This window comes from Crinia signifera, chromosome 2 (assembly GCF_055691185.1).
Source record: "Crinia signifera chromosome 2, ASM5569118v1, whole genome shotgun sequence".
Lineage (NCBI taxonomy): Eukaryota > Metazoa > Chordata > Amphibia > Anura > Myobatrachidae > Crinia > Crinia signifera.
Window position 1 is genome coordinate 362,477,187 of NC_139218.1, and position 576,716 is coordinate 363,053,902.

Genomic DNA, 576,716 nt, shown 5'->3' on the forward strand with positions numbered 1-576,716 from the left:
ACTTGATCCAGGCCTCAATTCTCTAGAGGCCACAGGCAGCTCGGCGAGCGTGTCGAGTGCTCGGCGGGTCCCGGGGGTGAGTCGCGCCTGTGAGATGATCTCACACCCGCCCATTGAAGGTGAACTTCAACGGGCGTGCGGTCAGCCTTCTCCCAGCTCCGGCTGCATCGTCCTCGGCTTGCAGCGCACGGTTCCTCCTCTTCCACCACTGCCTGCCCGCCTCCTCTGCCTGTCTTCGTCCCCTCTGCCGCACGCTGCTCCTGAGGCCGGGGATGGTTGAGTTCCGTGGATGGGGGACGGAGCTCCACGTGCATGCGACCATCCCCGGCCTCTTCCGGAAGTGAATCCTGGGACCATATTCCTGGGTACGTCCTTGCATTTTCTGGTGTGAAAGGGGTATTATTTCAAATAGTCGGGACCTGCAGCGCTCTGAATATGGCCGGGTAGCCCCCCCCGCTCTTTGCCTGGCTGTCAATGACTATCACTTCTGCCCGGCAGCGGCTGTCCCACAGTTACTGCGAGCATGTATTCCCCCTTGGAAATGAGCATGTAATTGAACCCCTGGCAATGAGCATGTAGGTAAGCAGCACTTATGTAGTATAATTTTAAATAGGCATTATGGTGTTTGCATAATACATAATGGAAATTATGGTGTGTGGCTTAACATGTAATGGGCATTATGGTGTAAATTTTTCATGCGCGCCTTTTTATCCCTGTTTATGAAGCATGTTGTTAATTTTGACTCAATCCGTTTGGTATAGTGTGTATTTTGGCTCGATCCATGTGGCATATTGTGTAAGAAGCAAATACAGTATAAGTGGGTTAGGATTGTGTTGCATGATTTGTATAAGGGGTATATGGTGTGGTAAACTTAGGTGACCACATAAAAGGTGCTGAAATGTTGTCTACCAAGTTTTGGCTTTCAGTATTTTTTTTATGACTGGAGTGCCTCCTCACCCTGTAAGTATCTTAGGACCAGGGCCGGATTAACAATGGGTCAAATGGAGCTGTAGATCCAGGCCCACCACTGAAAATAGGCCCACAGAGTCCTGCTATGCAGTCAGTGTTGACAGTCTGCATTGGAGGCCCAGCCACGGGTCCCTTGGGACCCTGGCCGTGGGCCCGGAATCCGACCCTGGTGTGCGGAAGCTGTTACTTCTAGCAGGTGAAAAGGAGCAGCCGTCAGTAATAGGTATCTTCCTCTGCTTGTAAATTACAAGCATTTTCCTCCAGGTGCCAGTAGGGGGAGCTAAGAGAATAAGCTTCTCATTACTGTGCTGCTGTCTGTTTTTCCTGTGCCAGCTCCTCGGCTACTACAGGCAACGAGTGGGCTTTACTATGCTGGGTCCCTGTCTCAGAAGATGCTGAAAATGAAGTATAGCTGCCATAGTTAGGACAGGTGAGTCACTGTTGTATGGAGGAGGGTTACTGTGCAAGGCAAGCTGCCAGGGACTGTAATAACAGTGTGCTGATTTGGGGTGTATGCAGTTATACAGTGTATGCTTATTGCCTGATTGTATATAGTGATGCAATGTGATGTGTGAGTTTGCAGTGTGTGCAGAGAGTGAAATGTCAGTGATAGTGATGCAGTGCAGTGTGTGCTGGTAGCAGTGCAGTGTGTGCTGGTAGCGGTGCAGTGTGTTATGGTAGTGGTGCAGTGTGTTATGGTAGTGGTGCAGTGTGTGCTGGTAGCGGTGCAGTGTGTGCTGGTAGCGGTGCAGAGAGTGAAATGTCAGTGATAGTGATGCACTGCAGTGTGTGCTGGTAGCGGTGCAGTGTGTGCTGGTAGCGGTGCAATGTGTGATGGTAGCGGTGCAGTGTGTGATGGTAGCGGTGCAGTGTGTGATGGTAGCGGTGCAGTGTGTTATGGTAGCGGTGCAGTGTGTTATGGTAGCGGTGCAGTGTATTATGGTAGCGGTGTAGTGTGTTATGGTAGCGGTGCAGTGTGTTATGGTAGCGGTTGAGTGTGTGCTGGTAGTGGTGCAATATGTGCTGGTAGTGGTGCAGTGTGTGCTTGTAGTGATGCAGTGTGTGCTGATGTACTGTCATTGATAGTGATGGCAGTGTGGGTTGACAGTGTAATGTTGGTGACGGCTGTGTTTCAATGGTAATGTTCAAAGGATGTGAGGTGACATATACCTGCGTTGTATGGCAGACACAGACTTTCCTATTTACATCCATTCCACAGCGCAGTTAGAAAGCATCAAGCTGCAACATCACACTGCCTATGGCGGGAGCCCCTGCTAACCCGTAAGTGCACTCAGGGGATTGAGCGAACACGGACGCTCACCCCTGCCTCTGCTCCAGCTCCTCACCAGGACATCCTCCGGTATGCACTCCCAGGGACTGCACCGACACTCCTTAGCACCGGCTAGACTGCAGGGCTGTCAGCTCCTAACAACAGAGAGGGTAAGCACCCGGTAGGGGGACGCCACACTCCGGCTGTCATTCACAAACTAGTTTGATTTCACTTCATCCTATATCCCTACTGGAAATAGAACCATATTTTTGCTACAGACCCTGTTTCATTTATTATTGATTGGATTAGTACTCTGAACGTTAATTTCACAATATTCATAAAAAAACTGGCACCTTATGTTCTGCCCATTTAGTCTGCTGTGGTCACCTGAGGGGAACATAGGTCCCAGGTGGGGGGTCCTATGGTGTACTGGGTCCCTAAAAGATTACCCGATAAGAGTGGGGTGCCGGAAGAGAATAGGTGGTGAGCTCTGTCGTGCTGCTGACAGTTGGGATTCTGATGTCGGAGAAACGAATGTCGGAATCCCAACTGTCAGTAAGCTATACCATACCCTAAGAGTGATACTGCGAGGACTGACCTGTGGACTACAAATCCCAGGCACCACATTATTTTTTTTTTTTAACAATACATCTTTATGCACATATTTGTCTCACAGTACTGATTGACATGTAACCATCATCCTGTTATACAGATGGAGCCGCTCTCGTTTAGCGGGGGTCTGGCGGTCGGATCACCAGCCGCCGGAAGAGGATGCGCGCGCACAATATGCTTACGCCTCCCCTTCCAACTGAGCTCCCCGTCGCTGTCCACCGGCCCCACCGCCTCCCCGCACCCCCACTAACCCTGCCCGTCTTCCTGAAGTGGAAACGGGCAGGGTTCCCATACCCCGCCGCCTGAAAACTGGGAGGCGCATGCGTGTGAGATGCTTTCGCGTCCCAGTCAGATGGAGCGCCGCTCCGGCAGCGTTTGCCAGCAGGGACATTCTGGCGATCCCCGGCACTGGCTGAGAGGCGCTCCATCTGTACATCATTGTCTCATAATCTTTCTGATCACTTTGTATCCCTACACTTTGTAGTATCTAGCTGAGCGCTCAGTAAAACCCCCCAAATATACCACAATTCGAGTTTGGACCACTCATTACTGAGTAGCCCTGCAAATCATAGACCGATACCGATAAAGCACAGGCTCCGTCACATATATTCCGTATACCTGTGTTAGCAGAACGGCAGTCCTTGCTCTGGAGCAGCTGGAGTACAAGATAACCCACCTCTAATAGGGATACAATTCTAGTAATGGGGACACAAGCGCCTACCTAACAATCCCTTGTAGCTGCCTAAACCGTAACCCTCCCGCAGCCTGCCCCTAACCCTCCCTGCTAGTGCCTAACCATATTCTCCTTGTAAGTGTTTAAATCCCCCCCCCCCCCAACAGCCTAACCCTATGTCCCCCCACTAGTGTCTAAACCTAACCTCACTTTCCCCACTACCGCTCCCTGCATACTCCCCGATTGGGAAGTTGCCAGTCAGTATTCCGGCATCGGCATCCTAATCTCTTCAACGTTCCGGCTCCGGGACGCCAGCATCGCTATACTGAATGCTGACATCCTGTCTGGTGGGATGCTGACTGCATCCCTGGTATATAGTTACAAAGCATGTGTCACTGGTAGTTCTAAAGTAGACCAAAATTTCTGATTTTAAATCAGAAATGTTATTTACTGAAACAATAGAGGTACAATGCTTCATTAATATACAGCAATGTGTAATGGGATGGGGAATATGTACAATAATTGCAGCATTGTTATTGGTGACTGGTAGATCTGGTGATGTTAGCGCGGTGTCAGATGTACTGTAATAGCTGTTGGTAAGGTTTGGGGTTGTCTGTTAATAAGAGGTGGTGTGATGTCATATCACATTGCACATACATAGAGAAGCAGCAATGCACACAGCCACAACACCACCATCCTCCATTGCCTGAGGGATGCAGTTGTGGCCCCCATAGTTAGTCCCGTGGTGGGCATTGAACCAATGTCCTCGTTCTGTGATGCTAATCATTACACCATGTTTGTAAAAATAATGTATGGGGCATGAATCCGGAAAGAAATTATAATGCTAAGGATTGGATGAGGGAGCAGGGCCCCATCCCAGTATCTGGCCTAGGGCCCTAAATTCACCACAGCTGTCACCACCAACAGCAAAGCTTATGCCCTTTTCCCACTGCAGCTAAAAACCGGTAAATTGCCGATTTTCAGCGCAATTTACCGTTTTAAGGGGCAGATTTATTAAGCTTGGAGAAGAGATAAACTGGAGATAAAGCGGAGAAAAGGTAAAAGGAGATAAAGCACCAGCCAATCAGCTCCCAACTGTCTTTTTCAAACACAGCTGATTGGCTGGTGCTTTATCTCCTTTTACCTTTTCTCCGCTTTATCTCCAGTTTATCTCTTCTCCAAGCTTAATAAATCTGCCCCTAAGGCTGCAGTGGGAAAGTGCCAGAGATGAAATACCGTTTAAAGCTAAATGGTATTTCAACCCGTTTTTAAAGCAGAGTCCTACACGGCTAAATAACATTTAAGAGGCAGTGGGAATGCCTCTTAAACGTTATTTAGCCTCAAGGCAGTCCCAGTGCCTGATGAGACCTAGTAGTTCTCACTTTGTGCATGTGTAATGAGTGCACGTGCATAATAAAGTGCCGCTCATTACATATGCACATATGTAATGACCGGCTCTTTAGTATGCACGTGCACTCATTACCAGGGGTGGATTGGCCATTATAATTACCGGGAACTTTCCCGGGAGGCCGATGCTACTGAGGCCGAATTTAAAGTTGCAGGGGCAGCACTGAGCACATAGCAAAAAATATACAGCTGAGCGCTACAGGCAGGCCGCAGCTCACCTCAGGCTCAGCCGCTGAGCAGTAGGCGGCGTCACTAGTGGCAGGCTCAGCCCAGTGAAGTCCCCATGTGCCAGGCCTTACCTCCTCCTACTGTCACTGCTGGTGACTGCAGTGCAGTCAAAGATAGTGGCCCGGGCCCGCCTCCTCCCACCCGCTGTTCTCCGTCCTCTTTGAAAGCCTCTACTGCCTCTCTCCGAGCGGCGCTAGTGTCCACTTCCCCGCCTCCCTGAGGATCCTCATGCTGGCGCCGCCCATCACCATGTTGTCATCAAAAAAAAAAAAATATGAGTCCGTCCACTCCAGTCCCGGGTCCCCGATCAGCGGCAACGCAGCACACAGTGCCCTGCTACTGTATGCGGCGTTGCCTCCTCCCGCTGTTCTCCGGGACTCAGAGAACAGCGGGCGGGAGGAGGCGAGGCCGCATAAAGTAGCAGGGCACTGGGTGCGGCGTTGCTGCTGATCGGGGACCCGGGACTGGACGGACTCATATTTTTATTTTTTTGATGACAACATGGTGATGGGCGGCGCCAGCATGTATTTTATACATCAGGACAGGATGTATTTTATAACAAGTCATCCTGTGGTGGTATAATACAGTAACACACTGCTGGTACAGAGGACTCGAGGATGTGGGGCAGTGGACAGCTCAGCAGCAGCTCTGCTCAGATAGAGGACAAAGGGCGGGAGGAGGCGGGGCAGCTAGCTTCTCATCTCCTCATTGGAGTGGGGAGGTGACAGTCACCGTGACAGACAGTCACTATGCTCTGTCAGTGTGTCTATGTGAAATGTGTGTGTGGTGACGTCGACGTCACCGTGCATATTACTAGAAGCGCAACCTGTGCTGGGGCAGGGAGGGAGGAAGCTGCCAAACCTCATGACTGAGGTGCAGCAAAATAAACGTGCCCAGGCTCCACGGCTCCTCTGAATGCCGTAGGCGCCGATGCTGTGGTCACACACTCAGCCGCTGCCATTTGCCCATGCCATCTCCTGTCATTTCCAGCAGGAGCCGACCAGCTGTAGCAGACCCCCTCCTCTTTCTCTATTGCCAGAGCTCGATTGATTATACTGACTGCCCCGGCGCGAAAATCTAATTTAAAAATAGTCCCACAGCATCTGCGGCAGTACAGCTGTCCTGCTGTTGCCGCAGCTGTATCAGAGCAGATCAGCGGCTATTTCAAATGTCCCTCCGGCTCAGGATCCAATTGGAGCTTGTGCTCAGCAACCAATCAGGCAGTGGTGGCTCCTGATTGGCTGCTGGACTGTGTGCTCCAATTGGCTCGTGAGCCAACACAACATTTCAAATAGCCGCTGACCTGCTCTGATACAGCCAATGGGTTGCCCACCACTCTGCACAGCTATATGCCCATTACAGCGAGTGCACCACTCTGTTTAGCTGTAATGGGGACAGGAAGTGCACTGCTGAAAGGATGTAATCCCCCGTGGTAACCAGCATTTAACTCCCCCTGGTATCAAGCATGTATTCCCCATCCCCCATGGCAATGAGCATTTAACCCCCCTGGCAACGAGCATGTAATACACCGTAGCAACAAGCATTTAACTCCACCAAACATCAAGCATGTAATCTCCCGTGGCATCGAGCATTTAATCCCTCCTGGCAAAGAGCATTTACCTCCTGTATGTAGGTAAGCGGCACTTATGTGGCATAATTTGCAATATGTATTACGGTATGTGGTATAACGTGTAATGGGTGTTACACAATGTGTAATGGCATTACAGTGTGTGGTATAATGTGTAATGGGGGGGGGGGGTTAGGCACTGTACATTTTACATGGTTCACTGCAATGGAATGGTACTTAAATGGTATTTAAAACGGTAATCTGCTGCAGTGGGAATGCTAATACCGTTTTAAATACCATTTAAGATTACCAGTACTTTAAACTGGTCTGCAGTGGGAAAGCAGCATTACTCTTCTTCTGAACATCCAGAATAACACTGCATTGTCATTGCGTTGTCCTGACCTTATGCCATTAATGGCGCATCGATGCCCCCTCCCCCCGCCAACACTCAAACTACGATTGTGTCCTTCCTGGATCCTGGATGAGACCGCTCTTTGAGGTTTTGCACATGCACAGAAGTGTGAGAGTCATTGCGGATTGCGATTTTTTTGCACTTCTGCAGGGCTTATTGAATTAGCCCCATAGTGCAGATAAGTAGTGTGTAGTGATATAGTGCAGAGATGTAGTGTAGTGTGGAGTGATATAGTGCAGAGATGTAGTGTAGTGTAGTGTAGTGAGGAGATGTAATGCAGGGAGGTAGTGCGCCACCAAACCAACCGTCCCACACAGGGAGACTTCTCAGCGACGTTGGTCACACACCATGCAGTGGCACACAATAGGCCCTTTGTAAATTTCAGCTCCAGGCCTATGTGGACCCCTCCTGGTACGTCTACCCTGTTGCATACCTTTGTGTCATCTGCAAAAAGGCACATTTTACCCACCAATTAAAGATATTAAAAAGTACATATCCCTGGGATACTCCACTTGTAATATTTCCCTCCTTTGACTGTACTCCGTTTACTACAACTTTCTGTTTTCTGTCCTGTAACCACGCTCTTATCCATTCAACTATCTTATACCCCTTTTACACAAAAAATCCCGGATCCGACCCGGCATTTGGAAGAAGGATCCAAGCCGGGTCGGATCCAGGATTTACTCCATTTACACTGCGGTGCCCACCCGCAGTGTAGACGGAGGTGGAGCTTGGAGATGACATCATCTCCAAGCGCCGGGACCGCAGTGATCCACGCCGGATACACCGATCGCCGTGCTGGGGGCAGCCCAGCACCAAGGTAAGCTGCTGGGCTACCCCCAGCCCCCGTGCACCTCCCCAGCCACCGTCCGGGAGGTGAATGGATGCCGCACACAGGCATCCATTCACCTTCTTCGATGCCGCCGCTGCTGTCTGCAGAGTTAAGCAGACAGCAGCGCAGGCTGTGTCGTCCCCCCCCCCCCGTCCAACCTGTGGACGCTGCGGTCTGCAGGTTGGACGTCCCCCATTCATGTAAATGGGAGCCGGGTCATCCAACCCGGTGTACCCATTTACACCGCCCTCTGCCCAGGTCCTAGCCGTGTTCTACCCAGGTCAGGACCTGGCTAGAAGTCCCGTGTAAAGGGACATGGCGTGACAGAATTACACCACCTCTGACCCACCGAAGACCCGGAGTTTTGAGGCGGTGTAAAAGGGGTATTAGAATCCAATCCCAAGCTTTCAAGTTTATGTAACAGTCTGCGATGTGGGACAGTGTCAAAAGACTTACTAAAGTCTAGATAAGCTACATCCACAGCCCCACCTTGGTCTATTACTTTAGTTACCTAGTCAAAAAAGTAAATAAGATTTGTTTCCCCTAATAAACCCATGCTGTTTCGGATCCTGTAAATTTCTGGTTTTGAGATATTCTACAACTCTTTGTTTTAAAAGTGCTTCAATCAATTTTCCTACTACGGATGTAAGGCTCACTGGTCGATAGTTGCTTACCTCTTCCTTGCTTCCACTTTTGTGCAGTGGGACTACATTTGCTGTTTTCCAGTCCTCTGAGATTACTCCAGTAGCTAGTGACTGGTTGAATAATTCTGTTAACGGTTTTACCAGCTCCCCTTTAAGCTCTTTTAGTATCCTTGGATGCATCCCATCTGGCCCCATTGATTTATCTACTTTCAGTTTTGAGAGTTCTCCCTCAGTTTTCTGACTATACTTGCAACTTAACTGTGGCCCCTTCTCCTCTCTTTCAGCAGTGAATACTGAGCAGAAATAATTATTAATATGATCTGCCATTACATTGTCCCCCTCAAGAAAACTTCCACTCTCTGTCTTCAGTCTAATTATTACACTTTTTGTTTTTCTCCTCTCACTTATATACCTAAAAAAAGTTTTTCCCCCTTTACCCAGTGACTGGGCCATTTTCTCCTCAACCTGTGCTTTTGCACATCTGATTACCTTCTTAGCCTCCTTCTGTCTAACAAGATACACCACTTTGTCTTCATTATTCTGCGTCTGCTTAAATTTCTTAAAGGCCAACTTTTTTGCTTTCACAATACTTGCTACATCTTTCGCAAACCACAATGGCTTCCTTTTCCTTGTGGTTTTTTTGGCTGGTCCTTTACCTTTCTTTATCACCTTCCACTTTATCTCTTTTTAAGGCTTAATACATTTGGACAAGTGTCAGCCTTCTCATGGGTGGAGAGGGTGCCAGGCAACAGATCCGGCAACTGCTGTGGATTGTGTCTCCTGGTGCAGTCCTGCTCTTTTTAGGTGACCGCGGTGACCAGAAAAGAAGGGAAGGGCCGACACCACGGATGCAGCATAGTGACTTGCATAGCCCAGGGGATGGAGGTCGGGGGGTTAAGCCTTCCTTAACTGTGAGCAGGGTTTCAGCACATTTGAGATTTCTTTGTCTAACTGAGCGAAGACGGATATGCGTCCAGCACACTCAGTATGTATATTATTTGTAAGTAATGCTGCCCTGTTTTATGTTTCTCTGAATCACGGGGCCCAGGACGGGTGTACCCTTTGCACCCCCTGTCGCCGGGCCTGCACGTGTTGTTGCAGGTGGTTTGACAGAATGCGGTTACCAGTATACTGATGCCGGCATCCCGGCTGCCCTCACAACAGCGACACAGAAACTCTGAATATATCAGTATTCCAATGCTGGGAAACTGACAGCAGGAATCCCAACCGGTAAGTACAGAGGGCTAGCTAGCATGCGGCTGGGGAAAGGAGGTTTAGGCACTAGTGGGGGGACTGAGGAAAGGCTGCGGGGAGGGGAAGGTTACACATGACTGCAGCAAAATAGGTTCTGCATCATCTCAGGGCTATAGTTCTGTCCCATTTAGCCTTTACCCCTGATTGTACCCTGCTGTATGTGGGTGTGTGTAGCACTATGGCAGCTATCCTCTGAGTAGATAACCATACATAACCCAGTGAGGAGACAAAGGGGCCCATTTATCATTTCATATTTGTGTCTAATTCCCCACTATACCCGGCACTCCTCCTGCTGGACAACTGCTAGTGTAAAATGGCCCTGACAAAATGTCCACCCCCTTACAGCAGACCATTTTTGAGGATGCTAGAGTAGGCAGCCTCCTCTAGCATCCTTAAAAATGGTCTGCTGTAAGGGGGCAGCTATTTTTTATAGGGCATTTTTCATTAGCAGCAGCCTATCAGGAGGAGTGCCGGGACCTCAGACAAGCAGATCTGCAGGTCCCGGCCACAGACCCGGCGGCGGCAAGCGAAGGGATGTGAGGGTTGGGCGTCTTCACTTTACTGTTGGGGGCACTGATTAACTATTATGGCGGATATGGGGGCAAATATTTTGTAGTTACGCCACTGACTGTATGCGATCCTGGGCAGTATGAACCGACCCAGATCGTATTGTATATGCAGTCCTTAGTAAATGGGCCCCCAAGTGTTGAAGCATCAGTCACCTCTGGGGCTCAACGTAGCTGCACAGATCCTCATAGCCCACAGTACTGCACCAACCTACCATATTCTTTTATTACATATTACATTCCCAAAATCTATTTAACACATGAATATGGGTCCGACCAATACAGTAGTACAATGGGAACATTCAAAGTAGTAGGTGGGAAATAACACATCAGACACGGATTGACTTGTGTGACTTTTTATTGTTGAAATAACAGATACATTACTCCCCAGTGACCAAATTACTCCCCAGAAAGTGAAAGCAAAATGATGCTTCAAACTTGCTGGATATGGAGAGAGGGAGTTGTGAAGACAGAGATTGGGGGTAGGGGGATTACCCATCAACAGGACAGGCATTTTAGGGGTAGGGGGAATAGCCGTCAACAGGACTGGCTTTGGGGGAATAGCCGTCAACAGGACTGGCTTTGGGGGAATAGCCGTCAACAGGACTGGCTTTTAACTGCTGCATAAACTATAATGATTTAGTTTGATGCAAAATCAATAACAATTAAATATAAGTGACTCAATGAGTCCGAGGTCCATGTTTAACAATCGACCCTTGGCATGCCGTCCTCCTCCTGCCAGATGAGGCCAACAGAGATGCTGCTGTTATAGACGTCCTTCCTACAAAAACAGACTTTGATCAGTGACTGTTATTGTAAAGACCCAAACGTTTGCCATGTACAAGTCCTCTCATTATTCCCTGGCCTGCTGGTATGTAGCGTCTGCACCATGTTAGTTACTGACTACATTTATCTGTGTGATTCCTTTTTGGACCAATCACAGCGCTGATGCTGTGGGTGTGACATGACAAGGACAGCCCCATACAGAAAGCCCAGCGTACAGTGATGTGAGATTCCTCTAATGGGGCTACACACTGAGCGATCTTGGCCTTCTTATATTGTTACACTCGTTAGTATAATGATATATACGTGTATGTCATACAAGTAGAATAACAGCCCATCAGCGCTCTGTGTGATAGAACTTCTGTAGGGGCCCAACTGCAGGCAGATATGGAGATACCGTTTCTACATCATATCATGTTTGTAAGACAAGAGACCTGATATCTACCCCAGGGACCAGAGCAGGGAGGACGCACATATTGTGCCGGCAACCTACCTGGGGGAGGAGTCTCCGCTCGCAATAGAGCCGGTGCTGCTGGTATCAGACGGGCTTTCTGCCATGTCCCTCAGATCAGAGCAGTCAGCAGTTGACTCCAGAGATGATGTATCATCTGAAAATGAGAGACAGAATCAGAGTGGTTGCTATAGGCAACATCACCTCTTTTCATTGTAGTAAACGTACCCTGTACTTTCTATGTTTAATATATAATATTTTAATAGTTACCCCACTGGGCAAAGCTATGACTAAATCAATGACTAAAATTAGATGAAAATGTTCGTCAAGATCCACTGACTAAAACCTGACTAAAGAGTCAAAATTAAAAAATCTGACTAAAATGTGACCATTATTTTCGTCAAATTTTAGGAAAGTGACTAAGACTAAAACTACATTGAAAATCCCTGACAAAATTAACACTGCTGTAGATTTAAAGCAGTAAAAAGTATAAGGTGAAATCAGGCTGGTGAGATAACAAGCTCCTGTCCACTCACAGTACTCCCGGCCTATTACATATATACTAGTTACCAGCCTGTCACAGAGCTCCCAGCCTATTACATATATACTAGTCACCAGCCTGTTACAGAGCTCCCAGCTTATTACATACATACTAGTTACCTGCCTGTCACAGATCTCCCAGCTTATTACATATATACTAGTCACCAGCCTGTTACAGAGTTTCCAGCTTATTACATACATACTAGTTACCTGCCTGTCACAGAACTTCCAGCCTATTCCATATATACTAGTTACCTGCCTGTCAAAGAACTCCCAGCTTATTACATATATACTTGTCACCAGCCTGTCACAGAGCTCCCAGCTTATTACATACATACTAGTTACCTGCCTGTCACAGAACTCCCAGCTTATTACATATATACTAGTTACCTGCCTGTCACAGAGCTCCCAGCCTATTACATACATACTAGTTACCTGCCTGTCACAGAACTCCCAGCCAATTACATATATACTAGTTACCTGCCTGTCACAGAACTCCCAGCTTATTACATATATATTAGTTACCTGCCTGTCACAGAACTCCCAGCCTATTACATATATACTAGTTACCTGCCTGTCACAGAACTCCCAGCTTATTACATATATACTAGTTAACTGCCTGTCACAGAACTCCCAGCTTATTACATATATACTAGTTACCTGCCTGTCACAGAGCTCCCAGCCTATTACATATATACTAGTTACCTGCCTGTCACAGAACTCCCAGCCTATTACATATATACTAGTTACCTGCCTGTCACTGAACTCCCAGCCTATTACATATATACTAGTTACCTGCCTGTCACATAACTCCCAGCTTATTACATATATACTAGTTACCTGCCTGTCACAGAACTCCCAGCCTATTACATATATACTAGTTACCTGCCTGTCACAGAGCTCCCAGCCTATTACATATATACTAGTTACCTGCCTGTCACAGAACCCCCAGCTTATTACATATATACTAGTTACCTGCCTGTCACAGAGCTCCCAGCTTATTACATACATACTAGTTACCTGCCTGTCACAGAACTCCCAGCTTATTACATATATACTAGTTACCTGCCTGTCACAGAACTCCCAGCCTATTACATACATACTAGTTACCTGCCTGTCACAGAACTCCCAGCCTATTACATATATACTAGTTACCTGCCTGTCACAGAGCTCCCAGCTTATTGCATACATACTAGTTACCTGCCTGTCACAGAACTCCCAGCTTATTACATACATACTAGTTACCTGCTTGTCACAGAACTCCCAGCCTATTACATACATACTAGTTACCTGCCTGTCACAGAACTCACAGCCTATTACATATATACTAGTTATCTGCCTGTCACAGAGCTCCCAGCCTATTACATATATACTAGTTACCTGCCTGTCACAAAGCTCCCAGCCTATTACATATATACTAGTTACCTGCCTGTCACAGAACCCCCAGCTTATTACATATATACTAGTTACCTGCCTGTCACAGAGCTCCCAGCTTATTACATACATACTAGTTACCTGCCTGTCACAGAACTCCCAGCTTATTACATATATACTAGTTACCTGCCTGTCACAGAACTCCCAGCCTATTACATACATACTAGTTACCTGCCTGTCACAGAACTCCCAGCCTATTACATATATACTAGTTACCTGCCTGTCACAGAGCTCCCAGCTTATTGCATACATACTAGTTACCTGCTTGTCACAGAACTCCCAGCCTATTACATACATACTAGTTACCTGCCTGTCACAGAACTCACAGCCTATTACATATATACTAGTTACCTGCCTGTCACAGAACTCCCAGCTTATTACATACATACTAGTTACCTGCTTGTCACAGAACTCCCAGCCTATTACATACATACTAGTTACCTGCCTGTCACAGAACTCACAGCCTATTACATATATACTAGTTACCTGCCTGTCACAGAACTCCCAGCTTATTACATATATACTAGTTACCTGCCTGTCACAGAACTCCCAGCCTATTACATATATACTAGTTACCAGCCTGTCACAGAACTCCCAGCTTATTACATATATACTAGTTACCTGCCTGTCACAGAACTCCCAGCTTATTACATATATACTAGTTACCTGCCTGTCACAGAAATCCCAGCTTATTACATATATACTAGTTACCAGCCTGTCACAGAACTCCCAGCTTATTACATATATACTAGTTACCTGCCTGTCGCAGAACTCCCAGCTTATTACATATATACTAGTTACCTGCCTGTCACAGAAATCCCAGCTTATTACATATATACTAGTTACCAGCCTGTCACAGAACTCCCAGCCTATTACATATATACTAGTTAACCTACCTGTCACACTAACGGAACATAACAGTAATGTCAGCACCACCAGTGCATGTGCCCGAACAAAGTAACACTACAATTAGACTACTGATCAGAAACAAACAGCCCATACAAAACACATGGGGAGGCTTACATCCAGCCCGTACATAGCACCTGGGGAAGCTTACATCCAGCCCGTACATAACACCTGGGGAGGCTTACATCCAGCCCGTACATAACACCTGGGGAAGCTTACATCCAGCCCGTACATAGCACCTGGGGAAGCTTACATCCAGCCCGTACATAACACCTGGGAAAGCTTACATCCAGCCCGTACATAACACCTGGGGAAGCTTACATCCAGCCCGTACATAACACCTGGGGAAGCTTACATCCAGCCTGTACATAACACCTGGGGAAGCTTACATCCAGCCCGTACATAACACCTGGGAAAGCTTACATCCAGCCCGTACATAACACCTGGGGAAGCTTACATCCAGCCCGTACATAACACCTGGGGAAGCTTATATCCAGCCCGTACATAACACCTTGGGAAGCTTACATCCAGCCTGTACATAACACCTGGGGACGCTTACATCCAGCCCGTACATAACACCAGGGGGGAAGCTTACATCCAGCCCGTACATAACACCTGGGGAAGCTTACATCCAGCCTGTACATAACACCTGGGGACGCTTACATCCAGCCCGTACATAACACCAGGGGGGAAGCTTACATCCAGCCCGTACATAACACCTGGGGAAGCGTACATCCAGCCCGTATATAACACCTGGGGAAGCTTACATCCAGCCTGTACATAACACCTGGGGATGCTTACATCCAGCCCATACATAACACATGGGGAAGTTTACATACTACCCATACATAACACCTGGGGAAGCTTACATCCAGCCCGTACATAACACCTGGGGAAGTTTACATACTACCCATACATAACACCTGTGGAAGCTTACCTGCACCGAACAAGTAAAATGCTACTCTCTCTGAGATAATAGCATTCACAGCTGCTACCACTGCAGCATCTGGTGGTGGAGGTGATGCTGCCGTGAGGTGCCCTATGCTGGAGCTGCTGCTGGTTTCAGATTCACAGCTGCTGGTATCAGATTCACAGCTGTCACTGTCCGAAGAATCTGTATATATTGCTAGAAAGTGATAGACAGAATCAGATTGCTTGTTATGGGCAACATCCTGGGGAATCTCACATCCAGACCATACATAACACCTGGGGAAGCTTACATCCAGCCCGTACATAGCACCTGGGGAAGCTTACATCTAGCTCGTACATAACACCTGGGGAAGCTTACATCCAGCCCGTACATAACACATGGGGAAGCTTACATCCAGCCTGTATATAACACCTGAGGAAGCTTACATCCAGCCCCTACATAACACCTGGGGAAGCTTACATCCAGCCCGTACATAACACCTGGGGAAGCTTACATCCAGTCTGTATATAACACCTGGGGAGTCTTACATCCAGCCCGTACATAACACCTGGGGAAGCTTACATCCAGCCCGTACATAACACCTGGGGAAGCTTACATCCAGCCCGTACATAACACCTGGGAAAAGCTTACATCCAGCCCGTACATAACACCTGGGGAAGCTTACATCCAGTCCGTACATAACACCTGGGGAAGCTTACATCCAGCCTGTACATAACACCTGGGGAAGCTTACATCCAGCCCGTACATATAACCTGGGGAAGCTTACATCCAGCCCGTACATAACACCTGGGGACGCTTACATCCAGCCCGTACATATAACCCGGGGAACCTTACATCCAGCCTGTACATAACACCTGGGGAAGCTTATATCCAGCCCGTACATAACACCTGGGGAAGCTTACATCCAGCCCGTACATAACACCTGGGAAGCTTACATCCAGCCCGTACATAACACCTGGGGAAGCTTACATCCAGCCCGTACATAACACCTGGGGAAGCTTACATCCAGCCTGTACATAACACATGGGGAAGCTTACATCCAGCTCGTACATAACACCTGGGGAAGCTTACATCCAGCCCGTACATAACACATGAGGAAGCTTACATCCAGCCCCTACATAACACCTGGGGAAGCTTACATCCAGCCCGTACATAACACCTGGGGAAGCTTACATCCAGTCTGTATATAACACCTGGGGAGTCTTACATCCAGCCCGTACATAACACCTGGGGAAGCTTACATCCAGCCCGTACATAACACCTGGGGAAGCTTACATCCAGCCCGTACATAACACCTGGGGAAGCTTACATCCAGCCCGTACATAACACCTGGGGAAGCTTACATCCAGTCCGTACATAACACCTGGGGAAGCTTACATCCAGCCCGTACATAACACCTGGGGAAGCTTACATCCAGCCCGTACATAACACCTGGGGAAGCTTACATCCGGCCCGTACATAACACCTGGGGATGCTTACATCCGGCCCGTACATATAACCTGGGGAAGCTTACATCCGGCCCGTACATAACACCTGGGGATGCTTACATCCAGCCTGTACATAACACCTGGGGAAGCTTACATCCAGCCCGTACATAACACCTGGGGATGCTTACATCCAGCCTGTACATAACACCTGGGGAAGCTTACATCCAGCCCGTACATATAACCTGGGGAAGCTTACATCCAGCCCGTACATATAACCCGGGGAACCTTACATCCAGCCTGTACATAACACCTGGGGAAGCTTACATCCAGCCTGTACATAACACCTGGGAAGCTTACATCCAGCCCGTACATAACACCTGGGGAAGCTTACATCCAGCCCGTAGATAACACCCGGGGAATCTTACATCCGGATCGTACATAGCACCTGGGGAAGCTTACATCCAGCCCGTACATAAAACCTGGGGAAGCTTACATCCAGCCCGTACATAACACCTGGGGAAGCTTACATCCAGCCTGTACATAGCACCTGGGGAACCTTACATCCAGCCTGTACATAACACCTGGGAAGCTTACATCCAGCCCGTACATAACACCTGGGGACGCTTACATCCAGCCCGTACATAACACCCGGGGAAGCTTACATTCAGCCCGTACATAACACCTGGGGAAGCTTACCTCCAGCCCCTACATAACACCTGGGGAAGCTTACATCCAGCCCGTACATAACACATGGGGAAGCTTACATCCAGCCCCTACATAACACCTGGGGAAGCTTACCTCCAGCCCCTACATAACACCTGGGGAAGCTTACATCCAGCCCCTACATAACACCTGGGGAAGCTTACATCCAGCCCCTACATAACACCTGGGGAAGCTTACCTCCAGCCCCTACATAACACCTGGGGAAGCTTACATCCAGCCCGTACATAACACATGGGGAAGCTTACATCCAGCCCGTATATAACACCCGGGGAATCTTACATCCAGCCCGTACATAACACCTGGGGAAGCTTACATTCAGCCCGTACATAACACCTGGGGAAGCTTACATCCAGCCCATACATAACACTTGGGGAAGCCTACATCCAGCCCATACATAACACCTGGGGAAGCTTACATCCAGCCCGTACATAAAACCTGGGGAAGCTTACATCCAGCCCGTACATAAGCTTACCCTCACTGGGCAGGTAGATGTCCTCCTGCGCCAGAGGTGTCCCCAACTTCACAGTAATGGGCACGACCATGTCCTCCTGTGCCAGAGGTATGTCCACCACACGTAGAGGAGTGGTGCCGCTGGTGCCGCTGGTGTTGGGGGGCTTCTCAGCACTAATGGGCTGGACCATGATCCTCCTCACTTTGGCAGACTTGCCTGTCTATAAGGAGCAGAGGAGGAGACACCATGAGCTGTGACTACATAACTCTACATAACAGTGCAGTCACTTTTTACCATAGAAGCTCTAGCACAGATCAGTAGATTGAGTAGAAGCAGGAGTTCAGCACCGCGTACAGCGCCCAGTGGAATCAGCTGGAGCGTCACCATTGTGGCTTATAAGTTATTGTTATAACTATAACGTGAGCAGTTATAATAAGATTATAGCAATGTATAATGATGGAGATTAGATCCGCCCAGCTTTTTTTTAACTGTATTTTCACTAAATTTCATATAGTGTCACTAACATATAACCATTGTTAGTGTAACACTCACTGGAGAGTACAAAGTGACTACCAGGGGGTATGCACTATCGCACAAAAGGGGGGGGGGGGTACCCAGTAACTTTAAACCCCACCCCCAGTTTTCTTTTAAACATCTGCACTCGGACCGGCAAAGCCCCGCTCCTCACAGCATAATTTAATGAGTAGCGGGTCTATGGTGAGGGGAAGGGTATAATATGACATAATACAAAAGAATCACGTCAATTTTGCCCCACCCCTTCACACAGACCTGGGAATTGTGGCATTATGCTAGGAATGGGTGGAGCCTAACAATGCAAACTGTCTGGGTCTGACCTCATCCTCCCCTAAACTACAGTAACAGTGAGTGTGTTAGTGACATAATAAATATATATATATATATATATATATATATATATATATATATATATTGAAATAGGTGATTGAAATACTGCGCTTAGCTGTTAGTCCCTCTGGGTGCCAGTATGGAAAGTCCCTTGTATATATCACGGAGGGAAAGGGATACACCAAAGTCCAGATTCCTAAGGACCTGCAGCCTCTTCTCTCTCAGGAAACACAAAGCTCTGGAATCCACAGAGCAAAAGATATCTAGAAATGGGCAGAAAGAAGGCGCTTCATGGTGTAATATTTCAAAGTATGAGATTTATTAAAAATATATTCCCGGATGTAGGTAAGATTAGACTCGTACCACATATAAAAACACTGTGGACTGGGTACGAGTCTAATCTTACCTACATCCGGGAATATATTTTTAATAAATCTCATACTTTGAAATATTACACCATGAAGCGCCTTCTCTCTGCCCATTTCTAGATATATATATATATATATATATATATTGCCACCAATGGGGGGAGAATCAGATGTTTGTCTTCATCGATGGTGCAACATAACACGTGTCATGCCCTGTCCCTGGATTTGATTGGCCCACGAGCTAGTCTGTCTGGAGAACTTTAACTGGTGTCATCCTTACCGACTAGAGTGCCAGTTCGCAGCACCGAAACATCCACATATATATAATATTACATACCTTCCAACTTGACCTACTCCAAAATGGACAAAATGCTCTTTTCTAGTTTTCTTGGACTTCTCTCTTAATTAGGGATGACCATCGGTGTGGTTGCCATCGATGGCGATATTGCATGTAGTCATTGATGGTAGCCTTCCACAGTATGTAATTGTGGTTTCACCAACTGATGGTTATCCGTTTTATGTGACAGACTGGCTCATGGGCCAATCAGTTCCAGGGGCAGGGCATCACAGGTGTTATGTTTCACCATCGATGAAGGCAAACATCTGATTCTCCCCCATTGATGGCAAAAATGTATTATTCAACATCAGCCAGAAACCATCAATGACTATGAATTATCGATGGTTGTTGGCCATGCCTACTTATTTTAGGATTGCTATCACCTTTCTTAACAAGCAACTAGTTCAACACAGGTGACAGCGATTATAATATCAGAGGGAAGCGCAGGAGCAGAGCATTGTGTCCCTCCTGGAATGGGTCATGTTGGGAGAACCCCATCTTACATCCTGCGTTTCCCCTGGTATGAGGGTCACCAGCAGGGGTGCCAGATCATCCCTTTAATAAGCGCACATATGAATTACACAGGTCCCAGGGGTCAGAGTTCATACCAACTGTCATTACATCCAATGAGCAATCAATATATTTTTAACACAGGATTTGGGGCTAAACTTGACTACTCATCGGACATAATGACAGTTGGCATGAGCTCTGACACCTGGGACCTGTGTAATTAATATATGCTCTTATTAAAATGATGATCTGGCAACACTGGTCACCAAGTGGCATGCGCAGTTAGTGGCAGTTAGAGTCAGGCAGGTGGATGAGCAGGAGGCAGCTACTGGCAGGAGAAAGGCGCACACTGCAGGGAGCCAAAAAGGTGAGAGGGGGTCTCCTGGGGTCACCTATACAGTGCAAAGGAGAAGGTGCATACCCCTAATACTACATACAGGGAGCACCATCTACCCATGTACCCCTAATGCTTTATACAGGGAGCACCACCTACCCATGTACCCCTAATACTACATACAGGGAGCATCACCTACCTGTGTACCTCTAATGCTACATAACAATGAAGCAAATAGTGGCCACCGGTGTCAAAAACACTTGAATTCCCCCCATAGAGTTGAAGAGCAGCATTACCCTTTTTGTTACATGGATGTTCAATACATGAAAAAAAAAACACTTAAGTTAAAGTGGAAATGTGTGCACATTGAGAATAACAATAAAATATACCTATCCCCCCGTATTTAGGCTACAGAACTGGACAAATCACCACCATATCTGCCCAGAAACTCCCAATATCGGCTGAGCTCCCCCTATGGCGGCCTATGATAATTCTGTGTATGTACAAAGTACAATCCATAAATATAACAGCGCACTTACCTTCCTGCTGGGTGCAGGGATGCACAGTTTACTGCACATGCAGCCCATAATATCAGCTGTATTATATAGGTAACGGCCAAAAAATTAGAGTAGAGCTGAAGCACAAGAGAATAAACTCAGCTTCCTCTCCTGATGCCGGTAGAAAGTCTTCTGACACAGAGCATTTGTGATGTCATAATGATGTCATGGGACAAGATGGCCGCTATACAGTCAGTTAGTTAGTGTGTATTACTGTATATATCTCAGTGTCTTCTAACCATAACATAACACCGTCATCCATTTGCCTCTTTATACTAATAAAACATTGGGATATTTGTAGCAGTTTTACGATTGACAAAAGCAGCACAAAAAGAGGTACAATACATTTACTATGAGGGCGTAGACCCATGACTACCCCATGAGCCGTGAACCCGCCCCTATGAGCTGTGACCCCACCCCCTTTTTGTGCGCAAGTATATGCTGCTAAGGAAACAACAAACATTATTAGTTATACCATGGGGGCAATATTATTTAATTCCTATATTGGGGGAGGTAAAATAAATATATAATCAAAGATAGAACTACTTTTATTAGATTATTGGGACACTTTTTATTGATTACTAATGTGGGCAATCATTATTATGTTTCCAATATATAAATGATGGTCACATAATAAAATATTAATTGTTGCTCCCATCATAAAGACTTTTATTGCTACATTAGCAAAACTATAACATTGTCCCTTAATCATTATTTAATAAATAATATTATTCTCTTACTATAACTATACAACTGGGGGTAAGTTAAGTACATTTGTAATAAAGGTCCTGCCCTTAGTATCTATCATCGACAATTGCACAAGACCACTTCTTTAATAATGGGCAATGGGAGTAATTCTCAGCATACAGATGGGGCAGGCTACATCCTGGCTGGCGGATCGCCAGAACGTCCCCGCTGGCAATCCGCCAGCAGCCTCGCCATCCATCAGACTGAGACTCGCGTGCGTCTCACGCGCACGCGCGTCTCCGTCGGCGGGGCGACGGAAACCCTGTCCGTCTCCGCCTCAGGGAGAAGGACAGGGTTAGCGGGGGGGGGGGTGCGGGCAGGCGGGGACCCCGCGGGGAGCGGATGGAAGCGCAGTCGGAAGGGGACGCGCGCGCTTCTTGTGCGCCAATTTTTGGCCGATTCGATCTGCGATGCGATTTCGGCCGATTTTTTGCTGATTTTCGGCCATTTCATGCCGATTTGCATGCTATTCCATCCTTGCACACCCCCCAGGTACTATGCGATGGTATGCAATGCGATTTTTGGGAAAATGCCCCTGATTGTACAATTAAATATCGCATAGCATTGCATGCCAGCAAGTGGCATGTGATGCGATTCGCAATGTTAAATGCACCCCCATTGTCAACGACACCCCCACCATCAACACCAACCCGAAGCGTGGCGAGCGGCGGCGGTAAGCGTCCTCTGACCTTTTCATACCCCCACTATCCACGTCGGCATGGAGTTGATTATATATAGTGTGGCGAGCCACCGAGCCCGAAGCGCGGCGAGTAGACGCGGATCACTTTACATGTCTTCCGCGTCCCCTCGCCGCGCTTCGGGCTCGGTGGCTCGCTGGGCACGCCACACTATCTAAAATCAACTCCACGCCGACGTGGATAGTGGAGGTATGAAAAGGTTGGAGGATGCGTACCACCGCCGCTCGCCACCCTTTGGGTTGGCATTGATAGTGGGGGTGGCGTTGACAATGGGGGGGCATTTAACATTGTAAGCACCCATTAGGGTGCTTGTACATTTAAAAATCGAATCGCATCACATGCATCGCATGCCGCTATATTGCATGCAATGCTATGCACTACGATGGAAATGTGCAAGGTGTGCAATGATGGAACAGCATGCAAATCGGCCGGAAAAACGTGAAAAATCGCCCAAAAAACGTCCGCAAAATCGCATGCGATTTGCGGCCGATTTCGCGGGCGCCCTCATAATACACAAGTACCGAAAATCCTTATCTGTGTAACAAATGTTCTAAGCTCATGCAAGTTTCCACATAACTGATCTTTAAACCATTCTCTCCTTTTTGTTCTGTGAGGATGGATGGAATAATTATTTACCATGGTGCACTGCCCTCTTCAACATTTTTTTTTCCATGTCAACAAAATTAAAGAGTATAAAAAAGAAAAAGAAAAGAAAGTGATAGCAGGCAAAACAGGAGCGACTTTATCGCCATGGTAAGCGGAGTAAGTAAATTGCCCCCCCAAGTCCGGATCTCATTTCTGTAAAGAAAGATACAAATACAAAGTGGATAGTGTAAATATTGTGGCACGTTCTCTTTAAAACTCTTTGGGTGAAATTTAATAGGATGAGAAATTTTAGAAAGTGAGAGATTTGTTAAGAAATCTCCAGTTGTTTTAAAGCAGCAATCATTTACACTTCAAAATCACACTGGTTTTGCAGTGTAAATGATTGCCGCTTTAAAAAAAACTGGAGAATTCTTACCAAATCTCTCACTTTCTGAATCTCTCATCCTATTCAATTTACCCCCAAATAACCATATGTCACCAAAGGGTAAAACTAATAGAAATACATAGACCTGCTCAAATAGTATTTTCCCTTTGTAGCACTGGGAATCAGATGATTTCACGCAGGTTCAGAACAATAATGTTCTTTTTCCCTCCACAGGGAATCACATAAGACCATAAAACAGTGATAACGCAGAACCTTTGGTAAAACAAAAGGCTTTAATCAATATTGCACTTACAAATTTAAGACAATATAAAAGCATAACATAGGCCCTTATTCTGATTGATGCGGACTTTACCGCGTTCTTACGGATTGCGTCTTTACGGCGTCTGCGCATGCGTGGAGAACGCTACGCGCATGTGCCACGCCTTGACTCGGTACCAGTTCGGACAAAGCCCGTCCAAAACTGGCCACCGCAATCAGTCGGGAAATAGGGGCGTATTATGGGCGTCATGCGGAATGACACATGGGCGTAGTTTCAAAGTGGGCAAAACGGGGCGGAAACATGGGCGGACACGGGGGAGTACACTTATGTTGGGGGGCGTACATTCGGAAACCACTCCGAATGCACGCGAGCAAAAAGGGCTGAAATGTGCGGTGTCCACAAGTGTACTATTGCTTTGCGGACACCACTCGTTCATGCGGTAGGCGAACGTACGCCTAATGACTACAACCATTAACACCTGAACCCAATACAATCTACTCCTTTACTCATTACTCACTAATAGGACGCTTGTCAGTGCTTTAATTGAAACCATTGCTGCTTCAAGGAAACATTACTAGTCCCCCACATATGCTGTACTTCTCAGACACTTAAAAACTGCTAACAATTGACATGACAGAATATTAATACTATCAATACACATGTGTATTCGACATGTACTCATGAAACCACACATTTTGGGTAAAGTAAACACATTTATTTATATTCATGTCACAGTCAATGCCACTGTCATGCAATGACCATAAAATTAAACATCAAAACTATAAACAACATGCCAGGAATGCAGCAAAATAAATAATAATAAAACACAAATATAATAGCACACAGATGGACTCCAGCACCTCCTATGTGCCACTGCACATGTAGCCAGTGGGAAATGAGGAGGCTGCTGGCCCTTCTACAGCAGGGCAAGCTGCACCTGACCATTCTACAGCAGGGCACCCTACACCTGGCCCTTCTGCAGCAGGCCAACCTGCAGCTGGCTCATATGCACCATCAGCAGACTCATTTGGAACACAACCGGGGACTTCACCAGATAGTACCATGGCCATCACTTCAAGTACAGCTGACAGTAATGCCAGGCACAAGAGGGCAACAGGGGAACCACAAAGGACATATGAAGCAAGGGCTCATGTGGTTCCCCTCAGCACGTGATTGGACACAAGAAGCTGACACACACAGCACAATGGAAGATTTGGGAACACATAACGGTAGAGATTAATGCGGCCACAAGTTCATTTCCGACCACGTTTGGCCTTGGTAGGCTCCTTGGCCTGTGCAGCAGCTCTTCGGGGACGCCCAGATGCTGGGGCAGGTGGAGCAGATGATGTGGAGGGGTTGGCTGGTCTACCCCTCCTGCCAGCAGGGAGTGTTTCCGCTGGTAATGCACCAGAAACGGATGACATTAGGACCCTGTTGCTGGTAACCAGCTCCACCATAAGCTCATTATGGTGGAGGAGGAGATCATTTTGGCGGGTGGCTTGCTCGGCCAGCACCTGAGCACTTGCAGCCATGGCCTGATGTGACTCAGCCATGGCCTGCATGCTCCCAGCGATGGACTGCTGGGTGCTGACCAAGCTCGCCAGGATCTCCTCGGTCCTACGCATCCGTTCTGATGCCAAATCTCCCTGCTGGTTGATGTCCACAAGCACCTGGGCCAAGGCGGCCAAATCGGCTTGGCCCGATGCCTGCTGCTGCACAGGCCTACCTCTGGGGCCAGGTGGCACGGACTCCTCCGCCTCCTGAGCAGAGTCCTCACCAAGCGGTGGGGTGTCTGTGGGAAAAGATAAACACAATTAGGAGACATTCTACGATAATTACTTGCACAAGTTTATGGCATGACCAATATTTACCTTCCAGAAAAGACGCAAACACTTCAGCTGGGGCCTCGCTATCCATCGTGCTCACCCCCCTGATCTCCTCAACTGAGATACAGCTCTCCGCCATCTCCTCCAGGGGGGTGAGCTCTAGCCCTGATGGCATGGGGCCGGCCCCAGATGTCTGGCTGTGTTCCCACCGCTTGGTCATCTTCCTCTTCAGGTTGGTTTTGAAGTCCTGCCACCTGCAATGTAAGTTGACATATTAATACATGTCACTCCCAATGTTAGCTGTTGCAGCCATTGCTCTGTGCTACATATTACAACATGTGATTAATGTCCCATATATAATATTACATGCAACTATGATATCAACCGTTACAATACACATTCACAATCACCCTACTCTAACTCTCAACGAAATAACATGGCAATAATGTATGTGTATCGTAACAACCTCATGTGCCATTTGCAAAATGCATATAAGCATCAATTCAATCATTACTTGGCTATTACTGGCCACATGTATCACAAAACAACTTGCCTCTTCTTCACATGGTCCGTCTCACGAACTTGTGGCGCAACTGCATTAATCTCTGCCGTTATCTGTTCCCAAATCTTCCATCGGCGTGTGTGTGTCAGCTTCTCGGATGGACACTCTATCCAATCACGTGCTCGGGGAACCAGGATGGCCAGCTCCTGTGCTTCATATGCCTTGTTTTTTTTTGGTGGTTCGGCTGTTGCACTGGCTCGCCCCTTGCTACGTCCCTGGCCACGCCCCCTGGCACCAGTCGCTGCACTTGAAGTGCTGGCCATGCTACTACCTTGTGAAGTCCCCGGTTGTGTTCCAACCAATTCTGCTGATGGTGCATATGAGCCAGCTGCAGGTTGGCCTGCTGCAGAAGGGCCAGGTGTAGGTTGCCCTGCTGTAGAATGCTCAGGTGCAGCTTGCCCTGCTGTAGAAGGGCCAGCAGCCTCCTCATTACCCACTGGCCGCATGTGCAGTGGCACATAGGTGGTGCTGGAGTCCAGCTGGTCAAATAGTTGCTGCAGATCTGGGTCCACCTCTGGTTGTGATCCAGACATGTTAGCAACAACATTGTCACCTTCTAATACCCCTTTATATACTGTTTGTGTATCCTGTTTGGCGGACATCAGCGGCAGCTGCGTTCCGTGCGTGTGCGTACGTCGCTGTTTTTTCGCGCCGCATACGGTGGCTGAAATTCCATTGTGTAAAACCTGGCGAAAGTTCTACATGAATCACTGGTCACCAATGCTAACATTGCATAGAATCTTCTGATACACCTGTGACTATTGCACAATACACATGCTATTTTCTAGCATGACATGACATTTGATTCATGACTACTGTGGTATTGTGGCGTTTCATTGCAAGCTAAAAGCAGCCCAATCCCTTAGATAATCCAGGCCACAAATCATGCAATACTCATCTCTACTGTTATAGACCACACATGTGACAGCCCTATAAATAGTGAGTTTAGTTTTGGGGGAAGTTCAATATAGGTGCTAATTATTATACCTTGGACAAGGGATCTTATGTGTTTGTTATATCTTCATTATTGTAGTTGATACTATCCCTGATGACTGGTGAGTACATTGATTTATGCTATCATGTGTTGGGGATTATTTCCTGTGTTGATGTATGATTTGTTTGCATATATAGATATATATCTATATATGATGTTGGAATTTATTCACATGTTTCAACATTTCAAGGAGCATGCAGGCAGGCAGGCAGGCAGGCAGGCAGGGCTGGTGTATAATGCTGGTTTCAGGATACCTGCAAGTGTGTGTATGTGTCTTTTACACATAAATGTACGCATACACATAGATGCATAGAGTAATTAATGCTAACTACAGCTATGCGTTGCTAAGCTATAGCACGCGTTGCTTGGCGGAGCGCGGCCTTATTGGATTTGCTAAGGGCATACACACTGTGTTTTATATATATCAGATTTGTTCATTGCCATACATCAACACTACGGTTTTGAAGGCATGCGAATTTGTCACCATTTGTGTTGGCGCAGAGACGCTGTTAATGTAAAAATGAACAATAAAGTTATTATCACAAATAACTGTGATCAACCAATGCCACCACCTGATTGGTTGATAGATGCCATTGTCAACATGGCGGAGACACGAAGGGCAGAACCCTTCACGCATGAGGAGCTGCGAGTTCTTGTCTCCGTCATGGAGACAAGGCTGGGCCGTGCAGGGCCCTTTATAACAAACAGGCACAAGCGGAGGGCCTACGCTGCGGCAGGGCGCCGAATTTACGCCCGCACTCGGGTGCGTAGGTCTCTCGGGCAGCTGGAGAGGCGGTGGTCGGACCTCCGCAGGCGCCAGCCCCAGCTGCTCACACAACTAAGGGGCGAAATTGCTGAGTGTGAGTATTTTAGCTATGAAATTTCGCACTTACAACATAGCATATATAAGCAATAAAATGTGTCTCATGATAAGTGGGTGTCCATGGGTTTAAAAGTCCATAGACTGTTATGTGTGCTTCTTCCTGGTTAACATGCAGTCATGTGGCTTTTATATGTAATGGCATAGCATTGAGGATTCTGATGCATACAATGTGCCAGATCTAATATGTGTTACACATTGATAAATGCCTGGGTTGTAATGTGTGAACAAATTACTACCAATCACATACTAATTTAAATGTCACTATTTGGAATCCATTAACAGTAAGGAGCTACTTTCCTGCATCGTTTGCCATCATTATCACCCTTCCATGTATGTCTTGTTTTGGATTAATAAATGTGGCCCAATGAGCCAACATTGACCATGATGTTTTTTTCTACCACACAGCACGAGCCCGAGCCCGACAGGCCCGTCAAGAGGCGGAGGCAGGCCTGGCCCAGGACGAGGGCCAACACCCCGAGGAGGACGTGCCGGCAAGGGTGGAGGAGGAGGAAGTTGGCCAGGAGCAAATGGTGGAGGAGGAGGTGGAGGAGGAGGAGTTGCGTGAGGAGGTGGAAGAGGAGTTTGTGGCGGAGGAGGAGGTGTTGGTGGCGGAGGAGGAGGAGGAGGAGGAGGTGGTGGTGGTGGTGGAGGAGGAGGTGGAGGAGGAGTTGGAGGAGGAGGTGGAGGAGGAGTTGGAGGAGGAGGTGGAGGAGGAGTTGCAGGAGGAGGATGTTGTGCCCGAGGAGATGGCGGAGGAGGGGGCTGAGGAGGCCACAGTTGCCCCGGACACCTCCAATTCAGAGGGGGAGGAGGCGTGCCAGGCACCGGAGTCGGCGCAGATCGGTATGTTGACATAATGCATAATTCATGAAGTAGTTGTACTGGTATTTGTTTTTTAGCACTGTTGATTACAAATTTTGGGCCCATACTAATCATATAGACCCCAAAGTGGGTAGCTACAGATACAGGTACGGGTTAGATGGGGTGTCCAAGGCATCCCTTTCATCCAGGACACCTCTGAATTACACAGGTTTGTGGGATGGGTTGGAGGTCCATTTTGACTGCCACATAACCGTTGTAGTTAAACTGGATCCTGGAGTAAAGGGATGAGTGGATCATTTGTGGCTTAAATTCACCTGCTGCAAGCGTGGATTATGACCCATCAAATAGTGGAATCTATATTGTTGGTGAATGTTATTTATAAACTCTAGGATGTATGCTATAAATGGAGTATGGCCCGGCCTACCTTGGAATGGAGTCAGAAGTTGCCAGTGTCCCAGGAGCCTCCTCTACCTAAACACCCCCTGTACTTCAGTTTTTTTTTTGCCCGTCACAGAATTGTAGGTTGGTTTAGACAGAATTATGATTTTGAGGATGTGTACTGTGCATTCCTTACATTTGCATAACTCCCATGCCACGAACCATCACTGAACTTATAGACTGAGCAGATTGTGACAAGTTCTTATTGACGGAGCCCATGACCTGCTTGTCATTGGTTAGTCATGGGTGGGTTGTGACTGAGAAGAAACAATATGACTGTTATGTCTTCTGCAGAGTAAAGTGTATAGGCCAAAAAATACAGTATGTAGTAAATAACTTAGCATGTATGTATATATGTGTCATATCTATTTATCTATGTGTGTCTCTATCTCTCTACATCATGGGTCCTCAAAGTGCGGCCCTCCAGATGTTGTGAAACTACAAATCCCGCCATGCCTTGCCACAGTTTTAACACTTCCTTATAGCAAAACTGTGGCAAGGCATGCTGGGATTTGTAGTTTCCCAACATCTGGAGGGCCGCAGTTTGAGGACCCATGCTCTACATAGATATATATATATATATATATATATACACACATGTCACCTAGCATTTGTGCAATTTATGTCGCAGTATGTGAAATGTATGCAAGAATAACATGACTAATTGTTGCCCCTTTGACATGCCCACAGATGACACCACACCGGCAGATGAGGGTGTGCATGGGGCCCTCCGGCGACTTGAGCACCATCTGCGGCTGGCGCAAGCCGACCTGCAGGACCTGAAGGACCTGCTTCTTTAATTTTGATTTTTCTATTTTTTAAATTATGTTAATTGTGGCATTAATAAAATTGTTTATGCAAGTTCACAGTTGTTGGTTTTATTTGCACTTTAAATAGTATATGTGTAGATTGTTTATAATCTTTTACACAGGGTGTAATACAAAGCATTGCACTTACATTGCTGTAAGGGTTAATGTGTGCTATGCATGTGTTAGGCATGCTTGTAAGGATATATTGGAATCTAATTGATTCCAATTCCAAATAAGCAGTTTTTTATGAGGATAGGTAATTGAATAAGTGGGTCATGTGATGTCTTGCAGAAGATACTTCATAGTGGGTTGTTTGGCGTAAATCCTCCGCTTACGTGCGGTAGCACCGCTTGGCTCCCGTTCGGATGCGGTATTCCCGAGCATACTCTGTAATACTCTGTAATACCGTGCCGAATCGGAGTGTTTCTCCCGCACACGCATGATTTGTATGTCGTCCGTAAACACGCCCTGTTCTTAAAGAGTGAGTCCGTCCGAATGCGGAGGACACGTGGGCGTTTCTACGGACGATGGCCGCATGCGGCAAAACACCGTGGCGTGCGGACCGCTCCGTAAGAATGCGGGAATTTCCGCACAGATCAGAATAAAGGCCATAGTTTCCAGTGGCAAGCAGCTACCGCAATGGTGATTCTCGATCTCCCTGGGACTCTGCAGTGGGCCCGGTGGAGGAGGATGTCATTCCAATCAGTCCAAGCACAGATACGCCAAATCTCACATGCATAACGGAGAAGCTGAAGCAGAAGCAAGGAAGAGAGACCAGCATACACTGCTGCATCCCTTGGCTCCGATGCATCCCAAGCCCCATCAGCCCGCCCATCCTGTACACAGTAGCCAATAGCCGGCTCTGTGTACAGTCAATTGAATAAATGGGGGGATTTGTCATCTCTGCCATGGCCCCACCCGCGCTACGGCTGACTCGCCTCTAGTGCTCAGTCAGTGGGCAGCGGCAGACAGCAGCATGTCCAAGCGTCGAGCGGGTGCCGGCGCCCACACAGACTCTGCTGCTGCTTGCTCCCCCAAGCAGCTGCTAGGTCTGCCTTACATTAGTTATGCCACTGCGTTTCAAGCTCTATGAGATCTTCATCAGAAGTGTGAGCGCTTTATGGTTTTAAAGGAAAAGCACCAAAATATTGACACTATCCACTTTGTATTTGTAGGTTTCTTCTGTTGTGGAGACAATAACACCACTTGTGTGTATTAGCCTGGTAGCGCTATCTTCTATAATTCGTACTGTTTAGAAAGATGACCGCAGCGCCCCCAGTCAAGCTCCGAAAATGTTGAATGCGTCTGACTTGGCTAGATGTTTGACACAGGAACACAACACTTCCCGCGAGGCTAGGCCCACATTTTTGCCACTAAGGGTACATGCCCAATGCTCAAAGAGCTGCTGGCATGCCCCCTGTCCCTGTCTTCCAGTGCTAATCGAACAGCGAGTGAGAGAAGGGCGACATGGAAAAAGGTCTACGGTAGTTTTTCATGATTTTTTTTTAAAAGGGAGACTAAAATAGTGTGCAGAGCACTGCGAAGCACCGCTCCCGTAGCGTGCGCAGCGGTACCCTAATACGGTGTCCATGTCTACCTATGCCGACACAGACACCAAAAAACCCTAAAAAATCATGTTGACCTTTCCCCATGTCAACCTTTCCCATGTCAATCTTTTGCTTGTGTCAACCTATTGACTATGTCAATCTTTTCATGTGGTCTACCTATTGACTGTTGACCTTATGCTTGTTGACGTAATGATCCACACCCAAAATCAGGTCAGGTAGGAGGTATGTTGCCATCTTGCTCAATGGGTCCGTTACTTAATGGCCGGGAGGCTCCCAGAAATCGAGTCCGCCTCCTGACCCCCCGGGAAGGCTGGCAGTCCTCCCGGAATACCCCCCCTAGCCTCCCGCAATTCCCACTTGGCGGGGGTCCGTGGGGACCTGATGGTTCGAATAGCGTCATTGTGGCCCCACCACCGCTCTGCAATGCCTGAAATACCGGTATTGCAATGAGGGGGGCATGGTCACGATGATGAGTTCGCAATTGCCCCTAAATTCAGCACAGTGTTTCCGCCCCACCTCTGGCCACGCCCCTTCATGGCATGTCTGCCAGCTCTGCCCCCTCGGCTAGTTGGCTGCCCTCCCCCGGGCAGCTGAAAAATAGGCAACCCTGCAGTATCCACATGTTCAGCAGCAGACCCAGCCACGTAGATGAGATCCCTCATTCCGGAGTACTTCACCTGACATACAGTGGGGCAGATGTATTAAGCCTTAACAAGAGATACAGTAAATCCAAGTGTGATAAGGAGAGATAAACGTCCAGCCAATCACCTGCCAACTGCCATGTTACAGGCTGTGTTTGAAAAAAGTCAGTAAGGAGCTGATTGGCTGGACGTTTATCTCTCCTTATCACCCTTGTCTCACATTTATCTCTTGTTAAGGCTTAATACATCTGTCCCACTATGTGTTATTTACTGTAGACCTTTCCAATAGAAAATGACTTGTTTCTGCTGTGTAAGCTGTTTGCCCAAGGGTCCTTGGTGCGGCATCATCCTTAACTCTAAGCTGTACCCTGGGGTCAGCCACCTGGCTGTATGATCCACTCCGTCCTCAGGCTTCTGTTGGTTAATATCTCTGGCAATCAGATTTCCCTGCAGGTTCAATAATTACAGTGAAGGAGGCGCAGCTGGCACCACAGTGTACAGTTACAACAAGTAATGGAATGAATGGCACCAGGCCACCTAGTTTGGATGAAGCACCTATTACTGAGTTACTTTACATACAAATACCTATGTAGGCCTGAAGCTGATGTGTATGCTAATAATGCATTTGCTGCTTACTGCATTTTAAGCACTCTCCGTGTTGTGGCAGGAACAGTAACCAGTAGCGCACGCAGGGGGGGGGGGGTTCCGAGTACCCAGAAACCCCCCCAGGAATCTAAGGGCCATTTTCTGAAAGCTGAGGGTCCCCTCTTTCCAAGAGTACAAGAATTTTTAAAATCGGACCTTGGGAACCGGAGATATCTGACTTCAAAGCAGTGGTCCCCATCCAAGCCTGTTAATTGCTCTTCCCAGTCAGATATTTCAGGTTCTGTCTAACGTAGAGTTTTTCTGAGGATATATTCCAAAATCTGTGACTCTCCCCCTTTGAAGAACACTAGAAGCTTGTCTCTACTGTTCCCAGAACCAGAGATATCAGCCTTCCAGCAGCTGGTTACTGCTCCAGCACCACACACCTGGTATGTAGTTTTATATACTCGTTGGCAGATTGCTCTGCCTCCTGAAGTCTGATCCCCTAGTCCCCAATACCATTTGGTAGGTGGGATTCTCTAGTTTTTAATTCCATTAAAATCTAAGAAATCTATTTCCGGGAACTGGAGATATCTGCAGTCAAGCAAGCTGTCTTCCCACCAGAAAATTATGAATAATAAGCCCACTCCACTATACACCCCTCCTCTGCGTATTAAACATCCTCTACCACCCTGGAAGTTATGTATCAGGGCCCCTTCATTCAGCCCAATGCCCCCTTCTCCCACCTCATCTCCCACCATCTGTGCAGTAAAGGGGTAATTAGTGGAATTTACTGATCCAGGCCATACATGCTGAGCGGTTGATATAATACCCCCTACCACCCGTGAGACATCAAAACATATACTGGGTCACCTAAGTGTCCATCTCCATGCTTTGCTCCGCCCCTCTGGAAACCCCCTTCTGAAAATCCTGCGTTTGCCCCTGGTAACAGATGCTGCTCTCACAGGTTTTCCTAAACCACCTTGCTGCAATTTATTCAGGGATGTCAGAATCAGCATAAGGGACCTGACTGAGAGTTATCGGTGGTGTGCGATTATCGATTGACTGGGCATGTGTGTGGATCGTATTGCGCATGCTCGAGGCCAAATGGGACCAGACATAGGGGTCGATCCTATTAGGCCTGAAGGGTGGCAGGTGCCATTTAGGTGCCGTTTTCATGTGTTTATCAGTGATGTCCAAACTATGGCCCTCCAGCTGTTGTGAAACTACATGTCCCATCATGCCTTGCCAAAGTTTTCTATTAGGGAATGCTAAAACTATAGCAATGCATGCTGGGATTTGTAGTTTCACAACAGCTGGAGGGCCACAGTTTGGACATGCCTGGTTTAAATGCTGAAAACGCCATCCGAATTAAGCCGATCTTGCACCCTTCGCTGGGCCAAATTCGCTTAAAATTACTTGCACTCATATGGAGGTGTAAGCACTTTAAAGCAAATTTAGCCCGCCGTAAAGTGGGCCCAGTGACGTGATGATTCGCACTTGTGAGTCATCCGCCCGGAATAGGATCTTTCCCTTAGCATATGAATGATCGTCATTGCTATTTGACTGAGAAAATGGTGACACCCACTGGTGAAGAATTACATAGCATGAACAAACTTATAGTGTGTACACAAGGTACTTTTTGCCTTCCGATGTTGACGATATAGTCAACATCGGATCGGAATCGGATGCAGTTCGCAAGGGTTTTCACGTATCGCAAGGCAGAAAGTCTTGTCTGCCTTGACTATATAGTGCAGATCTATATAGTCAAGATTGTATGCAAATCGGATGTGCACATCTTTGCCCGAAAGCGCGCTTAAGCATATCGCCACTATCGATCGGACCCTTGGACGGAGGAACCTGGAGCCCCTTGAATGCTGGGAGCGGTGTTTTCTGTGCCAGTTTGTGTCCAGTACCCTTATTGAAGGACTTTTACGCTTTGAGAATTCATGTATCATGTGAGTTGTTTGAATAAATGTACATTTGCTTTTAATCAAACTTATTTGCCCTATATCCACTTCTATTGAGCCCTAGGATTAAAGGAGGAAGTTCCATTGACTGGCGGGAGGAATCCCTACTTTGATATGCGCAAATTTCTTTCAACTTTGTGAGCGGATCATTGAAATTATATAATTATCCATTTATGGCTACAATGTTGCACTACGGTATGTATTTTTTTCTTTGAGCTCTTTTAGAGGTATATATCAACCGAATCTAGAGACCAAAATATCTGAAAATTGATATTGTGTAAGTTTGTTCATGCTATGTAATTCTTCGCCAGTGGGTGTCACCATTTTCTCTGTTTCACATATGAAATCGAGCTTTTTTCGTGAAGGCTTCTTTGGTGTTACCCTGGGCTGAGTTATTGCAATAAGCGCTGATGGATCAGTATATTTCTACCTCTATTGCTATTTGACTGACAGGAAGCCGCCGTTTAGGTGTACAAATTGGACATTTTCTGGGAGTGTCCAAAAATGCAGATGTGCCCAGGTGTTTTCAGGGAGGGTCTGTGACATCAGCACCGGCCTTCATCGGGTGCCGGACGTGGTCGACAGTCGGGATCCCGACAGTCATTTACCCGACGTCGGGATGCCGACTGTCAAAACGCAGACAGCCGGGTGCCCAACGGCCACCCGCAATTTTTCCTCGTGGGGGTACACGACCCCCATAGAGGGAGAATAGAATAGGTGGCTCACATAGCGGGCCACCGTGCCCGCAAGGGGCTTTGTTGCGCTCACCATGCTGTCTGAGTCCGGCCAATTGGGATCCCGACTGTTGGAACCCTATACCACACCCCCTTCATCAGCCTGTCTCTGTCGCAGATGACCGATAGGGTCAGACTTACTGACGTTTGCACAGACTGATGTTTCCTGAATTGCATATAGTTTTGCAAATACAGGTTGAGTATCCCGTATCCAAAATGCTCGGGACCAGGAGAATTTTGGATAACGGATTATTCCGTATTTCGGAATATTTTAATATTTCAATGATGTATTTTGAAGTATCTTGCATTTATGCTTTATAAACACATAATATACACACAAATATATTTTATTACCACATAAAATACACAAAAACATATTTTAATTGTTCAAAAAACAAGGTTTCAAAACGTGAAACAAAATGTGTGTACTATCTCAGCACTGAATTTGAATGCCAAGCAATCATTGTCTTGCACATATATAGTGCCAGTTACATATCATGTCCCCAGTGATGCTGTTACATATGTCCCCAGTGAGTTTTTAGCAAAAAAAAAAAATTTTTTTCACTTTCTAGAATGTCCGTATTTCGGAATAATTCGGATAACGGATATTCGGATACGGGATACTCGACCTGTAGCGCCATTTTCGCAAATCATTCACAGATTTCCACAGGGTGGGTGTTTTTCTGTCTGGGCGGTGGCTATCTACTTGCAGTCGTCTGCAAATTTGCATATGAATGATAAGATCCGAATCAGACCCAAGGCAGTAATCGCTGTAAAAAACTAAGGGCCTAATTCAGTATGGATTGCTAATATGAGAAGTTGCAAGTAGAATGCCGTCTCCCAGACGTATCAAGCTTCAAATAGTGATAAACTGGAGATTGGTAAACAGCCAACCAATCAGCTCCTAACTGCCAGGCTGTGTTTGAAAAATGACAGGTACAGTAGGAGCTGATTGTTTATCACTCTCCACTTTATCTCTTTTTGAAGCTTGATACATCTGGCCCAGAAAGAGAAAAGGCCCAGTGCAAATTTGCAAATGGATCGTAGATCACTAGCCACTCGCAGATTCATGCAGAAATCCCGGAACATCGGAGAGTCTTTGCCATCTGTGCATATTTGAGTAGGCCTGAGGTTGCCATTAATCTGCGACTGAGATGCATTTTGCTACTCAAGGGTAAAGGTTTACTTTAATAAAGCTACCCTTGAGTAGCAAAACTCGTCACCCCTGCAACCATTGCACCAACTTTCACCTGGATATCCTTTTGAGTGTCTGAACCAATTCCATAATTGTTGCTACTGTATGTAGAGTACCGCTGATTTGCTCAGCTTCTGGATTCCCAGACAAGGTGTTTTCTACCACTTGCATCCAATATAATTACCCTTCCTCACTCCCACGTAGGGATGCCAATCCTGGGACATATTTTCAATCCCGGGATTCGGGATTAAAAAATGCTCAATCCCGGGATTGGCTTTCCTAATAAAAAATCGCCCTGGCCGCCCTGCATTTACTTACATTTTGCAGGTGCGCCGGCGGCCGGGTTGCTAGGTGGGAGCTGGGTTGCTAGGCGGGAGCCAGGTGGGCTGGCTAGGTGGGCGGCTTCATACTGCCGGATGCCTGGTGGGGGGGCGGGTAGTTCATACTGCGGAGTTGCTTGGTGGGTGGGTAGGTAGACTGGTGGCTTCATACTGCCGGGCGTGATCTCTGCCTGCGCAGCGTGACCTCTGATCTTGTCACGATGAGAGGTCAAGCTGCGCAGGGCTGCTCTGCCTGGTATGGGAGAAGCCGGGCAGCGTCTGAGCGTGTGCTCAGACGCTGCCCGGCATTAGACCGCGCATGCACAGTCTAATCCCGAAATCCCGGGATTGGAAACCCCCGCGTTTTGGGGGCCAAATCCCGGGATCCCGCCGAATCCGGGATTGGCCACCCTACTCCCACACATTGACAGTGAAGGGTGAGTGGGTCCCCTCGTCACTGACAGCGGAGAATCTCGCTGTCAGTGCTTGGAAAGTATCTTCCTCCTGATTGACTGTAGGCATCTCCATGGTAGGTCCTTGTAGTTCTACTGCAAAATGCAATGCTTTTTATTATAATTATTATTAGAATTTTACACTTATCAGCCCTGGGACAGGGGTCCCCCCTTTAATGGTGGGGTTCTAACTCCTCCACGGACCCCGTCCAGTCCTGACCAGCCAAGGTGATCATGGTACGGCCAGGGGATCTTGTATAAAAAGTGTCCCCTGGCTGTGGCATGCCATCACTGGCTGTTGGAGCCCGATGCTGGTTCCAAAATATGGGGGACCCCTAGTTATTTTGCCCCCCAAATTTTTAGAACCAGGACCCAGTCCAAGAAAATGGTGCTGGTTTCTCAAATACAGGGGACCCCTACACATTTTGTCTCCTGTATTTTTTAAACCAGGCTCGGTTAAATGAGCCCGGGGCTATTTAAGCTCAGGAGGGTAGACCCCACGCCGTTTTTATTTAAATTTTTTACTTTAACAAATTTTTTTGGACAGAACCATGGACTGATCTTGCTGATCTGTGCATGGTTTTATCACACTCGCCAGCCTGAAATAACGTTTACTAAAAATCTCACCCTATTACATTTGAGAGTTGTTAACTTTATAATGGAAATGTTACAAAAAACCAACGGTTCAAAAAGTGCAAATTTCGCAACAAAAAGTTTGATTTTTACTGCCATTCCTGTCCTTTTACATGTGCAATTTTTGGACAAAGTGTGAATTCATCTGTTTTTGACCAAAAATTTAACATTTCTAAAAAATCGCACCCTATTGCTTTTCACCCTCTGGCTGAGATTTAATAGGATGAGAGATTCAGAAAGTGAGAGATTTGGGAAGAAATCTCCAGATTTTTTAAAGCGGCAATCATTTACACTGCAAAATCAAACTGGTTTTGCAGTGTAAATGATTGCCGCTTTAAAAAAAAACTGGAGAGTTTTACTAATTAAAGGATGCATCTTGAAGTAGCTAAACCACAAATGTCTTAAGTGAATATAAAGGATAAAATTCTTCTGATGTTGCCCCTGTGTTGTTATAGAGTCTTAATAAAAAAAGAAAAAAAATAGTAATCCACGTGAGGCTTATTTCTGAGGGGTTATGCCACTTTATATCTGTAGCTTTAAATATGAAAGTGGATTTCACAACATAAGAAATGGTAGGTTTGAATGATACTGATTTTCATCTAAGATATGCATGTAGGATGTTTGATAAGTGCATCGTGACGAGTCTCGTCCTGCTTGGCCTCGGGTTGGCTTGAACTGCAGCGTTAGCTGAACGAATAAGCCTTACTCAGCTTTTCATTTACAAATCTGACGATTTCAAAATGACTCTCAAAATGTATATTATAAATATAAGTTGACCAATCAGAGCGTTGGTTCAGACAAAATATCTGTTGGATATTTAATCAAATTCTGACATGTTTAACATATATATTTTGGCATGAAACTATTCACTCAAGTATGTGTTACAGTTTTTCAAATACTGGTTCATGTGTAAAAAGCTGGATTTGAATTCAATTTCAAATAAGGATATTAATTCATCAGCCAATGAAAGTGCCCCTCCCCTGCTACATCAAAGTATTTCCCCCTTTTACCTACTTAAACTAATCTGCACTTGAATATATGAAGATGAGCTATCCATGATATAATGGAGAAACATTGTCGCCACTCCAAGCTGGAAGGTTGTGGTCTCTGTATTTTTAGACAGATGTATTAGGACGGGTGCAGTACAAAATGTTAAGGCTCCGAATGTAGACATTCAGTCAGTGTTGACACCACAATGTTGATGTGTTCTGCAGGTTGACACTCAGAATGAAGACATGGGGGGGAGGTCAAATATTGACATTCACAATGTCGACATTGCCTGTTGACGGACAGTATGTTGATCCTGCTGATGTCATTGGCCAGAGAATGGGCCAGATTCTCTAAACTTCAAAAGTGATAAAATGGAGAGTGATAAACAGCCAGCCAATCAGCTCCTGTCTGCCATGTCACAGGCTGTGTTTGAAAAATGTCAGACAGGAGCTAATTGGCTTTCTGTTTATCACTCTCCATTTTATCACTTTTGAAGTTTAGAGAATCTGGCCCATAGACTGAACTTAAACCTAACCAGTGGTGGCTGCAGCTCCCAACACACAGTGCAGGGGGCAGGGGTGAGGGATCAGTGGTGTGAGCTGCAGCCACCACTGATCCAAATCAAAGCCTAACAGGACCTACTGCCTAGTGGTGGCGGTGGGATGGGGGAGGGGCGGTGGGGTGGGGCAATGCTGGCAGTGTATCTGTGAACTGCAGCAGTGGCACTGTGTTACAGCGGGGAACCGGGACTCAATCCTTTTTTTAACTTGTTTGCATCGCGTCTAGTTCAAAATGCACAGTGCTTAAACCCATCGCATGCGTTTGGAAGTAGATGCGATGCAATCCAGTTCAAAATGCACTCAGTTATCGCTCCGTGTATGGGCACCATTAGTAGTGTTCCAGTGTGGAGATATCGGGGGTATTCAGACCTGATTGCACGGCTGTGAATTAGCACAGTGGACAGTAATCTATACACGGTTAGCAGTATGAATGCGCGGGGCCATGCTGCGATTAAATACTTCTACTTTTTCTATTCGCATGGGTGTTCCCATGAAAAAGCTGAGGGTTCCCATGGAAATCACCCAGTGACGTGAGCGCCGGGGCCGGGTAGCTGACATCACCGGATGATGGGCAGCTGACATTACCTCCGAGCAACCTTAGCTGTGCGTGTGCCTTCCACATCATTCGATGGTCGCGATTTGTCGGGGCGGGGTTTGGTGGACTCCCAGCCTTGCGAATCATCCAGAATAACCTCCAATCTCTTTTCTGCTTTTCATCCCAGGAAACCGCTATAGCGGCTGCCTCTGACCGTCAGATGTTTCCTGGAAGTGGCCTACAAGAAATACACGCACTGCCTGTGTCACTCTCTGACAGATTCGGGGCTATCACATTTCAGGAGCATCTCACATCCGTCCCAAGAGCTCTGAATTTGATATGGGGGAACTGTGAACAAATGCTGTCATTACGTCACCTAATTCTGATTTATATTTTCCACAACAGTGGTGAAAATATTAATTTGTTTGGTAGAATAAGCATTACAGAACAATGAAACCAAGTACTAGTACAGTAACGTATGGCATGTCATTTTTAGATTTATCCCGGAACACATTTTTGAAACATTAAATCACCAAGAATAAGATTAAGAAGTGTATCCCCCCCCCCTTACCCTAACAACACTATTATCTGATGAGAGAACTGTAGAATAGTTTTTAAAGAGCTGAAAAAACATGTCCATCACAATTGCATCCATGTGCACAGAAATACCTGCATATACAGTATTCACCAGTATGCACAGACGTACGCAGCACATTTTTATTAGGTGGTGCACTGTCAGAGGGGCGTGTCTGGTACCGCCTACTGGGCGTGTCTAGTACCATCTATTGCCACTCACTGCTATAGATGATACCAGCTCCATCCATAATTTGCACTGTTCCTTTACCTGGTGCAACGAGATCTTGACACAAGTACTAAATACAAGTACTAAATACAAGTACTGTGTTTAAGATTTTTATTTTTTGTAAATATTTTCTTTTTTAGAAATGAGTTTATTTTCTGAAATATTTATACACAATATAAGTGCGCAGTTACATTTGTGTCATTTGCATTTATTAGTACAGTATCCTGGAGGCAGACTGACCGGTGCTGTAATGTAGTGTGGCCGATGCTGTAATGTAGTGTGACACCGTTATCACTGTCCTGATCGTCCGTCAGTGTGAGTAATACTGCCACACAAAAGGTTATCCGCAGAGTGTTTTCTTTCTAATGTCTGACTCCATTTACTTTGTTTGAATAGCACTGACACTAACAGTATGGGTCAATCCATTGCTATTAGCCCCCCCCCCCCCTCTCACACTCCATAGATCCTTTCAATTTAATTGAAAATAGATCTTTAGTGAAACAAAACAAATGAAGGTTCAGAGTTTACATGAAAGCTACCATTCCTAGCCCAGCATCATCCTCAGTAACAATCTGTAGCTTCCAGTGCTGTGAATCAGCTATTACAAACATCATGGGGGGGGGGGGGGATTTACTCAGATCGAATGGGTACGACGTAAAAGACTGCTGGAAGGAGCGTGACTAGCAGTGGCGTAACTAGTGTAAGGCAGCCCCTGCTGCCGCTTGGGGGAGCAAGCGGAAGTGGGGTCAATGTGGGCGCCGGGTCCAGCCACCCGCCAGGTGCACTGACTATCTGACATGCTGCTGCAGTGCCGTCTGCCGCCACCCACGATTTGGCAGAGAGTCAGTCGCAGCGCAGGTGTGGCCATGACAGACCGTCACTGTAAAAATAAAAAATCCCTCACTTGCCTGTACACAGAACCAGCAGAGTGATGGGAACAGGCATACTGGGCCACGCCCACACCATTAAATAAATAAGAAAAAAAAGTGGTGCTGGAGACAGCTCCGGGCTTCAGCCCTGGCCGGCGGTGGCCTGGGGGGGACTCCTTTACTGGAGGACCAGTCACGGTTGTCATGCTTTGGCCATGAGAACGTGTGTAAAAAGTTTACCCCTACTGTGGCATGGCACCACTGGCTGTTGGAGCCTGGTTCCGAGAAACTCGGCAGCCAAATAGGAATGACAACGACATTGGAAAATACAAATTCTGAGATCTCAGCAGCTTAGTCAATTTGACAAATTCTCAGGCCGTATTTTTGGGCCGAATACGGCCAATCCCAGTCATATCCATTCATGCCACCAATCTGCTGTGATTGTCTTTCTTAGTAGATTTCACCCTTCGGACCAGATGGTGAATAATCACATATAAGCTTTAAAGATCTTTCATTTGACACACACAATTGCACACTAAGGGCCAGATGTATCAAGCTTCAAAAAGTGATAAAATGGAGAGTGATTAACAGCCAGCCAATCAGCTCCTATCTTTCATGTTACAGACTGCATTTGAAAAAGCTGATTGGCTGGTTGTTTATCACTCTCCACTAGGGATGCCAATCCCGGGGCATTTTTTCAATCCCGGGATTCGGGACTGAAAAATGCTCAATCCCAAGATTCCCGGGATTGGCTTTCCTAATAAAAAATCGCCCTGGCCGCTCCACATTTACTTACATTTTGCAGGTGCGGCCGACGGCCGCATTGCTGGGTGGGAGCCGGGTTGCCGGGTGGGCAGCTTCTTACTGTCGGGAGCCGTGTTGCTGGCTAGGTGGGTGGGCGGTCTGGCTAGGTGGGCGTGCTGGCTAGGTGCGCGGGCGGTTGGGAGGGTGGCTTTATACTGCCGGGAGCCTGGTAGGGGGGGTAGTTCATACTGCGGAGTTGCTTGGTGGGTGGGTAGGTGGATGGGCGGGCGGCTTCATACTGCCAGGCGTGATCTCTGCCTGCCTGTGCAGCGTGACCTCTGATCTTGTCACGTTGACAGGCCACACTGCGCAGTGCTGCTCAGTCTGGTATGGGAGAAGCCGGGCAGCGTCTGAGCGTGTGCTCAGACACTGCCCGGCATTAGACTGGCCACCCTACTCTCCACATCATCACTTTTTGAAGCTTGATACATCTGGCCCTTAGTGTGCAATTGTGTGTACCAAATGAAAGATCTTTAAAGCTTATCTGTGATTATTCACCATTGCACTGCCTTTCTCCAGGACACACCGCTGGAGCATGAGTAAGTGCAACTATATGTGGCACTAATGGTAGCTCAAGGCTCACTTTTTGTTTGAAGCCCATTAGTTGGCCTTGCGGCAAATTGAACTGGCACTCTGTGGAACCAATTCAGATCCATTCGTTATGGGCGAATTCATCCCTCTCCCCGATGTTCAGGGTTTGCACATACTCTGGTGGTGTTGAACAGTTCGCTAAGCTGCAGATCTGAATCAGGCCCTATGTGTCATCTGCACCTGGAGGTTTTCATCTGCACTGATTAGAGTATACCGAGCATCTCTTCTGTGGCTGGGCTGAATGATGAGCTACGATAATGTATACTGTATAATGTATATGTATCTGTGGCTGGGCTGAATGATGAGCTACGATAATGTATACTGTATAATGTATATGTATCTGTGGCTGGGCTGAATGATGAGCTGCGATAATGTATACTGTATCTGTATAATGTATATGTATCTGTATAATGTATATGTATCTGTGGCTGGGCTGAATGATGAGCTACGATAATGTATATGTATCTGTATAATGTATATGTATCTGTGGCTGGGCTGAATGATGAGCTGCGATAATGTATATGTATCTGTATAATGTATATGTATCTGTGGCTGGGCTGAATGATGAGCTATGATAATGTATATGTATCTGTATAATGTATACTGTATCTGTATAACGTATATGTATCTGTGGCTGGGCTGAATGATGAGCTAGGATAATGTATACTGTATCTGTATAATGTATATGTATCTGTGCTGGGCTGAATGATGTGCTATGATAATGTATACTGTATCTGTATAATGTATATGTATCTGTGGCTGGGCTGAATGATGAGCTACGATAATGTATACTGTACATCTGTATAATGTATATGTATCTGTGGCTGGGCTGAATGATGAGCTACGATAATGTATACTGTATCTGTATAATGTATATGTATCTGTGGCTGGGCTGAATGATGAGCTACGATAATGTATACTGTATCTGTATAATGTATATGTATCTGTGGCTGGGCTGAATGATGAGCTACGATAATGTATACTGTATCTGTATAATGTATACGTATCTGTGGCTGGGCTGAATGATGAGCTACGATAATTTATACTGTATCTGTATAATGTATATGTATCTGTGGCTGGGCTGAATGATGAGCTACGATAATGTATACTGTATCTGTATAATGTATATTTATCTGTGGCTGGGCTGAATGATGAGCTACGATAATGTATACTGTATCTCTATAATGTATATGTATCTGTGGCTGGGCCGAATGATGAGCTACGATAATGTATACTGTATCTGTATAATGTATATGTATCTGTGGCTGGGCTGAATGATGAGCTACAATAATGTATACTGTATCTGTATAATGTATATGCATCTGTGGCTGGGCGGAATGATGAGCTACAATAATGTATACTGTATCTGTATAATGTATATGTATCTGTGGCTGGGCTGAATGATGAGCTACGATAATGTATACTGTATCTGTATAATGTATATGTATCTGTGGCTGGGCTGAATGATGAGCTACGATAATGTATACTGTATCTGTGGCTGGGCTGAATGATGAGTGTATCTGAATAATGTATATGTATCTGTGGCTGGGCTGAATGATGAGCTACGATAATGTATACTGTATCTGTATAATGTATATGTATCTGTGGCTGGGTTGAATGATGAGCTACGATAATGTATACTGTATCTGTATAATGTATATGTATCTGTGGCTGGGCTGAATGATGAGCTAAAATAATGTATACTGTATCTGTATAATGTATATGTATCTGTGGCTGGGCTGAATGATAAGCTACAATAATGTATACTGTATCTGTATAATGTATATGTATCTGTGGCTGGGCTGAATGATGAGCTGCGATAATGTATACTGTATCTGTATAATGTATATGTATCTGTGGCTGGGCTGAATGATGAGCTACGATAATGTATACTGTATCTGTATATATATATATGTATCTGTGGCTGGGCTGAATGATGAGCTACGATAATGTATACTGTATCTGTATAATGTATATGTATATGTGTCTGGGCTGAATGATGTGCTATGATAATGTATACTGTATCTGTATAATGTATATGTATCTGTGGCTGGGCTGAATGATGAGCTAGGATAATGTATACTGTACATCTGTATAATGTATATGTATCTGTGGCTGGGCTGAATGATGAGCTACGATAATGTATACTGTATCTGTATAATGTATATGTATCTGTGGCTGGGCTGAATGATGAGCTACGATAATGTATACTGTATCTGTATAATGTATATGTATCTGTGGCTGGGCTGAATGATGAGCTACGATAATGTATACTGTATCTGTATAATGTATATGCATCTGTGGCTGGGCGGAATGATGAGCTACAATAATGTATACTGTATCTGTATAATGTATATGAATCTGTGGCTGGGCTGAATGATGAGCTACGATAATGTATACTGTATCTGTGTAATGTATCTGTGGCTGGGCTGAATGATGAGTGTATCTGAATAATGTATATGTATCTGTGGCTGGGCTGAATGATGAGCTACGATAATGTATACTGTATCTGTATAATGTATATGTATCTGTGGCTGGGTTGAATGATGAGCTACGATAATGTATACTGTATCTGTATAATGTATATGTATCTGTGGCTGGGCTGAATGATGAGCTAAAATAATGTATACTGTATCTGTATAATGTATATGTATCTGTGGCTGGGCTGAATGATGAGCTACGATAATGTATACTGTATCTGTATAATGTATATGTATCCGTGGCTGGGCTGAATGATGAGCTACGATAATGTATACTGTATCTGTATAACGTATATGTATCCGTGGCTGGGCTGAATGATGAGCTACAATAATGTATACTGTATCTGTATAATGTATATGTATCTGTGGCTGGGCTGAATGATGAGCTACGATAATGTATATGTATCTGTATAATGTATATGTATCTGTGGCTGAGCTGAATGATGAGCTACGATAATGTATACTGTATCTGTATAATGTATATGTATCCGTGGCTGGGCTGAATGATGAGCTACGATAATGTATACTGTATCTGTATAACGTATATGTATCTGTGGCTGGGCTGAATGATGAGCTACAATAATGTATACTGTATCTGTATAATGTATATGTATCTGTGGCTGGGCTGAATGATGAGCTACGATAATGTATATGTATCTGTATAATGTATATGTATCTGTGGCTGGGCTGAATGATGAGCTACGATAATGTATACTGTATCTGTATAATGTATATGTATCTGTGGCTGGGCTGAATGATGAGCTACGATAATGTATATGTATCTGTGGCTGGGCTGAATGATGAGCTACGATAATGTATACTGTATCTGTATAATGTATATGTATCCGTGGCTGGGCTGAATGATGAGCTACGATAATGTGTACTGTATCTGTATAACGTATATGTATCTGTGGCTGGGCTGAATGATGAGCTACAATAATGTATACTGTATCTGTATAATGTATATGTATCTGTGGCTGGGCTGAATGATGAGCTACGATAATGTATACTGTATCTGTATAATGTATATGTATCTGTGGCTGGGCTGAATGATGAGCTACGATAATGTATACTGTATCTGTATAATGTATATGTATCTGGGGCTGGGCTGAATTATGTGCTATGATAATGTATACTGTATCTGTATAATGTATATGTACCTGTGGCTGGGCTGAATGATGAGCTGCGATAATGTATATGTATCTGCATAATGTATATGTATCTGTGGCTGGGCTGAATGATGAGCTATGATAATGTATACTGTATCTGTATAATGTATATGTATCTGCGGCTGGGCTGAATGATGAGCTACTGTACAATAATGTATACTGTACATCTGTATAATGTATATATATATCTGTGGCTGGGCTGAATGATGAGCTACGATAATGTATACTGTATCTGTATAATATATATGTATCTGTGGCTGGACTGAATGATGAGCTGCGATAATGTATACTGTATCTGTATAATGTATATGTATCTGTGGCTGGGCTGAATGATGAGCTACGATAATGTATACTGTATCTGTATAACGTATATGTATCTGTGGCTGGGCTGAATGATGAGCTACAATAATGTATACTGTATCTGTATAATGTTTATGTATCTGTGGCTGGGCTGAATGATGAGCTACGATAATGTATATGTATCTGTATAATGTATATGTATCTGCGGCTGGGCTGAATGATGAGCTATGATAATGTATACTGTATCTGTATAATGTATATGTATCTGTGGCTGGGCTGAATTATTATTATTATTATTATTATTATAATTTTATTTATAAGGCGCCACAAGTGTTTCGCAGCGCCGTACAAAGGAACAATACAGGGAGACAAAACTTGGCATAACATTGAATAAATAACAAAAATACAGTACAAATAAAGAGCACCACAGTTCAATACACATTACAGCTTAAATGTAAGTAGTGAGGACTCAATCAACATACAACTAGAGGCTTGAGGCCAATGATGGAATGATGGAGAGGAGTATGCAGACGAAGATGGTCACTGAGTGTTGGAGTAAAGGAGAGCTGTGAGTGAAATGTGAAGAGAAGTGGGCTTTGACAACAGGAGGGAAGAGGGCCCTACTCGGAGGAGCTTACAATCTAGTAGGAATGATAGCTGAATGATGAGCTACGATAATGTATCTGTGGCTGGGCTGAATGATGAGCTACGATAATGTATACTGTATTTCTATAATGTATATGTATCTGTGCTGGGCTGAATGATGAGCTACGATAATGTATACTGTATCTGTATAATGTATATGTATCTGTGGCTGGGCTGAATGATGAGCTACGATAATGTATACTGTATCTGTATAATGTATATGTATCTGTGGCTGGGCTGAATGATGAGCTAAAATAATGTATACTGTATCTGTATAATGTATATGTATCTGTGGCTGGGCTGAATGATGAGCTACGATAATGTATACTGTATCTGTATAATGTATATGTATCTGTGGCTGGGCTGAATGATGAGCTAAAATAATGTATACTGTATCTGTATAATGTATATGTATCTGTGGTTGGGCTGAATGATGAGCTACGATAATGTATACTGTATCTGTATAATGTATATGTATCCGTGGCTGGGCTGAATGATGAGCTACGATAATGTATACTGTATCTGTATAACGTATATGTATCCGTGGCTGGGCTGAATGATGAGCTACGATAATGTATATGTATCTGTATAATGTATATGTATCTGTGGCTGGGCTGAATGATGAGCTACGATAATGTATATGTATCTGTATAATGTATATGTACCTGTGGCTGGGCTGAATGATGAGCTACAATAATGTTTACTGTATCTGTATAATGTATATGTACCTGTGGCTGGGCTGAATGATGAGCTGCGATAATGTATATGTATCTGTATAATGTATATGTATCTGTGGCTGGGCTGAATGATGAGCTATGATAATGTATACTGTATCTGTATAATGTATATGTATCTGCGGCTGGGCTGAATGATGAGCTACGATAATGTATACTGTATCTGTATAATGTATATGTATCTGCGGCTGGGCTGAATGATGAGCTACTGTACAATAATGTATACTGTACATCTGTATAATGTATATATATATATCTGTGGCTGGGCTGAATGATGAGCTACGATAATGTATACTGTATCTGTATAATATATATGTATCTGTGGCTGGGCTGAATGATGAGCTATGATAATGTATACTGTATCTGTATAATGTATATGTATCTGCGGCTGGGCTGAAGGATGAGCTACAATAATGTATACTGTATCTGTATAATGTATATGTATCTGTGGCTGGGCTGAATGATGAGCTACGATAATGTATACTGTATCTGTATAATGTATATGTTTCTGTGGCTGGGCTGAATGATGAGCTACGATAATGTATACTGTATCTGTATAATGTATATGTATCTGTGGCTGGGCTGAATGATGAGCTACGATAATGTATACTGTATCTGTATAATGTATATGTATCTGTATAATGTATATTTATATGTGGCTGGGCTGAAGGATGAGCTACAATAATGTATACTGTATCTGTATAATATATATGTATTTGTGGCTGGGCTGAATGATGAGCTACGATAATTTATACTGTATAATGTATATGTATCTGTGGCTGGGCTGAATGATGAGCTGCGATAATGTATACTGTATCTGTATAATGTATATGTATCTGTGGCTGGGCTGAATGATGAGCTGCGATAATGTATACTGTATCTGTATAATGTATATGTATCTGTGGCTGGGCTGAATGATGAGCTACGATAATGTATACTGTACATCTGTATAATGTATATGTATCTGTGGCTGGGCTGAATGATGAGCTGCGATAATGTATACTGTATCTGTATAATATATATGTATCTGTGGCTGGGCTGAATGATGAGCTGCGATAATGTATAATGTATATGTATCTGCGGCTGGGCTGAATGATGAGCTACGATAATGTATACTGTATCTGTATAATGTATATGTATCTGTGGCTGGGCTGAATGATGAGCTACGATAATGTATACTGTATCTGTATAATGTATCTGTGGCTGGGCTGAATGATGAGTGTATCTGAATAATGTATATGTATCTGTGGCTGGGCTGAATGATGAGCTACGATAATGTATACTGTATAATGTATATGTATCTGTGGCTGGGCTGAATGATGAGCTGCGATAATGTATACTGTATCTGTATAATGTATAAGTATCTGTGGCTGGGCTGAATGATGAGCTACGATAATGTATACTGTATCTGTATAATGTATATGTATCTGTGGCTGGGCTGAATGATGAGCTACGATAATATATACTGTATCTGTATAATGTATCTGTGGCTGGGCTGAATGATGAGTGTATCTGAATAATGTATATGTATCTGTGGCTGGGCTGAATGATGAGCTACGATAATGTATACTGTATCTGTATAATGTATATGTATCTGTGGCTGGGCTGAATGATGAGTGTATCTGAATAATGTATATGTATCTGTGGCTGGGCTGAATGATGAGTGTATCTGAATAATGTATATGTATCTGTGGCTGGGCTGAATGATGAGCTACGATAATGTATACTGTATCTGTATAATGTATATGTATCTGTGGCTGGGCTGAAAGATGAGCTACGATAATGTATACTGTATCTGTATAATGTATATGTATCTGTGGCTGGGCTGAATGATGAGCTACGATAATGTATACTGTATCTGTATAATGTATATGTATCTGTGCTGAATGATGAGTGTATCTGAATAATGTATATGTATCTGTGGCTGGGCTGAATGATGAGCTACGATAATGTATATGTATCTGTATAATGTATATGTATCTGTGGCTGGGCTGAATGATGAGTGTATCTGAATAATGTATATGTATCTGTGGCTGGGCTGAATGATGAGCTACGATTGTGTATACTGTATCTGTATAATGTATATGTATCCGTGGCTGGGCTGAATAATGAGCTATGATAATGTATACTGTATCTGTATAATGTATATGTATCTGTGGCTGGGCTGAATGATGTGCTATGATAATGTATACTGTATCTGTATAATGTATCTGTATCTGTGGCTGGACTGAATGATGAGCTACGATAATGTATACTGTATCTGTATAATGTATATGTATCTGTGGCTGGGCTGAATGATGAGCTACGATAATGTATACTGTATCTGTATAACGTATATGTATCTGTGGCTGGGCTGAATGATGAGCTACAATAATGTATACTGTATCTGTATAATGTATATGTATCTGTGGCTGGGCTGAATGATGAGCTACGATAATGTATATGTATCTGCGGCTGGGCTGAATGATGAGCTATGATAATGTATACTGTATCTGTATAATGTATATGTATCTGTGGCTGGGCTGAATTATTATTATTATTATTATAATTTTATTTATAAGGCGCCACAAGTGTTTCGCAGCGCCGTACAAAGGAACAATACAGGGAGACAAAACTTGGCATAACATTGAATAAATAACAAAAATACAGTACAAATAAAGAGCACCACAGTTCAATACACATTACAGCTTAAATGTAAGTAGTGAGGACTCAATCAACATACAACTAGAGGCTTGAGGCCAATGATGGAATGATGGAGAGGAGTATGCAGACGAAGATGGTCACTGAGTGTTGGAGTAAAGGAGAGCTGTGAGTGAAATGTGAAGAGAAGTGGGCTTTGACAACAGGAGGGAAGAGGGCCCTACTCGGAGGAGCTTACAATCTAGTAGGAATGATAGCTGAATGATGAGCTACGATAATGTATCTGTGGCTGGGCTGAATGATGAGCTACGATAATGTATACTGTATTTCTATAATGTATATGTATCTGTGCTGGGCTGAATGATGAGCTACGATAATGTATACTGTATCTGTATAATGTATATGTATCTGTGGCTGGGCTGAATGATGAGCTACGATAATGTATACTGTATCTGTATAATGTATATGTATCTGTGGCTGGGCTGAATGATGAGCACAATAAGAGAGAGGGCAAAGGTCAGTCGCACAAGGTAATGACGTAATCAGTGTGTTACCAATAGGACCCTCCTAGTAATAGGTATAATTCTGCAATTATTACATATAGATATTGAGGGTGTGCTACCTCAGGCATGGAATTTCACAGGAAAAAAGGAAAGGAAGAATGCCTTTTGTGGGTGCACCTAAGAATAATTGAACTCATAATACATGACTTTTAATAAATTCATATATAAAAAATATCTGCGAAATATAAAACCAGGACATACAACAATCACACAAAATAAAAAGGGGAGGATGTTCCCCTGACTCAGTGTGACCCCCTGATCACCACAACCCCAATGTATTTGTTGGTACTGTATGTAACAATAAAGGAGTGGGTATTCTCCTAGGATAGCGGTAATTTTTCAAGAATATCTGTCTCACTTATAGGGAGATAGTGAGTAAAATAGGGGTGAGGCACGCACTTATTGAGGACAATCCTGTAATAGTGCTGCCCTCAACCTAAGTATCCGCTAATGTTCACAGATGTTTATAGGGCTGGTGAACCCAATACTGAAGGTGTGCAAGCACGCACTAGCCTTTTTCACACAGGTAAGTAATAAAGGAGTGGGTATTCTCCTGCATGTGACGTATTAGCGATAAAGTCTGTAAACCAAGTACTATCTCATATAATTAGAAGGTGATGAGTGAGAGAGGGTGAGGCACGCACCTATTGAGGACAATCCTCTAATAGTGCTGCCCTCAGCCCAGGTAGCCGCTACCGCTCACAGACACTGTCGGCTGGTGAACCCAATTTGAGGTGTGCAGGCATGCACTTGCCTCGTTCACTGATGAGCTACGATAATGTATACTGTATCTGTATAATGTATATGTATCTGTGGCTGGGCTGAATGATGAGCTACGATAATGTATACTGTATCTGTATAATATATATGTATATGTGGCTGGGCTGAAGGATGAGCTACAATAATGTATACTGTATCTGTATAATGTATCTGTATCTGTGGCTGGGCTGAATGATGAGCTACGATAATATATACTGTATCTCTATAATGTATATGTATCTGTGACTGGGCTTAATGATGAAATACGATAATGTATACTGTATCTGTATAATGTATATCTATCTGTGGCTGGGCTGAATGATGAGCTACGATAATGTATATGTATCTGTATAATGTATATGTATCTGTCGCTGGGCTGAATGATGAGCTACGATAATGTATACTGTATCTGTATAATGTATATGTATCTGTATAACGTATATGTATCTGTGGCTGGGCTGAATGATGAGCTACGATTGTGTATACTGTATCTCTATAATGTATATGTATATGTGGCTGGGCTGAAGGATGAGCTACAATAATGTATATGTATCTGTATAATGTATATGTATCTGTATAACGTATATGTATCTGTGGCTGGGCTGAATGATGAGCTACGATAATGTATACTGTATCTGTATAATGTATATGTATCTGTATAACGTATATGTATCTGTGGCTGGGCTGAATGATGAGCTACGATTGTGTATACTGTATCTCTATAATGTATATGTATATGTGGCTGGGCTGAAGGATGAGCTACAATAATGTATATGTATCTGTATAATGTATATGTATCTGTATAACGTATATGTATCTGTGGCTGGGCTGAATGATGAGCTACGATTGTGTATACTGTATCTCTATAATGTATATGTATATGTGGCTGGGCTGAAGGATGAGCTACAATAATGTATATGTATCTGTATAATGTATATGTATCTGTATAATGTATATGTATCTGCGACTGGGCTGAATGATGAGCTACTGTACAATAATGTATACATACTGTACATCTGTATAAGTGATTATGTGCCGTACACCCATATGTATGAATGATGGCATTTGATCTATGCAGAGCAGTGTCGTTCAGTTCATGAGCTTAGTTAATGTTGGGCCTGAACTGTTCCCATAGGAATACATTACATGGAAAGAATCTGTAACCTTCAGATGAATGTGCACATATGAAGTCATGCAGGAGGCTGACCATAAAGCTTTGGGCTTCGTAACCTGGGTGGCTCTGATGGCAGAAACCTACAGGATCAGCCTGAGCCCATTCTCCTTACATTACCTGCACACAGTCTGCACATGGGTATGGATCATAGAATAGACAAGTCGACCGCTGAAGGTCAACATGCATGAAGGTCGATATGACTGAAGGTCGACATGGTCATTAGGTCGACACAAACATTATGTCGACATGGGGTAACACTACCATTTAAAGAACAAAATGATTTTCTTGAACTTGAGAAATCCTTATTACATAAAATAGATAAAAATACTAAAGAGTTAAGAGATAAAGAGATAAAAAAACAAAAAAATACAATAGAGACACCAAAAAAGAAGTAGAGGTTGTCAATATGGAAACTGTGGTTCCTACTGATTCCGTTCAGTCAACAGTATCCTTAAATCCACCTGTGTAGAGAAGGAACCAATCCAGATCAAATTACAATAAGAGACCCACCTATAACAACTCCCAAAATTAAAGGAAGAATCAACAGTATAATTATGTTCCCCGTAAAAATTGGGGTAACAGAAGGTTTCACCCCCATAATGGAGAGGACTTAAATCCTGATTATGTTCCACCTCAACAAAATAGATCAAAAGTGAGGTCTGCAGAACCGAACACCAATAATCAAAGGTACTACAATAGATTTACCCCATTAGTAGATCAGAATGTTGAAACCACTTCTATCCCTTTTTTAGAACAGGGACGGAGGAACAGGAGGATCAATTAACACCAACTAATTATAAAAAAACTAGGAAAGGTAAAAGAGCGGGTAAGATAAAGAAAAAAATCTTTAAAAAATCAAAGAAACGCTCTACCACTGAAAATTGTTCACCCATAGATAAAAATATGGAAACAAAAATCTTTAATCTAACTGATCGACCCCTCACCAATGAAGAAATTAGTGTATTACGTAATGGCCTTAAGTTTGCTCCCTCCTTTATACCCACGTCATTTGATCTGTACTTGGATGTACAAAAATATATAAGAAAGCTTGCAATCAAGCGGTTCTTCTCGCAAAAAGATGCGGAAGATGCTAATTCACCCAATTTGAATTCCGTATCGGTTACTCCATCAACTAAATTCAAGGCTCCCTCAACATTCTACCCCACTCACTGTAGGGGTGGTTTTGTGGATTGTTTCAACAAAATTGTATGTGAGGAGTTAGATAAGATTTTAAAAAACAAGAAAACAAATCCCAAAAAGAATGCCAAGTTGAATTTGTCAAAAAAGGAGTTTGAGGCTTTGAATGTACTGAAAAAGGATAATACTGTGATTGTGAAGCCTGCAGGCAAGGGGGGTGGGGTGGTCCTTATGAAGAAAGAACTATATTTGGCAGAAATCTCCAGACAGATTAATTCTGAAGATACCTATAAAACCCAGAATTAAGAAAGGTCTTCTGGAGCTCACCTCAAAAGCCTTGGAGGATAAAATCATCTCCAAAGGTGAATTTGATTTTCTAAATATAGCCGAACCCAGTATTCCATCCATATATGTGCTCCCCAAAATTCATAAGGACCCCCTCAACCCCCCAGGTCGCCCGATAATTTCGGGATGTAATAGTCTCACCAGCAATCTGTCGGCCTACGTAGATTCACATCTACAACCACTAGTGTTATCAACTAAGGCTTATACTAGAGATACTGGTGACATTTTGAAGAAACTATCCAATATAAAATGGACCAATAATCAGTGGTTATATACTGCAGACGTAAGCACTTTATATACAATCATAGATATAGAGAAAGGCTTAGAAGCCGTCACGTATTTTCTGAACCAAAGCTCTATGTCAGAATCTCTCAAAACCTTCTTGATAGCAAGTATCACATTCATCCTTACCAACAACTATTTTTTGCATAAAGGGTGGTTTTATTTGCAGTGCACTGGGACGGCTATGGACACCAGGTTTGCCCCCAGCTACGTTGACCTCTTTATGGCCCACTGGGAAGATCAAGTAGTGTGGCAGGGAGGCGTACTGGGGGTAGACCTGGTGACCTGGAGCCGTTTCATTGATGATATTTGCTTTATTTGGTCCGGTGATAAGGATTCTCTGGATAACTTTTGTTCTTCTCTAAACACAAATGATAAGAACATCAAATTGACTTTTAACTGTAGCCAAGAAGTGGTATCCTTTTTAGATTTAAACTTATACATTGAAAATGATGTCTTGAAAACTAAAACATTTAGAAAGGAGACCGACTCAAACAGTTTCATTTTTACTAATAGTCAACATCATAGAAACTGGTTAGATGCAATCCCTTTTGGACAGTTTATCCGCATTAAGCGGAACTGTACGGATAGTACTGTCTGTAGCCAACAATTGGAGGAAGTATCTAAAAGGTTAAGTGTTAAAGGCTACTCAAAAGGTCTGATTGATAATGCCAGAGAACGAATTGACTTAATTGAACGTCCAGTTTTACTGGAACCTAAACCCAAACCAGACCACACGAATGAAAGATTCAAATGGGCCTTCATGAGTAAATATAGCTCTATACATAAAGATGTGGAGAGAGTATTTAGGAATAACTGGCATCTGCTCCAGAATGATCCAATTCTAGGAGCACAATTGCCACCAAAACCTCAATTTATTTACAAGAAGGCTCCATCTTTAAACGATCACTTAGTCCATAGTTCAACGGACAGTGGCACACGTCAAACAATTAGAACAATTGGATTTCACCGCTGTGGCTCATGCCTCGCCTGTAGAACAGTGAAGTCCAAAGAAAGAAAGCTGGACCATTTTATGGTTACTGGTAGTGATTTTAAGATTAAACAATTTCTCACTTGTCACTCAAGAAATATAATCTATCTATTGGAATGTAGCTGTGGCCTATCCTATATAGGAAAAACCAGCAGACCCATGAAGACACGTATAGCAGAACACATCTACAATATACGTAAAAAGGTACAGACACATACAGTGTCTGAACATTTTCGTGTTGTGCATAATGCAAATGAGTGTCAGATTGTGAGCTTCTGTGCAATTGAAAAAATTCTGCCAAAGAGTCGCACTAATGATGAGGCCGGGAGACTCGCCCTGACAGAAATGCGGTGGATACACCGCCTGGGTACACTGGTCCCCAAAGGCCTTAACACAGAGTTTGAATTAAAACCTTTCTTGACTTGACAAGATATATCTTCTTGCTTTTTTGATTTTTTCACTATTCTACTTTTCCTTCTTTTATTATTGGTCTCTTTTATATGTCTATATGGTGTGGGGTCATACTGCCATATATTGATTTGATTTTGATAGTCATTTTGTCTTTTAGAATAAAGGAATTTGATGTACACAGCGTCCGATCTCCCTGTTATCCCCATAGCTACCATCCTGTCCGTGAAAGCGCTTCTAATCTGTGTGGCACGCAAGCGGCAACGCTATGGAACGCATCTCTACACTAATATGATGCGTATGACGACTTCCGGCAGCTGGAACGCAAGCGGCTACGTAGTTCCGGCGTATGGAACGCAACGCCGGTCTGAGGGACAAGGAGGCCGGGCACTGGACGCTGATTAGCGGCAACTGAATGTAATTTAGTTTGATTGCTAGGGGTATATATATGCCCATTATTGGACTCATTCCTTACGCTTCTGATGAAGGATATTATCCGAAAACGCTTTTAAGCGTATTACCATCCAGCTTGACGCTTTGGACCTGTTTGGACAGCTACAGATTGCCGAACCCTGTACTGAGCCCCCCTTGTTTCCGGGACAAGGGACCCAGACTGAAGGAGGACGCGATTACCATCTCATGTATGCTGTTTGCCTGGTTCATCCTGTTCATGCTTTTACAAAGGTCACTTTATTGTAAGTGCATTTTATAGATTAAAATTTGTTTTATTGCATTGACCTGCACTATGCTGCCTTTTATTCTGTCTCCCCTGTATGTGCAATAGGGGAGCAGTTGTCATAACCATTGGACCGTTTGGATTTTGGTCATCTATGTGATACCGGCTAAAGTTTCATTTGGTTTTGTATTATCTGCAGTGGCCTCAAACACCCTGCTATATAGTTAACACTGAGCGCTATTATTGCCTATCCACATCTTTTTGTTCTATCCTGTATCTTGAGTAGTCTCAGGTGTTTCTACTCTGTTGATTGGCTTATAGCTGCACTGTGTTTTAATTGCGCACCTATCTGGTTCATATCCTTTTTTCCTTGTATCGACATGGGGAGGTCGACAGTGATAAAAGATATGAGGTTTTTCATGTTTTTTTACCCGAATGTCGACATGGACACTGTAACGCAGCACCGTGTCCCCTCCTATGGCTCCTTGCACTGCCATGCTTTGTGCACACTATTCTATTCTCCCTACACATCCTAGTGGATGGCAGGGCATGAAATACCGCCTGTCGGCACATGTTGGTTCAAAAGTGAAAAACCCCATGTCGACCTTTTGACAGTAGTCGACCTAATGCTTGTTGACCTTCCCCTTGTCGACCTAATGACCGGCTTCACAACTTTCTTTTGCATACGGGAGATTGATATCAATGACTCAATTAAATTATTTCATTTAACTAAACCGGTAGTTGGCTACCGTTCATAGTTACCTCCCCTCCTGCATTCTGCAGGAGACCCCCTGAAATTGCTGCAATCTCCCTCTCTCCCTCATTAGTCTAGCAATCTCCCTCATGTCACCTAGCCCACATTACACTGTTACATTTTTAGGGAAAAAAGGAATGAGAGACAGATACATTTACATTGACTCATCAGCACCATTTCCCAGCACTTTACCAAGTATAATATCTCTTACTAACTTCTTTGGGGCTCATTTACATTTGGATATAAGTTATTTTATAAGATTCCTCTCAGATGTAGCAGTACACAGCCACGCTTCTAGGTGCAACATGCACAATCTTTTTCACAATCTACAGTACCAACTATAATCTCCCTGAAGTTAGTTTTCAAAAGTAGGCGAGTATTCTACAGTTCTTATAAGAAAACTTTGGGAAGTTTACTCATCGCTGTTGTGCACCTAACAAATTGTACATGTACATAACTCCCAACTTTTCTACCAATACCCAGTTTCCACAGGCCTAAAAATCTGTGTGTTTGCCGGGTCAGCCTGGGACTCGGGTCAGTGGATACAGCTACAATAAAAAATCCTCGTTCTAGTGACCTGGAGTTTTTTCCCAGGACATGAGCAGGGCTTTTAGTGGGTAAAACACTGGTGACGCAGTGCCAAATTGCTCTTATCCGGGTTTTTGAACATGTGTAAATACAAAAAACGCTGATTGGTCTATCCAGGGCGATGGTTGATGATATAATGAGCCAGAGGCCTTGTGGTGATGCGTGAAGTACATCTATATTAATATAATAAATTATAATGATAAAGTACACCTAAATTGTTTGACAATGTTAGTGGTGTGTTTCATATATCTTGGTTTTATTGGAATCAACAGTTTTATTGGAAAAAACAACAACATTTTTGCAAACAAAAAGTTGTTTTGTTTGCGTACATATCCGCTCGCAGTGTATTGAGGGGATTCAGGCGGTGGGAGAGGTGTGCGTTCGCCGAAACAGCGCTAAACTGCTCTCTACGCTGTGAATATAGGCAGCCTAGTGAGCTGGTCAGGCCCTCTGTGTCCTACCACAGGGAATGAGTGAGACACAGATCTGTCAGTGTAATCACCTCATAGTAATGGAATGCTTAATCAGAGGCATATGTCTATCCAGCTGCTTTTCCTTCTCAGATAAGGCATGAGTTGATATAGCAGGGCAAATTTGTTCTTAAAATGGTCAAAACCATGTGCACCGTCACTGCAGGTGGGGCTGATGTAACATGTGCAGAGAGAGTTAGATTTGGGTGGTGGGTGTACAAACGGAAATCTAAATTGCAGTGTAAAATAATGATGGCCATTGACCATCGATGATTCAAAATCATTGATGGTTTATGGCTGATGTAGAATAGTTTTGCCATCGATGGGGGAAAACCAGATGATTTCCCTCCATAGATGTCCTCCATAAACAAATAATTTGTTTCTATTTTTTCCCCAAGGGGCCAGGACAGGGAGCATAGCTCTGCCCCGACACCCGTGAAGCCCCAACCCCATGTTTTGATTGGCCTACAGGCCAATCAGTAAAAAAATAAAAATAAAGCAGGGCAGACACCGCATCATAGGGGAGGGGGAGGAGCCAGTGCTAGGGAATGATGCTGCCTCTTCTCTTTAGTGTGAACGGGACTCGGGTCTCTCAACCCAGGTTACCCGTTCACACTACCTAGCAATCCGGCTCCAACCTGGGAATAAATCTTCTTTTAACCCGCCAACAACCCAGGTTGGACCCATGTTATTCATGTGATGTGAAAGGGGGGATTAGGGGGAAGGAGATGTTGGGTAACCTTACAAGGCCGATAAATGGAACACAAGTTGGCTTATATTGTATAAAAATGGCAGCATTGCCTCATCTGCAGCACAGCTCTAAAGATGGAGAACTCCTAGCCACCGATGTACTGGAGGGAGCAGATAAACTACCTCCGGCTTGTCACAGAAATAGGCCAAGAAAAGGGAATCAGATAGACAAAACATTGGCTTATTGTGTATCTGACAGGGGGATAATCAGCTCCACTGGTTCCATGACATCATATCCTGATGGATAGTAGTGACTGTGAGTGATGCAGCCATGGACGTCCTGCTTTCAGGAACCACAATCACCAGATTCAGATCCTGGCAGTGGATTTTACACAAGACTCCTCCTATTTCCCCCACATCCGCTGCATGCAATGGTTTAGCGCCTGTGCCCTTTGCGTCCACTTCTGAATGAGCCCCATTCTTCCATAACGCCGTTACGTTATACAGGGGTTACTGGAAATACGTTTGCTGAGTAATATCTGATTGCCATAAGACGTTGGTGTAGAAAAGAGTCAGCTGGACAGAATCTGCTTCCATACAAGATGATACAGTATAGATTGTGTCTCCAGGCCAGACGCTTCAGTCATACAGCAGAAGAATCTCCCTGCAGCAATGCTCCGTACGTGGCAAGTCAGGAACATTGCGTGTGATACTGCATCCACTCTCATTCCCACACCTAGGCCCATCAGCTTTAAGTATTACAATACTGGATTCAGAGAACAGCAGCCTGGGAGGGGAATGACAGGCTGCAAGGTAGCAGGTAGGTATTGATTAGGGACACGGTCACTAAGTCCACCCTATTGAGGTCGACATGCATTCGGTCGACCACTGAAGGTCAACAACTGAAATTGGTCTACATGGCAAGGGTGGACATGGTTGGAAGTTCGACTCAAGCATTAGGACCTGACGACAGTCAAAAGGTCGACATTTTTCTAATTTTCTTTGATCCGACATGTGCCGACATGCGGTATTTCAATCCCTACCATCACGCAGCAAGGCATGCGAGGGGACGTGGTACACTTTGACAGTGTCCACATTCGGGACAGACAAGTAAAAAAATCATGTCGACCTTTTGACTGTCAACCTTGCCATTGGTGGGTGCGCCCGGGAAAACGCTGGGTGTCCCGTCCCCATGTGATTGCAGGCAGAGCAATGGCTTCCGACACAGGACATCAGCCGCCTGCACTGTTCTCGGACTCAGATGCAGCAGGACTAATTTATAATTGCGGACGGGATAAATCATTCGATGGTCGCGACCATCGAATGATTTCACCCCCCCCCCCGTACGCTCCCCTGTAAATGGATGTTTATGCTAAACATCTATTCGCAATGCAGCGAGAAATTCGCATGGCGGCAGCGGGGGGGGGGGGGGGCGGGCATTTGCTTGCCTGGTGGGTGGTGTGAAGCCCCCTACACATGGAGCAATTTTAGCCATTATCGCCAGGGATATGGTCGCTGAAGGACCATATCCCTGTGTGCACTGGGCGAGTGTTGCCGGGAGCGCGCTTACGTGACCAGCCCGGCTTTCCGCGATAGCTCGCGAAGCAGAGAATTGTTGCTTAGCAAGTGAACCAGAATCAGGCCCTAAGTTTGTATTTATGGTGTCACTGTCCAGTCTATATGCATTTTCTCCTAGGACTAAACGTATCCATACGAAACATGAATATTTTCACTCAAATGTACAATTCTTCTCTTGCTAGGAGTCCAGATGCAGAGCTGGAAGCCATGTGACAGCCGAACGCCATCACTCTGCTTCCTGGTCCAGGTCCCTGCTGTCACTGTGCATGCGCGGCTGTCAGCTGGCTCCATAGGCGCGCGCAGCACATTTTATTAGGGGGTGCACCGTCAAGGGTGTGTCTAGTACCACCTATTGGGCGTGTCTAACTCTGCCCATTGGGTGTGTCCAACACCGCCAATCACACATGTCTACCACATCTATTGGCACTCGCAACACCATAATCTCCTGCCTGTTTCAGTTTTAGTCTTGTAATAACTATGTATAACAGGACATGCAAATAATGTCAAAAACATATATGGATGACCATATTGTGGGCGTGCAGTGGGGTTTACCTGCATGCTAGGCAGCTATTATACGCTGCGTAGTGAACAGGTCTGAACCAGGCCCAGTGCCCACCGATGAACGCATCCCTAGTGGAGAGGCTTTGGGTTCCCCATCTGTGCTCTGTTATAGTACTGCGTAATCCCCTCCTTCTCCCCCCTCTGACATCACATGATACACTGAGGGCCGTCAACCTGTCTCAGCCTTATTTGGTGTTCCCCAGAGATGAGCTGAAAATTAGTGATTTGTAAGAGGATACTTAAGACAAATAGCTATCACATTCATGCTAAGATGTTCCTCTTTTGCTAAAGTATTTTAAAATAAATATAAACCATCAATTTCTCTAGAAGGTTTTTTAAGGGTTTCCTTTGTTTGTTTGTTGGTTTGTTTCACCGTTATTACATCTAATAGCCTAAATGGGTAATATTTGTAAATGATACACTTTGCTTATCCTGTTGTGTCTATTAGACCACTCGCTGTATGATTTGTGTGGCCCCTTAATAGGGTTAGTGAGTCATCCGATTTATTGCTATAGGAGATATACAGTACATCAGAGAGAGGGTGCTCATTGCAAAATGGATAGAAAACAAAAACAGTGTAATACATTAAAACCTACAGACATTTTTTTTTCCAAATAATACATTTAGGGCCTGGTTCAACATTGATAGGAGGGGCCCCTTTCCAATGGTGGGGTGTCTAGGCATGCCGCATGCGCATATTTGCACATGTGCAGACCCCAGGAGCGAACAATTTCAGCTACAGATGGGGCCACTCTCCCCCTTGCCGCCAGCTCGCCACATCGCTGGCAGGAGCTGGCGGATGGCAGGACAGGGATGCTCAAGCGGCTCGCGTGTTCCATTCTCGGCAATGGGACATGTGAGTGTGTGAGACACTCATGCGTCCCTGTCCCTCAGGACCGCGTACAGCGCGATGTGTGCCTCTCTGAGGAGAGTGTCCCCATCTGGAAATTCGCAGACGTGCGTCAGGTCTGAATAACCACCTTTGTGTGTACACACTGAGGGATTTCACAAACAATATAGTGAGGGGCCACATCCAGTAGTATTCAAGTGTAGCTTACCTCCTCTTTGAATTCCACCTAGGATTTGAACCCAATGCTTGTGGCATTGCAGTTGGACACACTATCTGTTGAGCTATCTGCCCTTACATAGATAGATAGCGAATACTTACTATTTGTAGCGTCACCTCAGTGCTGCTTCCTCCTCCGCCTGACATGCTGCCACTCCGCCCTTCCCCCCCGCCAGGACGCTGTGATTATTTATTTATTTATTTACAGTTTCTTATATAGCGCAGCAGATTCCGTTGCGCTTTACAATAGTAGACAGTGATAAGACAAACTGGGTAACAACAGACAGACTTGGAGATAGGAGGGCCCTGCTGCAAGCTTACAATCTCACCAACTATCGCAAATGCCGCTCCCGGGATGGACCTGTGTCCAATCTCGGGTATTACTTAGATGGGAGTTCTAGTGGAAATGGGATGTTGCTATGGGCAACAAATCAGAATCTACTTATTTAGCACCTTCTAGAAGATAATAGGTATAATCTGATTGGTTGCCGATAGCAACATCGCATCTTCAATACAACTCCCGTCTTAGTAAATAAACCCCTGTGGCTGAAGAGGCAAAGCTACAGTGTTCAGTATTAAATGATCAGGAAATGCAGGGGCTGAGGTAGTCAACCAAAGGCTGTGGGCTTGCAACCTTTAGTTGAACCAGGGACGTGCAGTCAGGGGAGGCAGGGGAGGCAGTGCCTCCCCTGTCATCAATGATTAATTAAATAATACAAAGAAAATACTTATGACACATATTATGTGTCATAAGTATATGCTTTATTTTATAATAATAATCACTTTTACCCCATTTATTTTTTTAGAATTGGTTATGGAGGCACCAAGAGCGGTGCCTCCGGGTGTCAATGTTAGAATTTCTGAAATAGGGGGTGGGTAGGGGGCGAGGCCAAGTAGCAGGCTGTGAATGCCCATTAGAAAAAGCAGCATAGGCGGCACTTATAGCGGTGCCTCAGTGACAGCCAGGGACGTGCTTTCTGCTTCTGGCTATATGAAAGCACGCCCCTGTCACTGAGGCAGATGTGATTGGGCACAGTGGCGCTGCCTAAGTGACAGGGGCGTGCTTTCATATATAGCCAGAAAGAGGAAGCACGTCCCTGAACCAAGTCACTAGAAGCTTATATACAGTATGTGTCGTAAGCCGGCCCCAGCCCCGGCGCTAATGAACAGACCAGCGGGGGAATGACTTGGTAAGGCTCCACAGCCAGCGAGACTGCACATACCCGGAAGTTGCTCCGGGCAGTGTCGAGCACCGTGGGGACATCAGCCGGCGGGTGTGCGGTGCACGCATACCCCGGCAGAAGTTTGAACACCGCCGAGGGATGGACGCTTCTAAGAAGCTTATATACAGTATGTGTTGTAAGCCGGCCCCAGCCCCGGCGCTAATGAACAGACCAGCGGAGGAATGACTTTGTAAGGCTCCACAGCCAGCGAGACTGCACATACCCGGAAGTTGCTCCGGGCAGTGTCGAGCACCGTGGGGACATCAGCCGGCGGGTGTGCGGTGCACGCATACCCCGGCAGAAGTTTGAACACCGCCGAGGGATGGACGCTTCTCCATGGGATCTGTCCGTAACAGCAGTGTGGTCTGTCGGCAGACCCGGCCTAAGGTAATGTAGGAACAGGTGCACTGCATGGGGGACATCCCTCCTGCCCTCCGCACCACCCTCCTGCACTGTGACTTATTCCTGCACTTCATCATTGATTTAATTGCTGCAGGAAACCCACCAACCACCTCCCCCCCCACACCCACAGTTTCCCCCTATCTATCCAGCCATCCCTGTCCCCTGCCTAGTGCCCTACTATCTATCCAGCCATCCCTGTCCCCTGCCTAGTGCCCTACTATCTAACCAGCCATCCCTGTCCCCAGCACAGTGTCCCCCTATCTAACCAGCCATCCCTGTCCCTAGCCTAGTGCCCCCCCCTATCTAACCAGCCATCCCTGTCCCCAGCACAGTGTCCCCCTATCTAACCAGCCATCCCTGTCCGAAGCACAGTGTCCCCCTATCTAACCATCCATCCCTGTCCCCAGCCTAGTGCCCCCTATCTAACCAGCCATCCCTGTCCCCAGCCTAGTGCCCTACTATCTAACCAGCCATCCCTGTCCCCAGCACAGTGTCCCCCTATCTAACCAGCCATCCCTGTCCCCAGCCTATTGCCCTACTATCTAACCAGCCATCCCTGTCCCCAGCACAGTGTCCCCTTATCTATCCAGCCATCCCTGTCCACAGCACAGTGCCCCCTATTTATTCAGCCATTCTTGTCCCTAGCCCAGTATCACCCTATCTAATCAGCCATCCCCTAGCCCAGTGCCCCCCAACCAGCCATCCCTGTCCCCAGCCCAGTGCCCCCATATCTAACCAGCCATACCCTATACCAGTGCCCCCCTATCTAACCAGTTATCCCTATCCCCAGCCCAGTGCCCCCATATCTAACCAGCCATCCCCTATATCAGTGCCCCCCTATCTAACCAGCCATCCCTGTCCCCAGCACAGTGTCCCCCTATCTATCCAGCCATCCCTGTCCCCAGCATAGTACCGCCCTATCTAATCAGCCATCCCCTAGCCCAGTGCCCCCTATCTAACCAGCCATCCCTGTCCCCAGCCCAGAGCCACCCATCTAAACATCCCTCACAAAAACATTAGCAGGGGTGGTAGAACAGTGGGCAGACCCTATGGTGGCTTGGTAGAGCCAGAACTGACAGGGTCTGCAGGGAGCGCTGGGTCCAGGTAGAAGCTGCTCTGCTGATCTCTGCAGCTAATGTAGGCGGCAGCTCTTGCACTTGCCTGTCAGCACAGAAGCATTGTGGACCCAGGGCTCCTCGCAGAGCTCGTCGGCACTGACACCACCAAGCTAGTGCCTCACCAACCACTAACCTCACCGCACGTCACTGAGTTGAACTTATTGTAGCCTATTACAGCCTCTTCTAGTTTCATCTGAAAAACTACTATGGAGCAACTCTTCACACAATGAACAAAGCAGCAACCAATCAGCTCTTAACTACCATGTTACGGGGCTGTGCCTGAAAAGGGGCTGATTGGTTGGCACTTTATCACTCTTCGAGGCATAGTACATAGACCCGGTAATTGCTCTGCAGGTAGCACAGGGCACACGTATGCTCTTCTCACCACCACCGATCGGACTGAATGGTGACAGCACTTATCCACTAAAATAATTCTGATTGGGTGCCGATGGTCGGGATCACGACAGTCAGTATACGACATCTAAAACTCGACTTTTCAACTGCCTGAGAGTTGGGATCCCGACCAACAGGGGCTGTTCCCTTGAAGGTGTCCACGACCCCTATAGAGGGAGAATACAACCTGTGGCAAGCGCAGCGAGACCACAAGGGGCTTTTCTATACTCTCTCTCGCCCCCTGTTGGAGTACTGGAAGCCGGGATACCACACCCTTCTCATTGCACTCCTCCCCTGATGCAGGTGCTTAAGAATCGCACAGCACAAGTCCTTTATATTGACCTTCATGACATTATATTGAAGACGACTAGTTTTCAAGCTTCTTCTTCTTCATGTTACAAAAAAGAGTTTATTTTATAATGTTTAGTTATTCAACACTTTTAAAGTAAGCTGAACTGCAGCTGGTAGTTCTCCATTTTCTATTAAGTATCTTTCTTTAGTCATTTATCATAAGGAGGAAGTTCTAAGATTTTCAAAATAATAGAGTTATGAAAAGCGGTACCCGGTACATGGACTCTCCCCCATTAGCGTAGGGTAGTACCCTGGCACCCGCCAATATCTACATTTTCGGCCACGTTGTGTCTCAGAACAGCCACACTAGGGGGAGGTGACTGGTGCATTTTGTGGTTCATGTTTTAAGCATTGAATTAAAAGCTAGAGTAGAGGGAACAAGAATGAGCAAAAATGGCCTAAAACGAACACAAACATAACTCGGTCACCAATGTAACCCCTAACCCAGTGGTTCCCAAACTGTGTGCCGTGGCACCGTGGTGCCTTGGGTGATTTGCAGGGGTACCCTGGTTTCGTGGTCCATGTAAAAATGATTTAATGTACCAATGTAATATGCAAAATGTGGACAAACAAAAGTGAATATTGTTCATTGCAACATAACTGGCACTGAGGATGAGATATAAACACAATTTACTTTTTTCTAATTTTATCAATGATAAACTTTTGCCCCTTGTTCTATAAATTGTCATCTTCTCATCTACTGCACTTACTGATCAGTGACAGACAGTCCCTGTCTTTACACATTTGTCCCTTAAGATGTATCTATTTCTTTTAACAACCAACTTTACCTTCTCCAATTCTATCAGCATCTGTTACATATAAGTTTACAAACAGCAAATGTGCCCCTGCCCTGCAAGCCCTACACCACATCAGACAGCCAACCGCACTGAAGCAACTGCGCATGCGCATGAACTGCTGCTCTCTTTCAGCTAAACATGCCCAGTGCCCTTAAACATGGCCGCCTCTATGTCCTTCGGTCACTCACTGCGCATGCTCAGTGCCCACACTTTCCCCGGGGCACAACTAACGGTATCAGTGAAGCAGCAGTGATGGGCTCTCTCTCGGGAAACTCCCCTCTAAATACTATTTAAAGACCGTTTTCCAGGGGAGCAGAAAGCAAAAGGCAGCCAGCATTGCCCAGGCAGGGCAGAAATGCCAGCTGTGACTTTAAGGGGGATGCATGGAGGGGGAGCTATAGCTGCTGCCACTGCATTGGACTTGTTTGGATACGTTCTTGGTGCAGCAGTAGCCTCGCAGCAGTGTGTGGGAATGCTGCTGACTGTACAGTAGAGCTGGGGAATACAGAACCCCTGGAGCAACCGGTCATTGTGCATTGCACCTGGGAAGCCACAGCAATGTCACCCTGCTGCCTGCAACGTGTGAGTATCCGGCTCCTTCCCCTTTCTATCTAAGCTTTGTTACATGTTACTTTGTAAATGATGGGGAAATCCGGGCACCATCGAAGTGCTGTCCATTGCCTGAGTTCTGACCTGGTCTGGGGCTACATGGCCCGTTACTGTCACTATAGACAGCGCAGGAGATCCGCAGTACAGCCCTGCCTCACTCCCCCTTACATCACTTCCCAATGCGGCAGCACAACTCGTGGCTGGCTCTGTACCATGCTCAGATGGGTGCTCTCAGCTCTGTCTAATTATTAGGCATCCCCATCCACAGCTTGGAAAGAGAGTATTAAGTAACTGACACTGATCATACAGCCAAAGGGTTTCCTTCTGGGGCTGTCATATGATTGCTGCTGTTGGGCAGCTGGGTAGCATTATGCATTCATATACATATTTATAATTAAGCAATGTGATAGAACTGTGTTCATCACACATGGTTCTGGTGTTGCACTTCTATTTATACAGTATGATCAGTGTGGGCGCTGCTGGCCTGTGTTATGTTAATGCTTATCATGCCATTGTTCTCGGGAGTGACTGATGTCTAATATTAGAATAAATGGGCAACTGTTTTGTTTCCAAGGGGGCAGATGGGTATGTGGCATGCTTTCCATATGTGTGTCTTCTATGGTGCCAATGCTGCTTCTGTCTGTGATTAGTCTAAGCTCTGGGTACTGTGTAGTGTACAGGAACAGACCATATGCTGGTGTTGGCTGAGTGTTGGCACTTACTGGTGCAGCTTCCTGTCATATTTAAATGAAATCACACTTTGTTTTAGTCATAACCATTGTGGTAACTACAGTACTGGGCAGTAGTTTGGATTTTATAAAATGATAATTGTCCTGTTGAGCTTTATCTGCAATATTCCTTTTATTATATTTGTTTGAGAACTTTTGAATAAATGTACGGCAGGATGAATGACATGTATGATATTTTGGGTGCCTTCTGGGTAATTGACTTAAGCATTGATTTGTGCAGTCCGCCGAGTCTGAAATCTATACACACTGTAACTTTCTGGCGTACATTAGATATTAGCTGTACTATCCCCCTTATTTAATGTACAGCTGGCACCTAGGTCTTCCTGGCTGGCATACAATTTTTTGGAGTAAACTGCTGCTGGCAATAAACTGGATTAAATATTTTATTTCTCAGCTCTATGATAAACCACACTACCTTAAAATAAACAGTCCATCAGTCCTCCCAGCCGCTGTGGCTTATAGGACGGATCCTGAGTGCAGTTGTATTGATTTCTGGTCTTTTATTGAGTCTTAACCCACACTGAGCTTTTAGGCATGGGGATATGAAAACCAAAATACACAATGCAACTATGACCCTGCAGCCACAGTTGAACTACAAGTCCCAGCCAGGTGAGTTGGGGCTTACTTGAGCGCAACAGGTTGCTATTCTTAGAGAGAGACACAAGTCGGAAAAGAGACACATCGATTGAGTTGGGCCCGCATGGATTTTAATTGTGTTTATCCAAAAAAACGGGATAAGAAAAACTACCAGCTAACTTATTTGCCTCACAGAAAAAAAACGTTCCTTCCTGAAACAACCTCCTCCCCCAAAAATGGCAATTGGATACATGTCCAAGATCAACCACTGCTGTAAAGTCCTCTGATAGTTATATGTGCTGATTTTATCTGTGTGTTACAATGGCGTACAATCCATTTTTATATTCTACTGGTGAACATTCTATCACATGCGAGTGGTAAGGAATTCTACCACTCACCCTTGCAATGAAGAACTAACATGGTTTTTAATGAATTGGACTTACAAAAATAAGTGAAACTGGATTGTCTTATTTTATTCCTTCTATAACCTGCAGTCATTTGTGATTCATATTTACAATCAGTCATCACATACAGTATGAGCAATAAGTCACAGGAATGTGTTACTCTCACTCTACGCTCATATTGCCTGCAGTACAATACCTTTGTGGTCATCCCACTTATCAGGGGCGAATTTAGGGGTCAGGCCACCCTAAGGCACATTATTATACATTATTGTATGCCGTCTGCCCCCCGAGAAACGGTCGACATGCATTAAGGCCGACAGGGTCATTAGGTCGACATGGGCTAGGTTGACAGTCAAAAGGTTGACATGGGGTTTTTCATATTTATTTTGAGCAGACATGTGCCGACAGGCGGTATTTCATGCCCTACCATCCACTAGGGCGTGGTGGGATAACAGAATAGTGTGCCGAGTGTAGCGAGGCACCGTGCCCGAAGCATAGGACAAAAAATGTCGACATTTGGGACAAAAAATGTGAAAAACCATATGTCGACCTAATGACCCTGTGGACCTAACCCATGTCAAGCTAGACTTATGTCGAACTTCCTGCATGTCGACCTAGACTCATGTTGACCTAAATGCATGTCGACCTAATGGTGTTGACCTAATGACTGCCGACCCCGACATGCTGGTGACCTATTGATCCACCCCCCCCCACACACACACACACAATCACCATCACTGTCATTGTTATTTTGGGGCCAGTCCAGATGACTCAAGATCACCAAAGCAGCCGCCACCGCCCCCCAGAAGCACCTCTCAGGCTACAATTTGCTGCCCATTGTCAAACTATCACAGTTGCAAAATAAAATATTGAGAAAATAAGTCGGTGACAGAAAATAACAATAAAATAAGAATCACCACAGACTCCATCCTCTGTGTTGCCAATTGCCAGCAAGTGTCACCCAGAGACTTGTGCATCACGTGCATAGTGCAAATTATACCCTGCCACCTACTGTATGTGTCATATATGGGCAAACATCAAATTAAAACCTGTTCACATCCATATTCCAGTCAGATCTTCATTTCCTTTGATGCCCGGTCAATTCATATGTTTAAAAAAATATTTACATTTCTTCTGTACTGATAAATGGCTACTATTGGTTATAATGGCCATGACATACAATTAAAGTTGTCTATAAGAGCCACGGATAATATTCATTAGAAGGAACATCTGAATTACATCTTTTTAGTGTAAAATATAAGCAATAGTACTGCAGATTTGACAGCCTTGTCTGTTTTAACTTCATGTTGGCTAATTTGATTAACTGTGGCAATGACCAATAAATGACCAGAATGAAAAAGCGTATCTATAGAAAAAATACTCGCTCCTCCGGGAAGTTGTATAATGATTTCCAATAATTGGTGTCTGTAGATTGTATTAGTATCCTCTCTGCGGGACATTAAACAGATGGGTCCTTCTATTAACTATCCTCCCCCTGTCATAAAAGATATTTAACACACCCATCTGCCCCGTAGAGATCTGTTACACCTGACAATTGATAACTAATATCTGATTGGTCCTCTTTATTTCTCTCCAAGGGGAGGGGGCATAGTTGCCTACCCTCCTGCATTCTGCAGGAGACTCCCTGAAATAGCAGAAATCTCCCTCTCTCCCTCATTAGTCTAGCAATCTCCCTTATGTCACCTAGCCCACATTACACTGTTACAGTTTTTTTGGGGAAAAGGAATGAGTGATAGATACATTTACATTGAATCATCAGCACCATTTCCCAGCACTTTACCAAGTATAGTAGCTCTTACTGACTGCTTTGGGGCTCATCTACATTTGGATATAAGTAATTTTAAAAGATTCCCCTCACATGTAGCAGTACACACCCACACTTCTAGGTGCCTCTTTTAAAATCTCTTTTGACACACTCTCCATATATGGAACTAGACACGCCCTTTGGGTGGAGCATGACACCCCCCCTCAGTGGGGTGCTGTGCAAAATTCTACTACCAACTACAATCTCCCTGAAACCCCTTTTCAAAAGTAGGCAAGTATGGGGGGGGGGGGGGGCATCTGTAATATGCTGCCCATGGCACTAAATAGCTCCTGTGCCACTTTAGATGTGAGCTATGCGGACACCCGGGGACATTTGAATCCCTGAACTCACTCAATGAGGATAGTTTGGGGACTGCAAGTTTCAACCATTCCGCTGATTCTCTGTGGGATTGAGGTCTGGCCTTTGAATAGACGATACAATTTTGCACATGGTACATGCCTACTGGATCTGTAGGGGTGTCATAGTCTCTATCATGTTTGGGTGACGCTACCATGCCTTCTCTATGTTGGGCTCTGATTGGTTTGATATATCTGCGCTTTTGTCTAGAATGTGACAAACCTCAAACTGCAGCGCATCCGCTAGGTAACCTGGAGTTTTGTGCCTTGCAAATATTAAGCCCTGGGACGTGGAATTCCCCTGGGATAGGACATTTTATGGGAGAGATCTTATAGTAGAGAATAATCTTAGGAGTCTATGTACTAATCCTTAGAGAGAGATAAAGTGACTAGACGTGGAATAGCAATTCACCCCTGCATCCACAATTGCATTTCCCCCAAAGTACCAGCAAATCGGTTCCTAGCTGCCATGTTACAGGCTGTGTTTGGCAACTGACAGGAGCTGATTGGTAAGTACTTTATCTCTCTTCCCTATATATCTCTGATGCTTAGTACAAAGAATCCTCTGTCACTAAAATACAATAAATTCAGTTGTTAACATCCAGGATTCTGCCAAGACCATTGTCCCCTCATTGGGTATTTCCAGACTGGACTACTGTATTCTCATCATGTGTGTAATCCCTGATAAATGCATCTCTCTGCTCCAATATAACCTCAATGCGGTAGCCAGGCTCATCTTCCTCACCAAAGGCACTACATCTCCCTTCACTGGCATGCCTTCCCTGTCACAATCCAATGCTCATGTACAAAGCTCTCACCCACTTCTATATTCCTGCCCGTCCTCTTCACTCTGTTAATGCATGCCACCTCTCCTGCCTACAGAATACTTCCTCCCACTCCTAACTCCAATACTTTTCACATGCAGCTTCCTTTCTCTGGAATTCTCTACCTCTCTCCCTCAGACTCTCCACCTCTACATAACTTCAAACGAGCTCTCAAGACCCACTTCTTCACCAAACCCAGCCAAATCTTACATTACCTCTCTGTTCCATGCATACTATCTACCTGTCTGTGTCACCCCTGTCTGTCTGCCCCTCCCCCTTAGAATGTAAGCTCTCACGAGCAGGGCCATCTTCTCTCATGTGCTATTCCTTCTCTTACTTAAATCAAATCCTACAGTTTTCTGTCACGCTGATACTTATTCCAGTGTCCTCTGCTCTGATGCAGATATATTGATGTACCCTGTACTTGCCCGTCTACTATAGAGCTATAAAGCTACATCTACAGATCGATTGTCAGATTGGGCTGGTTGGAACAAAACCCTGGTAATGGATGAGAGTAAATGACAGTTGACCATTTGCTTTGAAATGCTGGAAAACTGCCAAAATCTGTCACTCATCCATTACCAGGTTTTTGTTCCAACCAGCCCAATCTGACAATCGATCTGTAGATGTATGGCCACCTTAAGTCAATGTGTTGTGCTTATTAATTCATGTATTCTGTAATTGGGCGCTGCAGATCCCTTGTGGCGCCATATAAGTAAAGGATGATAATAATAACAACAACAACAACACACAGGTATTGTAAAAGGAAGATAATAGAATACAATAGGTGCTCACACAACGGTGACCACGAGCCTGAAACCAGAGATGATTTGTGTTAGCCATAGTAAGTCCATTTCAGTCGGCCACTGATTTCTATTGCATTATCTGAATAAGACATATTAGGATATTTTTTTATTTTGTTTCTAAAAGCAAGTGGCATCATTAGCAATAATGAATGTTTAGCAGTAATTAGTGGTGGCTGTGGTTTTGTGCCACGCTGCTTAGGTTTACTAGTGGGGCTGTCTTAGCACAGGAGAACATCACCGTGACCTTGGACTGGCCTAATAATATCTTACAGAAAGATGAGCTGATGGCGGTGATATATCATATGCAGCTTCGTCCATCTCTACTGTAAGAAAATGCTTTATAATGTGTAGTATCCAGAGCAAAGATATTTCCATCTGTTCCAAATATTGTATATCCCTCCTTGGTGAATTATACAGACATTCCGTACTTATTACTGCACAGCTCATGGCAGCTTAAGCCATAGTCTGCATGGATCCTTTACAGAGTAACCTGTTTTGCATTCATACAGAAGACCCATCCATTACAGGGTGCCGGACGGGATCCCGACAGTCATTTACCCGACATAAAACACTGACAGACAGTTGCCCGACGGACGGCCACCGGCTATTCTCCCTCGTGGGGGTCCACGACCCCCATAGAGGGAGAATAGAATAGCTGGTGAGCGTAGCGAGCCACCATGCCCGCATTGAGCCTGCAAGGGGCTTTGTTGCGCTTGCCACGCTGTCTGAGTCGGGCCAGTCGGGATCCCAACGTCGGGATAATGACTGTCGGAACCCTATACCACATCCCCTTTACATAGGTATTACTAATTACCAGCTTGTCACACAGTGGTGTCAAACTCATGTCCCTCCAGCTGTTGTGGAACTACATGTCCCAGCATGCCCTGACAAAGTTTTAGCAATCCTTTATATAAAATCTGTGGCAGGGCATGCTGGGATGTGTAGTTCCTCAACAGCTGCAGGGCCATGAGTTTTATTCCACTGCGGAGTCTAGCAAATCCTCTTAAGCTTTATTCGATAATATTATGCAAGTAGAAGGTGTCGCTTACCCTATAACTATAGCTAATCCTCAGTTACATTTGAAATGTCTTTTTTTAAGAAGGATTAAGGAAAATAAATTCTCCAGCATATTTAATAATGGAATCAATATTTTTTATTCAAAAAAAGTAATGGTTACTGATGGGAGACCCCTTGTCCCCTTGGCAAATAGGTACTATGTGCATGTGCATAGTGTCTATTCCCCAGAGACTGAGGGGTAGATGTATGAAGCAGTGATAAGGGAGGAGAAGTGATGCAGTGTCTGGTACTTTATCACCGGCCAATCAGCTCCTTATCATATCAGTCCTACTGTTCCACCATCAGGCGTAAGATGGCGGGGCTGGCGGACACATGACCAAACATTAATCTGCATAGTATGATCAGATTTCTACACCTAAAGGGCGCACAAGCAGATGAAAGCCAACTTCTGGAGGCGCACAATGATGATGTCATATCACGGATACAGGTTTGGGTCTGCTGCTTGTGGTGAAAGCCGGATCACAGCTGATCTTGAACATCTGTCCTGCCATTATAAAGGCAACGCACCAGCCCCAAACTGGTTTCCGGGACATGACGTTATCACCGTACACCTCATACACGATTTTGCTTTTGCTGACTAATAATCCTGGTATATCTTCTTCTCTCATTCCAGATGTGAGGTCACTGCAGTCCTGGTCCATATAGAGCAGCATTGACCATCGAGTAGAGGAATTTCTCTATATGAATTGGCTGCATTCACTGAAAGAGCAGAGAAACAAGCAACACCCAGAATAATATCCTGTACTGGAAGGAAAGGGTCCGAGTTGGGAGATGGAAATGTGAACTCTCAGAAGAGCTGGACGCTAGTTGTTTGAGCTTCTTTTATTTTAAGGACGTGTTATTGGGAGAGACAAACAAGCCCACACTATAATCACATGGATCCATAAGGTTGAGGAGCAGGCTAGTAATCTAAGACAATATGTATGCGGTTAGGTAGCACGCGATATCCGTCAGGTCAGGGCAGTGTTACACAGTGCAGAGAAACAAGTGGGATCGTGACAGACAGAACAAGTCCATGGATATAAAGTAAGTGTGTACTCTATATCTGTGTATGTGGCTGGGTGGGTCTGAATGCTTATTTTGTTCCAATTTTGCATCTTTTTATTCATCTGATTGAATTAACCTTATTTTATGGTTTTATTTTTTATTATTTGTCTTGGAAAGAATGATTACAGAATACTCAACTTATTTAATAATAAACATTGGATGGGGGGGGGGGTCAGATTTTATCCCCCTTTCAGATCGCACCTTAAACCCGGGTGTAGTGGGTAAGTTCCAGACGACCAATGGGAGGCAGAGGTATTGCACACAAGTAAGCTTTATTTCCAGCTGACAGCCATAGCCGCTGTAATCGCATCTTACAATGGTACCAGCAACAGTTCAAATCTAACAGTTCAGCTTAATTGAAGGCAGCGGTGCAAACAGGCGGAGTATTCACAGCAGTTGGGTATTCAGTCTGTGCCTTTATTTCCCAACAGGGGAAATATCATCACTCACCTATTCAATGCTGTTGTTAATGACCGCATTGAAGGCTGTCAGATCCGACATCAAGTCTGATCTGTTTTGTTGGAAACAGTCACAAATTGTCGAATTCATGACCGTTTCCGACAATCCGCAGCCATTTCCAACAATTTGCGGACTTTCCCACACTCGACAGTCGGTACATTGAATACTGACCGTCAATTTACTGTCGGATCAAACTAAAAATGTCCGACATTCCTACTGTCGGGACATTCCCGACTAAAGGAGCAGCCTATCCCACAGATTACCCACTACTAACTCATCTGGCCTGGTTTTTATATCTTAGCTCAGTGGTTCTCAACTTCGGTCCTCAAGGACCCCAACAGTGCATGTTTTCCAGGTCACCTGGCTGTTGAACAGGTGCACTCATTAGTCACTGACACATTTTAAAATGTGTGTGGAGACATGGAAAACGTGCACTGTTGGGGGTCCTTGAGGACTGAGGTTGAGAACCACTGTCTTAGCTGGTCCTAATTAAGGACAGGGCGTGGTTCCTCCTTTCTTCACCATGTTGGAGAGACCCACTCTGCCGCTCCGGGATGTTGCAGGGTTGAGGTGCGCGCATGCGCAGAAGAAAACTACCTAGAGCGATAGCTAGATAAAGTTTCTACTGCTCATGCGCGCACCTCCCGATGAGCGGCCTGCCCCGTTCCTCTGCGCATGCACGGCTAAGCGGTGGTGACAGAATGGTTTTATAGCCATCAATGGTTCCTGCCTTAAAAGCCATCAATGGCAACCATCGATGGGGGATGTGTCGATGGCCATCCCTAATATAAGCAAGCTTAAACCTGTGTATAATAGTTAATGATGCGTTGCTATTGCTGCTATACACATACACTGGGTGGATGACACTGTGATACTGATGAGACAGTAGCGAAAGGAAAATCACAGCTTACAAATAGATATTGTAATGGCAGTATATGCCCTTTAATCCCCAGCAGATTTTCAGCGTGAGATCTTTAAATGATGTTATTAAGGCCCTTATTCTGATCGGTGCGTATATATCCGCGTGCGTTCGGCCCGCCGATGTTTTGTGTCTGCGCATGTGCAGAGGCGTCTCTGCGCATGTGCGAGCGGGGCGTACGGCCAAATCCCGCATGATATGTGAACACTCCGAACAGGGGGTGGAGAGGGGCGTGAAGGGCTATTTGGGCTCATTACCATATGCATACGCCCCGCGTTTCATGGGCGTTCCCATGCAAACGCTGGGCGTACGTATGGTAATGTGGCCGTGACGCACGTGTAGGGGGCGGACATATGACATCGCCGGATGTCAGCTGCCCGCCCAGATCCCTGCTTTTTCACGGAAAAATGTCTGTGTGGTCTGAGGTTGCGGGTGCTGGTGGAGCACTCGGTCCTGCATTCGATGGTCTGCGACCATCGAATGATGGGGGAGGTTCCCTTAGATGGAGGAGGCGTATTCCGTGAAAAATACATGTGCGGTCCGTTCGGCCAGCTTCTTACCGCATACGGACGGAGTTGGCGATCCGTATGGAAGGCGGGGTTTCGCACGCACGGTCCTGGCCGCATAATCGGCTCTGGCCGCACAGATCAGAATAAGGGCCTAAATCTCTGTTGTCTTCTGCTTTTTAAATGTTGCACATTTCTGAAAAAGAAACCTTGCATATCCTCACCCCCACAGGCAGCCTGGTGTGTGCCCTTTTACTCTCCGTCACCCTGATGGAACAATACAAATAGGAAACAGCTTGAGTAGCATTTGTTGTAAGCATATGTTCCAATGAGCCCCAGGAGTAAGATGAGGTCATTGAGTTACATGTATATATATATTATTTACGATTCACATTTTTAGACCATTAGGAACAAATTATCAAATCCATGTTTGACTCCTCTTTTTTGTAATGTTATTTATTTCACTTATATGTCGGAAGGAAGTACTTGGACTGTTGCAAGAAATCACTTAAGCTCCACACAGGGCAAAAGACTGTAGCATAGCACTCCTCTCAATCCACTAGGACAGCTGTACAGTTCTTTGTGTCTGGGATAAAGCTGATTTGGGGGACCTCCTCAGAAGTGCCTATGCTTCTGAGGATGCTGGGTCAGGCAATCAAAGCCAAGAATGTGTATGCAGCAGCTGTGCGAAGATATGCAAATATTGTTGCTGTCTAAGTTTGTACTGAGGGGTAGATGTATGGAGAAGTGAGCCAGAGGAGAAGTGGCCCAACCAATCAGCTGTTCTGTATAATTTTAATTATGCAAATTATAGGAGTTACTTCCGCCCTGATTGGTTGCCATGGGCCACTTCTCCTCTGGCTCACTACTCCCTCACTACATCTACCCCACAGACACTCACTTGGGGCTTTGCTGCTCCCAGTAGCTGTGTACAAAGGTGCAGCATCGTCCTCTGCATCAGGATCAAAGTGTTTCACTGTCACAAATAACCCAACACTGTTTTCTCATTGGTGCCTCAGAAGCAGCCCAGAATGTCCCCATGCAGTGGCCATGGATGTTGTACTCCTAACAGTTTTTAGTATTTCACAACTGTAAAAGTGGGGCAGATGTATGAAGCCTTAACAAGAGATAAATGCAAGGGTGATAAAGAGAGATAAACGTCCAGCCAATCAGCTCCTTACTGACTTTTTTCAAACACAGCCTGTAACATGACAGTTAGCAGATGATTGGCTGGATTTTTATCTCTCTTTATCATCCTTGCATTTATCTCTTGTTAAGGCTTAATACGTCTGCCCCAGTGTTTGTACTGTGGATGCGCCACACAATCCCGCGCTGGCTGGCACACGCTCCTGTTTGTTTATAGAGCCTCATTTACACTGTGCTCTATCTGAAAATGACTTGTCTATTCTTATACTTAATATGACCTGAACCTAAATATAGAAGCTGAGTAACTGCAGCGTCAGATCCTCCTGAGCTTCTCCAGAGGTCTCTGCAATGTTAGACTCCAGCTCAGATGTATGTACATTATATTACACGTGTGCTCTATGCATTATATGAACATTCCCCTCTAGCAGCGGTTAACTTGTGTGAGAATGAAGACCAGATGCCAATATTAGATATTAATAGGAATGTGGTTATATCCAGACGATTACAGTGCAGTCATACGTACATCATGTGCCAGGTGAACTAAGCTTCAAAAGTGATAAAGTGGAGAGTGATAAACAACCAGCCAATCAGCTCCTACTTCTCATTTGTCAAACACAGTCTGTGAAATGGCAGGTAGGAACTGATTGGCTGGTTGTTTATCCCTCTCCATTTTATCATTTTGTGAAGCTTAGTGTATCTGGCCCAATGTGAGATGCTGCAGGGTGCACAATAAGGCCAGCTTACATTGGAATCATTCTGGTGGCCGTTTTACAATGTGAAGTGTGAGTGAGTCAGAGGGAGATGGATCATATCTCCCAAAGAGGACATGTGTCCAGAGCCCAGGGCAACCAATCTCATGCTGTCTGCAGTATAGTTTTATAGAATATACTGGATAGGGGCTGATGGGTTTCTATGTGAAACTCCCCCACTTGTTCTCTTTGGAAGGTTTGGTCTGTACCTTTAGCTTTTAACGTGCTGGAGGGGTGATGACTACACAGCAGTGGTGAGTCCACACCTTCACCTCAGGCCCCTTCCCAGTAACACCCCCTCCCCCACCCTTTAGTCAATATATGCCTCCTGCAGCATATTCTCCTATTTTATTGTGTGTGTGGGGGGAAGGAAGTCACGGAATCTGCCCCGCAATGTCCTCTTTAAACCCTGTAATTTAACAGATTTTGGGCCAGATGCACTAAGCTTCAAAAGTGATAAAATGGAGAGTGATAAACAACCAACCAATCAGCTCCTGTCTGACATTTTTCAAACACAGTCTGTGACATGGCAGGTAGAAGCTGATTGGCTGGCTGTTTATCGATCTCCATTTTATCACTTTTAAAACTTAGTGCATCTGGTCCAGGAGCTGATTGGCTGCTGCATTATAACCGGCCATGTTATCACTTCACCAAGCTTAATAAATCTGCCACGGAAATACTATTGCCGCATTTAGGCTGACAGTAGATGCAAGTCCCAGCATGCCTTGCCACAGTTTGGCATTTAGGGAATGCAAAAACTGTGGCAGTGCATGCTGGGATGTGTAGTCACAACAACTGTTGCCCATGCCTGCACTAGATGAACCTATACGCAATGGTGTAGTGGGTGCCTAACATACTGACTGTCTTGCTAGTGTGGCGCTAAGTTATGACATCACAGCCAAGTGACAACTAAGGGTGTAGCACCCTTGGGGCACTTAATACACACAGTACACACACACACACTCTGGTCCTAGTGATACAGTATTTCAGTTCTGGAATTCCTTTCCCACCTCCTGGAAGTGGTGTATCAATAGCCCCGCAGTGGTGGAGAGGTGCTGAGTAAGTGTGGGCGCTGGGGGTCTGCGGAGGCTATCACTGAACCGCTGCCGGGACCAGGGGCAGCCATTCTGTATGGGGTATTTTTCATTGGCAGCAGGAAGAGGGCAGGGACCGTAGATCTGCAGGTCCCAACCACAGATGCGGCGGCAGGTGGAGGGGCGAGACAGGGTTGGGAGGTCTTAGCTTTACTGGGGAGGAGGACGCTGCCTAAATATTCATGGGGGCAAATTTTGTAGTTATGCCACTGCCTCCTGGGCAGCAGATAGAGATCTTGCGGGGGTCATATATCCACTGTTCATTTGTGATTTAAACCATTTATCTAGCATGACTCAGCCACAACAGAACACATATATTTTCATTAATACAGACAGGAATTACATCCCCTCTTTGATGTCTGTGTTATGTAACGAGTGAGCTAATTTTGTCTGTTTAAAACCAATTACTCAATTATTTTTTTAATACATTATCCATTTTTTTCAATGCATAATCTTCTCTGATCCTTAATGAAAATAAGTAACATGATGAAAGGGAATGAGTATGAAAGCTGGTCTATTGTATTTATCATGGAACAAGTTCTGCCAGAAAAGATTTGGTGCGTAAAGATTACAGTCATTAATTTAAAAATGTAACGGGTTTAAGCACAAGGCCCTTCCATTAAGACCTCGTTCTTTTAAATCACAAACTGCTATGGTAAATTTTGGTTGGTTGGATTTCACTCCTCCAGTACACCCCAAGCCAATTACCTACTTCCGTTGATAATGTATTGCACAGGTTTGGTATTACTGTTTGTACAGATGTGTCCACATACTGTACATCTGTCCTCCATGCGATTCAAGTCACGTAATAAATAACACATGAGCTCTTATTTGCTTAGAGCTAATAGGACGCACAAGCAGCTTTTGCTGATTAAACTATGTGGCATTTCTATATTCAGTGTGTGTGATTGCTGCTATATCTGCATAAGAAATGGAATGGTACAGTGTTTTCCCTGGAAAATGGCGGTATGGCCAGATATTCTAGACTGGGCAGATACATGGTGACATAGAGGGTGTAGACGTTGAGCGTGGTACAGAGGGTTTTAGGATAAGAGTTATTTGGGTTTGTTGAAGAAGTGGGTCTTGGGAACCCTTTGGAAGCTTTGTAGAGGTTTAGTAGGGAGAGGGAGAGAATTCCAAAGGTAAGGAACAGCACAGGCAAAATCTTGTATGAATTTCATTAGACAGTTATAATATAGAGAAGAAAGATATGACTGCCTGCACTACTGCAATTAATTAAAATTATAAACTGTAGCCAGTAAATCTTCCCAGTCTATTTTATGAATTACCTCTTATTATTCTGTAAAATGAGCTTGGCATAGATGATTATTGTTGTAGTGTTGTCTGTGCTGATTACACCCTTCCTTATTATCTAGAACAGTGAAGTCCAGTGATAACAGAAGTTCCCTTTGCACCTATAGTAGTCTGGAACCTTTTTCCCTTTATTCTCTCTGACCTTGAGTTTGGACATGCATGGATTAAGGGGTATTTTCTAAGAGATCTCACTAGGGATGCGGTAACATCTGGGGCCCCACTTCACCGCACATCGCTGCGATAATTATTGCAAAAGACAGCTCTTGTGTTAAGAGCTGCCCTTTGCGATGAGTGCTGCGATGTGCAGCAGGTCCCAGCATTTCCCCTTCCCTCCCTTACCCGGCCAGCTAATGATCCTGCTGCTACTGCAGGCTCCGCCTCCTCCCTGCACCCGGAAGGGGATGTAGGGGCTAGTGAGTAGGTCACTGGTTCGGGCAGCATAGCACTGTGCTGTCTGGACAAAGGTAAGGGGGGGGTTGGCCCGGGGTCTGTGCAGGGTGGCGGGGGTCCATGTGGGGCGGCGGTGGGTTGAGTTAAGAACCTCAATAATGCCCCTACATTGCCCCAGCGATTAATATCCAGCACATTAGATAAATCTAGTTAATTGCCGGGGTCACCGGGGTCAGGGCCAGTGTCACCCCAGACAGATCACTCCGTTGCACATTGCTGTGCAGCGCTGTGTGTTGTGCGATCTGAACAATCTAGCATCGCTCAGATTGCTCATCACTACGCGTGTGTAGGCCCCATTACAGTACACTCTCTATGACCCTGCGTGTCTAAGCAAGCCCGGGGCTACTGTACATATTGAAGGGCGCTCCAACAGATAGGGAGGTGAGTTGTCTTTGTACTCTACCTTAAGCAGTGGATTTACTGTAATAGCATATCCTATATATACCTGGGGCAATGTGATGACGGCTGAATGTAACAGAATGTGAGTAATGTAGTTTTTGGTTAAAATTACTATTTGACAATAATCCCAGATACTATTAAACCATAGCCCCAGTTCACATGATCAAACATTATGTAGATGGGAAGCTTTCTCTGCTGCCTAGTAGGAGACCCAGTATGTGGTAATAGCTATAACTGTTCTAGACAGCAGGCTCTTGTACAGTTACAACAGAAGAAACCCCAGCATCGAGAGCCTAGCTGCCAAATAATTGTTGGACCAGAGAGAACACTCAGGGGGACAGTTATAGTGGGTACACACGGTGCGATTTTGCTTGCGATACGATCCCGTTTCGATTAGGTTCGAATCGGGATTAAATCGGATGGTACTCAAAATGCATTCGATTTGACTATGTAGTACAGATCTGTATATAGTCTTTTCTGTTCAAGTTACACTACACGGGATTGTGCATTGGGATCAAATCTGCATCGAATGTAGAAAAACCATTCGATGCCCATTCGATTTTATATTCGATCTTGCTTCTATAAGCAAAGTCGAATAGAAAAATAGTGCATATCTCACCGTGTGTACCCTCTATTGGCAAGGCTTTGCAACAGATAAACTGGAGGGAGATAAAGGGCCCGAATCAGGACCCCCCCTCCCCTGCTGCACAAATCCCTGTGCAGGGATGTGAACCGATGTACATGCGGTCGCACAGAGATTAAATCATTTGATATTTACTTACCATTGAATGATTTCTATGGTCCCCATACACTAGTCCAACTTGTCCTAAGGACAAGTTGGACCAGTTTGACCTTGAGAGCCCCCTGGCATCTCCCCCGCCCACTGACTGGCAAACAACGCTACAGGCTCCCAGCCACCGCTGCTCGCACCCGCCGAATAGACCCTGCAGACCAGACCCCACTGCTGCACATAGGTGTGTATTTATACTGGGGGCCAGTATTTTCCCTGCACAGAGACAAAATAACCCACACAAACCTAACTCTCTTTGCACATGTTACATCTGCCCCACCTGCAGTGCACATGGCTTTGTCAATTTGAGAAGGAATTTGCCTTTGCGAGTGAACAAGAATAAGGGCCACTGTGTGGTTTGAACTACATGAGGTTTGGACTACACTACAATAGGATGTAGTACAAAAACACCTGCATGCACATACTATTTTGCCTTGCGATATTGACTACGCGGGAGCACACAGCGCAAGGGAAAAGTGCGATTTGAACTAGATGCGTTTGAATCTAAAATGATCATATCACACGCTATAATCGCAGTGTGTGGGCACCATTAGTGTTTCGTTTGAAACCAGACTGTCCCTTTAGTAAAATGTTACAAAATATCAAAACCTAAACTCTGTATAACTTAGAGCACTGTAGGAAACAGTGTGGGGTGCATGTGGGTGTACTTTCTTGCTTTCTGGGTGTCGAGTCATTTTCTACTTTCAAAATAAATGTAGTTTTCCCATTGTAGCAAGCAGCACGGTACTGATGTCACTTGGCTGTGAGAGTCTGATGCTGAGGCGATTCTGCTACCCTGATATAAGCAAGACTCCCTCGAGGAGGCTGAGACTGAACAGAGCACTTCATAGATGAAGGAGAGTCTATATGCGAGCCAGCAGTGCGCCATCTGGCTCCCTGGGGTTTCACTTGTAGTAACTGACTCCTTCATGCACATACAGTGATGAATGTACAAACCCAGCACACACATGAGTCATGTGACCCACAGTGACTTCACCTACTATCTATTTCCACGTATAACCACAACACGCTGTGAGCGTAACGGTTTTACTGGGCACTGGAAAATGCCTTTATTCTCCCTTCTCTCTGCTGGCAGATTACCAGCCCTGTAGGGGGGAAATAATAACTGTACAATACAGACACATGGCCAGCAGTACATAACCTTAGACAGGGAAGTTGTCTACTAAGTTGTCCCATTACACAAACTCTCTCACCTTATAGCACTTCAGTAATCAGGGCCAGTTCTAGGGTGTTCGGCGCCCTCCTGCAAACTATAAATTTGCACCCTCCCAAATTTTACAAAGGGACAGCGCACACCGAAAGAAAGACATGTGGTCTCACAAGGAAGGGGCATGGCCACACAATAGTACTCCTATTCCAAATTACACCAGCCATTTGTGTCAGAAAGGGAATTGGTGACCACCCCACCACCACAGTTAAAGTAGGGAGAGTAGGAGCGTGACTTCATGGGGAAGGGGTCTGGGCATATAGAAGTACTAATAACATCGTAATGCCCGTAACACATTATACCACACACAGTAATGTCCATCATGTATTATGCCATTTTTACATGCAATAAATCGCATGCGTAAAATCCCCCGGGGAGCTGCAGCGGTGTCCAGGCAATGCGTTCCGGGCAGCGGCACACACAGTAATGCCCATCATGTATTATGGCACACATGTATTATGCCACACATCGCAGCCTTGTGAGTAAACCAGGATTATCTCCTTTATCTCAAGTATATCTCCATTGGGGTTCACTTTATTGAAAACCAAATGAGAGGTGGAGGTCCCAGCATCTGGGAAGCAGAGCAATGGCTATGGTAGTCCCAGACCACCAAGATTTAACCATATAGGCAACAGAGGGCAGGTGAAGGAGCCACTTTGGACATATGCAGGAACATTGGTGCCTAATGTGTGATCTGACCCTGCTTATAATGTATTGATTACTTTCTTCAGACTGTATTATAATGGAGAAGAGGAAGGATTTGAGATGGGTACAGTAAATTTTTGACTTTCGGTTCTAAAAATAGAATCTTACACAACAACGACAACAACAATCCAAATAAAATACCAGTGTAAGCAATTGTGGGTAGCTGGCAACACGAGAAGCTGTTGACCAGGCAATCATTCAACAATCTTCATCGCACCGTAAGATCGAAACTGAGCTACAAGCTACCGGAGACTGACACGGATGGGGTTGACTGTGTCCTAGCAACCACTGGCACAATTGTGAGCAATTACTAAGGCTGAATGCACCTGTGCATATGTGATAAGTTTTGGAGAATGATAAAGTGGAGAGAGATAAACTACAATAAACTCCTGTCACTTTTCAAACACACCCTGTAACATGGCAGTAAGGAGTTAAACGGACGATACTTTGTCACTCTCCAAGACTTAGTATATGTTTCACTCTATCTGAAATATCAGTGTAAATGGTTGGCGGAATCCCTAATAATAAGAGTTGTCCTGGGAACCACTGTAACTGCTAGAACACGGATATTCATAAAATACATGTGATAAAATACTTTTAGTAAATTGAGTAGAACATTGTAAATAATAAATATGAATGTAAAAAAATTATGTCACTCCTACATAAAGACATTAGTAATAGAGAGACGTATAAAGTAAACAATCAATAGATATACTGTAGGGGTTGGTTACTACATTAAAGAACATACAGTAAACATTACCATAGCCAACCTCCCTTATCGTACGCTGCTAGTAGGTAAAGCAGCATCTATTTATTAAAAGTGGAATTTAAATTACAAGAATTTATTGTAAATAAACCACACATTAAATAATAGTAAGTAGGGCTAGTAATGTAAAGAAACTTGATATATTGAAATCCTCATTAAGACCATCTGGAGCCATGCTATGTAATCTATACATCCACTTAAATTCCAACTGAAGCCAAGATTTATATCTCCATTAACGCTGCAGGTTTTATTGGCAAGCTTTGTACCCCTGATTGTGTGATTGTGCAGTGTGACAGGCAGAGGTGGTGGGAGGGGGGGGGGGGGGGGGTGCAGAGAGAGATGATGTGTATAAATTCATATCAGAACTGTAACAGAGTACTGATGCGATCAGTTAATCGCCGGGGTCAGGGCCAGTGTTCCTAGTGGAGAACATTAGCCCTGACAGTTTGCTCAGTGGCACATCGCAATGCAGCGCTGTGTGCTGAGCAATGCTGAGCGTTCTGAACGATCTAGAACTTGTCAACATGGATGTTGCATTCACATAAAAGACTCTTTCCATCAATATCCGAAAGCTTTCTGAGGAAGTGACAGACTTGCACAGTCACCCAGGTTTACCCTACCCCCGTATATATAGTGTTCCCTTCTTTTGCAGGGTGCCGCACCCTGGCCATTTTTAAAACCTCAAAATGCACCCTGTCCTTTTTGTGTGTGGTACTGTGTGCTATTACGCTGCCCTGAACCACGCTGATATGACGCTGAGAACTTTTGGTGTGTGCCATCATGTGTAATGGGTATTACAGTGTATGCCATCATGTGTAATGGGTATTACGGTGTGTGGTATAATGTGTAAGAGGCACTACATTGTGTGCCATAATGTGTAATTGTCATTACGACAGAATATGTAATGGACATAGCAGAGTATGACAATGTGTAATGGGCTTAATCCTAGTGCATTGTGACATTTTTTATATGTTTTTTTGTTTCTTATGCAAATTTCTAATAAAAAATGTGCCCTCCCGATTGAAAAAAGTGCCCTGCCCGGTGGTCAGCACCCTGCCCTAAAAAAAATCCTACAGTGAACACTAATATGTGAGTTTGCTGGGAAACCATGATCCACTTTACCACATTGGGCCTATGCCGGCTACCTGGTAATACCTTGCAGCATTACGGTATTGGAGATGTCCTAGTCCAGATAATACGCATTTTTGTACTTATCAAATTTCTTTATATATATATGTTCATTTGTACACGTGTAATTTTAATATGGAATTCCATGATTATATATTAAATTTGTTTACTTTAGAAGAAACTATTCCTACTGCATTTCATTTTTTTAGCTAGTTCACCAGCCAGCGCTGGTACTGTACACTCCTGTTTCTTTTTTATTCAATCCTCCTTGTCGCCAAGTAATAATAAATATACCCCATAGTGAGAAATTAGGTTCCCTCCGCAGACTGATTTCATTCTGTAAATATATACACAAGATAAAAAGACTTCCTATAAATACTTTGTATTTCCCTTCTATAGAAGCCTGGTGACAGCCGTTTAATAAACTACTAAATGAAATCATCTTCACTTATACAGAACAGTGAGCGTGGACTCTCACCGCACTTAGGATGTTCCTCGTGTGACCGGTGTTAGATGACACGTCTTATTGCGGATCTCAGACCAGTGACAGATGTCTCCGTGATCAGGAACTCTTCCATCTGTCATTTATGACACGACCCCTGGCCGTGCTTGTGCTGAAATGATAATGCCACATGTCTCTCCAATTATCAACTGGGAGCAGCTACAGTGGGGAACAGTTGATCTCTATGTAGCATACCTACCATAGGGTTATCATTACGTAGTGCAGGAGGAATAGCAGCATGTGCGCCTTCAGTTTACTTGTCGGACATGTTTTCCAGGATATTCGATAACCACAAAATGTGACGATATATAAAAGTTGTTTCATTTTGTGTTAATGTGACTAATTGACCTCTTGGCTTGTAATTAGGTAACGTCTGGCGTGTGAGATCCCATTATCCTAATGCCCGGTGCAGCCATTTGCAGAATTGCAGTCCTAGATACAGAGGCACACAGGGAATACAATACTTCAGTGCATCTTACTATCACTTCCGGATCTTCACCTTATTACATATCTTTATTTATTCACTGGTTTGTGGATCCTTTACGGCTAAAGTATATCCTAAGAGGAGAGGGAAATCTTCCCTTTGGCAGAGTTGGGCTCGCGGGAAGACTTGCGTTCCAATGTCTGAGAGGTGGCTATTCAGATGCACGGAGCGGGACAGTCTTATAGGCCTGTTATGGGAGTGTGGAGATACACTTATAGCTGCATTCCTTTGTAATACAGGTTTCTTTGTCTCGGCAGGTTGTCCAGGGTGACTGTCCTACATGACTATGTTGGCTGTAGGACATACGAAGTGGCCACCTCAGCTGTTATTGATGATATCAAGCAGCTGATATACAGAGACACAGATTTTCCGGTCTCAGAACAGCGGCTGCTGCTCTACGACAAAGAGGTGAGTGCTGAATGTGAGTCTGTAGTATTGATGAATTTATATGTCCGACAGTGTGTTAGGAAGTGGTCAGATGGTTATGAATAATCAGTTCTGTTCATTGGCCCTTATACTGGTTGACATGCAACGCTGCGAAATTTGCGGCTTTGCGTGTCATCTATCCGCTGCCTGCACGAACGCCCGCCCCCGCTGGCATGCAGAATATCCCAGCACACATGCGAATGGATGTTCTAAGACACATACCTCTGGTGGGAAGAGGGCGGCCAGCTGACTGCCCCCCCATGCACCCGCATCAGGGGCGCATTTACATGGGAACACCCAGTGTTTACGCTGGGCGTTCCCATGGGCGCAGCTCCTCGCCGCCGCTCGACACCCCGCGTCCGCACTTCCAGGTGCACGCGGGCCAGCGAATAAACAATTCGCTGCGCTCACTCGCACAAAGTGGCTGCACATGCGCATAAAACTTTATGCGCATGCGCAGTTGCTGACCATCGCTCCGCTGTGCGATAAGAATAACCCCCATTATATAGTATAGATGTGAGCCGCTGAGTGCAATAAGCAGTGACCAGGCAGGAAATAGAAATCATTTGAAATGCAGTCTCTACAAGCATTAGATGCCTGTCCCTAATGTGTTCCTGTGAGGCACCTGTCCTTGCTGTGATCCTGTTAGACCGTCTGTCCCTGCTGTATTTCTGTGAGATGCCAGCCTAGCCCTTCTGTAAACTTTTGAGGGACCTGTCCCTGCTGTGCCCCTCTAAAGTGCTTGTCCATGCTGTGCTCCAGTTGCCTGTCCCTGCTGTGCTCCTCTGAGACGCTTGTCCCTGCTGTGCTTCTCACATCTCTGGAAATCCAGAACAACAGGAAGTTGCCCTGCATAGCCAATCAGCATCAGCAGAGGCAACATGGGAAGGAGGGACATGTTCCTGCACCTTTCATACCACCCAGTAACCCTGGAAGGTCACTGGACCAACCCTGGTAGCTAGCAGGGTTGAAATCCCAGGGCATCAGGCCCTGGAACCTTTCACACCAGCACTAATCCAGGGTTGTTCCAGGGACCAACCTGGGAATTTTGGCTGGTGTGAAAGGGGTATGAGACGTTTGTCCATGCAGTGCTTCTCAGAGACGCCTGTCCCTGCTGTGTTCCTGTGAGGTGCCTGTCCCTGCTGTGTTCCTGTGAGGTGCCTGTCCCTGCTGTGTTCCTGTGAGGTGCCTGTCCCTGCTGTGTTTCTACACACCCATAAAACGCTGATTGTTCCCCTGCTGCCACACCCTTCCCACCCCTCCTGGAGTCAATGGCCGGGCGATCACACTCGCCGAAGCCGTTTGCTCCCGGAACTTGCACATATTCCACCATCCGTAAACCCCGAACATCGGGGAAGAATTTAGCCCTTAGCATATGTGCCTGAATTGGCCCCAAAGCTCCTACAGATTTGCAGTGTATAATTCAGTGCGGATAGCAAAAATACAGTTTTATGTCCATAGATGAATTGTACACAGCGGTAGATTCAAATCTATTTTTTATAACATACTGAGCATTTCTTAAATAATAGCTTCTAGCCGTTATTTATCTTTGATAACTGACTTATTTAACAGGTTTTAATTATTACTTAATACTCAGAGGGCAGTAAGAAGACATATATAGAAGATATTAATGCAGTGTAAATATAAATATAAATCCTGAAATATCAAGCTTCAGAAAGTGATACAATGGAGAGTGACAACCAACCAATCAGCTCCTACCTGTCATGTCACAGGCTGGGTTTGAAATATGACAGGTAGGAGCTGATTGGCTGGTTGCTTATCACTCTCCATTTTATCACTTTTTCAAACTTGATACATCTGGCCCTAAGGGTTTGAGAGCAAAATATAATAATGTGGTAACCTGTGGTTAAAACGTTCAGTTCACGACCTGTTTCATGTTTGGATGAAATGCTGATTTTGTCGATTTTAAAATCACAGTGAATTGCCATGTACAGTTAGAGATTACCCTGCAACGCTCCGTGCATTTCCTAACCCACTTCCTAGCAACACATTCTCCCCTGTGCCACATGGCTAATTCCCGAGGAGGCCAGCGAGTGGGAATATGACATTACACAAGTTGGCCAAATGCCACAACTTTGCTCAGTGTTAGCAGACATTCGCTGGCTCTCCTGTGATGTGTAACAGGTGTCCCCTGATCTAGAGGTCACGGAGAGGAGACGCGGAATTGGATCTCATAAGGACTCATTAGATAAGGCTGCCCGTGTTATTTACACTATAGCTGTGTTTTATCTCTGTATTCTACAATTAATGTGGAGAGATCCCCATCTAGCTTTTACATTTGACACCGCACAGTTGGGATAGTTGGGAGGTACATAATGCAAGAACTTAATAAATATGATTACTTCCAGCCAGTTACTTTAGAACCCACTAAACCACATAACTGAAGCTTTAATGTCTGTACCATGTGTTTGTGGTTACTGCATTCCATGCACCCCCTGTTACAGTAACACACCACCTCACTACACTACAGACAGTTGGAACTCATCCCACAACATTGGGATAGGGGTTGGATGGGATGTGGTACAGGGCAGAATTCAGAGACTGTATAAATCCACCAATCCACATACTGCATTTCTATATAGGCTGTGTAGCACCTGGTGGGCTTATATGTATACAGATGTATCACCCGTCATTTAGGCAGGGGCTGGCAAAACTTGGCGACGGAGCTCCCCCCGGGTCTCCGCCCCATTCCAAAGCTTCCCCCCACCTCCCCACACTCCCCCTAACAATGGGCGTCTTCTTGAAGCGGAGACGGGCAGGGTCCCGGCGCCCAGCCACTGAGAGACTGGTATACACGCGCGTCCAAGTTTAATGGAGTCCCTCTCTGCCGGCTCTTGCGAGTGGGGACGGTCTGCCGTAAGCCGGACAATAATAAGAGGGGCTCCATCTGTGTATAATAAAATTATAAAAGGGTTGGGTTTGTACATAGGATGTTTATTTTAAATAAATATATTGCTATATATTGGAGGCGGACATTCTCCCCCCCCCCCCCCCCCCCCCCCCCCCGAATATTTGTCAGTTTATGCTGGCATTAAACAAAAACTACTGGATGGATTTGGATCATGTTTTTCCACCATTGTGTTGCATATACCCCTTTAACAACAAAAATCCCGGATCCGACCCGGCATTTGGAACACGGATCCAAGCCAGGTCGGATCAGCAGCACCCTCTTCCCCCAAACCCAGGCTGCTTCCAGTGTCACTTACCAGGGCAAGAGCTAGACAGTAGTATGGCAGGCGGGAGCCGGGCGGTGGGAGCGGTGCGGCAGGCGGGCTGTGCAGCGTGACCTCAGACATCACATCATGCTGCACACTACTGCAGAGCCACATAGCCAATGTCAGAAGCAGCTGGACAAAAACATGCTGCAGGTGTGTCCAAACCGAAATCTAAATTGCAGTGTAAGAATAAAGCAGCCAATATTTACCCTACACAGAAACAAAATTGTGATGTCACTGACAGGGCGCCGGGGCGAGGAGGAGGATTGCTGCTGCTGCTGCTGCTAGTGGCTTCAGAAGGAGAAGTAGCTGCTGCTGGTCTCTCCCCTCACTCTCCGGGCTGCCACCCCCCTCCCCCGCTAAGAGCTGGCTGCAAACATTAACATCTAAACAAATAAATAATAAGTGTCCCCCTCATACCATGTCTCATGGGCTCATTGACACGTTTACCAGTTTCTATTGTTTTAGACAGTGGTTCACAATGTGTTCATGGTTTCCAGGTCACCTGTGGATTTTTAGTCAAATTTTGCTCTGTGTGCGATCTGATTGTGGTCCATCTTAAACACTGGTTCCCAAACTCGGTCCTCAAGGAACCCTAACAGGTAATCTGACAGGAGTACTGTGTAGCACTGAATTTATGGGTATAGATTGACCTTTGCGCTGGTCGTCGCTGGTGGAAAACACGGGAAAGTATGGATCACCTTTCCATACAAGGGTCAAATAGATAACAAAGAAAAAGTTTAAAGTTTACCAGTGTGTTCCTTTAGCGCTGACCGTATATTTCTTTATTTCTCATGTATTTTGCCCCCCCCCCCCCCCCAAAAGGAGAAAAAAATACAATAGTGCAATACAGTTTAAATTTGCATAATAAATCTTGATCATATATTTATGTATAGGAGACCCGTACCCTTTCGGTATGTGTCTACTTTGTTGTAGACAAATGGGCTCTTCAGGAAGCGGTAACGTCACCGTTTGGTCAATATTAATCCAATTCGTAATTTACCATATAAGAGAAAAAAACTGGATATGGTGCAATACAGTTTTTAATGGTAAAAGTGAACAAATATAAATATAAGGACAAATGACAAGGTGGACTCTCACCGGATAATGTGGTCTACAAAAAGAAATTTGCAGACACATACGCAGATGTTTAACAAGAGGTCCCAGGCGTCCCTGACAGCTCCTAGGTTCCTGTCCCACCAAGTCCTTGTCACCTCCAGCCGCCAACGCGTTTCGAAACAGGATGTTTTATTTTTCAAGTCCTGTGCACATGCCTTGAAAAAGAAACATCCTGTTTTGAAACGCGTTGGTGGCTGGAGGTGACAAGGACTTGGTGGGACTGGAGCCTAGGAGCTGTTGGATTGATATTGACCAAACAGTGACGTTACCGCTTCCTGAAGAGCTCATTTGTTTACAACAAATTAGACATACCGAAAGGGTACGGGACACCTATACTTAAATATATGATCAAGATTTATTATGCAAATTTAAACTGTATTGCACTTTTGTATTTTTTTCTCCTTTTTGGGGGGGGTAAAACACATGAGAAATAAAGAAATATACGGTCAGCGCTAAAGGAACACACTGGTAAACTTTTACTGTGTAGCACCAACTGTCACATTTTAAAAATTCACAGGTGACCTGGAAACCATGAACTGGTAAACGTGTCAATAAACCCATGAAACATGAGACATTTATATGTTTAGATGTTAATGTTTGCTCCATATACGATTACAGGAATGGGAGTCACTGTTGTGTTTTATTGGCAAAAGTCAATCAGTGAGTGCAATATTCTTCTGAGCTGTGGATAGTTTATCAGTGAGATCACCCGTGATGGTCAGTAATAGTTGTTGGTTTTCCTGGAACAGGACATGTATACAATCGCAACTCTGCATTTAAATCAGGATGGGTCAGTTTACAATCCATGGGGGATCTGTTTACTGCCAATAAAGCGGATTGATTATACTTTTGGAAAAAACACAGTCTACCACTAATGAACCATAGGTTTGCCCTGCACAAGGGCCCTGATTCTAATCCATTTGGCCCCCTGGGCATTTGCACGGGGGAACGATGGTTGTGCCCTGCGCATGTGTAGGGCTTCTGTGCGAGACCCCCGCGGATCTGCCCTGTCGGCGTGGTTCTTGCGCAACAACAACTGCTCGATAAGCTGAGCAGATCACAATGAGGGCCAATGCTAATTTCTACATATCCATCTTTTACATAGATAAATGTATCGTTATATCCCAAATACTCTTCTGGGATTATTACCAGCGATGATTTGTTTTTATTAACCATCATTTATATCATATCATACTTCATAGAGAACGTTTGGTCATTCACATCAGTCACTGCTCCAATGTAGTGTACAATCGGTATTCCCGATCACACAGACATGTGGAGAGCATACAGCTCCACAGAGATAGGGCCCTGTTTGGAATCAATCTCATGTTCTATTGGACGACAGTACTATCTGTCGTTTCACTGCATTGCTCTAAGTCTTGGTCTAATGCTGGGTACACACCAAAACGACGGATGATGCGATGACATATCTGATAATACACACTTACCAATAGTTGGCCCAAGGGGCCCAATTCAGACCCGCTCGCTGGGCTACGTGTGTTCGGAGCACAGCGAGCAGGTAAATGACGCCCTGTGCACGGCTGTGAATGCATTTGCAGCCACGAACCTCGGTGTTTGGGGGAATCCTTGCCGTTATTTGACAGCAAGAGTTCCCCCGGAACACTGAATACGGTGAGCGTCCATGCGGAGGTTAAACGCAAAGGGTCGCTTGTTTTTGGCGACCCCCGCCATTTAACCCCCTTGCCGGTCGCATTGAATACTGCCTATGTGTATGACATCCCCGGCCTCATTGCCTTGTGTAGCAGTTCTCCTTTCAGGGACTGTAGAAACAGGAGCTGAGAGGTCACACCTATGTGTATGACATCCCCGGCCTCATTGCCTTGTGTAGTAGGGCTCCTTTCAGGGACTGTAGGAACAGGAGCTGAGAGGTCACACCTATGTGTATGACTTTCCCGGCCTCATTGCCTTGTGTAGCAGTTCTCCTTTCAGGGACTGTAGAAACAGGAGCTGAGAGGTCACACCTATGTATATTACATCCCCGGCCTCATTGCCTTGTGTAGCAGTTCTCCTTTCAGGGACTGTAGAAACAGGAGCTGAGAGATCACACCTATGTGTATGACATCCCCGGCCTCATTGCCTTGTGTAGTAGGGCTCCTTTCAGGGACTGTAGGAACAGGAGCTGAGAGGTCACACCTATGTGTATGACATCCCCGGCCTCATTGCCTTGTGTAGCAGTGCTCCTTTCAGGGACTGTAGAAACAGGAGCTGAGAGATCACACCTATGTGTATGACATCCCCGGCCTCATTGCCTTGTGTAGCAGTGCTCCTTTCAGGGACTGTAGAAACAGGAGCTGAGAGGTCACACCTATGTATATTACATCCCCGGCCTCATTGCCTTGTGTAGCAGTTCTCCTTTCAGGGACTGTAGAAACAGGAGCTGAGAGGTCACACCTATGTGTATGACATCCCCGGCCTCATTGCCTTGTGTAGCAGTTCTCCTTTCAGGGACTGTAGAAACAGGAGCTGAGAGGTCACACCTATGTGTATGACATCCCCGGCCTCATTGCCTTGTGTAGCAGTTCTCCTTTCAGGGACTGTAGAAACAGGAGCTGAGAGGTCACACCTATGTGTATGACATCCCCAGCCTCATTGCCTTGTGTAGCAGTTCTCCTTTCAGGGACTGTAGAAACAGGAGCTGAGAGGTCACACCTATGTATATTACATCCCCGGCCTCATTGCCTTGTGTAGCAGTTCTCCTTTCAGGGACTGTAGAAACAGGAGCTGAGAGATCGCACCTATGTGTATGACATCCCCGGCCTCATTGCCTTGTGTAGCAGTGCTCCTTTCAGGGACTGTAGAAACAGGAGCTGAGAGGTCACACCTATGTGTATGACATCCCCGGCCTCATTGCCTTGTGTAGCAGTGCTCCTTTCAGGGACTGTAGAAACAGGAGCTGAGAGAGCGCACCTATGTGTATGACATCCCCGGCCTCATTGCCTTGTGTAGCAGTGCTCCTTTCAGGGACTGTAGAAACAGGAGCTGAGAGGTCACACCTATGTGTATGACATCCCCGGCCTCATTGCCTTGTGTAGCAGTGCTCCTTTCAGGGACTGTAGAAACAGGAGCTGAGAGGTCACACCTATGTATATTACATCCCCGGCCTCATTGCCTTGTGTAGCAGTTCTCCTTTCAGGGACTGTAGAAACAGGAGCTGAGAGATCACACCTATGTGTATGACATCCCCGGCCTCATTGCCTTGTGTAGCAGTGCTCCTTTCAGGGACTGTAGAAACAGGAGCTGAGAGACTACACCTATGTGTATGACTTCCCCGGCCTCATTGCCTTGTGTAGCAGTTCTCCTTTCAGGGACTGTAGAAACAGGAGCTGAGAGGTCACACCTATGTGTATGACATCCCCGGCCTCATTGCCTTGTGTAGCAGTTCTCCTTTCAGGGACTGTAGAAACAGGAGCTGAGAGGTCACACCTATGTGTATGACACCCCCACCTCATTGCCTTGTGTAGCAGTGCTCCTTTCAGGGACTGTAGAAACAGGAGCTGAGAGATCACACCTATGTGTATGACATCCCCGACCTCATTGCCTTGTGTAGCAGTTCTCCTTTCAGGGACTGTAGAAACAGGAGCTGAGAGGTCACACCTATGTGCATGACATCCCCGGCCTCATTGCCTTGTGTAGCAGTGCTCCTTTCAGGGACTGTAGAAACAGGAGCTGAGAGAGCGCACCTATGTGTATGACATCCCCGGCCTCATTGCCTTGTGTAGCAGTGCTCCTTTCAGGGACTGTAGAAACAGGAGCTGAGAGATCACACCTATGTGTATGACATCCCCGGCCTCATTGCCTTGTGTAGCAGTGCTCCTTTCAGGGACTGTAGAAACAGGAGCTGAGAGGTCACACCTATGTATATTACATCCCCGGCCTCATTGCCTTGTGTAGCAGTTCTCCTTTCAGGGACTGTAGAAACAGGAGCTGAGAGATCACACCTATGTGTATGACATCCCCGGCCTCATTGCCTTGTGTAGCAGTGCTCCTTTCAGGGACTGTAGAAACAGGAGCTGAGAGACTACACCTATGTGTATGACTTCCCCGGCCTCATTGCCTTGTGTAGCAGTTCTCCTTTCAGGGACTGTAGAAACAGGAGCTGAGAGGTCACACCTATGTGTATGACATCCCCGGCCTCATTGCCTTGTGTAGCAGTTCTCCTTTCAGGGACTGTAGAAACAGGAGCTGAGAGGTCGCACCTATGTGTATGACATCCCCGGCCTCATTGCCTTGTGTAGCAGTGCTCCTTTCAGGGACTGTAGAAACAGGAGCTGAGAGGTCACACCTATGTGTATGACATCCCCGGCCTCATTGCCTTGTGTAGCAGTCAGGGCCGTTTCTAGACAATGTAGCTCCCAGGGCGAAGAAAAAAAATGCGCCCCCTCCCCCCCAACCAAATACATTACATGTCATAGAAGAAATTGCGCGCGCCTCCGGCGCGCGCCGAAATAGGGGTGTGGCTTAATTTAAAAAGGGTGTGGCTTAATATAAAGGCGTGGTCTAGCAGGAAAACAATTACCTTACATCACACATTTGCATCCTGCATGACTAGACATTGGTTACCGCAGGAATTGTCATTGTCCTCCCGCACATAAGTTGGCGGGCTGAAGGCCACACAGTTACCTAGTATGCCTCACAGATCAAGGCCAAACAATGACAGGCTACTTAAATCATTATACACTATTTATCCGTGATGACAATTACACATTATGTCACGCACACCGTGATGACAATTACACATTATGTCGCACACACCGTGATGACAATTACACATTATGTCGCACACCGTGATGCCCATTAGACCCCACACCGTAATGGCTATTACAAATTATGCCACACGCGCCGCTAACGCACAACTGATGCCGTTTACTAATATGCCCCCACAGTGCCAGATATGCCCCCACAGCGCCACACATATATGCCCCCACAGTGACAACTATGCCCCCACAGTGCCACACATATGCCCTCAGTGCCAAATATGCCCCCACAGCGCCAAAAATATATGCCTCCACAGTGCCACACATATGCCCCCACAGTGCCAGATATGCCCCCACAGCGCCACATATGCCCCCACAGTGCCACATATGCCCCCACAGCGCCACATATGCCCCCACAGCGCCACATATGCCCCCACAGCGCCACATATGCCCCCACAGCGCCACATATGCCCCCACAGTGCCAGACATATGCCCCCACAGTGCCAGACATATGCCCCCACAGTGCCAAATATGCCCCCACAGTGCCATAGATATATGCCCCCACAGTGCCATAGATATATGCCCCCACAGTGCCATAGATATATGCCCCCACAGTGCCAAACTCACTGTGTCTGTGTCTCCCCCTGTGCCATCGCCTCTGCTGCTGCTGCTGCTTCCTTGGGGAGGGGAGCGGAGCGCATCGCGCTTCTTTCCTTCCCCTTCACTGTGTAGCGTCAGCGTGCGTGTACCTGTTCTGAGCTGTCGCCCATCAGCCATTCATACCCCGCGGGCTGGCTCCTTATTGGCTGCCAGCCCGCGAGCTCTGATAGGCTGACAGCCCAGTGACACGGTGAGCGAGGGGGAAGGAGAGACGCATGATGCGTTCCCCTCCCCTCCCTCTGCTTGTTGTCATTGTGTGTGGACGCCGGGGAGGAGGCTGCGGCGGCCGCGTCGTTGGGGGAACTTGCGGGGCGCCCCGGCTGTTAAACAGAGGCGGACAAGCCGTGCGGCGCCCCGGGCTGCTGCACGGCTTGTCCGTCTCTAGAAACGGCCCTGGTAGCAGTGCTCCTTTCAGGGACTGTAGAAACAGGAGCTGAGAGGTCACACCTATGTGTATGACATCCCCGGCCTCATTGCCTTGTGTAGCAGTGCTCCTTTCAGGGACTGTAGAAACAGGAGCTGAGAGGTCACACCTATGTGTATGACATCCCCGGCCTCATTGCCTTGTGTAGCAGTGCTCCTTTCAGGGACTGTAGAAACAGGAGCTGAGAGGTCACACCTATGTGTATGACATCCCCGGCCTCATTGCCTTGTGTAGCAGTGCTCCTTTCAGGGACTGTAGAAACAGGAGCTGAGAGGTCACACCTATGTGTATGACATCCCCGGCCTCATTGCCTTGTGTAGCAGTTCTCCTTTCAGGGACTGTAGAAACAGGAGCTGAGAGGTCACACCTATGTGTATGACATCCCCGGCCTCATTGCCTTGTGTAGCAGTGCTCCTTTCAGGGACTGTAGAAACAGGAACTGAGAGATCCCACCTATGTGTATGACATCCCCGGCCTCATTGCCTTGTGTAGCAGTGCTCCTTTCAGGGACTGTAGAAACAGGAGCTGAGAGGTCACACCTATGTGTATGACATCCCCGGCCTCATTGCCTTGTGTAGCAGTGCTCCTTTCAGGGACTGTAGAAACAGGAGCTGAGAGGTCACACCTATGTGTATGACATCCCCGGCCTCATTGCCTTGTGTAGCAGTGCTCCTTCCAGGGACTGTAGAAACAGGAGCTGAGAGGTCACACCTATGTGTATGACATCCCCGGCCTCATTGCCTTGTGTAGCAGTTCTCCTTTCAGGGACTGTAGAAACAGGAGCTGAGAGATCACACCTATGTGTATGACATCCACGGACTCATTGCCTTGTGTAGCAGTGCTCCTTTCAGGGACTGTAGAAACAGGAGCTGAGAGACTACACCTATGTGTATGACTTCCCCGGCCTCATTGCCTTGTGTAGCAGTGCTCCTTTCAGGGACTGTAGAAACAGGAACTGAGAGATCACACCTATGTGTATGACATCCCCGGCCTCATTGCCTTGTGTAGCAGTGCTCCTTTCAGGGACTGTAGAAACAGGAGCTGAGAGAGCGCACCTATGTGTATGACATCCCCGGCCTCATTGCCTTGTGTAGCAGTTCTCCTTTCAGGGACTGTAGAAACAGGAGCTGAGAGGTCACACCTATGTGTATGACATCCCCGGCCTCATTGCCTTGTGTAGCAGTTCTCCTTTCAGGGACTGTAGAAACAGGAGCTGAGAGGTCACACCTATGTATATTACATCTCCGGCCTCATTGCCTTGTGTAGCAGTGCTCCTTTCAGGGACTGTAGAAACAGGAGCTGAGGTCGCACCTATGTGTATGACATCCCCAGCCTCATTGCCTTGTGTAGCAGTTCTCCTTTCAGGGACTGTAGAAACAGGAGCTGAGAGGTCACACCTATGTGTATGACATCCCCGGGCTCATTGCCTTGTGTAGCAGTTCTCCTTTCAGGGACTGTAGAAACAGGAGCTGAGAGGTCGCACCTATGTGTATGACATCCCCGGCCTCATTGCCTTGTGTAGCAGTTCTCCTTTCAGGGACTGTAGAAACAGGAGCTGAGAGGTCGCACCTATGTGTATGACATCCCCGGCCTCATTGCCTTGTGTAGCAGTTCTCCTTTCAGGGACTGTAGAAACAGGAGCTGAGAGGTCACACCTATGTGTATGACATCCCCGGCCTCATTGCCTTGTGTAGTAGGGCTCTGCAAAGTGCAGCAGAAGGAGCGGCTTTGGGATCATGCCTGTGTGTATATCACATTCCCACTCACATAACTGTGTGTTCTGTGACTTCCTCTTTGGAAGTTTGCCCGTACCAGGTCTTCGGATGGGATACATACAGATGACAGGTGGTCAGGATGGTGGTCAGAATACTGACGCTATCATCCCAAATATGAAAAAAAAAGGTTGTACCCGTGGGTAAGATGTGGGTGTATAATAAATTATATTATATTGTATTATGTAAAATAAACATTCATTCTTTCAATAAAAATATTGATGCATATATTATAATGATAATAACATAAATAAATCAATTGATTCAAATAAAATCCATTGTGGAATCAGCTACTAAAGGACTAGGGAAAAAATAATGTATAGTTAGGTGCAGTCCCGCATGTTCCTATGATGCTCCCCTGATGGTTAATATTGATCGACAACTGATAGGTCCAAAGATTAAATAAACTGGGGGCGAAATGTAATAGGGTGCGATTTTTTAGACATGTGCGATTTTTGGTCAAAAACGGCCGAAATCGCACATTTTCCGAAAATCGCACATTTAATAGGTTGAAAATCGCGGTAAAAAAATCGCACTTTTTACCGCGAAATCGCACTTTTAGAAGTGCGATTTTTAGTCACATTTCAATTCGCATCCAGATGTTTTCCCATTATAAAGTATACAACTCGCAAATGTAATAGGGTGCGATTTTTGGTAAATGTTACCAAAAATCGCAAAAAAAATAGACCAGGTTCTGACAGGCGAATTTGACAGAACCATGCACAGATCATTGAGATCTGTGCATGGTTCTGTTAATAAAAATGTGTAAAAGTGTTTTTATCAAAAAAAAACGGCGTGGGGTCCCCCCTCCTAAGCATAACCAGCCCCGGGCTCATTGAGCCGGACCTGGTTCCAAAAATACGGGGGGCCAAAAAGCATAGGGGTCCCCCGTATTTCTGAAACCAGCCCCGGACTCTTGGACCGGTCCTGGTTCCAAAAATACGGGGGACAAAAAATCTGGGGGTCCCCCGTATTTTGAAACCAGCACCGGGCTCCAACAGCCCGCGGTGTCATGCCACAGCCGGGGGACACTTTTTATACAAGGTCCCCCGGCCAAAACATGAGCACCGTGGCTGGTCAGCCTTGGACGGGGTACCTGGAGGAGTGGGGACCCCCCCAATAAAGGGGTCCCCCCCCAGGCTTCACCCGTCCAGGGCTGAAGCCCGGGGCTGTCACCGGCGTCCGTGGCCAGTGGACGCCGGCCTGATAGGGTTAAATCCATCATACATATCATTACATTGCTTTTTACCGGCGAACTACAAGTGCCAGCAGACCTCCCCCGCATGCTGGGACTTGGAGAACCACAAGTCCCAGCATGCGGGGCATTAATGGGCCCGCTGGGACTTGTAGTCCACCTGTAAAAAGAATGTTTATAAAAAACACACACACAGAGAAGTAAAAGTTTATTACACACACACACCTCACTTTTACACCAGCGTTACTTACCATTCCTGGATCCAGCGCTGGTCTGGCTGCTTTACAGCCGGCTCCCCCCGAACTGACAGGCAGCGGGGAGAACCGGCTTTCTCCGTTGCTTCTAACAGCTTCTGTAGCGCTGTCCGAGTGCTACAGAGGCTGAGAGCGTGATTGGCTGAGCTACAGTATGCGTCTCCATGGAGACGCATAGCTCAGCCAATCAGGACTGAGCTATGCGTCTCCATTTATTTATTTTTTCCACAAAATCGCATTTATGAAAATGCGCACATTTTCATGACTGAAAATGCGCACATTTTCATGACAAAAAATCGCCCGAAATCGCGGCAAATCGCATTTTTTGCCGCTAATTCGCATCTCATTACATATGCGAATTCGCGGCAAAAAATGCGATTTTTAAAGGTGCGATTTGGTGCGATTTTTTTTTAGTCTAAAAATCGCACCCTATTACATTTCGCCCTGGGTGTCCATATACCTGACTGGGTTAAAGTGATGCCTGTGGTACCATTCCAGGTTCTGGAATTAGGCTCTCCCGAAGGATAAGGTCCCAAGATTGAGCAGGTGGGGGTATCCCAATGCAATTGTTCCAGATGGAGCTTGAAGGTTGAAATATGGGAGTTAGGGTGTGTCCTGACACGTTTCCTCATCTGCAGACAACTTTTTAAAAACTTTTTTGGAAAAAGTTCTCAGCAGACGACGAAATGCATCAGTAAACACTCTAAATTTTGGACTTTGGGACTAACCGTACATCACCCACATTTGACGAGCTCCCCCCCCCCTTCAATTTCATCCCCCATATTTCAACCCCCGAACATGCAGTACCAACCTAGAACAATCATCAACCCCCCTAGCACCCACTGAACCCCCTCCTAGAATCTGCAGTACCCTCCCTAGCATCCTCTGGAACACATCAAGCACTTTCAGTACCAACCAACTCAGCACATTCAGAGGTAGATGTATGGATCAGTGATAAGGGAGAAGAAGTGAGTCAAAGGAAGAGTGGCCCATGGCAACCAATCAGCTGCTCTGTATAATTTTATATTATGAAAATTATAGATGTTACTTCAGTGCTGATTGGTTGCCATGGGCCATTTCTCCTCTGGCTCAGTTCTTCTCCCTTATCACTGCTTCATACATCTAGCCCTCCGCACATTCAATACTCCCCCAGCACATTCAGTAATCCCCAGCACCCTCCCTCAAAACCTGCAATACACCCCTAGAACCTCCAGTAACCCCTCTAGCTTCTTCCGTACACCCCCTAGCATCAGCATTACCCCCACTGAACCTGCGGTACCCCCCCCCCCCCCCCCCCCCCTAGCACCTTCAATACTACTCCAGCATTTCCAGTACCATTCCCCCAGCATATTCAGTACTTCTTCCCTGGCACTGTCAGTGCTTTGCCCCCACCCCCAGGATGTGATTGGCCCACGGGCTAGTCAGTCAAATAAAAGGGACAGCCATTGATTGTTAAAACCATTGATGGTCATACACATCACATACTATGCTACAATTGATGGTCATTTGCATTATTATTTACATTGTTGATGGCCATCCCTGGGGTGCCTTTGTCGAGTATCACGCTCGGCCAATTCGTTGGCACTGAGAAGGGTGGGTAGGGGGCAGGCAGGGGTACATCCCATGGGAACACCAAGCATGGCCACAAAAACAGTGGGTGTGCCCAGAAAAATGCTGGTGCCCCCATGAGAACGCAGGCGTGTTGAAGCCTGCACGGGGCAGACGGCTGCTCGTCCGGTGGGTCATGTTTACACGTTCGCTAAGCAGTGAAAGAATGCTGCTTAGTGAGTGGGTTTGAATCAGGCTCCTAGTCTCCACCGAGGGACTCGATGCTTTGATATTCCTGCTTAAGTTCAGTGAGGAGGGATATTTCAGACAAGTACTATACATATATTCATTTTCTGTTGTACTATTGTATATTAACATGGTACTGCCACACTTGCTGGCTGCCTTAAGAGTTCAAGTTTATCTCCTACATAAACCTACTGTAAATGCATGTTTTCTATTTTCTATGGCCTCTAATACCAGGCAATAAACACAGCTATAAGCATGGCTCATGTAGATGCCACCTAGTGGCAGGCTGGTAAATTGCAATGTTTTGTTGCGGACACAAATTCTACAGCACCTTTAAAGCCAGTAGCTCGATTTGCTTTTTTTTATATATAAATAAACCGTTTTATGCAAAGATGTGTAATTGTATCATCAACCAGTCCCATCAAATAGCGGTTACAGCCAATTATTATTAATGCGCTATAATGGAATTACTTTTTTAATAAAATGAATAAAAACAGTTTTTTAAACAATATAGTTGTAATTGTAAAAATGTACTCTACAACGACATAGTATAAATGCCAAATGCTTTGTTAGTAAAGTGCTAAGCAAAGGTTATTGGGCATATTGAAGAGTAATTATCAGAGACATATATAGTCCTTGAATGCCATATAACAAAAGACAGGCTTTTGATGTTTGATGAAATTTGTTAGTAATTATTGCCAAGCTCAGTTCTTTAGTTAATAAAGCAATTTTGAGCAGAGAGGCTCAGTGTGTTAGCGCACGCAGCTGAAAGTTATTATTTACCACATCCTTGAGGCAGTATTTTTTTTTTTTTTTTTTGTCCGTAGGGTGAATTAATTTCCAAATAATGAACCAATTAATGGGGGATGAATATTTTTTTAAATTAATTTTATTAAAAAAGTAATTCCATTGTAGCACAATGTTTATTGTTCTTTCTGGTTTTCATTTGAATGTGGGTTGGTAGCCACATTTCCCTGCAGCTTTAAGAGGAATCAGCAAAATGATACGCACAGTGGGTTCTCTAGCGCACAGCCTTGTGTCTCTTTTTATTTATTATTACTGTTACTATTATTATTGTTGTTATTATTATTATTATTATTATTATTATAACAGTTTCTTATATAATACAGAAAATGCTGTAGTGCTTCACAATTGGAAATAGAGATAAAACAAAACTGAGTAATACCAGACATACATAGAGATAGGATGACAGGTCAGATGGCGGGTGTAGATAATGCAGCTCACCGGTTGCAGTGAGGGCGCCGGAGAGCTGCGTCATCTTCATCCGCTGCCTTTCCTGTTACCTGCACCCGCCGCCTGGACCGGCAACCTGGGTGAGTACCCCCACCTCTTTCACACCGGCCAGGACGACCCCGGGTTGAACTCTGGAACAACCCTGCTCCCTAGCAGGGTTGAAATCCTGGGAAATTTTCCCAGGATTTTCGCCCGGGAACCATACACACCAGAGCTAGTCGCGGGTTGTTCCTGGGCCCAACCCGGAAATTTAGGCTGGTGTGAAAGGGTATAAGAGATTACAAACACTACATCAGGCTAAATTAATTAAAACTACACACCTATATAAAGCTAAATAACATATGACCCCGAAATTCAGACTATCGATCCCCTGCACAGATGCTGTAAATAGCAATTGCATACAGAGGCATGCGTGCTACAAACTGTGTGCATTTTCAGGGCTGTTATGGGGTCTCCCCTGTACCAGCAAAGCCTGGCATTGTGCTACTGTATCATTTCTCCGAATATATAATGTAGGCTTGAAGATGGTGCCGCCAGCAGCAGGTATAGGGGCAAAATGCTGCATTTGGGGGGGGAGGGAGTATTTGTTACCACTCCTGTTTACGCATGATATGCCACCTTTCCTGACAAATGTAATTCATTTACTGATATTTTTTATTTAAAGCTATGTGACGGGACGAAGATTGCAGATGTGGCTTCTGGTAAAGCAAATATTTATTTAAATCTCCAATCAAAAGGACTGAAAGGAGGAGGTAATTTATTTCTATCTTCAATAACTGTTATTTATGTAGCACACCTATTGCTCAGCGCTGTACACAGAATATTTAGTCATTCAAAGTCCTCTACACTAAGGGCCTTATTCTAGTTCACTCTTTCTGACAAAATCCTTCCTAGATGGACAAAACCATGTGCACTGCAGGGGGGCAGATGTAACTTGTGCAGAGAGAATAGAATAAGGCCCTATGTCCCAATAGTAGAGCTCATTCGGCGTCAGTTGTCGTTTTGCAATCGCAAAACCATGTGCACTGCAGGTGGGGAAGATGTAACATGTGCAGAGAGAGTTAGATTTGGGTGAGTTATTTTGTTTCTGTGCAGGGTAAATACTGGATGTTTTATTTTTACACTGCAAACAGATCTCACTTTGAAGTAAAACCCCTCCCAAATCTAATTCTCTCTGCACATGTTACATCTGCCCCACATGCAGTGCACATGGTTTTGTCCATTTGAGAAGGAATTTGCCTTTGTGAGTGAACCAGAACATGGTTGTGAGGGGAAACGGTGGCGGGGGTGGCATGTATTTGGCGGGGGAGCATAGCGGCGTCACAAGGACACCGAGACAGTTAGAATCACCCCTATATGTAACAGAATAAGGGCCTGATGCTGATTTGCGATAAAGAGCAGGTTACCGAGCACTGATGCTCAGTAACTGCTGCCCCACTTGCTGCACTGCATGTGGGGCAGATGTAACGAGAGAATTAGTTGTGAGAAGGGCGTGTCAAGACTCAAATCTAAGGGCCTGATTCAGACGCGTTCACTAGGCTGAGTATACGCGCAGCCTAGAAAACAGGTAAGTGCCGCCCGGATCCCCTTGGTAGCATCCGAGGTGATGTGTACGCGATCACATCCCCCTCGCATGCGGCTGTCCGGGAGAGGGTTGCTACCCATCAAATGATTTCTGCAGACTTCAGTCTAAAGAGTTAGTCAACGCTTATGTGACACCAGCCGCCCGCCCCACGCAGGCATCGACACGTCTGCGTTTTATGCGTACACCCATAAAACGCTAGGCGTCCCCCTGCTGCCACCCCCGGCCCTCCCATTACTCGCCGAAGGTGTTTGCACACAGAGTTGCGCATGTAAAAATAAAGCTGTCCAGTATTTGTTGGCTACATGCAAAAGCAGCCAGTATTTACCAAGCGTGCAAAAGATGTATGTATTCTTTCCACTGGCAGTTCAGCATGGTTGTCCAGGTGCACAGTTACTTGCTCATGCTTACGTAGTGTACAAACGGTGCGTTTTACTTTCTATCTGATCCCAATCGAATCGGGATGAAATTGCACAGCACCGTGTACACTTTCGTCTTGCCTGCACAGTCTATTTTTCTGTTATACTTCGATGCCGCAGGGCTGCGCATCAGGAACGGAACAAAATGGAATGTATTCTATTTCGATTCTATTTTGCTTCTATAAGCAAAATCAGATAGGAAAATAGACTACACCGTACCATGCGTACGCCCTATTACTTTATTCCAATATTAAAACCAGGCCTTAAATGTATTCAAGCGACTTGAATTCAAAACACATCATCTATCTCTACACCTTATAACCATTTGCGTAACCTTCAAGGGTGCGGGGCGGGGCGGGGCAGCTGCTATGGATCCTGATCTGTCTGTAGGGCCCCTGCTCCCCCTGCACCCTGTCATGCTATGAGCTGTGCTCTTCCTCCTGCTGTTTCTGAAGTCGCACTAAGCCCTACCCCCAACCTGCGATGAGTAGACCAGCCACAGATGTTATCCTGAAGCCCCCGTTGCCAGAAGCTCCGCCCAAGAATTCTAAGTATCGCCCCCTTGGATCATCTCTGGCTGGATCATCATGATTCTCCATTTTGAGAGAGCTAAATGTGACACTACTCAATAGAAGTGTTCTGGAGCTGCTGTTATTGGCTGCTCTGCTCTACGCTCCACCGTGGAATCTACTCTGCTAGGCATAATGTGGAGCAAGTAGGCATTACTGTATGGGGCCTAGTTTGGCATATTGCGCATTACTGTGGGACGTAATGTGGTGCTGTGTGCATTACTGGGTGGGGCGTAATGTGATACAGTGGGGATTACTGTGTGAGGTGTAGTTCAGTGCAATGTGCATTATTATGCGGGATTTAGTTTGGCGCAATGGGCATTACTGTGCGAGGCTTAATGTTACACAGTGGGCAGTACTGTTTGGAGCGTATGGTGATGGAATGGGCATTACTGTGTGGGGCATAATGTGGAGCAGTGGGCATTACTGTGTGTGGTGTAATGTGGAGCAGTGAATTTTACTATGTGGTACATATATTTGTCTTGTGATTCCCTGAAAGAATAATGTATTTAATACATCAAAGTATGTGTTTCACGGCATTACAATTCTCTGAATGCCACTTTTATTCTGATTGCTATTTACACCACCATACTCTGTCAGGCTGTGCCCCTTCTATGCTGTTTTGACCATCACCCCTGTCACTCTCTCAGGTCGTGGGGGGCCCTTCAAAATCTTGCTATGGGGCCAAGATAGGTTTTGTTACCCCTCTACCTATAACCAGCTTGCATATGCCTACCTAGCGCCCAGACATTATCATCCTCTTTCTTTACCTATTGATAGGCAAATTTGGACAGACAACTCCACCTCTCGTTGACTTTCTCAAGGACATTTTAAGGAGATATCCAGAAGGAGGGCAAATCCTAAAGGTAAGGAAATTCCACGAGATTGTAAATACTGGCCCTGTGGTAAGGACAAATAATCGTTGACTGTTAGCGCATGCAACATCTCATGTCCACAGTTGTCTGAAGTAGAGATGTTCAAATAGAAAGTGGTTCTCAAACCATTTGTAAAGTTTTAAATAAAGTTTTGAATCTCACAATAGACTGTACTGTGGTGCGAGCCATAAAAATTCGTTTGCTCTTATCAGCACTGGCCTGTAGGCTGCCTTCTATAGTACAGGTCAAGTCTCCTAAATACTCATGACCAGGAGCACTTTGAATATGGGATTCTTTTTTATAATACTTGATAGCAGGAGTATGACAAGGTCCACGGGGTGAGGGTTGTGGTTTTGGGTCATCTGGTGGTGCTTGTGAGGGAAAGAGGTTTGTAGGGGTCTGCAGGGGTCTGGCAGGGGGAGTGGGTTCCGTTGTGGTTCCGCCAGGGTCCCGAGTGGTCTGTGTGGGGTATGGGCAGTTGTCCAGTACATTACATATTTTTCTAGTAATTTTGCTTATTGAAATGATACAATTTAGGAGCTGATCCAAAATGCTGAAGATGCTGGAGCAAGTGAAGTAAAGTTCCTCTACGATGAAACCCATCATGGCACGGAGTCTCTTTGGTCAAAGGATATGGCCCAATACCAAGGTGCACATACAGAACCATGTAACAGCTGATTGGTTAGACATCTGCCGGTTTTGAATTTATTTAAACCACCAGGAAATTCGCTCCATTCTTTTAGTGGAAACTGGTGCAGCCTTATGTAAACCCAAAGATAAATGTAAATATACAGTTAGGTCCATATATATTTGGACAATTTTCTCACCTTAGCTGTTTAACAAAACATATTTAAAATACAGTTATATAATGAATATGGTTTTAACGTGCAGGCTATCAGCTTTATTGGAGTATTCACATCCAACTTGGAGGAAGGGGTTAGGATTTACAGCTGTTTCATATGTACAGTAGCCCCCCTTTTTTTCCCCAAGGGACCAAAAGTAAACGTCAACGAAAGTAAGACTTACCATACTATCCCTTTAAACCGGGACAGTCATGAATTATACGGGTAATAAAATCCTGCAGATCACCTGGTCACAGAACCGGTGTAATTCAACAGTTTCCTGGTTTTCATTGATAGTAATAAAGCCTATGAAAACAAATACATGATTCCCATTTTCCCGGAAAATAATGTATTAGCGCCCTTATCAGGACTGTAATATGAGGGAAACTGGATTATTGTGGCCTTATATTATTGTCCTTCAACCGCAAAGCACTCAGTATTTTATACAGGGAATGGCCTCAGAATAGGTGTGGTATGGCGGTCCGACAATTGAGATCCCGGCGGTCAGTATCCCCACATCGAAATCCCACCTGCCAGTGCTCTGACAGGGAGGGCGAGCACAAAGAAGCTTCTTGTTGATTTACTGCGCTCACCAAAGGTTCCTTTTCTCCCTCTATGAGGGTTGTGGACCCCCACAAGGGAGAATAGCCCCTGTCAGTCAGGATCCCGACTGTCACTTATTTAAACCATTGGGATTCCGATGTCGTAGTACTGACCGTCGGAATCCAGACTGTCGGTAAAGTCATCCGGCACCCCCTCAGAATATCCTACAGCCATAATACAATACAAACTAACAACATTGCAGCCAGCATATACTATTGGGAATTCCCATGTAGTTACCACCGGTAATGTCCCCACCACTAATCCCGCCCCGATCCCTTCCTGACATGCTAGCAGTAATGCTGCACATGAGGTTGCAATACTGGGGCCCACATATCAGCATTGCCCATTATGGAATGTTAGCTGTCTTCTGGTAGCGCTCTGCATCCCCCCCTCCTTCCCCTCCCTACCGGTATTTTGGATCCAAAATTGTCACTACCAATGTATTTGTAAGTTTTTTAACTTTTTTTTATCTGTGCTTAAAAAAATTTATTTTCACAATCGATTGCCAAATTACATAAATCCGCCGTATAGTTACTGATCCGGTGCTCGCTGACTAGCCGTATTTGATGAACACACCGATTTCGTCTCTCATTGGCTTCAGACTCTCTTGTACAGATGGTTGCAATCTGTGGTATAGATTGTACAAATATACTGTAGGTATTAATCTGTTAACCGTATTTGTTTTATTGTTTGTCTTCTATGTTCATTTATTAGTACTTAAATCAATCATTTATTATCTGAGAAAATGCCTCTCTGCCTTCATCTAGGGCCTGCACTCTACGTATACAACAACGCAGTTTTCACTCCAGAAGACTGGAACGGAATTCAAGAAATTGCGAGAAGTAGGAAAAAAGATGACCCGCTAAAAGTAGGACGATTTGGAATAGGTTTTAACTCTGTATATCACATAACAGGTAAAGTGTTATTTCTTTAGCCTTTACTATGCTGGTACCAGGAGAATTATCATTTAAATTCAGTAGCTTACAAAAAAGATAATGCTTTACTATTCTCTGCAGATATGTTATTATTGCACATACAACAAATATGTAACTCTTCTTATATAGGGTAGATGTATAAAGCAGTGATAAGGAGAAGTGATAAAGTGCCTGGTACTTTATCACCGGCCAATCAGCTCCTAACTGTTCCTTTTTAAACCCAGCCTTTAACTTAACAGTCAGTAGCTGATTGGTCAGTGATAAAGTACCAGGAACTTTATCACTTCTCCTCCCTTATCACTGCTTCATACATCTACCCCATAGTGTTGAAAATAGTTATGTTGGGAGAAAATCCAAACAAGGGGGGCAGATCCATTTATTCTTTTTGTATGCAGGGTAAATACTGGCTGCGTTTGAATGTTGCCCACAGATGCTGGACCATACTTGACTATCTTTTTTTTTTTTTCTGGAAAAAACCCAGAGAGGAGATGCAGGTGGGCGGCAATGGGGACTGCCATGGCATAGTAGCATCTTGAAGCCCTTGAGAATATTGATGTGATTGGCTCAAATCTGCTCAAGGCCCAAGTGACACCTTTCCATAGAGGAGCATCCCTAGTACCACTCCCTCCTTGAGGACTTCGGGATTCCCTGCATTAATCTCCTCATTCTGCCCACTTCACTAGGAACTTTGAATCATACCTATTCCTTGAAATTAGATCACAATGATTATATAGCTGTCACGATCTCTATAAAGTTGTAATTATACAGTAATTTAGCATAATGATGGTATTTTCTTCTATTTTTCTTATACAGATGTTCCCAGTATTTTCAGTGGAGGCCAAATAGGGATTTTGGACCCACACCAGGTACTTTTTGGGCGCCACGAGTCAGGCCAGTGCTGGGACATAAAAGAGGACAGCAAAGAAATAAGCGAACTTGTGGACCAGTTTGCCCCGTTCATTAACATTTTTGGGAGCACAAAAGAAACCTTTGCTGAAGGTTATTTCCCTGGAACCTTCTTCAGATTCCCTCTTCGTGTCCAGCCATCCTTACTAAGCAATAATCTGTACACTAAGGAAAAGGTTCTAGAACTGTATGAATCCTTCCGAGCAGATGCGGACACGGTGCTTCTGTTTCTGAAGAACGTCCAGAAAGTGTCCCTACATGTTAGGGAGGTGGACGGGTCTGAAAGTCTAGTGTTTCGGGTTACCGCTAGTGAGAACAAGCTGCTAAAACATGACCGACCCAACTCAATCAAAATTCTGGAAAAGTCGATTGATGGCTACTGTAAAGGAGTTCCAAGCAATAGCGTAACATGCGTCACCTATCATGTAAATATTATTGTTGAGGATGAAAAAGTCAAGGAGACACAAACCTCCTCATGGCTGGTATGCAACAGTGTTGGGGGCAGGGGAATATGCAATGAATTAGACTGTCTTGCCGATGACCTCAAATTTGTTCCTACTATTGGAATTGCTATGCCTTTGTGGAACAGCGGAGATGAGAAGGGAGCCAAGTCAGAGTTTGTTGGTAGAGCCTTTTGCTTTCTTCCTTTACCGCCGGGGGATGAAAGCAAAACAGGTCTTCCAGTCCATGTCAGTGGGTTCTTTGGCTTAACTGACAACCGTAGAAGCATCAAGTGGAGAGAACTGGACCAGTGGCGAGATCCTGCCGCTCTTTGGAACGAACTTCTGGTCAAGAGTGTTGTTCCGAAAACATACACCACACTTATTCTGGAAGCTATCAGGAGAATGGGGACAGGAGAAAATCCAGATTTCCCTCTTTCCGCTGAGAGCATTTATAGTGTATGGCCAGAAATGGACAAAATAAAGACTCATTGGAAACCTATCCTAGATCCTCTGCTGAAGGAGCTGTTCCAGAACGCAGTGATCTACTCTGCCAAGAAATGCTGGTTAAAAGAATCAGATGTAAACTTCACAGAAATAGATGAAGATCAAGAGTATACAAAAACCATCCTCAACTACCTCCAGAACTCAGGGACTCAAATCGCCAAGGTACCGGCAAATGTTACTGCTGCATTCCAAATTCCGATAAATAGTTCAAAGCCGGTGAAGAAGGTTACCCCAAGCCTGGTCCGTCAGGTGTTAAGGAAATCTGCACACAGAGGACCAACTCATGAGAAGCTTCACATACTTGAGTTTGTACTCAGTGACAACAATTATAATGAACTTATTGGGCTTGAAGTGCTTCCTTTACAAAATGGGACTTTTATTCCTTTCTCATCATCTGTATCCGATAAGGATGTTGTTTACATAACCTCAAAGGAGTTCCCCAGGTAATCAAAAAAGCACATTAATGTACTATTAAAAGAGATATTGTGGGCTTTAAGTCTTGCGCAGGGCAAAAAGAGGAGAGAGCAGTGTCTGTATATAGACCACAAGGGATCAAATGTATTATCTTAAATAGATGGCACAGAGAATCAGCAGTAACTACACATGCAAACAAGCCTGTCAGATTAAATATAGATGCAGGAACACTAACGGATAGGTTCTGCATAGAAATAGACATAATCCAGGCTAGTTACTGGTAAATATTGTCAGATGCAATACTAAATAATACCCCTTTCACACCAGAAAATGCAGGGACCCACCCGGGAATACAGCCCAGGGATCATGCCGGGGTATTCCTGGGTTGGCCCCTTTCACACCAGAAAAGTCCCTACATTTTCTAGTGTGGGAAGGAGGTGGGCAGGACTCAGAGGCGGGCAGGAAGTTGGATGCGGGGGAGGCGGTGGACAATACTCACCCCAGGTTGGTGCAGATGACAGATCAGACGGCTGCAGTGTGGGCGCCAGAGAGCTGGGTCATCTTCATCCGCCGCATGTCCTGTCATCTGTGCCTGCCGCCTGTGTGGATCCCTGGCCTGACCGCCCGCACTGTGGACCGGAAACCTGGGTGAGTACCCAGGGTTGAACGCGGAAACAACCATGCTAGCTAGCAGGGTTGACATCCCGGCAAATTTTTCCCAACCCAGGCATTCAGGCTGGTGTGAAAGGCATATAAGTGATATCAGTACATGCATGCTAATTGATGAGATAATATCGAGTCATGAGAATGCCAAAGTAACCAAGCACCGCACGACTCAATATACATATGCTATTGAAGCAGGATTAACTGTGTACTAACAGATCTAACACTGTGACATTATCACATATTGTTAAAGCAATCTGGATAGTCTGGATATTCCCTGTATAATAATAAACTGACTATATCACATACTGGAATATACAATCTTTTGTAGTCAACATCTAAGTGCTCTAAAAAAAAAGTCCTAGTACAACAAGAACGAAGGATATATAATAGTAACTGCACTTATTATAAGGACATGGGATAACAATAATATAATTTGGCAGATACTGGATAATATATAAATACCAGCGTACGAATGGTACAAATTAAATAAGATAAATATGCAGAATAAGACCAACGAAATGAGAGCATTGGTCCCGATGCATTAATAGATTGCTCCTTGGGTCCTGTATACTACAAACACTAAAGTGGATTTTACTACTACTATATACAGGCCCCGTTTTTAATGGTGGGGGTCTGCACATGCGCGAATATACACATGTGCAAACCCCCGCTGCGAGCACCTTCAGCAAGTATCACACTCCCCGAGACTTTCCCACTGTGAGGGGAGGGAAAGGGGAAGGCAGCGGCGGTTCAGACTGACTTTTTTATCTGCAAACGGGGAAAACGGGCAAGCGTTAACCTGTACCCTAGGCTGCGAAAATATGCAGGCCCAAAATGCATTCATTTTATTTATATTATTTTGTATTTCCATTGTACAAATACAAATTTTGTAGCCTTTTATTGCGGATTCGGTATGAAATCCCAACAGTCAAAATCCCAACAAGGACAAAATCCCGATAATGTCAAAATCCCGACATTTAAAATCCCGACAAGGACAAAATCCCGACATTTAAAATCCCAACAAGGTCAAAATACCGACATATAGAATGTACAGGTGAAACAGTCAACATGACTTTCGGTCGACAGTTCGCGAGGTCGACATGTTTTTTTTTTCACTGTTTTTTTTACCCGAATGTCGACACACAGTCGACATGAACACAGTTGGAAGTGAACCGCAGCCCCTCGCATCGCTCGCTTCGATCGCAATGCTTCGGGCACAGTGACTCGCTGCGCTCGGCACACTATTTTATTCTCCCACCACGGCCTAGTGGATGGTAGGGCATGAAATACCGCCTGTCGGCACATGTCGGGTCAAAAAACAGTGAAAAAACCCATGTCGACCTCGCGACCTGTTGACCGAAAGTCATGTTGACTGTTTCACCTGTACATTCTATATGTCGGTATTTTGACCTTGTCGGGATTTTAAATGGCGGTATTTTGTCCTTGTCGGGATTTTAAATGGCGGGATTTTGTCCTTGTCAGTATTTTGACCCAGTTGGGATTTTCACCATCGGGATTTTGACTGCATCCCTTTTATTGCATCTAACACATATATTTTATGTACTTTCTTCCAGTTTATAAATTTGAGAGAAGGCTTTCAGTTGGATTCCTACTCCCCCCGCCATCACCGCTAAATAATGCTGATTCGTCTGAATTAATTGCGGAGCTTCATTTATCCCTGCTCAGTTATTAAAATGTTATTTGGTTGAACTATATAGAGAGATATATAAAACTGCATCCACTCAATTTTAAGTAATTGTATTAAAACAACATTCTTTTTTTAGGGAGCTGTTTCCTAGTCTAGAAGGAAGACTTCTTTCAGAAGATTTAAAGCCTGAAATTCTAACTGCCTTGAAGGAAGCTTCTACCAGTAGAGGTAATGGGCTAGGAATGCTATTGCTGCTGTATGTTCCTCTTGAAATATTAATGCAGTTGTAGAACAGTGGGACCAAATTTAAGGTCATTGCCAGGAAATATATGTAAATGTCACAGCCGCTGTCTTGTGGTCAGAGAAGCCAACCACCGGCTTCTCGAATCCTACATTTGCATATGAAGATGCAGCATCAGTTGCCCCATCAAAGCTCGGAGCAGTCTTATGGTTGCTCAGAAGTAAGACGAGTCTGGGCCAGTACCACGGTGTCTGAACACGGTCCCAACACATTTGTGTTTTTGTAACGACCACCTCTAACCTCCCACAAATGGTCACTGTTTGTCAATCACTCTGTGTCTTACTCCGCACTATGACTGTCATCACAAGACAATGGTGGCTCAGGCGCAGTAGAAACATCTCCAATGTGCAAATATTGGAGATTGTGTCAACCTCTCACCAGTCCCAATATCACAGAGCCCCCTTTGACAAATATTTTTATAATAGTGAATGACCTGTGTTCTATCCCAAACACTGACCATCGACAAACCTAGTCTTGGTCTTATTGAATTCTTAATATCAAACAAAACAAGGTAGTTGAAACCGTTTTTGTTTTTTTCCATTGATTTGTCCCAATAAAGATTTATCTGCTTGAAACGATTGGAGCAGAAATGTGGCCATAACTAAAGTTGTGTACGCACTAGTCGATATATCTGTCATTCGAGCAGATGGACAATATATCGCTAGCGGATTGGTGGACATCTGCAAGAGATATATCTAAAGGGCTGGTGGCACATTTAAATGCCCCCCGTCTGTAATGCGAGACTAACATGGAGCCACTGATACGGAAGTATACATGCTTACCTGGATCAGCAGTTTTGATGTGGTAGATGGTCCGCCGTCAAGTCGTTATGGTGTGTAGCCAGCCTTACTGTTGTTATTAAATAGTGTAATCACTCTAATATAATAATAATATGTAGAATTTGTAACAAAATAGTCTTAGAACACTTATCGAGTTGAAGCAAGAAGCAAAAAATCTGTATTAACATCTCAACTGTCCAGTTCTGATTCGCTGTGTCTTGCCTCCTGGCTGGCGCCACTGTGCACGGCTGGATCCCATAGTCTACTGCGAATTCTCACATTAGCGGTTTAAGTACACCCATTTACAATAACGTTGAACTTTCTTTACAACATTAAACTGCATTATGATGTGTGCAGAAATGTAAATCCAGAGTTATTAAATAATATATGCAAAAAAAAGTAAAAAAATGTAATTTTACCCATACGATTTTATTATTTCGTTAACAATATAATAATACATTGCATTGTAGCACAGCAGCTTCTGTGGGGATATACAGGTATAGTACAGTATGCTTGTGGAAGTGGTTTGCTGAGGAAGGACATTGCAGTGTTATTTTGCACCCAAATTTATTTTAATCTAACAGTAGTTTGAATTGTCTTTAAAGATTTACTGTATGTATGTGAAAATGATTCCGCTACTAACAATTTGAATGTATTTTACCTACAATATATAATACGTTCATTAAAATGACTCAGTCAAGATAAGAAACTATTAACTATGTTGGGAAAAATGTAATCTAAAAATTTTTTAGATATTTTTACTTTAATATGAGGCACTAAGCTCTAAACATGATGCTTTTAATTGAGGACTAAAAATTCTAATTGACAGAACCTTCTTACAATAATTAATTTGATTTAAATACATTTTTGGCCAATTCCCACAGAGTATTGTATAATTGTGAATTTCACTCAAATTTTTAAGATTCCTTTTTTTTATAAAAAATGTCACTATTGTAAATTTAACTCAGCATTTCCTTAGATAATAAATATATATATATATATATATATATATATATATATATAGTGTGGGGGATGAATAGCGTCGCTCCAAGGGTCTTTGTTGAAAGAATTTAATAGCAATAAACAAGTACGAAAAAACAATCACATTGCACTGTGATGGTCAACGTTTCAATGTCCTAACGACATTTTTGTCAAGACTAGGTGCAATGGAAAAAACATTAACAATGTGGCAAACAGGTAACTGCATTAAATTAGCTTACCTGCGCTGTGTCATCCGGCGGCCGAGTGCTCACCGCCCCTCCCCCAGCCGGGGGTACGTACAGTGTGCTAGCCGCAACTTCCGGCTCCCGTTATCAGGGAGACACTACAAGCCGCGGCTCCCGGCCGCCGAATGACAGCACCTGAAAATACAAAAAATGGATAACAATGTAAATAGTAAATATGCATAAACGAGCAGTGGAAAGGGGCACAATTACTGGCCACTATAATATGGTGTATACTGACACTGCAAAAAAAGGGGTTTTAACGTCAGACAACCCAGGTCGGGTAGACACTGAGAAGCGTGTCGACACTGCTGGACTATATATATATATATATATATACGAGTAAAGAGTTGGAGACACTCACCGGACTTGCTGAAGCAAAAGTTTTTTAATGGTACATACCACCTTTTAGATCAACATGTGCATAACAGTGGGTACAGGTCGACGTTTCGGTCCTGGCTGGACCTTTATCAAGACCTGGAGGAGGCAGAAAGGGGGTCTTGATAAAGGTCCAGCCAGGACCGAAACGTCGACCTGTACCCACTGTTATGCACATGTTGATCTAAAAGGTGGTATGTACCATTAAAAAACTTTTGCTTCAGCAAGTCCGGTGAGTGTCTCCAACTCTTTACTCGTATATATTTGGAAGTATCCAGGATTGGGACTTTCTGGCTTCAGGCACCCCGGCAGTTGGCTTGGAAATTGGGAGAGTGCTATCCTCTACGATATGGATATATATATATATATATATATATATATATACAGTATGTGCCCAATTTTTTAATCTTTACAAAACATCTTAACTCCAGAAGTGATATTTTGAAATATGAAACAATAACCTAAAATGCCGTTTTCAAGAGTTTTCCTATTATAAATTGTATTTATTTTTTTCCCTAAAGGAAATGGAAATAAATATATTTCTTTGGCATAATTGCCATTTCCCATTGTGTTGCCTCTCACTGCAGGCTGCAGTTTGAGTACACTATCTGCTAAAATCTTGAACTCACAATCAACACAAAGGGCGAGATTTAATGCCGCCCAAGTTCAGCGGCAGTTCAAGATGTCCACCGAACTCGGATGTTTTTTTAAAAGGGGAATTAACTTACAAGGCAAAACCATGCCTTGTAAGTTAATTCCCCTTTATAAAAACATCCGCGTTCGGTGGACATTTCGCACTGCTGCTGAAGTCGGGCGGCATTAAATCTTGCCCTAAATCTATCTTGTTCATTTTGTTAGAGCTGTAATACAGGCTAAAATAGTTTGCCTGAAATTGGCTGTTGAAATCTTAGAACCACACTTTTGCCTCCATTTCATAGATTAGCTGTGTATAACTGACCTTAGCAACATCTGTAACTGCGAAAATATACAGTGGTCCACATTGATTGTTTCCATGTATAAATATGTTGCTGAGTAGAGTCAGCAATTTACTGTTATCAGATGGCAGAAACAGTGTGTTTCTGAAATGTAGCAGTCTATTTCTGACAGAAAGTAGATAAATAACGTAGATAATAAATAGCATATTGATGTTAATTGAACGACATAATGTTCAGTTTAAGCCTACTAGTATATTTTTGAAGGAGGATTTGTGGGAGGAAACAGGTGCAAGCATGGGGAGAATATAATGTAAAAACCCCACACAGTGCCATGGTGGGAATCGAACCGATGACCTGCAGCTAGCTTTCCTTCCACTGTACTCTGCTGACAAATTATATAACTCATGGACATGCACACATCCTGCAAAAATTTAAATTGCAGCCATTCTATTACATTAAAGCTTTTTGAGGCATAGCAATATGTAACAGTAGGCTACAGTTCAGTGTCTTAAGACTTAGAAGACATGTATTTCTTAGGAACAAAATTAATCTAACTAATCTGTTATTTCAAAATCGTTTTATCAAATGAGAATACAGTTAGTACAAAATGCATGCATACTGTCTTTAAACTCTGTATTTTATGATGAGAATTACTTGGCATGGAGTTCTGTTTGCTTTCTGCATGCACTGCTCATATTTACGGGGATATTTACCAAAGCTTGGATAGTGATCAGGTGGAGAGTACCAACAAATCACAGACTAACTGATTTTTTCAAATACAGCCTGTAAAATGACAGTTAAAAGCTGATTGGTTGGTTCTTTATCTCTCTCCAAGCATTGCTAAATATCCTCCTTATTCATTTATCTTTACATGAGATGATTCGTCCTCACCAAGCTCTCCCCCTTCTCTAGTAGCTCGTATCAGTTACAACTTTGATCATCTCCCGTCTCAGCTGTCCATCCTTTCTCCTAGCTGGCACTCCTCTCACCTGCCCATTTCTCCTCCTAGCTGGCACTCCTCTCACCTGCCCATCTCTCCTCCTAGCTGGCACTCCTCTCACCTGCCCATCTCTCCTCCTAGCTGGCACACCTCTCACCTGCCCATCTCTCCTCCTAGCTCGCACTCCTCTCACCTGCCCATCCCTCCTCCTAGCTGGCGCTCCTCTCACCTTCCCATCCCTCCTCTTAGCTGGAACTCCTCTTGCCTGCCCATCCTTCCGCCTAGCTGGCACTCCTCTCACCTGCCCATCCCTCCTTCTAGCTGGCATTACTCTCACCTATCCATCATATCGCGCATGTGCAAACCCGAACATCGTGAATGAATTCGGACCCTAACGAACAGGTGTAAATCGGCCCCATAGTGCACTAGATACTTAAGATTAAGGATTTTTTTTTTTAGCAAAGGAATTGGAATAATGTAGATTTTTTGCGTACCTTTTACCCAACTTCTTCTTTCTTAAGGTTTACAGATAAGTTCACTGGCAGTGTAATAGGTACAGATGTAGCGCCTCTCAGCTAGCTCAGGGAATCGCCAGGTGGGCAGGATTAGTGCGGGGAGCGGCAGAGGGCATCGGCGGGCTCCATCAGAACGGGGCGTGCGAGCAGCAGCGATTGGCGATAGAATCGCCAGGAGCAGCTCAAATCTGTATTTAGGATTATACTCTTCTGACCACATTCCCAGCCTGGGTCACTGAATATTGGATAAAAGCTGTGTTATAGCGGCTTAATACCTGTTCACACTGCACGCTGGACCCAATATACTGCTGAAGCCAGCCTAGAGTAGTGCTAAAAAGTTTATGAATTCTGCACAAATGTCTACATAGTTCTTTTATTTAAACTCAGGGACAACTCATTGCCCTTTATTTTCTGCCAATGTTCACTCAGTGTAAGAATCTCACTGGATAAAGCAGGTTAAAAGCCCAATTCTGTGTTACTAAATTGTACTGGATGCAAACCAGCTATGATTACATTGACATTCTAGTGTCATTCCTGGTGAAGGTAAGGAATTCCAGCTGAAGATTTCCAGCTTTGTGTTCTCTCTGTGGATGTACAGTTATGTGTGGGCTGCAAGTTTTCCATGTATGTTGCAATTTAAAAATAGCAGAAGTATGTAATAAGGGGAGTGTATAGTTTAGTATATAACCCGTCAGTGAAAAACTTCAGTAACTTAGCAAGTAAAATTTTTAAAAAAAAAATACAAACAAGTAAGAGATGTTTAATACCTATTATGTTTTTTTTCTTTGACAGGAAGACCTTGCACCCAACTCCAGCTTTTGAATCCTGAACGTTTTATTCGTCTGACAAAAGAAATTATGAATAACAAATGGCCGACAAGGGATTTGGTGGTAAAATGGCTCCCAGGCAAAGACAAAAACCATCCTCCAATCTCCTGGATTAAAATGGTCTGGAAACTGTTATATATACATTTTTCTGAGGATTTGTCATGTCTGGATGACATGCCACTTATTCCTACAAAATTGCTGGATGATGAGGAAACTGCACTGGAACTCATTCGTTTGAGAACACCGTCACTTGTTGTATATGATGATGTGTCTAACATACAGCTACCGGAGCATTTACCTGAAATTATTAAAAATCTTGGTGGAATTGTCCTAAGGGAATTAGATCCTTCCATACAGCACCCTCTACTGAAAAAATATGTCTATCCGCCCACACCTAGTGCAATTCTACAAATAATGGACAGGATGTCTCTTCAAAAACTCTCCAGTCAGATTGCTTCATTGACTCCAGTTCACAAAGATGCATTGCGGAGGTTTCTTGCTAGCTTAACGGACATAAATGAAAAAGAAAAAAAAATCATACAAGAGTTAATGGTCTTTAAAAGAATAGAACATACTTCAGATGTAAAGAATTCTTTCGTTTTCTTAAGAGGCTGCAAGGTTCTTCACCACAATGCTAAGCTTCCTCCCAACACCCAACTTTCCTTCCCAATAATTGACAGCAGTGACGAAGAAACAATCCGATTGACCAAGATGCTAAAGGTAGAACAGTTAAAGAGCACAGACTGCCTTAAAATCATTTTGCAGGACATAGAAAAGGGGTTTTATTCAGCTGAAGAAAGAACCAGAATTATGCTTTGGATTCTTGAGAATTTGACTTTTTTAAAGAATGAAAATCATGCTGTAATCAGCTGGTTGTCAGGTCTTAAATTTATAAATATTTTCAAAGACAAGGTGGTTTCAGCAAATGAACTTTTTGATCCAGAGGTGCATGTCCTTCAAAGCCTTTTTTGTTCAGAAGAACAGTTGTACTTCCCACCTGCCGATTTTACTTCTTCGGATGTATTGCATTCTCTCCGACAGATAGGACTAAAAAATGACTCTCACATTTTAGAAAAAGACCTTGTGCAAATAGCCAAGAAAATTGAGGCTTTGCATAGCGGGTCAGGGAAAAACGAAAATATTGTTTTGAAAAAGTCGACCACTCTATTGACAATTTTGAAAAAAGATTACAAATTGATACAGTCACCTGAGGCAAGAGCCATATTAAAGAAAATCAGATGGATACCTGCTATCAAAGAACGACCACCGAATTATCCCAATTCCTTGGTTTGGTTCGGAGACCAATTCAAACTGTATTCTCCTAGAGAGATGTGCAACATATCTTTTGCTGTTTTGGTGGGTTCATCTGTTCCAATGGTGGAAAGCATGCATGACAACATTGAAAAAGTCCTTGGAATTTCAAAAGAGCCTAGCATTGAAGCAGTGTTGAAACATCTGAAGGTTGTTGTTGATTGGAATAATTTGAAAACAATAACTGATGAAGACTACTACCAGTTTCAGCACATTTTACTGGAAATCTATGGTTTTATGCAGGAATGCCTTGAAAAAAGTAAAGAACTGTATACAGCACTGTCTTTTCCATGGGTTTGGACAGGCAACACTTTTTGTTACCCAAAACAAGCCATAATAACATCAGTGCATAGCCTTGACCTTCAGCCTTTTTTACACAACATACCCAACACCATGGTGAAATTTCACAGGTTGTTCAAGTTTTGTGGCTCAATTGAACAGTTGACACCTGAACATATTTCTGAAGTTGTTCAGACAATATATGAGCGGAGCAAGCAACCCATGGGCAAAGAGGAAAATGACCAGAATACTAACATCATGCTGAATATTGTGAGGTGGATGTACAGTCATCAGATTGCAATGAGCCTTGATAAGCCTTTGCCGGTGCATTATAACAAAGACCCTTCTAAACTTGTAATGCGACCCATTCATGAATGCTGTTATTGTGACATCAAAGTGGATGACCTGAATGATCTTCTTGAAGATTCTGTGGAACCAATCATTTTGGTGCATGAAGACATACCAATGAAGACAGCAGAATGGCTAAATGTGCCATGTTTAAGTACACGGCTGATTAACCCAGAAAACATGGGGTTTGAACAGTCAGGACAGAGAGAACCTCTTACCGTGAGAATCAAAAACATTTTAGAAGAATACCCTTCTGTGTCAGATATCTTTAAAGAACTTCTTCAAAATGCTGATGATGCATCAGCCACTGAGTGCAATTTTATGATTGATATGAGAAGAAATATGGATATACGGGAAAACCTTCTAGATCCAGGAATGGTAACTTGCCATGGGCCTGCTTTGTGGTCTTACAACAACTCTGAGTTTACAGACAAAGATTTTTTGAACATAACTCGACTTGGAGAATCCTTGAAAAGGAGCGAGGTTGACAAAGTTGGAAAGTTTGGCCTTGGGTTCAACTCTGTATACCATGTCACAGACATTCCTGTTATAATGAGTAGAGAATTTATGATCATGTTTGACCCAAATATTAACCACATTAGCAAACACATCAGGGATAAATCTAACCCAGGCATTAAAATTAACTGGAGTAAACAACATAAAAGACTTCGTAAATTTCCCAATCAATTCAAGCCATTCTTGGGTGTTTTTAATTGTCACCTACCACTTGCTGTGGAGACTCCTTACAGCTACAAAGGTACACTTTTCAGACTGTCATTTAGGACCCAACAGGAAGCAAAAGTGAGTGAAATTAGCAGTGCCTGCTACAACACTGCTGATATTTACACACTTGTGGATGAATTCAGCTTGTGTGGCTACAGATTGATACTCTTCACCCAGAATGTCAACACAATGGTGTTGAAATACCTAAAGCCTGAAGAAACTGACCCAGTTTTAGCTCAAGATACAGTAACAATAAAAAAAACTGTTTGCTCATCAAAAGTTTTATCTCGCTCAACAAAACTACTGAAGGAAGCTGCCAAAGTAATGCACAATTGCAATACCACCAAAAAATTCCCAACTGAAATGCCAAAATCATTATGCATTTTACAGATTACCGTTCAAGAGTATCATCATGTCTTTAGACGAATAGTTGACCTTCATTCTCCATTATTCCGTGGTCCAGAAGATGAACCAGCTAACATATTAGAAATGACCAAATCTGGGCAGAACAAGAGAATGACAGAGGAACTACCCCAAAAAACTGTGGACTCATCTACCTGGTTCATTTGTTCCTGTATGGATATAGGTGAAGCATTAAAATTTGCATTGAGCGATAGTGGCAAGAGACTTGGACTTGTGCCCTGTGGAGGTGTGGCAGTGATGCTTTCTGAAAATCAAGATGGGAAATGGACAGTGAGACAGTTGTCCAGTAACATAGGAGAAGTTTTCTGCTACTTACCTCTTAGGATAAAAACTGGGCTACCATTGCACATAAATGGTTGCTTTGCCGTGACCTCAAACCGAAAAGAGATCTGGAAAACAGATACAAAGGGAAGATGGAATACAGTATTCATGAGACATGTCATTGTTCATTCTTATCTAGAGGCTCTTTGCATTCTAAGGGACATGTCTACCAGTGGAGAACTGCTCAACTACAACTACTATTCCGTATGGCCAGATCCTGATTATGTGCATGATGACTTTTCTATTATTTGCCAAGGACTATATGAAGACATTGCAAAAGGGAAAGGCAAGGAGCGCTTTAAAGTATTCTCAGATGGAACATCTTGGGTTTCTATGAAACATGTGAGATTCCTAGACGATTCGTTACTTAAGAGACCAGATATTGGACCTGCAGCTTTTCAAATTTTCTTAAAGTACTTAAAAAAGACTGGCTCCAAAAACCTCTGTGCGGTAGAACTGCCATCTTGGGTTAAAATGGGGTTTGAAGAAGCGGGATGCATGGATGTGCTGCTTGGGAATACATTTTCTGAACGGCAATTTTTTTCTGAAGTGTTTTTCCCTCACATTGAAGAAATCGAGCCCAAACTACGTGATCCATTGATGCTGTTTGTTTTAAATGAAAGAATACAGGCATTCAGTGAAATTCTACAAGTGACACCATGCATTCCATGTTCCAGTGAGGACCACCCATTGGTAGTACCTTCAAGACTGATCTATCCAGAAGGCAGAGTTGCAAAACTATATGATGACAATGATGGGAGATTCCCCTTTGGAACAAACCAGAACTACCTAAACCCAGTAGTGCTGGTAAAGCTAGTGCAACTTGGCATGGTGAAAGATGACATTTTATGGGAAGATTTAATTGAACGTATTGAGTCAATTTCACAGGTTAATAAGGGTGATCATGCTAGAGCCTGCTTGAGAAGCAATATTATTTTAAGTCTGATTGATGAAAAGCTTAAATTGAGAGACCCGAAAGCTAAGGAATTTGGTAAGCAGTGCCAAACCACTTCATTCCTGCCATTTTTGACCAAGCCAGCAGGATTCTCCTTATCCTGGAAAGGAAGTCAATTTAATACTGAAGAAATGCTTGCCGCCACTGAGCTGTATACTGCTGAGCACCAAGACATAGTTTGTCTTTTGAAACCAATTCTCAATGAAAACTCTCCTTCTTTCAAGGGTTGTGGGTCCATATCATTGGCGGTCAAGGAATACCTAGGTTTACTCAAAAAGCCAACACCGGAGTTAGTAATTGAACAGCTGAAGGAAGTTGCCAAATATCCAGATGGGAATACACTTTACCAGGAAAACATTACAAACGCTTGCTATAAATTTCTTAACGAAGCTGTATTGCTAAATGAAGCCACGAAGACCGTAGTTGTCACCGAATTAAAGTCTTTCCCTTTTATTTTTGTTGAGAGCATTTATGTAACTCCAGAAAAAGTTTCCTTTCAACTGAATTTTGAAGCTGGGCCGTACCTCTATCAGATGCCAAACAAGTACAAAAATAATTTCCGGGAACTGTTTGAAAGTGTTGGTGTGAAACAGACCTTCACGGTGGAAGATTTTGCATCAGTTCTTGAAATGGTCAAAAAAGCAAATATGAATAGGAAAATATCAGAGAATGATTTCCAACTTTGCAGGAGGATTGTAAGTGAAGGAATTTGGGGACTTATCCGCGAGAAAAGCCAAGAATTTTGTGAAACGAATTACGGTCAAATACTGCTTCCAGATGTCAACCTGAATCTACTGCCAGCTAAATCTTTATGTTACAATGACTGCCCATGGATTAAAGTTAAAGACACTGCTGTAAAATACTGCCACTCTGACATTCCACGAGAGGTAGCTGTAAAGCTTGGGTCAATACCAAAGAGACACAAAGCTCTAGAAAGGTATGCTTCCAATGTTTGCTTCACTGCACTTGGTACTGAATTTGGACAGAAAGAAAAACTCACTAGCAGAATCAAAAGCATCTTGAATGCTTATCCCTCAGAGAAAGAGATGCTGAAGGAGCTTCTGCAAAATGCAGATGATGCAAAAGCCACAGAAATATGTTTTGTGTTTGACCCTAGGCACCACGTATCGGACAGAATATTTGACGAGAAGTGGGCACCAATGCAAGGCCCTGCACTGTGTGTATTCAACAACCAGCCGTTTACAGATGATGATGTTAGAGGCATCCAGAACTTGGGAAGAGGAACAAAGGAAGGCAACCCCTGCAAAACTGGACAATATGGCATAGGTTTCAATTCTGTTTACCATATCACTGATTGTCCTTCATTCATCTCTTCTAATGACATTATTTGCATCTTCGATCCTCATGCAAAATATGCCCCAGGGGCAACATCAATAAGCCCTGGGCGCATGTTTCGAGATTTGGATGCGGACTTTAGAACACAATTTTCAGATGTGCTAAATCTATATTTAGGGGACCACTTCAACCTTTCAAAAGCTACAATGTTCCGATTTCCACTCCGGAATGCTGAAATGGCAAAAACCTCAGAAATCTCCCCAGTGCCCTGCTCTGATAGGATGGTTCAGAACCTTCTTGATAAGCTGCGTACAGATGGCGCTGAACTCCTCATGTTTTTGAATCACATGGAGAAAATTTCCATCTGTGAAATAGATAAGTCAAGTGGTGCACTAAAAGTGTTATATTCCGTGAGAGGGAAAATCACTGATGGTGATAGGCTAAAACGTAAGCAATTTCATTCATCTGTAATTGACAGCGTAAAAAGGAATAAGCAACTGAAAGATATTCCTGTGCAGCAAATTACTTACACTATGGATATTGAGGACACTGAAAACAACCTTACATCATGGTTGATTTGTAACCGTTCTGGGTTTTCCAATATGGACAGAGTGTTAAAAAGTGTGGTATCTGCTCACAAAAATAAAGACATCACCCTGTTTCCACGTGGAGGAGTAGCTACGTGTATAACGCACAATTACAAAAAACCATACAGGGCATTTTGCTTCCTGCCTCTTTCTCTCGAAACAGGACTTCCTTTTCATGTGAATGGACACTTTGCTTTGGATTCGGCAAGACGTAATTTGTGGAGGGATGATGACGGAGTTGGAGTAAGAAGTGACTGGAATAACAGCTTGATGACTGCCTTAGTGGCTCCAGCATATGTGGAGCTATTGGTGCAGCTTAAGAAGCGAAGCTTTCCTGGCACCGATCCTACAATATCCGTCCTACACAATACACCAATTCATACAGTCAAAGACATTTTAAAGAAGTTTTTGTTCTTTTTTCCCGTCAACAGACTTGATTTACAACCGGACTGGTATTGCCTTGTGAAAGCTGTTTATGCTTGTATCTATGCAGATTCTAAGCGTCTCTTGCCTGTAGTGCGAGCTCCAAATGTTGACAGCTCTGACTCTCAATCGGCTGTCATCATTACATGGGTAAACATGTCTGCAGTGAATTCTGGCAAGCCTTTCTTTGACAATTTACTACAAGATGAGTTGCATCACATGAAAACGATTGAATACAACATAACAACCCGAAAAACCGTAGCTGAAAATGTTTATAGGCTCAAACATCTTCTCTTAGAAGTTGGATTCAACTTGGTTTACTACTGCGAGGAAACTGCTAACTTGTACCATTGTCTGGTTGATGCCGGCATCCCAGTTACCTATGCAACTCCTTCCGATGTCCGCAACTTTCTGATGACCTTCTCATCTCCAGATACAAACTGCCACATTGGAAAGCTACCCTGTCGCCTTCAGCAGACTAACCTGAAATTATTTCACAGTTTAAAGCTTCTCGTGGATTATTGTTTAAAAGATGCTGAAGAAACAGACATTCAGATTGAGGGTCTACCACTTCTAATTACCCTTGACAATGTCTTGCAAATTTTTGATGCGAAGAACTCAAAATTCCTAACCAATTACCATGAATTAATCCCATCTCGGAAAGATCTGTTTATGAACACTCTGTATATGAGATACAGCCATATTTTGCTTACGAGCAAAGTAGCAAAAGTCTTTGACATTGACAGCTTTGCTGACTTGCTGTCATCCGTTCTTCCCAGAGAGTATAAAACGAAAGTCTTTGTCCCATGGAAAGATAACTTTGCAAGTGAATCTTGGCTGAAAAATGCATGGCATTTCATCAGCGAGTCAGTCAGCATTAAAGATGACCAATCGGATATGACCACAACATTTGATACAGTTATAGAAACATTAAAGGACTGGGCATTACTACCAGGAATAAAATTCACTGTGTCCCCTGGCCAGTTGATCATTCCAGATGGTGATGTTTTGTTGCCATTGAGCTTGATGCATATTGCAATCTTTCCAAATGCACAGAGCGACAAAGTATTTCATACATTGATGAAGACTGGCTGTATTCAACTGGCATTAAACAAGATCTGCTCAAAAGACAACATATTACTTCCGTTGTTGGCAGGACATACAGCAAATATAGATAATCCATTAAGCATTCTAAGAGCTATCCAACACATGATTCTGTCGTCAACATTCAGAACTGAAAAAATAGTAGAAGCTGACTTTGATGCACTTTTAATGTATTTTAACTGCAATTTAAATCACCTGGATTCAGAAGATGCCTTCAGCATTTTGAAGTCACTTCCATGTTACAAGTCTGTCAGTGACCGCTACATAACCCTTTCAAAGTATGGAACCTGTTATGTTCTTGCAAAGAGCATGCCAACAGCCGAGGTGGACAAATGGTCTCATTCATCATCATTTGCCTTTCTTGAAGAGAAAATTCACTTGAAAGAACTTTACAGTGCACTGGGATGCGTTCCAGTGGATGATTTAGAGATTTATGCAAAGCATCTCTTGCCGAAGTTTGAAAACCTCTCCTATAATGGTAAATTAGAGCACTTGATTTACATCAAAAATCGATTATGTAGCCTCGAAGAGTCTTCTCCAGTCAAGGACCAGCTTTATGCTAAATTGGCAGAGCTGGCATTCATTCATGATGCCAGCACCCGGCTCAAGCCTGCAAAGACTTTCTATGATCGGACTGTTAGAGTATTTGAAGTGATGCTCTCCGAAAAAATGTTCATACCATTAGATTTCTTTAAAAAACTGGAACAAATTACAAAGCCAAAGAACCAGTCTGCTTTCTTCCTTTCATGGATCAAATTTCTTCGCAACATTGGCCTAAAGTACATCATTTCTCAACAGCAGCTGTTGCAGTTTGCAAAAGAGATTAGCATGCGGGCCAATGCAGAAGGTTGGACAAAGGAAGTCTTGCAGAATACTGTTGATGTTATTCTTTTTCACGTCTTCCAAGAAAGAACAGATTTGCTGTCCGGAAACTTTTTGAAAGAATTGAGTTTGATTCCCTTTCTATGCCCTGAACGAGCACCTGCAGAGCTGGTACGCTTTCATCCACAATATCAAGAAGTAAATGGTACACTTCCTCTCATAAGGTTCAATGGAGCACAAGTCAATCCAAAGTTCAAGCAGACAGATGTTATGCAGCTACTATGGACATCTTGCCCCATTCTTCCTGAAAAAGCCACCCCATTAACGATCAAAGAACATGAAGGAAGTAGTCTTGGTCCACAAGAGCAGCTTGAACAAATTTTAACTTTGCTTAATGTCAATTTAGATCCATCTCTTGACAAGGTTATTAACAATTGCCGAAATATATGCAACATTACAACAGTAGATGATGAAATTGTAAAAACACGATCAAAGGTCCTACGCAGTATCTATGAATTCCTAAGCACTGAGAAAAAGGAGTTCAAATTCCAGCTGAGAGGAGTTGCTTTTGTAATGGTTGAAGATGGGTGGAAACTTCTAAAGCCGGAAGAGGTTGTAATCAGTCTGGAATCTGAATCCGATTTTAAACCTTACCTGTACAAACTTCCTCTAGAGTTAGGAACTTTCCATCAGCTGTTTAAGAATTTAGGAACAGAAGATGTTGTTTCCACAAAGCAGTATGTTGAAGTTCTTGGTCGCATTTTCAAGAGCTCTGAAGGAAAACAGCTAGATCCTAATGAAATGCGCACTGTAAAGAGAGTGGTTTCCGGTTTACTGAAAAACCTTCAAAATGATTCATCTAAAGTACGTAATGACTTTGAAAATATTCGAGACCTTGCACTTTATCTGCCAAGTCATGATGGAAGACTGGTCAAGTCTAGCATATTAGTGTTTGATGATGCACCCCATTATAAAAGTAGAATTCAGGGAAACATTGGGGTTCAAATGCTTGTTGATCTAAGCCAGTGCTACATGGGAAAGGATCATGGATTTCACACAAGAATTATTATGCTCCTTCCTCAAAAGTTAAGGCCACGACTTCTCAGCAGTATACTCGAAGAACAATTGGATGAAGAGACACCTAAATCCTGCCAGTTTGGTACCTTGTGTTCTTTGCAAGGTAGACTTCAGCTATTGCTGTCTTCCGATCAATTTATCACTGGGCTCATTAGGATTATGAAGCATGAAAATGACAATGCATTTCTGGCAAATGAGGAAAAGGCCATAAAGCTTTGTAAAGCATTACGAGAGGGCTTGAAGGTCTCCTGCTTTGAGAAGTTACAAACCACATTACGAGTCAAAGGATTTAATCCAATCCCACATAGCAAAAGTGAAACCCTTGCGTTTTTAAAGAGATATGGCCATGCTGTAATCTTACTTTACATACAACACTCTGACAGCAAAGACATCAATTTCTTGTTAGCCTTAGCAATGACCTTGAAATCTGCAACAGACAATCTGATTTCTGACACCTCATATTTGATTGCTATGTTAGGATGCAATGACATATATAGAATTAACGAGAAGCTCGATAGCCTAGGGGTTAAATATGACTCGTCAACTGAGCAATCAAAACTTGAACTTCCTATGGCTGGGACTCCAATTCCAGCAGAAATTCACTATACACTGCTCATGGATCCCACTAATGTCTTTTATCCAGGAGAATATGTTGGATATTTGGTGGATGCTGAAGGTGGAGATTCATTTGGCTCATACCATCCAACGTATACCTACGCAATTATCGTTCAAGAAGTAGACAAACATGATGACAACTCAGATTCCATGGGCAAGTTTTTCCAGATTGATATTGGATACAGTGAGTACAAGATTGTTAGTTCTCTTGATTTGTACAAGTTTTCTAGGCCAGAGGAGAGTGCTCAGAACAAGGATAGTGCTCCCACAACGCCATCAAGTCCAACAGAATTTCCACCTCCTGGCCCTAGGACTGCAAATTCTTTTCCCAATAAAGAAAGTAATAGGGCAAATTCTTCCAAACATCAGTCACCTAAAAAGATAAAGTTAACTTCTTTGCCCGAAATATTAAAAGAGGTTACTGCTGTAATGGACCAAGCCTGGAAACTTCCTGAATCAGAAAGAAAGAAGATAATTCGAAGGCTTTACCTAAAGTGGCATCCAGATAAAAATGCAGAAAACCTTGACATAGCAAATGAGGTTTTTAAACACTTGCAAAATGAAATAAACCGTCTTGAGAAGCAAGCCTTTGCCGACCAAAATGCTGAACGGACAGCAAGAAGGACCTTTACAACACAGTCAACTAGGTTTCAGTCAGACAAGTTCTCCTTTCAAAGGTTTTACTCTTCTTGGAATGAAGAAGCAACAAGCCACAAGTCCGAAAGACAACAATACAATGAAACATTTGCTTCCACCACCGGGTCTTACAATTCAAAACGGTTCTTCGTACCACCTACGTTTAAGTCAGTAGGTAACCCTGTTGAAGCCAGGAGGTGGCTTAGACAAGCGAGGGCTAATTTTTCAGCAGCAAGAAACGATCTGCACAAAAATGCAAATGAGTGGGTGTGTTTCAAATGCTATCTCTCAACCAAATTAGCGTTGATTGCAGCTGACTATGCCGTCAGAGGGAAGTCTGACAAAGACATAAAACCAACAGCACTTGCACAAAAAATTGAAGAATACGGCCAACAGCTAGAGGGTCTATCTAAAGACGTTCAGACTTTGGAGGCTTATGGTGTGGACAGCCTAAAAACTCGTTATCCCGATATGCTACCTTTTCCACAGATTCCAAATGACCGATTTACTTCCGATGTTGCCATGAGGGTAATGGAATGCACTGCTTGTATAATAATAAAACTTGAAACTTTTATACAAAATAAAATTATTTAAAGTTAAGATAAATATTCTTCTACAAACGCAAATATAGCAGATAGAATTGTAACGCTACATAGCACAGGAATTGCTGCACATAAGGGTACCACAGGAATGGAGCGCGCAGTGAAGTTCTCTTATGTGATCTGTGGGGAAATAAAGAAAAATGAGGATGACCACAAAGTATAACTTATTTAAAAACAAAACATTTGTTGCCATGCTCTTGTGCTTATTAAACTGTGATTATGTAATAGCATAAACTGCCTCTCTAGGCCTTAAATGTGTGCAATTTTAATTATTCTTTAACAATTTGAATATAAGAACTTTATTTATATAGATGTTCATTTGACTCCACAATGCTTCTGCGCCAGTTTGGTGCTTGCCTCGTTAGTCCTTCCACTGACGTAATCCCAGACTGCACAGGATTTGCTTTTAATGAGGCATCCTGAGATAACCAATTTATGTGGGTGGAAAATAAAGCAATGTATTTACAGCATAACAGATTAAAAAGTTTATCTATATTAGTTGTGTTGGCTAATAAAAAAATTGTCTTTAAAGTACATACAGGTCATACACAGGAGCCACGTGAGGCACACCACGGTCAGTCTGTAGTTCCTTCCACTACTTACAATATGGCAGATGCGTGTCTGCACTTGTTCGGTAATGAATGGCCACATAGCCAGACTGTGGTATCATAGAAACAGCAGTGGCCAGTGAAATAGCAAGCAACTAGCCCACTCACCAACCACCTGACTCAATCTCCATCATAACTATGCGAAGCACCAATTGTGACTTAGGGTATTGGTGGGGCCCCTCAAACAAAGTAGCCCACTGTGATTTCTCTGATATCACGGTGGTCCAATCTTACACACTGCACCCACTTGTGACAGCTCCCTAGCTGCCACACGATCAGCACACTAATCTCCTGAAATACTTTGTGCTGCTGTAAGAACCCCAATGACGTAATTGGCCATGTTTTTTTTTCTGTCCTAGCTTTCACCAACTTGTCCGTGTAAATATTGTTTTGATGAAAGATAACAAAAAGATACTTTAAAATGAAGACTTCTTAATCGGACACACCTTATATATTATACTGGAGAAGCTCTACAACTTGCATACTGTAAATCAGGCATAGCCAAACTGTGGCCCTCCAGCTGTTGTGAAACTACACATCCCAGCATGCTTTGCCATAGTTTTAGCATTCCCGTTTAGCAAACTGTTGCAAGGAATACTGGGACTTGTCGTTTCACAACAGCTGGAGGGCCATAGTTTGGACATGCCTGCTGTAAATACTTTTCAAATAGAATAAAAAAAAAAAAATAGGCAATTTGTTAGCAGGCTCATTATTTGCTCAATGCTAAACATGTATCTGAGCTTCGAGGTAAAATGTAATGCCAATAAAAAAAGGCAGCAAATATGTGCGTACAATTGATTGTCTATTACTGTGCAGAATATAACACAGCACTTGATGTAACCAAAGCTAAGCAGCATAGTAGACAATCCCTTCCTGCTTTACTACAGTACAAATCAGATTCCTATGGTAGCTGCTTTCCTCCGCAGCCTTTGTGCTTTCAGCCTAAGCCCTAAACATACTGCTGTAATCAGCTGGATCTGGTTTTCACATTACTGCAGCTGAACGTCTAATTCACTGCAACCTCACAGTGTATTATTGTCTATAACTGCCTCGCCTTTTTAACTGTCTTTGCATTTTGTACCGTACAAAGTTGATTTTCATTGCATCTTTTTAAATACATGTACTAAAAAAATAAAAAAAACGCCGAACATGTTAATAGTGATCTGAAATGTGCACTGAAATTAGCTTTGTTTTCTCGTCCGTTGTTAAACAGATGCAGGAGCCTTAATAATTGTTTAGTTTCCATTTTTTTATTTGGAACAAATGTATAAAGACTGTAGATTTGTTTTAAGTTATACTTGTGTCATTGTATTGGGTGTTGCCTCAAAAATGAATTCATTTTTTTTTTTTTTTTTTGTACAACCCTCAAAATGCTTTTGTTTCATCCACATTGGTCATTTGTAATAAAATTAAAAAATATCAAACCAGTTTGGCTGTGTGCTTATTTCTGTCTGTCTGTCTGTCTGTCTGTCTGTTGGTCTATCTATCTATCTATCTATCAATGTTTACAACAGTATGATTATAAAATAATTACTCAAACTGGGCAAAACCATGCTGCACTGCAGGTGGGATATAGGGATGCCAATCCCGGAGCAATTTTTCAATCCCGGGAATCGGGATTGAAAAATGCTTAATCCTGGGATTCCCAGAATCCAGGGATTGGCATCCCTAAAAGAAAACGGCCGCTTTCCCCCACATTTACTTACTTGGGGGAGCAGTATAGCCGGGCAGGCAGCATCAGAGTGGAGGGAGGCGGTGGGTGTGACGCCGAAGATGCTTGTGTGTGGCCGGTAGAGGTCGTATGGTGGAGGGTTCTGGTGGTGGAGACGCAGCGGTGCAGCCTGCGCAGCATGAATTGGTAATAGGTCATGCTGTGCAGGCCGCACTCCGGGTCGGGAACAGCCAGGCAGTGTCAGACGCTGCCAAGCTTTAGACTGCGCATGCGCAGTCTTTTCACTAAATCCCGGGATTTGGACACTCCAATCCCGGGATTGAAATCCAGGACATTCGATCCCAGGATTGGCCTCCTTAGTGGGGCTGATGTAACATGTGCAGAGAGATTTAGATTTGCATACCTGCTAACATGACCCTCTCCAGGAGAGACATGATTCTATATTCCTGGACTTTCCTCTTAGTTTATAATTGCCATTGCTGTGCTGAACCTATTTCAAAACAGGTGATAGCAATCATAAATTAAGAGGGAAGTCCAGGAATAGAGCATCGTGTTCCTCCTGGAGAGGGTCATGTTGGGAGGTATGGATTTTGGTGGGGTGTGTTGAAACTGAAATTAAATTGCAGTGTAAAAAAAACCAGGCAGTATTTACCCTGTGCAGAAATAAAAGAAGTCACCAACATCACATGGGCCCTACACACAGGGCGATTTCAGGGTATTTTCTAAGAGATCTGACTCGATCGCTTAGAAAACGCCCTGAAATTGCTCCATGTGTAGGGGCCATAGTGATGCGTGGCTCCGCCCATCAATTAATATCCTACAGTACATGCAGGATAAATCTAGTTAGATTGGCGTCAGGTCCAGTGTTCTCACTAGAGAACTCTGGCCCAGACAGATCGCTCAGTGCTGTGTGATCTTCATTGTTCAGATCATTCAGCAGTGTCGTCCTGTGTGTAGGCCCCATAACTCTCTCTGCACATGTTACATTTACCCCACCTGTAGTGCACATTGTTTGCCCATTTGAGAACAAATTTATCCTGTGAACAAATCTGAATTATGCCCCATATTTGCATATGTTTTAGTACAATAGAACAACTCTAAATATCTCCACATGGATAACCAAGGGTGCACAGTAAGAGGGTTTCCAGTGGACCTCCAATGTACTGTTGCGGAAATACAAAGGTACAGATGGATAGCCCAGTTCTTGCAGGGGCTGGCGAAAGTGTCTATTGGACATTTCCACTATTCTGCGCATGCTTGACTCCTTAAACTGTGGTCGCATTCTAGAAAATGTGACTGCAGTCTAAGTGGCGTCTGGACACGGTGCTACGGCATTAGGGGGGGACGATGTCCAGATAATGAAGGAGTTAGCAGACCATTTGTGATGTCACATGCAACCGCTGCAACTCAAAACAGGGCGGCCTAACACCTGCTTCCACATCTAGGCTGTTCAACAAAGCGTTCGCAACCAAACCTTTGCAATTGCATCATGGGGAGGGACTGCTGGACGGCCTTGCTTAGTTCTGGGCTTCACCCCTCCCTGCATGCAAGTGAAAACTGATACCAGTATTGAACTGGGGTATAACGCAGCAGCCAATAAGCTCTTAACTATCACGTTAAAGGCTGGGTTGCACATGAGCTCGGTCCCTCAGAGTTTGCTGCCTGTCCCTGGGGGCTACCACAGACTGCTTTTTAAGAGACTGCTCTGATTTATAAAGCAGTCTGTGGGGAACCCTAATCTGTGCGGGCCCAGGGATGACCGTCCCTATCAACCCATGGATAATCCGGCCCTGCTGTAGTGGTTGGAGCTGAATGCATGAAGGAGGAAGGAACTGCAGGCAGATGAGGAATGGTTTAGGAGATGAGACAGGCGGAAAGGGGCGTACGGTATGTCCATCCTGACTGCACATATTAACATTGCGGCTGCACTTTGACCCACAACATAGTACTTTGGTGCTTCTAAAATATTTGTGTGTGTTCTATGCCTCACCCTCTTAAATAAAGACATAAAGGAGACTAAAGGGCAGATATCTCAAAACTTTGAGTGAGATCAAGTGTAGAGGTTGACCATAGTCCTTTGGCTCCCAGACTGTGTGCCGTGGTACCCTGAGGTGCCTCAGGACACTCGCAAGGGTGCCTTGGATTGGTGTTCAAGGATCAATTCAAATGATTCATGGTCAATGTAATAGGCAAAACCAGTGCTTGTGGCGCCAATAACAAAATATGTGGATTAACAGAAGAAAATAATAAAACCTAATTATGACATATAAAAACTATTTAATTGACCTAATTACGTAGTTTTTATACATTTCTGAATAAGAAACCTTTGGCCTAGGGGCACCATAATTCAAAAACATAAAGAAACCACTTCTATAATCAACAATCCCCTATCATTCAACTAGTAAGCAGCTGATTGGTTGATATGGGAAACTTCTACACTTCTGTCTCCTAGGGTTGATACATTTCCCACTAAATTAGCAGTATTCACAGAACAGAGAAGTTGCAGGGATATCCCACAGATAGTAGTAATAAAGAGGTCCCTCATTGCTTATAAGTGCACAGTGCTTATACGTCTAACATAGAAGGTTATATTATGTTTAGAAAAAATAGATTAGGTAGAAGGGGAGGGGGTATGTTTATATGTTAAACCATCCTTAAAACCATACACAAGGGAAGACATATACAAGAGCACAATGGAGTCAGAACAATCGGTATGGGTAGAAATCACAGGTGTTATAAACCACCCAACATAAATATGGAGGCGGAAAATTCCTCTTGCTACAGGTGGGAAAAGCAGCACTTAGGGGACATTATTATTATTATGGGTGACTTTAACTACCCAGAAATTAATTGGAAGGATAGGTCAACTAGTACCGCTAAGGGAAATATTTTATTGGATGCCCTAAATGATCACTATTTGTATCAATTTATTGAAAGTCCAATCAGAAATAACAATGGGGCAGATGTATCGCGCTGCTATGATACTTCCTGCTTCGCCTCAATAGCGAGGCGAAGCAGGAAGGGACATCGACAAGATGTATTAACATCTTGTCTGCCGAAGCGGGGGAGCGTTAACTCCCCCCTCCGGCGATGTCCCTTTCTGGAGATAGCGCATCAGTTAATACTGATGCGCTATCTCCTGTCCCCCGGCCGGCCGCACTGGGCATGCGCGAGATCTCGCAAAAAACGCGAGATCTCCAGCGCAGCCCAAGCCAGACGCAGGGCTAGCGTTGTCCCCATAGTGGGGGATAGGACAACGCTAGCCCTGAGCTGGCGAAGCGGCCGGGGCGAATTAACGCCTTGAAGGCTGTTAATACATCGCCCTGGCCGTTAATCCCTGGGGGGGATTGCAGGGACAGCCCCGCCGAGCGTAACTCGGCGGGCTGTCACTAGCGCATGTTAGGTGCGCTAGTAATACATTAGCAAAATCGTAATCCCCCCCCAGTTAACCAGCGTGAAGTGCATTTTTGCACTTAACGCTGGTTAATACATCTGCCCCAATATCCTGGATCTCTTCATAAGCAACAATCGGGACATTCTTACGAACATAACCATAAGTTAGACATTGGGGAACAGTGATCACAATATACAGAGATAATGATATTGGAGAAACTAGATACAGAGATAATTATATTGGAGAAACTAGGTCCTTACATTTCAGAAAAGCAAACTTTTGGTAAGTTTGAGGAGTCCTTAAAGTATATAAACTGGAAGGAATTATTTGGATACTACTAAAAGGTGGCAAACTTAAAAAAAAAATACTGCTGGAGGGCATTGATAAATTTATTCCTAGGGTAAATAAAAGAACAAATGTCAAAAGGAAACCTATGTGGCTTAACAGCAAAGTCAAATTTGAAATAGCTAAAAAAAGGAGGATATTAAAAGCGTTTAAACAAGATGGGACACCCAAATCGTTTGCCGCATATAAAGAATGTAATAAGAATACAATCAAGATGGCTAAATTAGAGACTGAACGTAAAATAGCCGCAGATAGCAAATCTAATCCCAAAAAATTCTAGTTATATAAATGGGAAACGGTTAAGGAAGGAAGATATTGGTTCACTAAAAAATAAGCAGGGTAACCTGGTAATAGAAGGAAAAGATAAAGCAGAATTATTCAATGAATTTTTTGCTTCACTATTTACAAGGGAAGAATCGTCAGAGGATCTCCCTCATAATAAATGCTCAACTTGATTTCTCCAAAACTGTATGTTTGAGTGAGGAAATAGTCAAAAATAGATTACAGAACCTAAATAGTAACAAATCTCCTGGCCCAGACGAAATACCCTGTAGGATACTAAAAGAATTGAGTTCTGTCATAGCACTACCTATATCTGATATTCGAGGAATAAAACTTAGGAACAGTACCAAGGGACTGGCGCATAGCTAACGTGCCAATATGGAAGAAAAGTAACCAAATAATTATAGACCAGTCAGCCTTACATCCATTGTGGGGGAAATATTAGAAGGAATAATAAGAGATAGTATCCAAAATTTCTTAGAATAGGAGAAGGTGATAAGTAAGGCTCAGCATGGGTTCGTCAAATATAGATCATGTCAGACTAATTTAATTAGCTTCTATGAGGAAGTCAATAGGGGGCTAAGAAATCTGTTGATGTAATACTTCTTGATTTCGCTAAAGCTGTTTACATGGTGCCTCATAAAAGGTTATTAATAAAACTAGGTCATTTAGGGTTAGGAGATAACATTTGTAATTTGATTAAAAACTGGTTGCACAATCAGGGACAGAGGCCCTTATTCTGATCGGTGCGGCCAGAGCCGATTATGCGGCCAGGACCGTGCGTGGGAAACCCTGCCTTCCATACGGATCGCCAACTCCGTCCGTATGCGGTAAGAAGCTGGCCGAACGGACCGCACGTGTATTTTTCACGGAATACGCCTCCTCCATCTAAGGGAACCTCCCCCATCATTCGATGGTCGCAGACCATCGAATGCAGGACCGAGTGCTCCACCAGCACCCGCAACCTCAGACCACACGGACATTTTTCCGTGCAAAAGCAGGGATCTGGGCGGGCAGCTGACATCCGGCGATGTCATATGTCCGCCCCCTACACGTGCGTCACGGCCGCATTACCATACGTACGCCCAGCGTTTTCATGGGAACTCCCATGAAACGCGGGGCGTATGCATATGGTAATGAGCCCAAATAGCCCTTCACGCCCCTCTCCACCCCCTGTTCGGAGTGTTCACATATCATGCGGGATTTGGCCGTACGCCCCGCTCGCACATGCGCAGAGACGCCTCTGCACATGCGCAGACACAAAACATCGGCGGGGCGAACGCACGCGGATATTACCGCACCGATCAGAATAAGGGCCAGAGAGAGGTTGTAGATGGCATACATTCCTGCTGTGGTAAGGTCCAAAGTGGAGTCCCACAAGGTTCAATATTGGAACCCACCTTGTTTAATATATTCATTAACGATATAGGAAGTGACAGTGAATAAAATTGCAATATTTGTGGATGACACAAATTTGAGTAATGAAATTGACTCAGAAGAGGTGTGGATACACTACAAAGTGACTTAATTAACCTGGAAAGGTGGGCAGAAAGGTGGAAAATGCAGTTTAACATTGATAAATGTAAATCAATTCATTATGAGAACATTAATGAACAAGATTCTTATAAGCTAAATTGAGTTATAGGGAATTTTGCTGTAGAGAAGGATGTGGGGGTCATCATAGATGAAAACTTGGTAAATATTGCAGACTGATCAAGTGCAGCAGCAAAAGCAAACTGGCCACTGGCGTGCATTAATAGGGGAATGGATTCAAGGGATGCCAATGTGATAGTGCCTCTTTACAAGGCATTGGTGAGACCACACTTAGAATACTGTGTTCAGTTCTGGGCACCGCACCTTAAAAAGGACATACATGTAAATGAATTGTAATAGGTACAGAGAAGGGTGACTTAGCTAGAAAAAGGTCTCGGATTACTAGAATACAAAGATAGGATAACCAGCCTGAATATGTTTTCACTGGTGAAACGGAGGTTGAGAGGTGATATTATTAGTATGTTCAAATACAGGATTGGGAATCATATGGAACTGGGAGATGATTGGTCACGAACAGGCCTATATTTAGGACACGCGGGCATGTACTGAGGCTCGAGGATAAGAAATTTCGTACTGAATTAGGAAGAGGATTCTTCACCATTAGAACAGTAACATTCTGGAACTCATTGCCGGTGGGGGTGGTTACAGCAACTACTGTTAATGACTTTAAATCCAAACCGGATACATTTTTGGCCACTAAGAGACTCTTATAAATATGACTTACTGAAGTCAGTAGTTACAAGTCAAATAGGTTAAACTTGATGGACTAACATCTTTGTTCAACGTTAATTACTATGTTGCTATTGTATACAGACTATTTTATAAAGTAACTAATTGGCAAAATATATTCCTTTTGCATTCATCATTGCTATTCTAAGTGCTTGCCTGTATTATGAAAGTATAACACTAGGTGGCAGCATAATATTATATATCTGGGCATCTATAAAACTTTTAAGCGCTGCAAAGAAATAGTTTGAATCAATAGTTTTTATCAGTATACAGTATGTAGGACATATAAATCTATTAATAGGGTGTAAACAGACATTTCAGGGCATCGTAAGAAACTTTTGTGAATTCCAGTTTGTACTTGTGTATCAGCACACCATTACATTACATAGCAGTCCCTTCAAATATTTGACAGTCACCCCATATATTAATCAGCAGCCAATCCAAAGCCGTCACCGTATATATTAAGCAATAGCACCTTCAAAGTTATCTCCCCATATACTGCCTGTGCAAACTCGCCAGGCCATTCGTTGCGGGGAGGGAGGGCCGGGCGGAAACAGTGCTGGAGCAGGGTAATGCCCAACATTTTATGGGTGTCCCCAAAAAAATGCTGGCCGTTGCCCTGGGAGCGCAACCGGGCTGATGCCTGCCGGGGCGGGAGGCTGATGTCACATGACATCAGCACCCGCCCGTCTTCGGCAGACACAGACGGCAGGAGAATCATTCGATGTTTGGTGCCAAGGGGATTTGGAGGCTGGGGGGGGGGGGGGGGGGCATTCGGCGGGGCAGCGTTTCACTGCTTGGTAAGCAGCAAATTTCGCTGCTTACTGAGCTAACCAGAATCAGGCCCTATGTCACTTGCAATGTATTTGGCCATAGGCCAACATAGCACATAGGGCCTTATTCTTGTTCACTCTTTCTGACAAAATCTTTCTTAGATGGACAAAACCATGTGCGCTGCAGGGGGGCAGATGTAAAATGTGCAGATATATTAGATTTGGCTGAGTTATTTTGTTTCTGTGCAGGGTAAATACTGGCTGCTTTATTTTTCCACTGCAATATAGATCTCACTTTGAAGTAAAACCCCATCCAAATCTAATTCTCTCTGCACAAGTAACATCTACCCCACCTACAGTGCACATGGTTTTGACAATCTAAGAAGGAATTTGTCAGAAAGAGTGAACTAGAATAAGGCCCATAGTCGGAAACACAAGTGAAGACAGACAAGATTGTGGTTTACTTAGACATCATTAAGGCCTTCTATACAGTGCCTCATAAGAGGATGATCCGTAAATAGGGGAATTGGGTTTAGGAAATATATACCTCAGTGATGAACTGGCTGCGGAATAGGGAACAGAGTTGCGGTGAACGGTTCATTCTTAAATTGGGTTCCAGTATTATGTGGTGTTTTTGTGCTGGGACCAGTTCTCTTCAATATATTTATTAATGACTAGGTGATTCATCACGGCCTACGGGCACTCTTCATCCTCTCTTACAAGGCAAGGTGCAGTAGGCCGGAGATAATTATGTCCATTCGCCTCCTGCAGGGCAGCCATGGCGGACCGCTGGGGCTCAGTATGCAGCTCTCCACACCCACAGCTGCGCCCTCCTCCCTCAATCTCCGGCCATGAGAGTGACATTAAGCAGGAGCGCTAGGCAGCATCACCTCCCGCCGAGGCCGATGAGGGTGGCAGCAGTCCATCTGTAGCTAGCTGAAGGCGGCCCGGGAGCCCCCGCAGGAGCACATGGCGCTGCACATGACTGTGCTGGAGAAGCAGGAGCGCTACCTGCTGGAGCAGCAGCGCTTCCGCATTATCTGGGACGGCAAGTGACTGTACCGGGTGTGTAAGGGGAGCAGGGCTTGCACCCGGAGCTGTGGGAGCGAAGCGTGCACCATGTTGGCGACCACCTGCACACCTTCTCCCTCATTATCGATGGCATTAGCTGAGGGGCGGTGTGTGCATAATACTGGGAGGACTGTGGATGGAAGGGCTGGGCAAAACAGTGTATGCTGGACTTTGTTTGGGAGGGGGGCGGTGGTGTGTATAACGCTGGGAGGGGGCGAAGGGTGTAACTCCTCCCAGCGTTATACACACAGATGATTGACAGAGCTGGCTGCACTGTGTTGCGAGGGGGGCGTTGTGTGTATAACAATGGGCTGAGGGTGTAACTCCTCCCAGCGTTATACACACAGATGATTGACTGATCTGGCTAAATATATAGTAGATATAGAGGATGGCCTACTAAGTGAAGTGACCATTTTCGCTGATGTGCAGAGTAATCAAATCATGATGTCAGAGTGACTTAAACAAACTTAAGGATTTGACAGACATATGAAAAATGCTGTTTAATGTAGATAAGTGTAAGGTCATGCACCTCGGGGACAGTAATCAGCATGCAACTTATAAACTAAATATGGTAGAACTAGATGAATCACTAATGGAAAAGACCTAGGGTACAAATTGACAATAAACTTGGCTGTAGTGCTCAGTATTAAGGAGCAGCAGCCAAGGCAGATAATACTACTGTAGCTTGTATAAAAAGAGGGTACTCTTTACTTAGAAGGGCGCCCATCATGGCCATCTCGGGCATTGAATGCACTAAAAAATCGGGTGCGATGCGACCGACGAGATGCCCGAGATTTCCCATAGGGAACAATGTTAAATGTCTCAATTGACCCGATTTTCCTGTTCAATGCCTCAATTGACCCAATTTTTCCATAGGAAACAATGTTAAATGGGCCACAGAGGCCAAATAGGCACCCTGAAGTGAATAATGGCCACCCGAATTGTTAACGCCACCCCACGATCAACGTCAACCCGAAGCGTGGCGAGCGCAGCGAGCCCGCGAGGGGCGGCGGTACGCGTCCTACGACCTTTTCATACCTCCACTATCCACGTCGGCGTGGAGTTGAGAATAGAAAGTGTGGCGAGCGCAGCGAGCCACCGAGCCCGAAGCGTGGCGAGCGCTGCGAGCCCCGTGAGGGGACGCGGATACCTTCACAGGTATCCTCGTCCCCTCGCGGGCTTCACAGCTGTCCGCATACCCTCGCGGGGCTCGCTGCGCTCGCCACGCTTCGGGCTCGGTGGCTCGCTGCGCTCGCCACACTTTCTATTCTCAACTCCACGCCGACGTGGATAGAGGGGGTATGAAAAGGTCGTAGGACACGTACCGCCTCCCCTCGCGGGCTCGCTGCGCTCGCCACGCTTCGGGGTGACGTTGATCGTGGGGTGGCGTTAACAATTCGGGTGGCCATTTGGCCTCTGTGGCCCATTTAACATTGTTTCCTATGGAAAAATCGGGTCAATTGAGGCATTGAACGGGAAAATTGGGTCAATTGAGACATTTAACATTGTTCCCTATGGGAAATCGTGGGCATCTCGTCGGTCGCATCGCACCCGATTTTTTAGTGCATTCAATGCCCGAGATGCCCGAGATTTTTTACTAACGATGCCCACGATTAAAATCGTGGGCGCCGTTCTAAGTAAAGAGTACCAAAAAGAGGTACAGAGACAAGGGATGACACAGTAATAATACCATTATATAAAGCATTGCAGGATATTATTGAATTGGAAAAGGTACATAGAAGGTCAACTGAATTGATCAGGGGTCTAGAGTCCTTGAGCTACAAGGAAAGGTTAGCCAGGTTTGGTATGTTCACGCTGCTGAAAAGGCATGTAAGAGGGGCCATGATCAATATCTTCAAATATCTCAAGGGTCAGTATAGGGAACTGTAAGGAGCTCTGTTTGAGATTGGGAGTAAAGGAGAGGAAGATAATGTACGGTTGGGCAGTACGGATGGTGTAATGGTTAGCATTACTGCCTCAAAGCACTGAGGTCATGGGTTTGATTCCCGCCATAGGCAGTACGGATGGCGTAATGGTTAGCATTACTGCCTCACAGCACTGAGGTCATGGGTTCGATTCCCGCCATAGGCAGTACAGATGGTGTAATGGTTAGCATTACTGCCTCACAGCACTGAGGTCATGGGTTTGATCCCCACGGTGGCCCTAACTGTGCAGAGTTTGTATATTCTCCCTGTACTTGCGTGGGTTTACTCCGGTTTCCTCCCACAATCCAAAAATATACTGTTAGGTTAATTGGCTCCCAACAAAAATTAACCCTAGTATGTGTGTGCATGTACATGTGGTAGGGAATATAGATTTGGAGTCTCCACTGGGGCAGGGACCGAGGTGAGTGTTCAAATATTCTCTGTACAGCACTGTGGAATATGTATGCGTTATTTAAGAAACGGTTAATAAATAAATAATAAATACAGTCAGAGCATTTGCAGTTTGGAATTCTCTGCCAGAAGAAGTAGTGTTGGCAGGCACAATAAATACACTTAAGAGAGAGCTAGGCAAATTTTTAGTGGAGAAAAACCTACAGGGTCATGCCCCTCAGGGTTATGTACAGGGTTATGAACATTAAGGGGACCAGTAAGTGATACATTGGCCACTAAATAAGTGGTGGTCTAGCTTAAAATGACTTAATAAGGTCACGTATATTTAATACAGGTTGAACTCGATCGACAATGGTCTAAATAATGCAGAGCCGGCCTTAGGCATAGGCCAACTAGGCAATTGCCTAGGGCATTTGGAATGCCTAGGGGCATCAGCAGCTTCTGCTGATTAAAATGATATGCAGCATGCCTATTTTGTGTGTGTGAGTGAGGCTGTTAGCGGCTGTGCGAGTCCTGTCTGCGGGTGGGTGGGTTGTGCAATAGTGTTCGGCATATGTGTAAGGGGCATTATGTGTGTCATGTATAAATGCATTAATAATGTGTGACATGTGTAAGGGCATAATGTGTGTCATGTGTATAAGGGCATTAATAATGTGTGACATATGTGTAAGGGCCATTATTTGTGTCATTATGTGTATGAAGGGCATTAATAAAGGTTGGCATAATGTGTAAGGGGCATTATGGTTATAAGGACATTAATAATGTGTGTCATGTGTAAGGGGCATTACTGTGTGGTATTATCAGGGGTGCCTAGAGAATGGGGTAGGGGGTACAAATTACCCAGGCCAAAGTCTGATGAAAGGGCCCAGTGGGGGCCCCGGGCCCCGTCCCCTTAAGTGACAGCATCAGCTGCAGCTCTTCTCCTCTGCACAGCACACACTGCTTTGTGCTGGGTTGCAGTGTGGCCATGGAGGTGCTTAAAATACAATATTTTCTCAGGATTTTTTTCGAAGGGTATAATGTGAATAATATGAGGAGTAATGTACATGAGGTAAAGTGGTACTACTGTGTGATGTAACATGAATAAGGGACACCATCGCATGATATAATGTGAATAAAGTTGCACTACTGTAAGGCATAATTTGAATTGGGGGTACTATTGTGTGGCCATGCCCCTTCCCAGCAAGAACACACCCCTGTTTGGGCTCCGCACCAAATGGGTGCGCTGTTTCTATTTAAAATATTGCGGGTAGGAGCACCAAAATTATGACTGCAATGATGAGGGTTGATGGTGCTGGGAAAGGGGAGCAGGGTTAGAGACGGAACTAGTGGCGGTGCTAGGGGGCAACAGCCAAAATCTTGCCTAGGGCATAATTTAGGCTAGGGCCGGCTCTGAAATAATGCAACTATCACTGACATAATTCTGATGATGACATTTCAATATGAACCTGTCAAAATTTTAGCCATGTCGACTTTGTTGAATGTTGACAGATTGTATGACGACCGAATCTCCAAGTCGACATTCTGTCGCCATTACCCCATGACATTCTGTATTATGTCAACTTTTCATTCATTAGTCGCCCAATAAGAGTCTCTACGTAGCTTGTCCAGGTTTAAACAAGTGAATGATGCTTTAATATCAGTATAAGGGAACAGAAAATAATAAACAGCCTAGAACGCTTTAGGGCACCAACTTACCTCTTCATCACTCTCTGTCAATGGGCAGCCAGGGGGAGAGTTATCAAAGAGAGATAAAAGGGAGAGAGATATATCTCTCTCGCCAAGGCTTAATTTCGAAGTACCAACCTATCAGCTTCTGTCATTTTTAAAAACAAAGCCTGTAAAATAACAAAAGCTGATTGGTTGGTACTTTAGCTCTCTCCAAGCTTTAACAGGCATGGCCAACCTGTGGCTCTCCAGCTGTTGTGAAACTATATATCCCAGCATGCCTTGCCTCAGTTTTAGCATACCCTACTACCAGAACTGTGGCAAGGCATGCTGGGACTTGTAGTTTCACAAATAGCTTAGTTTTAAAAAAAATCAGGTAAATTTTTGTTCTATTAATTTTAAGAACTTACACCTTTAGGGGCTTATTCTGGTTCACTCAGAAAGGCACAATCACTCTCTAATGGACAACACCATGTGCACTGCAGGTGGGGCTGATGTAACCTGTGCAGAGAGAGTTAGATTTGGGTGCGGTTTGTACTTCAAACTAAATTGCAGTGTAAACATAAAGCAGCCACTATTTACCCTGCACAGAAAGAATAAAACACCCAAATCTCACTCTTTCTGCACATGTTACATCAGCCCCACCTACAGTGCACATGGTTTTGTCCATTAGACAGTGATTGTGCCTCTCCTACTGAACCAGAATAAACCCCTTAGTGTGGCACCTCTATACAGAAAACTTTAGCTCATCGTTCTGTGTTTAACCAAAGGGTACTTGTTTCCTAGCACGGCCACAAAGATCATGATCGTGGGCATCGTGAGGAAAAATCGGGGGCATCGCATGCACTAAAAAATCGGGTGCGATGGCCGCGACGCGATGCCCGCGATTTCCCCATAGGGAACAATGTTAAATGCCTCAATTTAGCCGCGATGCCCCCGATTTCCCATAGGAAACAATGTTAAATGGGTCAATTTACCCCCCAAAACACCCCTGAACAGTGAAATGTCCCCCCAAAAGTATTTGACGCCACCCCACGATCAACGCGAACCCGAAGCGTGGCGAGCGCAGCGAGCCCGCGAGGGGTGGCGGTACGCGTCCTCCGACCTTTTCATACCCCCACTATCCACATCGGCGTGGAGTTGAGAATAGAATAGTGTGGCGAGCGCAGCGAGCCACCGAGCCCGAAGCGTGGCGAGCGCACGCGGATACCTGTGAAGCCCGCGAAGGGAAGCGTTTACCTGTGAAGGTATCTGCGTCCCCTCGCGGGGCTCGCTGCGCTCGCCACGCTTCGGGCTCGGTGGCTCGCTCCGCTCGCCACACTATTCTATTCTCAACTCCACGCCGACGTGGATAGTGGGGGTATGAAAAGGTCGGAGGACGCGTACCGCCGCCGCTCGCCACGCTTCGGGTTTGCGTTGATCGTGGGGTGGCGTAAACTAATTTTGGGGGGACATTTCACTGTTCTTGGGTGTTTTGGGGGCTTTCTGGCCCATTTACCATTGTTCCCTATGATGATTTGGTGAAATTGAGGCATTTAACATTGTTTCCTATGGGAAATCGGGGGCATCGCGGGTACATTGAGCCATTTAACATTGTTTCCTATGGGGAAATCGGGGGCATCGCGTCTGCACCATTTAAGCCTTTTTTAGCCGCATACGACGCGACCGACCCGATTTTGACTGTTTTCAATGCATTTCAATGGGAAAATCGGGGGCATCGCGTCGGTCGCGTCGTATACCACTAAAAATGACACCCGATGCCCGCGATTGTGGCCGTGCTAGGAAACAAGTACCAACCAAAGTTAATCATGACCTACGTTTTCATGAACCCACAAAAAACTCTACTTATGTGACTTCTCTGTCACCCTTCCATTACAGAATACATAACCATAGTGACATAGAGAACTTGGGGCATAGGAAATTGGGTTTTGCCTTGTCACACAAGGCAAAACAATGAGTAGGTATCAATGTGCATTGTACCACGGTCACATCATAATTAACATATCTGAACCTTAGATTTCTTTACTGTTCAGAAAATGGGAGCAGTAAGAGCAAATGCAGTAATTGTGCAATTTTGTGTTGCCCTGATAATAACTTTACTGGCATTTAAAATTGTCGAACAATACTTTTACATTTACAATTTTAAGTTGTGGCAGCACTAATTGGCTATTAAAAATGAAGATGACTGCCTTAAAGGGGAAACTACTGTACCAGCACACTATTAAAGGGGCAACACTCAAATCATGCTTACAGTGTATGGGGGGGCATTCAATCCCTGCCGCTATTTGTGACAGGGCAAATCGTGACGGGCACAACAACTGCATTGCTTTCCCAACAGCATTGAAGAGGCAGATCAACAGAACGGGCCCAACTTTAAACACTGTTGGGCCCGTTTGGTCGATAACGGCCAAAAATTGTTGCGATCACGGTCGAATCTCGACAATCCATGGCCGTTTGCGTAGACACGCCCCATTTGCCTATCGGCAGACGGGACATTATACCCACATGACGATATGCGGTCGAGCAAAACGCAAACGGGCCAGGATCACAGCTGTCAGAACAGAACGATAGTCTTGACCCGGGATTAAATACCTTCAGTTGAACAAAGAGCTTTCTATCCTCCAATTTATGGTTTCTCCATACTTTTCTTTCTTGTTCTTTTCTTTTTTTACCAGCAGACATATAATTTACTTTATTTTATGGTCATTTTCCATAGCTTGAATTTGAAGTGTAATGTAAACATTAGACTGTATTATTTAGAGAACACATATACAACCTACAGAATATGGGGGGAGATAAATCAACCCTTCTATTGAAAGCAGAATGAGAAATGTCCCATTTCATCCAATCAGCTTATAGCTATCATTTTATAAGCACTTGATAAATAATAACTAGAAGCTTATTGGTTGCTGTAGACAGCTTCTCCAAATTACCTTTTGAGAAGGTTTAATAAATTTCTGCCCCATTCTCGGAGCCACTCTCCGCAAATATAGGTCAGTCAAGACTGACTTATATTTTCGAACAGTGGAAAAATCATTTGATGTTTGGCGACCATCTAAATATTTCGCCCCTGTGTGCAAAAATCCACTCGCAATGTGGCGGGGATGTTCAAGTTCCGGCAGGGAATTCACTCACCCGATTGGCTGCGTTAGAGGGTTTGCTATGCAGTGAATCTTTGCTGCTCAGTGAGCCATACTGAATGAGGCCCCTATTTCTGTATGTTTCGCCCGCTGGTCCTTTGCTAGACGGTAGACCAGATATTGGTGCACAGAAGTCTTCTACAATGTTTAAATGTAGGTCTCCTAATGGTTGGAGATGCTGGTTCCGCAAATATCGTGTTCACAACCTCTGTCTGCTGCAGCGAATAAAATAAACATTACAGGCACCTAGAAACACCATCATTAAACAAATTTGTATATATATAAATCAACATTACGGGCACATATAAAGTCAGAAAGTGGTGCATAAGGTTTAGCCATTCAAAGCAAATTGCAATAAATTGGATGTTGCTTCTCAATGTCAGCGCTGGATGAGTGCGTTAAACAGCTGATGGGAAAGGGAACAGGTGGCACCACGTTAAAATGTATTACAGTAATGTTTAAGTACCTAATTATCATATTCATATAACCGGAAATATTTTTTATGGGAAGAAATAATAATGGTGAAAAAAAAAAATGGAGAATGTTTCCTTAAAGACCACAAAGTATTAAGTGAGTTGCATTGTTCTTTCCAGAAGTCTCATACAGAATCCCAGCAGATAAAAGGACGTTCAAAGGTCAAACAAAGAGCTGACATGAGATTTAAAGTGGGTTAAGCCTCCCGAATTGCTGCTACTAAAATAACATTGACTGTGTAATATTCTTCTTAGTAATGTGCTATTATCTATGGGGAAAATTCAGAACACTGCGACATGGCGACTATTATCTTTATTAATATACAGGACGCACATAAAACTCAAGGACGATGTTTGGGAGGCTCTCCGTCCGGTTGATGTGCTTAGCATAGGAATACAGATGATTGTTATCTATAGAAAGATTTGTCGGTGATTTAAGGATAAAACCTTATAGTTTGCAGCTTTGCTGCTGGAAACTGGTAAAAACCTCTGGAATCAATAGGAACTCTCCACACATACAGAATACAACAAGCACAATGGAGGGAAATCTGGTTGTGGGGAGACTACAGCTGGTATTGCATTGTGCTGTGGGAAGCACTGTTGAGCGATGTGTCATGCCCACCAGGGGGTGGGTCTAGATCCACCTATGGGCATCTGTATTGCCACTCAGGGGTGTGTCCTACAGTGGGAGGGGGGAAATGAAAGTACTAAGTGCACCATGTTGCCAGAGGGAGTTTGTCTATGGGTGGCATGTGCAGGCCCAAATAATCAATAATTTATGTGATTATTGACACTGCATGATTAACTTAATGAAAATGAGTCCTCCAACAGAGTATTTTGAAAACGTCCACTGTTTGTGCACACAGGGGGTATTTCAAGCACCCCTCCTCACCTTCGAGTTACCAGCTGCCTTCACAACATTGTTCTACCCACTTGTCAAAGCCATCCTGAGTCTTCTGCAGCTGGGCCATGGAGATGCGCACCAGCTGGTCGTAGTTCCATGTGTGGGGTTACCAGCAGCCCGTCCTAGGCATCTACAGTATGCTTTAGTATGTACCTGACCAGTGAGGCTCAATAATCTACTCTCACTCACAAATATATCCCAGCCCTGCCCCAGCACCCTACATCTCACACACATTTACCCCATCCTACTCCTCCCCCTCGCACAAAAATATATCCCAGGCCCGCTCCAGAACCCTCCTTCTCACAGGCATATACCCTGTCCTACCCCTCCCTCTCACTCACAAATATATTTCAGCCCTGCTCCAGAACCCTCCTTCTCACACACACATATAGAACAGCCCTGCCCCAGCAGCACCCACCTTCTCACACGCATATACCCCATCCTACTCCTCCCCCTCACACAAATATACCCCAGCCCTGCCCCAGCAGCCTTCTTCTCACACATATACCCCAGCCTACTCCTCCCCATCACAGAAATATACCCCAGCACCGTCCTCCTCGCACGCATATAACCCATCCTACTCCTCCCCCTCACACACACACACATATATCCCAGGCCCGCTCCATTTCTGTAAAATGAAAGTATTTAAAATGGATCAAACTCATAACCATAACATTTCTAAATTCCGCCACTAAAACTCTCACAATGTGTTTAAGGGCATAAAGGAGTTTTTATTACATGGTGTCTTTTTCACTGTAAACTCTTATCAAAAATGAAGGTCAGCTTACGTGAATGATGAGAACTTAGGTGCACCACCACATCTTAACAAAAATTCCACCAATCCAAGTACTAAAAGATCATACATACAAAACATACAACCCAATATCACATACAATGATAACAGCAAACCAGGAGATGTGTAACTGCCGGACAGGTTGCATAGTATATTGCTGGCACCGATTCATTTTTAAATATTTGAAACAGGTCATTGAGATCAAATTAATCCAAAAAATTGTAGTAGAAGCTAAAATATACTTGAATTAGGAGAAATGGTTTTCAATCAATTAACAGTTCAGTGACGCGACAAAATACTCATTTTATTAGGTGGCTGCGCTCTACAGCCCTTAGTTCTCTGGTTTTTGCTGAGACCAACGGATGACGATTCATTTCCAAGTCAGATTTAACTTGTGCTTTTTTACAGTGGCTAAAAAAATATTGAAATATCCTTTTTTAAAAGTATATTTTGAAATACAAATAAGCCTCCCACACGAGTGTACTCTTTGTAACTAAATCCTTATAGAGTTTTTCAAACAAACAGCTGAAAGTCTCCGGGCTTTATAAAATGCGCGGCTGATATCCACTGGCTTAGAAAAGTCCTTCACTGGCAGTCACGGCTGTATTCCTGGCAGGTGGAGCCTGACCCAGCTACGGACAGATAGAGTTTCCCATCTGGACACACACAAATTTCGTACAGTTCCTGAGAGCTGCCACCCGACCCAGTCTTTGCTCCTTGAGGCAGTTTGGGCATAAATATTTTTTCGGCATCCAGCACCACCTGCATTATAGAAGAAAAGAAAGGGTATTAGGATATAAAACAACAACAACAACAACAACAAAAGATACAGCTCTATTGGTGTATGTGCATTAGATACAATTTTAAAAAAGTCTGTACAACACTAAACAGCTTGATCTAGAATAATATTAAAGATTTGGGGGGTATTGAATTAGGGATTCCAACTGTCGAAGCGTCCCAACAGTTGGAATCCCGGGCTGTTTTCGGTTGATCTGACAGTAACTCGACTGTTGAAATTCAATGTTCCGGCTGTTGAGTGTCTGATAGTCCACGGAGCGGCGAAAACAGATGCGGATTGTCGGAAAACGGCTGTGAATTCGACTTTTTTTTAAAGTCGGATCTGTTTTGTCAGAGACTGCCTTCAATGCTGCCGTAACGGCCGATTTGAATTAGGTGAGTGCCGACTTTTCCACCGGCAGAAATAGCGACAGAGATCGAACTCCCCGCGTAGTCAAAAAACAAAATGTAAAAATATTATTTATATTAAGAGTTGGAGGAAGACATGGTCGTGATTCGGGGCTGCATGAAGATCATGAGCAGAAGTGGTTTCTTGCGGATTCTGAAGTGTGAAGATATGCAAGGGGCAGTTTAATTATTCCCCTTGTGTACTGGCATGCAAAGGACTGAGCAAGCCCTACGACCCAAGCTTTTCTTATCTTCGCATTGCTCTGCAGCGCTGGTGAATCTCATCTCTCCACTATCGACTCCTCAAGCAGCCCCTGTCTGGTGCCTAGACTCCCAGGTACGGTATTACCACTATGGCTGCGGCACTGCAAACGAGACTGCACCTGCATTCCGATACACGCCCATGACACCACCATGACTTCTCTTATATTTGCAAAGAATTTATATCCTTCCATCCTGAACCGCCCATGGATCGCAGAAGCTGTCTCAAACTATAGCATAAGTATGGCACACTTTGGTTCACGCCGATGGCAGTAAGGGTTTACTAAACTGTTTGTGCATTCCTTGAAGCAAATAATTGCCGCTACTGCATCCGTCTCTGAATCAGGTTCATATACAGAGCAATAACCTTAATATAGACATTATCCATTATATAAGAAAATGTTGCTGTTTCTCCTGATTTGAGAAGATGTGCAGAGCCGGGGTGTTCCTTGCTGCAGGTGGGCAGGGTACATGTGGAAGAGTTGCACTATTTAAATTAAACCAAAAAGATGGAGATGGCACATTTAAGGGACGTTTGCAGTTTAGTGGGGACGATCTCATTTCCACTCCAATTCTTTCTCCTCCAGCAGCCTAACCCTAAATGTCGCCTTCCATAGCATAACCCTAACCCAAGCCACCTAACCCTAACTGTTCCATCCAACAGCTTAACCCTATATAATATTGGATTGCCATAAACTGCAATCTCTGTTCTCTGCCATAAATGAGAAAAGTTATCATTTTATTATTGCCTCCATCCCATAGATGAGAATATGGCAAACGTGGTGTGACCTGACGTGTAAGCGCATACAGTACATGTAATATACAATTATACCAAAAACATAGAAAGCTCACAAACCATTCCATCGCTGCTCTGTAATTTAATATCCCTCCGTGAAATAGCTTCAATCTCGCCAGTCTGCGCCTTTATGTAAACTCCTTTTGGTGCATCCATGGTCAAAGATCGTGTAGGTGACTCCAATCTGAAAAAAGTAATCGCACATAGCACATTAATACATATAGATGTACCCCTAGGCTGGAGAACCTATATACTGATACACTGGGACGAGAAGAGCCACTAGTTGCCCAGTTCCCAATTATCACATTTCTTAAATTCTAAAAGTGCCCACACAGTAGTAAGATTTGTGATCTTAAGATTTACCTTGAACTCCCCCCCACATTTTGACATTTATCTTAAGATTTCAGAAAAATTTCAGCTAATTTGGCCGGAAGTTTTATGGGCTGAGCTGAGCTGCCGGCGCATGCCACTGACATGTAGGTGTGCGTCGTCGTCGATCCCCCACACACAAGTTGCTCACCTCGTTGACTACACACCACCCCCCTGCCGCTGCTTTCCCGTTGATCGTCTGGAAGGCCGAACACCCAAACACTGAAACGCCCCAACATGCGCGAGCACCCCAATTCCTGAGCGCTCGAGCGTGGTCGAATATCCGGCACCTAAATTCTAGAGCACCCGAACAGCCAATTGCGCCTGAACAGCTGGGATTATGAACACGCCCAATCTTCCAAATACCCAAGAATTTGAACGCGCCCGAACGCAATCAAACACCCGAATAGCCAAGCACCCAAATTCGCCCAAACCCCTCCCGAGCATGCCTGAACTAACCTGAGCACGCGAACGTGGCTAAATGCATCTGAGCGCTGGAACTTCAAAATACCTGACTGCGCGAATGCACCCAAGCCCCCAAACTCTACTGGGCACACGAACGCACCCAAACACCCGAGTGAGCGAATGCACTGAACACCCGGATCCATTAATGCGCCCGAACTCACCAAAGCGCACCCAAACACCTGAGCGGGTGAACCCGCCAGAACACCCGAATCCCAACGTGCCTGAATGCACCTGAACACCCGAATCCCTGAGCGTCCAAACTCGCCGGAGAGTGCAAATAAACCCGAGCACCAATTCCAAAATATTTTTAGGATATACTGATTGAACACTGGCAAAAATATAGATCATTGATCCATATGTGAAATGATCATGCTCTCAGTAAAGGCAAAGTATAAACAAAAAGTGAAAATTGGGACAAAAGACAAAATGCTAAAAACTTAGAAATAGCAACACTAAAAAAGGGACAAAAAGAATAATCCCTGATAAGTGTCCCGTATTGGGGCTAATTGGACAGCTGCAGCAAATTAGGGCCTGATTCAGACCTGCTTTCTGGGCTGCAAGTGCTCGGAGCCCAGCGAACAGGTAAATGCCCCCCCGCACAAGTGAAATCCCGCCCATTTGCACAGCTGCGAATGCGTGCCCACCCCTGTTCGCAAGAGCCGAGTAAGTCTAGACTTACTCAGCACTGCGAAGGCTGTGGGGAGAAGAAGGCCGCTGATGACATCATCACCCCTCCCTCCCAACAGCCAGGAAATGCCTGCGTTTTCTGGGGCACTCCCAGAAAATGCTGGGTTACCGCCCCCAAATAAATGCAGGGTGTCAATCACCTTGCATGCAGACAGCGAAGGCTAGCCTTTACTTCTTCCGTTTTACGATTTAAAAAAAAATGATAGTTGGCAATGTTAGAGCATAAGGAAAACAATGTTGGCAATGGAAGGTTAAGGAAATGCCTAACATTGTTCTTATATAACATAACCTACAATAGAACAGAGAAGTCTGTCATCATTAGCATCTTAGCCTATGCATTCTCCTTCCTTTAAGGCTTCCAATGTTTTGAATCTTGAAGTTGGCCGTTCATGTATTTTTGTATATTTTGGCCTCAGCGTTTGAAATAAAGTTGCCGGACACGTGAGGTGATTTTGCGCTACTGACTGATAGCCTACTGGAAATGCAGGTGCATGTAATCTGAACATTTTATTACAAAGAATATTATTGACAGGGCTGCCAATAGGGGGGTTGCCTGGGGCTGTCCCAGCCTCTGGAAGGACCTGGGCAGCTCATTTTGCCCACCGCAACCCCCCAACTGTTGAGTGCACTGAATAAAGCAGGACCAGGAGCACAGGCTTATTCAACCCAGCAAGCCGGTGGCTAATTAAAATGCTACATCAGCTTTTGAGCCAATCAGAGCTCGTGTACTGGCAGCCAATCAGAGTGACTGCCGGTACGCGAGCTCTGATTGCCTCATTAGCCGATGCTGCATTTTAATTGGCCACCGGCATTCTGAGTTGAAGAAGCCTGCACTCTGGGAGCCGGGTTGCGGTAAGTCAAGTGAGGATGGGGGTGCCCAGGCCCCAGACTGGAAATAAGTCCTGGGCCCAAAAATTCCTGATGGCAGCCCTGATTATTGACATCCACAACGCAGACCTTAAGTAATGGATCTATGTATGACATAAAACAGTGCTACTGTATTCATGTAAGTTGTTTTTTTCAGCAGACAAAAAAAAAGCTTGCCATCAGTCTTGAAGAGGTAATAATTATAAGTGTTTTCTGACAAGATGCTGTTACTACTCCTCCAAGGTGGAAGATAATTGAATGTGACATGTTTTCTGTAAGTGGGTCTGTTGCCGCCCATTCCGTTAGCAAGCTCCAGAAATGAGACGTTTTACCTTACAAAACACAAAGATACTATTGGAGACATCCAGGCAATTGATTTATTCAGAGTTCTGTAACTTTCGGCGCAATAAAGCTTCTGCTCCAACACATTAGTCGGCACATAAAAGTGTCAAACATAATTGAGTAGCAACGTAAAAGCTATAAAATTAGCACAAAGAAATAAAAATAAGAAACTGTAATCAAGACCGAAATCTATAATAAATAACAATTTAAGCTACAGCTGCTGAATTGCACCTTACAAATGTTGGCAGGGATTCAGAGCAGACGGGTATGAAATAACAAAGCCCATTTATATGAGCGGCGATTAAAGGAATATAAATAACTATATAAATAACAGAAAAATAGCAAAAGGTAAAGCGATATGTATATATAATACTTTGTTTGACCGTTGATGTGGTGCTGTTCGAATTTATACATCCCGATATAGCAATGCAGGTACGCCATGAAAGGCCAAATAAATGTAAAAAAATTATAAAAAGTAAAAAAAGAACCAACTTACTCAATTAACTCCACCTCAACTATACATACTAAAGGGGTCATTCTGGTTAATTCACTCGGATGCGAATTCGCACCCTTGCGAATCAACCAAACCCCGCCTTGCGAATGGTTGGCTGCCGCAACTCATTCACAAGGGCGACTCGCTCGCAGGGGGCTGTGAATGGATGTTACACAGTAACATCTATTCGCAGGGCAGGGAGAACCTCCCACATTTTTCGATGGTTGACAACCATTTTCACAGTATTATTCTTTAAATCATTATGTGGGAAATTTACTAAAGGAAATTTGTAAAAAATAGGTGTATTTGTATTTAGAAATACACTTATTTTTGACATTTACTATAACGAAAATACGGCAATTTGTATTCGTATTGATAGCACATCAATACGAATACGAATTGCCGTATTTTCGGGGGGATAGTAAATGTAAGTAAATAAGTGTATTTCTAAATACAAATATACCTATTTTTTTACAAATTTCCTTTAGTAAATTTCCTCCTATATATCAGTATGACGGAGAGAGTGCAATGGAGAAAAGGGGGGTTGAGACCGCGCTCGCTAAAAACATGCAACAGGTGTAATATGTATTATGACATTTATTAGGAAAAATTCTTAAAATACTTTATAATAAAATGTATCAATTTAAAAAGTTGGGGGTACCACATGTAAACAGAAAGAGCAAGGATAATCACCCACAGTTCAGCCGTAAGTGTCCTGTGTCCGTTCCTATATTGCCTCCAGATAATCGTCCCGTATGGAATTGCCAGTTGTAAAGGCTTGTATTAGGAGAGATGTTGATCTCCAAACCAGGGAGCTCCTGATGTGGTGAGGTGCTCTACCTGGTGGGCTTGGAAGTGATGCCTCTTGGTTCCGGATTAAGGGGATGATTCTGGAGACTGGTCCGGTTTCAGGGTGATGAGAAGTGGGGCGGCTGTAAAAGTAAGGGTGTCCTTGCTCCCCTCCACCAACGCGTTTCGCTAAAAGCTTTTTCAAGGGTATGACGGAGAGAGTGGACTGCCTTTTTGTTAGCCTGCTTGCCTCAGTGGGTTTCTAGTGAGAGTAAATGCTCTGTGGTAAAGTTTATTGAATAATACTCAATATTACTCAATAACTTTTCCATTATCATTAGTTCAATCTTGTTCACCCTATTGATGTGAAATTAGTTTTTTATTTTATTTATTTTTCAATATTTTTTCATTCATTTGGATGGTGAATAAATTATTTTCCGTTCCTATGTAGACTAAGCTTAGTGAGGGTGCCTGAATTGTAGTTTATGATGAATTATTTGTACACAACTGTGTTTACGTTTTGTCAAATCTCCTTGTAATATTAAGCAACCGAATGACCCTAAAGATGGGTACACACAAGTATATATATCTGCAGATCAACTGATCTGAAGATATATCTACAGACATATCGGCAGCATGTTCTCCATACACACTGCCCGATCTGTTGGGACTGACATCACTAAGCTGGCAATCACCGGCGGCTCCCAGCATGGCTGTACGGGCAGTCGGCAAATCACTGTACACACAGCATGATACGCTGATATATCTTTAGATTATTATTGGCTGCGTTGCATAGAAAACGTGATATATCTGTGAATTATGCCATTCACATATATATCACTTGTACATACTGACCTATGGTTCAATCAATCAGCCAATAAATATGCCGTGATCTACAGGGGGCGGGGTTTGACCGTCCCACCGCGAGTGTAGGGGAGGGGGGCTGGCTAGGTGGCAGTCTGTCACCTCTGACCCGGTCTCCATGGGGGGGGGGGGGGGGCACCGCTAACCTGGCTCCACGGTGGGTGCAGTGGTCATGGTTCCATACAAAGTGCCGCCCTACAGTGGCCAGCGCCCTAGGCAAATGCCTAAACCTGCCTAGTGGTGGCGGCGGCCCTGCCCGCTGTTCACTTGCTGTGTGTGTTTGAGGCATGTGGGGGAGGACTTAAAAGCAAGTGGAAGAAAAACAGAGGAGGGAGAAATATGAGGGGCAGGAGCGATAGAGACTGAGGGTGATTGCGGGGGCAGACTGAGGGGTGGGAGAGAAAGAGATTGAGGAGGCAGGTGGGACAGAAAGGGGCAGGAGAGAGAGATTGACGGGGCAGGGGGAATTGAGAGGGGCAGACATAGGGGGAAAGGAGAAACAAAGGAGCAAAAGGAAAGAAAAAACACAGGCAATGCCGAGGGCAGCCTCTAGTTTAGTCCCTGCCCCAGTGGAGCTTACAATCTATAGTCCCTAATACTGTTCATGTGCTCGCAAACACATTCATTCTAGGGTTAATTTTGCTGAGAGCCATTTAACCTACCAGTATATTTTTGGATATTTTTGGATTGTTCGAGGAAACCGAAGAAGAGATGGGTTATAAGGGCATGTTTGAAAGCTACAGTAATTTAGTGGCTTCGTCCATATTGTACATCAGATGGAGGCACGGAGCTATCTGTCCACTTTTCCCTGCACTATGCAACATTAAGTAATTGTAATACAGTATATGTTGGCATGGTAAACTTGATTATGTTATTGCGATGTTGCTATCACTGCAATCTAGACATAGACTAAACACAGACAGATCTCTACAGAGATAACTGTCAATAGACAGAACACTCCAGTACCTCTATGGCTAAGACTTGACAGAGATTTATAAGCAGGAAGCTCCATGACCTCAGTTTTATAATGCAGCGACTCTTAAGATAATTAAAAAAAAAGTCGAAGGCCCTATTGAAAGTAATTGAATTTGTCAGAGGACAGATGTTGTCATTCTGCTTATCGTGTTTAAATAATGTTAATGATCCTTTTTAACCTTTCAGCTCATAAAGTATTGTCTGATAAACATAACAAGTCTACGATGAAAAAACATGGACAAGGCTTGGTGAATGATGATTTATGGTGAACACTGTCTCAAGTGGAAAAGTCCTGCACTAACCCACCTGCTCTTACTTGGCTGTGCTCTTCCCAAGCCGTACCCCACTGCCCATTCACAGTTGAAGCAGTTATTTTTTATCCTGCAAAATGGAGGCCTACAGTGGCGGCTCCTAAACTTTTTTATGGAGGAGGCTGCGCTTTCTACAGTCTGATGGCGGCTGCCCATACTGCAGTGTCTGCCAAATCTAATACACACGTTAAATGGATCTGGGAAGCACTGGAAGACTAGTGTATGCGCACAAGCATGTCTACTAGAGACTTCATTGGCTGCAGCCCCTTGAAGCCGGGTAGTGATGATGGAAAGGCAGAGGAGTGGCTTCCTCCTGGATGCACTCTCTATTTTAGTCTTGGCCAGACTGGCAGCCCCAGGGGTAGAAAGCTCGTCCTTCAGAGACTGACTGTCCTGTGTCTGATTAGCAGATACTGCCTCCTATGGGAATCCTCTCACTGCCAGAGAAGTCATTGCATGAACTCCAGGAGATTTTATATATATAGTGGAGTGCCAGTCACATTAATTGTGGGCCCAGGCTACCAATTTAGCCAGCCACCCTTAACAAATCCTTAGCTTGCCTGGTGAGACCTACGGTACCTGCAGCACTGGCCGCCCTTCTCTACCTCTATATTTCTTCAAGAGAAAAAGTGAACTTTGTTTATGACAAATTATACTTGATTGACTCCAGTCCTGGGCCCCCTTTCTGTCTGGGCCTAGAACAGGAGTCCCGGCAGTTCCCCCCAGATGGCAGTTCTGGCAATCGCATGCAATTTATCACATGCAACTCCCCGGGAGCTGCAAGCGGAGACGCCTGCGAGGGGACCAGGGGATGGCAGAGGGAGCAGGTAGGGCTGCGTATGGAACCAGGGTGCCGGGCAGGGGGTGCACTTTAAAAAAAGCCATACAAATGAATGGGCAGCCACTGATTGGCTGAGACGTCTCTCAGACAATCACTGAGAGAAGTCTCCACGCATCGGGTCAGACGAGATGTCTACTTGTGCTATTTCACGGCCCGATTCATCCGAATCAGATGAAATTGTGCCCAAATCACATAGTGTATGGGGGCTTAAGAGCTTCAATGTCATTGGATTTTGACATCATTTGCTTTACAACCAATCAAGTGCAAAAAAGACAGGGCTTGGCTAGGGGTCACGACTTTGTAGTAGAATAACTACTGCTCCAACCTAAAGATTTGTCATTCCTCCAAGAGTGGGGGTGAGATGTATCAAAGCCTAGAGGGAGATAAAGTGGAGTAACATAAGGGGGCTATGTACTAATGTTCCAGTTACCAAGGAGAAAAAGCAGCTCCTGCGTTGCCAGATATCTTTGTAAAGCAGGAGATGGCTATAGATTTCATTGAGAAATGATCAACACGCACAAGGTCAACATTCACAATAGGTTGACGTGACAATGGTAGACACATGAAAATGTCGACATGCGTTTTTCATGATTTTTTTGCAATTTTTTGTAAAACTTTTTTATGCTTTACCATCTACGTTGTCTCCGATCAGGAATGGTAATTTGTGCCGAGCGCAGTGGAAGGGGAGCAAGGCACCGGGCCATAGAACGATGCGCACTGCACTATTTGGGGGTCCACATGCTCAGGTGTCAACATTGACATCCAATAAAACAGGAAAAAATTCATATTGACTATTCTCACGTCGACATTTTGCTTGTCGACCTTGTGCATACTGACATTTTGGTGTTGATCTAATGGTCTATTTAAACACTGTAGACCATTTAAGCCGGGAACCCTTTTCTCTATCTTTCCTTATATCCCCTAAGTACTGTACATGGATCTCCACACACCAATCAGTCAGATCCTGACATGTTACAGGCTGTGTTTGAAAAATGACTGGAGCGGATTGGTTGTTCCTTTATCTCTCTCTACTTTCATTCTCTCCAAGCTTTGATAAATCTCCCCTGACTGTTAAGAAACTGAACCGGGTACTTGATACTTTTCTCAGCATTCGCCCCGTCTTCTAGTACAGTGGTTCTCAAACTCAGTCCTCAAGTACTCCCAACAGTGCACGTTTTCCAGGTCTCCACAGAATCACAAGTGACATAATTAGGTCCATCTGTGATCTTTTACAATGTGTCAGTGAATAATGAGTGCAGCTGTGCACCTGCCGGGTAACATGGAAAACGTGCACTGTTGGGGGTTCTTGAGGACCAAGGTTGAGAACCACTGCTCTAGCACACTAGGAGTAGATTTCTGTCTGTTATAGCAGGTTTTCCGTTAGTATCTCTCTGTCTTTTTTTCATATCTTTCTTAATTTTGAATTAAAAAAATCCCCGCAATATTCTAAGGGCCAATTGTTGATGTGCCTCTCCCTGATATTTGTGGTACACCACCATTAAAGAAGGACTAGAATTCTATTCCAATGATTCACATTGGTACATAACTGTACAGACATCCAGCCTCAAGTCTCCTGACAGGTTACTCATACATCGTGGGATGTAACCATCCCCTGTAACCCTCATATTGAGTTTATTCTTCCCTTCTTGAACATCCTGCCCACAGTCATTGCCTTCTTGATCACTGCCTAAAGCTGTGTACACACGGGCAAAAATCGCTAGCAATATGGTCGCTGAGCGACCATATTGCCAGCGATTGGAGTGTGCACCGGTGATAAATCGCTGGGTGCACGCTCCCGTTTTCAGCCCACTAATGGTCGCTGGTTGGAGGATCATGCTCCTCCAACCAGCGACTTCCCCTGCCTCTTCTCCTGGCAGTGTGTCATTTTCATCAGGGACCATCTCTGGTCGCAGATGAAAACGGAAAACACTGAGCAATAGGATTACTAGCAATATATTGCCAGCGATCATATTTCTCCATGTGTACGCAGCTTAAGAACATTAGTCTGTTTCACTCCTCAGATGAAGCATCCCAATCATTTGGAATAGATACTTTGTTCCCAGAGTGCTGCCACCTCCACTTGTGTTTAATTGTTTCACCCTATCATAGGCGAATCTAGAATTATGGTAATGGGTGGTCCCAGATCTAGACACAACAGCAGGGGGACCTTTGCACGGCATAGCCGCGTGGTAAAAAGGGGGCATGGCCTCATGGGAAGCAGGCGTGGCATCACAAAAAGGGGTGTGGTATTACACTTTAGACCATACACAGTAATGCCCATTACACATTGTAGCAAACTCCGTAATACCCATTACACATTAAGCCACACGCCGTAATGCCAATTACACATAAGGCCACACACCATAATGCCCATTACACATTGTGCCACACATCATGATGCCCATTACATACTATATAACAAACTGTAATGCCCATTACATATTTGCCACATAAGTGCTGCTTACCTACGTGCTCATTGCTAGAGGGTTCTTGCTTGATGGTACCATAGTACCGATTACATATGATGCCGCACACCATAGTACCCATTACACATGATGCCGCACACCATAGTACCCATTACACATGATGCCGCACACCATAGTACCCATTACACATGATGCCGCGCACCATAGTACCCATTACACATGATGCTGCACACATAATGTCCCTTACACATGATGCTGCACACATAATGCCCCTTACACATGATGCTGCACACCGTAATGCCCCTTACATATTAAGCCACACATTATGCGTAATGCCCCCACATACCGCCACTTGTAGCATCCCTTAAATAATGCCCCCAAAAGTGCCACTTACTGTAAATTTTTATATGAGCCTTCGCTGCTGCTGCAGGGAGAGATGGAGAGAGGTGCAGCTGCTTCTATGGGGAGAGGAGCAGAGCGCAGCGCAGAGCACGCTCCCACTCCCCTCCTGGTGTCCCCTCTAGCCGAGTGGACATTTGAAATATTGTGCGCGCTGTTGTTGTGCGTGACGTCGGGGGAGCACGCTGGGCGCTGGCACCACATGATTAAAGGGGGGGGGGGGGGGGCGGGCTGAAGTGAAAGCATGGAGAATAATTGGAGCAGAAGCTGCAGGGGTGACAGTCATTGACAGCTGGGCAGAGAGCAGGGGGCTGCCCGGCTGTATTCAGAGCACTGCAGGTCACGGCTGTTTGAAATAATACCCCTTTCACAACAGAAAATGCAGGGATTTACCCGGGAATATGGTCCCAGGATCATGCAGGGACATTCCCAGGCTGACCCCTTATACACCAGCCTAGTCCCTGCATTTTCTGGTGTGAGGGGGAGAGACAACCACTCCCCTCTCCATACCACCCCTTTAACCAACCAGCTTTATCTTCGGAACCAACTGACCCATTTACATGAGACCATTTACAAGAAGAACTTTTAAGTTGGCTTTGAATGATTTTGGTCCCGTGAAACTGGGCTGTTTGGTTCCAGAGAAATCTGCCCTCAAAGAACATAAACAGTCATGAAATTACATTTAAGAAAAAAAAAAAAAAAAATGGTTTACCCTCAATATCCCTGGAACCAATTAACCCATATGGATCCAGCCTGGTATCAGATTGAAGGCCCAGCGATTTGGGTTCGACTGAGATCAACCTCGAGCTTCAGTGATGCAGAAGGGGGAACTGGCAGCTGTTGAACTGGGTGGGGGTCGGAATTAGCGGGTCCCATGTTATCCTATAGGGAAAACGTTCCAGCTTTGCCTGGCAGTATCTCCAGTTCCCAGGGGGCTAGAGACAGTTCATTAGAAAGCCCCATCCCCAGCTACAAAATGGGCTAATGGGTGGTCCGGTGCACCCCCGGACCACCCCCTAGATTCGCCTATGCACCCTATCTGGGGGCCGGGACTTCCTCCTCTTTGGTGACAGCTGCTAGGCGTTGCACCTCGAAGCATTGTACAAAAAAAAACATATTTCTCCTCCAGGGAATCAGACCACACAATATCAGATGCGGGAGCTGGCAGGAGGCTACAGGAAAAGCCTTATAAGATCCTGCAAGTACACCCTCAAAAAGTGGCTTATAGCAACTGAGGATGGCGCAATTCAAAAGACCCCAAACTTTTTGTAGTTTGGCACACAGTTTAATACCACAATTCACAGCTTTTCTGGGAGTGGGCGGGGATAAAATTACGCAAATTGTGAGATCAGGCCCCGGCCCCCAAAAGTGCTGTTGATAGTCTCTTCTCTGGGCTTCTCCTAAAAGTAGGTAAGCCTGATTCACGGTATTTAATTTTTTTAAATTGATCCCGCCAAACGCCCCCACCCCCCCCCCCCCCACAAACCAGGGCTGGATTAACAATGGGCCTGATGGAGCTACAGCTCCAGGCCCACTCTCCAAATAGATGAGGACTAGGGCTTTTCAACGAGCCCAGCCACATGTCGCTAGCCCCCCGGGAAGCGGAGATACCACCGGGCAAAGCTGGAACGTTTTCCCTATAGGATAACATGGGACCTGCTAATTCTGACCCCCACCCAGTTCCGAACATTCAAAAACCATTTGAAATTTCTTCAATATGATACTGGTCTCATGTAAATGGGTCAGTTGGTTCAGAAGATATAGCCGATATAGCCGGTTAATGGGCTCTCCCCTTCACACCAGAAAATGCAGGGACTAGGCTGGTGTAAAAGGGGCCACCCTTAGAATGTACCTGCATGATCCTGGGACCATATTCCTGGGTAAGTCCCTGCATTTTCTGGTGTGAAAGGGGTATTATTTCAAATAGCAGCACCTGCAGTGCTCTGAATACAGCCGGGCAGCCTCCCGCTCTCTGCTTGGCTGTCAATGGCTGTCACTTCTGCCCGACGCCGGCTGTCCCCCAGTTACCGCGAGCATGTATTCCCTTTTGGCAATGAGCATGTAATCCCACATGGCAACAAGCAAATATATATATATATATATGTATATATATATATATATATATACTAGGTGATTCATCGCGCCCTACGGGCGCTCTTCACACCGTCGTAAGGGGCTGCGCCCCCTAATTTGTGAAAATTTGTATATGAGAAAGATGGTTAGAATTGTATGTAAGATGCCTGTATTGCAACTTGAGCTATAGATGAAATGTGTTAAATAGAGAGCATATGATGTGGAAGGGGGTGTGTATTGTTTTGTTTAATTAAAAAGCGGTTACAGAGTAAGATGTACATTGATAGTGTGGATGGTACAGTGACATTTGTGGGTGTGGGGGGCGGGCTGTGTGTGCATGTTGTTTAGGTGTGTGTGTGTGCAATAGTATAGTAGGGTGTTTTTGAGTCAGCGGCTCCCCACTGGCGGAGGTCACGACACAGGAAAACAGGAGGCTGGGTAGTGATAGGGGTGTGTGGGCATAAGGGGGACTAAAGAGGAGGGTGGGAGATACTGTGCAGCTTCTGCCAGTGGGTGAGGGTATAGCGTGGCAGTACAGGATGGTGGCCCTGAGTCAGTGTCTCCTCCTACTGGGTGGGAGTTCGGGTGCATGAGAGCAGGAGGCTGGGCTATGAGGCATGATAGGGGTATGTGGGCAACACACGTCAGCGACTCCCCAGTGGTGGAAGTTACGGTTCAGGAGATCAGGAAGCTGGGTAGTGATAGGGGTGTGTGAGTATACGGGGGACTAAAGAGGGGCTTAGGGGTGCCGTGAATTGCGGGAGGGGCGCGGGGGGTGCCGTGAATCAAGGGAGGGAGGGGGCGCAGGTGTCCGCGAATTCGCGGGAGAGGGCAGGGGTCCGCAAAGTGTGGGTGGGGGCGTGAATTGCGCGAGGGGGGGTTGAGAATTGCGGGAGGGGGGGTGCGCAGGGGTGACGTGAATCGTGGGAGGGGGTGTGAATCGCGGGAGGGGGGGTGCGCGGGGTTCCGTGAATTGCGGGGGGGGGGGCCACGGGGCGCGATGAATCACCTAGTTGGATATATATTCTTGTAGCAGGATGGTAGGATGTTGCTGTCATTCAGAATGCATTTACATAAACAGTAATAGTAGCAGTAAAAGATCTGACTTAAAACACCTACAGTAAAACAGAACAGGTGTTATATATTATACAAAGAATTGGTTGATGATGTCTAGGTTGACATGCACATAGTTGTCACTGGAAAAAAATTGCTACAAGAAAAAATCAAAACAGAAAGTTCAACACATGTAAATGTTGACATAAGTGTGCCACTTCATTGGTTTCCATGTCGACACATGAGAATGAATATGAAAACATTCAAAAAAAGAAAAATAAATCTTCAAAAACTCATGTCAACCTTTTTCATTGTCGACCATAGCCGTGCCAGTGTTTTGCATGTGCCATTTAATCCTGGGGTTGCGAATCGCAGGAGGGGGGGGGGGTGTGTCACGGGGTGGGGCCGCAAATCGCGGGAGGGGGGTCGCGGGGGGGTGCCGCGAATCGCCACAAGAAAAAATTGTCACACTTGACATAAGTGTGGCACTTCATTGGTGTCCATGTGTCCATGTCGACACATGAGAATGAATATGAAAACATTGAAAAAGTGAAAAATAAATCTTGTCAGCCTTTTTCATTGTCGACCATAGCCATGTCAGTGTTTTACATGTGACATTTAATCGTGGGGATGCCGTGAATGGGGGGGGGGGGGGGGGAGTGAGGGAGGTCACAGGTATGGGGCTCTCACCGGGTGTGTCTTGGGAATAGCTGTGTCTTTGCTGTGTAACATGGAGAGGCAGAGGGTGTTTGGCACTGTCTGTGGGCTCACTGGGCTGGTTCTCTGTCATGTGAGTCAGTCATGTGAGTCAGAGGCTCCACCCAGCGTTACAGCTTCAGACACACTTTGAGTGACAGATGTAGCCAAATATATAAGATATATATATATATATATAGATATTGTTGCCCATAATAGGCCCTTGATCATTTTCAGCTCCAGGCCCATTTAGACCTTAATCTGGCACTGCCGCACACACCTTGTGGCTTGTGTGTGGTTTCTTTATAGTGTGTTTCCTGTACGTTCTCTCTGCTCCATGTGGTGTATGGTCAGGCTCCCACTGTACATGCGTATTGCAGATGAGGCAGGCTTTACACAATTATTATATAGGTTAGTATCACTTGTATAGTATAGTACCTGAGTTGTTTAGAGGAATCAGCTCTGACTAGTGGGGTTTCAACTGAATGTTCAAATAAAGCACCTTCTGGTCCTGCAAAAAAAAACACATAATAATAGATTGTAATACATTGTTTATATCAAGGCATCTTTATGTACATATTACAGATGACAGGGCCACATCAGATCTGTATGGAGTTGCAATCCCAGGGCTGCTGAGCTGTCCATGGAGACTCATCTGGCTGTACTGCTAGCGCACCCACTGTGACGGTAGCCCAGTTCTGCACATAATATACATTGCAGTACCAGGCTCCTATCACTGAGATGGAGTCAGCATTTCTGTGACACATTTCGAAGGGTGACACCCTACTTACATCACTGGTTGATGCATTTGATTAGTCTATAGTCTATCCTTGTCAATTTCTGTCTCTTCCTAGTGATTGTTCTTGAAAATATATATAACTTTCTGATATTAGCACAATACATTTCCTTATTCTCAGATGGGGAATGATGCCCCGGCATCCCTGCAGTGCTGGGGCGGTCAGGGGTGTCCGTGCCGTAGGGGTACCTGCGGCGCCGTCATGTGTATAAAGCTGGCTGCGGCCGGCGGGGCCCCTGTAGTGAATAGCAAATAACTAGCGCTTCCCGCGCCGCCACGCGCATAGCGCTAGTTATTTGCTATTCACTACAGGGACCCCGCCAGCCGCAGCCAGCTTTATACACATGACAGCGCCGCAGGTACCCCTACGGCACGGACACCCCTGCACGCACCAGCACTCAGCAGGGACGCCGGGGCAGCAATTTTTTTACACAGTTCGCTGGGGGTGAGGGGCGAACTGCCGCCCTCCAGGTGCCGGCGCCCTAGGCAAATGCCTAGAGCTGCCTAGTGGTGGCGCCGGCCCTGGGCACGGTATACCTCTCTGCGGCCTGAGAAACACAAAAACACACACTCTACTGCATACAACAGCAACATTGCGCCAATCTCTGCCTCAGGCCCTTTGTAAGCAATAACGTACGGTCTTGGACTTTAGTACATAGAGGTCAAAAGAAATGTAGTTACAGGAGAAGAGAAGCTAATGAAGGCTATCCATCATATATTGTGCTTAGTATAAGGACGCTCACTAAGTTATATGGTGGCTGTAACGAAAATCAGTAAAACAGTTACATTCTGACTTTCAATCCAGTTTCAAGGCAGCAATATAACCGCAGCGTTATCGCATCCTACTCCCGAAAGCCCAGGCAATGAATTAAGTTCTTTAATTGGACCACAGGAGGTTTGACATTTCGGATGATTATTTAGCAATTAGTGTTTGAGCAATATATCTTGCTTTTCACTTCAGAAAAATATGCTAAAAGTGACAGCGTATATACGGGATTTAAACATTGGCATAGATTTTTTAAGATTTAAATATTCTAACCTAGGGCTGGCGAAATCACTCCTCGAGATCTACCGGCTCAGGATTTAGACTACCTAGCAGTGGTGGTTTTTACCCCCCCCCCCCCCCCCCCCACAGGTAAAATGGAAGTCCGACCTGCCAGTCACTCAAGCAGTCCCATTGGGAGGTGTTCCCTCCCTCTGGGGATGCCTCTCTGTGCGCAAAACTGGTTCTGCATGTACTGCATGCGCAGTACCGCGGACCATACTGCGCATGCACTGGACCCGGGAACCTGATTAAGCATCTGGGGGCTGCTGCAAAGGCAAAGGCAACCCATGGAGGCTTGGGCCAGCACATGCACAGTACGTATGATGTTACTGCAAATGCTTTGGGCCGTGCAGGGGACCGGTGGCCGAGACCGGAAGGTGTGGGGAGCGCGGCAGCGGAGAGGGGGCACGTATTGCAGTAGCCCCCGCCTCCAAAAGGGTAAGAGCTGCCACTGCTACCTAGGTTTTCCAGACCACAGGTGTTATGGGCCCCATACATCAGCAATCACAATTTATGGATTTCCAGATCCAGGGATTTTTTGGCCAGATAAATGGATTTTACAATCTATCTGACTTTGCCCCCACATTACAGATTTATTTCAGTGATCGGCAGATTTTTCCATCTAAAGATTGCATCTTCATATCTGGAAATTGCCCCAATCGATTGTCATTTCAGCTGTTCATAATGTAAATAGATGAAGAAGACGAATTGGGAATGCCCACACATATAAAAAAGATCTGCGGATAATACCAGATTATTAAGCATGTTTAAAAACCTGATTAAGCAATCGATTGGGGATTTTGATTGGGATTGCCAAAAGGGGGAGCCCACACATCTAAAATTAATTGTGGCAATCATCTCCATACCTGAAAATTGTCACAATTAATTGCTGATGTATGGGGCCCTTAAGTCATTACTAACTGTCATATGCTGCATTCATTCCTAACTGACACATTCTACAGATCCACAGGTGTTCTGGAAAACATGAACTGTTGTTAATTGTTGAGGACTGGTTTGGGCAGCACTGTTTGACATTTTTGTAAAACGTATATCATTAAAATCTTGAGCTGTAAAGGGTATATCATTAAAATATAGAGATGGGAGTACTTGTACGTCTTGGATCTGGTTTGTATTCCATAAGCATTAACAAAAAAGACAAGTATCACAAAACTGTACAGGAGGCAATTCAATTAAATGTGATAACTGCAATGGGCCATTCTGGAATAGGACTCGCAAAAAAAGAAACCACACCAGGCGGATAACTTCACCAACGTTTCGAGGCTGGTTGCCTCTTTATCAAGGTGCTCACAAAAACTTCAAAACCAAAGTTTTTGTGAGCACCTTGATAAAGAGGCAACCAGCCTTGAAACGTTGGTGAAGTTATCCGCCTGGTGTGGTTTCTTTTTTTGCGAGTGCCGCCGCAACCCCTCCCCGTGTATATTGCCAGCCCAGTGCTGACCTAGGACGGGCACCGCATCATTGCATTTCAACTGCATATTCTGCCAAGGAGCTTGGAGTGCCGCAAACCCCCCCTCGCAAAGCCATTCTGGAATAGGGCATTTTGGGCAGTAATATTGCTACTATTGCGCCCCCTAGAGATGCCCAAGAAATGTAACGATTTTGAGAGTACCATCATGGGTGAATATATACACAGTCAAACATCATGGTGATGTTTGGCAGCATTTTACTCTAAAATAAATCAACCCCATAATTCATTTAAAAAAAAAAAAAAAAACATTTTTTTATTCTTGAAATTTTCTGCATTTTGTATAATGTCTTTTGATTGTTAAAATGAAATATTCTGCATATATTAAAGTGAATTAATACTGTATATACTAAAGAAATGCATTTATAAACAAGCATGAGATGTATAATCCCTGCTGCTTTATATGTAACAATGGGGGAGATTTATCAAGGCTTGTAAAGAGAGATGCCAAGCACCTAACTGTCCATACACAGCATGTAACATGACAGGAACTGATCGGTGGGTATGTTCTCTCTCTCCACGCATTAATACATCTCCCGTAAAGAACGTAAAGAAATATTTCACCCGGCAAAACAAAAAACTTTCAATATATAATACACAAAATTGAATAATGGGAAAGAAAACTGTTTAGATCATATTTTCATATTTTGATATATCAAGGTCAATTTGTTACATTTAATATATTTCATATTAAGTGTATAATTTAATATTAAAAGTAAGGCTAAAAATGCTGGATTGTTTTATATTGACAGATAGGAGATAAATGATAGATAGATAGATAGATATGAATGTTGCATTAATTGCTTAAATGTCCCCCTATAAGCTTAATTACTAGGCTAGTAGCAAACTATGTAGAGCAAATATACAATTATTACGGCAATTTGCATCAAATCACATTTCTAGAGTAAATTTTCAAAATGAAAAATATTTACAGAATAATTATATTTTACTCTATATTTTACTCATCTGAACTGTGATCTGCAGAAAATCCAATTGACTTGGGATTTATGGACAGTTATTAAAAAAAATGAAAAAATACGTAGTCTAACCAATTTTATAGAACAGTAAAATAATTTATTCCCACCTCTAAGAGACCTTTGTTATTATGTATGTAGATAAGCAATCTGGATAAACACAAATATAATTTGTTTTGTAACACGACTCTACACAAGGAAGCATATGCCTCAATCTAAACTAAAGAAATCTCCGGTAATTAAATCACAATGTTATTAGAAACATTCTGCAATATCTTAATAAAAATTGGAATTTTTTTTTTTTTAATGAAAAAGAACATGAAAATGCATCACCTATTTTGGAAGCTGTCATCCACAACTCAAGATTGAACGGCATGGGAGCGAGGTGTACATTTGCTTTAAAAAAGCATTAAAACTTAAGGTCCCCATACACAGGTCTGACTTATCCGAGGGACAGGTAGGACCTGATTTCCCTTCAACTCCCTCGGCAGCTCCTCAGGAGGGTTGCATGCGATTTGGCACTTGCTGTGGGAGTTGCTGATGGAGAGGAGATTTGAAAACTGCCATTCAAAAGAATGGGGGCCGCTGATTGGCTGAGAGAGCTCTCAAAGCCAATCAGCCTCCCCCATTCTTTTGAATGGGATTTTTCAAATCTCCTGCCCACCCACCGTAGCGCCGTGTATTGGTGCGTTTAGGGTCCGTCCTATGGAATATACTCGCTTATTTGAGTGCAATTGCTCCAAGAAGTTCGACAGGATTAGGTTTGAGAAGTTCGACTGGAGATGGATATATATTTCTACAGGTAATTGCTGACATTGTTGCTGGTCTAGTTTTGGAGCAGAGATGGCTCATCCTCTGGATTTCAATGCATGGGTTGATGATGAGCTTTCATGCCTTGACCAAACTGTTATGTGCCCAATGAATGGTATGGGCTTCACACATTCCTTCACACTCTTGATCTTATCTTTCAGATTGGATTAGAAGTCTCTGATGTAAAAAATAAACCGTCACTCAATGATTAGTTTTCAGTGACAAGCCCTCAAATTAGACTTTCACAATGGAGTTGACCAGGTATGACCATCCAGGGAGGCATATCACTCCCCAGGCTTTTGCAGAAAATCTGGACATCTCTGCAATATCGGGTGTCTGTGAAGATCCCTGTTCCCAAGTTCCTAGTCTTTTACTGTACTAGGGATGTGATATATATCGCCCCTGTGTGTATAAAATCTCACAAACCACTCCATCAAGCTACCTGGTTAGACAACAGTGTTAATAAACTGAAGAAAACAGGACATAAAATGGAAAGATGTTGGAGGAAGGTTGACCTAGAAGAGAACCATATAAAACATATAAAGCATAATGAAGAAAAGCAATCCACAATATCCATTAATAAATCTGCGTTCCTGTCAAATGAGATCATACAGGCAAACAATGGGCCTCTCAGCTTCTCTATGTAGTGGAGAGATGCTTTGCAAACCAGCATGCCTGCAGTCAGATAAAACCATCTTCCAGGAATGATGCAATAAATTTTCAAACTTCTTTGCAGATAACGTATCCGCCATGGAGGCTGGAACCTCCACATTGCTATTAAAGCAGAGTCAAACTGACAAGCCTGCCAATGTAAGCCACTTGTCTTCATGGACCAACTTTGACACAATGGATGTAAAAGACAGTGCTAAAATTGCTCTAATGTTGGGTCCCACTATCTGTGATATGGATACCGAGCATCTAATAGGATGTATGGACATAATTAGCCCTGTATTTGCAAAAATAATTCAATGCTCTATGCAGATTGGAATTTTTCCTGAGCCACTAAAAAAGCAACATGTCTAAATGGCTCCCTTACTGAGCTTAATTAGTGACTTGTGATTCAGTTGGCTATGACTGAATCCCTGTGATATGTCAAAGTTATTCATGGATTTGTATCATCTCAACTAGACTACTGGAATGACCTCTACCTTGGTCTCCCAGCAAAACAATTGCAGCGCTTACAGCTGGTAAGAACTAAACCAGTGGTAGCCAACTACGGTCCTCGAGAGCTACCAACAGTTCACATTTTCCAGACAACCTAGCTGCTGCACAGGTGCACTCATTACTAGCTGAAACATTTTCAAAGATCCACAGGTGGAGCTAATTACTTTACTTGTGATTCTGTGAGAAGATCTGGAAAACATTAACTGTTGGTAGGTCTCGAGGACTGGAGTTGGCTACCCCAGAACTAAACACTGTTAACCAACCAAAAATTATCCAGCCACATAACTCCCACTCTCTACTTCCTCCACTGGCTGCCTGTTAGGTGGCAAATTGCTTTCAAGATTGGCTTAATAGCTTTAAAAAGCTCTACATGACTAGGGCCTAAGGTATCATGGGCTGCTACCGCAGCCACTGCTGTTATTCATGTTCTATGTACTCACTGGATCAGCACTCCAGGTTTTGGTTGATACACCTTGCCTGGTTTCCATGCATGCCTTTGTCTTGGGTGTGGCTTCTAAGCCACTTGGTATATAGATGTGCTCTAATAACTGAACCCGGTACTTGTGAGTTATCCGGGCTCCCGATTTTTTGATTGTATGCCTTAAGTTAAGGCATACAATCCGATGCGATGCGATACGATATCGCATCGCATCGCATCGCATCCGACCATCGGATGCGATGACCCGATTTTTCCATAGGAATCAATGTTAAAATGATTCCTATGGAAAAAGGGGTCCTTTTCATACCCCTACTATCCAAGTGGGCATGGAGTTGGATATAAACCTGTGGCGAGCGTAGCGAGCCACCGAGCCCGAAGCGTGGCGAGCGAAGCGAGCCCCGCGAGGGGACGGTATTCCGTGTCCCCTCGCGGGGCTCGCTACGCTCGCCACGCTTCGGGCTCGGTGGCTCGCTACGCTCGCCACAGGTTTATATCCAACTCCATGCCCACTTGGATAGTAGGGGTATGAAAAGGACCCCTTTTTCCCATTGAATTCCATGTTAAAATGGACTCAGTCCATTTTAACATTGATTCCTATGGAAAAATCGGGTCATCGCATCGCATCGCATCCGATGGTCGCATGCGATGCGATGTCCCGATCCGACCCGATTTTAAAATCGGACGCCCGGATAACTCACAAGTACCCTGAACCCTGCTGGTTATACTCCTGTGATACTCCTATTATATTCCTTGTTCCTGATGATTTCTATGTTCCCACCAGTGCCAGAATCCGCTCGCCGCCGGGCCTCACCGAGCCACACACGTCATACCCACCACCTGCTTCCGCACCACTGCCGCCTCCCTCCGAAACTCTTGGCTGCATACACTATATAGTGCAGAACCGCACTATATAGTCAAAGTTGTATGCAGATCGCATACATGCCGTGCGATGAGATCCCGATGCGATCTGATCGCGTTGGGATCGCATCACACAGTACTCACACCGTGTGTACACACCATAAGTCAGTGTGGAGCACAGGGGCAATTTTCTTTTAGGGATGCCAATCCCGGGATCCCAGGAAAAAATGCCCCAGGATTGGCATCCCTAGGTTGAGGTCTTCCATGAAGCTGCATATTTGGAGATTCTCGACTGAGCAGGAGATATGATCATGTTGCAAGTGATATGCCCACATCCCGCACTTGGTATAGCTATGCCCTCCTGTCGCTCCTGCAATTACATCTTTACTGCGGCATGTACCAGTGGTACAAAAAGAGGGGAGATTAACCAACCTTTACTAGGAACAGACCAGTACATTACTGTTTTTCTATTGGCAGGGTGGGTGTACCATCATCTGTTATTTGATACCAGGTGTTTTATTGTTTTTAAAAACACATGCTATTATATTTTCATTAAATATTGTAAAGTCCATCCAATTGTTACTTATTTTTAATTTAATTTAGGGTGGATTAAGTGTAGCGCTTGGCCCCTTCGGTGCTGGGTGCATATGTCACATCCTCGTCAAAGAACAGTGGATCTCGACACAACCAGTGTGTGCAAAATAGCACTATGAAACGTTTCATAGTGCTATTTTGCACACACTGGTTGTGTCGAGATCCACTGTTCTTTGAGAAGGATGTGACATATGCACCCAGCACCGAAGGGGCCAAGCGCTACACTTAATCCACCCTAAACTACGTACCCCCAATTGGACCAGTCAACCAATAAGTGAAGCAGCTAACCCCGACCACCGGGTACAGTGCGCAAGGACCCGAAAAAACCTAACGCATATTTTTAATTTAAGGTACTTCAAAAGTACCTAGCGCTGCTTCTCTCTTTGTTTTTTACATCGGCATGTACCAGTGGCAGGAGCGTGTGGCACCCATTCACCAGCTACCTCTCAACTCCTTCCTTCTGAGTGTCTGAAACCTCCTTTAATCCAATCTAAGCCGATGCCCTCATGTTCTGGTCACCAACATTAAGCTAAAGAGGGTTCTTGAAAGTTCCTTGTATTGCCCCTTGATATAGTTATACGTGTTAAGCATGTCAGCTCTTAAAGATCTTTTTTTTCCAAGCATAAACATTCCTAGTTTGGCTAATCTGTCTTCATAATACATGTTCTTTATCACTTTAATTAACTAAGTTGTACTTTGCTGAAACTTTTCCAATTCTACAATGTACAGTATTTTTGTATTGTGTGGCCCAGAAATGTACTCCAAATTCTAGATGAGGCCTAACTAGTGCCTTATATAGTGGCATAAATACAGTGCCATCCTTTGCTTCCATTTCTGGTAGACTGTGCGATCTCTTGATATTGATTCCTACTGGGGAGAAAACAAAGAAGTCCATCTTTATGTGCTACAGGATGCTGAGTGGGAGCATTAAAAGGTACCATTTTAAAAAAAGAGAATCAAACATTTAAAACAAAAAAATCAGAATTTTTTTTAAGGGTGAGGATCCATGAGAAAGTCATAACAAGAGCGAGAAGACTCATGAAGACAATCACCAATTTGGCCTTCTGCTTTCGGGAAAAACCCATCCGTATTTGTAGGTTGCTATTTATTTTCTTAAATCGCTTCAAAAATTCTTCAAAACTTCAGTTGAACTTTATCATTCTTGTAACGATTCGTCAACCCGCTTCGAGAAACAAAAAGTAGACGGCCTAAGCAGCAATCAATAACATATGTCACAATTAAATTATTCTCCCGATTCCTGATTTATCCTAAATGTTCTTGTACTTTTCTGAGTTCGATAAACATCGTTACAGATTAAGGCACAAAACCATGTATGACAAAGCCGCCTGGTTCTGCAATGGCCTATTCAGTAATAAATGGCCCCTACCTGCGCAATAAACATTTCCAAGAAACCATGAATTATACAAGTATTTACATCCATAAAAAGCAATGTGTATTTCACTTTATTCTTCCTTATTACAGGGCTGGATCTCAAGTAGTAATGGCAGGGGAATGAAATAGAATGGAATAAAAGCCCAAGTGCGGTTTTCTTTCTGGGTTAAAAGCAACCAGCAGCAACTGTGACACGCACAAAGATTTCAGCTAATGGCTCTGGCAAATAAATGGCGCTTACATAAAATGTGTATTTACCAGATTTCTCACACTGGTACTTTTTAATGCGTATATTGGGAATGCTGTACGGGTTTTTTTTTTTTTTTTACAAATGACTGTAAAATCTATAGAGAGCTGAATTATTTTCTACAGAACACTTTCCACACTCCATAACCCAATAGAAACTGTTTGCAGCAGAACTTCAATTACAAAGCATTGCAGAGAGAGGAAATGTATTTTCAAAGGTCTTGTAATCTCGTAGCCAATGACAGAGGCAGCTGCATATTTCTAAGGTGAACAATGGGCACATACAATGACTACCAAAGACGATTCTCTGGCAGTCCCTATAATAGGTGAAAATAACCCCTCCCTCATCTCTTTATTTCAAGTGCACTTACTGTAGTAAGACTTTATTTTTCTACAGTCACCGAAAAATAGCCTTCCTAGCTTTCAAATGGACGAGATATATTGTGTACATGTATTAAAGTATGCTGTACCCCCATAAATAAAGAACCCTTAGCAACAAAAATTGCAGCAATAATTAATTTTGTTCTGCTTGAATTTGTCCTTAGGACTAGACAGGGGATCTCATTATACCGGCGATTAGGAAGAAGTACAGTGATCATATCCGCCATCACTTTACTTCTATATACGGTCCAGCTGCAAAGCACTTTGAGATGTTCCACAGCCCACTGGAGAGGGATTTTAAGATCCCTCAGCAGTAGGGCAGCACCATAGCAGGCAATGAGCTAATGCCATTGGAATATAGCATTTGCCCACACTGGCAAGATCCACAAAGGTTTGCATTGCGGATCTTGTTAAAAACAGTCTCCATACCTTAGCGCAGCAATATCCAAACTGTGGCCCTCCAGCTGTTGAGAAACTACACATCCCAGCATGCCTTGCCATAGTTTTAGCATTTCCTAATAGCAAAACTGTGGCAAGGCATGATGGAACTTGTAGTTTCACAACAGCTGGAGGGCCATAGTTTGGACATGCCTGCCTTAGTGCATTTCATGATGGTGATATGCCAAAACTTAAATTAAAGTGGGAGTTGGACTTGGAGCCCCTTTCTCAGGCGGCATGGGATTCTGCCTTAAATTGCCCCTGTATATCTACAACCATGATTCTCTGCCAGCAGATTCTGCTTTTTTGTGCTACATCAAGTATATATTACCCTTGAGCAGCTGGTGAAAATCAGAGGCAGGATTGATGCTAGGTGTCCGAGGTGCATCTCATTGGGCGGCATGGTCTTGCACTTGTTATGAGCCTGTCCTGTTATTGTTTCGTTCTGGCAAGAGGTTACTAAGATAATGGTTTTAAATGGTATACCAGCAGATGTTTTTACACCATAGGTATGCATATTGGCTGCTTTTGAGGAAGATTCTTTGGATACATGCACACAACGTTATATTATAAATCTATGCATGTTGGCGAAAGCTTGGATGACCTCTGAGGGTCCTAAGGTTGCATGAAAAGTTCACATACAGTACATATCCCGCAAGGCAGAAGCAAAGTATTATAAAATCTGGGATAGATGGATAGAGTCTTCTTTTCCCAAACACCCAAGAGTCCCGAGCTAACGTAACACATGCTTTTCTAAGAAGAAGTGATTTATGTACTGCGCCACCTTGTCGCTTGGTGAGCTGGTTATGCCTCCTGGGATGTGGTAGTAGTCTACACTTCCGAAATAATTCTAACTTACTCTATACTATTCCTATTCTACCATAGGTAGAGCTTGTTCTGTTCGTATAATGCTGTATCTTTGGTAATAAATTGTATTTTTCAATTTTCATATAAGAAACACGAGACCAAATTTATATATGATTTTATAACATTGTCATTTTATGTCTTGTTTTTCTTTTCTTTCTGTTTTTGTACCTATAAAAAGGTTTCAATAAAAACGATTGAATTAAAAAAACAAAAACAGTCTCCATAGAAAACTATAGGGCTGGGCTGTTGTGGGAGCTGACAGACTTGGTGGTATATTTGAGGGATACTTAATTCTGCCTTAAAACTTATGTAGAATGCAGAAATAGCAGTTTACATATATTTTAAGGGCAGCAATGATTAACACATTTTTATGATCTGTTTGGTGCTTTTATACTTTGAGCCATTTTGAATTAATAGGGGTGTGTTTTACCCAATAGGCATTGGCATATTTAAAAGGAATGCGCATTTTGAGTTCTGTGCATACAGAGTAGAGCAATTGCTGGGACAATGACCACTGCACTATTTTTCCAGAGATCTGCGCATGCGTATCAGCTGTGATAATGAAGGAGAAGTGATAAAGCTGTAACTTAACAGTCAGGAGCTGATTCGCCTGTGATAAAGTACCAGGCACTTTATCACTTCTCCTCCATTATAACTGTTTTGTACTGTACATCTACCCCTCAATCACTAGTGCTCAGTAGGGATTACCATCATTGCCTTTGCCATCGATGGTTACCATCGATGGCAAAAGTGCAACTGTCCATCGATAGTGTATAACTATTCAATGGATTACCATCAATGTTTTTGTAAATTGATGGTCATCCATTTTCTGTGATTGAGTGGCCTGTGGGCCAATCAAAATGCGTGGGCAGAGCTTCGTGGGTGTCGGGGGCGGGGCTATGCTGTCCCGGCACTTTACGTGTCCCGACACTTTAGGGAAAAAGCAAAAAGGAAACTATTCATTTAAGCTTTACATCGATGGTGGGAAACCATCTGGTTCTCCCCCATCGATGGCAAAACTATTCAATATCGGTCATAAACCATTGATCATTTCTAATCATCGATGGTCGATGGCCATCCCTAGTGCTCAGACTCTACAGTGCTGCCGGCTAGAGAGGAGGGGATCCCGATGGTGGAGGCTGTAGACAGGCCTCCTCCTCTCTTAACACACTTCTGCAGTTGATACATACGCAGGGCCCAGGTACTGAGGCTGGGATTTTACAAATTTGAGAGGCATGGTCACATACACTAAAGCAATGTTAAAACACTATAGGGAACTTTTGCCCCACTCAGCAGCTGGGACTTGTTCCCCAAACGCAAAATTTTGTAGGAAAACAGATTACCCTAACCAGCTCTGCTGTCATACAATTGTATGGAATGTACAGCATATATAGTTTTATATCCGAATGCAATAAAAAAAAGAAATATAAATGTATGATAAAAGAGACGACTGCAGAGTGACTCAAAGTAAAAAAAAGAAAAACAAATATTAAAAAAGTACATAAAATAAGGTCATTTATGTCATGGCTTTTGCAGCACTAGCAGAAACATGTTTTATGTTCATTGAACAATCTTTGTTATTAGGGTACCTGTGACTCTCAGTTTGTCTGTTCCAACTAAAACCTCTTTTTCATCCACAGAAAACAGCATCTTTCCTTTCTCTGAGTTGATCTGGAATTGCTGACCGTGGGTTTCTATGATCTTAGGACCTGAAATGAAGAACACAATACAAAGTAAATTCAATCTACTGTATATTAAACATTACGGCTCAAATATTGATTCTCTTTTAGAATTAAATTCTGGTTTTTATATGGAGGAATAAAAGACTGTTGGGGGGAAAAGGTATGAGCCACAGTAACATCTCCTGCATGAAAGCGTGCGAGATATCTTTCAGTTACAACAAAAACAAATTTTACTTTAATCCTTGTAGTACGCTGTATAAATGTTTGTCATCTTTAAGACGGATTTGGTATGAAATCCCGACGGTTGAAATCCCGACAGGGTCGAAATCCTGAATGGGTCATAATACCGACAAGGACAAAATCCCGACAAGGACAAAATCCCGACATTTAAAATCCCGACAAGGTCAAAATCCCGACATTTAAAATCCCGACAGGGTCAAAATACCAACATATAGAATGTACAGGTGAAACAGTCAACAGGACTTTCCGTTGACATATTGCAAGGTCGACATGGGTTTTTCACTGTTTTTTTGACCCGAATGTCGACACAGTCGACATGGACACAGTTGGAAGTGAACCGCAGCCCCTCGCATAGCTCGCAATGCTTCGGGCACGGTGCCTCGCTGCGCTCGGCACACTATTTTATTCTCCCACGACGCCCTAGTGGATGGTAGGGCATGAAATACCACCTGTCGGCACCTGTCGGGTCACAAAACAGTGAAAAACCCATGTCGAGCTTGCGACCTGTCGACGGAAAGTCCTGTTGACTGTTTCACCTGCAGATTCTATATGTCGGTATTTTGACCCTGTCGGGATTTTAAATGTCGGGATTTTGTCCTTGTTGGGATTTTGTCCTTGTTGGTATTATGACCCATTCGGGATTTTGACCCTGTCGGGATTTTGACCGTCGGGATTTTGACTGCATCCCTTTAAGACATGTACAATTGAAACAAACATAACATGTAATAATTCTGTAAGAATTTAAGGGCTCATATAAATGGAGGTTTGCTAAAGAACGCATATGTACAGTATAGAACAAACCCTATACTTTGTTTTATACAAGAATATCCAAAAGACCACACAAGCAGCTGTACTCGTAGTGGCACATGGGTCAATTCCCAAGATTCCTTCAAACCAAGAAAATCTTTATTAGTGACTTGTATTACAAAATGCAGAGAGTGGGTCAGCAGTCATTTACCATATGTATACCTATATATTTACCCTACTTTAGTAATTTGACACCATAACCATCACCTCCTGAAACAGCAATCCTGTTAATCTGGGAAATACTGTTAAGGGGTATACACACGGAGCAATTTTTGCTAGTAAGTGATTTTTGACTAAGCGATTTAACTAGATGCAACAGCAATTTTGACTAAGTGATTTTGTCTATGGACGATTCTGACTAGACTAGAATTAACGTACTTGGTTGGTATTTAATTTCAGATGGCCTAGTGAATATCTCCCACAACAGTGAATACCAGTGATTTGACTGCACAGCCAGCAATCTAGTCAAAATATTCTTGCCTGGTAACTGTTTTTTACTAAATGATAGGGCGATTTGTCTAACCGTGACATCATGGAACCGATTTCAGGCAACTGTCAAGTTTGTCTGGGAGTATGTGGCCTCCAAAAGGCTTAGAAATAGACATAAGGACATGTCATGGATGGCCACTCAGGGGGGCTTGCCTCACCGGTCATTCATGCACTCCCGAAACTTGTGTAGGTATAGACATTGTCCCTGGTGCCTCGTTCACGAGGAAACATCTATGCACCTCTTCTGGGACTGCGCCTACACACAGTTGTTGTTGGATGCCCTAGAGCATGGGTCTTCAAACTGCGGCCCTCCAGATGTTGTGAAACTACAAATCCCAGCATGCCTTGCCACAGTTTTAACACTCCCTTATAGCAAAACTGTGGCAAGGCATGCTGGGATTTGTAGTTTCACAACATCTGGAGGGCCGCAGTTTGAAGACCCATGCCCTAGAGACTGTATTTAAAGACTCTGGGCCAGATGCACTAAGCTTCAAAAGTGATAAGGTGGAGAGTGATAAACAGCCATCCAATCAGCTCCCGACCCAGAAAGCCTGGCGCCTTAAAAACTGTGTTAAGGATGCTTTGTGGTTTGCCAGAAATCGTCTCATATTGCAGAGGGAGAGAATGTCCGTTCAGGACTGCCGCAGACTGGGTCACCGCCTGCTCAGAGACTATTCCATTCGGGATAGCCCTGAGGAAGAAGAGGACTAAACCCCTTTTATTCTGGTCCTCTCCCCTTCTTGGAACTGTTTTATAAGACTTTGACACTGTGGCCCCTCCCCCCTCACTTCACAATGTCTGTTGTTTTGTTGATGTCTTTCCATTTATGTCCCTCCCCTTATATGTGTCTGTCTGGTCAATAAAGCTTCGGGCTTGTGATTCCCCCTACCCCCCACACCCATAGTCTTGCATACTGTTGTGTAATGTTACTGTTAGAATGCATAGTGTATAGTATAGCCTATAGTGTGATTTTATGCTGTATGTTGTAATATATACTATACTGTGTGCTGTGCTGTGGCTGTGCTGTGACACAGTGTATATGTTTTGAATGTGATCGTCTGTTTTTTGCTATCTTTATGTACACTAAAGACTTGATTTTTCAATAAAAAAAGGGGGTAAGTAAAGCAAAGAAAAATGAGAGGTTAATCGCTGGCAGACATTGCGCACGTGCATTGTGGCCGATACAGTACATCGATATACAACCACTGTGCGCATTCACACAGCACCGATCATTGTAAAACTATAACTGAATTGCATCCAAACCAGAGCTTGCGATCATTTCCAGCGCGGTGTCTGACGCGCTTGTGCTCAGAGATTGCTGCAGCTGCTTTCTAGCAAATATTAAGTGATAGTGATAAAGAATGGGGGCGTGGCTTGAGTCTGCGGCATCCGGTGAAACCATGCCCCTTTGATATAGGCCACACCCCTTTTGGCATACATACAGGAGTGGCGGTGGGGATACCTGTGGTCAGAATACCAATGCTTGCATCCTGATGGAGGGACAGAACCCAACCTCCCCTTTAATGCCTAACCGTAAGCTTAAACCTTACCCCCCACCCAGCAGCCTAACCCTAAGCCCCCTTCTAAGTTTCTTCTGCTCTCCCCCAACCTTATTAATACCAGCTGTCCCTACAGATGTGTTCACATAAGCCTTTCCTAAAATCTAGCCTTATGGTTTGATTTGGCACACCATGAACTAGGCCATTGATGGTCTGTTGGAAAAGGGCGTTATTGTCAAGCTTGTTGGAGGAGCCATGATACACTAGGTGATTACCCAGAATGCCCTGATGTTCATATGCAAATTAGTTGACCCATAATGCACTCTGATTTTAAAGGATATCAGGTTTCATTGTTATTTTCCATAGTGCAATTAATAGAAACGGTGATCAGCATACAGTACTGTAAGTATTCTACAAGACCAGATATAATTAAGACCAAAAAACACACAAAGGATTACTCTCCATGACCCTAACAGCAATTGAAAACAAGGCCTTGAAAGCTGGCGCCATTGTTTTCCAATGGGTGTGCAAACACCCAGCAGGTAAGAGTCAAAAGACCGACTTTTCCCTGAATAAACAACAGTAAAAAATAGAACTATTTTCCAGAAGGGCTGGTGTAATGTACCGGATGCTTACTGCAGCACCCAGCAGCCGTTACATCTGGCACATGCCGCTTTTCCTCAGGGGCGTGTCACAGTTATAACTGCCATTGGCTGCTGCTGGAAGCATCTCATACTTTATACGCTTTTACAATCACTGTTTTCATCAATTCCTGAGAGCTGCTCCTTTACTTTACCCACGTACTGGGGAGGTGAGTGTGTTATTAAGGATTATTTTATGGACCCTGCACCATTGTTTAGTTACTATATTGGAGTGCCGCCTTGTCTGCAAATCCGATGTATATACAGTATATATACATATTTTACATATACACAAACGTGACTGAAATAACAGTATCACATATATAACAGTATGGCAAGTGGATTTACAGCTCCAGGCCCTCCATTTCTTATGGGCCCATATAATTTCAGGGGATTAAGGTATAGGGAACAGGCCAGTAAGCTGCCAACCAGCCTGCCCCCTGTCCTATGGACTGAAGCTGGTTGGTTGACCAGAGGTATACAGAAAACAATAGTGTGATCACCAATCCGTGCACACAGCAGCCTAATTAGCACTGAAAGAAGGTTTTCCTTCACCCACAAATATAGACAAAATACAACATTTAGTACATATCTTGCACAGGCGCTTGCAGTTCAAAACGTATTGCCTCCGTTCTCCTCCAAAGTTATATAGACAATCATATGGAGAAGGGAGAACAAATGTACATAGTGAAGTACCGTTTTAGTGTTTAAAAATACATTCTGACATAGAATCACAAATAAAGTGCATAGTAGAGATGATATAAATGTAACAATGGCGGAATTATCCCGAATGGTTGAACTCCTGATATTACCGGAGTGGATGGAACTGACTGAGCAGTTACCACATACATGTGTATTTGGTCCTGGGGCAAATGACACCAGCCATCTTCCGATACACTCAGGCAATATTCCATGTCCTAATTTCAGGGGTCCGCTTGTTTGAACTGTGTTATGAGACTTTGGGACCGTGGCCCCTTCCCCCTCACTTCACAATGTCTGATGTTTTGTTGATGTCTTTCTATTTATCGCCCTCCCGTTACATGTGTCTATCTGGTCAATAAAGCTTCGGGCTTGTGATCCCCCCCCCCCCCCCCCCCCCATCACCCCCCTCCACACTCATAGTCTTGTATACTGTTGTGTAATGTTACCGTTAGAATGCATTGTGCATAGTATGGTGTATACTATAGTGTGAGTTTATCTTGTACTGTATTTTATAATATGTACTATACTGTTTGCATGTGTACTGTGTTTTGGCTGCACTGCGACACAGTATATATGTTATAATTGTTATTGTCTTTTTTTTGCATTCTTTATGTACAATACAGACCTGCTTTCTCAATAAAAGGGGGGGGGGGTAAGTAAAGCAGTTTCGGTTAACCGGTGAGATAAGGGCATATGGCTGGTCAGATGGAATGTGGACCAAGTAGATAATATGAGTATTATGTGGGCATTTAAGGATAATGTGTGACTATTTTGGAGGCTGAAGAGAAATATATGTAATCTACCAGAATATAGTGGATTTCTGATACAGTGACCAAGCACATACCTCCTAACCGTCCTAAATTCGTTGCGGCAATCCTGGTTCTAGGTGCGGTTCCAACAGACATGTTGTTGTCCTGACTTCTGGGATTGTGGGGTATTATGTCCCACACATCGCTGCTCTTCACAGTCACTGCAATAGTGTTATAGTGTTCGTGACGGAGCCCCTGGGATGGAACAGCGCCTTACAGGCACTACACATGCCTGCACCATTTATAGTTTTGGAAGCTACAGTATGCAAACATAGACACTTCCCCTATAGACATGTAATAACAGAATAACACTGTCATTTATCATCCAGTGACAAAAGTGTTTTATTTTTTTATTTTTGGGGTGTCACTTTCTATGTTTCATCATAGTTGACTCCAGGTATTCCAAACGTATACCTTGTGGGCTCACTTTGCTCACCTTCGGGAAAGGTACCCCAGCACACTACAGCTGTGTTATTCAATGGTTAATATTCCAATTCGTAGCCCATGTTGATGGTAAATCAGGCAAAGTTGATAAATGTGCGAAACTCCTCCCCCAAAAGTGTAAACCATAGAGATGGGGCACATCTCAGCCAGCTCAGGGAATCGCCAGAGATAGTGGGGGCTGCGAGCGGTGACATAGAAACATAGAATTTGACGGCAGATAAGAACCATTTGGCCCATCTAGTCTGCCCCTTTTTTATCCTTCAGGTAATCTCAAACCTTTTTAATCCTTATTTCTTTGTAAGGATATTAATATGCCTATCCCAAGCATGTTTAAATTGTTCTACGGTCTTAGCCTCTACCACCTCTGATGGGAGGCTATTCCACTTATCCACTACCCTTTCTGTGAAGTAATTTTTTCTAACATTTCCCCTGAACCTCCCTCCCTCCAGTTTCAGTGCATGTCCTCGTGTTCTATTACTTCTTTTCCTTTGAAGAAAATTTCCCTCCTGTACTATGTTCAAACCTTCATATATTTGAATATTTCTATCATGTCCCCCCTTTCCCTTCTCTGCTCCAAACTATACATATTAAGATCTTTTAGTCTTTCCTGGTATGTTTTGTGATGTAGGCCATGAACCATCTTAGTTGCCCTTCTTTGTACAGTCTCTAATGTATTTATATCCTTCTAAAGATATGGCCTCCAGAACTGGACACAGTATTCCAGATGAGGCCATACCAATGACCTATACAGTGGAGCCGGCGGAGGGCTCAGATGGAAGCGGGCATTGTGCACGAGACGCTCGCGCATCCCCGTTCTGTCTGAGCCCTCGCTGCTCTGCGGCTTGCGGGGGCTGGTGGCGGCTGGCAAATGGCGATTTGATCATCAAGAGCATCCATCTGTATGTATCGTTCTTAAGCACCTTTTACCTATCAACCTAATGCAGGGGTAGCCAACTACAGTCATCGAGAGCTACCAACAGTTAACATTTTCCATGTCTCCTCACAGAATCAAAAGTGAAGTATATAGTTCCACATGTGGACCTTTTAAAATGTGTTAGTCAGTAATAAGTGCACCTGTGTACCTGTGAGGTGAGCTGGAAAACATGAACTGTTGGTAGCTCTCGTGGACTGGAGTTGACAACCCTTGACCTAACGCGTGTCAACCTACTGACAGTCTAGACACTGTGGGGTAAATTTACTAAGATGGGCGTTCTAGTGAAGATAGGATGTTGCCCATAGCAACCAATCAGATTCTAATTTTTATTTAGTTAGCACCTTCTAGAAGATAATAGATAGAATCTCATTGGTTGCAATGGGAAACATTCCATCTTCAATAGAACTCCCATCTTAAGGCCTAAACAGCAGGTTTGAGCGGCTTTCAGCTCAAAGCCGCCCAGTGTGTATGCCCCAGCGATGAGTGGTGAGCGCTGCTACGCGCTCCCGCAACATCGCCAGGAAAGCTGCTCATCTGCTGGTTATACCAGCTGATGAGCGGCTTTGAGGGAGGCTTTGCATAGTGCTGCGCTATGCAAAGCGTCCTCTCCCCGCCGTCAGCACCGGGCAGGTGGAAAGCCGCTCAGTGTGTATGCACTGAGCGGCTTTCCCCCCAGCGATGAATGCTATCATCTCTGTCCATACACGATGAGCATAGTCGCCCACTGTGTATGGACCTTTAGTAAATTTGCCCCTGCCTATATATACACATTGGAACCCATGAGAAGTGTATCATTCACAAAATGCATAATACTGTTGTCCCTGAAGAAACAGAATGATCTTTCTAATGCTTTGGAATAAAGGTTCTGCAACTTCCTATAATAAGACAGTGACATTATGATACAAGTTATCCGTGGGCCATTTGATTTATAACCAATTTTAAGCATTATGTTAAATGATTTATATCTTAGATTCCGGGCCCAATATTTATTGCTTCTGAGGCTGAGCTTATGCGATGAATGTTAATATTGATTCAGAATTATCTCAGGCCCTAATGTGATTGCTGTGTTAGTTTAAAAATACAATATACTTAAACATGTTAGGGAAAAGACACATAATTACCATATAGACTAGAGTATTTAATTATAAACATATGAAAAATAAATCAGTACCATTACGCAATGCCTCCTAACATCACATGAAGACCAAATCGCAGGGTGCAAAGATTCATCTAAAAATATACAGGGGCTGATGGATCTAGCCCCTGCAAGTTTTCCCTGATAAAATGAAATTTCTTATTGATGAATATTAGGACAATAAGAAACTAATTATCTGGGTATGTAATATTTTCCTGCAGGGACATGATTTCTGTCCAACTGGGCATCAGATCGTTTGTGTAGGAAATCTCTACTTCCCAGCAAAATGGACTTTGATGTCACTGCTGCTGCTTAAACGCATACTATTCAAAATAAATAGAGGATTGGGATTCCTGCAGGGCGAGCTGATGCTGCCTAACAACTGGGGTCTTCCGGACAGTTTCCCGACAGTCATTACCCCAAAGTCGGGATCCCGACAGTCAAAACCCCGACACTCGGGGCCCAGCCGGCCACCAGCTATTCTCCGTTGTGTGGGTCCACAACCCCCATAGAGGGAGAATAGAATAGGTCGCGAGCGTAGCGAGCCACCGTGCCCGCAGCGTGGTGAGCACAGCAAGCCCGCAAGGGGCTTTGTTGCGCTTTCCCCGCTGTCTGAGTCCGGCAAGTCGGTATCCCGACATCGGGCTAATGACTGTCGGGATCCCGACCAGTGGCGTAACTATAAATTTTGCTCCCCCTGCCAAAAAGTTTGTGGCGCAGCCCCCCCCTCCAGGCTCCTCTACAGCATGTTTCCCCAGCGTGTGACGTGATGACGTCACACGCATAACAGAGAAGCTAAAGCAGGATAGAGGAAGATAGACCAGCATACACTGCTGCTTCCCTTGGCTCCGATGCATCCCAGGCCGCCCTAGTATGCCCATCCGCCCACCCGTCCTGTACACAGTAGCCAATAGCCGGCTCTGTGTACAGTCAATTAAATCAGTGGGGGAATTTGACATATCTGCCATGGCCCCACCCGCGCTGTGGCTGACTCGCCTCTAGTGCTCAGTCAGTGGTGCTTGCTCCCCCAAGCGGCTGCTGGGGCTGCCTTACAGTAGTTACGCCACTGATCCCGACTGTCGGGACCATATACCACACTCCTTCTTGGGATCCCACCTGTAGTGTAAAAGAAGCATGTTCCATCTACTGTATGCAGGATGCCAGTGTATATACCAACAATGGCATAACTACTGCCAGGAGAGTGGCGCTGGTATTATGACATCAGCGAGACTGTCAGAATCCTGACTGCTGGTATCCAGAACGTATCTATGTGTGTGAGCGGTATCTCTCTTAGGGGAGAGGGGTGTATGTGTTTAGTTTTAGGCCCTAGGGGACACTTAGGTTTAGGCTGCAGGGGGCGGAGGTTAGGGTTAGGCTACCGGGAGAGAGGGATAGGCACTTGGAAGAGAGGTTAGGGTTGCAGGATGGGGTGGTGGTTAGGTTTATGCGGGGGGAGGGGGGGTGGCGGACGGACTACAGGGTGAGGCAATAGCATCAAGAGTTAGGGTTAGGCTGCCGGGGGGGGGGGGGGTGTTAAGGTTAGGCTGCAGGGAGGGAGGTTTAGGATTAGGAGGTAGCAGGGGGAGGTAAGTATACTTACCTGACCCTTATCAAGATTCTCTCCAACGGGATGCCGGCATTGGTTTTATGGCTGTCCGCATCCATACCATATATGTCCTGTATATACAGTATACAGTGAGCCCATAAGATTTACAAGGAGCCGCATTAGAACAAACTTTTAAGGGGTATATTTAAACAAAATTATTATTTATTATTATGTATCACCATGTATTTATGGCACATATATAATATTTAGCAATGTACAGAAAGTATTTATCAATTGACATCAGTTCCTTGCCCAGTGGCGCTTACAATGTTTGTTCCCTACCACATGTACACAGGGCCTGGTAAATGCCAAAATGGTCTGTTGGGCCAGTCCGGTCATGCAGGGCAAGGTGATCAGCGGAACCTTTCAGCTTGCTGTTAGCTCACCCAACTGCCCACCAGCAGTAGATATGCGAGGCCCCCCAGACTCATGGCATGCCCCCTCAGCCGTGGCCACACCCTAATTGCCACACACAAGGATGCACCAGGGCTTTATGGCCCCAGTCTATCCCTGCATGTACTGTATATACACACACTAGGGTTCATTTTTTGTAGGGACCTAATAACCCACCATTATAATTTTAGAGTGTAGGAGAAAACAAGAGCAACTAGAGGAAATTCTCACAAGCACAGGGAGACTATCTAAACTCAAAACAATTAGAACCATGGGGGGAATCGAACGCACAAACTCAAGTTGTGAGGCAGTACTGCTATCCACTTCACCATCCATGCTCCCAAAACAGAAGTTTTCTAAGGATTTTTTCAATGTATCCTCTTTACAGTACTGTATGTTTATTCAGACATGCACCAATTATGGGTAGCAAAATGCATACCTCCCAACAGTCCCGATTACCACGGGAATGTCCCGGTTTTCGGGGACATTCCCATGTCCCTCCCGTGGGCGGCAGTGTCCCGCGGCGGGGGGGGGGGGGGGGGGGGGATGTACAGCGTCTATTCCTGCAGCCAGGGGGCTGGGGGCATGGCTAGAGGCTCACAGAGCCTCTGGGTCATGCCCCTTAGCATCAAAATTGGGGCGTGGCCTCGAGCGGGAGATGTGAGTATAGGCCACACCCCCTTTCATTAGGCCACACCCCCAACATTTTTTCACCGCGCCAGAGGCGCACTTAACTGTGTCCCTCCTCCGTCTCACTTTAAAGTTGGGAGGTATGAAAATGTCTGAGCTGTATGTCAATGTGTGCAACAATGATTTATTTTACATTGGTCTGCTACTAACCTAAATTTATATACACTTCCATAGGCTGTGTATGGAGATGCCTATTCAGGAGTATATGTGAAGCAACCTGTCTATTTAAACAGCATTTACTTGTTGTCAACATTTACAGCAGAGATGTGCATACATGAGCGTGAAGGGGTGTACACATGGGCTGGAGGCTGGGCCACTCTGTGATTTTGCTTACTCAAAATTGCAATGAGTTTGAAGTCAGTGCAGTGACTAAAGCCGTACATAGGGGTGGGGGTGTGAACGTGAAGAGAGGAAAATAAATAAATAATAAAGAGGACCCCAGCCAGAAGGCCGGGGTGGGGGTGTGAAAAATTGTCCTAAACCAGTGGACATCCCCAGCAGCAGCTGCTTGTGCAGCCTAATAGACAATGCAGTCAAAATATTCTTGCCTGCAGTGTTTATTTCACTGGGATATAGTGATGCCGCAGGGCCGCACATTGCTATCGAAAGCTGTGTACACATGGGGCGATTCAGACAAATCTTCTAATCGATTTTGATGATGTAGTCCAAATCGCTTAGTAGAATCGCCCCATGTGTACACTGCCTTAAGCTGCCCATACACGTACCAATTACCCACTACTTTTTGTGCTAAAATAGCATCGTTGTGCATATGTTGTGCATGGGATGCGATGCTATTTTAGCACAAAAAGTATCGGGTAATTGGTACGTGTATGGGCAGCTTCAGACCTTTAATCACTTCAGCAACATTCACACAATAGATTCTGCATATGAAACAAACACTCACTCATCGCCATTTTTATTATAGAGCCGCTCATTCATTTGCAATCAAAAGCCTGTCACTATTCACACAGTAACATATAATAGCATATTACTACCAGTAATAAACTATAGAACTATTAATAATGATATCATAATAAATAACATTTTATGTAGCAATAAAAAGGTGAAACTATAGCTACCATAGACTATTTAACATGAACATTATTTCATTGTAACATGCCGTTAACATGTCACAGAATTACAGGACCATGTGATTTATGAATTAGAGTACAGTATTTATTAATTTATTATTTATTAATTTACTATTTATTTACTACCAGTTATTTATATAGCGCATACATATTCTGCAGCGCTTTACAGAGAATATTTGAACATTCACATCAGTCCCTGCCCCATTGGAGTTTACAATCTATATTCCCTACCACATGTACACGCACACACAGACATTCTAGGGTTAATTTTGTTAGGAGCCAATTAGCCTACCAGTATATTTTGGGACTGTGGGAGGAAACCAGAGTACCTGGAGGAAACCACGCAAGCATGGGGAGAATATACAAACTGCACAGTTAGAGCCATCAAACCCACAACACCGTCTGTGCTCTCGATGACAGTTACTCAGCTCGCCACGCTTCGGGCTCGGTGGCTCGCCACGCTATATAAAATCAACTCTATGTAAATGAACAGGACCATTTTAACATTGAATCCTATGGAAAATCGCGTCGATCGCATGCGATTTGGTCGCGATGCGCTTCGATGCGATTTTCCGACCCGATCTTAAAATTGGGAGACCAATTTTTACACAAATACAGAAATGTATATAGCATATGTTACTTTGACAGGGAACGAGGGCCCCTTTCAGCTGTGGGCCCCATAGGAGCTGCCAGTGGCGTAACTCCCGGAGGCAATGGAGACATTGGCCGCCGGGCGTTAGCCACTAGGGGGGGCACAGAGGAGCCGACACCAGGAGCCTATAGACTGACTTCTGCAGTGAGCGGTAACCACCCGCTGCTGCAGTTGTCAAAGCAGAGACGGAGCCAGCACAGCCCACAACTATTAGAAGTCAGGACAAGTATTCTCCAAAGTCCACTTACAAAGCTGAAGAAGCAGCAGCAGCCGGGTCACGGTGACACACTACACTGCAGGAGATGAAACTGAAAGTAAACTCGTACAGCTCCTAGCAGCCCTTGCTGCCAGAGGCTCAGTTTACTTTTAGATTCTGCAGCAGCCAGATCAGGAAGGAGCTGGAGCTGGTAATCTCAGCTCAGCCCTTTCCCCAGCCTCCCAAGAGTTTCATGAAACAGCCAGTAGCAGCCTCCAAAGAAGGAGTCCGAAAAGGGGGCGGGGCTAAACGGCAGGCCCTTCGGCAGCATGGTGAGTGTAACTGTATCTATGTATATATCTGTGTGTGTGTGTGTGTGTGTGTGTGTGTGTGTGTGTGTAACTATTATACTGTATAAATGTGTGCATGGGTGTGACTGTATAAGTATGCATACATGTGTTTGACTATGTATATATGTGAGTTAATGTATGCATAGGTGTATGTATGTATGTATGTATGTATGCATGCATGTGTCTGACTGTTATGCTATCCGTGGTGTCTGGAGGTCACATGTGCTGTCTGTAGGATCTGGGAGCCATCAATACTAACTGTAGTGTATGGGGGGGGGTAACCAATGCTATGCTATGTATGTGTAGTTGGGTGTGTGTGTGTGTGTGTGTGTGTGTGGGGATGGGCACTAAAATCTTTGTCGCCTCCGGGCGCCTGGTATGAACTTACGCCACTGGGAGCTGCACTCCCTGCACCTATGGTACTTAGGCTTGTGGGCAGAGCCACAGGTACTCAATCTCACGCCACACCATCACTTGGTTGCCCCCTGCAGGACTCTCCTGGAAGTGGGGATTTAAAAGTTGACAAGTACAGTATTCAATGTGTTGTTCTTACAAACATGCAGACATAACTCTTCCTGACTTTATATAATCCAGACATAAAGTGGAAACAATTATTGCAAATACATTCACAACTCACATTATTTACTGCATCTGTAAAAAATGAGTGTAATAAGGTGTTTGCTTCTTTAGCTATAATTCCTGGTGGTTTATTGGAAATACAATCTTCTTGTTAATAACGCATTCAACAGACAAGCACAAGAAACAATGGCAGCATTTGGTGAAGAACCAACCTCCCGATTGTTTGGAGCTGCTCTACTCACACGCCCCCAACTGCCACTTCACGCATTTGCACTTTACTTTGGGATCCAACCAGCCGCCTTCATGAGTGGACAGTGTTTTGTAACCCCAGTCTCACAGTGGACTCTTTTTCCTCATGTTCCATCAACAAGGGATGACACAGCTCTTATGCTATCCTATAAGGATATAAAGATCTCCCAGAGGAACCCACCAATGGACTGCATCGGTAACTATATCCATACCATCTAATACCTATTGGATTTGGGAATTGTACAATCCTTTGCCATATTGACTGGTCCTCCGCTTGTTACCATCTGGCGGCATAAATAGGAGCGGATCCCCCCCAAAATATCCACAATAAGGAGCCCTGTGAGCAGTGAGCATTTGTTCTTAATATTTTCATTTTTATATGAATTCATCATGTATGTGTACCAATACATGTTATTTTTATTTATAAAATCCTCATTGGTTTTAGCGCTACCTTTTCTCCTTCTCTGTTTTTTTGGGACCCACTCAGTCCCATTGGTAGCTGCCCTACAAAACACCCCTTGCCAGCGCCCATATAGCTACCCAGTAGCTCCAATCCCATATTGGTATGCCAACCTGGACAAATAATATTGACCTTTGAAAAAGCTGCAGCTTTAATGCAGCGAAACGCATCAGTTCTATCTACCCTCACCTACCTGTCTGTACAATACCACCATCCATTTACCCATTACCAGGCATGGGCATTACAACCTGTGGCTCTCCAGCTTTTGTGAAACTACAGGTCCCAACATGCCTTGTTACAGTTTTGTTATTAGGGAATGCTAGAACTGTGGCAATGCATGCTGGGAGGTGTAGTTTCACAACAGCCACAGGTTGCTTATGCCTGACCTAGACCAACCATCAGACACAGGGCCAATTATATAAAGCCTTAACAATTGATAAAGTGGAGGGTGATACAGATTGACCAGCCTAACTGAGCAAATTATTGAGTCTTGACCAAAGTATTGCAGAGGTTTTTATATACAGTACATAGAGGCTGCCATTTTACATCTCAGCAAATTGCACTTATGAAATATGTGGATAAGGTTTATTCAGCTCATATCTCATGAATTTTAACGTGTTTTTACTGATGGTTTTAAAAAAAATGTATTTCCATCCGTTGTCTATGTATTTTTGTACATGATATATTTTTATGACTATTTCAGTGGTTCCCAAACTGTGGCCCTTATTCAGATCTGATCTTAGTACAAACTTGTTTTCAAAAACCATGCTGCACTGCAGGTGCGGCAGATGTAACATGTATAGAGAGAGTTAGATTTGTGTGAGTTATTTTGTTTCTGTGCAGGGTAAAATACTGGCTGCATAATTTTTGCACTGCAATTTAGATTTCAGTTTCAACGCACCTTACCCAAATGTAACTCTCTCTGCACATGTTACATCTGCCCCACCTGCAGTGCACATGGTTTTGTCCATTTTGAGAACAAATTTGTACTGCGATCAGATCTGAATAAGGGCCTGTGTTCCGTGGCTCCCTGGGGTGCCTCGGGACACTTGCAGGGGTGCCTCGGGTTGGTTGTCCAGGACCAATTCAAATTATTTATGATCAATTATTTCTGGACAAAACCAGTGCTGGTGGCTGCCAATCATAAAATGTGTACAATCAGAACCAAATCCTGCCCTTTACCACATAACTGAACCCAAGAAGCACATATAAACACAATCTACTTCATTTGATATATATTTTTGGGACCTAGGGGTGCCCTGGAAAATTTCTGATACTCTAGGGTGCTATGATTAGAAAAAGATTGGGAACCCCTGGACTATTTGCATTAGTATTACTACAGTATTTACATTATGTGCTGTTTTATTTTGCATAGTGTTTATCTTGTAAGTGTTGCAGGCCATAGGGGTTATTCTGGTTCGCTTGCAAATGCAAATTCCATCTCAAATGGACAAAACCATGTGCACTGCAGGAGGGGGGGGGGGCAGATGTAACATGTGCAGAGAGAATTAGATCTGGGTGAGTTATTTTGTTTCTCTGCAGGGAAAATACTGACTGCTTTATTTTTACAATAAAGATCTCACTTTGATGTAAAATCCCACCCAAATCTAATTCTCTCTGCAAAGTTACATCTGCCCCACCTGCAGTGCACCTGGTTTTGTCAATTTGAGAAGGAATTTGTCTTTGTGAGTGAACCAGAATGAGGGCCATAGTCTCACCGAATTGTGAAAGGGGTTATTTCTCACTGCCGGAAACCAGACGTACAGTATCTATCTGTGTTGCTGTGATTAATTGGCCACTTTGCAGGTTTTATTACATTGATCTATGTGTTTTTAATACAGAAACCTTTCTTTGTGACAGGTTCTCTGATGTGATTGAAGGGCTGGCTAGCTCCCTGTTACACTGCCCCGTTATTGCTATTTGGTCCCACAGAGATGATGTCATGAGTGTAATTACATCATCATATGGGTCTGGATAATGGATGAGGTTTGATAGACCCACCTGCAAAGACAGATGGATTTGTACCTTCTTGCTAAGCACTTTACACGTATTGACCAAGCTCTGTTATGTTACGTCTATCTGTTTTTCCTAAATGTTTCCACTTTCTAATAATATCACTTACAGTTGACCGTAGAATATCCAGCAGGGATGAAATTTCATGAACCATCGTATTGCAAAGGTGGCATCCTAACACAGTAACACGCTTGAATGACCCATTTTATTATCACAAATGTTTGCATATAGAGAATGCATGAATAAGTGCTTGATTATATACACTTGTGGCAAAGGGAGTGAATGAAATACCTTTACATAGGCACACTGCACAGGGAGTACCTGGTGTGCACAGGCATACCTAATGTCCGTCACTCCCTGCACCAAGGGGTGCCGGACGGCTCCCCGACAGTCGGGATTCTGACAGTCATTACTCCGACGTCGGAATCCCGACTGCTCCCTCGTGGGGGTCCATGGCCCCCATAGAGGGAGAATAAAATAGGTGGCGAGCGCCATTCCCGCAGCGTGGCGAGCGCAGCAAACCCGCAAGGGGCTTCATTGCGCTCCCCCCGCTGTGCAGTCGGGATTCCGACGTCGGAGAAATGACTGTCGAAATCCTGACTGTCGATCATTTATAGTTATTGCCTTCTGCTAAAGCAGGGGTGGCGCCACTCCCTGCCTGCTGAGGAAAGCGGCTGCCATAGCATCCCTATTCCCCTGCCTCTGCACAGGACTGGCCGGGTTGCCCATTATTGAAAATACATGCAAATCAAATGCCAAATCTCCCCAGTCCAGCAGCTGGACAGACCAACTGCAGGGTAGCGCAGCACATAATATAGGTACAGTTCATCAGAGGAAGGGGAGGGGAGAGGGCTGTTATAGCTGCAAAAGAGGGACTAACTCCACATTAAAGTATATGTATTTGAATACAATGTAATTAAAGTACCTGTTGGTTTAATGGGCAAGCATTTACATTTTTGGGGGAAGTTTTTTGCAAATTTATTAAAAATAAAATAAAAAAGATACCCGGTTGAGAAAGCCGCCCAGTGTGCGATGAAACGCATTCCAAGAGACATCTGGACCACCTGCTCCTGCTACCCGCTCACTGCTGACTACAGAGCCGGAAGATTGACTCCACCAGCCGCAGATCTCCCCCCACCGCAGACGCTGTGGCAGAGCGTCGCGTGGGTGAAAGACATCAGGAGAAAAAGCCGCGGCGAGGAGACGGCATTTGCCGGGAGATACAGCCGGCTGCACACACCACTCGATTCTGAGTCAGCCGAGAGGTACGGAGCTAGCAGGCGCTGCAGCACAGATTTATCTGTGTATCAACCTGACCGTTGCCCACGCCAAGGAGCTGTAAGAATTGCCTCTGGCGACAGGACGGACACTGTTACGTACACCCCAGTAACAGAAGTCCTGTCTCCACTTTGTGACTATTGTATACCATCTTAAAGCAAGGCACCAATGCTGGAGTTGAATAAGTGTGCACACTAGCCCTTTTCACCCTTGTGAACCACTTTTGTCCTAAAAAGGAGAAAGGACATTATGTTCTAAGGATCATTGGACTGATATTAACTGTACCTTCACTCCCTTCCCATCCCAAAAGGGAAAGGCTCAATTCACCAGTGCTCACACCCAGTGGTCATTATCAGTTTCCTATTGACACTTTCGTTTTTAGAGTGATTATATATATATGTAATGTTGTGTCTATGTGTTTTTAATAAATTGTAATTCATTCTTGTCTTACCCAGCGCCCCACGTTATTTCTGTTTCTGCACAGGACTGGCCTGGTCGCCCATTATTGAAAATACATGCAAATCAAATGCCAAATCTCCCCAGTCCAGCAGCTGAACAGACCAACGGCAGGGTAGCACAGCACATAATATAGGTACGGTTCATCGGAGGAAGGGGAGGGGAGAGGGCTGTTATAGCGGCAAAAGAGGGACTAACTCCACATTAAAGTATATTTATTTGAATACAATGTAATTAAAGTACCTTTTGGTTTAATGGGCAAGCATTTACATTTTTGGGGGGAGTTTTTTGCAGATTTATTAAAAACTAGGTGATTCATCGCGCCCTACGGGCGCTCTTCACACCGTCGTAAGGGGCTGCGCCCCCTTAATTTGTGAACGTTTGTATATGAGAAATATGGTTAGAATTGTATGAAAGATGCCCTGTATTGCAACTTAGGTGTCCGCGAATCGCGGGAGGGGGGGTCGCGGGGGGTGCCGCGAATTGCAGGAGGGGGGGTCGCGGGGGGTGCCGCGAATTGCAGGAGGGGGGTTTGTGGGGGGGTGGATGCTGCGAATCGCGGGAGGGATTGCAGAGAATCGCGGGAGGGGGGTCGCGGGGTGGGTTGCCGCAAATCGCGGGAGGGGGGTTACGGGGGCGGGGGTTGCGGTGAATCATGGTAGGGGGGGTCGCGGGGGGTGTGCCGTGAATCACGGGAGGGGGGGTCACAGGGTGGGGTGTGTGTGCCGTGAATCGCGGGAGTGGGGGTTGCGGGGGGGTGGGGGGGGTGTGACGCGAATCGCCACAAGAAAAAATCAACACAGAAAGGTCAACACATGTAAATGTTGACATAAGTGTGGCACTTCATTGGTGTCCAACCTTTTTCATTGTCGACCATAGCCATGTCAGTGTTTTCCATGTGCAATTTAATTCTGGAGCTGCCGCGAATCACGGGGGGGGGTGCCGCGAATTGCGGGAGGGGGGGGTTCACAGGGGTTTCCGGTGGGGGGTTGCCGCGAATTGCGGGAGGTGGGGGGTCACGGGGGGTGCCGCGAATCACGGGAGGGGGGGTTGCGGGGGGGTGTGACGCGAATCGCCACAAGAAAAAATCAACACAGACAGGTCAACACATGTAAATGTTGACATAAGTGTGCCACTTCATTGGTGTCCATGTCGACACATGACAATGAATATGAAAAAATTAAAAAAATTAAAAATAAATCTTCAAAAACTCATGTCAACCTTTTTCATTGTCGACCATAGCCATGTCAGTGTTTTGCATGTGCCATTTAATCCTGGGGCTGCTGCGAATTGCGGGGGGGGGGGGTGCCACGAATCGCGGGAGGGGGGTCGCAGGGGGGGTGCCGCCAATCGTGCAAGGGGGGTCGCGGGGGGGTTCTTTTTGCCGCGAATCGCGGGAGGGAGGTCGCGGGGGGGGGGGGGTGTTTTTTCCGCGAATCGGGGGGGGGGGGGGGTCACGGGGGAGGGTTTGCCGCGATTCGCGGGAGGGGGGGGGGTCGCGGGGTGGTGGTTATGCCGCGAATTGTGGGAGGGGTTGTGGGGGGGTTCTTTTTGCAGCGAATCGCGGGAGGGGGGTCACGGGGGTGTTTTTGCTGCGAATCGCGGTAGGGGGGTCGCGGGGGAGCGGGTGTTTTTGCCGCGAATCGCGGGAGGGGGGGGGGGGCGCGCGGGGGGGGGAGGTTTTGCCGCAAATCGCGGGAGGGGGGCGCTCACCTGGTGGCTGTGGAGTAGCAGTGCTGGGCAACATGGGAAGGCAGTGGGTGTCTGGCACTGTCTGTGGGCTCACTGGGCTGGTTCTCTGTCACATACCTCCCAACATGACCCTCTCCAGGAGGAACACAATGCTCTGTTTCTAGACTTCCCCTTAATGTATGATTGCCATCACCTGTTTTTAAACAGGTTAATTTCTCAGAAAGGTGTTCAGCACAGATGAAGGCAATCACACATTAAGCGTTATAGACACAGACACCCACTTTGAGTGACAGATGTAGCCAAATATATAGGAGATAAAAAACTAAGAAATCCCATGGACATAATTACATGTACAGCCTTTGCCATGAAGATCAAAATTGAGCTCAGGTGCATCCTGTTTCCACTGATCATCCTTGAGATGTTCCTACAGCTTCATTGGAGTCCACCTATGGTTGATGGGACATGGTTTGGAAATTCACACCCCTGTCTGTATAAGGTCCCACACTTGTCAGTGCATGTCAGAGCTTAAACCAAGCATGAAGTCAAAGGAATGGTCTGCAGACCTCTGAGACACTATTGGCTACAGAAAAGATATCTGCTGCTTTGAAGGTCCCAATGAGCACAGTGGCCTCCATCATTCCTAAATGGAAGTTTGGAACCACCAGGAGTCTTCCTAGAGCTGGTTGGCTGTGTGATGGGGGTGAAGGGCTCTTGTCAGGTAGGTGACCAAGAACCCGATGGTCACTCTGTCAACCGTCCAGAAACACAACCATCTCTGTAGCAATTCACCAATCAGGCCTGTATGGTGGAGTTACCAGAAGAAAGCCACTCCTTAATAAAAAGCACATGGCAGCCTGACTGGAGTTTGCCAAAATGCACCCGAAGGACTCTCAGACCATGAGAAACAAAATTCTCTGTTCTGAGGAAGATTAAACTCTTTGGTGTGAATGCCAGGCACCATGTTTGGAGGAAACCAGGCACCGCTCATCACCAGCATCATGCTGTGGGAATGTTTTTCAGCAGCAGGAACTGGGAGACTGGTCAGGATAGAAGGAAAGATGAATGCAGCAATGTACAGAGATATCCTGAATGAAAACCTGCTCCAGAGTTCTCTTGTCTTCTCATGGTTCATCTTTCAGCAGGACAATGACCCTAAGCACACAGCCATGATATCAAAGGGGTGGCTTCAGGACAACCCTGTAAATGTCCTTGAGTGGCCCAGAGAGAGACAAGACTTGAATCTGATTGAACACCTCTGGAGACATCTGAAAATGGCTGTGCACCTATGCGTCCCATCCAACCTGATGGAGCTTGAGATAATGTAGGTGTGCGAAGCTTGTGGCATCATATTCAGAAAGATTTGAGGCTGTAATCTCTGCCAAAGGTATTGAGCAAAGGCTGTGAATACTTATGTACGTGTGACTTCTTCGAATTTTATTTTTAACTTTTTTCATGTTGTCATTATGGGGTATTGCATGTAGAATTTTTGGCTGTAACATAACAAAACATGTAAAAAGTGAAGCGCTGTGAATACTTTATGGATGTATGTCTTACTTGCCTACCCTCCCAGGTCCCGCAAATTGGGTCTTCCTCCCGGCCCCCCGGGAAGGTGGGCAAATCTCCCGCGTCACCGCCACAGCCCCTGCTCCCCCCTTCCCCAAAGTATAAAATCCCGAATTTTGCAAGTCCGCGGAGAGGGGACGAGGATAAAATGAAACGTCATTTTAGCCCCTCCCCCAATCCACAGACAAAGTATTGTGTCTGGCTGTCTTGGGGGCGGGGCTTAGTGATGTCAGCCATGCCCTGCCCCCATACACATAACCTCGTCCCGCCCCCCTTTCACTCCACTCCGGGCTTCTCCCGGAGAGGAGTTCTAAAAAGTAGGCAGAGATATATATATATATATATATATATATATATAGGTAATTGTGTACGGCCCGGCACTCCAACTTAATGATACAGCTACCTTGGTGCCCTCAGGATCAGAGATGTAGAGTAGTAAGGACAAACAGCGGCACTCACAGGATTTTCCAAAATATTTGTATTCAAACGTGACCAAAAAACCAACGTTTCGGGGACTAGCCCCTTTGTCAAGGTGTAGGTAGAACAAACGTGCAAACAATACAGACAAACTTATATAAGTGCATGGATGGGAACGGTAAGACCCATCCATGCACTTATATAAGTTTGTCTGTATTGTTTGCACGTTTGTTCTACCTACACCTTGACAAAGGGGCTAGTCCCCGAAACGTTGGTTTTTTGGTCACGTTTGAATACAAATATTTTGGAAAATCCTGTGAGTGCCGCTGTTTGTCCTTACTACTCTATATATATATATATATATATATATATATATATATATATATATATATATATATATATATATATATATATATAAACAAAAAGTCTGTGAATCAATTAGCGCTAAGTGGGTTACTTGCAAACACCAGTATAAAGTCCAGCAAGACAGCGCTTAGTAGGACACAGACACCAGAGTCCAAATTCGGGACTGCAGCTCCTTCCTAGTGAATCCCCGGACTCATGGGGAATAGAAGAGATCTGTTCAAAAAAGAATAGAGGAGGAGCGCTCCATAGTGTAAAACAGTACAATTTATTGAGCAAATATAGCAGGATACCGAGACATAAGATAGGACTCGTACCAAGAGTAAAACGGCAGTGGACTGGTTACCACGTGATATGTATCAAATAGCCTGGCAAACTCCTACCGCCGTCCGGGGCTCTGAGGTGGACACACGATCTCCCGCTGCAGACGCAGCGTGTCGGACCCACAAGCAGGAACAGACGCAGGAGGGAGCAGCACAGGTGAGCAGCGGCAGCACGTCACCAAGGCACGCCCTAACGCGTTTCGTCAGGAGACTTCGTCAGAGGGCGACCTCTGACGAAGTCTCCTGACGAAACGCGTTAGGGCGTGCCTTGGTGACGTGCTGCCGCTGCTCACCTGTGCTGCTCCCTCCTGCGTCTGTTCCTGCTTGTGGGTCCGACACGCTGCGTCTGCAGCGGGAGATCGTGTGTCCACCTCAGAGCCCCGGACGGCGGTAGGAGTTTGCCAGGCTATTTGATACATATCACGTGGTAACCAGTCCACTGCCGTTTTACTCTTGGTACGAGTCCTATCTTATGTCTCGGTATCCTGCTATATTTGCTCAATAAATTGTACTGTTTTACACTATGGAGCGCTCCTCCTCTATTCTTTTTTGAACATCTCCTATATATTTGGCTACATCTGTCACTCAAAGTGGGTGTCTGTGTCTATAACGCTTAATGTGTGATTGCCTTCATCTGTGCTGAACACCTTTCTGAGAAATTAACCTGTTTAAAACAGGTGATGGCAATCATACATTAAGGGGAAGTCTAGAAACAGAGCATTGTGTTCCTCCTGGAGAGGGTCATGTTGGGAGGTATGTGACAGAGAACCAGCCCAGTGAGCCCACAGACAGTGCCAGACACCCACTGCCTTCCCATGTTGCCCAGCACTGCTACTCCACAGCCACCAGGTGAGCGCCCCCCTCCCGCGATTTGCGGCAAAACCTCCCCCCCGCGTGCCCCCCCCTCCCGCGATTCGCGGCAAAAACACCCGCTCCCCCGCGACCCCCCCTACCGCGATTCGCAGCAAAAACACCCCCGTGACCCCCCCTCCCGCGATTCGCTGCAAAAAGAACCCCCCCACGACCCCTCCCACAATTCGCGGCATAACCACCACCCCGCGACCCCCCCCCCTCCCGCGAATCGCGGCAAACCCTCCCCCGTGACCCCCCCCCCCGATTCGCGGAAAAAACACCCCCCCCCGCGACCTCCCTCCCGCGATTCGCGGCAAAAAGAACCCCCCGCGACCCCCCCTTGCACGATTGGCGGCACCCCCCCTGCGACCCCCCTCCCGCGATTCGCGGCACCCCCCCCCCCCCCCGCAATTCGCAGCAGCCCCAGGATTAAATGGCACATGCAAAACACTGACATGGCTATGGTCGACAATGAAAAAGGTTGACATGAGTTTTTGAAGATTTATTTTTAATTTTTTTAATTTTTTCATATTCATTGTCATGTGTCGACATGGACACCAATGAAGTGGCACACTTATGTCAACATTTACATGTGTTGACCTTTCTGTGTTGATTTTTTCTTGTGGCGATTCGCGTCACACCCCCCCGCAACCCCCCCTCCCGCGATTCGCGGCACCCCCCGTGACCCCCCACCTCCCGCAATTCGCGGCAACCCCCCACCGGAACCCCTGTGAACCCCGCCCTCCCGCGATTCGCGGCACCCACCCCCGCGACCCCCCCTCCCGCAATTTGCGGCAGCTCCAGAATTAAATTGCACATGGAAAACACTGACATGGCTATGGTCGACAATGAAAAAGGTTGACATGAGTTTTTGAAGTTTTTTTGTCATCTCCTATATATTTGGCTACATCTGTCACTCAAAGTGGGTGTCTGTGTCTATAACGCTTAATGTGTGATTGCCTTCATCTGTGCTGAACACCTTTCTGAGAAATTAACCTGTTTAAAACAGGTGATGGCAATCATACATTAAGGGGAAGTCTAGAAACAGAGCATTGTGTTCCTCCTGGAGAGGGTCATGTTGGGAGGTATGTGACAGAGAACCAGCCCAGTGAGCCCACAGACAGTGCCAGACACCCACTGCCTTCCCATGTTGCCCAGCACTGCTACTCCACAGCCACCAGGTGAGCGCCCCCCTCCCGCGATTTGCGGCAAAACCTCCCCCCCCGCGCGCCCCCCCCTCCCGCGATTCGCGGCAAAAACACCCGCTCCCCCGCGACCCCCCCACCGCGATTCGCAGCAAAAACACCCCCGTGACCCCCCCTCCCGCGATTCGCTGCAAAAAGAACCCCCCCACGACCCCTCCCACAATTCGCGGCATAACCACCACCCCGCGACCCCCCCCTCCCGCGAATCGCGGCAAACCCTCCCCCGTGACCCCCCCCCGATTCGCGGAAAAAACACCCCCCCCGCGACCTCCCTCCCGCGATTCGCGGCAAAAAGAACCCCCCCGCGACCCCCCTTGCACGATTGGCGGCACCCCCCCTGTGACCCCCCTCCCGCGATTCGCGGCACCCCCCCCCCGCAATTCGCAGCAGCCCCAGGATTAAATGGCACATGCAAAACACTGACATGGCTATGGTCGACAATGAAAAAGGTTGACATGAGTTTTTGAAGATTTATTTTTAATTTTTTTAATTTTTTCATATTCATTGTCATGTGTCGACATGGACACCAATGAAGTGGCACACTTATGTCAACATTTACATGTGTTGACCTGTCTGTGTTGATTTTTTCTTGTGGCGATTCGCGTCACACCCCCCCGCAACCCCCCCTCCCGTGATTCGCGGCACCCCCCGTGACCCCCCACCTCCCGCAATTCGCGGCAACCCCCCACCGGAAACCCCTGTGAACCCCGCCCTCCCGCGATTCGCGGCACCCACCCCCGCGAACCCCCCTCCCGCAATTCGCGGCACCCCCCCCCGTGATTCGCGGCAGCTCCAGAATTAAATTGCACATGGAAAACACTGACATGGCTATGGTCGACAATGAAAAAGGTTGACATGAGTTTTTGAAGTTTTTTTGTCATTTTTTGAATATTTTCATATTCATTCTCATGTGTCGACATGGACACCAATGAAGTGCCACACTTATGTCAACATTTACATGTGTTGACCTTTCTGTGTTGATTTTTTTCTTGTGGCGATTCGCGTCACACCCCCCGCAACCCCCCCTCCGGCGATTCGCGGCACCCCCCCCCTCCCGCAATTCGCGGCAACCCCCCACTGGAACCCCCATGAACCCCGCTCTCCCGCGATTCGCGGCACCCACCCCCCGCAACACCCCCCCCTCCCGCAAATCGCGGCACCCCCCGCGATTCGCGGCAGCCCCAGGATTAAATGGCACATGCAAAACACTGGCACGGCTATGGTCGACAATGAAAAAGGTTGACATGAGTTTTTGAATTTTTTTTTTTCAATTTTTGAATGTTTTCATATTCATTCTCATGTGTCGACATGGACACCAATGAAGTGCCACACTTATGTCAACATTTACATGTGTTGACCTTTCTGTGTTGATTTTTTCTTGTGGCGATTCGCGTCACACCCCCCCCACCCCCCCGCAACCCCCACTCCCGCGATTCACGGCACACACACCCCACCCTGTGACCCCCCCTCCCGTGATTCACGGCACACCCCCCGCGACCCCCCCTACCATGATTCACCGCAACCCCCGCCCCCGTAACCCCCCTCCCGCGATTTGCGGCAACCCACCCCGCGACCCCCCTCCCGCGATTCTCTGCAATCCCTCCCGCGATTCGCAGCATCCACCCCCCCACAACCCCCCCTCCTGCAATTCGCGGCACCCCCCGCGACCCCCCCTCCTGCAATTCGCGGCACCCCCCGCGACCCCCCCTCCCGCGATTCGCGGACACCTAAGTTGCAATACAGGGCATCTTTCATACAATTCTAACCATATTTCTCATATACAAACGTTCACAAATTAAGGGGGCGCAGCCCCTTACGACGGTGTGAAGAGCGCCCGTAGGGCGCGATGAATCACCTAGTATATATATATATATATATATATATATATATACAGGTCGAGTATCCCGTATCCGAATATCCGTTATCCGAATTATTCCGAAATACGGACATTCCAGAAAGTGAAAAAAAAAATTTTTTTTGCTAAAAACTCACTGGGGACATATGTAACAGCATCACTGGGGACATGATATGTAACTGGCACTATATATGTGCAAGACAATGATTGCTTGGCATTCAAATTCAGTGCTGAGATAGTACACACATTTTGTTTCACGTTTTGAAACCTTGTTTTTTGAACAATTAAAATATGTTTGTGTGTATTTTATGTGGTAATAAAATATATTTGTGTGTATATTATGTGTTTATACAGCATAAATGCAAGATACTTCAAAATACATCATTGAAATATTAAAATATTCCGAAATACGGAATAATCCGTTATCCAAAATTCTCCTGGTCCCGAGCATTTTGGATACGGGATACTCAACCTGTATATATATATATATATATATATATATATATATATATATATATATATATATATATATATATATATATATATATATATATATATATATATATACATACACACACACACACACACGAACACACACGCACATAACTTGTCAATCCTGCAGCACATAATTATATCTTACGATATATTAACATTCTTTTACCTTTCACTAAATTATTCCTTCATAATCAAAGTTAATAAGTTTCTAGATAATTTTATAAACTTTGCAATGTAGCTTTTGTAATCAGCCATATATTAAATTGCCAATCCTAATGGACCGCTTCATATTAATTAAGAAAAAAACAGAAAAAAAACCCACAAAAGACTTTTGCAGACAAGAGATGTGAACGTAACAAACGTCGCTTCTCAGTAAGCCAGAATAAGACCGGGGCTATTTGGGAAGATGAATTCTAAACGACATTCATTTGGGATTCATAAAGGAACGAAACCTAATGAGATTATGATGGTCGTCATTAAGACAAGTTTGCAAACCTGGCTTTAGGGCGTTTCGTTAAGAAATACCCGCTGTACACGCTTCATTAATGCTACACAATCATTTCCCATAGAGCCTTAATGAACTAACGTGTACTTAAAAAAGGATATTTGGTTAAACTGGAGCTCTATGAAAATGCATATTATAACTTTTTCTCAGACATCACTATAGATAACAAGAGAGCGTTTTATAAAATGATCAACATTCTAAAGCTTGTTAAATAATACGGTGAGAATATCACAGTGTTCGGCATTTATATCCATTAATCCAACTGTCGCTGGGATGAGCAAGGCTACTGCCATCTCTGATTGGTCGCATTGGCTTACAACAGATTTGTGTTATTGACACCATGCTATTTGATATGCCCTAGTGTACATTTTTAATTGACTTCATTTGTAACTTTTCCAGATACTATATTATCTAATTATTTCATTAATGAAATATGATGGGAACACTGTGCCAAGCGGCCACAAGTGCTTGACACTGCTCCATCTGCTCCACGGTTACCTGAATGTAAAATCACCGTTACAATAGTCTCAAGTTCTGTACTGATGGTAATTTCAGTACATGGACTGGATGGGGCCAAATGATCTGTTATTTGTTTTACTTTCTCCATTAAAAGGACATGTGCAGATCTATATACTGGCTTTAAACAGTATACGGATCACAATTTCAGCAGCTGAACTGATGAACATTACCGGTGTCATTAACCATAGTGTTCATTCTAGCACCTGCCATCTTTGAAAACCCATGCAATTCCTCTTTCCTGCCTGGGGTGTTGCTGTCTGCTGCAGTGCTTCTAGCACAGTGTGGTCTGTATATCAGCACTGATATACAAACCAGACCTGTGCTAGAAACACCACAGCAGACAGTGACACCCCAGGCAAGGAAGAGGAACTGCATTCGTTTTCAAAGATGGTGGGTACTAGAATGAACACTAAACCATGCAAACTAATACCCCTTTTACACCAAAGCAATAACTCAAGCATTTCAGATAAGAGATACTCAATCTGTATTTATCTTTAAAAGTTTACACTTTCTATGCAAACATATACACTGACGGTGTACTGATTAGCATTACTGCCTCACAGCGCTGAGGTCATGGGTTCGATTCCCACCATTACCCTAACTGTGTGGAGTTTGTATATTCTCCATGTGCTTGGGTGGGGTTCCTCTGGGTACTCCGTTTTCCTCCCACAATCCAAAAATATACCGGTTGGCTAATTGGCAACCAACAAATTAACCCTAGAATGTCTGTGCATGTGTGTGTACATTTGGTAGGAAATATAGATTGTAAACTCCACTGCGGCAGGAATATTCTGTGTAAAGCGCTGCGGAATATGTGTGCGCTATATAAGAAACTGTTAATAAATAAAATAAATAAATAAACTATGCAGAATTTATGTATGGTATAAAGATATGGGTTACATGATATTCCGCAGGTAAAAAGTATTTTTTTTTTCTAATCTAAAATAAAATAATCCATACATTTTCTTGAAGTGCTATAAAAATGTACAGTGGTCCAAATACAAATGAATAGGAAAGAAAAACTTGGAGCTTTTTAATGACACGAACATTTTAATTTCACATCAGCACACAAATTCCCTTTGCTCTGACAGTGAATTATTGAGCCAACTGTCAAAAGGGGGAGAAGACGGAGGATTACTGTGATTAGGGTAATGACTGACTTACATAATTAATGACTTTAACCAAAGTTCTTTCCTGAAATAGATCAAACATAGTTTTGAAAAGAAGATACAGACGTAGGTTTACATGAAACCATCTGAAGACAGACTTCTTAAGGAACACACATTATGTGCTGTACTACAAGACCAAACGGGAAGCTTGGGTAATTACAGAAGATGTTCTTCCACACCTAGAGCCTGATTTATGTTATAGGCGGTTGTTCCATTCGTATTTTGAATTAAGTGCATCTTGTATTTGCATCCTCTTGTTCATTTGGCCAATCCATTGAGTGAGGGCGCGGAGATGAGCTCCTCGTAGAGGTGAATTTAATTTGGATTTACAGATGAGACACGGGGACCAATTCAGGATTGCCCGCTGTGATCCGAATTCGACCCCAGCCCGATGGGCATGTGCAAACCCTGACAGTGAACAGCTTTGGTGAGTTACACACTCGACGGGCTGTTCGCTGCTGGGAGGGCGGCCAGGGGATGGGGGGGGGCGACCAGGGGGAACACCCAACATTTTATGGGCATACAGATGAAAACGCTGGACATACACCTGGAAAAGCAGGCAGAGTGTTCCCTGCTTGGGGCGGCGGCTAAGGTCACATGACGTCAGCTCCCACCCCGTCTTCGGCGGATAGCACTGGTGATAAAAGGTCAGCTCAGACTGGGGGAGAGAAATTATTTGATGGTCGCCACAAGCGAGGGGATGTGTGCACGTACATCCCCTGGAATGGTATATAGCATCCATCATACTGTCCCAATAAACCTGCCATAGTGTGGGCACCCGGGATCTTACAAAACAATGCCTCAAGCTAAGCCTAGAATATCAGCACCTTATTCTGTGCACCTTGTGGGCAACAGATCCTTCCCTGCAGCTCTCAGCTTTTCTATACTACTAGTGCCGCGTTAAACCATAAGCAGTGGAATCTTGGGGCCCCCTTGCAAACTCTCCCCCAGTAGCGCACGCAGGGGGGGTTTCCGAGTACCCAGAACCCCCCCCCAGGAGTCTAAGGGCCATTGTCTGAAAGCTGAGGGTCCCCTCCTTCCAAGAGTATAAGAATTTTTAAAATCGGACCTTGGGAACCGGAGATATCTGACTTCAAAGCAGTGGTCCCCATCCAAGCCTGTTAATTGCTGTTCCCAGTCAGATATTTCAGGTTCTGTCTGACGTAGAGTTTTTCTGAGGATATATTCCAAAATCTGTGACTCTCCCCCTTTGAAGGACACTAGAAGCTTGTCTCTACTGTTCCCAGAACCAGAGATATCAGCCTTCAAGCAGCTGGTTACTGCTCCAGCTCCACACACCTGGTATGTAGTTTTATATACTCCTTGGCAGATTGCTCTGCCTCCTGAAGTCTGATCCCCTCGTCCCCAGTACCATTTGGTAGGTGGGATTCTCTAGTTTTTAATTCCATTAAAATCTAATAAATCTATTTCCGGGAACTGGAGATATCTGCAGTCACGCAAGCTGTCCTCCCACCAGAAAATTATGATTAATAAGCCCACTCCACTATACACCCCTCCTCTGCATATTAAACATCCCCTACCACCCTGGAAGTTATGTATCAGGGCCCCTTCATTCAGCCCAATGCCCCCTTCTCCCACCTCATCTCCAACCATCTGTGCAGTAAAGGGGTAATTAGTGGAAATTACTGATCCAGGCCCTACATGCTGAGAGGTTGATATAATACCCCCTACCACCCGCGGGACATCAAAACATATACTGGGTCACCTAAGTGTCCATCTCCGTACTTTGCTCCGCCCCTCTGGAAACCCCCTTCTGAAAATCCTGCGTTTGCCCCTGTCCCCTAATAAGTTTTTTCATTTTACCAACCAAAAATCTACAATCTGGAAACTGGAATATAAATGTGATGTCTATGGTTTAAGTACTTTAAGTTGTTAATGGGTATTATATTATATTAATACAGTACTCTCTCCTTACAGTCTTTAAAGAAAGGTTTTTGTTTCTTTGAGTCAATTCATTTTTTTCAATCTTTTGAAAAAATTTAAGAAAGCATAATAGGAATTTTTAAAGATCAAATCAATTTATTTTGATCTATTGTCGCAGGGCCCCTCAAAGGAGCTAATCTCATTGGCTGGTGCCTACAATGCCTATTTGGTAATCCGGTACCCATGGCCTGATTAAAGTTTCCAAGTTCCCTAGGCTAACACACCTGTAGTTCCCCTTGTAATGCTGCTAAACACACGTGTATGGGCGCTCACGGACTCGCCAGTCATACTGCCCATGTGCATGTAACAAAGGTTATACATCTGGCATGTAGGATCTAATGCTTGTGGCATGGGAAGGAGACTTTGGCTTCAAGCCGCCCAGCTGGCGCTGTAGAATAATGTATATAAAGTAATGGTTCCATCAGTAGTTACATTGGCACAGCTATCTGGCTTTACCCCCCACAGTACATCGGGATGGGTGATTGCTAACAAGCATTGAATAAATCAGGCCTTCTTTTTATTCCTCGGCTGTTACCTGGAAGGCGCCGTCCCCCTGCCCTGGCACCAGGGCCGGATTAACAATGGGCCTGATGGAGCTACAGCTCCAGGCCCACTCTCCAAATAGGCACCAGATTTTGTAGCCGAGGGCCAGGGCTTTCCAACGACCCTGGCCCCGCGTTGCTAGCCTCCCGGGAACCGGAGATACCACCAGGCAAAGCTGGAACATTTTCCCCATAGGATAACATGGGACCCGCTAATTCCAACCCCACCCGGTTCCAACGGCTGCCAGTTCCCCCTCCGGCATCACAGAAGCTTGAGGTTGATCTCAAATCGCTGGGCCTTCAATCTGATACCAGGCTGGTCCATATGGGTTCATTGGTTCTAGAGATATTGCGGGTAAACCAATTTTTTTTTTTTTCTGAAATGTAATTTCTTGGCTGTTCATGTTGTTTGAGGGCAGATTTCTCTGGAACCAAATGGCCCAGATTCACGGAAACAAAATCATTTGAAGCCCACATGAAAATGGGTCAGTTGGTTCCGAAGATATAGCTGGTTGTTTAAAGGGGAAGTTATCTCCCCCTCACACCAGAAAATGCAGGGACTAGTCTGGTATAAAAGGGGCCAGCCCGGGAATGTCCCTGCATGATCGTGGGACCATATTACAGGGTAAATCCCTGCATTTTATGGTGTGAAAAGGGTATTATTTCAAATAGCCGGGACCTGCAGTGCTCTGAATACAGCCGGGCAGCCCCCTGTTCTATGCCTGGCTGTCCTTTTTGCACGGCGGCGGCTGTCCCCCAGTTACCGCGAGCATGTATTCCCCTTTGGTAATGAGCATGTAATCCCACAGTGCAATGAGCATGTAGGTAAACAGCACTTATGTAGCATAATTTTTAGGTAGGCATTATGGTGTTTGGCACAGTACGTAATGGACATTATGGTGTGTGGCTTTAACATGTAATGGGCATTATGGTGTAAATTTTTAAAGCGCGCCTTCGCCGCGCAATGCCCCTGTTTGTGGGACATATTGTGCATTATTGCTCAATCTGTTTGGTATAGTGTTTATTTTGGGTCAATCATGTGGCAAAATGTGAATTTTGCCTTAATCTGTGTGACATAACGTGAATTTTGACTCAATCCATGTGCCATAGGGTGAATTTTGGCTCAGTCTGTGTGAATTTTGACTCAATCCATGTGGCATACTGTGTAAGAGGCAAGTAAAGTATAAAGGAGTTACTATTGTGTTGCATGATTTGTATAAGGGGTATATGGTGTGGTAAACTTAGGTGACCACATAAAAGGTGCTGAAATGTTGTCTACCAAGTTTCGGTTTTCAGTTTTTTTTTATGACTGGAGTGCCGCCTCACCCCGCAAGTATCTTAGGACATCGGCGTCCTGCGGGTGCACCTTTGGAGGGCACCCTGCAATATATCTCCCTGCATTTGTCCTATGCCAGCCCTTTGTCTTTTCCAGGCATATGTAATTAGTTGAAAGTATTTACACAAATAGAGATATACCCATGAGCAGACCGCCCAACCAGAACACTGGTCATGCCCCCATATTATTAGGTGCTGGCCGCAACCTTATCATTGTGCATAATAGGCCCTTGATAATTTTCAGCTCCAGGCCCATTTAGACCTTAATCTGGCTCTGCCTGGCACCCTAGGCTGCACCCTAATCAGCCTATTGGTTAAACATGCACTGCTGCTACTGATACTAATGGCCCCTCCTTTTTATGTCTCTCCCCCATATGCACAACCCATACTTCATTCATTCCTCATATTCGGCCAGTTGCTGCGTTATCTGTAGATATACAGTATTGTCACTATATAAAAACATACAGTATATAGATATTGGTTTGTGCCGCCCATAAGATACCATTAAACACTAAGGGCGGGATGTATTAAGCTGAAAATGCAGTAAAACCCCCGGTTTACCACATATTCCTATGTACTAAAACCCAGCCGCACGGATACCGCCGGTCAGGGTATCGCCACCTTTGGGTGGCAATACCCTATAGAAGCCCATGGGCTTCTTTTCGCCACCCGCCGCCTCCACCGCAACCCCGCCACCTAGCTGACCACCCTCTCCGCCTCCCTCCAGCTTACCTTCCTGAAAGGTCCTCCTGGACCCCGTAAGGTAAACCCCTCCTCCCCCTAGCAACGCAGCCGAACGTCCATCCGGCTGCAGGGGGGAGGAGGAGGCGACAGGGACAGCCACGCTAAGCTGTCCTGGCGTGAAGGGAGCAGTAAGCGGCCCCACACCTGGATGCCAGCCGCATACTGTATGTTAGTACATATGCGCTGGCACCGCGGCGGCCGGGCGGCGATGTATATTAATACATCCCGCCCTAATTGCTTTATAGAATATGCCAAAGCCATAGCCCCATCTCTCCCTTAATCTCCAAGCAGCTTACCGACTACTCAAGCCGATTTAACAAGTAGCTATTGCTGGTGAATTCCATTGTGGGTGACTTTCACAACAAATCCCAAAACCAAGCCCCTAAACTGATCACATTGCAGCAAACTGGTTTTCACAAATAAACCTCCCCAAAAACGAATATTCTAATCCCAATTGAGGAATACACATGTAACGGGATAATTCTACAAACATCAGATAATTAGAAAGCCATAAAATGAACAATGAATGAATTAAATCACAGCAATAAAAGACCTCATGAATTTAATATACCCTTTCCTGCATTACAGATAGGTATTACATTCCATAGATAAATCTACAGCACATACTGTAGCAATCAAACACCATTTACAGCTGAGATGACAAGGACAATGGCATAGAGGGGCAGATGTATGAAGCAGTGACAATGGAGGAGAAGTGAGTCAGAGGAGAAGTGGTCCATGGCAACCAATCAGCTGCTAATTTTATATTATGCAAATTATAGATGTTACTTCAGTGCTAATTGGTTGCAATGACCCATTTCTAATCCCTAATCAATGCTTCATATCTCTACCATGACTGAACTGAGCTGTATCCCTATAGATTTTATCAGCATACAAAACCCATTACAAACCAGCTAGGATGCTTGGTGCTTACTGCGGGATTTATTTACTAAAATGGGAGTTCTATTGAAGATGGGATGTTGCCCAGAGCAACCAATCAGAATATACTTATTTATTTAGCACCTTCTGGAATATAATAGAATATTATTAGTTGCCCATAGCAACATCCCACCTGATATAGAACTCCCATCTTAGTAAATAAACCACTGTGTGTAGTTTATGTTTCATGGTGTTACAGAAAGGTTTTTACATCATAGTTACCTCCCCTCCTGCATTCTGCAGGAGACTCCCTGAAATAGCAGCAATCTCCCTCTCTCCCTCATTAGTCTAGCAATCTCCCTCATGTCACCTAGCCCACATTATAGAAACATAGAAACATAGAATTTGACGGCAGATAAGAACCATTTGGCCCATCTAGTCTGCCCCTTTTTTACCCTTCAGGTAATCTCAACCCTTTTTATCCATATTTCTTTGTAAGGATATCAATATGCCTATCCCAAGCATGTTTAAATTGTTATACTGTCTTAGCCTCTACCACCTCTGATGGGAGGCTATTCCACTTATCCACTACCCTTTCTGTGAAGTAATTCTTTCTAACATTTCCCCTGAACCTACCTCCCTCCAGTTTCAGTGCATGTCCTCGTGTTTTATTACTTGTTTTCCTTTGAAGAAAATTTCCCACCTGTACTATGTTAAAACCCTTGATATATTTGAAGATTTCTATCATGTCCCCCCTTTCCCTTCTCTGCTCCAAACTATACATGTTAAGATATTTTAGTCTATCCAGGTAAGTTTTGTGATGTAGGCCATGAACCATTTTAGTTACCCTTCTTTGTACACTCTCCAATGTATTTATATCCTTCTGAAGATATGGTCTCCAGAACTGGACACAGTATTCCAGATGAGGTCGTACCAATGACCTATAAAGTGGCATTATTACGTCTTTTTTTCTGCTACTGATTCCTCTCCCTATGCAACCAAGCATCTGACTAGCCTTCCTCCTTGCCTCTCTGCCTTTAAGTCACTTGAAATAGTGACTCCTAGATCTCTTTCCTCCTCAGTAGTTTCCATTATAGTACCCTTGATACTATATTGAGCCTTTGGGTTTTTGAGTCCCAAGTGCATAATTTTGCATTCTTTAGCATTAAACTGTAGTTGCCATTCTCTTGACCAATTCTCAAGTTTACTTAGATCATCAGTCATTTGATTTACCCCTCCTGGTGTGTCTACTCTGTTGCATATCTTTGTATCATCTGCAAAAAGGCATACTTTCCCTTCAATACCATTTGCAATGTCACTAACAAAGATATTAAAGAGCACTGGTCCAAGTACAGATCCCTGGGGTACTCCACTGGTAACATGTCCCTCCATAGAATGCACTCCATTTACGACAACTGTCTGTTTCCTATCCTGCAACCAGGTTCTTATCCATTTAATTGTTTTATAATCCAATCCCACACTTTCAAGTTTATTTAGCAGCCTGCGATGTGGGACAGTGTCAAATGCCTTACTAAAGCCTAGATATGCCACATCTACTGCCCCCCCTTCATCTAGTATTTTGGTCACGGAGTCAAAAAAGTCAATGAGACTTGTTTGGCATGATCTCCCTGCAGTAAAACCATGCTGTTTTGGATCCTGTAAGTTGTTTAATTTAAGATATTCCACTATTCTTTCTTTTAATAGTGTTTCCATTATTTTCCCTACTACTGATGTAAGGCTCACTGGTCTGTAGTTACTTGCTTCTTCTTTGCTTCCGCTTTTGTGCAGTGGAACTACATTTGCTTTTCTCCAGTCCTCTGGAACTGCACCTGTATCTAGTGACTGGTTGAATAAATCTGTTAATGGCGCTACCAACACATCTTTTAGTTCTTTTAGTATCCTTGGATGCACTCCGTCTGGCCCCATTGATTTATCCACTTTCAGTCTTGAAAGTTCTGTTAGGACTTTCTCCCTAGTAAATGTACCTCCATCTACCTTATTTTTATGAATGTCCTTGCAACTTAACTGTGGTCCCTTCCCTTCTCCTTCTATAGTGAATACAGAGCAAAAGTAATTATTTAGATGATCTGCAATTGCCTTGTCTCCCTCCACCAAATTCTCAGTGTCTGTCCGCAGTCTTATTATTCCTCCATTTGATTTTCTCCTTTCACTTATATACTTAAAAAAAGTTTTGTTTCCTTTATCTACCGACTGAGCCATTTTCTCCTCAGCTTGTGCCTTGGCACGCCTGATCACTTTCTTAGCCTCTTTGCGTCTGGCAAGATACACTTCTTTGTCATTATTATTTTGAGTCTGCTTGTATGTCCTAAAGGCCATCTTTTTTGCTTTTACACTAGTTGATACCTCTTTAGTAAACCACACTGGCTTCCTTTTCCTGGTACTTTTCTTAACCCTTTTGATACAAAGGTCGTTTGCCTTTAGTATTGCACTTTTTAATTTTCTCCACCTCTCCTGCACTCCTTTCAAGTTCATCCAATCCGCTAATGAGTCGCTTAAACATCTCCCCATTTTTGCAAAGTCAGCCTTCCTAAAATCCAACACCTTAGTTTTTGTGTGACTGGAGTTGGACCCTGCCTTGATACTAAACCATACTGCTTGATGATCACTGGATCCCAGGTTCTCACCCACATATATGTCTGATATCCTGTCACCATTTGTGAGTATTAAATCTAATATTGAGTCTTTGCGAGTAGGCTCCCTCACCAATTGCTTGAGAGAGGCTCCCTGTAGGGAATTTAGAAATTTGCCACTTGTAGATGATCTTGCAAAAGACTCCTCCCAATTCACATCAGGTAGATTAAAGTTTCCCATGATTATGACTTCTCCCTTTAAAGCCATTTTAGTGACATCAAGCAATAGGCTCCTGTCCAAATCCTGCCCCTGGCCTGGTGGCCTATAGATGACCCCAGTACGAATAATGTCCTTCTCCCCCATTTCTATGGTCATCCAAAGGGCCTCAGTTTTTTCTTCAATGTTTTGTATTAAAGTAGCATTTATGTTTTTCATTTTCTTTGGAATGGGATGGGTCTGATACCTGTCTCTGAAATGATCCAGTATCCGGAGAGATTTCCACTCCAAACCCCGCTTCATGCTGTGTGTCCTTGAAGTAGTTTGTTTCTTTATTCCCAGTTTGTTTTATTTCAAAACTGTTTTTTACGTTTGACTTACATTACACTGTTACACCATAGTTACCTCCCCTCCTGCATTCTGCATTAGACTCCCTGACATAGCAGCAATCTCCCTCTCTCCCTCATTAGTCTAGCAATCTCCCTCATGTCACCTAGCCCACATTACACTGTTACATCATAGTTACCTCCCCTCCTGCATTCTGCAGGAGACTCCCTGAAATAGCAGCAATCTCCCTCTCTCCCTCATTAGTCTAGCAATCTCCCTCATGTCACCTAGCCCACATTACACTGTTACATTTTAGGAGAAAAAAGGAATAAGAGACAGATACATTTATGGGCCCCATACATCAGCAATCACAATTTATGGATTTTCAGATATTGGGATATTTTGGCCAGATAAATGGATTTTCAGATCTATCCGACTTTGCCCACACATTACAGATTTTTTCAGTGATCGGCAGATTTTTCCATCTAAAGATTGCATCTTCATATCTGGAAATTGCCCCAATCGATTGTCATTTCAGCTGTTCATAATGTAAATAGATGAAGAAAACGAATTGGGAATGCCCACACATCTAAAAAAGATCTGCAGATAATACCAGATTATTAAACATGTTTAAAAACCTGATTAAGCAATCGATTGGCGATTGTGATTGGGATTGCCAAAAGGGGGAGCCCACACATCTAAAATTAATTGTGGCAATCATCTCCATATCTGAAAATTGTCACAATTAATTGCTGATGTATGGGGCCCTTTACATTGAATCATCAGCACCATTTCCCAGCACTTTTTCTAAGTATAGTATCTCTTACTAACTGTTTTGGGGCTCATCTACATTTGGATATAAGAAATTTTAAAAGCTTCCTGGTGACATTTTCACAATCTCTCCATATATGGAACCACACACGGAGGAGCATAACACGCCCCCTCAATGAGGCACTTTGCAAAATTCTATTACAAATTATAATCTCCATGAAACTAGTCTTCAAAAGTAGGCAAGTATGGTTTACTTTTATTCCCATACTTGTAATAGAATCTATTTTGCATCCTTTGGTTGCACTTTGGCTAAGAAGCAAATATCTATCTGCTTACAGCCAGGGGCCCAATGTTAAATGGCCCACAGAGGCCAAATAGGCACTCTGAAGTGTGAAATGGCCCCCACAATTGTTAAAGCCACCCCACGATCAACGTCAACCCGAAGCGTGGCGAGCGCAGCGAGCCCGTGAGGGGCGGCGGTACGCGTCCTACGACCTTTTCATACACTATCCACGTCGGCGTGGAGTTGAGAATAGAAAGTGTAGCGAGCGCAGCGAGCCACCGAGCCCGAAGCGTGGCGAGCGCAGCGAGCCCTGCGAGGGGACGCGGACACCTTCACAGGTATACGCGTCCCCTCGCGGGCTTCACAGCTGTTCGCGTCCCCTCGCGGGGCTCGCTGCGCTCGCCACGCTTCGGACTCGGTGGCTCGCTGCGCTCGCCACACTTTCTATTCTCAACTCCACGCCAACGTGGATAGTGGGGGTATGAAAAGGTCGTAGGACGCGGACCGCCGCCCCTCGCGGCTCTCGCCACGCTTCGGGTTGACGTTGATCGTGGGGTGGCGTTAACAATTGGGGGGGCCATTTCATACTTCAGGGTGCCTATTTGGCCTCTGTGGGCCATTTAACATTGTTTCCTATGGAAAATCGGGTCAATTGGGACATTGAACAGGAAAATCGGGTCAATTGGGACATTTAACATTGTTCCCTATGGGAAATCGCGGTCATCGCGTCGGACGCATCGCATGCGATTTTTTGGTCGCATGCGATGCGACCGACGCGATTTTTTTTCCTAACGATGCTCACGATCAAAATCGTGGGCGCCCTTCTAGGTAAAGAGTACCCAAAAACCATCTAAATTCAGACAGATTTGACTAGATCCATTTAAGAGGGGTATTGAATGCAGCTGACGGTGAGCTATGACGGTGAGCAGTGCCAATAGCTCACGTCATTATTCAACTCACTCCCCTTCACTCGCCATTGCTACCTTGCTGGTTCCTTTCGGCGAGGTGGAAACAGCAAGTATGGCCATTAAAACGGCAGGGCTCACCACAAAATGCAGCAGAATCGCTGCATTTGCGGCAAACCTCGCCGTTTAAGGGGATCCTCAACGTTCTCTGACAGCAAGTATTCTGGTCAAGCATTGAATAATGTACCATGAGGATGGCTTTCCTTGCCGAAAATAAGCCAACGTCACCGTAGAAAACCCCTGCGCCGCGGCATTGAATACCACCCAAAAGCTGTGTACATACGGTGACATTTTGGCTAATATTTATTTCAGATTTTGAGTATGGCCAATTGTGACTATACCAGAACACAACACTGTACACAATATTGTCAAAATTGGCCTGCCTGCACAGTGTTTTTTCTTGCGAAGCCTGATCCCATGGGGGCGCACATCGCCACCCCAAGCTGTATACACACTGTCATTTGTGCTAACTGTTCTTCAGACTATATAGTCAAAATTGGAAGCTCGCATCACACCATGTGTATGGACCTTAACTGATGCAGGGTACACACCAGAACGACAAGGGCCCAATCCCATCAATCTAGATGCAATCCCGACCGTTTGGATGTAGATTATAGGTAGATTGGGCCCTTTTTTGCCTGTTCTGATCCGATCCCGATCCGATGCACGGGTCGGTCGTTATTCAGATCCTACCTGCAGCAGGTAGGATCTGAAAACGACCATACACCCGGGTGCGTGTCGAGATCGGATCGGAACCCGCTCACGGTGCACATCGTGAGCGGGTCGTGCGCTCCACGTGATTGTAAGCGGGTCGCCCTGGTGTGTACCGGTCATGAGAATAGTACAGTGATGCACAACTCTGCCCTGTGTGCAATAACTCCCCATTTGTGTCCTCGCACAGAGATTCAGCCTACAATCAGTTCCACGGGGTGCTTTTAAAAATGATGCCCCGGCCATTCAGGTTGAGCCGGAACGTTAGGGTGCATCCACATTTTCTAGTGATGGCTAACTGACTAGTTCTCACACCATTAAATAAACCAGTAATTCTATTTATATACAGTTTCATGAAAGTTTATTTGGTGCATTTTAAAAAGGTATACAGCCGTAAGTTCGACACATATTAGGTTGACATGCATTGGGTAGACCACTGAAGGTGGTTATGTCGACCTTTGAACTGTCAACCTAATGCTTGTGTCGACCATCCTACCCTATCGACTTTAGCCATGTCGACCAATTTCATGTGTCAACTTAAACCAGGTCGACCTTCAGTAGTCGAACCAATGACCCATTCCTTCATTAAAATACATTACTAGTGCCCTAAGTTTCAGAGGGAAACAGAGGCGTAGCTACCGTAAGGCAGCCACCGCGGTTGCTTGGGGGAGCAAGCGCCAGCGGGGCGTCCCCGGTGCCCGGGCACTCTGGTCAGACCCTGACCCCCCCTTACCCCTCCGCATGCCGCCGGCCCCGCATTCAGTCCGGAACCGCAGATAGCCTCCGGGCTCCGTCTCCTGCAGTAATGAAAAATGACACGACAAAATGGCTGCCCCCTAATAGCAGACAATTTTTAAGGATGCTAGAGGAGGCCGCCGCCTCCTCTAACATCCCTAAAAAAACTGTCTGCTGTACGGGGGCAGCCATTTTGTCGTGTCATTTTTCATTACTGCAGGAGATGGAGCCCGGAGGCTATCTGCGGTGCCGGACTGAATGCGGGGCCGGCGGCGGCGGCATGCGGAGGGGTAAGGTAATTTTTTGGCGGGGGGGCGCCACAATATTAGTTACGCCTCTGGAGGGAAATAATACCTAACTTTCTTGTGTACTCAGGTAAAATGCAAAAACCTAATTATTCATATTTCCTTAAGGATGAAAAAATTATTGAAGGCAAAAGACTGATCAACACTTGATGCCCAAAGCACACAGAGGCGAAAGTTAATTGCTTGGTGGAAATGTCAATTATAATTTAATGAATTTCACTATAAAATATGGTCTGCAATCAGGCATGTTCTATGGAACAGTGCGTGGGACTCAGAGGCATATTAAGTAAAGATACAATAATATACAGTACTATGGGAACTGTGGTAATCACCAGGGCTGAAGAAAGTGATGAAGTTACCAAAAAGCTGGGGCTGAGGTCTGCGGGTCTTGATTAAAGATCTCATTCTTGGAGATGTACAGAGTACACCTGAGGCCAAGCAGACAACGTAATTTACTGTAAATTAGTTACATGAATCAAAGTGCACTTCCCAAACATTTCCATAGACGTCACGTTGCTCAAACTGTATACACCAACCTCAGAATATTTCCCTATCAGGGACGTGCAGTCAGGGGAGGCAGGGGAGGCAGTGCTTCCCCTGTCAATTTGTTTTAAAATAATACAAAGAATATACCTATGACACATGTTCTGTGTCATAAGTATTTTCTTTATATTATTTTACTAGTTTGAATGATTTAACCTAGTTTGGGAGGCAACGATAAGCGTGCCTCCCAAACAGAACTGCAAGGGGACGAAGCGGGGGGCGGGGCTTGGGGCAGGGCTAAGCAGTGGTCTGAAAAATCCATTAAAAATAACACTAAAAGCGGCACTTCTAGAAGTGCCTAATTGACAGGGGCTGCTGTGATTGGACAGCAGATCCAGCTGCTGTCCAATCACAGCAGCCCCTGTCATGTAAACCGACAGTGCCGCGTTTGCTCCCTATGCTGTGACCTGTGCCACTGCCGGCTCCCGAGTCCCGGTTCCCTGCCTGTGTAGCTGCTGCTCCCCTATCCCCTGCCCCCTGCCCAGTGAGTATCATTTTTTTTCGGGGGGGGGGGGGGGTGTACAGCGGGCGGTACAGCGGGCGGGGACGGGTGCTGGCTGCTGCTGGGGGGGGGCAGCGGGTGTCGGCGGCAGCCAGGAGGGGGTTGGGGGGGGGTGTGGTGCGGTGGTGGCTGTGACAGTGCCTCTCCGTTCACAGCCACCACCGCACGTCACTGTTCCCTATGTATATATGTATATTGTACTGTACAACAGGGATACAATACAGTTATATTTACTGGCCTATTACAAGACTCTGAGACGGGAGATTGTGCAACTGTATGAGTGGTCCAAGCCGCCCGAGGGTGTCACAATGATCCAATCAGATCACTACTGCAATAGGCATGTAGTGGGTTAAACATCCCAGGCTGTGTGAACCTTGAGGAAGCATGTCATGTGACTTGGCATCCAATAAGGATGTAGGGGATGGCAAAGTTAGCTTTACTCTTTTCCCCAAGTTTCCTGCCCTCCCAGCCCTTTTCTCTTTGATGGTGGGTGGGTGTTTAATTGCGTTGGCTGTTTGCTGGGAAAGAATGGCAGGTTAATTGATTTAAGGTCTTCGTTAAATGATGATTCGGTGTATATAGTTGTTTTTCGGTGCGCTCGCCTTCGTTGACTGATCACTCGGTCAGGGACAGCGGCACCCCCCAGACCGGTGGGCAGTCAATGTAGAAGGCTGAGCAGATACAGCTTGTTGTTAGGGTATTTATTGATTACGTAGGTCAGTTGTGGGGTGGAGCTTAAATAATTAGCCGTTCTTTCTTGGCCACCATTAATTAATTAATTATCATTAAATTAATTTGTTTAAAAGTTTTTCAATAATAAATACAGCTAACACTTTCTGCCAAACCTAAGTCTCTGAGTCTTTATTTCAGGTTTAGCTAAGTAAGTTAAGGAAGTGGTAAACTACATATACAAGGTCACATATCAGTTGCTAGGATGTTTAAAAACTTGTTGCATAAGATAATTGGGTACTTATGTATTAGCACAGGGAGCCCATTACGTAGTTTGCTAGTGGTGTATTGAGAATACCAATACACCACTATGCTGGCTACGTAAAGTACGTAATTTAGGCAAATTACGTAATTTACGTAACTGGAGCTGTGCTAATAAATAAAGCTTTATATCCCCACTATCCACGTCCGGATACACGTCCCCTCGTGGGGCTCGCTGCGCTCGCCACGCTTCGGGCTCGGTGGCTCGCCACACTTTATAAAGTTAACTCCACACCCACGTGGACACTAGGGGTATGACATGGATAGTGGGGATATGATTGTGTTAGTGGGTGTTGTGTGTGTGTGTGTGTGTAGTGTGCATCAGGGGTGGATTGGTCTGCCGGGAAACCGGGTATTTTCCCGGTGGGCTGGCTAATTTTAGTTAGAATGCGGCCGCTCACCCTCGCTGATGGGCCGCGGGTTTGCACAACTCTATATACTAAATGTGTCACAGCCGGGACGGGACGCGCTGTGCTGCAGCTGAGAGCCGCCAGTGAGCCAATCACTGGAGTGGCCGCCGGCAGCCAATCACGAGTGTCATAGCTACCATGCCGAGCACAGGTTTCACTGAGGCACACTTCTCCGCCGCCCCCCCGCCATGCCGTGTAAGTACAGTCGGCTGCGAGTGCGAGAGAGGGGATGCGACAGGACTGGATGCGCCTGTAACAGCTGACAGCCGCTCTTAGCAGGAGAGATGAGCGGGCTGTCAGCGTGGCAGAGGACTGGATGTTGCTGGAAGAGCTGACTCAACTCAGAGCAGCGTGTCAGCTATTCCAGTGGCATCTCATCCCCCACAGCTCAGACAGCCCGCTCACCTACTCTGCTGAGCGGCATGTCAGCTTTTCTAGCCCCTGGACAACGAGCATGAATTGCCCCCTGGCCAGAGAGCATAGAATGGCCCCTGGACAACAAGCATGAATTGCCCCCCTGGGCAGAGAGCATAAAATGCCCCCTGGGCAGAGAGCATAAAATGCCCTCTGGGCAAAGAGCATAAAATGCCCCCTGGGCAGAGAGCATGAAATGCCCCCTGGGCAGGGCCGGTGCAAGCTGTCCAGGCACCCCAGGCAGAGCTGACCACCCTGCCCCCCTACCACTATGCAGCAATAGGTTAATGATATGGGGGAGGGGGGGGGGAGTCTGCAGCCACTACTCTGGTGCTGCACCACCACCAGAAAGTAACACTATCTTACCACTGCCCGGGTTAGCAACTGCTTCAAGCTGCCGTCACCACCTGGTTTATTGTGCCGGTGTGGACGCTTCCGCTGGTGTAGAGGCGCTGTCGCTGACTATCACTGCTGCCGTGTGTCTGGCAGCAGTGACACTGGTCCCTGCTGCTGCCGCTGACTGCTTAGCACCGCTGCCGCGGAGGCACTGATCCCCAATACCGCTGCTTTTTGAGGAGTGGGCGGCTATAACCAGTCAGCAGCAGAGGGGTCAGTGTCTCCCGACCAGCCCAGTTGCAGCACCGTGTCTCCCCAGCAGCAGCAGCGGTAACCGTGTCTCCCCAGCAGCAGCGGCACCCAGAGTCTCCTCACCAGCAGCAGCGGCACCCAGAGTCTCCTCACCAGCGGCAGCAGCGGGGACCTTTTTTATTTTTAAAGAAAATAAACAAAAGAGGCAGCCCCAACCAATATAGTCAATTTAAATGTTTGGTGGAAGAGGAGCCCTCCTGAGGCCGGCGCCCTAGGCAGCTGCCTAAAGCTGCCAAATGGTAGCACCGGCCCTGCCCTTGGGCAGAGAGCATGAAATGCCCCCTGGACAACAAGCATGAAATGCCCCCTGTGGCAACCAGTGTGTAACTTCTGCAATGAGCATGTAGGTAAGCAGTACTTATGTGGTTTAATGTGTACTGGGCATTACGGTGGGTGCTATAATGTGTACTGGGCATAACGGTGTGTGCCATAATGTGTACTGGGCATAATGGTGTGTGCCATAATGTGTACTGGGCATAACGTGTGTGCCATAATGTGTACTGGGCATAATGGTGTGTGCCATAATGTGTACTGGGCATAACGGTGTGTGCCATAATGTGTACTGGGCATAATGGTGTGTGCCATAATGTGTACTGGGCATAACGTGTGTGCCATAATGTGTACTGGGCATAATGGTGTGTGCCATAATGTGTACTGGGCATAACGGTGTGTGCCATAATGTGTACTGGGCATAACGGTGTGTGCCATAATGTGTACTGGGCATTATGGTGTGTGGTGTAATGTGATTTGGTACTATTATGTGGCTACACCCCATACAAAGCCATACCCTAAATTCCCGTTGGGACCCAGAAAAGGTCAGGTAGGACCCCAATTTTTCTAAGTGAGTGGTCCCAGGGACCCACAATTTTTTTGGGTTTTCGCAATCACTTTCGCTGCGGCTGCAGCATTATGCCCTATGCCCTCACTAAACATGGCCACGGCCAGCCCCGGCTTCCCAAACTTAATATGGCCGCAGGAGGGCTGGTGTGCATTCACACAGCTACTCGGAGGAAGGATGTATATATATATACACATATACGCCACCCTGTATACCCCCTCCCACCCTGCTTCTTCTGCTACCCTGCTTCCCCGCTCCCTACCTGAATCCACCATCCCACATCCTACGCCACTCTGCGTCTCCCCTCCGTCACCCCACATCCTACGCCACCCTGCATCCCCCTCCCTGAATCCTCTTCCACCATGCAACCTATGCCACTCTGCGTCTCCCCTCCCTGCAACCTCCACTACTTTGCGTCTCCCCTCCCTGCATCCTCTGCCACTCTGCGTTCCCCCTCCTACCCTGCATCCTGTGCCACCATGTCCCCCTCTCACACTGCGTCCTGTGCCATCCTGCGTTACGTCCTCCCTCCCTACGTCCTCAGCCACCCTGCATCTCCCCTCCCTCCCTGCATCCTCTTCCAACCTGCCACTCTACCCTCACCCCTCGTCACCCCCTTCTCACCCTTCATCACCAACCCCTTTCACCCGGCACCAACCCCCTCTCACCCTGTGTCTTCTCATTCCGTTGCATAATGTGAACTTTAGCTCAAACTGTTTGGCATAATGTGATTTTTGTCTCATAGGGTGCTTCATAATGTTATTTTGTTAACTCATTCTGTGTGGCATTTTGTGAATTTTGGATCATTCCATGTGTCATAATGTGAATATTGGTTCATACTGTGTGGCATAAGGTGTACAGATTTGGTGCATAATGTGTTTAAGGGAGGTGGCCCATGCTCAGTGTCGGGGGGGGGCTGTTGGGAGACCCCCTGTCACCCCCCTGTCTCTATCTCCCCAGCCCCACAGGCTGCAGAATAGACGCTGTACGCGCATGAGCCTATTCTGCAGCCTGAGGGGCTGGGGACATAGCCAGCAGCTCAGAGAGCCAATAGCCATGCCCCCACAGCTGTGAAAATGGGGCGTGGCCTTGGTGAAATAGACCACACCCCCATGTCACCAGACCACACACCCCCCAAAAAAAACGGGCGCGTCTGCGGCGCGCAACAGGTTCCCCCCCGCCCAATTGGGGCTGCTTTCAGTTATTTCCCGGGCTGGTTTTACTTCCCAATCCGCCCCTGGTGTGCATGATACTTTCAAGTGTTCCCTGAAAACTCACCTCTTCAGGCAAGCCTATCATATTTAAGTTCTACACGCATAACCCTCTGAGGCACTTATGCATTATACAGCTTCCCTTCTGGACTTGTAACTTGGTGGGACTGCTATGCTATTACTGGTGCCTGTCCTTGTGTTTCCTTCCTATATCCCTATAGACTGTAAGCTTGCAGCAGGGCCCTCTAACCCCCAAGTCTGTCTGTTGTTACCCAGTTTGTTTTATCACTGTCTCCTATTGTAAAGCGCAACGGAATCTGCTGCGCTATATAAGAAACTGTAAATAAATAAATAATAAATAATAAATGCACGATGTCCCCGGCACCTTCGGCACTCGTCATGACACTCCTCCCCGGTGGCAGCAATGTACGCAATTAGCATAGTGCCGCTGGGGGAGCAGGGAAACCATGTGATGCTCCCCCAGCGGCATTACACAGAATTTCATACATTGCTGACATGTCCTCCGCCCAGGCGCCCGCCCGCCAGGATCTCCCCCCTCATCGGCGGCTGCCCTTCAGCCCTCCGGGATATCCAACCTCCGCCCGCCGAAGCAGCTCCGCCGCCCGCCGTAGTAAGTTAGATATTAGCCAGGCGCCAGGCAATGGCTACGCTGACAACGTAGCCTAAGCTACGTTGTCAGCGTAGCGTAGGTGGGCGCCCGGCTAATACATAAGTACCGATAATTGGTGTTCCAGACAATTAGCTCCTAACGTTCATGTGTTTAAGAAAATGGCAGCTGGGAGCTGATTGGCTGGCGCACCATTTATCACATCTAACAAATATTAAATAACTAAACGTCATTGAGAAATTAGCTCCTTAATAGAGAAAAGTTGGAATAAAATTGTATCCTCATCTGGAAACGCTACCCTTTGTTTTAGGCTTAAATGATTAAATGTATATTCTTGGTGCTTTACCTTCCCTCTCTCTCTCCCCGTCTCCTAGTGATCCCTTACCGGAGCTGTCCAATATTTCTCATTTATAGTAGCAGAATTGAGTAGATTATCTTCTTACAATGATTTACGGTACTTTTGTGACTAATAAATAGTCATTTGTAGAGTAAGCAAGTTTCTGCTTGTTTAATCGATCTTCGGCATCCATGTAAATAGCTGGCACATTAAACTGAAAAATCCCTTCCACCGCTACAGTATGCGCACGGTTTGTGATCCTCTGAATTTCCCGACCTAATGATTTAGTACGACATGCGGTGCTCGCTTTGCGCAGTAGTTTCTCCTTTCATATTTATCATCCTGAGATTTGCAAAATTGCTAAAAACAAGTGTGGAAAGCTGACATATGAAACATGTAAAACTTAAAAGAGAAGAAAGAATAATCTGTTAATATAAACATGCAAATATTATAATGGGGACCTGACTTAGACAATACAGAATTCGATGCACCTTAAGTAACTACTGTGCTCCAAGGAACACAAGTGGGATAATATTTCGTACAGGTGGCGGCATAATGAAGTGGCGTGGGCTGGTCATTGATCCACTTGTCCATCTAGGAATGAAAGCCGCAGAACAGGTTTAAGGTCCAACTACATAAACCACCAGAGTCTTTATTAATTCTATAATATCTGCCTTAGTTGTCAATGGACAGGGCTACCATCAAGGGCCGCCGGTCTGTGAGTTCACGGCCAGCTCTACAGTATATTCATAATACCACCACGGCTCTGTTCCTCCGTGGCAGAATATAGTGGCTAAGGGGAGTGTGTGTGTATATGGGTGGTGGGGCCCGGACTAATTTGTTAGTCCTGGGCCCCTTCATTTCTGATGGCAGCCCTGCAACGGGTGTGGATCATAGAATTGACAGCAATTAGGTTGACCTCAAAAGGTTGGCATAGACAATATGTCAGAACAAGCAAAAGGTTGATGTGGCCATGTAGACACATACAAAAGGTCAATATGAGTTTTTCCATTTTTTTTATCTCAATTTGAAGACTAAACATGTGGACTCCTAATTATTGTACCGCTTTGTTCTCCGTGCTTTGGACCCAATGGTAGCCCAAGTAGATGGTAAAGAATGAAAGAGTCAACCTTTTCATGTGTGGACCATGACCACGTCAAACCTTTTGTCCATGTTGTAGAGGTTGACCTATTGACTGTCCTCCCATAGGCCCAGATGTACCAAGCTTCAAAAAGTGATAAAATGGAGAGTAATAAACAGCCAGCCAATCAGCTTCTACCTGTCATGTTACAGGCTGGGTTTGAAAAATAACAGGTAGGAGCTGATTGGCTGGTTGTTTATCACTCTCCATTTTATCACTTTTGAAGCTTGATACATATGGCCGATAGTCTGGATCCCCCTTTGAAGGCATAAAACAACAAGTGCCTATCTACCCGTGGTGGCTCCAGAGGTGGTGCTGCAGCACAGTTCACAATTCAAATAGGGGAGCCACACTCACTGCCACCAACCGCCATTCCAACCTGACTCACTAGCAGTTAGTGTGTCTCCCCTAGTTGAATTGTGAACTGTGGCCCCTCCCTGGAGCCATCTGTGCTATGCATCATTTAAAGGCAAACTATTTTCACAACATTACAACTTTATTTTGAGGTGTGACTTATTTACAGCATAAGGTGACCTTTTTATTAAATATATATATATAGTCAAGAAAAAAAAAGAATAACGTACCCACTGTCAGCCTGCTGGTGATCTCCCCCTCCGAGTTCCGCGCATTTACCGTCACATTTTGTGAAGAATGCAAATGCAGAGAATTATCCTGTGTGAAACAATGCAAATGTATTAATTAGAAAATATTAATAAGTACACTTAAGACTATTCATATAGCTCCTTTCTCCAATAGGACTCAAGGTGCTTGACAGGTAGTACAAAAGAAGTCAATGTTTATGTCCATCTCCGATATGGACATGCCGCTGAGGTTTGGGGGGTGGCGACAGGCAACGTTATAGAACATGTTGACGTGTGCCGGCCTCCTGGCATCCTGGCCATACTGTTTAAACTGAGGGTTACTTGGATAGCAGATGATTACCCAGATAATCCAATGTTGTAACTTCAGCTGTAGCAGCGGATCAGAGAAACCGGCAGGAGGTGATTACTAACAGGAGACCCCATCCTGCGGAATTAATATATTAGCCACCCTGTACAAAGACACAGCAGCTGTGTGATCTGCACCTATCTGTGAATCAGGAACCTAATACAGAGGTATGGATTTGCATAAAATATAGAAACCATGAATAAAAAGACAACTGGCCCAGGGTTCAGCGACTGTGATAATGCGCCCTCTTCCCCGGTGACAGGCAGACACACCAGTCACATGCAGGTATTAAAAACCGGTACTTATATGTTAGTTGGGCGCCCACTAAGCTATTTGCTTAGTTTTCCGCATCCGCTCGCCACGCTTCGGGCTCGGTGGCTCGCTGCACTCGCCACACTATATAAAATCAACTCCATGCCGACATGGATAGTGGGCAGGGCCGGCGCCACCACTAGGCAAATCTAGGCATTTGCCTAGGGCGCCGGCCACTGGAGGGCGGCATTTTGCCCCCCGTGCCGCGGGGGTACCTGTCCTGCGGCGCTGTGTATTTAAAGCTGGCGGCGGAGGCAGCGAGGGGTCCCTGCAGTCAATAAGAAATAACGAGCGATATCCGCCGGGCTATGCGGAAGCGCTTCTGTTGTGAAAACACTGTCCGCACGCTGATTGGCTGAGATTCAGCCAATCAGCGTGCGCCGTGCGGCCAGTGTTTTCACAACAGAAGCGCTTCTGCATAGCCCGGCGGATAGCGCTCGTTGACTGCAGGGGCCCCTTTCTGCCACCGCCGCCAGCTTTAAATACACAGCGCCGCAGGACAGGTACCCCCCCCTCCCCCGGCACCGGGGCGCCCCCACCCCGACTCGCCTGGGGCGCTCCGCTCCCTTGCACCGGCCCTGATAGTGGGGGTATGAGCGCACTAACTATAGTGGGCGCCCAACTAACATATAAGTACCTGAAACCCTAATTACAGGTGCATTGAATAGTGTGTTCCAGGACGGCAACTGAAAACAAATATAAGTATTCTTTGAAAAATAAGAATAGGTGGGATACAATGGGCCTTATTCTGGTTCACTCCTGGCAAATTCCTTCTTAGATGGACAAATCCATGTGCACTGCAGGTGGGGCAGATGTAACTTGTGCAGAGAGAATTAGATTTGGGTGGGGTTTTACTTCAAAGAGAGATCTATATTGCAGTGTAACAATAAAGCAGCCAGTATTTACCATGCACAGAAACAAAATAACTCACCCAAATCTAATTCTCTCTGCACAAGTTACATCTGCCCCCCTGCAGTGCACAGGGTTTTGTCCATCTAAGAAGGAATTTGCCAGAAGGAGTGAACCAGAATAAGGCCCAATGTATTATTACTTATAATTGTCCCGGTGCCGCTGTCTACGGGGTAAATTTACTAAGAGTACCTATAGTAAACGGAGTGCCAGGCCATACTGGATATGTGTGTGTATACCCATATATCACATGCATATTCTCTCTCTCTCTCTCTCTCTCTCTCTATCTATATATATATATATATATATATATATATATATATATACTAGGTGATTCATCGCGCCCTACGGGCGCTCTTCACACCGGCGTAAGGGGCTACGCCCCTTAATTTGTGAACATTTGTATTGTGAGAAATATGGTTAGAATTGTATGAAAGATGCCCTGTATTGCAGCTTCTGGCAGTGGGTGAGGGTCCAGCGTGGCAGCACAGGAGTACCGGACGGTGGCCCTGAGTCAGTGTCTCCTCCTACTGGGTGGGAGTTAGGGTGCATGAGAGCAGGAGGCTGGGATATGAGGCATGATAGGGGTATGTGGGCAACACAGCGTCAGCGATTACCCAGTGGTGGAAGTTACGGTTCAGGAGAGCAGGAAGCTGGGTAGTGATAGGGGTGTGTGGGCATACGGGGGACTAAAGAGGGTGGTGGACACTGTGCAGCTTCTGCCAGTGGGTGAGGGTCCAGCGTGGCAGCACAGAAATACAGGAGTCAGTGTCTCCTCCGACTGGGTGGGAGTTAGGGTGCATGAGAGCAGGAGGCTGGGCGGTAAAGCATGATAGGGGAATGTGGGCAACACAGGGTGAGCGGGTCTCACCCACTGGCGGAAGTTACGGGGCAGGAGAACAGGAGGCAGGGCAGTGTCCTCCCACATTGATGGCAAAAGTATTCAACATCGGCCATAAATCATCGATTATTTGAAAATCATTGATGGTCGATGGGCATCCCTAGAACTGGAGGAGGGTGGGGGACAGTATGCAGCTCCCGGCAGTGGGTGAGCGTCTCCTCCCACTGGGAGGGAGTGAGCGTGCATGAGAGCAGGAGGCTGTATAATAGTGGTATGTGGGCAAGACATTGATAAAAGTTGTGGCGCTGGTGCAGAGGGCAGTGGGGAAACCTGTAGTGCGGCAGCCAGGGCCGGATTTCCCACCTAGGGGCGGTACCTGCTTGTGGTGGTACAGGATCCCCCATTGTCACGGGGGTACGTGAAATGCGGGGGCCGCGGTGGTCCGCTGGGGGGTGGAATTGCCGGAAGGGGGTCTGGGGGGTCTGCAAATTGCGGGAGGGGGGGTGGTGTGTGGGGATCCGCGGTTAGCGGGAGGGGGCGGGGGTCCGCAAATCGTGGGCGGGGGCGCGGGGGGGCTTGAATCGTGGGAAGGGGGGTCCGCAAATTGCTGGAGGAGGGTTGTCGGGGTTAGTGAATTGCGGGAGGGGGGGTTGCGGAGGTCCGTGAATTGCGGGAGGGGCGCGTGGGGTGCCGTGAGTCAAGGGGGGGTGGTGCGGGGGTCCGTGAATCACGGGAGGGGTCATGAATCGCAGGAGGGGGGGTGTGGGGGGTTGCCGTGAATTGCATGAGGGGGGCGTGAATCAAGGGAGGGTGGGCGCAGGGGGGTGGTGCGGGGGTCCGTGAATCGCGGGAGGGGGCATGAATCGCGGGAGGGGGGGTCGTGGGGGGTTCCGAATCGCAGGAAGGGGGGTATGGGGGGTGCCGTGAATTGCGTGAGGGGGGCATGAATCGCGGGAGGGGGGGTCCCCGAATGTGTGAATTACGGGGCGGTCGCAAACCCCGAGAGGTGCCGAGGGGGCCCGCAAATCGCGGGAGGGGGGCGCTACGGGGGGTTTCGTGAATCGCGGGAGGGGGGGTCGTGGGGGGTTGCGAATCGCAGGAAGGGGGGTGTGGGGGTTGCGGTGAATTGCGTGAGGGGGGCATGAATCGCGGGAGGTGGGGTTCCTGAATGTGTGAATTAGGGGGGCGGTCGCAAATCGCGAGAAGTGCCGAGGGGGCCCGCAAATCGCGGGAGGGAGGCGCTACGGGGGGTTCCGTGAATCGCGGGAGGGGGCGTCGCGAATTGCGGGAGGGGGGTCGCAAAGCACAGTAGGGGGGGGGGTGCTGTGAATCGCAGGAGGGGGGGTCGCGGGGGGCCCTTTTAATGCCGGGAGGGGGGGGTCGCAGGGGTCCCGCGAATCGCGGGAGGGGAGGATGCAGGGGTCCTGCGAATCGCGGGAGGGGGCTCGCGGGAGGGAGGGGTCGCTGGGGTCCCGTGATTTGCGGGAGGGTCGCGGGGGTCCCGCGTTTCGCGGGAGGGGGTGGTCGCGGAGGTCCAGCGAATCGCGGGAGGGGGTGGTCGGGTCTGGGACGGATATTAGACAGCACTTAAATCGACAGCCATTACATCGACACCATTAGTTCGACAGCTCAATAGGTCGACATGGTTTTAGGTCGACATACCATTAGGTCGACATTTCATTATGTCGACAGCTCATTAGGTCGACAGCTCATTAGGTCGACATGTTTTTAGGTCGACACTGCCATTAGGTCGACAGAGTCTATGTCGACAGTCAAAAGGTCGACATGGGTTTTTTCACTGTTTTTTTTGGCCGAAATGTCGACACAGTCGACATGGACACAGTTTGAAGTGTACCGCAGCCGCTCGCTATGCTTCGGGCATGGTGCCTCGCTGCGCTCGGCACACTATTTTATTCTCCCACCACGCCCTAGTGGATAGTAGGGCATGAAATACCACCTGTCGGCACATGTCGGCTCAATAAACAGTGATAAAACCCATGTCGACCTTTTGACTGTCGACATAGACACTGTCGACATAATGGCAGTGTCGACCTAAAACATGTCGACCTAATGAGCTGTCGACCTAATGAGCTGTCGACATAATGACATGTCGACCTAATGGTATGTCGACCTAAAACCATGTTGACCTATTGAGCTGTCGAACTAATGGTGTCGATGTAATGGCTGTCGATGTAAGTGCTGTCTAACAATAGTCCGGATACCGGGGTGGTCGCGGGGGTCCCGCGAATCGCGGGAGGGGGGGTCGCGGGGGTCCCGCGAATCACGGGAGGGGGGTCGCGGGGGTCCCGCAAATCGCGGGAGGGGGGGGTCGCGGGGGGTCCCGCGAATCGCGGGAGTAGGGTCTCGGCAGAGGGTAGGGATGTGCAGGAGTAATGGTGGATGGTGGCTGTGGAGTAATGGTGGATGGTGGGCGTGTACTGTAGCCCTGGCTGGGCGGGGGGAGGTTATGTCAAGGGGGTGGAACGTTAGACACATGAAAGTGAAACTGTTCTACACAGGAACGTTCTCCACAGGGGTTGAGTGACAGATCTGGCTAAATATATAAGATATATATATATATATATGCATAATTGGTTTAGAAATTATTATTAACATGTTTTGTATCACTCTGATCAGTGAAGGACACCCTGATAAGTGATCAAAATACTGCACGACAATGGCTGCATCCTAATCAACACTGTAGCATACCTCCCAACTGTCACGATTCCGTCGGGACAGTCCCGATTTTCGGGTCCTGTCCCGACGTCCCACCCGCGGCAGGCATTGTCCCGCTGCGGGGGGGTGGCAGTTGGGAGACCCCCCAATGTAGTAGAATAGACGCTGTGCGCATGCGCACAGCGTCTATTCTCGTATGAAAATGAGGTCGCGGCTAATTAGCATAAGCCGCGCCCTCATTTGCATACGCCACGCCCCCTTTTCGGGCGCTCGCGCGGCTTCGCCGCGCGAGTGTCCCTATTTCTTCACATGAAAAGTTGGGAGGTATGCTGTAGGATTTACAACTCGGTGTCATTTACCTGGCCTTTATGGAGCAAATCTCAGGTTTGGCTGCATTTGTGGTCCGATGCTTGGGGTGGAGCATACTGTATCTCACATAACATGTTGTGGTGCTAAGATACTATACAGCACAGGTGGAGGTCTAGAGAAGCCTTCCAATACACTGCAACAGTGCCATGTTTGTGTTTTAACTGCTGGCGACTTGGTTTTTTTTGGCGCCTGGTGGGGTCTCAGTGTGCCAGACCTTGAAATTACTTCTAACCAGGGCCGGTGCAAGGCACCGGAGCGCCCCAGGCAAGTCGGGGTGGGGGCGCCCCGGTGCCGGGGGGGTGGGGGGGGGTAGTACCTGTGAAAAAATGTGCAGTCCGTGCCCCGGAGGAACCAGCGACGCTGTTATCGTGTGTAAGCAGTGCTGGTGCGTGCAGTCCATGCCGCCGGGGGAACCAGCGGCGCTGTTATCGTGTGTAAGCAGTGCTGGTGCGTGCAGTCCATGCCGCCGGGGGAACCAGCGGCGCTGTTATCGTGTGTAAGCAGTGCTGGTGCGTGCAGTCCGTGCCGCCGGGGGAACCAGCGGCGCTGTTATCGTGTGTAAGCAGTGCTGGTGCGTGCAGTCCATGCCGCCGGGGGAACCAGCGGCGCTGTTATCGTGTGTAAGCAGTGCTGGTGCGTGCAGTCCGTGCCGCCGGGGGAACCGGCGGCACTGTTCTCCCTTAGTACCCGGTGCCTTAGTACCTGTGAAAAAACGTGCAGTCCGTGCCGCCGGGGGAACCAGCGGCGCTGTTATCGTGTGCTATTGTAAGCTGGCCGCGGCCGGCGGGGTCCCTACAGTGAATAGAAAATAACTAGCGCTTCCCGCGCTAGTTATTTTCTATTCACTGTAGGGACCCCGCCGGCCGCGGCCAGCTTACACACGATAACAGCGCCGCTGGTTCCCCCGGCGGCACGGACTGCACGCACCAGCACTCAGCAGGGACGCCGGGGTACCGTTCGCTAATGCTGGGGGTGAGGGGTGAGGGCGAACTGCCGCCCTCCAGGTGCCGGCGCCCTAGGCAAATGCCTAGAGCTGCCTAGTGGTGGCGCCGGCCCTGCTTCTAACAGACTGCAGGTGGCAGCAGGAAATCATTTTCCTGTCTACATCAGCAGCAGTGGTGGGTCTACCTTGATGGTACTAGGAATGGGAACCATTTGACCGATGGTTCTGATGGTCAAAGTTTAACCCCACAATGGTGAGGATCCGATGTTTCCGATGTTGACTAATGTGGCAGGGGTGTGACTAGTGATGTTAAGGGAGTATATATTTATACATATAAACTATGTTATTGGACCCAGCATACGCCTTCCACCCACTTGGGTCACACACTGTCCCGTCCTGCCCTCAACTCTGTCAGATATGGAGCCAGATGTACTTACAGTAGCTTGAAAAGTGATAAAATTGAGAACTACATGCAGTCAATCAGCACCTAACTGCCATGTTACAGGCTGAGTTTGAAAAAATTAAAGGTAGCAGCTGATTGGCTCCATTTTATCACTTTTCAAGGCTTATTACATCTGGCCATCTGATTTGTGACTGCTGTGTCTGGTTTCTGCATGATCCTAGAACATACAGTAGTTGCTTACTCCCTGAAATAGCAGCCAGGGCCGCCGACAGGGGGGTGCTGTGGGTACAGCTGTCCCGAGCCTAGGACACAGAGGGGCTCGGCGCGGGGGGGAGGGGTTGCAGAGCGCGGGGGGGGGGGGGGGGTGGTGTTTGGGCCCGGACTGAAATTACTAGTGGCGGCCCTGATAGCAGCAATCTCCCTCTCTCCCTCATTAGTCTAGCAATCTCCCTCATGTCACCTAGCCCACATTACACTATTACACCATAGCTGCCTACCCTCCTGCATTCAGGAGACTCCCTGAAATAGCAGCAATCTCCCTCTCTCCCTCATTAGTCTAGCAATTTCCCTCATGTCACCTAGCCCACATTACACTATTACACCATAGTTGCCTACCCTCCTGCATTCTGCAGGAGACTCCCTGAAATAGCAGCAATCTCCCTCTCTCCCTCATTAGTCTAGGAATCTCCCTAATGTCACCTAGCCCACATTACACTGTTACATTTTTGGGGAAAAAAGGAATGAGAGATACTGTAGACACATATACAGTGAATCATCAGCACCATTTCCTTTACCAAGTATAGTAACTCTAACTAACTGCTCTGGGGATCATCTACATTTGTATATAAGTCATTTAAAAAGATTCCTCTCAGATGTAACTACACACCCACGCTTCTAGGTGCCACGTTCACAATCTCTATTCACAATCTCTCCATATATGGAAGTAGACACGCCTTTTGGGTGGAGCATGACACGCCCCCTCAATGGAGCACTGTGCAAAATTCTACTACCAACTATAATCTCCCTGAAACTAGTTTTCAAAAGTAGGCAAATATGTCCTAGAAACGTCATATTGTCTGTGTATACTGCTGCATATGCTAAAAGGGAAGGTCAGTGCACTGCAGACCAGTAGGATTCTGAACAGATTTATCATACAGAACTGAGAGGAGTAATTAGCTCACAGCTGACACAGAAATTATTCATGGTAGTCTACTGGGTACATTGAAAGGGAGTTACCACTACCTGGAGAGGACACTGACAAGCTGTAGGGAAAGGACGTCACTATTAACGCAAAAAGTAATCAACCATAAAGACAGCCAGCAAACACGCTCATTCCATAACCTGGCCCTCCGGCCTCTGGACTAGATTTTGGAGGTTATAGGAAGAAATCTTGCAGTATCTCTTCTAGTGAGTGCTTAGGGTTATGCTGCTTTCCCACTGCAGACCCGTTTTAAGTTACAGGTAATCTTAAACGGTATTTAGCATTCCCACTGCAGCAGATTACAGTTTTAAGTGCCATTTAAGTACCATTCCCATTGCAGGTAAAACGTTTTAGCTCTTCAAAACGTTTTTACAGCACAAATGAGTGCCTGTGACTTTAATGGGCTTTTCAGGGTTGTGGGGAGTGTCACAACACAGGCAACAACCAATCGCTTGAATTGTAGCCTGTTTACATTAAGAATACCGTTTAAGATGCATTCCCATTGCCTCTTAAACGGTAGATTACCGTTTAAAACACTGCTTTGAAAACGGGTTGAAATACCGTTTAACTTTAAACGGTATTTCAACTCTGGCGCTTTCCCACTGAAGCCTTAAACGCTATTTTGCCCTCAAAAATCGGCAATATACAGTTTTAAGGCTGCAGTGGGAAAGGGGCATTAATGGCAGTGGCTCAAGCGACAGCATCTCATGCCACCAATGTAATATAGGTGACGGACATATGTCCATTTTCCTCATTGCTGATAACCAGTAGGCTGTCCCATGTACCTCACCGTGCTCTTAAGTAGCACATCCTTCTAATGTTACATGTAATGTTTGTTTCAAAATAATAATATAATGCTTAACATCATATTGATGAACCAAGTTTAAACCGAGCCAAGATTAGCTGAGCGACATATTATACCCAATAATCACCCAACTTTTGTGTCTCTAAAATCGAGACCTGCCATGCTTAAGGCACAGCCAGCAAGACAACATGCTAGGTGGGCATGGCAACAGGAAATTGGGGCGTGGTCTAGGGCTGCGATCCCCATTTTAATCATTTTTGGGGGCATCCCACTGCTCCCCTAGCAGCTCGGCAGCCAGGGCTCCCTCCCTGCACTGAAGAGATGGCCTGCGCAGGACAGCAGTGAACTCTGGCTCCCCCCAATGGCTCTGCCAACCACGGGACACTGCCACCCAAGGGAGGGACAGCAGGACAGTCCCAAATTAGAGTGACTGTCCCATCTTAATCAGGAGGTTGGGAGGTATGTTATACCCCATTAGAAGTAAAAAAAAACGCTCAGCTTAGTGAGTGGCTGCAAATAACTGTCACGGATTCCAGACCAACCAGCAGGTCACATGTTCCAGGTCACCCAGTAGGTGCACAGGGATAGTTCTCCTACTGTCACAATTTGCTTCATTTTGCAGCTATGGGGCCTAATGACGCAAAGACTCCAGGTCCCCTCTCCAGGGACCAGTGATCTGCCACTCATTGGAACCTCCATCCTGTGACCCTTGGAGCAGTAAAGTGATGCTGGAAGCGGCAGCTCACTTCACAGCACCTGTGGTCACAGCAGCAGGGAGCTCCGATGGCGGTTAGGTCTAAATTCAAGTTGGGCTAAGGTACCTTGTCACGTGACAGGGGAGGAGAGGGGGTGGAGAGAGGAGGAGCAAGGTCGGAACAAGGGGAACAAACGGACCCTCGCAGGCTCGCTTTGCTCTAAACATTTTGGGCACTGGTTATTAAAGGCAACCGGTGGTGGCGTGGATAGTGAAGGAGCAAGCTCCTCCCCCTGGGCGTGAAAGGTCCTACTACAATTTAGCAACTACCCTCTGATTACCGTCAGCACTGCTCCGATCCCCGGGTGCTGGTAAATATGTACAGGGCATGCTGTTTTTGCGGCAGGGAACAGTGTTTGGCGGCAGTGATAGAGGCGGTGATATCAGGCGGTGGCATACGCAAAGCTCATAGTCGGGGTATTTTGTTGAAAAATATCCCAATATTATATTATAAAAGCATAGTCACATCCTCAGATGCGGATCGGGATAAATCGACACCCTTGTCTTACATCAGACCACAAATACATGTTCCACCCAATTACTATTCCAAATCAATGTTAATGTTATATTTCATCACCATAGAGGTTTGATATTAACTGTGAATATAATTGAGAACACCACAGTGAACTACGGGGAAATAAAGCGACTGTTCTCAACAAGACATTTATTACAATAGATTAAATGCCACAAAGCAACATACAGAATATAAATCAAATTGGATTTACTTAAAATGTAGCGCTCTATTAGCACCAATAGTCTTTAATAGTGACACTTAATCCATTGCTTGAAATGACTGTGGTGATATGTTATTCCCCAATTACAGAAGATAAAACTGTTCTGGAAACAGCACATAAAGAAATTCAAACTTTTCAAAATAACAACAATAAAAAAGAAGTAAATTAATATTATTAATTTCTAATAATGAAATCCTTATGTTTCTTGCACTGGGGAGAACATTTTAATGTTTATGAAAATCTGTTTTCTCATAAACCCTTATGCCCCTTTCAGACTGCACTTTTTACCCATTATTTTGCCTTTTTTTTTACCGTTTTAAAACGGTAATTTGTGCAGTCTGAAAGATGCAGAGCGAATTTACCGGTTCTATTGAACTGGTATTTCTAAACAGTAATAAATCAGGGTCCTACCCGTTTCAGACCCGTTTTTTTCCATCCACTGTTTTCTATGGGTTAAAACGGGTTCAGAGTTGTGAAGGAACAAACACTGCATTGAAATACTGTTTAAAGACATGCGGTGTAAAAGGGGTTTTTGCTGGCAGACCCGTTTTTAGAAATGTTTTAAAATACCTGGTCAAAGCCAGTTTTGCGGTCTGAAAGCAGCATAAATCACTTGTTAATCCTGTTAGTAGAATTGTGAGTGTGAACACTTAAAAAAATATGTAAATAAAAATACATTTTAAACTTTCAAAGGCAAGAAAAGCTACAGATTGTCCTTACTATATTGCATGTATTTTACTGAGCTACTGTATATGTTTATCCTTAACTATGGCCCTTATTCTGGTTCACTCGCAAATGCAAATTCCTTCTCAAATTGACAAAACCATGGCCCTTATTCTGTTCGGCACGGTACGGCCCGCGTGCGGCCGTACCGCCGATGTTTTTTGTCTGCACATGCGCAGAGGTCATTCTGCGCATGTGCAGCCCCCTTCGCCGCAGACGGATTTCGTCCGCCGCAAAGGGGGCGGATAGGGGCGTGAGGGGCTTCAGCCCCTCATTTCCCTATGTGTACGCCCCGCGTTTCATGGGCGTTCCCATGCAAACGCGGGGCGTATGCATGGTAATGAGGGCATGACGCCCTCATTACCATGACATGGGGGCGGAAAGCTGACGTCGCCGGATGTCAGCTTTCAGCCCCCATACAAGCTACCACACGGACGATTGTCCGTGTGGTCTTAGCTTGCGGGAGCTGCCGCGGCGTGCGGGCCTGCCTTCGATGGTCGTCGACCATCGAAGGCAGGGGGCAGCTCCCACCATGGTGGAGGCGTAGCCTCCACCATTTTTGAGCGGATCGCCAGCCGTCCGTGTATGGACGGCCGTGGCGATCCGTCTGGTGGGCGGCCCTTGGTTTGTGCGGTCGGAGCCCCGTGTGCGGCTCTGACCGCACCAACCAGAATAAGGGCCCATGTGCGCTGCAGGTGGGGCAGATGTAACTTGTGCAGAGAGAATTAGATTTTGGGTGGGGTTTTACTTCAAAGTGAGATCTATATTGCAGTGTAAAAATAAAGCAGCCAATATTTACCCTGCACAGAAACAAAATAACTCACCCAAATCTAATTCTGTCTGAGAATGTTACATCTGCCCCCCTGCAGTGCACATGGTTTTGTCCATTTGAGAAGGAATTTGCCTTTGCGAGTGAACCAGAATAAGGGCATGAGTGTTCCTGAATCTGAGCCAGCCATGTATGTGGACTTGCTCTGATGAAAGGCCCTGTGGTGTAGGTTGCTTGGTTCATAAGATAATGACAGACCTAGGGCTCAGGAGAGGCAGCTGTAACCTGCACACAGAAACTGTATCGCTTTTACTGGCTACTACTGACAGCCATACAGTTTGTGACAGTGTTGATAAATTATTTGCTCTGCAGCCTACCAGAACAGTGGTGAGGATCCCGAAAATGTAAAAATTCCTGGGCAAGTCTCCCAGAGCTGGCCCCTACCAACCTGATGATGTGATTCGCACGAATCACATTCAAACCCATGCCATCCACTGTACAATGCAGGTAATAATAACATTGTACAGAAGGGGTGTGCATAGGCAAATCTAGAAATTTGGTAATGGGTGGTCCCAGATCCAAACACTGAAGGAAGTCAGACCTTTTGCGCGGCTTAGAAAAGGGGGCGTGGCCTCATGGAAAGGAGGCATGTCGTCACAAAAAAGGGGCGTGGTATTACACATTAGGCCATACACCGGTGATGCCCAATACATATTATGCCATCCCATATAAGGGTCACTAACCCACATGCTCATTGCTAGGAGATTCACTCTCAATGCCAGGGGCTTCATGCTTGATGCAAGGGGCTTCATGTTCGATGCCAAGGGGATTTCATGCTTGTTGCTATGGAGGATAACAGGTCCGCGGTAACAGGCGCCAGCCCAGCAGAAATGCTGCACCGGCACTGTGTTCACTATTGCTGCCTGCCGTGCACACTTGACTGGCACTGCAAGTGGGTGGGAGACTAGTTGGGGACTCTGGAGCTTTAAAGCAGGGGACTTTCCTATGGCTCCTGAGGTGTGGGAATGGAAGCAATGGGGAGAGAGCACCAAGATAGCTGTCATCAGGCAGGAGTGGAGCACAAGAGCAGGCAGAGGGTGCTCGCGGGCTCCCCATAGTGAGGTGGGGTCCTCCAAGGCCGCAGGAGTGATGCGGCGATGAAACACCGCCATGGAGCTGAGCAGCCGGCCAGACGGAGAAATCGAGGCCCCGGCTCTGTTAACAAGTTAGGCCACAGCTGGGTAAATGGTCAAAGGGGGCTGCTGGGTAGCCAATGAGGAGCGGCATTAGCAGTATTGGTGGCCGCTCCTGATTGGCTACCGGACCGCGAGCTCTTATTGGCTCGCGGTCCAGCGGGGGCATTCAATCCATAGACGCCGGAGCTCTGCTTTACTGCTTAGCTGGTGACTATACAGCCGGGAAGCGCACAGCTCTTGCTGGCCGGCTGTCATTTCTTTAAATTATGTGTGCGGCGGCGGTCTAATGGGTGGTCCGCTGCACCCCCGGACCACCCCTTAGATTCGCCTATGGGGGTGTGGTCTCAATAACACAATCGCTGCTGCCATACTACCACTCCACCTTCTATGGCACCCCTCCCCCAGGACCAGCCTGTCCTTGCAAAGGCCCCTAAAATTGTGGCCCATATTACATTCATCCATACTTACATACCCTCCCAGAATGAGCAGGAGGCTCCCAGAAATCTGTCTGAGGGCAGCCCAATTAGCTTAGAAACGCTCAGTGTTTCATGGGCGTTCTCAGGCTAATGAGCCCGTGACACGGGTGTGGGGGACCGGCAGCTGACATCACCGGATGTCAGCTCCCCGCCGACTTCCTTCAGAATGTGCACGCACATGTAATGTTGCTCAGAGCAACCTTACATACTGTGTGCGTGTATACATACTGTATGCGCGCAAATTCCACATCTTTCGATGGTTGCCGACCATCGAATGATGTTGGTGTTACCCCGCAGGCTGCGAATAGACGTTTATGTAAAACATCCATTTGCAGCCAGTGCGAACATAAGCGCCTTGCGAATGGTGGGCCGGCGTACCACTATTCGCAAGGCGAGGTTGACTTGTAAGGATGCGAATTTGCATCCGTGCGAATCAACCACAATAACTCCCAATGTTTCAGAATGTGAGCTCGTTGCCAGTTCTGTGCAGGCAGCGGGTAACATGCATCCTGTACAATGGAGACATTCTGCTTGCACATTGAGAACCACAGACCCATTGATCCATCTCTGAATAGAGAAATGGCCGATGATCTGATCTCTTTGTTCTGTTGTCCAGCTGCCCTCTTCACGCTGCCTATCTGTAGAGTTGGAGCGCTAACTATATATTAACTCTTTAATAACCTATGGTAAACAAGCCCAATTCCAATTACCGGGAACTATTTGAGCAAATTGATAGACCGAGCTTAATGATTTCATTTAATTACTATAATTACTGAAAGAAATTACTCTATAAATGGCCATTAGACCACAAATAAATAGAATATTACAGTCATGTAGATGACATGAATTGAATTAATGGCATAGGGGCAACACTAATGAAGGTTGACATACATTTGGTCGACCACTAGTCGACCTTTTGACCGTCGACCTTCCCATTGTCGACCTAATGCTTGCGTCGACATTCCAACCCTGTCGACCTTAGCCATGTCAACCTATTTCATGTGTCGACCTAAGCCCTGTCGACCTTGAGTGGTCAACTGAATGTATGTCGACTTTCATAGTGTTGACCTAGCGACCATATCCCGAATTAAGATACTGGTCCAATTGCGGTCATAGAATTAGGGGTGCTTCAAGGATAATAAGATAGGTCATGTGATCATTGTTATTATTACATTTTATTTATAAGGCACCACAAGGGGTTGGACGTGCTGTACATATAGCACACATAACAATACAGAGTACACAGAAGTAAACATAACAGTAACTGAAAAACTAAAACAGAGCACAAGTAACAACCAGCAGCACAAGTCTTAGTACACAATACAGCTACCAGGGGCAGGTTCGGTTGTCATTGGTAGAGATCATTCCTGATTGGTTAATTTATCACGGACATTGGTGGCTGCAGAGGTGGGGCTGCAACACAATCCAACATTCAAATAAGGGCATTACAACAAGTGCCAGCAATGGTTAACTGTGTTTGGGGTGGCAGTTGGTGTTGTTTCCCTATTTGAATTTTGGATTGTGCTGCAGCCCCAGCTCTTGAGCTGCCACTGATCCAGAGTATCCTCACAATGGCCTTTATTCAGATCTAATTGCAGTACAAATTGATTTGGAAAATGGGAAAAACCATGTGCAGTACAGGTAGGGCAGATGCAACATGTGCAGAGAGAGCTAGATTTGTGGGAGTTATTTTGTTTCTGTGCAGGGTAAATACTGGCTGCATTATTTTTACACTGCAATTTAGATTTCAGTTTCAACACACCCACCCAAATTTAACTCTCTCTGTTACGTCTGCCCCACCTGCAGTGCACATGGTTTTGCCCATTTTCCCAAAAATGTGGGTACTTATATGTTAGTTGGGCGCCCACTAAGCTATTTGCTTAGTTTTCACGCTTCGGGCACGGTGGCTCGCTGCGTTTGCCACACTTTATAAAATCAACTCCATGCCGACATGGATTGTGGGGGGTATGAGCGTATTAACTTTAGTGGGTGCCCAACTAACATATTAGTACCCAAATTTGTACTGAATAAGGGCCAATGAGTAATAATCACTGGTTACATTGTGCAATAAGTGGCCGCATCTATACACAATGCACTGGAAGGATGTTGAAGACTTACCACCCTTGAACAGATTTCTTTGGCATACAATGGATACAGGAACTCTGATTCACCCTCAAGACGAAGACCTTCACTTGTAACACGCAAGTGTCCCATGCCAGTCTGCAAAAAGCAGGAAAGTAATGTAAATGTAATAAAATCACACCAAATACACGTATACAGAAAGGTCTGTTTATTTTCCTGTAAACACGATACAATCATGCAAACAGGACAAGATTACTGTATATAAAGGAGAACTGTCAATCAAAGGGCATCAGAACTGTTGGACCACCTCTACATCATGACATGTATGACAGATTAGGAACTAGCTAATTGCCTACATTTCATTCAATATATTGATTCAGCTATTGGCACAACACACAAATGTCTGCCTAACATTTTGCTCTACTAGTTACTCTGGCATACCTCCCAACTTTCAGGTTATCCAGCTTACAGTGCAGCCAGCCCATCCTCGTGACAAGTGTGTGAGAGGCATGGCTGGGCGGCACGCAGCGTGAAGCGTCATAGGGGGCGGGGCCAAACCTGACTATTGGCTGCCGGAGGATGTTTGCCCTCTAGTAGCAGCTACATAGTTGCTAGGGGGCGAGCTGCCTACAACTCTGCAGCCGCCAGTGTGCCCCATGTGTGCGGTCTGTGGTGCGCACATGTGCACTACATCTCCGTGCCCCAGGGAGCGGCAATCGGTGAGCGGGCAGCTATGCGCTCACTGCACAGGCTCAGCCTAGGCAGGAGGCACAGTGATTACAGCCCGCAGTGTACCGCGGGCGGTGGAGATTGTCGCGGGAGGTATAAACAGTGATTATCTCCCGCGGCAACCTCCTCCACCCGCGGGACACTGCGGGCCGCGGGTAGGACACTGGGACAGGCCCTGATAATCGGGACTGTCCTGGCAATATCGGGACAGTTGGGAGGTATGCTCTGGTTTATTCAGACCAATTGCATTTTTACATTCATTTCACTTGATAGGGGCTGTGAAACAGCTAATCCTGTGATCATCCGGGAGGTGATAACTCAGCGGGTTTTTCCGGCCAAAGAGGTTGGATGTGATATAAACATGTCTTTAGCTCATGATCAAATCTTCTGAGACTTTTTGGCCAGGAATACTGGCAGATAAAATATATGGAGGTACTTGACAAAAGCATGACCAGGGACACTGATGACCGTTATGAGTAAATTGCCTGCATTTCATTTATGAAATGATAGGTAATGCACAAAACAAACAAATAGAAGAACAAACTATAAAGAACACACCAAAAATAGAATATATTATACAAATGAACAAATTCCCTCAAATATACCTCATATTTGCCTGAAAACTAGATTGTAGTTGGAAGAATTTCACACAAGGGGCCAGATGTATCAAGCTTCAAAAAGTGATAAAATGGAGAGCGATAAACAGCCAGCCAATCAGCTGCTACCTGTCATGTTACAGGCTGGGATTCAAAAATGACAGGTAGGAGCTGATTGGCTGGCTGGTTATCACTCTCCATTTTATCACTTTTGAAGCTTGATACATCTGGGCCAAGGTCCTGTGTAGAGGGCGTGTCATGCTCTATGTATAGGGCGTGTCTAGTTCCATATATGGACATATATGTGCTTAAATGCTTGTTGCGGGATATTTCTTTATAACATTCTTTACTGTATAGTTTGGGAAATTTAGCAAGTATTGATAATAACATTGCTGCCTGCAATATTGGATTTATTTGTTTGCAATTATTTGCTGTGATATTTATTTTCGTCTCACTCAAGAAAATATACATGGCAATTAGGGAAGCCAATCCCGGGGCATTTTTTCAATCCCGGAATTCGGGATTGAAAAATGCCCAATCCCGGGATCCCCGGGATCGGCTTCCCTACTATTAAAAACCCACCTCGGCCGCCCCGCATATTTACTTACAGATGCGTGGTGCGGCCGGGTGGGTGGGCGAGATGGGGTGATGGAGCCCGGGCTGGTCTGCAGGTGGCCCGGTGTGCCGGCAGGTCCACTGCTGGGCGAGCGGGCTGGTCCAGGGACAGGATGGCTGGGCAGGCTGATCCGGGGATAGCCTGGGCTGGTCCGCTGGTGCCCCGGTGTGCCGGCAGGTCCGCTGCTGGGCGGGCGGGCTGATCCGGGGACAGACAGGATGGAGGCAGACAGCCTGTGCGGCCTGAGCAGCGTGACCTCTGACGTCGTCACGCTGCGCAGAGCCGCACTGCCCGGGACGGGAGAAGCCGGGCAGCTGCTGAGCACCCGCTCAGACGCTGCCCGGCATTAGACTGCGCATGCGCAGTCTAATCCCGAAATCCCGGGATTGGAAACTCCAATCCCGGGATTGAAATCCCGGTGTTTTGGGGGCCAAATCCCGGGATCCCGCGGATCCCGATCCCGGGATTGGCCACCCTAATGGCAATAAATGTGATGCCTATGCAATAAATTCCAAATGCAATTTAATCTTGTGTAAATTCTCACTTCAATGATCATCTCTTAGTAAAAAAATGGATTTTAAAACTTTGTATTGTGCTTTTTTTGTCCGTTTACCTAAGACTAGATGGGCCAAGCGGTTACCTGCTGTCAAATGCTATGAATCTATTACGAATAAAACATTCTCCCTCTCAGCTCACATCCAATAGCATTAGCAGACACTGAGGTAAGTAAACTGCTGTTACACCTACCGCTTTCAGATCGCAATGCTGGGTTGGACCGACCTGGTTACACCCCAAGTCTGGCATTTTCAGACTAGACCATGGTCTCCCATAATACAGAGGACGACCTAGGTGTAACCCTTCTTGTAACCCAAGTCGAATAGCATCACTGACCCCTCTATACCCTAAACTACATCACTGACCCCTCTATACCGTATACTACATCACTGACCCCTCTATACCCTAAACTATATCACTGACCCCTTTATACCCTAAACTACATCACTGACCCCTCTATACCGTATACTACATCACTGACTCCTCTATACCCTACACTACATCACTGACACCTCTATACCGTATACTACATCACTGACTCCTCTATACCCTAAACTACATCACTGACCCCTCTATACTGTACACTACATTACTGACTCCTCTATACCCTACACTACATCACTGACTCCTCTATACCCTACACTACATCACTGACTCCTCTATATCCTACACTACATCACTGACCCCTCTATACCCTAAACTACATCACTGACCCCTCTATACCCTACACTACATCACTGACCCCTCTATACCCTAAACTACATCACTGACCCCTCTATACTGTACAATACATTACTGACTCCTCTATACCCTACACTACATCACTGACCCCTCTATACCATACACTACATTACTGACTCCTCTATACCCTACACTACATCACTGACTCCTCTATATCCTACTCTAAACCACTGACTCCTCTATACCCTAAACTACATCACTGACCCTCTATACTGTACACTACATTACTGACCCCTCTACAGCCTACACTACATCACTGACCCCTCTATACCCTACACTACATCACTGACCCCTCTATACCCAATACATTACTGACCCCTCTATACTGTACACTACATCACTGACCCCTCTATACCCTACACTACATCACTGACCCCTCTATACCCTACACTACATCACTGACCCCTCTATACCCTAAACTACATCACTGACCCCTCTATACCGTACACTACATTACTGACTCCTCTATACCCTACACTACATCACTGACCCCTCTATACCCTACACTACATCACTGACTCCTCTATACCCTACACTACATCACTGACCCCTCTATACCCTACACTACATCACTGACCCCTCTACAGCCTACACTACATCACTGACCCCTCTATACCGAATACATTACTGACCCCTCTATACTGTACACTACATCACTGACCCCTCTATACCCTACACTACATCACTGACCCCTCTATACCCTACACTACATCACTGACCCCTCTATACTCTGAACTACATCACTGACCCCTCTATACCGTACACTACATTACTGACTCCTCTATACCCTACACTACATCACTGACCCCTCTATACCCTACACTACATCACTGACCCCTCTATACCCTACACTACATCACTGATCCCTCTATACCGTAAGCTACATTACTGACTCCTCTATACCCTACACTACATCACTGACCCCTCTATTCCCTACACTACATCACTGACCCCTCTATACTGTACACTACATCACTGACCCCTCTATACCCTACATTACATCACTGACCCCTCTATACCGTACACTACATTACTGACTCCTCTATACCCTACACTACATCACTGACCCCTCCATACTGTACACTACATTACTGACTCCTCTATACCCTAAACTACATAACTGACCCCTCTATACCGTACACTACATTACTGACTCCTCTATACCCTAAACTACATCACTGACCTCTCTATACTGTACACTACATTACTGGCTCCTCTATACCCTACACTACATCACTGACTCCTCTATACCCTACACCACTGACCCCTCTAAAGCCTACACTACATTACTGACTCCTCTATACCCTACACTACATCACTGACCCCTCTATACACAATACATTACTGACCCCTCTATACTGTACACTACATCACTGACCCCTCTATAACCTACACTACATCACTGACCCCTCTATACCCTACACTACATCACTGACCCCTCTATACCGTACACTACATCACTGACTCCTCTATACCCTACACTACATCACTGACCCCTCTATGCCCTACACTACATCACTGACCCCTCTACAGCCTACACTACATAACTGACCCCTCTATACCGAATACATTACTGACCCCTCTATACTGTACACTACATCACTGACCCCTCTATACCCTACACTACATCACTGACCCCTCTATACCCTACACTACATCACTGACCCCTCTATACCCTAAACTACATCACTGACCCCTCTATACCGTACACTACATTACTGACTCCTCTATACCCTACACTACATCACTGACCCCTCTATACCCTACACTACATCACTGACCCCTCTATACCCTACACTACATCACTGATCCCTCTATACCGTAAGCTACATTACTGACTCCTCTATACCATACACTACATCACTGACCCCTCTATTCCCTACACTACATCACTGACCCCTCTATACTGTACACTACATCACTGACCCCTCTATACCCTACATTACATCACTGACCCCTCTATACCGTACACTACATTACTGACTCCTCTATACCCTACACTACATCACTGACCCCTCTATACTGTACACTACATTACTGACTCCTCTATACCCTAAACTACATAACTGACCCCTCTATACCATACACTACATTACTGACTCCTCTATACCCTAAACTACATCACTGACCTCTCTATACTGTACACTACATTACTGGCTCCTCTATACCCTACACTACATCACTGACTCCTCTATACCCTACACCACTGACCCCTCTAAAGCCTACACTACATTACTGACTCCTCTATACCCTACACTACATCACTGACCCCTCTATACACAATACATTACTGACCCCTCTATACTGTACACTACATCACTGACCCCTCTATAACCTACACTACATCACTGACCCCTCTATACCCTACACTACATCACTGAGCCCTCTATACCGTACACTACATCACTGACTCCTCTATACCCTACACTACATCACTGACCCCTCTATGCCCTACACTACATCACTGACCCCTCTACAGTCTACACTACATAACTGACCCCTCTATACCGAATACATTACTGACCCCTCTATACTGTACACTACATCACTGACCCCTCTATACCCTACACTACATCACTGACCCCTCTATACCCTACACTACATCACTGACCCCTCTATACCCTAAACTACATCACTGACCCCTCTATACCGTACACTACATTACTGACTCCTCTATACCCTACACTACATCACTGACCCCTCTATACCCTACACTACATCACTGACCCCTCTATACCCTACACTACATCACTGATCCCTCTATACCGTAAGCTACATTACTGACTCCTCTATACCATACACTACATCACTGACCCCTCTATTCCCTACACTACATCACTGACCCCTCTATACTGTACACTACATCACTGACCCCTCTATACCCTACATTACATCACTGACCCCTCTATACCGTACACTACATTACTGACTCCTCTATACCCTACACTACATCACTGACCCCTCTATACTGTACACTACATTACTGACTCCTCTATACCCTAAACTACATAACTGACCCCTCTATACCGTACACTACATTACTGACTCCTCTATACCCTAAACTACATCACTGACCTCTCTATACTGTACACTACATTACTGGCTCCTCTATACCCTACACTACATCACTGACTCCTCTGTACCCTACACCACTGACCCCTCTACAGCCTACACTACATTACTGACTCCTCTATACCCTACACTACATCACTGACCCCTCTATACACAATACATTACTGACCCCTCTATACTGTACACTACATCACTGACCCCTCTATAACCTACACTACATCACTGACCCCTCTATACCCTACACTACATCACTGACCCCTCTATACCGTACACTACATTACTGACCCCTCTATGCCCTACATTACATCACTGATCCCTCTATACCGTAAGCTACATTACTGACTCCTCTGTACCCTACACTACATCACTGACCCCTCTATACCCTACACTACATTACTGACCCCTCTATACCCTACACTACTGACCCCTCTATACCCTACACTACATTACTGACCCCTCTATACCCTACACTACATTACTGACCCCTCTTTACCCTGCACTACATTACTGACCCCTCTATACCGTACTCTACATCACTGACCCCTCTATACCCTACACTACATCACTGACCCCTCTATACCCTACACTACATCACTGACCCCTCTATACCCTACACTACATCACTGACTCCTCTATACCCTACACTACATCACTGACCCCTATATACCCTACACTACATCACTGACCCCTATATACCCTACACTATATCACTGACCCCTCTATACCCTACACTACATTACTGACCCCTCTATACCCTGCACTACATTACTGACCCCTCTATACCCTACACTACATCACTGACCCCTCTATACCCTAAACTACATCACTGACCCCTCTATACCGTACACTACATTACTGACCCCTCTATACCCTTAACTACATCAGTAATCCCTCTATACCCTACACTAGTGGTTCTTAAACTCGGTCCTCAGGATCCCACACAGTTCACGTTTTCCAGGTCACCCGACAGGTGCACTCATTACTGACTGACACATTTTAAAATATCCACAGATGGAACTAATTATTTTACTTCTCTGAGAGGAGTCCTGCAACACATGCGCAGTATGGGGTCCTGAGGACCGAGTTTGAGAACTTGTGCCCTACACTACTGTACATCACTGTGTATACCAGATACACATTGGAATATATTGTATAGATGTATACAATTACCAGAACACACATATACAAAGGTACACATATGCACACTCTCATACCAGATATACATACATACATACATACATACATACAGCTAATTTCCATATACCATATATACTTATGCATACACACACGTCATTGATACACATACAGCATGCACACATACACTCATATGTATACCTTGTGGCAGGTGCCAGGGACAGCTTACCTCCACATAAAGATAATGTGGAGGATCCGGTCCAGGTCTTAGAGCAGCAAGAAAACTGATGTAATCAGGGTAGGGCTGATTAGCAGCACCTGTGCTCTCCTGCTGTAAGGGTTTCCAGGGCAGAGGGTCATTGCTCTTGATGGTGGAATAGCTGCCCAAGTGATAGGCCGGGGTTAGGGCTACGGTAGGGACCATTGGAGCTTTCTGAAGAGTTTGTACTATGCTGTGACACTGGTATGCTGTAATGCTGTAACCATTCTTGCTTATGCTGATTACCTGGTATGCTGTTTACCTGCTACAAAATAAAGACCAAGACTTTATCTTATCCAGTGTATGCTATTCCTTGTCACAACATACAGATGGAGCCGGGCTCCCTCTTGCTGGTGAATTGCCAGACTGTCTCCGCTGGCGATCCGCCAGCAGCGAGGCGCTCCATCTGACTGAGACGTCTCACACGCACGCGCGTCTCAGTTTCCTGGCGGTGAGGAGACGGGAACCCTGTCTGTCTCCGCTTCAGGGAGACGGACAGGGTTGGGGGGGTGCGGGGAGGCAGTGGGGACCCCGGGTGACCTCCCACAAGCCGGCGGTTACCCGGGGGAAGCGCCGTCGGAAGGGGACGCACGCGCATCTCGTGCGCGCGTCCCCTTTCGCATATCAGATGGCGGCTGCCAGGAGATGGCGGCTGGTGATTCTGCCACCATCCCCTGCGCAGACCAGGCCGGCTCCATCTGTATTTTTATAAACACAAAATACACTTTTGTATACTGTAAGCTGTGGACCGAATTCGCTCCCCCGCGGTGCACCCCTTGATAAAGTCAGAAGGACGAAACGTGTTGGGACTCTATAGCCCTCCTGTCTCATCTACAAAAGATAAGCTACCCTATTCTCTTTGCACCTTGAAATTGTTTTTAGGAATATTGATTTTAGGATAGAAAACATTTTTTTTATTAATATTTGTCTGTGTTTTAAGAAAACCTTTTTTTTCAACTTTTTTTCAACTTTGTCCAAATAAATGTATTTACCTTTTACACATACTTGTTGACAAATTTTTTTTTTATCATATCCATAGTGAATTTTATATAAACCGTGTTTTAGGCCCACATCAAGAAAATAGCTTTTTATTGTTTTTTTAACAAGTGCAGACCAGCACACTCAGTATATACTGTTTTCTTTGAGCAATTAGTCGCCGCATCTTCATCCAGTGAACATACACGTTTTGCCCTAAGTAACTTACCATTACTTTTCTCTTTGAAGATTGGCTGACACCCCATAATTAGAAGGGGGACGTTGCCTTCTACACCTGGTACTGGACTGAGGACTCACAGGTGGCGCCACACATTCATTGTTTACACAGGGAACAGTTAGTTAATTTTTTCCCGGTATTTGAGAAACCAGGACCAGATCAAAGAGGCCCGGGGCTTCAGCCAAATACACCATTTTCCATTCATATTTTCTCTGGAATTACCACCCCAATTCAGCAGTACCAATGTTAGTAAATGAGCACCCCACCATATAAACCATGGCCATATACGGCCAAGTTCTATCGATTGTGTATTCTTTTGTACACCAGAATTCAGCTGAGCTAAATGCGGCAAATCAGCCAATGCCAATTTACCAGCCGTATTTTAGTACAAATGGGTACGAATGGGTGCATTCCTACCCATGTAATCTTAGTACATGTACTCCTATATCACTGTTTGGCCATGTACGGACCTTTTCTTTGTTCTTAAGAAATAAAAAAAGGGGTTTGATGATGAACTACACATTATAGCAGTGATTCTCAACCTCAGTCCTCAGGACCCCCCAACAATTCATGTTTTCCAGGTCACCCTGCAGGTGCACTCATTATTCACTGACACATCTTAACAGACCTACAAGTGGAGCTAATTACTTCACTTGTGATTCTGTGAGGTGACATGGAAAAGTGAACTGTTGGGGGTCCTGAGGACCGAAGTTGAGAACCACTGCATTACAGTATCCTTCACAAACTTTGCAGAGATTTAAAATCAATGGACAGGATATATTACTATGCTTGGTCTCAGTGAATTCACGGGGGTATATTTACTAAGATCAGGGTTGCCGACCCTCCCGAAATTTCCGTGAGTCTCCCGAAAATCGGGGCTCCCTCCCGGCCCCCCGAAAGGGTGGGCAACCCTCCCGGATTCAGGGGGGACCCCCGCTGTCCCCCGGATCGCGGCATTAAAATCCTCGGGTCTCAGAGGAGGGGGCGGAGCTAAAATGACACAATCGCGTCATTTTAGCCCCGCCCCCTCCACAGAGATCACTGAATTCGCTGGTTTACCAGCATGGGGGCGGGGCTTAGCGATGTCACACTTAAGCCCCACCCCCGGAGCGGCTACTGAATCTCTCCTCTCCGGGCTTCTCCCGGAGAGGAGAATAAGAAAGTCGGCAACCCTGACTAAGATGGGAGGTCTAACCAATCAGAATCTACTTCTTATTTATTCAGCACCTAATAGAATCTGATTGGTTGCGCATAGAAACATCCCATTTTAAATAGAACTCCCATCTTAGTTAATTCTATGAGGTAAATTTACTAAGTATAAAAAGATAGGAACATCCCCTCTGCTTTTGGGCCATGCGTGTGCATACAGTATGTTTCTATTCCTTTTTATATCTACTCAGTATGTTTTATATCATTTATATTACTTGGCGGCTCTGGAATAGTCATAAAAATAGTTTCTCTGTTTCTCGGGGGGTATTTTTGTGTTGTATTTAAGCACCTAAAAATGCTGGTTTCTCCCGTTCTGCAGCACTGGCAGCTGTAGATGCTTTTATGTGCAAACAGCTACGATGGCTTTTGGATGGGGTCTCGGAGATAAAGTAGGTTGCAAAACAGTGGTGCTTCGCTGCAAACTTTTGTAATTAAAACAAAATCCATTAAATGAGGAAACTTTGCTGTAAAACTTAAATGAACAAAAGGGGCGCTATAAGCTCCGTCATCTGCAAGGAGCCTTTCAAAGTAAATATTCGAATAGTCTTAGTAATGCAAACAAGTTGTAATAAATAAATATCGTAGTAAATGTACCTCCAGACAATAAATATATACAGCACAGTGCAGAAACGAATTGAACATGATCATTTGTTTTTGTGAATGTCCCACTGTCCCACCCACGGACAGAACTGAAGGGGGGGTCACTATAGGAGCAGAGGTGAATAGATGCTTATCGCAAAGCCACACCCATCTCTCCAGGACATGTCCCCTTTTCAGGCGCAGGTTCTCCTCATGAAGGTTCCAACTCCCGGCCCCTGAATGTTGGGAGTTTATATAGAAGCACTAATGTGGTAATGCGGCAGGAGGTGTCTGATAGAAGTAGACTCCTCTTGCTTGCGTTAGCGACCCAAGCTAGGATGCAGGACTGTATCATCTGCAACAACATAGGCATCACGCAAGCTGGCTGCCGCATGCACTACAATGAGGCCAGGAAATCTATATCCTCCAATGGAGAGTCATTACTAGTGATGGGGTCTGGAGGGCTGTGCGCGGTAAGGTCACATAGATGCATAGGGCAGAACTGACACCGCTTTACATGAAACTCCGTACCAGGCTCACAATGTTTAATGGGATCCATCCAATCATGGCACTGTGCACTCCGGGGAAATAGCGCCATTTGTTTTAGAAATATCTTATGCACCTGGAATAAAGCTTATACAGTACTTGACCTGCTCATTGTATAAAATGAACTACTGTAGATAGAATTATAATGTTACATAATGTGAACTGGGACACTGCAATATGGCACAATGGGGCAGATGTATTAAGCCTTAACAAAAGATAAATGCAAGGGTGATAAGGAGAGATAAACGTCCAGCCAATCAGCTGCTAACTGCCATGTTACAGGCTGTGTTTGAAAAAAGTCAGTAAGGAGCTGATTGGCTGGACGTTTATCTCTCTTTTTCACCCTCGCCTTTATCTCTTGTTAAGGCTTAATACATCTGCCCCATTGGGTCTATTCATGGGGCAGTTAAAAGAGCGGAGAAGTGTACCAGTGGAAAAGTTGCTCATGGCAACCAATCAGCTGCTACAGTATGTATAATTTTATAGAAAACACTTGACCACTGCTACCTCAAAGCTGATTGGCTGGCATGGGGAACCACTGCTCCATGAATAGACCTGGCAAATCCATTACATGGGATAAAGACCATGGATGGGAGATGTATGAATCAGCCCCATTAACCATCCCATTTATGAACAAAGCCTCTAACAATCCGATTTTAGATTTTTTTTCTGATTTCTTTGCTAATAGTAAATAGTTCTTTTTATTTCAACACAGAAGCCACATTTGGCTCTCTATTAGGGAGCATCTGCCTCTGTAACATTATTACCTCTGCAATCCAACTAAACACGCTTACGGTTTGATCGGGAATGTAATACTAAATTCCTCAGAAGGAAAATCACCTTAAATAGATACTAAGACAATGTATTCTGGGCTCTTGCCCGTCTATCCCATTAGTATCACATCTAAACAAGGCTTTTTTTTTTTCTGTCTGCATTTCGGTATATCACGGTAACTAAAAAGGGTATTTAATAGGCCAAACTGGCACAGAAATTCCCAGGAGGCCAGAACGCTGTTGTCACCTCAAAGGCAACTGTAGCGCTGACACCATCTAAAAATAATGACACAAACTACCTATCGTGGAACATTCTCAATTTGAACAAAATACAGTAATCTCTTATAAAAGTATAGGTTATTACCCTTTATATTTGGAACAGTTAGTGCCCCCTTAAAATAACACCTGTCAGAACATTACAGTGAAACGTCTTCAAGAACTTTTTGATTAATCAGGCAAGTTGTTCTAGTCTATATAAAGTTTACAATCAAAAATAGTTTTACCTTCCCATATAGAGGAGTGTGCTTCGGCAATTATAATGCAGATGTCAAAACAGTTTCAGCTTTAAGTGACAGATAAACTATCAGTTTTAATGATCTATTAATAAAACTTCATTATTTTTTTTTTTAAATAAAATTTTATTAGACATTTGTGTATCATTCTCCTCTTACGTTGTTAATAACGTTGGGGGTAACCGATTAGCTGTGATAATGTGATCCGCGTTTGCTGGTAAAGTTATCATGCCTATCACCTGTTAAAAAAAAATCACGGGTATGGTCACGGTTTTCGTCCTAGCCTATTAGAAAATCGAGAAAACGGGTGACCTGTGATGTGTTAACCAGTATAAGTGCAGATGAAAAAAATAAATCAGCCTGCTCCCCTAAAAAGCGCAAAGCAACACAGGATAAGAGTATAGAAGTACAGTACATTAGAGGTCATAATAAAAATATTTGGGGGACTTAAAATGTGTTAAATGACTGCAATAATCTTTTTTTTTTTTTTTTTATAAACACTGAAAAGGAATATTAAAAGCAAGTTTATGTGTAAAATAAATGCTCTAAAAAAATTGGGGTACAGGATAATGGCTATACTGTTAGTATATATTTGGGTCAATTAAAGGCACTTTCAAAAACAACTGATTACTCCGACCTGCCAGCCTAAAAACACACGTCCCTCTCATAAAGCACCTCAATATATCTGTCCCATATCTTGTACCCCCATTTCCATAACACTGCACTGTTTCATCCCAAAACTGTCATCATATTGGCTAATTAAAAATAGCTAAAGATTTCCAAGGGGTTCTGACTCATGTTCAGATTGTTACCCAAAAATAGGGATTTTAGACAATATTTCTCCTGCTCAGCATAGATGAAGAGAAATTTGGGATAAATCCCATGGCGAGTTATTGCATGCAAGCAATTGGATAGCTGCCATAAAGCGGTCATGAAAGAAGACTTGTCTCCCCTTGTTTGTCAAAAATGTGTTATTGCAGCTAATTGGATCTTAAGACGCCCCTCCCACAGTCTGTGGGCATGTGCAGTATCTGATTCACAGGCGTAATCTTTCAACAGTTTAGGTAAAGAATTTAAAATACAGATGGAGCCACTCAAATTCAGCAGGGTTCTGGGGGTCGGATCGCCAACTGCCAACCGCCAGCCCCTGCCAGCAGCCCCTGCCAGCCACCAGAAGGGGAGCTCCCCGCCTCCCCGTCGCTGTCTGCCAGTCCCCACCGCCTCACCCACCCCCCCAACCCTGCCCGTCTCCCTGAAGTGGAGACGGACAGGGTTCATGTCTCCCTCCATCCGAAAATTGTGACGCGCGTGCGTGTGAGACGCTCGCGTGTCCCAGTTAGATGGCCAGTGTTTGGTCCCTCATGCATGAAAGGGGACACTGAAGCCCCCATACACACTAGAGCAGTGGTTTTCAAACTCGGTCCTCGGGACCCCACACAATTCATGTTTTCCAGGTCACCCAGCAGGTGCACTCATTACTCATTGACACATTTTAAAAGATCCACAGGTGGAGCTAATTATTTTGCGTGATTCTGTGAGGAGACCTACCTGCAAAACATGCACTGTGTGGGGTCCTGTGGATCGACTTTGAGAACCTGTGTACTAGAGTACAGGTCCTCAAACTCAGTCCTTGCTGGTCTCCTCACAGAATCACAAGTGAATAATTAGCTCCACCTGTGGCTATTTTAAAATGTGTCAATGAGTAATGAATGCAACTGCTGGGTGACCTGGAAAACTTTAACTGGGTGGGGTCCCGAGGACCGACTTTGAGAACCACTGTACTAGGATATAGGGTACTTGTGTATTATCAGGGCGCCCATCGCATCGCATATCACTAATTAAGGTATGCGATGGCATGCGATGGACCCGATTTGAGCCTTTTCCCGGGATGAGTGTACAATTTTAATATCGCGTCGCATCGCATGCCATTATAATGGCATGCGATGCGACGCGATTTCAATGTTAAATGCCTAGCCAGACCCGATTTCTAATTGTATCCCCACCCTGATGGGTAATAAGTATGTTAAATGCCCCCCATTGTTAACGCCACCCCACTATCAACGCCAACCCGAAGTGTGGCGAGTGCAGCGAGCCCGTGATGGGCGGCGGTATGCGTCCTCTGACCTTTTCATACCCCCACTATCCACGTCGGCGTGGAGTTTGCATAACTTCACAAGTATTACGCGTCCGCTCACCACGCCTCGGGCTCGATGCGCTCGCCACACTATATAAAATCAACTCCACGCCGATGTGGATAGTGGGGGTATGAAAAGGTCAGAGGACGCGTACCGCCGCCCCTCGCGGGCTCGCTGCGCTAGCCACGCTTCGGGTTGGCGTTGATAGTGGGGTGGCTTTAACAATGGGGGGGGGGGCGCATTTAACATAGTCATTACCCATCAGGGTGGGTGTACAACCTAAAATCGGGTCTGGGGGGCATTTAACATAGGAATTAGGCATCTGGGTGCATGTGCGACTTAAAATCGGTCGCATCGCATTGCATGCGATCATATCGCATGCGATACGACGCGATTTTTGGTTATACATTGACCTGCGATGGAAATCGGGGGCGCCGTGATAATGCACAAGTACCGGATATAGTAAAAGATATAGCTCAGAAAGCCCTATCTGTCACTGAACGAAATTGCGTACCGATATTGTTCAGGGTGTACACTCAATTTCGCCCTCCTGCAGTCGATATTATTAACTACATTGGAGGCTAGTGTGTATGGGATTTAAAATTTAAGTTACAATTCACAAGTGCCCCCTTCTCTGCATCATCATAGTTACAGCAGCCAGAGATTACAGCGCCCACCATACATCACCATCACTTGCTTTATGGAAACACAAACCTTATGCAGTATAGCTGACAGCTTTCCTTTCATTTAAATATATGAAACCATAATTGAATAAAATGGTAATAAAGGTTCTGTATTTTCTTTGTAAATCCCTGGATACTTACATATAATGAGGAGTGATATGTACCTTGCTTTGGAATACTAGGGCATCTGTATAGAAGCATTCAGCTGCTGGTATCATCATCCTCATGTGTGATCATTACTCTTCTGTGAGTCCTTATATATGACTGTGTACAGTACAGTATGTATCTCTACATAGGTATATACAGTATTAGCCATTATTTATTTCTATTTTTATCAATATAACTGCATTACTTTACCACAGCTGCAGATGGAACATAATTGTTGTATTATGTACATTCCAAGTAGAACTGCACTCCTTAATGTAATCAAATCAGCTGGTGCCTTCCGTAGGTACTACTATATGCAGGAATCCATTATACAACGAAGTACTGTAGTGGCGGCACTCAAAATAAAGCAGGCTCAGTCAGTCCTAAACCCAGGTCACCAGAACAACTGTGCCTTGTCCTGCAAACATCCGGGGTGGTATCTGGACTGGACTGCCGCATATCTTACCCTAAGCTTCGAGCCTATGGGTGTCCTTCTTTGGCGCACATACCTGCTCACCAATCTCAGCCTGTGCACCCCTTTTCAGGTTGACCTGGCTGCATGTGGAATGGGGGGGGGGGTACCTGCTCCCAAATGCCGTCCTCCAGTGGCCAGCGCCCACAGGCAAATGCTTTAAACTATGTATACACATATGAGAGAGAGATAGCATCGATTATCCCTAACTGACATACATACTCTAATGCTTTGCAAATTCTATTTAAAAGATGTTGTTCAGTAGTTAGCAGTAAGGTTTTCTCTATAGATGAAAGCTGAAGATAATGTTCTCTCATTAAATCCTGCCCTTGTGTACTATATTTACCCACTCTCTCCACTAAGAGCTACTGCTTATTACTGGTACCTGAGCGCATATTCGTTCTTTACTCCCATTAAGGTATAATTAACACTGATAAAGTGATACAATTCTGCATTTTTCAGCAAACAGTACACGCTAATGCCCATACAACATTAAAACGAATGGGTTAGAGACATTGCCGTAAAAAACATTTGGGATTTTCAAAAGATTATTACAAATGTTCTAATGATATAAATAAAAGTAAGTGGCTGCTCTGCTGTACTCTCACTGCCAGGGCAATTTGGGAAACAGGTCAAGTAGGATTCGTTTTGTTAAATTACAGATAGCGCAGTATGAGGCTTCTCAGGTTATTATCTTTGATCAAGGCCTTAAGGCCCCCATACATGAGGCCGACTTGTCCTAGGGACAAGTCGGACCCAATTTACCTGCGAGCCGCCCGGCAGCTCCCCGGGAGGCTCACATACAATTTGGCACTTGATGTGCCATTTTTTACATGGGATAAATCGCATGCGATTTATCCCATGTAAAAAAAAAAACCCGGGGAGCTGCAGGGCGGTGAGGAGTAGTGGGGGCGGGCAGCGGCAGTAGTGGGGGCGGGCAGCGGCAGTAGTGGGGGCGGGCAGCGGCGGCCAGCGGTGGTGGGGGCGGGTGGCTGGTGCGGTAATTACACTGCCCGGCCAGGTCAGTCAGCAGCACTCGCCGGCGCTCAGGGACCCGCTGCCCGCCCCACTGCTCCCCCGGTGTCTGCATGCATATGCCTGTCAGGTGGCAGGCATATGCATACAGGGAGGTCGGACGTGATCGTATGTACAGACCGTCCGACCTCCCTGATCCGGTCCGATGCGCACGGGACCGCGCATCGGATCAGATATCACACACCTACGATTTTGGGCCGATTTCACCCGATTATCGGCACAAAGTGCCGAAATCGGATGAAATCGTCCCAAAATCGCATAGTGTATGGGGGCCTTTACAGATATGAAAAGATCACTCTTTGTGCAAAACAAACTAAAGTAGATCACTTAACACAGCTGATGTATAAAATCAGGGTAGATTGCCACTTCCCCGTCCTAAAAAACAGTGCCGTAAATAGACATTTTTGTACCCTGTGCCAGAAAGGGTATTGCTGCCATTGCCCACCCGCCCCCCATACTTTAAATAAGGACAGTGTTCGGCGAAGGCACGCACTGAAAATATAGGGGCATGGCTTCATGGGAAAGGGACATGGCCACATTCACACTGGACCACACAGTAGTGTCCGTTATTCACATTACACCACACAGTGTCCCTTGTACACACTGACGTGCTCCCTCACCCCGCAGCCTTTGTTTTATCACACTGACATGTGCCCGCACCCTGCAGCCTGTGTGCTATCACACTGGCGCACTCCCTAACCCCGCGGTCTGCTCATTGATACACTCCCTCAGTCTATGCCTTGCACTCTATCACCCTGCAGCCTGCATTCTATCACACTGACATGCTCTTTTGTGCATGGCCAATCCCGATATCTGCAAGATCCCTTGAATTGGCCCTAAAATAGCTGGGATTTTAATCCTGGGATTGGAGTTTTATGATTAGATGCGCATGTGCAGTCTAATACCGGGCAGCATCTGAGTACCAGTTTAGACGGTGCCTGGCGGATTCCATCTCCAGGTGTTGCTGCTCTGTGTAGAGGTCATGCTGCGCAGTCTGCCGGCCGCACCACTGCACCCCTACTCTGCCAGGGCAGACTGTTGGGGGGGGGTTAAGAAGGCCAATCCTGGTATCCCGGGATTTAAAAAATGCCCCGGGATCACACTAATGTGCCCCCTTACCTTGCGGTCTGTGTTCTATATGTATATAATCCTGTCCATCCCCACCATTGCCTAAGCCCCGTACACTGCCACCTAGCCCCCTCACCCGTTGCCTAACCATAACCTTACCCTATGGTCTCTTGACAAGCACTACTCACTCACCTTACAAACAACTGAAGAGTGCAGCAGTCTCTTATTATTATTATAATTTTATTTATAAGGTGCCACAAGTGTTTCGCAGCGCCGTACAAAGGAACAATACAGGGAGACAAAGGCTCTTATATCCATCTTGCACTCCAGCAGCCACAGCCTGAGTCTCATTAGCTCTGCCCCCTGCTGAGTCCCCGTAGCTCCACCTCCATCAGTCCCACGTATGCCCCCCCCCCCCCCCCCACCGACTCCCCTGAAGCAGCAGCATGCAGAGTGGGGAAAGTGCTTCTCCTGCCCAGCACTTTCCCCATTCTGCAGATTGGGTATGTTCCAGCAGTGCAACCACAGTGCAGATCCGCTGTGGGCAAGGCACCGTTGGCACAAACCAAGTTACAGCCCTGCTGAACACACAAACCTATGGAGCATAATATAATAGGGTTGAAGTTTGTTAAATGTGATAGGGCAGCACAGATGAGTAATGTAGTGGCTGCCAACCTGTCGCTCGCGAGCTACCAATAGCTTGCGGCAGCCATGTGGGTGGCTCGACCACTGCAGCCCGCCCGGCTGCCCTCCTGCCCTTTCCTCCCTCCCTCCATTACCTGCCGCTGCTGCCCGCTTCCCTTCTAAGTTATGGGGTGAGGAGAGTGCATTGTGCGCTTCTCCTTCCCCTCACCGTGTATCTCTGTGACTGACCAATCAGAGCTCGCGGGCCGGCAGCCAATCATTAGGAGGAGCGCCGGGATGCAGACAAGTAGATCTGCGGGCAGGGCCGGTGCAAGGCACGGGAGCGCCCCAGGCGAGTCGGGGTGGGGGTGCCCCGGTGCCGGGGGGTACCTGCTGCGCCGTCTGGGGAGCGGGTAGGGGGGTCCATGCTGGTGTCTGACAGGAGCCTGCAGTGGTGTCCTTGCCGTGCGGGTACCTGCGGCGCTGTGTGTAAAGCTGGCGGCGGCATGGGGACCCTGCAGTGAATAAGAAATAACTAGCGCTATGCGGTGGTGCGGGAAGCATTTCTGTTTTGAAAACACTGGCCGCACGCTGATTGGCTGATTGGGGGAAGAGGGTCTTAACTTTCCTGAAGGGGGGGGGGGGGCACAAAATTTGTCGTTATGCCACTGTTTGTAAGTATAACACAAGACCTTCCCTTGCTAACTTGTCATGCAGGCACTATACCAATAGTGTGTAACAAAAAGTGTCAGTAGTATGAGAACAAACAATAATAGCCTCATCCTGTTTGGGGGACCGATCACTAATTACAAAACTGTTTTCAGCTTTTGGTCTTGTTTTAAGCAAACAGTAAGCAGTCTGATCACATACACAGACAGCATAAACAGGGTAATAGTGCATTGTCTAATCAGATTTTCATTTCCAACTTTATATTCACCAATTACTTATAAGCAATACTTGCTGAACCTTATTATCTCAACAGTGTATCTTTGTTTACTGATTACAGCGAAATGTGTAATTACTGCTGCAAGGCTGGCATGATCATTTTGGTGGATAAGGTCATTTAAATTAAATGTGCAGTAAAGAAAAAACTATTTTGTTAAAAAATTAACCAAGTAGATAAAATAGATTTCTCAATGTTACCCCATACTTGCCTGCTTTTGAAAACTAGTTTCAGGGAGCTTATTGTTGGTAATAGAATTTTGCAAAGCGCCCCAGTGAGGGGGGCGTGTCATGCTCCACCCAAAGGGTGTGTCTAGTTCCATATATGGAGTGATTGTAAGAAGAGATTGTGAACGTGACACCTAGAAGCGTGGGTGTGTACTGCTACATCTGAGAGGAATCTTTAAAAATGACTTATTCCAAATGTAGATGAGCCCCAAAGCAGTTAGTACGAGCTACTATACAGTAATTGTTAAAGTGCTGGGAAATGGTGCTGATGATTCCATGTAAATGTATCTGTCTCTCATTCCTTTTCCCCAAAACAATGTAACAGTTTAATGTGGGCTAGGTGAAATGAGGGAGATTGCTAGACTAATGAGGGAGAGAGGGAGATTTCTGTTATTTCAGGGAGTCTCCTGCAGAATGCAGAAGGGTAGGCAGCTATGTGTTTCACCCTGACTTTTATTGCCACTCTATTAAAAAATAATGTGTAACCTGCACACTCCAATACAGACAACTGACGTTCATCCCACATCTGTAACACAGTGTCCTAAAGGTGCGTACGCACTGGCTGATATATCAGTCATTTAATTGAATGGCCGATATACAGTATAGCTGGATCATCAGCCAATGCGTACCAGTGATATGGCTGTGAATGGCGTCTTTAACAGACATTCGCGTTGGCTGTGCAACAGCCGATGAATGATATACCGGTATCTTAAGTTATGTCGGCCCATTGTGCCCTGTATAACAAAAACAAAAAATCGACCTTTTTCATGTCAGCCTTTTGTTTATTTTGCATGTAGACATTTTGTAGCCCTCTGCTAATCCCCTACTGCATTGTTCTATGTATTGTATTGCAGCTTAGAAGAATAGATGATAAGAAGCCTTGGCTCACCAGAGAAGGCCAGTTGAAGAAGGCTCCATCTTTATCAACCAGCTATGTTTGAAAATGACAGTTAGTAGTTGATTGGCTGGCTCCACTTTATCTCTTCACCAGGCTTAATATAAACACTCCAGTTAACTCTTGTATATTATTCATATGCATGTACTGTAGAATAATGGATCTACTTGAGATTTAACAGATGAAAAATTACACATAATTGCATAACGTGGCAGAGCTGAAAAATATACATCTCAGAATGTTTGTAAATTGGTGATTTCTTACTAGTTCTGTAATGTAGCTTTCACATCACACTTTTAAAACGGTATATTGCCGTTTTTTTGCCTTTTAAAACGTTTAAGGCTGCAGTGTGAAAGTGTCATAGTTGAAATACCATTTAAAGTTAACTGGTATTTCAACACGTTTAAAAAGCAGAGTCCTACCCGTTTTAAAGCCAATTCAGAGCCGTTTTTTGTGCTGTCTGAATGGCACTGAAATGGTATTTAGTAAAAAATAAAGGTTAGAGCTCTGTGATAGGCTGTCCCTTGTCTTGTGTCCCTTCCCTGAACCAGGAAATAAGCTGTGGGTAGAAACGTGTTCAGAGGTTAAACGGCTTGACTGGTGATGTGAATGGTACTTAAACTGTATTTTTAAATGGTAATCTGCTGCAATATGAACACTAGACCCATTTAAAATACCATTTAAAATTACAGTTTTTCAAAACGTTTCAAAATGTTTTATGTGATGTGAAAGCTACATAAATGAACTATTATTTACAGATTATTATTTACAGTTTCTTATATAGTGCAGCATATTATGTTGCACTTTACAATTGGAAACAACAGTGATTAAACAAACTGGGTAGATAGAAACCGACTTGGAGGGCCCTGCTCGCAGTGCCGTTAAAAGAATTCTGATACTTTAGCGTGCAATGATTTCAAAAAGTTTGGGAACCACTGCTTTACACTGTCATATTAAACATCTGCAATGACTTTAACATCATTCTTACTTACTCTCCTGGAAGTTGCAGAAAATGTATGCTTTTTGGGGTAGTCCCCCGCAACTAGGGGGCCAACAGCTCTGTCAGGCACCGGTAATTAGAGGGGTTGTGGCTAATGTGGAAGAGTGTGGCCACTTCCCCTCTCACCACTGCCCGCCACCCCAGAAGAGAGGTTACACCTCCCACAATCCACCTGCTTCCTAAGGAAGCAGGCAGGATGTGCAAATAAAACTGTGAAATGCGGGTCCTCGTTAAGAAGTTGGGGATAAAATTCCGTGAATCGCCATCATATGTGGCCTAATCATCTCCCAAACAAGTGTTTTTTTTTTAAAAGGTAGGCAATTATGCTTAATAGTCAGTAAAGAACTTTAATCTCTCTTGTTTAATCTGCTGTCCCAATACAAAAGAGCAATTACATTTATTTCCTATTTACTCTGATTCCAGCAATAGAACACGCACATTGAAAAGAACACTAAAGCCGTGTATGCATGAGGCAGATCTATTATCCAATAAAGGTCAGAGCTTTAATGGATGGTTTGCTTTGTTATTGCTGATCGTGCATGTTTCCAGTTTGCCACAACTAATTCATCATGGTCTATGGTCTTATAAAATATGTATTCACTGGTCTCATAAATCAGTATCAGCATCATGTGTTAGACATGCCATTCCTGTCTGATTGACCAGCACGAGCACAGGATCTAGTGCCAGCAACAGCACCGTGATTCTGAATGTGATATGAGCATGACATATAATTTGCATTCACATACAGTAGCCATGAATTCATGGCTTTTGACAGGTTTAAGAAATGTCTCCCCCTTAAAAAAAAAATTTATATACTGATCAAATAAACACCACTAACATTTATATTTAACCAGAGGCTATTTAAACTACCTGCTACAATCGCTGGCCACACAGTGGCCTTGTGTCCAATTCCTGACTGGCGCTGACAGACCCATGTTCCCTAGTACTCTAACTGATGTCAACTAGCAAGTTATGGGCAGGTTACTAGAATGACAATTTTTGTTTTTTAAATAAAATTCAAATAGGCCAATCAAATTAGTCTTCATTCAAGCACCCTGCTCCTTGAAAACTCCTTGCAGTTCCTCCTTCCTGCCTGGGGTGTCACTCTCTGCTGTGTTGTTTCTACAACAGTCTGGTTTGTATCTCAACATTGAGATACAAACCAGACTATTCCTGAAGTACCACAGCAGACAGCGACACCCCAGGCAAAAAGGAGGAACTACAGGGATTTTACAAGGAGCAGGGTGCTAGAATGAACACTATCAAATAGCAATAATTTCACCTACTGATATTTCAGTCGCCTTCCAACTGAATTTAAAACTTATCCCAGCCAGAATAAAACAATCGCAGAATTTGTTACATAGAGCATACCTACCCCTTAATAAAATAGCATTTGATCGGCCTTTCTCGGGGAGCCAGTGCCTGGCTGTGGAGTCAGATCTCATGCATTGTTTTTGTGACTGCCATTATTTTTAAAACAGATTGGAAAGAGTTGATCCGTTACTGTAATACTACTTAGGTATATTTCTCTGTGGCCCAGCACCTTGGGCATTATTTGTCTGCTTAGCTGATTCGCCTAATATCCCCAAAGTAGATAAAAAGTTGCTACTACCCTTGGCTGCAATGGGACGGAAGGCTATCCTTCAACAATGAATCCATGATTGGGGGCCCAATTCAGCCATGGTCATTAATAGACTTTTTTTGTTTGTTTACCTTGGATTATTGCAATGCTGTACCAAAGACAGGTACACTAGTGATTTACAGGGCACCTGATATGTCCTCTCTTATTCCGGACACATCAGGAGCCCATTTGAAGGGATCGGGTGGGAGTTACTGTAGGTTAAGGGAGGGCTTAGTGAGGCAGCGTTGAGGAGTTATGCTGTGTGTGTGTGTGTGTTTGGGGGGGAGGGGGGGTTGTGCTGTGGGTGGGGAGATGAGCTGTGGAAGGTTCGGCTGAAGTGTATGGGGGGGGGGGGGGGCTGGTGTGGATGCCAGCTGATTCCACAGATAATCCGGCAAAACTTGGCACATTGATTATCTGTGGTGTACCTGTATATTCAAACTCTCCCACTATCTACTAATTTTGGTACTTGTGTATTATCACGGCATCGCAGACCATAAGGCATGCGATGGTATGCGATGCGATGCAATGTTTCGCGATGTTCCACGATGTCCCCCGATGTCATACAATGTTAAAATTGTATGGCATTGTATACGGCACCCTAATGGGGGCTTACAATGTTAAATGGACCCCCACGGCCTTTCCACTATGAACGTGAACCCGAAGCGTGGCGAGCGGAGCGAGCCCTCGAGGGGCGGTGGTACGCGTCCTCTGACCTTTTCATACCCCCACTATCCACGTCGGCGTGGAGTTGATTTTATATAGTGTGGCGAGCGCAGCGCGCCACCGAGCCCGAAGCGTGGCGAGCGCAGCTCGCCCCGCAAGGAGACGCAGAATACATGTAAAGTAATACGCGTCCCCTCGTGGGGCTCGCTGCGCTCGCCACTCTTCAGGCTCAGTGGCTCGCTGTGCTCGCCACACTATATAAAATCAACTCCACGCCGACGTGGATAGTGGGGGTATGAAAAGGTCGGAGGACGCGTACCGACGACCCTCGCGGCCTCGCTGCGCTCGCCACGCTTCGGGTTCGCGTTCATACTGGGGGTGGCGTGGGGGTGCATTTAACATTGTAAGCACCCATTAGGGTGCTTAAAAACACTCATTAGGGTGCTTATACAATTTAAAATCGTATAGGGGACTTAAATCGCATCGCTGTGCATCAGGTGTATGGCATCCGATGGCATGCGATGAAAAATCGTGCTCTGCTATGCGATGGGCGCTGTGATAATACACAAGTACCCTAACTTTAGATGTCCAGCATTGGTTTCAATACAATTCATGATATACTTCAGATGTACGAAGGCTTGAAAATTGCTAAAGTAGAGATAAACTATCAACCAGCCAGCTCCTGCCTGTTTTTCAAAAACAGCCTGTAACATGGCAGTTAGGGGCTGATTGGCTGGTACTTTATCATACTTTGGGGCCGATGTATTAAGCCTGGTAGAAAAAGATAGAGTGGAAATAAAGTGGAAGGTGATAAAGCACCAGCCAATCAACTTCCAACTGTCATTTTTCAAACACAGCTGATTGGCTGGTGCTTTATCACTTTCCACTTTATATCCACTCTATCTCTTCACCAGGCTTAATACATATGCCCTTTAGTTACTAACAGGGCCATAGAGAGATTCGCAACGGAATATGCTGCGCTATATAAGAAACTGTAAAAAAAATAAAAGCATACTGCATGTATAGATGTATAGATGTATACTGCATGTATAGATGTATAGATGTATACTGCATGTATAGATGTATAGATCTATCCTGCATATAGATGTATAGATGTATACTGCATGTATAGATGTATACGGCATGTATAGATGTAAACTGCATGTATAGATGTAAAGATATATACTGCATGTGTAGATGTATAGATGTATACTGCATGTGTAGATGTAAACTGCATGTATAGATGTATACTGCATGTATAGATGTACACGGCAGGTGTAGATGTATAGATGTAAACTGCATTTATAGATGTATACTGCATGTATAGATGTGTATATATATATATATATATATATATATATAACCAGGTAGAAAAACCGCACACTTAATAGTTCAATTTTTGCAGGTGCTGGAGCATAGCAATAGTATATCCAAAAGAGCCCATCCAAAACTGAATGAAACACAAGGACCAGCACACCACCGTTTTTAGAATGCAAAAAAGAGTCTTTTTAGTGAGTAAAAATATCACAAGTAAATCCAGTGAAGTAGATTACAAGCGTCATGGATACTTATCAGAATTTTCAGAGGGAGCTGCATGTATAAGAGTGCCAGCGTATCCCTTCCATAACACTGTGCTGCCCGACGGCCGTTTCGGAGTACATCTCCTTCATCAAGGGCACAAAGTATAGTAACTACACTTGCGATTAATATAGGGAGTAGGGCGCCCGCCAAACTACCCACACACCTGTGTCTCACCTGTATTGCACCAATCGCATGCCGCTTCCATCAAACGATCCCCCCTTCGGCTGTCCGGGTAGGCGGAAGTGCGTCACTGAACCGCACACGTCATATTCTGTTATCTTACTTCCTGTATATACGCTTCTAAGCGTTTCACACACGGAGTCTCAGGCTGCCATGGCAACCGACACGGAGGACGGAGTTACCATCCACCTGATGGCGCCTGGCTACAGACTGATGTGCCGCTTCGGGTCAGTGGAGGACGAGTCACGCCCACCACCGCCGGCCGCCTCTCCAAGTCTGTACTCCTGAATATATCGCCCGTATGACAATATTAATAAAGGACATCTATTATACCCAGATAGGGATGGCTAAACACGATGACACTCAGCGTTTACGTGGGTGAGTCACATCCACTGACACTGGTTGTACATCTGTCACAGCATCCCATAAAGGCTCTCCTGTCTATGTGTATTATCATTATATATATATACCGTCAGTTTGTCAACATGGACTGAATGTCAGCATATTACATTTACATTCGTTTACTTTTAACTAAGAAGTAAATTTACTAAGACAGGTGTTCTATTGAAGATGTGATGTTGCTTTGGCCAACCAATCTGGTTTTGTCAATTATCCTTTAGAACAGGGGTGGGGAACCTCAGGCCCGGGGGCCGTATGTGGCCCCTGTAGCCGGTCTGAGTGACCCGCCCACCCTCCCGGTGGCTTTGCCGGGAGTCAAGTACAGGGGAATTCTCACGAGAGGTCGGTAGTTCTCTCGAGATTTCTCTTAATCAACAGCAGCCGGAGACTGTCAGCCCTATTCAGCGGCAGCTGCCGGAGTGTGGGACGGCTACAGCAAGAAAATTTGTAAGAGACATTTTTTATATATGCCCCGAAGGATTTTTTTCCCCATACAAATGGCCCTTGGCACAAAAAGGTTCCCCACCCCTGCTTTAGAAGGTGCTAAATTAATAAGATGTAGAATCTGATTGGTTGCTATAGGCAACTCCCATCTCAGTAAAATTACTCCAACTTGTTCACAATTTCAACACATAAAATGTTGACATTATTTATCTTGACAATGTCATCACTAGTGAAGGGCATGGATTTGCCGATGCCAGCTACATTGGCAGGTCTCATCGCCCCGGTGATATCGTGCTGGGTACATATCGGCTAATGTGTATCCAGAAATAAATAGACAATCAATGGAAAAATGCATTGTCCACATGCCAACTATCAGCGTTCAAAATATGACCTTTCCGAATGTTGACCGCACTCAAATCCACTAATAGTAAAGGCTAATGTAAGTGACTAGGCCTGTACGCTGCACATTTACACTTAGCTTTGCCTACGCTTTAAAATGATTCTATGTACAAGTATTTATTTTACTTTGCTGAAACAATTTAGCTGAATGCTGCCATAACATTATTCCTTACAGTAGCAGATAAGCAGATAAAACAGATAAAAATACACAGCAAGAGGAAATCACGGAGCTATCAGTTGAGGATTATGAATGAAAAAGAAATTTGAGTTGACATTTTTAAGGTCTCTTTGAACTATTGCACTTTCCCTTGGCAGAGTTTCTAATATACATTCATATATAATACAGTAATGCGTTGGAGTTCAAAAGAATACACAGAACAGCTACTTTTATATCACATGTGAGATACGGCATCTAAAGAGGCGATAACGTATTGCCTCAATCTCCCATCTTCTCCCACATTGGCATGGACTTTCCGTGCCTTATTAAATTGATTAAAAACAAGTGCTTAGAAAAATGATGTCCTCGTGTTAGCTTGTTATGTATACCCTCCAAATGACTCATTCCATGAGGTACAGAATGCGCTGTACTTGGTTTCCATACCGGTGGCAGATGCAAATGGATGCTGGGGGTGCAGTTGCTATGGGTCCAGGCCTGCATCTTGAGCATGCTGCTCTCCCAGCATCCTGTCATGGGTTGCCTCCAAGGCCCATGCTCCCCCCGTCAACCCCCACCCACCAGACAGAACGCCCTCTTCCGATAGCACCCGTCACAGGCTGCAGCTGCTGAGGATAGGTGATTCCCATTCTGCAGCAAACTCTGTCCTGGCATGGCTGGCTTTGGACAGCAGGTTGATTTAGGGGTATTTAGGGGTGATCACTGAATAAATACCGTGCGCATGCACACCACCTAACAGTGCAGGGAGGGGAGTCATGGGCTGTACAGCTGTTCAGAGAGAACTGGACACGCCCCCAAAATGACACAGACTGTGGTCGTGGTGCTAGGCCATCCACCCTTACTGGTGGGTCTCAATTCCACATAGGTATGCTGTCTGTCTCTTCCCACGTAAATTCTCTCTCTCTTTCTCCTCCCTGACACTGCCTGTCTCTCCCCTAGTGTCTCTGTCTCCCTGTCACTTACACCCTCTCTCTTAATCTTGTGTTCTATCTCTCCCTGACACCCTCATTCTCCCGCAACCCCCACTCCCCCTCTAGTGGTCCTTGGGGGAACACACTTATATAACACACTAATATATAAGTGTGTTATAGAAGTGGGTTTGCTTAAGTATGGTATTCAGAGACACATTGAATTAGCTGGAACAGTTCATTGTATTTATTATCATGAGTTAAGGGATGAAATGTAATAGGGTGACAGATTCAGAAAGTGAGAGATTTGGTAAGAAATGTCCTGTTTTTTATTTTATTTATTTAAACGGCAATCATTTACACTACAAAATCAAAGTGGTTTTACAGTGTAAATGATTGCCACTTAAAAAAAAAAAAAGAATGAGATATCTTACCAAATCTCTCACTTTCTGATTCTCTCACCCTATAAAATTTCACCCAAGGTGTGAATTAGACATTAATAAAACAATATCTGCAGCCTTGTATTATTTTCCATTTGTAAGATAAGTGTCACAATATAAATGTAACATACGAGGGGTGTGCAGTAAGTTTGTGGATTCGCAGCGTATAGGTCTGACTGTCTGGTTGTGAACTGAGATCTCTGCAGTTCTTGTAAAATGTTTAGACACAGTGGGCCAAATGTAATAGGGTGTTAAAATAGAGTGTGAAATTCAGAAAGTGAGAGACTTTGGGCAGTGGCAAACGCAGGATTTTCAGAAGGGGGTTTCCGAAGATGGACACTTAGGAGACCCATTATATGCCGGGTCAGTTAAAGTATTATAGATAGACCAAATGTATATAAATAATAATAATATATATATATATATATATATATATATATATATATATATATATATATATATATATATATATATATATATATATAGCAGATGGGGGCACTCCTATTCATCACCGAAAAAGCAACACAGGTACACAAATAAATGTCCGGTGCCTGCCAATGCGCAGCGCTGCAGCTGCTGAATACAGGGTCCAGGGGGATGGCGGCACTCAGTTGCAATAAAGACTCCACACTCAGGTAATTGTCACCAACGTTTCTGGGATCTCAATCCCCTTTATCAAGGTGCAGGAAGAACACTTACAAAAGACATACAAAACATATAAATACCTTACCGGCCGTTCACGCTGCCCGCCGTTTCCCGCTCCGGCGTCTGACTGATGACGTCACAGCGCTGTGACGTCATCAGTCAGACGCAGGAGCGGGAAACGGCGGGCAGCGTGAACGGCCGGTAAGGTATTTATATGTTTTGTATGTCTTTTGTAAGTGTTCTTCCTGCACCTTGATAAAGGGGATTGAGATCCCAGAAACGTTGGTGACAATTACCTGAGTGTGGAGTCTTTATTGCAACTGAGTGCCGCCATCCCCCTGGACCCTATATATATATATATATATATATATATATATATATATATATAGAGAGAGGGTACCCTTTCAATGCGCTACAGAAATTGTATGGGCAGCAACTAAGTGTGTCCCCCCTGTTAGTGGGGGAAAAAGGAGAAATAGCAAACGATGTACAAAGTGCGCCCTCCTATAGTGTATCCACCACCAATAGTACAAATGGTGACAATGTGGTCACGGTACAACAAATTTAATATAAAACAGATAAAATATGACAATAAAATTCTTTCATCTGTATGGAGTCATGGATTTCTATAACGGTCAGTACACACAAAACCCAACGCGTTTCGCCGTTAAAACGGCTTCCTCAGGGGTAACCGTCTAGGTGGTGGAAATAAACAATATTATTTTTTTGTTTTTTACACTTACTGGAAATTAAGTAATTGCACAGACCTAAGAGGTCAGAATGCAAGATAGTATTAAAAATACATACCAATAGGTAACTTAATGTTTTTTTCAGTCACAGTGTGATACAGCTTTCATTTGAAAGAACATGAAGAAGTGGATCTTTAACAGATCTCAATCATAATGCTTGTCAGCATCTAAAACATGAATTAAAACATATATGCAATATGTCAAGAGGAGGAGCAAGATAGGACAGAGGGAAAATGACAATATATATGTAAACAGATTTGGAACATACCAATTTCTTACAATAAGCGTAGGACAATAGATGAAAAAACGTTCTGAAGGAGTTCAGGATTACTCCTTACTGTGGTGTAAGCACACCTACAACATGAATAGGTCACATAAGCCATGGATATAAACAAAACGAATATGACCAAAATAAATAAATAAATAAATAAATAAATAAATGGGATTGGGACATACCTATCTCTTATACCAGATGTGGAATAGTAGATGGAATAACGTTCTGAAGTAATTCAGGATTAATCCTTAGTGTGGTATAAGCAAACCTACAATATTGATGGTCCATGTAAGCAATAGGTGTATCCCGAATGCTTATACTAACGATATTACCGTAGGGTTAGATATTTCTACAAGACTTCATATCTCAGTACAGAAATTTCAACTACTAGAATAATACTAGTTCGGTACAAAGTTAATCTCAATAGAAGTCAGGAAAACACAGGGGATAGACACTCCCCAATATCTGACTAATAGATGAAAAATTATTATATAAAGAATGGTTAAGGGTAAATATTCCCCATAGCACTAAGTATGTAACATACATGAGCGCAGCATTCATATACCTAATAAGGAGCCATAGTGGTATTTAAACTTCAATGGGTATAGTATAAAGATGTAACATACATGAGCGCAGCATTTATGTTCCTAATAGGGAACCACAATAGTAATAAAACTTCAATGGGTATGGTATAAAGAATGAGTGCAACTCATACAGGGCACAGAGAACATAGTGTCCAATGCCTAATATAAAAGAACATGCAGTGTCAAAATACAAGCCATAGTTATTTGGAGAGGAAAACTAGCTTTTACATACCTAAATTGCTTCTGCTCAACAGCTGATTCAGGGACCAGACTCCAGGTATAGATGTGCAAGTGTCAGCCGATTATATAGTGACCGGCCGGAAACGTCACTTCCGGTACGGAAGTGTATTTTCAAATGGGAATTAATGCACTTTCAGGGTAAGATAAACGCCCTACAGTGGGGGCTATACAGAGATCGTATCATAGAAAAGAGGCACAGGCAGTTCGGTACAATGGAGACCACTCTAATGGTCCACTGCGCACGGTGGAATCCCGAGTGCGTTCCACCGTGCGTTCCACTTCGTCACTTCCGTGACATCACTTCCGCTTAGCGGAATAGTATCGTGCAATTAATGCGTCCTATTGAGTGTGGCGTGTCTTACACTCAAGCGTCCACATAGGTATGTGAGCGCTAGTAACCATGACTACATCACTCATGCTTGCGCTCCAGAGGTCTATGTGGCGCAGCTGTGACGTCATCCCAACTAATAATCACGATCAGGGGAAAATATTCAGCAATAAGGCTTAGCAGTGGTTCCTTAATACTGTCTTCACTGTATGACGATTGTAAATCATATACCAATATCAGTGGTAATAAAAGCTAATTATTTCTCTCCAATTACAATTACAATTACACATAAACAATCCATTTAACCCTTAGGGCATAGGACATACATAACAGCCCCAGACAAAATCTAAAGGCAATAATATATGCCACAAATAGCTTTTTTGGATCCTTAATACAAAACAAAAATATAAGCGATTACACAGTTTACAGTTACATAGTTAACAGTTACAGTGCCATTTAGATCTCCAATAAGCACCTAAATATATAACAAATATGAGTTAAATATACAATGTGAACAGTGTGTATTCACCCAGTAAAGTGCAAATCTTCAGTAGTGTACTTAGTACAACGTTTTATAGTGAATATAATATTCGAATGAATATAATTAATAGAAAAAGACTCAATATAGTGAATATAATAGAGAGAGCTTAAATGCAAAAATACAATTATTATAAAGTGTAAAAGAATGGAATATGGAAATAGTGATGAATTCATAAACTTTTGAGAGATTAAAGTGTACAACTAAGGGTTTATTCCCCCAATAGTGAGTGCCCTATGATATAAGCCCAAAGAATTAGTGGATCACAAATGAGGTATGAACTATATATATATATATACACATCCAGGGGCAGCAACAGCAGTGTAGACCCCTGGGCATAGCAATGTATTGGGGCCCCTACCGATCCTCCAGTGGTAGGGGTGGGGGAAGCTTTGATGTCCCGCGGGTGGTAGGGGGTATTATATGAACCGCTCAGCATGTAGGGCCTGGATCAGTAATATCCACTAATTACCCCTTTACTGCACAGATGGTGGGAGATGAGGTGGGAGAAGGGGGCATTGGGCTGAATGAAGGGGCCCTGATACATAACTTCCAAGGTGGAAGAGGATGTTTAATATGCAGAGGAGGGGTGTATAGTTGAGTGGGCTTATTATTTATAATTTTCTGGTGGGAGGACAGCTTGCTTGACTGCAGATATCTCCAGTTCCCGGAAACAGATTTCTTAGATTTTAATTGGAATTAAAAACTAGTTAATCCCACCTACCAAATGGTATTATGGACTAAAGGATCAGAGTTCAGGAGGCAGAGCAATCTGCCAATAAGAATATAAAACTACATACCAGGTGTGTGGAGCTGGAGCAGTAACCAGCTGCTGGAAAGCTGATATATCTGGTTTTGTGAATAGTAGAGACAAGCTACTAGTATCCATCAAAGAGGGAGAGTCCCAGCTTTTGGAATATACCCTCAGAAAAACTCTAAGTCAGACAGAACGAGAAGAGCAATTAACAGGCTTGGATGGGGACCACTGCTTTGAAGTCAGATATCTCCGGTTCCCAAGGGCCGATTTTTAAAATTATTGTACCCTTGGAAAGAGGGGACCCTCAGCTTTCAGCCTAGGGTTCTTAGACTCCTGGTGGGGGGTTCTGGGTACTCAGAAACCCCCCCTGCGTGTGCTACTGACTTTGGGAGAGTTTTCCCATTTCTTTTAAAGCGGCAATCATTTACACTGCAAACCCAGGTTGATTTTGCCATGAAATTGATTGCAGCTTTAAAATAATGGGGAAATTCCCAAAAACTTTCACTTTCTTATTCTCACACACTATTTTATTTGGCTCAGTATAAAAAAAACACACTGAAAAAGTCAGCAGGTTCACTTCCTTCACAAACTCATTATAGAGCTCAACAGAGACCGGTAAAGAGCCATGCCTTTCTATGGAGAATGGTGCATGACAGCTGGAGAGTTTTGACCAACTGCAAGCTGCTTTTGGGGAGGAAGCCCTGCTCTGAACCGCTGTGTTTGAGGTGTTCAGAATTTTACCATGGGAGAAGGTGCTTAGAAGATGAGGAGTGTGATGGCCAATCAATGTCTGCCATCAATGATGACAGTGTTGCTGCCGTGCAGGACATATTTGTAGGTGGACGCCAGGGTGATCATCACCTAGTTATAGAAGGAGATGAGCATCTCATCCAGATCCATCCACTTGATACTGTACAAAAAGCTTGGCCTGAGCAAGGTTCCTGAAAACTGAGTGACTCATCAGCTGACTTGAGAGCTGAAGGAGGTTCGGGTGACTCTGTGCCTAAAATGCCGGCATCACATTTGATGGAGGTAACTCAAATTCTGGGAGATCGTCTGTGGCGATGAATCTTGGATCTACAGTTTCAACACAGAGATCAAACAACAGTTGGCCCAGTGTGGGATTTGGTGAATCCAGGTTTAAATCATTGACTGGTATGGAATTAGAGAGTTGTGTTGTGAAAGTAATTGGCTTAATATAATACCTGCTCATAGACTAACAGTAATTATAACAAGTACTAAATAATTGGCAGAGATCCATAACAACGGGTGCAGAATCTAACATGAAGGTGGCTTTCGCCAGCGACACCCATAAGGAAGTTTGGGCTTAGCAGTGCTCAATGTGATGGCCTCGGTCCATTGACTGGGTAAACCCAGTACCGGCACTAAATAGATACCAAAATGCTCTGAACAAAAGCTCAGATCTTGGACCACAAACAGGAATGCACAGTCCTAAGAAAGAAGGAGTCAGTGAAGACAATTGCAGACCAAACCAGTTGTATAAAGTATCAGCTGGAACTGTTGGTACCTGAATATCATCTGGAACTGATGGAGGTAGAAATATAAACTGGAACCATTGATGGCAGGAATATTGGCTGTTACTGATTCTACTAGGAAGCCGTCTGGATCCGATAGAGCTAGGAATATCCACTGGAACCGATGATACTTGGATATCGTCTGAAACGATCAAGCTAGGAATATCTTCTTGGACCAATGATACTGTACTTGGATATAGTTTAAAGCTGATGGTGCTCGAAATCTAAGCTGGAACTAATGGGACATTAATATTGTCTGGAACCGATGGAGTTGGGAATATCTGATGCAACAGCAGCCAGATGGAAAACCTGCACAGGTGCTGAAACCAGATTAGAATTGGTAATGCAGCTATTAGCAAAGCTGCTCCTTGCTGGAAATGATACTCCTTTTAAATAAAGGGGTCAGAAGCTCAGGGGTAGCCTGCTCAGTAGGAACTGAAGTTAGACAAACTTTGATGGTAGACAGGGCTGCTTGGTGCTGATATCTTGATAGAACCAGAGGTAAGAAAATACTACAATGCAGGGATCACAACACAGCAGTAGAGCAGAGTTCCTTGTAGCTGATTTAGAAAGCACAGATGAATCACTACACGGGTGATTAGATACTCCGCAGAAGTTTCTTACACTGCTGGAGTCTAGCAGTCTAATAACTACGGCAATAGCTTAGGAGGTTGCTGGAGTCACAGAACAATAGCTGGTCTGGAGTGAAACAGAAGACACAGATGCTGGCAAACAAGATTCCAGTGATCCCGTAAGGTCTTTGGTGCTCCGGAATCTGGGATAGCAAGACAAGTAGCAGAAACCTGGATACATCAAGCAACCGGAAGAAATACAGTTCTATTAACAGGCGAATCAGTATTTCTGGCAACTAATAACAGAGGCTAAGGAACAATAGGACATACAGTAGTATGAACTAAGTTAAACAGTTGCACTGGCCATGTGGGAGTTCCAGGATACCTCCCAACTGTCCCGATTTTCATGGGATAGTCATGTTTTTTGGGGACTGTCGTGTGTCTCACCCGCGGCAGTGTCCTGTGGTGGTGGTGGTGGTGGGGGAGGGAGGCAGTTAAGGGTCCCCTCTCTGCTTAGCGTGTCCAGCAGCTCACAGCTCGCGATCATGGACATTTCTGTGAAATGTTAGCGCCCGCCCCGGTTCTCAGACATTTCCACATTTGCCCGACAGGCAGCGTTAAGCCACTTGCCAAGCAGGGAAAGACCGCTGCTTAGCGAGTGGGACGGAATCAGGCCCTATATGTGTAAGCGGCACTACTGTGATTAGTAAGTGTGTAAGCAGCACTACAGGGGGCATTATATGTGTAAATGACACTAGTAGGGGCATTATGTGTATAAGCGGCATTACAGAGGGCATTATGCATGTAAGCAGCACTACAGGGGGTATTATGTCTAAGTGGCACTAAATGTCATGGAAGGGGTGCACATTAAATAATTATATATTATATAATATAAAGTAGGTCATCATTTGTAAGAGGCATTTTTGTGTGTTGGACATAAAATGGTGTCAACGTCATAACTGTGTGTGGCATAATATGAAATAGGCATTACAGTATGTGGTATAATATGAAATAGGCATTACAGTGTGTGGTATAATTTAGAACCAGGGTGTCATGTAAAGGTTCCAGTAACAGAAGAAACTAACGCACTTTGACACAGTGGACCCCAGTGGAGGAGTGCAGCCACAGAAATTCTGAGCTGAGCTTAGCGTGGCCAAGCAGATCGTGGCTATCTTAGTGGCCAAGACTCATCATGTAGCTACAATACTATTCATGCTGCTTCGTATCTGGAGACTGGCATAACAACCATGCCTGCCACAAGTGCTGAAAGACGTTTCCAGGCACCACCCACTTATTACCCTCCTGAAATACTTGCTTCTTCATTCTGCAATGGTTAAAAAAGGTGATGGGTTTGCAGAAATGTGTTTTAGATAGGAATACAGATATCATCTGGTTGCACAAATTCATTATTTCAGCGATGAATAATCTCTAAATTAAGACGATCAAACAAAACATTGGGGGGTTTATATTAGAAATGGGATATCCCCTAATTTTTTTTAGCAAATTACTTGCTTACAGAAAATATGTTACACATTCATAAGTAATTGTCTACGCGTAGTGGTAAAATTAAAATAGGAAATTTGCTGATGGTTTTATATTACAATAGATGCATTTTGTAGTTTTTTTCCCTCTTTCTCTATGATTAATTTTTTTTAGTGTGTATTTTATATATATATATATATATATATATATATATATATAAATAATGTCTAGTGTCCGTTTGTGTGTCTCCGAAACACTGCAATCTATTGGCACCGAGTGGAACATCTCTTTCACACATGCGCAAGCACAGAGGCAATCACAAGGTAGCAGACTAGCTTTCAAAGCATTTGCTTCAAGCAAATTAACATATACAGCTGTCTCTATGCGGGGTATTCAATGTTCATCGATATATTTCTAATCGGTGGAAAATCATATTGAAACTGTGGTATGATTATGGCTGCCTATAAGATGGCAAATAATTTTGCTTACTAATAATTTTGATTACTGTGATCGGTTGATGAAGGACTTCTAACAGTACTCAGAATTTCCCTGAATTCATCTGGGGGTCGAGCTTTCAGCACTGTGGCTCTTAGGGCCCCCATACATCGAGGCGATTTGGTCCGATTTCGGCCGATTGCGACCAATCGGCCTGTTAAATCGGACCAAATCGCCTCTCCCTGACATGCAGTCGGGTCCGATGCGCGGTCCCGTGCGCATCGGACCCGACTAGGTGGTCGGACCGGATGGCCGTCCGACCACCCGTTCTGGGGCGGGCGGGAAGCAGGGACGCATGCGATCCATCACAACGGATCGCATGTGTCCCTGCCACCGGGAAGGTTCCGGCGGCTCGCACTCTGTCGGGTTTCCGTACACTGCTGCGAGACGTCGCAGGCAGTGTATGGGCACCTTAAGGAACTCACTTCCCCGCTCAATTCGAGAAGCTTCCACTCAAGACTTTCCTGTTCACCGAAGCATTTCACTAATGTCCCTTGTTGTTTGTTTTGTATTTTGTACTGTAAAAGGCTAATTCAAGCACTTTGAGTCCTATTAGGAGAAAAGTGCTATATAAATAACATTATTATTATTATTATTATTATTATTATTATTATTAACTTAGGAAACATGTAGAATACGGTCACAATAGCCAGAAAACAATACAGTCATTAATTATAACCATAATACAAATTGCAATTATGCATTTGATGGCGCCATACCTCCATTCACCTTCCAACCGATCCTCCCCACCCCGGTTCTACTGTAGGGCACTGCATTTCAAAGTAGGTAGGTATGCTTATCTATGACATTGACAGATGGATCATGTGAATAAAGCATTCTTCCATACATACTGTACATACATGGATAAGGGTAGATATAGGCTACACAGTTGGCATATTGCTGAGGTACTGTATGAGGTCACTCACACACTGCAGCTGCAATGAAGAGGTGCACCAGTGGGGTGGGTGGTGAAACAACAAGTAATATGGGGTATGGAGCACAAGGAATTCAAAACAATTTGCATTCTATTTTCATTAAAGCAAAATAAAGTACCGCTGCTATAATACAAATACAATATTCACAAGCAGAAAATTCCTCTTTTCCCCAATTTTAGGATGATGATAACGATACAAAGTTGCCTTCTCTTCTTTTTAGATTTATTTAATCATTAAACCGAAAATTATCAATTAGCGGGTACAACGAAGAAGGGATTCAAGTGAAAGTAAATTGAATCAAGGAACATTAACAGGCTGATATCCATAATAATTAACATCAATTGAAAAATGATTAATTACAACATTAGGCTCTAGAACTTATTACAAAAGCTTAAGCAAAAAATCTTTAACCATGTGATTAATTGTATAATCAGCACATAGAGAAATAGAAATGAAAAGATTAACTAAACAATAAAGGAACTTGCAAACATCGAATTAGAAGAATTACATTTTGTCTCGCAATTAACATAGATGGATTTTAAATAATCGCAAGGACGATGAACAATCACAGGAAAACTGGTTTTGGAGATCATCAATAATTAAAATAAAATGACATCATGGCATTTACATTTTCCATGAATAATAATAATAACAACAATGATAATCTTTAGACTTTAAATTAGGTCCTCAACCCCCTATTCCAGCACCCCAACAGGTTAGCGCCTTGCCAAGTAGACTACATACAGTACTGATTTCTGACATGGCAATGGCAGAACACATACATGTATCAAATCTTCTTCCATTTCCTATTGCCCCCAACCTGCACTCTGTAATTCTCCCCTTCCCCCAATTCTCGTAAATGTATGATCTGTACACCACAGTATTAGCCACCATATGTTATAAACACTGGCTACTGTGTTGAATGAAGAATTAATTGGTACTGTACATTATCTAATTCCTTACAAAGGTTTATCCTAACTGGCATACATGATATTTCCCCATACAGTAGGTAGAGCCAGATTTGTCAGTAGACCCGTGAGGCACGGGCTTTGGGGCAGTACCTATTACGGGCGGCAGTTGTCACCTCCTGCGGGAGCCGCACAATGTCTGGAGCCAGGACCCACCTGCCACCTCCTGCAGAAGGACCTGAGCCGCGCATCGCCAGGACCCACCTGTCACCTCTGATGGGAGCTCGGAGCCGCGCGACGCCTGGACCAGGGACTGCCTGCCATCTCCCGCAGGAGCACTGACCAGACAATTATGTACTTATTTAGGATCAATTTCCCCTATTGCATTGTACCTATATTATTAGTAATTAACTGGTCTTCTTTTCTACTCCAGCTCCATTGAAATATTGGGCCCAATTTGTCAACATTTGCAACCCATCTAGCATCTGTCACATTGAAAAACTCACAGACTGCTAATATTTGGAGTTTTCTGATGATCTGAAACCAGGAGAGGAATGGTAACATTTCGTCTGAGGGGCAAGTATGAGCAAAGGCAGTTACACCCCAACACCATCACCCTATCATTACACAAGTCATTTTTCTTAATGTCTTCAAAACTTGAGAATAACAATGAATATGACTTTCCTTGGTAAATTTGTATTAGAGGGACTCACTCACGGAACCACCTGCCAACTGTTATTTGTCTCCTATTCCTTGTGGCTAAAGGTGCCCATACATGGTGCGACAGGGCAGTGCGATGAGATGCGCGCTACCGTGCACATCCCATCGCACAGCACATAAAGTCTGTGCAGCATGTGCTTTTAGTACTAGATTGCATCGCATCTATATGCTTTTTGTACTAGATGCTATGCAGTGCCGGTGCTCCCCTGCTCCACAGTGTAATTGCGGTGGTAGGCCGCAGCGGCGTTCCACATGGGGGGGTTTGTGTTTGTTAGGGGGTGTTGGGGGTGATGCGGTTGCTGGTGCTGCTAAGTGTGCCAGGTGATGCCACGGGGGGGGGGGGGGGGGGTGGGGGGGGGGGGTGCTATGATGCGGCGAGTGCCGCTAAGTAACTCCAGGGGTAGGAGGGGGATTGGGTGATGCGGCCGCCGCCAGTGCCACTCACCTCCATTCAGGGGGGGGGGGGACCTGCTCCAAACTACCGCCCTCCAGTGGCCGGCGCCCTGATGTTATGCAATCTAGTAATAAAAGCATGGAGTTCAGCACACCGTGTATGGGCACCTTAACTTTGAGTAAGCTGACCCCAGCATTATCATCTTGATGGAGATAAGAGATTTGCCTTGTAAGGAAAGGGAAACTGTTGCTTATTTTGGGAAAAAGGCATTATGGTGACTGAAATACTGTAAAGAGTATAAAATGCCAATCTGCTATATATTTTGGTGCCAAGTATTTTTGGAGAACTGTCAACCTTTAAAGTAATAGGTTTGAAGGAATATACAGTGTATATTTCTTCTGTGACTGCTGTGAGGTTCATTTACTACTGTAACTGGTATGGAGGTCGATTATATTGAGTTGTAGTTGACGCACTTAGACAACAAGGTTTCAGTAGAACAGTTACTCCGGGAAAGTTTGTGCCGCAGCGATGGTGAACCGGTCTCAAAAGAAAAACAGTAGAGGTCAACTCATCTCTAAAGTTCATGAAAGCCTGATTACAAAGCGCTCTAGCAATGGGGAGGGAGTCTCTCAAAATGGTCTTTGGGGTGGTTGGTCTAGAACACATTTTCATTTTTACAGTTTGCCTGTGGATTTTTTAAATTTGACAATTGGTGATACACAGTGCATAGGGTGACCTGGAAAACTTGACCTGTGTGGGGCTCTGAAGACCAAGTTTGAGAACCACAGCTCTAGAAACTGGTGACATATTCATCATGGAAGTGGCTGATGGAAGTGCCAGAAATATAATAAATGCTAAAAAGAAAAACATTGCTGAACATTTATCATATACCCGGATTCATGCTGCCCCTGTAAAACAATTGACTTGAATGAACAGAAAATTCAAAATGAAAGCTGGCTCATTTAGGCATGAGGAAATAGAGGCTTTAACCAGTTGTAAGATTTGTCAATGGGGTGTGGTATGGCGCTCTGACAGGGGGTATTCCGGAGTCGGAATCCCAACTGTCGGTGCTCCAACAGGGGGAAAGCCACAGGTTCTATTCTCCCTCTATGGGGGTCATGGACCCCCAAAAGGGAGAACAGCCCCTGTGAGTCGGGATCCCCCCTGTCGGAGTACCAGAGGTTGGGATACTGACCGTCGGGATCCCCCCTGTCGGGCAGTCATCCAGCACCCATTCAATGAGCAAGTATACATTCAATGAGGGAAATATCCATCGGTCAGCAACTGTAGGGCATGCACTGCTCAATGTGGCCACATCCACCATGCCAACCGTTCGATAATTTTTGGATCTGTCAGATGCATACACGTTGCAATTTCCTGTCCAATATGCCGATCTTGGGCAGCAGATGATCATTTTGTGTATTACCAGCATTTTTTGTGACTTAGAGCTGGATAATTGTCACTAAAAATGGCTCTTTATATGGCTGACATGGGAGCCAATCCGTGTCTAACTCAATGGAAGGTTCCAAATTTGGTGCCAAACAACCCAAAGAATCTGTATTTCCCATGTAACGGAACATATGTCAATTAGATTAATTCTCCATTCTCATAATACAATATTGACATTTTGTATGTACGTCTGAGACGCTTCCAATGTTCTTTGTTTTACTACACTACTTTAATGTCCCAATGTTCTACACCACTTTAATGCCTCAATGTTCAAAATATTCAGCATCGGCTACGTGAACGTGATAAATATTTTCCTATAGGACCGTGACACTACACAGACCATTTCCTTGCAGCGATGTTCACGGGGATGAGACACACGAGCATCTCATACTGTATTGGAAGCGCGATCCGCTCGGCAAATGGCGGGGTTCCATCGGTACAGCATATCATTCCGCGGCTAGATTGATGGAGCATTAGCCACCCAGCGATGGTGGTTTGTATTGCAAGGTGAGCATCCAAGCCCCTTGGCGGATGTGAGTGCAAGGATAAAAGAGGGCCAGCAAAACCTTTGCGATGGCGCGCTGGCAGCAAGAATTAGAGGGTCTCCATCTGTACAGTGCTTAATATCTGTAGTGTGCAAAGAGCAAGAGAGAAAGGCGAGCCATATGTTTTCTGCTTTTACTGTAGGGTAAACTTTTCGAATATCTAGATGAAGGGCCTGATTCGGACCTGACCATCGTATGATTTCTCCTACCTTCGCTAAGAAAAGTCAGCTTTTACAGACTTTTCTAGCGCCCGCTGTCACATTTTTTGGGTGTATTATGTTCTTAATATGACACTTTTTCTTTAATGAACAAATAGAAATGAGAAGCTTTCCTAGATTATGTTACCTGTACATATACTGTATTATATTATAATGAAAAATTCCTTTAATGAAACAAGCCTTAGGACATAATAATAATGCAATATTACTTACTGGTGAGAACCACATGACTTTCAGAATCCAAATGGTTAGAGCAAAATTCACAACAAGAATAATGAGCAGAAGAAGAACGAACAGATAGAGGCAACGCTTTCTCCAGCCGTAGATCCCAATATTGTAGACATACTGCCGATCGGGTTGCTCTAGGCTTGTTCCGTCAGTCGTTGTGGTGTATTGCTCCCGGACCATCTGCTGTGAATGATATAATAAAATAAATGTTTAATCGTGTGATGACAAAATAATTTTTTTCCTCTAACAATTCAATGGAGCTTATTATAAAGAACATGACAAAAAAACAATGATTTGTTATAACTCACAACCACCATCCAGATACCTTCTTTCATTGGTCAGGCTACACTAGACCGCTGAAAGCTTCTGATTGGTTACTAATATTTACAGCAAACCATTCTTTGCTCCATGTTACAAAAGCCCAAAATGAATCATTGCTGACAAGTGTTACCTACCCTGCTGGAGATTCCAACAGCGTGCTGATTGGTTGAAAAACCACAAAATATATCATGGACACACCCACTACTGCACAATTTACATAACCAACAGCAATGAATTAAGTGTCCTCAGTTATGGTGGGGTAGTTAATGACTGATTAGTTGGATTCTGGGCACATACTGGCACACACAGTGGAGTAACTATAGAGTGCAGGGGATGCAGCTAGTATGGGGCCCAGTGGCTTGGGGGGCCCCAAATGCAATCCCTCTGCACCCACTATAAGAAAAAAACCTACATTTTTTATCGGTCATCATTGCTGCCGTGCCGGGTTCGCAGATTTTTCCCTCTTTATCCCCTTTGAAGGAACGGGTATGTCAGATGCCGCCGCCGTGCAGCCGCCTCCCCGTCCTCCGGGGTGCACGGCGGGCGGTCCTCTGACTATCGGGACGTTGCTCGGCAACGCCCCGAGCGTCGGCAACGTCCCGAGCGTCGGTGACGTCACGCCCGGCGTCCTGGCATCGGGGCGTTGCTTGGCAACCACGTCCTGCTGCCGCCCGGCGTCTGTCCCCGCCGCGTCATCACGACGCGTCCCGCACTGTGTGCTGTGCGCACACTCTCTCCTATAAATGGAGACTGCTCAGCCCAGCAAGTCGCTGGTTATAGGATTCCTTAGGCACCCTGGGGTGTCTCTCTCGTGTCCTCAGCTCAGTACCGCAGTTCCTTCCCTGCATTGTACCAGTGGGCTCCCCAGCTCTGAGACCCACATTGCTCTCCCTGCCTGTGGTCGGTGGATCCTACAGCTCAGAGGATCTGTGCTACTTTCCTGGCTTCCGGCTTCCTGCAGTTTCCTTGGGAGTATTCCTGCTTTATGCCTTGTGCCTCCGGAGTGGTATCGTTACTCACTCCTTATAATCATTTATTTCTGCTGTACTGTGGTTTATTATTTTTGTTGTTGTTAGTGCTAGGTTCCAGTCTTCAGGGGTTATCAGGGCTCCCGTCCATTCCCTTTATCCGTCTCCCTATCACCGGTCTCAGCCACCGGGGTCATCCAGTCAGTTCTCCCCTTGTCCACCTCGTTCCTCCAACGGTACGTTGTCGCCACCACCTAAAACGCTTTGGAGGGCACCGGAGTTGTACAGGCTTAACCCGTGCTTCAAACGTGGCTGCCGTGCGAGAAGATCTAGGGCCTCTGCACCTGCCGTTGGACGTACAGGGTGACAACGGAGTTAGGGGCTGAGACAGTTTCCTTCCTACCGGTGCTGATCATCTCTACCTCCTGGTCAGTCACCTACCCTCGCTATTACCCAGTGGGCCTCCAGGGCTATCTCCCTTCACTACCCTGTTGATCTCTCAGTGGCCCATGTCGATCGGTGATGATTACCAGCTAGGACCCATTTAGCTTCACAGTTACCGGGTCTTCTAGCACGTCTGAGCCGTGTCGATACCTCCACTTTGGGTTCCCGGCACCTTGTGCCTAACAGTATAACCAGCCAACAGTTGTTGTGGGCCCATTTACCCTCACAGTTTATGGTCCATATTCCCATACCGCTATTTTTTCATTGTTTATTTGCTTGGTCGTCATGGATCCCAACGCGGCCCAAGCTCTGGCCAATCAGGTTTCGCTCCTGACCAAACAGTTACAGGAGTTATCGATTAAGGTAGATACCAGATTCTCAGCTCAGCTGCCAGCGGTTTCTCACCAGGAACCCAAGGTTAACTTTCCTGATAGGTTTTCAGGTCATAGGCCCCATTTCTTAAATTTTAGAGAGAGTTGTAGGTTGTTTTTTCAGTTAAAGCCACACTCCTCAGGTTCCGAGCAACAGAAAGTGGGTCTTGTGATTTCCCTTCTCCAGGGGGACCCCCAGTCTTGGGCTTTTAGTCTGGCTCCAGACGATCCTGCTCTCCGCTCGGTAGATGCCTTTTTTCAGGCATTAGGAGTCCTTTATGACGATCCTGACAGGTCAGCCTTCGCTGAGGCTTATCTTAGAGCCCTTAAACAGGGTCATCTTTCTGCCGAAGAGTACAGCGCCAAGTTTAGACGTTATGCCGCCGACTCTGGGTGGAATGATCCAGCCCTACGGAGTCAGTTTCGCCTAGGTCTGGCGGATAACGTTAAGGATGGCTTGGTACAATATCCCTCTCCTCCCTCTTTGGATAAATTAATCCTTCTAGCCATACGTATCGATCGGAGAATTAGAGAGAGGCGGTTCGAAAAAGAGGCTCAAGCGTTACCCAGTTTCGAGCTCCCAGAGGAGGCTTCCCCAGACCTGGGTGAACCTATGCAGCTTGGGGCTACCAGGTTATTTTCTAGGCTCACTCCCAAGGAGAAGGCCCGACGACGTTCCCTGGGGCTATGTATGTACTGCGGATCTAAGGATCATATCCTGAACAAATGTCCCCTGTTACAGGGAAACGACAGAGCCCAGAAGTAAGGGGGAGTATCTTCTCGGGCCTTTCATTGTTTTCCCCTTCTGATTCATTGTTTATCCCAGTTAGTTTCCGTTCCTGGGAGGGTAAGGCGTTAGTGGATTCTGGCGCCGCAGCCAATTTTTTGGACAGTAAAATTGTCAATGATATGGGATTACCGCTGCAACCGTTGACGTCCCAGCTCACCGTTTGCGGATTAGACGGTAATACCCTGCTCGGTGGAGCTATCACTCATTTTGTTGAATTATTGGATTTCCGAGTTGGACTCTCCCATTCGGAGAGCATAAAGTTTTTTGTTCTTCAGTGTCCCATTACACCTATTGTGCTTGGCCTTCCCTGGCTTAAGAGACACAACCCGGTCTTTGATTGGCGGTCTGGGGAATTGATACGGTGGGGTAAGGAGTGCTTTGAGCATTGTATCAGTTTTCCAGCTCTTCTCACCACGTCCATTCCTGCTGGGTTACCTGCTCAGTATGCAGAATTCGCAGATGTTTTTTCTAAAAAAGAGGCGGACTCTCTCCCTCCGCATCGCCCGTATGACTGCGCCATTAATTTGTTACCCGACTCTAAATTACCCAAGGGTAGATTGTACTCTTTGTCTTTGCCTGAAGAGAAGGCTATGCAGGAGTACGTGGAGGAGAGCCTAAAAAAAGGCTTCATCAGAGCCTCTAAATCTCCAGTTGGAGCAGGTTTTTTTTTTGTTAAAAAAAAAGATGGGACCTTACGTCCCTGCATTGATTTTCGTCAGTTAAATGATATCACGGTAAAAAATTCTTATCCCTTACCGTTGATTTCTGTTCTTTTTGATCAGTTGCGTGCAGCTGTGGTTTTTTCGAAGATTGATTTACGCGGAGCTTATAATCTCATCCGCATCAAGGCGGGAGATGAGTGGAAGACGGCGTTCAACACTCACTCGGGCCATTATGAGTATTTAGTCATGCCGTTCGGCCTTGCCAACGCACCCGCCGTGTTCCAGGACCTCATCAACGATGTCCTCAGGGAGTTTTTAGGCATTTTTGTTGTGGTATATCTCGACGACATTTTAATTTATTCTTCTTCTGTGGATCTTCATCGCCAGCATGTCAGGGCTGTGCTTCAGAAGCTCAGGGAGAATAATCTTTTTGCCAAACTCGAGAAATGTGAGTTCGAGGTAGATTCCATTTCGTTCCTTGGTTACATTATCTCTCCCAAGGGTTTCGCCATGGATCCTGCCAAGCTTAAGGCCATTCGGGAGTGGGTTCAACCTTCGAATTTGAAGGCGGTTCAAAGGTTTTTGGGCTTCGCAAACTACTACAGGAGGTTTATTTCCCACTTCTCAGACATTGTCGCCCCCATTGTGGCCCTCACCAGGAAGGGAGCCGATCCTGCATCTTGGCCTGGTTCTGCCATTGAGGCTTTTAAAGAGCTCAAACGGGCATTCTCTTCTGCTCCCATTCTTCGACACCCCGATCCTGAATTCCCTTTTATCCTCGAGGTAGACGCATCAGAGATTGGCGTAGGTGCGGTTCTTTCCCAAATGGACAAACTGGATGGCTTGCTACATCCTTGTGCGTTCTACTCTAGGAAATTCTCGGAGGCCGAATGCAACTACGATGTTGGCAATAGGGAATTGCTGGCCATCAAATGTGCCTTAGAGGAGTGGAGGCATTGGTTGGAGGGGGACAAATATCAGGTCACGATCTTTACCGATCATAAAAATTTGGCATATTTACGTTCAGCCAAGAGGTTGAATTCGAGGCAGGCGAGGTGGGCTCTGTTTTTTGCCAGGTTTAATTTTTTAATTACTTATCGACCTGGGGCAAAAAACGTTTTAGCAGACGCCTTGTCCAGGAGTTTCGCGGCCATGCAAGATCCAGTATCGCGTCCCGATCCTATTATTCCACCTTCATGCATTCTGGCGGGACTCACGCAAGGACTACTGGATTAGGTGCTGCTGGCCCAATGTTCGGCTCCTGCCACCACTCCGGAGGGTAAATTATTTATTCCCCAGAGGCTCCGTGAAAGGGTCTTTTCAGAATTTCATTCATGTAAATCCGCCGGGCATCCAGGGGTTTCTAAGACACTTTCCTTAATGTCGCGTGCGGTCTGGTGGCCAGACATGAGGAGAGAAGTGGAGCAGTTAGTCTCCAGATGTAACGCATGTGCTCAGAACAAATCTTCTCGTCTTTCCCCCATAGGGCAGCTAGTTCCGTTACCTGTGCCTGATAAACCCTGGACGCACATCTCCATGGATTTTGTTACGCACTTACCATCATCGTCGGGTCTTAATACCATATGGGTTGTGGTTGACAGATTTAGCAAAATGGCACATTTTGTACCCCTCAAAGGCTTACCCTCGGCTAAGACGTTAGCCTCCTTATTCATCACCCATATCTTTCGTGCTCATGGGCTGCCCTCTGACATTGTTTCGGACAGAGGTGTCCAGTTCGTTGCCAGTTTTTGGAAAACAGTGTGTGTAGCCCTGCAAGTTAAACTTAGTCCATCGACTGCCTTTCACCCACAGTCGAATGGTCAGACGGAACGGGTTAACCAATCCTTGGAACAATTCCTACGGTGTTACGTTTCCAAGACCCAAAGGGACTGGGTGGAGAATCTGCCTTTTGCGGAGTTCTCTTATAATAATGCTTGGCATGCCGCTACCAGAAAGTCTCCGTTTTTCTGCAATTACGGTTTCCACCCTAGAGCGAATTCCTTCTTTCCCACGTATGCCAAAGTGGGTAATTCTAGGTGGGTGGCTTCTAAGAGAAAGATTTGGCGCATGGTTCGGGGAGCGCTCCTCTCTGCTGCCAGGTCAGCCAAACATTTCTCTGACCGCCACAGGAGACCGTGCCTGTTCAAGGTTGGGGACTGGGTCTGGCTTTCTACCAAGAATATCAAGCTCCGGCAGTTCTCACGCAAATTGGGCCCACGGTTCATCGGTCCCTACAGGATCATCAAAAAGGTTAACCCGGTCGCTTTTAAATTGGGCCTGCCCCGCTCTCTCAGGATTTACAACACCTTCCATTGCTCTCTTTTCAAACCTGCTCTCCAGCCCGTTGTCCGCAGGCCAGTGCCCGTTTTACGTCGTGGCCAAAAGGAGTATGTGGTTGATTCCATCCTGGATTCCAAGACTTCCAGAGGGAGGATCTTCTTTTTAGTGCATTGGAAAGGTTTTGGACCTGAAGAGAGGTCTTGGGTCGCTGATCAGGATCTCCATGCTCCTTCACTCAAAAGGAGGTTTTTTCAGTCTTTCCCTGACAAGCCCGGATTCAGAGGTCGGTTGACCTCTCCTCAAGGGGGGGGTACTGTCAGATGCCGCCGCCGTGCAGCCGCCTCCCCGTCCTCCGGGGTGCACGGCGGGCGGTCCTCTGACTATCGGGACGTTGCTCGGCAACGCCCCGAGCGTCGGCAACGTCCCGAGCGTCGGTGACGTCACGCCCGGCGTCCTGGCATCGGGGCGTTGCTTGGCAACCACGTCCTGCTGCCGCCCGGCGTCTGTCCCCGCCGCGTCATCACGACGCGTCCCGCACTGTGTGCTGTGCGCACACTCTCTCCTATAAATGGAGACTGCTCAGCCCAGCAAGTCGCTGGTTATAGGATTCCTTAGGCACCCTGGGGTGTCTCTCTCGTGTCCTCAGCTCAGTACCGCAGTTCCTTCCCTGCATTGTACCAGTGGGCTCCCCAGCTCTGAGACCCACATTGCTCTCCCTGCCTGTGGTCGGTGGATCCTACAGCTCAGAGGATCTGTGCTACTTTCCTGGCTTCCGGCTTCCTGCAGTTTCCTTGGGAGTATTCCTGCTTTATGCCTTGTGCCTCCGGAGTGGTATCGTTACTCACTCCTTATAATCATTTATTTCTGCTGTACTGTGGTTTATTATTTTTGTTGTTGTTAGTGCTAGGTTCCAGTCTTCAGGGGTTATCAGGGCTCCCGTCCATTCCCTTTATCCGTCTCCCTATCACCGGTCTCAGCCACCGGGGTCATCCAGTCAGTTCTCCCCTTGTCCACCTCGTTCCTCCAACGGTACGTTGTCGCCACCACCTAAAACGCTTTGGAGGGCACCGGAGTTGTACAGGCTTAACCCGTGCTTCAAACGTGGCTGCCGTGCGAGAAGATCTAGGGCCTCTGCACCTGCCGTTGGACGTACAGGGTGACAACGGAGTTAGGGGCTGAGACAGTTTCCTTCCTACCGGTGCTGATCATCTCTACCTCCTAGTCAGTCACCTACCCTCGCTATTACCCAGTGGGCCTCCAGGGCTATCTCCCTTCACTACCCTGTTGATCTCTCAGTGGCCCATGTCGATCGGTGATGATTACCAGCTAGGACCCATTTAGCTTCACAGTTACCGGGTCTTCTAGCACGTCTGAGCCGTGTCGATACCTCCACTTTGGGTTCCCGGCACCTTGTGCCTAACAGGGTACATATACTAATTCTAAGTCGGCAGCCTATACTGTACACATGTGCAGTACATATACGGATTCTGCACCTGGCAATAAGGGATCCATCCCCAGCAGCCTACCCTGTGCTTATGTGCAGTAAATATACTGATTCTGAGTTGGGCAATAAGAGATCCAACCCCAGCAGCCTACCCTGAGCGCATGTGCAGTACGTATACTGATTCTGAGTTGGGCAATAAGAGATCCAACCCCAGCAGCCTACCCTGAGCGTATGTGCAGTACGTATACAGATTCTGAGTTGGGCAATAAGAGGTCCAACCCCGGCAGCCTACCCTGAGCGCATGTGCAGTATGCATACTGATTATGAACCCAACAATAAGGGATCCCTCCCCAGCCTACCCTGTGCGCATGTGCAGTACATATACAAATTGTGGACCTGGCAATAACATGTGCAGTATGCATACTGATTACGAACCCAACAATAAGGGATCCCTCCCCAGCAGCCGTCCCTGTGCGTATGTGCAGTACGTATACTGATTCCGAACCCTGCATTAAGGAATCCCTCCCTAGCAGCCTATCCTGAGCACATGTGCAGTACGTATACTGATACTGAGTTTGGCAAAAAGTAGGGTATGCACTGGACACTTTTCGTGGTTTTTTGTTCTGTTTTTGGATCTCCATTTGTGTTTTGGATCTGGATTGGTTTTGCCAAAACCACCCTTTTGGGTTTTGGTTCTGTATTTTCCGGTCCGTTCGGTGATGATGATGATTTGCTTGAGCGCACTTTCGGGCTAATAGAACCCTTCCTCAGAAGCAGTGGTGTAGCTAGGTGCCATGGCGCCCGGAGCAAGGGCATGTTTCGCGCCCCCCCCCCCCCCAATTTGTAGTAGGTGAGGCTCCTGCGCAGTGAAAAGTGGGCATGGCCCAACATTATACCACACACCGTAATGCCCATTGCATATTTTAGCAAACTTTGTAATACCAATTACAGATAAAGCCACAGCCATAACGCCAATTACACATAAGGCCGCACATGATGCCCATGGCATACTATAGAACACACCGTAATGCCCGTCACATACTAACACACCGTAATGCCCGTCACATACTAACACACCGTAATGCCTGTCACATACTAACACACAGTAATGCCCGTCACATACTAACACACCGCAATGCCCATTGCATACTATTTAACAAACCGTAATGCCCATTACACATTAAACACATAAGTGCCACTTACCTACATGCTCGATGCCAGGGGCTTCATGCTCAATGCCAAGGGGGACTGAAATTGCTCGCAGGGAGGGTAGGTGTGAGTAATTGATAGGGGAGGGAGGGAGATAGTGCAGAGCAGGGAGGGTGGGTAGGAGTGATAGTGCAGAGCAGGGAGGGTGGGTAGGAGTGATAGTGCACAGCAGGGTGGGTGGGTGGGTGTGATAGTGCAGAGCAGGGAGGGAGGGTGGGTGTGATAGTGCAGAGCAGGGAGGGAGGTTGGGTGTGATAGTGCAGAGCAGGGAGGGAGGGTGGGTGTGATAGTGCCGAGCAGGGTGGGTGTGATAGTGCAGAGCAGGGTGGGTGGGCGTGATAGTGAAGAGCAGGGTGGGTGGTTGTGATAGTGCAGAGCAGGGTGGGTGGGTGGTTGTGATAGTGCAGAGCAAGGTGGGTGGGTGTGATTGTGCGATCGTGCAGAGCAGGGAGGGAGTGATAGTGTGGAGTCCCCCCAGCTGTCAGGGTACAGTGTGCGGTGGCACCCCCACCCCACCCACAGCCGGCAAAGCAGCGGTACAATCCGCCTGCCCGCTCCCGGCTCCCCGCTGTGTTCGGCGAGAGATGTGCACAGTTATGCTATTTAAAAGTCACATCTCCCGCTGGACCGCGCTAGCCAATAGGTGCTCGTGGTCCAGCAGCCACCAGTTGATTGGCTGCTGGACCGCAAGCGCCTATTCGCTAGTGCGGTCCAGCGGGAGATGTGATTTTTAAATAGCAGCACTGTGCACATCTCTCGCTGAACACAGCGGGGAGCCGGTGGGGGAGCCGGAGGGGACGGAATTAGCAGTACTTCAGCGGGTGAGATGGCGGTGCCGGCACGGCTCTGGCGCCAAGATAGCTTCCTGCGCCTGGAGCTTGTGCTCCACCGGCACCGCCCTCGCTACGCCTCTGCTCAGAAGCATGTCCTGAGGAAGGGCTCTATTAGCCCGAAAGCGTGCTCAAGCAAATCATCATCACCGAACGGACCGGACGGGGTTTGGCCGCAGCTGGGAACCATAGGAGAACCTGTGCCCTTGATGTAGTCGGACCAGCCGTGATCCGTAACTTTACCCCCAAATGGGTGATATGCTTTTATCTTCTTTATTATTGTAAGTGCACGAATAAAATTATGTGTTTTTATCCAACAATATTGCACTATCGAGTCTTTTTAAAAGTCCCTGTAGGTTAAAGTAACCCAGGAAAAAGAAAATAAAGACCTGTGATATGCGCATTTATGACTGCCCATATGTCAGTGACCTGTGTGAATTAAAACAGCTTCTAATACCCCTTTCACACCAGCCACCTAGCAATTAACCCAGCATTTTTAAGTGCCGAGTAATTTTGCCGGGTGCAGCCGGACCCCATTCACACCACCCGCAAATTACCAGGTTAAAGCTTTTCAACCTGGTAATTTGCCGCAAAACCCAGGTTTTTTGGTGGTGTGAAAGGGTCAACACGGGTCTTAAATCCCGGCACTCCAACCCTGGTCAAGAGCAGAGTCGGAGTGCCAGGATTTAAGACCTGTGTTGACCCTTTCACACCACCAAAAAGCACGGGTTTCCTGGCAAATTACCGGGTTGAAAAGCTTTAACCCGGTAATTTGTTTTGTGGTGTGAATGGGGTATAAGTGCCTGACAATATTGCACTATGGTCTTGTTTTTCAGATTAATACCCTGATTTTCTGGAGACCAATTTATATGTGAATTGTGTAAGTTCAGTCCATGTCGCCAGTGGGTGCACCATTAGTTTTGTTTTTGTCAACATGGGTCTAGGTTGACATGACATTAGGTCGACACAAACATTAGTTTAACATGGGCTAGGTCGACAGTCAAGAGGTCAATTTTTTTTACCCTAATAAATAAAAAACAGTGAAAAACCCCATGTCGACATTTTGACTGTCAACCTAATGCTTGTGTCGACCTAATGTCATGTCGACCTAGATCCATGTCGACCTAGTGGTGTCGACCCAATGCTTGTCGACCTAGTTGCTGTAGACCCAATGACCGTATCCTGGTTGGGGAGACATGTGTATAGAGCAGGCATGTCCAAACTGTGTCCCTCCAGCTGTTGTGAAACCACACATCCCAGCATGCCTTGCCATTGCATCCCCTAATAGCAAAACTGTGGCAAGGCATGATGGAACTTGTAGTTTCACAACAGCTGGAGGGCCATAGTTTGGACATGTAAGGTACAGAGAGATAGACTTGGAGATTGTGTACCTGGATGTTACTGAATTCTGTCTCACAACACATTCTGTTCTGACAAGTGTACGGAGAAAAGATGGAAGCACACGTAGAGATAATTGATTTCTATGGAGAGATGACAGGCATCATTCTAAAGCTGATGGCAGAGCAGAGATATGGGAAAATAAGAACATCCTGCCTTTCCCATCCCATGACATTACCCGCGTTGGAAAGACAGTAATGTCTGGCGCACTAGCATCTCTCCACAGGGATCGGTGGTCTCTGTGTGACGTTCCTTCTCCCCTCTGTTCACTTGTCAGAAGCGTAATGGAGAATACAGGAACATAACTAATGTTTGAGAGCATCCTAAGGTGAATGTCTCACACTCCAGAACTGAGGACCAGCAATCTTGTATTGCTGTAACCATCTAAATTCCTGTCTCAAACACAAACTTTGCAGCAGGTTAAAAATGGATAGTTACTCAAATGCCATTTTCTATAACATTCTTCCATCTCCTCTCTCACCTTACTGTGCATTCTCCCCAGACTAATACAGCATTCAGATATCGCACTGTCCATCCATCCACCTTTAAGTGGGCTGCTCTGTTTTTGGACAACATCTGGCTGTTCCACCTGCAGGCCCCAGTGTACAGTGGGAGGGGAGAAGGCTGGGAGAGCATTTGTGAATACTGAATGCTACTGTAGTCTTTACAAATAGAAAAGAAGACTTGTGTTGGGGCACTCTAAGAGCATCTCAACAAAAGAGTCTTCTTTACTATTTGTAAACACTATCTATTTTCTGACTCAGGGAGCACCACCAACCACCATACATCAAAAGGAGTGGAACTTTTCACACTCAGTAAATTTTGGTGAAGTTGGCCTCAGGTATAATCTTCACCCCAAAATTTGCCACCTATAATTATTTAGGGTGACCAGTCCTGTGCTGACCAAAGGGCCTCATTCAGATCACATCGGTCCTGCGTGCATTCGCACGCAGTACCGATGTTGCGCATCTGCACATGCGCAGGCGGGTATCTGCGCATGTGCAGGCGTATGGTGCGTGCACCCACGGCGACCTTTCGGTTCGCCGGGTGCACGCACCCATGGCGGCATGGGGGGGAGTGGAGTCCTGTGCTGACCGAATACTGAGGGCCTCATTCAGATCACATCGGTCCTGCGTGCATTCGCACGCAGTACCGATGTTGCGTGTCCGCGCATGCGCAGGCGGGTATCTGCGCATGTGCAGGCATATGGTGCGTGCACCCACGGCGACCTTTCGGTTCGCCGGGCGCACGCACCCATGGCGGCATGGGGGGTGGGGGGTGGAGATGGGCGGGGGGCGCCGGGCTGCCCCATTACCATATGAGAACGCCCAGCGTTCCATGGGCGTTCCCATGAGAACGCTGGGCGTTCTCATGGTAATGAGGCAGTGACGCGGGTGTGGGGGGCGGGTATCTGACATCACCGGATGTCAGCTGCCCGGCCATATCCACGCCAGTGTGCACGCAAATGTACGCAACTGAAAAGTCACTTATATATGCGTGCACGCTAAACATCATTCGATGGTCGGTGACCATCGAAAGATGTGTGTGGTTACCCGAGCCATGCGAATGGATGTTTATGCAAAATATCCATTCGCAGCTGTTCGGGCGAAGCAGCACTTTGAGGGGGCGGGGGGGGGGGGTGGTCGTTCGCCGGGCGGGGTTTGGTAGACTCGCAAGGCTGCGAATTCGCAGCCTTGCACATCAACCAGAATAACCCCGTGAATGCTTAAAGCATCTACAGTAAGGGGAGGAGAGCCTGGGGGCAGCTTTGATAACATAGGGCATGTCCCTAGAGTGACAAAAACAGTGGACATGCCGTAACGCCAAGCCCCTCGTCTGAATCCACACACCCCCAGTGTGCATAGGGTCCTGAATAAGGATCCAATTATTGGGAGGTACAGTATGAGTTATTTGTTATTAAAGAGATGATCCTCTCTGGTTTGTTCAGTCCATGGTCAGTGACACATTTTTTAGATTGATAAAAATAGTAATGACTGAACCTGTGCACCAAGTAGGTGGTCTGGAAAGCCTGAACTGTTGGTAGATCTCCTGGTTTGGCCATCCGTCGATAAGAATGAAATTAATGGCTTAGGGCAGAACTCTGTTGCTATGAATAAATACAGTAGTAAAACATGGAGAGAAGATAGAGAAAGAGGGCCAAATATACTAAGCTTAAAAAGTGATAAAATGGAGAGTGATAAACCAAAAGCCAATCAGCTCCTAACTGCCATGTTACAGGCTGTGTTTGAAAAATGACAGGTAGGAGCTGGTTGGTGGTTTACCACTCTCCATTATATAACTTTTCAAGGCTTAGTAAATCTCGCCTATGAGAGGTGTGTTAGCATTGCTGCCTCACGATGATGGGGTGATGGGTTCAATCGGACCTGGGCCCTGCTGTATCTGTGTTTGGTCTCCCTGTGTTTGTGTGAGTTTCCTGCAGCTGCTCCGGTTTCTTCCATCACTTTAAAATCATACTTGAAGGTCAATTAGCTTGTGAGAAAATGAACCATGTGCATTTTGTGCATGTATGCGCCTACCTGCCAACATTTCAATGGGGAAAGTTGCATACCTCCCTGTTGCCCGTCATGCTTGGGGGTGTGGCCAATATCACACCCTCATTGGTCAGCACACTAATCAGAATCAGGCGAGATTCTCTATTACAGAAATGCGGTAAAAACCCCGTTATCGGGGTTTTTACCGCATTTCTGTATTCTCTAACCCCCCTCCGCAGTGTCACCGCTGCGGAGGGAATCGTCAGCAAAAGCTGGCGGTTCCCTGCAGAAGCCTATGGGCTTCTTACCGCAGCGGTGTGTGAGGGATCCGTCACGGATCCCTCCCAGCATGCCCTGCGGCCGGCGCGTCTGTCTGCGCATGCGCAGATGGACTCCCGGGTCATAGACCTGTAAGTCCAGCAACGGCGCCGCATCGCAAGGGACAGCTCTTACCGCAAGAGCTGTCCCTTGCGTTAATGACCGCATATTTTAGAGAATATGCGGTCATTAGAAATGCGTTGGCCGGCGAAGAGGGCTGTGGATTTTAGAGAATCCCGCCCTGGGGGAGTGCATAGCAACTGGTATTTCCCCAGTGTTTAGATGATGCGCGTGGCATCCAATCACTGAGTACTCAACCTGTACTCCCCTGGAGACACTGCAGCCCACAAGTTGGACAACAGGACAGTTATCAGAACAGTTGTAAGGTTTCATATGCGGGTGGTATGGAATTTAAAGGATTATTCATAAAGTGGAGATCCAGATGTGTCCTCATACATCATCGCACCAAACATCACTTCTCGTGCGCCAGATCCTGAGACTCTGCTAGCATCAGGCGTCTTTTCTGCTGAAAATGCACCTTAGTTGCAATGTGGTGTGACTAGGATGCACCAGGACTGCAATGATTAATTTGATATATGACACTCGCCAGGCCGTGGGTGGCACTCACCCGCTTGCTAGGCAGCGAGTGTACGCTGCCTAGCGAGTGGTCCTGAATCAGGCCCTTGATGTGAACGATCACCTATTCTCTGCACTGCACAATGTAAATACTTAATTAAATACTTGCATTGTCCTTCTTTAATTCATTCTTTACAATAAGCACAATACAGTCAGTGATATATGCATTAACTTTCCCCTAATGTGATGTACCATTCAGCTTAATGGACTGTTAGACTGCATACTACATCACAGGTTTATTATATGTAGAGACAGGATTATATGCATTTGCATATTTTGGCCATTCTCACTGGTTATTGCATATTTTACCTAAAATCTAGTGATGGTGCATATTTTAGGCCCAGCCCTCTTCCCACCCGCGAGTCACAGCACTGCTTTGCCCTGCTGCTGCTGGCCAGGTAGTGGTAGAGTGTGCAGGCTGGGGCAATATGTGCGCAGTGTGGGGAACCTTGGATGTACGATATGTCTGACACTGCTCTGGGCTGCCAATCCATGTTGATAAAAGTCAGTTGGGGCGGATGCCATTACGAAGCTCTTGAACCTTTGCCTGCCCCTGGCCTGGGACTTTACACCAAGAGATAGACTTCTGCAGCAGAGGAGGCGGGCGAAAGGGTTGTGACATCACGCGGCGCAGAGAAAATGCTGTGTCACAGTGAGTATGCGGTGCAGGGAGGAAGCCTTCCACTGCGCCGCCCTCACATGCTATGCTGACATTTGATCCATCGGCGCTGGAGATGAGGGTCCGTGCAGTTGATGCAAGAAGGGCTTTGGACGCTGCAGTATGCTGTAGCAGCCAGCATCCTGACATCTGCAGATGCTGTGGGCCTATTTTTGAGGTTTATTTGCAACTAATCGTATGCTGATTTTTAAATAAATAAGTTAAAAATTACTTTTTTATTATTTAATGTAGCATATTTTAACACTTTTCATGCATATTTTAAGTATTTTTCATGCATATTTGCATGCATATTTCAGGCTTTTTTTGTTGCATATAATCCTGTCTCTAATTATATGTATACTGCTTATTAATGCCATAGAGTAACAAAGTATGATATAAATAATGAGCACATTGCCATGTTCCTGAATCTGGATGATGAAGTGCTTTTGGTTAATGTTAATTAACATATTATTAGTAAAAGTTACTTATACAGCACCAGTACAGGTTGAGTATCCCGTATCCGAATATCCGTTATCCGAATTATTCCGAAAACTATACATTCCAGAAAGTGAACGAAAAAATGTTTTTTTCTCACTGGGGACATTTGTAACAGCATCACTGGGGACATGATATGTAACTGGCACTATATATGTACAAAAAAATAATTGCTTGCCATTCAAATTCAATATCTGAGATAGTACACAAATTTTGTTTCATGTTTTGAAACCTTGTTTTTTGAACAAATAGAATATATTTGTGTGCATTTAATGTGGTAATAAAAGATATACAGTATGTGTGTATTTTATGTGTTTATACAGCATAAATGCAAGATACTTCAAAATACATCGTTTAAATATTAAAATATTCTGAAATACGGAATAATCCGCTATACAAAATTCTCCTGGTCCCGAGCATTTTGGATACGGGATACTCAACATGTATTTTGGGGAAACAAATCAGTAATAGTAATAAAATAAAGGGGGTTATTCAGTCCTGATCACACAGCTGTGAATTTGCAGGCCGAGCGATAAATCGATAGAGTGCGCATGCGCATGGCCATCCTACGATAAAATCCAGGAATGTTGGCCTACAGTCAGGTGGCTATGAAGTGAAGGAAGAGAAAATATGCGCATACCTCCCAAATGTCCCGATTTTCACAGGACAGTTCCTTTTTTTTTTTTTTTTAGGACTGTCCTGTGTCCCACCTGCGTCCGAAGGTGGGGGGTGGAAGTTGAGTCCCCCAGCCTGTCACTGTGAGTAGACACTGTGCGCATGCATACAGCGTCTATTCAGGCAGGTAATGGGACAGGGGGAATGGCCATCAGCTCACACAGTGCTGGCCATGCACCCAGTGGAGAAATAGAGGTCTGGTTCCATGATTGTAGTCATTCCTGCAAGGCCACACCCCTTTTCCTGAGGCCATCCCACAACTTCTGGGAGAGTAGTTAAGTATGTTTATGTGTTAAGTATGTAGAGTGGATGTAATTGGGTGGATAATTATGAAGGTTATGCGGGCAGGTATAAAATATGAGGAGTTTTCATGGAATCCTTAAAGATTTGGAAATTAGAGAAAAGTCTTAGGGCAGGATGCACTAAGATCCGCAGCCTCAGTCCGCCGCATATCGCTGGCTACCGCATAGATAATTATCACATATGCACTAACATATGCGATAATTATTGCAAAGGACATCTCTTGCGTTAACTTAAGAGTGTCCCTTTGCGTTGCGCCGACGATGTGCAGTGGGTCCATGGCGGCTCCCCTTCCCTCCCTTACCCAGCGCTGCTGCTGCTGCTGCTGCTCCTGTACCCGGAGGAGGATGTACAGTGCAGGGAGGAGGAGGTCACTGGTCCGGGCAGAACAGCACTGTGCTACCCAGACACAGGTGAGGGGGAGGGTCGGTGGGAGTCCGTGGGGGGTCGGTAGGGCGATGGGTCACGGGGTATAGCTAGCATTTGATGGCGATAACCCCCGCAGAGAAAACTCGGCATGGGAAGTGATTCCACAGAGTGGGGGGCAGCCCAAAGAAATATCTGTAACTGTGAATTGAAAGATTGTGGATGGAAGATGTCATAATTGTTCAGGAGATTCTTGATTCTTGAGGTGCAGGAGATTCTTGATTTTTTGGGCAGTCTCCCGCACCCACAGAATCGTTGTTGGATCTCCCTTATTCCTCTGACTACCTATGGAAGTAGGTATGATGAAAAGAGAATACCAGGAACTGTGGCACCATATAGAGACACGGGCCCAGGGCATTGCTCCCAGAGACAACAGAAAAACCAGTCTCTGTGCTTCAAGCCCTGAAGGGGTACCTGCATGTACAACAGCACCTGTGTAGTTCACAGCAGAATCCAAATGTCACCACTGCTTTTACAGCATAGCTCTGTGGTGGCACTATCACAGGAGCATAGGGGACCGGACAACTCCCACGCATACTTGCCTACTTCAGGGAGATTATAGTTGTTAATAGAATTTTGCACAGCGCCCCATTGAGGGGGCGTGTCATGCTCCACCCAGAGGGCGTGGCTAGTTCCATATATGGAGATATTGTGAAAAGAGATTGTGAATGTGGCACCTAGAAGCGTGGGTGCGTACTGCTACATCTGAGAGGAATCTTTTAAAATAACTTCTATCCAAATTTAGATGAGCCCCAAAGCAGTTAGTAAGCGCTACTATACTTGGTAAAGTGCTGGGAAATGGTGCTGATGATTCAATGTAAATGTATCTGTCTCTCATTCCTTTTTTCCCAAAAAAATGTAACAGTGTAATGTGGGCTAGGTGACATGAGGGAGATTGCTAGACTAATGAGGGAGAGAGGGAGATTGCTGCTATTTCAGGGAGTCTCCTGCAGAATGCAGGAGGGGAGGTAACTAAGATATAACAGTGTAATGTGGGCTAGGTGACATGAGGGAGATTGCTAGACTAATGAGGGAGAGAGGGAGATTGCTGCTATTTCAGGGAGTCTCCTGCAGAATGCAGGAGGGTAGGCAACTACTCCCACGTGGTACCGCTCGGTGTGTGCATTACATTACAAAACAAACAATGCGTCCATCTGGTTTTAATGACAACTATAAGTTCGCTCCTTTACTGTGAGGTGCTGTTTAGTATCCCCATTCACCATAGTTATTTAATTGCTGCTAAATACACTATTCTCTGCACTTTATTATCAATTAAGAATTTACTCTGTAACAAAGTGGCCTAAGCCTCCTGTAACATTTGATACAGTAACATCACCCTGAGAATGTGCAACCTTGTCTGATCGTGGAAGCCAAATGGTGTTGGGTCACTCCGATCAGTACCAGAAAGGGTGACCAAATGGGAAGATCAGGTACTGTAATAACAATGAGCCGAGTCATAATGACCCTCGCAGCAAGATGTACTAAGCTGGAAAAGTGATAAAATGGAGAGTGATAAACAACCATGCAATCAGCTCCTACCTGCCATGTCATAGGCTGCACTTGAAAAATGACAGGTAGGAGCTGATTGGTTGGTGTTTTATCACTTTTCATGGCTTAGTACATCTCGCCCTCAGTCACCTAAATAATCAGTAAATAATCAAAATATTTTTTTAAGTATAAGACACACTAATAGCATTAACACCTTATATATGCTTACAACAGAACTCGCGCCTATAATATTATATAGCACTTGCACCAATAATAAAGGTTCTTTTATTATAATGGTCTGAAAAAACTACGACTGCAGGAAAATTAAGAACATGATGTGATGCGCTGGGAAATATATTGCGATCAGCAAAGACAATCTGATTAGCCCCAGAAATGGCTTCCTCTACAGAAAAAGGCCACTCGAGCTACTTTCTGTTGGATAATGTATGAAAATACATTATCTAGACTCTGAGCTGAGCACGTCTGACGTCAGTATGTTACTGTACCTCTCATGTCAGCAATATATATTGGGAGTAGACGCAGCAATAAATTGAGTTAAGTTAGGAAGTCTTTTATGGAGTAATCAATACTTAGGCCTAATGCTATTTATTGGTTGTTGTTAATGCGTCTGTGATAAAGATAAGTGTACTATTACTTTATTGAAGATTGGAACGTATATTGAATATTCGAATGTATGTAAATAGCAAGCATCCTGATTTTTATCTATCTTATATATAATCAGGGCTATTTTTCAGCAGGCTCCAGCAGGAACTGAGGCCCTTATTCTAGTTCACTCTTTCTGACAAAATATTTCTTAGATGGACAAAACCATGTGCACTGCAGGTGAGGCAGGTGTTATGGGGCCTACATACGCAGAGATTTGTGCCAGAGATTCATAACGGGAGATTCAGCACGAGAGATTTCCCTAAAACGGAATTTTTCAGATAATGAGCCACACACACACAGATTTGTGCCAGAGATTCATAATGGCAGATTCAGCATGAGAGATTTCAAATCTCTCACAGAAACTTCAGGGGAATAAAAAAAGAATTAAAAATGTAAATAAGGGGTTGAACTAAAGCCTGGGGGAGTGTCACTATATACAGGGCCGAAACTAGGTGTTTCGGCACCCGGGGCGGCAGTCATTTGGTCGTCTTGCAGGACGCTGATTTGGTTGCCAATCAGCGTCCGGCAAGTGTTTTCAAAATCATCAGCGCTTCCCGCCTCCAGGCAAATAGCGCTAGGAGACGGAGTGACGAGTGAGTGTAAGCTGCAGCTACACCAGTCCCTTGACCCCTGCTGCCAACATACCTGTGTGCAGCCAGCGGGGGTAGGCAGCGTCCAGGGGTCCAGGGACTGGTGTAGCGGCAGCCTTCACTCACTCCGTCTCCTAGTCCTATCTGTCTGTGCCTGGCGCCAGGAAGCGCTGATGACTTTGAAAAGACTTGCGTCCAGCGAGTCTTTTCAAAATCTGCTGCCCGGCAATAGTCGCTGTACAGAGACTATTATTACCAGTTATTTATATAGCGTACACATATTCCGCAGCAAATTTTCTCCTGCCGCGGCTGAACAGTTGTTCGTATTTTTGCTCGGTTTTTGTTTTTGAATAGCCGCCGTTACCCAGGAATTAAGCTTACCCAATACCCATATCGTACTGATATAACAGGGTGAAAGTCCTCAGGAAACCCTAGCAGCCAGCACAGGCCAGCTATCTATACTCTCTGTGCATCCCGTTCTACCCCAGGTCACCGTGTGCACTAAATTTGGAGAGAGGTAAAGTAGAGATAGATTAAGGGGTGTGTATTAAGCGTTGGAGAGAGATAAAGTGAACATGGAATCAGTGCCAGCCAACCAGCTCCCAACTGTAATTTGTCAAACACAGCCTGTAACACCGTAGTTAGGCGCTGATTGGCCGGTACTTTATCTCACTCCACAGCTTACTACATACAACCTTTGATCTCTCCTCACTTTATCTCTCCTTAAGCTTCAAAAATCCCCCCTCCCCCATCCTCAATGAATTTGTTAACATTAGAACAGGTAGGGAAAGTCATTATAATACAGACGCTTCCCATCTTGTCTCACATGGAATAAAAACACTTTTCATGGACGCTTTTTGCTGCACTAGCAGAGGAATTGTCACCCGTGATCCAGACATGTTACCCTAGTGTACGAGACAGGTATGCAGGCAGGGTATTGCTCAACAGGTTTGCGCAGAAAACGCTGATCGCTTTCCAGAACCTCTGTGCTGCTAGAGAGAAATGGGTTTCCGCAGGGTTAAATCTGTGTTCCAAGCCTTGTTTCTACCACACAGGAGCTGCCAGAGAACTCAGGAGTGACAGCATGGGAAGGTCTCAATCACAGCGTATTGCAGCATGGCCCCTGCAAGACTTTATCTAACACGCACCCGCGCGTGGAAGACATTTGCAGGAGCACCGGCTTTTTCCCCCGCTCCGTCTCCACTCTCCGTGCGGCGAGCAGGGGGGAGGGAGCAGGGGGCGGCGGGTCTTTGCAGCGGCTTCGTGCGACGAGCAGGGGGAGGCGGCGTCCGGCGTGTCAAGGGGGCGGTGAGCAGGGGACATCAGGGCGGCGTTCAGCGTCGCTCAGAAGGCCCTGCTCACATCCGAGGCCACATATGAGCAGGAGCTTCTGAGCGACTGCTCTAGATTGACAGCCAGGTCCGTTCTGAATCTTGGGCAGATTCAGAACGGCGGGGGCGCGCATGCAAATCGCTGTGTGGGCTATACACACAGCGATTTACATGCATTTTCAGAGTGATTTGTTAAAATCGCTCAGAAAATGCCTGAAAATTGTGCTGTGTGTGGGGCCCATTACTTGTGCAGAGATAATTAGATTTGGGTGGGGTTTTACACCTGCCTCACCTGCAGTGCACATGGTTTTGTCCATCTAAGAAATATTTTGTCAGAAAGAGTGAACTAGAATAAGGGCCTCAGTTCCTGCTGGAGCCTACTGAAAAATAGCCCTGTATATAATTCATCTATATATATGTCTAGTGTCCATGTGACTCAGAAATACTGCCATCTGATGGCAGAAAGTGAAACTACATCTACTAACTTTGGAATCATTCGCTTCGAGCGGGCTTACTAGTATATAATATATATGGATGGATCAATAGATATACTACTCTTGGGTGTCCAGTCTTGGCATTCAACCACCTAAGGCATGTGTATATTGGAGGCACAATTGCCTACCTGAGTGGTATTAAATAAAAATGGGCCTGTCCCCCGAAAATAGAGACAATTGGGAGGTGGAGAGAGAGAGAGACATCCTCATCTAGCCTTTTAATAGGATTAAGTGGTAGATGTATAAAGCAGTGATAAGGGATGAGAAGTGAGCCAGGGGATGCAGTCAAAATCCCGACGGTCAAAATCCCGACAGGGTCAAAATCCCGAATGGGTCAAAATACAGTCAAGGACAAAATCCCGATATTTGAAATCCCCACAAGGTCAAAATACCGACATACTGTATAGAATGTACAGGTGAAACAGTCAACATGACTTTGGGTCGACAGGTCGCGAGGTTGACATGTTTTTTTTTTTACTGTTTTTTGACCCGACATGTGCCGACAGGCGGTATTTCATGCCCTACCATCCACTAGGGCGTGGTGGGAGAATAAGATAGTGTGCCGGGTGCAGCGAGGCACCGTGCATAAAGCAATGCGAGCGAAGCGCTTCACTTCCAACTGTGTCCATGTCAACCGTGTCAACATTCGGGTAAAAAAACTGTGAAAAAACCCATGTCGACCTAGCGACCTGTCGACCCAAAGTCATGTTGACAGTTTCACCTGTACATTCTGTAAGTAGGTATTTTGACCTTGTGGGGATTTCAAATGTTGGGATTTTGTCCTTGTCGGGATTTTAAATATCGTGATTTTGACCTTGTCTGGATTTTGTCCTTGTCGGTATTTTGACCCATTCGGTATTTTGACCCTGTCGGGATTTTGACAGTCGGGATTTCATACCGAATCCATGAGCCAGAGGACAAGTGGCCCATGGGGCAACCAATGTAGTAAATACTGCTCGCCCATGCATGACGAGCAGTCCAGGGGGGCATACACACTGCACCCCTTTTTTCTCTCTACTGCTCAGACTCTAAAGCCCTGTACACATGGGGCGGTTTCAGCAAGAATTGTCGGTGATCTGGTCGCTAAGCGACCATATCCCCATGTGTATGGGGCGACAGTCGCCGGGAGCTATTATTGGCTATTTTATACCGTACAAAAACAGGAGATTCTGATTCTAAATACAGTTTGGGGGCTGGATGCACTAACATCCACAGCCCTTTAATGCCGCACATCGCCGGCTACCGCATAGATAATAATTGCATATGCACTAACATATGCGATTATTATCGCAAAGGGCAGCTCCTGTGTTAAGAGCTGCCCTTTGTGATGCCGCCAGTGCTGTGCGAGTGGGACCCCGGCTGCTGCAGGGCCACGGACTTTGCTGGCTCCTCCTCACTGCACTCTGAAGTACGAGGCTGGGGAGGAGGAGGTCACTGGTCCGGGCAGTGCAGAAGGAGGCTGCACGGACACAGGTGAGAGGGGAGAGGGTGGCGCGTATTGGTGCGGGGGCGGCAAGGGTCACAATAAGAAGCCCATAGGCTTCTATTGGATACCCCTCCCTACCCCCCGTCAGGGAATAGGAAGCAGCATTGTCTAATCCTTCTACCACAACATCATAAACATTTATAACACTTTGGAACCCACTTTTTTAACAAAATTTAAAATAGACATTTTCAAATCATATGCAACATAAAAATAACAAGAGATTGAGATCAGAGCGGGCATACACTGTACACTATGTAGACACAGCCAATATAATTTACAACGCAGCCTGTCAGCTTGTGTCCCCAGGGAAATGGTATTCACATGTGTCTTGGTACTGTACTGTACACACTTCGGCTGCCCCCACATTTCTGTAGTTGTAGGTTTAAGTAAACCCTTTTACAACAAATGAATGGCATTTTACCGAGTCAGTTAATTACAGCAAAGGGGAAAAAAAGCTTTTTATGGGAGTAGAAGCTGATTAAAGGCATCTCATTAAATCGAGGCATAAATAATGTATCTAATACAATATCACAGATCAAAGTTTTAAGATCATTATTTCCATTCCATAAACTGAGCCTTACTGTATGTATGGAAGTAGATGATGGACACCGTGCCGCACACAAACACTGAATGTAATGGGTATATTTAAGATTTTAGAAATAAAGTCTTTGATAGATGTGTTACTGACGTAGGTAAATCACGCAGCGTTTCTGTCCTTGATCCAAGAATACTGAGAGCGCAGCTTATTTATCTACTACAGTGCCCCGTGTGCAACGTCTCCCGTACAATGTACATTTAACGTCAGCCAAGTTTATTTGATTCTAGGCAATTATTGTCAAACAATGGGGCTGATTCAGACCAGTCCGACTTCGGCCCCATTTTCCATGGTGGGGGCTCACACCTTCTGTGGGTATCACACCCGCCAAGGGAAGTGGGGGGCAGGGGTTGGCAGCTGAGGAACGCCAATCGTTTTACGGGCCTCCCCATGAAAATGCTGGGCATTCTCCTGATAACGCAGGCGGGTAGGTGACTGCTCGGTGTGGGCAGCTGATGTCACATGATGTTAGCGTCGGTGATCAGTTCAGACTGACTTTCATTACCATTCAGATGCATGCAAGGGCATAAGGGCGGCATGGGTGGAGTGTGTGTGTGGCTAGCTTTTGGCGGGGGTGGTGGGCGGGGCTGACCTTCAGGCGCTCCCTCAAAACCCACTTCTTCCGACTAGCTTATCCCTCCTCCTCCTAACCTCTTTCGCTCCTCCTATCCTGCCTACCCTACCCCTCCATCTGTTCCCATCCGTTCCTACTTATCCTATTGTTTTTCGTTCGTCCACCCACCTCCTTTTAGTCTGTTAACTCTTATGAGTAGGGCCCTCCTTCCTCACGTACTCACCCTACCTCTTTACCTCACCTGTGCTCCTGCCCTGTTCTTCCCTTCCTCTACTTCATCTTCAGTTTCCTCAACCATTTCGACACCTACTTCAGAACTGATGCTGATTTTAGTTGTACCAGCTATACCCCTATTTATGCTGTATTTTATCAACACACCCTGTACGTTACCTTGTAATTTTTTTTTTGTTTGCTATGCACGGCGCTGCGGACACTCTGTGGCACCTTGTAAATAAACAAACTACTACTACTACTACTACTACCTGTTCACTAGGCTGCGAAGGAATCAGGCCCAATGTATTTAATATGTAGCACATAAGTGAATACAATACTATGGTGCGGTGGGTTATGTTTCCTACTGCAATCATTTTACTTTTTATAGTGATTTTCTATAATAGGCTTTCTAATAACAATGATATCACTTTTGCCTACTCTAATAGTTTACTTTTGTTGCATTACAAGTTTGTCTATATTATCGTTATTAATATTAGTCGAATCGGTCCCCAAAATCCACTTTTACAAAAGTACAACACAAAATTACCAATGTGTCTCTTTTCTAAGTATAGGAAACTATCAGAAACTATTGGTACTCCACTAACAACGCTTTCATATTGCAAAATGCAGGATCGCACCGGGACTTTGAAACGGTTCAATCCCGGTGTGACCCTGCATTTTGCACTGTTATACAATATTGCCGGTTAGCTGACAACATGTGGGGGTGGGGCAGAGCGTCATCGGAGGCGTGGGAGGAGGCAGCGCTTAGAGTTGGCGCTGCTTCAAGCACTGCCTCCTCCATTAGTGTGAACGGGAAATAGGTTGCTCAACCCGTTTAACCCATTCACACTGCAAAAGCAACCCAGCAACGAACCGGTAAGAACCCTTCTTTTATTAATGGTTCGTAATGCCGTATTGCTACCGATTTGCTGGACCCAGTAACCCCTTTCAGATAGCACCAATTACTGGGTCGAACCAGCAAGAAACCGGCATGAACCCGGTAATCAGGTGCGATGTGAAAGGGGTATAATAAAGTGATTGTGATGAAGGCTTTCACAATGTTCCTTAATATGCTGTTGCTCCCTTTTGGATGTCAGCACAAAAGTTTGGTCCTTAGGCCCCTTCGCCACTGAGGCTTTTCTCACCCCTGTCCTATTTTCAAACTTTTCACTCAATCAGTCCTTTGTGTTGTAGTACCTTCACTAATTTTACTTTTTTAAAGAAGACAGTAATGTTTGCCAAGGACCCCAGGAACAGGCACTGGAGTATCTGGCACTAACCATGACCTCACTTTTGGCGCATCTGGTCATTTGAATTCACAACAAAGCAGCTTGAGAGGGGACTTCTATGGCTGGTGACAGCTTGTAAGTTCCTTTGAATGGAGCATTGTCACACTTAAAGACACAATCGGAACTTAGATATATGCGTCCTAGCACAATCGGCAATGTCCACACTGATAATTAAGGACAAAAATTGTTTTATAGCAACACACAGCAGATGGATTTATCCATACGCCCCAACTATTCCAATCAACAGATCTTAAAAGGGGCAGGGCATATGGGTGTGGCTTCACCAGAAAGTGGCCATGATTGGGCCACTTCCTGGTGAAGTGCTGAAGCTCACCATGAAGTATTCTACTCCCTCCCCTTCACTCACTGTTTCCACCTCACCTGTTCCCTGAGGCGAGGTGTAAAAAACGGTTAGCAAAACGGCCACAAAATGCTGCAGACTCGCTGTTTAAGGGGATCTTCGCAGTTTGTAAGGGATTTGTCCCTTACATTGAATACAGCATGGGGACAGCAAAGGGGTTTGACAGCAAGGATGACATGTTTTTGGTGAGGAAAAGCCATCCTCGCTGTACAAACCCCCTCTTTGGCCGCACTGAATACCGCCCTAAATGTTTGCTTATATACCAAAGGTTGCTCAGTTTTGCGTGGCGTATTTTTTAATTTACATATGGCATTTGTCAAATGGCAATACTATCAACATACATACCAATATTTTTCTTTTAAATTGTGTTCACTCAGTATTGGCAACAATAAAATAATTAATTTAGAATATGCACACCCAGGGCCAGCACCACCACTAGGCAGTTTTAGGCATCTGCCTGGGGCGCCAGCCACTGGAGGGCGGCAGGAGGGAGCAGGATGGACGGAGGTGGGGAACCCCCCCCCCCCTGTGGAGCCACTCGGCCGCCGCTGCTTCCCCCCCTGAAGTGACAGCGGTGGGAGGGCGGAAGGAGATGAGCAACTCCCCCTCCAACTCCCCCCCACCCCCACCCCCACCCCGTGAAGCCTTTCGGGAGGAGACAAATTCAGGTGGAGCCGCTGACACATCTCCCCCCCTGGAGTGACATGGCGGCCGAAACCCCACTCCTGTGGAGCGGAGTCCCCCCCCCCCGGGTGTGTGAGCGCCGGAGTGCCCCCCCCTGCACAGTGCACAACACTGCTTGGAACATTAGAAAATAACATACAGTACAGTGGCGTAACTATGGTGTGGCAGCCCCAGCTGTGGCTTGGAGGAGCCAGTGGTCTCAGGGCGCACTGAAAAATACCTGCTGTCCTATATGAATACACAGTTTGGTGTCACTCAGTAGTAGTGGGCGGTGGTGGCTGTGTATTGTAGCTGCATACCGTAGGTGACAGCCCACCCCCCCTCCCCAGTCTCCACACCTCCTCTGCACCTGGGGGCGGCCAGTGTCATTACCCGCACACACTTCCACTAGGATCCCTTGGAAGAAGAGGCTGGTGGCGGAAGGCTACAGTATGTTAGTGGATGGGATATCCTCCCTGTTACGCCACATGGGCGCTCGTCACTCCTGGGGAACTGCAGCACTACACATGGTGGCGCACAGTGGCCCAGATAACCAGTCTGCACCATTGTCATGTTTAACTAAAGAAGGGGGGGGGGGAGGGGGGGGCGCCAACATTTTTTTTTTGGCAGGGGGGAGCTAAATTTTTTGTTACGCCACTGATACAGTACATTTGTATATTCTGCATTTGTCCTTTTTTAATCTACACAATTAATAATTACCCGCAGGTCACAATCAACAGTAATGTTTCAGCGAGCAAGAAATAACCAGGCTGTTTATAAACAGCTGTTTGTGTCCATGACAAGCTAGACAACACTTACTCAAAAGTCTATTCATAGAAAGAGCAGCTGCCACAGAACATGTACTATGTACAGTGGGGATATCAGGACTGTTCATTAACTACAGTCCCTGGAGAAATTCCCGACGTGATATGTAGATAAACGTTCTAATTGCTATTGGATGGATGCCTACATTCTGGTTTTGTGATGCACTCCTCATTAGTTTTGGCTCTTCGGGGTCTATTTGCTATGAGCCTTAATGATCGGAAAATCGATAGAATATCATCTTTTCAGTTCTTTATCATGAAAAAGTTACCAGGGCACCTGGGTGATTCTCAACTCCCCCGTCACACTGGCTGGTAGCGCTAAGAGCAGGATATCCCAGGGTATTGATTACTCAGGCCTGGGTTTGTTGGGGTGGCCTGGTGGAGGTCCATGTCGGCTGCTGATATGGGCATTGCCCCATGTTTGCAGCGTGTTATGCCGCCCATACTATTTTTCTCATTTGGGATCGGGGAAGTGGCATGGCCACACCTCCCGGATTTGGGCGCGCCCCATTACCCAGACCCTGTTCAGCTCTCAATGGCCCTATTTTTTATCTCTTGCTACCACTGGAATAATGGAACAATTCTAGAATCATACAAATAAAAATAATAATATTAACTGACTTCTTTCTATGGAAAAAAAAAAAAAAAAATATATATATATATATATATATATATATATATACTGTATACAGGGTTTGTATAAAACGTAATGAGACCAAATTCGAGAAAAAATATTTATTGAAGATATCATTACAAACACTTGAAATTCTTCAAAATAAAACCCTTGTGTGTCGACACACTTCTGCTAACGAGTGAAGGCACCCTGGAAGTCCTTTAACGGTCCCATGGTGGTGTCTTTTGAAGGCTGTCTTCACTCAGGGGAACAGGAAAAAAGTCAGCTGGGGCCAGAGCGGGACTGTAGGGGGGCTGGGGAAGCGTTGTGATGCCGTTTCGGGCCAGGTAGTCGTTGACTATGAAGCTGGCGTGGTTTGGTGCATTGTCATGAAACAGCAGCTTTTGATAGGCTTTCACTCCCGAACACTTACTGGATCATGGCCTTCGTCTCTAAAGCTTATTTTCCGAGTCCCACATAGAATTTAATGGCGTAGCGCTGTTCAATAGAACATTGACATTGAACCTAGGGTCAAGGGTCCAATAAAACCACGATACGAACCGCATGGAAGCTCGTAGGCGACTGACGCTAGGTACGTGTTGTAGCTGACTCCCCCTCCATTGAAACTGCCTGGAGTATGCACGCTGCAACGTACAGTCGCTCTAGAAATAAATAGGTCTCATTACTTTTTCTATGAACCCTGTATATATTTGAAAAAATATATAAATTGCTTTAAATTATTAATAAAGCATTGATTTTCCTTGCAAGTGTCAGAGGACACCGGCAGAACGTTTTCAGAGGGTATGGGGCGTTTTTGCCTAGTATGAAATCCCATACGTGGTAAACATGGCTTCTGTATCTTACTTGTTGCAGTGATCTGCGTCTGACGTTTGCGTCTTTGTACAAATTCTGGCGACCAGGACATTTGCATATTTTTTGCACAGGGTACTAAATCGCAGCGGGAAGGCATTTGCATAAATCTATGAATCAGCACCTTAGCACCTTGATCCCTGATAGAGAAAATCATCTGCAAATGACATTAGGAACTGTAGTCGCTGACGGCCTGGAGTGTGCAGCGCCAGTACAAACACCTTATACATCTCTGCCATAAGCAAGCAGTGATGGAAATATTAATGAGAGAAAGGCATACAGACGCTGGGACAACCACCTATCATCCTGCCATGACTGTACTGGTGAATGCCGATTAATCAATCAGTTAGTGTCGACCACTTGTATTTCCAGTGGTCAAAACAATCTAAAAATATATCAAAAGTATTCTCTGGCATGTCGTTTAGGATCGGGATGTGTAGGCTTACAAGGCAAACCTTAGTCCCTAATGAAATAAGAGTCCATTAAAAAATATTACTACGGTACTATAAAATGACAAATGTCCGACCTTAATAAAGTTGGATTCAGGTTTTCAAAATATGTTCCAAAAACAGAAGTGATTTATGGAAACTGATCTCAAAGACAGTAAAAAAACAAAAACTCTCAATGTCAGGTACACAGGGCCTGATTCAGTCCAGATGGCTCACTCCGAGTGATTTTTGAATGACCGTGTGCGCATACGCGAGCTGTCCATGCAATGGCTAGCCTAGATGGCTAGTGATTGACACCCTATGGCCATTTGTGAGCCATAACTCTGCGACCTCTATCACTTAATTCCCTGGTGGCTCCTTTATGCCCCAGTCTGACATTGGGTTTGCTTTAACCCCTTCAGTGGTAATCCCGGAATTTTTACAGGCTATGCTTCAAAGCTAACACTGGCATTCCCAGAAAATTTCTGGGATTGCCACCGTCTCCCCCTCCTTGGCGCTGGGCAGCCACCCCTTGCTTTAAAATGACTTGCACCACACCTTGCTTCAAAATGGCTCATTCTCGACATTGCATAGCGGGGGCAGGGATGCCATGATACAATCGTGTCTCCGTGTCCCCGCACCACCTACCTATACCGATGCTGTAGAGCTGACCTCGGATCTGTACCTGAGAACACTACTATATAATAAGCAATTTAAATGTAGATCTGTAAAAAACTGTTCAGTTTCGGAACTACGGAGCTTTACGAGTTTCGTTTTGTTTTTAACACTTCCAAATAGCCTTGGCCGCATCAACCTAATCCCTCTAAAAGTGTCATTGAAATATGGGCTTATAAATGCGCTCTCGCTAAACAGGAATAAGTATGTTAAAATCTTGCTAAAGTGTTCAACTGAATGCCAAATAGCGGCAGCCTTCAATAGGAATTCTGACAGCAAACTACCGTGAGGCTTTAGGGTAATGTAAAAAAAAATGGGAAGCGATTTGAAATTCATCAGACGTGGCAGCGGTTCTTGTGACAATGCATCAGCAAAGCTCATAAAGAATAAAAGGATTTGGGCTCTTCTGGTAAATACAATTACCGTGCTTATCAAATATGGCTTATACACAATATCCCCTCTGCTGTGACACCGCATTAATAAAAACCTCACACTGTTCAGCAAACGTGGGGGGGCCCGAGTTCGGTCTTCATCAGCAGTTTTTCTCCTTGGCTGCAGTTTGATTACATAACGCCTGGGAGAACATTTTTACAAAATAATATATGAATATGATGAGTTGGGTGCTTTGGAAAATACCACAAATAATTACCGGTTCTTTTTATAGCAAGACAAGACAAAGCAGTTTTAGGAAGCTGAGAGTCGTTCTCATGAGAGTTAACTATTTTTAAAAATGGATGACGATTTTGCCACACGCTGACACATCGTTGCAGCTTTATAGACGTAGGGCTAGAGTCTCGCACAAGTTCAGTGCGGCTGCATTGGCGAATTGGACATGTGTCTCGGACTGCATACGCTTCTTTATGTAATTATGGGGCAGATGTATTAAGCCTTAACAAGAGATAAATACAAGGGTGATAAAGAGAGATAAACGTCCAGCCAATCACCTGCTAACTGCCATGTTACAGGCTGTGTTTGAAAAAAGTCAGTTAGCAGGTGATTGGCTGGACGTTTATCTCTCCTTATCACCCTTGCATTTATCTCTTGTTAAGGCTTAATACATCTGCCCCTATGTGTGATAGGGAGCCCCATGCATCTCAGTCTTCTCCGTAAATGCTGAGCGGTCATTAGGGCAGAGTTATTAAGCCTTAACAAGATATAAATGCAAATGTGATAAAGAGAGATAAACTTCCAGCCAATCGCCTGCTAACTGACTTTTTTCAAACACAGCCTGTAACATGGCAGTAAGGAGCTGATTGGCTGGACGTTTATCTCTCTTTATCACCCTTGCATTTATCTCTTGTTAAGGCTTAATACATCTGCCCCATTATTGGGTGTCCACTAGGCAGCAACAAGATGCTTGGCACACGACTACGTTAGTGGCTTTTTGTGGACCCGGCTGAAAGCCTTGAATTCTGACAGAATTAGAATTTGGAAGCTGTAGATTTGAAGGCTTTTGAAGGATTTGAAGGATGTTGTGCTTGTGCATCAATGGTAGGGATGCCATTAACTAGTGAAAGAGGTTGGCATGACCCAGGGCAAGGAGTTTTACACATCGGGTGGTCTTCACCAAGAACAACCACAAGGAGGTGTGGACTTTAGCGGCCCCCTGCCTGTGCTCTCTCACTGATCTTGCACAGACCACCCAAGAATAGATATCCGCTAAAGACTGGATCGAAGTGAAGAATAATTCCGGAGAATTTAACCGGAACAGAAGACTGAGCAATACTGATGCAGAGAATTATAAGATGACTGGACCGGAGCTAAAGACTGAAGAATATAACTCCGGAGAAGTAACCGGATTGTATACAGAGAGTTATTGTTGCCGCACAGTATTTTTCTAAATAGTGAAAATATATTGTTTAAAAAAACATAAATAAGTAAGCGATATATATAGCTTTTATATTCTTGAGTTGCCGGTGCACCCAAGAGTCAAAGAACTATACAGACATTTTTGTGAGGAGAAAGTGGACTCTTTGTTTTTGTAAAAAAAAAAAGTTTTTACTTTTTTAATAAATCAATTTTAAGATATTGTCTCGGTTACAATCACAGATGTGCTTTCATCCAAATGATGAGTTTTGTAACAGCCTTATTTTGTGTGGCAGATAATATCATGGATCCATCCTATCCTATGATCCACACATTTCTGAGGGCTGTGTTGGGCTGTGTTTCGACTGGTGAGATCCTGTTGTTCAAAAACATTAGTGAAATTTTGTAAGTATATTGGAACCCTAGTATATAAGGTAGATACTGACCTAAATAGGTTATATACTTTTCCCTTGTAAGGTGAGTGGTAGTAGAGCAGGAGTGTAAACCCTTCAGAAAAGATAGTTTTTACGTGGTTATTAAGAGCAGTGTGATTACCCACAGTACCAGATATTCCCTGGGGATTTCAACTCTCAGGTACTAGTCAGGCCTTTGATGGTTTTGCTGCCAAAATCGGACGAGATTGGGCCCATCCCATCGGGTAGGGCTGTGGGTATGTGTAGCTCACCACGTGTATCAATCTAGGTGGGATATGCTCAATACTGCTACTAAGAGTGATGGTTGATGATGTATGGATGTGAGAAAAAAGAGGAGGAATGATAATTGTGTGCAGTAGTGTGCTCTTTCTATGGGCCCTGCTTTTCTATTCCTACTACTAGCTAGTAGTAGTAGTTGTGACAATTATAGTTGATTTATATATATAAATTAGAGAAAATTTAAAGAAAGAATGGCAATGCATCGGTGCACGATCCGCCAAGCTTTGGCATCAGGATCTAGTGATCACCCGGTAGCCCGGCATTTTGCCGAGAAAAAACACTCTCTATCTAGCCTAAAATATAGGATGATAGACTGTATCCCCCCCAATATACGAGGAGGCAATCGTAGTTTGCAATTGCTACGCTGCGAGGCACGGTGGATTCACCGCCTCGATACAATGGCTCCGAAAGGCCTTAACGAACAATTTTCATTCTCTGTCTTTAGATAAATTGTTTAATTCATGCTAAGGTTCTTTAATTATAATTTTTTCTGGTCTTTCTCCTTTTTTTCAGGACATCATTGAGCAAAATTGTTAAAATGGTTGATGTCGTCTCTTTTATGCATGTCGACTATGCGCTCAAGTTCCTTCTTTTTATGCTACTACTGTCTAAATTTTGTTGCAACATATTATCCTCAGCATTTATACATTTTGCAATGATGTTTTCATATAGCAATCCTGTTTTGTATACAACTATAGTTGGTGCTTCATACGTTTAAATTTCTGTAAATGCTATATATTGTGCTTCTTGAATTTTTGTTTCCTATGATGTTTATTATCTACTGCCTTCCATGTATAAAGCTTTGTATTTATTGATCCTTATGCCTCTTATGCCATTATATACCGGCAACATAAGTGAAGCTGATTAGCGGTAGTTTGATATACAGATTGGCCCAACTCCGGCGTTTGATACGCTCCACGCACCCGTAACTTGTTGCTTTTCGTTTCCATAGCTACCATTCTCACACTTAGCCTGTCAATCAGTATGATGTCATCATTTGGCGTCATTCTGGCGGCTCCCCTGTCTTGCACGAGCGACTCAGCTTCACTTTCCCCGGTGTCTGTCTCTATAAAGGTACTGTGTAATCTATTGTATGTTATAACCTGATGAAAATTTACATAAAATTGAAACGTTGTTACTAATTGGCGTCCTTTCCTGATTATTGAACATTGGCCACGAGTGCCACACCATCGCTTCTTTATATATATATATATATATATATATACCTCCAATCCCTTTACAGGGAAAAACGGCACTCACAAGACGATTGGCAGATCAGCATAATATTTTTATAGTGGTAGGAGAACGTTTCGGGGTATGAGCCCCGTCCTCAGCTCCAAACCTACAGCCTATACCCCGAAACGTTCTTCTACCACTATAAAAATATTATGATGATCTTCTAATCATCTTGTGAGTGCCGTTTTTCCCTGTAAAGGGATTGGAGGTATCTATTGCATTTACTGGCACCACAACCAAGCTGTTTATTTCCATGGAGTGCCGGCAGTATTGGATGTGTATATATATATATATATATATATATATATATATATATATATATATATATATATATACTATGCTTATATGTGTAACTATTCGAGCTAAAGTATCTAGTTACAGGCACCTGAGAATATATGATGTAGAAAATTGGTTACAGCACGTTCTATTACAGAACAATAATATCTCCCCTGCTACAATTTGTTACATATGATACTGCTGCGGTAGATATATTCTCAGTAATTATAGGTACAATTTAAGAAAAAAAAGTATGTATTTCAATTAAGTTAGCATAAGTCATCAAGATTGGTGCAATGCCTCACGTTTGCCCAAAATAATTGCACAACACTATCCTGCTTTAGCGCAGTGTAACATAGAATGTATTAAGCATGTAGGGATTTGTTTGTCGCAGATTGTGACTCGGTGCTGTCAGAGTTTACATTAGTAAAATGGAGAGTGCAGGACAAAAGCATAAAGGACAAAAGAATATACTTTTTTTTTTTTTTTTAAGAGCTCTCAGCCAATCACTGATTGCCCAGAGAGTTCTCAGCCAATCACTGGCCGCCCATTCATTTGTATGTGGGTTTTTTCTATGTGCACCCGCTGAGTGGAGGCTTCCCCTACACTCCTCGGCTCTCTGGTACCCTCGCTGCCCAGTGTGCCCACTGCCTCTCTGTGTCCCCTGCCCGGGTCTCTGTGCACAGCCCCCCCACCCCGCTCGGTTCAAAGCTCCCCCTCCCTGCCTGCAGCTCACCAGCTGCTTTTAAAATATGGTCATTCTCGCACAAAAGGGGGTTATTCTGGTTGAATCGCTTGGATACGAATATGCACCCAGTACCGCCCTGCGAATGGTGGTACGCCCGCTTCCCCTCACAGCGTGTGTACGCACGCAGGGCCTGAAAATGGATGTTTAACATAAACATCCATATCGCGACCATCAACTGATGTGGAACATGCACGCATATCTAAGTGACACTCAGGTCACAGATTTGTGTGCACCCTCGGGAGGAAGTGGGCAGGCAGCTGATGTCAGCTGCCCACCCACCGGTACCGACCCCACGGCCCGATTACCATGGGAACGCACAGCCTTTACATGGGTACGACTATACGCTGCCACAGCCTTGGGTGCATGCACCCAGCGAACAGTCTGTACACAGTGGCCGCACGCATCATGCGCAGAAATGCAGCTGTGCATGCGCATACCCCAAACATCGGTACCCGTGCAAACAAATGCTGGCTGCGAACGGAACAGAATAAGGTCCAAAGCCACAAACCTCCAAGTTCTCACAATCTATTACATTTAGGGCCTTATTGCATTATTAATCATAGGTACCCCTCTCTATTATACTATATTTAGTCACAGCCAATGGAAATACCTGCTTTATAGCAATTTCTCAGTACTTTGTACCTGGATGTGATAAATCATCTTGTGTGTCACTTTTCTAAAAAGAACACCCACATATTCTGGAATCTGACCCCTAAATTCCAAGACCTATGTTAGAGGGGGTCTTGTCATCACTTATACTGTACATTCCATAGTGTGGCTCAAACGCTTGGGACATTTCTGTCCTGGATACATAACACTGAATTCCTGAACCAACAAAATCATCTAAAATATCAGTGTAGATACATTTAACCAAGTGCTTTGTATTGAACCAATATGTAAAGGTTCAAATAACTGTCAATGATAAAAGTGATTTAAATAAGTATATCAGTGTTTTTCAACCACTGTGCCATGGCACACTAGTGTGCCTGAGCTGTTCTTAAGTGTGCCCCCAGATCTAGAGATGCACAAACCAGTTTACAGCCACCACCTGCTCAACTGTTAATACTGGTCTCTTTTCATGTAGAGGGTCAATTTATTTTATTTTTGTTCCATGTGGGGACACAGTGTGATTGTTTTTTTTATATGGAGGCCAATAGCTTTGTTTTTTTCCTGTGGGGGCCAATGTGTTTTGCCCTGTGGGGATCTCGTGGTGTGCCTTGGAAATGTTAAAAGCTTATTTAGTGTGCTGCAAGGTAAAAAGGTTGAAAATCACTGCTCTATATAATGATCAATAAAATCATTATGTGTTACCCAGTGATTGGTTAGAAGTGGAAGAGAAGTTATACATGAAGGCGGTAGTCCTGATGCAAGAGTTACACGCCAAACTGTGTTGCTATTCTTTGCACTGTCCATGCTCTGTAATCGAGTATACAAAATCAAGCTCAGCTGCATCTCCGAATGGCGAGCAACTGGGCATTCACATGTAGGATGACTGTTCCATGGGTGCGACATGGACTGTAGATGGTAATGAGAGCTACTCAGAGGTGAGGGTGCACAAAGACTTCAAATTAGACAATGTGGCTGCACATAAGGAGGACTTACAATCATGCAATCTGCATCATACTATACCCTCCAACATGACCCATTCCATTGGGTACAAAATGCTTTGTTCCTGGACTTCCCTGCCAGTGGCAGTTACAGAGGTTGGACTCCAGCACAGCCCAAAATTCAAAGAGGGGGCTCACATCAACTGCCAGCGAGTACAAGACAGTGATGTTTGGAGTGGCATTAGGTGTGGCTCCCCTTTTTGAATATTGGACTGTGCTGCAACCCCACCTCTGCAACTGCAACTGGCAGGGAAGTCCAGGAACAGAGCATTTTGTATCTAATGGAATGGGTCATGTTGGAGGGTATGTCATACATCCCAGAGAAAGTGTGGACATCTGCTACTCTAGAAGGAGAGGCCTCTGCACATGTTAGTGCTGTGAGTGGGTAGTAGGGGTAAATATTGGGAAGCTATGTAATATGCATGCATATGGGAGACACACCCAGTGGCATCGAGAGGGGGGAGAGCACTCCAGGAGACCCGAGCAGTGGAGCCAGGCAGTGGGGAGGGAGATTACAGACTGCTCAGTGCCATGAGTTGAGCTGGGGAGACATCTGCCCCGCCCCTGCCTGGTGACCACGCCCTCTTAATTTTACTGGGGCCCGGCCGACCTGTCGTGGTTGTTCAGCGTATAGGGTACTTGCACAATTAGAAAGCACAGATCAAATTCAGGCCTTATAGTTTTTAAATCATAATCATTGATAACAGTGAATGTCAGGGTGCTACTATGGTAACAATCCATGATACAACTGTAAGTTATACAGATATGAGATGCTATTGAAACCATAATTTGTCAAGTGATTATGTTCAGCACTGAGACACGTGCAACTTTTATTCAGAAATATGAGTCTAAAGGCCTCTGTTAGTATTATTATGAAAAATCTAACTACTGGGCAGATACTATTACCCTGATTAGGTAGGGGCCCCAAATTTCCTGGAATTCTCTCTATGCTTGCCATCACCTGTGCTGAAACTCCTTTCTTATCAATTAATCATTTGGCCATGTGGCGCTGCGGAGGTGGCAAAATGAAATAAATCCTCTGGTGCAACATAAAGCTGAGCCTGGGGATCTAACTATCCCCCTCACCCAGGCCTCAACAGATGTGGGCTTAGACTACATTAAATAATCTGCTTGGACCAAGGGGGTGTAGAGTTTGGGACCCGAATAATGCCTACCCTAACTACCTGCAATGTGGCAATCATCCATGGCCATAAATATGCTCCACCTAGTTTGTTGGGGATCAGGCCACAAATATATGAGATTTCATGAGGGATTTGTGAGGAGCTCCGATTGGCTGTTTGTCAATCAAGATCAAAAAGTCAAAACACATTCCTAATACATATTCCATTTTTTCAAAAACATTTTTTTGCGACCAACACTGCCCTTTTTTATTTTGATCAGTTGAAAGACGTTACGAATAATTTACATCCCTATTCAGTGGCCCTCCCAGCAATTAAGTTCCACCCCTCATGGCATTTGGATCCGCCCCTCTTCATTCACCCACGAATCACAGGTTCTAGGTGCCACGTTTAAGGGGATATTCATTCCATCCCTCTCTAAGGCTTGCCATCGACCATGGATGACCAATGACAACTACTTTTACCATCGATTGGTGAGAACCAGATGGTTCCCTGCCATCAAATTTTTTATTATTTTCCAAGGTGGGACATGGAGCCTATCTCTCTCCCCCCCGCCCATGTAGTACCCCAAGCACTTATTGGCCCACAGCTTGTTAACTACTAAAGCAGGGCTGACCATTGGTGGTTGTAACCATCAATGATTTCCTTGTATATGATTTCCCATCATCAACAGATAACCCTCCGATGCCATCCCTACCCCTCTCTGGAACCCCATCTACCTCTGAAAATACTGCATTTGGGCTGCTATTTGTTAAGCCTCAGTAATGCTCTAATACTGACACACAGCCCTTCTTTTCCAGACCCCTGCTACATTCATTTTGAACAAAACATATGACATTTACGGTTTCATTTTGAAATTTTTTAAACAACTGTTAAATGAAAACCAAAGCACCAGAATGATATAAATGCTTTTTTAAACAACAAGCAAAATTAAAACAAAACAGAAGATGGAAAACCCAGACACTATAGAAACAAAAGTATATTCACAATGTAAGACTGAGCTAACTGCTAATAAATCTCAGTCACACATAAGGCCTCAAGCCCATTCTCACAACTGACGTGCCTTACACCAACATTTTTACCACAACCTACCCACTGGCATCGCTACTCCTGATCAGGAGTGTTAAGCAGGGTAACGCATCTCTAAATGCTGATTGCTCCATTTATCCAGTTTAACCCTTTGACTCTTTTTGAGAGCTGTGCAAAATATCCACTAAAAATACCAGTCACTCACATTTGTTATATAAATTCAAATAAAAAAATGTTGTATAATATTTTTTTAGATATATTTCCTATATAAGGTAAACATTATGGGTCATTATGAAGAATAAAAATGTTTGCTTGGCAATTTTCACACCTGTTTTGACACATGCACTCAAAGGGTTAACATAAGTTAAATGCATTGAGGTAAAAAAAGGTGACCTCTAAGGACCTCGTAAACGCAAGTAAAACAATTGTTTGTGTCTAATGTGCGGTTTCATTTACCTTTGAACTTGGATAATTCAAAGTAGATTACAAAAGCAGGGGTTAACCAGCCAAAACATACATAGCTACAATAATAAGCTACAAATAAAAAAAAGGCTACAATATCTACTGTAGCAGAACAGTAATGTGTAAGCAGCAAACTGCACAGCTGTACAGAACAGTAACACATGCTGCCTTGTACTAAAGCAAACCCAGTTCCTGTACACAATCTTCTTATGTAGTTTGCATGTAAGCAATTGCAATTAATGTAAAGGAAACTAACCTCTGGTTTGGTAGCAGTGTCCTGCTGACTGTATAGAAAAGAAAGTTTAGGAAAGTTTAATGCCGACGGAGAATGTGCCTTGAAGTTCTCCAACGCCTACAAAGCGGGAGTGGAAGATATTTTAGGACTGGCCAAATATCAACGAGGCAAAACACATTCACATGTTTGGCTGTATCATGTATTCCAGCCCACAGCAATCACATACCCAGCTAATTTTACTCTGTCATACAGTACAGTAGCTGGCTCCTAAACCCTTCTGAAAGAATAAGAAAGAAAAGAGCAACACCAGACATTATCTCACTAATGTAAATGTATTTTTCTATTTATAAATTCAGAAAAATGAAGACTGAAAGAGCCCTTGCATGGTATACTCTGTACGCACACCGTTTTCACGAGCAAGCGCAGGTTGGAATTATCATTACAAAACACAGAGTGCTGGGATAGAAAGTGCTCTCTGCAGACTGTTTACCTCTTGTTTCAATCATCAGATTTTTAATGTCTTTATAGCCTACAGCAGCCAGGAAGTGGTGCATGTTTATTTTCTAACTGTCCTACTCCTGAGTCCTACCAGTCACTAGAACAGCCCACAGACACTGACACGTCAGAAAACTGGGTACTAGAGATGGCCATCAGAGCTGTCAGCATGGGGGGGGGGGGGGTGTACTGGAGGTCTCACCAGGCACCAGGGGGGTCTTGATAGAGGATGAGGCCCGTGTTAAGCCTCCTCCGACCGGGCACCCTTCTCTCTGGCAGGAGCAGCACCGAAAGCAGTAGGGTCTGAGCACTAGAGCACTGGGACCCTACTGCCCATTCGCGGACCTTCGTGCCATTGTACTGTCTGAGCACTAGGGTGCTCAGACTCCACTACGCATGCGCAGATTGCTGGAAAAATAGCCCCCTCACCATTTTTCCAGTGATTTTGGCAACGCTCCAGCTGCCGCCACTGACTCCGGAGGATAAGTATTACAAAAATGGGTGCAGTGTGCGCGGTGTATAGACAGACAGACAGAAGGGGGCCTAGATGGACAGATGGATGGAAAGAGCACCAAAAGTGGGTATAAATGGACAGGTGGGAGGGAGGGGGCCCATGCACCAGCATATAATGGCTACTACTGTATAACAAGTATTTCCTATAGTTTAAGGGAATCTAATACCTATTGATATTGTTACCATAGTGCAGTGTTTTTCAACCACTGTGCCGTGGAACACTAGTGTGCCTTGTTCTCAGGTGTGCCCGCAGATCTAGCGATGTCCAAACCAGTTTACAGCCACCACCAGTTCAACTGTTATTTACTGGTCTCTTCTTTTCATGTAAAGGGCCAATGTATTTTATTTTTGTTACCTGTGGGGACCAGTATGATTGTCTTTTATATGGGGGGCAATAGGTTAGATTTTTTCCTTTGGGGGCCAATGTGTTTTACCATGTGGGGATTGAAAATCACTGTCATAGTGTATCAGGATATATGTAATATTTGGCAGCTGTAGAATTTTTTATTTTAAGCCCCTTCTGGGTGAAACTTTTTGTCCTGGTTCAAGATGTTTTAGACCTCATATCAAACCTAGATCCCTATTTGGCCCTTTACAATGGCATCCTAGTATCGTTCCCAAACCTGCTCGTTATGTTCTTGACCACATTTTAGTATCTGCCAAAGCAGCTATTGCTCAGCACTGAAAGTCTCCCTCTTCTTCATTTACAAAAGTTATTTCCAAAACCTAAGACCATTTTGAAATGAAAACTAGAGGGGTCCCTTATTCTACCTCTCCCATTATTAAATGCCTCTAAGGGCATGAATGTATAATATAAAGGCAGTTTTATTTACTTTTTTTCACTAAAATAATGTGGAAAAGGATGTTTTTACACCCATTTCACATTGTTTTATGTTTACTTAACCCCTTGTGGGTTTTGCTGGGGCAGGACAAACCTGCCAGGGCCCCAGAAATACCCATCACAGCACTTGGGGAAGCATCCCCCCTGCCATGCCCAACCTCCGTGTTGCTCACCGCGAGCCAGTTCTGTGTCCCCACCCCGTGCCCAGTGACCAGGCGGCAGACTCGAGGATGTTCGGAGTGGCTTGGGGGGACTGTGGGGGGCACAACCTCCCGAGCACTCCCGAGTCCCCCCAAACATCCCGATTGGGGCCTGTTACCTGGTCGAAGAGATCTAAGTGCTCAATGACAGTGGCTAAACAGGAGTCAGATCCTACTGATTCAAACATGTGTAGCCCAAATGTATAACAGAAGTTACTAATAATCTCCAGCGACAAGCATTGCCAGGGAAAACCCTGCACAGTGGCATGCTTCCTCTTCTATGATTCATAGCTTCAAGAATTAGAAGGGTGGGTGAGGGGGGGTTTGAAATTTGGAAAGGAAGAAAACACAAAATCGGAAAGAGTAACAGTAAGCAGTGAAAGAATACATCTGGTTAATATTATAGGGCCACTAGATTTAACACAAACATTATTCACTTAGATCTTTTTGTAACATTGACAAATACATAGGTCAGCTTACTGTATAATTGTTTCATACTGGAGAGCAATATTTTCTTCTGCGTTATCAGACACCACAGGTTCCCTTTGTCAAAGGCCCATACACACTGGGCGACTTTTAGCTGAAAGCCGCTTAGTTTTCTCGTTTCAGCTCAAAAGCCGCCCAATGTGTACTGGGTAGCGGTGAGCGCTGATGCCCGCTTCCGCACCATTGCCAGCAGCCGCTGCTCATCTGCTAGTATTGCCAGCAGAGAAGCGGCAGGGTGGACGGCTTTTCCTAGAGTCCTGCTATGAAAAGTCATCCACCCCTGGGAAAGCGCTCAGCAGCGCGAAAATTGCTCAGTGTGTATGCACACAGTTACTTTCCGTATCATCATTGTCTATATACGCTGGCCAAAATCACTCGGTGTGCATGGACTGTTAGCCGGACCATCACTTACTGGATTTATCGCTTGCAGACCAAGGGCCCGATTCTCTAAGCTTCATAAGTGATAAAATGGAGAGTGATAAACAGCCAACCAATCAGCTCCTGCCTGACATTTTTCAAACACAGTCTGTGACATGGCAGGTAGGAGCTGATTGGCTGGCTGTTTATCACTTTCCAGATTATCACTTTTGAAGCTTAGAGAATCTGGCCCCAATTGAGACAGCTGTATGGCCTGTGTACTAAAGGGGGTGTGGCCAAGTCTACTTGTGCAATACAGAAAAGAACAGAAAACACTGCGCCGTGGGCAGCAACTAAGGTGGGAATACAGGATGTGTCGCCAAACACATCAAAGCAATACACAAAGTAAAAACAAAACAGAACCACCTACAGATGTGACGACTATGTAAATTCTTATAACAAATATATGTACACTAGGTGATTCATCGCGCCCTACGGGCGCTCTTCACACCGTCGTAAGGGGCTCTGCCCCATAACATGTGAACACCTTTATTGCGGGAAATATGGTTTGGGTTGGTGTGGTTGTGGGTGAGGGTGGTGGGAGGGTGGAAAGGGTGTTTGGGTGGGCTTGTGTCAGGTGGGGGGATCCTGTGGGTGTGTTGGTTAGGTGCGTGGGTGGACTGGTTACGAACGGGCAGTGGCATGGATGCTTTGGGTGTGTGAAGCGTGGGGGTGGTGGTGGTGTGGGTGGGGGAAGGCTGGGTGCATATTCAGCGGTACCCCTGGTGCGCTGACCACAAACCTGTGGTGTGCTCTGCCGCTCCGCTGACCCATACAATCTTCACTGGCCAGCTCCCCGTGGCCTCTGATGTCCCCCTTGCCGCTGCCGAGCGCAGCGAGACCCCTGGTGAGCTGGCGGCTGTGTGCTCTGGTGCTCCGCTCTGCTGACAGAGTAAGGAAACTGGCGGCACTGGCCAGCTCCCTGTGGCCTCTCATGTACCCCTGCCGCTGCCGAGCGCAGCGGGACCCCTGGTGAGCTGGCGGCTGTGTGCTCTGGTGCAGTGGCGTAAGTTTGTTCATGTCGCCTGGAGGCAAGCTAAAAGTTGGTGCCCCCCATAGATAGATAGCTAGCTAGAGAGAGAATGATAAAAAGGGGTAGCGAGCGAGAGCGAGAATCATGGAGAAGAGAGAAAGAAGGGTGTCAGCGACAAAGAAAGAATGGATAAGGGAAAGTGAGGAAATTATAGGGGAGATTGAGAGAGTGTCAGGAATAGAGAGAAGGGGGTGAGAGAGGATTTAAGGGTAAGAGAGAGAGGGGTCAGGTACAAAGAGAGAGGGGAGGTCATGCAGAGAGAAGGGGGATTATGACCGAGAGAGTGAGAATGGGGTCAGGCAGAGCGAGGGATGTGGTGAGAGGGGGGTTAGGCAGAGAGGGAGAGAGGGTTACGCAGAGAGAGGGGGGTCAGGTAAAGAGAGATGGGTTACAGAGGGGCCTGGCAGAGGGGGATTGGGTGGGTTAGACAGAGAGGGGGGATTACATAAAGAGAGAGTGGGGGTTCATGCAAAGAGAGATGGGTGATAGTGGGGTCAGACAGAGAGAGAGAGAGAGGGGTCAAGCAAAGAGATGGGAGACAGTGAGGTCAGGCAGAGAGAGATGGGTGACAGTGGGGCCTGGAAGAGAGGGATTGGGTGGGAGGGGGGTTAGGCAGAGAGGGGGGGGGGTCCAGGCAAAGAGATGAGTGACAGTGGGGTTAGGCAGAGAGAGAGGGGGGGGGGGGAAGGGGTCAGGCAAAGAGAGATGGGGGGGAGAGAGAGAGAGAGAGAGAGGTACCTTCTCCATTATCCAGACGGTGGTGCAGGGCCTCAATCAGTCCTGCTTAGATCTGGGCTGTTGTAGTGGCCTCGGCAGGCCCTGCGCAGCGACTGCAGGGTGGCGCTTTTCTGCAGGTGATAGCAGATTAGCTGCTGCTGCGGAGGTGGTCGGCAGCACGGATAATATTTGCACAGCGGACATTAATGGGGGAAGGTGCCATGGGGATGCTTCTCCCCGGGGAGCCCTCAATAGCGTCTGGTGACGGGAGGCGGGGCTGACACCCGGCAGAAGCTCACGCACACGCCGCTAGGTTATCGGACCTGTCTCTGCTGGCAGAAGCTGCTGCGCTCAGGCAAGGTCAGATTTATGGAGCGGGGGTAGGGTGGCCAATCCCGGGATCGGGATCGGCGGGATCCCGGGATTTGGCCCCCAAAACGTCGGGATTTCAATCCCGGCATTGGAGTTTCCAATCCCGGGATTTTCGGGATTAGACTGCACATGCACTCGCTCAGCCACTGCCCGGATACTCCCATACCCGGCAGAGCAACCCTGCGCAGCGTGACCTCTCAGCGTGACGAGAGGTCACGCTGCGCAGGCAGGCAGAGATGAAGCCGCCCGTCCACCCAGCAAGCAAGCAACTCCGCATTATGAAGTCGCCCGCCCGCCCACCTAGCCAGCCAGCCAGCCGACCCAGCAACCCGGCTCCCGAAGTACGAAGCTGCCCACCCGGTATCCCGGCTCCCACCCTGCCGCCGGCCGGATGAAGCTGCCCACCCGGCATCCCGGCTCCCACCCATCAACCCGGCCGCCGGCCGCCCCTGCAAATGTAAGTAAATGCGGGGCGGCCAGGGCGTTTTTTTATTAGGAAAGCCAATCCCGGGATCCCGGGAATCCCGGGATTGAGCATTTTTCAATCCCGAATCCCGGGATTGAAAAAATGCCCCGGGATTGGCTTCCCTAAGCGGGGGTGACGGGGGACGCCACCGCTGCATAGAAAAGGGTGTTTGTTTGCGCAAGGCAGATGATCCGTGCGGGTGTGGGGGGGTTGTTCCTTGGCTGGGGTGTAGAGGCTGGGCTGAGTGCCTGGCATCAAGGGGCGGTGAGGGTGTCCACCCGGAGAGCGAGGCTGGGGGGGGGCGCGGTGTGTAGGCGTGGGGCGGGGTTTGGCTGTGGATGGGTGGGCATGGGGAGTGTTGGGAGGCTGTGTGTAGGAAGGGATGCATTGTGGGGGAGCGGTGTGTAGCCGTGGGGCGGGCTTTGGGCGGTCATGGGGAGTGGCGACCGAGGAGGGGGCGGATAGTGTGGGAGCTGCTGTGTAGAATAAAATAGTGTGTAGAACGGAAGTGGCCAGGTGTGGCTAACGGTGGACGGGCATGTCAATCACCCGTGGAAGCCCGCCCACCGTTCCCTACACTGATTGTGAGTGACGGTTCTGGCTAAATATATAAGAGATGAATTTTCAGTATATGAAAACCGATGAGCTTTTACCGACGTAATGCAGTTTTCTCATACATGAAATGAAAAAAAAACATATAGTGTAGTACAGTAGGTCTCATAACAAGAATTACAGTCCAATAAAACAAAGAATGTTCATAAAGGGTGGTTTCCCCTATGGTCTATGGATCCGTGATGTGTAGTAGCTACGGATTCACCTCCGGTGCCTATATAATAGCAACGGGGGCTTTGCTAGTATATAGGCACCAGAGGGGAATCCGTAGCTACTACACATCACGGATCCATAGACCATAGGGGAAACCACCCTTTATGAACATTCTTTGTTTTATTGGACTGTAATTCTTGTTATGAGGCCTACTACACTATAAGGTCCTTTATATGTTTTTCATTTCATGTATGAGAAATCTACTTTTGCATTTAATTGTTCTTTGTTTTTCTTTACTGTGGCTTTTCATTTTCCCTTGTGCAATCCCCACAATACAGATGTGTGCACATACATGTAGCTCTTCTAGGGCCAGATTCTCTAAGCTTCAAAAGTGATAAAATAGAGAGTGATAAACAGCCTGCCAATCAGCTCCTGCCTGACATTTTTCAAACACATAAAGGGAAAGGGGTTATGGATCCGCACAGACTTTGTACATCATTTAGAACATTACTGTATAATCATCTGTTTGACCAATATAGAAGACTACCTTTCTAGATTATTTGTAGACATAGATTGGCGGTGCGCCCAACACATTCAGTATTTGTAATTGAATAAGAGGGGGTTGTTTGCGAGAGGCAAACGAAAAGACAAATGTGCCTTTTTGGGCACACTCTTTATTGTGTTAAATTAAGTGGTTTGTTAGTAACTTAAAACGGGATGCGGTCATTTGGTCTACTGCATTATGGTCGACAGTCATTAGGTCGAATCCATTAGGTCGACATGCTAAAAGGTCGACATGACTCTAGGTCGACATGGGAAAAGGTCGACATGATTCTAGTTCGAAAGGTCATTAGTTCGACAGGTCATTAGTTCGACAAGGTCATTAGTTCGACATTGTCTATGTCGACATTCACAAGGTCGACATGGAGTTTTTCACTGTTTTTTGAGCCAACATGTGCCGACAGGCGGTATTTCATGCCCTACCATCCACTAGGGCGTGGTGGGAGAATAAAATAGTGTGCCGAGCGTAGCGAGGCACCGTGCCCGACGCATAGCGAGCGCAGCGAGCGATGCAAGGGGATGCAGTGCACTCTAAACTGTGTCCATGTCGACTGTGTTGACATTCAGGTAAAAAAACAGTGAAAAACCCCATGTCGACCTTGTGAATGTCGACATAGACAATGTCGAACTAATGACCTTGTCGAACTAATGACCTGTCGAACTAATGACCTTTCGACCTAGAATCATGTCGACCTTTTCCCATGTCGACCTAGAATCATGTCGACCTTTTAGCATGTCGACCTAATGGATTCGACCTAATGACTTTCGACCATAATGCAATAGACCAAATGATCCCAACCCCTTAAAACATAACTTTTATTGGGCTTCTTTATCTAAAATATGTGGAGCAATAATTGATTACAGGCATTTGATTCTTTTATAATTTGACTGTCAATCGAAAAATACACACAACACACAGACAAGACAAAAAAACATACTAACATAGACAAACAAAATTTTTTGTAAATATAACAAATAAAGTTGTAAATTATTAGTAAAAAGACTTCTTTACTCTTATAGGTTCACTCCTATGCCCTATTTAAATTGCCTTAGCAAATGATTTTGTTCAGCTTAGCCAAATCAGCCCAAGTATTTGCTGTGCAGTTGTCAGATATGTTCTATTTGCGACTTTTATTACCTGTCTGATATATCATAAATGAATATGTCCCAATCTAGTGGGACATATTCCCACTCCCACTCGCGTGCTTGTAGTGAGCTGCGGCGGATGTCTCCTTGGAAGAGCCGTGACGGTTTTGCTTAGCCGGTGCTGGCGGGTCTAGATGCAGCCGCTGTAAGTATAGGTCTGGCTTGTAGTGAGCTGCGGCGGGGTGTCTCCTTGGAAGAGCCATGACTGTTTGGTTTAGCCGGAGCTGGCGGGTCTAGATGCGGCCGCTGTAAGTATGAGTCCGGCGGCTGTATGTATCTCCTCTGCTGTCCCAGGGCAACGGGTTTGCTGAAGGTAGCTGGGGCTGGAGCGTGCTGGCGGTGGCTGGATACGCGTTTCGCCTGTTGGCTTCCTCTGTCCGCCATACCTATACTTACAGCGGCTGCATCTAGACCCGCCAGCACCGGCTAAGCAAAACAGTCACGGCTCTTCCAAGGAGACATCCGCCGCAGCTCACTACAAGCACGCGAGCGGTCTCCCACTGACTACCCCGCACAGCTCGAGCACACGGCTCCAGTAAGGTAACCCATGCCGCAAGCCCACTCTGAGTGCGAGCAGTAGGGTGTTTTTCTATTTGTCTCTCTACCAGTGCATATTTTGTTTGGCTAAACGATACAAGAATAGCAAAATGAAAATAATGAATATTTGTGGACTGTGATGTCAGGTTCTAGACAATAGGAGATATTAAATACCTTGACATATCCAGCATTAGATAAACAAGTTCAATTAGTAGTCTGCACTGTCAGCTCCTGCTAAGTATGAGAAATTAACCTTCGGATTATGATATGAAAACATCTGCTGATATATTGTATCATTATGGGGGAGATTCTCTAAACAAGGAATGCGGTAAAAACCACGTTATCGGGGTTTTTACCGCATTTTGGGATGCTGTAAGCATCGACAGAAAACTCTGGCGATGCCCCATAGAAGCCAATTGGCTTCTACCGCATACCTCCGCCGCCCCGCGCCGACCCCCCGCCGCCCCGCATCGCCCCCTCACCTGTGTCCGGGCAGCACAGCGCAGTGCTGCCCGGACCTGTGACCTCCTCCCTGCACTGATCCTCTTCCGGGTGCAGGGAGGAGGAGAGCCCGGCGCAGCAGCAGCAGCGCCGGGTGTGTGAGGGAGGGGGAGCCGCCGGGACCTGCTGGGACCCGGCGACTCCCACCGCAAAGGACAGCTCTTAACGCAAGAGCTGTCCTTTGCCTTAATTATCGCATATGTTACAACATATGAGATAATTAAGTATGCGATGGGTGGCGAAGGGGGGCGGAGATTCTTAGAGAATCTCCCCCTATATGTCTAAGTAACACTGTGATAAAATTGTGTCCAATTGATGGTGCACAGTGAGGAACTTTTAGCTTTACAGCTGTGCGCAGAGAACAAGGCAAAGCAATCCAATTTGTGCTGACCGTGATGCTACTATGAAATCTATAGATGTGTGCTCTGTACACACTGTGCAATTGATGTTTGAGTAACGGTACATAGAGAGTAACCTTTTCTGTTAGCTGCGCGCAGAGAACTCAATCCCACTGTGTTGACTATAATATTGATGTATAAACGATATATTTCTTACATGAAATAAGAGACATTGGTGAATAGCAGAATCATCTTTATTGATTTAATATCATGGGACAGGACAGTGTTCGGTAATAAGAAATCTGGTGGGTTATATTGTGACATTACTGTAGATTTACAGGGGAATACGGTTATAACAGCAGCCCCTCACCAGCTTTCTTCTCCTCGCTTTCCATCTAAGATCTGAATACTTATTCATTGTCATTAATAAGCCCTGATGAGATGGGACTGCCACTGTGACCCACTCTCTTCAAGCACTCTCTCATCCACCCAGCCCACAGTGTCTCCCTGCAATACTGAAAAGCATCCGGGTGACCTATCAAGCTGGTTTGGAAAGCAGAAGTGACCTGTACCATAGCTCCCATACACAACCAACCTGGTCCTCTCATTCAGCACCCAATTCCGATTGGTCACTTTAATACCCAATTTGGGCCAGATTCCAACAGCACCGCTAAGGGGCCAGCCCACTAACCAGAGAGGAGACTCCTGGGGAAGAGCTGGTATGGTGACACAGGTATGGTGCTTGAACAGTAGATACACAGGAGCCACCGGTTGTAGGAGCACTTTTCACGTGGGACTACTTCTATCACTGTTATCCACTAGATTGGGACATATTCATTTATGATATATCAGACAGGTAATAAGTCGCAAATAGAACATATCTGACAACTGCACAGCAAATACTTGGGCTGATTTGGCTTAGCTGAACAAAATCATTTGCTAAGGCAATTTAAATAGGGCATAGGAGTGAACCTATAAGAGTAAAGAAGTCTTTTTACTAATAATTTACAACTTAATTTGTTATATTTACAAAAAATTATGTTTGTCTATGTTAGTATGTTTTTTTTGTCTTGTCTGTGTGTTGTGTGTATTTTTGGATTGGCAGTCAAATTATAAAAGAATCAAATGACTGATCTGTAATCAATTATTGCTCCACATATTTTAGATAAAGAAGCCCAATAAAAGTTATGTTTTAAGTTACTAACAAACCACTTAATTTAACACAATAAAGTGTGCGCCCAAAAAGGCACATTTGTCTTTTCGTTTGCCTCTCGCAAACAACCCCCTCTTATTTTTCAAACACAGCCTGTGACATGGCAGGTAGGAGCTGATTGGCTGGTTGTTTATCACTCTGGATTTTATCACCTTTGAAGCTTAGAGAATCTGGTCCCTAGTCCTACTTACTGTAGCTTCTTTGAAAGACCTGGATAATACCTCCTATGAAGAGGTTCTAGCATCCCTGGACTGATACCCATTTGAAGCATACATTCACCAGCTGAGGAGTTCTATGAAACTTTCTGCTCAAGCACCGCTCCATCACCAGTTTACATGGGAGACATAACCAGTGTGCTAGTTATAACCTAAATGGGGAGGAATTGGGTAATTCAGTACTTGAAAAGGATCTAGGAGTCCAAATAGACAACAAACTGGGGAGTAGTGCTCAATGTAATATAGCAACAAAAAAGGCCAACAAAATTCTAGCATGTATTAAAAAGGGCATGGAGACTAGGGACTCAAAAGTAATTATGCCATTGTACAAAGCACTGGTTTCATCTCGAATATGGAGTACAATTCTGGGCCTCACACTATAAGAAGGACATCATAGAATTAGAAAAAATCCAAAAAAGAGCAACAAAGCTTATTAGGGGAATGGAGAATTTAAGCTACGAGGAGAGATTATGCAATCTGGGACTATTTACATCAGAGAAGAGACGTTTAAGGGGGGACATGCTCAACATGTACAAATATATCAGGGGCCTATCAAACACCCTTTTTTCTACTAGTAAGAAATCTAGGACTCGAGGGCACGAGTTTAGATTAGAAGAAAAAAGATTTTGTTCCATTAGAAGGAAAAATTTCTTTACCGTCAGAGCAGTCAAACTTTGGAACTCTCTTCCTAGTGAAGTGGTGTCGGCAGACACTATAAATACATTTAAAATAAGGCTGGAGAAACATTTATTGGTTAAAAACATCCATGGGTACAGTTAAGAAACATACAGAATACTATAATAGAAGGGACAAGCTACTATAAATCCAGGCTGAACTTGATGGACGCAAGTCTTTATTCAGCCCTACCTACTATGTAACTATGGGCCTTATTCTAGTTCACTCTTAGAGGCAAATTCCTTCTTAGCTGGACAAAACCATGTGCACTGCAGGTGGGGCAAATGTAACATGTGCAGAGAGAATTAGATTTGGGTGGGGTTTTACTTCAAAGTGAGATCTATATTGCAGTGTAAAAATAAAGCAGTCAGTATTTTCCCTGCACAGAAACAAAATAACTCACCAAATCTAATTCTATCTGCACATTTTACATCTGCCCCACCTGCAGTGCACATGGTTTTGTCCAGCTAAGAAGGAATTTGCCTCTAAGAGTGAGCTAGAATAAGGCCCTATGTAACAGTGAGTACAGCTGTTTCTATCAATAAAGCACCCCCACTGGTTAAGCAACTGTACCATTCGTCGTCTGAGTTAACCACTATTTTGCACCGATATAAGTCTGCAATATCAACACATGCAAGCAGATTATGTTCCACAGAAAATATAACCTACAAATAGGCTGCAAATTGAATTTATTTTATATTAGACAAATAATGATGTAGAAATTACCCATAGTTTGTGCTGCAGCTTCAGAAATATTTTCTCTGTGTATATGTAGAACACTACTGCATTTTTTGTGTAGTTTTATTGCAGATTTATACTGTATACTAGAACGCGTCTTTTGGGGGATAAAATGTAGAAACATTGCATAATTAAAAATGACCTGTGTCTAAAATACTGTTATTTTTATTATTACCAGTTATTTATATAGCGCACACATATTCTGCATAGCTTTAGAGAGAATATTTGAACATCAATCTCTGCCCCAGTAGAGCTTACAATCTATATGTCACGACTCAGCGATTGAGACATACTTACATGAGCTACAGTGCAGAGTCACCACTCTATATTCCCTACCACGTGCACTCGTGGGAGTGAGGTGATTTGTAGGCCATGTCCCTTACCACCAGGCCACACCCCCAAATTTCAGACACGCGCCTGCGCCGCGCGCAAGAGTCCTGCTGCACACATTCGGAAATTTGGGAGGTACGCAATCAGGCAGTGAGCACCCTGGCGAATGAAAATTTGGAGGAGGCCCCCAGACTACTGGAACAGCATAGTAACATGGGCTATAGAGTCATGTCTGATGATGCAGCTCTCAGCAAATCTTGGCCACCATCTCACTTGCCCTTTGCATGATTCTGTGATTCGTGACATTACACCACATAAGACTTTACAATAAGGACGCACCTCGCCCCATCCTCTGCCTCACAATGACCACCTGCATTTCCTCTTTGGGACCTCCCCTGGAGAAGGCAGATGAATACTAGGTAAGTATGATTTGAGCATTTGCTGGTTCTTTTCTGTACAAAAGCAGCTAATTTGGGTACTGGTTTCCTAGAACGGCGGCCAGATTTCCTACGTACGCTAACGTAGGCAAATTGCATCGGCCATTATAGCAGCATGCGATGCGATTTTTTAATGACATTTTTTCAATGCTCTATGTACCCCACTGTATCGCATCTCATTGCATCGCACCTCCCACAAAATCGCATGCGAGCACATGCGATTTTATAGGGTGTGCGATGCCATTATATTAGGTATACAATAATATGATTGTATAGGTCCTAAAAAGAGGTTTTACCCACCCCCCCACTATCCACGCCACCCCGAAGCGTGGCGAGCGGCGGCGGAACGCGTCCTCCGACGGTTTCATTTCCCCACTATCCACGTCAGCGTGGAGTTGAGCCACCGAGCCCGAAGCGTGGCGAGGGGGCGCGGATTACTTTACATGTATTCCGCGTCCCCTCGCTGCGCTCACCACACTATATGAAATCAACTCCACACTGACGTGGATAGTGGGGGTATGAAAAAGTCGGAGGACGCGTTCCGCCGCCGCTCACCACGCTTCGGGGTGGCGTGGATAGTGGGGGGCTGCTTAAAAACTCTTTTGAGGACCTATACAATCATATTATTGTATACCTAATATAATGGCATCGCATACCCTATAAAATCGCATGCGATTTTGCGGGAGGTGCGATGCGATGCCCTGGGGCACACAGAGCAGTAAATAAATTACATGAAAAAAATCACATTGCATCGCACATCGCATGGCACTAAAATGCCCATGCGATGCGATTTCCTTACGCAGAATAGCCCACTAAGCATATAGCTTAGTGGGCGCGTTTTAGGAAACAAGTACCCTAATTTGTACAGTAATTCACGTATTAAAAAAAAAACCTAACAAGTGACGATTAGCAGTTCTGAACATAGAAGTGTGCTGTGCACAACTTACAATATCAATCCTCTCAAGCTAAAAACGACTAACACAATAAAAGCACAAGATGCAGCTACATTTATTTTATCCCCAGCGAGGGGGACTATAGTTCTTTCTTGCCAATTAAGGTCATAACCAGGAGCACTGCGAGCACCACAGGAATTTCTGCTCACTTGCATTACAAACCAGGATGCTCTATTAAACCAACCACATGCAGATTTTTCAGGCAAGTTCAGCCAGTTAGGGGCCATCTGATTAATCGCATTGACTATTCAAAACGAAAAGCAAACAGCAAAAAAAAAGTGCAGAGAAGAAAAGTTTTAATACTTGAAGTAGAGTACCGTAATTACGACAAATCAAAGCTCAGACATTTTTGTTTCTTGCATCAGTTACATTTACTTATGGATTTTTAAAAACGTTTCAAAAGTTTTTCCATTTATTAAACCATTTATAGAAGGCTTCAAAAACACCAGGCCTAATTCAGCGGCAGGCAGCATTCCGAAATACTGGGGCATTTCGGCCTAATGTTTTGGGCATGCTGTGCCCCAGCTCATACCTGTCTACCCTCCCGGAATAGCTGGGGGGCTCTCAAAAATCGGGTCCCTGCATGCAACCCCCTGGAGCCTCTGAAACAAATTTGCGGGTCCGCAAGAGGGAACTGACTTAAAAATTACACAAATCACAGAGTTTGTGTGGATTGGGGGCAGGGCTTTGTGACAGCCTTGTCCCCGCCTCCCGACATGCAGCATTAGGTCTCCTCTCCGGGCTTTTCCTGGAGAGGCAACTTTACTGGCTCCAGGATAATCGGAGGAATACTCCTATAGCCGATGCGTTGTCTTCAGATGCAGCAATGGATCAAAGAATCTGACAGCGCGTTCCTATTAACACAAAATGTCTCCTGTGGCTGGGTGTGGATCATTAGGTTGACAATCAATAGGTCAACCACTATTGGTGGACAGTGAATAATCAACACATACAAAAGGTTGACAGGGTTTCAGTCGCCATTGACAATTGCATACCTCCCAACTGTTTCGCTTTCTGGGGGAACGTCCTGTTTTTTTGGAGACGTTCCCCCGTCCCGCCCGGGGCCGGCAGTGTCCTGCGATGAGGGGGGGGGGGGGATCAGCTGCCCCACAGCAGTGAAAATGGGGGTGTGGCTTTGTGGGAATGAAGCTATTTATAGGCCACGTCCCCTTGCCGCTAGGCCACGCCCCCTAATTTCGGGCGCACGCAGATGTCCCTCCTTCTTTTAAAGTTGGGAGGTATGCAAAGAGTCTACACAGGCAAAAGGGCAACATGAAAATGGTCGGCACCGGAAAAGGTCGACATGAGTGTTTCACCATGCTTCGGCCACACTATAATATTCCCCCTCCATGCCCACTTGGATCGCTAAGTAAGAACAAGTCCATTAAAAAAAAAAACATGAAAAACCTTTTGTCAACGTCGACCTAAATCATGTCGACATTTTTCATGTGTCGACCTATTCACTGTGGACCAATAATTGTCAACCTATGGACTGTCAACCTAATTACTGTCGACAAATAGACCGGATTCCCCGTGGCTTTGCATATTTCAGCACTCTGCTGCCCATAAGACGTTGCCGCTGTGTTATAGAGTACATCTCAGAATCAGCCCCACACTTCCGATAGAAAGTTCCAAAACTACAGACTATAATGGATTGTGTGTAACCATAGCAGCAGAAGGTGATCACCTGACCTGTGTCCAGCAGCTGAAAATGGAAAATTACAACCGCTCTTTTTTTCTTTTATAAAATTAATTTACGGGGAGGGGGGTAAAAGAGAGAACTAGAGGGGGTGTGGGGAGAAGTATGGGGAGTTATGAGGAGGGAAGGAGGGTAGAGGAAATCTGATTTAAATTTTAAGTAAACATTGGTTATGAAAATAGACTCAGGGAGGACACATTTATACAATGAGACAAAGGAACGACATCTGGTACGCTTGCCATATATGATTTGGGAAAATTAGTTTTCCGTGAGGCAGAAATCTGCTGAGTTACAATTATACATGATATAATAATAATTTTATTTATATAGCGTTCTGTCTCCAATAGGACTCAAGGAGCTTAACAGATAGAAAGAATGTAATACAGCACAGGAACACTTAAGTACAGAACAGTTTTTCAGAAACAATACGTAAGGGAATTAAGGAAATGCTTGACCAGATTTCAAGAGGAAAATTAAAAGCTGATTGCAGCAAAACAAATCCCAAAAAGATTTTTTTAAATACAAAAATAACAAAAGATTAAAAAAAAGAGAACATAGGCCCCTAACCAACATTCATGAGAATAGCATTACTGAAGATAAGGAAAAAAGCAGATCTGTTAAATACATTTTTTTTCATCTGCCTTTACTAGGGAGGAGCAAACAGTAAGCAAGTCCTCTACATTACATTTTTGATGGATCATTTTCATCTGGTATAGTTCCAAAGGACTGGAGAATAGCGGATGTAGTACCAATATTCAAAAAAGGAAAAGGCAACCCAGCGACTTATAGACCTGTGAGCATAACATCAACTATTTGAGGAAATATTAACCCTTTCAGGTCCAACGTCTAGTCAGGCTCAACAGCCCTAGCACTAGTAGCAGATCCAATGCTAAGCCACTTTAAAACAAGAACATTAACATCGTTCAACATTCAATGTAGCCCATTTTTTAATTGAAAAAAAAAAGACAATTAATTTAATCAATTTAATCATTTAAAACAGACTGAATTGCAAAAAAAAAATTTGGACTGCAAAGGGTTAAGAGATGGTATCCAGGAATATCTAGAGATGCATAGAATCATCAGTGGTAACCAGCAGGGCTTTGTAAAGAATCCTTCATGCTAAACTAACCTAATACATTTTTACGAGGAAGTCAGAAAAAACCTCAATATCGTGAAAGCACTAGACGTGGTCTACCTGGATTTTACAATGGCATTTGATACTGTGCCGCGTAAGAGGTTTATCATTAAAATGGAGAATTTGTAACTAGGGTGCAAACATTTGTAGCTGGGTAAGAAACTGGCTGAGGGATAGAGAACAGAGAGTGGTTGTAAACGGTGCATGTTCAGGTTGGATACCAGTACTAAGAGGCGTACCACAGGGTTCTGTGCTAGGGCCTCTTCTTTTCAACATATTCATTACCATATAGAGGAGGGAATACTCAGCAAATTATCTATCCTTGCCGGACACAAAACTGTGTAGAGTGATTAAAACAGACAAGGATGTCTAAACGCTAAAAAAGGGACTCAAACAGATGTGTGGGCGGAGAAATAGAAAATGAGGTTCAATGTTGATAAATATAAGGTTATGCACCTTGGGAGACATAACCAGTGTGCTAACTACAAGCTAAACAGAGTATTATTGGGTAAATCAGAACTGGAGGAGGACCTAGGAGTGGAAATTGACAACAAACAGGGGTGCAGTGCTCAGTGCCATGGAGCAGACAATAAGGCCAACAAGATCCTAGCCTGTATAAAAAGGGGCATGGAAGCTAGGGACATCAGTGTAATTATGCCACTGTACAAATCACTGGTTAGACCACATCTAGAATTTGGAGTGCAATTCTTGGCTCCTCACTACAAAAAGGATATAATAGATCTGGAAACAGTCCAGAGAAGAGCAACCAAGCTAATAAAAGTATGGAACTCTGTTTAAGGTGATATTTAAAATAAGGTTGGACAAACATTTATTTGAAAATAACATCCAGGGGTACAACCGCTAAACAGAAGTTAGCTTAAATCTGAACCAAAGTAATTAATTTCCCATCGAAGCTGCTCCTGGCGATAGAATCGCCATCCGCCAGCCGCTATAAGTCGCCAAATCGTATGTGAACCTCCCGGGGAGCTGTCGGGTGGCTCACAGGAGAATAGGGTCCGACTTGTCCTTAGGAACAGTTGGCCTAATGTATTGGTCCTTTAGAACAGTGGTTCCCAACCTGTACCCCCAACAGTGCACGTTTTCCTGGTCACCCAGCAGGTGCACTCATTATTCACTGACACATTTTAAAAGATCCACAGGTGGAGCTAATTATGCCACTTGTGATTCTGTGCGGAGACCTGGAAAACATGCACTATTGGGGTACTTGAGGACCAGGGTTGGGAACCACTGCTTTAGAATAAAGCAGTCAGTATTATGTTCACCCTGCACAGAAAAAAAATAACTCACCCAAATCTAACTCTTTCTGCACATGTTACATCTGCCCCACCTGCAGTGCAGCATGTTATTTTTCCCACTTTGAGAACAAATTCGTCCTGAGATGAGGTATGAAGTAGGCCCCAGATACAGTCAGTACTTTTTCTTTGTGAATAGAAATTGTTCCATATACATTATTCAATTTGTTAATTTCTGCATGTTTTTCACTTTATAAATGACCTCCAGTACATTGTGAATTAGCCCATAGGCGCCAAAACTGTGGGTGCTCCGGGGCCGGAGCATCCATGGAAAGTGATGAGCACCCATGGGCCACGGCGGATGGGAACAAGTCATGGTATTAATACAGGGACTAGTTCCCATTAGCCACAGGGAAGCCGCCGGTGACTGCCCATCCTCTGCTGGAACCCGCTGCCTCCCCAGCGCTGCAGGGACGGACCCCGCTGCGGCGCTGCCCGGATCCCCGCCTGCCTCCATCCCAGACTGGTGGTGGTGGGTCTGAGGGGGCTCATTGCAGGGCCACACCCCTTCCCTGAAGGTCACGCCTCGTTGAGCACCCACCAGCAAAACCGTAAATCGGCGCCCCTGAATTAGCCCCATAGTTTTGAACAATTAAAAGCTATCACAGATTGTATTCGTCAGCACTGTGTAAACCGCAGCAAGTTAATGAATTCTATAACAAACTCTCAAACTTTAATTTTTTGAAATTCCCCAGGAAAAGCTTTTGTTGCAGTGAGTTATGGCTCTGCTGATTTACAGCAGAAGCGAGCACATGCCGCATTAATATTTGCTGTACAGTACAATAATTACATTTCTTCACAAAGTCACTGCAAATATAATTCATCAAAGCTTCATGCCAGCAATTATACCAGTCATCATTTGTCACCAACATTCTAATCAGCAGCTGAACCATGATTTCATTTGTATTCGTAATGAAACAAAGTCACGGAAGAAGGAACAATTGCGCTCATTCAGGTTTTATCTGGCTGTCACAAAGTTCCAGACAAAATATCAAGTTCCTCGAGTCCTTCCACAGTAGCACAAAGCTACTCTCCGCATCATGTCCTCAGTAATTACCCAAGTTGACATGTAAAGGACTCAAAACGTCTTGTACTACAGTAAGGAGAACCATAAAAAAAAAAACCACAGCTGGGGTCCCATTAATGATCAGTCCAAATCAACGTTGAACAATACATTTTTATATCCATGTAGGTTTGGATTATTTCATTATGGAATACCATCCATATTATTTCCATGGGGATTGGGTCCGAAATGTTCATAGTCAAAATGTCAACATTTATGATGTCAACATGAAACATGAGGTCAACATCATGTCAGTGTTGACCATGTCGACATTCATCAATTGGACAGTGATAAAACGTTGATGTTTCATCTTGGTGGTGTAGTGGTGACATACAACTCCAGATGCTCCAATGGTGTTCCCTGGGTACCGGTGGTCATGTGATCATCACTTCCGGGTCAAACTTGTGATTCTCTGGCATTTTGGTAAGTACCATGTCCCCAAGCCCTACCCGTAATCCTCCTCCTATTGTCTAACCCTAACCTTCCCTCCCACTGCCCACCAGACTCACCCTAAACCTCCCACCCCCTTTGCATACATCTGGCTGTTGTGTTCTGATTTGCAGGGGCTATAACCTTGGAGTATGTTGAACACATGTTGTCTGTCAACTTTTTACCAAAGTCAGTATGTTTTAAATGTTAAAATTGCTTCCCTTCCTATTGTTTCCCTTATTAAATGCTGTTAATGAGTATTCAATAAATTCAATATATACTACTGTAAGCGCAGAAACAATCTACATTTTTTGATTATTTGGGTGTTTTGTGACTGCACTTACTGTAGGCCCTGTTTCTAACCCATTCGGTCCCCTGCAAGTTCACACGGTGGGACCGATGGTTGTGCCCTGTGTATGCAGTTATCTCTCAGTATGTAATCAGTTATCTCTCAGCCTGAGAGATGATGCAGAATTTTCAGGGGAAAGGGAAATTGGGAAACATTAGCACTGGGTGGTACTCACTGTACTCAGTCCCCAATTGATATCATATATTGTGTTTAGTTATTGATTTTGGGGGTGCTACCAAAGACAATGAATATAATGCAGCAGAGAAAAAGTAGGAAAGATTGTTTCTTTGCTGGCGCACCAATGAAGAAAGCAGAAGATATTTTTAAATATTCCTTTTATTATTTAGTTATAAAAATTATGTTACATGAAATATTTAAACTTTTGAAAAATATTTCATGTAACATAATTTTTATTAACATATAATAAAAGTTATATTTTAAAATATTTTCTTCTTTAAAATATTTATAAATGTCTATAAAGTTTCACTCTACAAAAATACAATCTTGATTTTTGACAAGCTAAAAAGCAAATAAAACAAAAACTTTCTGAAAGTGTAATTTCTAGTTCCACTGTAATGTCCTCAAATTATTGTCATTACACAATAACTCTGCATTCAAGGATCATTTTAAATGTTCCATGTGGATATGTTTTTGGGCGAATTCAAGATCAGCTTATTTACTTATTATGTGTTTATTGTTGTTGCGCTGCAATTTCAAAGAAGTTGGTTTGATGGAAATTTTATGGATTTTCCTTGTTTGTTTTTCTCCACAGGGAACTTAAGAACATTGTCAGGGGATGTACAGGAGTAGTCAGGAATATGAATGAGGCTGCAAAATGTGTTCCTTATTGTAGATGATTTTTTTTTTTTAGAATGTTATAAACACTATCTGCCAAAGAATACCTAAAGGTAAAGGCTGCAGGTCATCATTTATATTCATGCAAAAGAATTATTAGCAGGCAGCTTCCTCCTTGGGTTTCTAGAGAAGAGTAAAGAATTGTGCTGTTCAGGTCACAAATGTTGGAATTCAGTAAATTGTTCAGTTGAACGCTGAATAAATCAGAACGAACCTATGCAATTTTCCCTTCCAAATCCAAAATGATATATAATTTCTGGTTTATGCTTAAAAAAGACAATAAAACACAGAGATAATGCTTCAGAGATTGGCAGCTTTTTGAGCTCTGTTGTATTTTATAACCAGAGAAAGAATTATTGTTGTATCTGTCCAGTACATTTATACACTAAGGCCCTTATTCTGATTGAGTCGGACAGCCGATGTTTGGTATTTGCGCATGTGCAGAGGCATATCTGAGCATGTGCGAACGCCTCGCACGTCCGAACACGGAGTGAGGTCCATGCAGAAAACGATTGTACGGAACCATCTAAGCATGGGTTGGAGAGGGGCGTGAAGGGCTGTTTGGGCTCATTACCATATGCGTACGCCCCACATTTCATGGGCGTTCCCATGAAAACGCTGGGCGTACACATGGTAATGCGGCCGTGACGCACATGTGGTGGACGGACAACTGACATAGGCGGATGTCAGCTGCCCGCCCATATCCCTGCTTTCATACGGAAAAATGTGAGAGTGCTCTGGAGCACTCGGTGCTGCCTGACCACTCGGTCTATCATACGATGGTTGGCGACCATCGGAGGATGGGGGAGATTCCTACAGATGGAGCAAGTGTTCACATACGCTCGGCGTCTTACCGCATTCGGACAGTGAGAGCGATCCGTACGGAAGGCGGGGCTAAGAACACTCGGTTCCTGTCCGAAATACACTTCCGTCCGAATCAACTAGAATAAGGGCCTAAATTCTATTGGGTGAATGACCGGTATTCACAATGATCTGCAGAGGTTGAAGACATCAATAATTATGCGGGCTTACATTTGCTGCCATTTACTTTAAGCTTGCCAAGAGGCAGATTTATTAAGCCTGGTGAAGTGATAAAGTGTTCGGTGATAAAGTAATATCCAATCGGGTCCTAACTGTCATTTGTCAAACCCAGCCTGCAACTTTTAGGAGCTGATTGGCTGCTGCTTTGGACCTTATGCTGCTTTGGACCGTCCGTTCGCAAGCCCACGCGCGTTCGCACAGGACCGATGTTTTTGCATTATGCATGCACACTTCTTGAAGCAGAATTCCCCACTTTATCACATCACCAGGCTTAATATATCTGCCCATGAAGCTTCATTGGGTGGTATGGTGGGAAAAGCAAGAGAATGAGGACACAGCTTAGTCCACTGGTATGTTGACCCTTTCCACTTACACATATGGGGCCAGGTGTACTAAGCTGCAAATGTTATAAAATGGAGAGTGATAAACAGCCAGCCAATCAGCTTCTACCTGCCATGTCACAGACTGTGTTTGAAAAATGGCAATCAGGAGCTGATTGGTTGGTTGTTTATCACTCTCCATTTTATCACTTTTGAAGCTTGATACATCTGGCCCTTGTTGAGTGAGATGTATCATGTATTGCATTTTCATTGCATTACATCTCCCCTTATTGTATGCATACTAGCGTTTATTAACACTGCATGCATGAATAATTACACAAAGGCTAGCTCTACCGATATGACCCGGGAAGCTTACTGCACATGCCTGGCATTCGGATCCCTATCGGAAACAAGCCACTGGAAATTTTCACTGTCCAGCGGTTGATGCCTGCTGGCATCCCCATAGCATTCTATTGGGACTTCAGTGCCGGCGGACTGCAGAGGATATCTTCTGCGCATCACTTATAGGAATACTGAGAAAGCAGCAAACTGCAGTTTTCAGGGGTATAATATCAACCCCTTGAGAAAATGTGCACCTGGGTTACAGTAACCTTTAGGTAACCAGCATCACCAGACTAGTTTTCACATCAACCAGGAGACCCTCTGCTGGTGGTCAGCGTGTTATATCAGAGACCAGCCCAGGTAGCCCAGTGCTCTGCTTGGTTAATTATTTGGGGACAACAATTCAACAATTTAGAATTGTTTCCTCACATTAAACATACAGGACTAGATCTGATCCCAGCCAACACTGAGCTTCTGCAGAACGTCATCCTGTTTAAGGTAGTGTTATAGCTGTGCGTGGGTAGAAAATGTTCTCCACCCCTTCATCTCATCAAAATCTTGCTGTGGGAAATGATTGTTCCTCTGTCCACCGCTCTGCAAAATGAGGCCTAAGGGAGTGCTCTGCTCTTCAGTGGGAATTCCTTAACTCTACGCCATCACCTTCTCTCTGAAAACATTTTGCTCTGCAAACCTGTGCGCGACACTGAAGATGTACGTCCCAAGGGAGTACTGCAGGGTTCCCCAATATGCCTAATTTTGCAGTGCAGTGGACAGAGCAGATATCATTTTCCATCCCAAGATCTAGCTACATCTGGACAGATCAATGAGCACAGCAGTTCAAAATATACAGCATGTGTACATCCCATTGTCCAGTTTGTTCTTCATAAATCATCTGTGTTGAGTTATGAGAGGTCCTACAATGTCTGAAGGAATTCCAGAGCATAGCTACAGTATTAGTAAAAAACATATTTACGCAATTTTCATATATAGTCATGTGATCAACTTTCAATTAATTTAAAAATAATCTCTAATATATACAATGTTGTAGCAAAATGGATGAAATCAGAAACAGTACATACACACTGTACTAGCAAATGAATGCAGCATTAGACCCATACTTACCTACTCAACTGAAATAGCTAGAGGGCCCCTCGCACCCCACCAAAGGGTGGACAAGCCTCCCTGCACCCTTTCCCTCTGCCAGTCAAATACTGGCATTTGCTGCTCTTCAGGGAGGGGGCGGGGCTAAAATTGTGTCATTTAGTACCACAACCTACACGAAGAGCTGCGAATCACGGTATTTACAGGGATGGGGTGGGGCTTAATGGCAGCAAGCCCCACCCCTGCCCCCCCCCCCTCCCGAAAAAGCTGCAGAGCCTCCTCTGCGGGCTTCTTCATGATAGGAGACACTTAAGAAGAACTTGTTATTCTATCTGCTACAATAGCACACACTGTATATACATATGTGTGCTTCCATTGCCTTATCATATAAAACCGTATAGAATTCCACATCAATGTGAAATGGAAGACAGCAGCCGGCCCGCTACTAACTTCCAACCCGATTCCTTTCCAACTACAGTATACTGAGGTTAATTGAGATTGCAGCAAACAAGGCAATTTCTTTCAGGTATGGTGTTTGTGTCTAGGGGTCACTACATTATAGATGCAAGCAGAGAAAGCAATCAATACTTTATTAACTGGAGAATTGTGTCGACTCTGTGTTTGCTTTTTATACAGGTTAATCCGAGAAACACAGCAATGTTTAATAATAACAACCATCTTCATTAGATGTGTCTTGTGTACCTCACCTGCTACCTTGCATCGTTATCATCAATGTTGCATATCATTAGAAATAAGAGACGCGGTGGGAACATTTAACACACATTTCATTTTGTGCCAAAACAGGGCATTTTAGAGAGGCGTGATACAGTCAAGTTCTGCTTTTAGGCTCGATTCAGACCTGTATGCAAAACTGCGACTTTGCAGCGCTGCCGAATATTGAAAGCGTGCATGCGCACAAAACCTGTGCAGAGAGAGTTAGATTTGGTTGGTGTGTGCTCAGACTTAAATCTAAACAGCAGTGTAATAATAAAGCTGTATAACATTTGTGGGCTACATGCAAAAGCAGCCAATATTTACCCATCATAGAAAAAATATATATTTGCTCCCCTTGCATGGAAACATGTGCTAAATCTCAGGAGTGGATGTGGAATTCATCAACACACACAAGCTATCATTGCTGGAGCAACAATGCACACACATTCTAACATTATGGTGGAGGTTTTAACAAATTACAATCGTGGGCCTTTGGTGCAGCATAAGACAAATTTTACAACAATCTTGGAAATTAAAAAACACCCAAGGTTTCCCGGGAAGCGCCGGATGGGTCAGCTAGTAATAAAAGAAAAAGAACACAGCATATAATCAAAGGCTAAAAACGAATCACATGCAAAGATGGACAAAAGGTTCTAGCTAGATCAGACAACACAAAACATTTTTATCATCCGTTCGAGATACAAATCCGCCCTGAAGAAACATCTAAAAAAAAGGTTTTGAAAGCATGAATGAACGTAGACATAAGTGACAATCACTGACAGACTCAATGCAATCTGCAGGCCGTTCAATTACAGACGACAATTAAGAATATTCGGTACTCTTTACCTAGAACGGCGCCCATCGCGACCATCGCGACCATCGAATGCACTAAAAAACGGGTGCGATGCGATGGCCGCGATTTCCCATAGGGATCAATGTTAAAAGTGAGATTGGACGCGATTTTAGTGTTCAATGCCTCAATGCCCGCGATTTTTACATAGGAAACAATGTTAAATGGGCCACAGAGCCCTAATAGTCCCCCAGAAGTCTTAAATGGCCCCCACAATTTTTAACGCCACCCCACGATCAACGTGAACCCCAAGCGTGGCGAGCGCAGCGTGCTGGCGAGGGGCGGCGGTACGCGTCCTCCGACCTTTTCATACCCCCACTATCCACGTCGGCGTGGAGTTGAGAATAGAATAGCGTGGCGAGCACAGCGAGCCACCGAGCCCGAAGCGTGGCGAGCGCAGCGAGCCCCGCGAGGGGACGCGGATACCTTCACAGGTAAACGCGTCCCTTCGCGGGCTTCACAGGTATCCGCGTGCGCTCGCCACGCTTCGGGTTCACGTTGATCGTGGGGTGGCGTTAAAAATTGGGGGGGCCATTTAAGACTTCAGGGGGACTATTAGGGCTCTGTGGCCCATTTAACATTGTTTCCTATGTAAAAATCGCGGGCATTGAGGCATTTAACACTAAAATCGCGTCCAATCACACTTTTAACATTGATCCCTATGGGAAAATCGCGGGCATCGCGGGCCCGCGATTTTTTACCCCCGACGCCCGCGATGCCAATCGCGGGCGCCGTTCTAGGTAAAGAGTACCGAATATTCATCTATTCATCTTCGAAGTAGATGCCAAGAAATAAATACAGTTTGCACAACAATTTCAAATAACTAGAAAACGAAAATCTATTTGCCAATAGAAAACCCAGAAGCTGCATATTAACACTGAAAGAACAAACAGCTTTATTGGGATATTGGAAATTAATTTGATTCTAAACATGCTAAAAAATTATAGGTTACTACCCAGCTGGTGAAGGACATAGGCCCTTATTCTGGTTGACCCGCAAGGATGCGAAGTTCGAAGCCTTGCGAGTCCACCATACGCCGCCCGCGCGGAGTCTCAGATCTGCGGGCGCCCTGTGCTGGAAGCGGGCAGGCAGCTGACATCAGCTGACAAGCAAATGATCTATTCGCCGTGGCTGCTCGCACACGTTTGCAGCACATGCGCATAAATGTTCGCACGGGGACCGATTAAATCAGAATAACCCACATAGTCAAAAGCTTGACAAAAGCAATGTGTAAATTCATGATGACGACACCACACTCTTGATGGTTATGATGTCGACATTGTCAGAATGGTGACATTATTCTGGTCATACATTTGAGCAATTCCGGGGCTAAATGTACACCTATACAAAATTGCATATGTACTAACATGTCATTAGTAAAGAAAGCGGCAGCAATCCCGAAAAGAGATACCCTTTGCAATGCGCTGCGATACATGGACTTTAGGGTCTGTGACCTGAGAGTCACTCTGCATGTGCAGAGTGACTCCTGCGGCCACGGGGCATGTGGAGAGGGATCTGATTGGATCCCTCAAACAATGCTGCAGATATGCTAATATAGGGTAATACAATAACTGGCATTACCCTCCACATCGGTGACCTAGTGGCGGGGCTTTAGTAAATCAGAAATGCTAAACTGAAAACTGTGTTTTTACCGCATTTCTGCCTTAGTACATCCCACTCATAGGGCGAAGTTCTCACTGGAATGCGGCAGCCTCACAATTGCACACCAGAAGCCCCCGTCATAGCACCACCAGGATCTGGAAGAAGATGCTGGTGCAGCAGCGGCAGCCAAGAGATGGAAAGAGACCATTAGACAACCAAACCGTTTGTCATGCCGACATGTCATCTGGGTAAATGTAATGACTGTCAACAAGGTATACCAAACCCTTGAGATGCTCCTTCCAGATTATAATACTGTTTCTGTACTTATTAATTCAATTGCATTCTTTTTTCAGACTTGGGGGTTCATCAATATCTGCATTTGATTGTTCATCTACTCTTTCTGATGAATTCATTGTACAAAATAGAGATCATTGAGCCCTGTAGTATTGCTCTGTTTATCGGTACCATAGCACAATTTGGGGGAAAGTTCAAAGGCTTTTCTACACATTATATGACCGTGTCTAATCGCAGTGCAGACAAGAGTCTAAGGGGGCTATTTGACCATGACATATTGTTCTGGAGCAGAACATCACAATAGTGCTATTAAAATTTGCACTCCACCAAAAAAAGTTGGACGAGTGCCCTCTAATGGTGACAACAGGAATGGCAGCAAATAAAGACAAGAAAGAAAGGGAGAGTGGAAATCGGACGCCATTAAAACACAACCCAAAGACACTAATGATGTCAAATTCAGTATACAAATGATATCAGTTATGCACAATAAAACAGTAAATGCCTTCATCAGGTCAGTAAATTGCAGAGTACAGTAAGCTAGAGAGGAGAAGAGTACTCTTGTATAGTTAATACTTAACTTTTGATGTATCTGAGTATAAAAGAAATAGTGTCTGAAGCTCCAGATAGAGACACAATACATACAAGACAATACAAAAACCACACACAATATATTAAAAGACAGTGGAGCGTCAGAAGCTATTAGTAGGTACTGTATAGCTTATATCAACTGAGAGAGATTAATAAGATGCACCATTGTTGTTCCAAACCATAATAAATCAAAATCTGCAACGCATCCAAGGCTGATGTGGGAAACAATTGATGTACAATCCCTGTACACTTGTATAGAACATGAAAAAAGGATTGCAGCCTGTAATGAATTTCTGAAAGCAGATCCTTCCATGTCAGAAGCACATAGAGATTTTATCTGTGATATAATGACATTTATACTCAAGCATAACTATTTAAAATGTTTACATAAATTCTTTCTTCAGATGGAATGGCTATGGGCCCAATCGTTGCACATAGCTTTGACAACCTTTTTATAGGACAATAGGTGAGGAAATGTATCCAGAATGATCACCCCCTTCAAAAATAACACCATACTTTTTAAATGTTACATAGGTTATATTTTATTTGTGTAGGAAGGTTATTTTACTATTTTTGAAGTCTTTTTAACTTATATTGGCAACAATGAGTTTAACTTGATATTTACATTAAATAGCGACATGGTAAAGATTGAATTCCTGAATCTTGAACTAACTAGTTTGGGAGACAAAATGATCACAACACACTTTATCAAGAAGGTTGACACAGTTAGTCACAGTGAAAAATGGAATACCAACATCTCCTATTCTCAGTATCATTGGATTGCACGGATTTGCAAACTGAAAGTAGATAAAAACACACAGTTAGAATTATTCACAAACAGGTTTAAAGAAAAAAGGTACCATGCACATGTCTTCAACGAGACACTGCTGTTTCCAATTGTAAAGCGCAACAGAATATGCTGCGCTATATAAGAAACTGTAAATAAAAAAGGCCAATAGAAGAGCGAGTCTATTGGATAGAAATGCACTGTTTATATAAACAGGAAAAGCAAAGAATGAAGACAGTGTGAAGTTCAACACCACATACATCACACATGGAGGTATAATAAGAGACTCGTTGAAGAAGAATTGGGGTGTCTTATTGATAGATCCCATCTTGAAAGTTTATCTTTCAGTCTATCCTCAGCAGGTATTCAGGAAGTTTGGAAAAGACAAAAAAACAAAATCAAATAATACTCTGCCTATATGTGCGGGGAGTTACAAGTGTGGATGCTGTACTGTCTGCCAATATCTACACCCGAACAGGAGACTATTTCAGAAGTTATTTTAGTCTCCTCGCCTATTAGGATTTTTATTACTATTAGTATACATTCATTGTATGGCAGTGTATTTGGTTGTTTCTTTTTCTCTTGCTGTATGAATAAATTATTTATTTATTAGTTATTCTGTAATTGGTCTCGCCATTAATAATTATTTCACATAGTCGCCATTAGCCTTACCACCTTTCGATACTGTATATCTATCTATCTACAGTATGTACGTGCTGATGCCTGATCTATATTGCATAACAGATGATCCTTCTGAACCAGGTGCTTGAACAGGAGGAAACCGCAGCTGCAAACTGATTTGTGATATTATGTGTGTTAGATTTGTCATCTTCTGGGTGAACTTCTTGGAGGTAATGTAATGTGGAACTTCTCAGGTGCAAAATAAGCTATATTTTCAGCATGAGCATTAAGTTCATAAGTGTATAAGTGGATGGATTTTTCTGAGAAAACAGGGTCTAATTCAGATGTGGTTGGATTTGCTATCAGTGCTGCTTCCTAGGAAGACGTCTGCATCGAAGGACTCTGCATCGGATCAACATTGGTCGCAGCCGAGCAGTGGCGCCCCCACACACACACACACACACGCCGCGATCCCCCGTACGGCTGCAAATGGCTGATTTGCAGATCAGAGCCACCTCTATGGTATCTCTGATCTGCGAGCGCCCTGTACAAGAACAGGACGGGCAGCTGCCATCTGGTTATGTCAGCTGCCCGCCCCCTGCAACCGCATCACTGGGCGATTACCATGGGAACGCCCAGCGTTTTCATGGTAAAGCCCATACTTCCCAACTCATAATTTAAGATGGAAGTCCAGAAACAGAGCATTCTGTCCCTACTGGAGAGGGTTATGTTGGGAGGTATTGTAAAGCCCATGAACCGCTGGGCGTTCCCATGGGGAATCTCCCCGGCCCACTGCCCCACCCCCTCCCAGCCACACTGTTGCGTGCAAGCACCCGCTGAATAATCTATTCGCCATGGCCGCTCGCACACAGTGGCTGCACATGAGCATAAATAACTATGCGTATGCGCAGTCGCAAGAAAAACAGACACCCGTACAAACTCTTCCCACCCTATAAGCAAAAGCGCAATGCCTCTATTTTGGGAAACAGAAACCGTTGAAGCCTTTACCCCCCCCCCTCCACAAATGGCAGCAGCCTGTCAGTGATGACAGTCTACTGACCTCCTGCTATCCCGTTCGCAGGAGCCATTTGCGCACATGCAGAATGGGTCCTGTGCAAGAGCAAAGTACCGATAATTGGTACTTTGCCCATACTGTAGCAATTGCTGATGGGTCTGAATAAGCCTCGATATGTCAATATTAGTATCGAGGGTTAATTGAACAGATTGAAACTCTTTATTGGTAAGTTTACAGTTGGTGCATCGTCGTCTCGTTCTTCGCAGAAAGACATCTTCAGGAGTGTTACCTACTGGTCTTTCTTTCTATTTAAAAAAGGTTCTCTCCTAAAGTCACATGTTTAATACAATATATATGCTGGCTCCTATGATCTGAATAAGTCTTCAGCAGCATATATATTCTTTGGTTCTGAAATGATTCCAATTTCTGTAACTAAACAGAAGAATATAAATATATGCAAGATAAAAGATTGAGTCCAATCAGAAAAAATAAATCTGCATATGTATGTGCGTCTCTCTATCTGTCTAGGGCTACAGTATGTAGTCATCTAAGTACAAGGGACAGAGATTGCGCTGAAGAATATGGGATTCTTTGGGGTTTATTTACTGAGATGGGAGTTCTATCGAAGATAGGATGTTGCCTATATTAACCAATCAGAATCTACTTCTTGTTAATTTTTTAGCACAGTTTAGAAGATAATTGATAGGAGCTGATTGGTTGCCCATTACAACATCCCATCTTCAATACTGCTCCCATCTTAGTAAAAGAACGTTCTTTGTCTTACTAATGATTTTCTCTCTCTCCTATATTGCCCAGGCTATTACGTACATATGGGTATGAAAGTACGGCAGAATGAGACAATTAAAAGCATTGTTTCCTTAAAACAATGCCCATTGTCACTGGACTGAACTCCTTTGTTTAGCCATTGTTAAGTGCTTTACGCGATCATACACTCTCTACATTAATGTCTCTATTTGATCTGCCAAAGATCATTATCACGATTTGAAAAATAGTTTGTGCACAAAATTGGTGTTTGTACAGTGAGGCAGAACAAATCATTACGGTAATGGAAAGTTTATTGCACTTGATGAATAGACTTCTTTAGTGTTAATTATAAAACTTAACAAAAATGATTGCAAGATAATGGAGCACGACAAATACAGTTAACCCCTTCTGAGTCTTCTTAAAGTTGGATGTTTGGCATCCCCCCCCCCCCCCCCATTAAATATGCCTTTCTGTACTGCTCATATGTAGTAAAATATACATTACATGTTTACAAATGGTGATAAACAGTTGATGGGATCAGGAACACGACTTGCTGAGTTTATTAAAATGTGAGTTTTTAGAAGTGAGAGTTGTTGCCCAGTATAACCAATTAAATTGAAGCTATTATCCTAGAAGGTTCTAGATAAATGATAAGTAGAATCTGACTGGTTGCTATGGGCAACATTTCTTACTTCTAAAAACGTATACTTACCTTACCTAGGTAAATTTAGCTGTCCACTTTACCTGTACCTGTCCACTTCTGATAAGATAATGGGTGAGGTGCACTAAACAAAAAATGCTGTTAAAAACAAAGTTTTCTGGGTTTTTACCGCATTTTCATATGCAGCAAAGCACCACTGCGAGGGGGTTATGCCAGTTCTAGATGGTGTAACCCCATAGAAGCCTATGGGCTTTCCCTTCACATCCCTTGCCAACCCACGCGCCCTCAAACCCCCCCCCCCCCCCTCACCTGTGTCAGGGCAGCCTCCTGCTGTGCTGCCCGGACCAGTGACCTCCTCCTCCCGGCACTGCTTCCGGGTGCAGGGAGAAGGAAGCAGAGTCTTGGCAGCCGGGTAAGGGTCCAGGGCGGGACGCGCTGCATATTGCCGGCCACAACGCAAAGGACAGTTCTTAACACAAGAGCTGACCTTTACGTTAATAGCCAGGCTCCTATGGGGCATCGCCAGCTTTTTCTGGTAACCCGGCAGGGTTTTTTAGAGAATCCCACAATGCGGTAAAAACCCTAATAACTGGGTTTTTACTGCATTTTTCTTTTAGAGAATCTCCCCTATTGTTTGAAAAATGACAAGTAGGAGCTGATTGGCTGGTTGTTTATCACTCTCCACCTTATCACTTTTTGAAGCGTAATACTGTACATCTGGCCCATGATGCGTCAATCTCTGTATCAGGCTCCCTGATATTAGCTTCACTTACAATATAAACCAATATTGTATACAACCATTCATAACATGGGATGTGAGAGGGTCAATATGTCATTATGCATTATGTAACGTATGCAGGTGCGGATTCTGGGGGGGGGGGGGGTGCACCTGAGCACAAGCCCCCCTGTCATTTCTGTAGCTCATTTTCTAGCTGAGGACCGTTTGCTAGCCTACGGGAACCGGAGATACCGCCGTGCAAACCTGCATCCTTCACTTTTGACGCCAAGGTGGGCCTGTGTACTTTAAATGCCAGGGCCTATTTTTTAATCCCATTCCTGCCCTCTCTCTGCTCTCCTCCTCTCTCTCACCACTCTCTGAGCATGTACACTGGCACCACTTACACCCCCCTCCCTCTCCTATCCTAGTGCCCCCTGTCATTTTCTTCTGGATCCACCCCTGAACATATACATTTTGTTCTAAGTCAGGGGTCCTCAAACTATTTTGCTCTTGGACCCCAACGGACAATAAAAATAATGACAGGACCCCAGCAAGTTACTGCAGAAGGTCATCACATCACCTGTGTAGTCAGCAGACAGCAGGTACATGGCAGCATTGTGGAGGCACAAAATGATGGGAGGAGTCTAAACTAACAGACAATTCAACAGATATTTCAAACTCCTTGAATCAGTGACTGAGATTAGAAAAGTCATCAGCCTGATGGTCAGCAACATGGAGTCGCGACCCCATGCTGAGAAGGTCAGGACCCACTTTGGGGTCAGGACCCACAGTTTGAGAACCGCTGTTCTAAGCTAATATGCTTTTATTTAATGAACACTACAAAATATATCAGTAGAGTCTACTATTACAAAACTAGGTTTTTCTATTGAATCCCTCTACAGGGATATAGAAGTACAAAGATATAGAACTTGTGAGGTTTTATACGTTTTATCTGATACTTGTATACTTTTCCTTTCATCTCTGTCCTTTTATTCATAACGTTTAGATCAGTCGCCAAGAGCTGCAGATATTGTGCGGCTTAGCAATTGCTTTATTTGTATTATAAAGTGAGAGACTAAAAGCTGAACACAAAGTAACTTCCAGCAGCGTTGCGGATAAATATAAACTGCTGCCTATGTCAGATAGTACCTAAACCCCTAGGGAATTAGTAGCGGCGGAGCAACATCTGAAGCGCCCCACTGAGACGGGACTTCAACATATTTCACTAACAAGAAAAAAGCCAAAGAGGAGACCTTACCCATCCTACTTATACAGTCAGAGGCAGGCGATAACATTGTATAGTGCGCATCTGGGGTAAGCAGCTACAGGGAGTGTGTGAGCTGCTAAATTAATCTTATTAGAACTAATCAGACAAAACGCGTTCAGTCAGCAAAATAGAACATAAAACTATACAGCAAAATACTTTCTTTTAATAACCAGGTACCTATAGACATTTTGGGGGAAATTGGATAAGAATACGATTTTTCGTATTCTTAATACGGATGAATACGAATGCATACGGCTGTTTTAGCCATATGCAAATTCGCGTTCCGGACGGTAATTGACTGCTTTGTAAACCCCGATGTCGTTATATACGGCCGCTAATATGAATTCGTATAAGCAGCAGTGCCAAATTTCCCATTAGGCACGTGAGGCACATGCCTAGGGGTGGCACATGTTTTGGGGCGGCACTTGGATGCTTCTGTTGGTGCTATCAGCCTGAAATGTACCAGTAACTGCACAATATCCACTGTACTGCTCCATATTTCATATTGTATAGAGCAGTGTTTTTCAACCACTGTGCCGTGGCACACTAGTGTGCCTTGAGCTGTTCTCAAGTGTGCCCCCAGATCTAGAGATGCCCAAACTAGTATACAGCCACCGCCAGTTATTTATTTATTTACTGGTCTCTTCTTTTCATGTAAAGGGACAATGTATTTTATTTGTGTTACCTGTGGGGACCAGTGTGATTGTTTTTTTATATGGGGGCAATAGGTTTGTTTTTTTCCTGTGGGGCCAATGTGTTTTGCCATGTGGGGATCTCATGGTGTGCCTTGGCAATTTTAAAATCTTATTTAGTGTGCCGCAAGGTAAAAAGGTTGAAAATCAATGGTATAGAGTGTACATGGATAGGGCATGCAGATACTGACCCTGTAAACTGTCGTATTACCTGTTCTATTAAATGAGGGCTTAATTAATAAAAATAATACAATTAGGCAGGGGGGCGGCCATTATTGTTGTGCCTACGGGCGCCCTCGCTCCTAAATCCGCCCCTGATAGGCAGTCTGCATGGATCAGTCAGATCCGTGCAGGCTGCAGTGTGTAAAAAAAAAAAATCAGGGGAAAAAATGCGTAGGGCTCCGCTAACTTTTTAAAACCAGCCCCAGGCTCCAGGGCTGGGTCTGGTTCCCAAAATACGGGGGACAAAATGAATAGAACCAGCCCCAGGCCCAACCAGCCAGCAGGGTAATGCCACAGCCGGGGGAAGACCTTTTCATACAAGTCCCCCCGGCCAAAGCATTAACCCTACTGACCAGTCAGTCTGGCCATGGGTCCTGGGGAAGTGGGGACCCCCCAATAAAGGGGACCCCCCTTCCAGGACTTACCTGGCCAGGCTGAAGCCTGGTGCTGTCCCTGGTACCCCTGGGCATTGGGTACCGGGCTGATCTTTGTGTAAAAAGTAGAATCAAACACCATTGTCTAAAACTGTGGAACCTAGGTCCCAGCAAGCCTCCCCCACATGCCGGGACTTGGAGAACCACAAGTCCCAGCATGCGGGGCATTAAAGGGCCCACTGGCACTTGTAGTTCCACAGTAATAGAAATAGTTAAAAAAAACACACACTGACACACATGAAAAATAAGACTTTAATACATACACAGCCCACACATACTGATATTTACCTTTCTTGAGTCTGTAGGTAGCCCTGGGTCCGGGGGTCTGCTTATCCTGGGTCGCGGATATGCGTCCCCTCGCGGGACTCACTGTGATCACCACGCTTCGTCTGGCTTGGTGGCTCGCTGCACTCGCCACACTTTAGAAAATCGTCTCCACACCGACGTGGATACTGGGGGTATGAAGTGGATAGTGGGGGTATGACGTGGATAGGGGGTAAAATGGCTGGTCTATACTTACCCTCCTCCGTCCCGGGCACCGCGTTGACCCTGGCTGACTCATGCTGGGATCCACGGTGACTCCCTGGCAGACGCATTCAGTCCTCCTGCTCCGGTACTCGCCACGGACACTGTACGCAATCAGTGTAGTGCCGCTGGGGGAGCAGGGAAACCATGTGATGCGCTGCCAGCGGCACTACGCTGAATTACATACAGCGTCTGCTGCGAGTGCCGGAGGAGGGGGACTGAACGCTGCCACCGGGGAGTGACCGTCGCTGCCTCCGGGGAGTAACAGTCGCTGCCGCCGGGGAGTCATCGGGGATAAACCACACCACCCTGCTCCCAGTGCTGCCTCCTGTATTATCACGACGGGCGCCCTGATAATACACAAGTACCATCTCTTTTAGTGACGTCACCTAACCACCGCGGAACATGAAGTTGTTGACGATGTAGTCAGATTTGACGGCATGTTCGGACGACAGGTAGGAAAGTTTACGATGCAGGGGAGCATGAATCTTTAACGATATAGTGGGTTCACCATGGATAATATGTACAATAATATCATTAACGATATCATAATCGTTTGAAAAAATTGAATAGTGTGGTTAGATACAAACTTGTAACTTATGATTTAAGGTAGATCACATTTATATGTAGCATATATATATATCTTATACACGGCTTTATTGCTTTCGTGTAATGTGTTTTGAAATGTTTAGATGTAGGGTTATACTTCGAGTACTACTGTCTAAAGTTGCATTATATTTATCTTTAATAGGACTGAAGGTGGATCATATTATATTTTATAAGATAGAAGGTATTTAAATATTGCAAATTTAGAAGTTGAATGGAATCTCTTTGGTACACGAAGATGCACTGGGCCCCAATCAGTCTGAAGGGTCACTCATGACTTATCCTGAGGTTTGTAGAGAGGTTGGGTTCGCCACAGTGATTAGAGAAAATGCCACTCTTTACCAAAATTATTTCCCAATATATCTTGTGTCAGCTTGTTCTTGTTTGCGTTACTATTTCAGGATGTAAACTTGGAAACCAGTAACACAATCAGTAAAATCAAGAAGAAGAAAAATTATGGCAAACTATGATACGTACAGTATGAACTGTATATAAATAATATAGAAGGAAAAATGGTAATGAAGAATGAAAATAGAACTTATGTAATTTACAACAGAGCATGGAAATTTCAGAGCAGGTCACATCCGGCATCCAACCCACTTCCTTAGAAAAGTTTGGGGGTACAGGTTGAGACCACAAGCATTCCGTATAAGGGAATATTTTTTTTTTAGCCATACTTACCTGCCCCTGGTGGGTCCCCGATGGTCCCTCGGCGTCCATGGAGTCCTCCGGCGTCCACGGCAGGCCACCAGCACCGTCTCCGGCGTCTCCAGCGGTCCCAGGAGTGCTTTGCGCAAGTTCCCAGGCGCGCCGATGACGTCACCGGCGCGCGCGCAAAGCACTCCTGGGACCACTGGAGATGCCGGAGAGGATGCTGAAGGCCTGTTATGGACGCCGGAGGACTTGGTAAGTATTAAAAGAGAGTTGGGGGGGGGGACAATTTTTTTTTTGAATTATTAAAAAAAAAAACACGGTTTTTGGAATAATTCGGATACGGGATGCCCGGATACGGGATACCCGACCTGTATCAGGACTGGAAGACGCATTTCGCCGCAAAATGCATCAGCATTCTTAGGGATTTGAGTCTCTTTTTAAAAAAAAAATAATGTTGAAGGCCTTTCTGTATATCATAGCATAACTTGCTGCAGCACTAGATGGAGGAAGTAGCCAACAGTGGGGAAAATATCTGGGGGACACCTCATATTACGTCCAAGATCCCCCCACCATAATTATTCCTATAAAAGTCAGAGTGTGGGAATGAAACTATGGGGGTGGTTCTGGTTCGTTCAGTAATCTGCAAAGCTCACCGAGCGCCTGTGATGCTGCCCTGATGCCCCGCTGAATAATCCTCCGCCCACCACCGAATACCCGCATGCGAGGGCATGTGTAATGAAGACAAAATCCCTTTCATGTTTCCGCTGCAGGAGAAATCATTCGATGGTCGCTGGTAACGGAATGATTTCTCCTAGCTTCACAAATAAAAGTCAGTGGGAACTGACTTTTATATGCAAGCGGCAGGATGAAGACGGGGTAGGTGGCTGACGTTATGATATGTCAGCTGCCTGCCCCAGCAGACATCGCCCTGCCCGAAACCATTCGCAAAGAAGGCCAGCATATGCAAATAACAGACCATGTGCACGTGTGGTCCCAAAAACATTGGGATGGGGCTGAACTCGCAGTACTGCGAGTCAATCAGTATAAGCCACTAGGAAACCTCCAACTTGGGCACAAGTACAAAGTACTCTTATTTTGCGTGGTGATCTAAATTTTGGGCAGCACACTGGCATCACGATTAACATTGATGCCTTACAGCAATTATGAGGTCATAGGCCAGATTCCAAGTAGGGCCCTATCGGGGTTGAGCATATTCTATCTGGAATGCATTTATATTCCTGGTGGTTGGGATGCTGTCTGCCGGAATCCCAATGCTGGAATACGGACTGCCGTCAGAACACGGCTCTGAAAATGGATAAGAAATCCCCAAACCTAAGTATGTCGGCGCAGATTAGGGTTAGGACAGGAAGGGGGATTTAGGCATGGGGGGGAGGGGCGATTTAGGGTTAGGCTGTGGGGAGGGGGGGTAGGTTTAATTGGTGGGGTTCAGGGGTTAGGCACGAGTGGGGAGGGTTAGGATTAAATTGCAAGCAGGGAGGGTTAGGGGGGAGAGGGTCAAGTTACTTACGGAACCTCTGTTGGGTATCTCCGTATCAAGATGCTGGGGTCGTTCTTTTGACCGCCGGCATTTCCACCACCGGGATATCGTATGTATCCCTTCTTTTCATGTGTTTCCTCCATGTGCTTTAGTCTCCTCACAAAATCTCTCCCCCCCCCCGCCCCCCAATTTTTTTTTTATTATTCTGTTATAAATGCAATTCCAAGGGTCAGATATATTTAAATGAAAAGAACACAACATATTTTAAATATACTGCCATTATCTTACCCAGGATCTGTTGAAACATTTCAAAATGCAATTAAATCCAATTGAGTTTCATATCTGAAGTTCTAGAAATCAGCAGAATAGGATAGGACTATAACTGTTTTGGTGAAGAATTCAATTTGTGGAATAATTTCTGGTCCTCTAAGCAGCGAGTTAAAAGCAATTCTATTTCAATAATCACTTCCACCGTGCAGCCAACAATTTTCGCAATTGTCACATTGCTGAACCTCTGTAATTTACTGATGCTTTGATGGATGACTGCAAAAAATAGTACAGTTATTTTGTCATCTATGTCAACCTTTGCAATTGGACACCTGCGTCTGTGTTCTCGCTATAAACGGCAAGATCCTGAACTCATCAGCGTGATAAACCAGGGAAATGGCTCTATGTTACTTTGTTCTGCTGCTCACTTTGTATGGGGACCAGGATAGAATGGAGGGGGATGGGCAGAGCTTCTAATCCACTAAAGCCATACTAATTTCCTGGGCATAAAAATCCTAAAATAAGCTAATAGTAGGATGTACTGTATCTGTTTGTGCTTTCCATGCCATGTAAATAAGGTTGTGGCAGCAGACATTCTGAGCTGCCTGGGGAAATGCGATCTTGGGGAAATGCGATCCTGCAAAAGACAGTCTGCTGCAATCTAAGTTGTGGCCACCTGGCAGTCTAAGGGCTCAATGCAGATTGCGGCATTATAGACGGTGTGGTGCACCAGGGTCCCTGGGGAACGAGTTACCCGTCGCTGTGATCTATCTCTCCCTGTGTGCAGCCAAGTATCCAGATCATACAGACTGTCTCATCAATGTGTTAGGGGCCCCAGAGTGATAAATAGCCATTAGGTCCTCAGCCATGCACAGGAGTTACACTGTACGCTGGTACCAGGCTTGGAAGCTGTCCCTGCCACCCCCTCACCCCCTTCAATTATTGGTGTATTATTCAGCACGCCCCTGGATGGCTGATCAGGTGGGGCGCTGCTGCTGCTAGGAGGGGGTCAATTTGCTGCTGGCTGTCACTGAAGCCAAGGAAAAGGTAGCATCTGCTCTTGATAAGTGCCATTTCCGTGAGTGTCTATAACCCCAAACATGAAGCTTTATGGTGGTAGGGGTGTAGGGCTACTGCATACCCTCCAAATTTTGACAGACCCAAATCGGTACATGTTCCGAAGGGGGCGTGTCCAATGGCAAAATGGGGCGTGTCCAATGGCAAAAGGGGCGTGTCACTGACAGGAATACTAAGACACCTAAAAAATATATTGAATGAGGGCATTGAGGGGGATGGCTTTGGTGGGGGCTATTGGGGCCGTCCCCAGTCTCCATTCCCCCGTCTTGAAGAAGAGATGATGAGCTCACCAGTGTTCCCCAATAAACTGGGAGAATATAGGCACATTGATAGACGGCACAAGTCTCTATTTATAGTGCTCAGCAGCCGGGCGGTTGGTGTGAGACGCCGGCGCTGCGTGTGATCCAAGTCACACTTTGTTCTCCTGCCGCTTCCAGCCAGACGGACCAGTGAGGCATGGGCATGTGGGCGCTGTTGCGGAAGCAGTCTCAAGAGCTTGGGGGCATGTGGCCGTACATAGAAGTAAGTGGACTGCAATTACTATGTGCGGACCGACGCGTCCCCAGCTTTCTGAGCTGGAGAGCATCAGGAGACCAGACTGCCCTTCTTCTCATAAAACTGCCGCCTCCCAGCTCCTTGCACTGTGATTGGCTGCGGTGCAAGGCAAGCCTCGCTCTGCAGCCAGCATCTCTTCTCCCGGCGCCACCTTCGCTTGTGATTGGCTGTTTACCACCGACGGTCTGAACAGGCCAGCCCCTGATCGACAAAAATCGGTACATTCGGTGCACGTTTATTTAGCCGGTACAGACCGTAAAAAAACGGTACTGTACCGGGTAAATCGGTACCGTTGGAGGTTATGCTACTGTATAGCGCTTTTACAGGGACCTTGTGCCATGTAGGCCTCAGATTTTTAGGACATTACTGCCGTGGAAGGATGTAGCTGGACAGGGACCCCTCTCTCACTACTGTTGTCACTTTCTGCTATCCATTGTCACCCATTGCCTCCCTCTGCCACACACTGCCTCTGCAGTTACCCACTGCTGCTGTTCCATGCAATCCACTACCTCTTCAGTCTTCCACTTCCTCTCCTGTCACCCACTACCCTTCACCCATAGCCACTTCCTGCCATCCACTGCTTCGCCAGTATCCCTCTGCTTCCGTCTGCCACTACCTATCCTTCCATCACAGACTGCTTTCCAACTGTCACTCACTGACTCTCCTGCCATCACCCACTGCCTCGCCCCGTGGGGCAGAGTAGAAGGTTCCCAGCATAGTTTTGCACCTCGGCCCAACACTCCCTAGTACCACCACTGAATAGGTGGTGGTACTAGGGAGTGGGAAATGTATGAGGAAGATTTGCCAAATAGAGATAAACTACCAATCAATGAGCTCCTGTCATTTTTTAGCCTGTAAAATGACAGATGCTGATTGGTTAGTATTATCCTCTCAAAACTTTGTTCAATCTCCACTTTTGTGATACTGCAAGCTTCTGCTACCACAACTTAACATTTCCAATCTACTTTGATTTAAGTAGAGAATATAGCTTAAATACTGATTTGTAGGCAAAAAGAACATAGCTTGTGATTTGCTTTATTTTTTAGTAAATTGGAGGAATTGAATGAGGTCAGTCACACGCTTTATAACTTTACGCTTATTTAGTTTTCAGTGTTTTCTGCGAGCCCACATAACTTTGATGGGGGGGGTCGAAACAAATTAAGAATGCAGCTTAGATCAAAGCACTGCTCCTCTCTACGCTCGGTTGTCAATTCAGTTGTATTAATTAAATGATTACCCAAGAAAATCCCCCATAGAATTTATTAAGTCAGTGAAACATATTATGGTGAAATATTGAAGGTAAACTATTTAAAACACTAATTAAATTGAAATTTAAATAAAAGCAGCGTACATAGTATAAGTCTGAATATGGATGTGCCAGTAATTGCATAATATATTATAGAAATTAATATGTGATCAGAACTTTCCAGTTCATGGGATAAAGAATGCAGAGATTATAAAAAAAATACATCATTAGTTACTTTAAGGCCTTTCTACTAGAGAACCAAAAGTACATTTTTAGATTGTGTTTACTGTCAAAGCACATCATTTAGCAGATTTGCTTAAACTACCAAAGACCCAGGTCTAACTCAGGTACTGTATCTAGACGCTGTTTCAACACTACTCCTTGGACCCGGGTTACATTTACACTGAACCTGGCTCACTCACAGACATTCCCTCAAGGCGGTCCTATGCATACACAGCCAATCAACAGCTTTTAAGCATAACCTGAGTCAGATAACGCAGATCGAGCAGTGTACCCTGCACTGTTACCTGGGTTAGGACCTCGGTTATTTTTCAATGACACTTTTCCACCAAGCTGTGACTTGAGTGGGCCTGTGATTACCCCAGGTTAATGCAGCAGTAGAAAAGAAGTAATGATGCCATCTGCAGCAGTTTCAGCTATATTGACTTATACCACTATTACACCGCCTGAAATAACCCGGGTTTTTGCTCGGGAGCAGGCAAAACCTGGGATTTCAGGCAGTTAAATGCACCCAGTTAAAATATGCCGGGTCAAGAGCGGCAACATGGGAAGCAAGCACATTCAACCCGGCTCCAAGTGCAGTGTAAATGTTTAGACCGGGTCGGTGCGTCCCGGAACCTGTTCACTGCAATGAAATGACCGGTGCTGGGATATGCTCTCTTCTTCCAGGGCCGGCTCAGGACACTGCCGTCACTGCTGTGATCCGCCCGGCTCAGGTAGGGATACCGGTGACCATGCCAAATCGTTTCTAAAAATTGTCAAGATTTTTTTTATGACTGCTTATGTGTAAGGGGCTGAAAGCAGAGCAGGATTAGGTGTGCAAGTAGTGGGTGGGCAGATGTGGCCAAAGTATGGTAAGGGTGCTATGTGGGTGTGCAGCAGCAGAGTGGCTGGCAAACGGTTGCAAACGTAGCTAGTTGTCTGCTTATACTTACTGATACACCAGTGGCCTCTGACCCTTGTGTAATTGTAAAACAAAAAGAAAAAAGTATCAGGATTTAATCATAGTACACCCTTGTGCATGTGTGCCGTGGGACGTGCGCATGTGCAGTCTCCTTGTAATTCGCAGCAGGTCTCAATTAGGCTTATCAACTGTATCATGGGCCTGATTCAGAGTTGATTGCTCATTTGCAAATTTGTGGATGACTGAGTCGTTAGCCGCCGCCCAGACAGAGTGAAACCCGCCCTATGCAAATCTGCAAATAAATGACGTAAATTCCACAATCCGCTATCTTGTTGCGCATCCATACACAATTCACTTACCATCAAATGATTTCCCCTTTCTGTGCAAATGTGAGTCTAACCTTTCCACAGCTCTGCGACAGTGACAGTCTGAACGAGGTCGGCGCTGACATCACACGCCCTCCCATAAAATGCCAGGGCGCTCCTGCATTTTCTCCTATGCAGAAATGGGCAATTTACAACCCCAAACGTTGCCTTCCTGTGAGGGGATTGCAATGATATATTCTCACTATTTCTGTCACTATTTGGTCTTTGGCATGTGCGCCACAATCCACATGCAGTCATTTGATGAGTGAATGGATTGCGAATTCAAACAATAGCGATCAGGTCTGAATAACCCCCTGTGTGTCCCATTGTGTACTGCGATTTTTAGAATTGTTAGTATTCCCAGTGAAAGCATCAGCAAGGCCTTGATAAAGAGATCCTAATCTCGAAACGCGTAGGCAGGAGGACTTGCTATTCCAAAACCCTTTTATGTTTGCTGAAGGAATTTGGTATTTGGTCGCACCCGGAGAGAAAGGTAGGATCTTTGTTTTTTCAGAAGTATAGGCAGCAGAACCGGTTTGTAGCATTATACTTGGATCAGACCAAATTCTCCGAGGGATGCGTACCAACCCTCCGACAGCAAAAAGGCGTTTTTTAACTACATTTTAATACATTTTAAGCTGTAAGAGTTTTCACTATATGTTCAAATAAAAGTGTATGCAGAAACTAAAAGAAACCTTGATGAGAGTCTTCCTTCAGTGAAAATCGTGAGTACCGGTACGCCATCTAAAAGATACCTTGATAAGACTGTTACAGCATGTTGTCATGTGAGTAAGGTACGCCAACGTACAGCCTTCTCCTTGAAATTGAAAATAAAAGAAACCCAGATAGGTTTCCCCTCACTACAATATTGTGTAAGTGAGGTAGGAACCATTCGCATATCCGGGCACAAAAGAACTTTTTGTGAATTACAGAATCCATCCTAATACTTCTTCCCTTGAAAAATCTTCTCTTTCATATATCCGAGGATGATACATTGACAGAAGAAAGAACAAATCTAGAAGCCACAACATTAGAAATTGAAGATAAGTACCCCCTTTTTTTCCCTACACTTAACTGATGCAGCGCCAACACTGCTACTAAAATTCTTTTTTCAAACTTGCAACGTTCTGGGACTTTAAGGGATAGTCCCTTCTTGTAACAGTGAGGCAGCACAACATCAGGAGCAGCGCCAAAGAACCTAGCCAAAGAAACCAACATGAGGAGGCAGGATGTGCCAGTTCCCATCATCCCCTTAGCTCCGCCCCCCGCCTCATTATTATTCATATTTTCCTTCTGGGACCGCTGACAGCGCGGAGTGAGGGGGCTGAGCAGAGCCTATGTGTCAGGCAGCACAGCTTATGTGTCAGGCAGCACAGCTTCCATGTGAGGCAGCGGCGGACGGTGGTGAGACACTGACTACACTATGTACGGCTGGTGGGGGTAGCTGTACACAGTATGCTGGTCTGCTGGGCGCTGGCTATGCAGCTAATGAGAGGATAAATCAATGCTGAGAGGCAGACAGTGAGCCACACTGTCTGCCTCTCAGCATCCTCCTTCCTCTCATCAGCGGCAACTCTCATTAGTGCGGCTGCACTGATATCATTGTAGGGACATGGGCGGGTTGCAGGGCGTCTCTGGGTGGGCTGTGCAGGCGGGCGGAGCTCTAATATGGCTTATTGCAGCCTGAGCAGCCGCCTGCTGGTCCGGTGGACTCGCTGGAGATAATCTTCATGAAACTGTAGTCAGGCATGGTGAGTCTGAAGGAGGCGGAACTGAGTTCCGGCTTCAATTTGAACTGCCGGAACTCAGTTCCGCCCCGTTCCAGCCCACTTTAACCCCTGCCCGTACCCCGCCGCATAACCTAACACCCTTATAATAGCCTAACCCTATACCCCATCATGGCAGCGTAACCCTAACCCCTCCCCCCCCCAGCCTAAGCCAGTGTTTAGACATGCCAGTGTCATTATAGTGAATGCTGCCATCTTGACCGCCTACTGTAGATACATCCTGGTGAATGAAGGAGAAGATGAAGGGTTTCTATTGTACTAAAATCAGCCCAGTTCTAAGGGCAAAAGTTGGGAAACAGCCTGAAATTCAGGATTCAGCTTTTTACTTTCCATTGCATACTTACAGGACAGATTGCTTACTGTAACTGACATTATTTTGGATACATACACGGATAAACTGCACTCATATGCAGTGGCGGCTCCAAAGGGGGCGCTGCAGCACAGTTCAAAAGTCAAATAGAAGGAGCCACACCAATTGCCAGTGAGTCAATTTGAAATGGTAGTTGGTGTGGCTCCCCTATTTGAATTTTGAACTGTGCTGCAGCGCCTCCTCTAGAGCCACCAATGCATATGATTGCACTTTATCCATATATGTATCCAAAATAGTGTAATTTACAGTATTCAGTATGGGTGTGTTTGCAAACTGCGTAAACATACAGACAAACACATACAGTAGATCCCTGAGAAAGCTGGATTTTTTTAATTTTTTTTCGTGACTTATTATTATTATTATTATTATTATTACTACTAGTATTATCCTTCTTTTTTTATCAAATTAAATCTTTACTGCTCCAGGCCAGTATTGCCAAAGCAGCCAAGCAAGCCCCGAAAATAGTTTTGGGGCTTGGTGCAGAAGACTACCTAGAGCAGTATGCACAGCCAGGCATAGGGGATCAAGGCAAACAGCTGGAGCATTCCAAGCCTAGGCCTGGATGAGGATGGCGGTTATCGCATGGGTCTGGTTATCGCATGGGTCTTCAAACTGTGACCCTCCAGATGTTGTGAAACTACAAATCCAGCATGCCTTGCCACAGTTTTAACACTCCCTTATAGCAAAACTGTGGCAAGGCATGCTGGGATTTGTAGTTTCACAACATCTGGAGGGCCACAGTTTGAAGACCCATGGGTTTTCGCAAGAGGAGCTCAATTCCAATCTGGCAGCTCAGCAGGCAGGTACTAATAATGAGGGAGAAGGGGGCAGTTTGGCTGTAAGAGGATGCCCCTCCCTAATCTTCTGTACACCTATGGCACCCCTTCGGATGTGTATTCTCCTCCTGAATTTACTGCCAGTGATCTGATGTTTTGTTAATGTGAAACTAGCGGTGGCACTATGGGGCACAACCAAAATCTTGCCTAGGGTATTAAAATGATTAGGGCAGACCCCTATTTGAGTCAATACAGTGCAAGGTGCTTTGGCAGGGGGGAGATATGAGAACAAAGACCCATTCCTATAATTAGCTAGAGGCCCAGCTCAGGCTGACCCATGATTGATATTGCCCCACTTGAGATTAGAACTTGATACCTCTTCCCGGCCGCAACTCACGGCCACGCCCCTTCTCGTCCCACTGCAGGCGGGACATTGAATCCCGCCTGCGTGTTCTCGGTCGAGCAGGTCGCGAGGTCGACATGGGTTTTTTCACTGTTTTTTTGACCCGACATGTGCCGACAGGCGGTATTTCATGCCCTACCATCCATTAGGGCATGGTGGGAGAATAAAATAGTGTGCCGAGCGCAGCGTGCCCGAAGCATTGCGAGCGATGCGAGGGGCTGTGGTTCACTTCCAACTGTGTCCATGTCGACTGTGTCGACATTCAGGAAAAAAACCAGTGAAGAAATCCATGTCGACCTCGCGACCTGTCGACACAAAGTCATGTTGACTGTTTCACCTGTACATTCTATATGTCGGTATTTTGACCTTGTCAGGATTTTAAATGTCGGGATTTTGTCCTTGTCAGGATTTCAAATGTGGGGATTTTGTCCTTGTCAGGATTTTGTCCTTGTCGGTATTTTGACCCATTCGGGATTTTGACCGTCGGGATTTCATACCGAATCCATCAAGCTATCATCAAATATGTATTGCTGGAAAAGAAGCAGCAGGCAAATGTATTGCTACAGTTTAGGTTAGATTGGAGCAGATTTTACTACAAATAATGAGCTATTTGGGGAATCTAGGAATCTCTTGCCACGGCAGTCCTATTGTTCAGCAATATTGTAAATATATTAATCACCTTTCTTAAAATACCCAGAAACTGATTATTATATAAAGGCTTCTATGTAGGCCGTCCATGATAACATGGTCTCTGTGAAATGTAGAGTTGTATGCAGTGTCAGCTCCAGAGGTGCTACTGTCGCACAGTTCAAAAATTCAAAATAGGGGAGGCACAGCAACTGCCACCAACTGCCATTCCAAACTGACTTACTGGCAGTTGGTGTTTTGCCCCTATTTGAATTCTGAACTGTGCTGCAGCCCCTTATCTGAAGCCGCCGCTGGTTGCATGGTTGATTACAGCCATATATGGATAAATCCATGATGTGGCCAATTATACCTGTCCCACTGGTAAACTGCTGTCAAGCCCTCTTTAATCCCCTATGAAGTCCCATATTATTTTCTTTCTTTGTTTAACTCCCTCTTCTCTCATTGCCTTATTTCACCTGGTAATAATAAAGCACATGAATCCTTACATTCATTGGTAGAATGTAGGCAGGATGAGGCTGATGATGTCATAGGCAGCTTTTGTGATGTCACTCAGGTGTTAATAAAAAGGCGGTGCTTGGCACAGGACAATCACTTATAGGATGAGAATGAGCTGTGTGGTAGTTTTATGTCTGTATAGCTATATACATGTGTTCTCTCATTGCTTTAAAGCTGTTTGTTGATACAAGAGTCTATGGTAAGCTTATTTTAACCTGAATAATATATGAAAATACAGTTTAATAACATGGGACTTTTATAGGGGAACAATATAACTCTGGCATAGCCTGGTGCTGGTTGCAGCTTTTTGGGGGACCTCTCAACGCTGCTTGTTCCCTTACATTGCTGTAAGCAGACCGTGGCTATTATTTCCCCTTTTGTCATTTTCTTAATTATTGATAATTATGTTAGATTTCAATCATTATCATAAATCACATTTTCTTTTTTTTAAGTGGTGTTTCCATAATGATAACATATATACTGTATGCCCATTTGTATGTATTTTATCAGTTTCAGGTTTATAATTTCTCATTTTACTCCCCAGTTGAGTCTACATAATATGGCTGATGTGGCCTACATCAGACCCGCACATAAAGCTGCAATCTGAATCTCGTTGGCTGTGCCTCCATCCCGGCGATACGGATTCCATATTGATGGCCACCGGAACACGGCAGGTGCCGGCATCAGCCAAGATGGATGGAGGGATGGTCGGATGGCGGCACCCAGGGGGAGGCTGCATTGAGCAGCATGGAACTGCATTAGAACTGGCATATCGAATCGGAAATAAGACTTGCCTGCCAACTCTATTTCTGTTTTCCATCCCGATGCCTCGGGGGCGTACATCGGGATTGAATCTACATCAAATGCAGCTAACACTGTTCAATTCGGTGTCATTTTTTATTCGATTCGGACTATACAGTGTACACATAAAGTGTACACAGCATAAAGTTAATGTTAACAATAAACATACAGTATGAGTAAAACAAAATATGTTTGACAGTCAGGACGTGTTTCCTGGTAGTCAATATCTAGGGTGATATTTAATAGGATGAGAAATTCACAAAGTGAGAGATTTGGTAAGAAATCTCCAGTTTTTTTTAAAGCGGCAATCATTTACACTGCAAAACCAGTTTGATTTTGCAGTGTAAATAATTGCCGCTATAAAAAAAACCTGGAGATTTCTTACCAAATCTCTCACTTTCTGAATCTCTTACCCTATTAAATCTCACCCACAGTGTAGCCCCTGCAAATACAAATACTGCAGGTCAAAGTTAGCAGCCGTGATATTTGTATCCATTTCAAGGCTAATTCAACCACGCCACTCCAACCTCAACAAACTTGCTACCATGCTTGCTGGAATGTGGGGGGCAATTCAGGTAGAAGCTGCTCCGCTAGAGTGAAATCCTGCCTTGCAAATGAATGTGCACACTGTGCAAATAGATGTGTACTCCTACCATAGAATTTGCTGCTGACCCGTGAGGCGCAGTGGCATGAAGTGGTGGAATGGACAAATGAAGCCCTGTGAACTTACAGCTATAGCTTTCATACTTTACCATTCTTAGGGCCAGATGTATCAAGCTTCAAAAGTGATAAAATGGAGAATGATAAACAGCCAGCCAATCAGCTCCTACCTGACATGTTACAGGCTGGGTTTGAAAAATGACAGGTAGGAGCTGATTGGCTGGTTTTTTATCACTCTCCACTTTATCATGTTTGAAGCTTGATACATCTGGCCCTTATTGTTTGAACTCTCCCTCAGTGCAACAGAATCTGCCACGCTATTGACACATTGCTGCGGACACCAGGGGGCGCTCAGCTTACTGTATGTGAAGCATTTCTGATTTGCTGTAAAACCATCTCATGTCTTATACATGCTATAGCAATAATTTAACAATAAAATTATACTGATTATATATGCATACCTAGGGGTGGTGTTCTATCTAGGATCACGGCTGTCAATCCCTCCCGACAGCCTGGATCCTGACACGTTTGCATTTTGATCCGCAGCTGAACGACAGGCAGGATTCAATGTCCCGCCTGCCGATCGGCGCAAAGGGGACGTGGCCGCGAAAACAGCCGTGGAATGACGATCTGAGGCCGGGATCATGACAATCCATGGGCGTTATCGGCAGAACGGGCCCAACAGCTTCTAAAGTCGGGCCCGTTCTGCCGTAATCCCACTTCAATGTTGTCGCTAAAGACAGCATTGAATAGGGAGCCGCTGCTATTTCCCCCGTCAGGAATAGCGGCGGCACATTGAATACCCCCCCTAGTGTCCTCAGCAATTCTGTGCGTGTGTCTTTTCAGTGCATTTAAGAAACTTTGGTTTTGAAAAAAAAAATTGCCAACTTATTAAATGTCTTTTTTTCTAATTCAAGTTTTTTTTTTCACATTTAAAGAAGATGTGGCTGTCCCATCTTGGGCTGACACAGGACGACCGACTCACACTGGAAAGCCCCAGAGCTCTGCCTGGCAGGATTATGGACGCCGCTGTGCACATACTACGCCAACAGTTTAATATTGAATTCTTGCAATATACACACATAGGAGAGAATAGCTGCTTCAGGGCTGTCTCTGGGGAAGCAGTGCAGATCCACCCAGACAGTGATCGCTGGCACTGGTTCGTATCCGGTTTCTGGAACAGGCAGATACACATTGCCGATAGTCTTGAATGGCAGCTTACCCCTTCTGCCAGGAAACAACTGCTAGACCTCTATCGGACGGTTGTTCCTATTGATACTCTGGGGAACCTCAATATTTTGGATGTTGAGAAACAAAGGCCTGGATCATTGGACTGTGGCGTATATGCGATTGCAATTGTTGTGGAACTGCTCTACATCGGTGCCCCCCCCACCTGCAGCTACAACAATACATTAATGAGGAAACATCTTATACAGTGCCTGGAGGCTGGTAAATTCACACCATTTCCCAAATCTGGGAATAGACAATGCCATGAAGAACCTAAGAGTTTCAACTGTTATTAGCCTGCAAAGTTTAAGGGCTAGATGCATTAAGCTTCACAACATGATCAAGTGGAGAGTGGTAAACAACCAGCCAATTTGCTTCTAACTGCCATGTTGCCGACTGGGTTTGAAAGATAACAGGTAGGTGCAGATTGGCTGATTGTTGATCACTCTCCACTTTATCACGTCATGAAGCTCAGTGCAGCTAGCCCTTTACCACTTTGTGAAACTAGGTAAAGGAGAAGAATCCAACGGAAGAACAATTCGGGTTTCTATTAGATCCAGCGCCCATAATAGTGACATCACTGTGGGGCAAGAAAGGACAGCTGGGGATTAGGGCTACTGGCGAAACCCCTAAAAAAAAAACGACACTTAGCAGCCACCTCATAGGTGTGTTGGAAGAGCTGCTAATTATTTTTAAAATGTTGAAAATTACAAATATATATCTATATATAGATATACATATACAGTATATATAGTAGATAGGAACGCGGCACTCGGGACCTCAATAAAGAATCAACACGTAGCTGACTTAAATCGGTTGACGTTTCAGTCTTTAATCAGACTTTTTTCAAAACAGCTGTTTTGAAAAAAGTCTGATTAAAGACTGAAACGTCAACCGAGTTACAGTAAGTCAGCTACGTGTTGATTCTTTATTGAGGTCCCGAGTGCCGCGTTCCTATCTACTATGCACATGGTACCGTAACAACGCACCTTACAGTGAAGGCACCGGGCACATAAGGCATTTACAGAAACCGAACAGGGGGTTGATAAAAGTACCAGCGACCTTCCATATCTTTTTTTTTTTTTTTTAATGTATTGATCAATTTATGTAATATTCATTTTTATAACCATGAATTCATGTATATGTAACAAATCAGTGATGGCTAACCTTAACACTGCACCAGCTGTTGTTGAACTACACATACCAGCATGCCCCGCTATAGTTTTACTATTTGGCCATGCAAAAACCAATGCAGGGCATGCTGGGATGTGTAGTTCAACAACAGTTGGAGTGTCAAGGTTAGCCATCACTGTAATAAATGTAAAATTATTTTTTAAGCAAACCCTTTTCTCATCTTACCATTTTTTGATACACCCATTTTTAGCATATTATATCATAGTGTTATAGATACTAAAGGTTGCTGGTACTTTTATCAACCCCCTGTCCACACATTTCTTTTGAGGTGACTTACCCTCACCTAATATTTAAAAGTTAGCCGACGCCTAAAAATACTAGGAGTATCTAATTCATCCAAAACCACAAACTAATTCATAGAAAAACCAATACTACCCAAATGACCCTGATCAAAAGTTTACATACCCCAGTTCTTAATACCGTGTATTGCCCCCTTTAACATCAATGACAGCTTGAAGTCTTTTGTTTGTCTCAGATGGTAAAGCTGCCCATTCTTCTTGGGAAAAAGCCTCCAGTTTCTGTAAATTCTTGGGCTGTCTTGCATGAACTGCACATTTGAGATCTCCCCAGAGTGGCTCAATGATACTGAGGTCAGGAGACTGAGATGGCCACTCCAGAACCTTCACTTTATTCTGCTGTAGTCAATGACAGGTCGACTTGGCCTTGTGTTTTGGATCATTGTCATGTTGGAACGTCCAAGTATGTCCCATGCGCAGCTTCCGGGCTGATGAGTGCAAATTTTCCTCCAGTATTTTCTGATAACATGCTGCATTCATCTTGCCATCAATTTTGACCAAGTTTCCAGTGCCTTGATCCACCTCCGTGTTTCACAGTAGGAATGGTGTACCTTTCATCATAGGCAATGTTGACTCCGCTCCAAATGTAACGTTTATGGTTGTGGCCAAAAAGTAAAATTTTGGTCTCATCACTCCAAATGACTTTGTTCCAGAAGTTTTGAGGCTTGTTTCTGTGCTATTTGGAGTATTGTAAGCGGGATGCTTTGTGGCATTTGCGTAGTAATGGCTTTCTTCTGGCAACTCAACCATGCAGCCCATTTTTCTTCAAATGCCTCCTTATTGTAGATCTTGAAACGGGTGTGGATAGTATTGTCGACCCGACTTAGGTCGACAGTCATTAGGTCGACAGGCAACTAGGAGGACAGGGTTCTATGTGGACATGGATGAAGGTCGACAGGTGTCTAGGTGGACATGGGACAAGGTTGACAGGTCGACATGGTTTTTTCAGGTTTTTTTACCCGAATGTCGACACAGTCGACATGGACACAGTTAGAAGTAAACCGCAGCTGCACGCTTCGCTCGTGATGCTTCAGGCATGGTGCCTCGCTGCGCTCGGCACACTATTTTATTCTCCCGCCACGCCCTGGGGGATGGTAGGTTATGAAATACTGTCTGTTGGCACATGTCGGCCATGCCTGGTAGTTGTGCCTGAAATTTTTGTTGGTCTACCTGACCGTGATTTGGTTTCCACAGAATCCCTCATTTTCCACTTCGTAATTACAGTTTGAACACTGCTGATTGGCATTCTCAATTGCTTGGATATCTTTTTATATCCCTTTCCTCTTTTATACAGAAACAAGATAGAGAAGCCCTACAGTTGTATTACCAATGCCCACTTATGTAGCTTTCACATCACACTTTTAAAACGGTATATTGCCGTTTTTTTGCCTTTTAAAACGTTTAAGGCTGCAGTGTGAAAGTGTCATAGTTGAAATACCATTTAAAGTTAACTGGTATTTCAACACGTTTAAAAAGCAGAGTCCTACCCGTTTTAAAGCCAATTCAGAGCCGTTTTTTGTGCTGTCTGAATGGCACTGAAATGGTATTTAGTAAAAAATAAAGGTTAGAGCACTGTGATAGGCTGTCCCTTGTCTTGTGTCCCTTCCCTGAACCAGGAAATCAGCTGTGGGTAGAAACGTGTTCAGAGGTTAAACGGCTTGACTGGTGATGTGAATGGTACTTAAACGGTATTTTTAAATGGTAATCTGTTGCAATATGAACACTAGACCCGTTTAAAATACCATTTAAAATTACAGTTTTTCAAAACGTTTCAAAATGTTTTATGTGATGTGAAAGCTACATTAGCAGGTGGCTAGTTAAACAAAAAGAATAATAAATAGATAAAAACAAATAACATTTATTCAGTAGTACAGCATATAGTTTGTCTTCAGTTATGCATTTCCATTTTCGCGGTGTGAAATCCAGACACGTCAGTGAAGCACTGGATGAAAGATGCAAGGGTCTTTCAGGAGACCAGAAACTCACTGACCTTATATATACACACACACACACACACACACACACACACACACACACACACAAACACTGATTACAAGCAAACAGATCACAGGTGAGGATGGTTACCTTTAATAGCCATTCAAACCCGTTTGTGTCAACTTGTGTGCAAAAGTTTGGGCACCCTGCAGATGTAATACCTTGTACTGCCCCTCTGGACAGCTGAGACCTGGCAGTGTCATGGATTGTTCTCAATCATCGTCTGGAAAGACCTGGTAATGTCAATCTCAAAGGTTTTAAAAGCCCAGACTCATCTGTTTGGTGCGCTTTTTTCTTGAATGGTTGCAAGACAAAATCATTCTAGAGAAATGATATCTAGAGTGTAGAATATAATTGGTTGCAGTAAGTAAAACCTCCACTTGTCATCTGCTATTATTTTAAAATATCTTTGTTTATTTTTATTATGTAACTATGAATAAGGAAATTCAGTTTCCTACACACTAATGGCCACTATTTAAAGTTTTCTGTTCTCCATATAGATATCATTCTTGAAGTTCTTTGGGGGTGATAAAGTCTATTGATATCTATGTATTGCAAATCCTTAATGAATCTTGTGAATTAATATTCAAATAAAATTTAATTGACATTAAATACACACATGTGTCTCATTCACATTTAATGGCCTGTTTTCACCTGGTTTTCTCAGAAATTTGATCCTTGTTAGAGGCTTATAAAAAAAAAACCCTAATCGCTCCCAGGCACTTACGGCTGACAAGGGAGCACTCTGAGTGACAAGAACATTGTAACAGAAATAAATGATAGGAGCAAGGGGAGAGGACGCGATGGAAACAAAGGTTCCGTGTTGTCTGTGATAACAATCAAAGAAATATATCTTGGGCTGCTACAGCTGACAAATGACAATGTGCAACAGATCCCTTCCCATTTATAAAAACCTACAGAAGAGTCTGCACCCTAAATTTACCTTAAAGGGATGTGCTCAGGATCCCAATGGCAGAATTCTGACAGATACGGATAAGGTGAGTACTGGGGTTGGGGTTAGGCATTACAGTTAGGGTTAAATTGGGGAAGATAGGGTTAGCCTGCAGTGGGGGGGGGGGGGGGGGGGTTGCTATGCTGGTCACACATCAGACCAAATTTCCTCCAACCATTCAACTAGTTGGTTGGATGGAATATAAACCTGGTACTGGATAGGAGCAAATGTAATTTGTAATTACCGGTAAGTCATTTGTGTCCCAAATCGGAAAATGGACAACTGTCACTCAGACAATGTACTGTAGTTGAACCACAGCAGAGAGTGATACCCCAGGCAGGAAAGAGGAACAGTACGAGTGTCCTCCAGGTCTGTCGCTGACGTATAGATGACTTCCAGAGAATCCTGCTGTCGAGGAATATTGCTAACCCCCAGCCTTACGCTGCCAACCTGTGCAAAACATCGACATTCCACATTTTAATATTCCGCACATGTTGACATTTCAACAATGCTGACATCATAACTGTGAACATTGTGATGCCAACACTATTTTTAGAGGCTCGCATTTCTAAGGACGCAGCTTTTTGGAGAAATGTCAACTATGTAATGGAAGAATCAGGATAATACTTTATTTATTATATAGAGACAAATCCCCACCAGGAAAGCTGGAAGTGGTGATTCCTCATGTAGGGTATATTAGAGCAGCCTGAGATACTGTACAGTGTCCTCACAGGAATCTGCAGCACAAGTCAGGAGGACAATGATACCCTTTACTCTGTTGCTATAATTAGCAATGAGGTCATCAGAACAGTTTAAGCAACATGACCTCATAGATTTGTGTCTTCAGACATTTTTTTTTTTAATTTAAACACTGATCCACATACCTCCCAACTTCTACAGTTGGGAGGTCGGGACTCTCGCGCGGGAAAGCCGCGCACGCTCCCAAAAAGGGGCGTGGTCTCGAGAAAAGCAGGCGTGGCCACGCGGGATGATGCGTCCCTGTTTTCCGCCACTCGTCAGCGCTGAATAGACGCTGTGCGCATGCGCACAGCATCTATTCTTGGCAGGCTGGGGGGGCTCCCAACTGTCCCCCCCACCGCGGGACAATTGCGGCCCCGGGCGGAATGCGGGAACGTCCCTGAATATCGGGACAGTTTCCGCGGTAAGCTGGACATCCAGGAGGGCACCGACTTATGCAGTTTTTATGCTTTTGACATGCTGGTCTAGTGTTCATTCTAGCACCCGCTACCTTTGAAAACTCATGCAGTTCCTCTTCCCTGCCTGGGGTGTCGCTGTCTGCTGTAGTGCTTCTAGCACAGTGTGGTCTGTATATCAGCACTGATATGCAAACCAGACCTGTGCTAGAAACACCACAGCAGACAGTGACACCCCAGGCAGGGAACAGTAACTGCATGGGTTTTTAAAGATAACGGGTGCTAGAATGAACACTATGGTCTCTCTCTCTCTCTCTCTCTCTCTCTCTCGATCTCTCTCTCTATAAACAATTTGTTCATCTAGCCTGAGGACAGGATATACATTCCCACAATTTTGCTACATCTGAATGGCGTCTGTCTGATTATTTGAAATGATAAAGAATTTTGGTGAGTGCTGCATCTTTTTCATTATATCATATTGTGACATGCACCCTGGCTATTGCTCCTGGAGGCTGTGTGCCAGCATATAGCCCAAATATATATATATATATATAATTTATGAAAACATCTTCCCATATATTTCACATTGCAGTCCCATGGCTGGTCGTAACGCTGAAACAATGCGTGCAGCCATGTAAAATAACAAATCTGTTTATCTGTTTATACTGTCCTTTATTTAGTCATGAACATCACCTCCCATCCCCCTCTCTCAGACATGTTCCTCTCCTTCCCTTCCTCTTTCTGGGGGGGGGGGGGGGGGATGCAGTAACATCCACTGCCCGGCTTCGGCCCCCTCCTCCTACCCAACTGCTGCATGATGCTGTGGAGCAGGCTCCACCTCCTTCTCCCTGCACCCATAAGGGGATGTGCGGGGCTAGGGAGGGAGAGGTCACTGGTCCAGGCAGCACAGCAGGAGGCTGTACAGACACAGTTGAGGGGGGGGAGGTCGGCGGGGTCCACACGGGACAGCGGCGGCTCGCCGTAAGACGCCTATAGCCCAATGGCCTTTAATGCATCCCCCTTCTATACCTCTAATGCTGATTCCCCTGAGACACTGCCTGTCTCCCATTCTGCTGCTCCAGGTCACCTTCTCTCTTCTATATTCTCTCCATTCCCCTGTATGCTTCTCCTAGTACCTGGTGCCGAGGGGGGAAGGGGGGGGGGGGTGCCAGATACAGTTATCCAGGTGCACTGCTCACAATTATGCAGTGCTCAGCGGTTGCCCGGTAGCCTGAAACTGTAGAGGCATGCCATCAGGTCACTTGGGTGGAGAAGCCTCTTCCAGTTGACTCTGTTATCGACGACAATTCGACTAGTTGTCTCTGGGTCTGTGCCGAAGTCGCGGGATCACACTAACCGATTTCACATCACACCAATTACCAGGTTGAACCGGCAAGAAACTGGCATGAACCCGGTAATTAGGTGCGATGTGAAAGAGGTACTACTCACCTACCATCTATACCCGCATCTCTTTTCACTTTTGTTCATTCATCTCTACCACTGACAAACTGGCCCTGGTAGTATGCAGACTACTCCTCTGCCTCCCTACATCTCAGCTGTATTGTGTACTGAGTGTGCTGCTAATTGTTACCTGTGCTTAGTTCTTTGGTTTCTGTTATGGTTAGTTCTGTGTTCCCTGTATTGTTGTAATATGTGCCCTATGTACGGCACTGCAAACCACTTGTGGCACCTTATAAATAAAATATAAAAATAATATTTATCGATTCTCTTTTTTTTTCTATAGTACTGGGACACATGAACACAATATGCTTTTTATAGAAAAATACAATAAAACATACAATAAAACACCAATAATAATAACAACTGTAACTAGTAGTTAGAACATTCAGTGCATGCCAAATTGCTAGCCCTCTTGTCCGGGAGGACCCCACAGAAATGCCACTTTACTGGAAGTGTGGGTAGGACCAGGCACTATGCATAATCAGGCCCCGTCCCCTCATGGGACTGTCGCAATTCGCAAGTTTCTCATGAAGGGGTGGGGCCAATAGGATGTGATTTGCATATAAATGTGTCAAATTGACCCCACCCCCTTACTAGTGACCCCCTTCTTTGGGTAGTGAGCAGGCTGCAGGAAGACTGCCACCAAATTAGACTGCCTCCCACAACTTCTGGTGGAGTAGGCAACCATAGTCTAGAAACACACTGACTTTCTACTTGGAACATATGTGTTATAGAACACATGAGGAACATTTATGAAAACTAGCATACAAAGAAATCATGCTTTAACCTTTAGAAACCAATTAGATTATGTGGGGTCTATGTACTAAGTGGGGGTGATGGGTCACAGGTGGCATGGGCAGAGGCGAGGGAGAGTGGAGGTTGAGACACTTCATTGAAGCCACGCCCCACTATATAATGCCACAGTATACAGCTGGGGAGTGGCTAGGTTGATGCTATTCAGCAAGAAACTAATCATCAGCTGCCCACTTACAAAGTGATCAGCCAGTTCCAGGTTGTCCGGAGATGCTGTAAGTCTTGCCTACCCTTCCTGGGGGTAGCAGAGGGTCACTCTTTTTTAGACTGACTTTTCATTGCTCTTGAGTTAACCGACCCTTTAAAGGGTTATCTACTGTTTTATTATACTGCGTCCCCCAGTACTGCTACCCTAAACTTTTCTTCAGGAGCCCATTTATCCGGATTATCGTATTACCAAATTTGCAGCTATTTCCCCAGAACATTTTTTCCAAAGGTTAGCCGCAAATATTTAGTTTGACCTGAATGTGATGTGTCCTCATACATCACTCCTCTATACTTCATGCAGCGCGAGATGCCTGGCATGAGTGAGCCGCCTTGTCCAGTGCAGATCTGCTAACGACAGCCCCTTTCCTCATCCAAAGATGCAACTTAGTCACAGTGCACAAGGAGACTGTGATACGTAATAATGTGATACATGATACTTATGTAGCTCGGATCTGATCGCACGGCCGCGAATGTGCAATCAGGCAGACGCCGTCCTGCTATAGTGAAATCCCACCTTGTAAAGTTATGTTTACGCCATGTGAATGGACGTGAACACCTTGAGAAAACATTGCTAAACGTTGACTATGTCCAAAACCGATCGTAACGGATCACATTTTCCACTGACCACCAGTCATCGCAAGCTAGGAGTACCCAGAGACTTTCTTGGTGGCTGCGATAAATACAGGCATATCCGGCATGTTGCTGACGTCACACCCGTCCCTAAAGCGCTTGGGCATGCGCGCCTTTTCCCTGATACTCCCTGCGGTTTTTTCTACCACGCCTACCTTTTTTCCTGGCACTCCCATGAAACAGCCGGTTACCCCACAGACGCCTACTTCCTGTCCATCACCTTGAGAAAGGCTTGCGAACAGAAAAAGTAGCAGGAACTCATCGCTGATTCTGCTACATTGTAGTACTTCATGTACAGGTTCAGAGATTCCGTCACACAACAATATATAAGAGCCATACTGTATAAACATTAAAAATCACATTCTTCTCGTGCGTCATAGTCACATGGTGTTACGACTAAGATGCATTTTTAACAAGAAAATAGCAAAAATGATGCCCGACACTAGAAGATTCTTACGTGACCTGGCATGCCAAGAGGGGCTGTTTGGTATGACGGCAGCATAGCTGTTCTGAGTCCTATCTGTACAGTATGTAGGAGGGATCTTCAATACCTTCTTCAATCCCCCCATTCCCATCTGCAGCTGTATCCCCCATGGGATTCTATGCATGATGCCAGATTTATTGATTTCCGAAATGCAAAGCATTCCCAATAATGCCCTTCCCCCCACCTAGAACCATCCCCAGGAACCCTCACCGGAATTGAATGCTGAGCATATGCAGTCAGCGAGTGTCCCCAGCGCCACACTCAGCACATCGCAGGGACAGGCTCCTTCCATAACCTCTGTCTGTACATTCCACTGATGTGATCACATTTTGCAATGCGATCTTGGGTGCAAATATTGCACCAGAATGCAAGTGTGATAAATGGGCCCCATATTCTGATACCCAAAACCGTATCTCATTCCCTTTTGTAAAACACTAATGCTGGGTACACACCAGGAAGACAAGGGTCCGATCCCATCAATCTAGATCCAATTCCGACCGATTGGATGTAGATTGTGTGGTGATTGGGCCTTCTGTCCTGGTGTGGACCGATACCGATCCGATGCGCGGTCCCGCAGGTCGGTCGGTCGTTATTCAGATCTTACCTGCAGCAGGTAGGATCTGGAAACAACCACACTCCCGGGTGCGGGTCGCCATCGGACCTGCTCACGGTGCACATCGTGAGCGGGTCTGAAGAAACACTGGCGACCCACTCACATCGTGCATCGTGAGCGTGTCGTCCTGGTGTGTACCCCACATTAGACAAAAAAGTGCCAATTGGCCTGATTCAGAAACATCTCTAAGCTCCCAGTGATTATCTTGCAGCAGTTGCTATTTAAAACTTTTGTTTTTTCCCTGACAGTCAATCAGAAGATTCCATTGTCATTTTTGTAAAGTGTTTTAATTAGAAATTATAGCCAAATCTTTCCCAAATCATATATTCTCTTTACATCTGTGTGTGTCCATGAATTACACTGTGGGATATTGATTAGCAACATTGTCACATTAAAGTCAAACTGCACTACATATGAAAGCCTCTGCAGTCCAAAGTAAAATGATACATACTGTAAGTGATGCATCTCGTTATGTAAACCGTCACAAAAACAGTTTGTTCTTTCTTACAATGCAAATGTTACAGCATGTTATGTTTTATTTGATTCATTTGGTGCAAAGCTTGCCGACTATGTTAAATTATAAATATTGTTACTGACATAGAAAGGGAAGAAATATAGAGGCACAGAGAGAAAAAGAGTGGGGGTGGGGGGGTACTAATTATCCAATCCTGGCTTGTTGGGGAGGAATGGCAGGTACCGAATCATTGCAATATTTGCTTTGGGAGTGGTGGTGGCCACACCTCCTCCGATTTAGCCACGCCCCCACCAGTACCCAAGCCCATGCCTGCTCCCGATGGCACTGGAACTATAAAACACTTGGGAGAAGTGAGGGTTATGTAGGGTGCTGTGGCCAGTGTTTAAGCACCATCACAATGGCACATTATTATTATTAATAACAGTTTCTTATATAGCGCACACATATTCCGCAGCGCTTTACAGAGTATATTTGAACATTCACATCAGTCCCTGCCCCAGTGGAGCTTACAATCTATATTCCCTACCACATGTACACGCACACACATAAATTTTAGGGTTCATTAGCCTACCAGTATATTTTTGGATTGTGGGAGGAAACCGGAGTACCCGGAGGAAACCCACGCAAGCACGGGGAGAATATACAAACTTTGCACAGTCAGAGCCATGGTGGGAATGAAACCCATGACCTCAACGCTGTGAGGAGGTAATGCTAACCATTACACCGTCCGTACTACTCCATATTGTACATCCTCCCCACATTGTACAGAACATAACTGCATTGTCCTGACCATTAGTTCTGACCATTCTTAACAGATTTCGGGTAAAAGCTCCAGAAAGATTTTTCTTTCCAGGGCTTGATACTTATGGAGACTGCAGCAAACTTCCAGAAAACAGCAGTTTTGACAGCATCTTGCATCCCACCCAATGACTTCCTAGTATATAGTACCTATGCAAAAATATATACCGTACTGTAAGTACAGCAGATTCAAGTACAGCAAATTCAACATACCCTCCAATATGTGCCCCTCCATTAAGGTGCGCACACACTATTCAATATTACAAACAATATTGTTGATTTTGGTCCTTCTGAGCGATACTAGTTGTATATTGTCTAGTGCAGTGGTTCTCAACTTCGGTCCACCGGGGCCCCCAACAGTTCCCGTTTTACATATCACCTGGCAGGTGCACAGCTGCACTCATTATTCACTGACACATTTTAAAAGATCCACAGGTGGAGCTAATTATTTCACTTGTGATTCTGTCCGTAGACCAGGAAAATGTGCACTGTGGGGGAACTTCAGGACCGAGGTTAAGAGCCACTGGTCTAGCGAATAAGCACAATATCATTAAAGATGTGCAATTCCTGGTACACCCCAGTCGTATGTACATGTTGCTCAGTCTGATTACATCATCAATCACTGCATGTTCAGCATGGGGGCAGGAAGGGGGTGATGGCTGGGTGACATCACTAAACAAAGTCGTTCTGTGTGTATGTACTGTATTGTTTACCAGGGAGTTCAATGAGATCATAGAAAATATTGTATAGGTCCACAGCTACGGAAGCCACTCCTTACAGATTTTACATTTACTTTACCACTGCAGTTACCAGGACTGTATCAATGAATGAAAAGTGGGTTTCTAGTTAAAGGTCAAAATGAATGAATTAGCTGCAGTTCATGTAATTGCAATAATAAAATAAGTGGGAACACCAGGAGCACAGCATTTTGTACCAGGTATAAGGTTATGATGGAGGTCCTGGTATTCATGCCACAACAAATATTAGTTTATCTAGTGCAGGGTGAGGTTACAATACCGAACAACATTTAAAAAGTACTTTGCATACTTTTTTGGATCATTCTATATTCAATTTTGTCTCTTATCCCTTCAAATGAAATGCACAGTACAGTATTCCCTAACAATTAAAAATCCAAATCATTACATTTATTTTGGCGCCACCCAATGGCCATTCATAGAACAGCAGCAACTGTAACTTGTAAGTGCTAGCATTGTAAGGGGGGAAATTTCCTAAAATGTGATTTCCATCAGATACTATTATCTTCTAGAAGGTGCAAAATAATAAGTTGATTCTGATTGGTTACCCATAGCTCCCATCTTAGTATTACATATAAGAAATAGAAGTATGAAATATATGAAAATGTGTATATATAAATATAGAAGTTCTCCTTGTGCAGCGATTTTCAACCTCCTTCAACTCATGGCATTACGAACAAGATTTTAAAATTGCTAAGGCACTCCATCAGTCCCGCACAGAGAAAAACACACGCACAAACTGGCACCCACAGAAAAAAAAAGTAAAACATTGGACTGCACATGAACAAAAAAATAAAAAAAATTTCCCCTACATAAAAAACAATCATTCACACCCATAGAACACAAAAATAAAACACATTGGCCCCCCAGATGAACACAGTAAAGTACAGTACAGAGTCTGTGCCAGGCTTATCTGCACGCAGAACTCAGGAGAGACCTTATGCCAATGTCAACTGCTTTCAATGTGGAATTTCCCAGGGTGTAGAGTTAAACATGCATCTCTGGTGGCACAGTTGAAAAGCAGTGTTGTCAGATTTTAATTTTCAACATTTTAATTACATCTTAATATGTTTAAGGGCTTCGTTATGTTCATCAGGAGGTGGTGAAATCCGTGATGGTGGTATCAGAGCCGGCGCCACCACTAGGCAAATCTAGGCATTTGCCTAGGGCGCCAGCCACTGGAGGGCGGCACTTCGCCCCTCGCCTCTCGCATGGAGGCTGCAGGGGTGTCCGTGCCGGGTACCTGCGGCACTGTGTGATCTGGCTGCGGGGTCCCTGCAGTGATACGCGCTATCCGGCAGCCAGGCGGCGCGGGAAGCGCTGCTGGGTTTGAAAACATTCCGCATGCTGATTGGCTGAGATTCAGCCCCCCCGTAGGCACCGGGGCGCCCCCCCCCCCTCGCCTGGGGCGCTCCGGTGCCTTGCACCAGCCCTGGGTGGTATATGATCAGACAGAAAGTTGACAGTTTAGTTTAGGGTTAGTCGGCGTTTCCCAGTGATGTTCCCCATACACTATGGCAACTTCTCCCATCTGAGAAGTCGACGGTCGATCCCCCCTTGGGCTGTCCGGAACCTTCCCAGGTGGCAGGATTGGTCCTTATGCATGGGATATATCGCATTCGATCCAAGCCAAGCCTGCCTGGCTCAGAAGCCATGAGATTGCTTGTGCTGCTGGCATAGGAGGCCATGGTCATATGGAGAAATTGCACTTGCCATAAGGCTGGTGCAACTTGCTATGGTGCCACTGCTGGTGGTATATGAGGTGGCGTCAACTGTTATTACAGCGTAGACAGCGCTAAAAGTGGGTGTCTCAATGCTTGCACATTCGGCCGCACGCATGCACACATTGGAAAGAGTTTCTAGCTGCATTTACATAAACTTGTAGATGGGCGACCGCCAATGCACAATATTCAATTTGCTCCCACATCCAGCCCGGGTTACTGGCTGGTATGAAAGGTATTTACCCGGGTCCGTGCAGCGGGGTCCAGACTGCGGGGATCCGGGCAGCGACGGCTGGGCTCTTCTGGCGCTATTTGCCAGGCAGCAGGGTGGGAAGCGCTGGATTTGAAAACATTTTGAAAAGACTGAGAACAACCGGCCAGTCAAAATGTTTTCAAATTCAGCTGTGCTTCCCGCCCCACTGTAGGGCAAATAGCTTGTAGTGCGGATTCCCAATAATTCCCTACTTTTTCTTAATGGTGCCGTGCTTTTGTGTTTGTTTTGTTACATTATTACCCACATACGTACAGTACATCAGCCTTGTTGTTAACAGTCTTGGTAAGAAAGTGAATTACCTCCAGGTAATGTACCTATTATTCATCATCATCTCAAGCACCCATTCAGAAAACTCCCACTCGTTTCCAATTCAACAGCATCATTTGTTTATAAGGCATCACAAAATAAACACATGACTGTGTATTCCGCCTCCTGTACAATACCGTGCTTGCCTTTGCAGTGGGAGACATTTCAGATGGAAGTGCGAAATGATTGAAAAACATGTCAACATGTACGTACTTTATTGTTTAACCCTTTGAGTGCCAAGCGAATTTGTCAAAATAGGTGTGAAAAACTGCCAAACATTTTTATTCATCTTAATGACCTGTAAACTGTCAGGTTTACCTTATATAGGGAATGAAATCTTTTTTTTTTAACACATTTTTTTAATTTGAATTTGTATAACAAATGTGAGCGATGTTGTCCAGGGAATGGGGTAGGCAGTTGGCATCGGGTTGAGTCAGCTGTCCCCCCCCCCCCCCCCCACATAAGCATGGGCACCCCACGCCCCTCTCCACCCCCCATGCCACCCCCCCCCCCCATGAGTTTGCATGCACCCGGCGTATACACATGGCCAGAAATTCTCCTGCGCATACGGAAAACATCGGTCCCCGTGCGAATTCGTGTCCTAACGAGTCAACCAGAATAAGACCCATATTGTGTTAAAGTACACATTAGCAAAATGTATTTATTACGATGTGTATACTGTATGTACCGTATGTATTAAATACGATATTCTGTTACTGAAACTGTCACGCCAGAACGTGTAACATTGCTGACATAGGTTTTGCCAAGTTATTGCCTGGAAATGATTGCCTCAGTGGAATTGAATTGTAAATGAAATCGATTGTCTTAGAATAACATAAATGATCCTGTCCAGCTACACAGAATACGCAATGGCATTTTATTATTTCCAAGACATATTAGGACAGTTGGAATACTGTAACAATAAGAGCACTGGATATTACTGTTCATTGTTGTCAGTATAACTGCAGAAGCTTTCTTCTTTTCCTTGTGTAAACCACGGATACAGTATGTACTGTACCTAATGTCCACAGCCAGCAGCTGTCATGTACAGTATGTACTGTACCTTATGTCCACAGCCAGCAGCTGTCATGTACAGTATGTACTGTACCTTATGTCCACAGCCAGCAGCTGTCATGTACAGTATGTACTGTACCTTATGTCCACAGCCAGCAGCTGTCATGTACAGTAGGCTGATGGCTCTGTTATAACTCTCACATAAGTAGATCTCAGTATACTGTAGATGCTATTAAAGAGTACATAGCAGGTCGACATGCATTGGGTCGACACGTGTCGACATGGCTAATGTCGACAGGGTTGGAAGGTCAACAATGGCTAGGTTGACAGTCAAAAGGTCCACATGAGTTTTTCACAGTTATTCTGTCCTGAATGTCGACAGAGTCGACATGGACACTGTCAAAGTGTAACTCGCCATATGCGCTATGCTTGGCATACTGTTCTATTCTCCCTCCACCCCCTAGTGGATAGTAGGGCATGATGGTGGCGCCAGTCGGCACATGTAGGCTCTAAAAAAAAAACGTGAAAAAATAATGTCGACCTTTTGACTGTCGATCAAGCCATTGTCGACCTAATGCTTGTGTCTACCTTCCAACCCTGTCTAACTTAGCCATGTTGACCTATTTCACGTGTCGACCTAAACCATGTCGACCTACAATGAAATAACAAGCCCTGAATATGCATACCCTAGAATTTTGAAACATAAATACATAAGAGACGATGCTATTATTTTCCAAGCTGCAATAAGTAAGGGATGGTGTCGGCAGGTCCACAGTCAATAGGTTGACCACTATTGGTCGACAGGTCATGGGTCGACACATGAAAAAGGTTGATATTCCTTAGTTTGACAAGGCAAAAGGTTGACACAATCAATAGGTCAACATGGAAACTGTCAACATGGAAACGGTCGACATGTGTTTTTCACGTTTTTTCTTCAACAAAAGGTGTTTTCCTACTTTATTATCCAAGTGGAAATAGAGTTAGATCATACCCACGCCTGAAACATGGCGAGCAGATGCGGTACGCTTATATGGTGTCCATGTCGACCTATGACGACATAGAAAACAAAGCCCGTGAAAAACTCATGCCGGACTTCTTTATGTCGACCTTTTGACCATGTTGACCTAATATGTCGACCTTTTTCATGTGTCAACCTATGGCCTGTTCACCAATAGCGGTCAACCTTATTACTGTCAACCTATGACCCATGCCAAATAAGTAACGGGCGCCTGTTGCAATCCAAATGTTTTGGGTGCCCTTTAGTTATCGCACTCAATTAGACTAGGTAGCCGCGCAATTAAACTAATGGGAGCGACAGGAAAAGTGCTGCTTGCCCAAACAGCTGACTTTTTTTTCACATTTCAACTCGTCATCTCCGAGCTGAAATATGTGCAGTGGCGACAATTCACGCAACAATTGAATTGCTCTGTTGGGCGCCATTATTTTATTCTCCGTCTACAGTTCTGCTATAAATGAGGGCAGTTATTTTAAAAGTTTGTAAACACTCAATTGACAATGAATTCTAGGAGACCACATACAGTATGTACCAGTGCAGCTAAGCAGAGTCCCAGGACAAGTGTTCTGCACTGTAGCACACACACCAATGCACTGCTTATTACACTGGCAACAACATACAGTATCTGCCAACAAAAGTCTTCCACAACTGCTTCCAAAAACTCCCAACCTCCCCTAGATTGGTTGTTCTATGTAACATTGCCCTAGCTGAATATTTTATGTACTAACAACCCCATTAAGGTTTCTGAAGACACTGCTATGGCATACTGTACTACTGTGCCCATACACCTATCATACTGTACATACTATCAGCAGACCACCCCCGTTTACTGTATCAGACCACCAGTATTCCCATATACACAGTACTGTACTAGCACAGGTAATGGAAGTAACACAGATCAGACCTATTATCAACGTAATATGGAGGACAGACACAATAAATAAGAAGTCAAGTATGTATATATATATATATATATATATATATATATATATATATATATATATATATATATAATATTATATGGATGAGGGTGCCTGTGGCAATTACCTGGCGTCCTGGTCCTGTTAAGGAAATTATATCGGTTTGCAGATTCATTCCCAGAGGAATGCTGGTCCCGGGACTGGCTGGGCTTCATCCAGGCAACTTTTGCAGCCCCTGTGCTGCTATTCCGTCTCCCGCCGCAGCAGCAGCTGTGCCCCGGCCACGCACGCAGTCCCTCCCCGGGATCCAGCAGAGGCATGCATGAGACGGCTCCAGAGTCACTGCTCACACCACAGAGCAGCAGCAGCGTCCGGATTACACCTGTGTGTCCTCCTGCAGCCAGCAGCGTTCTGAGCCCGGGGCTGCCTCCAGCACACTAGCAGCAGCAGCAGCAGGAGGGGATTCGCCGGGATTAACCTGTTCCCAGCCCGGGGGAGCCCCCTCCAATGTGTGCATGACACAGTCACCATCGCTTGATGCTCAGGCAGATCTGTTTGCCATGATGTTGTCAATGAGCAAATACTCCTTACAAGTATTCCCAAAGCATTGAGGACATCCTGTTGCTGCCAACTAAAATACAAAAGGGAGACATACAGTAATGACTTTATTAGGGATGTGTTGCGGATCATGTGTTGCGGATCATTACCTGATGGATAATTGAATATTCAGATGCCACCACTGGGTACGCTGTCCTGGCATTGGTAGTTGGGTGCAGTTAATGCTTTTTTATTTATCCTTTCTCTAATGGGAATTATTTATGTCCTGCAGCAGTCACATTCTGGGTGAAATTTAATGAAATGAGAGATTCAGAAAGTGAGAGATTTGGTAAGAAATCAACAGATTTTTTTTTTCTAAAGCGGCAATCATTTACACTGCAAAATCACACTGGGGATGATACCTCCATACTTTCACATGTGGGCTTCATTGAGAGTTGGGTGCATACCAGCGGGTCTCTAGCCAGGGAACCCCAGGGGGCAGCATAGCCTGGCTCTCCGCTGCCACATCGTCATTACTGTTGGCCTTCCCTCCAGGGAGCAGGTGCTCATTACCAGAGCTGGCATTGGGGGGCACCATGCTGCTGAGTGGGCTCTGAGCTATGGGGACCCGGAACAGTGAGACAGCCGCGGGGAGAGGAGACCGGAGGGTGGAGGGAGCAAGGATTGTGCGCTGCATCCCACTGTGTCCCGGCTGCCATGTGCTGCACTGACAGTAGGAGGTCACTGCCGGGTTGCAGCACACAAATCAGCCAGCTCCGAGTGGCAGCAAGACGCGGAGTGCGCTCACTGCGCATGTGCAGGTTCGCGCTGTGTGAACCTGCGCATGCGCAGTGAGTGCTCTCCGAGTCATTTGTTATGGCCGTACCGCCACACTTGCACCACTGGGGCCGCGGGAGAAGCTGTGTGCAGCCGTGCATGCGCACCAGCCCTCCCGCGGCCATTTTAAGTTTGGGCAAGCCGGGGCTGGCAGCAGCCATGACCATGTTTAATGATGGCATAGTGCTGCGGCCGCTAACCATGTAGATGGCGGTCCGCAGCCCAGCAGGGAGGGTGAACGGACGCATTTTATCTTAATGAGCTGGCCCACCAGGAAAATACCCGGTTTACCGGCAGGCTAATCCGCCCCTGTACGGCACACATGCGGGCACCCCTGGACTGATACGGGACACATGGGGGTACCCATGGAATTATACAGCAAACATGGGGTCACCCCTGGACTGATACGGGACACATGGGGGTACCCATGGAATTATACAGCACACATGGGGTCACCCCTGGACTGATACGGGATACATGGGGGCACCCATGGAATTATATGGCACACATGGGGTCACCCCTGGACTGATACGGGACACATGGGGCACCCATGGAATTATATGGCACACATGAGGTCACCCCTGGAATTATACAGCACACATGTGGCCACCCCTGGACTGATATGGCACACTTAACACCCCTTGCAGGTAAAAAAAAAAAACCACACCTTTTTTTATTTTAATAAAAAAAATCCAGCTCCCCTGGACTGATACGGGACACTGGGCCGGACAGCTGGACTGATTTGAGGCAGCCCTATAGTAAAAAAAAAAAAAAAAAAAAAGCGATGTCCAGAGATTTCAGATATGTCCCCCACAGTAGTCCCAAATAACAGACCCCCTTAGTAGTAGCCTTACTTATGCCCACTTAGTAGTTGTACACCTGAATAGTTTTCCACTTAGTATAGTTTCCCCCTCAGTAGTTCCCCCTTAGTAGATGTACAAAAGTTCCTGCACCGTTAGTTCCCCCTTAGTAATTGTACCTTTAGATTCCTGATCTGTAGTTGTCCCCCTTGAGCAGCACCCATTAAGTTGGGCAGCCTCTATTAGTTCCCACATGAGTTTCGCTCCCCTTAGTACTGCTGTATGTCCCCCCTTAGTGTTAGTTTGTCCCCCATAGCTTTCCCCTTTGTGCAGACAGCACGGACACATCCGTGCTGTCTGAGTTTTCACATGCTGAATGAAGATGGCGCCGGAGGCGGGACTTTTATAGAGATCCGGTCTCGCGATAATCCAACACGGGATGATGATGTTTTGACCTCCTTTTGGACTCGGAAAGATGGCGGGACCCGTCGAACTCCTCAGATCCGGCCCCGGATTAGGTAAATTTAGGGGGTTCGGATCTCTAGGATCCAAACCCGCTCATCCCTAATTTAAGCCTGCAGCCCCCTTCATAAATGATTTAGCAACTTTAAAGTCTGCTGTGTCTTTGTCACCACTACTACAATAACCCGACGTTTGAAAGCCTTACGTCCTTTTTATCAAGGTGCAGAAGACAGTTACAATGTGTCAGAAAACATACCTTTATACCTGTCCAGACTGTTCACGCACCTCTCCGGCATCCCACCCGGCACTACGATATGACATCACCCCTGCGAGACCGTTGGTGAAGCCGTAAAGGGAATCCTGAACCTGCCCATATCAACAAAACAATACGTACATGAAACACAAAAAGTATTTACAACAATATACTTTAATCCACAACCAGAGCCAATTCAAAATAAACATAAATTGATATTTACAAGCAGGGAACACCACATGTAACATTTAGCGTGGTCGTTAATAATACATCCGCTTAACACCAGTGTGTCAGTCTACTGCAAAGAGACACACTGTGACAAACTATTACTATGCAGTCTCAAAGATAGAACTATGCACCGTGTGCTGGAACTGTATTAAATACCTATTATAAAAAAAAAAGAAAAAACAACATGTTTATTCAACCCCCTTAGGGCCAAAGTGTTAAGCCAGTAAACCCATCGGCTCTCTGCTCAACGCAATGTTAACCCCCTATCTCCACCTCTTTTAAGTTTAGGAATTTGTTCGATGATTCTATGGGCCTTATTCTAGTTCACTCTTTCTGGCAAAATCCTTCTTAGATGGACAAAACCATGTGCACTGCAGGTGGGGCAGATGTAACTTGTGCAGAGAGAATTAGATTTGGGTGGGGTTTTACTTCAAAGTGAGATCTATATTGCAGTGTAAAAATAAAGCAGTCAGTATTTTCCCTGCACAGAAACAAAATAACTCACCCACATCTAATTCGCTCTGCACATTTTACATCTGCCCCCCTGCAGTGCACATGGTTTTGTCCATCTAAGAAGGATTTTGTCACAAAGAGTGAACTAGAATAAGGCCCAAAGTGCCGTGCAACCGGCTGGTCACTCTGGCCAGTTAATGCATTTTTGATGGCAGACCTGTGAGCAGCAGCTCTTTCTTTAAACGCTCTCACAGTCTTGCCGACATAATGTCAACCACAGGGGCAACTTGTAAAACCTTTTTGGACCTTTTATTTTGGCCTCCACATCACAAAAAAACAGTCCAAACTCCCGCAGAAAAATAAGTGACGGATTCCATCTTTAACCTTTCTATGCGGTTCCTGTCTCCTATTGAAAGGCAGGTACTGCTCAAAGGGTTAAACTTCATTCCCACTACTAAAGTGGACCCCTTTCAAGTTAAAATTGAGCAATTCAAACTCAACCGTCAACTAAAATGAAGAGGTTTTTCAAGACAATGGTACCTTCAATGGTACCATCGGCACTCTGTAAGAAGTCTAAATTTGACCCCTTGTCATCCAATGCTTCTATACAGACATTCAACAGATTGATTGAACAGGACATTTCGACAATTTTATCTTCAACCAACCAGACCCACTCTAATTTTTCTTCCGCTGAATGGAAAGCATTAAAATGTTTGAGCTCAGATTCATCCATTACCATTTGTCCGGCAGACAAGGGGGGAGGTCTGGTGGTACAAAATGCCACTGACTTTCTTAAAGAAATTAACCGACAATTATCGGATACTCTTGTGTATTCACCTTTACAGAAAGATCCTTCAAGTGAGTTCAAGCAAGAATTAGATTATATTCTGGACTCAATCATTGATGCACCTACAAGAGATGCGTTGACCATATAGCACCCGATTGTCCCTCTTTTGTACATGATCCCCAAAGTCCACAAGAACATCTCTGACTCCCCGGGCATACCGATCATCTCAGCCCGGGGGTTGTTATACCAGCCGGTGTCAATTTATTGGGACAGTTTCCTCCAGCCCTGCATGCAAAGACAAGGAATGTATCTTAAGGATAATAATTCACTGCTGTTATAAGAATTGGGGCCGATTTCAGCGGATTGTCTGTTATGCACTATCGACGTTGCAAGTCTCTACACGTGCATTCCACACGTTAGGGGACTCGCAGTGGTTTGGGCGTTGATTTTGGACACCCTGCTGTAAAATGGGCCTAATACTTCTTTCCTCTTAAAATTGTTAGAATTAACTTTAAAGTGCAATTTATTCATCTCCAACAATCGGTATTACCTTCAACGCTGCGGGTGCATGATGGGGTCCTCAGTGGCCCCATCCCTCGCCAACAGCTACATGTTCCTTTGTGGAACATGAGTTGTTCATTGATGACACGGTACATAGATGACCTGCTGATCTTCTGTTCGGGTCCACGCAGTGGTTAAAGTGTGTGTGTGTGTGTGTGTGTGTGTGGGGGGGGGGGGGGTGTAACTGAGTTCCACCACCTGTAATGGTACAGATGGGTCTTCTCCCATCTTGGCAGGGGATGGCGCTGGCGTCGCCAGCCGCCATCCCCCGCCAGCGCCATGGCGATGGTAAGAAGGGGACGCGCGCGCACGAGCGGCGCGCGCGTCCCCTTCCGACGGCGCTTCCATCCGTTCCCCGGGTCCCCGCCGGCTTGCCGGCGGTAACCCGGGGTCCCCGCCGCCTGCCCGCACCCCCCCCTAACCCTGTCCGTCTCCCTGAGGAGGAGACGGACAGGGTTTCCGTCGCGCTAGCGACGGAGACTGAGACGCGCGTGCGCGTGAGACGCACGCGCGTCTCAGTCTCCTCGCTGGCGTGGCTGCTGGCGGGTCGCCAGCGCGTACGTTCTGGCGACCCGCCAGCAAGGATGGGACCTGCCCCATCTGTAGGTGGAACAAGTTTTACCTCCACCATGGCCCTACACAGTAATTTCAACAGAAAAACACCACCCACATCAATAGGCGATGCAGCCACATCCGAAATCCCCGTTCCTAAGGACCTGGTTCCTTCATTATTCTCTTCCACCTGCGGCCAACCCCTCCTTGCACTCACATGAGTTCCATCACCTCTCCTGGGCCACTTTAAACTCTGGATCCACAGCTAATGTTAGAAAACCTTATAAAAACCCAAAACACTTCCCCATCACCTGTAAAGTTTACTTACAGTATCAACAAGTGCATACATTTTTTGGATGTCAATATCAAAATCACAGAGGGAGTCATTTCAACCTCTCTGTTCAGTCTACTGATCGCAATACTTTATTGCTTTCTTCAAGTCACCATCCCACCCCATTGAAAACGGGGCTGCCTTTCTCACAAATGCTTGGGGTTCGTCGCATTGTGAGTGATCCTGAAGAGTTGGAATTGTCCTTGTCTAAGATGGTGGAGAAATTTAGCGAAAGGGGTTACCATCAGGTTGATCTATTAAAATCTAAACAGAATGTTTTAGCCTTAACAAGAGAACAGGCTCTGGTCTAGTCGGGCCAAAAAAGATGACACGTTCATATGGGTTAATTCGTATCATCCTATGAGCACTTCAATCAATAAAATGGCTAAATGGCCAATCATTAGTAACGATCGGTCACTACAGTTGTTACAGAACAAAAAACTCATGTGTGTGTGTGTACACTAGGGGAAAGAATTTAAAAGATTTTTTAGTAAAAAATGATGTAGTTAGCACTCCGTTTTCATCCCCCACCTTTTTGGGGACACCTAAAGTGGGATGTTTCAAATGTAGTGGCTGCAGCTGTATGATTACAGGAGATTCCTTTTGCCATCCCTTTTCAGGGAAACCTTTTCAAATCAGACAGCGGGTCACATGCTCATCAAATTTCGTAGTGTATTTGATAAGTTTCTCCTGTGGTCGACATTATGTCGGCAAGACCGTGAGAGCATTTAAAGAAAGAGCTGCTGCTCACAGGTCTGCCATCAAAAATGCATTAACAACTGGCCAGAGTGACCAGCCGGTGGCATACTTTATTCTCTGAGATATAGAATCATCAAACAAATTCCTAAACCTAAAAGAGGTGGAGATAGGGGGTTAACATTGTGTAGAGCAGAGAGCCGCTGGATTTACCGGCTTGACACTATGGCCCCAAGGGGGTTGAATGAAAAACACATTTTTTTCTTATTTTTATAATAGGTATTAATACAGTTCCAGCACAAGGTGCACAGTTCTATCTTTGAGACTGCATAGTATTAGTTTGTCACGCTGTGCGTTCTCATGCTAATTCACCGATGACGCGGGTGTGGGGGACCGGCAACTGACATCACCGCACTGACCACGCACTGGATGCATGCAATGCTAAGGCACTTTAGAATGTCTTAGTTTTGTGTGCACCTTCCGCATCATTTGATGGTTGGCGACCATCAAATGATGTGGTCACCCCCCATAGGCTGCAAATGTTTATGCTAAGCATTCATTCGCAGCCATGCGGGGATTGGTGCGTGCGAGGTGGGATTGGGATCATTTGGTCTACAGCATGATGGTCGACAGTCATTAGATTGACACCATTAGGTCGACATGGGAAAAGGTCAACATGGGTAAGGTCGACATGGTTCAAGCCAAACGGTCATTATTTCGACAGGTCGTTAGTTCGACAGGTCATTAGTTTGACAATGACTAGATCGACAGTCAAAAGGTCGACATGGGGTTTTTCACAGTTTTTTTACTTGAATGTCAACACAGTCGACATGGACGCAGTTTAAAGTGCACCGCATCCGCTCGTATTGCTCGCTATGCGTCGGACACCTAGTGGATGGTAGGGCATGAAATACCACCTGTCGGCACATGTCGGCTCAAAAAACAGTGAAAAACCCCATGTCGAACTAATGACCTGTCAAACTAATGTCCTTTCGACCTAGAATCATGTCGACCTTTTCCCATGTCGGCCTAATGGTGTTGACCTAATGACTGTCTACCATCATGCTGTAGACCAAATGACTGCATCCTGCGAGGTGGGGGTGGACATTATTGCGGGCGGGATTACAAAGACACGCAGCGCTGCATGTCAACCAGAATAAGGTCCTGTGTGTCTTCTGTTTGTAATACTTGTGATGCCACTGCCTATACCCCTGTCAGCAGGCATATATTATTATTATTATTATTATTATTATTATTATTATTATTATTGTTATGCTTTATTTATATGGCACCACAAGGGATCTGCAGCGCCCGATTACAGAGTACATAAACGAAGCAAAACATATTTTTTGCAGATCCTAGAGTGCAACGTCAATGATGACGTTCACAACTTGTGATTGGCTGATTGGATTTAGACCCCTCCCACTGATAACACTTAATTCATGCATATATGAAGTCACATCTTTTTATTCACATTAATAGATGTTTGCATTTTGATTACAGCAAAAACAAAGATTCACATTTGATTTGACAATGACAAACTTTAGTATATAATTTATTTTGTGTTTGTATTAGAGGTTGTATTTAATCATGTTTCATATAGAAGTTTCTCATTAATAACTGTCAAGACACTATTCTCTGTGTGTATATGATGCTTGATTACATTATTATATTGTGTACAAAAAGAGTAATGTAACTTTAACATTTTCTACTGTCAAGTCAGACTCCGATGCTTTCTCTACAACAGGGCTAGACAAGAGATGGGGTCAGGATCCCAGCAGTCTGGAATCTAACCTAATTAGTGACATGCAGGGCAGCCGAGAGGGGGGGGGGGAGCGGGTACTAATTACCCGGGCCCAGGCTTGCTGGAGTGGCCCTGCAAAGGCCCTGGTCCGACCCCTCCCTTCCCCCTCCGTCCCTCTCAGGTAGCAACAGTTGCACACACTTCTACAGCATGTGCTGTGCTGATAGCAGCCTCAGCATGAGTGTCTCACTGACAGCGAGTGAGCTCATACTGAGCCTACTGTCAGCACAGCACATGCTATAGGTGTGTGCTGCCGAGTTTAGCATTTTTAGAGGTTTCTTTCACCCTCCTCTAAACATTTTTGGGGTGTGGCCTAAGTGCGGGAGGTGGCCACACCTCCCACACTTAGGCCACGCCCCCAAAATTTTACCGGGGCCCGACATTCCTCTCGGCTGCCCTGGTGACATGTATACATACTTGTTACTCCTGATATATAACTGCAAATATCCTTGTATTGCTTTTGAGTTGGAGATGTAGGGTTCTGTTCATCATCCCACAATGTATGAAAAAAAGCAGGTTAAAACTAACATTTTTCTCTACCTTTGTACAAATGGGAAGCGGTCATCTATTAGAATGAACTTAGGTCTACAGTCATTAGGTCGACCCCACTAGGTCAACTGGCAGGAAGGTCGACCTGACTTAAGGTCGACATGGGCCAAGGTCGACATGACTTAAGGTCGAATTTGCATAAAGGTCGACATGAGGAAGGTCGACTGGTCATAAGGTCGACATGGGGTTTTTCACTGTTTTTTGAGCCGACATGTGCCGACAGGCGGTATTTCATGCCCTACCATCCACTAGGGCGTGGAGGAGGTTATTAAAGCTGTGGCGAGCGAAGCGAGCCACCGTGCCCGAAGCATTGCGAGCGATGCGAGGGTCCGATTCTCATTGCCAACTGTGTCCATGTCGACTGTGTCGACATTCGGATAAAAAACAGTGAAAAACCCCATGTTGACCTTATGACCAGTCGACCTTCCTCATGTCGACCTTTATGCAAATTCGACCTTAAGTCATGTCGACCTTGGCCCATGTCGACCTTAAATCAGGTCGACCTTCCTGCCAGTCGACCTAGTGGGGTCGACCTAATGACTGTAGACCTAAGTTCATTCTGACAGATGTACCGATTCCGTACAAATTAAGTTTCAGTGCTGTTCATTAAAAACTTAATTTCAATTCTGGTCCCGTTGTCTCCATACACTAGTATGGGGACATAAATCCATCAAGCTCCGAAAGTATAATCTCCAGGTGGTGTTTGTTCCTACACCCCATTGCTTCGCTACTGGAAGAAGTCCCGGTTGCGAAGAGGGAACCGTTTGGATCTCTCCTCCACTGCCCGCCTCTTTCAGCTGGAGGTTGTGCTTGTGTGAGCCCACAGCCTCACTTTCGTACTAGCAATAACATAACTGTGAAAAGGTTTGTGGGGACAGTGGATTTTCAGATCACTCCCCTGAGAATAAAAATCTTAAATATTGCACCAATAATCAGTAGAATGAATAATGAGATGCGTTTCACCTAAGATATACACGTTAATTTGCTTTTTTGATATGTACGTTTTTAACTGGCATCGTTTGGGGCACAAATGACTCCAGCTCTATGCGAATTCTAGAGTGAACATCAGTTGGGTTTGTATGAAAGTGTGAGCAGCAATCGGGTAACTCCTCAATGTACTTTGATTACAGCAGCATTCATAAATCAAATGTAACTAAAGCAATCACACACAATAACTTATGGATGTAGGGAATATTCTATTCTCTCTCCCCTATAATTAGTTCCCGGAGTGTAATTTACTTGGGAATAAATCAGCATTGTAGTGATTATACTGTTATACTGACTACATTTTGTTAATTATTTTATTTATACCCCAATAACTTTCGCTAGATAGGCCCAACGTTAATGGCAGATAACTAACCTTATACACATACCCGCTGAAGCATCAGACCAGCTGCATTCCCAGGAGAGCGCCCATAAAACTCTGTTCCAGCCCAGTGTCTACACCCACCAGCCCCCTCTGAAGCGAACCAGCTCCGTGGATGTGAAACTCGCCGAAGCCAGAGGGTTTGCATATGCGCATAAAAACGCATACACAGACACCCCCAACATCAGAACGGGGCCAAATTCAGCACCTTCTGATCGGGTCTGAATTAGGCCCATCATTTTACCCTTTCTAAGAACAAATTTGTCCTGCGATCAGGTCAGAATTAGGCCCCATGTGCGCCTAATGCATTCGCTGGCTACTGCACTGTTAATAATCTCATACATTGGCGTAATTACTGTAAGGCAGCCCCAGCAGCCGCTTGGGGGAGCAAGCAGCAGCAGGGTCTGTGTGGGCGCCGGCACCCGCTCGACGCACTGACATGCTGCTGCCTGCCGATGCCCACTGACAGCACCAGAGGCGAGTCAGCCGCAGCGCGGATGCGGCCATGGATGACAAATCCCTCCACTGATCCAAGTGACTGTACACAGAGCCAGCTATTGGCTACTGTGTATAGGATGGGCGGGCGGATGGGCGTGCTAGGGCGGCCTGAGATACGTCGGAGCCACTGATCGCATATGCACCAACATATGTGAATGTAGCATAACGCCAGCTTTTTCTGGCATTACTCCTTGCAGAAACCCACCAATCGGGTTTTAGTACATAGGGAAATGCGATAAAGACCCAGATAACAGGGTTTTACCGCATTTTCCCTTTAGTGCACCCCCCCCCCCCGTGTGTTAACACATGCAGCTCCTCCCTGAGAATGAAGGGAATCCCATTGATGTCAGTCAATGGGACTCCCCCCAACCTATCAGGTCAGAGCTCCACGGCTGTGGGTCCCTTCATAGGCTTTCATGGTATGAAATGAACATGTAAGCCTATGGGCGGTTCTCACCTTAGGACTCTATGTTTTGAGTTTAACACGGTGTCCTATGATGGGAACCGGGAAATAAACCTGACCGCAAAGTCAATTGAGGTCATCCGCAAAGGTGACCCCAATTGACTTTGCAGTCAGGCTCATTTGTAAATACAGGAGGCTTGAGACCCGCTGTCTTGTTTCCACCACACCCCACCTAGAATTAAGTTTCATTAAAATCAGTTAATTTTAAGTTCCCACTGTGCGTAAGTGAGAAAGGAAAGTGATGGATGCAATCACTCAAAACAATGATAATAAATGGACTTGATGACTTTCTGCTGATGGAATGAGGTGAGACATGTGGCAGTGTCTGTGCTGTCCAGAGTGATATAATGATGTAATCTATGTCTGTTCTCTCCCAGCCAGAACACGTCCCTTACCTCTGATGTAGCCAGTACCCAGCACAATCTGCCGGGGGTACACAGCCATAACACTGCTCATGTAAAGGGACAACATTAGCATCTATTGTGCCTCATTGGGTTGACCACAGGAAGGTGGACAGGTCTTAGGATGACAGCCTCAAAAGGTTGACACAAGCATTAGGTTGACATGTGGAAGGTCGACAGTAAAAAAAGTCAACATGGGTTTTTCACTTTTATTGTACCGACATAGACATGGACACTTTATCGGCGCACCACTACGCTCAGCACACTATTCTATTCTCCTACCACGCCCTAGTGCATGGTAGGGAATGTAGCCGGCACATGTCGGCTAAAGAAAACCACGAAAAACCCACGTCAACGTTTTGACTGTCGACCTAATTCTTGTGTCGACCTAATGACCCCTTTGGAGGTTGACCTTCAGTGGTCAACCTAATACATGTCGACCCTCCATTGGTCGACGTAGTGACCATAAACCCTGTGTATGGTAGCTTATACTTCTTTCACATTGCAAATGCCGAGTCGCACCGGGGAGTGACCCGACATTTGCAAGGTGACGCTACCCCCAGCGACCCGGCAATAAGCTCATGGGGCAGAGCGCAGCACAACATCAGAGGTGGGGGAGGAAGAAGCCCTTCTTTTAACACAGGTCGGAATTCCAGGTTTCCAAACTCATTTTGACCTTTTCCATGTCTACCTTTTTCACGTTGACCTTTTGCTTTTGTCAACCTTTTGACCATGTTGATCTAATGCATGTCAACCGGTAATGGTCGACCTGTTGACTCTTGACCTCGACACTGTCCTCCATTATGTTGGTTCCTCCTGTTGGATTAGTACTTATTCCCCTAGATACAGATGGTGAAGGATTTTGTGCACTGCAGTCCACCGTGTTGAATCAGGATCCGGTTGATTGGTCAACAGAAATTAGGTCGATAGTCAATAGGCTGATCACAATTGGCCGACAGGCAATATGTTGATACATGACAAAGGTCGACAGGCTTTAGGTCGACATTGCCTAAAGGTCCATATGAAAATTGGTGACACAGGAAAAAATCAACATGAATTTTTCATGATTTTATTTCCAACACTGACTTGTTCTTACTTCAGGATCCAAATGGGCACAGAGTTAGTGACGAGCGCAGTGAGGCACCGTGCCCGAATGTCGGCAGATTTCGACATAGAAATAAAAAAGAAAAAGAAAAACTCATGTCGAACATTTCCTGTGTCGACTATTTTCATGGCAACATTTTTGCTTGTGTTGACCTTTGTCAAAGTCGATCTAAAGCCTCTCAACCTTTGTCATGCATCAAGCTATTGACTGTCGACCATTAGTGGTCGACCTGTTGACTGTCGACCTAATTACCGTCGACCTACTGTAAAGCTCCACACCCTGCATGTATCACACATGTACAGTATACATTATACCAGTATACAGCATACCATGTAAACGTGATATTGGGGAGATGTATTTATACCTTTGAAAGAGCACAAGTAAAGAAGTCGTCCATGGCAACCAGGGTGGGATGTATTATGTATTGTGTATTATATGCAAAATATCCTGCTCCTTATCGCTGGTATACAGCATTTATTATATAAAATATGCAAGAATAATTACCAATAGTAACACATTGACCATCGATGACCCAAAATCATCGATGGTTTATGGCCGACATAGAATAGTTTTGTCATTGATGGGGGAGAACCAGACAGTTTTTGTTTTTTTCCCCCCAAGGGGCTGGAACACAGAGCATAGCTCCACCCCCAACAACCATGAAGCACCGCTTCAATATTTTGATTGGCCCACAGGCCAATCAGTCAAAAAAAATGGATGACCATTGATAGATAAAAACACTGATGGTCATCCATTGCATAATATGCCACTATCGATGGCCAGTTGTACTATTGTCATTGGAGGCAACCATCAATGGCAATGGCAATGATGGCCATCCCTACCGTGATGTGACTTCTGGGTTTATGACTCAGGAGTCCTATTAGGCAGGTGTGGCCATCAGCTTGAGCATGTACAAACCAAGGCACAGGCTCTAGAACAGGCATGTCCAAACTATGGCCCCCCAGCTCATTGAAACTACAAGTCCCATCATGCCTTGCCACAGTTTTGCTATTAGGGAATGCTAAAACTATGGCAAGGCATGCTGGTATGTGTAGTTTCACAACAACTGGAGGGCTATTCAGTAGTTTGGACATGCCTGCTCTAGAAAGTTTGCTTTTGGAACGTGATATGCCCCGTACACACGGGGGAGATATATTGCTCAGTTTCTCCTGTTCATCAGCGACCAGAGATGGTCGCTGATGAAAAAGAAACTGCCGGGGGGGAGCCCGGCAGTGGTAATCAGCTGGTCGCAGGAGCATGTTTCTGCGACCAGCGATCACCACAGGGGCAAAAACGGGAGCGCGCACCCGGCGATATATCGCCGGTGCAGACTCCCATTGTGGGCAATATGGTCGCTGAGCGACCATACTTCCCGCGATTTTGCACAAAATCGCCCCCATGTGTACGCACCCTTACATATGGAAATAGCAGCTCACCTCAGTAAATGGCAGGTTTTAGAGGTTTTACGAAGTATATCCTGCCCGATCAGCTTTTAGGGGGCAGATTTACTAATGCGCATACAAACTGAAAGTGGTCCATATCAACCAATCAGATTCTATAATTTTCTAGGATGCAATAGAGAAATGATAGCCGTAATGTGATTGGTTGCTATTCCCATCTTCTCTCCACTTGTCCTTGAGGTTTGATGCATTTCCCCCATGTGATAGACGTGGTACAGTCTGGGCTAGCTATACTGTAGGTATCTTGGTTATGAAATGCCTGTCCCAATAAGTCACATTGCTGCTGTCAGCCGTGGCCAATAAGCTCTATCAGTGTAATATTACCTCAGCAATCTCTCTGTTATCTTTATACCTGTTCCCATTTATATTGCAATACCACGGCTATTTATACCTTCCATCCCTTCAGCAGGAAAGAAGAGAGAGGTCATGAAAGGTCACAGACAGCCTACAATGGTACCATCCTACCCAATGAATTGGACCTGTCACCTGCAGCAGATTAATCAGGAAGCAAAGTGACATTACTTTCAGCGAGGTCTGATACTGCACTGCACAATGCTGTTTCCCACCAACTTATCATCTGCCGTAGGTGATGCCAAATAAGACAGCTTCATTATTACAATGTAGTTCATTGACTCTCGTCTATAGAAACATCATTCTAAATTCATTTTCAGTACATGCAACATTGATTTAGTTTTCTTAATATTAGTTTGTATTTTAAACTATCAAAAGGAATGCGCCCTGGGTATGTCAATTAGGACCAGATGTACTTAGCTTCAAAAAGTGATAAAATGGAGAGTGATAAACAATCAGCCAATCAGCTCCTACCTGCCATGTTACAGGCTGGGTTTGAAAAATGACAGGTGGAAGCTGATTGGCGGGATGTTTATCACTCTCTGTTTATCACTCCTGCAGACTCTCCATGAGTACTGCAAATTGGCATAATGACCTGGATCTCGCATATCATTGTGCAGTATACAGTATGCAAATTTACACCTAATTAGATTGACTACAATGGCGCACATGTATCAAGTTTCAAAAAGTGATAAAATGGAGAGTGAAGAACAATCAGCTCCTTACTGTCACAGGCTGGGTTTGCAAAAATGACAGGTAGGAGCTGATTGGCTGGTTGTTTATCACTCTCCACTTTATCTCTTTTTGAAGCTTGATACATCTGGCCCACTATTTTAAGTCATTTATTATGTGCAGAGGATTTCTTCATACCAATGTGGTACCATTCTTTCCAGTAGATGTTCAGCCTGGGCATCTCTATGAATACTCCTGGGAGTAGAGGATCAACTCTAATGGGGGCATAAACAGAGGGTGATTTAACCCCTTGGGTGGTATGCCCGGAACATTTTTGGGCTCAGCTGCGCTGCCACAGCGGGCTGTCCCGTAAAATTTCCGGGCATACCAATATTATGGAAAAGGTGCGTGCCAGTGGCGCACCACCTCTAGAGACCCCCCCCACCGTCACACCCCCCAACCCCCCCATCACCTCTGCTCCAGCGATCGTACACCAGAGCTCTCCTGACCCCTGCCGCTTCCCCAGCCACCATTCACTTTACAGCAGTGACGTAGGGGTCAGACTCGAGGAGGTTCGGGGAGACTCGGGAGAACTCAGGAGTTCAGGCGCCCGAGTCCTCCCTAGCCGCCGCGAACATCCCCGAGCCTGCCGCCTGTGGTCACTGATGTAAAGTGAATGGTGGCTGGAATGTGGTGACTAGCTGCTGGGGCAACGGCAGAAGGGGAGCTCAGCCTCCGGCGTACAAAGTGAAGGTGAGGGGGGAGGCTCCCACGATCTGTGGTGGGTTTTGCTGGGGCAGGACAAACCTGCCCTGGTAGGTTTGTCCTGCCCCAGAAAAAACCACCAATGGTTAAGCTCTATTTCTAAGCGATCTGTCGAGGGAATCAAAATTAGTCCCACACATGGCACTATTAGTAGTATTGCCCGGATGCGATGTGCACTACATCTAATATTAGGACAATTTAATACACGTGCAGCTGAAAATTCCTTTCTGTATTTTTCCTACAAACGCTGAGAAATTGTATTTGCACATTAAGCCTTTGCCATGTATTTACATTTTCCATATGCACTTAGCAAGAAGGTTAAAAGCTTTTTACTTTATAATTTTATCTTTAGAGAATTACCGCGTTGTTCTATTACCAATAATCACTTTCTGCCGCGAGCGACATCACCTGTGAACTCTAATGGAGTCCTAAAATAGGCATTTTATTTATCTGTATCTTTAGCACAGCAAACCAGTGACCAATCTATTCCTAATGACAGTCAGCTCTGTGCAAACAGAACATATAACATACTGTGCTTTTATTTTACACGCATTCGCTTTAATACTGACTTTTTTTTTCTAACATTTTTTTACTCTTGTATACAATACCCAGCACCAAAACATCACAGGAGGGAACATGTTTAGTAATCCTTTAAAGTGCTTTAACTATTGCTACTCTCTTGTTCTATTTCTTCTCACCATTTTATTTTGTATAGGAAGTATTAAAGCAAATGTGTGGGGACGGAATGTAGCAGATCTAAAAATGTAGCACTAAACAGTGGCATGAGACATTGGATGCACTGGCTGCCGGGCTCCAGCTATCAGAAGGGAACTAAGGGGGTTATTCTGGTTGATTCCGCCAAACCCCGCCTTGCGAATGGTTGCCTGGTGCCACCCATTCGCAAGCGTGATTCACATGCAGGGCATGCAAATGGATGTTACCCAGTAACATTTATTCGCAGGCCAGGGGGAACCTCCCACAACTTTCGATGGTTGCCGTGGGTGCACACACCCTGCATATGCACATGTGCAGAAATGCACATGCACAGTAAAAAAAACATTGGTCCCTGTGCGAACGCAGCCCTGCCAAGCCAGAGTAACCCCTAAGGGCCAGATTCTCTAAGCTTCAAAAGTGATAAAATGGAGAGTGATAAACAGCCAGCCAATCAGCTCCTGCCTGACATTTTTCAAACAGAGTCTGTGACATGGCAAGTAGGAGCTGATTGGCTGGCTGTTTATCTCTCTCAATTATTACTTTTGAAGCTTATAGAATCTAGCCCTAAGTAAGATAAATCGAGGTGGCTACCAAACTAGGAGGGTTATTCAGTAAGGATCTCAGTGGCAAAATATTTCTATAATGGGCAAAACCATGTGCACTGCAGTGGGGCAAATGTAACAGAGAAAGTTTTTGCTTTCAGATCCTTACTGAATTACCCACTAGGATAGATCTCTCCCCACTCATTTCATAGGGATTTGCTACAGTCACTGCTGACACACAAACCCCCTTTTACAGCTCCCTTGAGCTGAAGAGTCTTGGAATATGTGATAAGAGATAGAAGTGTGTGAATAAAGTGTTATACAGAAAGGAAGAGAAGCAGAAGTTGGTATTGAAATAATCATTATTTCATAGATAGGGTTTTATCACAGCTTGGAGAGAGATACAATTGTGCGATATACAGTAATGTCCCAAGCAATCTGCTCCTAACTGTCATTATTCCAACAGCCTGTAAAATGTAACGCAGAAGCTGATCTATCGACGAGCTTTGATCAAACAACCTAAAAGAAAGATTCCACATTGTCACAATTATCTACAATACGGAATCTTTATTCTCCCAGATGTGCCATCGGTGAGAGACGCTGGGACAACGGCACTTGTACAAGCCGAAAGCACTGTGGGGGCACCACTTTTTTATTTGCCTTTGGGTGTCTCCTATGAACATACACCCTTAACACTGCAGTTGCCAACCCTGTGGCATTTTTCCTTCTTTGAGCCAGATTCTCTAAGCTTCAAAAGTGATAAAATGGAGAGTGATAAACAGCCAGCCAATCAGCTTCTACCTGCCACGTCACAGACTGTGTTTGAAAAATGTCAGGCAGGAGCTGATTGGCTGGCTGTTTATCACTCTCTATTTTATCACTTTTGAAGCTTAGTGCATCTGTCCCTTTATGTCTTTTTATAATCAGTGCTTTTTGTAGAATTTTAAGTATCCCGCAGAACCCTTGCTCTGATAATACAGCATATCAGGGGGTAGTCAGCTGCTGTGGAACTACACGTCCCAACATGCCCTGCCACAGTATTAGCATGCCCTATCAACAAAACTGTGGCATTCTACTATGTATAAATTCTGGAGTGCCACAAATTGCCTATCCTTGCAGGTCGACCAAGATATCACAAGTTGAACTGAGTGATATGCAAAACTCTTGTAGTTTAAACTTTAACAAGGGGAAAACACTAAAATATATATATATAAAAAAAAAGTCCCTGATGAAGTTCACCTGAGATGAAACGCATAGGTTTCGGACTTGGAGTTGGTTGCTGGTCTGGCCCACATTACAAGCAAATGGAGTGAAGAAATTATCCAAAGAATCAACAAATACATGGTGGTAAATCCAAATAACATTTTCCGATATGCCTACACTGTTTATCAATCTAGTTATAGCCACAATTCACTTTGGTTGTAAAACATTTCATAAATTCTCTCATCCACCACGTACTGTAGCTTTCCATTTTTCTTTATACACATACAGTGTATTTTTTTAATTGTACTTGTTTTATCAAAAGATTTTATTTCAACAACTAATAATACAAAGCTATCCACAGTAGAGTACACAGCAGAGGGGATAAGGAAGAACAAAGGTAACAGAAGGAGACCTTATTGTTAGATGAGCACAATAGAGGGGAGAGAAGACAATGAAAATGCAACGCAAGAGGAAATGGTAAGTTCCAGTCAGTGAATGTGACATCAATGCACAAAGCTGGAGATAAGCAAATCTCCTGTGGTTGAGTTCATGAACAACCCATGATATTTGTCCCATTTCTCTGTTTTCATGAGTCTTATTTAAAAATATATATATTTAGAAACAAACTTTAATAGCAATTTACATTTTTTTTTTACAATATACGTTTGCTCATTTTGTTTATATTACCTTATATGAATTTATATTATATTATATATATTTTTAGAGATATGCAGATTTACCCAGATTCACCTGGATCTCAAAACTGAATCTTATTGGCTATATGCTGTCACATGTTTTTGCTACAAAACATGTGACAGCTGGATAGCCAATAAGATTCCGTTTTGAGATCCTGATAAATCCAGGGTAAATCCAAAGCTGCACATCTCTAATTTTTGTGACGAAGTCCGTGTTTGTGACGAAACGCGTTGGGTGTGGCTTCTGCAGTCTTGACGCTTGACGTCCCGTCTGGTCGGTGGCATACACTGAAGTCAGTGGCTGCTGGTTTGTGTACCCCGCTGGTGACAGATCATCCCTTGGAGCGGTGATGTTACATCTGTACCCGCCTTGCGGTGCCGTGGTCTGACTATCTTTGGCAAGCTTTTCTACGCTAACCCCTATGTATGTCAGCATATTATAAGTAAATGTTTTTTTATTCATTCTGCTGATTGGTGCGCTTTATTTTCTCTTTACATATATATATAGTCTTCATTATAGCACCCACCATCTTTGAAAACCCGTGCAGTTACTCTTCCCTGCCTTGGGTGTCGCTGTCTGCTGTGGTGCTTCTAGCACATTGTGGCCTGTACATCAGCACTGATATGCAAACCAAACATGTGCTAGAAACACCACAGCAGACAGCGACACCCCAGGCAGGGAACAGGAACTGCATGAGTTTTCAAAAATGGCAGGTGCTAGAATGAACTATATATATATAAGCGTGGTAAGAAATTTTTAAAAATTTCTTACCAAGACCCCTGGAGTGACGCCATTATTCCATACTAATAAATATATATATATATATATATATATATATATATATATATATATATATATATATATATATATAGTACTCCAAGAGATGATTGGCACTCGGGAGGCAAAGTCATCAAAGAAAAATGGATGTTATTACTGAGCTTTCGGGGTTTGACCCCCTTCTTCAGAGCACAATCCTACAGCAAATAAACAGTGCACACTCACCACATAAATACTGTCTGTATCCCGCGCCCCTCCGTCAGTCCATCCCCATCATCAGCGGCTACACGTGCAGAAGCCGGAACAGAGACGGCGGCTACCTCATTTCCGGGTCCAGCATGCAGCCGGGTCACCTAGCAACCTCCGGCTGTTTGCGTTCCATTGCGGCCATGACGGTGACACGCACATCGTCCCGGCTGTGCGCCGCTGCCACTATGGATAAAGAACAAGCAGAGGGGGGTATATTTAACAGCAGATCACCAAACCCAAAAGGGCATATATAATACATACATATAAAATCGAACAAAAAGAAGAAAATTAAGAAAATTAAAAAGACAAAAACTAAAGCATACAAGAAAAAAGTAAATACAAAACAAATACAATTCACCCGTTTGGTCTTAACGACATGATTAGTTGGAATTCAGTAACCTCATAGCTGTGCTATATGTGACTGTGGTTTCCCATTAGCATTTGTTCCTTACATTATGATTATAGTTTAACTTGTATTTGTTTTGTATTTACTTTTTTCTTGTATGCTTTAGTTTTTGTCTTTTTAATTTTCTTAATTTTCTTCTTTTTGTTCGATTTTATATGTATGTATTATATATGCCCTTTTGGGTTTGGTGATCTGCTGTTAAATATACCCCCCTCTGCTTGTTCTTTATCCATAGTGGCAGCGGCGCACAGCCGGGACGATGTGCGTGTCACCGTCATGGCCGCAGTGGAACACAAACAGCCGGAGGTTGCTAGGTGACCCGGCTGCATGCTGGACCCGGAAATGAGGTAGCCGCCGTCTCTGTTCCGGCTTCTGCACGTGTAGCCGCTGATGATGGGGATGGACTGACGGAGGGGCGCGGGATACAGACAGTATTTATGTGGTGAGTGTGCACTGTTTATTTGCTGTAGGATTGTGCTCTGAAGAAGGGGGTCAAACCCCGAAAGCTCAGTAATAACATCCATTTTTCTTTGATGACTTTGCCTCCCGAGTGCCAATCATTTCTTGGAGTACTGCATGATTGTTTGCTGGGGCACCGGGGCCCGTTGTCTTGTTAAACCTGCAGAGTGCCGGCAGTCTTGGAAATATATCTACTTCATTGCTTGCCAGCAGTGATTAGTTGTATGGCACCTGCCATCTCTATTGGACTTTTATTTATGATTGCACAGCACCGTTTTTTTACTCTCTGCTCTCTCAAGTGACATCATGGAGCATACAGGAGTATCGGCTTCCCAGGATGCCCCTGGGTGCCAGAATGTGTCTATTGCTATTGGAACCACTTTCACGTATACACCAGCAGAGATCAGTGATATCCTGTTTGAGGTTGATCCTGCACTAGCTGCAGTGGATCACAGTATTGATGAATTGCAACATCATCTATTTAAATTACGCCGGCGGGAGATTGATTTCCAGTTGCATGGATCCTCTTTGTCAGATTATTATCGGGCTGGGAAATTGCCCCGTGGCTTTCGCATCAAGAATACCCCCACGATTGGGCGGCATAGCCCTGAATTCGTGCGAAAATGGGTTGGGATCTTGACCCGTGCGTCCCTGGACTTGATTGTCCTTGTGATTGAAGAATCAGGTCGGGAACTGCAGGTGACAAAAGCCAAAATTGCTTCATTTCAGAATGAGCATCAAGAGGCCCTGAATGACCCTGCTAATGCCAATAGTCTGCTGAAACTTGAACAGCAGTGTGAGGCCTATAGGAGAGACCTTTTGAAATTCAAGCGCAGCAAACGTAGTACAGTCGATTCTGACTACGATGAAAATAGGGTCTACGGCTGGTTATCAGGTGATTTTCCTGAACGTCGACAAGAGCCTGGACAACGGTGGCGGAAGCCGTGGCAACACAAACACGGCAAAAATCGTAATCGCCAACAGAATACGCAGAATATGAGCGATAGTGAATTCGCTATATCAGAATCCTATGATGCGAATGAAAGTCAATTTGCCCCTTTAGCCGAGGCAGCCTCTTCCAAGGGAAAGCGCGGAAGAGGCCGGCCACCCGCAGGGGCAAACAAAACAACAGAATTAAGAAGAAATCCACCCCGGATACCAGGCCCGAAGAAACCCTAATCTTTAATTTGTCCAGCCGTGACCTAACACCAAGCGAACTTTCAGTGCTGTCTAAAGGCCTCTCTTTCGTGCCAACCAACTTTTTTGACGAATTTGACTGGCGCTGTGACCACCACCGACTATTGAGAAAACTTCGCCTGAAAGAGTTCTTTCAAGCTAAGCCCTCTGCGACTGCAGTTGGTTTTTTTGATGAATTCCTGACGTCATCCTCAAGATCAAAATTTGACCCTGTGTCGACAAATCCGTCGATTAAGACATTTGGACGTTTAATGGATGACTCCGTTCACAGATTTCTGGCAGCTCCTGGAAAGGTTTCCAAAAATTTGTCTTTGGCCGAGGCTAAAGCCCTCCAAAATCTTAGTAGCTACCAAGACATCACAATTAGGCCCGCCGACAAAGGCGGTGCCATTGTGATCCAGGATCTTCATGAGTACCGAGAGGAGATCTATCAGCAATTGGCCGACAAAGCTGTTTATTCTAAACTTCCAGGAAGCCCTACTATGAAGTTCCAACAAGAACTGGGACTGATCCTCAAATCAGCTGTGGCGGAGGGTCAGCTATCTGCCAAAGTGTGTGAGCGGTTAGTGGTAGCGGCTCCGGTGGTTCCTGTCCTGTATACCTTACCTAAGGTTCATAAGGATCCCAGGAAGCCACCGGGCCGTCCCATAATTTCAGCTCGTGGTTCTCTCTATCAATCGGTGTCTCAATTGCTTGATTATGTGTTACAACCTCTGCTGTGTCTTCAACAGTCATTTTTGAAGGATACTACTACTTTCCTTAAATTGCTATTAAAATTCCATGTGGTGCCACCTGGGACGCTACTATGTTGTTTGGACGTTTCAAGCTTGTATACGTCTATACCCCATGCAGGGGGGTTAAGGGCGGTTCGTTCATTTCTGGATAGGCACCTGGATAATGCGTGCTTCAACCATGATCTTTTTCTGAAGTTGTTGGGTTTGACCTTGGCGCGTAACTTTTTCCTGTTCGATGGTAATTTTTATCTTCAGCTGCGAGGGTGCGCAATGGGGTCGGCGGTCGCACCCTCGTATGCCAATATATACATGTTCGATCAGGAGGATGGTATGTTCCTTGGTCTGCCTGAGGTTGCGCAACATCTGCTCCTGTACACCCGCTACATTGATGATATTTTCATCTTGTGGACGGGTGGACAGGAGCGGTTTGATTGTTTAATGTCTGAAGTGAATGGGAGGGACTCTACCATCAAGTTTACTTATTCTTGTAGCGAGACTGAGGCTCAGTTTCTTGATGTGGCAGTTGCGATCAATGATAATCAATTATCCTCCGATGTGTACTATAAAAATGTGGATCGCAACACCTTTTTGATGGCCTCTAGCCATCATCCCCCAGCCCTCAAACGTGGGCTACCTCGCTCACAAATGATGAGAGTGGCTCGAGTGATCAGTGACCCCCTGATTGTCTCTGAACGCCTTGATCAACTCATTGTCAAATTTGTTGCTAGAGGCTATGATCATGACCTCTTGCAGCAACAAAAAGTGCAAGTTTTGTCCTTATCCCGTTCTACATTACTTCAGCCCAGTAAACGCCAGTCCAGAAAGGTACTGCCTTGGACCAGTACGTATACAGTAGCCAGCCCATCCATTCATGTTGCATCGAAAGCACTCTGGCCCATTGTCAGGAGTGATCCTGACCTTCCTGTATTTAGGGATGTACGTCCTTTGGCAGCGTTTAAAAGGGGTCGCAATTTACGTGACCGTCTCGTGAAGACGGACATTACCGGGATGAATATACCCCGAGCCCCCAATGTGTACATCAAGCCGCCTGGCTGTTACAGCTGCCATAACTGCATCACCTGCAGACATACAGTATGGTGACATGCACAAATTTCAAACACCCACATTCTGAGAAATTATATGAAATTCGTACAGTTTTGACCTGCCGGTGGATATATATATATATGTATATATTATCGTGTGCCCATGCGGCCATTATTATGTCGGCCAGACGACACAGTCGTTCCGGGTGCGGATGGCTCTCCACAGGTCGGCCATTGATTTGGCGCTCGGTGGTAGAGTTATCGACCAGCCGGTGGCCCGACATTTTAAGGCTGCGGGGCACCCTTTATCTTCTCTTAAATATTTTATGATTGATACTGTTAAAGATTCACTACTAGGAGGTGATAGAGCGAAACGTTTGCTCATCGCCGAATCACGGTGGATCTTTCGCCTCAAAACAATGCACCCGTTTGGTCTTAACGACAAGATTAGTTGGAATTCAGTAACCTCATAGCTGTGCTATATGTGACTGTGGTTTCCCATTAGCATTTGTTCCTTACATTATGATTATAGTTTAACTTGTATTTGTTTTGTATTTACTTTTTTCTTGTATGCTTTAGTTTTTGTCTTTTTAATTTTCTTAATTTTCTTCTTTTTGTTCGATTTTATATGTATGTATTATATATGCCCTTTTGGGTTTGGTGATCTGCTGTTAAATATACCCACCTCTGCTTGTTCTTTATCCATAGTGGCAGCGGCGCACAGCCGGGACGATGTGCGTGTCACCGTCATGGCCGCAGTGGAACGCAAACAGCCGGAGGTTGCTAGGTGACCCGGCTGCATGCTGGACCCGAAAATGAGGTAGCCGCCGTCTCTGTTCCGGCTTCTGCACGTGTAGCCGCTGATGATGGGGATGGACTGACGGAGGGGCGCGGGATACAGACAGTATTTATGTGGTGAGTGTGCACTGTTTATTTGCTGTAGGATTGTGCTCTGAAGAAGGGGGTCAAACCCCGAAAGCTCAGTAATAACATCCATTTTTCTTTGATGACTTTGCCTCCCGAGTGCCAATCATTTCTTGGAGTACTGCATGATTGTTTGCTGGGGCACCGGGGCCCGTTGTCTTGTTAAACCTGCAGAGTGCCGGCAGTCTTGGAAATATATATATATATATTTACACACACAAAGCAATACACTTTTTACGTGCTAATATGTGTGATTAGTTGGGTGCGGCATCTCTCTCCCACAAATATTCCCTGCAGGTGGGAATTCACAGATACAAAGTACATATACACCAGTGATGGAGAGGTGCCCTTTTGAGAGAAGATACACCAGCGGCTTATACATGGTTTGAATTCCAATCAAACAAAAAAGTGTCATAGTCCAATCAATTCTATTAAAAGTCCATAAAAATTTGTGCTTGTTGTAACACAATTTTTTCTTTTATGCAAAAGACAAAACCCTCAGCTCCTTTTGGAGTAAACTGTGACCCACGGGAGGTGCCAATTAGCGGAACAGTTGGGAGTTATGATACTGAAGTAAATTATTAGAAGTTTCTGGGTATAAAATTGCCAGAAAAATAAATATTCTGTACAGGCAAAGTGTGTAGGGAATACTGACGGCCAGACCACAAAGAATCTGCCAATATGGACCCTGCAACTCTGTGGCGCTGGCACCCACAACCAGAGCTCAGGCTGCGGTGGCGAAGACCGCCACTGATTATATCTATACAAGAAGCATCAAAGTTGTGGTAAATAGTACCAACAAAAGTGGTGATTGGCCCAGCTAATGGACGGCCAATTGCAAATGATGCGCCTCTCTGACTTGGCACCCCCCTTTCCCGCTGTGCTTACCCCGCCTTCCACCAGCTCTGCGCGACAGGGACAATTTGGAACCGATGTGCAGGCCAAGTTAGGAGCAGCAAGGTAATTTTGAATAAGAAGTATGGCGGGAACACCACATTGTAATAAAAAGTAAAAAAGTCAATTAAAAAAAGATTGCAAAATGAGTAAAACATTTCCTAATGTTGGCGGCTTTGACCCAGAAATATTAAATACAGGTAAGGATAAGATTTTCTTGTTGGGTTTACTGAAACTACGGCTACAATATAAAAATGTGTTTAAATTGGTGGCTGAACAAGGGCACTACAAGGCGTGAAAAAGACACAACCAAGGAAAAGATAAGAAAAACCTTGCAACAATAAACACAAGCAAGATTGTGTGAAGTGATGAGCTGTCGGAATGTTTGGAGGTCAGTGTAAAACCTATTAGGGAAGGTCTTCTACAAAGGAACGGAACAGGTCGGTGTCACCAACCACCAACTTGGTATATCATTCTATCCTACCATAAAACTCAGGGCTCCTGTCACACCAGGGGTCTGAGTCGACGAGACTAAGACCTCTGGTGGGGACCTGGACCGGTACCTGAACCGGGGAGGTTGGAGAGGACCCTTACGCATAGAATGCGTGACAGTGCACCCGAAGCCAATGAACAGTCAGTGGTAAAATACAACCGAGTTTTATTAGCAGATGGTTGTAATGGACAGGCAGTAAAGTATGCAGATGGTATAATACAGTCTATGCAGATAGCAATACTTTACAGCTGGATGGAGATATGATGACGATGATGGAACATCGGATCCGGAGTATCGGATATGGAATGAAGACTGTGGGTCCGGAATGACGGACGGGAGATGAGACTGTGGGTCCGGAATGACGGACGGAAGCTGGAAGCAGGAGATCCGGAATATCGGACTTAGTGAGGGAACATCGATGGTGAGCGATGATGGAACATCGGAAGGACCAGAGTCCCGGAGCTAGGCTTGAGTGCTGGGCTGTAGAAGCAGGATTACAGGAGATGGAATAACCTGGAACTTCACAGGAGATGGGATGCCTGGAGTACACTGCAGCATAGGAGAAACAACACCAGCAGGAATACACTTGCACGGAGACAAGGACAGCTGAACACACACTGGAGACAACTGAAGCACTAGCACTGAGTACTGTCACTATGAGTCAAAATAGCGGTGCGCCGCGCAGCCGCGGACTCAGCAGCGCTGAGAGGACTGGAGGATGGCAGCGGTGATGGCGCACGGATGGCAGGACGCCGGCAGGGATGACACCTGAACCGCAAGCTGAGCCTGCGGAGGCACTTAGCCGGTAAGATAGCCTGTCTGAGTACTCGGATCGTGACAGCTCCCAATCAAGTAGTTAGTTTGGATGAGAGGCACAAATCTTGTGCATGGCAGAGGTGTCGACATTGGGGCTGACTAGCTGTCAGATTTACTAAGCTCCATAATGTTTTTTGGTCTTGGCAGATAACATCATCTGAAGATCCCTCCCCATTGCATTCTCAGTAGGCCTGCTGCATTTTAACCTAGAAGCATGATGATAGCACTTTCCATTGGGCACCCAAAAGATGATAATTGCAAGCAGCAATTTATGTTGCCACATTGCTATTATGAACAATATTTTAACATCTCAACCCCTTTAAAAATGTATTTTCTAAGATGCCCCTTGAAAAAAATCTACTTTAACTTCTGACAGTATGATGGACATATCCGGTTCCTGCGAATGCTTTCTCACCGAGGGCCAGATGTATCAGGCTTCAAAAAGTGAAAAAAATGGAGAGTGATAAACAGTCAGCTCCTAACTGCCATGTCACAGACTGGGTTTGAAAAATGACAGGTAGGAGCTGATTGGCTGGTTTTTATGACTCTCAACTTTATCACTTTTTGATGCTTGATACATCTGGCCCCGAATGCATCTTGCAGAATTATGTAAAGATTGGAGAAGGGAGAATAATGGTCTTGCACTGGTTTATTATGGTTTGGCCTGGACCAAACCATATAAAAATAATAATGCTACAGCATACAATGACATTCTGGAGAATATTGACCTTCTAAATGTAACAGTTTATGCCAGGTCCACCAAAAAAAGGTATGAATAGCTTTGTAAGGAAGAACATGACTGGTCTGCATATAGTTATGGCCTCAATCCAAGCAAATACCTTTGGGAAAACTTCGAACACTTACCAAGAGCCAGGCCACACCCAACATCACCTGTGTTCTTGGGGATGACTTTATGTGAATCACTGCAGGCCCGTACCTCCCAATTGTCTAGATTACATCAGAACATCCCCTCGATTTAGACACTGTCACAGATGCGGGCTGCAGTGTCCCTCAGGAGGGGAGGACAGTTGTGATCACTGCTGCTCTCTAACACAGCATATAACCATAGGCGTGCGCAGCCCATTTCCTTAGGGGGTGCACCAGTGCTACTTAGTGAACAATCCTGAATCAGGCCCCTTGTTCCCTTCACTTCCCCTCACTGCATTCTCACACACAGCGCACTACTCCCTCACAGTATATGTCACACACAACCTTATTCACTTGTCCCCAGTCTCTGCACACATTACCTGCAGGCTTCAGCCAGGAGCCAGCCTGCCACAGTTCACTAGGTAGGCTGCAGCTTCACTAGTCCGTCTCCACTCTCCACCCGAGCACAGGACATGTCAGGGGCGTGGCCTAATCACGGACCTCCGTGGCCACGCCCCCTAGGAAAAAACTTGTGCTGAAGGAGCCCAGCCACTGCAGTCAGGGGCACTGTCGCTGACAGTCATTAGAGGTGCTGCAATTGTGCACGCCTATGCATATAACATTGCGGAGTCAGGGGCTGCTCAACTGTTTGCCACTGCGTCTGCAAACAGTATGAAATGCCCCCAAACTAACAATAATATGGGAAGGGTCATGCACCCTCCAGTTGAGACCCCGTGACCTTGGGGCATCAGGCCCTACCCATTTTCACCATCTAGTGTGGCAGGTACAGATTTTTGGAAAGTTGGGTGGTATGCAGCCCTGTTTCAAATCATATGCACAGTGTGTGTGTGGGTATGTTTGTGTGTGTGTGTGTATAAATATATAAATTAAAAGTATAGACAGTATAGACTTCTGCAGACAGTTTTAAATGTACATGGGCTACAAAATGATCTGATCCAAATTGTTCCATATGTTTCCTGCCTAATTATCAATCTTCCTTGACATGGTGTCTGGCAGATGTCAGTGGTTAATGTTCTTAATGTCTCACTGCTTCACCAACTTTCAATCTGTTATAACATATTTAAGACTTTATGCTGGCATAAACAGTAACTCTGCATAACAGGGGAACATGTTTGTATGGGGCTGCAGGGAGAGATGGAGAGCAGTGCAGCTGCTTTTAAGGGGAGAGGAGCAGAGCGCAGCGCAGAGCATGCTCCCACTCCCCTCCTGGTGTCCCCTCTAGCCGAGTGGACATTTGAAATATTGTGTGCACTGTTGTTGAGGGAGCACGCCGGGCGCCGGCACCACATGATTAAAGGGGTGGCGGGCTGAGGTGAAAGTGGGGAGAAGAATTGGAGCGGAAGCTGCAGGGGTGACAGTCATTGACAGCTGGACAGAGCAGGGGGCTGACCGGCTGTATTCAGAGCACTGCAGGTCACGGCTGTTTGAAATAATACCCCTTTAACAACAGAAAATGTAGGGATTTACCCGGGAATATGGTCCCAGGATCATGCAGGGACATTCCCAGGCTGACCCCTTATACATCAGCCTAGTCCCTGCATTTTCTGGTGTGAGGGGGAGAGACAACCACTCCCCTCTCCCTACCCCCTTTAACCAACCAGCTATATCTTCGGAACCAACTGACCCATTTACATGAGACCAGTATCATATTGAAGAACTTTTGAGTTGGTTTTGAATGATTTTGGTCCCGTGAAATTGGGCTGTTTGGTTCCAGAGAAATCTGCCCTCCAAGAACATAAACAGTCATGAAATTACATTTAAGAAATGAAAAAAAAAAAAAACAGTTTAACCTCAATATCCCTGGAACCAATTAACCCATATGGATCCAGCCTGGTATCAGATTGAAGGCCCAGCGATTTGGGTTCGACTGAGATCAACCCCGAGCTTCAGTGATGCCGAAGGGGGAACTGGCAGCCGTTGAACTGGGTGGGGGTCGGAATTAGCGGGTCCCATGTTATCCTATAGGGAAAACTTTCCAGCTTTGCCTGGCAGTATCTCCGGTTCCCAGGGGGCTAGAGACACAGGGGTGCACCCCCGGACCACCCCCTAGATTCGCCTATGCTGCTGATGCCTCCAAACATTACATTCAACTTGAAAAGGAAAAGTTGGTTCTAGTTTTTGCGCCTTGAGTCCTGTTGGAGAATGTGCGCTATATAAATTAAAGTTACTTACTTTGCTTGTCAAAAGCTTCCCCTTCCACACACACCGCAGGACACTGCCGGCCGGACTGTCTCCAAAAAAAGTAATGGTTCCACAAAAATCAGTTGAGAGGTATGGGTATGTGTCAGTTTTTTGGTGCTCATACAGGGGGTTATTCTAGTTCACTCTTTCTGACAAAATCCTTCTTAGATGGACAAAACCATGTGCACTGCAGGTGGGGCAGATGTTACTTATGCAAAGAGAATTAGATTTGGGTGGGGTTTTACTTCAAAGTGAGATCTATATTGCCGTGTAAAAATAAAGCAGCCAGTATTTACCCTGCACAGAAACAAAATAACTCACCCAAATCTAATTCTCTCTGCACATTTTGCATCTGCCCCCTGCAGTGCACATAGTTTTGTCCATCTAAGAAGGATTTTGTCAGAAAGAGTGAACTAGAATAAGGCCCACAGTGTATTGCAAAGTGTATTGCAAAGTGTATCTGCGGTATGGTTTTATCCAGAGGCGGATTGGCCCACCGGGAAACCGGGCTGTTTCCCGGTGGGCCGGACTAGATTTCAAGCTGGCTGGGCCGCTTACCTTAGTTAGAAGCGGCCGCAGCCCAGCCTGGTCATAAACGGCAGCATTGCCCAAAACAAATATGGCCGCCGCATATATGCATATATTAAATGCACATATGTGGCAGCCATATTTCTTTTGGGCTATGCTGCGCTGTGTGAGAAGCCGAGGTAAGCGCGGCGAGTAGTGTCCGCACGCCCCGCCCCCCACCGGAGGGGGGGCGGGTACAATTTACCTGGGCGGCGTGGGCGCACACACACACAGCAGCAATTGCGGGTCAGCCGTGTAGCGGTGGCGGCGGCCGGGCGCCGGGTATGAGGAGGTGTGGGAGAGCTGAGCGGGTCAGCTGTCACTGTGTGTGCAGTGACAGCTACAGCAGTCTTCCACCACTGCGGAGCTAGTCAGCACAGACACTCTCGTGAGATGTCATCATCTCACGAGTCTGTGTGTCTGCAGCAGAATGGGACTGGGACCGGATGCTGCAGCCTGGCTGGCCAAGGTGCAGTGGAGGAGCTCGGGACGGGAGGCTGAACAGTGTGAGCTGAGTAAAAAAGTCTGCTCTCTAAGTAAATGTTTCTGCCCTGCCTGGCTTAATACACATACAGATATTATCATGGGGGGTGCACCTGGGCATGTGCCCCCCCCCCCCCCCCCCTGTTGTTTATTACTTTTTTTTTTAAGTTTTGGCTGCCATGGACACTGTAAATAACAAGTAAAGGGCTCTGCTCTGCTCTGCTGGACTGGCTGTCAGCCAGCCTGTTAGCCCTCCCTTGTTGGTCGGGATCTGTCAGGGTCTGCTCCCCAGCACATGTGATCTGTGCAATTCAGAGGAGCCACTGCGTGTACGTCACCCGTCCGCCTTCATATTATGCCCCACACTGCCACCACCCACCAATGAATAGCACAGCCTGGGATCGGACTCCAGGAGTCACTGCCAGTAGGACACAGTCGTATGCCGGTCAGCTCTGTCATGACATCAGCGGAGCAGCTGAGGCGGCTGCTGCAGCGTGGGTGCCCATCGGAGGGGTCTGGATGCCGCCTTCCTGGTGGTTCTTCTACTGGACTGGTCTGATGAATCACCTATGGTGAGTTTGAGTTATAAATAGTAGCTTAGGCAGCTCAGCTGCACTTGACAGTGCTGCGGTGTGGAGAGAGGGGCATGAGCTGGCATGTTGGAGGGAGCCCCCTGGGCAACGAGCATGTAATCTCCCCTTAGTCAAGCATGTAAACCCTTCCCATCACCTTGCAACAAGCATGGAACCCCCCATGGCAATAAGCATGTAATCTTCCCTTGGCCAAAAGCATGAAACCTCCTTTGCCAACAAGCACAAAACTCCTGGCATCAAGCTAGTAACTTCTGGCAACTAGCATGTAGGTAAGCGGCACTTATGTGACATAACATATAATAGGCATTATGGTATGTGACATAATATGTAATGGGCCTTACGGTGTGTGATATAATATGTAATGGGCCTTGCGGTGTGTGACATAATATGTAATTGGCATTATGGCATGTGATATAATAATTAATGGGCGTTATGGTGTGGGGCAGAATGTGTAATAGGCATTATGGCATGTGATATAATAATTAATCGGCATTATGGTGTGGGGCATAATGTGTAATGGGCATTACCGTGTGTGGCATAATGTGGCCATGCCGCTATTGTCATGTAGTCTTGTATAGTTTCAAATGACCATGCCCCATCATGACACATGTCCCACTTTTGGCACTTATGGTACCACTAAGAAAAATTTCTACTTGCACCACTGGGTACAACATTCCCATTTGAGGCCACAACCATGTTTTATTAGGCCATACACCCTTTTCTAGAGACCTGCTCCCACAACGGCACTCCCTTTTATTAATTATGGTGTTGTCGTCACCCCTCTGTAATTTTTTCCTGGACCCGCCCCTGGATACTATCTATGATGTGTGTGTGTGTATATACAGTATATATATATATATATATATATATATATATATATATATATATATATATATATATATATATATATATAAAAACAGAAGAATAGGTGAGGCGTCACTACAGGTCTTAGGTGAAAGAAGTATTTATTGTGAGAAGGTCAACGCCGTTTCGGGTGTTACCCCGTCGTCAGGACCAAACGACGGGGTAACACCCAAAACGGCGTTGACCGCCTCACAATAAATACTTCTTTCACCTAAGACCTGGAGTGACGCCTCACCTATTCTTCTGTTATATATGGTGGGCATCCCACCTTGGATGGCACCCAGGCAGTATCTTTTCTGAATGCAGGGAGTGCCGGACATCAGCGCTATATATATAAGACACTCTCCATAGGAGTTAAAGGAAATTCACTGATCAGTTCACAGTTCTGGGCAATGGCGGCTTCATCGGTGGGTAAACTGATGTGGCTGTTTGGGAGCTGCCTCTGCTTCGGTGCGTTTTTTTTATGTTGCTGGACCCTTTTGTAGTGTGGGTAATAACTTGGTAAAAAGTGGTGTCTTTATTGTGTGTGTGTGTGTGTGTGTGTGTGTGTGTAACATCATTTGTATAGTTTTTTTCTTACATGTGTCAGTGAACCGTTGATGTCAGAGCATGCTCGCACTTGTTGTTTGACCAATAGTCTACCTGCAAAAATGTTTTTGTCCATTTAACTATTACATTTACCTCCACAACCAAAACCCTAGGATTGTGGAGAAGAGCTATGTGCTCTCAACCCAGGGCTGGTTGTCCTCAGGGAGGAGTGACCCTATTATTATTATTATTATTATTATTTAATTTTTTAGGAGGCGGGCTTCAACCCTTGACTGACTAGATTCGGATGGATTCAGTTATTGCAGGGGGGCCCCACACTGTGTGAAAGACAAAAGTGTACAATATTCATTGCACCATGAGATGCAGCAGTCTTTTAATACTGTGTATCTGCTGTTCTAGTTAACCCCTTCCCGACATTTGACGTACATTTATGTCATGGTCGGGAAGCACTTCCCGACACATGGCGTAAATGTACGTCATGGATTTTAACTGTCACCGCGTCTATAGACGCGGTGACAGTTTCAACATGTCTGCTGTCCCTGACAGCAGACATGTCCGTGCATGCCCAGGGGGGGCTGCGATGCCGCCCCCCCGTCGGCGATCGCTGTGATTGGCTGTTCAGTGTGAACAGCCATTCACAGCGTTTTCCTGTGTCACCGGCGAATAACGTTCGCCGGTGACACGGGATCGGAGGTGATTGGTGCTGTAAAGTACAGCACCAATCACCGCGGGGTGTAAGGGTGACACTGGTGTCACCCCACCTCACCCCGCCCGCCCCCAAAGGCCGTGATTGGTCCGTCGGACCGACGGACCAATCACAGCCATGGAGGGGGGTTTAAACTAACGGTGACTGCACTGCAGACGCCATTCCGGTCTGGAATAGCGTGCAGTGCGGTCACCGTGCCCACCTGCCGCCATATACTGACCAGAACCTTGCTCCATACTTACCTGATCACTGCTTGATCACTGCTTGATCTGTGCTTGTAGTGTGCTGGATGCTTCCTGGATCCTGTTGCTACTTGTGCCTTCCTGTGCTGTGAAATTGTGCTGCTGCAGTGTAATAGCTAGATAGAGAGATAGATAGAGAGAGATAGAGAGATAGAGAGAGATAGAGAGAGAGATAGTGTCAGAGAGTGCTATATTTTGTGCTGCTGCAGTGTGATATAGTTATAGATAGAGAGAGAGAGATAGAGAGATAGAGAGAGATAGAGAGAGAGAGATAGATAGAGAGGCCTAGTGACAGAGTGCTATATTTTGTGCTGCTGCAGTGTGATAGTTATAGAGAGATAGAGAGAGATAGAGAGAGAGAGATAGAGAGAGATAGTGACAGATTGTGCTATATATTTTTTATATACCTGACTGCTGCCCCCTCCTTTTGTGCTGATCAGTATAAATTAACTGATCAGCAACTTTTTGGGGGCGCAGGTTTTTTTTTATATATAGATATACCTGTCAGTGCTGCTGCTGCAGTGTCATAGAGTGATAGATAGTGAGAGATAGAGAGATAGAGAGAGATAGTGACAGAGAGTGATAGAGAGTGCTAAATTTTGTGTCTGCTGCCCCCGCCTTTTGTGCTGATCACTATATCTGAGGTGATCAGCAACTTTTTTGGGGGTACAGAGGTTGTTTTTTTTTTATATATACCTGTCAGTTGCACTGTCAGTTGCACCAAAGGTTGTGCACCTGCTGCACCTCACTGGTAATCAGTGTCGCATCACTGATCACCTTTTTTTTTTTTGTGAGTGCTGTGGGGTCTTTTTTTAATTTTTTTTTTACACACACTGTGATTTTGTGGGTGTCCTGTGGCCACTGTGCGCTGATCAGTGACGTACATCACTGATCAGCTTTTTCGGCACAGGGTTGATCTATTTTTTTTTTTTTTTGATCAAATTCCTGTTGCCTTTGAGCGCTGTTCAGTGACAGACGTTACTGACCAACATCTGTGCTCAATTTTTGGCGCAGGACCTTTTTTTTTTTTTTTTTTTAACCCCTTCAATTTTTTATTTTTAACCCCTTCATTTTTTTTTTTTTTTATTGGTATAAAGTATTTTTTTTTTCTGCACTACATACACACTAGACACTACATACCCCCCGGGTTGAAATAAAGTTTGTACCCCCCCCCTACACTATACACGTGTTGAAACATTTCACTACCAGTAACACAAAAATAAAAATGGCATCCCAAATGTCCTCCCAAATGTCCTCCCAAATGTCCTCCCAGTCATCCAGGAGAATGTATTCAGTGGAGGAGGCATATGCCATGCTTGCCTCTGACTCTGACACAGCCAGTGATGCAAGCGGGGAATTTGAAGGATTCGTCTTAAGCTCCTCTTCCTCCTCTGGTGATGAGGGACCCCCTCAAAGACGCCCCCGTAGAGCAGCTGAGACCCCCCCCCCAACAATTGATCTCGTATGGACCCCACCACCAGACGATTTTGAGCCCCAGGTTCCTGAATTTTTGGCCATGCCAGGAATCCAATTTGATTCCACAGGTCTCAGAGAAATTGACTTTTTCAAATTATTTTTCTCTGATGATTTTATAAATTTAATGGTGGACCAAACTAATTTATATGCCCAGCAGTTTATTGCTCAAAACCCCACGTCATCATTTGCTAGGTGGACCCCTGTAGATGCAGTAGAGATGATGACGTTTTGGGGTCTGGTGTTTCATATGGGCATAGTAAAAAAGCCAGAAATTAGGCAATATTGGAGTACAGATGTTCTGTACAGTACTCCATTTTACCGTATGGCCATGACCCGGACTCGATTTGAGACAATTCTTAAATTTATACATTACACCGATAATGCACAGTGCCCACCCAGAGATGATCCCACCTTTGACCGGCTATTCAAAGTCAGGCCGGTCATTGATCATTTCAGTGCCAAATTTGAAGAGGTGTACATCCCTGAAAAATTTATTTGTATCGACGAGTCCCTTATACATTTTAAAGGAAGGGTTAAATTCCGCCAGTACCTTCCCAGTAAGAGGGCAAGGTATGGCATAAAAATGTATAAACTGTGTGAAAGCACCTCAGGGTACACCCACAGGTTTAGGGTTTATGAAGGGAAGGATTCAAGAATTGAACCGCCAGAATGCCCCCCCTCCCTCGTAGGTGTTAGTGGGAAAATTGTCTGGGATTTAGTGCACCCCTTCCTGGATAAAGGTTATCACCTCTATGTGGATAACTTTTACACTAGCATCCCCCTGTTTAAGGCCCTTGGTTCAAGAGGTACAGCAGCTTGCGGTACTGTGCGCAAGAACCAAAGAGGCCTCCCAAAAACGCACATTGCCCAAGTAATGAGAAGGGGTGAAAGCAGGGGAATATGCAACGAAAATATGTTGTTGGTCAAATATAAGGACAAGAGGGATGTCCTTATACTGACAACAATTCACGGAGACAGTACCACCTCCGTCCCTGTACGAGGTACCAGTACCCACACCTCAAAACCTAATTGTATCCTGGATTACAATAGGTACATGGGCGGAGTGGATCTTTCAGATCAGGTACTGAAGCCGTACAGTGCCCTGCGGAAAACAAAAATCTGGTACAAGAAGGTGGCCGTGTATATCATCCAGATGGCACTGTATAACGCTTACGTGCTATTCCGTTCTACCGGCCAGAGGGGGACATTTATGCACTTTCAAGAGGAAGTCATAAAGGGCCTAATATTTGGGAACCAGCAGGCAGAGGGCCCCAGTACTTCTAGTACTGGCCCCCGTATTGTACCAGGGCAGCATTTTCCTGATGAAATCCCCTCCACTGGAAAAAAGGGCAGGACACAAAAAAGGTGCAAAGTTTGCTATAAAAAGGGAATAAGAAAGCAAACTATTTTCCAGTGTGACACTTGCCCCGACAAACCCGGCCTTTGTATAAAGGAGTGTTTTAAAATATACCACACATCTATGGAATATTAGGTTCATAATTTCACCGTGCTTCGGGGGTCTTGCTAATGCCACATAGCACCCACCATTCATTCCACCAGAATCTGAGCCGCAAAATCCAAAAATCACTCCTTCCCTTCTGAGTCCTGCCATGCACCCAACTGGTATTTTTTGGTCACATGTGAGGCATTGCCGTACTTGGGAGATATTGGGGCACAGATTTTGGGGTGCTTTTTCTCCTTCATTCCTTGTGAAAATGAAAAATTTTGAGCCAGAACTGCATTTTTGTGTAAAAAAATGTAATTTTTCATGTTCACTGCCCAGTTTTATCAAAATTGGTGAAACCCCTGGGGGTTTGAAATGTACACTATACCCCTAGATAAATTCCCTGAGGGGTGTAGTTTGCAAAATGGGGTCATTTGTGGGGGGGTTCCACTGTATTGGTGCTTTGGGGGTCTTGCTAATGCGACATAGCACCCACCATCATTCCACCAGAATTTGTGCTGCAAACTCCAAATATCACTCCTTCCCTTCTGAGTCCTGCCACTTTTTGGTCACACATGAGGCATTGCCGTACTCGGGAGAAATTGGGGCACAGATTTTGGGGTGCTTTGTCTCCTTCATTCCTTCTGAAAATGAAAAATTTTGAGCCAGAACTGCATTTTTGTGTAAAAAAATGTAATTTTTCATTTTCACTGCCCACTTGTATCAAAATTGGTGAAACCCCTGGGGGTTTGAAATGTACACTATACCCCTAGATGAATTCCCTGAGGGGTGTACTTCGCAAAATGGGGTGACTTGTGGGGGGGTTCCACTGTATTGGTGCAACATAGCACCCACCATTCATTCCACCAAAATCTGTGCTGCAAAATCCAAAAATCACTCCTTCCCTTCTGAGTCCTGCCATGCACCCAACTGGTATTTTTTGGTCACATGTGAGGCATTGCCGTACTCGGGAGAAATTGGGGCACAGATTTTGGGGTGCTTTTTCTCCTTCATACCTTCTGAAAATGAAAAATTTTGAGCCAGAACTGCATTTTTGTGTAAAAAAATTTAATTTTTCATGTTCACTGCCCACTTGTATCAAAATTGGTGAAACCCCTGGGGGTTTGAAATGTACACTATACCCCTAGATAAATTCCCTGAGGGGTGTAGTTTGCAAAATGGGGTCACTTGTGGGGGGGTTCCACTGTCTTGGTGCTTGGGGGGTCTTGCTAATGCGACATAGCACCCACCAAAATTCCACCAGAATCTGAGCTGCAAAATCCAAAAATCACTCCTTCCCTTCTGAGTCCTGCCATGCACCCAACTGGTATTTTTTGGTCACATGTGAGGCATTGCCGTACTCGGGAGAAATTGCGGCACAGATTTTGGGGTGCTTTTTCTCCTTCATACCTTCTGAAAATGAAAAATTTTGAGCCAGAACTGCATTTTTGTGTAAAAAAATGTAATTTTTCATGTTCACTGCCCACTTGTATCAAAATTGGTGAAACCCCTGGGGGTTTGAAATGTACACTATACCCCTAGATGAATTCCCTGAGGGGTGTAGTTTGCAAAATGGGGTCACTTGTGGGGGGGTTCCACTGTATTGGTGCTTTGGGGGTCTTGCTAATGCGACATAGCACCCACCAAAATTCCACCAGAATCTGAGCTGCAAAATCCAAAAATCACTCCTTCCCTTCTGAGTCCTGCCATGCACCCAACTGGTATTTTTTTATCACATGTGAGGCATTACCGTACTCGGGAGAAATTGGGGCACAGATTTTGGGGTGCTTTTTCTCCTTCATACCTTCTGAAAATGAAAAATTTTGAGCCAGAACTGCATTTTTGTGTAAAAAAATGTAATTTTTCATGTTCACTGCCCACTTGTATCAAAATTGGTGAAACCCCTGGGGGTTTGAAATGTACACTATACCCCTAGATGAATTCCCTGAGGGGTGTAGTTTGCAAAATGGGGTCACTTGTGGGGGGGTTCCACTGTCTTGGTGCTTGGGGGGTCTTGCTAATGCGACATAGCACCCACCAAAATTCCACCAGAATCTGAGCTGCAAAATCCAAAAATCACTCCTTCCCTTCTGAGTCCTGCCATGCACCCAACTGGTATTTTTTGGTCACATGTGAGGCATAGCCGTACTCGGGAGAAATTGGGGCACAGATTTTGGGGTGCTTTTTCTCCTTCATACCTTCTGAAAATGAAAAATTTTGAGCCAGAACTGCATTTTTGTGTAAAAAAATGTAATTTTTCATGTTCACTGCCCACTTGTATCAAAATTGGTGAAACCCCTGTGGGTTTAAAATGTACACTATACCCCTAGATGAATTCCCTGAGGGGTGTAGTTTGCAAAATGGGGTCACTTGTGGGGGGGTTCCACTGTCTTGGTGCTTGGGGGGTCTTGCTAATGCGACATAGCACCCACCAAAATTCCACCAGAATCTGAGCTGCAAAATCCAAAAATCACTCCTTCCCTTCTGAGTCCTGCCATGCACCCAACTGGTATTTTTTGGTCACATGTGAGGCATTGCCGTACTCGGGAGAAATTGGGGCACAGATTTTGGGGTGCTTTTTCTCCTTCATACCTTCTGAAAATGAAAAATTTTGAGCCAGAACTGCATTTTTTTGTAAAAAAATGTAATTTTTCATTTTCACTGCCCACTTGTATCAAAATTGGTGAAACCCCTGGGGGTTTGAAATGTACACTATACCCCTAGATGAATTCCCTGAGGGGTGTACTTTGCAAAATGGGGTGACTTGTGGGGGGGTTCCACTGTATTGGTGCAACATAGCACCCACCATTCATTCCACCAAAATCTGTGCTGCAAAATCCAAAAATCACTCCTTCCCTTCTGAGTCCTGCCATGCACCCAACTGGTATTTTTTGTTCACATGTGAGGCATTGCCGTACTCGGGAGAAATTGGGGCACAGATTTTGGGGTGCTTTTTCTCCTTCATACCTTCTGAAAATGAAAAATTTTGAGCCAGAACTGCATTTTTGTGTAAAAAAATGTAATTTTTCATTTTCACTGCCCACTTGTATCAAAATTGGTGAAACCCCTGGGGGTTTGAAATGTACACTATACCCCTAGATGAATTCCCTGAGGGGTGTAGTTTGCAAAATGGGGTCACTTGTGGGGGGGTTCCACTGTATTGGTGCTTGGGGGGTCTTGCTAATGCGACATAGCACCCACCAAAATTCCACCAGAATCTGAGCTGCAAAATCCAAAAATCACTCCTTCCCTTCTGAGTCCTGCCATGCACCCAACTGGTATTTTTTGGTCACATGTGAGGCATTGCGGTACTCGGGAGAAATTGGGGCACAGATTTTGGGGTGCTTTGTCTCCTTCATTCCTTGTGAAAATGAAAAATTTTGAGCCAGAACTGCATTTTTGTGTAAAAAATGTAATTTTTCATTTTCACTGCCCAGTTGTATCAAAATTGGTGAAACCCCTGGGGGTTTGAAATGTACACTATACCCCTAGATGAATTCCCTGAGGGGTGTAGTTTGCAAAATGGGGTAACTTGTGGGGGGGTTCCTAAATTTTAGCATCTTATGGTGCCTAGAAACCTACATGGTGCCTAAAAAATAATCTCATAAAAAGGAGGCTCCAAAATCAAGTAGGTGCTCCTTCTATTATGAAGCCTGTGGTTTGGTCAACGTGCACACTAGGGCCACATATAGGATATTTTTGAAAACAAAAGAATTGGGGGAATCAATTTTTAGTCACATTTCTCTAGTAAAATGTACTGTGTTCCTTAGAAAAATGTATTAAAATTGCAAATCTGCAAAAAAAATGAAATTTTGAAATTTCACCTACACTTTGTTTTAATTCCTGTGAAACACCTAAAGGGTTAACAAACTTCCAAAATGCTGTTTTGAATACTGTGAGGGGTGCAGTTTTTGAAATGGCATCATTTATGGGGGTGTCTCACATACAAGTCCCTCAAAGTCATATCAGAACTGAACTGGTCCCTAAAAAAATCAGTGTTTGAAATTTTCTTGAAAATTTGAGAATTTGCTATTCATATTGTAAGCCTCCTAGTGTCCAAAAAAATTAAAAGGAAGTTGAAATAATGATGGAAACATAAAGTAGACATATGGTCTATGTTAGTTATTAACTATTTTGAGTGGTATGATTATTTGTCTCACAAGCAGAAAATTTAACATTTTGCAAATCGCTAAATTTTCCATTTTTTCACGACATTTTGGTATTTTTCACAAAAAAACACAGACTGTATCGACCCAAATTTACCACTAATTTGAAGTACAATGTGTCACAAAAAAACAATCTCAAAATCACTGGGATAAGTAAAAGCAAAAAAAAGTTATCCCCACTTAAGTGAGACATGTCAGATTTGAAAAAAATGGCTCTGTCAGGAACGCAAAAACTAGCTCTGTCAGGAAGGGGTTAATGGCTTGCTGGTACACATTAACTGGAGAGCCACAGGTCACTTAATACTAATTTGCAGTGTCTTCCACTCTGTAGCAGATAGTATTATCCATATGAGTAAAGCAATGTCAGCTACCTGGCCCAAACTTGGATTGTTGGTTAATTTGTTTGCTACCTGCTATGACCACTTGCTTGCCCATGCATTTTGCTTTAGACCGGCCCTGATCTGAGTAGATTAACCAGCAACCATCCTGCAGTCTTTTCAGTGTTCTACTCATTCCAGTTAACCATAGCCGGCTCTAACCAATTTAATGCCCTATGCTATATTTTGGCTGCTACCATATAGCTTTAGCACTAGTTCCATCTCTCCGTCTCCATAAGGTCCGTATACTCATAAGGCCACACAGTAATGACCCTCACACATTAAGCATCACACATCACTACATTAGTAATGTCCTTATAAACAAAGCAAAGTAATGTAACTAAACATTAATCCAAAATGTATTTCTATTTAACTGGATTAGTCTGACTATTGACTAAACCCCCCCCCCCCGCTGTGTGGCATTTTGTGAATTTTTGATCATTTCATGTGTCCTAATGTGAATATTGGCTCATACTGTGTGGCATATGGTGTACAGGTTTTTTGATAGAAAAAAGGACCCTCTTGTTATGGTGCATAATGTGTTCAAGGGAGGTGGCCCATACTCAGTGTCCCATGGCGCACGGGGGGGGGGGACAGTTTGGAGACTCCCTGTCACCCCCCCCTTGTCTCTATCTCCCCAGCCCAACAGGCTGCAGAATAGACTCTGTACGCATGCGTCTATTCTGCAGCCAGAGAGCCACTAGCCATGCCCCCACAGCGGCAAAAAATTGGGCGTGGCCTTGTCAAAATAGGCCACACCTTCATATTGATAGGCCACACCCCCAAAAAATTGGGCGCGCCTTAGGCGCGCAGCTACACCCCCCCCCCCCCTTTAGGGCTGCTTCAAGATATTTCCCGGGCTGGTTTTAATTCCCAATCCGCCCCTGGTTTTATCTGACATTGTGCTTGAGTTTACAGTGCATTTGCACTTCTCCAGGAAAATAGCGTCCATGCTATGTTTCTTGTGACATTACAATGCACAAATCTCTGGAGGAATGGGGCTGCGGAGCTGATGGGACTCCGTAGAGGTGTGTATATATGAGTGTGCGGTGTAGGATCCCCTGACCTAGTGGTCTTTGTGCACCGTACACCCTACGCCTGTTCTAGATGAACCAGTGTGTCTGAAGTACACCTCCCCAGCTGTATGGACACATGGCTAATGTGCTGAAGTATATCATTTGTGTATTCTGGAATGACACTAAAATAAAGTTTAAATAAACTCTGCTCTGAAATGTGACATATTTTCCCTATAATAATTAACTTTTCCAGTTTGGCAGTTAGTGTGAGGACAAATACAGACACAGGCTGCTTACTTGAAAAAGCACAATTACAGACAATTAAACTCACACAGAATCAAAGCTTTGAAATGTTCTGTGCTGGTGCTGCCACCGCTGTTTACATGAGCTGAAAGTCTGCAACTAAAGGGCCCATCAAATTTGCATTAATAATTTAATAAAGATAAAAAATATTTACTGAATTATTCTCAGAACTTCACATTTACACGTAATTTTGTCATAAATATGCTCAAATGCTGTTTAATATTTCTACACAGAATGCGGTTTACTTTCTACAGTTGATCAAATACAGAAACTATTATGATGTTTGTTTGTAAGAGTTTCTTGCTATTTTCACTTCAGTTATCACTTTAGTAATTCCACAACTTAAATATCACCTATGATGAATAAGGCTTGGGGATAGTTGTATAAAGCACATTGGTGAAAAGACCAACCAATCAGCTGCTAACTATTATTTAATAGAATGCAGTTGATGAATTTTACCTCAAAGCTGATTGGCTGCCGAGATCAACTTCTCCACTCTGTTTCCTGTTTCATACATCTTTGTTGTAAAAAGCAGTTTTATACCTTACAACGTGTCCCATTCTCTTTTTATATCTACTTTTTTTATTTGCAGGAATCATAATTTAATTTATGAAAGTGACACAACAGCATACTTACCTACTTTTGAAAACTAGTTTCAGGGAGATTATAGTTGGTAATAGAATTTTGCACAGCGCCCCATTGAGGGTGCAGGTCAAGCTCCAGCCAAAGGGAGTGTCTAGTTCCATATATGGAGAGATTGTGAATGTGCACCTAGAAGCGTAGGTGTGTACTGCTACATCTGAGAGGAATCTTTTAAAATGACTTATATCCAAATGTAGATGAGCCCCAAAGCAGTTAGTAAGAGCTACTACACTTGGTAAAGTGCTGGGAAATGGTGCTGATGATTCAATGTAAATGTATCTGTCTCTCATTCCTTTTTTCTCCAAAAATGTAACAATGTAATGTGAGCTAGGTGACATGAGTGAGATTGCTAGCCTAATGAGGAAGAGAGGGAGATTGCTACTATTTCAGGGAGTGTCCTGCAGAATGCAGGAGGGTAGGCAACTATGCGCAACAATGAGGTCTCACCAGCCACTCTATGATACAAATTGGATAACTCTGTCTAATGGTGTGTACCAGAGCCGGCCTTAGGCATAGGCAAACTAGGCAATTGCCTAGGGCATTTGGAATGCTTAGGGGCATCAGCAGCTTCTGCTGATTACAATGATATGCAGCATGCCTATATTCTGAATGCAAGTGAGGCTGTATCTGCATATGAAAGAGTATATTCATGGAAATCACTGTAACATAGCATTCCGTATGCAGGTACAGTCACAGTCGCACACAGAATATAGGCATGCCACATATCATTTAATCATCGGAAGCTCCTTGTGTGTTCTGGTCACATAACAATGCAAATAAGACGAATTTTCAGAAAAAAATGCACCCAACATTAGCAGAAGGGCCAGGAGCTGCATGGCTTATTGAGGCAGGATGTATGAGACAGTCACAGTGTTAGCGGCTGTGCGAGTGCTGTATGCGGGTGGGTTGGTTGTGCAATAGTGTTCGGTGTATGTGTAAGGGGTATTATGTGTGTCATGTATAAATGCATTAATAATGTACGACATATGTGTAACAGGCATTGTGTGTCATGTGTATAAGGGCATTAATAATGTGCAACCTATGTGTAAGGGGCATTATGTGTGTCATTATGTGTATGAAGGGCATTAATAGAGGTTGGCATAATGTGTAAGGGGCATTATGGTTATAAGGACATTAATAATGTGTGTCATGTGTAAGGGGCATTACTGTGTGGTATTATCAGGGGTGCCGACAAAAAGGGGTAGGGGGTACAAATTACCCAGGCCAAAGTCTGATGGAAGGGCCCAGTGGGGGCTCTGGGCCCCCTCCCCTTAAGTGACAGCAGCAGCTGCAACTCTTCTCCTCTGCCCAGTACACACTGCTTTGTGCTGGATTGTAGTGTGGCCATGGAGGTGCTTAAAATACAATATTTTCTCAGGATTTTTCTCTAAGGGTATAATGTGAGGAGTAATGTACATAAGGTAAAGTGGTACTACTGTGTGATTTAACGTGAATAAGTGACACCATTGCATGATATAAAGTGAATAAATTTGCACTACTGTGTGGCATAATTTGAATTGGGGGTACTATTGTGGGGCCATGCCCCTTCCCAGCATGAACACACCCCTGTTTGGGCTGCGCACCATATGTGTGCGCTGTTTCTGTTTAAAATATTGCGGGTAGGGGCACCAAAATGATGACTGCTATGATGAGGGTTGATGGTGCTGGGAAAGGGGAGCAGGGTCAGAGGTGGAACTAGTGGCGGTGCTAGGGGGCACCAGCCAAAATCTTGCCTAGGGCATCATTTAGGCAAGGGCCGGCTCTGGTGTGTACACAGCATAAGAAGTATAATAAAATACCTTTTGGGACCTCCCCCAAATTGTTAAACATGCCTAGACCTTTAAGACTAAGCTGTTTGTGATAAACTGGTAGTAAAATGGTGTGAGGTGCTTTCAATTCATCACTAACCAGCACCAATCCTAGAATGTATGCTCCTGAGGAAGTGGGGTGAACATAAGCGAGCGCAGCCCATTTTCTTAGGGAGTGCACCATTGGAGGGGCGTGTCCATCACCACCTACTAGGCATGTCTATCAGTATCACCGCCTACTGGGCTTTAATGCAAACTAAATAGGTGACTTATTTATGTATATGTGCTTCAGAATGGATCATTCCCCAACACCAGAAATAGGGACGGTGCAAAAATGTACACTATAATGCCCATTACACATAATGCCACACAACGTAATGCCCATTAAACATAATGCCACATACTGGAATGCCCATTAAACATACCACCACACACTGTAATACCTATTAAAGATAATGCCACCCACCATAATACACATTACAAATTATACCACGCAACGTAATGCCTATTACACATTATACTACACACCATAATGCCTATTACATACTCTACCACGTAAGGGAAGATTACCTATATTAGTATTATGGTTTATTTATATGGCGCCACAAGGGTCCTGCAGCGCCTGACAATACATAGATAAACTAAAAAAAAAAAAATAATAATAATGATTTACAGCACTAATGCAAATTAGGACAATGGTACATAAAAGACAGTTGGGTGCCGCAGACAGAATGTGCATGCAGCTTGCTGTGGGTCAGCCTATGGGGGTGACCATAGCCCAGGGAAGCACGTTAAGCTTGTGTATGGACGCCTACGACTCCACTGGACTTCTGTTTGCACTTTGCCATACACCTTGGAAAATTTCACATAGTTCTGGATACCTGGTGGATACTCCATCATTTCCTACATCTGCAAATTTGGTTGCTAAATGAACAATTTGGACATTCAAGGTTCATATAATGGTAATACCATACTGCTAAAATGGGATCCTTTATTGACACAAAGGAGAAAGTCCTAACTTAACCCCTTACCGCCGCAGCCTGTTTTTGCCTTCCTGACAGAGCCCTTTTTTTCAAATCTGACATGTATCACTTAAGTGGGGATAACTTTTTTTGCTTTTACTTATCCCAGTGATTTTGAGATTGTTTTTTCGTGACACATTGTACTTCAAGTTAGTGGTAAATTTTCGTCGATACAGTCTGTGTTTTTTTGTGAAAAATACCAAAATGTCGGAAAAAAATGGAAAATTTAGCAATTTGCAAAATGTTAAATTTTCTGCTTGTGAGACAAATAATCATACCACTCAAAATAGTTAATAACTAACATAGACCATATGTCTACTTTATGTTTCCATCATTATTTCAACTTCCTTTTAATTTTTTTGGACACTAGGAGGCTTACAATATGAATAGCAAATTTTCAAATTTTCAAGAAAATTTCAAACACTGATTTTTTTAGGGACCAGTTCAGTTCTGATGTGACTTTGAGGGACTTGTATGTGAGACACCCCCATAAATGATGCCATTTCAAAAACTGCACCCCTCACAGTATTCAAAACAGCATTTTGGAAGTTTGTTAACCCTTTAGGTGTTTCACAGGAATTAAAACAAAGTGTAGGTGAAATTTCAAAATTTCATTTTTTTTGCAGATTTGCAATTTTAATACATTTTTCTAAGGAACACAGTACATTTTACTAGAGAAATGTGACTAAAAATTGATTCCCCCAATTCTTTTGTTTTCATAAATATCCTATATGTGGCCCTAGTGTGCACGTTGACCAAACCACAGGCTTCATAATAGAAGGAGCACCTACTTGATTTTGGAGCCTCCTTTTTATGAGATTATTTTTTAGGCACCATGTAGGTTTCTAGGCACCATAAGATGCTAAAAGTTAGGAACCCCCCCACAAGTGACCCCATTTTGCAAATTACACCCCTCAGGGAATTCATCTAGGGGTATAGTGTACATTTCAAACCCCCAGGGGTTTCACCAATTGTGGTACAACTGGGCAGTGAAAATGAAAAATTAATTTTTTTACACAAAAATGCAGTTCTGGCTCCAAATTTGTCATTTTCACAAGGAATGAAGGAGACAAAGCACCCCAAAATCTGTGCCCCAATTTCTCCCGAGTATGGCAATGCCTCACATGTGACCAAAAAATACCAGTTGGGTGCATGGCAGGACTCAGAAGGGAAGGAGTGATATTTGGATTTTGCAGCACAGATTCTGGTGGAATGTTGGTGGGTGCTATGTCGCATTAGCAAGACCCCCAAAGCACCAATACAGTGGAACCCCCCCACAAGTGACCCCATTTTGCAAACTACACCCCTCAGGGAATTCATCTAGGGGTATAGTGTACATTTCAAACCCCCAGGTGTTTCACCAATTTTGATACAACTGGGCAGTGAAAATGAAAAATTACATTTTTTTACACAAAAATGCAGTTCTGGCTCAAAATTTGTAATTTTAACAAGGAATGAAGGAGAAAAAGCACCACAAAATCTGTGCCCCAATTTCTCCCGAGTACGGCAATGCCTCACATGTGACAAAAAAATACCAGTTGGGTGCATGGCAGGACTCAGAAGGGAAGGAGTGATTTTTGGATTTTGCAGCTCAGATTCTGGTGGAATGTTGGTGGGTGCTATGTCGCATTAGCAAGACCCCCCAAGCACCAATACAGTGGAACCCCCCCACAAGTGACCCCATTTTGCAAACTACACCCCTCAGGGAATTCATCTAGGGGTATAGTGTACATTTCAAACCTCCAGGGGTTTCACCAATTTTGATACAACTGGGCTGTGCAACTGAAAAATTACATTTTTTACACAAAAATGCAGTTCTGGCTCCAAATTTTTCATTTTCATAAGGTATGAAGGAGAAAAAGCACCCCAAAATCTGTGCCCCAATTTCTCCCGAGTATGGCAATGCCTCATATGTGACCAAAAAATACCAGTTGGGTGCATGGCAGGACTCAGAAGGGAAGGAGTGATTTTTGGTGGTGGAATGTTAGTGGGTGCTATGTCGCATTAGCAAGACCCCCAAAGCACCAATACAGTGGAACCCCCCCACAAGTGACCCCATTTTGCAAACTACACCCCTCAGGGAATTCATCTAGGGGTATAGTGTACATTTCAAACCCCCAGGGGTTTCACCAATTTTGATACAACTGGGCAGTGAAAATGAAAAATTACATTTTTTTACACAAAAATGCAGTTCTGGCTCAAAATTTGTCATTTTAACAAGGAATGAAGGAGAAAAAGCACCCCAAAATCTGTGCCCCAATTTCTCCCGAGTACGGCAATGCCTCACATGTGACCAAAAAATACCAGTTGGGTGCATGGCAGGACTCAGAAGGGAAGGAGTGATTTTTGGATTTTGCAGCTCAGATTCTGGTGGAATGTTGGTGGGTGCTATGTCGCATTAGCAAGACCCCCCAAGCACCAATACAGTGGAACCCCCCACAAGTGACCCCATTTTGCAAACTACACCCCTCAGGGAATTCATCTAGGGGTATAGTGTACATTTCAAACCCCCAGGGGTTTCACCAATTTTGATACAACTGGGCTGTGCAACTGAAAAATTACATTTTTTACACAAAAATGCAGTTCTGGCTCAAAATTTTTCATTTTCACAAGGAATGAAGGAGACAAAGCACCCCAAAATCTGTGCCCCAATTTCTCCCGAGTATGGCAATGCTTCATGTGTGACCAAAAAATACCAGTTGGGTGCATGGCAGGACTCAGAAGGGAAGGAGTGATTTTTGGATTTTGCAGCTCAGATTCTGGTGGAATGTTGGTGGGTGCTATGTCGCATTAGCAAGACCCCCGAAGCACCAATACAGTGGAAACCCCCACAAGTGACCCCATTTTGCAAACTACACCCCTCAGGGAATTCATCTAGGGGTATAGTGTACATTTCAAACCCCCAGGGGTTTCACCAATTTTGATACAACTGGGCTGTGCAACTGAAAAATTACATTTTTTACACAAAAATGCAGTTCTGGCTCCAAATTTTTCATTTTCATAAGGTATGAAGGAGAAAAAGCACCCCAAAATCTGTGCCCCAATTTCTCCCGAGTATGGCAATGCCTCACATGTGACCAAAAAATACCAGTTGGGTGCATGGCAGGACTCAGAAGGGAAGGAGTGATTTTTGGTGGTGGAATGTTGGTGGGTGCTATGTCGCATTAGCAAGACCCCCAAAGCACCAATACAGTGGAACCCCCCCACAAGTGAGCCCATTTTGCAAACTACACCCCTCAGGGAATTCATCTAGGGGTATAGTGTACATTTCAAACCCCCAGGGGTTTCACCAATTTTGATACAACTGGGCAGTGAAAATGAAAAATTTCATTTTTTTACACAAAAATGCAGTTCTGGCTCAAAATTTTTCATTTTCATAAGGTATGAAGGAGAAAAAGCACCCCAAAATCTGTGCCCCAATTTCTCCCGAGTACGGCAATGCTTCATGTGTGACCAAAAAATGGCAGGACTCAGAAGGGAAGGAGTGATATTTGGATTTTGCAGCTCAGATTCTGGTGGAATTTTGGTGTGTGCTATGTCGCATTAGCAAGACCCCCGAAGCACCAATACAGTGGAACCCCCCCACAAGTGACCCCATTTTGCAAACTACACCCCTCAGGGAATTCATCTAGGGGTATAGTGTACATTTCAAACCCCCAGGGGTTTCACCAATTTTGATACAACTGGGCAGTGAAAATGAAAAATTACATTTTTTTACACAAAAATGCAGTTCTGGCTCAAAATTTTTTATTTTCATAAGGTATGAAGGAGAAAAAGCACCCCAAAATCTGTGCCCCAATTTCTCCCGAGTACGGCAATGCTTCATGTGTGACCAAAAAATGGCAGGACTCAGAAGGGAAGGAGTGATATTTGGATTTTGCAGCTCAGATTCTGGTGGAATTTTGGTGGGTGCTATGTCGCATTAGCAAGACCCCCGAAGCACCAATACAGTGGAACCCCCCCACAAGTGACCCCATTTTGCAAACTACACCCCTCAGGGTATTCATCTAGGGGTATAGTGTACATTTCAAACCCCCAGGGGTTTCACCAATTTTGATACAACTGGGCAGTGAAAATGAAAAATTAAATTTTTTTACACAAAAATGCAGTTCTGGCTCAAAATTTGTCATTTTCATAAGGTATGAAGGAGAAAAAGCACCCCGAAATCTGTGCCCCAATTTCTCCAGAGTACGGCAATGCCTCACATGTGACCAAAAAATACCAGTTGGGTGCATGGCAGGACTCAGAAGGGAAGGAGTGATTTTTGGATTTTGCGGCTCAGATTCTGGTGGAATGAATGGTGGGTGCTATGTGGCATTAGCAAGACCCCCGAAGCACGGTGAAATGATGAACCTAATAATCCATAGATGTGTGGTATATTTTAAAACACTCCTTTATACATAGGCCGGGTTTGTCGGGGCAAGTGTCACACTGGAAAATAGTTTGCTTTCTTATTCCCTTTTTATAGCAAACTTTGCACCTTTTTTGTGTCCTGCCCTTTTTTCCAGTGGAGGGGATTTCATCAGGAAAATGCTGCCCTGGTACAATACGGGGGCCAGTACTAGAAGTACTGGGGCCCTCTTCCTGCTGGTTCCCAAATATTAGCCCCTTTATGACTTCCTCTTGAAAGTGCATAAATTTCCACCTTTGGCTGGTAGAACGGAATAGCACGTAAGCGTTATACAGTGCCATCTGGATGATATACACGGCCAGCTTCTTGTACCAGATTTTTGTTTTCCGCAGGGCACTGTACGGCTTCAGTACCTGATCTGAAAGATCCACTCCGCCAATGTACCTATTGTAATCCAGGATACAATTAGGTTTTGAGGTGTGGGTACTGGTACCTCGTACAGGGACGGAGGTGGTACTGTCTCCGTGAATTGTTGTCAGTATAAGGACATCCCTCTTGTCCTTATATTTGACCAACAACATATTTTCGGTGCATATTCCCCTGCTTTCACCCCTTCTCATTACTTGGGCAATGTGCGTTTTTGGGAGGCCTCTTTGGTTCTTGCGCACAGTACTGCAAGCTGCTGTACCTCTTGAACCAAGGGCCTTAAACAGGGGGATGCTAGTGTAAAAGTTATCCACATAGAGGTGATAACCTTTATCCAGGAAGGGGTGCACTAAATCCCAGACAATTTTTCCACTAACACCTACGAGGGAGGGGGGGCATTCTGGCGGTTCAATTCTTGAATCCTTCCCTTCATATACCCTAAACCTGTGGGTGTACCCTGAGGTGCTTTCACACAGCTTATACATTTTTATGCCATACCTTGCCCTCTTACTGGGAAGGTACTGGCGGTATTTAACCCTTCCTTTAAAATGTATAAGGGACTCGTCTATGCAAATGAATTTATCTGGGATGTACATCTCTTCAAATTTGGCACTGAAGTGATCAATGACCGGCCTGACTTTGAATAGCCGGTCAAAGGTGGGATCATCTCTGGGTGGGCACTGTGCATTATCGTTGTAATGCAAAAATTTAAGGATTAACTCAAAACGATTCCGGGTCATGGCCATACGGTAAAGTGGGGTGCTGTACAGAACATCTGTACTCCAATATTGCCTAATTTCTGGCTTTTTTACTATGCCCATATGTAACACCAGACCCCAAAACGTCATCATCTCTACTGCATCTACAGGGGTCCACCTAGCAAATGATGACGTGGGGTTTTGAGCAATAAACTGCTGGGCATATAAATTAGTTTGGTCCACCATTAAATTTATAAAATCATCAGAGAAAAATAATTTGAAAAAGTCAATTTCTCTGAGACCTGTTGAATCAAATTGGATTCCTGGGATGGCCAAAAACTCAGGAACCTGGGGCTCAAAATTGTCTGGTGGTGGGGTCCATACGAGATCAATTATTGGGGGGGGGGGGTCTCAGCTGCTCTACGGGGGCGTCTTTGAGGGGGTCCCTCATCACTAGAGGAGGAAGAGGAGCTTAAGATGAATCCTTCAAATTCCCCGCTTGCCTCACTGGCTGTGTCAGAGTCAGAGGCAAGCATGGCATATGCCTCCTCCGCTGAATACATTCTTCTGGATGACTGGGATGACATTTGGGATGACATTTGGGATGCCATTTTTATTTTTGTGTTTCTGGTAGTGAAATGTTTCAACACGTGTATAGTGTAGGGGGGGGTACAAACTTTATTTCAATGTAGTATGTAGTGTGTAGTGTGTATGTAGTGCAGAAAAAAAAAAGGTCCTGCGCCAAAAATTGAGCACAGATGTTGGTCAGTAACGTCCGTCACTGAACAGCGCTCAAAGGCAACAGGAATTTGATCAAAAAAATTTGATAAAAAAAAATTAAAAAAAGACCCCACAGCACCCTCAAAAAAAAAAAAAAGGTGATCAGTGATGCGACACTGATTACCAGTGAGGGGCAGCAGGTGCACAACCTTTGGTGCAACTGACAGTGCAACTGGCAGGTATATATAAAAAAAAAACCCCTGCACCCCCAAAAAGTTGCTGATCAGCACAGATATACTGATCAGCACAAAAGGGGGGGGTAGCAGACACAAAATATAGCACTCTCTATCACTCTCTGTCACTATCTCTCTCTATCTATCTCTCTCTATCTATCTCTCTATCTCTCACTATCTATCACTCTATGACACTGCAGCAGCAGCACTGACAGTTATATATATAAAAAAAAACCCTGCAGCCCCAAAAAGGGGGGGTAGCAGACACAAAATATAGCACTCTATATCACTATCTCTCTATCTCTCTATCTCTCACTATCTATCACTATCTATCACTCTATGACACTGCAGCAGCAGCACTGACAGTTATATATATAAAAAAAAAACCCTGCAGCCCCAAAAAGGGGGGGTAGCAGACACAAAATATAGCACTCTCTATCACTATCTCTCTATCTCTCACTATCTATCACTATCTATCACTGTATGACACTGCAGCAGCAGCACTGACAGTTATATATATATAAAAAAAAAAAACTGCACCCCCAAAAAGGGGGGGTAGCAGACACAAAATATAGCACTCTCTGTCACTATCTCTCTATCTCTCTCTATCTCTCTCTATCTCTCTCTCTATCTCTCTCTATCTCTCTATCACACTGCAGCAGCAGCAGGAAGTCACAAGAAGTCAGATCCAGGAAGCATCCAGCACGCTACAAGCAGTGATCAGGTGATCAGGTAAGGTATTTGCAAGGATCAGGTCAGTATCACGGCAGATAGGCACGGTGACCGCTCTGCACGCAATTCCAGACCGGAATGGCGTCTGCAGCGCAGTCACCGTTAGTTTAAATGTCGCGCCTTGGCTGTGATTGGTCCGTGGGTCCCACGGACCAATCACAGCCTTGGGGGCAGGTGGGGTGAGGTGTCGTCGTCACCGATGACCCCCTCATGTCCCCTGACGCCCGGCGGTGATTGACACCTGTGTTACCGAGCGTCTGATTCGCTGGTAACACAGGAAAACGCTGTGAATGGCTGTTCACACTGAACAGCCAATCACAGCGATCGCCGACGGGGGGGCAGCATCGCAGCCCCCCCTGGGCATGCAGGGACATGTCTGCTGTCAGGGACAGCAGACATCGTCCCTCTGTCACTGCGTCTCTAGACGCAGTGACAGTTTAAAGTCATGACGTACATTTATGCCATGTGTCGGGAAGTACATCCCGACCATGACGTAAATGTACGTCAAATGTCGGGAAGGGGTTAAACACTGATTTTGAATAAGTCGTCGGAAATGGCTGGGGCTTGTCAAATTCACGAACATTTTACGACAATCCGCAGCCATTTTCGCCAATCCACGGGCTTTCCGACACTCGATCGTTGGAACATTGAATTCTGACTGTTGAGTCAGGTCAAAAGAAAACAGCCGGGATTTTGACTGCTGGGACGTTCCAACAGTCGGAATCCAGGATTGAATACCCCTCTAAGTATTTTTCGGTACTTGCTTCTTAGCACGGCGCCCAGATTTTCTACGGACGGCACCGTAGGAAATCAAATCGCATTGCATCGCATGGGCAATTATAGCGGCATGCGATGCGATTTTTTCATGTATATTTTTTTTACTTATTGTCATCACATCGCATGTCCCGCAAAATCGCATGCGATCGCATGGGTGTGCGATGCTATGACATTAGGTACACAATAATATGATTGTATGTCCCAAAAATATATTTAACGCACAAAGCGTGGCGAGTGCAGGCGGAACGCGTCCTCCACCTTTTTCATTACCCCACTATCCACGTCAGCGTAGAGTTGATTTTATATAGTGTCGCGAGCGCAGTGAGCCACCGAGCCCGAAGCGTGGCGAGGGGATGCGGATTACTTTACATGTATTCCGCGTCCCCTCGCGGGGTGAGCTGCGCTGCGCTCGCCACACTTCGGGCTCGGTGGCGATCGCATGTGATTTTGCGCCAGATGCAATGCGATGAGATGCGGGGCTGAGAGAGCAGTGAATAAATTACATAGGAAAATCGCATTGCATCACACATCGCATGGCCCTAAAATGGCCCATGCGATGCGATTTCACTACGCAGAATAGCCCACTAACTAAATAGCTTAGTGGGCGCCGTGCTAGGAAACAAGTAACTATTTTTCCTTTATATAAATAAACCTGTGAGTTTCACCTTTGCTCCTTTGTACTCCTATGTACACATTCTTTCACCAGCTTAAGTTCATTTTTTGTTTTACTACTGAACATAGTGACTTAGCAAACAAAGTAGATCCCCTGGAACCCAATTTGTGCAGAACAGACTTACATTCAAAGCATTGTTTATATACCATACTCTCTCCTGGGTAGGCTTCAGCCGGAACAGCAAGAGAGCTACGAGGCACAGAGGAAGCGGAACTGGTAGTCAGCTCTTCGATGATGTACCATTTGCGTCAAACTTTAACATTGTTCTGTATTACTCAAAAGCCAACTTCTGCTACAACTTGCAGTTCTCTTCCTTCATGAGGAGCCTCCCTAGGTAATTTCATACTTCCAAACAATTGAGGTTCTGGAAGTATGTCGCCAGGGCTGCCACTAGGAATTTTGGGGTCCGGAACTGATTTCCAATCTGCCCCCCCATCATCTCCCCCCCTTCACTTACTGCCCAGATCCTGCTCCCTCATCCCCTCCTAAAGAACGCAGCAGGTCCCGAAGCACAGGCTTCTTCAATGCAGGACGCTGGCGGCCAATTAAAATGCAACATTGGCTGGTGAGCCAATCAGCCGCTCTGATTGACTAACGGTACACGAGCTCTGATTAGCTCAAAAACCTGTGCAGCATTTTAATTGGCTGCCGGCGTCCTGCATTGAAGGAGCCTGTGGTTCGGGACCTGCTGCGTTCAGTAGGAGGGGATGATGGAGCATGGGTCTGCGGGAACCGAAGGGGGTGGTTAGTTTAGTGCACCGAGCACAGCGCAGGGCCGGATTTCTCACTAGGCCCGTGAGGCACGGGCCTAGGGGCGGCACCTTTATGGGCGGCAGGCAGGGCCATGTCGCCTCCTCCGGGCCCAGTGTGAAAGCTGCTGCAGACTGCCTGCACGGGCAGTAGAAGGGAGCGGAGGGTGCGGAGGGAGGCTGCCACTGGCGGCACACACTGTGAAGGAGGAGGGGAAGGGATGTCCCTGCCACCCGCTGCAGCTGACGATGGCGCTGAAGGCACACACTGCGGAGGAAGGCTGCCGCTGCCACTGGAGGCACAGACTGAGTAGCGGCTACCTCCCCTTCAGTGAAAGGACCTTCTAGCGTCGGACTCTGGGCGGGTTTGGGGCAGCGTGTCACACTCACCGTGACTCGTAACAGAACAATGCAGCGCGGCAGTGGGAACATGGCACGCACCATGCTGCTGCCAGGAGGAAGTGTCCTTCCCGGGAGGAAGCTGATGAGGAAGCAGTACTGAAGGTTGATGGTAAGAGAGGTCCTCTCTACACATGCACCCTGTTAGGGTAATACACCGCCCTCCCCATACACTGGCACCCTGGGCAGGACAATTACCCACCATAATTATAAAAAAGAGGGGGGGGGGGGGGGCGGCCAAACATTGTGTGCCTGTGGGCAGCTTGACCCCTAAATCCGGCCCTGGCGCAGCGCAGGCAGCACAGCAGAGGCAGCCGGAGCTGCCCAGGACAGCTGTACCCATGGCACCCCCCTATCCGCATCCCTGTATGTCGATACCACAGTGTTGACTGTTCTGATGTTGACACCTGCTTACTTTTCCACCAGAAGGCAGCAGGAAACATACTCATACCACAAGTGAACGCAGAAATTTTAATTTTTTTTCATCTGTAGAGTTTTTTTTTTTAATTGATCCAGGTGATATTAATACTGGCTCCATTAGTGTATCATCCTCACAGCCTAACTTTTATATTAACATTCCGTGTCATGTTTTGAATAATTCAGCTCTGCCTCCTTGAAAAGAGCAGCTACTGTACTTATTTTTGATTAATGATTTCAGGGACACTACACAGACGGCATGCAGGTGTAGATGTCAGTGATAAGGACTCTCTGTACCAAAAACAGCAGAACACAAACTAAGGATGTTCTTTTCTGTCATGTGACGTTTGTAGACACAAAGAAAATGGATGTGATAGATGACTTTGCAGATAAATTGAATTCTCTGGCTGCTAAAACTCCAGTGTCTATTACCAGCTATGTTCTCCAAACAGCTTGTAAAATGGATTGTTTTCTTCCATCCAACAACTCTCGTCCTTCACATCGTTACAGACTCAGAATTATACAAATAAAGAGCTACTGTAGTATAAATAAAACTGCAGTCCCGCACTGGAAATACACAACAGCTTCTAGCAGGTGGTCTAAAAATAATGATGATCCAACAGCATCTGGCATCCCAGAATCCCACGTTATGTAAGATTGAAGCTAGTGGGGATGTTGTAAAACTACCAAAGGATAAGACTCAGCAGCCTAATTGTGCCACTGTATCAAAAGGTCTGTGGATTTTTTTCCAAACACTTCGTTTCTTCTCATAAAATGCATGGTGGGAAAAATAATAGTTGCCATTTGTTAGAAGTTACTTGTTTACGTAACTAATATATAATAGGAAGATCTGGGCGTTGCTGTCATCATGGTGTGGATCAAGATGGCTACTTACCAGTTATTTTTTTTTATATAGCAGGGACTGAAGTAAATATTTGAACATTTACATCAGTCCCTGCCCCAGTGGAGCTTACAATCTTTATTCCTTACCACATGAACAGACATTCTAGGGTTAATTTGTTGGGAGCCAATTAGTCTACCAGTATATTTTTGGATTGTGGGCGGAGACTGGAGTACCTTGAGGAAACCCACGCAACATCGCAGAGAATATACAAACTCTGCACAGATAGGGCTATGGTGGGGATCGAACCCATGACCTCAGTGCTGTGATGCAGTAATGCTAACCAATACACTGTCCACACTGTGCACAATGACTGAACAATCCAACGCAAAGATAAACAGTCTATGAATTTAGGTGGGAAAAATTTTATTCTAATTAAATTCTAAAATGTTAGTTGATACCCGATAAATTATTTCCATTGTGTATTTACTGTACAGGAAGCAATACATTTGCATAGCATCACTTGCTCATTAACAATTCAAGTTTATTTTATGACACGGTATTGTTTACTTTGACAAAAAAATGCAGACTGCAGATGTGAGCACGTGGGGTGCTCATTGACAGTTGTAAGGTATTGCTAGAGATTATGCTTGCTACCCACCACTGGCATGTATATTATTCTATATATATTTTATTCCAATTGATCTGCAGCCTTTCAGTGCCAGGAGAGGAAGGGCCACAAAGCTCCGCAAAGGGGTCTTATAATCTGGGGGAGCCGCCAAGTGTCTCCCCCTTATCCCCCCTGCTGCATCTCACATTTAGTGCTGGAGGTGGAACCGGCGTGACAGACTGGGGAGCCTCCATACAGTATGCACAGCCACATGGGCAAGGTGGCGCGGTGAACTGCTTGTTCGTTTTCCCGTTTGCACCTAGCAGTGCGGGCGGGGGGCAGCAGCGGCGACGGGCTGCGCCCATGGCAATGCTCAGCTTTTCATGGGCATCCCATGAAAAAACTAGGCATTCCAATGGTAATTTCCTGATGACGCGGGTGTGGGGGGCGTGCAGGGGGCCCGCAGATGTAGGACACCAGAGAGGTGTCTTACATCTGCAAGCACTGTAGAAATCCTTTGATGGTCTGCGATTGGACGGCGTGTGGAGGGGCCGGGGGGGGGGGGGGCACTGTCTCTGGCAAGCAATGTGTCAATATGCACATGACTGTGTTGATCCACGAGTCATGTGCACATATTACAAATTACTTCCCGGTACCAACATGTTTAAATTTTTAAATAAATATATAAATCAAATTTGCCCAGTTGTGTTTTGCCCATTTCACTTTCTGTGTTGCTACTGGTAAATTAAGTTCTTGAGAATTACACATACTGTATGCCCCTTTCAGACCGCACATATTAACCGGTATATTGCCGTTTCTTTACCGTTCCAAAACGGTAATATGTGCGGTCTGAAAGGTCCAGAGTGAATTTACCGTTTTAAAATAACTGGTATTTTAAAACGGTAAAAAAGCAGGGTCCTACCGGTTTCAGACCCGTTTTTTTTTTTGCTGTCTGAACGAGTCTGAAACGGTACCCAGGCAGCAGTGAACACTATTGGTCGCCAGCGCCGTGCATATTTAATGAGCCGGCCGCTTATTACATATGCGCATATGTAATGAGCTGACAGCACATTAAATATGCACGGCGCTGGCTCAGAGGGGACCAGCTAATGCTCAGTGTACCCCGCCCCTGCCTCAGGTACCGGGGGATGAGGGGGTATGAGCGGGGTAGTATCCCCAGCCATTTACCTCCAGCAGCCAGCGAGTGTCAGATCCCCATCCGGAGAGCGAGCCGGGGTCACCGCCAGAGAGGAGGGGAGGGAGGAGGCAGAGGGTAGGGAGGAGGTGCGGGCCGTGTCACTGATGCTGCTTTCACACCGCAAACCTGCTTTAGACCAGTTATTTACATGCGATGTGAAAGGGGTTAAACTTGCTCTGACCCGTTTTAAAAAAACGTTTTAAATACCTGGTCTAAGCAGGTTTTGCGGTGTGAAAGCAGCATTACTGTACATAAAAATAGATTACAATCCATTACTGCACCTGAACCTTAACAATTACAATACATGATTTAAATCTGAAATGAACATGGGCTGTGCGTTATTGTTACAGCACCTGACCATGTAATGTGTTGTTTGTTAATTGTGGTGCATTAACACATCTGCACTAGAGAGCGACATCGGCTTGCTATGGAAAAGAGCCGTGTATGTGTAATTAACTCTTTTTAGCATGACCAATTCCATTGTGAATGAATTACTCCTTTCAATTTGATCCAGAATCACAGGGTGAGTATAATGGGAGCTAGATCATGACAAGGGGATGGCAATGGTATTTTAAGCAAAGGTCACATATCGCGTTAGCAGTCTTTTACTGACGTTTGGAGATGTAAGAGCTAAGCTTCCGGACTTCTCCAAACGTCAGTAAAAGACTGCTAACGCGATATGTCACTTCCGGACTGTGGAGTCCGGAAGACATACAACGAGTACCCGGTCACCATGGAAACACCGGGTAAACAACTAAACGTCACGTCCGGGCTGGAACCCGGAAGTGACTGAGAAACAGCTCGCAGGGATTGGCTGATTTCATCTGAAGCCAGCATATAAAATGCTATAGACAACACAGCGGAGTATACCGATTTGAGACTTTGAAAAAGACTCCAGAAAGGAGTCGAAACGCGTCAGTCTAGAGGACCACCAGGAGTGACCAGAAAGTGAGGCACCGGGACTCGAGGGAGCTGATATCTGTGACTTTGCCCCGGGACATTTTCACATGCGCTATATGAACTGGCGATTCAGTTCCACCTATTCCGGTAATTGCCCCATTGCTTTTGGTTCACCCAGAGGATTACCCATAAGAAACTATTTTTTATCATTGTTGTCTTGTGAATTTTTAAAGATTGTATCTGCCAAACTCTGGAGGATTGAATTGTAACCTACCAGAGGGTGCAGTGTGTCTTATTAAAATCTTTGTTGTACCATAACTGTACTTCACTATTCATATGTTTTTCCTCCGCATGGTATATTGAATACATCCACGGCGGAGAAGTACGCTAGAAGTAGAACTTATCAGCGCCCGTCTAAAAGTTATGTATATCTTTTGTATGCATTTGTCTGTTTGAGGGGATAGGAAAACCCTCTCTTACATAACTCGATAGGCTGCTGTGCGCACGGGTGGGGAGCACTTACCTACTGTATATGTAAAAACACCTGTCCTGGAAAAAAGCACGAAAAAACCCTCATGTCAACCTTTTCTATGTTGACCTATTGTTTGTGTCCACATTTTCCCATGTCATGTCGACCTTTTTAAGGTGTCGACGTATGGCCTGTTGACCAATAGTGGTAGACCTATTGAGTTTCCACCTAATTAGTGTTGACCCATCAACCACATACCGTTGAAGCACCCTTCTCATCAATTACTTAGTTCAACACAATGAGAAGTCCGGGAGCAGAACAAATTTTGTACCCAGTGGAAGTGTTCATACTGGAGGGTCTGTATAAGGGTATACTTACCAGTGGCACTTCCTTGATACTTACTTGGTCCCTTGGAACATCTGGAAATGCAAAACATTTTGTGGAGTCTTACTGACCCCTGGATGAGTAGATAACCCGGCCAAATCTGGTTAACTTTCCACCAAAATCGATGGGATGGGGAGTATAGTAACGTAAATCAAGGGTCCATGAGGAGTGTCTGGGCCAATATGACATGATTCTATGAAATTTGTATCATTTTGGCCCCGCTCCTCTTTATAGTCCAACGCTCATCAATAATTGGCTGCATCTAACCTTTGGTGAAAACAGATGTGGAGAAGTATGTTTAGAGTCTGAGGCTGACATATGCAAGAATCCAGAGTGGTTGGCATATGGCACTTGACCCTCGCTATGCCAGGATGGTAGATTGAAGAGCAAAGGTGTGATCCTATGTAGTCTGACTACAGTAATGCCGTGTTCATGCAAAAATGGTCAGATGCTTGGCTGTAATGATGTCAACCAATCATAGTCAGTTCAGCATGAGGCCAAATTTCACAGAGGAAAGTCCTTTGTCAATAATAAACACATCCCTCATGCTCATAGGTGTGCGCATTGAGTGTTAGGGGTGCACAGGCACCCCCTAATGCTGTGCTCACCCTTATGAACACCTTCCTGCCACTAGCAATACCAGCTATACCTTTTACCAAAGACTTTTGCTTCTTAGAAATGTATTCAATTAAAAGAAGCGCCCATCAATTAATTATATGTGTGTTTGCATTGTTTATTGTACTAGACCATTGTCATATCACTACATTCTATACCTGTGTCATCCATGTATGTTTATGACTTTATTTGCATGTACTGTACTGTTACACAGAGTAATTAGAAGATTAAAACTGCAATAGGCAGGAGATTATGGTGTGGCTGAGAGACGTTTTATATTGTAGTGAGTGCCAATAGATGATGGTAGACACGCCTGTCTGGCGTTGTTAGACACACCCAGTGGGCGGTGTTAAACAACTCTTTGAGAAAGCCCCAGGTGGAGCGAAACGCATCAGGGGATCTAAACCAGGGGTGTCCAAACTTTTTGCAACGAGGGCCAGATTCAGCCTGATATTCTTTGAATCATTAATCACATCAGAATGGTCCCCCACTCTACCTCCATTCACTCTATGTCCCACAGCCTGCCCCTTCATTGTATTTCCCCCAGCCTGCTCCCATTCACTGTATGTCCCCCAGCCTGCCCCTATTCACTGTATGTTCCCCACTCTGCACCCATTCACTGGGGCAGATGTATGAAGCTGCGTTATGTGCTTTTTCTGCACTAACGCCAGTAAATGCTCTATTTTAACGGCTTGACCTAATGTATGTAAGGGGCTGTTAACGTCTGCCTGAGGCAGCCCTGAGCTTAACGTTCAGGTGCTGCCTTCTTGCTTTTAGTTATTAGGTTTTACGTCTCCGGCAATTGCCTTCCCAGATGTATTTTCGCTCTGTCCTGTCCTGTGGTGGCTTTACATTTTTAATTATTTTTTTCTTCGTTTTTTTTTTTTTATTAAAGATTTATATGCAGGGGGACAGGTATGGCTGCTGCGGGCAGGGGGAAAGAAATCATCTGCCGCGGCCAGGAGGGTAAAAGAAGCGGGTACAGCATCCGGGAGGGATGGGGGAACGGCTGCCGGGGCGGAGGGGAAGCAGTATCCCACTGATGGAGCTGCCGCCGCTGGTCCCCCTGGTGGAGCCGCCACAGGTCTCCTGCTCCAGAGGGAAGGAAGGGGACCTGCGGTGGCTTCATCAGTGGGACCAGTGGCGGCTGCTCAATAAGGTGGACCAGCGGTGGAAGATCCATCAGCGGGACTCACGGCAGCAGCTCCATCAGCGGGACTCACGGGGGCAGCTCCATCAGCAGCAGCTCCATCAGCGGGACTCACGAGGGCAGCTCCATCAGCAGCAGCTACATCAGCGGTGGCAGCTCCATCAGCGGGACCAGCAGCGGCAGCTCCATCAGCGGGACCAGCAGCGGCAGCTCCATGGCAGGGAGAAGGGGAAGCAAGTACCGTGGCCGGAGGATGGGGAGGTACAGCTGGAGGCAGGGTGACGGGGAGCACCAGCCACTTCAGCCAGAGCAGCGGATTGGTAGTTGCAGCAGCCCGGGGAAGCAGGTGCCGTGGCCAGGGGGACAGGGAGGGACAAGGTGCAGCAGGGTGATTTGTATTAACTCAACGGGGTCCCTCCGGCGATGTGTATTAACTCGGCGGGGTCCCTGCAGTGCATTGGAACTAACTAGCGCTATCCCCCGAGCGGTGGCGCTGGAAGAGCGTGGCTGGGTTTGAAAACTCTTACTGCATGCTGATTGGCTGAGATTCAGCCAATCAGCGTGCGGCAAGTCTTTTCAAAATCAGAAGCGCTTCCCGCGCCGCCGCCCGGGAGATAGCGCTAGTTAGTTCCAATGCACTGCAGGGACCCCGCCGAGTTAATACACATTGCCGCAGGGATCCCTCTGACCGCGGCTTCCACACATCGCCGCACAGACTCCCCCTGCCAGCTCCAATAGCAGCTGAAGTGTTTTGGGTGGGGAGTCAGTTGTCAGTTCGCGGGATGGCGGCAATAGGGCTCGATAAAATGGAAATGCAAAATAAAGGCAAATAAGGAGAAGAGGTGAGTTAACGATTAACGTTACTCACTAACGTCAGAATTATACATTAGGGTGAAAACAGTCCCAGCTAGTACACGTTATGACAGGAGAAGTAGGAAACGTTATAATACAAACGTTATGAACAGATTGATACATCTGCCCCACTGTGTCTACCAGCCTGCCCCCCTTTACTTAATGTCCATCAGTGCCTCCATTCATTGTATGTCCTCAAGCCTGACCATCCTTCACTGTATGACTCCCATTCACTGTATGACCCCCATTCACTATGTACCCCACTCTGCCCCCATTCACTGTATGTTTCAGAGGCAAAGCAGGCACTGCAAGGACAGGAGATGCTTGAGCTCCCGCTGCTGCCCTCCTCCGCTCTGCATGTTATGGGAGCAAGCTTCCCCTTTGCTGCCATCCTCCCCAAACACTGCTGTCACTGTGATTGTGGAGTAGGGTGATATACGATTGCTGCAGCAGGAGTAGGAGGCCAACACATCTGACTGTGGCAGCCGGCACCTCCTCACTGCAGCAAACAGCAAGGTAAAGACGCGCTCGCTGGGGACCCACCTTTAGTGTCCTGTGCTGTGCTTCCCACATCTGATGTTCCGCCCGCTTCCAGCTGGAGGCTGCGGGCCACTTGAAATGACAGCCCGGGCCGCAATTGGCCCCCGGGCCTGACTTTGGGCATGCCTGATCTAAACTGACTGGCCATCACACATCTTATCAGCAAAAGGAGAGGTGAACTTCCCACTGCAGCACCAGCATCCTACAGTGCGGTAGCACACATAGGGCCTTATTCTAGTTCACTCTTTCTGACAAAATCCTTCTTAGATGGACAAAACCATATGCACTGCAGGTGGGGCAGATGTTACTTGTGCAGAGAGAATTAGATTTGGGTGGAGCTTTACTTCAAAGTGACATCTATATTGCAGTGTAAAAATAAAGCAGCCAGTATTTACCCTGCACAGAAACAAAATAACTCACCCAAATCTAATTCTCTCTTCACATTTTACATCTGCCCCCCCTCCCCCCCTGCAGTGCACATGGTTTTGTCCATCTAAGAAGGGGCCTATGACTGAGGGCGGCCGGTGATTGTACTGTGTGTCCTCTAGGTTAACGCACCGTATCTCCAGGAGTCCCGCAACAGCCAGACCATCATCCATCAGCACAGGTCTGAGGCTGCTCACCCCATTTCCCCGTGAAATAACATTAACTGCAATTTATTTAGCTAAATAAGTGAAGTTACAGTTTCCAACTATCACTTTCCATATCCAAAGGAACTCTTTCACCTCACTCCTATTGGACATTCATTTTGTCCCCAAAAGAAAGCTGACTTGGTTTATTTTTTCTTTGAGGAAAACAGAATAACCATAGTATCTGAAGCCGGCTATAATTGAGGTGGCCACTTGCGGTGTGTACTAATCATTCTATATGGAATCGGTACATCTGTCAGAATGAACTTAGGTCTACAGTCATTAGGTCGACCCCACTAGGTCGACTGGCAGGAAGGTCGACCTGATTTGAGGTCGACATGGGCCAAGGTCGACATGACTTAAGGTCGAATTTGCATAAAGGTTGACATGAGGAAGGTCGACTGGTCATAAGGTCGACATGGGTTTTTCACTGTTTTTTTATCCGAATGTAGACACAGTCGACATGGACACAGTTGGCAATGAGAATTGGACCCTCGCACCGCTCGTTTTGCTCGCAATGCTTCGGGCACGGTGACTCGCTTCGCTCGCCACAGCTTTGATAACCTCCTCCACGCCCTAGTGGATGGTAGGGCATGAAATACCGCCTGTCGGCACATGTCGGCTCAAAAAACAGTGAAAAACCCCATGTCGACCTTATGACCAGTCGACCTTCCTCATGTCGACCTTTATGCAAATTCGACCTTAAGTCATGTCGACCTTGGCCCATGTCGACCTTAAGTCAGGTATACCTTCCTGCCAGTCGACCTAGTGGGGTCGACCTAATGACTGCACACGCCTATGCACATGCCCCATTCAGCATCCACAAACACTTAAGGCATACCAGATAGTTCTGAGACCACCAACATGAATACATCAACAAAATAAAACATAAAACACAAACAACATTTAAACTTTATTAAGTGTTTGTGTTTGGGGGGGGGGGGGGGGGAGATTTGTTGATAATTATAGTGATAACAATGAGTAGTTGTCGTAACCTGGTACAAATGTGTGACACAATGCCGTTGTTCTTGGACAATCTCAAAATTTATCTCAGATTCACCCAATATGATGAATTAAAAGTTTCAATGTTCGTGATGTTCCAAAGATGCCGATCTGATGTTCCACTGGTTTAATCCAGGCATGTCCAAACTGCGGCCCTCCAGCTGTTGTGAAACTACACATCCCAGCATGCCTTGCCAGTTTTAGTATCCCCTATTAGCAAAACTGTGGCAAGGAAATGATGGGACCTGTAGTTTCACAACAGCTGGAGGGCCATAGTTTGGACATGCCTGGTTTAATCATTATGGATAACTTTAAATATATTTTCTTAACCTAGTTTACTCATAGAAATTGTAATATTTTCAGAAAAATGCCAGTTAAGTGGCTAAATAACACAAACACTTCTATAATACGCTATGTAGGCCAAAAGTTTAGACCGTGTTAAAGTTCTTAGAATTAAACTGTCTTTACAGATTCTTCGCCGGTGTTGCTGCTGATGTGGCTGTAAGATAGTTTCCCTGCTCCAAGATCAGCAAGGTTACCCGTTGTAGCACATTTTCCACTGTATTTTGATGAGCCTTGTTAAAAGAATATATCCCATTTTAGTTTCAGTAGTTGAACTTCCAGCTGATGGCACGATTATCTGCCTAAATGTGACCTCGGGGTCATCGCTATTTCTAATAGGATGGTGACATTTTGCTCTAAACAGTTTCTATTGATCTTCTATTGTGAAAGAATATAAAGAAAATGTTCCGAAAGACATATAACCTTTTATCTAATGGATTCTCATAATAACGGAACATGACTTTTGGTTTTACTTTATCTTTTGAATACATCCTTTCATCCAACTCTGGCATATATTCAGGTAGTAGTGGCTGGTATATACTTTGTGTAAGAATAGCATTTGTAACAGCTCCGGTCTTCAATCAGTGACTTTGCCCAACCTTTTAGTGGGGCGATTAGAACAATGGAGACCAAAAAGTACAAAAATAAAATCCATCTATATATATATTAAAATTTACATTGCATTGAAGCAATGTTGGCAGGGGGACAGGAACGAGTCTCCTTGAAATATGTAAGCGTTTAATAGAGAATTTTAAATATTCCACCTTCGTTTTACTAGTGCAGCTTTTTTCCAGAGAAGTTTCATTTTTCAAGATAATTTTGTTTTAGATCAGATGCTTAGGGTCATTCTGGTTGATTCGCAAGGTTGCGAATCCGCAGCCTTGCGAGACCACCAAACCCCGCCTTGCGAATGGTGGCCGGCCTCCACCCATTTGCAAGGCAAATTCGCATGCAGTAACATCCATTTGCAGCCGGGTGGGATCTGCTCTCTCGAATGATGGCGAGGGCTCACGCATATGTAAGGTTGCCTCAGAGCAAGGGGGGAAGTAGGCAGGCGGCTGGCATCCGGTGATGTCAGCTGCCCGTCCCCGCCTGTCCGTCATGCCTTATTAGCATGAGAATGCCCAACGTTCTCATGGGAATGCCCATGAAACGCTGGCCATTCCCATATGGTGATGGGACAGCCCGCCGCCCCACGCCCCTCTCCGACCCCCGCCCACAAGGTTGCTTGTGTGCACCCGGCGAACAATCTGTTCACCGTGGCCGCACGCAGCAAGCACATGCACATGCACAGAAATGCGCATGTGCATAGAAGAAACATTGGTCCCCGTGCGAACTAGCACCACTTGCGAACCGACCTGAATAAGGTTCTATGTGTTTCTGATGCCACTTCATTTGTTAAGCTTTGTACACATGGTGTGATTTGGGCTGTGGATTTTGACTACATACAATACATATGCTACCTACTGCTAAGACCCCCCAAAAAATGAATCCTTCCCTTAAAAGCTAGGTTACCTTTGTGACGTGCTGACGTTCTCTTGTTCTTCTAAACTAACAAACAGCTTATCTGAAAACAAATTCCACCTTTAGGGTTCATTTATATGTTATCCACACCGCATAAGGGGCTTAATTGAGATGGGAATGTAATTCTGTTGGTGTAGCAATCAGGCCCACAGTATGTATACACTACAAGATATACACAAAAATATAGTTAACAATATCGCCATCATGCATATTGTTTAAGAAAATCACCTAATGTGTACCCAGATTCAGTACACATTGCAAATTATTTATTTATTATTATTTGTTTGTTACCAGTTATTTGTATATTTTTGGATTGTGAGAGGAATCCGGAGTACCCAGAGGAAACCCACGCAAGTGCGGGGAGAATATGGTGGAAATCAAACCATATCGCAAACCATGCTAACCATTACACCATCCGTGCTGATCTCTATTGTTTATTTTATGCCTTTTCAAACTTACTTACATTTGGAGACTTAAGCGATGCACCAAATTGTCCCGATTGTCAGGGGACAGTCATTTGTTTTTGGAGGACTGTCCTGCATTCCACCCATGTCCAGCAGTATCCCGCAGTGGAGGTGACAATTGGGATATCTACTTGCATGAGGCACATGCGCACAGCGTGTACTCAGTTAGACAGACAGAAAGGGCGCATGGCCAGCAGCCTTTCAGAGCACTGGCATGGCCCCACAACAGCGAAAACAGGGCGTGTCCTTGCGAGAGTGGCGTGATTGTAGACCACACTCCCTGGCGACTAGGCTATGAACCCAAATTTCAGATGCACGCAGACATCCCTACTTACTTCTCTTTAAGGTTGCGAAGTATGATGCAGGCAGATTTGGTTTGTTGTATGATACACATGATCAATGATATCGATTGAGTAACGACAATAGATGTGAAATCTCTAAACTTAAAAATAATGTACCTAACGGTCTTTAAAGATATAAAGAAGTGTGTGTCTGGATATACCATTCTGTATATAACAACCAGAAACCCCTCTCCTATTGGCAAGTGCCTTATATTGTGACAATAGCTGGTATATAATATGATCAATAGAGCTGCCACCACATCATGCAGTGTAAGGGGCAGAGCTGCTGCACATGCCCAGTGTACCAGCTTCTTCTACCACATTTACTGTATATGTCGATCAGTGCCCTTAAGCATCACAATGGACCAGAGAGCAGCTGCCAGGAGGAAGAGACAGGAGCCTTACCATGAAGTGGGAAATTGTGAGCTTAGAAAGTGCAGTACATGTTCTATTATGTTTGTGTATTTATTTATTTTATGTTTTACCTTTTTCCTGATCACTTATCTCATTTAAATGTTTGAAAGAGCCTATATATATAGACCATCTGTATCCAGTGTATAACAAGACCAATTTTCAGGGCTGTTACCACTCCCCCAGACTCCCCTACTTACTCCAATGCGCTGTAGAGAGGGAGAATTATGGGTTACATTTGGAAACCCCACTCCTGCGTTTGACGCTGGAGCTTACAACAAATTTATAATGAAAATTAAAAAAAGAAAGTAAATGAATGTACTGTACACAGTCAATATGACACATGCATTGTAACAACGAGACCTTCTTACGATATTATTTGATTGCGTATGATGAATTTAAATAGGATTTGTTTTCTCTGGAAAACCGCATTCTGCCACGGCTGCCCGTGTCATTAAAAAAAATAATTAAAATAGGAGCAGTTTTAAAAGCAGGGTAAATAAAAGTTTATTTTTCCAAAGGTTGGAGATAATGGGATTCCAGTAATTAAATACTCCGTTGCTGCTTCAGTAACTCTATTCACCGGTCCTAGTGTTTATTGTGTGTTGTTGATAACGAATTTGCATATAGTTCATGTCGTTAACAGAGGAATTTCATTTTTTTTCTTACTACTGTTCTCTTTTGTGTTGCTTCCACCTAAACACTTGTATTATTTTAGACATTGCAAAGTCAAGATTTTAATGTATCCACTTTACATTAATTGGCTTACAGCTGTAAATGAGATGCAGTATTTCTGCTAATAACTCCAGATAACTGTGAACTCGGAGGAGATATTTCTCTGCAAACCTCTTACTGCCGATAATGGAAAAAACCTTAAGCTCGTTTTGGAATATGTACTATTAGCTCATACAGTAAATTAAATCTACTTGAATAACAAATAATGAAAATTCAGAGTGGTATTTGTCGAATAGGCTTTGTATAAGTTCCTGATTGGAGAACAGATGGAGCAGATATACTTTGGACTAAATGAACCGGTGACATTACTGATGCACTTTACAAACAAGAACACATTTAATGGGAACATAGAGGCTTTAATACAGTACATATGAAGATCTGAGGACAGTTCATTCACCGCCCTTGTTCCCATAAATTCATTATATGCAGCGCATTAGTATCCCCAGTTTATAATATGCCATATTAAGCCGTCTCCCAAATTCATAATATAGACTATGCACCAAAATAATAATTCACCTCCATCACGTCTCACAATTCATAATATGGCCCCAAATTTATTGTATGCCACATAGGGGTAAATGTATGTATCACCTTAATCTGTCTGCCCCTCCCCTTTAGAATGTAAAGTTTCACGAGCAGGGCCCTCTCCCTTCTGTGCAGGGTAAGTACTGGCTGCTTTATTTTAACACTGCAATATAAATCTCACTTTGAAGTAAAACCCCACCCAAATCTAATTCTCTCTGCACAAGTTACATCTGCCCCACCTGCAGTGCACATGGTTTTGTCCATCTAACTATATATATATATATATATATATATATATATATATATATATATATATATGGAAAGGATACCCTTTCAATGCGCTACAGGAAATATATGGGCAGCAACTATGTGGGTCCCCCCTGTTAGTGGGGGAAAAAAGGGGAAGAATAGCAGACAATAGACAAAGTGCGCCCTCTTGGAATATATCCACCACCAATAGAACAAATGGTGACAATACGGTCACAATACAACAAATTTAATGTATAAAACAGATAAAATATAACAATAAAACAATTTATTCATCTGTGTGGAGTCATGGATTCTAAAACGGTCAATCATGCACAAAACCCAACGCGTTTCGTCGTCAAAACGACTTCCTCAGGGGTAACCGTCCACACGTAACTTAATGTCTCTCAGTCAAAGTGTAATACAGCTTTCATTAGAAAGAGAGGGAGTGGATCCTTAGCAGATCTCAATCCTTATGCCTGTCAGCATCTAAAACATGAACAAATGAAGGATGAAAGATGGGGTAATGTCCTGAAGAAATTCAGGATTACTCTTAAGTGTGGTACAAACGGACCTCACTAGTTTTAATTAAGCAGCCAGATCAGGGACCAGACTCCAGGTCATATATATATATATATATATATAGGTTGGGGGATGATCGCACTCACACTATAATAGGGGTATAGGTGGGGTGCACAAAGGGAGGTCCAAACAATGTCCGTAGCTCCAAATGTATCCAAGGTTCTCTTATCAGAGAAATGCGCACTCTCCACAATAATCAAAGTCAGTGAACTTTTGATAAAATCCAATTTGGGATATTTATTTCTTATAAATTCATCATGATAGTATATCAACAGAAAAAGCCCAGACTTTTCGGTCCAACAGCAGGACCTTTATCAAGGAGCGTATCTGAAGTAATGTCAGGCCAACAACAAGTACAGCTGGGTAACACGGGTCAGCATGGTGCAGGTACCATGCTGACCCGTGTTACCCAGCATGGATTGGCTGCGCTGACACCTGCTGAAAATAGCTGCAGCGACTCTAATGTCCTCTGTAGTAGTCAGGGGCGGGCTGGACCGGGGGACAGGGTGCCATGTGCCCCCGGGCCACTCTACAGGTACTTTTGCGGGCGCAGTGGCAGATTTAGGGGGGTACGTGTTTTAGGCACTTAAGTTGTGCTGCCGCCAGCACTAATGGCAGATACGCCACAAGCTGCTGGCAGTGGCTGTGTCTGTGCCTTGTGTCGTGGACATGGTTGTAGCTGCGCCGCGCACTGCTGACCTGGCGCAAGATGAAACGCCCGGCGGGAGATGAGCGACCTGTCAGTGCTGCTGTCTAAAGAAGCCATCGCAGCCGCTGCGCAGTCCCCGGCATTGCCGCTGTCCTGCAGACCCTGGTGCAGCCTCTACGCTGGAGACCCTGGGGCTGCAGGCACCGGCACAGCCTTTACCCTGCCGCTGCCCTGGAGCCTGCCTCTGCTTAGTGACTGTTGAGTCATATGTACACAGGCCACTTTTACTGGGGGGTGGAGGAGGGGGATTATGAGGGAAAAGTCATCCCTTTTAAATGCCTGTACTCTATCCCTCTCCCCTGAATAGCCTCTACTCCCTCTCTCACCCTGCCTCTTACTCCCCCTGTCTCACCCCTCTACCCTTCTGTCTCCACCCCAATTCTCATCTCCCCTCTCATTTCTTTCATCTTTTTCTTCCCCCTGTCTCTATTCTCTCGCCCCATCACTTTTATCTTTCTCTCGCCCTGTCTCTCTCATTCCCCCCCCCCACTCTCTCTGTCTCTCCCTCACACCCTCTTTCACTCCGTCTCTCCACTACACCCTTTCTCTCTTCCTCACACTCTCTCTCTGTCCCTGCCTCACCCTCTCTCTTCCTCGCACCCGCTCTCGCTCCCTGTCTTTCTCGCACCCTATGAATACCTCTCCTGGGGGTGGGGAGAGATACACAGTGATGCCTGTTGCAGCCCCTGTCTCTCTCTATCTCTCCTCGCTCTCCTTCTCTGTCTCTCTCCCCCTCCACACTCCCTCCACTCTACTCTCTCCCTTTCTCCACTTCTTCTCCTTCTCTCCATTCACCTTTCTCCATACACGCTCCTTTTCTCTCTGTCTGCACTCCTCTCTACGGGCCTAATTCAGACCTGTTATCTAGGCTGTGTATGTTCGCAGCATGTAAACGCCACACATCAGAAGGTCCCCCCTCCCTCGGCATCTGAATCTTGTTGCTAGCGTGCAAGGGGATTTGTTCCCAAACACATCCCCTCGGATGTGCCCGAACCAAGGAGAAATCAGTCGCTGAGCATCAAATGAGTTCTGCAGCCTTTGGTCTGAAAAGTCAGTCAATACTTGTCAGATGCTGCAGATTGGCAAATACGGGGCGAGCGCTGATGCCATGTGACGTCAGCTGCCTGCCCCACTCAGGTATTGACATGCCCCCATTCCCAGGGGAATGCCCCACATTTTTATGGGGATGGCCAAAAAATTCTGGGAGTTCCCCTGCTCCCACCCGCTTCAGTCCCGCTATGGAGAGAACTGCCTGGCGAGTGTGATACTTGCCGAAGCCATTGGCTCCCAGAGTCTGCACATGCCCCTATTCGCACCTGCACATAGGCATATCTGCACATACCACCATCGGGGAAAGGGAGGATTTTTGGATCCAAAAGAACAGGTCTGAATCAACCGCTCTTTCCACAGCCCCGTCTGTCTCTTTATTTCCTCTATGTCTCTTTCCTTCCTTGTCTCTCTCTCTCGACCAGGCGCAAATATTACCAGCCCCCCCCCCCCCCCCCCACACACACACACACTTTCCTCTGTTATAGTGCCCCCCTGTCATTTTGTTCTGGATCTGTCCTGTCCTGTTTTTTTTCCACCACCTCCTGTAGCGTGGTGCCAGCTTTAAAAACATGGCCGTGGCTACAGGAACATGGTTGCCAGCCTCCTTATGGGCCAGTGCTCTAAAATTGCCCCCCAGGCTAAAAGTTGGCAGCCAGCCCCAGGTAGTAGTCTTTTTAGTTTTTCATGCACTTGTCCGTGGATTGTGGACCGCTGCTCCCTTGCTTTTACCCTGACTCCCGCAGGGTCACCAGGACAGATCGACAACATATATAAGACAACGGGCGCCCAATAGTGCAGTATCTCAAGTTAAATTTAACAGATAAAAAGATATAGGAATGTACGACATGCGTACCATAACATTCAACAGTGGTGGACTAAAAACCGCATGGCATGAAATACATATCCACACTGGCAATGGTCGAACAGAAACTGGGGCTGCAAGCAGCACTCACGATCACTTTCAGCACAGCCGTCCCGCTTGTATCAGCGTCTCCCGGCAGTCGTGCTCACACAGCTCCTGCTCTTAGTTGCGTCGGTTAGGCCACGCCCCTATGGGTTTCGTCAAGAACTTCGTCAGTGGGGTATACTGTGTATATATATATATAATTCACACTCACCCAATCCACGTAGCAGATAGCAGGCAGAAGAGGCAAAATGAGACCAGCACTCGTTTGTAGATGAAAAAAGTACTCTGTATTAAAGGTAACGCATGGTTATACAGACAGTACAAGCAGCTGCCTGTACTGTCTGTATAACCATGCGTTACCTTTAATACATATTATTATATATCTGCTACCCTGATAATTGCATCAGTGTCCTGTCCACTGTCTTTATTTACCCTGTACTTGTACTAATTTGCCTCACTAAGGCCCTTATTCTGGTTGGTGCGGTCAGAGCCGCACACGGGGCTCCGACCGCACAAACCAAGGGCCGCCCACCAGACGGATCGCCACGGCCGTCCTTACACGGACGGCTGGCGATCCGCACAAAAATGGTGGAGGCGTACGCCTCCACCATGGTGGGAGCTGCCCCCTGCATTCGATGGTCGTCGACCATCGAAGGCAGGGCCGCACGCCGCGGCAGCTCCCGCAAGCTGAGACCACACGGACAATCGTCCGTGTGGTAGCTTGTATGGGGGCTGAAAGCTGACATCCGGCGACGTCAGCTTTCCGCCCCCATGTCATGGTAATGAGGGCGTCATGCCCTCATTACCATGCATACGCCCCGCGTTTGCATGGGAACGCCCATGAAACGCGGGGCGTACACATAGGGAAATGAGGGCATGATGCCTCTCACGCCCCTATACGCCCCCTTTGCGGCGGACGAAAGACGTCTGCGGCGAAGGGGGCTGCACATGCGCAGAATGACCTCTGCGCATGTGCAGACCAAAAACATCGGCGGTACGGCCGCACGCGGGCCGTACCGTGCCGATTAGAATAAGGGCCTAAGATGGGCGTTCTATTGCCCCTGGATCCGCCACTGTAATTCTAAACTTTCTGATTTTCCGGCCTGCAGCAGGTAGGATCTGTAAAATGACCGTTACGACCAGCGGGGACGGATCGGTTTCGGATCTAAACTGCCAAAACATGCCCAATTTACCTAAAATCAACATACAATCAGTCTGAATTGGATTGAAATTGGGGGGAATTGAGGCCAAATCGTTTTTGGTGTGTACCCTACATTAGACAGGCATTAGTAGACATCAACAAAAGTAACGACACAAGAATAAAGACCAACATGAAAAAAAACTATTTGTGTACATAAACACTGTATAAGTGTACCGCGTCCCCTCGCATATAGCTCACTGCACTCGCCAAGAACATCCATAAACAGACAGAAATTGATTTGTTGCTATGGCCGACATGTCCACCTCCACTCTTGCGAAAGTTTTATAACTCTCCCAATGCACGTTTCAGGGACCTGGTTGTGTGGTTCGGGTGCCGGACGGGGTCCCGACAGGCATTTACCCGACGTCGGGATCTCGACTGTCAAAACACAGACAGCTGGGTTCCCAACAGCCATCGGCTATTTTCCTCGTGGGGTCCATGACCCCCATAGAGTGAGAATAGAATAGGTGGCACGTGTAGTGCCACCGTGCCCGCAGCGTGGCGAGCACAGCAACAGGACAGGCTTTGGTAGGTAGCCGTCAACAGGACAGGCATTGGTAGGTAGCCGTCAACAGGACAGGCATTGGTAGGTAGCCGTCAACAGGACAGGCTTTGGTAGGGGTATTAGCCGTCAACGGGACAGGCTTTTAACTGGTAATATTAATGATACAGTGTAACGATTCATACTGTACTGTAGTAAAATCAAATACAAATTTTAGATAACTGTTCCCGCGATACGGGATATGATGAGACATAAAATAAATGATATAAAAGGGAGTCCGATGTCCAGGTATCCGTCTATATATCGACCCTGGGCATGCCATCGATCTCCTCCGGCCAGATGAGGGGACCAGGGATATGACACTTATAGATCATCCTATAAAAACAAGCTTTGATCAGTGACTGTTAATGGAAAGACACAAACGTTTGCCATGTCCAAGTCCTCTCAGTATTCCCTGGCCTGCTGCTATGTAGCGTCTGCACCATGTTAGTGGCCCTTACTGAATACATTTATATTTGTGAAGCCTCTTTGGACCAATCACAGCGCTGATGCTGTGGGTGTGACATGACAAGGACGGCCCCATACAGGAAGCCCAGTGTACGTGAGGTCCCTCTGGGATCGCTACCACAGGGAGATGTAGATACTGTATGCAGTATTAAGGCCCCCATACACTAGAGCGACTTGTCCTATGGACAAGTCAGCCCGGATTTCCCCTGAGCTACCCCGGCAGCTCCCCGGGGGGAGCTTGAGAAGATTTGGCACTTGATGTGCCATTTTTTACATGTGATAAATCGGATGTGAGGGAGTGGGGACCGGTCCTGGGAGTGGCAGGAGCAGACAGGGAGTGTGGACCGGTCTGGGGGAGCGGCATGAAATGTAGCAGCAGGCAGGGAGCGGGGGGCGCGGCAGGAGAATAGAAAGAAATCCTATTCAAAAGACTGGGCGGCCGCTGATTGGCTGAGTTCCTAGCCAATCAGCGGCCGCCCAGTCTTTTGAATAGGATTTCCTTCTATTCTCCCGCCGTGCCCCTGGTCTCTGCTCTGCATCTACGCCGCGGTCCCCGCTCCCTGCCTGCCGCTACATCTCGTGCCGCTCCCCCGGACCGGTCCCCACTCCCAGCCTGCTCCAGATGGCTGCACATGATTTATCTTATGTGCAGACCGTCCGACATCCGGATCTGATCCGATGCGCACGGGATCGCACATCGGATCAGATCAGATGTCATACCCTTTGCAATTTGGCCAATTTCACCCGATTTCTCGGCCCAATCCTCCAGAATCTGGTGAAAATCAGGGCCAAATCGCGTAGTGTATGGGGGCCTTTAATCTAGTCATCACCCGTGTTCTCTCTACTGAGAATGGGTCAGTGACAGATCGCTCAGCACACAGCACTGGTGCAGCGCTGTGTGCTGAGCGATCTAGCATCATTCAGATCACTGATAATATCACTACATGTGTAGGCCCCCTAATTGCCATGACTTTGTATCTCCTGCTGTAGCATTTCTCTTATTATATTGTTTAACTCATTAGTATAATGATATATATGTATGTCATACAAGTAGAATAACAGCCCATCAGCGCTCTGTGTGATAGAACTTCTGAAGCGGCCCCAGCTGCAGGTAGATATGAAGATACCGCTTCTACATCACAGCATGTGTGTAAGACAAGAGACTTGGCCTCTACTCCAGCGACCAGAGCAGGGAGGACGCACGTATTGTTCCGGCAACCTACCCGGGAGTGGAGTCTCTGCTGTTCACTTCTACCCCAGAAGAGGCACTGCTCATGCTGTAAGGCGAGGGTGTTTCCAAGAGGTGCATGATCTCACTACAGTAACTAGTGCTGGTATCATCTGTTTCCTCCAGGTCCAACAGCTCAAGACAGTCACTGCTGCTGGTATCTGTAGTCTCATGAGATGATTCATCTGAAAATGAGAGACAGAATCTGATTGGTTTGTATGGTTTTCATTGTAGTAAATGTACCCTGTACTGTCTTTGGGCTCCACAATAATGGAAATAGGAATTCTTTAATATGAAAATGTTGAATAAATATTCGTCCATGTTGTCATGACTAAAACTGACTAGACGGAAATCCTATTCTATCCGTCAGAACAGCACATTTTTCGAGTGACTGATTTTTTAGATTATTTAATTAATAATAATGTATTTTATACAGCTTTATCCATCGTCTCTGGCCCTAGAGGTACTTACTTGCGCTGCGGCTGAACAACAACTCTGTCAGGAGAATCCTCAGTCAGTTTATGTAGCTAGATAATTAGTTACCTGTAGCTAAATAGCTATATAGTATAATACGCCCCTTACAGCCTCATTTCTGCAGCAGACTACTACTTGTATTAGGCACGTTGTATTTTTCTAGAAATTGTATTCTTAAAAAAATTATTGTATTCTGTAATTGATATTTGCAGAAAATACTGTAAATTAAGCTGCTGTGAAGGAAATAACATTTGTGTTGCACTTGTTTGATACCTAGATTACTAAACACATAGGCCCTTATTCTAGTTGAATCAGCCGGATGCGTATTTTCGGACAGGAACCGAGTGTTCTTAGCCCCGCCTTCCGAACGGATCGCTCACACCGTCCGTATGCGGCAAGATGCCGTCCGAACGGACCGCAAGTCCGAATGCTGGACCGAGTGGTCAGGCAGCACCGAGTGCTCCAGACCACTCTGACATTTCTCCGTGCAAACGCAGGGATATGGGCGGGCAGCTGGCATCCGGCTATGTCAGATGTCCACACGTGCGTCACGGCCACATTACCATACGTACACCCAGCGTTTTCATGGGAACGCCCATGAAACGCGGGGCGTACGCATATGGTAATGAGCCCAAACAGCCCTTCACGCCCCTCTCCACCCCCTATTCGGATTGTTCCGACCGATCGTTTTCTGTACAGAATTCACGCCGTATTCGGACGTGCGCGGCGTTCGCACATGCGCAGATACGCCTCTGCACATGCGCAAACACCAACCATCGGCTGGCCGGCCGCATTCGGAGCCATCCAACTCAATCAGAATAAGGGCCATAGTGACAAGTATACAAAGCATTCTGGGAATGGGTCATTGGGTTGACATGGGCTTAGGTCAACAGATCTCAAGGTCAACATGGGGTTAGGTTACAGGGTCATTAGGTCGACACAAGCATTAGGTCGACATGGGGAAGGTCGACAGTGAAAGGTTGACATGGGTTTTTCATGTTTTTCCATCCCTACTGACGACACAGTCGACATTCTTCAGTCACGGTTCCTCGCTACGCTCGGCACACTATTCTGTTCACCCTCCACAATCTAGTGGATGATAGGACATGAAATACTGCCCGTGGGTACGTCGGCTCAAAAAAATGGTAAAACCCCATGTCGACCTTTTGACTGTCGACCTTTCTCATGTCAACCTAATGCTTGTGTTGATCTAGTGACCCTGTTGATCTAACCCCATGTCGACCTTGGGACCTGTCAACCTTATGACTGTCGACCTAACGACCATATACCAAGTGTTCTAGGGAATGATAGAGACATGACCATCATCAAACTCCATTACATTATCAATAAACTGCAAAGCTAAAAATAAATAAATAAATAAAATTAAGTGAAAAATGTTCGTCAAGATCCACTGACTAAACACTTGACTTAGGCATGATTAAAAAATTTTTTACATTAAAATGTGACATTAATATTTGTCAAATTTTAGGAAAGTGAATAATGCTGGGTGCCCACCAGGACGACTAGGACCCGATCCCATCAATCTAGATCCAATTCCATCCGAATGGATGTAGATTGTGTGGTGATCAGGCCCTTTTCTATCCCGGTGTGAACCGATACCGATCCGATGCGCGGTCCCGCGGGTTGGTCGTTCTTCAGGTCCCACCTGCTGCAGGTAGGATCTGAAGGACGACCATACTCCCGGGTGCGGGACGCCATCGGATCGGACCCGCTCACGGTACACATTGTGAGCGGGTCGGAAGAAAACACTGACGACCCGCTCACGATGTGCATCGTAAGTGGGTCGTCCTGGTGTGTTCCCCACATTAGACTAAAACCAACTTTAAAATTCCTAATGAAATTAACATCTGGGGAAGCTTACCGTCACTGGTCAGGTAGATGTCCTCCTGCGCCAGAGGTGTGCCCACCACACGTAGAGTGCCGCTGGTATTGGGGGGCTTCACAGCACTCATGGGCTGGACCATGATCCTCCTCACTTTAACAGACTTGCCTGTCTATAAGGTGCAGAGGAGGAGACACCATGAGCTGTGACTACATAACTCTAAATAACAGTGCAGTCACTTTTTACCATAGAAGCTATAGAACAGATCAGGGCAGAGGAATCAGCTGGAACGTCACCATTGTGGCTTATAATTCATTGTTATAACTATTACTACCGACGTCAGCAGTTATAATAAGATCATAGCAATGTATAATGATGGAGATTAGATCCGCTCAGCTTGTTTTTGTTACTGTATTATCACCAATTTTCATATAGTCTCACTAACATACAGGGGCGGGCTGGGCCGGGGGGCAGGGTGCCATCGGCCCCCCAGGCCGCTCTGGCAGGTGTGCTGTGGGCCGCGGCCGCCGCCGCCTTACCGTTTTTTGCACTGCCGGCGGCCATGTTCCTGTGGTCTTTTAAAAGATGCTTGTGGCCACAGGAACATGGCCGCCGGCCTCCACAGCTACGTGGAGGAGGGCCCGGCCGCCTGTCACTGTGCACACACAGACAGGAAGCAAGTCTGTCTGTGTGTGCATTGAGAGGAGAGCTAGCAGCCGAGGCTTCACTGAAGCTGGCCCCGCCCACCACAGGCTCCGTGTGTCAGCCCTGCTCTCACAGCTCCTCTCCTCTGCCTGGGCTGTGCAGTCAGTGTGCTGACTTCCTGCACGTCCCTGAAAGGAAGAACACAGGCATGTGAGTGCTGCTGGTACTGAGGGAATGGGGTCTGTGTATAATGTGTGTAATTGATGTATTGTGTGTGTGTACTCGCTGGTTGTAATATGGGGGGGGGTCTCTGTATAATTTTCTTTTGTGTTGTGTGCAATGTGCTGTGTGTATTGAGTTTAATATGGGGGGGGGGGGTGTCTGTGTATAATTTACTAGTGTGCAATGTGCTGTGTGTATGGAGTATAATATAGGGGGGGGGGGGTCTATGTATAAGTTACTAGTGTGCAATGTGCTGTGTGTATGGAGTATAATATAGGGGGGGTCTGTGTATAAGTTACTAGTGTGCAATGTGCTGTGTGTATGGAGTATAATATAGGGGGGGTCTGTGTATAAGTTACTAGTGTGCAATGTGCTGTGTGTATGGAGTATAATATAGGGGGGTCTGTGTATAAGTTACTAGTGTGCAATGTGCTGTGTGTATGGAGTATAATATAGGGGGGGGGGTCTGTGTATAAGTTACTAGTGTGCAATGTGCTGTGTGTATGGAGTATAATATAGGGGGGGTCTGTGTATAAGTTACTAGTGTGCAATGTGCTGTGTGTATGGAGTATAATATAGGGGGGTCTGTGTATAAGTTACTAGTGTGCAATGTGCTGTGTGTATGGAGTATAATATAGGGGGGGGGGGTCTGTGTATAAGTTACTAGTGTGCAATGTGCTGTGTGTATGGAGTATAATATAGGGGGGGGGGTCTGTGTATAAGTTACTAGTGTGCAATGTGCTGTGTGTATGGAGTATAATATAGGGGGGGGTCTGTGTATAAGTTACTAGTGTGCAATGTGCTGTGTGTATGGAGTATAATATAGGGGGGGGGGGGTCTGTGTATAAGTTACTAGTGTGCAATGTGCTGTGTGTATTGAGTATAATATGAGGGGGGGGGGTCTGTGTATAATTTACTAGTGTGCAATGTGCTGTGTGTAATGTGGGGCTGTGTATAATGTACTATGTTGTGTGTGTGTGTTAATGTACTGGGTGCAATATAGGGGGTTGTATATTGTATTGTGTGCTGTGTGTGTACTGGGTATTATAATGTACTATGGTGTTGTGTAATATGGGGGGCAGCCTTGCCTCCAACTTTTAGCCCAAGTCCCCCGCTGCTCTGCAAATTGAAAGGAAATTGGCTTGAAAGGAAGGCTGGTAGTCCCGTGGGAACAACAGAGCATGTGGCCTTGCCCTAAGTAGCGTGTAACCCCGCCCCAAGCAGCGCATCATCCCGCCCCAAGTGGTGTGTCTGTTACCATGCTTACATACAGCCCTATCTTGCTCACATCCCCCTCCCCCATCCACGGCACCCCTGCCCCCCCCTCCCTCACAGGTACCCCTCTCCTACTAACTTTTTCCTCACACTACCCCATCCATGGCACCCCTGACCACCTCCCCACCTACACATGTACCCCTCTCCTGCTCACTTTCCTCATATCCCCCTTTCCCCATGGCACTGAGGTTAGAGCTGCTGGTTCGACTATTGTAGATGTACATTTTTCATTGCTGTCTCCTCTCCCAGGGCATGACTCTGGCATGAGCGCCACCTGACTGTTGACGTCTGACATCGGCAGATCCAGATCCCCATGGTCACCTCCATGCTGCCTGGTTAGTGCTCTCTGCTGCAGCTGCTTTCCAATACCTCTCTCTCTCTCTCTCTCTCTTCACTGACACCTTCTGTCTCACCCCTTCTCTCTCCCCCTCTCTCACCGCTTCGCTCTCCTCCTGACACTCTGGGGGACATTTACCAAAATGGATTCGTAAAAAAAAGGTGTATTCGTAGGCAGAAATACACCTTTTTTTTTTTTACGAATTTGTATTTTCGGGATTTACAATCCCAAAAATACAACAATTCGTATTCCTAAAGATGGAACATTCGTATTTGTATTTACAAATACGAATGTCTACACCATCGATAGGATACGACAGAAATCACCATTCAAAAGAATGGTGGTTTCTGATTTACTAAGCAGCCGTATGGATAATACGGCTGCTAAGTGGTGTGAAACACCCACGCAAATACGACAGGAAAATAGAACACCATTTTCCTGTCGTATTTGCTTTAAGCCTGCACGGATCAGTCAGATCCGTGCAGGCTTCAGTGTAAAAAAAATAGAAAAAAAATTAAATATAAAAAAAAAACGGCGTGGGGTCCCCCCCACAGCCGTAACCAGCACCAGGCTGACGGAGCCTGGAGCCGGTAATTAAAAATCAGGGAACCCGACAAATAGGGGTTCCCCGATTTTTAACAACCAGCCCCAGGCTCCTGCTCTGGGGCTGGTTCCCAAAATACGGGGGACAAAATGAGTAGGGGTCCCCCGTATTTTAAGAACCAGCCCCAGGCAAACCAGCCAGCAGGGTAATGCCACAGCCGGGGGGAGACTTTTTATGCAAGTCCCCCCGGCCAAAGCATTAACCCTACCGACCAGTCAGCCTAGCCAGGGGCCCTGGAGGAGTGGGGACCCCCCAATAAAGGGGTCCCCCCCCTCCAGGACTTACCTGACCAGGCTGAAGCCTGGTGCTGTCCTCGATGCCCCTGGGCGGTGGGCATCGAGCTGATAGTGGTGTAAAAAATAGAACAAACTATTGTTTTTTACTGTGGCACTACAAGTGCCAGCAAGCCTCCCCAGCAAGCTGGGACTTGGAGAACCACAAGTCCCAGCCTGCTGGGCATTAAAGGGCCCGCTGGGTCTTGTAGTGCCACAGTAAAAAAAATAGTTAAATAAAACACACTGACACCCATTTTAAGTAAAAGTTTAATACACACATTACATACATACTGATACTTACCTTTCTTGATCCCGTAGGTAGCCCTGGTCCTGATGTCCTGTGTTGTCCTCCAGGTCCATGTCGGCTGTCTGCGTCGTCCTCCAGGTCCATGTCGACGGTCCGTGTCGTCCTCCAGGTCCATGGCGGTGTCCGGGTCCGAAGAAATCCATGTTGGAGCTGTGGAAGGAAATCCTACTCACCTGGTCCTGCGCTGAAGAAGTATTCTCTTGATCCGACGTAATCCAGGTAATGTTGAAGCTGTCGCCGGTCCCCGCTGTCTCCGCTGTCTCTGCATCGCGCTGAGGAGAGATGCTGAGATGTTTCATATTCGGCGCCTCTCCTCAGACTGAATTCTATTGGCCGCCTAGCAAACGGGGATACCACCCCGAAACGTCGGACACCTATGCACGTTTGGTTGCTGTGATGTGAATTAAATGCATTGATTTTCCTCAACAAGACTGCCAGTGCCGCCATTTCTTCCTCTAACGTAGTTACTTGTATCGGAAGGCACGACAGCAGAATACTTTCAAGGGAGGAGTGCCGGTCCGCTACTACTGTCTATATATATATATATATATATATATATATATATATATATATATATATATATATATATATATATATATATATCCAGGTTTGTTGTTTGGCACTCTTGGATAAATAGTCAATTGCCGGGGTGCCTCCACAAGTTTTGGATACGTATAGCGCAACTACCCCAGGTTGCCCTGGGAATAAAGAGCGGCACTCTCCGGGCTTGTAACAAAGATTTTAGTGGTGCAAAAAATCAAATGTGTCACAGGTTCGGGCCTCCAATGACGTCAGACCACCTCTCCATTGGCTGTCAGTGAGACCAGCCAGGGAAGCTTCAGCGTCCCGACCAGCCAATGGAGAGGTGGTCTGACGTCATTGGAGGCCCGAACCTGTGACACACCCCCGGAAGTGCGGCGCACCAGCTACGGGGAACGGAGCACACATGCCTTACAATCTCTGGCATAAAAGGTATGCATGTAACTGTATTCTGCTTCTTCTTTTTGCACAATCACTCTTGCACTTTAGATGTCCGTCCTGATGAAAAGGCTGACAAAGCCTTGAAACGTTGATGTAAATGTGACAACCATTTGATTTTTTGCACCACTAAAATCTTTGTTACAAGCCCGGAGAGTGCTGCTCTTTATTCCCAGGGCAACCTGGGGTAGTTGCTATATATATATATATATATATATATATATATATATATATATATATATATATATATATATATATATATATATATATATATATATATATATATATATATATATATATATACACATTGTAAAAGCTCCGCACACACTAAATTAACGCATAATAAATAGTGGAGATTTGGTGCATGATTTGATCAATGCATTTAAGCCTGCAGCCCCCTTCACGGGACCCCACTTTTCTGCAGGTCCTGACACTATCGCTCAAAATGACTACAATACACATAGCTATCACATCAATGTTTGATTCCAGGCATGCTATCTGGTCTGAAGCTCACAGCACACTTTGCTTTTATATGTGAGCAGTTACCAACACACATGTCACTAATCATCTAGGGAAATGGTTAACATAAGCTATGGAGTCTTAGCTAAAACAGGGTGCATGAGAGAATGTGACCACAATAAGACTAATTTAAAAAATTAATCTAATAAACAATATATACACTAAACATCGGCACTCACCTTTCCTAGTTTTGGGGTGCCCTATGGCTTGTGACCACATTGTTTAAACAGACATTGGAGGTGCTCTGCACACACTAAATTAACTGATAATAAATAGTGGAGATTTGGTTCATGAATTGATCAATGCATTTAAGCCTGCAGCCCCCTTCACGGGACCCCACTTTTCTGCAGGTCCTGACACTATCGCTCAAAATGACTACAATACACATAGCTATCACATCAATGTTTGATTCCAGGCATGCTATCTGGTCTAAAGCGCACAGCAAACTATGCTTTTATATAAAAAACAAAGGCTGAATGTCAGCACTCCACTTTCTATATGACAGGTGTCCGATTTGACTTACTCCAGATTGGACAAAAAGCTCTTTTCTAGATTCTTGGACTTCTCTTTTAATTAGGGATGACCATCGGTGTGGTTGCCATCGATGGCGATATTTCATGTAGTCATCGATGGTAGCCATCGGCATCTACAGTAAGTAATTGTGGTTTCACCAACCGATGGTCATCCCTTTTATGTGACAGACTGGCTCATGGGCCAATCAGTTCCAGGGGCCAAGAATCACACGTGTTATGTTGCACCATCGATGAAGGTAAACATCGGATTCTCCCTATTGATGCTAAAAATGTTTTATTCAACATCATCCAGAAACCATCAATGACTATGAATCATCGATGGTTGTTGGCCATCCCTACTTATTTTAGGATTGCTATCACCTTTCTTAACAAGTAACTAGTTAAACACAGGTGACGGCAATTATAATATCAGAGGGAAGCGCAGGAGCAGAGCATTGTGTCCCTCCTGGAAAGGGTCATGTTGGGAGAAATCCCCATCTTACATCCTGCGTTTCCCTTGGTATGAGGGTCACCAGCAGGGGTGCCAGATCATCCCTTTAATAAGCACACATATGAATTACACAGGTCCCAGGGGTCAGAGTTCATACCAACTGTCATTACATCCAATGAGCAATCAAGATATTTTTAACACAGGATTTGGGGCTACACTTGACTACTCATCGGACATAATGACAGTTGGCATGAGCTCTGACACCTGTGACCTGTGTAATTAATATATGTTCTTAATAAAATGATGATCTGGCAACACTGGTCACCAAGTGGCATGCGCAGTTTGTGGCAGTTAGAGTCAGGCAGGAGGAAGATGGGCAGGAGGCAGCTACTGGCAGGAGAAAGGCGCACACTGCAGGGAGCCAAAAAGATGAGAGGGGGTACAAACAGGAGCATCACCTGCCCATGTATCCCTAATGCTACATACAGGGAGTGTCACCCGCCCATGTACCCCTAAGGCTACATAATAATATACCATATAGTGGTCGCTGGCATTCAAAACATTGGAATTCCCCCCATAGAGTTGAAGAGCAGCATTACCCTTTTTTTACCCATATTTAGGCTACAGAAATGGACAAATCACCCCCCAATCTGCCCAGAAACTCCCAATATCGGCTGAGCTCCCCCTATGGTGGCCTATGATAATTCTATGAATGTGCAAAGTACAATCCATAAATATAACAGCGCACTTACCTTCCTGCTGGGTGCAGGGATGTACAGTTTACTGCTCATGCAGCCCATAATGTCAGCTGTAGTAATAGGTAACCACTAACTCTCAGAATAATCCCAAAATTTAGAGATTAAGCACCAGAGAAAAAATATGCTTCTTCTCCTGCTGCTGCTAGAAAGTCCTCTGCCACAGAGCATTTGTGATGTCATAATGATGTCATGGGACAAGATGGCCGCTATGCAGTTCAAATGTAAAGCAAAATAGTCTCAAATTGTGTTTAGGGATAAGTGGGGGAAGAACAGCACACATCCCAACTGTACTGATTCACAGGCCTCAAAGGGGAACAGGGAAATGTACAAATAATCACCTTTGTCTCTGGTTCTACCATCAAACCTATGGATTTTGTATTCAGCGGTTTGGATAATAATTGGCGGGTGGATGTAGGGTGTAGGGGATATCATATGTAACAATTGGAAGAAAATTTTATTATTTGGTCGCCCCCTCCCCCCCCCCCCCCAGACGGGGGGGGGGGGGGGGGGCACACTCACACACACCAAATGACTGCCTTGGGAACAGGCAGCGGGGGTCTGGGGACTGGAGTAGGTCCACGGCGCTGCTGCAGGGGGAGGGAGATGTAGCTTCCCCCATGGTGCCGCTGAGGAGACAGGCAGGGCAGGTCCCGCTCCAGCGCGTATCGCTGGGCGCGCTGTGTTCATCACAGTCACAGACACTAGAGGTCAAGCCCACCTCTAGTGTCTGTCTTCTTCAAGGTGGCGGCCATCTTTGGAGTGGCCGACACACGCAAAGATTGCGGCGCTAGCTCCCCGCTGCTGCCGCTGCTTGTGTAGGCTGCTCACACTAGCGCCCCTCCAGCGCCCGGTGCGCGTGACCCCCCAGCCCCCCCTAGTTACAGCCCTGTCTTACGTCAGTGTTAGTGGGTCTTCTAACCATAACATAACACCGTCATCCAGTCACCTCTATATACTGATAAAACATTGGGATATTTGTAGCACAGAAGTACTGTTACTATGAGGGCAACATAGAAAGGGGGCGGAGTGCGAGGATTAGACCCCAAGACTCCCCACATGAGCCATGTACCCCACCACTATGAGCATGACCACACACCCTTTTTGTGTGCAATTATATGCTGCTAAGGGTCAACAAACATTATTAGTTTCACCATGGGGGAAATATTATTTTATGAATATATGGGGGGGAGGGGGGATAAACATATAATCAAAGTAGCAATACTTTATTAAATATTTTTATGACAGAGCAATTATTTTACAGTTTGAGTATCCCGTATCCGAGTATCCGTTATCCGAATTATTCCAAAAACCATACATTCCAGAAAGTGGGAAAAAAAAATTTTTTTTGTTAAAACTTACTGGGGACAACTGTAGCAGCATCACTGAGGACATGATATGTAACTGGCACTATATATGTACAAGATAATGATTGCTTGGCATTCAAATTCAGTGCCTGAGATAGGACACACATTTTGTTTCATGTTTTGAAACCTTGTTTTTTGAACAAATAAAATATATTTGTGTGTATTTCATGTGGTTGATGTGTTTATACAGCATAAATGCAAGATACTTCAAAATACATCATTGAAATATTAAAATATTCCGAAATACGGAATAATCCCTTATCCAAAATTCTGCTGGTCCCGAGCATTTTGGATAAGGGATACTCAACCTGTATTACAGAAATACAGAAATATACATGGCAGTCACATAATAAAATATTAATTGTTGCTCCCATCATAAAGACTTTTATTGCCCTATTAGCAAAAACATAACATTGGCCCTTATTCTGGTTGGTGCGGTAATATCCGCGTGCGTTCGTGCCGCCGATGTTTTGTGTCTGCGCATGTGCAGAGGCGTCTCTGCGCATGTGCGAGCGGGGCGTACGGCCAAATCCCGCATGAAATGTGAACACTCCGAACAGGGGGTGGAGGGGGGTGTGAAGGGCTATTTGGGCTCATTACCATATGCATACGCCCCGCGTTTCATGGGCGTTCCCATGAAAACGCTGGGCGTACGTATGGTAATGCGGCCGTGACGCAGGTGTAGGGGGCGGACATATGACATGGCCGGATGTCAGCTGCCCGCCCAGATCCCTGCTTTTGCATGGAAAAATGTCCGTGTGGTCTGAGGTTGCGGGAGCTGGTGGAGCACTCGGTCCTGCATTCATCGAATGATGGGGGAGGTTCCCTGAGATGGAGGAGGCGTATTCCATGAAAAATACACGTGCGGTCCGTTCGGCCAGCTTCTTACCGCGTACGGACGGAGTTGGCGATCCGTATGGAAGGCGGGGTTTTGCACACACGGTCCTGGCCGCATATTCGGATCCGGCACATTTAATAAACAGTGCTACCTTCACACAGAGCGCCTGTTACCTGAGTCTAGAAGCTGCTGGAGAAGAGTGCAGACAGACTACTCTGATGGGGGCGGGCATTCCCGGAATTAGGCCCCGCCCCCAAATACCCGCGAATCGCGGCAATTTGACACTGAGGATTGTATAGCCCCCGGCTGCCTCTGAGGAAGGTTTGTGTGGCTGGGAGCTTAATGATGTCGGCGGCCAGTGAAAAATTGGAGTAGCAGCGTCGGAGGGTTATCCTAACGCCACAGTGTTTTTTGCTGCTGCTGTTCTCAGGGAGGCACTGTTCCCTGCTGCTGCTTCCAGCTTTTTAAAGCCGCTGGCGGTGTTGCTGCTTGTGTGGGCGGGCGAGCGGGTGGTCAGGCGCTGCATGATTGCTTCTGACTTTTCCACATTTCGCCTCTCCCAGACAGCACAGTACAGCACACAGCAGCGTGGCCCTATCTACACAGTCACTATATACAGATCAGAGCCAATACCACAGTACATTGCAGTACACAGCAGCATGCCCCTGTATAAACAGTCTCTATATACAGAGCACAGCCAATACTATAGTACAGCACAGCACACCACACCACACAGCAGAGTGCCCCTATATATGCAGTCACTATATACAGAGCACAGCCAATACTACAGTACAGCACACAGCAGCGTGCCCCAATACACAGTCACTATATACAGAGCACAGCTAATACCACAGCACAGCACATAGCAACTTGTCCCTATATACACAGTCACTATATACAGAGCACAGCCATACCACAGTACAGCACAGCACACAGCAGCGTGCCCCTATATACACAGTCACTATATACAGAGCACAGCTAATACCACAGCACAGCACATAGCAACTTGTCCCTATATACACAGTCACTATATACAGAGCACAGCCATACCACAGTACAGCACAGCACACAGCAGCGTGCCCCTATATACACAGTCACTATATACAGAGCACAGCCAGTACCGCAGAGTACAGCACATTACACAGCAGTGTGCCCCTATATACACAGTCACTATATACAGAGCACAGCAGTACCACAGCACAGCACACAGCAGCATGCCCCTATATACACAGTCACTATATACAGAGCACAGCGAATACCACAGTACAGCACAGCACATAGCAGCTTGTCCCTATATACACAGTCACTATATACAGAGCACAGCCATACCACAGAGTGCAGAACAGCACGCAGCAGCATGCCCCTATATACATAGTCACTATATACATTATTATTATCGTAATATAAATTATTATTATTAGCGTTCTATTATTATTATTATTATTGTCATTAGCGCTACTTTTTTTCTTCTTTTTTTGGTCTTGCCATATGTAGCTTATGTAAAGCTGCAATAAGCAGAGGTAAGGACGTTGGCCACCTAGGAATATCCTCCCTTATACGTCACCTGAAGCTCATTCATAAGTACCTGTTAAGTTAACTGTGGCTAGAACCCTAAGCAGCCCAGTGCTACGCCTACTGCTGCCGCTACTGTTGTTGCTGCTGGGAGTTGTTCATCATCCCAGAGGAGAAGTCAGACCACCACTACTTCTTTCACTAAGCAATTGACCGTCCAACACTCCTTTGCGATGAGTATGAAGTATGAGAGCGGTCATCCTATGGCAAAGCGGATAACTGAGACTTTGGTAGCTATGTTGGTGTTAGACGCGCGTCCGGTGTCCGCCATCAGTGGAGTGGGATTTAGACGACTGAGGTGGTTTGTCTTCAGTACCAAATCCCATCTAGATTCCACTTCACTAGACAGACGATACCCAGGAAGTACAAAAACATTAAAAATAGTGTCCTCAGTGCCCTGAAAAATGCATTTGTACCCACTGTCCACTTAACCACGGACAAGTGGTACAAGTTGAACTAAGCACTATATGACTGTGACAGCCCACTGGGTAGATGCATCGCCTTCCACAGCAACAGCAGCACCAGTGACAGCATCTCCGAAATGTCAGCTCGTTCCAGGGCAGGCTACGCTGTATATTACTGGTTTCACTAAGAGACACTACGCCAAGAACCTTTTAGAGAAAGTGAGGGGAATCATTGTGCAATGGCTTACCCCACTTAGACTCTGCAGGGGATTTGTGGCATCTGACAATGCCACAAACATTATGCAGGCATTACATATGGGGAAATTCCAACATGTGCCATGTTTTGCACACACAATAAATATGGCGGTGCAGCATTTCCTGATCAGGGACAGGGGCGTGCAGTAGATGCTTGCGGTGGCCTGCCATTCTGCCACTGCCTGCCTAAGACTGGAGCACCAACAAACCCTTCTGAAACTGCCCTGCAATCCCCTTAAACAAGACGTTGTGAAGTGCTGGACCCCCACCCTCTATATGCTGCAGAGGATGGAGGAGCAACAAAAGGCCATTCAAGCCTACACAGCCACATGACATAGGCAAAGGAGCGGGGATGCACCTGACTCAAGCACAGTGGAGACTGATTGCTGTGTTATGTAAGGTTCTCCAACCGTTTGAACTTGCCACATGAGAAGTCAGTTCCGACACTGCCAGCTTGGGTCAGGTGATTCTCCTGATTAGGCTGTTGCAGGAGAAACTCGAGAAAGTGAAGGAGGAGCTAAAGCGTGGTGATTCTGCAAAGTATGTGGTTCTTGTGGGTGAAGCCCTTCATTCACTTTGCCAGGATACCAGGGTGGTCAGTCTATTAAAGTCAGAGGAATACAGTCTAGCCACCACGCTCGATCCTCGGTTTAAAGCTTATGTTGTGTCTCTGTTTCCGGCAGACACAAGTCTACAAAGATGCAAACACCTGCTGGTCAGGAGATTGTCATTTGAAGCTGACCATGACAGGGCAACAGCTCCTCCATCATTTTGTCCCTCACCTGTGGCTGCCAGGAAACAACTCAGATTTCCTAACTGACCTGCTGTGATGCAGGGAAGGCAGCAGCGAGTTTGGACATCTGGTCGGGACTGAAGGACCTGCCAACAATTGCTGACATGTCTACTATAGCTGCATACGATGCTGTCACCATTGAAATAATGGTGGAGGATTTCTTTGGTAACATAATCCAAGTAGGCATGTTAGACAGTTCATACCTGTTTTTGTTCATGAAAATGAATGATCAATTCTTCAATGAAGACCAGAAATTGCCTCCAGAGACTACAGAGGGACATGTAATGGTGGATTCCAGCAGGGAGCAATTGATAATCTGTGAGTATAAGGATGTACACTCTGAAGGGGGTGGGGAATTGGACGGTGAGGATGAGGATGACATCTTGCCTCTGTAGAGCCAGTTAGTACAGGGAGAGAGACATTGCTTTTTTGTGGGGGCCCAAACAAACCAATCATTTCAGTTGGCAGACTCGATCACTGAAATGATTGGTTTGTTAAAGACAGTGTGCATGTCCTGATACTATACAACATTTCAAAGGACAAATCCATCTTGCACCTCTTTTTTTCCTTTGCATTACAGATTCAATGCCGGCGCCCGCCAGATCCCGTGATACTGGGACGCACGCACTGGGACGCACACGCGCGGCGTACCACGGTGGCTGGGCAGCGTCTCCCTGCCCGTCTCCGTTTCAGGGAGATGGGCAGGGTTGGGGGGGGGGTCGGGGCGGCGAGGGGAACTGGCGGCGATGGTGGGGGAGGCGGCAGGGACCCGGGGCATGCTCACGGGGTGTGCGAGCGTCTCGTGTGCGCGCCCCTGGCGGGAGCCGGACGCTGCAAGAACTAGGCCGGCTCCATCTGTAGGTGCTCTTTGGGGCCTAGTTTTTCAAACTGCCATTCTGTCTGCCACTGCAGTGCCACTCCTAGATGGGACACGTGTTTGTGCCGCACACTTGTTTCAACCTTTTGGCCTAAAAACAATATTGTGAGGTGTTCCGAATAGACTAGAAATGAATGGAAAGGAATGTTATTGAGGTTTATAATAGCGAAGGAGCAAAGAAAACCCCAAATTCTGCAATTTTAGTGGTTTTTATGTTTTTTCCCCCCAAAAATGCAGATCCAAACCCAAAAAGATGGAAGGGTGGTGTGTCAAAACACATCCAGATACAAAACACGAAAAGTGGCTGGTGCACATGCCTAATTATTATACATGTGGTTTTTGGAACTTTTAAGTTAAAAAACTTTTATATATACAGTAAGATCTCTTACAAAGAATTATTACGTAGGCATTCCAGGTCTTTCATTGAACAGTAGTACAAGAAAACTATCTTTAACTATGGATTGTGTTTTAGCAGCACTAAAGGCCCATACACACTGGCGACTTTGAGCTGAAAACCAAGGCCCATACACACTGGGTGACTTTGAGCTGAAAGCCGCTCAAAACAACCTGTTTGACCAGCTTTCAGCTCAAAGCCGCCAGTGTGTATGCCCCAGCGATGAGTGGTGAGTGCTGTTGCGCGCTCCCGCATCATCGCCGGGAAAGCCGCTCCTCTCCCCTCCGTCAGCACCAGGCAGGGGGAAAGCCGCACAGTGTGTATGCACACTGGGAATAGTTGCGCAGTGTGTATGGACACTGTATGTGTGGCTAGAGATATTATACAATTTTTGAGGATTATTCATCAGATTACACATATGAGGGTAGAATCTTCTATGTTATCCAGCTGAATTTGGAGTCACCCATTGGTGCAGAATTTCCCTTTACTGTATGTGCAACAAGACGTACATCATCTGAGTAACTATCTGCAGTATGCTCCATCAAGCACTCATTGTTCATTATGCTTTTATTTAGTTTTAGAATACACACAGAAAGTATATAACCAAAATGCCAGCATGTATCTTATTTTACCTATTAATGTTAATTCAGCTATTTTATTATTCATGTTCTCATTAGTTAAATTACTTATTAGTACTACATTTTTTTTTTGCTTTGATTAGTAACTCTGCGTGGCACAACGCAAACCAATTCTTAGCCCATAGATATTTACATAAAGGTCAGATAATACCCAGCCGGAACATGGAGTATCATGTTCTGATGGGTAAGGGTCATAGGGTTGACAAGAGGAAGGTCCCCATGCATTAGGTCGGCCACGGAAGGTCCACATGCATCAAGGTCGACATGTCTGAAGGTGCACTTGGGTTAGGTCGACAGAGTCATTAGGTTGACAAATAAGGTTGCCATGGGGAAGGTTGACAGTCAAAAGGTCGAAATGGGTTTTTCACTTTTTTTGTCCCGAATGTCGGCACATGGGCTCACCACATCATCACCCAACCCCTTGTACCATGTATTATTAGCCAACGCATAACAGTACGGCTGGGTAGAGGGAATGATGAAGACCCCAGAAGACTGGAGACTCCACGGAAGTCTTGGATGAGCGTCAACCATGCAATAGAGCTTATGATCTCCACTTGATTTGGAAGTAAAGCAAAAAAGTCAGTAATTTTGTATGTTAAACAAATCATGTTGCTATGCTACCCCTGCAAATACATAGCCCTCTGCATTATACATTGGTTGGTAGGATGCTCTATTTAATACAATCACTGGGATGCTCCCTGTATAGTATTACAGTCAATGGTTGCTCTATATATTGTGTGGCCATCACTAAGCTGCTTTCTGAATTGTTTGAGTCACCAGAATGCTTCATGTACTGTCTGCAGACACTTGGATGCTCACTGTATTGAATGGAAGTTACTACTATTATCATTATGGTTCATTTGTATAGCAACACAAAATGACGGTGTTTTCAAGAGACTATTGTATAGTTTGCATCCCTAGTCACTTGACTTTACAGTATTCATCTTAAGCAGACAAATACACACACACCCACAAACACACACACACACACACACACTTTCTTAAATGCCTGTCTAATTGTTGATTATCCATTCAGATACAAGAACAGAACAAACTACTAGTGCGCTAACCTACTTTATTTACAATAAGTGGGCTTCTCATTATACAGCTATAATTACCTTCATTTTAAGCAAATCACTGCTCTGTGAATATCTTCCACAATTGCAGGAATTTAAATCGGGTATTTTATATCTCGGGTTTAGAGATAACGCACTAGGCAAAAATAAAAGTTTCAACATTAGAATCATTGGATGATTTCAACAACATCCAGTTTATCTATAAGAATATTAACTCCTATAATCTGTGACACATTATTTGTATTGCTGGTGTATAAACTGTTTTATGGCATTATGAATATTAAGAGCACAACAGATTTCAGTAGCCGCCACGTTGTGTTTTCTCGGAAGGAAGGAGGCCAGAAGCATTTTGAAGAAGTTACAACCACATGAAGAAGACGGTCACAGGGAACTGCGGAGACAGGAGAGAGGTGACTGATTAATTACAACACTCAGTAAGAAAGATGAATGGAGCACTCTATACGAACAGTCTGCTTTATCACTATGGATTATGGTGCATCATTGTTTGCTGTTAGTGATGTACACTAGCTGCATCAGCGCTTTTGTCCGATATACTGGGGGAAATTTACCAAAATGGATTCCCTAAAAATTCGTATTCGTATTTGTATTCGTAGGAAATACGAATGTGTACGAATGATAGTGATCTTGAAAAAGTCGTGTTCCGGAGTGTAAGTTACTACAAAGTCGTATTTTTAAAATTCGTATTTTCCGATGGTGTAGGCATTCGTATGTTGGTTTACGCATGTTTTCGTAGTGTCGTAGATTCGTAGGTGAAATACGAATGTCGTAGAGATTTTTGTCTGAAAAGCCCGTTATTTCACGAATTTGTCGTGAAATGAAATACGAATTTTCGTATATTCAACCACATGGCTCACTACGAAAATGAAACTACAAGCGTGATTGGTGTATCTCTTTTACACTGGGGAGGGCTCTCACACCCATATATAAGTCGTGGAGGCGCCAAAACTTGTTGTGGGTGTAGTTTGGAGTGTGTAGGAGAGAGGTGCAGTGGTGAGTTGTTTGGTGATTTTTGGTGAGTTTGTTCAAAGTGATTTCTGAGTGTGTATTGTTCTGAAATGCTATTGTTTGTCTTGTCCTTTTCAAAGTTTGTCCCATTAGGTTTTTTTTTTTTGTCCTATAGTCGATATTTGTGTGTGTTTGTGTGTGTGTGTGTGTGTGTGTGTGATGTGTTTTTCAAATGATAACACATGTGTTCCATTGAAGCTGGTGAAATACACTTTAAAATAGACCTTGTCAAGGAGGGTGTATTTTATTTCACGAATTTTTGTACGAATGGGAGTTGTTTACGAATCCGATTTTACAACTTCACGAATACGAATTTTTAGTACATGAGGAAAACACGCCTAGCCCATGCAAAAATCAGTCGTATTCTATCGATGGTGTAGACTTTTCGTACACATGCGTAGTCGTATTTTGATATACGAATACGACCTCAATATCACAAGCTCACGCCAAGATAATTTCCACGATAGTACGATTTTTTTTACTTCTTAAATTACGAATTCACGAATACGCCAGAAATTCACGACAATACGCCTACGAATACGACTTTTTTCACTTTTATTATACGAATCCATTTTGGTAAATGTCCCCCACTGTGTTCAATTAAATGAATATATTCTTTTTTGTTGGAGATGGTGATTGGAATTCAAACATGTTTATTTTTTGGCAATAAAGTTTAAATACTTTACAAACATTCGAAGCTAATAATGACATCCATAGGAGCATTGCTGAAAGACCATAATCACAAGGTTAATGTTGTAATGTATCAATGTTATACAATATAGGGTTAACAAATATATGATTAGGGATAACAATGGAGAGGGGTGTTATTCTGCCGCTCCAGGTTGTATTTCCTGCTGTTACTCTGCTTTCTTTTCTACCTTGTGCCCTGGGTGGCAGCAGTGGTCACACACCCTTCCTTATGGCCTTGCTTTAAAAAAAAAAATGTTGAATAAGGACGACTCCAATCTACTCCGACTCTTCCAAATCCCCCCCACCCTTATCCTGAGTTCATTAATGTGCACTTTCCTCTCCCTGCTCTTTGTTTCCTTCTCTACTATATACCCTTACTTCTTCCTCCGCTTTATACCTTAATAAACAGTCTACAAACTGCAAATAACACAGCTATAAAGACTCTGGGGTCTAATGTTATGTTTACAGTGTACTTTAGCCAGGGCTGCCGAGAGGTGTGCCGGACCCAGGTAAAATTTAGGGGGTGTGGTCGAATCACGCCCCAAAAATGTTTAGGAGGGAGTGAAAAAAGTTGAGGGGGGAGTGTTATTGTCGTTGTCGTCCCCCTCAGCAGCAGCATACGCCTACAGCATATACTATGCTGACAGTAGGCTCAGCATGAGCTCTCATGCTGTCAGTGAGACACTCACACTGAGCCTGCTGTCAGCACACCACATGCTGTACGTGTGTGCTGGTGCTGCTGCCCGGGAGGGACGGAGGGGGAAGGTATGGGGGGTGTCGGACCAGGGCCCCCACCGGGCCCCTCCAGCAAGCCCGGGCCCGGGTAATTAGTACCCACTCCCCCCCCCCCCTCTTGGCGGCCCTGACTTTAGCCCCTCCGTGTGCTATTCCTGTAATGTGCACCTCCACTGATTGCTGCCCCTGACACCAGCGACTTACGCAGTGCACCACAGATAGTTGCCTTTGGATGGTTCCTCCAGGGGCAGGATGTATTCAAATGGATTTTTCCATGCAGGGTATATCCTACTACTACACTAGTGTCAGTTTGCCCCAACATTGCTGCCTCATCTGATAATCTTGTGGATGGAATGAAAAACACATGGACCTGACATTTTTGTTGAGACCTTTTTTGGTTGCACAGAAAGCCCTCTGAAAAGCCAAGTATTTTTTTTAGTGGGCAGCCGACGTCCAGCCGCTGCTGCTTCCATGTGTCCGTGGCTGTTCATTGCCTGCTGTTCGGCTTTAGTGCTGAGAGTGCTCAGCTGCTCCACAGCGCTGAAGGGGAACAGCAGGCAATGAGCAGCCGCAGACACTTGGAAACAGAAGCGGCTGGACTCAGCAATGTTGGCTGTGGGAGCCGCTGGAGGAGAGGACAGGTCACAGCTACCACCTGAGCCGAGGATGGGACCCAGCTCCCGCCTGACAGCAGCCGCAGGGGAGTTTAGCCTCCTGGGCTGTGCAGCAGCAGGAGGAGAAAGGGCACTTGTGTATTATCTGGGCGCCCAAGATTTCCATCGGGTCCCATCGTACAATCAAAAATCGGGTCCCATCGCATCGCATGCGATATGATCGCATGCGATGCAACACGATTTTTAATTGTACAGGCACCCTGATACCTGATTCCTATGTTAAATGCCCCCCCAGACCCGATTTTTAATTGTACACCCACCCTGATGGGTCATTACTATGTTAAATGGCCCCCCATTGTTAACGCCACCCCACTATCAACGAAAACCCGAAGCGTGGCGAGCGTAGCGAGCCCGCAAGAGGCGGCGCTACGTATCCTCCAACCTTTTCATACCCCCACTATCCACGTCGGCGTGGAGTTGAATTTAGATAGTTTGGGAGCGCAGCGAGCCACCGAGCCCGAAGCGTGGCGAGCGGATGCAGAATACATGTGAAGTAATCCGCGTCGGGTCGCGGGGCTCGCTGAGCTCGCCACGCTTCGGGCTCGGTGGCTCGCTGAGCTCGCCACACTATCTAAAATCAACTCCACGCCGACGTGGATAGTGGGGGTATGAAAAGGTCGGAGGATGCGTACCGCCACCCCTCGGGGGCTCGTTGCGCTCGCCACGCTTCGGGTTGGCGTTGATAGTGGAGTGGCGTTAACAATGGGGGGCCATTAAACATAGTAATGACCCATCAGGGTGGGTGTACAATTAAAAATCGGGTCTGGGGGGGCATGTAACATAGGAATAAGCCCAAATCGGCTATGATCGCGTCGCATCGCATGCCATTATAATGACATGCGATGCAATGCGATTTAAAATTGTACAGTCAGGTCCCATCACATACCTTACTTAGTGGTATGCGATGCGATGGGCGCCCAGATAATACACAAGTACCAGAGAAAGGCAATGGTAGAGCAGCGGTGGGAAGGTGCCGGGCGAGCCCAGCTCATGAACACAATGTGTGGGGCACAGTGTGTGTATACAGTGTATGTATAGGGTCACAGTTTGTGTGTGTGTGTGTGTGTGTGTGAGCACAACATACAATTATATAAATAAAATATTATTATTATATCAAGCACAATATCCCATTGACTTGTCTGGCATGAGAAAGGTGAGGTGAAATTAAATTCAGTTTAATAACCTGTATTCTGCAATTGGAATGATTGCTTGATAACCTAAAACGACACTGGCAAACATATATTTCCCCACTTATTCTATTAATATATTTATTTTAGGAGTAACATGTAGAACAAATGGAAAGCTACTTATTGATAATTGCTGCTATGATATTAATCTGTTGCTTTAGACTTGTGCTGCATCACATTTATTCTTCCTGATTTTCTATTTCTTTGTGTGGAGAAGTAAGGGCTTCCCAAAAAGGATCCAATCCCACCAAGGAGCTCTATGGAGTACACTCACTCTATTACATACAGACGTTACTCAATGTAGGAGGAAATGTGTATTATACTAGCACTTCCTGGCATCAAGAGCTACAGAAAAGTGTTCCAGTCAGCAGTAGGGATACCAATCCCGGGGCATTTTTTCAATCCCGAATTCCGGGATTGAAAAATGCTCAATCCCAGGATTCTCGGGATCCCAGGATTGGAATCCCTAAAGGAAAAACACGCCATGTCCACCCCTACATGGGCGGGCGGGTGCGTGGCAGACGGGAGCGGGGCAGAGTAGCGCCGCGGGGGGTGCCTGGTGCCGCCCCGCAGAATTACTTACATAGGCGGGTGGGAGTGGGGCAGACAGCAGCGCTGGGGTGGTGCTTGCCTGGTGCCTCCGGGCAGGTAGCGGTAGCACTAGCTGGGCAGGAGGGGAGGCTAGGAGCGGTCATCTGTATCAGGATGCTGCGGCCTGCGCAGCGTGACGGTCAGGGGTCACACTGCGCAGGCCACACGCCGGGGTCGGGAACAGCCGGGCAGCTTCTGAGCGGGTGCTCAGAAGCTGCCCGGCATTAGACTGCGCATGTGCAGTCTAATCCCGAAATCCCGGGATTGGATACTTTAATTCCGGGATTGAAATCCCGGACATTTTGGGCCAAATCCCGGGATCCTGCCGATCCCGGGATTGGCCACCCTAGTCAGCAGTATTACCACTTGGAAACAGTATGGGTCCTAGCAACAGCAATTGTGTAGGTGCAACCAACCCTTGCTGATATAAAGCTACAGAAATGGAGGTGTGGCCAGGGAGCTAAGGACTTACATGGATAATTGCTTGGCTTTCCTTCAGCCATCTCCCAATTATTTGTTCATTCTATTAAATATATGGAGAAAATGAGTTACAATAAATACACATACTAACCAAGTTATCAGTGATGCTGCCACAACTCCCAGTCTTTCATAGTCTATCAGTCATCAGTCACCACAGCATCACAGCCTATCAGTCTATGGGCCAGATACACTAAGCTTCAAAAGTGATAAAATGGAAAGTGATAAACAACCAACCAATCAGCTCCTGCCTGACAGTTTTCAAACACAGTCTGTGCCATGGTAGGTAGGAGCTGATTGGCTGGCTGTTTATCACTCTCCATTTTATCACTTTTGAAGCTTAGTGTATCTGGCTCCTAGTGCTCTGCATAATTGTGTTATTAGATGCAAGCATACACTCCATTAGCTGCTGCTACCATTATGTAAGCTAGCAATGAAACTGACAACAGGGCAACAGAAAAAATGGCCACCTATTTGTACATCAAATTCTGAACTCAGACAAAGATCTGCATTTATTTCTGAGCAATCAAGTGCTCAGTAAACATAAGTAAGCACTGAATGTTGATGCAGTGTCTGCTCAGTTATGAGTTAAGGTGCCCATACAATTGTTGGGCGCGATGAGATGCGGGCTCCCATCCCACATCTCACCGCACAGCTCAAAAAGTATGTGCTTCACATACTTTTTGTACTAGATCATCTCATTGTAAAACCTATGCAATGCGATGAGATGTGATATTGTATAGAATAATAGTACCGTGTATGGGCACCTTAACACTCACAGTAGAGTAAAATAAACTGGAGGTTGTAGAGCTTCCAACTAGAGATTTGGCACTCTGTTGGGGCATATCCAATTATCCTGGGATTGTGTCATTTTGGCTCTTAGGTGAAGTGTGATGAGCCGTCCAATTAGAGACCAGTGACCAACCCAGGAACAGCCTGGAGATCAGCAGTTAACCACTTGAGTGGTATGCCCAGAAATTTTACGGGCTCAGCTGCGCTGCCGCAGCGAGCTGTCCCAGAAAATTTCCGGGCATACCACTAATATAGAATAGGTGTGCACCAGTGATGTCCAGGTGTGCACCACTGGCGCACCACCTCTAGAGCCCCCCCGTTAACCCAGCCTCCTGTCGCCCCCCTCCCCTGCCACCATTCTCCATTACAGCAGTGACGTAGGCATCAGGTTCAGGGATGTTCTGGGCTGCTCGGGGGGACTCGGAGTTCAGGCGCGCGAGTCTTCCTGAGCCGCCGCGAACATCCCGAGCTCTGGCATACCTACGCCGGAGCGGAGGTGGGGGGGGGAGGGGGGCTTCCTATGATTTGTGGTGGGTTTTGCTGGGGCAGGACAAACCTGCCCTGCAGTGGCGTAACTAGATACATGTGGGCCCCATAGCAAAAGTTTGTAAGGGCCCCTATTCATCAACAAATACTGAAAAATGTATATAGCACATTATACTTTGACAGGCAAAGTGGGCCCCTCACAGCTCTGGGCCCCATAGCAGCCGCACCCCCTGCACCTATGATAGTTACGCCCTTGCTGCCCTGGTAGGTTTGTCCTGCCCCAGCAAAACCCACCAATCAAGGGGTTAACACTGACTCACAACTCCAGAGATGAATATCTATGTGCACTTTAACTTTACCTAGGAGCAGAGACAGCGTAACACAACTTGTGGGTAACTGAATCTTCCTCTTAGATAAGCATATGATTTCTGCTTAGAATATTTGTTGTTTACATAAAATTACCCCCGGAAGTTCCCAGCGATTGGTAAAGAAAAAAAGTGAAGAGATTATTACGCCAAAGGTTGCAATCAAAGATTCTCATTTTCCATTTGGAGATTGATTTTTCAGAACTCTTCCTTTGCTGAAGCTTCTGTAGTTTATTCTAAGGCTGTCCTTGGATTATACTCTATGTGGCAGCCTAGCTGGCCAACTGCATGAGGTAATAGAGAGATTCTCTGACGTTCAAACAAGAAAAATGTTTGCTTTGGCTGCCAAATTTAGAATTTCATGGATACAATGCTGATGACATGGGAATCCATCCTGAGGATGAAAACGCGAATGCTATTCATGGAGTTATGGTTCCAAAAACATAAATCAGAGCTTCTGTCAGGCCTTCTGGAAAGTCACCGTGTGGCTGAGATTCTTCATGTAATACTGGCCAAAAATTCAACTTGGATGAGTACAGATATTCAGGTCAATGACAAGAAACTGTTATAGTTATATATTACAAAGTATATAAACCATAAGGTAAAGGCACTTCATCCCTTGCACCAGTGGTTCTCAATCTCGGTCCTCAGAACCCCACACAGTTCAGGTTTTCCAGGTCACCCAGCAGGTGCACTCATTACTGACTGGTACATTTAAAAGATCCACAGTTGGAATTAATTATTTCACTTGATTCTGTGAGGAGACCTTGAACACAGGCATTGTGTCGGGTCCCGAGGACCGACTTTGAGAACCTGTGCCTTACACTGAGCTGAACTTATTGTTTGCATAGTGTATTTTCCATTTTGTTCCCCCCAGGCCATACGCAGTGCACACATCATAGGGGCAATTATGGCCAATTTGCCTTCCATTCTGCATTAGGCCCTTCGGTACTTATGTAGTAACTGGGCTGCCGATTTTGAAATCGGGTCCATCGCATCGCATCGCACCCGACCAAATCGCATGCGATGCGATGGACCCGATTTTTCCATAGGATTCAATGTTAAAATGGACTGAGTCCATTTTAACATGGAATTCAATGGGAAAAAGGGGTCCTTTTCATACCCCTACTATCCAAGTGGGCATGGAGTTGGATATAAACCTGTGGCGAGCGTAGCGAGCCACCGAGCCCGAAGCGTGGCGAGCGTAGCGAGCCCCGCGAGGGGACACAGAATACCGTCCCCTCGCGGGGCTCGCTTCGCTCGCCACGCTTCGGGCTCGGTGGCTCGCTACGCTCGCCACAGGTTTATATCCAACTCCATGCCCACTTGGATAGTAGGGGTATGAAAAGGACCCCTTTTTCCCATTGAATTCCATGTTAAAATGGACTCAGTCCATTTTAACATTGAATCCTATGGAAAAATCGGGTCATCGCATCGCATCGCATCGTATGCGATGCGATGCGATATCGCATCGCATCGCATCTGATTGTATGCCTTAACTTAAGGCATACAATCAAAAAATCGGCAGCCCAGATACTACATAAGTACCGGCCCTTCATGAGTATTTACTAACTGGAGTCAGGATTTGAAGCCTGAATCACCTCTGGCAGTAATGAAATACATGCAAGTTGTCCAAGGAAAGTGAAAACAGGATCGTAATGACATGTTGGGGGAAATTTAATAAAATGGTAGTTCTATTTCAGATAGGATGTTGCTATGGGTAAACAATCAGAACTCCCATCTTAGTAAATTTTGCCCATTAAGATCAGCAATGTATGTATATCCCCCAAAATGTCCATTGCTATATTGAGTACCCCTATTATTACTTGTAATAAATCTGAACATACAAAATAACTCAATGGGCATTGTCCTAATTTGTGGGGCAAGGAAAAAGGGAAAAAAAGGGACAAACACATAAGGAAAGAAATATGAAGGGGGTGTAGAAAGGAAAATGGTTTTGCTAGTCATTATTTTTAAGTAATTCTCCATCATATAATAGAAAGGCATAATGCATTTTCTTCTTAACAATCATAAAATTCCAATGGCTATATACAGTACATAAGAGAATAGAATTGTATATAAAGGGGTTACGTTGTAGTAATCTTTTATGTATAAACCAGAGAGCGGATTCCAAACCGTTAGGATTTTAGGATGGGTGTACATTAAAATGAGTTGTTTCCCTGCTGACATCATGACCAATATATCCGTATATATCGATCAGTCATACACACTTAATGATATGTTGCGCAACCTTACATTTATATCTATTATGGCTGCATTTAGAATGAAATCGGACATTGCCAGGCTCATCCCATTGGGCTTGCATCACGCCCGGTGGCATGACCCAGCAAAAGACTGTTATGATATCCGGGTGTCCTCGCCAACCCTAACTACGTTGTCATCGAATGGGATTGGTGGCTGCGTGCTAGTGCTAGGCTTCGCCTATAATAGCCGCGTTCGACAGAGCCCGTTAGTCAGGCTCCGCCCCCGATGCCACCAGGTCTTGAGAGTTGACAACGCTGCCACCAATGTCAAGGATGAACAAGGGGATGACTAACTACCCCAAGAAGGCGAGGTCACCCTTGCTCTGTAGCAAACAGGGTAGACGTAACAATACGTAAAGATGTAACACAAAACTATACCAAACAGGTGTAACAATACACAGAGGTGTTTCATCAAAATCAAGATACGAGTAAGGGCAGTCTGGGGGTAGACCCCACTTATCTGTGCTCCGAGGAGACAACGCCAGCGGGAACCAGGGTACGGACAACTGGACAACGCACGGACACCAGGAGGACAAGAGACAGAACAGAGGACACGGCTGGGAATCAACGACAGGACGCAGGACGACTGGGCACAGGAACCAGGAGCAGTGGATAGGCGGGAACCAGGAACACTTGAGACCCTGAGGTGCAAAAGCTATAACCGGCGCCTGTCCTGGGCAGACGCCGGCTCTTTATTCAAAATCCCCGCTGACGTGCGCCGCACTGCCGGGCGCATGACCTCAGCGTGCCGGCACGCCGACGGAGACGCTCGGGGACGTTGCCCGGCAACGCCCCGATGCCTGCTGACGATGCCGTGGGGACGGAAACCAGGGGCGTTGCTGCGCGACGCCGCTAACGTCTCCCCCGGCACTCGTCTACACTGTCTGTCCCGGTGGGTCCGGGACAGAAGTGTAACAGTACCCCCCCCTTGAGGAGGGGTCACCGAACCCTTAGAACCCGGTTTCCAGGGAAATTTTCTAAAAAACTCCGCTCTAAGCCTGGGCGCATGCAAAAACTTTTCTGGGACCCAAGATCTTTCCTCATCTCCAAACCCCTTCCAGTGGACAAGAAACTTGAGCTGACCCCTGACTACCTTGGAATCCAAGATATGTTCCACCACATACTCCTTATGCCCTCGAACCAAGACAGGTCTTTGAGTACGTGTAGAGCTGGATGGAAGGGTTCCGATGACAGGTTTGAGCAGGGAACAATGAAAGACATTATTGATGCGCAGAGACCTGGGAAGCTGAAGTCTGAATGCCACAGGGTTGATTTGTCCGATAATCGGAAATGGACCGATAAACCTGGGACCCAACTTGGGACATTGCTGTCGAAGTCTAATATGGCGTGTGGATAACCATACTCTCTGACCCACTTTAAAGAGACACGGTCTTCTGTGCCTATCAAAGAAAATCTTAGACCGGGCTGAGGATTGTCTAAGGGCTATGTGTACATTCTTCCAGGCTTTCCTAAAAAACGAGACAGTGGACGAGGATCTTGACGGATCAACCGGGGGCATGAATGAACTACATTTGGGGTGCAAACCTGAGTTGCAGAAAAAAGGAGAGCTCTTAATAGCTGAATGATAAGAGTTATTGTATGCGAACTCTGCTAATGGAATAAGCTCAGCCCAATTGTCCTGGCACTTTGAAACGAAACAGCGGAGGTATTGTTCCAAAGCCTGGTTGACCCTCTCGGTCTGTCCATTCGACTGCGGGTGGTAGCCAGAGGAGAGACTGACCTGAATCCCTAAGGCTGCACAAAACTGTCTCCAAAACCTGGCCACGAACTGGGAACCTCTATCCGAGACAATATCGACCGGGAGTCCGTGAAGCCTAAAGATGTTGGTGATGAATAAATTTGCTAGGATTTTAGCAGTAGGGAGCCCATGTAATGGAGTAAAGTGAGCCATTTTGGAAAATCTATCCACAGTAACCCAGATGGTGGTGAACTTGCTAGACGGAGGCAGGTCAACTATAAAGTCCATAGAAATATGGGACCATGGTTTTTTTGGAATGGACAAGGGAAACAGCGGCCCAATAGGAGACTGTCGAGACGATTTGTGTCGCGCACAGACCAGACATGAGGCCACAAATCTGTCGACATCTTGCCTCATAGAGGGCCACCAAACAGTCCTGGCTAACTGTTCAAAAGTTTTGGCAATACCTGGATGCCCGGAGCTTTTTGCCGAGTGAAAGTCCCTGAGAACCGCCTCCCGTAATTTCTGGGGAATAAATAAACGGTCCTGTGGGGTCTGTTGAGGAGCCGACGCTTGGGCAGCAATAACTAAGGTGGCTAAATCTTGGGTCAGGCCCGCCATGATTACTGAGCAAGGGACGATGGGAGATGCTTTCACCTCAGACCCCTGGAAAGTCTGAAAACTGCGGGAGAGGGCATCCGCCTTCACGTTCTTAGATCCCGGCCTAAAGGTGATGATAAACCGGAATCTGGTGAAGAATAGTGCCCACTGAGCCTGTCGTGGGTTGAGGCGTTTGGCGGACTCAATATAAGAGAGATTCTTGTGATCGGTGATCACGGTGATGGTATGCTGAGCTCCCTCAAGCCAGTGACGCCACTCCTCAAACGCCCATTTGATGGCCAATAACTCACGATTGCCTACATCATAATTTCTCTCGGCTGGAGAGAATTTGCGGGAGAAGTAAGCACAGGGATGAATCTTTAGATCCAGTGGCCCCTTCTGAGACAGGACTGCTCCAGCACCCACATCAGAGGCGTCGACTTCGATTAAAAAGGGTAGCCTGGGATCTGGGTGGTGCAGAATTGGGGCTGAGCAAAACGCCTTCTTTAATTTTTTGAAAGAATCCATCACCCGTTGAGACCATTGTCCTGGGTCAGCCCCTTTCCGAGTCAAGTCCACTATGGGTGCCACGATGTCCGAAAAGGAGCGGATAAATTTGCGATAGTAGTTAGAAAAACCAAGAAATCGCTGAATGGCCTTGAGCGTGGTTGGGCGAGCCCAGGATTGAATGGCCTGAACCTTAGATGGATCCATGGAGAAACCTTGAGGGGAAATAATATACCCTAAAAAAGTCACTTGTGACACTTCGAATTCACATTTTTCCAACTTGGCATATAGATGATTCTCCCGTAGCTTCTGCAGCACCAGGCGGACGTGCTGCCGATGTTCAGGAAGAGATTTGAAAAAAATGAGAATGTCGTCCAAGTAAACTACGGCAAAACCCCCTAAAAACGGTCGAAGGACTTCATTGATAAAGTCTTGGAAGACTGCCGGGGCGTTAGCTAGACCAAAAGGCATCACAAGATACTCAAAATGCCCCGAGTGGGTATTAAACGCGGTCTTCCACTCATCACCACTTTTAATTCTGATTAAGTTGTAGGCCCCCCTGAGGTCTATTTTGGAAAAAATCACTGCCTCACGAATCTGGTCAAATAATACGGAGATGAGGGGTAATGGGTAGGAATTTTTTACCGTAATTTTGTTAAGGGCTCTGTAATCAATACAGGGCCGTAAAGACCCATCTTTCTTCTCAACAAAGAAAAACCCCGCCCCACCGGTGATTTTGAGGGCCGAATGATCCCCTTTTCAAGGCTTTCTTTAATGTAGAGGTCCACGGCTTGGGACTCAGGTGCGGATAACGCATATAAACGACCCTTAGGAAGTCTGGCATTAGACACTAAATCAATGGCACAATCAAAGGGGCGATGAGGAGGCAAGGTGTTGGCTTCCTTTTTAGAAAAAACATCTGAAAAATCACGGTACTGAGGAGGGAGAGCTTGAAGATCAGGGTGCATCACACGGAGAGGGAGAGGGAGACAAACATCCGAACAGGACCCTCCCCACCGAGTGATCTCACCAGTTTCCCAATTAAATTCAGGGTTGTGTTTTTTCAACCAGGGCAGCCCCAGGACTATAGGAGTGAGAGGACAGTGAAAAATAAGAAAGGTGATATCTTCGGAGTGAAGAGCCCCCACCGACAGACGAAGGGAGGGAGTCCTAAAAGATATACCGCTTTTAGACAGTGGACGGCCATCCAACCCACAAACAGAAACGTGATTGGCCAAGGGTATGGGCATAAGGCCCAATTGTTGCACCAGGCCTTCATCTATAAAGTTACCGGCCGCCCCACAATCCACAAAGGCAGATCCGTTCCAAGAACGGTCGGTAACAGAGACTGATACCTGAATTAATACAGAATCTGAGGGAGAAAAGCTCGACAGGCCCAAGTGAACCCCCCAAGTATCACTTAGGCCCTGTCTTTTCCCGCCTTCAGCGGACAAGCAACAGCAAGATGACCGGGACCCCCACAATACAAACAGAGGCCCTTGAGACGTCGGCGGTTTTTTTCGGAGGAAGATAGTCGAGTGGCCCCCAACTGCATAGGCTCGTCTCCGGGTACCTCGGTAGACTCGTCTACAGATGAGGAAGGCAACACTCCAGACCGTCTCTCTCTCTGCCGCTCCCGAAATCTCCTATCCACCTTAATGGCCAACTGCATGATCCCATCAATGTCTTTGGGAGTGGGGTACTGTACTAATGCATCCTTAAGGGATTCGGATAAACCAATCCGAAACTGACTACGAAGCGCTGGGTCGTTCCAGCCAGAATCAATAGCCCAACGTCTGAACTTAGTACAGTATGCCTCAGCTGTGTCCTGCCCTTGACGCAGGGCCCTAAGATTTGACTCGGCCGAGGCCGCCCGGTCCGGGTCATCATATAATAACCCCATTGCTGAGAAGAATGCATCCACTGAAGAGAGAGCCTCAGCACCATCTGGAAGGCCGAAGGCCCAAGACTGAGGATCTCCCTGCAGGAGTGATATAACCATTCCAACCCGTTGAGCCTCAGAACCAGAAGATCCTGGGCGCAATTTGAAATAAAGCCTGCATGACTGTTTAAAATTAAAAAACAAAGACCGGTCACCTGAAAAACGGTCAGGGAGATTTAACCTGGGCTCCAGACTCCCACCGGAGGAGGAGCTAGACTGAGACCGTTGCTCGTGTGAGTTTACCCGTAGGGTGAGCTCTTGCAATTTCTGCGTCAGCGTGTGCATCTGTCCTGCAAGAGAATGGGCAGCAGCCTGCTGTGACGGATCCATGATTGGGTTTCCCCACGACTACCGAACCTCTGAGCTGTAGGGGCAACAACAGTCCCAGAGTATGGTCTGGCCGGTTATAATGTTATGATATCCGGGTGTCCTCGCCAACCCTAACTCCGTTGTCATCGAATGGGATTGGTGGCTGCGTGCTAGTGCTAGGCTTCGCCTATAATAGCCGCGTTCGACAGAGCCCGTTAGTCAGGCTCCGCCCCCGATGCCACCAGGTCTTGAGAGTTGACAACGCTGCCACCAATGTCAAGGATGAACAAGGGGATGACTAACTACCCCAAGAAGGCGAGGTCACCCTTGCTCTGTAGCAAACAGGGTAGACGTAACAATACGTAAAGATGTAACACAAAACTATACCAAACAGGTGTAACAATACACAGAGGTGTTTCATCAAAATCAAGATACGAGTAAGGGCAGTCTGGGGGTAGACCCCACTTATCTGTGCTCCGAGGAGACAACGGCAGCGGGAACCAGGGTACGGACAACTGGACAACGCACGGACACCAGGAGGACAAGAAACAGAACAGAGGACACGGCTGGGAATCAACGACAGGACACAGGACGACTGGGCACAGGAACCAGGAGCAGTGGATAGGCGGGAACCAGGAACACTTGAGACCCTGAGGTGCAAAAGCTATAACCGGCGCCTGTCCTGGGCAGACGCCGGCTCTTTATTCAAAATCCCCGCTGACGCTGACGTGCGCCGCACTGCCGGGCGCATGACCTCAGCGCACCGGCACGCCGACGGAGACGCTCGGGGACGTTGCCCGGCAACGCCCCGATGCCTGCTGACGATGCCGTGGGGACGGAAACCAGGGGCGTTGCTGCGCGACGCCGCTAACGTCTCCCCCGGCACTCGTCTACACTGTCTGTCCCGGCGGGTCCGGGACAGAAGTGTAACAAAGACCTGTGGCAATGTACAATTGGGGATACACACTAGCTGATATATCATACCGATCTGCATCAGAAATAATATATGTCTAATCACAAACCCAGGAAAATGGACAAGAACATTCAAATTGTTTCAATCCAACTGATTCAACTACAGTTGTTGTCTGCAAAAAATCTCTACAAAACATCTCCGGTGGATACACGGTTTACGGTTACTCTTACCAGCTTTGGGCCGACCACACGGACATTTGTGGACGTTGCCATTAAGCCTATCCAGGATGGTAATTATCCACATACATTTATTCTCATTATTATTGGGGGGTACCTATAGGAACTGACTCTCCAGGACAGTTGATCAATTTGTGGGTGTTCATATTTTATTCATTTTTGCATTGCTTTTTATTTAATCTTTTTCTGTTGATTTCACAGGTTGCTTACGCCTGGTCTAGTGTATGGCCAACATAATTCCGAGAGTTCACTTCAAGTGTGTTTAAAAGCACCAGATTTACATTATAATCAGATCATTTTATACCAAAAATGAAATTTTTAAATGACATTTTTTATACTTGTAATAGAATTTGACGTAGATGAAAATAGCACTATTATAAATATTGCAAATAAACATCAGGAGATTCAGTCAAATGTACGATGCATCAGTTTTGTGGTCAATTGATAGCCAACATCATCTACGTCAATATCTGCCCTAATTCCATGGCAAATCTGAGGATAATCTGATGTCAATCTGAGGTAGATAACAGCACTGAACAGATCGCTTAGATGTGTGTAGGTTTTGTTGCCTTAAAAAAAGTAAAATAATGTAAAAGAAAGAAAAATTACAATGACCTCTGGGCCTCTGAGCCTAGGCTGGTATAAGGTCTTCAGTCAATCATTCCCAAATCCAGTCCTCAGGGACTTCTATCAGCAAATGTTCTACAGATCACCTAGTTGGTGCACAGGTGTAATCATTACTAGCTGACACATTTTAAAAGATGCACCGCTGGAGCTTATTATTTTACTTGGGCTGGACATGTTGATTAGTACATGCACTTCCCTGATAAAGCTGAAGAGCAAAAAGATAGTTCTAATACTTACTGTATATCCCTATTTTCAATATATTTCCCTATATTCAATCTGGGCCGTTATTTGCCGCAGGGGGAAATACCAGAACTCGCCTATTTAATGCTGCTGTTCCCGACAGCATTAAAGAGACAAAACGGTTTTGTCTAAAAATTGTCAAATCCGCAGCCGTTTTCTGACAATCTGCGGCCGTTTCCTCCGATCCACTGACTTTCCGACAGTTGATAGTTGGAACATTGAGTTCTGACTGTCAAGTTAGTGTTGGAAAGGGAGAAAACGACCGGGATCCAACTGTCAGGTCGTTCAAACAGTCGGAATCCCGGACTGAATACCCCCTTAGCCTCTGTTATAGTCATTCATTCCAATGACTCATATAAGCTAAATAGAAAAGAATATACTATATTTCTTATACATACCAAGGCCTGCATACTTGATTGTGTCTGTCTGTACTCATTATTTGCACAATTAGTATTTTAGCTAATCACCCCTTACATACTCTGGCAATGTTTTTCTGATCTTAAAAGGTCCTGACAGACACAAAAAGAGAAACATAGAACCGAACAGATAGAAACATTTTATTTTCTTCCTTTGCACATAATGTCCATTGAGACTTCAATTTTGTCAGGCTCTCCCAGTGTCCTGAGAGCAGGCCAACCTTTCCCACCAGGGGTGCCCATTTATGTTTTTGCTGGAGGGTGCTCGAGGAGGTGGGGCCTCATGAAAAGGGGCTTGTCATTTGGGGAGGGGATGTGGCCCTGCAAAATGCTGACCTGAATGGTCCTGAATCACAATGTACACACAATAAGCAATAGCTAATGCTGCACACTGTACACACAACACATAATAGTGACTAATACTGCACACTGTACACACAACACATAATAGGGACTAATACTGCCCACTGTACACACACACACACCACATAATAGGGACTAATACTGCCCACTGTACACACAACACATAATAGGGACTAATACTGCCCACTGTACACACAACACATAATAATGACTAATACTGCCCACTGCACACACAACACATAATAGTGACTAATACTGCCCACTGTACACACACCACATAATAGGGACTAATACTGCCCACTGTACACACAACACATAATAGGGACTAATACTGCCCACTGTACACACAACACATAATAGGGACTAATACTGCTCACTGTACACACAACACATAATAGGGACTGATACTGCCCACTGTACACACAACACATAATAGGGACTAATACTGCCCACTGTACACACAACACATAAAAGGGACTAATACTGCCCACTGTACACACAACACATAACAGGGACTGATACTGCCCACTGTACACACAACAGATACTAGGGACTAATACTGCCCACTGTACACACAACACATAACAGGGACTAATACTGCCCACTGTACACAAAACACATAATAGGGACTAATACTGCCCACTGTACACACAACACATAATAGGGACTAATACTGCCCACTGTACACACACCACATAATAGGGACTAATACTGCCCACTGTACAAACACCACATAATAGGGACTAATACTGCCCACTGTACACACAACACATAATAGTGACTAATACTGCCCACTGTACACACACCACATAATAGGGACTAATACTGCCCACTGTACACACACCACATAATAGGGACTATTACTGCGCACTGTACACACAACACATAAGAGGGACTAATACTGCCCACTGTACACACACCACATAATAGGGACTAATACTGCCCACTGTACACACAACACATAATAGGGACTAATACTGCCCACTGTACACACAACACATAACAGGGACTAATACTGCCCACTGTACACACAACACATAAAAGGGACTAATACTGCCCACTGTACACACAACACATAACAGGGACTAATACTGCCCACTGTACACACAACACATAACAGGGACTAATACTGCCCACTGTACACACAACACATAACAGGGACTAATACTGCCCACTGTACACACAACACATAACAGGGACTAATACTGCCCACTGTACACACAACACATAACAGTGACTGATACTGCCCACTGTACACACAACACATAACAGTGACTGATACTGCCCACTGTACACACAACACATACTAGGGACTAATACTGCCCACTGTACACACAACACATAATAGGGACTAATACTGCCCACTGTACACACAACACATGATAGTGACTAATACTGCCCACTGTACACACAACACATAATAGTGACTAATACTGCCCACTGTACACACACAACACATAATAGTGACTAATACTGCCCACTGTACACACACACAACACATAATAGGGACTAATACTGCCCACTGTACACACATAACACATAATAAGGACTAATACTGCCCACTGTACACACAACACATAATAGTGACTAATACTGCCCACTGTACACACAACACATAATAGTGACTAATACTGCCCAATGTACACACACAACACGTAATAGTGACTAATACTGCCCACTGTACACACAACACATAATAGTGACTAATACTGCCTACTGTACACACAACACATAATAGTGACTAATACTGCCTACTGTACACACAACACATAATAGTAACTAATACTGCCCACTGTACACACAACACATAATAGTGACTAATACTGCCCAATGTACACACACAACACGTAATAGTGACTAATACTGCCCACTGTACACACACAACACTTAATAGTGACTAATACTGCCCACTGTACACACAACACATAATAGTGACTAATACTGCCCACTGTACACACAACACGTAATAGTAACTAATACTGCCCACTGTACACACAACACGTAATAGTGACTAATACTGCACACTCTACACACACAACACGTAATAGTGACTAATACTGCCCACTGTACACACAACACATAATAGTGACTAATACTGCCCACTGTAAGCACACATACTACACAAAAAGGACAGTGTGTATACAAAAAGAACACACATTAGGCAGCACACGCACTGCACTCTGCCCAGCAGTTATTACCAGAGCAGCCAACATTATTATGGTGCCAGGCAGACGCTGCTAATGGTGCCAGGCATTGTCTTGTATGCGCGAGTGTGCATGCGCCAGTTGCTGGGTCACGGTTAAGGAAAGGGGCTTACACACTCTTACAATACACTACTCCTGGCATACTGTCTCGCTTATCCCAGGCAGCAGGTTTGGTGGTGCGGGTGCTGTGCCCACAAATCAGCAAGTAAATGAGTCCTGGCAGTGGGACTTGGGAGGTTACAGGCCTGTGGGTGCTCATAATTTTTTGTGGGTGCTTGGGCCCTTGAGTACTCACAGAATAGGCGCCTATGCTTCCCACACTTTCCATTTGTTTGCCCTCACTGGGATTATCTCAGAGCAGGCAACTTCTGTATGAATGGTTACAGCTTACAAGAATGCAATGAATCCAGGGGTAAATGTATGTAGCAGTGATAAGGGAGGAGAAGTGATAATGTGCCTGGTACTTTATCACTGGCCAATCAGCTCCTGACTGTGCCTTTTTAAACCCAGCCTGTACCTTAACAGTCAGGAGCTGATTGGCCGGTGATAAAGTACCAGACACTGTATCACTTCTCCTCCCTTATCACTGCTTCATACATCTTCTCAGAGGCCGAAGGCTGTCTGGTCTGACAGATCCTTAGCGCAGCAGGTCCGATCATGGACTCAGATCTGACTTTGCATTATATCGGATGTCAAACACATGTAATTTGGCCATTTCCACCCAATTATTCAGCCCAACTGAATGAAAAGTGCCAAATCACTCTACTGTATGCAGTCCATTCTAAATGAATGGCCCTTTCTTAAACTTACTTATTACAATTTTTGTCTTTAAAAAAATTTAATATATTGAAATGTTATTATAAAAAATCTGTTCCCTATAAAGGCCCTTATTCTGATCGGTGCGGATATTCCCGCATGCGGACGGACCGCCGATGTTGATCGTCTGCGCATGTGCAGAGGTCACTCTGCGCATGTGCAGGCGATTTCGCCGCACGGATTCTTTATACGCCGCACAGGGGGCGTAGAGGGGCGTGAGGGGCTACTTATCCTCATTACCCTATGCATACGCCCCCCGTTTCATGGGCGTTCCCATGCAAACGCGGGGCGTATGCATGGTAATGAGGCCGTGACGTGTGGGTACGGGGCGGGCATCTGACATCGCCGGATGTCAGCTGCCCGCCCCCATACATGATTTCATACGGACAAGTGTCCGTGTGGTCTTGTGTTGCGGGACCTGGTGGAGCGTGCGGCCCTGCATTCGATGTTCGGCGACCATCGAATGCAGGGGCTGCTCCCACCATGGAGAAGGCGTATCCCCGTCCAATTTCATGCGGATCGCCACATATCCGCGTACGGACGGCAGGTGGCGATCCGTATGGAAGGCGGGGATTCGCCTGCACGGTTGCGGCCGCATATTCTGATCGGGCCGCACCGATCAGAATAAGGGCCAAAGTCTCACATAATTTACTAGCTATGCCAATGTCTTATCCATCGAGCAGCCTCAGGAATCTGTAATGATAATCTTGGGAGGCATGAGCACAGAATGTAAGTACAGTACAATCATATCTGTAATTCTGTGCAAGTAAAGCTCAATGTTACGTGCAGGCATTACTGTGATTTAGAATACCTATAATTTCAGTATGGTCTGAATTCCAAACAATATTACACATGGTCTGTAAAAGATTGCAGATGTCTCAGAGAAGCATGGCCTTGCCGATAATCAGGGCAGTCGAGAGGTATGCCGGGCCCCCGGTAAACTTCTGGGGGCGTGGCCTAATCACGGGAGGCGTGTCCACCTCCCCCGATTAGGTCACACCTCCAAAATGTTTATGGTGGCTGAAAAAACACTCTAAAGTTGAGGGGGGATGGTTATTTCCCACCCACCACCTCAGCAGCAGTAGCAGCAGCACACCTACAGAATATCTCAAAACCAGCAATTTACAGGATCCAAAACAGCATGGGTTTACTGGGGGAAGATCTTGTCAAACAAATCTTATTGACTTTTTTTGACTGGGTGACTAAAGTAATAGATCAAGGTGGGGCTGTAGATGTAGCTTATCTAGACTTTAGTAAGGCATTTGACACTGTCCCACATCGCAGACTGTTAAATAAACTTGAAAGCTTGGGATTGGATTCTATGATAGTTGAATGGATAAGAGCGTGGTTGCAGGACAGAAAACAGAGAGTTGTAGTAAACGGAGTACAGTCAAAGGAGGGAAAGGTTACAAGTGGAGTACCCCAGGGATCTGTACTTGGACCGGTGCTTTTTAATATCTTTATTGGTGATATTGCAAATGGAATTGAGGGTAAAATGTGCCTTTGTGCAGATGACACAAAGGTATGCAACAGGGTAGACACACCAGGAGGGGTAAAACAAATGATTGATGATCTAGGTAGATTAGAGGAATAGTCAAGAGCATGGCAACTACACTTTAATGCCAAAAAATGAAAAATCATGCACTTGGGTCTCAAAAATCCAAAGACTAAATATAGTATAAATGGCACTATAATGGAAACTACTGAGGAAGAGAGGGATCTAGGTGTCACTATTTCAAGGGACCTAAAGGCAGGTAGGCAATGTAGCAAAGCAAAGAAGAAGACAAGTCAGATGCTTGGTTGCATAGGGAGAGGTATCAGCAGTAGAAAGAAAGAAAGAAGTAATTATGCCACCGTAGTATTGTGTTCAGTTCTGGAGGCTGAAGGGAGGCTGGAGGGAGAAGGATATAAATACATTAGAGACTGTACAAAGAAGGGCAACTAAAATGGTGCATGGCCTACATCACAAAAAAGACTAAAAGATCTTAATATGTATAGTTTAGAGCAGAGAAGGGAAGGGGGGGGGGGGGCATGATAGAAACTTTCAAATATATCAAGGGCTTTAACAAGGTACAGGTGGGAGACATTCTTCACAGGAAGAGGAGCAGCAGAACAGGAGGACATGCACTGAAACTAGAGGGAGGAAGATTCAGGAGAAATGTGAGGAATAATTACTTTACAGAAAGAGTAGTAGATAAGTGGAATAGCCTCCAATCAGAGGTGGTAGAGGCAAATACAGTAGTGCAATTTAAACATGCTTGGGATAGGCATATTGATATCGTTACAAAAAATAAGGATCAAATATGGTTTGAGTTAACATGTTTAAAAAAAAGGGATTTTTGTAAGAACTTACCGTTCGAATCCCTTTCTCTGATATGGTCCTGGTGACACAGCTCAACATTGGGATGTAGGAGGGTCCGCAGGAGCCAGGCACCTATCCTAAAGCTTTTGGAGGGTAGGCTCCTCCCTTCTGCATCCCAGACTCTTCAGTTCAATCTTTCAAAGCCACTGGAATACATTAACTCAGTACAAATGCCTGCACATATTATATGCACAATTTCAAATTAACTTCTCAACCATATATAACATGAAACATCATGAACTTGGCATACTTACTGAGCGTAAGGGAGGGATCGCTGTGTCACCAGGACCATATCAGAGAAAGTGATTTGAACGGTAAGTTCTTACAAAAATCCCTTTTTCTCTTTCAATGGTCCTGGTGACACAGCTCAACATTGGGACGTTCCAGAGCCGGTCCTTTGGGTGGGTACGCTCAGGTCTGCAGCTCTCATCACTGCTCGCCCGAAAGATGCGTCCTCCGACGCGAACTCATGGAACCTATAGAATTTGGCAAAGGTATGAACAGATGACCAAGTGGCAGCCCTGCAAACCTGCTCAGCTGTTGCCCAATGTCGAACCGCCCAAGAGGTGGCGACTGACCTGGTGGTATCCGCATTAATCCTGGCCGGCACAGGCCTACCAACTTTAGTATATGCAAACGCTATAACATAGCGCAACCACCTAGCAATGGTCTGCTTAGAAGCAGGCCAACCAATTTTGTGTACATCATACAAAACTAGCAAAGTATCAGTCTTCCTGACACTCTTTACTCTGTCCACATAAATGCGCAAGGCGCGCACAACATCCAAATTCCTCAATTTGTCCCTTTTCCTTAAACCCTCTGGGGTTTGGAACACAGGCAGAACTATGTCCTGATTTATATGAAAAGCAGAGACTACTTTTGGTAAAAATTGGGGTACTGTCCGAAGGACAGCCCTATCATCATGCATTATAAGGAAGGGAGACTTGCAGGACAATGCTCCCAACTCCGATACTCTTTTTGCTGACGCCACTGCCAACAAAAATACCAGTTTCCATGTAAGGAATTTAAGGTCAGCCGACCTTAACGGCTCAAAAGGCACCTTTTGAAGGCACTCCAGAACCAGAGATAAATCCCATGGTGCTACTGGTTGCTTGTAGGGAGGTTTCAATCGAGAAACCCCCTGTAGAAAGGTCTGTACTTCCGGTAGCAATGCTATCCTTTTTTGGAAATAAATAGATAAGGCCGAGATCTGCACTTTGAGTGACTGAAGGCTTAACCCCGAGGAAAAGCCTTCCTGCAAAAACTCCAGCAATTTAGCCAGTCTGAATCGTGATGTGTGTGACTTCTGCCTCTCACACCACCGAATATAGGTCTTCCAGACTCTATAATAATTTGCAGAAGACACTGACTTTCTAGCCTTAATCATAGTGTTAACCACAGCCTCTGAGAACCCTTTACTCTTCAAGATGGTGGTTTCAACAGCCAGGCCATCAAAATTAACCGAGCTGAATCCAGATGATTGAACGGTCCTTGATTTAGAAGGTCTGACCTCAGAGGTAGACGCCACAAGTCCACAGACAATCTCTGAAGCCTCGAGTACCAGGACCTCCTGTCACGGCTAAAGGGCTGGATGGAGTCGTGTGGTGCACAGAAACTGGAGACGGACCAGGAGGAGTAGGATTGAAACGTCCCGGTTTAATAACGGATTTCATAAATGATAAACTTCACTCAAATACTTCTTTAAGTGACAGTTGGATAACTTAAATAGAGTCCAGCACAATACTAATAACGGGCAGGTAAATCTGGAAACGTATACTTGATGAGCCAGAGTACATAGAGGAAGATCCGGAAAGAGGTGGATTTGATGATAGAAGAAATGGATCCGGATGACTGAAAGATGATGGAATGAATGAGTTGAATGAAGGAGGACAGCGGAAAGCTGAGCAGAGTAATTCTGGGACACAAGCAGGAACAAGCACTAGGTAGGACTTGCAGCATTGGTGTCAGGAGAAAACTTCCTTGTAGAAAGATGCAGAGAGCAAGGCACCAGAGTCAGGAGAGAAAGAGCCAGGATCCGGGAATCAGCTAGGAGTTGTAAATGACTCCAAAGACTCATTGCACTGGCACTGATCAGCCTAGGCAGATCCCCTATATCCCCAGGGGGCGGCTGCCATTGGCTGTCAGCGCAGGATGAGGAGGGAACCTCCACTCTGGGCCAATCTGTCTCCTGCCCTTAACCAAGATCGCGACGCCGGCCTCCCGGCGCCGCTATCTGCAAGGACGCCGCTACCCGACGCTCCCCTGCTGCCATCCCCACCTGGAGCTGCTGCTACCCGCACACCGCAGACTGAGACCTGCACACGCTAGCCGGCGGCGGGCGCGGACGGGTGAGTACTGTACCCGCCGCGCTCCGTCGCGGCTACGTGTGACACCTCCTTGGCCAATCTGGGGCCACTAAAATCACCGGGATTGCCTGGGCCTGAATCTTTTTCAGAACTCTTGCCAGCATTGGAACTGGCGGAAAAAAATAAAGAAGATTCCCCTCCCAGGGGATGGTCATAGCATCCACTGCTTCTGCCAGTGGATCCCTCGTCCTGGCATAGAACCTGGGCACCTGATGGTTGAACCTGGATGCCATCAGGTCCACCTCCGGAGTTCCCCATTTCAGGGTAATCTGATGAAATACATGTGGGTTCAGGCTCCATTCTCCTTCCATCAGCTTCTCCCTGCTCAGGAAATCTGCCTCTATATTCTCCACTCCTGGTATGAATATCGCTGATAACACTGGAACATTCTGTTCCGCCCAGCAGATGATCCGGGACACCTCCCACATAGTTAGTTTGCTGCGTGTGCCTCCCTGGTGATTCAGATATGCCACAGCTGTGGCGTTGTCGGTCTGAATCCTTAAAGGGAGCCCTTGCAATCTTTCTCCCGCCAGAGAAATCACCTTCCACACAGCTCTCAGTTCCAAGATGTTGATCAGCAAGGCAGACTCCTCCGAAGTCCATAAGCCCTGCAGATGCAGTTCCAAGACTACTGCCCCCCAGCCCCTGAGGCTGGCGTCGGTAGTAACTACCAGCCAGTTCCAGGACTGTAGGGACCGACCCCACTGAAGGGAATCTACCTCCATCCACCATTTCAGGGAGGATCGAGTTTCTGGAGACAACACTATTTGTTCTGACTTCATGGTCTGAGTATTTCCTGACCAGGCTGTCAGAATGTTCCACTGGAACACTCGAGAGTGGAACCTGGCGAACTGCAACGTCTCGAAAGACGCCACCATTTTCCCCAGAAGTTTGAGGCACCTCCATACTGATGTGCTCCGAGACCCGAGGATCTCTTGGACCAAGGCAGCCAGATCCCTGGCCTTTGCCTCTGGTAGAAATTCCCGATGTAGGTGGGTATCCAGAACAACTCCCAGGAATTGGAGTCTCTGTGATGGTACCAACTGAGACTTTTGTAAATTTAAAAGCCAGCCATGAGCCTGCAAAAACCCGATGGCTTCTGCCAAGTGACTCCTTAGTTTTTCTGCTGACTCCGCTTTGAACAGCAGGTCGTCCAAATATGGAATCACCGTGATTCCCCTCAGCCGAAGTACCGCCGCCATTACAGACATTATTTTGGTGAATACCCTTGGCACCGTAGCCAGACCGAAGGGCAACGCCTGGAATTGTAAATGCAGGTCTCCTATCGCAAACCTCAATAGAGCCTGATGTTCTGGGTGGATGGGGACATGAAGGTATGCGTCCTGGACATCCATGGACGCTAAAAATTCTCCCTGGTCCAGGCTTAGCAACACTGACCGTAGAGACTCCATTTTGAAATGGTCTACCCACAAATGGATATTCAATGACTTTAAGTTCAGTATTGGTCTGAAAGACCCGTCTGGTTTGGGCACCAAAAACAGAGTGGAATAAAAGCCTTTTTTCCACTCCGCTCTGGGGACCGGGACTACCACGCCCTTCTCTAACAGAAAGTGAGCCGCTCCCAAGAGAGCCGTACGGAGCCGAGCCTCCTTTGTTAGTGGTGTGGGAATGAATCTTCTCGGCGGAAGACCTTTGAAGGGAATTCTGTAACCCTGGGCTATAATTTCTAACACCCAAGAGTCCCGATCTAACAGCGCCCATGCGTCTCTGAACAGTGTCAGACGTCCCTCCACCTTGACCACCGCTGGGTAAAACCCCTGACAGTCATGCGGAGGGTTTGTCCTCTCCTTTGGTGTTTGGTTTCTTATGAAAGGAACCAAATTTTGACTTTGGGGCCTTTCCCCTGGAGGACTGAAATTTTCCCCTAAAAGACTGCCCTCGAAAGGACGCACCTCCTCTAGGGGAGGGCCGAAAGGACGGCCTGAAAGCAGAAAACCTTGATGTCTGCTTGGCTGCAGGGGCAGGCAGGAAGGTACTTTTGCCACCTGTGGCCTGCTTAATAATCTCTTCCAGCTCAGAACCAAATAACAGCTTTCCTTTAAAGGCTAATGCCTCTAAGGCCTTCTTAGACTCGTTATCTGCCTCCCAAGCCTTAAGCCAGAGCACTCTCCTGGCATTGACAGATACTGTGGAAACTCTTGCCGCCATTTTGAGAGCTTCCTCCTCAGCCTCAAGCACATACTCTGCAGCTGCTTTAAGCTTCTCCGCAAGCAACAACACACAAGGGTCAGCATGTAAAATACTGCACAAATCATTGGCTCACACAATCATGGCCTTAGAGACCCAGGCTGAAGCAATCAGAGGACGTAGGGTGTATCCCACCCCTTCAAATATTGCCTTAAGGTTACCCTCCAGCTTTTTGTCTACGGGGTCCTTAAAAGCTGCTCCCCCTTGCACTGGTAGCACAGTAGCTTTTGACAAACGTGCCACAGAAGCATCTACCACAGGTACTTTCTCCCAGAGCTCTGCATGAGCCTCAGGCATAGGGTATAAACTGAGAAATCTCTTTGGCATCTGCAGCCTTTTATTGGGCGTTTTCCAAGCCCCCTCCAATAAATCCTGTAAACCTTCATCTGTAGGGAAGGTAACAGCTTCCTTACGCTGCCGTTTAAACACACCTCTTGCAGGAGTTTTATCTTCCACAGACAAATTCAAAGCCTGTTTTACAGCAGTAATCAAATCCTCCTTCCCTGCGGCTGAGGAATCCTCAGAATCATCACCCTGCTCCCAGGGGATGTCTGCATATGCTCCATCCTCATCATCAACCATTAAAGGCACTGAATAAGACCTTTTAGGGGTCCCCACAGCATCCACATCAATCTTGTCTAGTAATTCACTAAACCTGTTAATCCCTTTAGCAGTATCCTGCATGACCTGTAGCAAAGCAGGATCTGCCTGGGTAAGAGGCAAGGAGCCAGAGGACTGCTGAGATGATGACATAGGTCTCTGAGAATCCACCAAGACATCACTCTGTCTGTCCAGCAATTGCACTAAAGCATTAACCGACCTGCCCAGGGCACTGGCCCACGCGGGTTCCAATCTGCTCTACCCTCTGGGGTTCACTCCCCATGGGTTTCACAGCAGTCAAGCAATACACAAGCCCCCCTTGGCCATCTGCTCAGGGACAAATTTCAATGTACAAACACTGCAAGCGCTCAATGTATCTGGGGCTCCCTCCCCCAAAACCACAGACTGATGCACAGACATGATGTTCACAATTAACACAGTCACAGCGCAAATGTACAGGCGTTTACACAGAGCCAATGTACTCAGTCACTTAGCTGTCTGTAGTCTTCAGATAAGGAAGGCGATGCCCAGGAAATCCAATCACTCTGTCAGGATCTGTCAGCCAGCTCAGCTCCGCTACAAGCGTTACGAATGGCGCCAAAACAGAGTGAGGGAAGAGACCAAGTCCCTGCTGCTGCGGGGTCCGTGACTTTTGGTGCCAACTACCCCCAGACAGCCGCTCCCATTGCAGGATCTCCTAGTTCCAGTATCTCCCCCTCGCTGGGGACCACTTGGAACATGCCTGTAACACACTGCTGTCCTCTCATACAGGAGCTCAGTGTGTAAGCTCCGCAGAAAATGGCCGCCGCCATCACGGAGCGCCTGTCCCCCATGATCCCCACCTAGCGTGAAGCCGGTTTCAGAGTGCTCCGGAGCCCAGGCAGCTTCTTAAAAGAAGCTGTAAGCGCTGCACAGGGAGGCCAGAAAGCGTCTCCCCTGTGCACAGCGAGCTGACAGGATGCGCTTCTGTCAGCTCTTGCTGCGCTAGCAGTGTGAGGATTCACTAATGAGGATCCTCACACTGTGCCTACCTAGCTAGTGTAAAAGTTAATAAAATAATAAAAACCCTAACTAACTCTAATCCTTCGGCTGCAGCGGCAGCCCTTTAGAATAGCACCCACTCCAGTGGGCACCTAACACGAACTGAAGAGTCTGGGATGCAGAAGGGAGGAGCCTACCCTCCAAAAGCTTTAGGATAGGTGCCTGGCTCCTGCGGACCCTCCTACATCCCAATGTTGAGCTGTGTCACCAGGACCATTGAAAGAGAAAGGGGCAGACTAGATCGGCCAAGTGGTTCTTATCTGCCTTCAAATTCTATGTTTCTTGCATGTGCTGTGCTGACAGCAGGCTCACCATGAGCTCTCACACTGTCAGTGAGATGCTCAAACTGAGCCTGCTATCAGCACAGCACATGCTGCAGGTGTGTGATGCTGCCTGGGAAGGACGGATGGGGATGGTATGGGGGGGGGGGAGGGTTACGCACTCTCAAAACTCTCTTATAGCATACCCTTCACCTACCTGTCTTATTCATACTCAATCATGTCCCCACTTGGAATCTTGGTGATGGGGATTCATATTTCCCTAATGCATCTCAGTGTGATCCTCTTCAATTTAGCCTAAATTAGAATTATTTATTACCAGTTATTTATATAACGCACACATATTCCGCAGCGCTGTACAGAGAATAGTTAAACAGTCACATCAGTCCCTGCCCCATTGGAGCTTACAATCTATATTCCCTACCACATGTACACGCACACACAGACATTCTAGTGTTAATTTTGTTGGGAGCCAATTAACCTACCAGTAAATTTTGGGATTGTGTTAGGATTTAGTTAGGGCCATGGTCGGAATTGAACCCAGGACCTCAGTGCTGTGAGGCTGTAATGCTAACCCTTACACCGTTCGTGATGCCCTCCCTCTGATTCTACTATTCTGGAATAAGTTATGGATCAGCCTAATATTTGATTATCTGCTTATCTACTGTGTAAAATATACATATTGGGGGAGATTCTCTAAGAATCTCCGCCCCCCTTCGCCGGCCATCGCATACTTAATTATCGCATATGTTGTAACATATGCGATAACTAAGGCAAAGGACAGCTCTTGCGTTAAGAGCTGTCCTTTGCGGTGGGAGTCGCCGGGTCCCAGCAGGTCCCGGCGGCTCTCCCCTCCCTCCCACACCCGGCACTGCTGCTGCTGCGCCGGGCTCTCCTCCTCCCTGCACCCGGAAGAGGATCAGTGCAGGGAGGATGTCACAGGTCCGGGCAGCACTGCGCTGTGCTGCCCGGACACAGGTGAGGGGGGAGGGGGCGATGCGGGTCGGCGCGGGGCGGCGGGGGGTCGGTGCGGGGCGGCGGAGGGATGCGGTAGAAGCCCATTGGCTTCTATGGGGCATCACCAGATTTTTCTGGCGATGCCCCCCGCCGCGTTAACCCGGCGGGGGATCCTTACAGCATCCCAAAATGCGGTAAAAACCCAGATAACGGGGTTTTTACCGCATTTCTTCTTTAGAGAATCTCCCCCATTGTATTTTTCTATGAATAAAGAGTTTCTCTAAATACTATTTTAATATGTTAAATCATTATATTTGTTATTGATTACATTTATTATCTAACCATTTGTACGTTTTTGGAATCTAGGTGCACTCAAACGGCCACCCCTACCCCATTCCCTCCCTTTTTCTGTTTTCTGTACCCCCCTCCTGCATAAAAAATATATATATTTAATAAATACTATTGATGTTAAAAAAAGAATATCACTCATTACATCTTCTTCCATCTTTCTTCCATATATTGTGGTGCATGAATATTCATGATCAAGATAAGCAGTGATTAAATGGGGTGCTGGACGGCTCCCCGACAGTCATTACTCAGACATCGGAATCCTGACTGCTCCCTTGTGGGGGTCCACGACTACCATAGAGGGAGAATAAAATAGGTGGCGAGCGCAGTAATGACTGTCGGAATCCCGGCTATCGGTGTGTTATACCACACCCATTAAATGGCAGGGTGATCACCGTTACTGGGACTGCTAAATAGTGCCATAAACAGCGTGTCTCCCCGCAGCAGCAGGAAATGTGACTAGTCAAAATGATAGGCGGGACTTCTTGGAAGAAGAACAATGATTGGGTGAGTTCCAAGCCAAATTCAGAATGTACAGTAGCATGCAATATTTAGTCAAACAGTTTAGAAAGTACTTATCTCTACCTACGAGTATAAACATATGATATATAAGTATCTCATTCTATTCATTATGGACTAATGACAACAGTCTGTTACACTTCCTCCGCTATTAAATATTTATCAACAAAACACAGTCATAAATCTCATTTAAAGTATACCTGTTCCGCAATATATATATTCCAGTGCATTGTGCTATGGAAGTGAAGGGAATAGTCTTTGGTCTGTCTGTTGTTAGTATTTCATCTATGTTTTGATTTCCTGCTGACAATGCTATATTGAATCTACTGCCTTCTGAAGCAAGATGTGATGAGGAGACTTTTATTCATGTGAGCAGAGGAAAGATACAAAGAGCAAACAGTAGTTCAATAAAATATAACAAAAGTCTCTGTGACCTTTCCTCTGCCGGGGGCAATTCCTACCTCCTGCCAAGGCCAAAGCAATGCTGAAGGTTTTTTTTGTTCTGGGTACTGTACATTCTTGTTTATAATTCCAGTAAATACATGTTTAATAGAACAATAAAAAAATGTTAAAGCAGTCTCTCTCTCTCTCTCTCTCTCCCGCTCTCTCTGGGCGGGAAGTATTAACATACATCGCCGCTCTTCGCACTGCAGCCGCCGCGATGCTGCCGCATATGTACTAACATATGTGGCCAGCATCAGGTTGCCGTGCCGGAGACCCCCGCGATACCTGTGATGTGGGCTGTGGGGGTCTCCGTCACCTCCCAGCGGCTGGCAGCGTCCCCCTGCGTCTCCTCCTCCCCCCTGAAGCCGGATGTCCTTCCGGCTGTCACACCAGGGGGAGGAGGAGATTTTGGAGGACGGGAGGACGGGGGGCGCGCGGACGTCGTACGGCGGGAGGCGAAAGAAGCCCATAGGCTTCTATAGGGTATCGCCACCCAGGGGGTGGCGATACCCAGCCTTGCGAAAACGGGGCGGACGGGGATTGATACATAGGAAAATGCCGTAAAACGGGGGTTTTACGGCATTTTCCCTTTAGTAAATCTCGCCCTATGTGACTTGGATATCCAATAAATCCAGAGGCAGAACTACCATTGGCGCAGCAGGTGACTATTAAGGGGCCCACTTCAGCCCCGTCACCCACTGTTTTTCCATCACACTCTGCCTCCCCCTGCCACCCTCATCCTCTCTTTTTCATCCACTGCTGCGTTGCATATTTGTACTTGGGTTGGGGTGGAGGAGAAGGGTCCAAATGAAATCTTTGCACCTCGACCCACCCCCCACAAGTTCCACCACTGGCCAAATTACATCATTCTATATCCACCCCCTGTGATGCAGAAAATTGTGGCATTTGCAGAGGGTGGCAGGGCTATAATGATGCAAATCATGTCTCAATGCTCCCCACACTTTCCCCCTGAACCTCCTCCTCCAGGATCTCCTGGAGGTGAGTAGCAAAACACTAGGTGTGCCACAAGGGTATAAGGACTTAATGTACTAATATTAGTATAAGAATGTCAATGACTTTCATATTAGTCAACCACAAAGATCAGGATATATTGTAATCAATAAACAGCATATTAAAAGTTAAAAGTTCAGTAACAAGGGGGAATCACTAAGGGCCACCTTCTCTAAGCTTCAAAAGTGATACAATGGAGAGTGATAAACAGCCAACCAATCAGCTCCTGCCTGACATTTTTCAAACACAGTCTGTGCCATGGCAGGTAGGAGCCGATTGGTTGGCTGTTTATCACTCTCCATTTTATCACTTTTGAAGCTGAGAGAATCTGTCCCCTGAGGAGAGCATGTGTACAGTTTCTGTGTTGGTCGCCCCTTCCCCATTGTATGTGTAGTACAGACTCAGACTGAATATTTAGTAAAAATGCTGCACCCATTTTAGACACACCACTGCTCAGTAGCCAGTACATTGCATGGTTTTTAGAGCTCAGTAAACTATTCACCTCAACGGACAAGAGCATTAAACATTAGTAAGGATCATATTACCCCCCTCCCGTACCCGTAATTGGTATATTATTTGATATGAATAAAATCTAAATCAACCAATCAAAAGGACCGATAGTTACAATTAAATGCAAACCACATTACCAGTGGCAGATTTTACCAGTGCTGTAGGAATCTGTGGCCTATGTGGAGGGAGTGGGGCCTATTGACGCAATAATCTATGTTAATCTGTCTCCTATTCAAATATGTTTGATTTGCATCTCTTTGTCTCGTCTTAGGATGCAAGTAGCCCAGTCCTGTCACAATCACAGCCCAGCCGCTTATACTATCCAGGCCTCTACTGGGGTGGGCAGAGGTGGGTGGGTGGAGCTGTGGTTAATAGGGGAGGAGCTACAACAGATGGGGCATCAATTGGTGCAGAAACCATTTTTTTAAAGAGTCAGTAACAACAACAACAGTGTAAAACACAAAGCAAGACATACTGTACCATCCAATATAATGCTAGATATAAATACAGTAGTATTGCCCCATTACTTAATTTACTGTTATCAGGGATTTAACTGCTAGAGCGAGAGGGGAGAGAGAGAGAGAAAGAGGGGGGGGGGGGGCAGGGGGCAAGGGAGAGAGAGGAAGTGATAAGGTAGTAGGAGGTAATTCACTGTAGAAGTCCTGGAAGAGTGGTGGCCATGCAAAAGAGTTTAATGTCTGCTGTCTACCAGGTAGAGAATGAAGAAGACACTTGTCAGAGACCGGCCATAGTACACGGCACTGGCGGGCGGCATCCCTCTCTGCCTGGCCTGCAACTGGTTCCAAAATGCCATTGACATTGTTTGTCAAAATATCTTAAAGAATGGTATTAAAAAATACATCAATAGCAAAAGGTAAAAAAAAAGATAGCATGATTGCCTATGCTGTTTGCCTGGTATGCTGTTAACCTGCTACAAAATACAATGGATGTACTGTAAGTGTTTTTTCATTTATGTTACTATGGGCCTTATTCTGGTTGGTGCGGCCGGCCCGTACGCGTACGTTCCGGGTTTTTTAATGACCTGCGCATGCGTACCATCTCCAATGCGCAGGCGCGAACACTCCACAACGCTTACGGACGGGTCTCTCCGTGCGAAAAAACCTGTACGCGAGAGTACGGGCATTGGGGGCGGCATAGGGGCGTGATGAGAGGAGCGGCCGAAATAATGAGGGAAAATGGGCGTAAATATGGGCGTACACGGGGGTGTGCACCAAAAATGAACGGTGCTACTACCGCACGATCGGCTAAAGCACCGTTCATTCAGGACACAAAACAGGCGGCCGCCAACCGCCACCTCAGACCACCCCTACAGATACCGCATGCCAGCGTGCGCCTGGGTTTGCTAATTTACGCTGATTACTACTCAAACACATACACCTGAATGTAATAAGCAATGCTGCAGTCTATTAAGTCCAAACCATGATTTCACTACCTGCAAGCCTACACACAGCACTCAAACACATTGGAAGCTTATCTTTCTATACTTCTCGACATTTAAAGGTTTGTTTAATTTAAGGTAAGAATCTTTTTAATACCTGCTCATATATGCTAAGGTAGGTATTTGTTAAACAGTTATACACATTCACTACGTGCTTTCATAGACTTTACACATGTGTCAACGTGTTCACTCTAATACAAACATAGGTTTTGTATTTATGATACAATAACATAAACCACATCTAACACCTACAAAGGATGTTTCAGCAATGTTTTAAGCCCATGCCCACTATTTTGCACACAATCTTCAATTGAGTTAATAGAAAACAATAATTGAATAACAATTAGTATAATTAATTAATTGTCAGAATTATAGTTGAAAGGCAAGATTAGCAGGTCCATATATGTGAAGGGTATGCCAGCGTGCACGGACGTACGCTCACTCTCACGAGCGGTGACATAAGCTGAGTTTTCCATTGAAAACAATAGGGACCCGTCCGTGCAAGCTGGCGTACGCTCAGATAGCCGCAAGAAGTCGGTGGGAAGACAGACGAGAGACGTCCGTAAACGGTGGCGTACGCTCTGTTGTACGCCAGTTGTCGGAGTCTAAGGGGTGAGCCGTCGGTGTACGTTGGCGTACGCTCAATTGTACGCCACTCCCCTTCGACGTTGTTTCTGGCCGTACGTATGCGGCTGATTTGTGGGTGGACTTAACCTCAACGGCCGCGTACGGAGAGCGTACGCTAATATGGAACGTACGCACGTTTGGCCGCACCGATCAGAATAACCTCCTATGTGATTAGCAAAGGCCTTGTACAAGACCAACATTAGGCCCATTCTATAGAACGGGAAAAAGTGGAAAGACCTGTTAATTGTGCACTGGACTTTCAGTGGCCATAAACAATTATCTGTATATTTTGCTTTTTAACAGATTTCCTCCAGCTATGTATAGGAAAAGCAAACAAAAACCGCATGTTTCACCCATTCTGTCTGTCTCTGGCAATCCCGCTACTGTAGTTTCTTATGTTTTATATATGTACTGAGATATATTACCCATTGTACTTTTTGTTCATTGCTTATTCTGCTGCAAAGTCATGACAAAGATTTCTAGCATATAAATCATCATGAAACAGCCACATGAGATACATAACAATGTGCACTCAGCACTATGGAAAAAAATGAAGGGCTTTTTGAAAGTCTCAATGGAAAAAAATCCCCAGAACTGTGCAAATAAGATAAATGCTGTAATGGCTAAAAAGCGAATTCCCATCTCACTTATGATCTCATAGAAATAACCACACGTAACGTAAAGAGATACTGTACATAATTATTGTTAGTATTGTTCAGTCTATGTAATTTAACCCCGCCAATTTACACAACACAGAACAGCGAATATTAATTTTCTCCCCCATTGGAGCTTGTAGACTTAAGGGAAAATTTATCAAATATTTTAACAAGCATTGATGTTGCTTAAGCTGTAGCAAGCTCTCATGTTCCAGTGTCCTTTGTCTCAAAAATGACCGCTGGAATGTGGATTCAAGGGAAACCCTAGAGGTGATTTAAAAAAAAATATAAATCAGGGTTGCCTACCCTCCCGGAATGGCCGGGAGTCTCCCAAAAATCGGGTCCCCCTCCCGGCCCCCCGGAAAGGTGAGCAACCCTCCCGGATTCAGGGGGACTCACACTGCGCCCCCTGATCACGGCATTTAAATGCCGCAATCCACGGGTCTCAGAGGAGGGGGCGGAGCTAAAATGTCAAAATCGCGTAATTTTTGCCCCTCCACGGAGATACGCGAATGAGGCTATTTTACATCCTGGGGGCGGGGCTTAATGACATCATACTCAAGCCCCTCCCCCCGAACGGCTGCTGAAAGTCTCCTCTCTGGGAGAGGAGAATCTAAAAGTCGGCAACCCTGATATAAATACAGTTTAATCTTCAAGCAGAAATGAAACTGACAGCCGATTTGCATTTGTCTATGTATGCAGTGACAGAGGGCCTAATTCAGCATGGGTCATAGTTTTGCACCTGCGTTATCCAGACCACCAGGGGCGGATTGGGTCTGGTCGGGAAACTGGGCCATTTTCCGGTGGTCCAGTCCATAAGAGACCAGAACTGGCTGCTCTCCCCCCTGGCTGGGCCGCGGACCACGCAACCACAGTGGTTAGCGGCCAAGATGTGACCACAGCGGTGAGCGGCCAAGATGGCTGCGGGAGGGCTGCTGCGCATGCGTGGCTGCACGCAGCTCCTCCCGCGGTTCTTGTAGTGCAGAGGTGGCCAGATCATTGATCGCGGGTGAGCGGGTGATGTCACCGCGCACCAGCACATCCGCCCACTACAAAGACTGAGCATCCAGCGAGAAGCATGAGCTGCTGCAGCGTCGGAAGGCTGAGCGGCGACGGGTGTACTCGCCGAAGCGGGGGAAGCAGCATGAAAGTATAAGATGACTGCCATTTTTTTATATGTTTAATTGATATGGAGGTTTCGGTACTTATGTATTATCTGGGCTCCCATGTTAAATGCACCCCATTTTTTCATACCCCTACTATCCAACTACGCATGGAGTTGATTTTATATAGTGTGGCGAGCGCAGCGAGCCACCGTGCCCGAAGCGTGGCGAGCGCAGCGAGCCCCGCGAGGGGACGCGGTCTCATAAGAAAAACGGGAGCCCAGATATTACATAAGTACCGAGGTTTCTACATCCCAGGTGAATGGGATGAAGTTTTGTGGCCTCCCTTTAAAAAAAAAATGATATATCTTTATTTAATGTATACATAATATATGTATAGTATAGATTGTAAGCTTGCAGCAGGGCCCTCCAACCTCTATGTCTGTCAGTTTGTTCTTTCAGTGTTGTCAACATTTGTAAAGCGCAATGGAATCTACTGCGCTATAAACGAAACTGTAAATAAATAAATAAAATAAAATGCAGTGTCTTTGGAACCTGGGGATTTTAAAGTGGAGACATGCACTGCATGCGGGAGAGGGGTTCTATATGCTGTTATGCAGGGGGTGGTGGAAGGGGGTCTCTTCACAAGTGTAAGTGCATATAAATTGCTGCCTGTGATGACGTTTTGTGCCCCCCCTTAGTGTATGTACAATATATATATATATATATATATATATATATATATATATATATATATATATATATATACATGCACTCTTTCAGCCAATCAGTGGCCGACCTATCTTTTGAATTTTCAAATTCTCCCGCCACTCTCCGCAGTGTCTGCTCACTCAACTCTTCATGGATACTGCGGACTGCCGCTGCGCCCACAGCCCACGGAACGCGGCTGCAGGAGCCCTGGATGATGCAGGGAAGGAGAAGACGGGGCTGGGGCTGGTGAGTGAGGCTCCGGCTAGCATGGGAGGGTGGGGCGGAGCCGGTCCAGGCCCAGGGATGTGACTGCACCCACAGCCCCGGAGCGTGGATGCAGGAGCCCTGGACGATGGGTTCTGGGATCCTGAGGCAGCGGGCGTAGAAAGAGCAGCGGGGCAGACAGGGGTGGGCATAGTGCATGGCAGTGACTGGGGAGTAGCTGCAGGTGACGGAAGAGAGAGGCCCTGCATGGGAGACAATAGTGCCCAGTCTCTGCACCCACAGCCCCCGGGTGCTTCACGCTGCCCAGGTACCACCATGACCCTATGGGGGGGCTACAGAGACAATTTTGCAGGGGGGGACATTTTATAATTACGCCACTGCTCTACGGAGGCAAAATGTTATCCTCATCCTTCAATTCCTCACCCCCTTCAGTGTGTACTTCAGTGTGTACATCCTCATCCTCACAGATTATCAATTCGTCCCCGCTGGACTCCACAATCACAGGTCCCTCTGTAGTCTCTGGAAGCAATTTCTGGTCTTCATTGAAGAATTGATCATTCATTTTGATGAACATCATCTTTTACACATTTTGCAGAAGCAACCTCCTACGCCACTCACTGACCAGGTTCCCTGCTGCACTAAAAATATTTTGGAACAAACACTGAAGGGGGGACTACTAAAATAAAATAGAGCCAGCTTGTACAGAGGCCGCCAAACTGATTTTTTTCCTGCCAGTACAGGTACGGACTGTCTGACGTGTCTATTTAGATGCTGTCACCAATGTAATCCTCCATCATTTTTCAATGGTATCAACAATCATTGGCAGGCACTTCAGTCCCGACCAGATGTCCAAACTCGCTCCTGCCTGCCCTGCATCACCGCCAGCAGATCAGGTAGTAAATTTGAGCTGTTTCCTCGCAGCCACAGGTGTGGCAGAAAATGAAGGAGGAGCGGTTTCTGTGTCATGGTCGGCTTCAGATGACAATCTCCTGACCAGCAGGTCTTTACACCGCTGTAGACTTCTGTCCACTGGAAACAGAGCCACAACATATGCTTTAAACCGAGGATCGAGCACGGTGGCCAGAATGTATTCCTCTGACTTTAACCCCTTCCTGACACAGCATGTTTTTGCCTTCCTGACAGAGCCCTTTTTTTCAAATCTGACATGTATCACTTAAGTGGGGATAACTTTTTTTTGCTTTTACTTATCCCAGTGATTTTGAGATTGTTTTTTCGTGACACATTGTACTTCAAGTTAGTGGTAAATTTTCATCGATACAGTCTGTGTTTTTTTGTGAAAAATACCAAAATGTCGGAAAAAAATGGAAAATTTAGCAATTTGCAAAATGTTAAATTTTCTGCTTGTGAGACAAATAATCATACCACTCAAAATAGTTAATAACTAACATAGACCATATGTCTACTTTATGTTTCCATCATTATTTCAACTTCCTTTTAATTTTTTTGGACACTAGGAGGCTTACAATATGAATAGCAAATTTTCAAATTTTCAAGAAAATTTCAAACACTGATTTTTTTAGAGACCAGTTCAGTTCTGATGTGACTTTGAGGGACTTGTATGTGAGACACCCCCATAAATGATGCCATTTCAAAAACTGCACCCCTCACAGTATTCAAAACAGCATTTTGGAAGTTTGTTAACCCTTTAGGTGTTTCACAGGAATTAAAACAAAGTGTAGGTGAAATTTCAAAATTTCATTTTTTTTGCAGATTTGCAATTTTAATACATTTTTCTAAGGAACACAGTACATTTTACTAGAGAAATGTGACTAAAAATTGATTCCCCCAATTCTTTTGTTTTCATAAATATCCTATATGTGGCCCTAGTGTGCACGTTGACCAAACCACAGGCTTCATAATAGAAGGAGCACCTACTTGATTTTGGAGCCTCCTTTTTATGAGATTATTTTTTAGGCACCATGTAGGTTTCTAGGCACCATAAGATGCTAAAAGTTAGGAACCCCCCACAAGTGACCCCATTTTGCAAACTACACCTCTCAGGGAATTCATCTAGGGGTATAGTGTACATTTCAAACCCCCAGGGGTTTCACCAATTGTGGTACAACTGGGCAGTGAAAATGAAAAATTAATTTTTTTACACAAAAATGCAGTTCTGGCTCCAAATTTGTCATTTTCACAAGGAATGAAGGAGACAAAGCACCCCGAAATCTGTGCCCCAATTTCTCCCGAGTACGGCAATGCCTCACATGTGACCAAAAAATACCAGTTGGGTGCATGGCAGGACTCAGAAGGGAAGGAGTGATTTTTGGATTTTGCAGCTCAGATTCTGGTGGAATTTTGGTGGGTGCTATGTCGCATTAGCAAGACCCCCAAAGCACCAATACAGTGGAACCCCCCCACAAGTGACCCCATTTTGCAAACTACACCCCTCAGGGAATTCATCTAGGGGTATAGTGTACATTTCAAACCCCCAGGGGTTTCACCAATTTTGATACAACTGGGCAGTGAAAATGAAAAGTTAAATTTTTTTACACAAAAATGCAGTTCTGGCTCAAAATTTTTTATTTTCATAAGGTATGAAGGAGAAAAAGCACCCCAAAATCTGTGCCCCAATTTCTCCCGAGTACGGCAATGCCTCACATGTGACCAAAAAATACCAGTTGGGTGCATGGCAGGACTCAGAAGGGAAGGAGTGATTTTTGGATTTTGCAGCTCAGATTCTGGTGGAATGTTGGTGGGTGCTATGTCGCATTAGCAAGACCCCCGAAGCACCAATACAGTGGAACCCCCCCACAAGTGACCCCATTTTGCAAACTACACCCCTCAGGGAATTCATCTAGGGGTATAGTGTACATTTCAAACCCCCAGGGGTTTCACCAATTTTGATACAACTGGGCAGTGAAAATGAAAAGTTACATTTTTTTACACAAAAATGCAGTTCTGGCTCAAAATTTTTCATTTTCATAAGGTATGAAGGAGAAAAAGCACCCCAAAATCTGTGCCCCAATTTCTCCCGAGTACGGCAATGCCTCACATGTGACCAAAAAATACCAGTTGGGTGCATGGCAGGACTCAGAAGGGAAGGAGTGATTTTTGGATTTTGCAGCTCAGATTCTGGTGGAATTTTGGTGGGTGATATGTCGCATTAGCAAGACCCCCGAAGCACCAATACAGTGGAACCCCCCCACAAGTGACCCCATTTTGCAAACTACACCCCTCAGGGAATTCATCTAGGGGTATAGTGTACATTTGAAACCCCCAGGGGTTTCACCAATTTTGATACAACTGGGCAGTGAAAATGAAAAGTTACATTTTTTTACACAAAAATGCAGTTCTGGCTCAAAATTTTTCATTTTCATAAGGTATGAAGGAGAAAAAGCACCCCAAAATCTGTGCCCCAATTTCTCCCGAGTACGGCAATGCCTCACATGTGACCAAAAAATACCAGTTGGGTGCATGGCAGGACTCAGAAGGGAAGGAGTGATTTTTGGATTTTGCAGCTCAGATTCTGGTGGAATTTTGGTGGGTGCTATGTCGCATTAGCAAGACCCCCGAAGCACCAATACAGTGGAACCCCCCCACAAGTGACCCAATTTTGCAAACTACACCCCTCAGGGAATTCATCTAGGGGTATAGTGTACATTTCAAACCCCCAGGGGTTTTACCAATTTTGATACAACTGGGCAGTGAAAATGAAAAGTTAAATTTTTTTACACAAAAATGCAGTTCTGGTTCAAAATTTTTCATTTTCATAAGGTATGAAGGAGAAAAAGCACCCCAAAATCTGTGCCCCAATTTCTCCCGAGTACGGCAATGCCTCACATGTGACCAAAAAATACCAGTTGGGTGCATGGCAGGACTCAGAAGGGAAGGAGTGATTTTTGGATTTTGCAGCTCAGATTCTGGTGGAATTTTGGTGGGTGCTATGTCGCATTAGCAAGACCCCCGAAGCACCAATACAGTGGAACCCCCCCACAAGTGACCCCATTTTGCAAACTACACCCCTCAGGGAAATTTATCTAGGGGTATAGTGTACATTTCAAACCCCCAGGGGTTTCACCAATTTTGATACAACTGGGCAGTGAAAATGAAAAGTTACATTTTTTTACACAAAAATGCAGTTCTGGCTCAAAATTTTTCATTTTCATAAGGTATGAAGGAGAAAAAGCACCCCAAAATCTGTGCCCCAATTTCTCCCGAGTACGGCAATGCTTCATGTGTGACCAAAAAATGGCAGGACTCAGAAGGGAAGGAGTGATATTTGGATTTTGCAGCTCAGATTCTGGTGGAATTTTGGTGGGTGCTATGTCGCATTAGCAAGACCCCCGAAGCACCAATACAGTGGAACCCCCCCACAAGTGACCCCATTTTGCAAACTACACCCCTCAGGGAATTCATCTAGGGGTATAGTGTACATTTCAAACCCCCAGGGGTTTCACCAATTTTGATACAACTGGGCAGTGAAAATGAAAAGTTACATTTTTTTACACAAAAATGCAGTTCTGGCTCAAAATTTTTCATTTTCATAAGGTATGAAGGAGAAAAAGCACCCCAAAATCTGTGCCCCAATTTCTCCCGAGTACGGCAATGCCTCACATGTGACCAAAAAATACCAGTTGGGTGCATGGCAGGACTCAGAAGGGAAGGAGTGATTTTTGGATTTTGCGGCTCAGATTCTGGTGGAATGAATGGTGGGTGCTATGTGGCATTAGCAAGACCCCCGAAGCACGGTGAAATGATGAACCTAATAATCCATAGATGTGTGGTATATTTTAAAACACTCCTTTATACATAGGCCGGGTTTGTCGGGGCAAGTGTCACACTGGAAAATAGTTTGCTTTCTTATTCCCTTTTTATAGCAAACTTTGCACCTTTTTTGTGTCCTGCCCTTTTTTCCAGTGGAGGGGATTTCATCAGGAAAATGCTGCCCTGGTACAATACGGGGGCCAGTACTAGAAGTACTGGGGCCCTCTGCCTGCTGGTTCCCAAATATTAGGCCCTTTATGACTTCCTCTTGAAAGTGCATAAATGTCCCCCTCTGGCTGGTAGAACGGAATAGCACGTAAGCGTTATACAGTGCCATCGGGATGATATACACGGCCAGCTTCTTGTACCAGATTTTTGTTTTCCGCAGGGCACTGTACGGCTTCAGTACCTGATCTGAAAGATCCACTCCGCCCATGTACCTATTGTAATCCAGGATACAATTAGGTTTTGAGGTGTGGGTACTGGTACCTCGTACAGGGACGGAGGTGGTACTGTCTCAGTGAATTGTTGTCAGTATAAGGACATCCCTCTTGTCCTTATATTTGACCAACAACATATTTTCGGTGCATATTCCCCTGCTTTCACCCCTTCTCATTACTTGGGCAATGTGCGTTTTTGGGAGGCCTCTTTGGTTCTTGCGCACAGTATCGCAAGCTGCTGTACCTCTTGAACCAAGGGCCTTAAACAGGGGGATGCTGGTGTAAAAGTTATCCACATAGAGGTGATAACCTTTATCCAGGAAGGGGTGCACTAAATCCCAGACAATTTTTCCACTAACACCTACGAGGGAGGGGGGGCATTCTGGCGGTTCAATTCTTGAATCCTTCCCTTCATATACCCTAAACCTGTGGGTGTACCCTGAGGTGCTTTCACACAGCTTATACATTTTTATGCCATACCTTGCCCTCTTACTGGGAAGGTACTGGCGGAATTTAACCCTTCCTTTAAAATGTATAAGGGACTCGTCTATGCAAATGAATTTATCTGGGATGTACATCTCTTCAAATTTGGCACTGAAGTGATCAATGACCGGCCTGACTTTGAATAGCCGGTCAAAGGTGGGATCATCTCTGGGTGGGCACTGTGCATTATCGTTGTAATGCAAAAATTTAAAGATTAACTCAAAACGATTCCGGGTCATGGCCATACGGTAAAGTGGGGTGCTGTACAGAACATATGTACTCCAATATTGCCTAATTTCTGGCTTTTTTACTATGCCCATATGAAACACCAGACCCCAAAACGTCATCATCTCTACTGCATCTACAGGGGTCCACCTAGCAAATGATGACGTGGGGTTTTGAGCAATAAACTGCTGGGCATATAAATTAGTTTGGTCCACCATTAAATTTATAAAATCATCAGAGAAAAATAATTTGAAAAAGTCAATTTCTCTGAGACCTGTTGAATCAAATTGGATTCCTGGGATGGCCAAAAACTCAGGAACCTGGGGCTCAAAATTGTCTGGTGGTGGGGTCCATACGAGATCAATTATTGGGGGGGGGTCTCAGCTGCTCTACGGGGGCGTCTTTGAGGGGGTCCCTCATCACTAGAGGAGGAAGAGGAGCTTAAGATGAATCCTTCAAATTCCCCGCTTGCCTCACTGGCTGTGTCAGAGTCAGAGGCAAGCATGGCATATGCCTCCTCCGCTGAATACATTCTTCTGGATGACTGGGATGACATTTGGGATGACATTTGGGATGACATTTGGGATGCCATTTTTATTTTTGTGTTTCTGGTAGTGAAATGTTTCAACACATGTATAGTGTAGGGGGGGTACAAACTTTATTTCAATGTAGTATGTAGTGTGTAGTGTGTATGTAGTGCAGAAAAAAAAAAAAAAAAAGGTCCTGCGCCAAAAATTGAGCACAGATGTTGGTCAGTAACGTCCGTCACTGAACAGCGCTCAAAGGCAACAGGAATTTGATCAAAAAAATTTGATAAAAAAAAATTAAAAAAAGACCCCACAGCACCCCCCAAAAAAAAAAAAAGGTGATCAGTGATGCGACACTGATTACCAGTGAGGGGCAGCAGGTGCACAACCTTTGGTGCAACTGACAGTGCAACTGGCAGGTATATATAAAAAAAAAACCTCTGCACCCCCAAAAAGTTGCTGATCACCTCAGATATAGTGATCAGCACAAAAGGGGGGTGCAGCAGACACAAAATATAGCACTCTCTATCACTCTCTGTCACTATCTCTCTATCTCTCTCTATCTCTCTCTATCTCTCACTATCTATCACTATCTATCACTATCTATCACTCTATGACACTGCAGCAGCAGCACTGACAGTTATATATATATAAAAAATAACCCCTGCACCCCCAAAAAGTTGCTGGGGGTGCACAAAAAGGGGGCAGCAGACACAAAATATAGCACTTTCTATCACTATCTCTCTCTATCTCTCTATCTCTCACTCACTATCTACCACTCTATGACACTGCAGCAGCACTGGTATATATATAATAAAAAACCCTGTGCCCCCAAAAAGTTGCTGATCAGTTAATTTATACTGATCAGCACAAAAGGGGGGGCAGCAGTCAGTTGCACACGCAGTACAGCTGTATATATATAAAAAATATATAGCACAATCTGTCACTATCTCTCTATCTCTCTCTATCTCTCTCTCTCTATCTCTCTATCTATAACTCTATCACACTGCAGCAGCACAAAATGTAGCACTCTCTGTCACTAGCCCTCTCTATCTCTCTCTATCTCTCTCTCTCTATCTCTCTCTATCTATAACTGGAACACACTGCAGCAGCACAGCAGCACAACACAGCACAGCACAACACAGGAAGTCACAAGCTCCAGGAACGCTACAAGCTGTGATCAGGTAAGTATTTTGCAAGGATCAGGTCAGTAAAATGGCAGATTGGCACGGTGACCGCACTGCACGCAATTCCAGACCGGAATGGCGTCTGCAGTGCAGTCACCGTTAGTTTAAATCCCCCTCCATGGCTGTGATTGGTCCGTCGGTCCGACGAACCAATCACGGCCTTTGGGGGCGGGTTGGGTGAGGTGGGGTGACACCAGTGTCACCCTTACACCCCGTGGTGATTGGTGCTGTACTTTACAGCACCAATCACCACCGATCCCTGTGTCACCGGCGAACGTTATTCGCCGGTGACACAGAAAACGCTGTAATTGGCTGTTCACACTGAACAGCCAATCACAGCGATCGCCGACGGGGGGGCGGCATCGCAGCCCCCCCTGGGCATGCAGGGACATGTCTGCTGTCAGGGACAGCAGACATGTTTAAACTGTCACCGCGTCTATAGACGCGGTGACAGTTAAATGCCGTGACGTACATTTATGCCATGTGTCGGGAAGTACATCCCGGCCATGACGTAAATGTACGTCAAATGTCGGGAAGGGGTTAACAGACTGACCACCCTGGTATCTTGGCAAAGCGTACAGTATGTAGGGCTTTATCCACAAGAGCTACATGCTTTCCGGAATGACAACACTTTAGATCCTCCTTCACTTTTTCAGCTGCTTCTGATCAGGGGAATGACCTGACTCAAGCTGGCTGTGTCGGAACTGACTTCATGTGTGGCAAGTTCAAAGGGTTGGAGAACCTTGCACAAAATTGAAATCAGCCTCCACTGCACTTGAGTCAGGTGCATCCCTGCTCCTTTGTCTATCCCGTAGGTGGCTGTGTAGGCTTGAATGGCCTTTTGCTGCTCCTCCATCATCTGCAGCAGCCTCCTACGCCGCTCACTGACCAGGTTCCTGGCTGCACTAAAGACTCTTTCAGAATACACACTGGAGGGGGGACAACTCAAATATAATAGAGCCAGTTTGTACAGGGGCCTCCAAACTATTTTTTTCCTGCCAGTACAGGTAAGGACTGTCTGACATGTCTACTTGGATGCTGTCACCAAAGTAATCCTCCACCATTTTTTTCAATGGTGGAATAACAGTAGATATGTCAGCAATCATTGGCAGGTCCTTCAGTCTGGACCAGATGTCCAAACTCCATTTATATACTACAGTAGGTACTGGTAAGTAGGGCACCAGCAGACTGGAATTATATATGGCAGTAGGTAGGCACCAGCGGACTGGAATTATATACTGCGGTAAGCAAGGCACCAGTGGACTGGAATTATATGCAGCAGTAGGTAGGCACCAGCAGAATGGATTTATATACGGAAATAGGTAGGCACCAGTGCACTGGAATTATATATATGCAGGGCTATTTTTCAGCAGGCTCCAGCAGGAACTGAGGCCCTTATTCTAGTTCACTCTTTCTGACAAAATATTTCTTAGATGGACAAAACCATGTGCACTGCAGGTGTTACTTGTGCAGAGATAATTAGATTTGGGTGGGGTTTTACACCTGCCTCACCTGCAGTGCACATGGTTTTGTCCATCTAAGAAATATTTTGTCAGAAAGAGTGAACTAGAATAAGGGCCTCAGTTCCTGCTGGAGCCTGCTGAAAAATAGCCCTGTATATATGGCAGTAGGTACGCACCAGCGGACTGGAATTATATATATATATGGCAGTAGTTAGGCACCAGCGGTTTGGTATTATATACGGCAGTAGGCAGGCACCAGTGGACTGGAATTATATATATGGCAGTAGGTAGTCACCAGCAGACTGGAATTATATATACGGCAGTAGGTAGTCACTAGCAGACTGGAATTATATATACGGCAGTAGGTAATCCCCAGCAGACTTGAATTATATATACGGCAGTAGGTAGGCACCAGCGGACTGGAATTATATATATGGCAGTAGGCAGGCACCAGCGGTTTGGTATCATATACGGCAGTAGGTAGGCACCAGCACACTGGAATTATATATATGGCAGTAGGTAGGCAACAGCGGACTGGAATTATATATACGGCAGTAGGTAGGCACCAGCGGACTGGAATTATATATATGGCAGTAGGCAGGCACCAGCGGTTTGGTATCATATACGGCAGCAGGTAGGCACCAGCGCACTGGAATTATATATATGGCAGTAGGTAGGCACCAGCAGACTGGAATTATATACTGTGGTAGGTAGGCACCAGCGGACTGGAATTATATAAGCCAGTAGATAGGCACCAGTGGACTGGAATTATATATAAGGCAGTAGGTAGTCACCAGAAGACTGGAATTTTTTATACGGCAGTAGGTAGGCACCAGTGGACAGGAATTATGTACGGCAGTATGTAGGTACCAGCAGACTGGAATTATATATGGCAGTAGGTAGGCACCAGCGGACTGGAATTATATATACTGAACTAGGTAGGCACCAGCGGACTGAAATTATGTACAGCAGTAGGGAGGCACCAGTGGACTGGATTTATATACTGCAGTAGGTACTGGTAGGCAGGGCACTAGCAGACTGAAATTATATATGGCAGTAGGGAGGCACCAGCAGACTGGAATTATATACTGCAGTAGGTAGGCACCAGTGGACTGGAATTATATATACACCAGTAGGTACTGGCAGGCAGTAGGCAGGCACCAGCAGACTGGAATTACACTCAGTTACAGCACTGAGCAGGTAGGCAGTGGCACCAGCGGACTGTAAGTATATATAGTTAGTAGGTACTTGTGTATTATCACAGCGCCCACCTTTTCCATCGTAGGGCATTGTACAACCAAAAACATCGCATTGCATCGCGTCGCATCGCATGCGATGTGACACGATGCGACGGGATTGGACCCGGTTTTTAATTGTACCCCCCCCCCCAGACCCGATTTTTAATTATATACCCACTCTGATGGGTAATGACTATGTTAAATGCCCCCCCCCCCATTGTTAACGCCACCCCACTATCAACGCCAACCCGAAGCGTGGCGGCGGTACGCGTCCTCCAACCCTTTCATACCCCCACTATCCACGTCGGTGTGGAGTTGATGTTATATAGGTTGGCGTGCGCAGCGAGCCACCGAGCCCGAAACGTGGCAAGCGCAGCGAGCCCCGAGAGGGGACGCGGATGACTTCACATATATTCCGCGTCCGCTCGCCACGCTTCGGGCTCGGTGGCTCGCTGCTCTCGCCACACTATATAATATAATCTCCATGCCGACGTGGATAGCGGGGGTGTGAAAAGGTCGGAGGACGCGTACCGCCGCCCCTCGCGCGCTCGCTGCGCTCGCCACGCTTCCGGTTGGCGTTGATAGTGGGGTGCCGTTAACAATGGGAGGGGCATTTAATGGCATGCGATATTAAAATTGTGTACTCACGCCCGAGGAAAGGCTCAAATCGGGTCCCATCGCATGCCATCGCATACCTTAATTAGTGGCATGTGATGCGATGGGCGCCGTGATAATACACAAGTACCAGTTAGTATACAGCAGTTGGTAGGAACTAGGCACGAGCAGACTATATACTACAGACGGAAGTAGGTAGGCACCAGCAGAGGAGAGGAGCAGAACACAGACATGTCCTATGTGTCCCAAGGCCATACCTCCCAACTGTCTAGCTTTTCACGGGAGCCCCCCGTTTTTTGGGGACATTCCCGCATCCTGCCTGGGGCCGGCAATGTCCCACGGTGGGGGGGGGGGGGGGGGGGGGCAGTTAAGGCTGGACAATGTTGGGAGGTATGCTCAAGACTGGAATGATGATGGTGGGGCAGGAGGCTCAATATATAGTGAACCCGGATCTCATGACAATTCAATGCCAGGTGATGACATTGTGCCCGCGCTCTGGGATCCAAAGCAGGCAGGAACATCTGAACGCCACTCGGATCCCGACTCGGGTTGAAACCGAGGTGCACTAAGCTTCAAAAGTGATAAAATGGAGAGTGATAAACAACCAGCCAGTCAGCTGGTTGTTTATTACTGGGGGGGGGGGCTCAGATCTGGGCAATCCAGGCCGGCTCATCTTTAAATATTATAATTTAAATATGACAATAAGCAATATATATTATGTGAGGAGTAATGGATGCATAGTGGGGGTTATTCTGATTCACTCGGAAAGGCACAATCACGCTGTAATGGACAAAACCATGTGCACTGCAGGTGGGGCTGATGTAACATGTGCAGAGAGAGTTAGATTTGGGAGGGGTTTGTACTGCAAACTGATATCTATATTGCAGTGTAAAAATAAAGCAGACAGTATTTACCCTGCACAGAAACAATAAAACACCCAAATCTAAAGTTGACCATACATCTACAGATCGATTATCAAATTGGGCTGGTTGGAACAAAAACCAGGTAATATCTGAATGACAGGTTTTGGCAGTTTTCCAGCAATTCAAAGCAAATGGTCTACTGCATGGGTTCTATAAACTGTGGCCCTCCAGATGTTGTGAAACCACATGTTCCAACATGCATTGCCACATTTTTTCCAAAAGAGCATGCCAAAACTGTCAGGGCATGCTGGGACATATAGTTCCACAACATCTGGAGGGCCACAGTTTGAAGACCTATGCTTACAGTATATTGTCTATATTAGGGGTAGCCAACTCCAGTCCTCGAGAGCTATCAACAGTTCATGTTTTCCAGCTCACCTCACAGGTACACAGGTGCACGCATGACTGACTAACACATTTCAAAGATCCACAGGTGGAGCTAATTACTTCACTTGTGATTCTGTGAGGAGACATGGAACACATGCACTGTTGGTAGCTCTTGAGGACTGGAGTTGGCTACCCCTGGTCTATATTATGGAGATATCTACACACCTGAGGTTGGAGATTGCCTCAGTCTAGATTAGTTCCCCTCCCCCGCTGCCCTCACATTGTATATAAGCAGGGACCTAGCAGTGACTGCTCATTTCTGACTCAGGCATAATCCAAAGTAAGGCTTCTGATGTGTAGAGAGTATTGGGGTTGGGTGAGGGACCCATGAGCTTGTCTGGCTGGGCTGCTTCAAAGCATCACTGCTTTCTTTGAATGTCTTATATTTGTGTGGTTTTAGTTCAACATTTGTACCTTGTTAACACTATTGACTTTCACCCACCTTACAACACAAACTCACTCACTCCTCTGTATTTTGCTGCTTCTTTAATTTATGTGGTATCTTGGGCTTTGTCTTTGTTTTAGCAACCTGCTTGACAGATATATATTAGGCCTAATGCATGGTGACAACCACTTATATAACTTAAATAGAAAATGTATGTATTATGTTTTGCAACTGTAACTATATAAATCCTACCCGACCCTCTCCTTTGGGGAGAAAATGCTCTGGACTATTCCATGTATCCCTAGTGGCAGTGGATCAAAGGTTAGTGGTCAATTGTTAAAATTGTTTTTATTTGTGGACCATAAGCTCCAGCAGGCACTCACTGTACTGGGATGCTGACACTTGTCCCACTATGGCAGGTTTGCTGGACATTGTAGGCCAATTCAATAGGAGTACTGTTTTTTTGTTTTTTTTTGTTTGTGGGATTCTACTCATGACGAACTGGTTTATGTTATATCCCGGGGCACTCTAAAAAAAAAAAACGCCCTACAAAGCTTGTATACAGTACCTCCATACTATACTTGCCTGATTACCTGGAAGTTCCAGGATGCTCCTAAAAACTGTGGCATTTCCAGCCCTTTGGAAGAGTAGAAATGTGATTGGTGTATAGTCATTATATCCCTGCCCCCTGCCTTCAATGCCAGTGATCTTGGCATTGTGTGAGGGGTGGATCTGAAATAATTCTATTCTGAAGAGCCAATCCCTACTCTGCTCCTACTCATCACCACATCTGCTAATGCTGGCCACACATCATACAAACTTTCCTCCATCCATCTAGTTGGTTGGACTGAAAATCTGGTACTGTATGGGGGCAAATGCCAATAAGCAATTTGCTCAAAACGCAGGAGAATGGACAAAAACATTCAGTGACCTTGTTTAAATCAAATCTGTCCAACTACAGTACATTGTCTGAGTGACAGTTGTTGTTCTTTTTCCTATTTGGCAGACAAATGAATTAATTACAAATTACATTTTCTCCTATCCAGTACCAGGTTTTTATTCCATTCAACTAGCTGTATGGTTGGAGAAAATTTGGTCTGTGTGGCCAGCATTAGCCCACAGATCTTGCACCATACACCACCACCATGCAGGACTACCTTCTACCTCCCCCAGGGAGCAGCCAGAGCATCAGCTTGCTGAGCTTTGTAGTGCTTTAGCCAATTACCCTACCCACATGCAGGTTTTTAATATACAGGGTGATTCAAAAATTGCAGTACTCACTTTTGTTTCAAAAACTATGAAAAACTGACTTGGATTCAAGATGATGTCCATGTTGGGTAAATACTGTACCCTCAAAGATCACCTCACCCCAGGGTTGCCGACCCTCCCGGGAGTCTCCCGAAAATCGGGTCCCCCTCCCGGCCCAGGGGGGACCCCCGCTGTCCCCCGGATCATTAAAATGCTGCAATCCTCGGCTCTCTGAGGAGGGGGCGGAGCTAAAATGTCACAATCGCGTCATTTTAGCCCCGCCCCTCCAGAGATCTGTGAATTTGCTGGTTTAACATCATGGGGGCCGGGCTTAGTGATGTCACACTTAAGCCCCGCCCCCCTGAGCAGCTGCTGAAACTCTCCTCTCTGGGCTTCTCCGGAGAGGAGAATAATAAAGTCGGCAACCCTGCCTCACCCATACCTTACTGGAGTATTCAGGTTTTCCTATTGCCTGCACATGTTTTTTTTTAAACAAAAGGGTGTACTGCAATTTTTGAACCCCCCTCTGTGTTTGTACATTATATCTGGTTTACAAACATAAAAGTAAATTGGAGGTTTGTATTGCTGTCTGTAGATAGCAATGAACGATCATAAACATACATCATTTTAAAACAGACAGGATTTACCTTTAGTAAATTTGCAGAACCAATAGAAAATCTTAAAATAAACAAAATTGATGATTCGTTAACTTAACCCCAGGTCTGAGGCCTTTCTGACTGGTCTACTTCCTTCCAGCACTGCTCTGTTGGGCATCTTTGCCTGAAGACATGGGGACCTACAAGCTAAAGATTGCCACAGGGACTGACCTGAGTGCTGGGACCTGTGACCAAGTCTCCATTGTTCTTCTGGGCACCCTGGGAGAAAGTGCTAAACATCACCTGGGTCATAAGTGGAGTGACTTCAGACCTGGAGCTGTAAGTATCTAATTAGTATGCTCATAATACCAGTAATTAAAGCTGCTACAGGATGTACAGGCTGTGTATCAGATCACTGGAATGTTCATAGAAATACATTCATTTTCACATAAATAGACTTGGAAGCTTCGGTTTCATTTCTCAAATGTGTAATAGTGCTTGGACCGGTGGCATGTATCTCCTGTAAGGGCGTTTCCTGGAGAGATGCTACATGTTTGCCATAACAAGTTCTGAGCTGCATATGAATGTACCGCCTCTTGGATAAGATAAAGTGTAGTATATGTTCTTATCAGTGGATGTTTACTGCCCCTGGCAGAATAGAGATGGGCTAGACTGAGTAACTGCTCCAATGTGCGGAGTGGGTGGGATTCCTCATGATCCAGGCAGAGTACCTTCGCTCTGCCTGGGGGAGAGGAATACAGGCTATTGCCCACTGGTAGGGATGGGAGAAACACCAAACTTAGTAGGTGACTCTCGATGTGGTTTGTAGCCCCTGAAGGATGAGATGGCAAAAAGCCTGGTCTAGTATCCATCCCAAGGAGTGGGGAAATGCTGCGAATTAGTAGATTGCTCCCATTCCAGAGGTTTGTAGCCTGATGGGTAGACAGCATAAAGCCCAGCTTAGTACCTTAAACTTGGTATGCGATTAACACTGGGACGGAGTAGACTGCTCTTCTTCGGGGGGCTGCAACACTCAAGGGAGTTGCTGGAAAAGCCTGGTGGAGAATCGGTTCCCATGGGTTTGGAAAACACTCAAGGACGGAGTGGAGAAACACTTGGTCAGACGCTGACTGGCCGGCTGCTTGGAGCCTGAGGTGTAGCATGCCTCTGTGGAAACTCTGAAGTGCTTTAAATGTTCACTGGGGTCCTCACCAGCATGACTTGGCACTAGTGCTATGCATACTTAAAGGGAAGTGCACAGTGCATCATTGCCCTGGGTCTTTTGGCTGGGGCAGGATAATTTCAGACCCCCACCTCATCCTTCTGGCTGAGGTTTCTTTATATATTTGTCATCACCCCTCTCGCATTTGTCAAAAAAAAAAAATTTTCACTCGCTTTTTTTGGGGCTGTAGGAACGACCTTTAAGGATTACTCACGTGCCAAAGCTTTCTCCTTTGGGGGACAGCTGATGCCCTGGTAGCAACCGCAAGCAGTGTTCCCTCTAAGCTGTGCGCGCGCACACACCTTGACGAACATGCGCACAGACATTACAACAGAGTGCACAAAGCAGCAGTGGCCCTTTTTGCAGTTGTGGACTCAATTAATGTGGGTTTCACCCATTAACTACATTGTGTACTGTATTTTGAATGTTTAAATGTTTAATATAATTTTTTGAAGTAAAGTAACACATGCTGAATGTCATTTTCCAGTTATATATGTGACGCACAAAAATGTAAATTTCATTCCAAAGTTGCACAGCCAAAATCTTTAGCCGCAGACAGCCTTCGTAAAATTAGAGGGAACATTGTCCGCAAGGCAGGATACCCACGGAGTGTCTCCAAGCTTTGTCGAGGAGGACTCACTGACCCTAACCCTTCCGGGGGTTGATGGAAGAGGGTCTCTGTGCTTCGGCGAAGGGCCCACCAATTCCTATTTTCCCTCTTGGGCCTTTTGTCTTAGTGGTTAAGGGAGTAATGGGGGCTCCTCTCTTTTGAGGGGATCTGTACATGCGATTTAGGTCATGCACTGGGTGTCCGGAGCAACACCTCAGAACCAGAATAAAAAAAAAAAAAATATCTCTTATATATTTGGCTACATCTGTCACTCTGTGTCTGAAGCTGTAACGCTGGGTGGAGCCTCTGACTCACATGACTGACACACGACAGAGAACCAGCCCAGTGAGCCCACAGTGCCAGACTGCCAGGGTCTGCCTCTCCATGTTACACAGCAAAGACACAGCTACTCACCAGACACACCAGGTGAGCGCCCCACACCTCCATACCTCCCAACATGACCCTCTCCAGGAGGGACAGAATGCTCTGTTTGTGGACTTCCATCTTAATTTATGATTGTCATCACCTGTTTTAAACAGGGTAATTGATAAGAAAGGTGTTTAAGCACAGGTGATGGTAATCCATAAATTAAGAAGAAAGTCCAGAAACAGAGCAATGTATCCCTCCTGGAGAGGGTCATGTTGGGAGGTATGCACCCCCCCCCCCCATTCACGGTAACCCCACGATTAAATGGCACATGTAAAACACTGACATGGCTATGGTCGACAATGAAAAAGGATGACATGAGTTTTTGAAGATTTATTTTTCACTTTTTCAATGTTTTCATATTCATTCTCATGTGTTGACATGGGATACCAATGAAGTGCCACACTTATGTCAACATTTACATGTGTTGACCTTTCTATGTTGATTTTTTTCTTGTGGCGATTCGCAGCGACCCCCCCCCCCCCTCCCGCGATTCGCAGCACACCCCCCGCAATTCGCGGCGACTCCCGCGATTTGCAGCCCCACCCCGTGACACCACACGACCCCCCCCCCCACGCGATTCCCCCCCTCCTGACACCCCCCCCCTCCTGTCATTGCGGCAAACCCCCCGCCCCCGCAACTCACCTTCCCACGATTCACTGCAACCCCCGCGCCCCCCCTCCCACGATTCGCGGCACCCACACCCACCCACGACCTCTCCTCCCGTGATTCGCGGACACCCCTCACCTCATCTCCCCCCCCCCCCACCCCCGCTCGCGATTCACGGCAACCCCAGGATTAAATGGCACATGCAAAACACTGACACGGCTATGGTCGACAATGAAAAAGGTTGACATGAGTTTTTGAAGATTTATTTTTCTTTTTTGAATGTTTTCATATTCATTCTCATGTGTTGACATGGACACCCATGAAGTGCCACACTTATGTCAACATTTACATGTGTTGACCTTTCTGTGTTTTTTTTTCTTGTAGCAATTTTTTTCCAGTGACAACTATGTGCATGTCAACCTACACATCATCAACCAATTATTTGTATAATATATAACACCTGTTTTGTTTTACTGTAGGTGTTTGAAGTCAGATCTTTTACTGCTATTACTGTTTATGTAAATGCATTCTGAATGACAGCAACATCCTACCATCCTTCTACATGAATATATAACTAACTAGGTGATACATCGCGCCCCGTGCCCCCCTCCCACGATTCACGCCCCCTCCCACGATTCACGTCACCCCATGCACACCCCCCCTCCCGCAATTCACGCCCCCTCCCACGCTTTGCAGACCCCCGCCCTCTCCCGCGATTCGCGGACACCTGCGCCCCCTCCCTCTCGATTCACGGCGCCCCTCCCACAATTCACGGCACCCCTAAGCCCCTCTTTAGTCCCCCGTATACTCACACACCCCTATCACTACCCAGCTTCCTGCTCTCCTGAACCGTAACTTCCATCACTGGGGAGTCGCTGACTTTGTTTTGCCCACATGCCCCTATCATGTCTCATAGCCCAGCCTCCTGCTCTCATGGACACTAACTCCCACCCAGTAGGAGGAGACACTGACTCGGGGCCACCGTCCTGTACTGCCACACTGGACCCTCACCCACTGGCAGAAGCTGCACAGTATCTCCCACCCTCCTCTTTAGTCCCCCTTATGCCCACACACCCCTATCACTACCCAGCCTCCTGTGTTGTGACCTCTGCCAGTGGGGAGCCGCTGACTCAAACACCCTACTATACTATTACACACACACACACACACACACACACACACACACACACACACACACACACACACACACACACACACACACACCTAAACAACATGCACACACAGCCCCCCCCACACCCACATGCCCACACACCCCTATCACTACCCAGCCTCCTGTGTTGTGACCTCTGCCAGTGGGGAGCCGCTGACTCAAACACCCTACTATACTATTACACACACACACACACACACACACACACACACACACACACACACACACACACACACACACACACACACACACACACACACACACACACAAACAACATGCACACACACACACACACACACACACACAAACAACATGCACACACAGCCCCCCCCACACCCACATGCCCACACACCCCTATCACTACCCAGCCTCCTGTGTTGTGACCTCTGCCAGTGGGGAGCCGCTGACTCAAACACCCTACTATACTATTACACACACACACACACACACACACACACACACACACACACACACACACACACACACACACACACACACACACACCTAAACAACATGCACACACAGCCCCCCCCACACCCACAAATGTCACTGTACCATCCACACTATCAATGTACATCTTACTCTGTAACCGCTTTTTAATTAAACAAAACAATACACACCCCCTTCCAAATCATATGCTCTCTATTTAACACATTTCACCTATAACTCAAGTTGCAATACAGGCATCTTACGTACAATTATAACCATCTTTCTCATATACAAATGTTCACAAATTAAGGGGACGACGGTGTGAAGAGCGCCTGTAGGGCGCGATGAATCACCTAGTGTATATATGTATTTTTCATAGGCACAATAAAAGCTGTGTTACAGGAAGTACAGGCTTCATATCAATGTATTAAGAATTAGGATGACATGGTTTTTTTGAGCTGACAGGAGGTAATTCATGCCCTGCCATCCACTAGGGCATGAAGGGAGAATAAAATAGCATGTAATCATTCAAGACAAAAACATGTGAAAAAACCAATGTCCACCTTTTGACTGTAAACCTATTGCTTGTTGACTTAAGGCCTGTCAGCCCAATGAATGTCTACCTTCCTGTGGTCAACCCAATGATCCCAACCCCTGGAAAGGTGGTGGAACTAATTTTCCTATGCAACCTAATTTCTGCCCTCTCCCTATTGGGCAGAGCCAGGACCAGTGGTAATTTTGTCTCCTCATTTCAAACAAGTGTAATGTTTTTTTTCTGTTGGAATTACTGTGCAGGTCCTAGGTGGAAGTGGAACTAGTTCCACCTCACCATTACAGGTGGTGGAACTTGACAACCCCCCCCTTCCCCCTGCTGACACCAATTATACAATAAGATCTATAAAAGCAATAGAATGGTTTCTTTGGCCTACAAATAATTGCACCATTCGTAACTGGCATTAGAATTATTTACCCTGCACTCTATTTGACCTGGTTCAGGACTGTATTCTGCCTAAAATTCACTTCTCTGTATAGTGCACACAAAATGACCAGCTTAATAACAGCCATGCACTGTAGAAAATACATCAGTTCTGTGCAGCATCATACCTCCCAACATGACCCTCTCCAGGAGGGACAGAATGCTCTGCTCCTGGACTTCCATCATAATGTATGATTGCCATCACCTGAGTTAAACAGGTTAATTGATCATGTTGGGAGGTATGCTGCATCATGTAACGTATAATCCAAGTGCAGTCAGGCATGTCCAAACTACGGCCCTACAGCTGTTGTGAAACAAAGTCCCATGATTTGCTATTAGGGAATGCCAAAACCTATGGCATGCTGGGATGTGTAGTACCACAACAGCTGGAAGGCCATAGTTTGGACATGCCTGGTCTAGATTCTCATGAGGAAGTTGGGCCCAATGGTGTTTCCCCTGTATCCCAGTGTTCCAGCCTGACCCTGGACAATGAGTTCAGGTGGAAGTGAGAGTTCTTCACTTTGTGATACTTGGTCTTCCTAAGTTGGAGCCATGCATTCTGCACCAGCATAAGACAATATATAATAACTTAAAAATGCAGAAGATTTGGCTTAGATTCACTGCCAGAATGAATCTCTGGTGTCTGTAGCCAGTTGACTTAGACCCATAGTATGTCCTGAAACAAAGGGAATAGTCTACAGCTCAGCCAAGTCTGGATAACGGAACTGCAGAACAATTGCATGTTACATATTATTGGATCCAGACTGTTGCCTGGTCAGAGTGGAGCATGATTAGCATTTACTAATGGTAAAGCCAACAAGAATGGGAAAACCTACAATCATTGGCGGATTCATTTAATTTTGTAGTTGAGGACCAGGGCTTTCCAACGAGCCCAGCCCCCTGTCTCCATAGCCCCCTGGGAACCCGGAGATATCGCCTTGCAAAGCTGTAACGTTTCCCCATAGGATAATATGGGACCCGTTAATTCCGACCCCCACCCAGTTCCGACGGCTGGCATCACAGAAGCTTGTGGTTGATCTCATTCAATTCCAAAAGCTGGGCTTTTTTTTTTTTTTATATAAATGTAATTTCATGGCTGTTCATGTTCTTTGAGGGCAGATTACTCTGGAACCAAATGTACCAGTTTCACTGGACCAAAATCATTCAAAGTCCACTCAAGTTATTCAATATGATACTTGTCTCATGTAAATGGGTCAGTTGGTTCCAAAGATATAGCCAGTTAAATGATAAAAACTGGTTAAGGGGGGGGGGGTGTTTTCCTCACACCAGAAAATGCAGGGACTAGGCTGGTGTTAAAGGGGCCAACCCGGGAATGCATTTTCTGTTGTGAAAGGGGTATTTCAAATAGCCGGGACCTGCAGTGCTCTGAATACAGCCATACTCTTCCACTGTCAGTGGATGTCCCCCATTTACCGTGAGCATGTATTCCAACATGGCAATGAGCATGGAACCCTTGGCAATGAGCATGTAGATAAGCAGCACTTATGTAGCATTATGGTGTTTGGCATAATACGTAATGGACATAATGGCGTGTAATGGACATTATGGTGTAAATGTTTAATGCACGCCTTTGGCGCACAATGTCCCTGTTTATGAAGCGTATTATGCATTTTGGCTTAATCTGTGGCATTATGTGAATTTTGGATCAATTCGTGTGGCATTATGTGAATTTTGGCTCAATCCATTTGGTATTTTATGACTTGGCACAATCCATGTGGCATGTGTAAGGGTCAAGTATAATGGGGTCTAGTATTTTGTTGTATATGGTGTGGTACACTACACTCAAGGACATGCCCCCTGTTGAGTGGCCACACCCCCTTTTCCGGAGCACGCCATCGGCGCGCGAGCACAACTACGGACTTCAATTTTGCCACCATGGTGGGTCAGCATACTTTAAATGCCAGGGCCTATTTTTTAATCCCATTCCCACCCTCTTTCTGCAGCTCTTAGCATGTACACTTGCACCCCACCTAAACCCTTTTTAATCATGGTCCCCCGGTCATTTTATCCTGGATCCGCCCCTGCCTACAATCACAGGGTTGGTTGACAGTTCAAAATGTCTGCAAACATTTCCTTAGCCTATTCTTGTGTGGGGTGGTTGTTTAAATGTAACACCGCTTATCTAAACAAATTTTATGTTTAAGTATCTGGCATTGAAGATTGGGGAAAACCCCATTGCCTCAAACAATAATGCAAAACTTATGACTAATAAAAGGCTATTCAGTATAAACTCTTAACATTAATAAGATTTCTGTCTGTAAATTCCCTAAACCATATTATGTGTCTTAGTAACATTGCATGGTTCTCAGACATCGCTCTGCTTTTCCAGGTAGCTGACTTTGAAGTTGACACAAAGAAAGATCTTGGAGAGCTCCTGCTGGTTCGGCTGTCAACAATGACCTGCAATAATTTTAATACAGTTGCTTGGTATTGCCGGTATGTCAATGTTACTTGCCCTAATGGTCGGCTCTACAAGTTCCCTTTTCATCAATGGATACCTACTGGAATGACTGTGGCCATACCAGAGGGAAAGGGTGAGATTCTATCCACTTGTATAGTGCATTGCGGAGTCTCATGATTCCGCTGTATGAAAGATCAACATCCATAAACCAGGCTGACTATGATACATTACAGTACACTTGGGATCTGTTCTGTTTCAGGCATCATATTATCCAGCAATACTCACCCACTTATCAAGCAACAACGGACAGAGGAACTGGAGAAGGAGAGAGAATCTCAGAAGTAAGTGGCCGATTATACATGGAGTACAGCTTTACATTTGCTCAGAGACCGCAGCAATAATTTGCTCTAGGTGGATAGAACTTATTCCTTTTAGTTACTTTGGTAATTCCCTTGCTGCCTACTACACAGTGGTGTAACTTCATCCCAGGTGCCCAGAGGCAAGATAGATCTTTGTACCAGCTGGCCAACCTGTTGGCTTCCTTTCACCCATGGATAAAGTGCCATGTGACTTTGGCTTGGATGTACTTGTCAAACTTGCAGTCCAATGAGGACTGAGCAGCAGTGGAAAACGATAATATAATCTCTAGTCTTTTCAGTCACCAGACAATACAGTTTTAGTGATCCACAAACAATGCTGAGAGCAATTTAATGATTAACAAACAATAATTGGCATTATACCCCTTTTACACCGCTGCAAAAACCTGGGTCAGACCCAGGTTAGCGGCGGTGTAAATGGGTCAGGCCGGGTCCCTTTACACGGGACTTCTACCCAGGTCCTGACCTGGGTTCTACACAGCTAGAACCTGGGTAGAGGGCAGTGTAAACGGGTACACCGGGTCATCCGACCCGGCTCCGGTTTACATCAATGGGGGAAGCCCAACCTGCGGTCTGCAGGTTGGATGGAGGCACACAGCCTCTGCTGCTGTACTCTGCAGACAGCAGCAGCTGCAGGGAGGAGGTGAATGGATGCCTGTGTGCAGCATCCATGTACCTTGCGGATGGGGGGTGGGGCAAGGGAGCTGGGGCATCCCAGCAGCTTACCTTGGTGCTCCCGGCACTTGTAGATTATGTCGTCTCCAAGCGCCGCCTCCGTATACACTGTGGGTAGGCACCGCAGTGTAAGTGGTGACAATCTCGGGTCCGACCTGGCTTGGATCCATGTTCCAAATGCAGGGTCAGATCTGGGATTTTTGGTGTAAAAGAGGTATTAGTGACTGCCACAAACCACTTAAAGCATTTTCCACTAGTATGAGCGCATTTTTGTAATCAGCATATAATGCATTGCAGTGCCCGCTGTATAATGCAGAGTGTTGCAGTGACTGCTATATATGCATATTGCAGAGCACATCGCAATGACTCAACATTTTAGTGTTGCAGGACCCCACCCATACTACATCCAGGAGTTTTCTGTAGTTAAAATTATAAAAATACATATTTGTAATTATAGACCCATAAAAATAGATAACTATATAGTTACTCAAATATGTGGTTGCATGATACTATGGGGGAGATTCTCTAAGCGAGAAATGCGGCAAAAACCCCGTTATCGGGTTTTTACCGCATTTTGGGATGCTGTAAGCATCCCCCGCCGGGTTACCGCAGCGGGGGGCATCGCCAGAAAATTCTGGCCCATGGGCTTCTACCGCATCGCATGGACCCCTGCCGCCCCGCATCGCCCCCTCCCCCTTCACCTGTGTCCGGGCAGCACAGAGCTGTGCTGCCTGGACCTGTGACCTCCTCCTCCCTGCACTGATCCTCTTCCGGGTGCAGGGAGGAGGAGAGCCCAGCGCAGTAGCGCTGGGTGTGAGGGAGGGGGGAGCCGCCGGGACCTGCTGGGACCCGGCGACTCTCACTGCAAAGGACAACTCTTAATGCAAGAGCTGTCCTTTGCTATAATTATCGCATATGTTAGAACATATGCGATAATTATAAATGTGAAGGGGGGCGGAGATTCTTAGAGAATCTCCCCCTGTATAATGTTAATAATGCCTTACGCACTGGCAGCTTTATCTTAGAGGGACCATAGGGGTGATTATGGAGCTGACCGTCAATGTTATACGGCACTACAGGAGGCAAGGCTGGTAGCTCCACCCCCTGCTGGGACACTGACTCCTTCTCTAGTGAGCCCCATATCTTTAACATGGATGGCCTTTTGAAGGAGCCGACCGAGCCCTGGACATCTGCCCCCAGAGATCTACATTGTCAGCCCCCATCATCACTGTCAGCAAGCATCACCCTCATCTGAGAGGGAGGAGTTTATGCCTGGCTGGGAGGAGAGGGATGGAGCTAATGCAGAGCTTCCCTGCCTGACAGCTGCAACCAGCTATATACTGCGCTCCCTAATAACTGCAGCACATCAGACCTTGGCTGGAAGTTGCCTGGGTCAACTGAGTACAGGTGCATGACACCTGGTGGCAGCTGACATTGGGGGAGATTCTCTAAGAATCTCCGCCGCCCATCGCATATTTAATTATCGCATATGTTGTAACATATGCGATAATTAAGGCAAAGGACAGCTCTTGAGTTAAGAGCTGTCCTTTGCGGTGAGTCGCCGGGTCCCGGCGGCTCCCCCCTCCCTCCCACACGCGGCGCTGCTTCTGCGCCGGACTCTCCTCCTCCCTGCACCCGGAAGAGGATCAGTGCAGGGAGGAAGTCACAGGTCCGGGCAGCACGCCCGGACACAGGTGAGGGGGCGGTGGAGGGTTGCGGTAGAAGCCCATTGGCTTCTATGGGGCATCGGGTAACCCGGCGGGGGATGCTTACAGCATCCCAAAATGCGGTAAAAACCCTGATAACGGGGTTTTTACCGCATTTTTCGCTTAGAGAATCTCCCCCATTGTCTCTGACAGTTCTGCCCCTGTTCCTACACAAGGTCTTCTATGTTGCCAGGGCAGGCTCACACTTTTCCGATGCATAACTTGCGATGGAATTCACTAGACTATTAAACTACCAACTAAGCATAGACTGAAGATAATAAGTCTGGAGCAGGAATATTTCAGAACTTTTCACCTAAAATACATAGGGCCAGATTCTCTAAGCTTCAAAAGTGATGAAATGGAGAGTGATAAACTGCCAGCCAATCAGCTCCTGTCTGACACTTTTCAAACACTGTGAAATGGCAGGTAGGAGCTGATTGGCTGGCTGTTTATCACTCTCCATCACTTTTGAAGCTTAGAGAATCTGGCCCATAGTCTTTATGCCTTTGCAGATTGAGACAGTTTTGTCAAGCAAAACAGACTCCTTTTTTTTTTTTTTTTTTTTTTGTCACTTATTTTAAATTAAGCTGCCTCCATGTATTTAAACAGATACCACTAGCTTTAAAAAGCTGAGAAAGCATCCTTTCTATAATCCGTACATCTAGGAATATTCCATGTAGGTACAGTAAAGCGTAATTGATGATTTTCTATATTACTAACCTTTGTTTCCTGCAGGTGGAAACGTTATGCAGATGGTGCCCCTCACTGCATTGCTGTAGACAAGGTTGTGGAACTACCCAGTAATGACCAGTACTCCTTCCTAAAACTGAGCAGCTTCCAGCATTCCCAGTCAGCCGTGTATGTATCTAGTCTTAATTGAACAGGGGCAGATTGGCCCAAAACTCATTAAAAAGGGTCCTGCTGCGCTTCCCCCTGGGCTGGCTAGGCCATGCCCAATCCAAAATGGCAGTGGGAGGGCTCCCGCTCCAGCAACAGCAGGTGAGCTGCCTGCTGCCTCCCAGCAATCCAATCCACCCCTGAACATGGAGAAAGCATATCCATAATGCCTTATTCTTTACATGATTGGCCAAAGGGTCCTTACTTAAATTTTATTTGCTTAGTGTATATACAGTAGCTGGCTGTCAACAATGGAACACTGTTCCTGGAAATGTTCGGGTGTGGGTTCTAGGATGACATCTTCAGTCATCCTAGGGAAATTTTAAATTGGCCTGTCTACATTGTATGGATTTGTTGGACTATAAGACATCTTAGTTCTCATGTGCCTGTTGGTAAATCTCTAGTGGTTGTCTGTTTTTTGTTTTTTGTTTTTTGTTTTAATCCTATTTAATACGTTCTTTCACAGGGGACTTGTGATGACGCTGGAAGGTTTCACAAGTGCAGAATCGTGGACCGGTCTAGATGAGATCAAACGGGTCTTCTGCCTGAGAGGGTTTGATAACTCAGGTACTTTTTGGCTGTTTCTCAGATGAGGGCGTAACCGTAGCTAGTCTTCTGTCCCCTCTTAACCATATAATGTAGGCGTGTCATTTGACTGAAGTGCTCTTGTGTAAGGAGCAAGATCAGAGCTATCCCAATAGTCCCTCAGTTTGCAATAAATAATATCAAATGTTTATTTTGTCTTTTTATACCCTAGATGTGGTAGCTGAAATATGGAAGAAGGATACCTTTTTTGGTAGCCAATACCTGAATGGCATTAACCCTACACTTATCAGGAAATGTTGCAAAATCCCTGAGAATTTCCCAGTTAGTGACAACATGGTGGCTTCATCTCTGGGGACCACCACCAGTCTTGAGAGAGAACTAAAGGTGAGGTGTCTATTTCTGGAAAATCAGAGACAATGGACTTGCTGTTTATCTATTCCTATGAAGGAAAGTTGGCCAAGAACAACCTAGATACACTGTTGTAATAAACTTGTGTTTGTATCTTGCAGAAAGGCAATATCTTCCTGGCAGATTAAAAGATTCTCCAGGGGGTTCCAGCTAATAACTCCATAAATGGAAAGCAACAATACATGGCTGCTCCTATGTGTCTACTGTGGAAAACTCCTGAAGATCAACTTGTCCCAATAGCCATCCAGGCAAGTCCGTCTTGGTGTCTAAAGTCAAATGTTCTCGTATAATTTTTTTTTTTGTGTGGAATTATAGTTTTAAGATTATGGTTCTAATACAACTAGAGGGATATTTTAGGCAAAAATATACATGTATACAATTTATTAAAATTAACTAATGTATTGCTTTCCTCCTGGACCAAAATGTAGTTTATTAATTTAATAAATTGAATCTACACATTGTATGAGACAGGTGAAGTTACTTGGTTTTTACCATACCAGTCTGCACTCAAATACCACTTGGTAGGTGCACACGTAGTTGTCAATCTCCTCTGCAGGTACAAAAGTATTATATTTGTGGATGTGAAGACCTCGTATTTCACGTACACTTACAGGGCCATAGCTTTGACCATACAGGCCTGTGCATTACACAAGAGAAACAGGATACGATGGAGTAAACCATATTTTAACTTGAAAAAACGTTTTTCGAGTCCTAATATTCCTAGAAGAAGGAAAAAAACTGGAATGCTACTGAAGGGATTCCTTCAAACATAACGGTGGGGGAGGGTGTGTGGAAAATTATATGAAACTATGTTAAAATATAAAATTACATGAAACCATATGTTAATACAATTTTTTTTATTAGTTAACCCACAAGCGCTGTATAAGGTAGCTATTTCCAGTGAAGTTACAACATTTTAACACTAAATTTTTGTAGGCGCTAACATCATACCTCTGGAAGCAACCAAATTATTTATCCAGAGCAGCACATACTTCACACCATTGGGGCCATGTCCACTTCTAAATAACATGTAGAGGATATTTGTGGTTCTAGATGGTCTTGTAGCAACTGTTCTGTCTCCATTACAGTTGGCACAAACCCTAGGAGAGCACTCTCCAATCTTCCTGCCGAGTGACTCTGAATGTGACTGGTTACTGGCCAAGATCTGGGTGCGCAATTCTGACTACCAGGTGCATCAAATGGTCACTCACCTTCTCCGTACTCATCTCTTTGCTGAGGTCTTCAACATTGCAACCACCAGACAACTTCCAATGGGTCACCCATTGTACAAGGTGAGATCTGGTTTTACTATATTGTCATGGAGTGGCAGTCTGCAGGGGCTCTATAAATAAGCTAGTGCAGGCCTTTAATATGGAGGCTTTGAATAGGTGTCTCCATTGGTGGGTTTTCAGAAGATTGGATCTGTGTGCCGGCTCTTAGCAGGCCCATTTAGTGCTGGTAGTACTGTAGACTCTCAGGTCCTCAGGGGACAGAGGGGTAAGTATAATGTTAAAGGGGTATCCATTGTAGATAGGTCTGTGCTTCCTGAAATAGTGGAACATAACAGTTTGCTGCAGATGATTATGATATACATTTATATTGCCATACAATGACATAACTTGCACAAATCCATAGTTAGGTTTTACATATACTAGAATAAAATTATCTTAGTATTTTCTATATTTAAAATGCACCCGCTTCTCATGAAGGTCTATATCAGATCGGATCCTAATGCCAATCTTTCTAAATTTCCAGCTACTAATTCCACATCTTCGTTACACCCTTGAAATCAATGTCACTGCCAGAACTAATCTCATTGGTCCTGGAGGCCTCTTTGATAAGGTGAGATTTCTTTATATAGTGGTTACAGATAATTGTCCCAGCTTTCTAGATTTGAGTCTAGAACGTTTAGAATGAAAGTTATACCCTAAAGAATCTAATTAGCCTGAATCTAAACTGCAGTATTGCACCAGAACACACATCCAACACATTGTTTTTCTAGGGTATGGTAACTGGAAAAGGCGGGATTCCAATACTGCTGAAAAAAGCAATGGATGAGGTCACTTACAGCAGCCTCTGTCTCCCTGATGACCTCAAGGCAAGAGAAGTGGAGACCATTCCCAATTACCTGTACAGGGAGGATGGGATGAAGATCTGGTTGGCTGTGGAGAGGTAGTTATGAAAAACGCTGTCCACCCAGAGGGAGATGACCACACTTCCAATGGTTTAATGACCCTGCCACCTACTGATCCTAGTGACTATGCTGTAGGATAAAAACCTTAATGTAGCCTACACACCTGATCAGACAACCTCTAGTCTGCTAGAATTCCACACCCCATTATTACTACTGTGCATCCCCCCCTATATTTAATTCACTGACTGTCCCACTTTATCCATTTCAGCTTTGTGTCCAACATTGTTAATTACTATTATGAGAGTGATGTGGTGGTCAGTACAGACCCTGAACTTCAGGCCTGGGTGGCTGAGATCTACAAAGAGGGATTCTTGGAGTATAAATCCACAGGTTAGTGACTTCTTGAGTGTCAATGAGCCAACCTGATCTCTGAAATGGTGGGAAACCCGGTGTCAAAAGTCATACAGCACCAAATGTGGTGGTCCAGATCTTACCTTTTATGCTCAGTGTTTGTAGAGGTCTAGATTACTAATGGATTGTTCAATTTGCTAGGAATGCCTTCCTGCTTGAAGACCAAGGCCTGTTTGGTCAAGTATCTGACCATGGTGATCTTCACTTGTTCTGCTCAGCATGCAGCTGTCAACAGTGGTCAGGTGAGTGACAACACCAGTTCTACAGTGTGCTGCTCTCTTCCTCTATGGTCATTCATACGCTTCATTCACATGTCAATATTTCTTTGATTTTGGAGAATTGTGGACCAATCAGCCACAGAAGACCTTTACTTACAGGATTACTGACTAAACGGCTTCACATCTAATTGCCCAACTTTCTGTACCGTTGCATGCGGTGTGGTATAATATGGATGGCAGTTACCACTTTAAACTAACAGCTGTAACTTACATATTGCAAGCCTAATCTTATAGTCTACAAACTTGTGTTTTTTCATGGGACCATGTGCGCTAGTTAATATGGTAAGCCTATATAGGTCCTGAAACACAATGCAATACACCTGTTCCCCAATACAGTCCAAGTTTAAAGACCTTTATTTAAATCAAGATGGATAAATAAAATTGACTGAGGTACTGATGTTACCTGTACATAAGCATTGATATCCTTAACATGGAATCTGGAAATTGTTCAACCCCCCCCCCCCCCCCCCCCATTCTGTTAATTTCAGCCATTCTGAAAGAAATTGGTCAAAATATCTTTCAATGTGTTTGCAACTAATGATGCACATACTCGCCAGTTCGTCAACTGTGCATGCAGCTTAATTTGGATATCTTTCAAAAGGCCTATGAACTGTATCTAGATCTTTCGTCCAGGACGCTGGGTTTAAGGGAAATGTCTTTCAATGAAATTGGTCAAAAAATTGTACAGTATGTATGCACCTTTACTTGGCTTGTAATGTATGATGACAATTCCTCTGCTTTTTTTTTTTGGTGTGAAGCATTTTTGTCTGGGTTTCCATTGCAGTCTGACTTCTATACCTGGATGCCTAATGGTCCCACATCAATGAGAAGCCCCCCTCCCACAGTAAAAGGTGTAAGCACAACCCAGAGTATCCTGGCTGCAGTGCCTGAAGTAAACACTACCAGTTTGGGCATATCCGCTGCGTGGCTGCTCAGTAAAGAGCCAATGGACCGGGTGAGTACTGGGGCCAGTATAAATATTTTAATAGGCTGATCTAGGACTTTCATATTCCTCTTCTGGGGATAGCTAAACAGTGCAATCCCATCATCTGTTCATGTACGGATCACGCTGTAGTTTGGTGATGAATGGACTTGGTTATTAAAAATTATATTGTCTTTGAGGCTTCCGTTTTAACAAGATTTCCCCCATAGAGGCGTCTGGGAGATTACCCCAATGTGCGGTTTACAGAGAAGGTTCCACAGACCTTCATAAAGACTTTCCAGGAGAAGCTGGCTGAGATCTCCCATTCCATTAAAGAGCGGAACAAGAACATGACTTTGCCATATCCCTACTTGGACCCAAGTGTGATTGAGAACAGTGTCTCTGTATAACATAACTAGTGGCTGTGATCTACTGACTAAACCTGACCTAGCTACCGTTGTATAATGTCCCGATTTACACTGTCCCTCTGATGTGATTAAAATATTTCATTACAAGTTTTGCAATTCATGTCTTACATCGCATGTCCCTCTGATGGGATGTATTGTATTAGGGCCTATTGCAGACATGGCTGCGAATACACAGGCTGGGTGGGTACTGCTAGACTGCACATGCGGATATCCTGTAGCATGCTGGGTAATGCTACATACACACTACTCATCTGTTACCCTGGGGCTACACAATGTATGTTATCATTCATACTGATCAACTTCAAAAGACTACTGGGTACTTGTTTCCTAGCACGGCCACACCGATTTACATCGGGGTAATCACGTCCATCGCATGCGATTTGGTCGCATGCGATCGACCCTTTTTTTTGATTGAATCAAATGTGAATAGGGTCCCTGGGACCCGATTTTTACATTGGATTCAATGTAAAATATTCCCTAGACCCCCAAAATTTACAACGTCAACCCCACCCCACAATAGATGCCAACCCGCAGCGAGGGGCGGCGGTGCGCGTGTCTTCCGACCTTTTCATTCCCCTACTATCCACGTCGGCAATATATAGTGTGGTGAGCCACAGTGCCCGAAGCGTGGCGAGCGCACGCGAATAACTTCACAGGTATACGCGTCCGCTCGCCACACTATATATTCTCAACTCCACGTCCACGTGGATAGTAGGGGAATGAAAAGGTCGGAGGACACGCACCGCCTGCGCTCGCCACGCTTCGGGTTGGCGTCTATCGTGGGTTGATGACAGGGCCATATATAATGTGAAATGGGTCTTATTTCTCACATTTTTTTTCAATGTGAGATGGACTTCATCAAGTCTATCTCATCTTGTGCCATTATAATGGCACAAAACCGACGTGATGCTCACGATTTCAATGTTAAAAAATATTTTAGCCTATGGCAAAATCGGGGGCATCGGGGCCAATGTTAATGGTCCCGACCGACTCGATGCCCCCGATTTTTTTTTTTTTTTTTTCTTTGCCGGCAAAATGGACCTGATTTCAAAGGAAATCGGGTCCATCGTTGGTATCATGTACCTTTTAACTTAAAGGTACACGATCCTAATGATTGTGGCCGTGCTAGGAAACAAGTACAGACTGCTGGTATACACACTGATTCCTTTGCTATTCGACTAATGCTGTGTACACATGGTGCAATTTACCCTTCGTTTTTGACTCTATAGGCCAGTGGTCAGGGAACTCGGTCCTCATTACCCCACACAGTGCAGGTTTTGCAGGTCTCCTCACAGAATCACAAGTAAAATAATCAGTGGTGCAAGTAGAATTTTTTTCTTGGTGGTACTGATAGCCTCCACCAAAAATGGGCGTGGCCATGTGTCGTGAGGGGGCGTGGTCACACAAAGCTAGAGAAGTGACTAAACGACAATAGTAGCGTGGCATCAGGAGATAATGAATGAGAAACAGGGAATGACTGGGGGTGGGTTGGCTCTTGCTTGGGGTAGAGCCGGGCAGCTTGTGCTTACAATTGTGGAGCCTGCTCTTCATGCTGTCAGCGCCACTGATGCCTGTCAGTGTGACAGGCTAAATCAGCAGTAGCCGGTAGCTGCATTAAGCACCAATCATAACGCTGGGTGGGCGGGCTGCGGATGCATTATATTTAGACTTAAAATAAAAATAGAGTTGACAGTGGGTCAGAGGGTAATGGTACTGCGTACCTGCAACATATTTCTTACAGGTACTCCGTACCACGCCGTACCCCCTTACTTGCAACACTGGAAATAATATACTCCACCTGCGGACCTTATAAAATGTGTCTGAGTAATTAGTGCACCTGCTGGGTTACCAGCAAAACATGCACTGTGTGGGGTAGTGAGGACTGAGTTCCCTGACCACTGCTATAGTCAAAATTGAATGGAGATGAAAACAAGCTTTCGATGCTGATGCAAAAATCAAAAAGCCAAATAGACAGTGCAGTGACTGTATAGTGCAAACTGAATGTCGATAGTATGAAGTGACTGTAAATAGCACAGAGTTGGCAAACTGCATAGCAATCAAATCTTATGGTGTGTACATACGGTACAATTTTTGGCAAAATCGCATCAGGATTGCAAAGGATTTTTACTGCACAATCCTGGGACAGCACAAATCGAAACCCAGATTGACAGGGCAGCAATGACTATATAGTGCAAAATCACATGCATGTTAGTTGGCTTGCCGTGCGATTCTATCCGGATGCGATCTGGTCAAATAGTAAGCCTAATCGTCCATGTGTGCGCACACCATATGTCGAATAGCAAAGGAATCTCACCGTGTACACACCACTAGTTTGCTTTACCACTGACTGATTTATGAAAAATGTATCTTATTTTTGTATTTCATACCCACTGAACGATATGCATGTGGCCATAATTAACATTGTGCATCTTAGCTGCATTGATTGCATAGTGTGTACAGGGCTCTAGTCCTGAGCTATGCAGGCTACTATTACATTTTTGAGTGTATGTGAATGGCTTTGCAGCTAATTGCAGGCTTAATAGATATGTAAATCATTGGCAGGCTGGTACAAGGTGGGATTACATGACAGGCAGTGTATACAGTACCTGATTGCAGGCCACTGAAAATGAGCAACAATCAGGTCTGAATTAGTCCTGAATGCTGCATGGTATAGGGGAATTCAGATGATCACGTTAGGAAACTGCCATAGGCGAAATACTAGGTGATATTACAGTATCTCTTGCTATGGGAGCTGATCCCAACCAAACATAAAGTATATCCAGTTGCTGAAAGGTCCAATGTTACAATTACTTTTGGAATGTGTGTACAGTTTGTATCAGAAGCAGGGGCGTAACTATAGCACCACTGCCCCCGCGACCGGGGGGGGGGGGGGGGGGCGCTGTGCATGTGCGGGCGCCGGGGGCTGCAGTACTATAGTTACACCCCGCTGCCCCGCCGCCGTCCCCCGCAGTCTTTACCTGTCAGTGTCTTCAGTACGCGCTGGTCCCGGCTCCCTTCTTCTGCTGTGAGGACCACAACAAAATGTCCGCCCCAATGTAGAAGACAGTTCTCTGAAACGGTCTGCTGCATGGGGGCGGACATTTTGTGGTGGTCCTCATAGCAGAAGAAGGGAGCCGGGACCAGCGTGTACTGAGCGTAGGTAAGACTGCGGGGGATTGCATGGGCGGCGGGGCGGGGGTTGATGCGGCGGGTGGGGGTTGGTGGGGCGGGGTGCGTGGGTGGGCGCCCTCCCTTTAACGGCGGGGGGGCGCCCAAAAGCTAGTTATGCCACTGATCAGAAGTACACACCAGAATAAGTGAGTGTATGGTGCTGTGGGTATTGGTGTAGGTATAATGTTCTAATCAGCGGCAGTTTTTACTTATTGGCTGCAGCGCCCCCCCCCCCCCCCCCCCCCCAGGTAAAATCTAACACTGTACTGTGACTGGCAATGACTTCCTATTGGAAGTCCAACCTGCCAGTCACCCAAGGCAGTCCCATTGGGAGATGTTCCCTCCGGGATGCCTCTCTGTGGGCAGCAGCGGGGCAGCCCCTAAAAATGGTTTCCGTGCATGCACAGTACCATGGACAGCCGGACCCGGGACAGTCAATACGATTCTTCGGGTCTTCTGAAGCAGCCCCATAGAGGCTGGGGCCAGTACATGCGCAGTACCTAAGAGGCTACTGTGCATGCACTGGTCCCGAGACGGTGACCGGAACAAGCAGGTGGCGGCAGCAGGACCTGCGAGGTGTGTTGCAGCAAGATCTCGCTCATGTGCTCTGGAGCCAGCTGGGAAGAAAATATTTGGTCACAGGAGTGGGGGAGGTTTTACTCCCTTGTATTAGCAGACAGGATGTTAATTTAATTGAGTCTCTACTACCACTGAGCTGACCATGACTGACATCTTCAGGTCCATACAGTGTTTTTGCCCAGCCGTCCACTCCGCTGCCAGGGGCGTAACCAGAACCTCATGGGCCCCACAGCAAAGTACCCTCGTGCCCCCCCCCCCAGCGATGGGGTGAGAAGGTGACAGTGATTGGGGGAGAGAGTGAGGGATGGTAGATAGACTGAGTGATAGCGATGGGGAGAAAAGTGTTTGTTACAATATCACTGCTGCAGCAGCATGGACGGGACCCCAGCGCTCAGCATTGGAGGTCCCATCCACTAACAGCAGGTCAGTGAACGGCGCTTCTAACGCTGATTGCTGGGGTCCCGTCCGCGCTGCTGCCCCAGCATTTAAAATTACCGGCACTGCATTTCCACCTTCCTCTCCTCCGGCTCCCCCGCCCATCTTCTGAGAGCTGGCTCCCTCCAGTCCTATTGGTGGGGCCGCTGCCGCTTCGCCGCAAAGTCCTCCTCCAATAACACTTCCCCCTCCAGTGTCGACTGCCGACTCTGAGCCTGCCGCCTGGACACCTCCCCGGCACGCTCCTTCCAGAATAATCCTGCCCCTACTGCTTTACATCCAGAGGAGAATGTGATTCCAGAGGTCATAAAGAAATTCCGACCACCTTCTACTTTTGAACCCTATTCCACAAATTATACCATCAAAACCTTTGCACAGGTTGTGGAGCAGCAAGTTGAGTCTTCCATTATGAAACAAACTCCTATCCATCCTAATCTCTCAGTTCAGGAATGTGAAGCGCTTCAAAGACTGAAATCTAATGAAGCTTTAATTATCCGCCCTGCAGCTAAAGGGGGCGCAGTAGTATTACAAGATATTGCGGACTATGATAAGGAAATCCGGCGCCAGCTATCCGATACTACTACCTACAAGAAGCTTGCCTGTAACCCTACCCAGGTATGTAGCAAACAATTGGGGGACTATGTAAATACCGGACCCGGACTACACTCCGGACCGCCGGACAGGACATCAAAATCTGCAGTCCGGAGCTTGTAGGGCCCGGTCCGGGGGGGGGGGGTCCTGTGATAGCTATCACCAGGGTCATGGGGAGGGGAGATTACAGCTTCCCCGTGTGGTCCGGACCGTCCGTTTTTTGCTACATGCCCGGACCATACAGGGAGGCTTTATTCTCCCCCTCCTCCTCTACCTGGTGACAGGTGTCACAGGCAGCCCCCCCCCCCCCCGGACAGGACATCCCCCCGGACCGGACGCTACAAGCTCCAAAATGCAGAGTTTGATGTCTGGTCCCGGGGTTTTGTCCTGGTCCGGTTTTCACCCATACCCAACAATTGGCGTCACTTTTGCAGCAAGGGGTCGAACAGGGCATTATTACTGAAACCATCAAGAACATCCTTTTACCGGTATCCCCGAAAGTGCCCATTTTTTATACCTTACCAAAGGTATATAAGGAGATGGATCCCCCACCTGGCCGCCCCATTGTTGCTGCACAGGGATCTCTGCTGCAGCCTCTAGCGACTTTTATTAACGATTTATTACAGCCTCTTATTAAGAAGCAACCGTCTTATTTATTGGTCACTACTGATTTTTTGTTGTCCCTGGAGCCGTTTCAACATTCCAGTGACATCGGGTGCTTGGCAACCATCGATGTCACTAGTTTATATACGGCCATACCCCATGCCATGGGACTTCGGCATTAAAGAGGTTTCTGGTCGCACAGAGGGACTTCGAGATGATCAAAATAGAGTTTATAGTGGCATCCATGGAATTCTTATTGCAGAATAATTTTTTCTTATATAATGATGAATTTTATTTGCAGTTATGTGGTTGCTCAATGGGATCATCAGTCGCCCCCTTCATTCGCTAATATTTTTATGTTTTCTATAGAATCGGATGTTTTTCTTTGCAATCCCATCTTTCAGGCTATTTGTATGTTGTTTAAGCGATTTATCGATGATTTATTTGTGTTATGGAAGGATGCACCCCCTATGCTCCAAAACCTCATTGATAAGCATAATTCTACGTCCAGCCCGATTAAATTCACTACTGACATTAGTTGCTCTCAAGTACATTTTCTTGATGTCGACATCACCTATAGTGTCAACACGCTGGTCACTAAAGTATATATCAAAGAAACTGACCGCAACACTATGCTTCAGCCCCAGAGTTGCCATCCGAAGAAGTTGATAGAAAGCTTACCTTACTCTCAAATGTTGCGGTATAGACAAATAAATAGTGATGACACCCTCTGTGTACAGCAACTAGATGAGTTTTGTGATAAGCTCGAGCTACGAGGCTTTGACAGGCGTAGTTTACAGAAATGTAAAGATCGGGTCCTCAAATGAAACAGAAAGGATCTCCTTAACAGTAGGAAAATCAATAAGGTTACTGATGACATTTTACCGATGGTCACCCGATACAATACTGCTGCCCCCATAATTGTTTCCACGGTTAAAAAGAATTGGCCGATTCTAGCCAGTGATAAATCATTACCATTCAATAAACATAAGATAATGCCATGTTTTACTAAAGGTCAGAACCTGAAACAGCTACTGGTCAAGACCGATATACGATTTAAGCCTGACGCTATCAATACTAATTGCTTGGATAATCTTCGCACCGGCCATTTCAGATGCCCCTGTGTAACTTGCCAGTTTCTTTTGACAGGTGACAGCTTTAACCATCCCTACTCGGGGAAATCATATAAAATCAAGTACCATTTTACTTGCAACTCCTCTTTCATTGTGTACCTCATTACCTGTCCGTGCAGCCTATGCTATGTAGGAAAAACTGAGCGCAAATTAAAAGAGCGTATGGCAATGCACAGACATTCCATTCGCAATGCTCTGATTAGTGGAAAGAGCGATCAGCCTGTAGCCAGGCATTTTGCACAGGAACGGCATCCTCTGTCTAGTCTAAGGTATAGAGTAATTGATTGTGTTCCTCCCACTAAGACGGGTGGCGATCGTGCCCGAGCACTCTTACGTAATAAACCTGGTGGATTCACCAGTTAGATGCCATCTCCCCTCGGGGCCTTAATGAACAGTTCCCGCTAGGTGTATTTCATTAAATACTGCCGTATATTGCTCTCTCTAAGCTCTGATCATGTATATGTATTTTTATATTTTTCTACAGAACTGTACCAGCATTTTCTTGTGTTGTATACTGTTTCCACGGTGATGGTGAGGTCACTGAATGAGTGTCTCCAGATGGTGACGTCATTCATTGTGGATAAGGGGGCGGGTGTGTGGTCCCGTCCGCTGCGCCCGCATTTGCACGTGGTGTGTCACTCCTATATTAAGGTCAGTGTATTGTCTCTTTTTTATCCTGATGACAAAATATTAAATGTTGAAACCTTGATGCAACTCCAGCGGCGTCCTGCTGTTAGTTTGAGAAAAGTATCGTGAGTGCCGCACCTTCCTATATGTATCCTGGCCATTGTTGCTGTGAAGGCACCGATCACCTACTGCTGTCGTTGTTGGGAGTGCCGGACCCTTCTATATATATATAGTCACTAACACACTCACTGTTACTGTGGATCAGGTGAGGATGAGGTCAGGCCCAGACAGTTTGCATTGTTAGGCTCCACCCATTTATAGAATACACACAAAATTATTGTAAATCCACTGGCGAGTGTTAACAAAATCACAAAGACCACTTACACAATGGTATATATACTTTAGGGTAGGGCTTCCTTAGATCTAAAAGAGAAGCTCAAACACAGAAAGAAACCATAGTGTAATATTGTTGAAATATGGAATGAAATGGTGCTGTTTGTTCAGGTCACTCACATTTCATAAGCAAAATATGTGCATATCAACAGGGTCTTTATCTTTCTCTCAATCCAACATGTTCCTCCAAATTAACGTTCCCTGGGGACTCGATAAGAAGGTATATAGTGCAACACCGTTTGTCACAATTTAAAATAACAATTTATTAGTTACACTCACATGTGATCGATAAAAATAAAGCAAAATACCCATTCAGGGTGACAGGATCCAAAATACTGTGCCGCGGAGATCAAACATACAACCCTCTGGATGAAGGGCAATTCCTGCCCGAAAGCGCGCTTAAGCTAAGTGAACACCACCGAACGGATCCTATTCTGAGGCCATTGGAAGGAGCTGCATTCCCGCTGAGGACCGCTGGTCGGGTATCCAGAGGGTTGTATGTTTGATCTCCGCGGCACAGTATTTTGGATCCTGTCACCCTGAATGGGTATTTTGCTTTGTTTTTATCGATCACATGTGAGTGTAACTAATAAATTGTTATTTTAAATTGTGACAAACGGTGTTGCACTATATACCTTCTTATCGAGTCCCCAGGGAACGTTAATTTGGAGGAACATGTTGGATTTAGAGAAAGATAAAGACCCTGTTGATATGCACATATTTTGCTTATGAAATGTGAGTGACCTGAACAAACAGCACCATTTCATTCCATATTTCAACAATATTACACTATGGTTTCTTTCTGTGTTTGAGCTTCTCTTTTAGATCTAAGGAAGCCCTACCCTAAAGTATATATACCATTGTGTAAGTGGTCTTTGTGATTTTGTTAACACTCGCCAGTGGATTTACAATAATTTTGTGTGTATTCTATGTATTCTTGAGCCTTTTTGGTGAAGGCTTTTTGTATTTCCTGGGCAGAGTGTCACTATTTGCGCTGTGGGTTGCTTAGTAATCTTCTTTTCTATCCACCCATTTATAGCCACAATTCCCAGGTCTGTGTGAAGGGGTGGGGCAAAAATGATGGGATTCTTTTGAATTAAGTTACTGGGTGCCCCCCTTTTGTGCGATAGTGCATACCCCCTGGTGACCAGGGACATGTCACCAGTGTATGTTACACTAACAATGGTTATATGTTAGTGACACTATATGAAATTGAGTGAAAATACAGTAAAAAAAACAAGCTGAGCGAATCTAATCTCCATCATTATACATTGCTATAATCTTATTATAACTGCTGACGTCGGTAGTAATAGTTATAACAATGAATTATAAGCCACAATGGTGACGTTCCAGCTGATTCCACTGCCCTGATCTGTTCTATAGCTTCTATGGCAAAAAGTGACTGCACTGTTATGTAGAGTTATGTAGTCACAGCTCATGGTGTCTCTTCCTCTGCTCCTTATAGACAGGCAAGTCTGCCAAAGTGAGGAGGATCATGGTCCAGCCCATTAGTGCTGAGAAGCCCCCCAACACCAGCGGCACCACTCCTCTATGTGTGGTGGGCAAACCTCTGGCACAGGAGGACATGGTCCAGCCCATTACTGTGAAGGTGGGGACACCTCTGGCGCAGGAGGACATCTACCTGCCCGGTGAGGGTAAGCTTCCCCGGGTGTTAATTTCATCAGGGATTTTACAGTTAGTTTTAGTCTTAGTCACTTTCCTAAAATTTGAAAAAATTGAATGTCACATTTTAATAAAAAATTGTAATTATACCTAGGTCAAGTATTTAGTCAGTGGATCTTGACGAACATTTTTGCTTAATTTTAGTCATTGATGTAATTTTAGCTTTCCAGTTTATTGATCGTGTAATGGAGTTTGATGATGATCATGTCTCTATCATTCCCTAGAACACTTGGTATACGGTCGTTAGACCACTGAAGGTCAACATGGGCTTAGGTCGACAGGTCCCAAGGTCGACATGGGGTTAGGTCAACAGGGTCACTAGATCAACACAAGCATTAGGTCGACATGGGGAAGGTCAACAGTCAAAAAGTCGACATGGGTTTTAACCATTTTTTGTGCCCACAGGCAGTATTTCATGCCCAACCATCCACTAGGTTGTGGAGGGAGAACAGAATATTGTGACGAGCATAGCGAGGCACCGTGACTGAAGAATGTCAACTGTGTCGTCATTAGGGATGAAAAACATGAAAAACCCATGTCAACCTTTCACTGTCAACCTTCCCCATGGCAACCTAATGCTTGTGTCGAACTAATGACCCTTGTTGACCATGGCATTGTCGACCTAAGCCCATGTCAACCTTCAGTAGTAGACCCAATGCATGTCAACCTAATGTTGGTCAATCCAATTACCCCTACCCAGAATGCTTAGTATACCTGTCACTATTATGGGTGAGATGTACAGATGCGGCTGGCTTTATCTTTGCAGGGCTGGCGTTCCCACCATCACGCCAGTGAAGGGACACGCAGCGTCCCCCCCGAGAGACTGGGACGCGCGTGCGTGTGAGACGCACGCGCGTCCCAGTTTAGTGGCGAGGGTCTGGCGAGCCCCGGCCAAGGATGGCAGGGGCTCCATCCGTACTAAGCCTTGAAAAGTGCTAAATTGGAGAGTGATGAACCACCAGCCAATCAGCTCCTACCTGTCATCTTCCAAACACAGTCTATGACATGGCAGAAAGGAGCTGATTGGCTCGCAGTTTGTCACTCTCCATTTTATCACTTTTAAAGCTTAGTACATCTGGCCTATGTGTTTAGTAATCTGGGTATCAAACAAGTGCAACACAGATGTTATTTCCTTCACAGCGGCTTCATTTATTTTCTGCAAATATCAATTCAAGAATACAATAATTTTTTAATGAAAAAATGTTAATTAAATAATGAAAGAATACAATTACTAGAAAAATACAACGTGCCTGATACAAGTAGTAGTACAGTAGGAGTCTTCTGCAGAAATTGCGAAGCACGGATGGTGTAATGGTTAGCATTGCTGCCTCACAGCACTGAGGTCATGTGTTTGATTCCCACCATGGCCCTAACTGTGCGGAGTGTGCCGCAGCGCAAGTAAGTGCCAGAGACGATGGATAAAGCTGTATAAAATACATTATTACTAATGAAAGAATCCAAAAAATGTAATCACTCGAAAAATGTGCTGTTCTGACGAATATAATCCAGGATTTCCGTCTAGTCAGTTTTAGTCATGACAACATGGACGAATATTTAGTCAACATTTTCATATTAAAAAATTCATATTTCCGTTATTGTGGAGCCCATAGACAGTACAGGGTACATTTACTACAATGAAAACCATAGCAACCAATCAGATTCTGTCTCTCGTTTTCAGATGATACAACTCATGTGACTACAGATACCAGCAGCAGTGACTGTCCTGAGCTGTTGGACCTAGAGGAAACAGATGATACCAGCACCAGTAAAGGTGCCCATACACTAGTAAGATTTATCTTCAGATCTGGCTGGTTGGAACAAAAACATGGTTATGGATGAGTGAAAGTTTGACAGTTTTCCAGTTTTACTTGGGTAGAAGTGAACAGGAGAGACTCCACTCCCGGGTAGGTTGCCGGCACAATACGTGCGTCCTCCCTGCTCTGGTCGCTGGGGTAGATGCCAGGTCTCTTGTCTTACACACATGCTGTGATGTAGAAGTGGTATCTCCAAATCTACCTGCAGCTGGGGCCGCTACAGAAGCGCTGATGGGCTGTTATTCTACATACACATATATCATTATACTAATGAGTGGAACAGTACAATAATAGAAACGCTACAGCAGGAGATAAGAAGTCATGTCAATTAGGGGCCTATACACATATAGCGGTATTGTCAGCGGTCTGAGCCATGCCAGATCGCTCAGCACACAGCGCTGCACCAGTGCTGTGTGCTGAGCAATCTGTCACTGACCCATTCTCAGTAGAGAGAACATGGGTGATGACTAGATTAATACTGCATACAGTATCTACATCTCCCGGTGGTAGCGATCCCAGAGAGATCTCACATCACTGTACAGTGGGCTTCCTGTATGGGGCCGTCCTTGTCATGTCACACCCACAGCATCAGCGCTGTGATTGGTCCAAAGAGGCTTCACAAAGATAAATGTAGTCAGTACGGGCCACTAACATGGTGCAGGCGCTACATAGCAGCAGGCCAGGGAATAATAAGAGGACTTGTACATGGCAAACGTTTGTGTTGTTAGCGTAACAGTCACTGATCGAAGTTTGTTTTTATAGGATGATCTATAAGTATCATATCCCTGTTGGCCTCATCTGGCCGGAGGATATTGATGGCATGCCCAGGGTCGATATATAGACGGATACCAGGACATCGGGCTCCCTGAGACATTTATATCATTTATGTCTCATCATATCCCGTATCGCGGGAACATTTATCTAAATTTTGTATTTGATTTTACTACAGTACAGTATGAATCGTTACACTGTATCATTAATATGTTTGAAACTTTTTACCAGTTAAAAGCCAGTCCTGTTGACGGCTAATACCCCTACCAATGCCTGTCCTGTTGATGGGTAATCCCCCTACCCCTACCCCCAATCTCTGTCTTCACAACTCCCTCTCTCCATATCCAGCAAGTCACTTACTGAGGAGTTACTGTGGGCTGTTGGGTGGTCACAGGCAGTACTGCACCTTAGCGGTGATGAGGTGTATTTAGCCATTTTCAAAATACATACTGTATGTTATTTTGATATGCGTAATAATAATAATAAATATATACGCACATACAGAAATGTAATATACATATGTATGTATATAGTATATGTATCTGTTATTTCAACAATAAAAAGTAACACAAGTCAATCAGTGTCTGATGTGTTATTTCCCACTTACTACTTTGACTGTTTCCCATTGTACTACTGAATTTTTTTATTTGAATCTGAATAACAAATGTGAGCGAAGATGGCATTTTTAGCAGATATTTTGCACATCCCTCACTGTGATGTTGGCACTCAAAGGGTTAAATATCCGTGATAATGTAATATGTAATAACTAGTATATGGTAGGTTGGTGCAGTACTGTGGGCTTTATGGATCTGTGCAGCTATACCATACTATTTTTTTTTTTAAACAAGGGGGGCACCGACGGGACATAAAAGGGGTGCGATGGGGGTGCAGCTTATGGTAATAACCCATACTGGGGGCATGGTAAGTGCAAACACATTGACACAAATATTCAATCATAAATGGGCATCTTTGTCTCCTCCGTGGGTTACATAGGGTAGATGCCATAGTGCCAAATACATCCACATACAGCAGGGTACAATCAGGGGGCAATGGCTAAATGGGACAAAAACAGCTATTTGCCTTGCAGGTGGCTGTAGTCCTGATAGGTGCTGTACTTTGGTGCTGGTGCTGATTTACTAAAATATGAATGGCTACAAATGGCCATATTTATAGCCATTCGTACCTGTATACGGCCATAAATTCATTTTTTAGAATTCACAAAGGCCAGTATACAGGGATTCATATTCTTTAGACAGGCGTATTTGTATTTGTTTTCGGGAATACGAATGCATACACCTCGAAAGAATATGAATACAAATCACCATTCATTCGAATGGTGATTCGAAATTTACTAACTGGCCGTACAGTACAGTATGTAAAAATACGGCTGCTTTTTGATCAAAAAATCAGGTCTCCAGGATTACTAAGACCAGCATCATACTCAAGGGTCTTTACTGGTTCCTAAAACAGTGTGTGCGGACAGGTGCGGTAAGGGACAGGGTTAGGGACAGGGAGAGTGTGCGGGGACAGGAGTGGTAGGGACAGGGTGAGTGTGCTGTTACAGGTCTGCTAGGGGACAGGGTGAGTGTGCAAGGACAGCACTGCTAGGGGACAGGGTTAGGGACAGGCAGTGACAGATTTTAGTGCCAGGCCGCCCCTAGGCACCAGTAATCCCCACTACCCACCGGGCGACCTCCCCTTCAGGTAAATCACGAACCGTGCTCCATGCAAGGAGGGGGGGATGCCTTGCCACCCCCAGCAGGTGCCGCCCATAGGCCCGTGCCTCACGGGCCTAATGGGAAATCCGGCCCTGGGGGGACAGGGTGAGGTTGCGGGGACAGGTGCGGTAGGGGACAGGGTGAGTGTAAGTGCGCAGGGACAGAGTGAATGTTCAGAGACAGGTGTGGTAGGGCACAGGTGTGGTAGGGGACAGGGTTATGGACAGGGTGAACGTGCGGGGACAGGTGTGGTAGGGGACAGGGTGGATGTGCTGCTATAGATCTGCTTAGGGACAGGGTGAGTGTTCAAGGACAGTTGTGGTAGGGGAGAGGGTTAGGGACAGGGTGAGTGTTCGGGACAGGTGCATTAGAGGACATGGTTAGGGTCAGGGGGAGTGTGCAGGGACAGGTGTGGTAGGGTGCAGGGTTAGGGACAGGGTGAGTGTGCGGGGAAGGTGTGGTAGGCACCTGCTGGGCTGCATTGGTTGGGGGCCATCTATTCTATGCCGCCAGACTATTGTCTGTTTACTATCAATAAATAGCTGACCTTTTAACTTATATAAAGGTGATACACCTCAGCTGCTAGTAGGTCTATGCCCCATTTATATTCCATATGATTGCATCAGGAGAATACACAACATAAAAAACACCAAGAAACACTCCACATATTGGCCCAATATTACCCCTTTCGGATCGCAATGACGGATCGGACACAGCATCAACATTAAACCCGAGTCGTCCATTATACAGGGGGCAACCGGGGTTTAACCCTACTTATAATCCAGATCGAACTACCAGGTTGGTTGACCCACATTATAAGATCCGGTGCTTTCACACCGCTCCTCCACCCGGATTGACGTGTCAACAACTCTGCAATTACCAGGGTCCGAGGTGCGGTGTGAAAGGGGTATATGTGTTATTTTTATACTGGCAGATCCAGGGGGGGGGGGGCATGGGGGCACATGCTGGCCGCAAGTCCCCTAGTGCGTGGTGTCAGTCCAGCCGTTGGATTGGTTACGCTCAGGGCAGGGGGAGGACAGGCGGAAGCATGCTGACACCCACGGCTCCTGCAGCGGCACCGGCTCTCAGTCATATATAAATATTCATTCATACAATATCTCAGCGTTCCGTTAGTTTGCAGGGTTCAAAAGACAGGATCGTAAAATTCGACAGAGGCTCTGTAGAACCCTCACCCTCTCCGTAGACCACCCTAACCCACCCTACTAGTGCCTACCACCCCCTGCACCCCACAGCCTAACCCTGCTTTTTTTGGCCCTGCCCTTGTTGCGGGTTCACCCACTTATTCAGGTGGAGCATGTGCTCCAAATATCTCCCCCTCTCCCCCACTCATTGTCCCCCCAGTAATTTTGCACTGGATCCGGCCCTGTATGTTTGTACAGTATTTCTTTAAACTCACAAAAAAGTGCCTCTGATTTATTTTTTATAGTTTCTGTTTGTTGTTATCAGTTGAAAGTAATGAGGTACTCGGATATTCAGGGCAATAAATCATGTTTTATTATCAGAGGCGTAACTAGAAGTCTGTGGGCCCCATAGCAAAAATTTTGGAAGGCCCCCCCCCCCCCTACACACACACACACACACACACACACACACACACACAATTGTCACAAGAGAGAGACAGGGAGGGGGGGGGAGGGTGAGAGAGAGACAGGGAGGGAAGGTGTGAGGGAGAGAAAGGAAGGTAGGAAGGGTAGGAGGGAGAGACAGTGAGAGAGAAATTGTGAGGGAGAGACAGGGAGTGAGAGAGGGTGCAAACTAGAGACAGGGAGTGTTAGAGGGCGAGTAAGAGTCAGTGAGAGAGAAGGTGTTAGGTAGAGAAAAAAGGAGATCAGGAGAGAGAGAAAAAGTAGAAAGTATGAAAGAGAGAGGGAGAGAAAAAGATGAAAGATGGGGCGATAGGAAAAGATAGAGACAGGGGGAGAGAAAGATAGATAAAAAAAGACAGGGTCAGAGAAAAAGATGAAAGATGAGGGAGGGGGATGAGAAATGGGGGTGTTGAGAAAGGGGAGATAAGTAACACAGAGGGGGTGTGAGAGGCAGGGGGAGAGAGAGGTGGAAGGTTTGCAAGGAGAGGGTTAGTTAGGGAAAATAATAGAGAGCAGGTGTTTAAAAGGGATTACTTTTTCCCTCATAACCCCTCTCCCCCCAGTATGTGGCCTGTGTACACCAGCAGCGCTGTGTCAGCATGGGTCTCCCTCTGGACAGCAGCGCTGTGTCAGCGCGGGTCTCCCTCCGGGCAGCAGCGCTGTGTCAGCGCGGGTCTCCCTCTGGACAGCAGCGCTGTGTCAGCGCGGGTCTCCCTCTGGGCAGCAGCGCTGTCTCAGCGTGGGTCTCCCTCTGGGCAGCAGCGCTGTGTCAGCGCGGGTCTCCCTCTGGGCAGCAGCGCTGTGTCAGCGCGGGTCTCCCTCTGGGCAGCAGCGCTGTGTCAGCACGGGTCTCCCTCTGGGCAGCAGCGCTGTGTCAGCGCGGGTCTCCCTCTGGACAGCAGCGCTGTGTCAGCACGGGTCTCCCTCTGGGCAGCAGCGCTGTGTCAGCACGGGTCTCCCTCTGGGCAGCAGCGCTGTGTCAGCGCTGGTCTCCCTCTGGACATTCACTGCACGCTGCAGGCAGTGGTGTCTTGTGCGGCGCCTGGTGCCCTGCTCCCACTGAAGGGGGACTGAAGACAGGGGCACAGCCAGTGCCTGCTGCAACCTGCGCAAAAAAGCAAAAGCTGTAAAACAAAATTAAGAGGGTGCAGGGGATAGCCTGCTGGGCCCCCGGGCCCCATAGCAGTTGCATCCCCTGCACCCTCTGTAGTTACGCCACTGTCCGCTGCTCATCTGCTGGTAATACATTGACTGGGCCAGTGATGATGCGGGAATGCACATCTGTGCTCAATGCATACTTACCTACTTTCTGGCTGCCCTTTCCGGGAGAGGGCAGCCAGCCAGCTACTTGTTTGCAGGCGTGGCCAGAGTGTTTGTGTCATTTTATCCACGCCCACTGCTGTGCAATGGCACTGCACAGTGGTGGGTGGGGCTAAAACGGCTCGATTCGCGTCATTTGACCTGCAGACCCCCCCACCTAGAGGAGGGTGGTCACGGGAGCCGAGCGGCTTTGCGGGAGGGTTGCCCTTCCTTCCGGGGGGCCATGAGAGGGACACGATTTCCGGAACCCTCCCGGCCTTTCCGGGAGGGTAGGCAACCCTGGCTCAGTGCTAATCGCTACCCCATATACACTGGGTGGCTTTCGAGCTGAAAGCAGCTCAGACGAGTAAACTGTCGCCCAATGTGTATGGAGTTAGACCTTTATAAAGGTTATATCCCAGCAGAAGGGTGAAACAGCTGCAGGAGGCGTCTTAATAAACACATGTTTGAGCATATGCATCTGGTTTGTCTCTCTATGCATTGGGCCACCGCTCCACCTGATGCAGCAGGTATCTTTCTTGAGCTATCTTTGAAAGACGGCAACTGTGTAAAGCAGGCATGTCCAAACTATGGCCCTCCAGCTACTGTGAAACTACACATCCCAGCATGCCTTGCCATAGCTTTAGCATTCCCTAATAGCAAAACTGTGGCATTGGATGATGGGTCTTGTAGTTTCACAACAGCTGGAGGGCCATAGTTTGGACATGCCTTGTGTAAATCAAAGGCTCTGACAGCGTCTTTCCAAATATAGCACCCCAAATATAGAGCTGGCAGCAATTAAACGGGGTAGACGAGCTGCTTGGGGATTCAGTGGGGTTTATTCGGGTGCTGGTTGTGCTGCATGGGGTCCCTATAGAATAGATCATGCATGTCCAAACTATGGCCATCCAGCTGTTATGAAACTACAAGTCCCATCATGCCTTGCCACATTTTTGCTATAAGGGAATGCTAAAGTATCGCAAGGCATGCTGGGATGTGTAGTTTCATAGCAGCTGGAGGGCCCGGTATGGATCATTAGGTCACCAGCATTATGGTGGACAAGCATTAGGTCGGCATGCATTTAGATCAACATGGAGGAAGATCGACATGACTTTAGGTTGACAGGGTCATTAGGTCAACATGGTAAGGTCAACATTGAAAAAGTCGACATGTATTTTTTTTAACAGAATGTCAACACAGTCAACATAAACACTGGACCGTAGCACAGGGTCCCCTCGCATGGCTCGCTACACTCACCATGCTTTGGGCACGGTGCCTCGCTACACTCGGCACACTATTTTATTCTCCCGCCATACCCTAGTGGATGGTAGGGCATGAAATACCACCTGTCGGCACATGTTGCGTCGACATGGACACCGAAACATAGCACAGTGTCCTCTCGCATGGCTCGCTACACTCGGCACACTATTTTATTCCCCCACCACGCCCTAGTGCAGTGATGGCTAACCTTGACACTCCAGCTGTTGTTGAACTACACATCCCAGCATGCCCTGCTACAGTTTTAGCATGCCAGGTGATGACATTGTGCCCGCGCTCTGGGATCCAAAGCAGGCAGGAACATCTGAACGCCACTCGGATCCCGACTCGGGTTGAAACCGAGGTGCACTAAGCTTCAAAAGTGATAAAATGGAGAGTGATAAACAACCAGCCAGTCAGCTGGTTGTTTATTACTGGGGGGGGGGGGGGGGGGCTCAGATATGGGCAATCCATGCCGACTCATCTTTAAATATTATAATTTAAATATGACAATAAGCAATATATATTATGTGAGGAGTAATGGATGCATAGTGGGGGTTATTCGGATTCACTCGGAAAGGCACAATCACGCTGTAATGGACAAAACCATGTGCACTGCAGGTGGGGCTGATGTAACGTGCAGAGAGAGTTAGATTTGGGAGGGGTTTGTACTGCAAACTGATATCTATATTGCAGTGTAAAAATAAAGCAGACAGTATTTACCCTGCACAGAAACAATAAAACACCCAAATCTAAAGT

The 576,716-nt window shown here is 45.4% G+C and overlaps 2 protein-coding genes, 3 long non-coding RNA genes and 1 pseudogene across 7 annotated transcripts; 5 read left to right on the top strand and 1 right to left on the bottom strand.

The window, feature by feature from the left end:
* The first annotated feature begins 1,285 nt into the window (after window positions 1-1,285).
* On the top strand, window positions 1,286-28,544 carry LOC146059199 (uncharacterized). Its single transcript, XR_014470174.1, has 3 exons — window positions 1,286-1,399; window positions 2,189-2,409; window positions 28,416-28,544. It is a non-coding gene; the product is annotated as an uncharacterized LOC146059199 (long non-coding RNA).
* A 6,387-nt stretch (window positions 28,545-34,931) lies between these two features.
* Window positions 34,932-40,731, top strand: LOC146059200 (uncharacterized). The gene is made up of 2 exons (XR_014470175.1): window positions 34,932-35,038; window positions 40,450-40,731. It is a non-coding gene; the product is annotated as an uncharacterized LOC146059200 (long non-coding RNA).
* Window positions 40,732-67,835: 27,104 nt separating this feature from the next.
* SACS (sacsin molecular chaperone) lies at window positions 67,836-135,244 on the top strand. Its single transcript, XM_083169915.1, has 10 exons — window positions 67,836-68,204; window positions 75,462-75,874; window positions 88,792-88,942; window positions 106,048-106,135; window positions 108,734-108,819; window positions 109,366-109,477; window positions 111,041-111,187; window positions 112,022-113,504; window positions 115,926-116,017; window positions 121,653-135,244. Exons 2-10 carry the CDS (start codon window positions 75,864-75,866, stop codon window positions 133,199-133,201), a joined length of 13,719 nt encoding a protein of 4,572 aa, XP_083026041.1. The 5' UTR covers window positions 67,836-68,204; window positions 75,462-75,863; the 3' UTR covers window positions 133,202-135,244.
* Window positions 135,245-152,878: 17,634 nt separating this feature from the next.
* On the bottom strand, window positions 152,879-395,758 carry SGCG (sarcoglycan gamma). Of its 2 annotated transcripts, XM_083169917.1 has the most exons (9): window positions 395,273-395,758; window positions 328,160-328,187; window positions 288,996-289,193; window positions 246,875-246,976; window positions 231,282-231,369; window positions 181,923-182,042; window positions 169,282-169,354; window positions 155,254-155,377; window positions 152,879-153,713 (listed from the first exon to the last, which is right to left on the bottom strand). In XM_083169917.1, exons 3-9 carry the CDS (start codon window positions 289,188-289,190, stop codon window positions 153,537-153,539), a joined length of 879 nt encoding a protein of 292 aa, XP_083026043.1. In that variant the 5' UTR covers window positions 289,191-289,193; window positions 328,160-328,187; window positions 395,273-395,758; the 3' UTR covers window positions 152,879-153,536. The 2 variants fall into 2 exon arrangements, with proteins under 2 accessions (XP_083026043.1, XP_083026042.1); XM_083169916.1 differs by lacking the exon at window positions 328,160-328,187 and having other exon boundaries at window positions 395,273-395,755.
* A 79,474-nt stretch (window positions 395,759-475,232) lies between these two features.
* Window positions 475,233-491,391, top strand: LOC146059202 (uncharacterized). The gene is made up of 3 exons (XR_014470176.1): window positions 475,233-475,361; window positions 476,898-476,983; window positions 489,931-491,391. It is a non-coding gene; the product is annotated as an uncharacterized LOC146059202 (long non-coding RNA).
* Window positions 491,392-539,601: 48,210 nt separating this feature from the next.
* Window positions 539,602-558,332, top strand: LOC146058002 (polyunsaturated fatty acid lipoxygenase ALOX15B-like; annotated as a pseudogene). Its single transcript, XR_014469810.1, has 15 exons — window positions 539,602-539,680; window positions 541,790-541,968; window positions 549,423-549,627; window positions 549,754-549,835; window positions 552,988-553,110; window positions 553,616-553,716; window positions 553,907-554,079; window positions 554,205-554,351; window positions 555,192-555,395; window positions 555,859-555,945; window positions 556,106-556,275; window positions 556,506-556,627; window positions 556,790-556,890; window positions 557,711-557,881; window positions 558,079-558,332. The product of XR_014469810.1 is annotated as a polyunsaturated fatty acid lipoxygenase ALOX15B-like (transcript).
* Window positions 558,333-576,716: the final 18,384 nt, after the last annotated feature.

Coding starts and splice junctions, on each gene's coding strand:
- SACS (XM_083169915.1), top strand. Junction 108,820..109,365: donor AAGGAGGGCAAATCCTAAAG/GTAAGGAAATTC, acceptor GATACAATTTAG/GAGCTGATCCAAAATGCTGA. Junction 116,018..121,652: donor GGAAGCTTCTACCAGTAGAG/GTAATGGGCTAG, acceptor TTTCTTTGACAG/GAAGACCTTGCACCCAACTC.
- SGCG (XM_083169916.1), bottom strand. CDS start 395,320: ATGAATCTGCAAACCGATATAATTTCCTTAACAGGACCAGGACGCCAG. Junction 246,977..288,995: donor AAGTCATGTGGTTCTCACCA/GTAAGTAATATT, acceptor TGCTTTTTGCAG/ACTGGCATGGGACACTTGCG. Junction 153,714..155,253: donor TACAGAGCAGCGATGGAATG/GTTTGTGAGCTT, acceptor TCTATAATGCAG/GTGGTGCTGGATGCCGAAAA.